Source organism: Mustela lutreola, chromosome 8 (assembly GCF_030435805.1).
Source record: "Mustela lutreola isolate mMusLut2 chromosome 8, mMusLut2.pri, whole genome shotgun sequence".
NCBI lineage: Eukaryota > Metazoa > Chordata > Mammalia > Carnivora > Mustelidae > Mustela > Mustela lutreola.
Window position 1 is genome coordinate 89,859,836 of NC_081297.1, and position 576,716 is coordinate 90,436,551.

The window sequence follows — 576,716 nt, forward strand, 5'->3', positions numbered from 1 at the left end:
TTAAAGCCTCTGCCTTCGGCTCAGGTCATGATCCCGGGGTCCTGGGATCGGGTCCCGCATCGGGCTCTCTGCTCAGCAGGGAGCCTGCTTCCTCCTCTCTCTCTGCCTGCTTCTCTGCCTACTTGTGATCTCTGTCTGTCTGTCAAATAAATAAATAAAATCTTAAAAAAAAGAAACCCATTTTATGTATATGTTTCATATATATAACAATTTTTTAAAATATAATGGTATGTATCACCTCATTCAGATAAATCATTAGACAAAGAGGATCTTTCTTCTACTTAGTAGGCCCTAAATGAATTAATTGGTTCCTTTACATGGCAGTCTGTGAAGTAGTCAGAAGCCTAGGAAGCAGACATCAGCCTAAAGCATTTTTAAATAAAATTCCTTTTATTTTCCTATCAAAAATATTAAGTAATAAGCAGATAATGCTTATAGTGGTTTTTAGCTCTACAGGAGGAACGTTTACTTTCCTGAAGTTACTTCAAACGACTGAACAGAGAAGATGTTCCCCCTGTTCTGTTCCAGTAGATCCCCCATTACCCCACTTCTACTACTCACCCTGTCTCATCCTTGTCTAAGAGGCAAATTCAAGGTGCCTGGGTCACTCAGTTGGTTGAGCATCTGACTCCTGATCTTGGTTTAGGTCTTGATCTCAGGACCCTGAGTGCATGTTCTGCTTTGGGTTCCATGCTGGGAATGGAGCCTACTCCAAAAAAAAAAAAAAAAAGAGGCAAACTCAAGGGAATATATTGTTCACTACTTACCTGGGAGCAAGGTGACTTTTTTTTTTCACACCTGAAATAACTGGAAGTAATGATCCTCAATTACAACTTTTTCTTTTTCTTTTGTTTGTGACTTAATGAAGTGGACAACTTCTGTTTTTCATAGAAATGTTATAAAGAAGCAAGTATGAAAAACCTTTTGTGACAAAGCGAAAGACATAGAAACTTTGCTAGATATCCCATGCTTTTTTTTTATTCTCTCATTATTAGATGCATAGCCTTATGATGACAGTCTTCCAAATGAACTATGATTACCTTTGGGAGTTTGTGAAGACAGTTAAGGGAATTATTTTCTAGATCCTTGATTTTCATACATTTTTTTCTTTCTTTCTTTTTTTTTTTGTTAAGATTTTATTTATTTAATTGACAGAAAGAGATCACAAGTAGGCAGAGAGACAGGCAGAGAGAGTGAAGAGGAAGCAGGCTCCCCACCAAGGAGAGAGCCCGATGTGGGGCTTGATCCCAGAACTCTGGGATCGTGACCAGAGCCGAAGGCAGAGGCTTTAACCCTCTGAGCCACCCAGGCGCCCCTATACATTTTTTTCTTAAAACATGTCTGAAGAGAACCTTCTTGCATATTCAGGCAGATTCTCTTTTGCCACCTTTCTTTTCATAAAAGCAATACCCCCACTGTGTGAAACAAAGGCACAGCCTTCACCCAAATCTCACAATGGTACATTTTCCCAGGAGTAAAAGGTTCTAGGGCTCTAAGCAAAAGGACTTTGGAGTGTTGGTTGAGTGTTGTCAGGTTCTGAATTTAGGTACGTTGTAGAGTGGCATAACAGGAGTAACTTTGCTTCTTCTATTGCCTTGAGAGGTGTGGAAGAACATATTGTTCTTGAAAGAGAGTGTCTTGAGAACAAGGTTTGCCATTTGAAGGTAGCTGATTCTATCAACTCTTTTCAGTAGTCATCCTCAAGTCAGGCCATGAGCTGGAAAGGAAGAGCCAAAGGATTAAAAATTAGACAGTTGATTCTTTTACATGTAACTGGAAATTATTTTGACATTATCAAAATTTTTAAGCTATTGGGCTAAAGCTGTAAATGTACATTTTATATGATTTCTTTTAGACTGGAGTTAATTATTTACTAATGTAGTTAAACTTATTTTCTCAGATCATTTCATAAAATATTTATTCTGATTTCAGTCAGCCTAATCTTTTTTGTCTATAAAATATTTAATATATTCTGCCTCATATTAGCAAAAAATACAACCATATGCTAATTTTGGGACTAAGTAATTTTTAGCAGTACATATCATTTCTTTCATAAAATACATATGAAATTTTGATTCTGGATTTATGGTATTTTATTTAGTTTTACACCAAATGTACACATTTACCAGGATACTATACCTGATATCATATTCCTCACTTCATAAATAACTGACAAATTTACATATAACAGACTTGCAAATTAAGAAATAAAAATGGCATATTATCACGCTTTCCGCTTAATAGAATATGGATAAATTAAACTAAGTATAAAAGATTCAGTCTTTTTTTTTTTTTTTAAGATTTTATTTATTTATTTGACAGAGATCACAAGTAGGCAGAGAAGCAGGCAGAGAGAGAGGAGGATGCAGGCTCCCTGCGGAGCAGAGAGCCTGATGTGGGGCTCGATCCCAGGACCTTGGGATCATGACCTGAGCGGAAGGCAGAGGCTTTAACCCGCTGAGCCACCCAGGCGCCCCCAAAATTCAGTCTTAATAACTAGTTTTAGTAATCTGTGTTATAGGATCTGATTCCTAAGTAATTTTACATAATTTTTATATTATGTTTTACACTTTTATTGGAAGTGAAAACTTGAAGTCTGATTTTTTTTTCTGATCTGGTTGATTGGTTTGACAATGAGGGTTTGTTTTGCTAATTAGGTTGTAAGCTGGACGTTTTCCACTAATTAAATGAGTTAACTCTGCAGCTTCCAGGTTCTGATAAGATAAAACTATATTGTTGAAAAAGATTGTTGCGTTAACAAAGATATATTAAATGTAATATTTCATTTTCCCTCACCCTGCATGAGTATTTTGGATTAATAAAATACCTTTAAGTGAAGGAGTTACAGCATAAGCCTAGTCATTGGATGAGTCTTGGTAAAGCCTTTGTGCTCCTCCAAGAAACTGAGAGTGTCAGTGCCTATAATAAAGTCCTAGTAAATAAGTCGGTTTCTAATTCTTTGCTTTTAATACAACAGAAGGGCTACCTGACAAGTTATGAACTGATACAGTATTAAAACATTTTTTGATAATAGATTATTGTGTGATTTTGCTATAAAATTCAGAAGAACTTAACAGAATATTGTTCATAGTTATCTCATTCATATTACTTATCTGATTGTTTGCTCATTGCTTATATTTATGAAATAAAAATAAAAATAGATTTTATGCTGACCCTTCTCTGTAACAATAATATTCATTGACAGATAAGTAAAGTAACTGGAAATGAATTAGCTTGATCCATATCATTATGAGGTAAATTCCCAATAAATTTTATTTTTATCTTTAATAACCATTCATTCATAATATATTTATATTTTGAATAATTATTTACAAAAGAAATTTAAAAAGTCTTATAGACTCCATGGGCACAGGAAAAATTACATATTTTTGTAGCAAAGATGTATTATAGTTTCTAATGTAAAAGACTTTGAGTAAAAGCCTTTCTAGCATAAAAATATATTACATTAGTATAAAATATATTGCCGAAATGAAATGCAAAAGTTCAAGAAGATAAAGGAACTATAAAAAATTAGCCAAGTGTTGGTTCACTTACTTTGTAGAGAAATCCAGTGTATTTAGAGTCTACTGAATACTTTTTAAAACTTGGTATGAATATTTTATTTCAAAATGTCAATATTTACAATATGTTTGAAATTACACGCAACTGTTTAAACTTTTTATGAAAAATTGTAAGTGTAACTTATAAATGTACAGGTGGGTATATAGTTTCGCAAAATTCTTTTGAGGTTTTTAAAGACTTGTAAGCTGAAGACCTTGTTCTCTTGAAGACATGCCCTCTTGATGACAACTTTAAGAGCCTTTTTGTCCATTGCAGGATCTCTCGCTAGTGGCCAGAACTCTTTACCTCCGAGAAAGACTGTAGAAAGGTCTTTGGAGTTCTCATATTAAGAATCACCTACTTAGTTTGACATGCAATGCACTTCAGTCTACCCTAGCAGATTGCCATCTACCCTGGACCCAACAGCAAATCTACATTCCTGCCACAGGAAATTCCCAGTGTCTCTTGGACTATACCAGGTCCTTTGGTACTTTGGTACCTTTGTTCATAATGTGTCTTGTGCCTGCAGTCATCTCACTGTCAAAGCCAAGAAATCCAGACTGTGTAGGAAGATGGACTTCATTTAGAATATTGCAAAGGAGAGCACCCCAGATCTGAGGCTCAGGTCTCAGCAGAGTAGTTTTGCCTTATATTTTAGAAAGAAGAATAGAGAAGTTATAGGTGCAGTAAATTGTACGGTTAGGATTGGTTTTTGAAATAAAAAGGAGCCAGCCAGTCAGATGAACAAGTGGAGTTTATTTGGGGGTACAAATACTTGGGGGTACAAAGCACAAAGGCTTTGGGGTACAAATAGTTTAGCCGATCATTTATGAGACAAAAAAATGGGAATTTTGAGGGTTGGTGTTTGGCCTTGTCATATGTAAATAAGGGAGTCATCTGAGAGTCTTATGGGATCAGGAGAAGGAATTCCGAGTGTTCTTTTTTTTTCCTTTTTAAAGATTTTACCCATTTATTTGAGAGAAAGAGAGCATGAGTGCGGAGGTGTCAGTGGGTGTTGGGAAGGGCAGATGGAGAAGCAGACTCGGGGCGGGACGGAGATCCTGATGCAGGGTCTAATCCTGGAACTCCAAGATCAGGACCTAAGCTGAAGGCAGAGGCTCGAGGACTAAGTCACTCTGGTGCCGGTGAAAAGGTAGCTCTTTGCAGTAAGCCCTTTCCTGGAACACAACAGGGTGGGGGCTTTGGAAAACAAAAGGTTAAGAGGATTAACCAGCTTTATTTTCTAGAACCACAGGGTTTAGGTAAAATCTATCTTGTTAACCACCTTTGTCTAGCAAACTCCTGGTAAACTTTGAGTCTCAATTACTTCCTTTGTCATGTGGTCACGGGTTCTCCAGACAGAGATTTGCTGGCACGATTTTTACTGGGGAGGTCCTTTTGAAATCAACTCCTGCGGGAAGCAGGTGAGGAAGCACTTTTGGTGGGAACAGAGTTCGGTCAAGCCTGGGGTGGGGGTGGGGTGGGGGAGTGCGTGCCCTGGTTGCTGTGGTGACAGCATCCACTCCACCAGCCTGCCTTCCCTGGGTCCACCAGCCTGCCTTGCCTTCCCCAGGGAAAGCTTGCTACTCTCATCTCTTCTCTCCCTGTGTGTTGTTTTTGATTCCACTTATTATGTACTTAGTTCTTGTTATGGCAGTATCTTTGGCTCAGCTGGGACCTACTCAGACACAGGAAAAATGTCCTATTTTTTTCTAGTGTTTTTTTTGTGTGTGTGTGTTTTTAGTGCCTCACACAGTGGGGCTTGGCATGAAGAATGGGCTTACTAAATATAACTGAATGAAGGACTATTCTTGCTTTTCCTAAGACTGAAAAACAGAAAATAAGCTGTTCCGGAGACCATACACTAATTCATTGGAAGGGTCTTTTAAAATTCACATTTCTTGAGGGCATGTGGGTGGCTCTGTTCGTTATACCGCTGCCTTTGGCTCAGGTCATGATCCCAGGCTCCTGGGATAGAATCCCACATCAGGCTCTCTGCTCAGCAGGAAGCCTGCTTCTGCCTCCCCACACCCGCCTGCCTCTCTGCCTACTTGTAATCTCTGTCAAATAAATAAAATTCACATTTCTTACAAACTAGATTTTATTTTATTTTCATAAAGCGGATAGGAATGGATTCTTGACACCTGAGTACAGGAAAAGTAGAATGTCCTATTTCAATCACATAGATGCAGCTTGGAGTAATTTCTTCTTTGTTTGTGTAAACAGCCCTATCAGTGCTCCTGACACTTCTTGCCATGTGTTAGAAAGAGTAGATTTCTTTTTTTTTTTTTAATTAATTCATTAATTTATTTGACAGAGATCACAAGTAGGCAGAGAGGCAGGCAGAGAGAGGGGAGGAAGCAGGCTCCCCAGTGAGCAGGGAGCCCGATGTGGGGCTCGAGCCCAGGACCCTGAGATCACGACCTGAGCTGAAGGCAGAGGCTTTAACCCACTGAGCCACCCAGGTGCCCCAAGAGTATCTTTCTGCCAGACTGCCAGTTAGCCTCACTTGTCCCTACCTTCAAAACACAAAACCCACCATCTCCTGCCACTCGGGGATAAGCAAACTGAATTCACTTTCCCTGGCTCTGAATCAGAAAAAAACCAAAGAAAGTGAATATGCCCCCCTCAAAAAAAGCCACAAAAAGCCCAAACCCCAAAAATCCATTAATTCTAGGACAAGGGATTCCAGAATTCAAAACTCTTCTCATAAAAATTACCACTTTTTCATTCTTTTTATTGCTTGGGTCTATAGAAGCAAAGAGCAAAGGTATAATTTCTTAATAACACTCTGTTAAACTTATCATCTCCAAATGGTGGAAACTTGATGTTTCATCATTAAATACTAATAACTATCGCTCCTTATAAGGACACTAATTATATGGCATACAATTATTCTTGTTTCCTCAGCATTGCACCATCAAGATTTTGGAGAATAGGGATCATCACTCATGTTACCTTTCTAATTCCACAGTTCCTGGTACAGTGGTGTTTTTAGAACAATGAGTTGTAGAATAAATTGATGAAAAGTAAATTCTATACATCATAAATCCAATGCTATAAAACGTTACAATCAATGATTTATGTTTTGTTTCATCAGCGGTGGATGAATTCATCTTGACTTAGAAATTCCCATGTTCTGTTAGACCTTTGGAAAGAGTTTACTGTTGGCATCATGTGAAGCTTCTCCAAGGTTGCTTTCCCAGTAGAAGGTTAATAGGGTGGGAATGCAGAAGAGGGGAATAGTTGTATTTGATAGATATCATACATACATTCTGAACTCTGGATTTAGGTGGATGGCCATGGCATATGGGTTGAAAGGGAGTCTCTTGCATTCAACTGACTCCATAAGATATCTTCTCAACTGGGGTCATTCCAAACACCTTTTGCCTTCAGTGTATATGAGCCACATTTTAGTAATAGGTTTCAAATGTTATGGTATATAATTTGAGTTTGGCTATAGGGATGCCCATAATATTTTCTACTGCTACGGTAATAACTGTGGAAATGCACTGTATTCCCCAGAATCACATATCTTGGGTAGATGTAAATTGGCTGTCTAATACCAAGTCTTGCACTCTCTGTTCTTTGTGCCAGAAACTCCAGGGCATCGGGAGAATACATCTGATTGTGTGGAAGGGCATCAAGCGCCTCCAATACCTATTTGAAAAGTGTCAACTTATTTTCTGTTATACTGTCATTTCTCAGAAAAACATGACTAATAATTTTACAGCTAAATTCCTCTGAATGCAACACTCTGCTTAAAGATAAATGGATTTTATCTTTGTGGTTTTGCTTTTTCTGACATACTCATTGAACTATAATAAGTAAAAATTTAAAAATGAATAGTTCAGCAACTTCTTTCTGCAAATTTTCTTCACCATCAGGAAATAGGTGAGGCAACAAGATAGAAATGAATAATATTAAGGATCAGAAGGCACGAAACTGGAGACGTAGGTAATTTATGTACTCTGCAAAGCAGTTTTATTAAACAGAAAATTGTTACAATTTTGTGCAAGTCACAGGAAAGCCAGCTCTGTCTTATGGTCAGACTTTCATAATCTTCCAAGCTGGTAAGAAATACTCTGACTTTCCAATTTCCTAGTTGGAACCCTACACCTGGTGCAAGTTCTGGCCCCTGTTGCTCTCTTCTGAGCGATGCCTTGGTACCAGGGGCAGCTGCGAAGCCATACTCACCTTTTAATCACCCCAAGCCAAAACCAGAGATGGACTTCTTTCCCAGTTTCACTTTGTAGTTATCACGAGGAATTCAACCTCAGATTCATGAGGAGCAAGGCTGCCTTGGTTCAGAACACAGTCATGCGCATTTCTCAGCCTCAGTCTTACTACTTACTGCTCATCTTTCACGATGACATGAGCTGGCAGTGAAGTGTGGTGCCTGTAGCTCTGCATGACCCTCTTATGTAAAATAGTAACTTGGCAGCCTACACTTGACTTTCCTAAAATGTGTTGTATGGAATATTAATAAATTTTACCTGAAAGAGGGTCCCATGCACAAACATATTTTTTTCAGCAATTATTTATGCCCTATCATGTGCCAGTCATTATTTAGACTCTGAGGATATTCCAGGAGGCAAGAAAAATAAGGCTGCTACCCTCATAAATTCATATTCCAGGATAGAAAACCAGAATTTTTGAAAGTTCAAATGGTGCCAGGGTGCTCTGAAGGAAATATAATTGGTGGTGTGGCAAATGTCATAATAGCATTGTATGGTGACAGGTGGTAGCTGGGCTTGTGGTGAGCATAATGTGATGTGTAGACTTGTTGAATCACTCTGTTGTACACTTGAACCTAACATAACATTGTGTGTCAACTGTACTTCAATTTTTTTAAAAAAGGAAGATGGTGTTTGAACTAAGGTTTGAAGGATGAATAGAAACTGATGATAAGAAGAGCTAAAGGGTGTAAGTTTTCAGGCAGAGGAAATGTTAGGTACACAGGCCCTCATGTAGGAAATGGCTTGGTATAAAAAAAGGCCTAAAAGGAAGCCTATGCAAGAGTGATTAGGTAGAAGGAGAGCAGTGGTTGGTAGTTTTGAGAGTGAGCCTTGGGCCAGAGGTCCCAAGACCTGATAGGCCAATATACTGAAGATTAGACTTTAAGAACATTAAATGTGTTAGTATGCTTCAGTAAGTAGAAGACTATTATTATTTGGCTGTTTTTCTGGAATGCATTTAAGAACAGTGGAAGTGGGGACATCAATTTGGAGGACATTGTTGTGCTCCTTAGGACATTGATGTGCCTTGGACTGGACTGTTGTGCTCCTTAGGACATTGATGTGCCTTGGACTGGAGTGATGGCAGCAGTGATGAAGGGAGGGGCACATATTCTTTTGGAGGTCAAACTCACAAACCTTGCAGATAGATGAGATCTGAGTGGGAGCAGGGAATGGAAGAGTCACAGATGAGGGGCACCTGGGTGGCTCAGTGGGTTAAGCCGCTGCCTTTGGCTCAGGTCATGATCTCAGGGTCCTGGGATCAAGTCCCGCATCGGGCTCCCTGCTCAGCAGGGAGCCTGCTTCCCTCTCTCTCTCTCTGCCTGCCTCTCTGTCTACTGTGATCTCTGTCTGTCAAATAAATAAATAAAATCTTTAAAAAAAAAAGTCACAGATGACTTCCAGATAACACTCAACTTAATATATATATTTTTAAGTGATGTCCTATCTCAGAGCCTTTAATGTATTAATGTACTTGGAGAATCCAAGTAGAGGCACACGTAGCATTTTCAAACTTGTTTGTCCATGGAATCCCAGAGAGTTCTCTTTAACCCTTAGGACATCTTTTGTGCTTGCATTTTCAAGTTGACATTCACCTCTTGATGCTTTGGAAATTAAAATGTTTAGTGGAAAAGTATCTATCTAAAGGGACTAGTAAGGCAGTTGTTGAATTGTTACATTGTATGCCTAAAACTAATATAATACTGGGCGTTAATTATACTTGAATTGAAAATATTAAAAAAATGTAATAAAATAAATAAATAATAAAAGAAAAAAAAAAGAAAGTAAAGGAAACAGTAGTAGAGTTTGTTTTCTTCCTTCAGTGTAGTTATCCATTTAACTGTTCATTTACACATTCAACAAATATCTACTAAACTCTCATTATGTTCAAACTCAGTAACGGGATCACCAAAGTAAATAAGATAAAAATCCTTTTCCTCAAGGCATATTTATAAAGAAACATTTTTTGAAAATTAATTTAAAAGAAGGAATTGAGTAATAAGATAAAAGGGGAGCAGTGTTAGTGAAAATATTTCTCAAAAGAATTTGGGGAGCAAGTTAAATAAATTTCTAGTAACATAATGGAGGCTCTTGAGACTGCAGTCCCATAGGAGGAAGCTGGAACTCATCTGTGGGTGGGTTGGTAGCAAGATCAGATTGTTCTACCAGGTTTTGAAGTGTTCAAAGTGAGGTTTTCTTGGGTAAAACACAGTGGGACTTGAATGTTGGCAAGTGGGTTACAAGTTTATCTTGGCCCCAGCTAAGTAAGTTAATGCTGGTTAACTCAAATTTTCCATAAATTCCTCGTAAATAGATGTGTGCTAGGAGTTAATTTAGTTCCAACAAAATGTACTGGGTGGTATGTATAACTATAAAAAACCACTGTCACCAAATTTTCCTGTTTCTTGAGGTCTTGGCATTGGAGACCAGGCTACTCCTCAAGTATTTCTAGAAATCTGAAGAATCAGTCTGATATATGATTATCAGTGTAAACATAGCTAATTTAATACCAGGCAAATACTATAGGCCCTTCTTAAACTTTAGGTGTTTGTTGTGCTATGATAATAGTTTTTCAAAAGAGCCTTGATTATAAATTTTATAAATCCTGTATTTTTTATAAATCCACAAGAATTTGAGCTGTTGAATTAAGATTGTTTATCCAAGAATGAGGTGTAGAAACAAGTACTAAAGTGAACATGAGAGATACTCATTAAAAAACACTCTGATACTGTTCAGGTACCTCTGGTAAAAACACATATAATGTTTATGGAATTTTCCCTTTCTTCAGTCTATGACTGTCTCTGAACCGAGGGCTGCATTTGCATGCTATTAAGGTCACGGATCACATTCTTAAGGAAGGAAAGAAATAAATCTGTCCAATTAGTAAATCCTATTCACACAATAAAGTCTTTTTTATTTGTATGAGTTTGGAACATGAACATGGGGGCTTGCAAAAGTGAGGGCACTTTACATATTCTAAAATAAGGATAAAAAGTGACTAGGGAGATAAGAACAGTATGATAAGCATTATATTTATGCAATAAAGTTAATTCAGGAAAGCTGCTGCATTTATAACCTAGAAGAGGTTGTCCTTTTCAAGGCAGTTAAAATGGACTAAAATATTCAGAAAAATTACTTGAAATCCTTCCAAACACATCTTTTATGTAGCTCTATAAAATGTATTTATTTATTTAAACTAATGGCATTTCTAAATGAACAAAAGGACCAAATATACTTAGTAAATGCCAGGTGTTCATCTTACTAAAATAAAAGCCCTCTAAAGTGTCAGAAATCACATTCAGGTGAATGAATGTGTATCTTGTATCCTCCATCTAATCCTCTCAATCTACCTTCTTTCTTTCCCTATCCTGCTGCTACCTTGGGAGGCTGATACATGGACAGTATTAACGGAGTCCTTTGCCTTCTGGCTTTTGTTGGGCTGGCAGAAAGAAAGGGCTACTTAAGATGGCGAAAGTCCCCACCACGAAACCTGAGCTCGGACAGGAGAACAAGGACCCAAGCAGGAATCTGAAAACCCTCCCGCCCCAGGCTCCTGTGGACCAATGGGACCCTGACAAGCGGGAATCTGAGACCCCCGCCCCGGGCTCCAGTGGACCAATGGGACCCCGACGAGCAGGTGACATATCCAAATAAGGGGAACTTGCCAAAAGACCTCCAGCTCCCCTCGAGGCCCCTTAAAAGGCCCCTTCTCCTTGCCTTGGGCGCGACTTCCGCCACTCTGCTTTCCCGAGTCACGGGACCTCCCCCGAGGGTGTCCACCTCCTCCCAGCGCAACTTTCCTGGTTCCCCTTCTCCTGAGCCCTGAAACTTTGATGAAGAGTGTTTTTAATAAATCTTGGCTTGCATCCACTTTGCCTGGTGTTGTGTTTATCTCGCCGGGAAAACTTTACAGCTTTTGATTGGTTCTGCCAAGGGGTAGTTCTGACAGAAGCTGGAGAAAAAAAGACCACTTACGCTCTCCTCCCTCTCTTCCTGAGCAGTCTTTTCCTGAGACATCTCTTTCTGAGGGCTTCCTCACACTGGCAGTGTCCCTTCACGCATGGTTAGAGCCCTTCTGGTGGCCGATTATATTGACTCCTCCCGCAGGTTCTAGTGGCAACTCTCTAACCTTGACCTAAATATGTAAATGGCCTTAATGTTATTTTACTCTCCTCTTTTGTGGGTAATCTCTTCATTATATTTTCTTTGAACCATCCAGTTTGTACTGTCATCTGTTTTCTGTTGGGGCACAAACTGATTAAATTTGGAAGACAAATCCTATCCCTGGAGCCTCCTTAAGGTATCTATGGCCACATGGCGTATAATAAAACATCAAGAATGAATTATCAGGGAAATAGAGTGTGGGAATTGTATTCTTATCATGTGCCCAACACTATGAAAGATTTTTAAAATGCAAGGCTATACTTTCAATTCAGATGCATTTGTAAATTACAATTCCTGAAAGGTGGAGAATTTGGGGGGATGGATGTTTTCTCAGGAAATTTCTCTTATCTTTGGGAAATGCTGTTTGTGAAGTCCTGGCCAACCTGAGAGACTGATGGAAGCTTTCTTCTCTTGGACATTTATTTATTCACCAATTATTTATTGCTCACACAGTATATATAAAACATTATGCTAAGTGTGCATTCAACCCTCACTTAACAAATAGAACAGAGTATCAAAGAAGTTGTATATTTTCACTTTACCTAATGTCACAAATGTAGTAAGTAGTTCAAGACTTGAACTTAGATATTCTGATCCAAAGTCTCATAGATTTCCACTACATTGTGTATTAAAGAAACAAAAATCTCCCCTTCAGTCTATTAAGAGAAACAGGACAAACACACACATCTAATATTCAAATTAGAGTAGACAAGTACCAAGGCAGAATTAGACAAAAGGTGTTCACATTTAAGAAATGTACAGAGCACCTGTGGTAAAGCTTCTAAGAGAGGGTTTTTGGAAGAAGTGGTTAAGTCCAGTTTAGTCATATAAGGTCGATGGAAGAGGAAGGGGCACTTAGATCATGAGAACGCTGGAACTCTAAGCCAGAAAATTTGAAATACATCCCCTAGTTAATAGGCATCTTTTAATAGTGTTTGATCAAGATTGTGAGTAACAGCAGTGAGTAATCAGTTGGGGTTTATGAAAATTAATTTGGCAAAACTTCATAGAATAGGTTGGAGATTAAAACAAGAAAAAAAAAAAATGAAGGCAGACCTGTTAGAAAACTTGATAAGTGAGAAGTAACAAAAATTATTGATAAGGTGAGAGAGGGAATAAATCAGAAAAGTACTTGCAGGGACAGAAATGGAAAGATTCAACGACTCACTTAATCTTAGGAAATATGAAAGAAGTTAAGGATGCCTGAAGAATAAAAGCTTAGCTCTGAAAACACTGATTTTGATACTGTAAGGTAGGATTGTAGGTAATATTGGAAAATAAAGCCCAAAGTCAATTTGGTTAGAATCATCTGTATGGTTATTTAGTAGATGTCTTATTTTCATTTCTAGAGCCTAGGCAAACTGAGGTTGGATGCATGTGGGAGCGGAAGGGCAGGGAGAATGGACAGAGGAGCAGCAGCACCGACATAGAATATTCTTGGAGGTCAACGTTGAACTGGGAGATGTGTTTATGCAAAGCCGTCCTAGTGGAGTGTTGTCCAGGTTGGCTCTTAGAATAAATACAGTGCTTAGTGACAAAAATAGGCAATACATTTCAAAGCCAAGAAGGAAAAAGAAAAAGACACATATGCTATTAAACATACTGTTTTAAGGATCTGCTTGTGATAGGCTAGGGGTTGTGACTCTTGGAATTTTTTCCAGTCCTGTTGTACCTACCTGATGAAATGGTGATGAATATTGTGAAGAATGGGGTGGCTGCTGAAGACCTTGGTGACTGAGGGTGAGGATGGAACACTAAGGTTTGGAGAATGCCTGTGTTTGAATGTAGGGTACAGTGGAGGAAGAGTGATGAAAGGAACTACGGGAGGGTGAGACTAAGATGCAGTTATAGCTGAGAAATTCAGTGTTTTTCAGGATAAAGAAATAGTCATGCTCCCATGATGATAACTGACTAAAGGCAATTGGAATCAACAATTATGATATTGAAAACTTTTGAGAATGGCTTTTCCTTAGACTATTAGACTGGAAGCCAGAAGGTGCAGAGTTAAGGCAGCATAATACCGTATAAAGAGCAGGACTTTTGAAGTGTGACAGACCTGATTTGAAATCCAAGTTCTGTCCCTTACCAGCTGTGTCAATTTGGCAAAGCTACGTAACAGTATTCTTAGTTTTCTAAGCTGTAAAAAACAATTCCCAGTTGTATGATTCTTATAAAGAAATCAATGAGGCAGACGAAATTGCTGGTAGAATGCCTAGAACATAACAGTCTCTTAATTAAATCCATTTCTTAAGTGGTAAGGATCCAGAAAAAAATTAAGATAGGATAATCTTTTGAAAAGTTTCACTGTGAAAGGACCTGAGAAACTTATAGGGGAAAAACTTTTAGGCTAGTTGGAATTGAGTATGCTTGCTGGTGGAGGAGAAGAGCCATGATGGGGTGGGGAGAGTAAGGAACTAAGGACCAAAAAGGTAACTGAAGAATCAAGAGCCTGGATGACAAAAGATCAAGGGTTTAGGACCAAGCCCACAGGTGGAAGAGTTAGTCTTAGAAAGGAACAAATACTTATTTGGAGACTATTTAGAAGAAAATAAATATATTTTTAAGTGTAGAGAACGGAAGCTGTAGAAGCTCTTTTGGAAAGCATGCATCTTCTCAGTAAAGGGACAGAGCTGTTCACTAAATGAAAGAATGATGGAGAAGTGGACCTAAAGTAGAATAGAGAAATTTAAAGGCTATCAAGAATGCTATCAGGGTCAAGATAAAAGGTGAAGTTGCTTATCAAGGAGGGAGACCACAGACTGATATGGAGTTGAGATAGATTTCACTAGAGTAGAGGAAGCAGTAGACTGGGAACCCATTCCTTTACAACAATAGTTCTATATCCTAAGCAGCTACTGAAATGATCCAAGTAAAAGAGTCAGAATCTGAGATGCGTAATGATGTGGAGATTGAGGATAAGGTGAGATAAATCAAAAATTGGTTGAGTGGCAGTGACCTGAAAATACTTTTTATCTTGATCCACTAAAATATTATCAACTATGGGACCTTCATAAATATGCAGAGCCCAGTAGGAACTCTATTTGATTATCGAAGATCTGAATGATAAGTAGAAAGGAGAAGTTGGGTTTTGTGTACTATGATCAAAGTTCAAATAAAAAAGGAAAATTGAAGCCTGCTCTGGCTTCAAGGCAAGCCTGAGGCTAGGGCATGTCCCAGAACAGCAGGGGCTCAGTCTGACAGGGTTGGGGCAGTGGGGAGTAAGGGTGGAGTTGAAGAATCTATGCCCCTCCTGAATCTCTGCTAGAGTAGTACAAGCTTCCATATATCCATTGGGTATCCCTCTGGACCAGACCCCTAACAGGAAGGGCACAAAAATCTTTGACAGAGGATTATGTAAAATTGAAAGTAATACAGGATTTTTGAGAACTTGATTTTCTTAAACTTGTTGGAGAAGAAATCTGTATTTCGGAGTGGGAAAAGAGCAAAAGTTTTCATCAGAGTGGTCAGCATCCAGTGGTAGTTTCAGAATGCAATCCAGGGTCTTAGAAGGAAGGGTCACAACATCAGCTTGGGGAAGTCTGCAAAGGAATACACACTTCTTAAAGGGACAGCAGGTAGGGATGACTTACAAAATTTTAAGGCCGACTAAACCTACGTTTCAGGTCTTTGTTTTTGTTTTTTTAAAGATTTTATTTATTTGACAGAGAGAGATCACAGGCAGGCAGGGAGGCAGGCGGGGTGGGGGGAGCAGGCTCCCTGCTGAGCAGAGAGCCCAATGTGGGGCTGGATTCCAGGACATTGGGATCATGACCTGAGCTGAAGGCAGAGGCTTTAACCCACTGAGCCACGCAGGTGCCTCATTCATTCATTCACTCATTCAGTTCCTACCAAATAACAGACTAGATCCTTGAGATAGACAAGGTCCCCATTCTTACAGAGCTTACATTCCAGTTGGGAGTGGGGTGGGGAGGAGAAAACACTGAAATATTATAAAATGATGCACTGAAGCTTTTTTTTGGTGTATGTGTGTATATGCCTGGGCATGGTTGTGTATATTTGTATTGCTAGAGTAGGTTTAAGTATAGGGTGTGTGTGTGCATGCACACACACGCCTGGTTCTGTGATAAAGGTACAGAGAGGAGTTGTCGTAGATGTTTCTGGCTATGCCAGCTCCATACAAAGAAAATAACTACCAAATAAAATCAATGTGAGAAAGTTTTTGATATAGCATAAGTTAATGAGCACCTTTTTAATTTGTTTTGTATTCTTTTAAGGTTTATTGCCTATCAAAGAAAACATTTGATATTCAATAATGCCAAGATTACTGTGGTGAGCTACATACTCTCTTATGCTACTGAAGAGGTTATAAATTGTTAAATCTTTCTGGAAAGCAATTTGGCAATCTGTATTAAAATCATTAATGTGTTCGTATCTTTTCAATAGGCAGTTTTGGGGAATTTATCTTAAGGGAAATAATCTACAATGTGGGCAAAGCTTTATGCATAGAAATATTCACTACAGCCCAATTCATAACAGAAGTAAAATGCTAAAAATTTAAATTATGTATGAATAGAGAAATAGTTGTCTTATTATGGTGCATAAACAGTATGAATATCATGTAAATAATTAAAATTATGTGCTCAAGGAATTTTAATGACATGGAACCGATTTATGATATAGGAGTTTATGTAAAAAGAACAGGATAAAAATTTATATATGTTGTAAATTCTCAATACTTAAGACAATTCCATAAAATTGGATACGAAAAAATAGGCCAAAATGCTTTATACCTCAAGCATTTTCTATGATTTGTGCATGTGACTTTTTATATCCAGACGTATCAATAATTATTATTTAAAAAACCCCATGTTTCAGTGGGGGCTAAATGCTTCTGTGATTATTCCATAAACCATTGAGTCCTATTCTGGAATGTTCTGGCAAATCAACACATACATATATAACCATAATATCAATTCAAATTTTTGCTAAATAATTTGTCAGATAGATATGAAACAACTGAAAGATATGAAAACAACTGTCTTTGGTACTTTTCTTTAGAAAGGTTTCCCTTAACATTTTAACATAACAGATGAAGGCATGTCCTGGGTCTATGCATAGTGAATCCAGTGAAGCCATAGACATGACCTTTATTTGGCAATAGTTTTATAAGGAATGATTTTAATTGAGTAAGTAGAAAGCATAAAATGTGTCATTTTATGATTGGACCAATATTTCTTAAAATGTGGTCCTGTGATCCCTTGCAACAGTGTCCTCTCTGATAGTTGTTTAAAATAGAGATTTCTTACCTACTAAATCAGAATATGAGGATGGGTCCTGGGAAATTATATTTTTAAAGATACACCCTGGGCAAATCTCCTTAGATTCTCTAAGAATCACGTTGAGGTAGAAAGGTTTGAGATCGGAATTCTAATCTGCTCCAATGTTTCCTAAGTAGAGTGAGATCTTTTCTCAATAGCATGGATCCAAAATACAGAGTGTTTTGCCAGTCAGAATTAGGGGATGGGGCCTATCTACTGCTCTACTGCAATCTTACTGGAGAGGTTTAGATTTGGACTAATCTGAGACCGGAGGCAAGTGGTCAGTAACCTTGGTGGGAACAGTGATAGGGTGACTGGATGTAATTTGTCTTGGCTAAAAAACAGCTGTCTGCTGGTTCCAGTTTGGGGGAAATGCTTGCCTAAATCATTGTAGAGTTCATAACTCTTAATGAAACAAGCCTTCAGGGAGAGTGGTCATACTCTAGAGGTTAAAAGCAGAATCAGACACACTTGTTACTTTCTGTGTGCCTGGATGAATTAAACAACTTGAAATCTTAGATTCATCTCACGTAACATGGAGTTACTACTAGTGCCAGCCTAATCATGAAAAATTGTGTGCAAATTATTTAGCACAGGGCCTGGCATGAAATAAGCACTTATAAATGCTTATGGGGATGACTTCACAAGAATTTGACTAACATAAGCTTGAGAGGTTAGGCTTTTTGAGTTGATTTTTCAAAGACCATGTTTGTTATCAGAAAAACCCAGGGATTTGAGTAATCCCACTTCTTGGAGGGCACAGGCAGGCATCGGGGTGGATCCAAGTTTATTAATAGTCCTTCATGTGAGGTAGGTTTTGTATATCTGTTGGTTTCACAGAATATCCAACACTAACGTCACTTATGGAAACCCACTGTCTCGGGGCTCGTGTAGGACTGAACTGAATTATATGAGGTATCACTTGCAGAGTGACTTCATTTATATACCTTCTCTAGTTACAAAGAAAGTCAAAGGTCATTCCTACACACAGACAGACAAACAGACAGACACAGTCTTAACTTTGGTTGCCTTTAAAATACTTCTGGGTGCGACATTCTATGGAGCTCTTTTAGGTTCTAATAAACATCTCTGGCTTTATGATGGTTGCTACCACAAAACACATTTACATCACCCCTTTCTTGCCTGATTGGTTAATAGTCCATGATTCAAATTATTTGTTCCACTTTTCCATAACTTAAGCTTGCATTTTCAAGTGATAAGCACCTCTAGTGGCTTCTCAACTTTAGGAAAATCCCAACACCCCTCCAGGAAACACAACTAAATCAGACGGAGACAATTACCAGGAGCAATCCTTTATATTATCCAGTTGCATAACACACTTCTTGAATAAATGACGTATCCCAATTTAGGATACATCACCAGATTCAAGTCCGAGAGTATCCGTTGCCAGTCAATAAGAGTGCGGGTCACTGGAAGATCTCTTCGTAGAATTTTTCTCAGGGCTTCATTTGATAACTCCTGTAATTCTTCTAAGACTGCAGCTTGAAATATATTCTCTTGCTCTTCCACAAGCCTTGCAAAATTTAAAGCCAGTTGAGCTTGGTTAACTACTTCCAAGCTTTCTTTCAGGTCCTTGGAGATCTCAATATGAAGGTTGACAGCTCTGAAGAAGTGAGCTTGCACAAAAATTCTTCCTGTTACTTGGGTTAGAAATGGATTTATTTGGAAAATCCACTTTGATTTCCAAAGGCCATTCCAGCAATCTCTTGTTTCATAGCTGTGGTCCTCAATGCAAGCAATCAAGAACTCCTTATTTTTCACGCTTTTTCTCAGCACGTTGCAATTTCCTGTTGGATAGTGATCGTTCACATAGAGTTTTAAGGCACACAGAACAACATTTCTCAGGTATTCTGTCTCGTTCCAAATGATACCGTGACTTTGGATGTCTTTTAGCTGGTTTTGAAGCAAGTCGAATTTGAAAGAAAGTTTGCTTTGGTAGTCAAAAAATCGGTAGTCACCCACTACGTTGTGGTGAGACAAGAGTACTGGATTTCCATCGATGCAGAGTGGTACAGAATATTTTTGGCAGTGCTGGTGGCCTGCGCACTCACCTTGATGGTGCATAAGTTTTTCATCACGGATAAGCAGACAGAGATCATCAAAGGCATTAACAAATTCCCCTGGAGGAGCCTGTATTAACAGTCTGCGAATTACTCTTTCTTTCTCTTTCCTACTCAGCGTACTACGTGACATGTTTCGTTGCCGCAGAAGCAAAGCTTCTGAAATCAAGAGTGTTCAAAGGATGAGAAAACATTCCATGAGACACCTTTCCCATCAAGGTGTTAAACATTCAAGCTTAAGATTACTATGTCTAACCATGAAAGCAGGTTGTCTGGCAAGCTCTGAGTGTCCTGATGAAGTCATAAGGAAGCTTTCTCTGTGAAGTGTGGAACTTTTGATGATATCACAATGGGTGTTCAGACCCAAAGAAAAACATGACAGTCACCTGACAGCGTGGTACCCAGCCAACCAGCTGTACCTATTTTGAAGATTTTAAGAACTTAACTTCCTGAACAGCCTTCCTCAAAAGGGGTTTGTCTCTGTGTGCATTATATGTTGCCAGGGATCTAGAGAAGCAGCCTAGAGTTCCTAGAGCATGTTTGGCAGCCCTTTCCACCTTCGGGGACCACAGTGGCATTGATTTATCCTCAGTCCCTCAGAATACTTGCCCCAAACCCACTGGAAGCACATTATGCTGAAAAGTTTCAGGGGGGCCGACCAAATAGTAAAAATAAAAACAAGATATGAAGGCTATTGATAGAAAAATGTCAAAGAGCAGTAGATGGTGCATTTATAAACACTGAGGCTTTGAAGCTGGTCAGAGCGCAGTAATAAGCCAGAAACTTCCAAGGCAGTGACGTGCAGGGAGCACCCCTTGTATGCGGTTTCTGTGGGATTTAAGCTATCTCCAAAAAACAAGGGCACAAACCACTGTATTTTCTGCTTTCTCTCTAGAAAAGGGGCAGAGGCAACAGCTGATGAATATCAAGAAATTCCTTTACTACAAAAGGGCAGAGTTAACTATTTTTGGAACCTGTGACAACACGTAATGGGGAGAGACTTCTAAGCGAGGAGAAACGGAACAATAGGTTATGAAAATATGGAGAGCAAATATCCACTCAGAAGTCATTTCTGTTCCTCTTTTCTTTCTCTGGATTTATTCCCTTATGTTATATATGATTCCCCTCTCATTCTTTTTAAAGAGTCCTGAAGTTAAGCCTCTCTCATTTAAGTATAAACTGCTTCCTTCCATCTGTCCTAAGCTTTTCTGAACTTTCCTAGCTTCCTGTCTTTTTCTTATAAGAACATGAGCTTTGCCATATTAAGTCATAGTCCTCACATTTAAGGGCTTTCATTAGCTTTAACAATCTGAAATTGAGTGGATTTTTGAGCATTTTTTACCAACACCTTTCATGATTTTATAAAGTTCGTATATATCTTAACCATAGTTTTTCAAATTGAAGTGCCCTAGTTTTTGTAGGTTATCTGTATATGATAAGTAAACTTGTTTTAGTTTTTTCATCCATACCAAATATACACACTCAGCATGGCATTTTTAACTCTTTTTTGATAGCACTTAAAATGTGACTTTTTTTTTTTTTAGCATGTGTGTAATTGGGCAATTAACTGATGTTAACTAATATCAGACAATGGTAACTATGTTTTGAACACTCAGTAGCAGAAACTGTGTTCAATAATGTGTTAAAAATTCATTTAATGCCCCCACCTTCTTAAGTATTAATTTGTCCACTTTTCAAACAAGGGAAGTGAAGCTGAAAGACAGGTCAAGTGACAGGGACATCTTGAAGCCCAGCTGTTCCCCAAGTCCAGGTCTTCAGGAAACAGACTATATTTCCACAATAATAACTTGATTTCTCAATATTTTTCTTTACTTGTAATTTTTTATGTTATATATGCCCTTTCATATTTTTATTACAGAATAGGACCTACTTTGTTTCCTTGTAAATATTATATATCATAGAATTATCTTGTCACTTAAGCACAAAATAGTCTATCCCTTAAAAATAAAAATGTTAAACTGAAGAGAAATCAAATACTTATTTAGGCATTTTAAGTCCTTAATAATTTTCTGTGAGAATTTCCTTAACTTCTGTTTTTGTGCTTCATACATGGTTTTTGACGGAGATTCGGGATGAATTTAGAGGTGGAAAAATTAACGTAGACAAAACTTACAAATTACTTGAAAAATTAAGTATTCCGTGCAATTATATTCATGTGAAATCTATTTTCAAGGTGAGATGATATCTGCTCCCAGTGTACCCCACCCTAGGAAGGACTTGATTCAATATAGGGAAATGTCAATAGCTACTTGGATGCTTTCTGCAGAAAATACCTATGAAAAATTAATCTCTTGAGAATTAAAGCAATTAATTATGCTAAATATATTCATAATCAAGAAGGAGAGACTTTAGGTAGGTGGCAAAATGAGTTAGTGATAAAATTTGAAATAATACCAGATTATTTATTTAGCACTATTAGCTGAATATAGGAATGTTCACATAAGATTAGGATTGGTCATATGATTAGATCAAAATCATACAACTGATGAAATGGTAAATGGATTTGATCTTAATAATTCATAGAAGGAATGAATAATCTTGAGAAAAATGGCATTTTATTCACCTCAAAGTAGAAAATCATGCCCAAATTTCTCTTTGTTTGAAGAAGAACCAGTAGGGAGGGAACCTGACTCCATTCTTTCACTAGAGGTTGGAGGGAAAGATCATAACTAGAAGAGAAAAAGTCGAGCGTTCAGTTGAGTTTTGCATTAGGAAGATGGCAGATTTCTTGGTGAATTCTAGATTAGCCAATCCAGATAGTTAGGAAGAGAGAAATCCTGAATCTGATAGTGCTTTTTGAAAGTGACTACCCAGATCACAATCTATGTTGAAACGTTTCTATTATTGCCAAGTGTGAAGCTTGTGCTATCTACTGGCAAGCTAATCAGTTAGCCTGATATAATTTCATGGATGATGGCAGAGGCAGGTTTCTGGTTCGGGAAAAGTAACTTGTTACTCACAAAAATAGCAATTGAAAGAGAATCAGCATTTTGGTGCCATTTCTCCCAGCCTCAGTTCCCAAAGTGTGATGTGATGAGGGCCGGTGCACACATGCATATGCGGTGGATTGTGTTACCAGAGAGGGACTGCAAGCGTAAGGAAACCGCATCTTTTATTATGAGCCATAAGCCTGCCTTGTCTTTGCCCAGGAGGGTGTTATTATCACGCCCAGAAAACCTACTCTTTCCTATGGAAGGAGATACTATCTTTTCATTACACAAACGTCCTTCAAAAAGCTATATATATATATATTTCTTAAGAGCTTGCCGTAAAAGGCAAGAATTTCAGCTTGCTTTGGTGAATGCAAGTAGCCTGTGCTGCCATAAGCTATCAGAACTTTAATCAATTCATGTCTAATACCAGACCTAGAACACAAGTTTTTGTGCAAGATCTTTACATATAGAATTTCCCCCCAGGGGCGCCTGGGTGGCTCAGTGGATTAAGCCGCTGCCTTCGGCTCAGGTCATGATCTCAGGGTCTTGGGATCGAGTCCCGCATCGGGCTCTCTGCTCAGCAGGGAGCCTGCTTCCCTCTCTCTCTCTCTCTCTCTCTGGCTGCCTCTCTGTCTACTTGTGATTTCTCTCTGTCAAATAAATAAATCTTTAAAAAAAAAAAAAAAAAAAAAGAATTTCCCCCCAGTGGTGTCACTCAAAGGGAGAAACAATTATGTACTTTCTAGTTCAATAAAATTCACATTTAATATAATATAGAGGTAATGTATTAAATCTGTATCAAATGTGAAATATGATAAATCTTACTCTGTGATTATCAGGTTGCTTTGAATTATCTGCAAAATAAAGATATGCACCTGAAATGCACTTGAGTAGAATGCATGCCATATTTACAAGTATTATGTAGAATGTGCAGCAGTTATAACAAGTAAAGAAATAGCTCCTTAATTGAAACTGACGATTATTTGGACATGGCAGGAATGAAGATCTGTTTTGTTTAGCAAAACCTTTTTGGAGTGGCTGTGAAAACAACGTGAATTATAAAAATTAGAGGGGCAGAGGTTGCTTAGAATTTTCCCAAAGCCTCTTTCAAATGACCTCAAATAATTTAAAGCACAAATTGCCTATAAACAAGGCTGATGATCTGGATCAGCAATTTTTATCTATTAAAGTAATTCCCCAAGGGCCCTTTAATAAATAATACTTTGCTTTCTTGGGCTAAGTTGTCATATATGCATTAAAATGTTAATTAAATAGAATGCAAGGGAAGGTGTATTAGCCAACTGAATTTTCTGGATAGCTAGAAATTAAGCTGCTTAAACAGTGGACTGCTTTGCTTCAACTTTTGATGTTTATCTTTCTACACTTCATGGGTACACCTTGTAGCCAGAGAAAATAAAGTGAATCATAATGAATCTCATTTTGGTGACCAAAATCTCCTAGTGTTTCAGGGCTGTTGTTATTGGCAAGCTCAACAGGCATGGAGATTCTTTATTCCACTAGATCTTAACTGTGTAGTGCTTGGCAAATCAGAAGTTTCTCTGAGCAAACGTCGTAATCTGCAGAATGGGGATACCGATCTAGTTAACTTTGGAGGATTGTGCTGAATATTAAATATTTGTGAATGTGTAGTAGCAGGCTTGGCAAAGAGTAAGCTCTCAATAAATATTAGGTGAAGTTATAACAATCATAATTGTGCAAAATATATAGAAAATTGCATTATATTTATTGATTTCTTAAGAAGCTGGCATAAATTCTGATGTGAATTTATTTCCTTATTGGGTAAGTATTTATGATGTACCTTCATGACCTTAGGAAAATATTCTTAAATTTCATTTTACAAAATTAATTATTGAGTCATGACTTGAGGAGCAATTCCCTAAGATTTTTTAATCTCTTTGTTAAAAAATCTTTATTGCTTTACTATTGTCTTTAATTTGTAGCATGCAAGATGTTTTATAGGAAATATAGGAAAAATATTTATAGGAAATATGTTTTATAGGAAATTTCAACACACATTGCTAGCCTGAGATTACCTTCTTGATTGCAGTCGAGTATGAAACAACATCCTTCTTAATTTTAAAAATTCATGTTGTTATTGGGCTTAAGTTTTCAAATTCTCTAAGCAGTTAATAGCCATTATTAAATCTATAGTATGTAGATTTAGATGGCATTCTGTCAGAAATTTTGGATTGTGAAAAATTAATAAAGTGGTGTCTTTCATCAGAAGGAAAAGAAATGCAGAAATTACCCTTTTATAAGCAGATTATAATAAATTTCATAGGTAATACATACAGGGAATCTGAGGAGACAGAGACCCAAACGTGGGCTTCCATAAAAGAAGCCATTGTAGAGGTAGCATTCTTGTTGGTGCCTGAAGAATGAGAAGCAGTGTGTAGGGTACAGTGCGAGAAGTGCTTGGGGAGTAAACGGTAATGAACCATGACTTGCATGTAGGATGCATGAAGGGACTGTGAGAAATGGCTGCAAATGCTAGACATGGCCAGATGACAAAACTCCTGAGTGGTAGGCTATGGAATTTGTATTTACTTTTATAGGCAATGGGTAGCCATTGAACATTTTTGAGTAGGGAAATAGTGCAAATTTTAGAATGAATCTGGCAACAATGTAGAGTGGTTTGAGAGTTAAAAGGTAGAGAGAGGAGGGAAAGTGTATCTCTGCCGCCTCTGCCCTACAAATCTGCAACTTGGGTTAACTCAGCCACTTATATTTTTGTTTGGTTCCCTCTCAAGTTTATGATTTCTTACCTTAGTAGGTCCTCCACAGTCGAAGCTTATTTTTAATCTCAAAAACAAATAGCTCCATATCCTTTCATAAATGTTACATTCTCTCTTTTAGCAGTTAAACTGAAAGAATCTTTCACATTTCTTTCTCTACTTCTCCAATGATTCATTGCAATACATTGTGCCTTTTTACCTACCTTGAAAACCTCAATTTTTTAAAATGGTAAATACAATGGTTAGGCTCTCTCTGCATTTTATTTATCCCTGTTTTCTTAAACTACTCTCCATTCTGACTTCTAAGACATCACTCTCTTCTAGTTTTCTTTTAAAATTTCTAATCATTCCTTTTCCATCTGTCCTGTCATCATTTTTTCTTTTGCTGTTATCTTAAAGTTGAGTTCTTAATTTTCTCTTCTTCTTTTTTTTTTTTACTTTATATACTATTCTGAGCAATTTTATTAACTTTTCTTTTTTCTCCAGTTTTATTGAGATACAATTGATATACAAGATTATATTAGCTTTAGGTGTACAACATGATGATTTGATATATGTGTATATTGAAAAATTATTCCCACAACAAATTTAGTAAATAACCATCAGTTCACATAGGTGCAAATTTATTTTTCTCATATTAGAACTTTTAAGATAACTCAGGTTAGCTTAAGTTATCTTTTAAGATAACTCAAATATACAATATGGTATTGCTAATTTAGTTACCAGACTGTGCATTACATCCCCAGAACTTATTATTATATATGTGACGTCAGTGTTAGTTACATCAGTCTTAGATGGCTACATGTTAGCCATCATGTACACTTTATCTCTAGTACTTGTCTATCTTATATTTGGAATTATTTATCTTATAGTTAGACTATTTATCTTATATAATATATAATTAATATATATCATATAATATATCTCTCATATATATCTTATATAATATATATCTTACATAATATGTAGATATATTATATCAATATATCTATATTGAACTATTTATCTCATAATTGGAAGTTTGTACCTTTTGATCACCTTCACCCATTTCTTCCACCCCTATCAACCCTGCCTCTGGCAGTCATCAATCTGTTCTCTGTTATGTATGAGTTCAGTTTTTTTTTTTTAGATTCCACATAGAAGTGAGATCATATAGTATTGGTCTTTCTCTGACTTATTTCACTTGACATAATGGCCTCAAGGTTTATCCATGATGTCACAAATTATAGAATTTCCTTCTTTAGTATTACAGAATAATATCTTATTCATATTTTCTCAGTTCACCTATTGATAGACATTTAGGATGCTTCCATGCCTTGGCCATTGTAAATAAAGTTGTAATAAACATGGAGGTACAGATATGTTTTCAAAATAGTGATTTTATTTCCTTTGAATAAGTATCAGGAAGTGGAATTGTTGTATGATATGGTAGTTAGTTCTATTTTTAATTTTTTTGAGTAATCTTCATATTGTTTAGAACCATTGTTTGAATTCTTGATCGGGTAAATCTCTTTTCTCTGTTTCATGTAAGTCTGTTTCTATTTGTTTTGTTCTTTTGTTTGGAACATATTCCTGTTTCTTCATCTTCTTTTACTCTCTGTGTTAGCTTCTGTGCATTAGATGGAACAGCCACTTCTACCTTTGAAGGAGTGGCCTCATTTGGAAGATCATACTTACTGCTCAGCTCAGTCTTAGCTTTTGTTTGGCTCTCAAACTTTGTCCAAGCAGCCTACTTTATTCTTAGTGGCTCCCAGTCATTGAGGGAGTGCCAAGACCTATCAGTGTTCTAAAGGGGAGGATCCCAGTCAGCGCCCACATGTGGGCTAATTAGAAGCCCGATCCCCCAGGTGGCAGATTGTAAAGCACATACATACACCTCTTTCAGAGAAAGACTGGAAGTGAGTGTCTCTATCAACTCCCTCTGCACCAATTTCCAGGGGGACAACTGGCCAAGGATTTTCTCTTTGTTTGCCACAGTTCTGCTGAACCTGTGAGCACAAACCCTACTGGCTATCAGATCCAGGCTGTCAAGGGATTTTCATCCCTTGAGTGGCAGCCATAAAAGCTGGGTGCCAGATGTGTGCACAAGCTTGTTTCAAGGGAGATGCTGATGATCTGGAGGGAGGTGGAGAGAAAACATGAAGATGGTACCTGCGGGCTTTCCTGGTCTCCGGGGAAGATTGCCGTCTGCTCCTACACCTGTGTTGGATCAGAAGCATGACTCTCAGGCTGTAGCTTTTAAGATAAGCATATAGGCCTCTTTCAGGGAAAAACTACATGGTAGTTGGCTATCCCTGTGCTGGACTCTGGAAGGAGAGCCACCTTGAGTCCTTGTGAACTGTTAAGAACTATTTACTATTGTAAATAGTGTGTCTGTGGATCTTGCTGACACAAGCTGCAGCTGGCTTTCAGAGCTGGGTGTTTTGGGAGCCTCCCTCTCTGGTGGAAGTCTTAAAAGTTGTGGACTAGAAGTTGGGTCCAAAGCCCTCACTCCTCAGGGAGAAGCAGAGAGTTGTGGGTTCTCTCCCAATTATATGTCACCATGTTGTGGACTGATTGTGTCCACGTTGGTGGACAGATTATGTCTCAGCCTCTCTGCCCTATTTTGATACAGATTTTTTTCTCCTTTGCCCAATATGTAGGCAAGTTAGTTCAATGAACTAGTTTTTGGGTTTCCTGCAGAGGGAACTGTCCCATATGTAGTTGTAGACTTGGCATGTCCATGGGAGGAGGTGAGTTCTGGAGCTTCCTGAGTCACCACCTTATTGCCTTTCAAAGACTTTCATTACCACCTTAATGGGAACAAAGCACACGTCTTCCACCTTGAACAACAAAGTCATGTATGCTACTATTTGTTCATCACCTGCCATATTCTAGGCGCTGTGTTAGGTTTTGTTAGGTTTTTGCATTGGTTATTTTAACATACATCCAAGGAAGTTGTTATTAGCCTCTCTTTACATATAGAGATATTGAGGATAAGAACGTTGATATAATTTGTTTATGTCATATTACTGTGGATATTCATGTCTGGGTCTGTCTGCCTGCAAAATCCTTGTGTTTTCTCCTGTAATACACCAATCCTCATGCCCCATCCCAACCAGTTGTCTTCTGGCTGTCTTGGCTTGGATGAAAATACTTCACCTTTATTGTGTTTAAAATAAACCATCCTTCCTTTCTAACCTGTCTTTCTCGTTTTTCTTGGTGATGGCAGCACCATTCTCTCAGCTATCCAAGCCAGAAACCCGAGAGAGTCCCAGCCTCTTTCTCTTACCTTACCTCCACATCAGATTTTCAAATCTTTTAAGGTCTATTTTATTCCTACACAAAGTCAACTGGTCTCCAACTGCTCTCTACTCAAAGTGTGTTCCTCAGACTAGTACCTCTGACATCCCCTGGGAGCTTGTTAGAAATGCAGAATCAGACATATTGAAGCTGACTCTGCATTTTAGCAAGTCCCTTGGTAACTGACACGTCCATTAAAATTTGAATAGCCCTATAAATTGGTTCCTTGTTTTTAATCCTACATTGTATATTAGCTGCCAGAATGATTTTTCTAAAAAAAAAAACTATGGGATTTCCCTCATTATAGCTCATCAGTCAGTCTCTGGTTGAGAATGATGTCTGAGAGCCTCAGTGTGAAATCCAAGGGCCTCTAGGATGTAGTTTTGGCTTCACCCTTATCACTCACTGCAGCTTCACTAACATCTTCTTTAATCACACTCCTGTTTTGTGCTTTCATGTGGTTATTTGCTCTGATCCCAACTATTAGAATAACCCTTTTCCTCCTCACTTTCAGGCAACCATTCTTTCTTCTCAATGAAAGTTCAGCTCCAGGATTGTCTCTTCTATAAAGACCCTCTTTTGTCTCCAAGAAGAATTGCCCAACTTCCTTTTTCTGTTGTGTATAAAGTTTCCATTGTAATACTTTCATGTCAGCTTTCCTTTTCTGGAATATGAGCGTACAGAGGCACTGATAAGGTGTTGCCTTTACATCTTTAGTACCCAATTTTATTTCTGATCCACATATTTAGTTAGGAAGAAAGGGAAGATAGAAGATAGAGTTTCTAAGCGGTTTAAATTAGTATGTCAGAGTTTGGGGGAAAAGGTGGCAGGTCATACGATTTCCTGTGATATATTTTGAATACTCTGTTTTTAGTGTAATTTCGGAGACAAATTTGAAACACCTCATCTTAATTTAAAAGTGAATTCTGTGTTTTGATAGCCCAACTTTCTTGTGAGGTCACTTATTTTAAGTGACACCTCATCTTTTTACTAGCAAACTGAGCAAGGGAAAATGGTAACATGAAAAGCTTTAATCCCGTTTTCTGAAAGCGTACTGTCAGAATATCAATAGAATCAATTTAATATGTTCTTTTATACTCATGTTTTCAATCATTCATTCAAACATAGTCACTAATGTGCTATGCTAGGGGAGGTCCAGGACTAAACATTGGCAATAAAAAGGATAAAATACCTACTTTCACGGTGTTCATGGTCTTAAGGTAAGACATATATTTTTAAATTATATGTAAACATTGAATGGGTTGTTTGGTAAAGTTCTTTTTGTAATGCCTTGTAGAGACTAACCACTTAATGAATTTTTTTTAAACAAGAGGAAAATGGCTTCACTGCTCTTATTTTATGCTGTATTTATAAATGATTAATATGTAACATTTCTAAAACCTGTAGTATTCCCTGAAGTGGGGCCCAAGATTTTGCATATTTTTAGTAATATATATTTAAAAATATGTTGCCCTGTTCTTCCTAGGTTTAGGGATATATCAACTCTTTATCCCATTAAATGCACAGATGTCACCAGAATCATAAAATTGTTTAGGTGATAGATCATGTTCTTAATACCTTCTGTCAGGCATTATTTTGTTCTTTAAGGTACTAACAATATAAGAAACAAATGGCAAGCTTCCTGTCCCAGGCAATTCTAGAAGGGATTTGGGGTGGGGGGAGCTTTCATTCCAGGGTAATAAACTTAATTATAGAAGAAGATTCAGAGTCTTATAAAAACCCAGAGGTGGGCTATCTGATGTGGCCTGGGGGAGACAGAAAAGAATATTTGGGAAGACTTCTAGAGGAGGATACTTTTCTAAGAATTAGTAAAAATTAGTAGGTTAGGAAGTGAAAGAGAAGTGTTCCAGACAGAAGAAACAATAGCAAGTCAGTTTGGTATTTATACTGTAACTAATTCAGAGCACCCAAAGTGTGAGGTACAAGAAAGAAAAGGATTAGAACAGACACCATCAGAGACATCTTAAAGGACCTGGGATGCCAGCATGATACAGTTCAGGTTTTGTCTTGAAGACAAAAAAGAAATTAGTGAGCAATTTAACAGGTGGTTAATGGGATCAGATTTGTATTTTACACAATTTATTTCTACTTATATACTGTCAATATGCATGATGGTGTACTGACATGTCTTTCTTCCTGATGTTTCTCTGTGTGGTTTTGGAGTTAGTTCAAATCCTGTTCTACCCTGCCTGTGGGGCCAGGGACAACTGACCTAAGATTTCTGAGCTCCAGCTTTCTCCTACAGGGGAAATATTAAATAAATACATTGGTACTCTGTCAGTTTTGCTGCTATTATGTGTGTCAGTCCTCAGATTTGAGTCTTTCTTGCTCACCACTTTCCTTTCTCCTGCTTCCCCTGCTGCTGATTTTGTTACCCGGGCTCCCTCATTACTGACTTCTGTTGCTTTCCTTTTCCTTCTCTCTTTCCACTAAAATTAAAACTTTCCATCTTCAGTAATAGAATTTTAACCTATTCGGTGTGGTGGTTATTTTTTGGTAATTGAATTAATGTTTGGCTGTTAACTCCTTTGGGTTGGATCAAGGAGCAGTTATTTGGATTTGTGGAATTTTGTTTGAACTTTACATCTCTAGTTTTTTCTAGTATCAGAGGACAACTTTGATCTTTTGGGAAAAACAAAACAGAACAAGTCAGATGGCCAAATTTAAACCTTGCTTGAGAGTAATAAAACCTTCATTACTTAGCGGATAATGTATTTTATTTTATACTGCTACTTAGTAGGACTGTAATTTTTAATTTACACAGTTTTGTATAACCAAATTGGCAGGAATTACAGGCACACTTGACTTTTATGGGTTTGTTAAAGATCTTATAACAAATTATGAGTGGGATGGGGCTAAAATAAAATAAATTTAATTCTATGACATTGGCTTTAATCCAGAATTTAAAAATAGTAAGTTGAATCTTGTTAGTCTACTCAGATAATTGATAAAATGAATTATTTAAGCGTATGTAATTTTAAGGTGCTATTATCATTGAATGAGCTCTGGGCCCAATTTGACAAGAACAGATCCCAGCTTTTCTGCCAAGTTTATCTTCATCTCATTCGCACTTGGGGCTTCGTTCCAGTCCCTGCTTCCTCGTGCTGCTCCATATATATATATTATATATATAATATATATATATATATAATATATATATAATTCCTTTGTGAATTATATTTGATTCCCAGCTCAGACTGCCTTTTGGATCCCTCGTATCCAACCACCTGGTCTACCACTGAACTTCTGCTGTTGAACCGTTAGAGGTTCATTTCATGAGCAAAAGTGCAAAAGATGAGACGATAGGCTGGATGATGTGAAGGAAGCAGAACTTGATAGGACATAGCAATATACTGATATCTAGAACAACCACTTATTGTATATTTTCAGTCCTCACAGCAACTTGATGACATAGGGAGTGAAAAATCCCATTTTTCAGATGAAGAACAGGAAGCTCAGAGAGTTTAATTTATGTGTCCCAAATCCCACATACTTTGGGGCTAGGGATATAATGTTAGCTCCAACTGTTTATAAATTGTCAGATTTTTACCACAGTATAATGGCCCTTCAGGACATGTTCCTTATACTCAAGCTGTTTGCAATATCAGGAGAAAGTTAAAATATAAATAAATAGCTTCATTTGAAATTAAGGGTCCTTGTAAGTGCAATGCCTACTCTCCAAAGTTTTCTATTTGTAAGTGATTCTACTAGGTTTTTTTTGGTTGTTGTTTATTAACTGTTCCCCAACTATAGACATTCCTGATTTCTCTCCTCAATGCATATAACATTTTAATACGTTGAGTCCTCGTGACTTCTCTGTTCATAACTTCACTGATCCTTGTTCTTTAGTTTGTACTCACTACCTCCCACCTGGTTTGCACTTCTCTGTTCCATCCTGCTGTTCTCCATTGCTTCCAATTGGTCATGCCCAATTATTCTACACCTTTACTTCTGCTAGCTGTTTTCCTACTCAGAACCTCACAGTATTTCTGATGCTTTTAATAACTGGACACAGCCCACTTTCTTGTTTCTGTTTCATAAAGCTCAAGCATGAATTTTCCAGAAGAGCCAGGTGAATCCACTCTTTCTTACCAGAATCCACCTTGTTGGTGATTATCAATGATTATGTACTTTCCACTTCCTCAAGATGCTACGTAGCTACTGTAGTTACTGTAGTGCTAATACCACTCCTGCAGCTTCTGAAGTTTACAATGACCTTGAATGTCTCTGATTTACTCTGATGTTTATGCACATCAGTGGCATGGGATTACAAACCATCTCACATGGCTAAAAGAAGGTTCTGAAGGCGAGTGGAAGAGAAAAAGGAAACATGTAATTGAAAAACAACCTAGAATCCTCATCATTTCCCACACCTTTTTCCATTCCCACTATGGCCACTGGGTTTTAAGTGGTGATTTTTCACTTACCTTTTTCTACTTTGGCATAATTTCATACAGTTTTATATACTTTATTTGAGATAAGAATCCAGTGTAAGATTCATCTTCCTTCAAGTATTAATTGTTAAATATATTACACAAATACACTGATCTATTTATTTTCTGTATTTTTTATATTCACAATGTGAACCCACCAGTCATTTTTTTTTAGTAGGCTAATGACAGGCTGAAGCAAGGAAGAATCACCATAGAAGAATTTAGATCAATTTATCGAATTATGGCACACAGAGAAGAAATTATTGAGATTTTCAACACATATTCTGAAAACCAGAAATTTCTTTTCGAGAAAAATCTGCTTCAATTTTTGATACAAGAACAGTATGCACTTGACATGACCAAAAATACTGCTTTTGAGATCATTCAAAAATATGAGCCTATTGAAGAAGGTATGCTTACATTTCGAAGTTTTCTCAAATATCTAAATGTGAGGTATTTTTCTATGAATTACAGTTATCAAATTGAAATTTTTGGATTGGTCATATTTATTTTGGATAATGTAAAATATTGACAATTTTATTTCTATATTTTAGAGATTACATATGTACTTTTAGAAAATTGCACTGCAAAAACAATTACATTCTTTCCTACTTCATTGACTAGCTTCCTTTTTTTTTTTTTTTTTTTTTTTAAACTTGGTATATCTCTTAAGTGTTCAGAGATGAGCTTAGGCCTGGAAAGCAAGATGAGATTCTGTTACATGTACTGTGATGAAAGAGTCTTCATTTTCATTAATAACTTAAACACCAAGTAATAGTCTTTTATATTTATACATTATACTATTGAAAAATATATAGAAGTATTAAAGCTAAGTGAAAACTATTCTAAGAAAAAAGTAAAATATAAAATCATTACTTTCTTCATTGTTTATACACATAATTGTCTATAACATATCATAAACATTAAAAAATTTTCACTTTTCCTTCATTTTTGAATATAGTCATCTGGTTTATTTTATTTTATTTTTTAAAAGATTCATTTATTTGAGAGAGAGAGGGGGAGAGAGCACAAGTTGGGGGAGGGGTAGAGGGAGTGGGAAAAGCAGACTCCACACTGAGTAGGGAGCCTGACATGGAACTGGATCATGACCTGAACTGAAGGCAGATGTTAACCGACTGAGCCACCCAGGTGTCCCTAGTCATCTGGTTTGAATTAAATGACCATTAAAGTTAATGATGAGTCATATAATTTTTCATCTTCTTTCCACTTTTTAATGGGTAAAACACTTCACATTTTTTCCACTTATGCTTATCTTTAAATGAAATAATAAACACATAATGTAATAAAATATCCACATGATTATGTAAAAAAACCATCAAAGTATTGTTTAGCTGTACACAAATTAATAAAATAGCTCAGAATATTTATTTAGCAAGGGAAGTATGAAAGTTCAAGTTCTGCCTTTGAAAGCTAGTTAATGTACCAGTGTTTAATATATGATAATATGGTTCTAACAAAATCAAAAATTTCTTCATTGAGTCATATATTCATGACTTATTCAAATATTTATTTGTGGCAACCAAATCTGCTTCTGGGACTGGGGATACTGCCTTATGAAGAATAAGGCAAACTAGATCTTATGTTAATGATGAGAGTGTGAGGGAGATTGACAATAAATAAATATCTAAAAGCCTGATTGCACAGAATGCTCTATACTGTGAGTGACAGAAAATAAACAACCCAGGAAGACTAGTTCTGGCTGGGTGTTTAGAATGGTCCACTCTGAGGATGTGACCTTCAAGCTGAGACTGAAATGATGAGAATGAATTCGTGATGTGACAAAATGGGAGAAGTTTCTGAGGTCAAGTGAAGAAAAGTATTGGATGGATGAAATCACGACTGTCTTGCAGATCATGATTAGGATTTGGGCTCCATGATTCATTTTCATGAAAAGAGTTTGGAGAGTTGTAGTGGTAAGACTGAATGCTGTACTAGTAAGAGTTTGGTGTGATCACTATTAAAATTTTTGCAGGTTTGCAACAAGATAATGAGCATGCACCAGGATGTAAAACAGCTATATCACTAAGCATGGATGATGAGTTTAGATGACTACTTGCTTTTTTAATAGCAAAAACTTCATCTAAAGAAGTAGTGAATTGATTTATGTTTTGGCTCAAGCTCTTTATGCAACTGCTGGCTGGAAACAACCAGTCCACAGATAAGCTCTTTGAGTAGCACTGATGTAGTAGTGAGTATTAAAAAAAAAAAAAATTACTTTGGCACAGTTACCTGCAGTTGATAAATCTAAAAAATAGAAAAGGATAATGGAGTGGTGGAAGTGACATCTTGGAATTGTGTTTGCATTTTAACTATAATTCATCTATTTCATCGTTTAAGCCTCCCTCAGCCTCAGATACTTTCACACACACACAAAACCTTGTGCTTCATTTACATGATTATTGATCACTTATTGAGGGCAATTAGAATTATGATTGGATAGTCTCAAATGCTGCTGGCTCCTCAATCTTTTGTATGCAATGTGTACCAACTGAGGCTTTTAAATATCTGTTAGATTAACTCTCATCTCAATCTGGTAGCTTTTAAGGGCACAAAATGAGTTTGTTTTTTTCCTATCCCATTATCAAAGATATTAACTTAATTATTCAGTAGTTCAAAAGAGCTATAAAGCAATCACAGCTCCAGAAAAAAGAAGAAATTTATGCAAATCTTTACTATTACAACATATGATGCATTTGCCCATATGCTCCCATACTCCTAAATTTGCATGTCTTTCAAGCAGAGTTTGCATGCCTCTAAACATTTTATGTATTCTCCTCTAGCTTTCATTTTTTTAAGCCAAAATTGTAATAGCATTTTGAATGCTGGCTTTTTCACTTTAATGAAGTAATAAATGTTTACTTTTGTCACTGTATTTTTTTTTCTGGTACATTATTTTTAATTGCTGCTTAGTACTGTATCATATTTTGAACCTTAATTTGTTTTCTTCCCCATTTATTTTGCTTTAGCATTATTTATAAATGCTAGTGTGAGTGAACATTCCTGCACATCAATCTTTGTCTGAGTCTCTATTTATATAGTATAAACTCCCAGAAATAAAATTCTTTGCCAAGGATCACTCTCTAGTTTAAAGTGAATGTTCACACCACCTGTCATTTTGAGACAAACTGAATTATGAACAATAAAATAATAATAACAACCAGCATTTCTAGAGCTAATTTATGTAAATAATATATAGGGATAGGAGCTATGATTACCATCATTCCAAAGATAGGGAGAAGTTAAGTAACATGCTTAATGTGTAAGAAGTAAATAGATTTAACCAAAACTATCTGATTCCAGAGTCAGTGTTTTGCTTAAATACATAGTTTTGGTAATATTATGTCAATGGTATAAAAGTTCAGAGACAGTTTACTAGAGATGCTAATACGTGAATGATCCAGCAATTCCATTCATAAGTACGTACCCAACAGAAATGTATCCATATTTGCAATGAAAGACATGTACTGATTGTTTACAGCAGCATTCTTAGTAATAGCCTCCAACTGGAAATTATCTAGCTGTTCCTCAAGAATAGAACTGATAAATAATTGTAGTGTACTCACACAATGGAATATTATACAACAATGGGAATAAACAATGTCTAACTATTTGCAACTATAAGAATAAATCATAGCAACAATATTGAGCAGAATAAATGAGCCACAAAAAATACATACTGTGTGAATTCATTCCTTTAAGGCACAAAAAACAGAGAAAACTAAGCTAGGTGATTAGAAGTCAGACCACTGAATACACTTGAGTTAGCGGGGAGAAAGTGAAAAGTTAGCAGAAGGCAAGCTTCTGGGATGTTGCAATGTTTTGTTCTTTGAGGTAGGTGCTGCTTATCTAGATGTTTAGCTTATGGAAATTCGTTGGCCTATGATATGTGTATTTTCTTGTATGTATTTTTAAAACATTAAAAAATCAGAGATGGGGGCACCTGGGTGGCTCAGTGGGTTAAAGCCTCTGCCTTCGGCTCAGGTCATGGTCTCAGGGTCCTGGGATCAAGCCCCGCATCGGGTTCTCTGCTCAGCAGGGAGCCTGCTTCCCCCTCTCTCTGCCTGCCTCTCTGCCTACTTATGATCTCTGTCAAATAAATAAATAAAATCTTTAAAAAAAATCAGAGATGAATTAAATAATACACTCTCTACTTGAATGTTGATATAGAAGAACTAGGGGTATTCATTAGAAAAAAATTATTTCCACAGAAAAATTAGAAATGGTGTCAATATTAATTCTAAATGAATGTTTTAGAAACATGCTCTACTACAGATGTAATTTTTATACAGTTAATGATATTTATAGAGTTATTTTACAGATATTTATACAGATATTTTATATAGTTAATGAGATGTATTTTTATATAGTTAATGATATTTCTGCATCTCTTTATTTTTTCTAGTTAAGAGAGCACACCAGATGTCATTTGAAGGTTTTGTAAGATACATGGGTTCACCTGAATGTCTAATATTTAAAACTGATTGTGGAAAAGTTTATCAAGATATGAATCATCCATTAAATGATTATTTTATTTCAAGTTCACATAATACATACTTGGTATCTGACCAGTTACTGGGACCAAGTGACCTTTGGGGATATATAAGGTATTTATTTTGATTTTTATATCCGTTACATTTTACAGCACTTGGAAGTTCCAGTAAGTGGGTAATTCACAGTAAAAGAAGGTTATGGTTGTTGTACAAAAATATAGGAAAAAGAAATTTTGATTTGTGAATATGTTGGAAAGCCAACCTTTGGGTTGCTCTATAATTATTCTATGGTTTAGTGTCATACATTTTCCTTCAAGTTCTGCTTATTGACCTCCATTCCCTGATTATTGTCCCTCTGAGGTTTCCTGAATAATTTGGGTACCTCTTATAGGAAACCATATGAAGAAGAATGTTCTTATCTTATTTCACCAAAATATCTTAGATTTAAAAAAATATGCTTAACGTTATTTCCCAGACATTAAGGCACGATGCTACAAGTAAAGGCAATGCATAAATCGATAAATTATATACCTTAGCATTTATAGATTAAATAGATAGATTTATATGTCAAATGATTTACATAGATTAAATGATCTATGCTACACCTTTAACTTTGCACTCTACAGTGTATCACACTGTTAATACCAGGTTTCAGCTTAGGCTGTCAGCTGAGAATACATTGGTGAATAATTCAGAGCTTATGTGTTCATGAGAATAGACATCATAAGCAGGTAGGCAGATTGGTATTTTCAGGGACAGATGAGTCTCATGGAGAGGGTAAGGGTAATGTGAGAGAAAGTAACGGAGGGTTTTACTTGAGAAAGGCTTCTTTGAGGAATTTTGAAAAACTTGCATTCTAGGGTTTTACTTGAGAAAGACTTCTCAAGAGGTGATCTAGTTTGGTATGAGTGATGATCAAGAGGAAGCCTCAGAGATATTTGGTAGAAAGGGCACACTAAGTAGAAAAAATAAGAAATGCGCAGGCATATTCAAATGAGAGAAAACAAGTATGGCTTGCTTCCAAGTGTGGAAACGAATGGAGACTGAAGGGAGATGAGTTTGAGGAAGCAGATAGGGTCAGTTCATGAGGGTCCTAGAGGCCATGGCAAGGAGACTGGATTTTATTCCAGTTTCATTAGGAAGTCATTGGAGAGGTTTTCCTTAAAATGATGTCATAATTTAATTCACTTTCTACTGTTCAGGAAAGACTGATGGTGTAGGATTGGAGGTAGATGATGACTGGAGAAGATACTGGAGCAGTGCAGCTGTTGATGTTTATGTAGATGATGAATTCATGAGGGAGCTGTTGAGATCAGTGGTTGAATTTGAAATATGTTAAGGTGGCAAATCCAGAAAGACTTACTAGGTGATTTGAAGGGAGATATAAGGGAAAGAGAATACTATCAGGATTTTTGGCCTGAAAACTTAGCATAGGATGATGCTATTGACAGAGATAGAGAAACCTGATGAGATCATTCTAGGGTGTGAGGCAAAAGCAAGAGTGTAATAGTTTCCACATTTAGTTAAGATACCAATTCTTTGTTAAAGGGCTAGGTCAGACAGTTCAGTATACTTAGAAGAAATATATAAACTAGAAAAATAGGATTGGGAGTCATCAATATATAGATTGATCAATATATCAAAGCTATGTGACCGCTTGATACTAATTAAGGAAATCATGGGTGGAAAAGATAGCTCATAATTCCATGATAATACCAAATTCACAAATAAAACATGGCTTGGTGCATGTAAAATCTTGTGTAAACACATGAATTCATGAGCTCAGAAGTGTATCCATTGAGAATTCTGTAAGGATAACCCAATTCATAGCTATCCTTTCACCACAGAAATTTCTACTCATAATTTTTTTAAAAATGAGAAAATATGCATTTTAGTTGGGTTGATTTAGCAATGCAGAACATTTACTTTTGAATGAAGAAAATGTTCCACCCAGCTAAACATTTAAATTTTAATTTAATTTAATTGTATTTAAATTTAATTATACTTCTTCCACCCACTTGTGGAAGATACAATTTTAGAATGCAAGTTTTTCAAAATTCCTCTATGCATGAGAGGTAGAATAATGTAATGTTGATTGATTAATGCAAAGTTTCTGGGGCTGATCTTTCATCTCTTTCCCTCCTTTGTTAATTATGACTGCTACAACCTCTTTGAGTCTCAACTTCCCCATCTCTGAAAGAGGAAGACTAATATTAACTACCTTATAGCATTAAATACTTTAATCCATGAAAAGCCCCTTAAACTTATTTAAGTGGATTTTTTTTTAACTGAGTGACAGAGAAATTTCTATTATTCATTTCCAAAAAGGTGACTCAGTGTGAAATAGTAGAAAGTGGCTTCCCTAACACCATTGGGAGAGACACTACTTTCTTTCTTTCTTTTTTTTTTTTTTTTAAGGTTTTTAAATTTATTTATTTGACAGCCAGAGATCACAAGTAGGCAGAGAGGCAGGCAGAGAGAGAGGAAGGGAAGCAGGCTCCCTGCTGAGCAGAGAGCCTGATGCGGGGCTCTATCCCAGGACCCTGAGACCATGACCTGAGCTGAAGTCAGAGGATTTAACCCACTGAGCCACCCAGGCACCCCGACACTACTTTCTTTTACATGTCCTCCAATAAGAGGAGTTGGCTTGACACATTGAAATCCACTCAAATCATTTTTGCCGGGGACCAAACCATGTAGTGGAAATAAGCAGTTTGGTAAAGGTTGGCTTGATCTAAGGATAATTACAGCTATCTAGAGAAGTAGCAAGAACCAGTATTATTTGGGTTTTCCTTCATGGGAAGTTTTCTTTCACAGTTTGGTTTTTGGTAGTTTTTTTGTTTTCCAAGCTGAACGTTCAAGATTATTCTCTGGTAACAGCCCAGAAGACTGATATTTTGTAGCAGTTTAAAAAAGGCAAGATAATTTACTTTGACAATCAACAAAGCGGAGAGTAATGCAAATATTTTTTAATGGCAATTAATAAAGTTTACAAATAGTTATTGCTTCTTTTCCAATTTAAAATCTAAATATGTAAATAAATCTACAAGATGAGCATTACATTCATTTTGAATTCTACAGATACAACCCAGTTTAGGACTTGTACATAAATCAGATCATCACCTAATTCATCCATGGAAATATTAATGGGTAAAGAACATTTTCTTTGAAGAGTGCACTAGGTCATTCCCCCAAAACAAGAATAAGCAGATGAACAAAATTCTGAAATTTTACATTATAGTGTATCACTATATGCCTGAATAAAGCCATGTACACTTAAAAAAAAATAGTCTTAAAAAACAAACAAACCTCAAAAAAAACTAAAAAAAATTTAATTATTTAATTTTATATTTTGCATTGTTTTGGTGAAGCCTCCAGGATAGACGAGGCTTCCTTCCCCTCTAATGCTGCCTCCTCGGGTTCCCTCCATCTTTCATCCGTATTATTTTCAAAGGAGCAGAAGATCTCGCTATTTTCTGAATTCAGCACCTGGATTTTGGGGTCATAATTGTTTTATCTTTGTTCCATTAACACTTGTCCCTTAATATTGCTTGAGTCCTAACCTTAGAAAGTTGACTAAATTTGATTCCCCAAGAAGTGTTAGTTCTAAAAGTTCTATTTTCTCATATGGCTCCTTTGCTTCTGTTTGGAGGACTGCTGATTTTCTCTCAGGTACTTGGTGTTGGGACCACACTCCCTTTTCCTCTTATGGCTTAGGGCAGAGTTTTTCAAATCTTCACATATGAGGTCAGATCGTTCTTTGCTATGGTGGGGCAGTGGAATCGTAGAAATTTGAGCAGTAACCCTGGCTTCTATGATCTAAATTCCAGTTGCAAATTTCCTTTCCATTCCCAGTTATGGCAACCCAAAGTGTCTGCAGACATTGCCAAATGTCCCCTAGGAGGTGAAATTGTCCTGACTAAATACCACTGGCCTAGATATAGTGGGATAACTCAATATACTTGGAAAACAAGTGTTAACTTGGTCTTCTCTGGGAAAAAAGATATTCGAGTGTAGCAGGGGTCTTCTTCTATTTACTTCCCGATACGTGACAGTTGACTCTAAAATCCTGATGTATCAAGTCAGCTCTCTTTTCATTCAGTTTCTCTTCCAGGATTGTATTTTAGGACATCACTTATGTCTGCTTGTTGCTTGTTTTCTTACATCCCCAGAATTCCCATTTTTTTCTAATAAAGACACAATAAATGTTTTTTGATCATGAATTATAGCTAACAAACATTTTTTATGAGACTGAAATTTTAGTTCCTGCCCTTGTCAGAATGAGAGGATAAGGAATACAGAGAAATTAAAGGGTTCAGAGCCCATAGCACAACACACTGCTCTATCTTGGTGGTGATGGAACTAGGAATGGCTCATATTACTTCCAGGTCAGGCTGTGCTTACAGAAAACAAGAGGAAAAGTGTGCTCAGTTCAACACAGCTACTTGTCTTTCTTATGGATTCTGTTATACATTTATTGCAAAATCACAAATAGTCTTTGGGATATTTTGACCCTCTGGCATACATTTTTAATGGTCCAGAAATGACAGTTTATTTTGCTTAAATTTTGCTAGTGCCCTTGTGAAAGGATGCCGTTGCCTGGAAATTGACTGCTGGGACGGATCACGAAATGAGCCTGTTGTTTACCACGGTTACACACTCACCAGCAAGCTTCTGTTTAAAACTGTTATCCAAGCAATAGAGAAATTTGCATTCCTAGTACGTGCGTATCTTTGTTAAATTATAGTTTTCTAAACACAGTATAATTTACTTGCTTCTAAATCCGATAATGTTTGGCCTTAGTTTAGATCAGTGATATTTCAAATTATGTGTTATGATCTATGTACTATGTACTTAAAGGTAGATTTATCAAAGTTAATCTCAAGTAGTAAGATGAATGTTTCAGGGAACTTTTTGTTTAATTATAATACATGTAAATTATATATACATATTTATATATATATATACTTTTTTGGCTGTAACTCACAATAAGAAATGTATTTTACGTTGTAACACAATGTAATGTGTGTGTGTGTGTGTGTGTGTGTATTGTGTTACAATGTAAAATACATTTCTTACTGTGAGTTACAACCAAAAAAAGTTTGAGAAATACTGGTCCATATAATAGTAAATATTTTACCAATATTCAAGTACTTTATTTTCAAAAAGCAGAAACCTGTCAAAAATGTATTACATAGATTGTTGACAGTTTTTATGACTATGATGGCAGCAATTCATACTGCAGAGAATGTTTAGAAGTTTACTCTGGATTTTTAAAAAAATATTGTTGGCCTTTTTAAAGTTATGGATTCAAAGATCTAGCTCTTTTGAGAGCTTCTAAATTCAGCCTACAAATCCTAGTCTATAAATTAAGTGGGTTTTAACACTCAGTTTTAGAGTAATACTTGGTTCTGTTTACAAACTTGGCAATTAAGCACCTTCAGACATTTTAAATTATTTTTTAAAGTTAGTATATTTATTTCTTAAGTACTTCAGTTGCAGTACCATTGAAGAGATTTAACAAAATCTTACTGAGTACTTAAACAATGTATAGCTAATAAATTAAATTTACAAATTTGATAAGCCTAAAGTTCTCCTAAATAGGTCGATATATTATCTATAAATTTAAACGTAACTTAAAAGTCACAAACTTAAGTCGGTTGCTCTATTAGGTGAGAGTATAAAATACTAAAAATTTATAAAATATACATATAAAATTTGAAAATTTTTTATTTTAGTATAAAACATTAATATGTGGCCTTGATTCTCTTAAACATCTTATTTCTGATGATTTCTAAATTTATTTCTCTCCCTTGAACTCTATACTAACATAGACAAGTATGTATTGGACATCGCCTTTTGCATATTTAATTGTCATATTTAACTTAACATGTGTATAACTGAGCTTCAGATATTCCTCTTTCTCAGCCCTGCTCTTCTCATGGTCTTCCCCATCTCAGTTACTGCTAACTCCTGTGTTCAAGCCTAAATCATTGTTGTCAACTTTAACTCTCCTCTCCTTATTTCTCTGCAACCCTTCAAAAAGTTTCTGTTTTTTTAAAGATTTTATTTATTTATTTGACATAGAGAGAGAGAGAGATCACAAGTAGGCAGAGAAGCAGGCAGAGAGAGGGAGGAATCCCTGGGCCTTGAAAGGGTGAAAGCCCTTACAGCTTCTGAGACTCAAAGAGAAAGAGATGGAATGAAAACAAAAGTTTTTGAACAGCAAAGACTCAATGGGACTTCTCAGGTGAACAGGGTGACTCAGTTTTGTAGCAAAGGTTAGATCAAGATTGAATTTTCTTTTTTTTTTTTTTAGCAAGATTATTTTATTACTTATTTATTTTTCACTTCTACCTTTCCTTTTTTACAACTTATTATTGAAATATAATCTGTATTATATTTATGTACAAATCAGCATCATATGGGTTGATACCTTTCTAAAAATTGAATACACATAACTAACAGCCAGAGCCCTTTCTCATGCCTTTCCTAGTCATCGACTCCTAAACAAGAGCTGGCAACTGTCTTGACTTCTAATATCACACATTAATTTTTCCAGTTTTTTTTTTAAAGATTTTATTTATTGATTTGACAGACAGAGATCACAAGTAGACAGAGAGGCAGGTACAGAGAGAGAGGGGGAAGCAGGGTCCCCACTGAGCAGAGAGACTGATGCAAGACTCAATCCAAGGACCTTGAGATCATGACCTGAGCCAAAGGCAGAGGCTTAACCCACTGAGCCACCCCGGTGCCCCTCCAGTTTTTAAACTTTATACAAGTGGAATGATATCTGTGTATATTATTATTATTTATTTATTATTTAAATTCAATTAACATATAATGATTTACTGGTTTCAGAGATACAGGTCAGTGATTCCTCAGTTTTATATAAGTGCTCATTATATCACATGCCCTCCTTAATGTCCATCATCCCATTATCCCATTCCCCTCACCCTTCTCCCCTCCAGCAACCCTCAGTTTGTTTTATTTTCTTCCTCTTTTCCCCATTATCCTCTGTTTTGTTTCTTAAATTGCATATATCAGCAAGATCATATGATAATTGTCTTTCTCTGACTGATTTTGCTTAGCATGATACCCTCTAGTTCCCTCCACATCATTGCAAATAGCAATATTTCATTTTTTGACGGCTGAGTAGTGTTCCATTGCTTATAGATACCACACCTTCTTTATCCATTCATCTGCTGATGGACATCTGGGCTCTTTCCATACTTTGGCTCCTGTGGACATTGCTGTTATAAACATCGGGGTGAAAGTGCTCCTTTGGATCTCTACCTTTGTATCCTTGGGATAAATACCCAAGAGTGCAATTGCTGGGTCATAGCATAGCTCTATTTTCAATGTTTTGAGCAACCTCCCGACTGTTTTCCAGAGTGGGTGCACCAGCTTGCATTCCCACCAACAAAGTAAGAGGGTTCCCCTTTCTCCACATCTTTGCCAATATCTGTCATTTCCTGAGTGGTTAATTTTAACCATTCTGACTGGTGTGAGGTGATAACTTTGTGGTTTTGATTTGTATTTCCCTGGTGCCAAGTGATGTTGAACATTTTTTCATGTGTCTTTTGCCCATTTGGATGTCTTCTTTGGAGGAATGTCTATTCATGTTTTCTGCCCATTTTTTGATTGGATTATTTGTTCTTTGGGTGTTGAGTTTGATAAGTTCTTTATAGATTTTGGATACTAGCCCTCTATCTGGTATGTCATTTACAAATATCTTCTCCCCTTTTGTCAGTTGTCTTTTGGTCTTGTCAACTCTTTTCTTTGTTGTGCAAAAGCTTTTTATCTTGAGGAAGTTCCCATAGGTCATTTTTGCCTTTGGAGACGTGTCTAGCAAGAAGTTTCTGCAGCTGAAGTCACAGAGGTCCTGCCTGTGTTCTCCTCTATGAAGGTTGAATTTTCTACTCAAGATAGTCACCATTAATTTGGGGATGAGAGAGGAATAAAATAAAATAGACTTGGTAACTATGACTAGGAAAGAACATTGGATATAGTTACTGGCCCATGTTACTTATTAGAAGGAAGCTTATAAAGAGTCTAACTTTTTAGACACAATGTGATACAACATGGCAAAATAAAACACAAGTATGTTCTTAGATGAAGCTTAGAACAACCCTTGGTCAAGAAAGGAGCTGCACAATGTCTACAATAGCCAAACTATGGAAAGAACCTAGATGTCCATCAACAGATGAATGGATAAAGAAGATGTGGTATATACACACCCTGGAATACTATGCAGCCATCAAAAGAAATGAAATCTTGCCATTTGCGATGACGTGGATGGAACTAGAGGGTATCATGCTTAGTGAAATAAGTCAATCAGAGAAAGACAACTATCATATGATCTCCCTGATATGAGGAAGTGGAGATGCAACATGGGGGGCTTGGGGGGTAGGAAAAGAATAAATGAAACAAGATGGGATTGGGAGGGAGACAAACCATAAGTGACTCTCAGTCTTACAAAAAAAAACTAGGGTTGCTGGGGGCAGGGGGAAGGGTTAGGAGAGAGGGGTGGGGTTATGGACATTGGGGAGGATATGTGCTATAGTGAGTGCTGTGAAGTGTGTAAACCTGGTGATTCACAGACCTGTACCCCTGGGGATAAAAATACATTATATTTTTATAAAAAAAAAAAAAAAAGAAGAAGGGAGCTGCAAAAGTAGCCTGGTAATAAGGAAAACAGACTCCTCAGTACTGACTTTAAATGTGGTTGAGGATAAAAGTCAAGAGGACCTTCCTTGAAGGTGGAGCCAAGGACCACAGAAGACCCCCCAAAAAAGAAGTTTCCCCAGTGAGTGTCAAGGGCTAATTAAGAGATCTGCCTGCTAGGCCATCACTTCACCTATTCTCAAAATCAGCTTTTATATTTGGAAAAAAAAATTTACACTATTCTCTTAATATTAGACTAGGGCATATATATAGATATGTGAGTATATATGAGGTTATTCTAGTAGGCTGAATAAGGACCTGCAAAGGTTCTAATTCCTGGACCCTATAAATGTTAATTTGGAAAAAGAGTCTTTGCAAATGGATGAAATCAAAGACCTGGAGATGAGGTGATTATCCTAGATTAGCTGGGTGGGCCCCAATGCCACACAGAAGAGGAGACAATATGAAGATGAGGGGTAGAGATTGGAATGATATAGCCACAAGCCAATGAAAGTTGGCAACCACCAGAAGCTGTAAGCGGCAAGGAATAGATTTCACTTAGAGTCTGCTACTCCCTTGATTTTAGTCAGTGAACCTGAGGTTAAAAGTTTGGCCCGTAGAATTATGAAGGAATCAATTTTTCTTGTTTCAACCAAGTTTGTGGTCAATTGCTATAGCAGCCACAAGAAACTAAAATACATTTAAAAAGCATAATATTGTATCTCCTATTCAAAGGTCTGTGATAATGCAACAGACCTTGCAAGTCCATGGTTGGTTAATAAGTTGGTAAAATTGTGCCCTGAAAAATATATAGGAAACAAAATATAGAAAATAATTTTGAATGAGACCCCAAAATAAATGTTATTTCTCTATTTTGAGGCATATTTCAAATGTACAGTGGTGACAAAAGGCAGAAAATATCTTTGTAAAGCCATCTTACCTTAATGATTTCTTTTTATTATTATATCTTTATCTTTGTTTCTAATTATAAAGCCATGAGTTTTGATTATAGAAGTTGAGATTAAAAAGTGGAATATTAACATCTCCTCTAACTTATCTGTGCTAAGGCTTTTCCTTCACATTTAAAAATATCTAAATAAATTGATATCTATGGTAAGCAATGTGTATATGCTTAAAACATTAAAATGTAGAATTTTATATGTTAGCAACTTTTTTTCCTCATAAGACTATATTATAGATAACTTTCTATATAGCTCTACCTTCTTCTTACTAGATTTATATCATTCCTTTAAATGGATGTGGCATAATTTATTTAAACAAATACCTACTGTTGGATGCTTCAGTTGTTTCCTATATTTCTAGTATAAATTGTAATAATCTTCCTTTTTCTACCGATTTAGTGTTCCCTGTTATCTCAAACTCAAAAGTACTTTCAGTTTAAAGAATATTTATTTTGCAAAAGTACAGAACAGAATGTAAGTTTTAAAATAGATGAACTGTTTCTATTAATTGCATTAAAATTATTGAGGCGTTCTGACCAATAACCGTAGCAATGGTTAATTTTTTAGACATCTGACTACCCCGTGGTGCTCTCTTTAGAAAACCACTGCTCCCCTCCCCAACAAGAAGTGATGGCAGACATTTTGCAGTGTGTTTTTGGAGATTCCTTGCTTTCTGATATGCTTGATGATTTTCCAGACAGACTACCTTCACCAGAGGTAACCTTTTGTCTGAGAAGCTCAGGTTAATAAGACAAAGCATGTCATTATTATATTGATCCATAAAACTGGGTAAGAAGAGATCAATGAAAATGCTTAGTTTTGATGATGTATAGAGGTGTCTCTTTGCCACGTGTTGCCTGGGAAATGTTCCTGTGAGCATCTAGGTAAGTGTATGTTGATAAAGTGAATATATAGAGATATAGGTAAAAACTCATGTTTTTATTGTGAGTCTTACCCCGTAAGTCCAATATTTCAAGTCAGTTAATATTAGGCCGCAGGAGTTTGGTATGTTTTATAGGCAAAGGCAAAGAAAGGCAGAGATGTATGTTGTTAATAAAGTCTTTTCCAATTCCTTAGCATCTGGGCAGCAGGTTTCCCTCCCCCACTCTTTTTTTAAAGAGTTATTTATTTATATAATGTATTAGAAATAATATGTAATAATTATACATTATACATAATTATGCATAAATATATACAATATGTGTATACAAATATATACAATAAAAGTGTGTGTATATATACACACATGCACATATTGTGTATATATATATATATATACACACACACACATACATATAATTTTCATGTATGCCAATTTTTTAAAACTAGGAATTTGTGGGAAGTAAAACAAATGGAGCCACAGTAAATCCCAGTCATAACAGGTTTATTTTGGGGTGAATTTTGGTCAATACTATAATATCACTGGTTTCTATTAAGGTATTAGAGGAGTATGGAAAAAGAAGGGAGTTCTTAACATATTTTACTACTGTGGGCTAACTGCAAGCATGGTGAAAGGCTTTTCGGTGACTGTTCAAATTCAAACGTCCCTGTAAATGTGTAATTGTATCTCTCTTTCAAATCATTTCTGTAGGTATTAAAATTCAAAATACTAGTTAGAAACAAGAAAATAGGATCCTTAATGGAAACTCGTGCAAGAAAAGGTTCTGATAAACATGGTCAGGTAGCAGAATATGAAGAGATAGATCAAGATGTGGATGGTGAAGTCAAAGAATCAAAATCATTGGCTGTTTTAGAAGACAATTCAGAAGAGAAATCAGACACAATAAATGTAGCTGGATTACCACTTTTCAAGAGAAGGAGGGTGAGATGATACTTTGTGAAAATCTTCCAAATGATTGAAAAGTTGTTGTATTTTCTTACTAGTGAATTAATTTTTTTTTTTTTTGAGGGAAAAATCTTTTTCTTCCTTATAAAACTTGTTTGGAAAAAATTAACATGGGAAAAGAAAATTTTAAAGTTATATCTTTTCCTGTGTTGGTTTTTTTTTTTTAAAGATTTATTTATTAATTTGAAAGAGAGAGTGGGCCACAAGTAGGGGAAGAGGCAGAGGGAGAGGGAGGGAGAGACTCTCCAGCAGAATCCCTGCTGAGCGTGGAGCCTGACAGGCACTCGATCCCATGACCCATGAGATCATGACCTGAGCTGAAATCAAGAGTCAGACACCTAATCAACTGAGCCACCCAGGTGCTCCTGGCTGAGTTTAATGTTTTCTCAATGGTTCAGTCTTAGGAATTTTATGTACTAGGCATTGTGCAATGTACAAAATAAAACCAACATGATATTTCTCCCCTCAAGGAGACCATAGTGTCAGAGATAAGAAAATTACTGTCTCATAATATGTAGTATTATACAAATTAGCACGATGAAAGAAGGTATCTTGAGTTACAAGTGACATTAAACTAATTCAGCTCGTTTAAATAAAAGGTGAATTAATTGGCCCCATCAATGAAAAGTTCAGGGAAAGGGGTTCAGATTTTGGGAATAACATGGCATAATGTCTCAAGCAAAGTCCACAGAGCTTTTTTCTCCAACTTCATTTGCTCTACATTGGTACTTTGCAAAGCTTTAGCTTTGTATGCTTTCAGATTCAAATCCAGTGGAAGACCTTTTTATCTCTCAGATGACCAAGCAAATGTTTTTGTGCATTAACTAGAATCTAGTTATGGTCACAGCCCAGAGTCAACTGCTATTGCTAAGGAAATGCAAAGCTCTGATTAGCCAGGTCTGAGCCAAATTATCAGTACTTAAGCCCATGGATTGAGCTTGAGCAAGGAATGTTTTCCCAAAACAAAACTTGAGAAGGGGCTAGCAGAAATGTAGGGGGACTAGATGCTGGCATGTATAAGAACAAAGGTGTACCATACAGCAAAAGTCATTCCCAAATGTTAGATCACACTGGACATACACTTACTCATGACTAAATATCTTTGAGTTATAAAATTCATGGGAATTTTCCTTTTTTGGGAAAAAGGAAATAGTCATAATTGTCATCTTTAATATTTACTATATTAGTTGGGATTTTAGATGTATGCTGTCTCATGTTAGCATTAAATACTATCATCAGGAAAAATAATTACATTGATGCATTCCAACTAGTTTCTGGGGAGATAATCTTATGAAAAGACTCATAATTGATCTGAAAACATATTTTCTTTATTGGAAAAGGAGTTTTTCAAATGATTTATTACAAAAATATGAAATTACTGCATTTTATTTTTATACCACAAAGGTAAAAGTGGCTATGGCCCTATCTGATCTTGTCATTTATACCAAAGCTGAGAAGTTTAGAAGCTTTCAATATTCAAGACTCTATCAGCAATTTAATGAAAGTAATTCTATTGGGGAGTCAGAAGCCAGAAAACTTTTAAAGTTGAAAGGTAAATTCTTATGATTCAAATGGATGTAATACTTAAACTACTCGTATTCACTGCTAAGGTGTCAAGATTGGTCAAGGACATTTATGAAAACTATATTCTCATGAAATTTCAACGTACTTAAATAAAAGGCTATATGCCCCAGGTCACAATAAGTGATTTCACAGAACCTGTTTAATTAACTTTTTTACATCATGAAATTTTGATTGAGGATGTCCAGTGTGGAGACTTTTGTGGGCTGGGCCCTGGTGAGCTATTTGGAAAGGAGAGTAGTGAGTGATAAGGCTGCAGAGTTAGAGCGAAATCACAAGAAATGTGAACTTTGTCCTAGAATCAAAGGCATACAGGATTGAAATCTCAAGAGTCACACCATCCCCTCTGTGTTTCTGAAGGATGACTTTGATAGCAATGTAAAGGGGAGACTCCCTGTAGTAAAGAGATGAGGAAGCTCATGGTAGAGGGAGCCATGGTGAACTACATAAACTCAGCAGGTACGTAAGGTAGACAATTAAATAGACCTAGAGGCTGTATGTCCAAGGTGAGGGAGAAGAAGGACATGGCATCCAGGCCAGGCTGCCAGATGGTTGTACAGAGTACACACTGTCTCCGCACATCTTCAGTGGGACCATTGGTCTCTGCATCTTCTTTCTACTGTCTTCTGATTCTGAACCTGAGAATTCCATTCTGTTTGCTAGAGCCAAAGATGCAACAAAGCCTTGGATAGGGAATGGGAACAGACTCTACCCTTTTCTCAGACGTGTATGGTGGGGGATAACCTCAACTTAGAAAGGAATGGACAGTTAACTCAGCAGCCAAGTGACTCTCCAAATCCTTCTTAAAAAATGCAATCTACTATTCTGTGTAGAACCACCACAACAGGGAAAGCATCTGCAACAGACTCAAAACAGCTATTGGCTATTTGGAAATGTGGATTCTGATATATTTGTTGGTTAACCTCTTCTGGGCCCATGGGTTTTGAGGTATACACTTCATCTCATCTCTTCAAACTGACCTCTGGATATTTTAGGGCCTTCTTGTTTGTTATTTAAGCTATAGATTATGACCAAAAATCAATTCAGTAAGTCTGAACCACTATTGAAATAATAGAGTAGAATAGAATGGAATAGAATAGAATAATAGAGTAGAGATGCAATAAGAGTATTCTTTTATGAAACAATTATGTGTGTGTATTGTGTGTTGGGTGTGATATAAGATGTATTTCTTACTGTTAGTATTGCCAACCAGTTTGAATTTGAATGACTTACTTTGCTAGTCTCTATTCTTTCAAGTTAGTGGATAGTTTTTGTTGTTTTTCAAGGGCCAAGCCCTCTGGGCACAGCAAAAGTTGTTATAGTTCTCTCAATCTCATTGTGTTAGACACTTGCTCAAAAATTGAAAAGGCACTGGCAGTTCTGAGTAGAGTCATAAGGTGTAGCATCGCCATTTCTTTGGAAAGATTATACAGCATTTTTCTTGCACCAAAATTCAACACTAAATAATGATGAGGGTGAAGGTGTACTCTAAGAATGTCCATCATTTAAAAAAATATTTTTAAAGATTTTATTTATGTGGGGGAGAGAGAGAGAAAAAACGGGGGAGGGGAGGGCCAGAGGGAGAAGCAGATTCCTTGCGGAACAGGGAGACCAACACAGGACTTCAATCCCAGGATCGTGGCATCATGACATGAGCTGAAGGCAACTGCTTAACTGACTGAGCCACTCAGGCACCCAGAATGTCCATCATTATTAAAAACTTAAATGTCACTAATTTTTTAATACATAAAAATAAGAAACAACTTTTTATATGCATGGATACTTTTCAATTATTTAAAAATAATGTAGTAGGTAAATATTATTGAGATGGAATGAATTTTTTTATGTTATTTTTAAGTGAAAAAGTAGAAGTTTATAAAAGGGAACAAACAATATGATTCAATTAAAAAATAGGATTATATCTATGAAAATAGAGTGAAAAGATATATACTAAGAGGTTACTGGTTATTAATTAAGTGACAAGATTATACATAGTTTTGGTTCGTATTTTTTCTAATTTGCTTTTCTCATTTATCTAAAATGAACATACATTACATTTATTTATTTATTTTAAAGATTTTATTTATTTATTTGACAGAGAGAGGGGAGGAAGCAGGCTCCCTCCTGAGCAGAGAGTACGATACGGGACTCGATCCCAGGACCCTGGGATCATGGCCTGAGCCGAAGGCAGAGGCTTTAACCCACTGAGCCACCCAGGCACCCCCATACATTCCATTTATAATAACATGGCATGTTTAATTTCTAAAGGTCAACTTCAGAAGTAACAAGATCATGTTATGTTAAGATAATCATTTGTGTTTATTGTGTTTATCACTTTGTAGATAGGAAAGATTAAGATCCAGAAGAGTACACATCTCACCAAAAGATAAATATCCTGCTTAGGGCAGGATGAGGGATCATTATAGTTGGACATACATGGTGCCTTTATACATGAGTAGCTTCAAAATAAACTTTCTCTCAGGAGTGTATAGCATCTAAAATTGAGAGCTGATGAAATTAATTATAATTATTAACCTCAGTAATTATAATTTTTTACTTGACAGTGCTTCCTAAAGAATAGTATGTGGAATGAGGGTGGCATTGATTCTATTCCAGTTTGACCAGCAAATGAAGTGGGCCATGGGCAATAACCATGGCCTGGTCACCATATTAGCAGGAGTAGTTGTGGGAACAGGATCTGCTTGGTGATAGAATAAAAGCCTTGGGGAAACATGAAATCTAGTTCAAAAATTTGTACCCAATGGTAAAGGGTACAAAGAGTTTTGAATCTCAAGTGATTTAAATGGAACATATATAAATAGAAACTTATAAAAATAGGTAAGTAGAAACATAAGAAAATAGAGAAACAAATGGACTATAACTGTATGTGCATATTATAAGTATAGACCTTATCTTGGTAAGGAAAACATTTGAAAATAACCAGAACTACCATAGTTCTCCCCTATCATGGGAAATACATTCCAAGACCCCTAGTGGATGCTTAACCCTGTGGAGTATTGAGCCCTATATATAACATGTTTTTTAATATACACATATATCTATGATAAAGTTGAATTTACAAGTTAGGCACAGAAATTGTCAACAATAACTAATAATGAAATAGAACAATTATAATAATATGCTGTAATAAAATTTAAGTGAATGTGGTCTCTCTCAAAATATCTTATTGTACTGTACTCAGCCTTCGTGTGATGAGGTGAGATGATAAAATGCCTAGGTGATGAGATGAGATGAGATGAGATAAGGTGAATGATACATGCATTGTGATGCATTGTTAGGGTGCTAGCAAACGTCTGGTGATTTGTCAGAAGTGGGATCATCTGCTTTGGACCCTGCCTGACTGTAGGTAACCGAGACCACTGGAAGCAAAACCATGGAGAAGTGGGGGGACTGCTGTACTGGAAGGAAGCAGGTTCTCTTTCAATGGAGAGAGGAAAACAGAGATTGAAGAAATCTTCAACTGAAGATTTCTTCAATCTCTGTTTTTTTCAGTTTGGGGGGAAGATACTTTGGTGGTTAGGGTTGGGAGCTGAACTGAATAACTTTAACATTCCTTTCAACCCTGAGAATCTGTTGGCTCTTCAACTGGGTTCATTTGGATGGCATTATATGTCTTTATATGGCTTACATGTGATTCTGCCCTAATGTGAAAACCAAAGCAAAAAAAAAAAAAAAAAAAAAGACAAAATTTTACAACTTGTTTTAAAATATGGATGCAGGGGTGCCTGGGTGACTCAGTTGTTAAGCATCTGCCTTTGGCTCAGGTCATGATCCCTCGGTACTGGGATCAAGCCCCGCTTCGGGTTCCCTGCTTGGTGGGAAGCCTGCTTCTCCCTCTCCCTCTGCTGTGTTCCCTCTCTCGCTGTGTCCCTCTCTGTCAAATAAATTAAAAAAATCTTTTTAAAAAAAATTGATCCATTTTATTTGGGAATTTTATATATTCTTATGTTAAAGTGAGAGTAATTTGGATTTAAAAAGCAAATATATTATTTAATCATTTGTCCTTAAGTGAATGATTAGTATACATAAAATGGTGTAATAAAAAAAACATTAACTTTTCAATAACCATGAATTATGCTGTCAAACAAAAACATGGATTTATTTTGATGTCCATGAATTGCAAATATTTTTGCTAAAACATACATATCAAAGGTACTGAAACAATTGTAGAATTATATAATATATAGAAGCATAGCAGTTTATTTACTTGAAATCTTTCACAATGTTCTAATATATATATTTTTTAGCCCACGAGTTTATTCTTCACACCAGGATGTTCATTACCAGAATTTATCCCAAAGCAATGAGAGCAGACTCCTCTAATTTTAATCCTCAAGAATTTTGGAATATAGGTTGTCAAATGGGTATGTTCTATAGAATATTGAGTTTCTGGAAAAATAAGATAAAATAAGTTCATTTCGTGAATTAATGAAAGATTTATGAAGAGCTTCCCAAGTACGTTTTTTTTTGGCCCTGGGTGTTTTGGGATCAGGCGATAATGATGAATCACTGGTTTCAAGAGCAGAAGTTATTCCTAAATGGGTCAGAGAGGGTAACTCTAAGTGAGGGTTAGGGGCACGGAGGTTAAGTTCATGAAAAGTTGGCATAAAAGAAGTGTAGGAAGGGGGAAAAAAGACATCAAAATGGATGTAAGAGGACAGTGAATATCAAATCCTTTGCTTGAAAGATTTGCTAAGGGCCTCTTTAAATCAAGAGACCTCTACCTTTTTATACTTTACACCAGCTTCCGCATTTACAGTATTGAAAAGTAAATGGGATTACATAGCTCTGTTATTTGTCTTTACCAGACTCTCCCTATTCCAAATTGATGAGCTGTTCTAGCAGGGGCACTCACTAGTCAGAAGGCACCCGTGTGAACCCCTCTGCTCCTGGATTGTGGCAAGGCCCATAGGTTTATGGAGGGAGGTGGAGAGTCGGGTTAGGTTTGGTGGGTGAGGGGGATTTGAGGGGAGTGGAGGATGGTACTGCCTATAGTGGCTATTTACCAACCTCTAAGGAAGGACTTCTGTATTTTAATAGCAATTGCTGTTCTGCTTCTTTGTCACTTTCTCTTCAAGTGGTAACAGTATCTCTTTGGACCTAAAAATTTAGAATATACTTGGTGTCTTTTCTTCCATCATGAAGTGTACTGATTTTCTCTATTCTCATACTTCCTGAATGTCATCTGACCTACACGTTGCTATTCTGTAATCTCTACTGTGTATCATTTTGATTTTAACTCAAAGCTATAAAATAATTTAAAAATTAAAGCTCACCTTCATACATTAGTATATACATGGCAGGAAGACATGTTTAAAAGTCTGGAATTATTTGGCTAATGATGCTTGTTCTTAAAATGTTTGGATATATAAAAGCCATTAATTCGGTTTTAGTAAATCTTCGAACTGTACTTCTTTAGTTGTACCCTTTCTTTCCTGAGAATATCAAAATACTTTTTTTCTGACAGTGGCCTTAAATTTCCAGACCCCTGGTCTGCCTATGGATCTTCAAATTGGGAAATTTTTGGATAACGGTGGTTCTGGATATATTTTGAAACCACATTTCCTAAGAGATATTGAAACACAGTTTGATCCAAATGAAACACCAAGAGACACTGATCCAGTTACACTTACAATAAGGGTAAGATGAAAAACTTTTTTCTCCCCCCCACTTTTTTTGTTATTATATAAGCTATAGAGTCTGCACTAATATTTTGAGTTCCATTTCCTTTAATATCCTTTAAATTTCTGTTCATCTTTTTCAATATTATAGGTGGGTGGTATTTCAGTATCTCTCCATATCTGAAAAATCTTTCTATTGGCTTTTTGCATGAACGATTACCTGCTTGTGAATAGAAATACTGAGGCTGAAAGCTTCTCCTCTCCAAAGTCTATGTATTCCATTGTCTTTAGGCATTTAATATTGTAATAGAGAAGTCTTGAGTTCAGCCCACTAGTTACTCTGTGGATATGCGACTTTATTTAGGAGCTCTTTGCTTTTTCGTTAATCTCTAGAATTAGACTTTCACAGCTCCAGATTTTTGCCCCTAGTCTCTGAATATTTGTTGATTAGTATTTAGAAACCAAAAGTCATCCATATGCTTTTCTTGAGTATCTGCCTGCGTATTTACTAATTCCTGTCAACTCTATCACTCTTTTTTCTGCCTTTGGTTTTCCTCCATATTTGATTTTATTCTTCACTGATTCTAATGTAGATGTGGATTTTTCTCCTGCATTACCAGTTTCTTTCTTCCAATTTTTATTTACCTCATTCTGCTTCCTTACCAGCTCCTTCCCCACCACCCCACCCCTACTTCTTAAATCCTATGTGGTTTTATTGGGAGCAAAAGTAGTTGTCTAAAATTTATTGTTTCCAATAGTATAGACTTTTTGAAAACTTTCTTATTCTTCTATAACCCAAGTGCTATATTTATTTCCTTTTCTTTTAAATGTCCCTGTATCTTCTGAAAGACCCTTAGCTTTTTCTCTCCTCTTAGTTACAAGCAATTCTATTTTAGATTGTATCTGCACCTGTGGTTTGCAACAAATTGGGTGGGTAGGGCTTTTTGGTCCATCTCTTGGTTTAGCTCGTTGCTCCTAGAACCATATGAACCATTTCAGATTCTGTTCTGGAATTTCGGTACTTGGATTGCTGTCCCTGGTGAGGATTTTTGGGTCTGCAGTTCTGATAGAAGGGAATGCTGCTGGCTGTGCTGTCTGGTGGGGGCTTACCTGCTCTGGTGCCCCAGATGCTCCAACCCAGACAGCATGGCCTTCAGAAGCCTTCCTCTCTAGGCTCCTTCCTCTTGTGTCTTAATGGCACGGGACTTGGAGGACCACTTTCATCCACTTCTGGCCCTAGCCTTTTTGTCCCAGTTGAGAAAGGAGATTTAAGAGCTGTTGCTGTTTTCGAGAGATTAATGTGTAAAGAGAGTAGAGCAAAGTTGAATGAGACAGAAATGATCCTGGCCACTGTGGGAAATAGTACCAGGGAAGACGGTATCGACTTTTTGCTTGGTTGTTAGGGATTTTTCTAATTTTTTAAAAAAGATTTTATTTATTTATTTGACAGACAGTGATCATAGATCTCTGAGGCAGAGAGGCAGCCAGAGAGAGAGAGAGGAGGAAGCAGGCTCTCTGCTGAGCAGAGCAGAGAGCCTGATGTAGGGCTCAATCCCAGGACTCTGAAATCATGACCTGAGCCAAAGGCAGAAGCTTTCACCCATTGAGCCACCCAGGTGCCCCTAATTTTTTTTTTTTTTTTAAAGATTTTATTTGTTTGAGAGAGATATAGAGTGCAAGGAAAAGGGTGGTGGAGAAGGACAAGGGCGCTCCATGCTGAGCACAGAGGCTATCTCAGGGCTGGATCCCACAAAACTGAGATTGTGACCTGAGCCAAAATCAAGAGTGGGCTGCTTAACTGACTGAGCCCTGGATCTTGTGACTCTACAAGTAGGGGCATATAGGGTAGAAATAGCCTCCAGCCCTGGATGCAGCCCCCAACTCATTAGTTGATACTCTTTCTAGGATCCAGCAAAATATTCTCCATTAAGTTTGCTTTGCAAATATTATCATAGCTTCGACATTCTTTTTTTTTTTTAATTTTAAATTCTTTCTTTAATAGGGAGAGAGAGAGATTACAGAGGGAGAAACGGGTTCCCCACTGAGCAGAGAACCTCATGTGGGACTTGATCTCAGGACCCTGGGATCATGACCCGAGTTAGGCAGATGCTTAACTGACTGAGACAGCAAGGCACCCTCTTTTTGAATTTTTTTAATACAAACATTTAAAAGGTTAGTAACTTTTTCTTTTACTTTTTGGTTATGATATAAGCTAGAAAGTATACATTAATATTTTAAGTTCCATTGACTTCTTTTAGTGCCTTTACATTTCTGTTGATCTCTTCAGCCACTATAGTGAGGTAGGTGGTATTTCAACATCTTGCCACATCTGAGCCAGTGTCTTCCTGTTGCCTTTTTGTGTGAATGAAAAAAATGCAAAAGGCTGTGTTTTACAACACCAAATGTAGTGTTGTAGTTGCTGTTTCAGTGAGAAAAGGGGATGAAATCAGTAACTTTGTATGGTCCTCTCCTCCTTCTCACAAATCTCCTTGCTGTGCATCTGGGTTTTCCTTTCTCTCTCTCTTTTTCTTCCTCCTAAGTGATTCTTTCTCTCTCAGATTTGTGGGTTCCTTTACTCTACCTACCTCTGACGTATTTGTATTGTTAAGGCTTTTTCTTTTTTTAAAAATTTTTAACTTAAATTCAGTTTAGTTAACATATAGCATATTACTATTTTCAGGGGTAGAATTTAGTGATTCATCAGTTGCATATAACACCCGAGGCTCATCACATCTCATGCCCTCCTTACTGCCCATCACCCAGTTACCCCAGCCTCCACTTCCCTCCCCTCCAGCAGCCCTGTCTCCCAGAGTTGAGTCCTTAAGGTTTGCCACCTCTCTGTTTTTTTTTTTTTTGCTTTGTTTTTTTTTATTAATTTTTTATTTTTTATAAACATATATTTTTATCCCCTCTCTGTTTTTATCTTATTTTATGTTTCCTTCCCTTCCCATATGTTCCTCTGTTTTGCTTCTTAAATTTCACATGAATGAAATTATATGTTATTTGTCTGCTATAAACATTGGGGTACATGTATCCCTTCAAATCATTATTTTTGTATCCTTTGGATAAATACCCAGTAGTGCAATTGCTGGGTCATAGGGTAGCTCTATTTTTAACTTTTTGAGGAACCTCCATACTGTTTTCCCGAGTGGCTGCACCAGGTTGCATTCCCACCAACAGATTAAGAGGGTTCCCCTTTCTCTACACCCTTGCCAACAACTCTTGTTTCCTGTCTTGTTAATCTCAGCCATTCTGATCAGTATGAGGTGATATCTCATTGTGGTTTTGATTTCTACTCCCCTGATGCTGAGTGATATGGAGCATTTTTTTCATGTGTCTGTTAGACCAAGGCTTTTTCTTAATCCTCATCTCAAACTAAATATTATCCTATGTCCTTTTATATACATTTATGGTTTTAACTGCCAACAATACTCAAATCTTTAATCTGACTTCATTTCTGGAATGTAAAGACATACTTTAAATATTCTACTTAACATCCTTACCTGTTTAATCCTTGCTCTGTCAACCTTATCATATTAAAGGCTGAACATCCCTCCCTAATCCAATCTTACTTTCTTTAAATGTCATTGAACTCCATTGAATTCATTGTGTCAATTAACTCAGGCTAAAACATTGGGAATCATTCCTCTGTTCCACATCTGTCACTTCCTGTGTCCCATCTCTAAATTTTATTGATTCGAGAAGTCTTCCTTATCCAATCCCTTGGTCTGATTCCATCTGCCACTCTCCACCCCCACCCCTTTTAAGGAATTTGTTACTTGGCATCACATTATTCCAACACATTATAAGTCTTAAGGGTTTTTCACATAGCCTGTCTCAGTCCTGCTGATTATCTTCCACAAGTTGTCCAGAGATGACGTGCTCCAGTGCTAATCTCATCATACCTACTTAACGTTTCTTTGGGCGTCATGCTTGCTTGCTTAGTCAGGGCTTAGCCTAATTCTCTAGGCCCATCTCTCACGACTTCTAGTCTTACACTTACTCTATAATCATATGACAATTCCATGCATTACATACGCTTTTTCCTTTGACTGGGTCATTCTTCCATCCCTCACCTGCCTGTTGATTCAGACCCATTTTTCAAGACTTAAGGGTCACTTCTTTTTGGGATTGTTTTCCCCTACACTGTATTAGTTAGGCTTCTTTTTGTAGTTTTGTTTTTTCATACCCCCTATAGGTGCATACACATGCAATACGCCACTCTATTACACAGGCCTCCATCAGAGATATTGCAGGTCTGGTTCCAGACCACCACAAGAAAGTGAATATCACAATAAAGCAAGTCAAATGAACTCTTTGATTCCCCAGAGCATATGAAAGTTATGTTTATACTATAATCTATTAAGTGTGTAATGGTATTATGTCTAAAAAAATAATGTACATACCTTAATTAATACTTTGTCACTAAAAAATGCTAACCATCGTCTGAGCTTTCAGGGGGTCACAGTCTTTTGGCTGGTGGAGGGTATTTCCTGGATGTGGATGGCTGCTGATTGAGGACGGGGGCGCTTGCTCAGGGTCGGGGTGGCTGTGGTATTGTTTGGTCAACTACATTGATGTAGTCTTCTAAGTCCTTTGTTGTCATTTCAAAAATTGTCACAGCATCTTCACCAGGAGTAGATTCCAGCTCAAGAAACTGCTTTCTTTGCTCATATCCATCAGCAACAACTCCTCATCCGTTCAAGTTTGATCATGAGATTTGAATAATTCAGTCACATCTTCAGGCTCAGCTCTGACTGTAGTTCTCTTGCTGTTTCTGCCCCATCTGCCGTCAGAACACACACATGTATTAGTTTGCTGTCTGACATGGACATGCTTGGTGGCACCCCCAAAATAATTACAATAGTAACATCAAAGATCACTGATCACAGATCCCCATAAGAACTATAAGAATAATGACAAAATCTGAAATAGTGTGAGAATTACCAAAATGTGACAGAGGAACATGAAGTGAACCACAGCTGTTGGAAAAATGGTGCCCATAGACTTGTTCATTGCAGAATTGCCACAAACCTTCAGTTTGTAAAAAATTGCAATATCTGCAAAGTAGAAGAAAACAAAACTCAATAACATGGAGTTGCCTGTAATTGTTTATTTACTTGGGCTTGTCTTCCTCTCTTGTCTGAAAGTTCTGGAAGGATAAGGACCATATTTGTTCAAGTCTTCTCCACAGTGCCTGACACAAAGTATATGCTCAATGTATGTCAGTTAGTTGAATGATTTCTTTTTCAATTTGAGAATAGTAAAGAGAATGGATGTGCTCTTTTATTGAGAAAGCAAAGATGGAAGATGCTTACAAATGCCACCTCTTTGTTTCTGAAGGGTCTTATAGAGGGATGTAAGTGACATGATATAAAATAGGCAGGATTAATGATTTTCCTGAGAAACCGCTGCCATAAATATCCATGTGGGTCCTTCTCTCTAGGTTTGATCATTCTGGAGAGCTTTTATTACAACTTGTACAAATTGTTGAAGACATGCTTTGGAAATCAGGAAATCTTGTTTTGCCATTAGCTTTATGTCCTTGATGAAGACATTTCAACATTTCTGATTTAATCTCCCTCATATGCAAATTGAGAGTTTTGGATTAGGTCAATCATTTTCAAACTTATAAAAGTGATGCAACCATTTTCTAAGTTCAAAAATTTTATGCATAAGGCCAATAGATGAAACCAGAGGTACTCTAGTTGACCATCAAGGGTTTTCTTTTTCTTTTCTTTCTTTGTTTCTTTTTTTTTTTTTTTTAAGATTTCATTCATTTATTGGACAGACAGAGATCACAAGTAGGCAGAGAGGCAGGCAGAGAGAGGGGGGGAAGCAGGGTCCCTGCTGAGCAAGGTGCCCGAGGCGGGGCTCCATCCTAGGACTCTGGGATCATGACCCAAGCTGAAGGCAAAGGCTTCCACCCACTGAGCAACCCAGGTGCCCCAGGGGTTTTCTTTTTGACATCTATCTCTGTGGTGGCCCCTGGAAGGGCTCTGTGAATCAGAGTATAAAAAGTATTTGAATAATAACCTCTAAATTTTTTTTCAGGTTTCATATTCAATTGTTATTATTTTTTAGTCAGACAATTTTTTTTTTTTTGACACGAGTTGCACCAAAGCCAAACCTTCTCCATATTGGTAAGGGTCTATTACCTGCGGAGGAGATACTCACCTGGGAAGCTCTGCTATCAGTGTACTTCTTGATTATGGCCAATGTTCTAACTTCATCGATGTCTAATTAGGCTGATTGATCAATGCCCATTCTATAGTTGTTGTTAAATATTTGCACAGTCACTCTGGTTTCCAGCTAATGTTATAATATGTGGATATAGGAAAGGAAAAATACACTGACACTTTTTCTTTTTTTTTTCCCTCTGTTCCTTCTGTTTCTTTTTTTCCTCTTCCTTTCTTTTCTTTCTTTTTTTTCCAAACAATTATTTATTTTGTTCCTCTTTATTATGATCTTCAGAAATTGAAATTATGCCTCAATTTTTATATCATTATGTTTTACAAATCAGCACACTGAAATAGTGTTTTTCATTTAGACTTTGTCTCTTAAAGACAGAACTTAGTTTCAACAGCTAGTTTGACAATACAAGGTTAAAAATATTGTTAATTACTTTAAGTGTTTCTCTGATACCCAGTCCCTAATATATGTATGAAATCATTGATTTTGTCAGATTCACATTACTTATGATAATATTGATAATAATAGGTAATATAAAATTTTATCATAAATTACCCAAATGTAAATTATACTATCAAAAAGTGCTGTCATAAGAAATTATGCAGTGTTTCTTTCTTATATTTTAGAAGTAGTATTACTATTATTTCTATTTTTTTACTATTTACATGTAGTATGAATTTCAACATAGTTCATGTTGACAGAGTAATTCAGCCTGAATTACAGTAGACTATGATTATAATAATACTTTTAAGCAATGCCTTATGACAACTATAATAAAGACTTTAAGAATAAAAAAATATGTTGAACTATAAAACTCAATGTGAATTTTACTATAATTATATACTGGTAAAATGGAATAATGTAGACATATTCCTAGTATTCACCTTGAGGATAAGAGTTAAGGTTTAAAATGTGCATTATATTCCATTTTTAATTTTTTTGTGGGAACTGAGAGTCTGTCATTTTTTTGGTATATATATTTTATTTTGAAATTACATGATTACACAGTTTGAAATCCTATTAAATTTTTGCATTCAAATATTTTTGTGCAGCTTATCAGTGGTATCCAGTTACCTCCCAGTAACAATTCATCATCTAACAAAGCTAACACACTAGTGATTCTAGAAATTTTTGGTGTTCCAGATGATCATGTGAGACAGCAGACTCGTGTAATTAAAAGAAATGGTGAGCTCCTAATATATTTTTATTGAACTTCTACTAGGCTTCTTGTTGGAAAGCTTAAAATTTATTTATTTATAGAATTTTGAGACATCTTTATTATTCATAAGACAAGGGCTTTGCATTAGGTTTAAGATGACCAAAGTGTTATATGCAGCGAAAACAATCTGATAATGATTCAATGTATTGTTTAGATGTATTTTCAGATTACAGATACAAAAGTTAATCTAACCTGAAAAATTACTACCTTTTTTTTCACTTTGACCTCCTTTTTATGTCTCTTCCTATATTGCTGAATTAAAGGGACATTTTGATGGCTGCAAGTCTACTTAGCTTCTAGTCTTTGTGTAAAATAAAGAACATATGATTTTTCTGATATAGTATATTTCCCATTTTTATTTCACTGTTTGAATTATTTTAGATCAAAGGTCTATGGTTTTTGGCTCTGGCTAAGGATGCCATAGAAACCTCCTCATACTATATTTGGATTCATAATTCAGTCATTTTTGCCAGAAGGGAAATGTAGGAATGGAAGAAATGACTTGGGTAAGATTTTTAGTTCCAGCATCCCGTGATATTTTATGTAATACACTACTAACAGCATCACATCTTCGCTGAGGTGGAAGTCATTAAGGACATTAAAGTGTAGATTCCTGGGATTGACCTTTAGTCAGGGTCACCTTGGAGAAGACCTTGGAACTGACTCCTGAGTCTAGAATCTTCTTTGTGTGGATATTTCCAAAGTGTAGAGGGCTTCAGTTCAGAGTCTGCAAATATGTGCCCAGTTAAATGGCACCAATGAAAAAACAGGTGCAGTCATACTACTCTTTCTTTTTTTTTCCCCCTTTGGTGATAATCTCTAATAATACCCACCATCTGTCCTTGTATTGACACCCCAAATACTCCTCCAGTGTTTCCCTCGGGCAAAGGGTATGGAAGAAAGATGTGGGAAATTTTGGCTACCTTATCCTAGGTTATCTATAGGAAAGGATGTTGGTGATGACTCATCGGCTTATTTGGCAAGCCTTGGATTTGAAGGCATACTACAATGGCAGTGTCATGAAAAGGTAACTGCTTACGTCAGCAAGCTTGTAGTACCCTATCTCTTGTTCTCTCCATCCCCCTACTTGAATCTTCATGACAAAATGCATAGACCATTTATTTATTCTTATAATATGATTATAATAATATATATTATATAATTATATGATATATAATCATATTATAATATGATTCTAGTTCCCATTAGAATTTAGATTATATCCCTGAGTTTTATGGAAATATTCCTACAGAAATTAAATTTACTTTATCTAACAATACTGAGCCTCTGTTATTAGAAGCCAGGTGATCAGTATCAAGGAAACTTAAAATCTCTGTGTACTTAATGTATTACTATGTATGTCCAAATCAACTCTATTGAAGATAGTTTTCAATTTGATATGGGAGATAAGATACAATAAAACTAGTATGATAGAGTCATTAGTATTTCAAGGAAGGTAAAAGAATTCTAGTGGAACAGGCAAATTGGGAGATGGTTCTTGGAGAATGAATAGAATTTTTTACAGAGATTGAGCCCTAAAACCTGGAGAAGACTAAATCCAAACACGCTAGGGAAAAATACAGAAGTTTAATATGGGTGAAATACAGGGTGAGGTAAAATGAAAAAGTTATGTTGGGGATGGTCATGGAAAATTGGGAAAGGCATGATAAGGTGTTGGGTAATGTCTTTTCTGTAGAAAATGAACAAAATTAAAACTCTTAAACAGGGAGATAGCACTAACATAGTTGAGCTTTAGGGAGATTGTTTCTGCAGATTGGGTAGAAAGCAGTGTATGCAAGGAGATGAGAATTACAAAATAGAGTCAGGATATGATTCATGGCGAGAGGGTGAGGAATTCCAGTCAAAGAAGGCCCATGGCATCAGAAAAGGAGTGGAGGATGCACATGAGGAAGACTAGCAGGAACAAAAGTCTAGGTAGCTGGACAAGGGGGATCCTAGGATGGCTTAGCTACTAAAGTAATTGTGGTAGAATAAGAGAAATGAGAGTCTGGAAGGAAAAAGATCACGTTTGGATAAGGTGTGGAAGTAATTTTTCAGTTTTGGTCACGCTAGAGAAAACTGTGCTTGTAACCATCAGATGTGGTGTCCTCCTCTCCCTCTTTCCTTCCTCTCTTCCTTCCTTCCTTCCTTCCTTCCTTCCTTCCTTCCTTCCTTCCTTCCTTCTTTCCCTCCTTCCTTCCTTCCTTCCTTCCTTCCTTCCTTCCTTCCCTCCTTCCTTCCTTCCTTCCTTCCTTCCCTCCTTCCTTCCTTCCTTCCTTCCTTCCTTCCTTCTTTCTCTCTCTTTCTTTCTTCTTCTTTATTAAAAGGGCTTTCTTAAATGATACGTATGATTTGTGTGTGTATGTGTGTGTGTGTGAGAGAGAGAGTTTATAGGGAAGTAGGGTTAGAGGAGGAAGACAAATCAGTATAAGAATTTTGTGCCCATTTTAAAGTGTCTATAAAAAAATTGACTCTTAGATCTGCCCTTGCACTCCATGGAATTAATTCTTTTCTTAAGCCAAAGTAATATATTCATTATACCAGCATGAGCCAATTGGTTTAATATTTTCATGGGCATAGACTTCATCCTGGATTGCTATCTGGTAAATGTATGCTTGTGACCACAGAGTCACCCAGAAAACAGAAAATGTAATTAGTCACAAATTCTTTAATGCTTCTGGAAAAGTAACTTGAAGAACAAAACCTACTTACGTAGCAAGCATAGCATTACCTTTGTACATGAAAGTGATACATATTATTTCTCTCTGAACCTAAGTAGACTATATATTTGATCTGGATGTGAATTTCTTGATTCCATTAAATTATGCTTAAGTATTGGATGATTTGGGTTATATTTTGACACAATTTGGATTTCTTATTTGGCAAGAGATTGTTGTTTGGATGATTATTTTGCTGAAGATCTAAATGACTCAACACCTGGGACTTTAAAATGAGCACTTATTCAAAAGAAGGATCAAAGGCTGGCTTTGGAGCACCTAGCTCTCAGGCCAACAACTATCTACGGAGCTCATCCCATAATAGGAGCTGGTATAGAAAAATGACGGCATTTAACTCCTTTGTTAGGGAAATGCCCGAACCCAGCAGTCATATTGCCAAGTGTTGAAATGCTTCGCTCTGAAATTGGACTCCATTTGTTTGAATTCCTGCCCTGTCACTTACTGGCTGTGTATGTGAAACCTTGAGGAAGTTACGTAACATCTTTCCGGCTCAATTTTCTCATCCATAAATGTGAATAGTAATAACCCTGATGGGTTATTGTAAGGTTGAAATGAGATTATCTACTTAAAGCTCTTATCATATTGCCCAGCAATACTAAAAACCTAATAATTATTATTATTGTCATCAATATTCCTTTCTCAATGGGTGTGTGAAAAATTCAAGTGCTCTAAAACATAAACCATTAATATTAGTAAGTGTTTGAAAAGAAAAAAATTTCAGAGAACAGATACCATGCAGTACTCCCTAGACATAGTGTCTATGATTCTTTGATGTCATCTTCCTTTATATTTCAGCTTTTTGTCCAAGATGGAATGAAACATTCACATTCATTATTCAGGTGCCAGAATTGGCTCTGATACGTTTTGTTGTTGAAAGTCAAGGTCTAATAACTGGAAATGAGTTTCTTGGCCAATATACTTTACCAGTTCTATGCATGAACAAAGGTAATATTCTGAAAAGTAAGATGATTGTGCTGACCATTAGAACTTGCATTTACCAAAGAAACAAATTGATACATCAGATAGCTCTATCCATGACAGTCAGAGGTAAAGGAACTTTTATGCATTGACACATATTTTCTCTCAGTGGTAGTATAGAAATGTGTTCTCATGTGGAAGGTGGGATTGTGGTTTGAGATTGCTAGGAAGATAAATTAGACAAACATGGCATGTCTTAGCATTTCTTTACATGGATCGTTGCTCTTTTGTTTCAATTAAGACTGATCATGACTACCACAGAGAAATAAAGCATGGGAATCAAAGAGAAGGGAGAAGCAGGGACTCATCTTCCAGCCCATAAGGGCCTGGGAGCCCAAGATGATCCTTTCTTGACTCTTTCCAGGGCCGACTTAATGTTGCCGTCAGCTTGCGGAGATGATTTATACAATGCCCCAAATTACCTTGTCTCAGTGTGTTTACTTCTCTAGCACCATCTGAGCGGTATCCCAGAACCAGAGTCTTCCTGCAGCAGAAGGGTGGTGGCGAATTTAGCATACTGTACTTTGAGGGAGAAGTGTGATCTATGTGCTTAGTGTTTGGCAGTAAGAAGTAGAATCGAAACTTCAGATATTTTCTCTTATATGCAAGAGGAATATAACAATGTGGTCATAGTTTTTCCATAGGCTTAGTAAAGATAGTCTCAGTAGCACTATCGAGAACACTACTGATTGATTTTTATTGTCCTAATTGGATATGATTCCTTTCGCAGGCTACCGTCGTGTTCCTCTGTTTTCCAAAATGGGCGAGAGCCTTGAGCCAGCTGCACTGTTTATTTATGTGTGGTACGTCAGATAGCAACCAAAATCCCTGACATATTGTTAGCTATACATCCTAATAAAACAGCCAAAACAAATGTCTATACATTTTTTCTTTATTTAAAAACATAAAGCAAAAGAATTACTTACAAAAACAGAAATATTGAGCAAATTCCCCTTTAACTGACAAAACAGAATAGTGGAGAAAAAGAAAGCAAAACCGTTCAGAGGGTCCTGACACTGTGGGCTGCCTGTAGCCCAGTTTTGCTGCACCCCCACCCCCCACCCCGCCGCTCCCCTGCTGTCTGCTGAGGCTGCTCTTCAACTAGCTTGTGTCATTTTAAATGAGTAGAACTTCCAAGCTCTTAAAATATGTCTGATTATACAAGATATGTTGGCAAATATTTATCAGTAAAAAGAACTGTAAAATTTAAGAGTGTTTTAACTTCTAGACACCCACTGCCGCATGTTGTAGTGAACTGGAATTAAATTCTCAGGTGCTCTGTGCCCTTTTACATCCTAGATAGTGATTAGCCCCTGCCTCCTGCTCCTGCTAGTTTTTAGATGCTGGGCATTGGGTTTGGTATCCTGTAATTACACAGATATTTTTATGAGTGCCTATCAAATTGATTTGCAGTCAAACTGTTCAATCTCCCTATCTGTAAAAGAAATCTACTCTGTCGACTTTTGTGCTTGGATCTCTGAATTCACACTATTTTTTGAATCTGTGCTAAATGTACTTTGAAGATGGTCTTTGGTCAGAGATGAGATTCCTGTGCTATTTTATATGCTGAGCTTCTCACTATCAGCAGCACTTTGATTTACTCAGTGTCCTATGCAGAGTAATATAGTTCCTATTAACTCTTCTTCAGAAAAACCCCAGGGATGTTAATACTTATTCTGTCATTGTTATATGGGAGTGAGGCAAAAGTATGCAGCACAATTTTTGACTAATTAGGGAATACTCATAATTCAGATTTAATTTCAACAAATTAAAACTGAACTTATGACTAAAATAACAAAAATGACTTTGAGATGTTTACTTTTACTAATGCATTCTCTCTTGATGGCCAGAAAAATACAAAATAACCCAGCTACTTTATTTTACTACTATGGTTTACCCTCAGAACCACATATTTAAAAGAAAGATGCCACTGGAATTCAAATACCCAAGTCATAAGCAGTGAGAAAAGTCCTAGTATATCATCAATGAGATACTCCCTCATGGCCGTTCTAGGGTTAAGGGTGTGGTGCCCTCTTCCCAGTGGTGAGGCATAGCCAGTTCTTTTATTTTGTCAGATAATAGAAAGATCTTATTTGAATTATTCATTGTACAGTCTAATAGCAGGTGGGGCGTTCAGCCCATTGACCCAAGGCCTTAAGCCTTTTAAACTCCTAAAGTCTTCAGAAGATCTGGAATTCCATGAGATTTAAAGACTCTGATCAGGTGAGTTTTGGCAGAAGTGCACTAATTCTGCAGCAGGATAAACTTCTATTTCTTATACCATTAAGATTTGAAATGAGGTAGAAAAAATGATATATACATTTTTCCCTCACTTTTGTTCAGTACTAACCAAATTCAGCTCACTAACTTTGAAGAACAAATCTTTCATTTTTTGATATCCCACTCTGCCTCAGAAATGCACTTTTGAAAGGAAATACTAGATCGTTTTATTTCCTGTCCGGTGATCTTATAATGTCTTTTAACATCTTTGGTCCCATTTTTTGTATGCATTTACTTTCCTTTTGAATTGAACTAGAGTATTAGTACTACGACTACTACGAGTATGACCACACTACTACTACTACTACTACTACTACTACTACTATTATTAATTTTCTTACAATAGAAACTACCATAGAAACTCCACAGCCAGGGAATTTTCTCGTTTTAGGGAAGGTTGGGAATGATGTGAGAGACCAGCTTTGATTCGTGCTGTCTAAACATGATTTTTTTGAAAGATTTTGTTTATTTATTTATTTTGGAGAGAGAAAGTGAGCACACAGAGCATGGTGAGAGGAGTGGCAGAAGAGGAGGAGAGAGAGAGAATCTCAAGCAGACTCCATTTTAAGGATGGAGCCCAAGGCAGAGCTCCATCTGAGGACCCACTGAGACTGTGATCTGATCCAAAATCAAGATCAGCCACTTAACCCATTGAGCCACCCAGGTCCCCCTAAGCATAATTCACTTTCAGAAAAAAAATAGGCTTGGTGAGTGGAAAGATTTATACAAAGAAATAGAAGAAAGGGCTAAATGAACCCCTGGCTGTGGCAACAGAAGACCTTCTGTCTTTTAAATTCTCAGTTGAAATGTCAGTTCCTTGGGGGAAGCCATCCACCATCTCTTAGACTAGGTCATGTTCCTTGGTGTATGTTTCCATACAACTGACAGGATGACAGCTAGGAACTGACATTGCACTATCAGGTGGGCCCTGTCATTAGGAGCTGACCTGACACTTGCAGTTAGACCATGGTGTCTGTCCTGTTGAACATGACTGGCTTCACAGAACAGCATTAGATAAGACCACTCTGACCATGACTGAGCACATGAATATTGTCCAAAAATAAAAATGCCAAATGTTCTCCTATCTTGGCTAACATGAGTGACTGTTGATTCTTTTTTATTTTTATTTTCTTTTAAGATTTTATTTATTTATTTGAGTGAGAGAGAACACAAGTGAGAAGGAGGGGCAGAGAGAAAGGGAAAAGCAGACTACTCAGTGAGCAGAGAGCCCAAGGTGGGACTTGATCACAGGACCGTGAGATCATGACCTGAGCCGAAGGCAGACGCTTAACCAACTGAGCCACCCAGGCACCCCTAGACTGTTGATTCTTTACCAATTATCCTTTTGCCTTGATTCATTGTTTTTGTTTTTTTTTTTAACCTAAGGTTTTTTTTTGTTTTGTTTTGTTTTTGTTTTTTTTTAAGATTTTATTTATTTACTTGACAGACAGAGATCACAAGTAGGCAGACAGGCAGGCAGAGAGAGAGGAGGAAGCAGGCTCCCTGCCAAGCAGAGAGCCCGATGTGGGGCTTGGTCCCAGGACCCTGAGATCACGACCTGAGCCCAAGGCAGAGGCTTTAACCCACTGAGCCACCCAGGCGTCCTGATTCATTGTTTTTATCTTATGGATAAGATTTATTCCAATCATAGAAATGCCCCCTACTCTTGACAACATCCAATGCAGAGAAGAGCCCTACATCCTTGAAACACGCCCTCCCCCCACCCAATCATCTAACACATATCTAAATCCAATCATAAGTGCTTTTCAACATCGTTTTACTGAGATGCCCTGTGGTACCCTGTTTGTGGCCCCCCCTCCTTATTGCAATGATCAATAAGCCCAACTTTATATGTTCCTGGTGATCGTTAGCTGGTGGGCATTGACAAAAACCTGGCTTCTCCTTCTGTAATACACATGACCTTGTAGGGATCAGTGTGACAGGAAAGTTTTGTTATGTTGTTGATTTTGACCTTTTCTCTCTTTTTTCTGCTTGTGCTTGTTTAGAGCCTCAGAATGCATAGAGAGCACAATCTCCCCCTTTAGACTTCCTCTGACTTTTGTTTGGGTGATGGTGGCTACCAGAGGCCAGTGATGCTGGTTGCTGAGGAGTCAAGTTGCCCTATCTCTGAAAGAAGTATGGAGAAGCTCCCAGTAGTTATAAAAAAGAAGTCTTTATTTTCATTTTGTGTATGGGGAGTGTATGGTGATTTTGAGGGACACAGACAATGCACCCAAGAGAGTGCCTCCAAGGGTTGCAGATTTCAAGGGATGTTTGAGAACCACAATGGTGAGAAGCTCATGTTGTGCACTGGTGTAGAGAAAATGGAATCACTCTCAGCGAAGCCCTTATGAGCTTGAACGATGAACATTTTATTGGGAGAACATATGAGTTTCATTTTTCAGGAGTTATTAGGATTCCATAATCTTGGTGCTACATAAACATTTATTAAATTGCATTTATTTCAAAGGAATAACCCTCTGGCCATATTTGTACTAACAAAGGATTCTTATGATGTGGTTTGGATTCTTAGGCCATAAGTTTGAGCTCTCGGTGTAATCAGAGCAAACATTTTCCCCAGCCTCTAGAGATTTCCGTTTCACACATCAAAGGGGTGGATTAAAGTGGGATTTCAATTTAGGAGAGATTGGAATCTGTGTGTCTTGTGTAAGACACCCAGCCCAACACCTGGCAGTAGTGGGGAGAGAGTTGAAGTTAAGTGCCGTACAAACCTACACAGTTTCAGCAACCAGTGCCTTCTTTCTAATTCCCATGTATATACAATTTAACTTTCACACTTTTAGTCATCTTCCCTGTTCTTCCCCCAATGTGATTACTTTTCAAATATGATGCATATCCGCAGTATTAGCAGTACCTAACACGTGCCGAATGTTAAACATAATTAACCTAAATCCTTTTAGCAATCCCATGTTTTATTGGTGATGAAACAGCCCCAGAAACATTGAGTTGCCTAAGGTCTACAATAAATGCCAGAATCTGCGTTACTGATCCAGGGCAGTCTGGAAAAAAATTAAATGTGTTGATTACATCACACATTACGCAAAAATTAACTAAAAATGGGTTATAGGCCTAAATGTCAAAGTAGGAAATAAAAACAAAAACTATAAAACTTTTAGAAGAAAGAATATCTTTGTGACTTTGGGGTAGGTGAAGGTTTGTTGGAACATTAAAGCATGTCATATATAAAAGAGATGGTAATGAACTTCATTTAAAAAAGAAATTTTGCTTTATGAAATATGAAAATGAAAAGTCAATCTACAGGATGGAGAGTATTTTTAACATATCTATGAAGAGACCTGTATATACACTCTATAAAGTATACTCACAAGTCAATAAGACAGCCCAGTAAAAATGAGCAAAATATTTGAACGTGTGCTTCCAAAAGGAAAATATATAAGTGCCCGATAAGTGTATAAAAAATCATGAATTATTAGGGAAATACAAATTGAAAGTTCAATGATTTACCAATAGAATGGTTAAAATAGAATAAAAGGGGCCATAATGATGTTGGGGAGGAGGTAGAAACTGAAATTTTTATTCTTTGCAAATTGGAATGTAAAATGGTACAATCACTTTGGAAAGTTTGGAAACTTTGGGTAGTTTCTTATAAAATGGAACATATACATTCATATGACTCAGATATTCCCCATATATTCCCCATATACCTAACACATGACTCCTAGATATTTACCCAAGAGAAATGAAAACATATGCCTGCATAATACTTTATTTATATACATTTTAGGATTTTATTTATTTATTCATGAGAGACAGAGAGAGACAGATGCAGAGGGAGAAGCAGGCTCCCTGTGGGACTCAATCCCAGGACCTCAGGATCATGACCTGAGCTGAAAGCAGACACTTAACCAACTGAGCCCCCCAGGTGCCCTATCTGCACCACACTTTATATGTATGATTGTCAATAGCAGTTTTATTTGTAATAGCTACAAACTGGGAACTACCCAACTGCCCATTAACAGGTGAATGGATAGACAAATTGCGTTATATCCATATAATGGAATATTATTTAATGCCATAAAATGATAAAAAGGACTAAACTATTGCAACATGCATAAATATCGATGAACCTCAAAATCATGATGAATAAGTACGTATTGCAAATAAGTACACATTGTGTGGTTCTAACTATTTACAATTACAGAAAGTGTAAGCTATAGTGACAAATCAGTGAAGCGGGTTCAGGATAGAAGTCAGGCTGGATTAAAAGGAATTACAAGGAAACTTTTGGAAGTGATGGAAATGTTTTCTTGATTGTGGTGATGCTTTAATAAAGGTGTATATGTGTCAAACTGCTCAAATTTTTTACACTTGAAACGTGAGGTTTATTGATCTTCAATTAGGTCTCAAAAAAGTTGAAAAAATAAAGACTCTAAGAAAATAATATAGTCTCAGTTCTCTTTTGGGCATTCTCACCAGTAACCTGCATCGATGGTACAGAGAAGGTTTTCCTGACTCGGCTGGGACAACATATGTTCTGACATTAAGATCAGCTAATCCTCTAATCAGATCAGGGAATATAAAGTTCCCTAAATTGGAGGGCACAAGACTGAGTGGAATGGTGAGCACAGAGCACTATTCTAGAGTCTGTGGGGAGCTGGACTTGACTTGACTTGCAGGGAGCTGCTTATGCAACGTTTACGACCCAACCACATACACTGGACACCATTCCTTTAGCCAAGGAACACATTTCTAATATCCCTTAAGCTAACTGACATACTCTATTGTGTATATACAGGCAGGGATATTTGAACTCCATAACTTTGGAGTGCAGATTCCTCACTAGATTTTTTTTTTTTTTAAGATTTTATTTATTTATTTCAGAGAGAGAGTATAAGCAGGGGAAGGGCAGAGGGAGAGGGAGAAGCAGACTCCCTGATGAGCAGGGAGACCGATGCTGGACTTGGGATTTGATCCCAGGACCCTGGGATCATGGCCTGAGCCGAAGGTGGACGCTTAACCACTGAACCACCCAGGTGCCCCTGTTTTTGTTTTTAAAGTAATAGAAGTTTATTAAGTGAAGATACAGAAAAAGCTCTCAAGAGTGAGAGGGGTCCCGACAGGGTTGCCCCCTCATTAGAGTTTTTTAAATTTTAACTAATCTCTTCAGGAGGTCTATTAAAACTAATTTATGCACACACAAATATACACATATACCACATATACAAACACACATACATGTGCACACACACACTCATATATTGCATGTTTTATTCCGAAGCTAGTAAATTATGGATATTTAAACCAAAGCAAAGACTAGACTTGTGCTTGACTTTTTTAGGTCTATTTAAAATACCCAAATAATTATTTTTGTTCTTAGTTTAGACCAGTGGTTTTCAACTTATCTGCACACTGGAGTCATTTAGAACATTAAAAAAATATTTGCAGAGATTCTGGTAAAATTGGTATGGCATTTGCTTGAGCATTGGGATTTTAAAAAGCTCTTCAGTGTATTGGAATCCAAGGCTTTCTAAGTATGGTCCTCAAACCAGTTCAATAGCATAATCGGAGGACTATTTAGAAATGCAAAGGCTGTGAGGAGAAGGCTAACAGGGGATTGAAGAGAGAGAAAAGAATGAATTCAGTGCGTGTCTTTCTCTGATTCTTCCCCATGAAGTCACCTTCAAGAGGTCATAGTCCTCAGTGTGACTTGCTTCTCTGGATTCTGGTCTGTAAGAGAGTTCGAGTCACAAAATAACATGTCAACGAATGAAAACAAATATTCTGATTTTCTTTTATTCTTCAAGTGTGATGCATTGCAGGAACAGAAATTAGCCTCTGGCATATGGAATGTTAAACATATATTAAATGCTACAAATTTATTTTTTAGGTAATTTGTTTACTCAGAATTTATATTAGTTCCCTCTTTTTTCAAGGTATTTGACTTGATTCTAAACTCTATATTAAAACTTACATGATGAGAGATAATGTGTTAAATGATCCAGTGAGAAATGAGGGAGCTAGCACACAGCATCATGAGCAAAAGCAGAGAAATAATAAATCAAAAGCCTAACTTAATTCAAGAAAGTTTTTGGCTAGATGAACAATGACGATTGAGCCTGGGGGCTAGAACCAGATTGTTGCAGGAGAGGCAGTTCATAACAGAGGTGTTGAGAACTAAGAACAAGGTGACAGCTATATTTTCTCATTAAAAGACAGTCATGCAAAACAGTTGTCTGAAGTAAAATATGTAAATGATACCAAACTACAAATCATGATACACCATGATATCAAATAATATCTTTGATTCTTTTTTGAGATTAAAAAATAATAATTACTTATTTGACAGAGCAAGAGAGCACAAGCAGAGAAAGCAGTAGAGAGAGGGAGAAGCAGGCTCTGCGCTGAGCAAGGAGCCTGACGTGGGGCTTGATCCCAGGATACTGAAATCATGACCTGAGGGGAAGGCAGAAGCTTAACCATCTGAGCCACCCAGGTGCCCCTTTTTTATTCTTTTTGGTATTTTGAAAAAAATTCAAAGCTCCTTTCCCTCATCATTTCTCTAGAGCATGCCATCCCACAGGATTGTCTGCTGAGATAGAACCTTCCATGCTCCTCTGTCCAGTAAGGGAACCACCAGCTGCTCATGATTATTCACCACGGGTGACATAGCTAATGTCGCTGAGGAAATGAATTTGTAGTTTTGCTTTAATTTAAACTGAAGTAACCCCATGGGGCGGGTGCCTACCCTACAGGTGGGTAGAGCTCTGGAGAGCTGGCCTTGCTTCTGCTCTTCTTGGTTTCAGGCTCTTTCCATTATGCTGACTTGCACACCATCTCTTATGCCACAAAAAGGACATGATAATTATTATGTCATTTTCTTTTTTTTTTTTTTAAAGATTTTATTTATTTATTTGACAGAGAGAGAGATCACAAGTAGGCAGAGAGGCAGGCAGAGAGAGAGAGAGAGAGGAGGGGAAGCAGGCTCCCTGCTGAGCAGAGAGCCCGATTCGGGGCTCGATCCCAGGACCCTGGCATCATGACCTGAGCCGAAGGCAGAGGCTTAATCCACTGAGCCACCCAGGCACCCCTATTATGTCATTTTCTGATATGTATTTCTTTCTAGCCCTCCTCAATCTGTTGTGGATCCAGTCCACTAAGACAATACAATATCTTATTTGGATACCATTTAGCAGCTTACAAAATGTTTTCACACACAGTATTTAGTTTGATCCCAAATATAACTACAAACTGCTTTTCTGAAGTGATTCCCCCAAGTGAAAGTTTCCTGATTTGATCAAGTGAAGGAGCTCATGTAAAGGAATATTTGACTGACAATATAAACATTGGTATTTTGAGATATTCTAGAAAAATGCTTAAATTGTTCAGTGATAATGTGAAAAGAATACTCAATTGAACATCAGGAGACCATGTCTGCTACCATTGATGATCATGATAATAATGATAATGATAATAGTAGCAATAAAGAAATTCATTATGTACCAACAATATTCCAAGCATTGTGCTAAGTGTTTCATATGCATTACCTAGTTTAATCCTCATGGCAATCCCAGAAGATTTTTTCATATAAAGACACTAAAAATTAAAGAGGTTAAGAAATGTGTTCAAAATAATATATTGAAGTTGTCTTGGTAGAGCACTTTACCTCTCATTGCCAATTTACTTCTTTTTATTTTTTTTTTTTATTTTTTTTTTTTTTAAGATTTTATTTATTTATTTTACAGAGAGAAATCACAAGTAGATGGAGAGGCAGGCAGAGAGAGAGAGAGAAGGAAGCAGGCTCCCTGCTGAGCAGAGAGCCCGATGCAGGGCTCGATCCCAGGACCCTGAGATCATGACCTGAGCCGAAGGCAGCGGCTTAACCCACTGAGCCACCCAGGCGTCCCAATTTACTTCTTTTTAAAAGTGAGGTTTCTGAACCAAATAATCTTGTTGCTTGTGTGTGGTATATGTAAGTTTTGTAATTGTGGAAATGTAGCAATTGGGTATAAGATAACTTTTGAAAAATGTTATTTCCCGAAACACTTTATTTTTATATTGATCTTATTTTAAGGTAGCATATTTCTACTCATTGATGTGATATATTATCATATCAAACTGAATGTTTGTGTCCCTCCCAAAATTCGTCTGCTGAAGCCCTAGTCCCCACTGTGGTCTTATTAGGAGGTGAGCCTTTGGGAGGTAATTAAATTTAAATGAGGTCATAAGGTCAGAGCCCCCGTGAGGGGATTTGTGTGCTTATAGGAGGAGAAAGGGTCACAAGAGAGTTTCTTTTCACCATATAAGGTTATAATGAGAAGGTGGTAGTCTGCAAGCCAGGAGGAGAGCTCTCATCAGGAGCCAAATCTATTGGTGCCTTGACTGTGGACTTCCCAGTTTCTAGAACTGTGAGGAACAAATGTCTGTTTTTTAAGTCATTCAGTCTATGGTATTTTATTCTAGCAGCCTGAGCTAAGACAGTATCTTAGCTAAGACAGTATCTTCTAGATCTTGCTGAGAACATGAATTAGATTTCTGTATGTGGTTTCAGCTCCAAACCAGTCTGACCTCTTTATTTTAATTTTTTTAGATATTATTTCTATTGAAGTGTAGTTGACATCCAATATTATATTAAGTTCGGGTGTGCAATGTAGTGGCTCAACACTTATATACATTGACAAGTGATCACCTTGGTGATCTGTCACCATACAAAGTTGTTACAATATTATTAACTATGTTTCCTATGCTCTATATTATCTTATTTATTTTATAAGTTTGCACCTTTAATTCCCTCCCCCTATTTTGCTCATTCTGCCACCCCCTCCATATGAGTTAGATTTTTAGAAAATGAGGATAAGTAATGCCTACCAGATTTATGATAAAGATCAACTGGAATAATATATATAAAATGTTTACTACTACTGTGTCTGGTGCATAATAAGGATAAAAAATAAGGATAAAAAATGTAAATATAATTGAAATGGAATATAGCTCAGTGATTAAGAGGATGAATTCTGGCATTTGATTTCTTAGGTTCATAGGCTCTGCTACCTACTAGCTGAGGGACCTTGGGAGAATTACTTAACTTTTTTTTTTCTTTTTATTTTCACATCAGGGGTATCAAGATAATAACATTGTAACAAGGATTGTATCGACAAATGTATGTAAAGAATGTAAATGTATGTAAAAAATGTAAAGAATTTGAGACAGTGCCTGAAACATGAGTGCCCATACATATTAGCTATTGTCAGTATTATCATCATGTTTGCATTAGCTTTTTCCAACAGGAGATGCTACCCTGATTACTCCCCTAAAGCTTCTCTAGGATTAATTTTCTCCTGCAACAAATGGTTTTGGGGGAGGGGGGCATCTCTGATCACATTTGTAATTGAAAATCTAAAAAAAGATCAATCAGAATTTTTGCTAGGTAAGCTTCCTCTGCACTTGTGTGTCCTGATGTGAGAGTAGATGTGAATCAGAGCCAGGGCAGGCCTGAAATGCATGTCAGCAGGCAGCATGCCCAGGCAGCAAGCTTTGGAGTTTGAGCACTTCTACCCAGAGAGGGACAAATCTCTTTCTTGTGGGCTGGCAGTGAGTTACTCTGCAGTGAGAAGAGCCTTGACAATGAAAGATGAATCACACTCTGTTCTGTGGGCTTCCCCAGGGCGTAGGTCTTTTGTCTTCAGGGTGTCAGAGATGGAGGTCCAGCACTCACGGTTTCCTTGAGGAAGGCAGGGGTGTGTAGGGCTGCAGCTCCAGGGCTCCAGGGGTGGGAAAGGCTAGTGCTGCTAGGGTTGCTCTCAGTTCCTGTCTCACCTGAGTAATTTTGATGCTGTGTGTGTATGGAGGTTGGGTTCCAGCTGGTTTCCAATAGATGAGCAAGGTTTGGCTCTCAAAAATGTTCTTCTTTTAAATCACCTCAGCTTAGTAAACTGTTAAAACTGGTAAAATGACAAAGATGTATTCCTAGATTCTCCAACTTTTCAAGGAATTATCATCAGTGGGGAGCTTCCTGATGAATAGAAATCTATTATAGAAAAATTGTATGTGTGTTTCTTCTTAAGAAGAAGTAACAACTTTAAGAGTAACATCTTTAATGTGATATTCTATAGAAGACAGTATTGAAGGTATGGTTGTTCTCGCAAATACCACTCTCCGGTGGTTTCTGGGAGGCACAGGAGGTTAGGATAATGAGGAGGTGGAGGGGGACATTTCTCATAATACAATTTGAGACTGAGAGACAGGTGTTTGTTTGTTTAAACATAATTAAGAAGATGTTAAATAGATATTCATTTTGACAATATCAGGAATCTGATTATCTTTTAGGTATTATCTCCTGAAGGTAGACTTTAGATAAAAAAATTTTCCTATCACTTCTATTCTTCCTTGGGATCCAAAGTGCTCCCCACCCAATTCCTTACCTTGTGCTGTTCACTAGGAAAGGAATCTAGAGCTGTGGGCGACTCCCTTCAACTTCACGCAGAGTGCTGTGGTAGAAAGAGCATGGACTTTGAATTCAGGCTAGAACTGGGTTTGACTACTGGGTTCAAAAATATTTCTTGACTTTTTTGAGATTTCTTTTTTTTTTCTTTTCTTTTTTTAAAAATGGAGATACCATTGCTTATCTTACTGTGAAGACTAAATCACGCACTATGGGCAGAGTGCCTCATGCATATAGATCTTCAACAAATGTTAGTTTGTTTCCCCTTTCTCACTACAGGAGTTAGTGAACAAACACGTTAACTAAGAAAGAAACTCAGGCAAAAGCAAAGGCAAAGGCAACAATGTCTGAAGATATATCTATATATAGATATAGATATAGATATCTATATCTATATCTATATCTATATATCTTTTTTTTATATATATCTGAAGATATATATATATATCTTTTTTTTTTTTTCCCCAAGGCCAAACTCTGCCAATTCCTGGTGTCTGTTTTGTATTATTTCTTTATTGACCTTCTCTATTTGGTAAGGTATCATTCTAATGGTTTCCTTTCGTTTGTTGTATGTGATAGCTCTTTGAGTATATTTTAAAAGTTTTTTTAAAGTCTCTGTCTCCCAACTCCAGTGATTTCTCAGGGACAATTTCTATTAATTTCTACCCCCCCCATGTATAGCACATACTTTCCTGTTTATTGGTATGACTTATAATTTTTTGTTGAAGTTTGGACATTTTGACTTTTATAATGTGACAACTCTAGAAACCAGACTTCTCCTTTTCTTTGAAGTTTGTTGCTGCTTTTTATTATAGTAGCTATTTGTTTAGTGAATTTTCTGGACTAGTGTTTTGTAGCTTTTATTTTTTTTCATTATGTGGATGTTGATTTTATTACACATGAATTTTATAATGATTACTATGTTGAGGGAATTAAATAACAAGATCTAAAATTCCAACTGAATTCTAGATACAATAAAAAAGAACAAATAGAAATCCTAAAGTGATAATTATAACAAGTAAAGTTAATCAGTGAATATGGCTAATAGTGGATTAGGCATAGCTAAAAAAAAAAAGACATAGTGAACTTAATGAGAGGTCAGATACTGTCTCCATACTGCAGTATGGGGAGATTTAAAAAAGTGTGCATAGAAACAAAAAGAAAAAAACAAAAACAAAAACAAGAAGTGTAAAAGACATAAAGGCTAAGTATTTTTTTTAAAGACAAGTTCTATTTTATTTATTTATATATTTATTTATTTACTTACTTATTTCAATTTCTTTTCAGCGTAACAGTATTCATTGTTTTTGCACCACACCCAGTGCTCCATGCAATCCGTGTCCTCTCTAATACCCACCATCTGGTTCCCCCAACCTCCCACCTCCCCGCCCATTCAAAACCTTCAGATTGTTTTTCAGAATCCATTGTCTCTCATGGTTCACCTCCCCTTCCAATTTCCCCCAACTCCCTTCTCCTCTCTAACTCCCCTTGTCCTCCACACTATTTGTTATGCTCCACAAATAAGTGAAAAATATGGAACGCTTCACGAATTTGCATGTCATCCTCGCACAGGGGCCATGCTAATCTTCTCTGTATCGTTCCAATTTTAGTATATGTGCTGCTGAAGTGAGCACTGTTTTGTAGTTTGTATTTTTTATTGTGTCTGTTCCCTAAAGTCCCTGTTCTGTTTACTTGGTGATCCACTAGTGATTTGACAAAAATTTCCTCAAACTATTGAATCCAATTTTTTTTTTTTAATTTAAAAATCCAGTCTTTGTATATATGGGCTCTGTGTGTATGTTGGAGGGGGCCTTCAACACTCAGCCAGGATGCTTGCAGCTTTGTCTTAGCCTTCACTTCTTGTTGCGTAGAGCCCGAAGGTCAGCCAGGGATGAGAGCTTTGTGCATTCACAGGTCTTATTGGAACAAGCTCTTGGCCTGAGCATGTGTGGGTCTTACTGATTCCCATGTACATGTGAAAGTTTTTCAATACCCTCGTTCTCCAAATCATCTCATTCCCTACCCTTTCTTTCTAGACATTTCAGTTGGTCTATTGTGTGCCCCATTGTTATCCAATGTCCACAGCAGCAGTGTTAACACATTTGCTCTTGAATGTTTTCAACAAATGTTCCCTGGGCAGCCACCTCAGCCCTGGGAGAGTTCTAAGGTGGGTGAAATGAAGACAAGCCCTTTGAGCCTGTTCTTCAGGAAACACTAGATAGCTCAAAACAACCACAGTTCTTTAGAGTAAGACCTATTCTGCTTCTTCCCGTATTAGGAATCTACACCAGGGATGTGAGCTATTGTCTTTAATGGGACCACTAAGCTGGGGATTGGGGGTGGGACTAGGGTAATTTAAATGCTACAGAACTGTTATCAAAATTCACTTGTTTTCTCTTGATTAAGCATGTCTTTTTTTCTTTTTTCAGTAGTCTTTGATTTGTTTCCATAATTCCAATAAAATTGATTTTGACAGTGTTTGCCAGGGTTTTTATTTTTTTTTTCTGTTTTCTGTTTGTTTGTTTGTTTGTTTTTTGTGGAGTGATGGTCCTTTTGAGTTCCTTATTCCCTTACTTTCACTGATGTCACTCTCCACTAATATTATTAACATTTTATATTAGTATAGTATATTCGTTGTGATGAATGAGCCAATACTGATCCACTATTATTAACTAAAGTTCATTCTTTATTCAATTTTCCTTAGTTTTTACCTAACGTCATTTTTCTGTTGCAGAGTCCCATCTAATATTACATTTGCAAGTCATGTCTCTGGAGGTTCCTCTTGGCTGTGACAGTTTGTCAGGTATTCTTTGGTTTTGATGAACCTGACAGTTTTGAAAATTACTAGTCAAGTATTTGGTAGAATGTCTGTCAGTTGAGTCTGACTGATGTTTTTCTCATGAGTAGACTGAGGCTATGAGTTTTTGGAAGGAAGACCTCAGAGGTCATTTTAATCAAATCTTACCAAATGTGCATACTGTCACCATGATTTTTCACTGTTGATATTGATCTTCATTATCTGATTGAGTTAGTGTTTAAGTTTCTCCATCAGAAACTACTTTCCCCACCGCCTTTCCATACATTCTTTAGGAGGAAGTCACTATGCTCAACCCATACCTAAAGAATGGGTCGTTATGTTTCAAGTTCAGGAAGGCAGAATATCTGCATTAATTATTTGGAATTCTGCATGGGAGATTTGTCCTCTCTCTCTCTCTCTCTCTTTTAACGTTTATTTATTCATGCAGTCATTCATATCAATACAGACTCATGGATAACTATTTTATACTTTGGGATACGAACTAATACTACTGTTCAACCCGTCTCAACCTTGGTCACTGGGAGCTCTTCCACTTGGCTCCTGTCCTAGGGAATATCTTCACCCCCCTCACCATGTTTGTTTCAGTTGGAGAATCCCTGGAGGCAGATCCCTTACCTGAAGCTGTGGCTGAGGTCTATGAACAATAATGATGATTAGTGTTTTTGCATCTGATCTTGAAAAAACTCTTTCCTCAGATTTAAATTTTACAAGTGTTGAATAGTATTTTCTTCAGTTAAAGTCTTTGGCATTTTGTTTTCATTTATTGTTTCCATATCTTATTCTTTTCACATTGTTTCAGCTGGGTTTGTAACTTTGTATTCAGCTTCTTATTCTGGCTTCTCTACATCTCTAGCTCACAGAGGGACAACATTGTTTCCTGGACCCCAGTCCCTTTTTCCCTTTGTCTTTGCCCTCTGGCTCAGATATTTGTTTTTCTTACTTTCTACTTTCAGAGTTTTGCCTTGAGAAAGATGAAATCAGTGAGTTTCCATGTTTGTCACACAACCCTTTCAAACAAGTTTTGACTATCATAACCCTCTTGAGTAAAACAGCCCCACCTAAAAGGTACTATTCCTATTAGACCAATATGTGCTCAAGATCAAGACTTGACCTATTATCATCTTGTCTGAATTCCTTTTAGTAAGTTTTCCAGTTTTCCCTTTGTTTAATTTTTCTTTAGAATACCAGTTCCATAAATTTTCCAAATATCTTTTCCAAATATGCCACCCCCGTGGCAATAATTCTATTCCTCTGAATGTCACACAATAATTCTTGGAGTCATTTACCCCTATCTTCTGGGGTTTCCTTCTCAAATCTGATCAAATTTTCTTAACCACTTCAGGGCTCTGTCCTAGTTTTTAAGAGATGGTTTGCCAGTTGTTCTTACAAAATGCTGCTGCTTTAAGAGGAATCTTTTAAAAAAAAATTCTCACCTTAGTTCTCTCCAGGATGTCATTATATCTGCTCTCCAAGGCATTTCCTCTTTTGATCTGATTGATTTTTTTTGTAGTTACCAGTCTTCCTTTCTGAACTGGTAACAACTGAAATATATTGCCCTTTTCTATCACCTTCCTTCAGAGAAGTTAGACTCGAGTGCTATCACCTTTTTAACTTTGTAGTTCTTTCTCCCAGCTCTTAGCATCTGAGTTCTCCTTCATGTCTGCCCAGCCTATGTTTTAAGATCTCAATATTTCTTTTAAGGAAATATCTTTCTCATTACTACACAGTTTGACATCCTCTATTTTATTTTCCTTCTTCTATTACCTTGTTCTGATGGTAAGAAAGAAGCACCTATTTAAGCTACTCTAATTTCTTCTTGGCTCCTATGGAAAATCAGAGTCTCAGAGCCATGGGTTGACAGATACAGAACTTTAAATTGCTTTCTCAATTTTGGAGCATTTAATAACCTCAGTCAATTATTTTTTGACGTCAGCCTAGGAAGAGGGCATAATCTCTTTATAAAAAGAGTCCCTAGTCCTTTTGATTTAAATATTAACACAATCAACATTCTTTTTATGACTGCAGCCATGGTTTCAACCTCTGAGCTCCAATAATGAGAGTTTCTTTGATGATCAAATGCAGAGTCGGCTTGAAACTGTTTTGTTGAAGTAATGGCGGTCTAATGGTCATGCCACATGAATTCGAGTTTGGTTCTGTCTCCTCCATTGCTCTATCACCCTATGTGCATTTCAGAATAGCATACACACACACACAGACACACACACATACAGAAGAACACAATTTGGGGAAGTTAGTGTAATAGGCAAGCTCCTGTCTGTAGCTAGGAATTTTAAAATACAACTCCAGTAAAATTTGTAGCATATTTTGAATTCAGCCACTGTTCAAATTTCTGCCCTAGTATTTAGAGATCTTGCTAAGAAATCCATTAAAGAAAGCAGCCAATGCTCGCTCTCTCTCTCTTTTTAGATTTATTTATTTATTTGAGAGAGAGTGAGAAGGAGTGAACGCGTGTGTGCATATGTGCACAAGAGTAGCAGGGTGGGGGGTAGGGGGGAGATGGAGAGAGAGAGAAGGGAGAAAGAAGCAGACTCCCAGTGGGCTTGATCTCACACCCTGAGATCATGACCTGAGCTAAAATCAAGCGTTGGATGCTTAACTGACGGAGCCACCCAGGTCCTCTGCCAATGTTCTTTTATCACCTAATGCTTAAAAAGCTTATTTAAGAAAATAAAAAAAGAGTTGTCTTTCCTTAGAGTCTATTTTGTTTCAGGGACTAAATTTTCTGTGGTCTGTACTCATGAATGCCTAAGGTGTAATGCTACATCCATTTAATGATAAAAACCAGTCATTTGGTGTACTATACGCCATTATAAACTACCATAATTAATAAATTCACATGGCCCACACTTTCCAAAGCCTAAAGTCTAAGCAGTCTGTTTTGATCCACTGAAACTTCTGTGTTAATGTTGAAGTGTTGGCCTCAACATTCTTTCTGAAGAAAAAGCTTTAGTTAGGATTTTTCAGTTCAACTAAAATATTTTCAGAACACACAAGATCCTGGCTTGGAAATAAAATATATCTTAATTTGTGACATGTGTGTTGCAATATAGGGCTGAGATTGCTGAGCAGTTGCTTTAGTCGTTAGCATTTCTTCCAAGTGCTATCAAGTCTTCACTTCTAGTCTGGATAATATGTAAATAGTGGGGCCCTCCCAATAATCCATTCCCTCTGGGAATCAAATCCTGACCTTGAACTATGTTTGCTGGACGTGGGTCTCTGGTACCACAACTACTTAACTGTTACCAGTAGCTACGTTGTATCTGAGATCTTCAGATTTTTTTTTTTTTTTTAGATTTTATTTTTATTTGAGAGAGAGAGGGAGTGAGCTTGAGGTGAGGTTTGGAGGGACAGAGGGTGAGGGAGAGGCAGACTCCTGTTGAGCAGGGATCTTTAACATGGGGCTCAATCCCACCCAAGCCGAAGGCAGATGCTTAACCCACTGAGCCACCCAGGCTCTCCTGATCTTCCAATTCTTTTAGCTTGTGTTTTTTGAGATATCTTACTTTTCTGTGGAAATTTTTAAGATCAGGAATTTCTCAGGAGATTTTAAGATCAGAATAGACAATTAGGGAGGGTGTTGAGAGGGTGGCTAATTGTTGAATGCTTTGGGTCCCTCACATCCACTTAACTTAAAAATACATTTTTGGGGCTCCTGTGTGGCTCAGTCAGTTAAGCATCTGACTTGATTTTGGCTCAGGTCATGATCTCAGGGTTGTGAGATTGAGCCCCATTTTGGGCTCCACACTGGATGTGGAGCCTGCTTATGAGTCTCTCTCTCCCTTTGCTCCTCCCCCACTAAAAAAATACCTCCCTCCCTCTCTCCCTCTCTCTCTCTCTCACACACACACACACACATATACATACACATGCACACATTCCAATGAAAATTTCATTTGAATGGGAAGATGATGCTATGATGAGACATTTGAATGTCATTATTCTCTAAGGATATAATAATTCCTCCCTTCCCCATCTCATTAGATTTCTTGTAGGGAACAAATAAAGTACATTTATAAAAAAGACTAAAGGAGCTTTAAAAGATTGTATGAGTGAAAATCAATATTAGGGATTTTGGTTTTCTTGTTCACTGGTGGGTCATTTAGTCATTTATTGTGGCAATAATTCACAAATACTTACTGGGCATCAACTATGTACCAGGTATTTGTGGGGCTGAAACAGGAAAACAGATGAAGACCCAATGTAGTCTTCTGTAGACCCAGTTAGTTGCAGCTGCTATAACAGAGGACCACAAACCAAGTGACTTAAACAAAAGATATTTTTTTTTGTCTCACTATCCTGGAGACAGGAAGTCTGAAGTTAAGGATTTGGCAGGATTGATTCCTCCTAACAATTTTTAGTGCTTCTCTCCTAGCTTTGGGGAGTTTGCTGGCAATCTTTGGCATTCCTTGGTTTGCAGATGCCTCAATCCAATCTTTACCTTCATGTTCATGTGGTGTTCTTTCTATGTCTAAGTCTGTGTCCAAATTTGCCTCTTTTATAAAAATAGCAGTCATATTTGATCAGGGGCCTACCCTATGCTAGTGTGATCTCATCTTAACTAATTGCATCTTCAGTCACCCTGTTCCAAATAAGGTCACGTTCTGTGGTGGCAGTTAGGAATCCAACATATGAAATTTGGGGAGACACAAGGCGATCCATTAAAACAACATACCATCTGCCTAAATCTGAAGATTATAGATAAAACTAACAAGCTGCTAAATATAATATGCTTTGTTCTCTTATTGTGACAAATGTATCTTTATAAACACCTGTAAAGATAGGTTTCCGTTTAGAATTCTTGGACTTCTTTGAGATTGTCATCAGGTTATCGTGGCCTAAAAAGGGCTATCTCCTTTCCCAGGAACCTCTGTGTGCCCCATTTGTTTCTCCCTGCCCTGGTTTGTCTTTGCTGTGGATGCCTTTTGCATGGCCGTGGACACTCCAGCTGGCACATTCCAGCTGCATTTATATACCCTGCTGGCAGCCTCCCTTTGGCCACCACTAGGGCCTATGCTTTGCTCACACTAGTGATGCAGTATCATTTTAGGGCAATGGGCCCTTAGAAGAAGCCTGCGAAGGCTGTTGGGGCAGGGAGTTCTGGGGTCCTGGTACTGGGACTGTGGTCTAGTATGAGGTTTCTGGGTGTGGCTAAGACAGCTGGAGGAATCAACTTTCTCTAAGGTGAGGGCACTGGGACAAGGACTTGTCCTGCCTGGGTCTAAGGCTGTACTGTCAGTGAACAAAGCTTCTTTACAGTCTTGGGATTTAGTTTTTAGTGAAAGGGGACAAACCACAAATAATAAATAAAAGAAATAAATTGTATAGAATGTCCAAAGATGGTTAAGTGCATAAGAAGAAAAGTAGAGGGACTATTATCTTGGGATAGGGCAGTTTACAGTATTACAAAGAGTGGTCAGTATAGGCTGGACAGAGCGGGAAACATTTGATCAAGACTTGAAAGAGGCAAGAGCGTTAGGCAAGTGGATTTATGGGACAAGAGCACCTTTTGGAAAGAAGGAGCTATCGGATATAGAATCCAGAGTGGAAGCATGCCTGGAGTGCTCAGGAAGCAGAAAGGAGGCCAATGTTACTTGAGTGCTGTGAGCATAGGTGGATGTAACGGGAGTTAAAATCAGAGGGGTAGTTGATGGGAGGTTGGAAAACATAGGGCCTTTTAGGTTATTTTAAAGGTTTGGGCTTTTACTCTGAGATTAGCGGCTCTTGGAGACTTTTGAGGAGATGAATGACATGATCCTTCTATTCTCTGTGTTGAGAATAGACTAGAAAGAGGACAGGGTAAACATAGAAACAAGAACACTATTTAGAAGAAGGCGATTGTAGTCATCTGGGATAAAGATGACAGTGGTAGCTTGTTCCAGAACAGTGACAGATGGAGAGTGGTAACTGGTTGGCTTTGGGATATATGTTTTAAGATAGAGCCAGCAGGAGTTTCTGATGGACTGAATTTTATTCAGAGAAAGAGAGGGAGAGGGTATCAAAGATTACTTCAGGTTTTTTGCTCTTTAAAACAGGTTTGAGGGGGAAAGATCAAGAGTCTAGTTTTGAACATGCTGAGTTTGAGATACTAGATATTAACTACTCAAGGAGAATATTGAGTAAGCAGTTGGATACTTCCAGAATTTGGGAAGGGATCTGGGCTAGAGTTTTAAAACTGGGGATCATCAGCAAACAGATGTTAGTTAAAGCCATGAGAATAAATGAGATCATTAGAGAGTGAAGGTTGATGGAGAAGAGGACCTAGGAGAGAGCTCCGGGTCATACCAACATTGGAGGTTGTGGAGAAGATGATGCTCCTGCAGAGAAAACTGACAAGCAGTGACCAATGTTATAGAAAAGAAGCACAAGAGAGTGTGGGTGGCCTGGAAGCCAAGCAAAGAAGAAATACTGAGGAAGATAGAATTATTGATTGTGTCAAATACTGATGACCCATAAGGTCAGATTAGAGCTGAAAATTAACCTTTGGATTTAGCTGTGTGAAAGTCAGTAGAGACTTTGATAGAAGTAGTTCTGGTGAAGTGTTCAGGGCAAATACCTCCTTGGAATGGGTCTGAGGGAAAGTGCAAGCAGAGAAACCAGAGACCAAGTAAACTGTTTTTGAAGAGTTTTGCTACAAAGAGGAATAGGCAATGGATAAGTATTTAAAAGAGGAAGGAGGGTGCTGATATAGATATATTTTTTATATAATGGTTGTACCACTATGCGGCCATGCACATCATGATTTTATGCTGAAGGGAATTCTCCCCAGTAGCAAATAAAGAAAGATGTTTTTGAGAAGAGAATTCCAGTAACATTTGTGAACAGGTTGGATGGGTTGGGATCACATGTAAAAGCTGAGAGGTTGGTTTTGTGCAGGAGCATAGGTAGCTTTCCTATGGTGATAGGTAGGAAGGAGGGACAGAGGATCTGCTTGGTGGTAGATGCCATAGTGGACTCTGTAGAGGTCTTTTGACTGATTCTAATTTCTAAGTGAAGTAGGAAACATCAGCTGAAAGAAAGGATTGGGGTAGAAGGTTCTAGGCTTTCAGCAGAGAGAAGAGCTTATAGTCATTGTCTGGCAGAAAGAGAGAGTGAAGGGACTTGAAAACAGTGATTGCCCAGCAGCATTGATGACTTACTTGACTAGTATGATCATGCATTTTAAATGGGATCACATTAACTCATATCAGACACTCAAATATTTTCTGTAAGTTTTTTTTTTTTAAATTCAGTTAGCTAATATACAGTATTATATTAGTTTCAGGGGTACAGTATAGTAATTCAGCAATTCCATACATCATCCAGTGCTCATCACAAGTGCACTCCTTAATCCCTATCACCTATTTAAGCCACTCCGCCCTCCATCACCCTCCTCCTTGGTAACCATCAGTTTGTTCTCTATAATTTATAGTCTGTTTCTGTATTTGTTCCTGTCTCTTTTTCACCTTTGCTTGTTTGTTTTGTTTCCTAAATTCCATCTATGAGTGAAATGAGATGGTATTTGTCTTTCTTTGATTGACTTACTTCACTTAGTATTATACTCTCTAGCCCCATCCATGCCATAGCTTTCTCTAGCTTTGGAAAGATTTCATTCTTTTTTAATGGCTGAATAATATTTCATTCTCTCTCTCTCTCTATATATATATATATATAATCTTTTTTATTCATTCATCAATCGATGGACAATTGTTTCCATATCTTGGCTATTAATGTAAACAGTGCTGCAATAAACATAGAGGTAAATGTATCCCTTTGAATTAGAGTTTTTGTATCCTTTGGGTAAATACCTGGTAGTGCAGTTGCTGGATCAGAGGGTAGTTCTATTTTTAACTTTTCAAAGAACCTCCATACTGGTTTCCACAATGGTTATACAAGTTTGCATTCCCAATAGAGCATGAGTGTTCCTTTTTCTTCACATCCTCACCAACACCTGTTGTTTTTTGTGTTGTTGATTTTAGTCATTCTGATAGGGGACAGGTGATCTCTCATTGTAGTTGTGATTTGCATTTCCCTGATGTTGAATGATGATGAACATCTTTTCATGTGTCTGTTGGCCATCTGTACGTCTTTAGAGAAATGTCTGTCCATGTTTTCTGCCCAGTTTTTTTTTAAACATTTTATTTATTTATTTGACAGAGAGAGATGATAAGCAGTCAGAGAGGCAGGGACAGAGAGGAGGAAGCAGGCTCCCTGCTGAGCAGAGAGCCCGATGCGGGGCTTGATCCCAGGACCCTGAGATCATGACCTGAGCTGAAGGCAGTGGATTAACCCACTGAGCCACCCAGGTGCCCCTTCTGCCCAATTTTTAACTGGATTATTTGTTTTGGGGGGGTTGAGTTTTATAAGTTCTCTATATATTTTCATTACTGACCCTTTATCAGATATGTCATTTGCAAATACCTTCTCCTGTTCTGTAGGTTGCTTTTTAGTTTCATTGATTGTTTCCTTCACTGTGCAGAAGCTTTTGATATAATCCTAGCAGTTTATTTTTGCTTTTGTTTCCCCTGCCTTAGGAGACAGATTTACAAAGAAGTTGCTATGGCTGATGTCAAAGAGGTTACTGCCTGAGTTCTTTTCTAGGATTTTTATGGTTTCAGGTCTCATATTTAGGTTTTTAATTCATTTTGAATTTATTTTTGTGTATGGTTTAAGAAAGTGATCATTTCATTCTTCCAAATATAGCTGTCCAGTTTTCCCAACACCATTTGTTGAAGAGAGTGCCCTTTTCCCATTGGATATTCTTCCTGCTTGTCAAAGATTTGTTGACCATAAAGTTGTGGGTTTATTTCTGAGTTTTCTATTCTGTTCTATTGATTTTGTGTCAATGCCATATTGTTTTAATTACTACAGCTTTGTAATATCACTTGAAGTCTGAAATTGTGATGCCTTTAGCTTTGCTTTTCTTTTTCAGGATTGCTTTGGCTATTTGGAATCTTTTGTGGCTCCATACAAATTTTAGGACTGTTTATTCTAGCTCTGTGAAAAATGCTAGTGGTATTTTGATAGGGATTGGATTGAACATGTAGATTGCTTTGGTAGTATAGATATTTTAACAATATTTGTTCTTCTAATCCATGAGCATGGAATGTTTTTCCATTTTTTTGTGTCATCTTTAATGTCTTTCATCAGGTTTTTATACTTCTTAGAGTACAGATTTTTCACCTCTTTGGTTAAAATTACTCCTACGTATCTTATTATTTTTGGTGCAATTGCAAAGGAGATTGTTTTCTTAATTTCTCTTTCTGCTGCTTCATTATTGCTGTACAGTTTTGGAACAGATTTCTGTATGTTGATTTTGTAACCTGTTACTTCATTGAATTCATTGATCAGTTCTAGCAGTTCTTTGGTGGAGTCTTTTAGGTTTTCTACATAAAGAATCTTGTCACCTGCGAATAGTGAAAGTTTTACTTCTTCTGATTTAGATGCCTTTTATTTCTTTTTGTTGTCTGATTACTGTGGCGAGGACTTCCAGTACTATGTTGAGGTAAAGTGGTGAGGGTGGACGTCCTTGTCTTGTTCCTGACCTTAGGGGAAAGTTCTCAGCTTTTCCCCATTGAGGACGATGGAGCTATGAGGTTTTCAGAGATGGCCTTTTATGTTCCCTCTAAACTTTGTTGAGGGTTTTATTTTGAATGGATGTTATACTTTGTCAAAAGCTTTATCTGCATCTGTTGAAATGATCATATGATTCTTATACTTTCTCTTATTGATGTGATGTATCATGCTTATTGATTTGCAAATATTGAACCACCCTTGCAACCCAGGAATAAATCTCACTTGATCATGGTGAATGACTTTTTTAAATGTATTGTTGGATTTTTTTGCTAGAATTTTGTTGAGGATTTTTACAACTATGTTTATGAAAGATACTGTCTTGTAGTTCTCCTTTTTAGTGCTGTCTTTATCTGGTTTTGGAATCAGAGTAATCCTGGCCTCAGAGAATGAATTTGAGTTTTCCTTCTTTTTCAATTTTTTGGAATAGTTTGAGAAGAATAGGTATTAACACCTCTTTAAACGTTCGGTAGAATTCATCTGTGAAGCCATCTGGTCCAGGACTTTTGTTTATTGGGAGTTATTTTGATTACTGATGTAATTACTTTGCTGGTTATCTGTCTGTTCAAATTTTTTATTTCTTCTTGTTTCAGTTTTGGTAGTTTATGTATTTCTAGAAATTTATCCATTTCTTCTAGGTTGTCCAATTTGTTGGTATATTGTTTTTCATACAATTATCTTATAATGATTTGCATTTCTGTGGTGTTTGTTATTTCTTCTTTATCATTTGTGATTTATCTGAGCCCTTTCTCTTTTTTTATTCATAAGTTTCACTAGAGATTTATCAGTTCTCTCAATTTTTTTTCAAAGAAGCATCTCCTGGTTTCATTGATCGCTCTTTTGTTTTAGTTTTTATATCACCTTTGCTCTAGTCTATTATTTTCTTCTGCTGGTTTTAGATATTTGTTATTCTTTTTGTAGCTCCTTTAGCTATAAGGTTAGGTTGTTTAGTTGAGATTTTTCTTGCATCTTGAGGTAATGCTCTATTGCTATAAACTTCTCTCTTAGAACCGCTTTTGCTGTATCCCAAAGGTTTCAGACCACTATGTTTTCACTTACATTTATTTCTATGTATTTTGAAAAAGGTTTTTTTTTTTTTTTTTTTTTTTTTTTTGTCTCCTGTTCGACTCATTGATTGTCTAGGTAGGCTTTTATTTAACCTCCATGTATTTGTGGTTTTCCCCAGATTTTTTTCTTGTGATTGACAAGTTTATTTTCCCTTCAGTGCAGTTGTCTAAACTGTCTGTTGTAGGCTGGCACTCAAATTTTCAATGAATAAATTTACAGTCCCTTACTTGTTTACATCATTATGTAGATGACCATATAGAAGAGCTTAAATTACTTTTTTATTCATTCACAGTGAAACATTGAATAAAAGCAAGAGTTTAACATTTTTTTCCTTAGTAATTTAAATGGCAGACACTAAAAAAGAACTCCTATTTGATTCTCTTAAACAATGTGGCACAGTGCTTTGAGTTGTACCTACTTTGCAGGTGGAAATCTTAAGACTGTCTACTCAGATCATGATGGGTATGAAAGTAGCTTCAGAAATAAAATAAATTCTTTTTTTAAAAAAATATTTTATTTTATTTTATTTATTTGACAGACAGAGATCACAAGTAGGCAGAGAGTCAGGCAGAGAGAGAAGAGGAAGCAGGCTCCTGGTGGAGCAGAGAGCCTGATGTGGGGCTCAATCCCAGGACCCCGGGACCATGACCTGAGCTGAAGGCAGAGGCTTTAACCCACTGAGCCAAACAGGCCCCCCAAAGAAATTCTTGACGTGCAAAGAAAAGAGGTTTTGATCAGAGGGGAGAGTTTAACTGTAACATCTTAGAGTTAAGAGGTAATGAAATTTAAAATGTGATCATTCCATTAGTTGGGTGAAATCCAGTGCTGATTAATTGGTTGACATTGAAAAAGGTAAGATACTACAAAGAAGTTTCTTCCAAAAATTTGATTTAAGAATTTTCGGGGAGCACCTGGGTCGCTGAGTGGGGTTAGCCTCTGCCTTTGGCTCAGTTCATGATCTCAGGTTCCTGGGATCAAGGCGCCCATGGGGCTCTCTGTTCAGCAGGCAGTCTGCTTCCCCCTCTCTCTCTGCATGCCTCTCCGCCTACTTGTGATCTCTCTCTCTGTGTCAAATAAATAAATAAAATCTTTAAAAAAAATTTAGGCATTTATCCCCTGTTTTTTTTTTTTTTTTCTGATAGAAAAGTTAGAGCTCATTAATTCCCTCAATAACTAGGAGTGTAAGTCAGTATACAGGTATATATATTTAATTTAAGTTCAAAAATTTGTTACAGATATACTTAGGTCTTGAATTAATTGATGAGATTTATTTATTGCTGTATTTCTTGGAAACCACATTAACAGTGTTGCTATAACCATAGGTACACAATATTTGATTTAAAAGATGTATCAAAATTAAATGTTCTGTTATTATTTTACATACTGAATTTTACACAATAAATTTGTACTTTATTAAGGAGAAAAGATTCTAAGAAAATAATGAAACACAAATAGAGAATATATAACTATAAAAGACTATTCTTATTTCTTTTTCTTGTGTCTTTGGTACACTAAGCTATCTTTGAAAACAAAATTGTCCTGCTCTTGTGATAGAGAGGCTTAGAAGTGGAAAAAGATATAAGTAGTTAATGAATAATGCATTGGTTGATAGAAATGGTCAAATTATACAGTTTCCTAGTGGGTACCATTTTTCTTCATTGAGAGGGACACTATAAAGTTGGATGTTAATTGCTCCCACAAATACGGTTTTGCTCTTCACAATAAGCATTAAGACATGTCCTCGGAGCTCTGTGACTTCATCATACACCACCTGAAATCAGAGAGAATAATTAAAGTATAAATCAGATATGCTTAAATGCACCTTTAAAAGTATTACTTTTAATAAAAATATTTAGCTATTAATATCATTTAGCTTGGAATAGATAGGATAATGTAGAATCTTTCATGTTGAACTCTGATTCTGGAAAGCTAAAGATTCTGCTAACATAATGGAGTTTAATGACAGAATATTTCTCTAAGAAGCTTAGAACTTATTCTGATTCCATTAATAATTGTCCATCCCAAATTTAATATGACTGTAAATTTTTCTCTAAGAAGAAATTTAAGTACCTATCATCTTTTAACTGTCCTTGGATTTATTGTGCAACATGGGGCCTTGAACACTATCTTTCTTTGCTGAAGACTAATGAGGAGAGCAGACCAATCTCCGTGATTTCCTTGTGTTAATTTAGTGCAGTATAACAGTATTTCTATTTACATATGAAGAATTCATTCTATGCTTACTTTAATTTATTTAAAATGGTTTAATTTTTAATTATGAAAACACATGCTTATTAAATAAAATATGTATGAGACAAAAAAGAAAGGAAAATCTATATTTCCACCACTGGGAGATAATTATAGTTAACATTTCAGTGTGTTTTTTGTTTTACATATATAATTACTTTGTAAGAACTGTAATTTTGCTGTATGTACAGTCTTGTGTCTTGCTCTTTTTCATTGCTAGTCATGTAACTAGTTTCTAAAAAGGGGTCTGTTTAACTGTGTTCTATAATATAAAGCAAGTAAGTCATGGGATTACCATCAAGTGCCTACAGTAGGAAAGAAACTTCAAAAATGTAGTACTGTCAAGAAATTAGTTTCCCATCCTGAAGGGGAGGGGACAGCTATGTATAAGTCCAGCATGGTTGCCAGGGAAACTCCTTAAAACACATTTAAAAGAGGAGTTTCATACGCTGCTACAAACTTGCTTGCTTTTTATAGCCACACTACAAGACAGAAAGCAGTGTTCTCTATATACGCAAAAAAGAAGCAGAGGAATAACTTGAGAGGGAAGTCCTTTGAGTCAGTTTGGAGGCCTCCTCAGTGTGTATGGATATTGTTCCTGACCCACTGCATTGCATTTGTCTACCATTGAAGAACCCACTATGGTACCAGTGGAATTCCATTCAAGATCAATCTTAGAGCTCTTCTGAACAATGACTTACTTATGAAGTAAATAACAATTCAGTCAAGGGACATGAGATGCAATATACTATGTTAATCCAGTTTACCCTGCTTCACGTGACAGCTCCTGGCTCCCTCCTTTTCTAGAATCCTACTCTCATTCCAGACACGAGATTATCTTTTAAGTTTCTTAGGACTAGGGATTGAAATTATTCCATTCCATTTATTGAACCCCCTGGGATAGTAAGGGATTTTAAGGGCTACCTTAAAAATCTCAGAACCCTACCACTTTAATTCATCTTCTTTAATAGCAGCAGGATGCCCAGTGTAGACTCTGTGAGCCATGTCTCCTCCTGGACTCTTATCTTTCCAAGACTTCAGAGTAAGTTCCTTTTCCTTTTCTCTACAGCGGCTATTTTGAACTGTCTAAACTGTCCTCCATTTTCCTCCCCACAACACTTTCAGCAGACAAAGTCATTTATTTTACAGAGCAAATAGATGAAGGGGCCCTCAAAGTGTTACTGTACATGAAGTAGAAAAATGGTATAACTCTAGGCATTAGTGTTTTGTGAAAGTCTGGTTTAAGAACTGTGAATCATATAAATAAGCTCTAAAGATATAAATTTCTATGACACTTAATTTATATTTATTTCAATCTATTGTTAACTGTATGTTTTCTCATTTACATAATGGTGATAATAATATTTGCCTTTTAGCATTGTGGGGAAGAATAAGTGAGATAATGAATGTAAGCCTTACTACAAAACCTGGTACATACTGAACACTGATAAATTATACCAAAAAAATCCATCAAATACACAAAGAACAGCTGTTTCTTGGTATTTTGCATTAGTTGACTGGAGGAAACAGTTCCATACAGAGTTGAATCTCCCTGGTATTTAGCAAGCTGAAATTCTCAAGAAATTACTTGAAGAATTAATTGCCTTTCTGGTTAAAATACAAACATTTGAACTCCAGAGGTTATATTAGTGTATGGATTTCTTTCCCTGTGTTTCATTATGCAAAAAGTATTTTCTTAGAAGTAACTGAAGTTTTTTAAACATGTAATTATTGCACATCATAGGTGATATATATCTATTTTAATTGCTTTACTGAATCCATAACACTGTTAAAAGGATTAGTACTCCTACTTGTGATGAGCACCGGGTGATGTATAAAAGTGTTGAATCACTGTATCGTACATCTGAAGCTAATACTACTTTGTATGTTAAGTAACTGGAATTTATTATTTTTTTTTAACGAGATTTTATTTATTTGACAGAGATCACAAGTAGGCAGAGAGGCAGGCAGAGGGAGAGAGAGGGGGAAGCAGGCTCCCTGTGGAGCAGAGAGCCTAATGTGGGGCTCGAGCCCAGGACCCTGGGGTCATGACCAGAGCTGAAGGCAGAGGCTTTAATCCACTGAGCCACCCCGGCGCCCAACTAACTGGAATTTAAATGAAAGTTAAACACAAATAAGAAAGGAAAAAAAAATCACTCTTTTCTTACTGTGTAATGAATAATTAGTGGGTAATGCTAACAAAGTGCACAAAGTCTTTGAGACTTTTTCACCAAATATTTTAAAATGTATTCTTTTTTCACATGAATAGAACCAAAAATGCACAGCTTTTTCAATTTCACTTCAAAATACTTTTTACCCATAGGCATGCACCAAGTCTTCAATGCTTTTTGACAAATAACGGAATTTGTAGGTTTGAAATTATTACCTCAAACGGAAGAAGTTTGTTTAGGGTAGTTAATATCTGGTAACTTGTATACCAGCACTCACTGCACGTTATTTGACACGAGGGTATAGTAAATAATTCTACAGTGTATTCAGACGTCAGTCGAAGAACGATAGCGTGGAAACCGAAGCATGTCTAGTGCTGGGGGGAAGGGAAGTGAGGAGGCAGGAGAATGAAAAGGCGAGTTCAAAATAGGTGAGAATGGGAGAACTCTGTGGGCGGCGAGAGGCACGGACAGCAGCGTCACTCAGCGGGCTCAAAATGGGTTTTGGACTCTGGCAGTTCTGGACTGGAAAACTAGTTGCTTGACCCTGATTGAAATGTTTGGCATCGGGATCTCAATGTCTTCACTTACAAATAGAATTTTCCTCATGTTATGAATATCAAATGAGAGAATGATACAGATAACATTGGCTATGGCTTGCTGAAGGCACCATAGACTTGGGCTCTTAGATATCAGGCACATTCTGCAAGATGCTATAAGGTAGGTCAAACACATAGAATGCTCCTGTTCTAATGTCTTTTCTAATTTCTTCTTTTTATTTTATCATTTATTTTAATAGAATAATATTTAAGAAAGGAATACAATGTAAAAAATAACGTGGACTCTAACAATATAGTTCTGTTATAAAGTAGAATCTGTGTTTCTAAAGGATCACTGAAAAAAAAAAATGATGGTTTTTAACCAGAAGCCAAAGATAATAGAGTGGGAAGAGCAATGGCATTGGAGCCAGAGCCCCCGCTCTGCTTCTTACAAGCCCTAGGCAGTGTTGTGAGCATTTCTACTGCCACTCCACCTCTGCAGCCCAGTCATGTTTACAACAGGGATTTGTATATGACAGGGGTTTTCAGGGAGGCTGCTGACAAAGTCTGTTGGGAATCACTCTGGGAAGTGTCAAATAGACAAGCTTGGCTGTGTATCAAAAAAGTTTAGCGTCTGAAGAGTGCATAGGAAAGGAACCCTTGGCAGTGTCCCTGACTCGCAGGCTTTCTCAGTCTGGGTCTTAGGGAGAGAGAGAGAGCTCTGAATAAAAATGGAAAGAATTATTCTCATGAAAAGCTTCGTAAGACATTGATGATGCAATGTAATATGTCCTTTGTATTCCTTTAAGAGATTTATATAAAAAAGAAGAGTGAGGTCGTTCTCTCCTACACTCCAGAACATTGAACTGCTTTGGCAGTTTGAGAAATCGCAGTCATACCGAGTGGCTGAAACAGCACAGCTCAGGAAGGAAAGCTGGGGAGAAGTGAAAAATAAGGGGGATGTCATGTCAAATTTACTGGGCTTCCTAGAAAACACATATACATTGCTGGTGAGGGTGCTCTGGAATAATGGAGGGATTTGGCACAGAGATGAAACCTATATCCTCACATTTCTTATAAATAGAGATTCTTGTATTGATAGGAACCCAGAACATAATGGGAGAAAAATGAAAATATTGTTGTCTTTTTTCCTCATGGCTTTCCAAATTCAACCAGCTTCCCCACCAAACTTGTTTATATGATGATAATTACTACTAAAAATAGTCACTTATCTGCATAGTAACTCACATTTCCACTCATTTGGGTTATGTATAAATTGAAGTGCATTAGGCATGGAGTATGGACTATTGTTTTTGAAGCAATTTTTTGAAAGTGTTCAAAGTATAAACAGTGTGTGTCCAAGCTATAAGTATTGGTTGATGAAGAAAGTATTGCAGTGATTTCTGATCAATGGCCCATGAATGCTGGAGGAGCTAGCATTACTGCAAGTTATTAGAAAACTTATGGATACACTAAGCATTAAAAAATAATCTCCAAGCATGTGTATTTGCTAATTTTTCTTAAATAACACATATAGCCTGAAATAAATAAAATACCAGTTTGCTTAAACTCTTGAATTGCTAGTGGCTTTTTGTCATTAGAACCACCCTGAGATTACAAATGATGAAGCACAGCATTAAGTCTAGAGAAATTTCTTGATATTGATATAGGGGGTCTTATACTCAAAACATAGGGAAGCTAATGATATACTACTGGGAGGGTATATCTCTAGCTAGTGACATCATGAAAATAATAAAATGTCAAAATATCTTTCCTTACTAAATTATATGTGTAAATATATATATATTTTATATATGTATATAATTTTACATTTTTAAAAAGATTTCATTTATTTCTTTGCGAGAGAGAGAGCGAGAGAGAGCATGAGAGGGGAGGGTCAGAGGGAGAAACAGACTCCCTGCTGAGCAGAGAGACTGATGTGGGACTTGATCCCAGTAATCTGAGATCATGACCTGAGCCAAAGGCAGTTACTTAACCAGCCGAGCCACCCAGGTGCCCTAATTTTACATTTTTACATATGCATACGAAGAATCACTTATAAAACTACCCCAAATATTTAATTCACACATCTTTTTAGAAACAACTAAGTTTTAAAGATACTAAGAAGATAAAGTATTTTCCTCATCCTCAAGAAATTTACAATTTACTAGAAGAAAAAAGCACGTAGGACTAAGTAAAAGATGGTTTAGTGTGATGTCAGGGTTGAGGAGGAAAGAGTGGTTCACAAAGTCCACGTCTGAGGTAAGCTTTAAAGTAGGCATAGAAGAACAGAAAAGATGAAGGGCATGAGTTCCATCTCAGAGGTCATAGGGACTATTCAGGGGATGACAAGCTGTCTTATGTGACTTGAGAATATGATTAGGTGTGAGGTAATAAAAGGTCATGATGACACAAATATTCCTGACTTTTTTTTTTTAAGATTTTATTTATTTGACAGAGATCACAAGTAGGTAGAGAGGCAGGCGGGGGTTGGAGGGAGGGAAGCAGGCTCCCAGCCGAGCAGAGAGCCCAACTTGGGGCTGGATCCCAGGACCCTGGGATTATCACCTGAGCTGAAGGCAGAGGCCCCAACCCACTGAACCACCCAGGTGCTCCCCTGACTTATTTTTGACAAAGGTACAAGAGACATTCATTGCATTGCTTTTTCAATAAATAGTTCTGTAGTAATTGGCATTCACAGGTTAAAAAAAAAAAAGTGAACTCCAACCTAAACTTCACATTTTATTAAAACATTAACTCCAAAATGGATAATGAGCTTAAATATAAAATTGTAAAACTATAAAACATTTAGAAAAACTATAAGAGAAAATCTTTAGGACTTTGTGCAGGGTGAAGAGTTCTTAGACTTGTCTATAAAAGTAAAAATTGATAAATTATACAAAATCAAAATTAAAAACTTTTAATTTGGAAGACCCTGAGAAAGGGGTGAAAAGACAAGCTTCATATAGGTGGAAAGTATTTGTAAACCACTTATCTGACAAAGGACTACTGTCCATAACATACAAAGAACTCTCAAAACTCAGCAGTAAAAATGCAAACTATCCAATTAGCAAATGAGCAAAGACATGAAGAGACATTTCACCAAAGAGGATGGTAAAAAAAATACATGACCAGAAGTTCAGATCATTAGTTATTTGGTAAATGCAAATTAAAACCACAATGAGGTATCAGTCTATACCTGTCAAAAGAACTAAATGATTGTAATAATAACAAATTTGTTACAAATAATAATAAATAACAAATAATATCAAATGATAACAAAAATAACAAATACTAAATAATAACAAATGGCAAAGATTTAGAGAAAATAGATACATTGCTGGTGGGAGGTAAATTGGTATAGAAAAAGAGTATGGCATTTTTTTTTTTAATAAAACTGCTATATATTCCAGTAATTACATCTTGAGCATTTATATTAGAGAAATTACAACTTATGTTAACACAGAAATCTATATATCACTGTTCACAACAACTTTGTTTGTAATAGCCCAAGCCAGAAATAACCCAGATGTCCTTTAATAGGTGAACAGTTAAAGGAAATGTCAGACTTCTGTACCAGGACTATGATTCATCAGTGGAAAAAAACAAGTTATTGATACAGGCACCTTCTTGGATGGATTGCTGGGGAGTTATGGTGAGTGAAAAAAACCAATCTCAAAATGTTACACACTGTATGATTCCATTTATATAACATTTGAAATGACAAAATTATAAAGATGGAGAACAGAGTACTAGTTGCCAGTGATTGGGGATGAAGTGGGCATTAGAGGGTGGGAAGTGTTTGTGGCTATAAAAGGGTAGCACCAGGGATCCCTGTGATGGAACTCTTCTGGACCAAGACTGTGGTGATGGTCACACAAATCTACTCACATGATATAAATGCACAGAACTAACAGGAATTAAAATAAATAATGCATAGAACCAAATACACAGGAACACATGTAAACCTAATGAAATCTCATTAAGGCCAGTGAATTGCACCAATGTCAATTTCCAGGTTGTGATATTGTACCGTAGTCAAACAAGATGTTACCATTGAGGGAAAGTAGCTAAAGGTTATTTGAATTCTCTGTTGTATTATTGCTTCCAACTGCATATGACTCTACAAGGATCTCAAAACAATTATTTTTTAAAGTATATGAAGATGGTATGAGCCAAGAGACAACTCAGGAAAGCTACTGGGTCACATTTTAAGGGCTATCATTGTCACATTTAGTATTCCGTACATTATCCAGTAGGCAGTGAGGAGTCTTTGGGAAAAAAAAAAATTAAATAGGAGAGAAATAAATATGAGTGGTTTTTGGAAGATATCTTAGATAGAAATATGAATTGTTCAACTGAGAAACACAAGAGGCAGAGAGGAGGCTATTGTGTAACAGCCAAAGTCACAGCAATGGGGCAGACAGAAGGTGATAGATTCAAGAGGCAGGTGGCTGCACACGTGACAAAGTGTTAAGCTGACAAAACTTGGCAATTAGTTGGAAAAATGAGTGAGAGAGAGGGTGGTGTCATTAGAACATATCTTTTGAGATGGCAAGTAGAGGAGGAAAGCCTGGTTTAAAAGTGTCTAGGAGACATTCTGATGGATCTCTCTTCAGGAACACTCAGAAGTGCAGGACAGAAGATTAGGACAGAAGCCAGGGTTGGAGGAATAAATTCAGATGCAACCTACACAGAGATGTACAATGAAATTTTGTAGGTATATAAGATAATTTTGAGAGACAATATATCATGAAAAAAAGGATAGATTGTGGAACTCTAGCCAACAACACTATTTTTCGGAAGAAGAATGGCAGTGAAGGCAATTGAGTGAGCGGTCAGAGAAGACAGAAGGGAGCTTTAAGAGAAGGTAAGACTCGAGCAAAAAGGAGGTGTCAGAAAGAGGGGGCACCCAGCAACGCAGCTGTGTAACTGTTCAGGAGAGTAGAGGGCTCATTAGATGAAGTCATTAGCAGGCACGGGTGTCATTCTAAGAAAGCGGCATCAATGAGGTTCAGAATCCACACTGCAAAGGATTGAAGGATGAAAAGGAAGCAATGAAGTGAGAGCAGGAAATGTGAGTCACTTTTGCAAGTTTTTTTTTTTTTTTAAGATTTTTTATTTGTTATTTGAGACAGAGAGACAGGGGTAGTGACAGAGATCAAGAGCAAGCAGGGAGGAGAAGGAGAAGCAGGCTCCCCACTGAGCAGAGCGCCCGATGCCAGGCTCCATCCCAGGAGAACAGAGTTTAACCAACTGGACCACTTTGGCATCCCAAGCTTTGCAAAAGTTTGGGTGTGATAGGAAAGGAAAGAAAATACGGATGCTTTAGAAAGGCTGAGTTGAGGAGGTTTTTTTTTTTTTTTTTTCTTTTTTTATGATTTCTGACCTGAGGATCCAGTGGATGAAACAGCCTTAAGAACGGCAAACAAATAATCATCCGAGCAAGGTAAAGGAGAAATGGGAAGGAATGGATTCAAGAGGATAAATATAGGGTTTGCCTCAGAAAGGAGTATGGGATTGAATATTTAAATTGTGAAATACAAATGAATTAGAGAGCTATATATAAGTTAATTGGTGCTTTGTACTTGTTTATTTTCTTTTGTTTTTCAAAGGAGAGTTTATGAAGTTTATTGTTATACACAGGATAGACTATGATAAAATTATTCAGTAAGGAAGACCAGGTAAAAGAAAATAAGGTTAGAGAAAATAAGATGAAGTCAGGGATAATGTTAGGGAGAAAAAAAAAGCCATTTGGGGCTCTTGCTGGAGGCACGCCACAATTTGAAAATTGGTTCATAAGTGCTTTGAAAGCAGGATCTGGATTTTCCAGTTCCCATAGCTTGTAGAACAGTGATCAGCACATAGTGGCTATTTTGCGAATTGTCTTCCCTTCATGGAATAATGCTGCCAATTACTGCAAATTTTCCATATTTGGTTGTTAAGCTAAAAAATGTAAGAAAAATACAAAGCGACTGGACAAGAGATGAATCATACTCACAATTTCATTATAAGTGGGGTCGGTACATTTTGGAACAGATTTTGTTTTCCTCCTACGAACTTCACTGGGATATGGTAAAAGATAAAATTCAACATGTGCACTGGGCGCAGAGCCATCTGGGAGATGCTGCAAAGGAAAATGGTTATAAATATTAATGCATGTTGCTATCAAAGAAAACAAATACATAGCTACTAAATATTGAGACCAAAGGCAGGATCAAAATTTATTACAGTACTGTTTATCACAAAATAAGAGAACAATCAAAAGAAATACATCATCCCTCAAAAATATTCCCAAAGCACAGTGTAAAAGAGCAAAATTGTCCATGTTAAATTAAGTGTTGTGTCAGAGAACTATATTTAAAAGCCTATTAAATATAATTTACTTTAGTTTTTTACAGTAAAAAGTACATTTGCATTTTTGACAGAAATGGTCAAAAGATGAATATAAGCCACAGGCAGAAGCAGGAATTAAGCGCCTCAGGATACTGTCCACCACTTATAAATAAAAAAGATGCAAGTTTAACACATAAAATAAAATGTAGCATTTAATGATAAGTATATGTATATTAGATAATATCACATTTAAGGCAAAATTTAATTAGAATAGCAGATGAAGAGACTTGCAACTTTAATATAAGATTTTAAGGTAGTTATGATCATTTTATTATCTAAATTACCCTAAAATATATTGGATAATCCTTCTCAAACTATGTTCTATGGAGCTTCCAAAGTTGCCTAAAATGCTGCCTGATGCATCGGTAGATGTCAAATGGCTAGATCTTCGGAGCCCCTCTCCCCAGCTTCTCCTAACTGGCCCCCAAACTACCTCCCATTCCAGCTTCTCCATTCTGGCTTCAGAACTTCTCACTTTCTTTTCCACCTTTCCTTATTATGGATTTCTTTCTTTCTTTCTTTAATGATTTTATTTATTTATTTGACACAGAGAGAGAGAGAGAGCACAAACTAGGGGTGGGCGCGGAAGGAGCAGAGAGCTTGACTCAGCTGGATCCCTGGATCCTGGGATCATGACCTGAGCCAAAGGCAGATGCTTAACCAACTGAGCCACTCAGGCACCACTGGATATTTTAATTTCTTAATATTCATTTGATGAATAAGTTCGCTGTTTCAAAAATATGAAAGCCCCTGCACTTCAAAGAAATGTGTTTCATTCTTGGCATCTTGACCAAACAGAGAGCAAATCATACTAAAACTCTGAATATCTAGTTTGATAAAAAAAGAAATGTTTATGGGGTGCTTGGGTGGCTCAGTCCGTTGGGCGGCTGCCTTCGACTTGGGTCATGGTCCTGGGGTCCTGGGGTCGGGACCTGTATCAGGCTCCCTGCTTGGCGGGGAGCCTGCTTCTACTTCTCCCTCTGCCTGCTGCTCTGCCTACTTGTGATCTCTATCTCTGTGTCAAATAAATAAAACCTTTAAAAAAAAAAAAAAGATAAATGATGGTGTAATTTATATTTAAAGAGAAGGATTTAAAAGTCAAATTTGAGGAATTTAATGTTTATTTTGTTGACTATATTCTAACCATTAAATTGGTGATTTTCAACAAATACATTTCAGTCTTCTGAATCACAGTGACATTTACATGTGAACATCCAGTGACACCCCCAACGTCACTAGCTTTAATTTTGTATCTTTCTTTAGCACTCAAAAAAGCACAGTGGAAAGTAAGAAAATACGATGATTACTCACAAATTAAGTACAGTACATCTGGACACATCATATGTCAAAATACTAAGATTGTCAAAACTGCTGCTATAGAGTTCAAGTTCTCCTGCCCCACCTGAAACTCTCCTCCAGGACAAAATGCTCAGTGTCTCAGATGTATCAATGGCCTAATGGAATCTCAGTGTTGAAGAAAGACATTGCTATTAATATTTGAGAGAGTGCTTTTGTTTTGTTTGATCTGGTTTAGTTTGGCTTGAAGAGGAGGATGAAGGGAGTGTAATGTTTTGCTCTGTGTAATTCTCTCTTGTCTGCCATGGTATTGCCGATACCATCCCTATCATCATTATATGCTCCAACTTAGTGGTTAGAATCATGGTTCTGAAAGTGGACTTTTTGATTGCAATCTGGGCCCCCAAATTTGCCAGCTACGTGGCTTTTGGCAGGTATCCTAACTTTGCAGTGGATCTGTTTCCTCACCTGTAAAGGAAGATAAAGGGTATATGCCTCACTGCATTCAAAAGATTAAATGAACCATGTAATGTGAGGATGACTCGTGAAATAGATTTAGGCTTAATAAATGTTTGGTACTATTTTTATTTTCTGTAAATTAAAGTTAAACATAAATATACTATATACACTAATTGGACAAGATACCCTAAGGTACTATGACATTTATGAGCAAAATCTCTTAACCTTGGCACTATCAACATTTGGTGCCACAGAATCCTTTGCTGTAGGGGGCAGTTCTACACAATGCGAATATTTCAACAGCATCACGGGCTTCTCTACCCACCAGATTACAATAGTGACATCTTCCCAGTCGTGACAACCAAAAGTGTCTCCATACATTGCTAACTGTCATTTGGGGGACAAAATTAATCCCAACTGAGAACCATTTAGATGACTCCCAAATAAAGAATCTCCAGTTCAACCTTTGAATCTCAACCTAGTGACCTGTGACTATTTCCACCTGAGTATCTTCTTGGCACCCTTATATAAAATAACCAAAATCTATCTTCTAGCCTTCCTTACCACTCCAAAGCAAATTAATCCAAGCTGTTCAAACTATATTAAAGTCATACTATTCGTTTTGTGTGGTGTCTCCCTTATCACTGATTTTCAAATCCAAGTGTGTACCGAGATCAAAATCCTGTTTGCCCCAGTTCATCTGCCACCACAGATCTTCTTTTCCTAACTTGTTGCAACTGGATTTTAATAATTTTGTATGCCCTCGTCTTCCCAATTCTTTCCTTCCTTCATTCCATAGGTCACTGTTGTACTTAATCTTCCTATAAAGCTGCTTTGATCATGTCACTTTCCCCACTGCCTAAAGAATAAACTTCCAATCACAGAGGGAGAAAGACATTTTGCATACCAGCCTTCACCAAGCATTTAGCAACTAAAGTTTTAGGTTTCTGTTTCCAAGTTGATGTCCTTGACAAGGTCCTTGAATATCCTGGAGTTTTTAGAATAATAGAGCATCCCAGGTTTCAATTCAAAATCAGGGGTGCATTAGATCTGAGCAGCAGTGGGCTTAGTCTGTCCTTAATAGCTTTCAATGCAGACATTGATTTCTCAGGTCTTTCAGAGATTCTCTTTTTGTTTTGTTTTGCTTTTTCCAAAGCAGCTGTCTTATCAATGTTAGTTTTTTCTTCCTTACTTTTACCATATCCTGTTTCTTAAAGATCACAGCTTATTATAAAAAACTGTCTTCTTGTCAATACTTCTCCTATCATCCTTTGCCCTTTTGTTCATGTGAATAAAATTTAACTTTAAAGTGATTAAATAACCTGTACCTGTCTAAATGTCTTAACCTAGGATTTTTACTTCGGTTGCGTTTTAGACCTTCGCAAAGATTTAACGCTTTGACCTGCGGAGTCAGTACGGCTTGGAGCTACTGAGTTCGTCTGCCGCTTAGTCTAAACAATGAGAAGTTTCCTTTTGTTACCCAGAGGGTTTTCTTATTCACAGTCAAGCAGCGCTACTACTTTCTTCTAGAATTCTAACATTTTCACTGTGCTCAGAAGAGTATGTGAAGTCATCCATACTTCATTTTTGTTACTCATCCTTACTCTGAATTCTATATATCCTAAATTTTCTGTTAAAATATTTCTCATTTTTTATATTTTTAGAAGTTTTACATATGCTAGCTCCCTTATGAGCCTAGAAATAATTTAAAAGGAAAACCCATGTCTTGATGTTTCCCACTTCTCTCCCCTCACATTTCCTTTGGGCTTCGCTCCACCGGTGACTCACTGCCCTGTTATCCTACCCCACCTTCACTTCCTTCGTCCTAATCTTTCAGCGAGTCTCTGGATCTCCAAGGAAAAATTTAAAATCCTCCCTTGAGACTGGGCTTCCTTTTACCTTATTCTTTCCTTTCCTTTCCTAGTCCTGCCTTTCTTTCACAGCATTCCGTTCTTTCCTAGAAATCCTGCTCCTGACACAATGCTTGGCATACAGTGAATACTAAATAGTTACCAAATGACTGAATGGATGACCTATATATTTACAGCATCTAGCTCTTTGAAAGCACTCCATAGTTATTCGCTGAATCATTATTTATAATGCAATAGAAAAAGCAGAAATGTTCTTAACTTCCTAAGTTAAAAAGTGGATGTGTCTTGGGGTCTGTTCCTGCGGTCTGCCCTGGGGGTCTACCCTGAGCACTTGCTGTCTGACGGCATCTCTCCACGGATAGAACCAATCTTCACACGCACTTCGTTGGGTTTCACGGCTGATCATGGGTATTTGTGTTGAGGTCGGCTTGTTATGTCTGACATCTCAATAGTCCACTTCTAAAACTTTGATTTTATCTCATCTCTCTGATACTAAACAATTAGATGCTTACTTCCTTTCTTTAGCCCTTTCTGCTCCCAACTGGAGCTAGGCTGGGTTTGTAACATAATTGCTTGTAATCAGTCTCAGAATGAATCCTTAGGGGCCATCCTCATGTTCCCCTGAAGACCTGGTCTCTGATTGCTGTTCTCCTTTCCTGATACCTTGTCCAGTCTTCTGTGGACTCTCTGGACTGTCTCTACTTAATTCCTCCCCCCCCCCCCCAAAAAAAAAAAATTCCTTAACAGTAAGTATAACAGGCTATTTAAATCTTCTAGGAGCTAGTAATCTGACAATTTCTTGGGGACTAATAGATGGTGGAGTGTGAACTAAGGTCATTTTGTTTTTCCCATATCTTCGGTCAACCTTATGCTGTTTCCTCCCTCTGTGCGCCCCTTTTGTGGAGAACATGAAAGAAACAGAAACAAGTACATTCAATTTGAGATGAGCTGCTGGTGACCTTTGGGTGGAGGCAAGGTGCTGGATCCATGTTTGCACCAAGCATTCCCTACAGAGGAAATAAATATGTCTCATACATACGTGCTATATTTTTTTCAAATATATGTAGGTGCTTTTGATTCTACAATTTTAATATTTTAAAAGAAAGCATGAACCGAATTTATAGTAGTTAAAAATTTGTTTTCTACTTTTTAAATCTATCAGATTTTTAGAAAATTTTTTTCAAGTTAGAAAGAGGTCCCTCCAACTGAAAGGGTTGGAAATGAAGGTCTTACCATATTCTTAACATTACTGATGCAAGCACTTCTTTTTCAACTAAGAGTGAAATATAGGAGATTCTTACTTTGGCTATTGTTTTGGGTATACAAATTAAAATGTACATATGTATCCTACTAAACCATTATTCACAATGCTGACTTCTTAATGGTATTGTTTTAGGTGTATAAATAATTAAATATGCTAATTTCTGCCTTCCTTTCTTGCCCCACTTTGCACATAGCATTTCAATGCACTTCTATCATTTTCATGGCCAATGAATAAAACTATATTGAAAAAATGGTAAATTTACCAAAATTAAGAAAAGAAGAGTAAGCAGTAGTATGTTGCTATAAAAACAAAACACAATGTAAACTGTTTATAAAGTAAATAAAACCATTTCACATTGCAGGGTAGGCCAATAACCCTTTAGTATTTTCATGAGTTTATGAAGAAGATACTAATTTTTCATATACAGTAGTAATAATAATAGCTATCACATAATGAGTATCTATTCAAAGTACTCTCTAAAAATAACACTTGAGCCAGTATTACTGCCTTTATTTTATTGAAAAAGTTTTATTACAACTTGTGCTCTTAACCACTACCTTTTATTGACCCTCTACAAAGAATGCAAAGGAAACCACCAGATTCAAATTAAGAGCATTTCTAGATCAAGTTTTATCAGAAATGTGATGAAGATAGATGGTTTAAAAATAACTTCTGTAGATTAATTCAAAGCTTAATTGTATTTAATGGGTTCTTACCTTTTTGATGAATAATTTATGAGAATTCCCCATCAAGATTTTTTTTAACTTAAATGTTTCCAATCATATGATAAGATAGGCTTTGGTAGAAATCAACAGCAGATGATTAAAATATGATAGTGCTATCAAAACGTGAGGTCTATGTCAGAAACAAAATAACAATAAAAAAGTGTTTTCCTCATCTATGTGCTTGCCAAATTGCAGTTCTGAAATTCAGGCTAGCTACCACGAAGAGGGTCTTTTTATAAAATGAAAATGTACAATAAAAGTACAGGAGTACAAGAAAAATGCCTGTGATATATAGTTTGCTCAGTGCTGCAGTTAAAGAAGTGGTGGAATGATCTTTCCAACCTTTCTGTGTGTGTCTGTTAATACAGAATGGGATGATTTCAGGTCCTCATGAATTAAGTTAGGATGGTCTTCTGCTTCATTTCACACCAATTAAGCCCTTAATTGAATTCTTGTCACTAATAGGTGATTCTCAGTAACTTTTTTTAAAAAAACAATCAATTCAAAAATCACACCACTGTGTGTCCAACACTTTGGATGATCCATAAGAGGTCACAAAAGAGTTGCTGAAACCATTTCTACTTTCAAAGAAATAACAAACTCATGGGCATGATCTTCTTATTATATACATATTAAAAATTTTTAAACCTCAACTTGATGCAGTTAACAACTAGATAGAAGTCAAAGTCTAATAGATTGAATTCTTATTTTCTGACTCAATACATAGGAATTGAATTACTTCTAAAAATCCAGAGTTTTAATTAGAGCTCCAGATTTTGCTACTGAATTGTCTTGTGAAATTTGACAAGCTTTTCCATTTCTTAATCTTAATAACATTTACAAAGTAAAGTTTTAAACCTCATTTATTTTTTATAATCTACTTGATAGAAAACCTGAAGAACTGTTTATGAGTTAAGTATAATTAAACTTTTTTTTTGCAACTGCATTGAACCACTCTAAATGATTTCAAATCCTCTCTTATCTTCTATCCCCCAATGCTAAGAAAACTGTACAAATAAGAGACATACTACATTTTATTAAGGATTATTGAGAAATTGTGAAGAACAAGTGAAATACTGAAAGATTAGATTTATGGTGTTGTTATACTTGTTAGTATTAGAGATTTGTTTGCAAAAAAACCCAGAAACTAGTAATTCAGAGGTGAAGTATGAGTTTTCTACCTATATACTTCAAATACTTGCCTTCTTCCCTACTAAACATTTTTATCATGATTTAAATAAAGATACAGATATGTAATGTATAGCTGTCAAAAATCTGAGTGCTACGGCCAATATGCTTGATCATATAATTAGGACTGAGATGGGAAGGGCTGGAACAATGAACCATATCTAACAAGGTCAAATACAATAGACTCATGTCAAATTCTTTTGGGTCTGAAAAACTCATTCTGCAAATCCAAGATAAGAAATACTTTGCTTGGGAATAGCACTTGGGAAAACTCTAAAAAGTTGTATGTGATTATAGGTTCAATATATCCAAGACCAAGAGATTGCTAGGTACAACCTATAGTATGGCCATCTGCCTATCATCTATCTATCTATCTATGTAAACTGTCTATCATCAATCTATCTATCTATTATCTAGCTATCTAATCTATCATCTATCATCTATGTGTATATTATCTATCTATATCAAATATACTTTAAATGTAAAGAGATGAAAGGTTAAAAGTAAAAGGATGTAAAAGATATACCATGCTAACATGAATCAAACGAAAACTGAAAAATTATATAAATATCTGACAAAGTATATTTGACAGCAAAAAAATACTACCATGAATAAAGAAGTTCATTTTATAATGATAAAGGGGTCAATTAATCAAGAGGACATAATAATCTTAAATGTTCATATAACATAAAACAAATTCACAATTATAGTTAAAGATTTTAACACCCCTGTCTTAATAAATCATAGAACTGGCATACAGAAAATCAGTAAGGCTGTCGAAGAAGAAAATGAGGTGAAATGATGTTTTATAGGCAGCATATAATTGGGTCATGCTTTTTTTTTTTTTAATCTATCCAGCCGTTCTATACCTTTTGATTGAGAATTCAATCCATTTACATGTAGAGTAAATATTGATAGCTAAGGACTTCACTAATGTCATCTTACTGTTTTCTAGCTGTTTCTTAGTTCCCTTGTCCTTTTCTTCCTCTCTTCCTGCCTTCTTTTGTGAACTTTTTGATAATTTTTTTGGTGCTATATTTTGATTTCAGTTCCCTTTATCCTTTGTGAATTTACTGCAGGTTTTTGCTTTGTGGTTACCATGGGGTTTACATAAAACATCTTAGGTGTAGGGGTACTTGGGTGGTGCAGTCGACTGGGAGTCTGACTCTTGGTTTCAGCTCAGGCTATGACCTCAGGGTGGTGGGACAGAGCCCTGTGTCCAGTTCAGGGGGTCTCTGCTTAAGACTTTCTCTCCCTCTCTCTCTGCCCCTCCCTGCCTCAAATAAATAAATCTTAAAAAAATATATAATCTATTTATGCTGATAAATTTATTGCAATCACATACAAAAACTCTATCCTGTATTCCTTCATCTTATTGAAGTCACAATTCACCCCCTTTTCATACTGTTTATTCATAACTAATTATTGTAGCTACAGTTATTTATTTACTTATTTTAATTTTTTTAAAGGTTTTTATTTAGGGTTGCCTGGGCTGCTCAACTGGTCAAGCATCTGCCTTCAGCTTAGGTAATGATCCCAGGGTCCTGGGATCGAGCCTCACAAGGGGCTCTCTGCTCAGTGGGGTGCCTGCTTCTCCCTCTCCCTCTGCTCGCTGCTCTGTCCACTTGTGATCTCTCTGTCTCTCTCTGTCAAGTAAATAAATAAAATGTATTTAAATAAAGGGGCGAGGGAGAGAGAGAAACAGACTTCCCGCTGAGCAAGGAGCCTGACATGGGACTCCATCCCAGCACCCTGGAATCATGACCTGAGCCAAAACCAGACACCTAGCTGACGGAGCAACCCAGGCACCCTGCAACAATAGTTATTTTTAATACTCTTGTCCTTTTACCTTTATGTTAGAGCAGAGTGTTTAATACTCAACCATATTATACTATTTGAGTACTCTGACTTTCCACACTTATTTTTGTCACAGGTTGTATATTTTCATATGTATTTATGTTATCTATCAGTATCCTTCATTTCAGCTTGAAAAATTCCTTTCAGCATTTCTTATAAGGTGGGTCTAGTGGTAATGAACTCCTTTAGCATTTATTTATCTAGAAAAATCTTTATCCCTTCTTCATTTCTGAGGGATAGCTTTGCCAGGTAAAGTATTCTTGAGTGGCACTTATTTTAGTTCAGTACCTTGAATATATCTTTCCATTCCCCCCCCTCCACCCCCGACCTATAAGGTTTTTGCTGAGAAATAACCTAAGGGAGGGGCCAAGGTTTTTTCTTCTTACTGCTTTTAAGACTCTCTTTGTCTTTGATTTCTTACCGTTTCATTATAGTGTATTTTGAAGAGGATCTCTTTAAGGAGAGCTTGTTTGGGGAACGACGAGCTTCATGAACTTAGATACTCAAATCTCCCACAGATTTGGAAAGTACTCAATAATTATTTCTTTAAATGTGCTTTCTGTCCCTTCTCCCTTTCTTCTTTTGGAACTTCAATAATTCAGAGTTCTTGTTAAGGTATCTTAAGATCACATAGGCTTTCTTCAGTATTTTTCATTTCTTTTTTATTTTTCTTCTTCCTTTTTGTTCTCCACTTACTGGATAATTTCAAAGTTGCTGTCCTCTGTCTCACAGATTCCTCTTCTGCTTGATCCATTCTGCCAGTGTTGTTCTCTCTTGCATTTTCTTCTTTCATTTATAATATTCATCAGCTCCCAAATTTCTGTCTGCTTTTTTTTTTTTAAAGATTTTTTCTTTATTTATCCGACAGAGATCACAAGTAGGCAGAGAGGCAAGCAGAGAGAGAGGAGGAAGCAGGCTCCCTGCAGAGCAGAGAGCCCCATGTGGAGCTAGATCCCAGGACCCTGAGATCATGACCTGAGCCGAAGGCAGAGGCTTAACCCACTGAGCCACCCAGGTGCCCCTCTGTCTGCTTTTTTGAAAAAAAAAAAAAAAAAAAAAAATTCTATCTCTCTGATAAACTTCTCATTTTTTTTTTCATGTATTACTTTCCTGGTTTTGTTGTCTTTCTATGCTTTCTGCAGCTTATTGAATTTCCTTTGAAAAGCTGTTTGAATTCTTTCTATCAAGCAAATCACATATCCTTACATCTTTGAATTTGGTTAGTGAAAGATGGTTATGATCCTTTGATGGTGTCATGTTACCTTGATTTTTCATGTTACTTTAAGTTTTACATTGTTGTCTTCAAATTTGAAGTAGTTGCCACCTCCTCCAGTCTTTACTAACTATCCACTTCACGTGTTTGAACATGTTTTTTTCTACAACAGTGTGATGAGACTTCTTCTCCTTTGTAAACCTGAACTTCCACAAAGACTCTTTCATCTTCAGATGACTGTTAAAGACAGTGCTTTCCAGGAACTCATTGACCTTGGCTAAGAGGGGCTGGAACCAGTTCATGAGTCACTTTAGGGTCCTCAGCTGGGAATGAGATCTGTGTGTCTATTATTTGGTACATGGGTGGGTGAGAGTCCTCTAGATTCCTTGGTATATGGAGTTAGATCCCATAGCTTCCAAAAACATACTTTTGTCTGTGAATAGATGCCAAATTGTTGTTGTTTGGTGAGGGATGTCTTTTGCAACTATGATACTAATATGACTCCCAAGTTGATTTCAGAAAAGCCAGGAAGGAACAGGATTAAGAGAACCAATGTCAGGACCTTAGCTTATGCTTTTCTTGTTTGTTTGTTTGTTTGGGCTAAAATGTAGACTTGAGGAAGTTATGGATAAAGAATAGCAATTAGGGTATAAGCCTGTCAGTAAAGAACAGAGAGTGATTAGATAAAATTGCATCATGTGGTGACCTGTACATTGATGGTGTCAGATGGAGATATGTTGTTGAATATTTAGAGAAATAATCCTCAGCAGGAAATCACTTTATTTTCAAGTGAGACAGATGTGAAGGTCAAATATTTGTCATTCTCAGTTTAGCATCGTGTATTATAGACAGTAAAATTCACAGAGAAAAGCTATTCATTTATAAACATAGCTCAAATTAAACTGCTTTGCATTGTGGCTATTTTTTCACAGTAATATACGTTTAAATAAATATTCATTTATTTACCACACATGTATTAAGGGCATAGTATTAAGCTAAGCAATGCAGAGTATACAAAATATATTTCCCACAATTTTTATAATCAGTATATTTTCAAAACAGCTGAAAGTACAGGATGAACCAAAATGATAAAAGTTTTAAGAGCTGAGATAAGACAGTGAATAGCAAATGGATGGCATAAACAGTAAGTATAATAGGAGGCCAAAGGAGAGAAGGATCACCAGAAGCAACAGTGACCCAGGAGCTTCAGAAAGGATGAGAGGTTTGAGCTCAGCCTGGAAGTTGAATTGGATGTAGAAAGTAAATAGAGCATAAGTAGAAGTTTGCTACAGTTTGCTAGAAGGAGTGGAGTGTGTTTGGTAAACAATGAATGAGCCATCTAGAATATAGATTTTGTATTGGGGAGGGTGATTATAAAGGTAGGTGTGGCTATATTGTGTAGTACCTTAAATATTGGGCTGAGAAATTTGAGTTTTACAAAGATGCTACTAGCATTTTTATTGGTATGTTAAAAATGAAATTTTAAGGTGTTTTAAAGCAGAATGGATTAAAGAAAGTAGAAAACAATGACAGGAATATCATAAAATCAATCAAAATAATCAACAGGTAAATTAATAGAGAATATAGAATAGGATTTTGGCAGTAATAAAAGTAACAGAAAACTAAAAGGGTTTGCTGATTATTATACATAGGAGTATTGGAATAAGTTAAAATATGGAAAATAATAGAGAAGTTTTGTTCAGAAGTTATTTGAGGTCGGTGCAACAATTTTTTGAAATAAATAGTCAAGAATGAGAGTTGATTTTAGAAGAGTAAAGAACTATAATTTAGAACTATTGAGTTTAAAGAGATGGCAAGATATCAGAATGTACATGCCCATCGGCCAGTTGAGTTCAGAGAAATATTTAAAGTAGAGATATAAATTTAGGAATAATTCACATAATCTTTGAAGTCATAAAACTGAATGGAATTTTTTTAGGAAATCAGTGGAAGAGTTAAAGCCCTGACTACAGGAAAAATCTTCACATTTAAGGGCAAAAGATGAAGTTAGCGTCATTAAGCCACTATGTACATTAACTAGTTTAAATTTATGAGCGCTAACGAAGCCTCAGAAAGTGTGCTATCCTGAGAATAGTAAAGTTCACAAAGGAAAGACTAGCTAAAGACGGTGATATTGGAAAGAGATCATTTATCATTAGCATATGATTTATCAAGGTTTAAGAACAATTTATGGTTTGTTTAATTAAGAAATAATTGGTAGTCTTTGAGGGTGTTTCCTTGGTAAAAAAAAAAATCGTGAAACAATGAAACATTTATATCTGGTCTGGTTACTCTTCACTGTCCACTGTTCTGCAGCATATTCTTTGAAATGGGAGATCAATATCATAATGGGCTGACTCTAGAAGAATAATTTTTTATTAATGAAATATAAGCCAAATACAATTGATGGAATAATTATTATTAGAAAATTGCCTTTTATCAAGAAATTGGTGTTTATTTAGATAGAAGTGCATCTAGGATGGAACAATGACAAATTTCTTTTAAAAATCTAAATTTAAAGAATTGAATAATTGGGATAGAGGACTTAGCCAAGTTACTTTTTAAAGTATACACAGAACATTGCTATTTTTACATGTTGAGCATTGCCATCATCTCTGCTTTATTTTCACAACCCTCCCCCCCTTTTTTTTTAAAAGATGTATTTATTTTATTTTAGAGAGAGAGTGAGCTTGGGTGTGAGGGGGCAGAAGGAGAGGGAGAAAGAAATGAGCAGATTCCATGCTGAGCAGAGAGCCTGATGGAGGGCTCCATCTCATGACCCTGAGATCAGGACCTGAGCTAAGACCAAGTTAGCTGCTCCATTGACTGGGCCACCCAGGCATCCCCTCCCACCTTTTTTTTTTTTTTTTTTTAAGAGAGAGACAGAGAGAGCTTTCATGTGAGCAGCGCGGTGTGGGGTGGGAGGTAGAGGGAGAGAGAAACTCAAGCAGACTCTGTGCTGAGTGTGGAGCCCCACAAGGAGCTTGATTTCATGGCCATAAGATCATGATCTGAGCCAAAATCCAGAGTTAACCACTTAACCAACTGAGCCACGCAGGTGCCCATCCCAACACTCTTTTATTAACTTTACTAAATCCAAGTGTCCTCTCCAACAGGCACTGTAATGTGCTTAGTGCCATGTACAGAACTCACATCGTATTGTATGCAGAGTGTCGTGTGTAGGGTAATTAACCACTTGAGAAATGTTTCTCAAAGTGTGGTGCATGTACCCCTTGTGTCAAAGAGCCTTCTGGAATGCTCATATTTGGGAGCATGAGAGAAGAAAACAAGTTTAAATGCGGAAGAATAGAGGGATCTATGAGAATAAGAGATCCTGTAAAACACAGATGTAGAAACACCAACCTACAGGCACCCGGATGGCTCAGTTGGTTAAGTGTCCAGATTTTGGTCCAGGCATGATCTCTAGGTCATGGGATGGAGTCCCACATTGGGCTCCATGCTGGGCACGGAGCCTGCTTGGGATTCTCTCTCTTCCTGTCCCTCTGCCCTCCCCACCACAACACTGGCTCATGTACATGCTTTCTCTCTTTAAAAAAAAAAACAAAAAACCAAGAATAAAAAAAAACATAGTTACAGAATCAAAATCACTATATATATACACACACACATATATATGCATATATACATATATATTTATTTTAAAGATTTTTTTATCTTTAAATTTTCTTTAAATCTTTTTTAAAGGTTTTATTAAATCTTTTTATTAAATCTGTTTAAAGATTTTATTTATTTATTTGACAGAGAGAGACACAGTGAGAGAGGGAACACAAGCAGGGGGAGTGGGACAGGGAGAAGCAGGCTTCCTGCCAAGCAGGGAGCTTGATGCATGGCTCTATTCCAGCACCCTGGGATCATGACCTGAGCCAAAGGCAGATGCATAATGACTGAGACACCCAGGCACCCCACAGAATGTATATTTTAAAAGTAGGAACCTCCAAGCTACACAGACACATTAAAATTGTAAGAAAATTCTTAAGTAGAAACTAAAATGTAAGGAAATGTGTGTGTGTGTGTGTGTGTGTGTGTGTGTGTGTTTAGCCTGGGGTTCTTACTGATCTGTTTGAGTCTACTTCTTTCTCTCCTATTAATTTTCTTAAAAAAAAAAAAAATTCAGTACATTAAAGTCCAAGTGTGTGTGTTTTAAAATCTAGTACCCAATGTCTATCACCCCAAATGTTTAAGCAAATCTAACCATAAAAGGGACATATTTAAATCTTTTGTATTTTTGTGTTTTTAGATTCTGTCCTAGAGCTAAATTTGGGCTAATGATAGTTGGAAAGAAAAGAAAAGAAAAATAAAGGAAAAGAAAATAGAGGAAGAAAGTGAAGAGAGGAGGGAGAAAATAAATAAGAACTAAGTTTTATCCTTTTTGCTTTTGAAGCCAATTCTTTTACTGCTGGAGAACCTGATGGGGTCAGAAGACAAGTTTAGACCATAAATAATGACATCAAGTTTTTGCCGCAGTATTGTCTCTAGATACATTTGTTTTCTCACAGAATGAAACAAGCCCCATAATTTCTGCTGCTTCATCCTTTCTGAGTCTATAGCTGGAAGATATAATACCATGAATATTCATAGCAAAATGAAATAGACCTTTTAATTAATTACTATACAAGTGGCTTATTGGGTAATAAGGCTACATAAGTCCTTTTTTAATATACTAAGATTACCACAAGTGTAACTACCATCTGTCACCATACAATGCTATTACATTACCATTGGCTATATTCCCTATGCTATACCTTTTATCTCCATGAATTACTCAGTCCATAATTGGAATCTTGCCTCTCCCACTTCCCTTCATCCATTTGCCCATTCCTGTAACTCCCCCACCCCGCCCCGGCAACAATGCCATTTTTGTTCTCTATATTTATAGATCTATTTGTGCTTTTGTTTGTTTATTCATTTGTTTTGTTTTTTAGATTCTACATATAAGTAAAATCATATGGTATTTCTCTTTCTCTATCTGACTTATATCACTTAGCATTATACCCTCTTAGTCCATCCATGTTGTCACAACTGGCAAGATATCATTCTTTCTAATGGCTGAGTAATATTCTATTGTGTGTACATTATGTGTAAATGTATATATATATATGTATATATCTACACACACATATCACATCTTCCTTATCCATCCATTAGTCAATGGACACATGAGTTGCTTCCATATCTAGGCTATTGTTAAAAATGTTTCCATAAATATAGAAGTACATATATTCTTTCAAATTAGTGTTTTCATCTTGGGTAAATACTCAGTAGTGAAATTACTAGATTATATGGCATTTCTAGTTTTAATTTTTTGAGGAACTTTCACACTGTTTTCCAATACTTGCACCAATTTACATTCCCACTAATTTACATTACATTGTTGTGGGAATGTGCACAAGGGTTCCCTTTTCTCCACATTCTCGCCAACACTTATTATTTTCTTCTCTTCTCTTCTGTTAATTTTCATATAGCAACTATTCTTTTCTGTTTTGTGTCCTTCGAAGGGATTAAACAGCACTCCATTCGAGGTGTGTGCTGTTTCCCTTGTTCCTCACTTGAAATCATATTATTTTGTTACAGTGTAAATCTCTGACAGTGTGAGCATATTCAATATCAGAAAGAGTCTGGAATCCTTTCTGACTACTTTTAGAGCCTTCAAGAATGCACATATTCTGGGGCAGGTAAAGGAAAACAGTGTGAAAGTGACATAGATGAGGGGAATCCATAAGACCAGGAGAGACATCGTAGATGCTGTGATGGATGCATAGAGAGACATGCAGATGTCAGAGGAAGAGGCATTTTATAGTGGACTACATGGGAAAATGCTAGAAAGATTTAAAAATTTTTTTCCAATCCAAATGATTTTTATATGTTTCCTTGTTATATAAACTGAAATATTATTTTATAAGATTTTGGTCAAGCTTCTAAATAACTGCATTACTTTGTCAGTCTTTGTTCACTAGAATAAATCATTTTAGGCTTTAAAAGGGGAAAATTTTAGCAATTTTGTTTTAGCTTGTGAATTCACAGGAGGGAAGTAGTTCTTAGAGCTTCAAAGATTCAATATAAGATAAACAATTCTCTTCATCACACTTAATATTAAATAGAACAGAATTGCAGGTGGAATAATTCATTTTAACATTAAAATAAAATGAAGAACAACTTCTTTAGTCTGATTACTTAGGCATATGAAAATCCTAAAGGCTCAAAAAATAAATAACAATTAAAACTTGAAATGAGCAAAGACAGTATGTGGAAAATTTATAGATAAAATTTTCTGTCATTTATATTATGTTGTCTCTGTCTTCAGTTAAGCAGAAGAAATAAAATAGTCATCTAAAAGAAGCTGTGAAAAAAAGCAAGGTATGAGAACTTTGTTGTGGTGATTTTTGCAAGGTGAACAAGCTCCTAATTCTTAGTTGTTCACATGAGAAATAATTTGACATTCTTTTATTCAATAAAGTGTTCATTGAGTACCTACTATGTACTTGACACTGTTTTCGCTCCTTGGGTTATAGCAGTGATAAGGGAAGTGGAGAAAGTAAAGAAGGAAAGGAAGTTTGCAAGTGGCAGCAAGTGTGGTTTTGCAGTTTTACATGTAAGAGTCAGAAAAGGCCTCACTGAAAAGGTGGCAGTCGGACAGATCAGGACATGTGAGATGGAGCCATAAACCTGAGGAAGAACATTCCAGATAAAATGAATAACAGGTACCAATGTCCTGGGGCAGAAACATGCCTGTCGTATTTAGGAAGCAGGAAGGAAATCACTCAGGCTAGAATGGAGTGATTGAGGGAGTCTGTGGAGATGAAGTCGGAGAGGTCACAGAGGCCATACTCGTAGGGCTCCTCGATCATTAATAAGTACTATGGCTTTTGCTTGAAGTGATCCTCAGAAGGATATGAGAAAGAACAGCAAAATCTGACTTATTCTCGAAGGAATTTTCTGGTCATAGGTTAGGAAGAGAGTCGAAAGAAATGCAGGCAGAAGCAGGGAGACCCATTAAAGGATTACAGCACCGATTCTGGTAGGGGATGATGGTGACTCAAACCAGTTATGGGAGTTGTGGCGGCAATGAGGGGGCAAAGTGGCGGCATGTTGGATTTATTGTGAAGGCAGAGCTGGCAGGACTTGCTGATAAATTGGTCGTAGTTTGTGAGAGATGTCAAAACGACTCTAAGGACTTTAACTTGAGCAAATAGTAGGATGAAGGTATTATTTCCTGACATGAGAAAGATTGCAAAAGAAGCAGGTGTGGGGGGCAATAACCAGACGTTTGATTTGGTATATCTTAAGTTTGTGATGCCTATTCAGTGTCTACTAGAGTTGTTGAGTAATCAGTTATACATATGCCTCTGGATTTTAGGGAGAATTCCAAGTTGGTGTTATAAGTATGAAAGAGAAAGACATGTAAGTGCTATTTAAAGCCACAGGGCTAGAAATAGAAAAGAGAAGTGTAGCAATGAATTCCAGGGCAATGCTAAGATTCAGGGGAGAACAGAGGAACTGCCTTTAGACTGAGAAGGCAGACTGCAAGCAGTACCACTTCATTATTGGAAACTTTCTTTCAGAGGACATTGGCATTGGAGGGGCTCTAGGGGACTTACATTTTTTTTTTTTTTTTTTTTTACTTTTGGTAGGATTCACCTTGTCATTTGCCACTTACCCATCACTTGATCTACATCTTACATTTCTGCTCTTTCTCACCCCCTCCCCCCACTTCATGCCTGCATCACATTTGTTTTGAATATTCTTACTGTTAGTGCCACTTCACCTCGCTACAAAATGCATTTTTTAAAAACCGTCAAAAGTAATTTGGGGATTTTTATCTGGTGAATAAAATGGGTGACCAAATTTGTTAATACCACTTTTGATCAACTATTAGGTATGACTGTTGAGTAATATCACCAAGTTTACTGTGTGGTTTATGTGCCAGATCTAAAAGCAACATCAACAGGCATGTTCTAAAACGGTTTTGAGCAATGACATTACTGAATAAATATGTAATTTCCAAGAGGAATTTTTTCAATTAATAATTTTTTTTAAGATTTTTTTTCAAAGATTTTATTTATTTATTTGACAGACGGAGATCACAAGTAGGCAGAGAGGCAGGCAGAGAGAGAGGGGGAAGCAGGCTCCCCGCTGAGCAGAGAGACCGATGTGGGGCTCAATCCCAGGATGCTGGGATCATGACCTGAGCTGAAAGCAGAGGCTTTAACCCATTGAGCCACCCAAGCACCCTTTTCAATTAATAATTATCTATCATATACAAATATAAGTTCTGTTAACTTGATTAACACTATTTCTTAACATTCTATTACTTTATCATATATATTTATACAGATGCTTAAAGTCTATGAACACGCAGATAGCCATAAATAATATCTAATTGAATCATTTCCCAGACTAAGAATTTCTTAAACAACTCCTATTCTCATTTAAGATGATTATCTTACCAAAAGCAATTGAAAATAACTTTTTAATGAGTAAAACGTCTACAAAAACATATCTAATAATATTTTCCCAGCTATTACAAAAACTGCAAATTATGAACACCACAGAGTTACAAACAAGCACCCCTGGATATCCAGCTACTACTGTTTGTAAGGGATTTATCGCCAGCAAGTTATGCCAACTATTTGTTCACTGAACAGATATTTATTAAATTCTAGTATGTTCCGATGCACATCACAATGAAAAGGGTTTAGTCTTTTAAGTTTTTCCAAGCACATCATAAGAGACTTATATGTACAAGGGAGGGAGCCAAAATAGTGCTGCTGACTTTCTCTGTAACGATCAGTGCCCCCAGAGAGTTTTACCGTATGGAGTACCTGTCTGAGTAGATTAAAGAAAGACTAAAGAAGTAGAGCATTGAGTTAGCCCTTTCTGTATACTACACACAAACGGGACCATTAATCAATTACACCGTGACTCAGAAAGCTCCCTCTCTCAATGACAATGCTCCAACTGCTCTCCATGCCTCTGACTTGACCCATCTTCGGAGAGGAATGGGGTATCATGGAACAGCTTTTAGTTTTCTTTAGAAGCTAACTACCATTGTTGTTCTAGGTTCTGGGATACAAAGATGGGGTCTTGTCTTCAAAACCATTATTATTTTTTGAGGGGAAAGATATATCTTTGAGTAATTACATCAGAACACGATAGCTGTTCTGGTGGTATAAACTCAATGCACTTAGTGGGTATTTGCGGGGAAAGCCTAGTGGTTACTGGCTTTATAGAGGAAGTGCCGGCATTACTCAAAGAGATATTACTTCCACTAAGCTCAGCAGGATGAGATAGATGAAAATTCTTGGGACCTCGCTTTTTCCCTTTGGAGCTTAATACTCTAGCTATTCCCGCACTTTCAAATCTTTTTCACTAGATTTGGCCTGACACTTCATTGTGAGTAAAGTCTAATTTTCATCCTAGGATTTTGCCTGTAAAATATTTTATAGTCTTTACCCCAGAGATTGCCATCATACTGAGGCAGAACGTTGTAATTGGCCCACTGTTCCTCACTTAAACTTGGTGGCTGGCCCCATTCCTCTTACTAATGTTGACATTAATTGCCGGAAGGAGGAAAGTGATTTCTAAATGTAGGTTTGCATGTTTCATATTAGAAATAATAAACTTACAATGTTCTTCATGTGTTTCACTAGGATGGTCAGCTTCGTATCCTCATGTGATATCACTAACTGCACCTTAGGCGTCTTGTCAGGAAACTTCTCACCTGATAAAGCAATAGAATTTTGGTGGGTTAAACTGGAAATGGTTCATCTCAGGATAAATTAAACATTAAAAACTAAAATGGAACCAGTGAATAATCTGCAAAAGAAACATTCTTCTGATCATGCAAAAAACAAAATACTCTTTAAGAAACTGAGTTGGTTAAAGATTGGATTTGTGCCTAATCATCCCAAACGAACCCTTTCTCCTCGTATTTTGTGTTTTTGATTGATTTTGTGTTTGTTTTGATTGATAATTTTTCCCAATTATTTAAGATTGAAAACCCAGTGCCATTTTTGGCTCCCGTTTTCTCAACATTTACTACAATAAGTTTACGTATTAGAGAGCATGAAGTGTTGGCTTTAAAAGTCAGTGAGCCTGGGGTTCAGGTCCCAGAACTATACTTAAGACTGTGTTCTGTGTGTATAATTAACTTATGACTAAGTTAATTGACTTCCCTAAAACGGAGATAATAGTTACCTACTTTAGGATAGTTTAGATGATCAACTGAGAAATTCAAAAGTTTTCACAATGTAATCTCTCCATAAATGTTTGCAATTAGTAATAGTCTTATCCATATATTTGCATTCATTTTATCCTGTGTGTTTCCATAGCTCCTTGTTCAGAAGCATAAGAATCTCATGTCTAAATTACTAGAACATTCTCTTCTCCTCTCCTAAAACCCAAATCTATTTGTACACAATTACTGGTATATTCTTCCCACAGCAACTTCCTAAAATTACTCTTTTGACCAAAGTACAGTTCATAGCTTTCCAGTGCTTATGAAAAAAACCCTGAATTTCTCAGGCTTATATTGCTGCTTCTTATTGAATCTTTCTGTTTTTTATTTCCCACTGTTACTATTCCATGCTGTGGTCTGTATGTTCAGTTCTGCAAACATGCTCTGCTATTTCCTTCCAGGCATTGCTCATATTATTCTCTGTATTTGAAATGACCTCTTCCACCATTTTTGGCTATTGAACTTTCATCTCTCTAAAAGGCCTAATTAAAATGCAAAATAGCTTCTGCGGTTACCTCCCTTTGAACTCCCCTAGCACAGCCCTTATCACTTAATATTTGCATCATAATTATTATCTTACATGCCTCAGTTTGCTTAGTGGATTATAATCTCCCTCCAGGCATACTCTTTTCCTATATTCCCAAGGGGTATATAAATCAGTGCCTGCTCCATAATGTCACACTAAACATTTATTTAATAACAAAAGTAGTCTTATGTTTTTCAAATTGTATCATTCCAGCTTTAAAACAAAGGCTTTGGTTTTTAAAATTTCTGGCTTACAGCCCCCAAATATAGCATAATTTATAGTTTTTCTGGTATTTCTATTGGTTATTCTGGTTGTATATTTTCTGAGGGAAGTTAGAAGTTACTAATAACAAGAAATTTGGCAATGTTCTACTGTGGGCTCATCGCGGTCAACATTGTTTTCTAAGAGTCAGCCTCAGCTCTCTAAAACTCTTTAATCTTTGATAATTAAACCTGACTAGTATGTTTCCTTTTCCAAAGATTTTTACATGTTTGTAAAAGTAGTTTACACATGGGTAATATTAATTAATGTTATTGTTCACGTGGATTATTGACATTTAAATAATTAAAATTGGCATTCTTACAATTGAAATGGTAATCACGTAAAAATAATGAAAATATTCTTCCTTTAAATATTTTTATTTGATAATATTTTTATTTGAGACAGTGTGAGTTAGAGATATTATGAGATAATTCTGAGTATGGTACTGAGGTGAATTGCTTTCATAGTAAAAAAATGTAATTGGATTTTTGGTGTGAGGATGTTAAAAATGGTGATGACTTTTTGATGCACAATGAACATTATTTTTGAATAAAATGAAAAGATAACTACATAGAAACTCAATGTGTTTAATCAGAGTTTTTTCTAAGGTTTTTTTTTTTTTTAAGATTATTTATTTATTTATTTGACAGAGATCACAAGTAGGCACAGAGGCAAGCAGAGAGAGAGGAAGGGAAGCAGGCTCCCTGCTGAGCAGAGAGCCCAATGCAGGGCTCGATCCCAGGACCCTGGGACCATGACCTGAGCTGAAGGCAGAGGTTTTAACCCCCTGAGCCACCCAGGCGCCCCATCAGAGGAGTTTTAATTTGAAGGTAAGAAACTAGTATTAAATTTATGATTGAGTATCTAAATAGTAGCCATAGAACTCTTACTTGAACTGACTAAAGTGATACTCCACTCTGAAACTCCAGTGTAAGAATAGTAGCCAGTATCCATCAATACCCGGCAGAGTTCAGAATTCAGTGAAAATTCAGGGCACCAGGAAGTTTTAGTACTCCATATAGTAATAGTAGAGGTACTTAATATTTCTAGAACTCTTACTGTATGCCAGACATTGGGCTAAGAGCTTCATGTATATGAACTAACTCAATCCTCATAGCAAATCCATAAAGTTTGTGTTACTTCTGTTTTACACATGAGGAAACAAAGGCATTTGGTTAAAGGTCATGCAGGCAATAAACCATGCAGGGTTAAATGATCTCTAAAGTCTATGTTCTAAAACAACTTGTTGTAAAAGGGCAAAGAAGGGGCAATAATCTAAGGGAAAGAGTTTAAATGCAGAAACCAGAGAGGGAAAATTTTGAGAATAGTTTCATATGAAAAAAAAGAGGCTGCAATATTTTGATTTTCTGCTTCAAATTAATCTGGAGAATCTGTTATGCTTAATCCAACCATTTATAATAATCTTAAGAGCTGTTAAAAGATTATCGATCCTCAGATGATTATGTTGAAATGTTTGAACGCCTGACACTTTAGGAGCAAATACAGCCCTTATTATGCACAAAGTGTCCATTAATGTTAAAAAAGCAGCATTTCAAAATCTACTTTCAGATGATAATATATTCATATAACTAAAAAGATAAGAATTTACTTTAAAAGTATACAATAAAACATCTTCCTCCCATTCCTAACACCTATCCACCCAATTCCCCCCACCATTATTTCATTAGCTTCCCATATATCCCTCCAGAGGGACACACATCCTTCCACAGTTTCTCCATATAAGCAAAAATGAATAAGTACTTTTATTGCCCGCCTCCCGCTTTTCCACAAATGGAATAGCACATTTATTATTCTGCACAAAGATCTTGGAGAAATTTTTATATTCAATCAAAGTTTCTTTGTTTTTTTAAGTATAGCTGCATATTATTCCATTATGTGAAATGCCATAATTCATTTAACTGGTTCCCCACTGACGGTCATGTGGGTTGTCTCCAATGTTTTCCAGCTGCTACAAACCATGCTGCAAAAACATCTTTGTACGCATGGCATTTTCTATACCTGTGCACAAATATTATATGATAAATTTCTAAAGCAGAATTGGTGGTCGAAGAACATTAGCATTTGTAATTTTGATAAATGCTGCCAAATCACTTTCCATGGAGGTTGTACCAATTTGCATTACCACCAGCAGGGTATGAGTGCCTGCTGATTTGTAACCAAGCTTATTAATTAAATTTTTGGATTTTTGCCAGTCTGATGAGTTAAAAATGGTATCAGTGTAATTTTAATTTGCATTTTTATAATGAGTGAATTTGTTTATGAGCCTCTGTATTTTTTGTCCATATTTTCTTTTCAAATTCTTTACACATTAGTCTGTTGTTGGCCCTTTTCTTACCAATTTCTAGGAGATGGTTATTATTAGATAACCAACTGTTTGTAATAAATTGCAAATATTTCACCCATTTTATCATTTATCTTTGAATTTTTAAAAACTTTGCCATAGTTTCTTATATCCTGCAAAATTATCATGGCTTCTGGATTTGTAGTCATCACTATACTAGGTCATCCTCAGATTATAAAGGATTTTTTTCTGTTTTCTTTGTCATATATGTGGCTTTGTTATTTACATAGTCTTTCACCCATTTGGTATTTATCCTAGCACGCGGTGTGAAATATGCTATCTCAACACTACTGAATTTTCCCATAGTGGTCTGACCACATATTAAATCCCTGAATGTATTTGACTCTATTTATAGACATTCTATAATGTTCTACTTATTCATCCTTTTTGGGCCAACACTACACTGCTTCAATTATTCAAGCTTTGTAATGAGTGTTAGATATGGTAGGGCTAGTCTTTTTTTTTTTTTTTTTTTAAGATTTTATTTATTTATTTGACAGAGAAATCATAAGTAGATGGAGAGGCAGACAGAGAGAGAGAGGGAAGCAGGCTCCCCGCTGAGCAGAGAGCCCGATGCGGGACTCGATCCCAGGACCCTGAGACCATGACCTGAGCCGAAGGCAGCGGCTTAACCCACTGAGCCACCCAGGCGCCCGGTAGGGCTAGTCTTACCTCTATGTTTTTGTTACATTTTCTTGGCCTTTATTTGTTTATTTTTGTTTATGAACTGAAGAATTAACTTATCTACTTAAAAATAAATCCATTAATATTTTAAAAAATATATTCAAAATTAAATCAGAAATATCTGACATCTTTATGACGTAGAATCTTCCTGTGTAAGAACATGCTATGTCTTTTCATTTGTTCAAGGCATTTTTGAAATTCCCAAGTAATGATTAAATGTTTTCTTCATTTGATTTTGCACACTTCCTGTTCAATTTATTCCTAGATATTTTCCCCACTGTTACTGCAAATGGGATCTTTCTTCTATTTTACTTCTATCTTTATTCTTTTATCTATATTCTATTGCATATTCTTAAATGCAATAGATAGCTATAAATCTATATTTGGTCCCTGATACCTTTAATGAGTCTTCATCATTTGTGATAGATTCTTAGTTGATTCTTCTTTTTTCTAGGTATAGGATCATATTACTGGTAGACATTGTTTGTTTTGTCTTCTTTTTGCCAAAATTTGTTTTTAAATGTTTTTAAATTTCATACATTCATTTCACAAATTTTTATTGACATTTTATGGACAAGGCACTGCTCTAGGCCCTTGGAACACATTAGACAAAATTCTTCTCTTTGTACTTCTATAGTGGTGAGGGAGATTTAAAAAAGCAAAACACACAATAAATAAGTGAAATTTATGATAAGATGAATATAATAAATGATAAGGAAAAAAACCCAGAACATGATGAAGGTGCTGGGAACTAGAAGAATAAGGGTCAGTTTGCAACTGTAGATGGGATAATCACGGTACTTCTCATTATGAAAGTAAATTTTGAGCAAAAACATGAAAGAGGTGAAAGAGTGAGCCACCTGTTGGTTATTGTGATGATCACGGGCATAGTGTCTTATTTTATATTTCAATGGAAACACTTTTCTACTGTTTCCCTGTCATGCCTGATGTGGGCTTTGGAGAGACAAGATAGATACACTTTCTCATGTTAAAACATTAACCATTTGTTTTTATTTGAATACTTCACCAAGAAAGTTTATTGAAATTTATCAAGTTCCTTTTCAGGATCTAGAGAGACAACCATATGATTTTCTCTGTAAATCTTTGAAATTTATTTATTTATATTTTAATTTTTTAAACTTAAATTCATTCAATTAACATATAATGTATTATTTGGTTTAGGGTTATAGGTCTGTGCTTCATCAGTCTTATATAATAACTAATGCTCATTACAACACACACCCTCCCCAGTATTCATCACCAAGTTACCCTTCCCTCTCCCCTCTCCCATCCAGCAACCCTCAGTTTGTTTAATATGATTAAGAGTCTGTTATGGTTTGTCTCTCTCTCTGGTTTCATCCTGTTTCATTTCTTTCCTCTCTTCCCCTATGATCCTCTGCCTTGTTTCTTAAATTCCTTAAATCTTTTAAGATAATAACATCGATACTGTATATTACCAATATTGAACCATTCCTGCATTTCTGGTCCTCGTGAATTTCTTTAGAGTACTGATGGATTATTTTGGCAAGTATTTCACTTAGAATATTCCACTGATACTCTGAAGTGAGATTAGGTTGTAATCCCTTTTTTAATTCTTATATCTTTGAAGCTATTGGCATAAATACTGTATGTGCTTCATAAAAATAATATGGAAAAATTTCCTTACTTTTTTCTGCTTTGGAATTGTTTAAATAACAGGGGAATTATCTACTTTTTAAGGGTTTTGTAGACTCCCTCTGGAAATCATCGGAACTTGGTACTGTTCTAAACATCACTTTTTGAAGCATTTTCTTTTCTATCAAACTTGATCTTTTCCGGGGCAAATAAATTGTTTTCCTGGAACACTATTTCAGATAGATTTACAAGTTTAGTCTTGTACGCTTGAGCAAACTAGTCTCTTACTGTTCTTCAGTTTCATCTTTTTCTATGGTTACTTCTTGATTCTCCTTTTGTATTTTATATATTTGCATTTGACTTCCATTCTTTTGATTAGTTTAACTTCTAATTAATTAAACTACCGGCTTCTCTATTTCTTTGTATTCTTTTAGCTTCCAAATTTATTTATTCTTTTTACTGTGTTCTAACTCATTAATCTCTACTTGAATCTTCAACCATTTTGTTTTCTTTCTTTCTTTCTTCTTTTTTTATTCCTTTGGTTTGTTTTATGGTCTTATTCCAATTATTGAGCATTATCTTTCTCTTATTGTTTCTGAGATGTATAGCTATTCTTTAGAAATTCTGCAATTTTGTTTTTTAAGTCCTTTTGGTCCAAGAGTTGTTCAAAAGAGCTTATTTTGTTTTTAATCTCCAAACAAGTATCTTTTACTTTTCTGAATTTTTAAAATTAATTTTTCACTTTACTTTCTCATGATTAGAAAATGTATCTGTACTATTTCTACTTTTTAGGATTAATTGAAATTTTCTTTATGGTCTAATATATACTCTATTTTCATGATAAAGAATTTGATATAAATTAATAAATTTTGCCTCTAATTTTACTACTTAGTTTTTGATGTATCTACTTACTTTTTTCAGTCTTTCATAAATCAAAAGAAGTGAATTAGAATATCCTATTACCAGTCTATTGTATATTTTTTCTTGAATGTTCCATAATTTCTCTTTTATATATGTTGCTCTCATATAATTGATATATGTATTTATATATAGCATTATTTATGTGTAATAACTCATATCTTTATTGAGAATTGTACTTACAGTTGAAACTTGCATTCTTGTTTAATTCAATGCTCCTGGCCTAAATGCCACCTATTTTCTCTGTTCTTCCTGTTTTACGTTATTAAAGAAATTGCAACATTTTTGTTTTTATGATTTTTAAAGGAAGTTTTTGGCTAAGGAATTTGTTTTTATTTGTATGCATATTGTTACTTGTGATACTTAGAAAAGCTTTTACTTTTGTTCTGGTGGTTACTTTTATTTAGTATTCTTAGACTTTTATTTTTTAGACAATATTTGTTACCTAAAAGAAAGAGATAAAATTAGTGTGCATAATCTTTTACACTTTTCTTTCATCTACCACCCAATTATCAATGTATGATCTTAGTGTTTCTCTAACACTAATATTACATATGTTAAGATTTTTTTATTGTCTGACTTGTTAGATTTTAGTGCTATCTTTGATACACAGCTATTAGAAAGGAAATACTTGGAGAAACTCTCCTCTCATCTTCTTTTCATCTTTTCCTGCCCACATCAGCCACAGGTAAAAGTCTAAAATAATTTTCTAATTGGAAACATATTATATGATATAATATAATATAATATAATATAGTAAAATGCATGATATTTTAAAGCTTTCTACTTTCAGAAACAACTTAAAATTAGTATTTATAAGTAGTCCTAGCCCTCCCCTTCTGTATCATTAAAATTTACATTGGAAACCTGGTACCATACTTCTACCCACAGATAACTGATCTGGGCTCTGCTAGAGCAAGTAACAGTAACATTGACCAGAGAGACTCTGCCATGAAGACTGTGGCTTTAAGTTCCCTTTTAAATTTGCATCTCCAATTGGAGGTACTGATGTGAGGTAATGATTAAAAGCTCCTGTTTGTAACCATTTGTAATTATCAATGGCATCTAAACATGCTCACTAATTCACACTCTTCACTTTGACAACTGTTGTCTTCGATCATTTTCTACTCTATTACCTATGTTATTGTTTCTATACCTTGGCAAAAATCTATCTTTTGCATGTTGGTGTGGTGTACTGGTGGAGAATGGATAATTATATATATATATGTGTGTGTGTGTGTATATATATATATATTTTTAAAGATTTTATTTTTATTTATTTATTTATTTGACAGACAGAGATCACCAGTAGGCAGAGAGGCAGGCAGAGAGAGAGGAAAGCAGACTCCCCGCTGAGCAGAGAGCCTTATGCGGGGCTTGATCCCAAGACCCCGAGATCACAACCCGACCCGAAGACAGAGATTTAACCCACTGAGCCGCCGAGGCACCCCAGTAATTTTATATTTTAATGGAGGTACTATTTGGCATGGGACCTATATTAATCTGGAAGGACTATAGAGGATCATGACAGTAGAGAGTTAAAGAATATACAAAATAAAATCCAGCATCTTTCTGAGTAGTGCTTTAGTTGAGTGTGGTTGAGTCTATAATATTTAATGTGATTATCTGTAGAAGATTTTTTTCTAGATGATACTTCAAGAGAACTCTAGTGGTGGGGAGTGAATTCATTGTGCCAGGACATTGCTACAGGAAGTGGTAAGTGTGGGAGTAGTAGCATGATTTGGGGTTTTAATTTCTTCTCTTTTGTCCAAGCTACCATGACAAGCCACCATGGTAGAGAATATAAATGTGTCTTCCATTGTTCTTTCTATCGTCAATAATTTATTCAGTAATTATTGATGGAGAATCTAGACACCGAGTTAAGCCCTGGGGATACAATGATGAGCAATATGGACATGGATTATGTCTTCACGGATTTCTAGTCTACAAAGACACTCATGAGCCATAAACATCGTTGCAGTAATTTTGAAAAGAAAAAAAAATTTTAGGAGTATATAGCAAAGACAAATAAGATGAGAGCTGAAGGATGCAATATATATATATATATATATATATATATATATATATATATATATATATGAAGGTAGAATAGGGTCAAGTGGTCTAGGCAGAGAAAGGTGCATCTGTTAGGTGCTGAGGTGCTTGTCTCAGTTGAGGAACTGGAAAAACACAAGAATCAAGATAGGGAAGAGCCTGCTATTAAGGCTGGAAGGGGAAATTGGGGGATGCCATCATGAAGATTTCGGTCTTTGTCATAAGGGCAGGGGTAGCTACATAATTTCAGAGGCTCGGTGATATGAAAATGAAAATATGGGATTCCTTTTACAAAAATTATTAAGAAATTATGACAGTTGAGTATTAAACCAAATGCAGGACCTTTCTAAGCACTGTGCTTAGTGTCACTGTACTGGTCACAAGCCCATGACATTGGCCTACCTAACAGCAAAGAGAAACCAAGGGAAAGTGTGAAGTACAGAGGAGTGATGACTGGATTGGCAGTTTAAAAAGTTATATTGTTCTACCAACGCATGTTTAGTTGGTGAGTAAAGGCAGAGGAATATTAATATCTCTCAGATCCTGGATTATAGATTATTACTAATATTATCTTCGCAAGGCATGTGCTTAGATACATACTTATCCAGAATCTACTCAATTTGTTAGTAGAAGCAGTAAATATGGTAAAGTCTGAGATTTTTGCTTAAGGTCATCCTATGTCAACCAATATTTTAACACACTTGAATAATTTTTTCCTCTAATCATTTAACAATAGAAGCAGAAAGTTTCAACTAACTGACAATAATATTGCTTAAAATAAATCATGTTCTTTCTTGTTTATGAAAAAAGTATGAAGAACTTGGAAGTTTGGAAAAGAAAATAATTTAAATACAAGGAGGACCAATGTCCTGCTCATCCTTGTTTGTTGTAGTGATTTGCATATTCTGTTTAGAAGATGTGTTCTATTGTTTTAAAACAATAGGCTATATTTCATATGCAACCAGATATTGAGAATCAAGTCTTTTGTCCATCACCATTCTGCCAAAACAAGTCTTGAATATTGTATGCTGTAGTAAGTAATAAGTGAAGAAGAAAAAATTCAAATAACCATTTTATTTTTTACAATAACAATCCTAATTTTGTGTGTGCTTATGAATTTCAAATACCTTACAAAGAAATAATACTATCACAAAACTAAAAAATTGATAGTGATCCACAGTTTTAATTTTTCAGTACATAGAGAATCAAACTTCTTTAAGGACTTTGATAACAGAATAGAGGTCAACCTATTACTTTTTAAAATATCTGACAACTCAAGAAATCAGTAACCTTATTTTTTTTTAAATCTGATTAATTCAAATTTATAAATGTTAATGGTAAAAAATAACCCCAGCTTTTAAAAAAAATACCCCAAGTATTTTTAGAAAGAAGACATTTGTTAAATATTTGTGTACTATGACAATAAAAAGGAAATATTTTTTGTGGATATCGTTCTTCTTTAGACACATGCTATAAATCACAAGGACTTTATTTACTTATTAATGTTTATGGTTTGGCTATATAAACAAAGTGTCTTAGAGAGTGATACCAAATGAGTAAAACGTAGGAGAATGAAAGAGGTACAATCCTCCTATATTAATTTGGAGCTTGTGAGTGCAGAGCAGTGCATAGTGGGGAAGTGAGTCGTCAGTTTAAAGTTACTTCAGTTTAACAGAAGAGGAGGCAGACACACACATAAATATACAACTTAATAAGCGATTACACTATTCAACTTGATCTGATTGGATAGAACCATGCACCTAAAGTTAGGAAACCACAGTGGCAGATAGGAGCAGAGGCGATAAGTCGATGGGCCTCATCTTAAAGGCAAAGAATCAGAAGGGGATATGGATAAAATAGACTTGGAGTTGCAAAGGAGACGGGGGTGAGGTCTAGCAAATTACGGGACTGCAAGTCTTGCGTGAGATAAAAACTAGTCTCAGTATTGGATAACTACTGGCAATGGAATTTTATTATGAATGCTTAAAATTGATGGGACATTCAGAGAGAGTCCCTTCCAACTTAGGAGAAATACTAGAAAAGTTAATTAGAACTAACACACATTTGACAGAGAAAGGGTGGGTAATTGTGCTGGGCTAGTTTGGGATCCAGATAATAAAAAGAAGACTTCATGAGGGAGGCAGAGTAATTACTGACCTTTAAAAGATAAGAGTGAAGCTGCGAGATAATTCATAATCATTATTATTGCCTAATATTTATTTTTGTTGCTTCCTAAGCTGTTGAGTAAACTGGAAGACCTACCTGCAGGGGGAAAACAGGAACTTTGTCTCTGAAATGCAATTCCACCTCAAAGTACAATTAACTGAAATGAATTAATAGTGTGACATCATGTAGTTATTATAATTGGACAAAAATACATTGGTTCAATTTAACTTGAACATTTTCTAAGGGGTTAAAAATCTTTGGAAATAGTTAGAAAAGACCCTTAAAGCTTATTCTTTAAAGAGAGTATAATTTGAAAGTTGAAAATAATATTGTTGTGATATTTTTTGCACAATTATATAGAAACTCAAAAATTGTACATAATAATACTGATAACATTACTTGCCTAGGTCCACAAGCGATGATTCTTCAATTGTTTGTTGCACAGGCTCAGAGAGGAAAAAACTAAGCACACAATCACTCTGAAAAATAAGACAAAGTATAATGTTTCTTCATATCTTATATTTATTTATTGCTCCTATTCCTGTGATGGGGGGATGGATCCCAATCTAATATGACTGGTGTCTTTAGAAAAAGGGGAAGTTGAGACACATTCAAGTAGGAAAGACAATGTGAAGAGACACAGGCCAACGATGATCTTTTGTAAGTCAAGGAGAGAGGCATGGAATGACTTTTTCTGTCACAATTATCAGAAAGAACCAACCTTGTGGACACCTTGATTTCAGACTTTGAGATTCCAAAAATGGGAGACAATGTATTTCTGTTGTTTAAGTCACCTAGTGTGTGGTACTTTGTTAAGGAAGCCCGAACTAACTAACACAGCACCCAGTGGTGATCCCTACATCTATGACTGGGATTCTAGTCCTTCCTTCTCAGGAACCTTGTGGAATATCTCGGTCTATACTTCAGTAGACTTACCTTCTTCCTTTCTTTCTCATCAACATAAAGTAGTCTCTTCATTAACAACTAACAAACAGAAGAGTCAAACCACAGAAAGTGTACTCACACATGAACAATACCTTCTCCCAAATGCCCTTTTCAAACCCTGTGTTATTTCCCACCTCTTTGACAAATCTTGAGTTGCCAACATTCATACGGCTTCAACTTCTTCAATTTCTACTCTATGATTTATAACACTCAGTTTTCTGCCACAAACTGTCATCCAAAAATGTTCTTACCATTATTTTTTTTTAAGATTTTATTTATTTATTTGACAGAGAGAGAGAGAGAGATCACATGTAGGCAGAGAGGCAGGCAGAGAGAGGGCGAAGCAGGCTCCCCGCTGAGCAGAGAGCCCCGTGCAGGGCTCCATGCCAGGCCCCTGAGATCATGACCTGAGCTGAAGGCAGAGGCTTAACACACTGAGCCACCCAGGCACCCCTCTTACCATTATTTTTAACAACTTTTACTTTTCAAATGTCTTTTTTTCCCCCCTCCAAATCCAGTGGGGGATTTTCTTGGCCTTTAGATAGCTGTTCCATTTTTAGTGAGAAACTCTCTTTCATTTGCTTTTATGATACTAAGTTCTCCCAGTTTTGCTCTATCTGTCCCACCATCTCTCTCTCTCTATCGTTTTGAACTGTTTTTCCTCAGGCTCCTTTTCTTTTGCTTGTAATATAAGTTCTAGTGTTCCTCATTTCCAGGCCATTTCTCTAGTTACTGACGCATTCTTTCTGCGTGATGTTATCCCTTTTGGTGGCTTCTATAATGATGTACAAATCTAAACCTTAATCCCAGATCTGTCTCCTCAGCCTCAGCCTGCTATTTCATAATACCTGTTTGTTGGCTTCCTTGACTATTTGAAAGACAATTAAAACTGAAAAGTGCACCAATAAATGCATCTTCTTTGCCCTCAAATTGCTACTTCTTCTCATGTCCAGACTCAAAATAGGGTGTATCTTTTTAGACTCTCTGTTCTCCCTTACTCTACACGTAATATTTATTGCTAAGTCTTACTGACTCTAATTCTTAAATATCGCAACCATCCATTTTCTTCCTTTCAGGTATGCTTCTGACTTCCAGCATTATTACTTCTCACCCAAATTACAGCAGAGTGTTTCCCTAAGCCTTATCCTGTTACCCTTTGATTCAATCTATTCTCCATTTAATTGTCAAACTGATCTTTCAAAGTAAAAATCTAACAGTTAACGGCTTAAAATCTGGCAGTGGCTCCCCATTGCTCTTAAGAAATAGGTCAACTGCTTCACAAGGCTTGTATGACCTTCCTTGATTGGGATAATGCTCATTTTCCCTCTTCATCTCTCAGCATTTATCCTCCAGTTATTTTATGCTTAACTATGGCTGAATTATATTTATTTCCTCAAGTGTGTTATGCTCTCTCACCTCCTTATCTTTCTACACATTCCATTATCCATCCTTTCCACTTCTATCCACCCATTTGCCCAAGGTTTGTCACCTGTTTTCTTTCCTATTCCTTTAGTTTAGTCAATAAGGTATCAAGAGGGATTGTCATTTATTCACTCATATCTAATATAGTATTTTTGCTCAAAAGATATTTCTTAACCAGAATTGAGATCTCTCTTTAGATATAGAATACATTGCTTTTCTAATACAAATATTCTTATCTATGTAGCAATTTTATACATCGTAAATTAATTAATTACCAATTTTGATCTCTATGTATTGATCTCTTGTGAGCTTGCTTAATAAGACTCTATCCTCAAGAAATGTATCCATATTCAAGATGCTGACTAAACCAAGTTTTCTTATTTTGAAAGCTTGAAGAGAAACTTAAGACTGTGCAGAATTTGTTGAAGAAAATTTGACCTTCTTTGGCCTTTTGACAACTTGTCAATTATTCTTCTCTGGCAACATTTTGGCCTCACCACCCAATGGTTATTAAACTTCAATAGAAGGCAGAATATCTTCCCAATTAGTATCTGAAATGTCACCACCAGCTAATTATTCCCTTGTGTTTACACTGTCATATCCTCATTTGTAATTCCGGGTGTGGGTGACATACTAAATAGTAATTCCTTAATGTAACAAGATTGTTTTCATTCTTGAGGAGAAACATGATTCAGCGTCAAGGGAGGCAGAAATCAAAGAAAGGGATGAAGAGGATAGGAAAAGTAATGCTGCTGGATCTTAAAATAATTGATTTTAAAATTTTCTCTAACTTGACTTTACTTATAGGCATGTCTCCTTCTGCTTTTTAGCACATTGCACCACTGGGTAGTTTGAGTTATAGAAATGTCAGTAGCTACAATTGTTCTTACTGATAACTTAGATCAATGTTCTCAACTGGGTTTGTAGTGACTCCTAAGCAATGTGGCTATATTTAGCTCTGTAAGTTGTATACTGAGCAACTTTACAGGTGCCATTTTTCCATGCACTGCAAGTGTAATCCTACTTAACAGTATTGCCCATATGTAGGGCTGGCAGATATAGCAAATAAAAAGAGAGGATGTCCATGCAGTATTCATAACATACTTATTCTATTTTTTTCCTTTCACTGTATTTTATATATATTTGTATTATTTTCTTTTTTCTTTAAAAATAATATTTTATTTTTTTTCCAGTGTTCCAAAATGCATTGTTTATGCACCACACCCACATATGGTACATAAACAACATACTTATTCTAAAAAAAATTTATCTCAAATTCAAATTTAACTGGATGGCCTGCATTTTATCTCACTACCCTACAATATGAAGTGTCTAGAAAATGTGTGAGCACACTTTTGGTTGTCTCAGAGGATACAACTGGCAATTAATGGGCAAGGCCACTTATCCTAAATGTCCTGCAATACACTTGGGAGATTCTTACGTTACGAGGAATGTTGCTTTCCCGCTTAATCCTTCAAAAGGTAATCATTTCCCAGGTTAAAAAAAAAAAAAAAAAAAAAACACTCTGGATTTAATTACCTTATTCCAGAAGTGGGAAAACTGAATACTAGATAGCATAAGTGATTCACTGATTGTAACTAGTACCAAAAAAAAAAAAAAAAAAAAAAAAAAAGCCCCCAAACAAAGAGTGGTAGAGAGTAGTCAATAAGCCCAGGACCACCTATGTTACTATTGCCAATGGCCTACAGATGTGAAGAATGCATATGGGGGACAGGTAGGAGATGTGGGTAGAGAGAATTCTGTAGGAGTCCTAGAAAATGGTAACGCTACACAAGCTTGAAACTACTGTGACCTGTTGATGAATTTTAAGCAGAAAAGCATCACAATTAGATATTTTTAGAAATATGACAGTGTAGCATTGTGGAGGAAGGGAGAAAAACAGCAGCCAGTTTAGGAGAATATCATCAGTAAAATTCCTCATATGCTCAATATATTGTATTTTCTGAGCATTCCATTCTGATTTCCCACTAAATCTCTAAAATGGCATTTGTGTTCTTTCTCATTCTATTTATAATCCCAGTGCTGGTTGTGAGGTAGGTCTCCTCTTTGCATCTCCTTGGTCTTCTAACCTCCCTTTGTTCTTTTTTATAAAAATACTCTGCTTTGAAGATTGTGTCTGCTGACTATCCTGCCCTCCTCACTTGCTGTTTCACCTGTCTACTGATCTTTAGGTCACTGATCTTCACTCCTTGAACATTTTCCACCTTGGAACATTGTATTGTCTTCAATAGTTCTTGTCATAATTCATACTAATTCATACTTATTTTAATATTCACATAAATTATCCTCCCCTGTGGTTACCTTCTTTATTTTTGAACTCTTCTCATCCATTGATTTTGTTCTGCATCCCACTCAGTCACTCACTCCTATTCCCTTGATCTTGATCAGTGAAGAAAGCTCTCTCATTAACCTTGATTTCTAGCTGCTTAGTCTACTATCACCATCTTCTTCCTTTCCAGCTCATTCCCTCTAGTTATACAACTCAAACAATCTGTTGACTCTAAGACCTTTTCACTGGCCTTACTCATTTCATATTCTCATGTTCCTTCTTGGACAATTTGGATCTCATGATTGATACTAATAATTCCATTGCATATTTCTTTCAACTTGGTTGGCCCTCTCTCCTTTTATTTTATTATATATTTGTCAGTAACCCAACCTGGGTTATGCTCTGCCAACTCTGCAACTGCAGCAGGCCTGCTGAATGTTCCTGGAGAAAAGCATTCAACCAACCACACTTTGTTGGTCTTACTATCACCTCATGCCCACTACCCTCAAGTTGGTTTTTAAGATTTTCTGGAAAGCTATATGTGTCAGTAGTCCATTTATTCCTCTATTCATCTACAGGTCTATTTAATAACTTATCCTTGCTCCCCAACATGCCCACACACTTTCCCTCTCTTTCAGTCTTCTCAAGGCTGTCTCCTTATTGACAGAAAAAATGGAAAAGAATTTCTATAAGCTTCCACCAGCACACCTGTTATCTTACCTCATTTCTGTCCTTTTCTCTATTACATGGATGTAATTAAAGCACTATCTGTGCTTTAATCTGAGATGAATTTGGGCACTAGATCCCATACTCTGCTCTCTACTCAAAGTCAACATTTTGGTCTCTGGTTAAGTTCTCATTTCTTTCATTATCAATTTTTGCTTCTTTGGTGGATATTCCTGGCAGCATACATACATGCTATGACTTAGTTCAATAAACAAAATTCCTGACCTACATTTCCCTGCACACTATCCCTTTCCTGTTCATCCTTAGAGCAAAGTCTCTTCAAGGATAATTCTCTACTTTCTATCCCAAATTCCTCTTTTCATATTCTCTTTTGAACCTGTTCTAATCAAGGTTTTGTTCCTAACACTTCCATCAAACTGTTCTTATTAGATTCACTAATAATATGCCTTTCGCTAAATCCAGTGGCCAATTCCCAAATTTTGCCCCATCAGTAGTATTTGAAATGGCTGATTTTTCCTTCTTTAAAATGGGTTTTTCTCTTCAATTCTAGGCACAAGATACTTCTGGTCTCCAACAAGTTGCTTTTTCTCAGCCTCTTTTGTTGATTCTCTCCCATCCTCTCAACTTTTAAAATTGGTATGTTGCATGGTCTAGCCCTCAGATCTCTTCTCTTTTATATTCATGTTTCATCTTAAATAATCTCATCCAATCTCATGGCTTTGAAAACCAATTATTTGCTGACAACTCCAATATTTTTATTTCCAGCCTCTCTTTTTCCCTCAGCTCAAGACATTCAATTTTCCACTTGACATCTCTAATTAGAAATTTCATATGGAACTCAAACTTAGTATACTTTGATCTAAACTCCTGTTTGGGGGCACCTGGGTGGCTCAGTGGGTTCAAGCCTCTGCCTTCGGGCTCAGGGTCATGATCCCAGGGTCATGATCCCAGGGTCTTGGGATTGAGCCCTGCGTTGAGCTGAGCTCTCTGCTCAGCAGGGAGCCTGCTTCCTCCTCTCTCTCTCTGCCTGCCTCTCCACCTACTTGTGATCTCTCTCTCTGTCAAATAAACAATAAAAAAAAAATTAAAATCTTTAAACTCCTGTTTGCCCCCACTCTCTATTGACCTCCTATAGTTTTCTCCATCACAGCAAATACTTAACCAATATTAGCTTGTATGGCCATAATAGTGGGTTAGTGATTGCCACTTATCTTGACCCATCAGTGCCCATGCCCTAATGCTTGTCAAATATCTGGAACATCCCTCCTATATGGAACATTATATATTTAGTGAATAAATTAATAAAAGTTTGGGACTTGTTCAGGGACTCTAAAGTTACTGGTCTTTGATATATTAATGGTTCCAGTAACTGGATTAGGCTATATTGAATGCTTTAGGAGGTTACTATATATATTTTTAGAGCAGATGTTTATCTAATAATGGTTTTAAAATATTTAATGTACTTTAAAGTTACAAATGCAGTCTACACAGAGCAAATTTGAAAGCCAATTAAAAAATTTTAAAATTAAAGTCTCTATCATCTTATATTTTGCTAAATTCAGAATTCTTATTAATATGTTGTTTATCAATTTTATTAAAAGCCATTTGCAATTTAAAATGATTGATTTTTGAGAAAGTTGATCAATTCAAAGTTGCTGAAAACTTCAGTGTTTTTCCTATATCATATAAACATATTCTTGCTCTCAAAGACTACAGAGACTTATAGTATTTGCAAAGATCAAAAGTAATATAACACTGAGATCAATTTTTTCTCACTTTAAAATAACACATTAAGTATTCCCATTTATTAACTGGCTAGCCAACATCTAGAATTGGCTGCAAGATTTAGTTTCAGTGAGTTAAAACAATAAGCTAAATCTATCTCAAACACTGTGAAAGGCTGTAAAAAATGTGAATTTAAAAATGAATTCCCATAAGAGTTTTAAATCACAGTTGAATAGTAATTCTGTTTTATTGCCTTTTTCATAAAGCAGCTTGTCAGAATGTCCAGTCTTTAATGTAGTTCAACACACTGTATTTGTACTGGAGTTACATAGAAGAATGACACTGTGAAGAACGGTGAACTTCTAAAGAATCTTTTACAATTTTGATTCTAAAATGTCATCAGTACACTTCACTAGACTCTGAAAAATAATCTTGGTTTTACTGATGGTAGACATGTGACATTTATCCTGCCTGCACTGTAATCTCAGCCGGCTCCAAAAAAGAAAAGAGCAATGTAGTGACAAATGTAGTAATTAACATCTGGGTTTAGCAAGTGGGGAACAAGAAACATATGTTCACTATTAAGATAGGATTTACCCATTTGGATTTATTTTGACATTTGATTTCTGCTTAAAAAAAATAACATTGCTAAACCATAAGTGATACTATTCCTTATTTTAAGAGGCTTTCAGAAATGAACAGCAATCCCGTGAAGAGCTAGAAATTACAATTAATATGGCTTTAAAATTTTAAAAAACAACAGCTGGTTATATATCTCAGCTGAAGTAAATGTAGATACAGGTGATTTTAGGTACTGCCATCATTTGCTGTAACTTTTTTTTTTTTAAGATTTTATTTATTTATTTGACAGATGGCGATCACAAGTAGGCAGAGAGGCAGGCAGAGATAGAGGAGGAAGCAGGCTCCCCATGGAGCAGAGAGTCTGATGTGGGGTTCAATTCCAGGACCCCAAGATCATGACCTGAGCCAAAGGAAGAGGCTTTAACCCACTGAGCCACTCAGGCACCCCTCATTTGCTATAACTTTATGTTTATATGTTCTTTATTAAGATCTTAGTTAGTTGGCAACACAATTCCACCAAAACAGAGCAAAATTTAAAGCAAAAACAATTCCTTTTATCACAACTATCATTTGTTTGAGGAATGAAATTACAATGAAAGGAAAAAAGTTTCTATTAGCGTGAGAGAAGAAAGTAAAACTAAACAAACAAAAAAATCCCAGGTAGATACAGGACTAGGATGTCTAAACTGATGCTTCCAATCTCATTAGAAGAGATATTGAGGAAGTATGTAATTAGTCTTCATTTATGCCTATTTTCTTTTATCAACAGATTATACGTGTGTGTGTGTGTGTGTGTGTGTGTGTGTGACAGACAGACGGATTTACAAGCATCCCTCTATCTCAGGTGATCTTATGTCATTAGATTAAAGCCCCAAAGACATTTGTCCCACCACTGGACTTTAAAACAGATTTTTTATCTCATTTCCTGGACAAAAAGCAAGAGTGCTTAGAATTGGGAATGATCCTAGAAGGGACTAAGACAGTTGATTTTAACAAGATAAAATGGTCCCATTTTATATTCAAGCTGTGTCTTCTACTTCCTCCCCTCCTTTTCCCATTCATGGCTATACATTTCTTTATGTTCATGAATGTATGCGTTTATAATGGTGATGAGTGCCTTGAGAATAAAGTTTATATGGTATGAATTGAATCTCTTCAAAGCTCTTAATTTAGAGTGTTATACATAGTAATGTTATACATGCCCAATACAAATTAAAAACTCTTGACAAAGTTATGTACCGTGATATAAAATTTTTAAATAGTTACAAATAAATGTACTAAACATATTTTAGTAATAAATGTGCTAATGTGACTAAAAAAGAATATGAGTTTCAGTGTCTAGGCATAGTAGGATTATTTGCTTTTCCTACACTGCCATATGACAAGCAGCTATGAAAGGAGAAAAGTAATTTGTTTTTATATTTATTTATTTATTTATTTGAAGAGGGAGTGAGAGAGAGAGAGGGAGAGAGCACAAGCAGTGGGGAGGAGCAGAGGAGGGAAAGTCCTAAGCCAAGTCTGCACTGAGCACAGAGCCTCATGTGAGGCTTGATATCATAATCTTGAGATCACGACCCTGATATCATGACCAAAACCAAGAGTCGGATGCTTAACCAGTTGGTTAATCATCCAGGCACCCCAAGAAGAAAAATATTTTTGGCCACCTGGGTAGCTCAGTTGGTTAAGCGACTGCCTTCAGCTCAGGTCATAATACTGGAGTCCGAGTGGGGGATCTAATCCTGCTTCAGGCTCCCTGCTCAGAAGGGAGTCAGCTTCTCCCTCTGGCCCTCCCCACCTCATGCTCTCTCACTCTCTCTCTCAAGTAAATAAAATCTTTAAGAAAAAAAGAAAAATATTTTTACATGGGTTTTTCTGGGGCCAGGATGGGAATTATTCTATCCCAGGAATATTCAGCATGAATATGAATTTACTTTAAACCTCTTATTAGAAGAGGAAAGGAAACTTGTGCATGTATAAAAATTTCCCCTAAGTCATTCACATCACTTAAAATAATTAAAATGCTCATGTTACATTCATGACTTTATAGATGTTGGTGTTTATATAGATAACTATGCACATAACTATGTTTACAGGGGAAAACTGTATCAATAATACAAAATTTAAAAAAAATCTTAAAAAAAATCCCTTTACTTTGAAACAACTTATGTGATTTTTAGGTCAATAATGTTTTATTTAGTTAATTTTTAAAAATATTTAACCTATTTATTTGACAGAGAGCAGAAGCAGAGGGAGTGGCAGAAGGAGTGTGAGAAGCAGGCTCCCTGTTGAGCTGGGATCCCGTTGCGGGACTTGACCTCAATACCCTAGGATCATGACCCAAGCCAAAGGCAGATGCTAACTGACTGAGCCACCTGGAAACCCTTATTTAGTGAATCTTAAAATAAGTTTTCATTTCCAGTATATAAAAAGACTGCATCAGGGAAGTGTCCACCAACAGATGGAGACACTGAAGTATTCACCATGATTAATCCATTTGAAGATAATTGAAAACTGACCACATTATGCATTACACACAAAGAACTTGGATGATTAGGCAGGTCACACTGCTTATTAATGCTAATCAGCATCTGATGATATCGCTGTCAAATTATTATTGTTCTATTACCGTGTAATCCATATAATGAGTAATTATATCAAGTCCCACAAAGTTCCTTAGGAATAAGGGGGGAAAGCCAATGTACGAAGTTATGAAAGTCTTTATGGGGCCACTGGCACCTATCTACATAGACAGACTATTGACAAGGACTGTACACTCCTTAGGGCAGTGCTCACATCTGATTTAGCTTTTGACTTTCTAAAATAGAATTTCTCAAATCTGGCTGTGCATCGAAATCACTTATGTTAATAAGAAATAATACAGATACCTAAATGTCACTCTTTACCCAGAGAATTAGCATTTCTAAGGATGGGGCCTCACAGCATACTTTTTAAAACCTCCTCAAACTGTTAAAAAAAAAAAAATGATCACTAGCTGCTATTTTGACCCCCTGCCTGGCCAGACAGTATACAATGCAGGCAATCAATAAACATTTGTTGAATGACTGATACAGTAGTTTTCCAAAGTGGCCCCTATTATGCTAGCACCCACATTTAATTTTTGTTGACTTGAGTTTTATTAATACAGCAGTACTTTATTTATTTTGTAGTACAGAAATGACAACTAATAAAAGGATAAAGGACTTACATCTCAGGAAGGTATTTTAATGTACTCCACTCATTGTGCAAAATTCAATTAAATTATTAGGGGACTGTTACTTTGGCAGAAGGCACACCTATAATTTTGGCTTCCTTTTGTAAGAGACAAATGGGATTCCCTTTTTGGAAGTCCAGTGGTAGAAGCTGGCTGACACAGTCTCACTTGAAGCATTTCTAGGATCTATGATTTTACAATAGTGTCTCATGTTTGATGATATAAATACCTCTTCTTTTTCTGTTTTTTGTTTGTTCGTTTGTTTGTTTTTTTCCCCTCACTCAACTCTTAGACCTTAATTCCTCCAAGAAAAAAAAAGTGTGGTGCCTGAAATTTCTTCAGCTTTCTTATTTCTAAATACTGACCAACAGAGATTAAAAACAACAGAAAAAAAAATAAAATATCTCTTCCTACGGTGTCAGGAGTACTTTAGTTGGCACATTAGCAAAGGTGAATGTGATGAATCCTATGAGCTCCGCGTCTGGTGGTTTCACTCATCTGCGTGTATGCAGCAACAATTGTGATGGGCAACAGTATTCACTAAGCCTTGCTGTGTTAAGCAGTACTTGTGCAAGGGTTCCCTACTTGTTATGTCTGACTCCTCTGCTTTCCTCTCTCATAACAGTCCTCTGCTAGCACTTCCATATGAACTTATCCTGTGAACAGATACATTCAAGAGTTCCCTAATGAAAGCCTGCTGCCACATGAAAACAGATCTCAGTATTTTCCTTATTCACGCTAGGGCCAGAAATCAGAAGGTCTCTCCACTTTACACTTACTTGTCTCTGCCTAAATAAGCTAAAGGCTGGCACCTGCCATGGTTACTAGATATTTTGCCAATTATTCTGCAAAGGCATAGCCCTTAAAACAGCTTTAGTATAATCAGTGAGGCAGCCTTCAGCATACATATCCTCCCATCCACTATCCCCTCAGCATTTCCCTTATAGACAGCTGCCGTACCCATAAGACCCTTGGACTATAGCATAGGTAATGGACATGGACTTCAGAAAATGGCAAAATAAGTAAGGTAGATTAATATGTCAACATTCTAAAAAGGGGCACGTGGCTGGTCCAGTCGGTAGAGCATGTGACCCCTGAGTTCAAGCCCCATGGTGGGCATAAAGTTTACTTAAAAAGATTTCAACATTCTATATTCTTAAATATACAAAAAACACTTGAAATCCAATGTAATAAATTAAGGTGCCTAAATTCTATAGGGCAGAAGCTTCAGTTATATTTAATTTCCCATTACTCACTGATTAAGACATAAAACCAAATATATTTAAAAGATAGGATACAATTTATATTGAGTATGCATGGACAATAGTTTAAATTCATGCATTTGCAATGTATCTACACATAACCATTTATTTATTTATTTATTTACCTTCATTTGAGAGAGATACGGAGACAGACAGAAAGCACAAGCAGGGGGAGAGGCAGAGGGAGAAGCAGACTCCCTGCTGAGTAGAAAGCCCAACATGGGGCTCCATTCCAGGACCTGGAGATCATGACCCCAGCGGAAAGCAGATGCTTAACCATCTGAGCCACCCAGGTGCCCCTCTACACATAACCATTTATTATAGTATTGTTTTACTACCGCCTAATATTGTTTTCAGCAATTATTTTACATCTTTGTTTTCAGTTTCCTCATTACATAGTTCTATTCCCATGATGAACACATACTGTTTATTTCTTTCTCTTTGTTCATAACAAACATATTAAAAATGTGCTCTGAGTGGTCTTTCTGAAGACCACAATTATGACTCAGTGCACTATTAATGCTCATCCTTTACAACCATGGCCAGGCAGTATTCCTAGGCTCTGTACTAGGTAACCAGAAGAATCTGTCTCTAAGTTAGCACCTAGTAGGACTCAACTTTATTCTCTAGCAAGCCAGAGGTCCCTGTCATGGGGCTCATATGGGATTATATGCTGGGCTGAGGAAAAATACCAAAATTACATTAATTTTTATTTTGTAACATCATCCAAATTTTCAATATTTTTTACAAATTTGTTTGTTTGTATATTTATTTATCTTCATTTTTTTAGATTCCAAATATTCTCTTTTTTTCTCAAGATTTTGTTTATTTATCAGAGAGAGAGCACACACAAGCAGGGGGAGCAACAGGCAGAGGCAGAGGGAGAAGCAAACTCCCTGCTGAGCAATGACTCCCATGCGGAACTTGAACCCAGGACTCTGGGATCATGATCTGAGCCAAAGGCAGATGCTTAAACAACTGAGCCACTCAGGTGTCCCTCTAAACATTCTCTTTATTATGTGTTTGATCAAGAAGAAAAACTAAGTGTGGGCAAGGGAAGGGACGGGAGGGCTCACCTTGCCTGGGAGCCCCTCATCTGCCATCTATTTTTTCTACAAATTTTAAAACATTTATTACTTACTAGTTTAGTAGTTTCTGTGTAAAACATAAATGAATGACATGTTTTGGAAGCATGAGCTAATTTCTTTAAAAAACGCAAACTTGTAGGATATAAGAATAAATAAGAGATTGCTGCTAAGTACTTTTCAGATGCAAACTTTCAATCTTTTAGATTTTGAAAAGCAATATAAATCTATGGTTAATATATTCTAATGATTATGTTATTATTCATTTAAAATATTTATTGACTAGTGATGGGTTTGTAACTGTGCTATAAATGGGTAATAATTGAATAAATAGTCATTGAATTCTTTAAGCTTCAAAACTAGAGAAGAGCACATAACCATAATGGATGTGTGTTTAGGGTTCCTTCTATCTAGTGTAACTTTCTCCCAGTTTCTATTTACTAACGCCTATTTGCCCTTTAAAAACAACTTGAATGTCCTACTCTCTGCGATGTCTTCTCTAACTCACTTGGAATTGAGTTAAGTATGCCTACCTAAGTGCTCAGCCACTTGTCCTTTGATACAAAATAGCATCTCCAGCTGGGAGTCTACTAGCCTGGAAATCATATCGTTGCACAATCTTCTTGAGTCCATATTTGCTATAAGCCAGTAATATAGTAGGGAACACGAGCATTTACTATACTGAAGGCCAAATGTCTGGCCATATCCAAACTGGAAAAAAAAAGGAAAGAAATCTATGGCATGAGTAATTTTTCTCAAACAGAGTGCATCAGAACATCCCAGACAACTTGTTAGAAACACAGACTGCTGGGCCTCATCTCCAAAATGTCTGATTTGGGGCCCCTGGCAGACTCAGTTGGTAGAACATGTGACTCTTAATCTCAGGGTCACGAATTTGAGCTCCATGCTGGGTATAGAGATTATTAAAAATAAAGTTAAAATAATAGCCAATGGCCAAAATTTCTGATTTAGTTTGTCTAGGATGGGGCCAAAAATTTGCATTCTTCTAAGTTCCCCAGTAAGGTTCCTAGCACAGTCCAGAAACTGTGCTCTGAGAACCACTAGTCTTAGAAACCAGTAATAGGGATTTGAAAAATCTCATCTCTTGCTCCTGACTATGTGGAATTAAACATAGTCATTATTGACAATTTGGGGTTGTTTTCTAATAGCCACTGGACCCTTTATGGTCTGAATTGTGGGATTTTCTTCTTTTAAGTGGGTCTGATTCTCATCAAACCACAATATTACTCAATTGGAGGTACAGCAGTAAGCTAACATCCTAAATCAGCAAACCTACAGTTGAGACAGAATTTTTAATACATTCATTAACATATTGTATTTTTAAATTTCAGTAAGGTTTCCTTGACATACACTGATTTACTCTGCTACATAGCATGTAATTTTTAAAAATTTAAGCCATGACTGGTCTCCTCTAATGAATTTCCTAAGTTCCAAGTGGAGAGGAAAGGTTTTTGAAGGAACAACTAAGTGAAACAGGACTCTTTGACCTTTTAAATCCCAGTGTGGGATCTAGTCTAGCCCTCCTATTACAGTGCCTGCAATTTGCTGAAGCTTAAACTATGTATCTACATGTACAGCATGATATTATGTATCATACACATGGTATAACCCAAGTGCTGCTGGCATTTAATTAAGACTGCAGAGTTCAGAAATGGCCTGTTTATGTCTGAAACAAGCCTGCACCAAGGGGGCACCTGGGTGGGGGAAGAGAAAAAACGGGGCTCACAATATTTTAATTGGGAAACCCATACTAGCAGCAGTCAGTTTAAGTGCTTCTGTCATTCACTCACAACTCCAACAATGGGCATTTTATTAATTAGCATATTGAATGTCAGAGATTAGATTTTTAAAATAAATATGGTAGCTTGTTGGCTACAATTATTAATATTAGAAATGGGCTCCTACTAGTGACATCAAAGTGACTCTAGATATGTGGATTACTTAAGAATATTCCATAAATGGTTTCCATTTTTGATTGAAAAGGCAAAAAACCGTAACAGGTGTGCACTCTGTACCCTTAGGGATAGTGTTCTAGATGATCCGTAAAGGGCTCTGTGTCTGTTCAAGAACTCTGGAGGATTCTGTTACTTTGGTACTTGCTTCTGAAACTTAGCATTTGTCTCATAGAAACCTCTCATGCAGATAGTTATATGAACACCTAATGTTAAAGAGACCTAGTGCTGCCTTGAACATTCATAAGGAGTTTTTAATATGGGTATGTGTGTATAGCTTATATACATATATATGTGTGAATAGGGTGGGGAGATCTTACGAATGCTGTTTTTGACTCATGTGAATGAGGGGAGCAGTACTGGGGTCTGATATTTCTCTTCGATTTTCTAGGCTATTCTCAGAATCCCTGGTGAGTATACCAAACACCTCACCAAGAACTCCTTAAATATTTTTTCATATGGAAAGTGTCAATAGACCTAGACCCTCTGAAATGGTTCCCTATGAGAGAAAAGGCATATTTGAGCATAGGATGGGGGTGAAGAGCAGAATGGCAGATAGCTCTGAAAGCTGAGGGTAATATGGGTAAGGACTGCAGTTCTAGAATCCTATTTTTGATAATGGTAGATTAAGTCACTTAGTGCAAACCTCCTGCTGATGATAATTGGATTATTACAATTTGTTTTTCAAACTTTGCTTGAAAACATCAGAGAGCTAACAAGATAGTGAAGAATTACCAGGCTAGGGTCTGGGGCAAGGATTTGGAGACGTGAAAGAGTTTTGGCACTACTTTTTTATTGTGGGTGTTTATTGATATAGGTTTGAACTGTGGAAGGGCTGAAAGGTTGAGCAGTACCTACTTTGCAGAGATAATAGGAGAGGAAATAGAATCCAGAGCTGCCAAGGAAGCTCTTGCTGAATCTGTCTTATTTTGGATTTAGAATCAAATTCACATCTAAGGAAAGAGATGAGCCAGAAATAAGCCCTCATAAAAGCTACAGTTTGGTTTTGAAAAATCCGAATCCCTGCTATTGAATTTCAGCAATCCCAGACTGTTAATGTCCTCAGATATTACAGTTCTCTAGTACAAGATAACAGCAACATAGGCCTCCAATTATTTCTACAAAAGATGTTGCAGTACAATATCTGGCCACAATAAAAAGGAAAACAACTAGGCTTACAAAGGATCAAGACTGAATGATAAAAGACTAGTAGAAACACTAGACAATAGAAATATACATGCAATGAGCCACAATACTGAAGTTTTTAGAAAGATTTAAAAAGACCTTTGGTTAGGGGCTCCTGGGTGGCTCAGCTGGTAGAATGTTCCACTTTCGATTTCAGCTGAGGTCAAGGTCTCAGGGTCCTGGGATCAAGCCCTGCATTGGGCTCCCCACTAAGCGGAGTGCCTGCTTGAACCCCCCGCCCCCGTGCCGGCCCCTTCCCCTGTTCACTTGCTCTCTCTCTCAAATAAATAAAGTAAGAAATCTTAAAAAAATAACTATGCTTATTATTTTAAATATATATTATTTTAAATATATATTTAAATATATATATTTTATTTATTTAAAAATATATATATTTAAATATATTATTATTATATTTAAAATTTATTTTTAAATAAATTCAAATTTTTAGCAAAGAACAAGAAACTGAAAACAAGGAAATTCTAAGACTGAAAAATATCACAACTGAAATTAAGAGCTCAAAGGATGGATTTAACAGTATACTAAACACGGATAAGTAGAGAATAAATAACTCAGAAGAGAAGTCAGAAGAAAGTACTGAGAATAAGTTATGGAGAACAAAAGAATAAAAAAATACAAGAGTAGAGGCATGAGACATAGAGAATACAGTGAAAAGGATTAACTTATATTTGATTACACCTTCAGAAAAAAAGGAGAGAGGAAAAAATATTAACAGTATTTCAAGCAGTAATGACAGAATTTTCCAAAACTGATGAAAGACATCAGGGAGCAAATTCAGGAAGTGCTAACAAGAATGATAAATAAACAAACTTATATCTGAGCAATTAAAATAAAACTGAGGGGGTGGGATTATGGACATTGGGGAGGGTATGTGCTTTGGTGAGTGCTGTGAAGTGTGTAAACCTGGTGATTCACAGACCTGTACCCCTGGGGATAAAAATATATGTTTATAAAAAATAAAAAATTATATTAAAAAAAACAGATATTGATTGTGTAAAACAACATAATACTTATTAAGTTTAGGGGATATAGATGTAGATATATATTATTAGTATAACATAAAATTCAACTGAGTTAGAGTTAATCCACAGTCACAGGAAAAATCATAGTTAACATTTATAAATATTTTAAGAGAATAATAACAAAGATACAATACAATGGCAAAAACTTGTGGGGTGGATTAAATCTTGATTAGGAGAGGGGATTTAGAATTTTAAATGTGTAAGTGAGGATAGGTTGAAAATAAACAAGTAACTATCTGAGAATGTACTAAATAGAACAGCAAATTATAACCAAAGCAAAAAGAAGAAAGGAAATAATAAAGGTCAAACATAAATGAAATAGAAAAATAATATAATAGAGTCAATAAATCCCACATTTCATTCTTTGCATAGATTGGTAAAATTCATAATCCTCTGGCAAGACTGACTAGGAAATGACATACGTGAGGAACAGAAGAGTAGACATCTTTTCAGATCCTGTAAGTATTAAAAGATTGGGAGAAGATGCTCTGAATAATTTTATGCCAATAAATAAGCACAAATTCCTAGAGAACTATAACTTAGACCCAGCAAGAAATAGAAAATGTGAATTGTCCTATAACTCTTAAATAAATTGGATCTCCAGACCTACATGGCTTTCCAAATTAAAGAAATAAAACCAATTTTATACAAACTCTTCCAGAGAAAAGAAGAAAAGCAAGAAGTCTTTGCAACTAATATTATGAGGCCAGAATACTCTCCATTCTAACCTGGTAAGGATATTATAAGATAGACTATCTTTGTCATTTAACAAAGCTGAAAACAAATGGTAAAGAAAATGTTAAATCAGGGGCACCTGGGTGGCTCAGTGGGTTAAAGCCTCTGCCTTTGGCTCAGGTCATGATCCCAGGGTCCTGCTCAGCAGGGAGCCTGCTTCCCTTCCTCTCTGGTGATCATTGACCAGCCTAATAGATTCAGAATAAAACAAACAAACAAGCAAAAATAAACTAGATAAATTCAATTTTCTTTACTGTCAAACATTTTTTTTTATAACATAAGGAAACTTTCTTAAAATAATAAAGGGTACCTACAAAACCTGTGTACTTAATGAGAAACTTCTTCTCTGAATCCAGAAATAACACGATCATATCTGCCATCACCACTTGGAGGCCCTGCACAATCAAACTAGCCAGAAAAAGAAATATAAAATATAAATATCAGAAAGAAAAAAAATAAACCTGTTATTTGCAGACAATATGATGTAATAGGAATATTAAAAAAATACAAATAAGTTATAGAATTAGAAGTGAAGTTAGTAAGATTGTTGAGAAAACAGTCAATATACAAAATGAGTTATATCTATATATTGGCAAAAAAGAACAAAACAGGATTTTAAAAAGGTAAAATAAGATATCAAGTAAAATAATTATTTTAAGATCTTTATGCATATGACAATAAGTTATTATTGAGTAAAAATTTTTTTAAAGATTTAAATAGGTAGGGGCACCTGGGTGGCTCAGTGGGTTAAGCCGCTGCCTTCGGCTCAGGTCATGATCTCAGGGTCCTGGAATGGAGTCCCGCATCGGACTCTCTGCTCAGCAGGGAGCCTGCTTCCTCCTCTCTCTCTGCCTGCCTCTCTGCCTACTTGTGATCTCTCTCTGTCTAATAAATAAATAAATAAATCTTTAAAAAAAAAGGATTTAAATAGGTACATGATCGTGCATTAGAATATATTAAGATGCATTATCAACTAAAATCCCAGTTGGCTTCTGCATAGAATTGACAAAAAAAAAAAATTAAAATTTCGGGGTGCCTGGGAGGCTCAGTAGGTTAAGCATCTGCCTTTGGCTCAGATCATGATCTCTGGTCCATGATCTCTGGAATGGAGCCACGCATCAGACCCCCTATTCAGCAAAGAGTCTGCTTCTCTCTCCCTCTTTCCCCAGTCCTTCCCTCTGCGTACTCATTCTCTTTCTCTTAGATAAATAAAATCTTAAAAAAAAAATTACATGAAAATGCAAAAGTCCAAGAAGGGCCAAAATACTGTTTAAGAATAAGTATAAAATAGGAGAAGTTACTCCACTATATTTCAAAGACTTATGATAAAGCTATGGTAATTAAGACTGTTGGCATAAGGGTAGATAAAGACATCAGTGGCATAGAACATAAGAGCCGAGTAGACATATACGTAGATGGATATTTGAATTATTATAAAGGTGGCACAGCAGAATAACAAGAAAAGGAAAGCTTTTGAATAGTATTGGAACAATCCAAAATCTACATGGAAAAAAAAAATAAGATGACTTTTATTTTACACCATGCATTAAAGTCTACTCTAGGCAGATTGCAGGTTTAAATGGGAAAGGCAAAACAACAAAGCTTCTAGAAGATAATATAGGATGGCGCCTGGGTGGCTCAGTGGGTTAAAGCCTCTGCCTTTGGCTCAGGTCATGATCCCAGGGTCCTGGGATTGAGCCCCACATCGTGCTCTCTGCTCAGCAGGGACCCTGCTTCCCCCATTCTCTGCCTGCTTCTCTGCCTGCTTGTGATCTCTGTCTGTCAAATAAATAAATAAAATCTTAAAATTAAAAAAAAAAAAGATAATATAGGAAACTCCCTTTATGGCATCGAGGTAGGGCATATTCTAATCATATAAGAAAATACAATACATTTTACTATATTAAAATGAAGACTTCCTGTTTATCAGAAGACATAATAAAAAGAACAAGGGGACAAAAGACAGAGTGAAAGAAAATCATTACAATGTATTTAATTAACAAAGGACTTCTATCCACAATGTATGAAAAATATTATAAATCAGTAAAAGAATGTCATATAATTTAATAGTAAAAGGGCAAGAGACATAAACTGGCACTTCACCAAAGAGGATACCCAAAGGACCAAACACATGAAAAGGTGTTCCATTGCATTAGTAGTTAGGAAAATACAGACTGAAATGCAATGAAATGCTCACTCACCAGAATGGCTAAAATTAGAAAGACTGGCAATAACCAGTACAGACAAGGTTGTGGAAAATGTGAACACTTACTCACCGCAAGCAGGAGCCTATAATGTTTAAGATAACCATATCCTAAGATCCAGAAATTCTGTCCTAGGTGAATCACCAACCCGGGTGCATGAAGAGACATACAAGTAAAAGAAATGTTCATATAGCATAATAACCCCAACTTGGAGACATTCCAAATGTCTACATAAAGAGGAACCTATTGATTGCAATACCTTCATGTAACAGAATGCTAGATAACAATGAAAATCCACATATTTTAGATGCAGTCTATCCCTGAGCTGCTGGTTTAAACAATCGTTTTGTCATCTCCCAGTTCTGGGGTTTGGCTGAGCTCACATATGGTATTCTGGCTTGAGCTCTCTAATAAACAGTCATTGGGTGATTGGAGCTGGGGTCATCCACTCAAAATACTGTGATGTTGATGCTAGCTGCTGGTTGAAACATCAGCTGGGCACCGGCAGGGTGGTGTCACTTCTACCAAATCTTTTGTAGACTTTTCTGGATACATGTTATACATGTATGCATGTATACAATTGTAAAAGCTAAAAATTGAAAAGAATGTAGTTCCAGTTCAGTAAAGAAGGCCAGGATCTGGAACAACAGGTTGTTGAGAAAAAAGGTCAATATATATTTGGAAGAATATTCTTCTTATATTTGTTATTCTTTTTATTGTTATTAGGTTCTCGCTACCCTCCAAGGCTTACCTCTAGCTCTTGACAACTTGGCCCTGACTTCCTTTCTGGTTTTAGTCTTCCTTTCACAGATACCTCACAAGAATGCTGACATCCTACTGAATTGTGTTCTTGCACTTTTTCATGGATCTCTGTGATAGAATAATGGCCCTCCAAAGATGTTTGCATTCTAATCCCCAGGACCTGTGAAGATGTACTACCTTATGTGGCAAAAGGGGCTTCTCAGATAAAATTAAATTAACAATCTTGAAATGGTGAGATTATCCTGGATTATTCTGGTGGGTCCCATGTAAACACAAGGAGAGTCAGACTAAGAGTCTGAGAAGGAGATGTGATGACAGAAGCAGAGGTCAGAATGTGCAATTGCTGGAAAGGCACAAACCAAGGGATGCAGGAAATCTCTAGAAACTGAAAAAGCAAGGAAACCAATTTCTTCCCCCATCTCCCGAAAGATCCAACCTACCAACACCTTGAGTTTTGTCTCTTAAGGCCCATTTTCAGGACTCTGAGTTTCAGAACTGAAAAAAAATAGACCTGTGTTGTTTTAAACTTCCAACTTGTCGAAATTTATCACAGGAGTTATAGAATCCAACGATATCCCTTCTTCTTCTTTTTTCACTTATAACCTTTCCTATATTGTTTGGTTCTATTTGAAATACTTCCTTAGGCCAACTCTTTTTAAAACCCTATGACCTCACTCATGAGGAATTTAAGAAGTACGGCGGAGGATCATAGGGGAAGAGAGGAAAAAATGAAACAAGACGAAACCAGAGAGGGAGACAAATCATAAGAGACTCTTAATCATAGGAAACAAACTGAAGGTTGCTTGGGGTGGGCCGGTGGGGAGGGGGGCAGTGTGGAGGGATGGGGTAACTGGGTGATGGACATAGGGGAAGGTACGTGTTGTAATGAGTACTGGGCATTATAAAAGACTGATGAATCACAGACGTGTACCCCTGAAACAAATAATACATTAAAAAAAAAATCCTACCTGTTGTTACAGATTAAGATCAGATGCTCTCTTTGAATCCTTTTTACTATCACAGTCATAAATAATTCTTAATCCCCCCAAATCTAGGGCACTTCCTAGCCTTGATAGTCCACTAATCGCATATTATTTCATTATTTGAAGTCAAGGTGCTATATTTCTTTTTTGCTGTTCCAGTTTCCTGTTCAGGAATTTTATACATATTGGGCATGCACATTTGTTGAATGAATATGAGTACAAAATGTTATCATTAAGTATATTTATAAAGATTTCTAATAATAATACATAAAATAGTGGAAATTTTTATAAAAAATATAAAGGTAAATTGTAACATACGTTTGCAACTTCATATGATCCATTTAATATCTGTTCCATGTAATGATTTAGGTCTCTGAATCTTTTGTGGTCTGAATTTGTAAAAGGTAAGTGCCACCAATGAGGAAACCTGTTTTAAAAAAAAGTTATCTTCATTAGTTTGAAAATTTGCTTCTTAGGTTGTTTATGAATTTGTAGCATCAGACTGAAGGGCCAAAGAAAATATTTTTTTATAAAATGAAACACATCATTAACCCTGAGGGTTTAATAACATGGTGTGGTCACTTGTGCTATTTTAACTTTCATTAATATTAATACTAATTTAATTTAACATATTAACTTAATTTAATTTAACATATTAATATATATGTTCTTTCTTGCTGTGTTTATAGAAGACCACACATTTTGTCCTTTAAATATATATGGAGGCTTAATAAGTATTTTCAGAAATTAATGATGCATAATTTTTGAAAAAGGTCAGATTGTATTGTTTGTTTTGGGTTTGCTAGAGATATTTCTACACTAACTAAATTAAACAATTTACCAAGTGACATATGTTTCCATCTGGTATTAGTCTTTTGGGGCAAAGTATCACTTTCCTTAAGAGTCTAACTTGCAGAATTCCCTCTGCAGTATCCAATGATTCATCTTGATGGGTTAGATGTGATTAAGACCAATTACTAAGTGGAATGACCTGTTAATGGTTAGCATTTGGTAAAATATTTTGCTGGCTAAATACATCTTCCCCTGACTGTGTCTTGCTGCTTGCTGCTTGCTGCCTCCTTCATACTTCTGCTTCTTTGGTATAGGTATTTTCCTAGGTTAAGGAGCAGGAGGGATAGTGAAAGGCTGTCAGCAAACACAGACGTATGCAGGTAATAATGCAGGCCATTCCATTCACTGCTTCCTGTTACAAATGTTAAGGAAGACCAAAATAATGTTTGTATATTTAAATAATTGACATTTTATTTTTAAAAAGTTCTCCTGCAGTTCTAAGGCATAAAGTACTAACATTTTTCATTCACAGTTGATTATTACAACATTGATAAACAATTAACCAAATCAGAAATGCATTTGATAAACAGATGGATTGGGCAGGTTTTAAATATTAATTTTTATATCTGTAGATGAATTTTCCTTATTGTTAAAAGAAAACGGAGTTCAACATCAGTTCTATTCCTCTGTTTATGTTTTTATAGAGGTATGTACTAAAAGTCTTGTATATAATTAAGCACAAGAGAATTGAGAAATTTAGCCATAGTAATGTCATTCAATTGTTGAAATGTTTTTTGAGTTGTATGCCACATGTAATATAGCAATCATTTTGTGAGAATGATTTTTCATGATCTTTCATCTGACAATGACATCATGTCCTGCCTCCATTTTGTTCACACCAAAGATTAGGAAACTCTTGAGTTGCAAAGAGATTTGATATCTGATTATTAGAATAATTCTTTTTTTTCAATATTGGTATTGAACTAATGTTTTGGTTTGCCTTTTATTTCATTCTCAAAGATTTTTTCCTCTCTAGGAATTCTGAATGGTTGGGAGATTCTGGATGGCTGGGAAAAGAGCAATGTTGAAAGCAGAAAGGGAAAGGAAGTCCACCCTTTTTAAGCAGGTTAATTTTAGAGAAGACCATTAATTTTACAGAAGATTTCCATGCCTGTGTATTCTTGGAAAGTACCTAGAGGTATGAACATTCTTCTTTGAAGACCACTATTATATATTATGACTAATTTAAATTTTATTCTTTATGACTCTAACTTTCTGATCATACTCTTCAGATCAGGTTTACATAATTCTTGCAGGGCTTCTCTGAGTAAATTCATGAGTCAGAGGAAATCTTACTTTCATCCTTCATTTATATGCATCAATGGAAGCTTTAGCTCCTTTGGGATTGTCAACATACAAATATTGTCAAGGGCATACAGGAACTATATGCCCCCCACCCCACCACACACATGCACACACATACACATTGCTGGAATGGTTTTAAAATTAATTTAAATACCAGGCAGTAGTTGTTGAGCAAGGCATAATACTAAGTAAAGCTGAAAATTCAGAAGAGGCATATGGAGAGAGATTATTAACACTTTTGAGGTCTTACAAGTTGTCCTAATATGTAGTACATAGATAAAAGAATAAAACAGAGTAGTTTTTGAAACCAAAAACGGCAGTCACTTAACAATGACCAACTTTTTTTTTTTTTTTTTTTGACCAACATTTAAAAAAAATCACTAACTAGGGGAACCTGGGTGGCTCAGTGGGTTAAGCCTCTGTCTTCAGCTCAGGTCATGATCGCAGGGTCCTGGGATAGAGCCCTACATCCAGCTCTCTGCTCAGCAGGGAGCCTATTTACTTTCCTCTCTCTCTTCCTGCCTCTCTGCCTACTTGTGATCTCTGTCAAATAAATAAATGAAGTCTTTAAAAAAAATACAATAAAATCACTAATTAGTAGATTTGATTTATTTTATTGTATTTATTTTATTATTTAGTAATTGTACAATGGCAACCACTGATGCTGAATTTGATATTTGCAGTCAAACATTGCCCTTTTTTTTGCTAGCACCTTTTCTGTTATTCTAGCAGATGTTTTTTGGTAATTCTTAAAGCTGGTGCTGCTTTTAAGTTTTCATAATAACATTCCTTCCCTCTCAGTCTCTTGAACATGCTCTTAATTTGTTCACCTCCTGATGCTTAAAGCATCTGTATTTCAAAATTCCTGTGACATCTGCAAGCACTGTTTTTCATAAATATGAAGTACTTCGCTCTTCAGTATTGCACAGTATCTCTCCATCCATTGATAACTTTGCATAGAGGTATGTTTTAGAAAGGGATTAAATCCTGAAAGCCTGGCAAAAATCCACATGTAAAAAGTATGTCAGGTCAAACCATAAGAGGCTTTTAATCTCAGGAAACAAACTGAGGGTTGCTGGAGGGGAGACTGGGTGGGAGGGATAGGGTGGTTGGGTAATGGACATTGGGGAGGGTCTGTGCTATGATAAGTGAGTCATAGAACTGCACCCCTGCAACAACTAATACATAATATGTTAATTAAAAAAATATGTCAGGTCAGATATGGACATTCCCATTGTTAAAGGACCATTTACTTAACAAAAATCTCAGTATAAAGATAAAATAACATTTGATTTATCCTAAGTGCCAAGAGAATCACTGGCAAGTTAAATCTTTTTAAAGTCAAGATACTCCTTTGGTATACACTGAATGAAGTCTATGACCTAAATTTGGTTAGTTCTAAGTGATGAATTTTAGCAGGTTTGTTTGAACAGAAGTAATTTTCAATTATATTCTTAATGTGCTTATGTTTAGTATTTTTAAAACTATAATATGAACAAAAGCAATGGTTTCCGAGATTGACAACGAACATAACAACAAATTAAATTTAGATAATCCAAGTCAAAGTTAATAATTCACAACAAAGTGAGTTGGTATTAGTAAATTTTACTTATATACTAACTGATATTAATGAATTGTTTTCTGGTAAGGAAATAAATATATCAGTGCTTTTTACTGTAGTTATTTGTTGAAGAAGTAGATATATCCAATTTAGTTCTGCATTTTCAATTTCAATTTTATTAAAAACAGGCAAATAGAACAGTTTTCCTGATAACTGATGAAAAATTAAATCGCTTCTGGATTTTTCTGTCTACAAAATCAATGGCTTGAAGCAAACAGATAAATTGCAAACCTTGTTCTGTTTTATGAGACAAAGTTTCTTTACTCTGGGAGCAATATAGACTCTGCTGAGATAGGTTCAATGGCATTGGAGTCAGAATGCTGTGTTGCTCACAGATAGAAAACCCCATAACCATAATTTTTCCTCATGTTCAAGGACAAGTACTGCAGGCAAAACACTGGGGAGGACAGTGCCTTACTCTGGGAGAGTCAATGATGCAAACTGCTTCTGAAGTTGGCTGTGAAGTTTTGAAAACTGGTCAAATGATTTTTCTGTCAGGCTTGTTTCATTGTTACTGTGTGTCACCCGGATTAGATACAGCTGTAGAAAATAAACAGACAAAAATCAAAAGGTGGCATTATCAACCTGTGATCCACTTTAAAATCTGGTTTCATGTGAGCTAAACAAAGCAAGAACCTTTCTGCAAAAAGCCATTGCAAGAGCTAAGAGATGCAATTTGTAAAGGCAAAGTTACCTATAAATACAGTATACAAAAATGTCATAATCTTATGTGCTGGGAACAGACTGCCTAATTTCTGCTCTTTTTTTTTTTTTTTCATGTGGACATTTTAATTAGCTCTTGATTTATAGTCTACCACAGGGCAGGAACTGTTCTCTTTGATGGTTCTCTACTAATAGCTCTGTTTGTTATGATTCCGCCTTAGAACATTCTCTTTTAATGGCACTTCTGCTCAAACTGTCACTGATTTTTCATTTGCATAGTAAAAAAAAATTGTGATATAAGAAAGGATGTGTAGCATAGTGAAAGGAAGTCTGAGATGAAGTCAAATGATACTTAAGTCAGAATAACAGAGTTGAGACTTACATTACTAGTTTTCTTGCTGAACCCTAAAATTGTCGCTCTTTGAATTGACCTGGTTACATTCAGCATACAGGATTCCTGGGGCAAAGTCGGTGAAGTAGATTTAGCAGGGTTTATGGCTGTCATTTGTGCAAGTGTATGGATCAAGTTATTTAACTTAACAGGGAAGCACTCCAGACTTTCCTTTATTTTCCTAAGGAAATGAAAAAGAAAAGATAGTGAGTAACATTTCCGAGTTGACTCATTTTATTTAAGATTTGTTTTTTTGTGTTTGTTAAAAGTGGAGGAAAACCTCAAGAACCATGTCTGTTTATTCGGAGCCCAACTATTAAACGTTATTTTTATCTTTTTTTTTTTAAGATTTTATTTATTTATTTGACAGAGAGAGATCAGAAGTAGATGGAGAGAGAGGCAGGCAGAGAGAGAGAGAGGGAAGCAGGCTCCCTGCTGAGCAGAGAGCCCGATGCGGGACTCGATCCCAGGACCCTGAGATCGTGACCTGAGCCGAAGGCAGCAGCTTAAACCACTGAGCCACCCAGGCGCCCTTAAACGTTATTTTTAGAAACCCCAAGTCCACATCTTGAATTGTTAGCAGATATAAAAGAAACCCACGTGGTGAAATAGAAAACTAATTGTAATTTTGTATTTTACCTTATTTTAGGCTTGTTTTCTATTTTTAGAAATGACTCATTTAAAATTGAATTTTAGTTTATAATTATTTAAAGTATTTAAATAATTCCAGAAGTTAAAACTATAGAACAATGTATATTCCAAGAAACTGAGCACCTATCCTTTTAATCTCTGTATTATTCCTTCTCTTCCCCATATTGAAATATTTTAAAATATATGCTTTAACTTTTATAGCTTTTTTATTTTATTTTTCTTTGGTTTGGTTTTGATGTGTTTCTGCTTTTTAAAGTCTTTTTTATTTCTTGTATTTGAGGTTTGCAATTATGTTCTAATGATATAAATGTCTTCATATAATGTTCTTACCTCCTCTCTACCTTCTTCAGTATCTGATTTGCAGTGTTGTCCTTTTGATCCCAGTTAATATTATAAAGCAAATGGTGTCCTTATTCTGTTCTTCATATGTGCTTCCTTTTCCACTTCCATTTTTTATAGAGCTATTGTATCTACATTGTATAATATCTGTACTATACATACTACATAGTCTCTTTTCTAGCATTGAATCTTAAATTTTCTACCAGGCATTATGTCTGCATCTTTGTCATTTTGACTACGTGAAGCTCATTCTCTAGTAAATTCCTCAGAAATTGCTCAAAGTAATATGTTTCTGAATTTTGGGTGTTGACAATAGTTTATGGACTGATTTGAAAATCATTTTGGCTTGATACATCATCCTTGGCTCATATTTCTCTCTTTTCTTTAAAAAAGATTTTATTTATTTATTTGGGAGTGAGAGCACAAGCGGGGGGGGGGGTGGGGAGGGCCGGGAGGTGGGATTGGGGGTGGGGAGGGCGGGGAGGTGGGATTGGAGGGACAAGCAGACTCCCTGCTGAGCAGGGAGCCTGACATGGGTCTCTGTCCCAGGACCCTGAGATCATGACCTGAGCTGAGGGCAGATGTTTAACTGACTGAACTACCCAGGCAGCCCTTACATTTCCTTTTTTGAGTGCCATTAAAACATCATTCCGTTTTCTTTTGGAATAAAGAATTAGTATCCCAGGGCGCCTGGGTGGCTCAGCTGGTTAAGCGACTGTCTTCGGCTTCAGATCATTTATCCTGGAGTCCCAGGATAACAAATAAACAAAATCTTAAAAAAAAAAAAATTAGTATCCCAAACTGATAACATACTAACTTCTTTCTCTTATAAATAATTTGGTCTTTTTACCTGGATGCTTGAAGAAAGTTTCTTTTTCTTGAAAGTCCAATAGGTTTCTAAAATATGTTTCATGTTGGTTATTCTAGGTAATTTTGCCAAATATTCAATGTGTTTTAATGTAATTTCAAGCCTTTTGACTTCAGAAAATGTAATTATGATCCTACTAGTTATTAAAGTACTAAATAAAGGGCCATCTGGGTGGCTCTGTCAGTTAAACATCTGAGTCTTAATTTTGGCTCAGGTCATGATCTCAGGGTCCTAAGGTCAAGCCCTGCTTTGGGCAGCATGGAGCCTGCTTGAGATTCTCTTCCTCCCTCTCCCTCTGTCCCCTCCCAACCCTGCGCTATCTCTGTCTTTCCAAAATAAGTAAATAAATTTTAAAAAATATACTAAATAAATAATTTATTTGTGGTGCCATTTTAATATATTACTTCGGTTTTCTTTTTCAGGAAATTTCATTATGTATATATATGCTGGCTTTTCATTGCTTTTATTTAAAAGTCCTCCTTTTGTTCCTCTTTTTCTCTGGAGGCATCTGTTATATTGTCATGTTTATTCTGTGTTCCTTCTGGTTTGCTTTTAAAATTGTTTTCTTTTCCCAGAAATGAACCCACAACTCTATGGCCAATTAATCTTTGACAAAGCAGGAAAGAATATCCAAAGGGAAAAAGTCTCTTCAACGCATGTGTTGGGAAGACTGGACAGCAACATGCAAAGAATGAAACTGGACCACTTTCTTAAACTATACACAAAAATAAACTCAAAATGGATCAAAGGCCTAAATGTGAGACCTGACACCATAAAAATCCTGGAAAAAAACACAGGCAGTAACTTCTCTGACATTGGCTATGGCAACTTCTTTCTAAATCTGTCTCTTGAAGTGAGGGAAACAAAAGCAAAAATAAACTATTTGGACTTCATCAAAATAAAAATCTTCTATGCAGCGAAGCAAATAATCAGTAAAAGTATAAGGCAACCTATGAAATGGAAGAAAATATTTGCAAATGACATATCTAATAAAGGGTTAGTATCCAAAGCTGTATAAAGAGCTTATAAAACTCAACACCCCAAACCCAAATAACCCGGTTTAAAAATGGACAGAAGACACGAAGAGAAACTTTTCAAAGAATGTGTACATTTGGCCAATAGACACATGGAAAGATGCTCAACATCACTGATCACTAGGGAAATGCAAACCAAAATTAGAGAGCAATATCACCTCCCATCTGTCAGAATGTCTAAAATCAACAACACAAGGAACAACAGGCATTAGGGAGGATGTGGAGAAAGGGGAATCCTCTTGCACTGTTGGTAGGAATGCAGGCTGGTGCAGCCACTGTGGAAAACAGTATGGAGGCTCTTTAAAAAGTTAAAAATAGAATTACCCGATGGCCCAGAAATTACACTACTGGGTATTTACTCAAAGAATACAAAAATACTAACTGAAAATGATACATGCATCTCAATGTTTATGGCAACATTATCTACAATATCTACAATAACCAATTATGGAAAGAGCCCAAATGTTCATTGACTGATGAATGTGGTATATAAAACAGAGTATTATTCAGCCATTAAAAAAGAATGAAATCTTGTCAATTGCAGTGACAGATGGAGCTAGAAACTATTAAGTTAGAAAAAATAAGTCAGTCAGAGAATGATAAATGCCATACGATTTCACTCATATGTAGAATTTAAGAAACAAGCAAAGGGGAAAAGAGAGAGAGAGGCATTCCAAGAAACAGTCTTAACTATAGAGAACAATCTGACAGTTACCAGAAGGGAGGTGGATGGGGGGATAGGTTAAATAAGTGATGCGGATTAAGGTGTGCACTTGTGATGGGCACCAGGTATCGTATGGACGTGTTGATTTACTATAAATTAACTAACATTACACTGTATGACCTGCAACTATTATTACATGTATTTTACTAACTAGTATTAAATAAAAGCAGAAAAATGAAATTTAAAGAATTACATTTTCTTTTACTTTTCTTTCTTTCTTGGGTTCCATCACCTCATTTCTGAGTTTTTCTAATTGTGATATATATTTTTCTTTCAGGTCTTTATCATTGCCTTGATTTCTTTTATCTCAACTTGAAGTATAAAGATACAATTTCTTCCTTTGGTGGGAATGTCTTTCTGGCATACTTCATTGTAAGGATTTTGCTTTACATCTTATTTATTTCTCATTGTAATTTTGTATGACAGTCAAACATGATCCATTTGCTTGGTTATTTTGATATGAAATTTGCATTCCTGAAATTTCAGTAAGGAGTAGAAGGTCTTTGAGGGTCTGAAGCTCCCTTTTCTGTTGTTATAACACAGTGATAAAAAATGTCATTTCATATTTTCTGAGATATGATTCTTTTCCTTAGCCCCTCGCCCCCAATTTTTTCTAGACTTTGGTTTTCCTTTTCTCCTATGATCTTTCTCGTCTCATCTTGGAATATACACCTAGCAGTTTCTCTTTAGTGTAGAATTTTTTCCTGAAAGGAAGCTCCAGTTACCTTTGAAAGCTCATAAAGTGCTCTGACATTTTCAGATCTGCCACAGAAACCCTTGCCCATCCCAGTGAACTGGGATGTATAAAAATGCTTCCCAGTTTTAGCTGCTATTATGAGATTGGTCTGATCAGCTTTCCAGTGAGTACCTGTGGGGTCTTTGGATCCTGTTCTCAGGTCAGTCAGATGATCTATTGCTTCTTTAGCTTCTTCCGAGGACATGCTGATACACAGATCTTATAACTGAATTATTTGTCCTACCTGCTTATATTTTAAGGTTCTTGGGAATATTTTCTTGCATAGTTTTGTTGTAGATATTGCCCATAGTTTTTGAGTTTTGTTACCCTATTTGATATGTCTTTTTTACTTGGAAGAGACTCAGGAACATTAAAAAAGCTTGACTTGTTATAAAATATAATTCAAGCAACACAGTAAAATTGAAGTAAAATGGGAAAGGTTCCCTTCATCTTTCCTCCAGTACCACTCCCCCAGAAATAACCACTAGAAACAATCTGATTTTTTTTTTCAATTTGATATTATTATTATTTTTTAGCTTTCTTTTACTTTTGTGCAAACAGATAGGGACATATATATACAGTATCTTTACTCCTACTACATGCCAGGGGCTATTCTGGTATTGGGATATAGCAAAGAGTAACAGAAATTTCTCCCTTTATAGAGTTTATATAATGTGAAATTCAGACTATAGTGAGATAAACACTTAAAATTAAAGGATTTGAGAGAGTAATATATGCTATAAAGAACACTAAGATAGAAATTGTAGAGAGGGAACAAAAGGTAGGTAACGGTGTTGCAATGGGTCATCTCACTGAAAAGAGAGTTGAAGGATTGGACGCAGACCTTGATTTGTCAAACTTGTAGGTCATGGGGATTTCTGATGGAGGACATTCGAAGCAGAAACCACAGCTGGTCTAGAAACTCGGAGGTACATGGGTGACCGGCATTTGGCAGATGGCAAAGAACGGCAGACACAGTGAGGAAAGGAAGAATGGAATCAGGCAGTCAAAAAGAGCACCATTTTGTAAGGACTGTGATGTTGTGTGAGATAGAAGTAAAAAAGACAGGAGTCAAAAATCACAATTTACAGTGTTTTAATCTGCTATTTTAACTTAGCAATACATTTGGAAGAAAAATTTTATAGTAAATGGTACATAGTAAGTGGCCCCAAAATATCCATTGAATGAACAAGCTTTCTAATTCAGAACACTGACTTAGACCTATTTTTGAAGTGACCACACAATATCTGAAAGTATAGATGTACAGTCATACATCTAACCAATTTTTTTAGCGCAAAGACTATTCTTTCCTTACGGATTCAATTTTGTCCAATACTAAGCCTCTCTGTTTATGCCTAGGCCTGCTTCTGGCCTCTTCATTGTGTTTCACTTGTCATTTGTCCATTTCTGTGTCAACACTACACTTACTCAAAAATTGGAACTTACAATAAGTCTTGAAATCCACAAGCTCTTTTATCTTTTTCTTCTTTAGGTATTTTTTTTTTTTCACTATTTTAGGCCCTCTAATCTCCCAAACATATTCTATTTTTATTATTTTATTTAAATTCAAATTAGTTAACATATAGTGTGGTGTTGGTGTCAGGAGTGGAATTTAGTGATTCATCACTTACATATAACCTCCAGTGCTCTTCAAATGCTCCCAACCAATGCCCTCCTTAATGCTCATTCCCCCTTTAGCCCATATCCTTACCCAACACCTCTCTAGCTAGTCTGTTTGTTTCCTAAGTGTCTCTTATGGTTTGCCTCCCTCTTTGTTTTTATCTTATTTTATTTTTCCTTCCCTTCCCCTATGGTCATCTGTTTTATTTCTTAAAGTCCACATGCTTAAAATCATATATTTGTCTTTCTGACCTATTTTGTTTAGCATAATACACTCTAGTTCCATCTACATTGTGCCAAATGGCAAGATTTCATTCTTTTTGAATATATATACATATATATGTGTGTGTATATATATATATATACACATACACACAGACACATACATGCCACATCTTCTTTATCCATTCATGTACATTTGGGCTCTTTCTATAATTTGGGTATTGTTAATAGTGCTGATATAAACAATGGGGTGTCTGTGCCACTTTGAATTAGCATTTTTGTATCCTTTGGATTAATACTTGGTAGTCCAATTGCTGGGTTATAAGTTTGTTCTATTTTTAACTTTTTAAATTTATTTTTATTTTTTTAAATTTATTTTCTTTTTAAAAAGATTTTATTTATTTATTTGACAGACAGAGATCACAAGTAGGCAGAGAGAGAGGGGGGGAAGCAGGCTCCCTGCCAAGCAGAGAGCCCAATGCGGGGCTCAATCCCAGGATCCTGGGATCATGGCCCAAGCCAAAGGCAGAGGCATTAACCCACTGAGCCACCCAGGTGCCCCTTAATTTATTTTTAAATCTTATTTTATCTATTTATTTATTTTTAAAGGTCGTATTTGGGAGAGAGAGAGCATGAGAGAGGAGAGGTCAGAGGGAGAAGCAGACTCTCCGCCAAGCAGGAAGACCTTTGTCGGACTCAATTCTGGAACTCCAGGATCATGACCTGAGCTGAAGGCAGTTGCTTAACCAACTGAGCCACCCTGGCACCCTATTTTTAACTTTTTGAGGAACCTCCATACTGTCTTCCAGAGTGGCTGCACCAGTTTGCATTCCCACCAACAGTGCAGAAGGATTCTCCTTTCTCTGCATCCTCACCAACATCTGTTGTTTCCTGCCATTTTGACAGGTGTGAGGTGGTATCTTGTGGTTTTGATTTGTATTTCCCTGATGATGTGTAATACTGAGCACATGCTTTCATGTGTCTGTTAGCCATTTGGATTTTGCTTTGGAAAAGTGTCTATTCATGTCTTCTGCCCATTTCTTAACTGGATTATTTGTTTTTTGGGGTGTTGAGTTTGATAAGTTCTTTATAGATAAGTTCTTTATAGATCTAACCATTTATCTGATATGTCATTTGCAAATATATTCTTCCATAGAATCGGCTTATCAAGCTCACCCATACAAAAAGTAAATGTGTGGGGTTTTAAGTGGTATTGCATTGAAAGTGTAAATCAATTTGGAGAGATTTAACATCTTTACAATATTAAGAATGTACCCGGTAAGTATGGTTGATTTCTTCATCTAGTTAAGTCTTGCTTTACATCTCTCTTTACAAGTTTAGATTTTTTTCCCTGTGAAAGTTGTGCATATCTTTTGTTAGATTTATTCTCCAATTAAAAACATTTATGTCAATGGCAATTTGTAAATGTTATCTTTTCCTAAATTTTAACTAATATTTGATAAAATGTAAGTATTTCAAACTCTTATTGATTTTAACAATAATTCCATATTATCTTTTGAAATTTGTATGGACATAGTTATGCAGTCTGCAAAAATGATAGCATTTTTGTTACCTTTGTACTGCTAAGATCAATGTTAAAGCAAAGGGGTGATAGCAAGCATTTTTGTTTTGCTCCTGATTACAAAGAAGTTTTCAGTGCTTTGCCATTAAGTATAATGTTTTCTGTTCAGTTTTAGCTAAGGACATTCCTTTCTATTTCTGGAGTTTTTGAGAAACAAACTACTATTTTTCTATTATTTAATATAAACTATTATATATATTATATATTATTGTATATAATCTAATATAAACTATTATTTATTTTGAGAAAAAACTACTATTTTCCATATCTTTTGATCATATAAAATTTCCCCTTTAATCTTTTTTACTACAGAGTCTTGACTTTTTACCTTGTAACTACTTACTTTACTGAATTCTTTTTATTCCATTTTTTTAATTCTCAAAGATTATTTTATTTGTTGTCTTATTCAAATGGAAAATAACAATATAATAAAACTTAAACATAGGGGTTTACTTATCAATATAAAGGCATTATTATCTTTTTTCCTGACATTAATGGGAATGCTTATAATCTTCCACTTTTTTTTAAAGTTTTTTATTTATTTATTTGACAGACAGAGATCACAGGTAGGCAGAGAGGCAGGCAGAGAGAGAGGAGGAAGCAGGCTTCCTGCTGAGCAGAGAGCCCGATGCGGGGCTCGATCCCAGGACCCTGGGATCATGACCCAAGCTGAAGGCAGAGGCTTTAACTCACTGAGCCACCCAGGCGCCCCTAATCTTCCACTTTTAAAAGTATGATGTTTATCTAAGTTTCCTTCTATTTGAGCTAACTAAAATTTTCTAAGAGGAATGGATGTTGAATATAATTAAATAGTTCTTTTCTGGGTTGGCATTTATCAAAGTTATCATGCAATGCCTTTTTTAAGACTGATCTGCCATGTCCTCAGTGTTAACAATGTAGTTCAATAATGTTTAATAATTTTCTCCTCAATTTTATAAAGCTTCAAACCCATTTATCTTGTTCTGGTATTAGACTCTTTAAAATAAATTCCCAAATTTTCCATTAATATACACCGATTTAAGTCAAAATTTGCTAAGAAAGTTAAAATATGACTCTGATCATTATTCATTTCCACAGTGTTCATGTTTCTAAAGATACTCTTTGACTTTATGAATTTTATGGGTTTATTGTGTAATATAAAACATTATTTTCTTTTCTCATTCATAGTTTAAAGAATGAAGATAATAATAGTAGTATGAGTACAATGTTAATCATGATTTATGGATACTCACCCATTCATGCATTCATTTAATGAATATTTACTGAACATATTTTATGTGTTGAAGTGGAAACTCCAGGGTGACAGCATGTACTCACTTCTCATGAAGATCAGCTGTGAACCCCAAGGCCTAAGTTCCGATGTACTCACCTTCACAAAGGTGAGTGGTGTCCATGAGGTGTCCATGCCTTATTCTTATATTGTCCAACAGTCGAGGTGAAGGATGAACTTTTATGATAAGCCTATAGTTTAGGGTAGACTTTCACCTAAATCGGTCTCCTATCTCATGGGTGACAGATTTAACAGGTCAGATAAAACAGCGCTGTTAAATATAACCCAATTTGGGACTGGGGACTAAGAGTAGTAGGTTTCAGGCCTCTGCAAGGATCTGATTTATGCAGATGGTAGTCCTGTGATTTATTTTGTTTAATAGCAGCATCAGCAGGATTATATTTTGTAGTATCCTCATATTACAGGTTCAGAGCAGCAGTTGGAAGGACCCAGATCTTAAATTTCTTAGAGAAAACCTCCAGATCATACTGATAAACATTCTAACTCCCTGCCAGGCACTGTTCTATGTGCTGGAACATAGAGGTAGACAGAAATCAGATTTCTGCCCTCAGGGAGTATATATCCTTTGGCAAGGACTGCACTGAACGCCTTATGTTAATCTTTTCATCCTTATAGGAAAGCAAAGAATTGTTTCAGCAATAGATTTAAAAAAACAAAAAACAAAAAAGGTTAATTGAATACGAGAATTTCAGCTCATGTTTATCTGATTCCCAACTCTTTGCTCTCATTGTAGATTATTTATAACAAATAGTCTTTCAACTTTGACTTAGCCAACAAATAGATTTAGCATGCAATTCTTAGGAGGAATAAAGGCACTAAAATAAATAAAAATGACCCTTAGGAAAACATTTAACAGTATTTTTTATAGTCAGGGAACATAGTCCAAAGGGTTATACAGTAACCACAAGATCTTAAGCCTTAGATCCTATCTTAAAAATGTGTATAAAATTTATTCTGCTTCATAACGTATTCACCTTTTCATATGACATCAGTATTTTAAATTGCTTATCATTAGAAGCAACTGCTACTAACAGGTTTCCTAGCTATGTGTATGTGTGAATGAGCAATTGAGTTTATCAGTCTTGGAAAACTGGGTTGAATCCAGGAGGTCTGATCTTCCACATCAGGTTCAACATACAGACAGAGAACAGTAGTGTCTTTTTTTTTTCTTCCTCAGATTAAGTGTTGTAATATTTTTTGAACTCGCATTTATATTAATATGTGATTGTGAGGGACAAAAATTTTTCACTGCTTTGTAAGCCACATCAGAATAACCACTGAGGAGAGGTGGAACGGCAGTTGAGAGAGTTTCTGAGGCAACAGGATGGAAATTTCAAGAGCATTATTTCTATTGCTGAAGTTGTTTATAACATTTTGTGGTTTGATAGAATACCTGGTTTACTAGTCAATCTCTTTAATAGTCTGAGGGAAGTATTTCTCAAAAGACTTTATCTGTGAAGGAATTTGCATAAGAACATTCTTATTTTACCACTGACTCTGTAATTTTATCATATATATATAGAAGAGTTTCAAGTGACTCATACTCCCCATGAACGAATTACTTCATCTAACCTCCAAACTTCATTTTTGTTGTATTGACTTTGCATGTGTGATAAACACACTACTTTTTTTTTCTTTTTATATTAGAGTTAGTGATGGAGTGTCCAGCTTTGTGAGTCATTTTTACAATTCAGAGGGAACAATGACTTAATATAACTTTATCGCAATTTCTTTTATTCCATGAAGAAAAATAATAGTTCAATGTTGAATCTGTAATCTCTGAAATATCTGCCCAACACTTTCTCATACTTAAGTCTGTAAAGTGTGCTACCAAGGTAATTCCTACTTGGTTCTAAGTTTATACTGGAACAAAAAGTATTCAAACCCATATTTTTTACCCCAAAACCCAATACCATTATGAAGTGAATTCATGAATAATCTTTGCTGATGCATCCTTGACATATAATTAAAAAAAGTTCCTCTCTGTGCATTTTTTTTTTTTAAATTCAAGATTGTCTGACATAAAAAGAGATGATGGCCTTGGCTGCACATGTATATACACGTGTGAACACAAAAAGTTAAGCTTCATGTTCTAACTTTTTTTTTAATGTTCAGTTAGCCAACATCATGTTCTAACTTTTTAAATAAAATAGATACTATGAAAGAATATCTCATGTTAATCCTTCTGGCTTTGATGTCCTGGTACCCTAATTTGAGATACATGGTTATAAGCATTTAGGTATTTTCTTGTTAAACATTTAGATATTTGGATATTTTCTTACCATATTCTTTCACCTAACCTGAAGACATTAGTTAAAAAACATCTGAGATTATCAGAGTATTAGGAGTTTCACATGTAGGATTTTTTACCATGTGAGAAATTACCATGTGATTTTGCTTAAGGTCCTAGAAAGAGCATGCAATAAATCAATTTTGCTCTATATTGAACTCACTTATTAGTTCTGCCTGTGATCTCAAGAAAGTCAATTAGCTTCCAAGAGACTCAGTTGTTTCATCTATAAAACATAGGTGACGACTAAACCATGCCCATCCCCCAGGACTATTGGTAGAATTGAATTAGATAACATATGAAGAGTAATTGGAAATAGAATAATATAATGAAAATATTATTTCAGAAAGCTTACTATCAAATATATAAAGAAATGAATATATATGAGCCCCAAAGGTAGCAAACTACAGATAGCGGGATACAAAAGAAAACAAACGTGCAGATTTATGGTTTTTTGGAAAATGACTTGTGGTAAACTCTTGAAATCCAGAAAAGAGAAATTAGGTAACGGTTAAAACAAGGGGTAGCTTTAGGTTTATCATTCTTTCTTCTTTTTATTTTTTTTCTCTTTCTTCATTGTTTAGAACTTGGCTTACAACAAACAAACAAACGAACAAAATAAAAAAACCAAGACACCAAAAAACAAAAAATGAAAAAAACTGGTTTTCCAAGCTAAAGTTTGAAGCCTGCAAAGTTTATCTACAAGGTTAGCGAGCCTTATGTAAATGTCATCACAAGCACCTAACTCTGCATACAAACAAGAATTCTAGGCTCCATGGTCTTGACTATTACTAAGTAATTCTTTTACTTTCTTAGGGAGGCTACTTAGAAAAACCAACCAAATCGGAACAAATGGAAGAAAGGGACTAGAAAAATTTGATGGACTGGTCTTATTATGTGTGAGTATTAGGCCAGTGAAATGATATTCCAGGTTTCTATTCCCACTGACCACTCCCCAAAGCCAGCTTATTTTATTGATGGTATTAAACTGAAATCTTACACAAAGCAGGAAAATAAATCTTAACATGCAATAATATAGAAAAATCAATAGTGATAAATGGTGCCATAATTAAGGTAATAAAAATCTTTAAAATGTGAAAAAAAATATATTTAAAAATAAGAAATGACTTGAGTTGTGTGTAACTCACAGGGTGAGGACAGGCTGATGGAAGTCTCCATTGTGGGGTTAGCAGCTGTTGTGAAATAGCGCCATCTGGTCTACTCATCTTTTGTAACTAATGACTTCAGGCACTGTTGGTGGGTACATTGAACTTTCCAAATGCTCTTAACCTTTAGACTGATAGTCTCCCGAAGAGTTAAAGTATCTTTTTTAAAAAGCTAATAGCTAAGGTGTATCATGACTTGATATTTAGAGAAATAGGGCAAATTCTCAGTGTACCATATATAAACCCAAAACAGAGACTTTCCTATTGCAGAAATTTAGAAAAGCCAGCAAGCTATCCAACATTGTAATGAGTAATATTTCTGAAATATTATTTCAGAGTGTGACTGGGTCATGCAACTTATGATATACAGTATTATAAAAGGTATTATACCTGCAGTTCAAAAAGTAGTTTATAAAGTCAATTTAGTTCAGATTTATATATATATATTTTAATGGGAGACTCACAATGAAAAGGAAACTTCCACATGTTTGAATTTGCATTTCTCTTTGAAATTTGCTTTCCTAATTTAGGGGAAGTTGGACATCGTGATTGTTAATTCCTCCAGGTTCTATTGTTTTGTTTGTTTTTCTTGTGAGCATTTATTTCTGTGGATATCAGCGGTTCACCTAAGGCAAAGGAAAACTTTGACCCATGTTTGTGGGAGTACAATAATCCATGAGATAACAATTTACAAAGTATTAAAATAGCATCGAGAAAATTTAATGATGAAAGAATCCAGGGATCTGCATCCGTGACCCATATTTTCTTTCTCAGTTTTGAAGAGAATCAGACAAAAGGCCACTGAACTGTGTTTTGAGACATATGAGCACAAAGAGTCTCATCTCGCCCTGTAGCCATGAAAAATAACTAAGGATGAATGACAGAAACACTGGAAGGTTCTGGCATTGTGTCTGCACACCGTAGGTGGCTCACAGACTGGCACTGTTAAGAGGAGTCCAGGAGTACTCTTTCCAGATGTCACCAACATTTCCAGTGGCATTATAGTTGTTCTTGTTGGGACAGTCATCATGCCTCCTCTGCATTTTTGAGAGGCCCCTCATAACTAAGATTGTTCTCTCTAAAGCTCAAAGTTCAGAGAATAAACTCTAGGCTGTTCTTTGTCAAGGGGTGGCCCATGATAGATATAAGGATGGGCAAGAGAATCCATGATGGCTTTGTGTGAAGGATCCTGTACATTTGGGACAAATGCAACTAGTTAAGTCAAGTAGACTGTCTCGCTCCAGAATTTAGACTGGCGAATACTGGTCAATGGGCAAAGAGGTAGAGTAAACAGAGTAGAAGGTCTTTGTTTCCACCGGAAACTAGCCAGGTCCCATAGGTTTCTGAGCTTTGTTAGGTTATAGTTTGAGTCCATATATATACCCTTTCCTCTAAGGATATTGGATAGAATCTCTGGTTCTTGCTACCAAAATACTCACTAATGCAAATATATATATATATATATATATATATATATATATATATATATATATTTAAGTTTGGTGTTTTGTGTTTTGCTTCAAGTTGTCTTCAGTTTTAGCTGAAGAGCAGGAGATCTTACACTTACTAAACAAAAGAATCTGTGTGGTGGCCAAATGGAATATCTGGGAATACATGAAAAATTTCCTCTCACATTTTTGGAGCAGAAAATGGATGAAGTAAAAAGCATGATCTGTATTTGGGGAGGGAGGTAGGCAGGGAAGTTTATGCTTAATGATCCCAGTCTGGTCTGTGAAATAGGTTATCTGTTTCTAAGGACAGCTAACCCGAGGTTTAAAAGTGATTGAAAATTCTAAAATAACCCATTCGGACAGCATTTTAATGGATCGTTGCTTTTGTTGCCTAGCAGTGGGCTCTGCAGAGATATTACATGAGAGTATCAATTTCAGGAACAGAGTCATGAGACTTTCTTGATCCTGTTCAACAGCACTTGGCTATAAGGTGAGTAGAAAAAAGTAAGGGAAGCAGAGAGGGGAGTTGGCAGTCCTTTGAAAAACCTTTGTGTCCAGTAAACCAATTTTATTCTTATTCTCATTTTCCTCTAAATACCATTAAATGTAATACAATTTTTAAGGCCATGTGGAGTATAGTGTCTTTGGAAACTCTCATGATCAGTTCTTAACCCGGACTGTGAATACCCAAGAATAAGGTAGGATCCTATATTGTTCATAAATTGAGTACTCTCTTGGAGAGGCAGTAAAAGCCATTTCTTTCTTTCAAGTCTCAAACAATGTCAAGAGGGCAGCCTCTTAATGCTAATACTGCAGTTGGGACTAGGGTACTTAAGGAGCCACACATGCTGTGTCTCAGATGACTCAGTCCTCATTCATGACCCAGATCTGTGAGCTTGGTGGTGGTAGTGGTGGAGGGCAGATTTTCTTATCTTATTTTTATTTCTACCTTATAGTAACAACAGAATAAACAGTGGCATAAAGCATTTTTAGCCCATCAGAAAAAAGAAAACAAGGCCTTTAAATATACAGGAGCACTCATAAGTATATTAAAAGAGTTAATACCACTTGCTGAAGTACCAACATTAATGCTAAAGCCATTACATAACTTCATTTCTCTTTTAGTAAATTATGTGCACGTCTACACTTCAAGTACCTCCCTAAGTTCTGAAATCCATGTGATTAAGATAACAATATTATTTACATAGAAAAGTAAACAAGTGCACATAATTTCTAACATTTATTTTAATCATGTGGATCATGCCATTTGAATTTCTACTCTTGTTTTTAATTTTTCAGGCTTCTTTTAGTATATATGCTGCCGAAGCGAGCACTTTCAGGCTTCTTTTATAAAGTCACTCTATACATTAAGTTTTGACAAAAGAGATATTCTACAATCAGTTGTAAAAATTTTAAGTAATTTAAAAAAATGGTTAAGAATTACAGTCATGGTTAATTGAGGTTTCTTGAATCTCCGGAACAGGTTCTTCACCCGGTTGTGTGATAGAAAAGATCCTCAGCACTTGATTTACATTTGCTAACCAAGGAGTTTAGAGAACAGGTTGAAAGGCAAACTCAAAACACATTAAATCGTATCTAAAAATAAAGGTGTATGATTGAGATTATAAGATAAAATATATTACTGAGACAGACTCTTAGAAGTTAAAGGGAGAGTGAGTCTCATGCTTCCGTGAGAGAAATCTCCTTTCTCCGAGCAGAAAAGGGGAAAACAGAGAGAGAGGTTCAAGGCATCTGGTCAGGGGCCAAAACAGAAAAAGGAAAGAGAGTGACTGTTTTTTGAGTCATTAGTCAAATTACCCCATGGTGGTCCCCCAGGGCAGCAATTATAGCAGATCTTAAACAAAACTTCCAGGGGGCATGGCCTGCAATCCCTGTACCAACAGATGAAAGATTACTCCAAACTTTGCTGTGAAAGAGAGCAGAAAGCAAAGCGGTCAACGCTCCAAGGCAAGACACTTTGCTCTTTATTGGTCCTTCAGGATAATCACAAATCCTTATCACAGTTTCTCAAGCACGTGATGTGTGACAAGGGGGTCTTAGCGGGAATTAGAAGGAGCTATTTACAGGAAAGATACGATATGCTAATCTGCCTGTTCTATGAGTTCTGCTAAACACAGCCTAAGGGACAATGCATACATCCGCCAGACCACCATGAGGCTGTTTGGGCTAAGGAGGCTTCAGGGAAGGCAACTCTGTGGCTTTCCAATGGCAGAGTGGTCCCGCAGGCCTATGTCCTCTGAAACCTTCCCTCACCCTCATCAGCTTCTGTGTTACATTTTAGCAAGATGTATGTATGGCTGATTTTCTGCTCTACATGAACCCCCCAAATGGCACAGAGATAACAGTACTGGGAAGGGACATCTGTCCTCCATCAATGCTAGGGATAGTCAGAATGTGAGGATTATTTCCTGAGAAAAGATCTACTTTGTTCAAACTGTAGCCAGACTGGGCTCTAAGGATACTTTAGAAAACTATGGTCTGAATTATGAACCAGCCTATCCCAAGAGCCTGCATATGAGAGAGATGGTTTTCATCACAAAGCATAGAATTTAAGACTCCACACACTGGAGCATAACCCCCTGGATACATATTGTGGTTCTCTCTACAGCTGGCTATATCCTTTGGCAAATTACTTAGCATCTCTGGGGTCTCAATATCCTAATCTAAAAATATACATTAAAATGATATTATCTCACAGATGTGTTTTGATGATGAAACAAGTTACCATATAAAAAAGCACTTAGAATAGGGCCTGACACATAAGAAGTACCATGTTAAATGTTAACCATTGCTATATAACATTTATACACTTAATGTTTGATGTTTACATTGCATTTTCTGTTAAACTTTTAAATATATCTTAAGGGGAATAAAACTTGTTTCACATTCAGATATATTTGAAAGTGGAAAAATGGGAATATGTTCCTGGTTTTACTTGGAAGAAACTGGTATAACCAACCAGTATATTGGGGTGATATACTAGACAGCATGTAATTAACTAATAAATTAAGTATAGCAGGAAATAGTACATGTTCCATAGAACTGTAGAAGAAAAGACTAGTCTCTACTACAATAATCTGAAAAGGTTTCATGGATGAGGGTACAAATGGTCTAGGATCTCAAGGGATAGGTAGAACTGTAAGATCAGACTCCCCTCTCTATCCCAGTAATTTTATGATTTCTTGGAAGCACTTCTTATTCATTAAACAGACAAAAGAAGAATGAATGTATACTGAGAAAGTAACCTACACAGAAGAGGACTCATTTGGGAATTATGGAGGTGGGGTGGATAAACCTTGATAAAGACAATCAGATCATAAGGTTCTGAAAAGTAAGAGATAGGAAATGGCGAGTCAAAGACAATTATTGAACAGAGAAATGATGTGCCCTTATTTAGGTGACTAGATGCTTTTCAAGTCTGCAATGGAGAAAAAGTTTTTTATCATAAAGTTGAATAAAGAAGTTTAATTAACAGAACATACTATATAACATCTGAAAGTGAGAAAATTGGCCTGGCAGAGATATGCAGGCAGGATAATGAGGTCTAGCTCACTGCCAGGAGATTAGTGGCTTAAGATCTGCTTCCTATATTAGTTCACAATATCTTGACTAGGAAGAGGAGATAAGTCAATGTAGGCAAGCTCATCCATATCTAAATCATCCATATTCTCTCTTTACAGATCTGGATGTATCAGTTGAAGTCAGGAAATGTGGAGGGTTGGAACTCTGGCAGAGAGATAAAGCATATCTACATTTTTCCTGTGGCTAGGGCCTGAAAGAGTTTTTCTTCCTCCATATATAGTTTTGTTCTTTTCTTCCTTTGCTTTAAATGATAGTAGGGACTCTTTGTAAATTATCTAAATAATGACACATCAAACACAGGCTTCAGCCTGATCACGTTTCCAGGCTCTACCTTTTCTGGACCTCTCCATGTTCCTCCTCTGTCTCCCCCCTGCTCCCACTGACATGTCAATCATTGTGCCTGTTGTGCAGCAGCTCACTTTAAAGAAAGGCATCCCACTCAGATCCTAATGGAATAGACTGAGGGGGCTATTTTTGGTACCATGTGAACTTAGGATGGAGTTAACTGGATTGGGGGTGAGCAGCTAGAATGAAAGTCTGCTGATGAGATTCCAGAGCTCGCTGTTTTGAACTCCAAACGGCATTCCAGGCTCTGGGACCAAAGACCTTCTACTCTTCCCGAGGCAGGTTGTCAGCCTTTCCCTGGGATTTCTCACACAAATCCTCCGTCCCCATTAGTTGAGGCAACTTGAGAGTTCCTTATCCATAAAACAAGGGATCTGAAATACTTAACAAAAATCTTCAAGGTAGTGTCTTTGGCCACAGATGATTGTTAACTAATACACATAGCTTTCTAAGTGGACATAAGCAAATGCTTCTTTCAGAGATAACTTTTACTATTAAAGGCATTTTTAAAGACTCAAAAAAACCCCTACCAGACTCCACTAAAGAGTCTCTAATGATAGAATTTCAGAAACAAATTAGGTAGCAGAAAGGTATATTTTTGGCAAGGGGTCTGCCTGGTGTTCCTTAATTATATTTTTTAGTTTCCAGTATTGAATGTTGAAAAACCCTAGACCAGGGAATTAAAGTCCTAGCAAGGGGTCCTAATCCTAGCTCTGTTTCTTACTACTACTTTAATTGTGGGCAAGACATTTAATTCTTTGAATCTGTTTCCTCATTTGCATATTTTTTGTCAGAATAAATAAGGGCACTTCCAGTTCTAGTATTCTATAATTATGCCATATTGCTTCTACTTGCTCACAATTGCAGCTTATCAATTAGAGTTCACAAAACAGGGATTCTTTGCAGAAGGGAAATTCATCAAGTATGTAGGATGTCCCAATTAGTTCTCATTATTTCATTGTAATAGAGAGTTCTCACTACACATTCTGGAAGGGTAGGGGGAGAAAAAGTAATAATTGGGTGGGATTTTAGTGTAAATACTGTTTTCCTCAGAAGGACAAAGCATACATCCATTAAAAAGAATATAATTTGTATTAATAAATTTCTGGTTAAAATGATCAGAGCAATTAAAAATAGACTCAAATAAGATTCAATATTAAGAAGTTATAGGTAAGAGCACTGTATTTCTCTACTTAAACTATTTACTATGATAATAATTGTGGCTAACACTTATCGAGTACCTAAAATTTGCTAGCAATTATGCTATCCATTCAAAGATTTAAGTTCAAAGGAATATTCTATTATCAAGTGCACCACCTTTTTGACAATGATTTTGAGTCCAATAAATATTCACTGTATTCTGCCCAGACTCTTACTTTGATGTGCATTAGTGTTTTCCCAGACTTGCTTAATAAAAAATAGATTAAAAATAGAAAATAGTTACCAAATATTCCAGTATTTGTACTGCCTTAGAGATGAAAGTAGCAAGTCCGTATCTCATCGTAAGTCTCTTTTCCTAAATTATTTTCCTGGACATAGTTCAAGTAGAACAACCAATTTATTTATGTCAGCCTTGCTCTCTTTAGTGACCTCGTATTGACCAGTGTTTTAGATGAAGAGGCTGGGTAGCAAACAATAGCATGCCACAGAAACACTGACTAAGGCCTTCCGCTCCACATTCACATTTCTCCCTTTCCATCCCCTCAGAAAGAAGACACAGGATAGTTCTAGATATGACAGCTTTATACCAATGATTGTTCACTCTGAAATCATCTCAAACGTGAAACCCGTATCTGTGGCCCTTGAGCATATGCACACTCATACATTCACAGCTAATCTTACTTGGTAAAATGACTTGTTGCTTCCAGTTCTGTGTCTTGTGGACGAAGATTATTATACACGTATTTCAGGTCTTGGATTCCACTCAGCTCAGGCAATCCTGCATGTAGCATCTTAGCAAAGCAAACAAAACCAAAGCAAAAAATTCAGAATAAATCTAAATAAAATCTTACTTAGTTAAGTTTGGTTAAGCTTACTTGGTTAATTCTACAAATACATATAAACTTAAACTTAACATAACAGTGTCTTTCAGTTTGTAAATATTAATGGATATAATTCATGTTTTTTTTTAACTTCTTGTGTTTGCTAACAAAAGCAACAAAACAGTAATAAGAAGAACCAATAAAGTTGTCAAAGTGCTTGCAGATTAATAATTTAATTTGATCTTCACCATAAACCAGTGAAGTAAGATTATCCTCACCCTGTCTTCTTGTAGAAGAGGCATATTCAGCACTGGACGGTAGAATAATTAGGATTCTAGTGTCAGAATTTCTGTACCTACTATGTAAAATCTGAATAATCATGAAAAGAATCTCTTAAGCTCTTGAAACTCCATTTCCTTTTTAAAAGTAGAGATAAGAATACCTAACATGTTCTACATCAATCAAATGACTTAATGAATAAGAAAAAGCTTATTCTTATAAATTGTTACACAAAATTATATTGTAATACCCATTTTAAAGAAGAAAAACTTAATCCCCCAAAAGTGTAAGTGGGGTGTCCAGATCAAATGGTGTAGAAGTACAGAGTGTACAACTCATCCCTATGTTTCATGAAAGAATGTAAGATTCTTTCATGACTATGTGACTCATACTCTAAGAACACAATTTTTCCTAGTTAAGTGGTGATTCTATCTGTTAAAAATTATTAAAAAGGGCACCTGGGTGATTCAGTTGGTTAAGCAACTGTCTTCGGCTCTGGTCATGATCCTGGAGGCCCGGGATGGAGTCCCATATTGGGCTCCCTGCTTGGCAGGGAGTCTGCTTCTCCCTCTGACCTCTGCCCTCTCATGCTCTCTCTCTCAGTCTCTCTCTCTCTCTCTCAAAAATAAATAAAATATTTTTAAAAATTATTAAACCAAAGAAGTAAAGATAGAATTATACAAAGTCTCATATATTTATTTTCCTGCCAACACTTGGAAACATACTGTGTTTATATTATAATGTGGACTGAAGGGATAATACTCTTTTTTAATTATAGGCAAAAATAAAGAAAATGTTTTTTGAGAAATAAAGAAAATGTTTAAATCTGAAATTTAAACTTTGAAAAAGAAGAAGAAAGAGGAAGAGCATGAGGAGGAGGAGGAGAAGGAGGAGAATGTCAACAGTACCTTCATGACTAAGATGATAAACTATTTCCCGCTCTGGAATAGAGGCACTCTTACTGTAGTGGGAAGTTAAGAACAATGCTATTAATGCTAAAAATAAAGGGTAAAGTGAGAATAGGTTTAGGAAGGATGGGTGAATTGTGATTGACTTGATGAAGTTCAAGTGTGGAAAAAAAATGGATTTGAAACTGTTTTCCTTTCCTACTGTCCCCACCCAGGCAGAGGCAACAGCATATATCCAGGAGAGAAAGACATCTCTTTCATTAGTTCACAAAAAGAATTCCAGAAGAGCTTCTAGAACATAAGATCTCAAGATATAGGCCTAAAGAGGTGAGTAGGATAGGATCTTTTAGCAATATAAAAGTTTTGTACTTTATCCTAAAGTCAAGACAGCTCTTTTGGTATTTTTAAATGGGCCTGAAAATAATTGAACTGTGTTTTAAAAATATCATCATTGTTATTTATGGAAAGTGTATTAAAGGGAGGCCAAATAAAAGACTAAAGTATGAGAATGTTTAGGAACAAAGAAAAAAGATAAGTTACTGGATTTTAAAGATAAATAGGAAGTCGAGTTGGGTGATAAATTGTATATATTTGGAGGGCTGAGTAGAATCTAAAGCATATAGCTTTAAATACAGATTTGAGAGTCGTTAACATATAAATGGTAATTAAAACCATGAAATGGATCAGGTAGTCTTGGAAAGTTGTTAAGTGCTTCTCCTCATGGATGATCAAAATTCATGATATCTAATTTTGAGCAAATTCTCTTCTCCCATAAACTTTTTCCTGTTTTCCTATTTCCTTTTTCCTATTTCACAGCACCATTTAAACTGCCACCAATGTCCACCTACCACGAACTTCATATCCTCTTGATTCCCTCTTCTTCCTGACTCCCAATGTCAGATACATTATTCTCCAAAAACCACCTCAATAGTCTCTTGTATTCATTCCCTTTCCCACTGGAATTACTATCCTCACTCAGCTCCTTGTCTTCATTTTCTTAGATAACTTGAATAGCCTTTTTCTAGTTCTCTAATCCCTCTCTTTCTACTTATATAACTTGAGTTATCTGTTTTAAGTCCGAGATAGATGATGGTACTCTCTTCACTAAAAGCAAAGAAACTTTGAGGTTCTCAGGTGTCTATATATCAAAGTCCAAAATCCCCATTCTGGTCATAAATGCCTTTTATAATCTAACTGTTATCTGTCATTTCATCAATTGCTATCTAGGTCTCCTTTGTACTACAGACTAGTACATTTGATTACCTCTATTTCCAACACATGTCATGCGCATGCTCTTTGAGCTTCCACACATACTTAAATGTTTCTCTCAATCAAGATTCCTTTCCTTTCCCTCCTTATCTACTGAAATTCCTTTTGAAAGTGCAGCTTAAATATGTCTCTCTTCTTGAAGCACCACAGATTTTCTTGATATGATTTAATTACTGCTTTCTTTGCACAGTAATGCAATCTCTGTCGCACCGCTTTCAAGTACTGTTTTGTTCACTTATATGTTTATCACATTCACTCTGAAGCCCTTTGAGGACAAGAAATGAGTTATTTGATGTTAAATTTTTAATATTGCCAAGCACAGAGCCTTGCAAATAGAACTTAATGTCTGTGAAGTAATACGTGTATGCATGCGTGAATGAGCGAGTGAATGAATGAAGGAATGAATGAAAAAAATGTCTGGCCTTATAGGGTACTAAAAGCCTAGAAATAGCAAGTTCAACCCTGACTTTTAAATTTAAAATCGACCATAGAGAGGTATATTCCCAGCAGCAACTACAGTCTAGATTAGGCTTTATCTTTTCAGTTTTGTACTTAGAGTTCTAGAGACTCTGACAGTCCATCTGCTAAGAAGAGGCTACTTACCTAGGCCTGAATTGCTTTGCTTTCTGGTTTCTCTGGATACTCAGAATTCACACCTGCTTGCTTATAACCCCATCAAATATTTTCTTGGGAAGTACACTCTGTGCTTACTACTTCTTCTCCCCAAACCCCCATTGTACACCGACTACCAAGTTCAGATGGCTTCAAAGTAGATAAACCCAGTTCTCTCCTTGTTATGTGGTTGATTAAAGGTAACAAGTGCAAACTTTGCCTCTGTTGAGAGAGGAGACTTTGAGTATTGTGACCCTGCCATCAGAGTAAGGACAACCTCATTTTGGGGTCCACTTAGTCATGTCAGTTCTCTGACTCACATAGATGTGGTTCAAGTACCTCTTAGCCTAGGGTAATAACTTTAATTGGAGCAATAAGAAAAGGAAACGGTGGCTAGGCTAGTATAGGTAATGAACAGATACAGGTGATAAACAGATAAGTTCCTTTTTTAAAAAAACTATTTTATTAACATATAACGTATTATTTGCCCCAGGGGTACAGGTCTGTGAATCATCAGGCTTACACATTTCATAGCGCTCACCATAGCACATACCCTCCCCAATGTCCATAACCCAACCACCCTCTCCCTACCCACTTACCCCCCAGAAACCCTCAATTTGTTTTGTGAGATTAAGAGTCTCTTATGTTTTGTCTCTTTTCCAATCCCATCTTGTTTCAGGACAGGAAGACTTGTAAAGTTTCAGCTTCTGTTCTCCTCCTACTAAGTCCAAAGCTATTTTGATAGTTATGCTTAGGGAAGCAGACACACTTTGCCACCACATAAAACAGTTAGAAAGATTTCTTCTGGGAAATATCTGATATAATAATGGGTGTGATAAACATTTTAAACTGGGTGAATGGTCCCTGTGTTCTTTGGGAGCCTTCCATAATAGCTGATATTGATTTTTTAATGAGAGAAAAGCTGATGAAATACAGGCTTTTATGTTAGTGAATTCAGCCAGCAATACTCTTGGGTCTCCTATAGATGTTTTGCTTTTAAGCAAGATGGGAATTCCGTGGATTATTTTTTCCCTGCTTCTCCCAGGGGTAAATAAAAAGGACTGTGGATATCTGGAAATATGCTGCTCTCAACAATGGATGGGCCATTAACTCCAATACTAGACTCACCGAACACTTGTGACTCATAATCCTGGATACTGACCATTCACATAAGATAGAATTTATGACCCATGTCAATTATTTCTCAAGTTGTAACTGGGTCATGGAGTAGTAGATTGAGTTCTTTAAAAGAAGTTAATACAACAAGAGTCCGTTTGAGAGCGAATTGAGGGAAATATTGATTACCCATATAGGCAGAAAATAATCCTTCACAGATTTAAATTCAGTTTTTATTTCATAGGAAGCTACGCCAGAGAAAATGTCCTGAAATTTTTACTGATGCTTTGGTTATCAACAGAATCCCATAAGAAAGAAACCTCAAAAGCAGAGACTGGAGAGGTAAAAGTTCAGACACAGAGGGAAAAACATACTATTGTTTCACATGTATTTATTCATTGGTCTAATTGGTTCACATTGCTTCTGGTTTGTTTCAATTTCTGTGAGTCTAAATCTAAGATTATTTGCTTAATCTGAATTAGTGCTCTTTACTGCCAAAATTTACTCCTTAGTCTATAAGTCAAGACTTGAATAATTAGAACATAGGAAGATTGTTATTTTGGGTGCATGATGTAACAGAAACCTTCAACATTTGATTTTAATATAATTTTATAAAAAAATTACTTCCGATACTTGATTAAAACAGCATCTACTTCTTTTAAATGAAAAAAAAACCCATTATATAGTTTTTTGTTTGTGTGTATTTTTAGAGAGAGTGTGTACAGGTGTAAGTGAGGGGAGAAGAGAGGGACAGAGAATCTTAAGTGGACTTCCCACTCAGCATGGAGCTCACATAGGACTTGATCTCACAACGCTGAGATCATGACCTGAGCTGAAATCAAGAGTTGGATGCTTAACTGGACTGAGCCAGCCAGGTGCCCCTAAACTCTTTACTTTAGTAACTGTTTTATATATTATGACACATGTGCTTTTCTTTTTAGATAGGTAGAAAAGTTTATTAAACAAGAGAAAAAAGCCCACCAATAGATTTTTCAATCAAGTTTTTCAAACAGCTGTCATTTCACATTATTTTGGCATGCTCACTTTTGTTATTCAGCATACTTTTAGTGTCACCTGAGAAACAGCATGATCTGTATTTGTGCTTTTCTAATTTGGGTTATTTTTAAAATGTCTGTGGCTTGTTCAAGTAGTTGTTAGAATATGGTACTTACTACTTGTATGTAGTTATTTATAACATTATAGACATTTAAAAATGCTAGATACCTCATTTATTGTATACTTGAATTTTATCTTCCTTATCCTATTGAAAATTTTAAGGCTGCCTAGGTTTCATATTTTAATGTATCCTCACAGTTTTGGCATACAGTAAATACTCATGAACTCATGGATTCATGATTTAGAGCCTGTTAGAGCCTCAAAGAATATTAGAATGATACTACCTAAATATTTATATGTAAGTGGAGTCAAGTTCATAGAGTTAGACCTTGAAAAGTTTCCTTTGTGGTATGAAAACGGATTATGAGCCATAAGCCATCTCACGATTACAATATGGCCTAATAGAATTGGGAGATAGAATGCAAATCTACCAGTATGAATCACTGGCTATTATTAGAAGAGCCAACTTGAAAATTCTGGAGATGAGCAAAACTTTATATGTCTAGTTCATACATAAAGAAACCAAAGTGGCTTTATACATGATAGATTACATGTTTATAATATTTTTAAAAATATCTATTTTTTAAGTCAGAGTAAGGTGCCTATGTTGTTTGAAAGTTAAAACAAGGATCCAGGGGCGCCTGGGTGGCTCAGTGGGTTGGGCCTCTGCCTTCTGCTCAGGTCATGATCTCAGGGTCCTGGGATTGAGCCCCACATCTGGCTCTCTGCTTGGCAGTGAGCCTGCTTCCCCCTCTCTCTGCCTACTTGTGATCTCTCTCTCTCTGTGTCAAATAAATAAATAAAATCTTTAAACAAACAAACAAACAAACAAGGATCCAGTCATATCTTCATTGCAATAAGGTCAACATTTATTCAGCACTACCCAATAGATCTTTTCTGCAATGTTGGCAATGTTTTATATCTGTGTTGTCCAATATGGTATCACTAACCATGTGGGGCTATTGAACACTTAAAATGTGGCTAGTGAGACTGAGGAGCTGAATTTTAAAGTTTCGTCAATATTAATTATTTAAATTTAAATAACCACACATACTCTATGTGACTCTGCTCTTTTGGATTAATAAGGATTTCATATAATAAATTAACTGAACCCTACAACATGACAGGCACCGTGCTAAGTGCTTTATATTAATTATCTAATAGGGTTATTATGAAATATAAATCAATTAATACACATAAAACACTTAGTATAATGTTCATGCAAAACATTCACTATTAGGTTATTTATTCATCAGTCCTACAAAATAGATGCTGTTATCTTCATTTGATAGATGAGAAGCATGATCTTATTGGAGTTAAGAAATCTGTGCCCTTAAAAGCATCTAATAGAATTATTGTTATCTGAAGGTTCTAAACCAGCTATTTTTTATGATTGCTTTGACTCCAAACACCATACTGACTTACCAAAGGTGCGTTTCTCTCCTATATTTTGCAACACTTCCTAGTGTGTATGTGCCTAAAGGAATCCCCACATCCTTCTCCTAGAAGATATTTCTATCAGATCCTTCTCTTCTCACCATGTATATCTAGTCTTCATCTCTTTAACATTGGGCAGTGGAATGAAACTTAAATTTTCATATGGGATCATGACTCAGTAGACCCAATGTGTACCACTAAATACAGTTGAGGTCCTAAGAAGCTGTCTTATATCTTTGACCCCCAGTTTCTTAATGTGGAAAAAGGCAGAGATTGGGAGGGGAGCCAGGAAAAATCCTTGCCTGGTCTACATCATTGGGTTGCTATAATGTGTAAATGAGACAGTATTTTTTAAAGTACCTTTGAAAAATCCTTAAGCACAATACAACTGATAGAATATTCTAAATTACTGTCCTTAATCTAGTATTTTTAAAAGTACTTTAGAAAACTCCTTAAGCACAATACAACTGATAGAACATTCTAAATTACTGTCCTTAATCTTTAATCAAAATATACCAAGATAACCTCTCAATACATCAATTTTATTGTGAATAGAAATGTTTGAGAAAATAACTGTGAACTAATGGAATGAATTATTTAAAAATGTATTTATAAGTTATACAATGGTACTTTTAGTTTGTTCATTCCTTTCTGGTTTGAATAACTCTTTGGGGAATGCCAAGCCATTAGCAAAAATAGACTACTAAAAGAGAGACATAAATGAAGCTTATTATTTTTGTTGTTTCCCCAAGGGACTTACCATTTCTAACAGGTTCAAGAGCAGTTGACTGTGCCTTCTGACAATATTATAAGCTTGACAACAAAGCTCCACAAAATCTTGGAAATGCTGTGGGTTTTTCCCACCCTCTGTAATAAAGTACTCCATCTCTGAAGTGAAAATAAAAGGTGCTCGATCCCTGCAAACCAAAAACAATAGCAACCATAAGCAGGAGGACAAATGGTAGGTAGAGCTCAATTAGGCAGTAACAGCAACTTATTTTCATTTGAATTTTTTATGTTATTTTCTCTCAACTCTAAGGACTGGAACCACCTCCTTTATGGAAAAGCTGGAAAAACTTGCTAATTGTAGGCTTTGAATAGCTTAGTTGGGCTTCAACAGAGAAGGAAGAACAGGTTATTTTGCATAGATTCATATGGTCTTAAATATTTAATTCCAAGTTATATGTGATGGAAATATTATCCATTAAAATTAATCTAAGGCCAATTAATAACAAAGGCAATTTTACAGAAACTATATTGCTAAATTGTTGCTAAATTTTAAAATAAGAGAACAGAGCGTATATTTGAACTTATGTTGTTGTTTTTAAGTTTTCTTTTTTTTTTCTTAGAAGATATTGACTCTTTAGGGAAAAGGTTTCAGGTAATAGCTAAGATATATAATGACAAATTCTTTTAGAAGGCAATTTTTGAATAAACAAAGTTAAATTCACTGTCATATGCTTTGTAAGGGAAATAAAAGAAACCTGTTTTTTCATTTCACACTAAGCTCAATAAAAATACTGATCAGAAAGAAGGAAATATGAGCAAACCAATGTGAATTGGTAGGTTAATAATATTACCTCCTGTAGTCCCACGGTTGAATAGGAAAACAAAGGACCAGAGTAATGGTCCTGTTTTCTCTATTTTTGTCATTTCTTTCTCATGTTCTTTGAGACATGAAGAGACCCAAGATGAAACAAAAGCATTTCTAAGAGATTAGCAGAGGAAGGATTGGAAACACTTCTCTGTGATGTGAAAAACAATGATGAGACAAACCATGCTAATACTGATTTGACTTACAGTCCTCTAGAAACATTTGAGATGAGAATACAGTTTTGGTTAAAACATTGTTTTTTAAAAGTAAAGATTTGAGGTGAATTGAAATAAAACATTTTAAAATTTGAGCCTAGCAGCCTAGATATAATTGAGGTTAGTCTAAGCAATAATTGAAAAAAGTCATGGAGTATTGAGAAAGCTGCTTTTAAAAAAATGATCATAATAATGATTATGTTCTGTATTGTTGGGTGCTTAGCATTTGAATAAAAATATAATGCAGTGGAAAATCTTGCTAATCTGATAGACCTCTTAGAATTGTGGATATTCAAATTGGAAAGCTACAACCCAGGCATTCTGTAGGTGATCTGGACCAGTAGAATCTGATTACAGACAAGTATTTTAAGAAAGAAAGAAAATAAATAATGTACCTCTATTTGGTTGTGATTACTTTATTTATTTTAGTGATGCATGCTACCATTGACTGTCCAGAGGGGAAGCTGGTATAATAATATATTCAATCATTCAGTCATTCTTTATATTCAATCATTCAGTCATTCTTTCATTCAACAAAATTTACTGAGCACCTAGATACTGAGGAATGTGTCTTAAGAATCAAGTCCAAATTTTAAAATGTTTGCCTCATATCCTTTTATTTTTGGCCTTCATTGACTTATCCAATTTATATGCTATGAATTTACTTTACAGCCCTGTGTTTTAGTCAAACTGGAAATGGAGCTATTGAAAACAGGAGATATACCATGGGTTCTAATCCCGGACCTGCTGTATCTCAATTCCTCCTCTCTGAGGTCGGTGAGTAATACCCAGCTCTTAGAATTCCTGTGAAGATTACTAAAAAAAATGTACACGAATGCCTGACACACGGAGAGGCTACACACTTGGGAACTGCTCTGATTAAAAGCACTATGCAGAGGGCACAGACTGTAGCCCTTGTCAGTCAGGTTTTCAATCGTGTTCTAGCACTTACTACTTCTGTGATCCTGGGCATGTCTTACTTGTCCTCTCCATGTCTTAATTTCCTCCTCTGTAAAATAGAGACAAGGGCACTTGACTCTTAGGACTTGTGAGAAGATTAAGTTTGTTAAAGCATATAAAAGTATTAGAACTCATAGTCTGGCACATAGTGAGCATTCAACAAATGTTAAATACTTACTCGTCCTCCAACTAATAAAAATAAATGGGTTCTCAGAGCTGAATCTTGTCATAATTAAATCTCCCTCTTTCTTTAAAAATGCTTAAATGTCCATCCTTCCTTCAAAGTTTAATTTACTCTCAGCAACTCCATGTAACCTCTTTGTATGCATAAACCCTTAAGTGGACTTTTGAATTTGGTAGCAGTCAAAATTTTGAAATAATTTTAAGAGAGTCTTAAATTGTATAACTTCCTGAAATTTTCTTTTCTAATGTGCTACAGATTCTTTTTTCTTTCATATGCTTGATCAAATAGAATTTCCCTTGGAAAGTTGTAATTATGCTCGAGTTCATGTGATAACATATTTCCTCCTTCCATGGTAAGCACTATTATAAATCAGATGAAGAAACACCACAGCAGAAAGTCAAATACATAAAAGAATCATTTCTGAATTGGAGAAAATATAAACTAATAGTAATATTGAAGGACCCAATCCTGGCTGTGTTTAAATATTTCCACAATCTAAATTTTCAGTGGGTCCAACAAAATAAAATGCTACCTTTTTTTCTATATGACTCACAGGACTCACTTCTGGCCAATTTTTAAAATGACTTAGACTAAAATTTTTCTGTAAATGGAAAGAGGCTGCACATGTGAAACAGAATCCTATCCCAACCATACAAGCTGTTAAGAGTCGTAGCTGGGATGTGCTTTATCAGTTCATTCAAATGCAAACCTAATCCGAGGTCGCAGAATTAATGTATTGGAGACTATATCTGAAGTTTAAGCAATACTTACAAATCTGAGATATAAATTGGTTGTGGCAAGAAAGCAGATTAGAAACTATTTGATCTCTTAGAGCCCATACTGTTACTGCATTCTGATTCATATGCTGACAACCTCTCACTTACAGCTTGTCAAATTTACCAGAAATTTCTTGTTTTGACTATCCTACTCTATTTCCAGATTAGTGGTTTTACTATTATTTGCCTAAGCCCTACCTGCTCTTGCTTCTGTACCTTTTACCTGTATTATTTCCTGCTTCTGGCCATGTTACTCTCTTTCTCTGTGTCTCCCACCTAATGCCCTAATTGTTTTCTAGTAAGTCTTCTCTAATTTACCTATCCTTTGCTGATTTCTCTCTTACTTTGCCTTCTCTTTTAATTTAGCCCTACAGCTAATCTATTTCATTCTTTATAGTCTCTAGTTGTCTTGTGATTTTTCCCCCAAATGACCTGTAGGATTTTCAAGGGAAGAGGCACTATTTTGTCTTTCCTTTATTTACTTTGAATGCCTCAAACAATATTTTGACAGTATTCTGCAATGGATGCAACAGCAAATATACATAGCTCATGCAGTGAAGAAGTTGGATAATTTAACATTTATGTGGGAAGGCCATTTGAACAATCTTATTTTATTATAATTTTATTATAATTCTGTCATTTTGTTGTCAGAGTTAATCTTTTTATTAGCTTACAATTAGTCCTTCTCTGAAAGTATTATTCTGTAAAAATGCTAAGAATATTTTCTAGATGAGAAGTGAGTAGTACTTTAAAAATGCATATATACTTGAGAAATTTAAGGATATTTCTGTTGCAAACAAATACTGATTATTAAGGGGACAAATAAATTCATTTGATATGGGAAATAGCAGGACAATTAGTAATTTGCTGTTTGTTATTACTTTTGCATAAACCCCTCGAACCATTCTGTCAATGTAATCTCCTTGGATAAATGCACTAGAACACTAAGATCATCATCATTAAAAATGTATACATTGCCATTGCACTGAGGGTGCTTAAGTTTTCAGGATATGTCTCTCCATTAGGTCACTTTCATCTAGCCAGGGATGAATGGACCCAAAATGTTAGAGTACTATAGTTATTTATCAACAAATATTTATTCAGCATTTACAATAGATATGTGTAAGGCTTATAGGTGAGGTTGAAGATTTTAAAATTAAACATCCTAAAAGCAATAAAAAATGTATTGATAATAATCAAAGTGTTTTGAAAAAGTCCCTCCAGCTGTAACATGGAAAAGAATTTGCAACAGGGAAGATGTATGTGAGTAGATCAGATAAGAGACTTTGCAGAAGATTTTGATTAGATATGAGAGCATAGTTCAGATTAGGATTGTGGCATGCAGTACAGAGAAGTGGGTAGACAAAAAAATTTTTCAGTAAAAACAAGAGGACTTCATATGGTTCAAAATGAATAGGAGAAGAGTGTTAGGAACAGGTTTAAATTTTTGGCTTGTATGTCAGGAAGATATAGTGCAACATTCAGAGTGGGTTCAGCTTTGAACAAGTTACCTTTGAGGTGTCTTTGAGACAGACAGGAGCAGATGATAATGAAGTATTGTGATCCTTATTTCCAGACCATAAAGAAAAGATCTAACCTGGAGGTAAAATTTTGTGAGTTAAATTTCTACTTTGATTACCTAAGGACCTCAGGACACAAGAAACAATATGGTGGTGAATTCTCTGAGAGTTCTTTTTGCCATGTATAGTCCAAACACAGTTCAAGAAGCTGGCAATCTGGAGATGCCAGTGAATGCAGACAAAAAAATTTCCAAGAAAATCCTGCTCTTTCTAGCCGAAGGCCCAGGAAAGGGATAGCCTAAGAGAGAGACAATGTTTAGACAATAACCACTCTACTCCAACCAAATAATGCAGGAAAAGAAAGTATGTATAACTCTATTTCCCCCACCACACTAGTGAAGGCTCCAAGGTGATCCTAAAACTCCATTCTAACCAAGTTGTAATGAGCGACCTCAGTCCTGTGTCTGTGAGTAAGGAATTGGTATTGGTGGAGGCATTACAGGATTTCCTTTTCTTTAGTGCCCTCAGTTCTTGGTCACACTGCTGTGAAGAATGAAAAAGTAGACCACAGGAAGAGTGGCAGGCAGCAAAACAAAGTTTACTGAGTCATAGTTACTGAGTGATAGTACAAAGCTCCCCAAGAGGGAGAGGACATGAGAGGGCCTCCACTGGAGTTCCTAAGTCTAGGGGTTTCTATGGGCTGGTTGGAGAGCTGTTTTGATCTGATTAACTCTCCCTGCATCTTCCATCCAATCAGGATGTCATCCACCTATCATGTGGGAAAAGGTAGAGGGCTCCTTCCAGAGTAGTGTAAAATCCTTTTAAGGGTGGTTTCTTCTTAATGCGGGAGCTTCTTGTCCCTGCCTGCCTTTCTTCTGACTATCCTGCATTAGAGGGGTAGACACATAGGTCATTTGAGTAGGATAAATAACAGAAATAAACTCACACAAATAGGCCCAACTGATTTTTGGTGAAGGTGTGGAGGCAATCCAATGGAGAAAGGATATAGGCTTTTATCAGATGATAATGGAGCAACCAGACATTCATAGGCAAAAAGATGGAAACCTCACACTTAATAAAAAAGTTAACTTTAAGTGGATTATAGACTTAAATATAAAATATAAAACTTACAGAAAAAATGTAGAAGAAAATCTTTGGGATCTAGGGCTATGCAGAGAGTTTTTAAGAGAATAAAAAGACAAGTTACAGACTGGGAGACCATTTTTGCAGACCACATAGAGGAGTGATACCTATAATCTATAAAGAAGTCTCAAAATTTAACTGTAAAAGAAAATCAAACAACACAATTAGAAAATCGGCAAAAGACATGAAAGGACAACAGAAGAGGATATGCAGATGGTAAATTAGCACATGAAAGAATGTTCAACATCAGCTATTAGGGGAATGCAAGTTAAAACCACAATGAGGTATCACTACATATCTATCAGAATGGCTAACATAAAAAGTGAGTGACAATACCAAATGCTGGCAAGGATATGGAGAGAAACTGGATCACTCACACACTGATGGTGAAAATGTAAAATGTTATAGCTACTATTTGGGAAGACAGCTTCATAGTTTCTTAAACAACAACAACGTGTAACTGATGTGCAAAATAAAGAATTCTTGAGATGTCTTTGGTGCAAAAAGACGGTTTTAAGGGAGACAAACCATAAGAGAATCTTAATCTCATGAAACAAACTGAGGGTTTCTGGGGGGTGAGGGGGTAGGGATAGGGTGGCTGGGTTATGGACATTGGGGAGGGTATGTTCTGTGGTGAGTGCTGTGGTGAGTGCTGATGATTCACAGACCTATACCCCTGGGGCAAAGAATTCATTATATGTTAATTTAAAAATTTTTAAATTAAATTTTAAAAAAGAACAATAATGTATTGTGCTTTTAAAAATTTTGTTGAGGGTAGGTCTCCCATTAAGTGTTCCTATCACAATAAAATAAAAATAAAAGACTTAAAAAAAAAAAAAGACGGTTTTAGTAAAGTACAGGGTCAGAACCTGTGGGACGAAAGAGCTGAAATGGCCAATCATATATTTTCAAGTTGGGAGGAGGCTTAGGGATAGTTTAAGTGTCTAAAGAACTTTGGAAACAAGGTTTCCAGTGCCTTCAGGGGGCTGGTTTTGGTAGGAAAAGGTCATTTATTACTGTCTAGGAAGACCCTAGTCAGAAAGCCCTTCAGATGTATATCATTGGGCCATATGCTGGGGGTATGATTGCCAACATGCATCTTGGCGGGTAGAGATAAAGGAAATTTCCAAAGAATTTTTATATGTTAAAGTAGACTTACAGGATCCTGGGGGATTGGGATAAATGTTAAGCTAAGATTGCGTTTTGCCTGTAGCAAAGTATTAATATCAAGGCAGCTGAGTTTCTAGAGGAATGTCACTGCCTGTTTCAAGGACTTGTCAATGGGCTGTAAGTAGAATGGAAATTTAATTTTTTCTTTTGCCTTTGTTTCTCACATCACATCTACCATACAACCCAATAATTATACTTTTGAAAACTTGTCTCAGAGAAATGAAAATTTATATTCCCACAAAAGCACATACATGACTTTTTAAAAAAAAAGATTTTATTTATTTATTTATTTAAGAGACAGAGCAAGAGCGGGTGGGGTGGGGAGCAGAGGTAGAGGGGAAAGGGAGAAGCAGACACCCCACTTGTGCGGGGAGCCCTATGTGAGGCTTAATCCCAGGAACCTGAGATCATGACCTGAGCCGAAGGCAGGCGCTTAACCCACTAAGCCACCCAGACACCCCCACAACAGCTTTATCTGTAATACTTAGTAACTGGAAATAAGCCAGATGTCTTTCCATCAGTGAATAATTAAACAAACTGTGGTTTATCCATACTATGGACTATTATTTTTCAATGATAGGAACAAACTATTGATACACAGAACAGGTTAGGTGACTGTCCAGAGAATTATACTGTGTGAAAAAGCCAATCTCAAAAGATTACATACCATATGATTACATTTACATAATATTCTTGAAAAGACACAATTATAGAAATGGAGAACAAATTAGTGGTTTCTAGGAGATAAGAATGGAAGGGGGCAAGAGTGAGAGAAAAGTGGATATGACCAAAAAAGGGCAACAAAGAATACTAGGGGCCTTGAAACTCTTCTGCATCTGAACTATATCAATATCAATATCCTGGTTATGATATTACATTGTGATTTTATAAGATGTTACCGTTAGGGGGAACTGGCAAACTGTACATGGGATTTCTTTGTATTATTTCTTACCACTGAATGTGATTCCACAATTACCTCAAAATAAAAAGTTTAATTAAAATTTATATAAGTAATCTAGATATTGATATTGATAGAAGCCTTAGGTGTGGCTGATACGAGTTTGGTGGAGACTGCAAGGGGCTAAGAGAAGAGGGATAAGATGAGTCTTGTAGAATTTAACATTTAGTAGTGTAGTAAAAGGGAACCTCCTGTATTAACACTAAGAAGGGAAGAAAAACCAGAGTGATAACCTATTCCAGAAGGCAGGTGGAGAGGTATTTTGAGGAATGAGAAGTCAACACCATTGAAATCTGCTGATAAATCAGACAAAATGAGGAATGGATATTGTTGAATCAAATACTACACAGGTCATTGGGTTTTTTTTTTTTTTTGTTTGTTTGTTTGTTTGTTTTGTTTTGTTTTTAAATATTTTATTTATTTGGGGCACCTGGGTGGCTCATTGGGTTAAAGCCTCTGCCTTCGGTTCAGGTCATGATCTCAGGGTCCTGGGATCAAGCCCCGCATCGGGCTCTCTGCTCAGCAGGGAACCTGCTTCCTCCTCTCTCTCTCTGGGCCTGCCTCTCTGCCAACTTGTGATCTCTGTCAAATAAATAAATAAAATCTTAAAAAATATATTTTATTTATTTATTTGACACAGAGAGAAAGAGAGATCACAAATTGGCAGAGAGGCAGGCCGATGGGGAAGGGGTAGCAGGCTCCCTGCTGAGCAGAGACCCCCCCCTCCCCCGCCATGCGGGGCTTGATCACAGGACCCTGAGATCATGACCTGAGCTGAAGGCAGAGGCTTTAACCCACTGAGCCACCCAGGTACCCAGGTCATTGTTGATCTTATCTTTTTTTTTTTTTTTTTTAAAGATTTACTTATTGAGAGAGAGAGAGAGCGAGCGAGTGCCAGGGGAGGGGCAAAAGGAGAGGGAGAGGATCTCTAGCAGACTCCCCTGCTGCCAATCCCAGGACCCTGAGATAGACCTGAGCCGAAATCAAGAGTCCACGACTCAACTGACAGAGCCACCCAGAAGCCCCTGATTTTATCGTCTAATAAAGAATAAAGTCAGATTGAAGTGGTTATGGAATGAAAAGTAAGGAAAAGATGTCAAGAATTTAGACAACTCCTTCAGGAAGTTTATATATAATGAGCAAAGTGGCATGGAAATTGGGCATTTCATGCAAGGTTATTTAAGCTTTGGAGAGACCAGGATATTTAAAAAGATTATTTAAGAGGGAGAGGATAAATATGCAAGGAAAAATGAATTATTGAGAGCATAACGTATGTTAGAATGTGGGAGGGAAATGGCTCTAAAGCACAGATCGAGGGATTGGCTTTAGAGGGAAAAGCAAATCTACTCTAACAAGAAGAAGTTGATGTAATTAAGATGTAATTAAGTTTGTGAATTTTGTATTGAGTCGAAAAGCAGGCTCTGTTACCATTTCTATTTTCCTAAGACAGTAGTAGTTGAGGTTGTCTATTTAAATAAAGTAGGGAGTGAAGAATAATGGGTAGGAGAGATACAAGGTTCATCCCGCAAGAATAAAGTACAAATCCTTGTGGTGCATGAGATAGTGAAATGGATGCAGAAGCATTGTGGGCTGTGAGGACAGCCTATTTGAAAATAGGGACAATGTTTACCTGTAGTCATGGTGTTCTCTAGCAGCACTTGGCTGCCATGGTGTAGAACAGAGAAAAATGAGTGGGTTATGGCACATGTTTATCTTCTGCCTTCACACTTTTATTCACAACACTCAGACTATTAAATATAGGCTTTTTCCCCCCCACTAATTTAAGCTCTCATCCTTTCTTCAAAGTCCTACTATTGTTATACTTTCTCCTGAAATCTTCTCACTATCACTAGCCCTCCCAGTGGGGATTGCCCTCTTCTGAAATATATTTTTAAGGAAAATGGACCAAGCATCCTAATTGTAATGGATGCCCTCTGAAACAAGTGAGGTGTTGTATTCTTAAAATGAATGGTCTTCCACTTATTGATCTATTCCTTGAGCAAATACATACATACTTTAAAAATGAATGATGTTCAATTTTAAAGTATGGAGCACATAAGCTATTTAAGGACACCATAATGCACAGAAGTAACTTCCTCCAATGTGATTTATACAGTCTAGATAATAGCCCTGGACCTCATCCCAACAGCTCGGGGTGGTCTTTGGCCACCCAAAGTTCAATAAAACGGTTGCTGGTGGGCTTTGAAAACTAGAGTCACATCCCATAAACATTTAGCTATTCCTATTAGATGGCTCTTTTTAAAATGTAAAAAAAGAAAAAAAAAAAACTTAAAAGAGAATGACAATTGTGCCTGTCTTTTCACCCCTAAGAGAGGACACTACCTATGGATGAGAGAGTGGCCCTGCTACTTTAACACGTGTTCTTAGTTTGTGAATGCTTCTCACAGTACAATCATCTTGCAACATATGTGACTATAGTTGTTAAAGATATAAATTTAATATATATCATGGCCATAAAGGCAGGATAACTATGTCATCTGTTACTAACTAAAGAAACAGCCATCTGTCCCAATACTGGAGAGAAAACAGAGTGTGCTAGGATTATGGAGAAATGGGAGTATCAGTTTCCCACAGGGCATCTTCCCAAGGGTCCTACCACCTACTGCGCATGATTTTGGACAAGTTATAACCGCTAAAACTTCTCTTTTAGTTCTCGATCTATCAATTAGAGAAAATAACAGCAGCTACCTCAAAGAGTTCCTGTGAGGATTAATTAAGAAATGCAAACCCAGTATTTATGAAGCTTAAAAGGGTAATTTTGACTATTTCCTTTAGAATCTGATCCCCAATACCAGATGATGCAGCATCACACTAAGGAGTGCGTACTTTCTGTCACTCCCAGTGATAATCCAGAGCAATATGAGAAAAGCTACCTATTTCAATGCTGCTGATGGAGGCAGGCAGGGGATCTGGAGAATGAAATGGGAAGATAGAGAATTCTATGAAGGATTCATGGGCTCTGTGGACATACATATTTCTTCTTTTTATACTATAGTTCATCTAGTATTTACTTGAGTAACTGAGAATGTCAGTAAATGGACATAAATTTTAGTCCTAAACTTTAGACTCAAGTGTTTGAATATGCGTTTGTACCCTGAATTGAAATGTGGGACTCAGGAATGAGGTACATTTTATTTTTATTATTGAAACTATTATTATTGATTTTATGAATTTCAGATGGTTTCGCCCTCATGAAATATCATAGTAACATTAAAATATATTGTCTTAGAGATTTAAAAAATTGTAGACTCCCATCATAGTGAATGATGATATTAACATACCAATAAATGAATGCAGACAGAGTACACTGGGAATGTGTAAGCCTATATTTTCCGGTATCACAAACGACCTACATTTCAGAGAACACATTTTGCTGTCCAACAGAAACAACCCAAGTCTCTTGTCTAATATCCATGAGTTAATTGAGAAGGCAAATTTGGAATCTCCATTGGATAGGATAGAACCTTGTATAATTAGACAGCACAGGAAACCTCCTATGTGCAATATAGAGAAAATATAAGGGTGCATGTACATTACAAAAAGAACATTTAACACCCCATGAGATCTCCAAGCTCTCAGCAATGATTAACTAAGGGGACTCTCACCAATAATCTGTTAAGTACAAAATATGTTTTGTTTTGTTTTTTTTCTTCTCCTCGTCTAGCCTCTTGTGGATGCACTGTGGGTCCACAGTTAGACTCTGAGAGGTCCCTGATCTTAAACTGCTTAGAAATTTTAGATACTGACTCTGGAGTTCCTGTCAGGCTCAGATACATTATCTCTCTTATTTGAAAAGAGTAGTTAAAACAGCTACCTCTTCAAAATGATCAGTTGTACTTTCTTAAGTCTGGTATTTTGGGTGTGAGTTTATAGTAGGTCAGGATTTTATGAGGACAAGAAGAGACTGATCAGGTCAGCTCCTCTGAAATCTCATGTTTCCTCCCTTGAGTTTGAGTTCAAGAATAAGTGTATAGTTATGCTTTGCATGAAATTCCAATGTATGCTTGGAACAGATGCTAGTCTAGCTATGAGGAAAAGATTATCAATGCCATAATGCTTGTGTGAAACTGGATTGTGCCATCATATTTTAAATAAGATATGCTTTCAAATCAAGTTGGAAATAAAAATCAAGAATAGTCCAGGTTACCTCTGAAAATATTAAATAGCCCACAAAGTTACTATTTGCATGATCAAAATTTATGAATCATGCTTGAAATGGACATATTATCTCTTACCAAGTTTAACACCATGAGTTAAAACTCTGTATGGAAGCAGGTACTCTGTCTTTAATTGAACACTAGATGAAGTTCTTACACTAGGTTCACGTTTAGGAGACATGTGCAGCCTTTCTTTAAATTTCTTTAAAAACTAGATTCAGACTCATTTGCTTATACTCTCAGATGCTTATCTGACAGGTACATACCTTAGGCCAATTGAGAGAGCATGCATGTCTTCTATGTCAGTCATACTTTGTTCACAATGGAAGACAGACTCATTGAGTGCCAGAAGGCAGAATCCTCCCACTACTTTGTTTTCTCTCCCTCTCTTCTTCCCTCTCTCATTTTGTTCATTTTATTCCCTCTTTCTCCTACACTTCATCCTTTCTTATCATACCTCTCTCTTCTCATTTGAAAACTTACAAGTCTCTCTTTGAAGAAAATTCATGTTTTGTTCTTGTTGTTGTTGTTTTAATTGGAGGAACTGTTTTCTACATATATTGGGACGGAGGTAAATATAAAAAAGGTTACTCAGAAGAAACCAGACAATAAAAAACCCAGTGGAATGATTAGGGGGATGGGAGAAGGAGAAATGATAGTCAGTAGATGAAAATGACAGAACAAACTTTTTCTGGAAATAAGTCTATGTGAGAGTACTTTGAATATCAAAGCACTATTCAGATGTTAGGTATAGTTTGCCTGGGACTGGCTTTGTGACTGGTGGAAGCCTTTGTGAAACTTATAGTATACCAATTTTTTTTTTTTAGTTATTTCATTGTGGTTGAATACACATCACATAAAATTTATCATCTCAACAATTTTTAAGTGTATAGTTCAGTGATATTAAACTTGTTCATAGCATTGTGCAATGACCATCATCATCCATCTGCATTGTTCTTTTCATCTTATAAAACTGAAACACTATACCCATTAAACAATAACTCCACATTCCCCCTCCACCCAGCAGCTGGCCACCACTATTTTGCTTTTGTTTCTATGAATGTGATTACCCTAAGTACCTCATGTAAGTGAAATCATGCAGTATTTGTCTTTTTGTGATTGGTTTATTTCACTTAACATGTCCTCAAGGTTCATCCGTGTTGTTGTATGTGTTAGAATTTCTCTCCTTTAAGGCTGAATAATATTACATTAAATATATATACCATGTTCCTCTTACCCGTTCTTCTGTTGATGGACCTTTGGATTGCTTCCCCATTTCAGTTATTGTGAATAATGCTGCTATAAGCATGAGTGTACAAAGATCTCTTTGAGACCCTGTTTTTAATTCTTTTCAGTAGAATTGCTGGATCTTATGGTAATTTTTTATAAATTTTTTGAGAAACACAGTATTTTTTGAGGCCATACTGTGTCCCATAGCAGTGGGATCATTTTACATTTCTACTAACATTGTACAGGAGGTCCAATTTCTTCTCATTTTCACCAAGACTTGTTTTCTGCTTTTTAATATTATCCATATTAATGGGTGTAAGGTAATGATTCAAATTCTGAGTCTCATTCCCAACTCCCACACGTAAACTGACCATTAAGTAAAAATCCCTTGGTAAATTTGTAGTTAGGATAACAGAATATGGCAGGTTCTTAATTCGCTCTTCAGAAAAATTGTACTTTCTTAGGTCAAGAGAGGTAAATTTTAAGACATTTTTGTAGTGATCCTTCAATCAACCAAAATTGAGCCTCAGCTAGGTGTCAGGAGCTAGCTAGATGCTTAAGATACAAAGATGCCCGTAAGGCAGTCACAGTTGGAGAAGTACTGGAAAACGTGCTTTTTTCAGATACTGCTTTCAGTAAAAAAACCCACAATGTTTATTAGTAAACATTTGTGTGAATAACAGACCAATGAGACTCACCTAATTTTAGAGAACACTAAGATAGTAATTAAAGCATGTAAGAGATCATTAATGCCTATATAGCATTTGGATTACAATGAATATTACATAAAACCAGAATGATTGGAGTAAGACAAAAAAAAATCTTTTAATCTGCTAAGGGAGTTTGTTTATTTGTTTGTTGTTTTTCCCAAGGATGGTTTTAAATTAAGGGTATTTAGAATATAAACATTATAGTACTCAAATTAGAAATTAAACAAAAAATTTTAAATCAGTGGTAACTAACTATTGAAGATAAATGTCAAGATGATTATAGATATGGGGAATTTTTATGACTAATATTGAGATGAAAATTCTGGGATGAATTATATTTGGTGATAGGTGATCTATTGAAATAAAGTTTGAAGTGTATAAACCATGCTATAGGAAGATAGATACATAATATTTTAGTTATCTTCATGTAAATATTTGAATAGGAAAAAATGAGTTGGAATTTTATTTTGTTTGTGTTCTGGAATGATTGTTCATCTGTTTTAAATGGATTCATGTCCTCTGATATGGTGGCATATATTTAACTCACTTTTTTTTTTTTAAAGAAAAAAAAGAAAGCTCTTATTTGTGACATTCTGCAGCTTTCATGGTGTATATACTTTCACTATGGCTGACTTCCGGCTACCAAAGTGATGTCGCTGAACATGGAGCTGAGAGGGAATACAGACAATATGCTCTTGCAAGCTAGCCCCCTTCACTGGTGAAAAAAAATCAAGCTAGCTTGATCCAGGTCGAGGACACTTCTGCTTATGCCTAAAATTATATCAGAAGTCAAGAATGACTTGGTGAAATACCTTATAATCTAAATAAACCTGAAGAATACTGCAATGTAGTAAAAAAGATTGCAGTGCAATCTGTCAGTTAAGAAGCCTCAAATTCAGAGAACTTTAAGGACTAAAAAGTTCAACTCATTTGTTTCAGAGTGCATACTTTAAAAAAAGTACCAAAATAAGATATTCAAATAATTTTAAACATAAAGTCACAATAATCACCTAGAAATGCAGTCTCATTTCTTGTCACTTCATTTGAAGCACTTACACTACAGTTAATTAGAACGTTTCTCGAGCTTTTACTCAATGCTAGACACTCTTCTAAGCACTTCACATGTATCAGTTAATCTTCAAAAAAATATGTTTCATAAAAAACTACACTGAATCACAGAGAAGCCATTTGTTCAAGGTCACATCATTAGTACACTGTACTATGGAATTAACAAAAAAAAATCATACAGTGTATCTCCAGGGTATCTGAGCTTAACCACCACCACTCACACAACCTCTAAAATTAAAGACTTCATGCAAGTCTAGTATTACTGAAGTAAAAGACAACATAGATTGTGAAAATATACTTTGGAAAAATACAAATATGAAACAATGAATTAGAAGAATAATAAACATCACCAATAAAAGGCCTTCCTTAATTTTTCTCCTCTATAAGAGAAAGTCACCATCAAGAAATTACTGAGTTGAAATTTGCAGTTTATTACAATGATAGCTTTCATGTAATGAAAAAATTGCAATGTAGAAGTCATTGTTACAAGGGAAATTTGAGCACAAAACTGTGGATGCATAATTTGTTAACCACTTTAATTTGAATTTTTGTGAGAGAAAATAAAGAAGATAATAATGAAGCAATATTTCAAAAGAAAAATCAGAAAAAACTTCAGAAAGTTGGTGAAATTCTTCATTGTTCCCATTGTAAGGATTAGCCAAATTTCCCCCAGAATCATTAAGGGATGATAGGGCTGAATTGCCCTGTGATTTAATCCACTGGTGTAAATCCTCTTTATCTAATCTCATAATTAAAAGCATTAAGGAAGGGTTGTTTGTTTATATACAGGATCTGAAATCCTTCATATTCATAGCTGAGATAACATTTCTTCTCTCTTCAAAGCTAGAAAGTCTACAGGAGGCTCCAATTTGGTCTAAGCATGGGCTTTCCAGATTTCTGGTAAAATGAATTCAGGAGAATGGTTCAGGGACATCTGGGCAAGAATTCCAAATGAAAGTGTTGCTGGGCTAACTCGATATAATCCAAGAACCAGGAGAGCCAATGTCTATGAACATTTTCTAAACAGAATCACATAAATGTTTTAGTGTGAGATGTTCAGGAATGGTGATGTAAGCATGAATATTAAAGGGCAATGGCCCAGCAAGAAATCAGTTTCTTTCTCAAGATCCTGCTTGTAAGAAAAACATCACCTCATTATTCTTCCTTTTAAAGAAACCAAAGATCAAAGTAAAATCTATCCCCAGATATACTACTACAACTGGTTCTGCTCTGTTGGTCTGCTAATTTCCATTATTAAGTTCTGTAACCTTGGCTGAAGGCTATATCTACATCAGAGAGGGTCTTATGTGCGTATGTGATTTCTTTTTTGCCAAACCATAAACCATCCCCAACTTTAAACTACGACTCTTTATGTGCAATTGAGCAATGATCAAGGCAAGTGGATTATGAAGTGAAATTACTTGATATGTGTTAGTAATCCTTTGTAAACCTAAAAAGTTATACAAATACTTTCCTCCTCCATATGTTTAAGGAGTAGATAGTAGGAGAAACACATGTGTCTGGGATACATGTAATTATGTTAAGGAGTATGATCCTGGATATTACTGGTTATTACTAGAGCATTATATGGCCTTGCTAGACTGTTAGAGAGTAGGATAGTTCTAGGGCATGATTTACATGCCTGGCTTTGTACATTATGGGCAGGTTATTGATATGTCTAGTGGGTGTTTAAAAGAAGTTAGGTGAAGCTAGACTTTTCTCTAAAGATCAGGTCTGGGGCGCCTGGGCTCAGTCGTTAAGCATTTACCTTCAACTCAGGTCATGATCCTGGTATCCTGGGATTGAGCCCCACATCTAGCTCCCTGCTCAGCAGGAAGCCTGCTTCTCCCTCTCCCATTCCCCATGCTTGTGCTCCCTCTCTTGCTGTGTCTCTCCCGATCAAATAAAAAATTAAAATCTTTAAAGAAATAAAGATCAGGTCTATAATGTAAAAAAGGTAGTAAAAATAAGAATGTTCATGTGTCATGGGGGATACAGAAGTTTGATTTATAAGAAGCCTATTGTCAACCTAGCAACCACTAAGAACAACCAATGGTCCTAGGACAGAAGTAGTCAGCTATCTTATGAAACAGCATTCAAATGAATTCTTGACACAGCCAAAAGAGACTTGGAAGAAAATTGTTAGAATACAAATTCAGAAGTAACAGTTTCAAGACAGAAATCCAAGGGGACATTGCTAATGAGTCTTAGATAGCCACTGGTAGAGATAAAATCTTGCAAGTAATAATCCAAATGGATCATTGTGCTGCAGCTGGCCCCCTTAACTGGTGAACAATAATCAATAATCTCAAAGGAAGACAGTGTTAACTTCCTTTTTGTTCATCCAATCAATAATTATTGAATGATTGAAGGCTTCCCTATGAATGGTTTATTACCTGAAAAGCAATATTAAGAACCTACTATCAGTAAGGATCTGTGCTGGGTACATTTTCATGCACCTCAGACACTGCACAAAAAGATAATTAAAATTGCCATAAGAGGACCTGAATAGACGTTTTTCCAAATAACACATACAAACAGCCGACAGATATATATAAAGATGCTGCATATCACAGATGATCAGGGAAATGCAAATCAAAACCACAATGAGATATCACCTTACAGCTGTTAGAAAAACTCATACCAAAAAGCAAGAACAAATGTTGGTGAGGATATGGAGAAAACAAAACTCTTTTGCAGTTGGTAGGAATGTAAATTGGTCCAGTCACTATGGAAAGCAGCATGAGGGTTCCTCAAAAAACTAAAAACAGAAGTACCATACAATCCAGTAATTACACTTCTGAGTATTACATGAAGAAAATGAAAAGATTAATTTGAAAAAATATATGCACCCCTATGTTTATGTTCCTCAATAGATGAATGGATAAAGATGTGGCATATATACACGATGGAATGTTACTCAGCCATAAAAAAGAAAAAAGTCTTGCTATCATGACAACATGAATGGATCCATAAGGTATCATGCTAGGTGAAATAAATCAGACAGAGAAAGACAAATATCATATGATTTCACTTATGTAACTGGAATCTGAAAAACAAAACAAAACAAAAAACAAAAAAACAGAGACAAATTCATAAATACCCAGAACTGATAGTTGCCAGAAGTGAGGGCAGTAGGAGATAGCAAAATAGATGAAAGGGATTTATAAGTACAAGCTTCCAGTTATAAAAGAAATAAGTCAGAGGGATAAAATGTACAGCATAGAGAATATACATACATACATACATATATATATACTCCTATTACATGATAACACAGTGATAAATGTGGGGTGACAGATGGTGACATTTGTGGTGAATATTTTGCAATATATAGAATTGTCGAATCACTATGCTGTGCACCTGAAACTAATATTATGTTATATGTCAAAAAAACTGCCAAATGTAGAAGCAGCAGCAGCTGTTGTAATATTAATAAACGAACAAATTTGGCTCTACCTTTTCTATAGACCCTGGGACATATCTCCATTACAGCACTTACCATATTGTTCAGTAACTTGTTCTTTTTTCTTTTTTTAAGATTTTATTTATTTGACAGACAGAGATCACAAGTAGGCAGAGAGGCAGGTGGTGGGGGATGGGTAACCAGCCTCCCTGCTGAGCAGAAAGCCCGATGTGGGGCTCCATCCCAGGACCCCGAGATCATGACCCGAGCTGAAGGCAAAGGCTTTAATCCACTGAGCCACTCAGGCGCCCAGTAACTTGTTCTTTACTTTATATGTCTCCCTTAACTTTTTCTGTAGAAATGCAATCTATATCTATATATATATATATTTATTTTGACCACCACTATGGTCAACACTATTGCTGGTTAAATAAATAAAGGTTGACCCACATTTTCAGTGGACCATACAGCAAAAAAAACAAAGATGTAAGAATTGTAATCTAATTTTTAAATTTCTGGGAAAGAGTGGATTTTAGAGAAAACACGTTACATAAGTAAATTACGTCTATATTTATCTTTCATAAACTAGGTATCCTGCCTCTATGGATGTTCTAAAAGTCCGTACAACTCTCTATCTGCCCTCTCTACATTTTACAGTGATTATTCATGTTTTTGTCTTCTACTATTCTAAGAGCAAACCCCACCGAGGTGGTAAATGTGGACTATTACACTTTGTGTCCCAAAGGTTATTAAAGTCCTCAGCACACAGACAATCCTGAGTAGATTTTTAAGAAATGAATGCAGATGTGGTGAATTTTCTCAATGTAGTCAGTATAGAAGGCAGTGTATTGGGAAGAATAACAAGTGAAGTGATTCCATTTGTATGTTTCTACAAAATAGGAAAAATCATATTATGTAGTTTATGCTGACATTTTAATACCAGATAATGGCATCTAATGAAAGTTCATTGTGCTATCTTGTAGGCATTATCTGTGGGGGAGCTGCTTTTAGCTAAAAGTGACTGATTACACTTTAGAATGGTTTGATTCCATTTCTACTTTCAGGTGAAGTATCCTTTTAAAGAAAGGGACTTTTAGTCTTAAACTTTGGGCTTCCTTGCCCCAGTACAAAGAAAAGAAAACAAAAACTTACTCATCCATCAGTTCTTTTTGGGTTCAGTAAATAATAAAATTATTTATTAAGACTAAAAATCCAGGAGTCATCCTTGAGTGTTTTCCTTTCTTCTCCTACCTGCTAAGCCCCTCCCCCAGACCATTAATCATGCCGAGTGTCCAAGTGATTAGCAGGTCCTATGACTCTGACTCCAAAATAAATTCTCAATCTGTCAGTTTTTACCACTTCCTTTCCATTAAGGTCTTGCTCTAATCATTGTAGTAGACTCCTATCTTGTCTCATTACTTCACAGGACAGCAGGAAAGAGTTTTGAAATCCATCAACGGCTTGAGTTGTGTCCCATCTCTATCTAGAGGCCTCTTTAAAATAGCCTTAATTCCATTAAGACAATGAGTTGCTCAAGAAAAAAAGTCTTAGTTGGAAACTCTTCATATCTTATCATGAGGAATTATATGCCAAATTTGCCCCTTAAAAAATCCATAAGAAAGAAAAATTCCCAAAACTGACATCATGAGAAATCATCATGACCCAGTCATAGTAGAGAATTCTTCACATGTAATCATTAATTACACAGTTGTGTCCCATCTCTATCTAGAGGCCTCTTTAAAATAGCATCCCTGCCCCAGTAACTCTCTATTCCATTTCTTTGCTTTAGTTTCTTATTAACAAATTAAACTCCTCTTTTCCTCGTATCATTTCTTTGCATGTTAACTTGTTTAATGTGTGTCATCTCTACTAGAAAGAGATCAGGGTTTGTGTCTGCCTTGTTTACGGTTATAGCCTCAGAGCCTTGAATGGTAGTTACTCACTAGGTATTTCTGGAATTCTTCAATGCGATCTCAGTGTAGGAAATGTGCTAGTTTTATGAGATGTAGACCAGGGGTGGTGATTGCTATGGGCAATATACCAGATGTATTGAGACCATGAATTCATGCTTCATTGTCCATTCAAGGTTTATAAAAAAATGAAAATATTATATTTCAGACAATTCAGCCTAGAACAGGATTAGTGTCTCATGGTAGAAGTTCACTAACGATTTGAAGAAACCTAATTTATTTCATTAACAATCTATGGAAAAAATATTCCCTTCAATCTTATTAGATATATAAACATGTTTGTGTCATTTGGGGGGATGTGAGAGATGGGGAGTCAGTCATTTGCTGGATTCCTATGCCATTACATGTTATACATCACTCTAAGACATTGCTTAATTACTCTAAAAAACATTATTTGCACACTGACCTTTTTATCCCTCCAAATGTTTGTGCATGACCTAGGAATTTTCCAAAGTCAATATGAAACATGTGGCCTGACTTTGTCAGCATGATATTGTCGTTATGCCGGTCACAGACTCCCAGGATGAACGTTACCACACACCAGCCAGCACAGGAATAGAAAAAGTTCCTCAAGGCCTAATCAGTTGAAAAACAATAACACAAAGATAATACACACACAAAATGAGCAAATGTGTTAGCATCAGAGTTAATGGTAAAAACTATCATAAAAAGCAAAATTACATAATTGAGAACTACTTCTACATCTCAGTTGAGAGAAGATTATGATTAAATGACTGGTTCTGGATATGCTACAGAAGAACATGAAGCAACTTCTTCTTTGGCCTAATGAATGTTTTCATTGAAATTGTGCAAAATACCCCTTTTACTCAGTTGGTTCTAATTTTCATAGTTTATTGAAGAGGATTCCTGGTGTGGGTTTTTTTCATGTCTCAAATATACAATATTGAATGACTTTTTTCAAGGTAAAAGAAGAAACAATATGGCTCAATATTGCCTATGCCCCAAAATTTAAAATATCAATTTTGAATATTTGAATTTTTAACACAGATAAAGCCATACTGAGATTTATGTAATGTATTATGTATATCCTTGCACATAGGTCATCCACTTGTTGTCCAAAAATGGTTTGGTATGGTCTTATATCAGTGAATGTCTTCGTGGGTGGAAGTAGATAACCACTGAGTCAATTGTGGCTTCTGTTTCTTCAAGAAACAGAAGTTTCTTGCCAAAACTACTCTTTATTTTCAAAATGATCTCCTGGGTATACATCATTTTCATCAATGATGCAACTTTGTAACCAAGGTATAACCATGAGTGATTGGCTGGTCCATGGTAATCAGTCTCCTAGAATGGTGTGGCTGACATGCTAGAGTGGAAATCCGTGTCACTGAACCTAGTTCATGTCTTAGTTCTGGATATCCCAAGATCCTGAACAAGTCATTTGTGTTGGTGGTATAGTGGTGAGCATAGTTGCCTTCCTGAACAAGTCATTTAATTTGTCTATCTAGATACTTTTCACTTATAAAACAAAGATAATAAAAGATGTCCTTACATGGTAGCTGTGAAGGGCAAATCTGTGTGAAAACATCTCTAATATAATCCCAGAGATTTGTTCAAAACTCAAGTTATAATTGTGAGAATGGTGAAAAAATAGATTTCAAGATAATGTCATCTTATCTTTGTTATTTGACCTCCAAAAGCCTGTAATTTGTTCTACTCCAATCTCACAGAAGCCTGAAATAGATGAACTCTTGGGTCTCTCTATCATGGCCTGTGCTAAGTAGGGTGACCAATCATCCCAGTTTGCTCTGGACTGAGGCATTTCCTAGGATGAAGGAATTTCAGTGCTCTGGACAGCTCCAAACAAATCCAATGTTAGACCATATTCTATCTTTGTGTGAATTAGTATAAAGGTGCCTTTGTCTCTGGGTACATCCTGCTGTACCAGTTCATGCCCTGGCAAGTGGAACAAAGCCTGGCTTTAACCAACTCATTCCATTAGCTGGGAGCTCTGGTATAGGGCAGAACCTGCACAACTGTACACTGCAGGCCAGATGCCAGCATGAAGTTAAGTGGGAAAAAGTGTTTGCAATTAAATAAAACACTACATTTTGTAAAGTTCTGAGATACTAAAAGTAAAAAAAAACTACTATGCCTTCTGCAAACATTGAAAGAATAAGGTTTAAAAAGGTAGAGCTCAGCAGAAGAAATGCATTGCAAAAGAAGGAGGGCGATTTATAGAAATGGGAGATTGTGTACAGGCATGCAGAGGTAACTTGAAAGAGCAATTTCAAGGAGCATCATTTCAGCAGAGATAGCTATAAGAAGTAAAACCAAATACAGAAATTTTATCTAGTTAATATTCCATTTAAACTGGTTATTATTACTAAGCTAATGACTGAGTACACTCAAGGTGTACTTAATTTACTTTTTCATCAACCACAATAGCTAATGATCCAGAGCATATTCTGATTTATCACCTCATTTAAAATTAACTACAGCAGGACAAACCTTTTCATAATCTTCCTTTAAATGATTGTGCTGGCTGAACCACTTCTTGATTGTGTTTTCCTTCAAAGGTCCAATCAGCCCAGAATGGCGATGAATCTTTGCTAGGGTTATGGCATCGGGTACCATCTGCACCAATCCTGGTGGATTAAAAAAGAGATTTTAGAAGTGTTCTGACATCACAGGATGAGCAATACTTAGGAAACACATCTTGATCTATGCAGCAACAATAATCGCCAGCACTAATGTGAGTTACCCTTTTCTTGGCAAAACTTATTTTCTGAAGGAGCCTTATCTAGATGGCTTTCTTTCTAATTTTTCTGAATCCTGGGGAGCAATGAGGTTGCTTGTAGTGTTTGGATCAGATCTTTCAGAAGAATCTTTACTGTTTTTTTCTTGAACTACAGTAAAGAGCCAGTCTAAATGATCTCAAAGAGCTCTCACTGAGTCAATGAGGTAGTGGGTTAATTAACATATGACTTGTGCATTCATTTACAGTTTAAGGGAAGACATTCAAATTTGTATAACAAGCATAATTATGATGAACAAGAACCAAATACAATCTCTATAACAAATATGTCAAATATATTATAAAAATCAATATTCAGGTTAATAAAAGCTTCCCCTTAAATGTCCCTTTCCCAGGAGTGAACAGAATAACTGCAGTAAACATGTGGAGAGCCACCTGCTCTTTCCTTTTCAGTCAACATTAAAGAGAAACTATGGTAATAATTTTTTAAATGAGAAGCATATGTTGCTTGAGCTTCAGTAGAACCCTTGCCCCACTGACCATGTATCCATCAAGGATGCGTTCCTTTCTTTCATTGTGTTCCCAAGGTTATTATAATGCAAATATTTTCAGATCTTCTGACTTTATTCTGCACAGAAGAGCAATTTAGACCCATATTTAAAACTGTCCCAGGACTAATGTGCACAAAACAACCTGTAATATGCAGTTCTATAAATAAAATCATTGAAAGAAATAGAAGTTTAGAATTCCTGATTTCCACAATTTTGGCAATGCAAGAGATGAAAACTCAAATGTCCTAAGGGACCAAAGACCCAAATGTAACTATGTGAAAAGAGACATGGTTGAATTTTTAAAACTGTTTCATGATCTATCTTAAAAACATTTGAATTAAACAACGAGCAACCAAATTGTCTTGGTAAACGATACACTTCTCTGTGCTGGATTTGGCCTGTAGTAACTGGTTGCAGCCTTAATCTCGCTTAATAGTTAATAGCCCAGTTGTGACTTTTAGGCCTCTACGTTGCTGGATCGGAAACATGGGGACATGGGGAATGGGAACAGAATACTGAATGGTTGCGGAAATAACTTGTAGAGAGAGAGAAGGAAAGAAAGAGAGGAAAAAAGGAAGGAAGGAAGGAAAGAAGGAAGGAAGGGACTAACTAACTTAACACTCCAGAAGTAAATCTTGGGTGTATTCTTAATATTATAGCCAACAGTATTTGGCTCTTGTGCAGATTTTCTCATGTGTATTAACTGAGATAGCAAATGTAAAGCATTTGCATGTAGTCATACTGTTACTGCTTTAGAAAGAGGTGATTCTTTCTTCCTAATCCTGACCATTTCCCTCCTCATTCTTCTAGTTCCTCCACTTAATACTTGCAAAGGAAAATCACCTCCTATCTGGCTCCTTCGTGCTTCACTGCCTCACATCTGACCGTGACCAAAATTAAGATTTACATTATTATCACCATTTAGATACTGTGCTCTAGTAATGTCAGTTACTTTTAAGATCACATTTGTCTTTAGGGAACTAATCTTTGCAAAATCCCAAGCCATTTATCATAACACTTACATTGCTGACTACTCTGAAAACCTTGCACCTAATTTATAATAATCATGATGGCTAAATTTTGTGTATCAATTAAAATCATAAATTATATTTTGGGATGCCTGGTTGGCTCAGTTGGTTAAGCAGCTGCCTTCGGCTCAGGTCATGATCCCAGCGTCCTGGGATCGAGTTCCACATCAGGCTCCTTGCTCAGCAGGGAGCCTGCTTCTCCCTCTGCCTCTGCCTGCCATTCTGTCTGCCTGTGCTCGCTCTCCCTCTCTCTCTCTGATAAATAAATAAAATCTTTTTTAAAAAATCATAAATTATATTTTATACCTTTTAAACTAGTATGTATGACACACCTTTTAAATACTTATAACAACTCTGTGTGCATTGAGTAATATGTGTAGTTCTTTTCTTGTAGTCCTCTAATGCAAAGTTACTCCAATTTTAGGGCATATATGTATCACTTGGGGACCTTGTTAAAATGCAGGTTCTAATTCTTTAGGGTGGGAGTAAGGCCTGAGATTCTGCATTTATAACAAGCTCCCAGGTGATGTCAACACTGCTGGACCATGGGTCACATTTTAAATAGCAGGGTTCTTAGGGACAAAACTTTTTAAGGTGGTATCACATAAGGCAGTGGCTCTCAAAATGGGGTGCATAAGAAACACTGGAGCAGTTTTTTATGGTCACAGAGACTTGAGAACTCCCTCCCCTCTTCAATGCCTAAGTAGAAAACCTGATTTAGTACCTGGTTGGGGCCTAGGCTCTGGATTTCCTTAAGTAATTTTAATGGCCATCAAATTTGGAAAGCCAGTAATAAAATAAATCTTAAAGAATTTTTATTTGCCCTGACAGTCTCCCCCAAAGCTCCTAGGACATCATATACAAAGTAGCCATGAGAATTACAATCAACAATAATATTGATAAAGCCATGCAAACTTCTGGCCTCGAATGTACTGTCCTTTATGGGCAGCAACTCTGTTTAGCTCATTTTAGTATTCCTTATCTTACTTTGTTATATATATATATATATATATATATATATTTTTTTTTTTTTAAAGATTTAATTAATTAATTTATTTGAGAAAGAGAGAGAATTGAGAGAGAGAGCATGAAAGGGGGAAGGTCAGAGGAAGAAGCAGACTCCCCGCTGAGCAGGGAGCTTGATGCAGAACTCGATCCCAGAACTCTGGGATCATGACCTGAGCTGAAGGCAGTCGCTCAACCAACTGAGCCACCCAGGCGCCCTGCGAGATTTCTTGAAAAAAAAAAAAAAAAAAAAGCAACAGATATTCAGTAAGTCTTGGAAGCATATTAAAAATGGAACCTGATCTCCTAAACATGATGTTTGCTTTAATGATCACTATTTTTCTTGAAAAAATATTTTGCCAGTATAATGCCCTTACAAATCCTAACAACTATAGATGATTATTGGTAGATACGAGGGATTAATAGTTTGTTTTTTGACATCTGCAACTTTGGGCAAGTCTACATTCATTTTTGCACAGTCATTTTATTAACTTTAAAAGATTTAGACTGCTAAATTCTACAATTTTAAACTGGAAATGAGTACATGCAATTGAAGAATTTCACTGAGGTCTATGATATATTCAATTTCTGAAGAAAAGGTAATCTATGTGACATCAGAAAGTTCAGTTTGGCTCATCTAGCTTTATTCTTTCTCTTTCAATACATTAGGATTTGAAAGAATTAGTTTACTTTATGTAAGAAAAAGGAGAGTAAACACAAGGGATAATAGTCTCACAGTATCAATGATACTCTTAGGAACTAGAGCTTTGGAAAGGGTTCAGGGGTGGATACCTGTCATGAAAGCAAGAGCTCTATTACCAAAATCAAAATAATTGGGTAGTATGACTTGTTACAAAGTCAGCCGGAAGTATTAGGTTGCAAGTTAAGCCCACATGGAGGTGCTTCCAAACATGTGGCTGGGGTGCTGAGCTTTGTGGTGGGACCTCAGGTACTGGGGCGGGGGGAGGCAGACAGTGATAGTTTTTCTGTTAAAGTTAAATTGTAGTTCTGCCTGAATAACAACCACCACCACCACCACAACAACCACATGGTTCTAGGTCCGTTCCCTAGTTCTACCGATTTTTTCTTTTGTAAGATTTTATTTATTTATGTGACTGAGAGAGACACAGAGAGAGAGGGAACACAAGCAGGGGGAGTGGGAAAGAGAGAAGCAAGCCTCCCGCTGAGCAGGGAGTCTGATGCGGGGCTTGATCCCAGGACCCCAGGATCATGACCCGAGCTGAAGGCAGATGCTTAATGACTGAGCCACCCAGGTGCCCCTAGTTCTATGATTTTTTATCCTTTTGTTTATGCAGTTGTATTTTCTGTCCTACCAAGTAGTTGAATGAAATTTTAAGTGGCAGTGACCACATTCAAAGAAAATTATAAGGTATCTTGGGAATTATTTCTTCAATTTAGCATGATTGTAATTAAGTGCAAATTTTACTTGTGATGGTAGTAATTTAGGTGGCCCATTGATGTTACTTTCATTGAAAATGTGTATTAAATGTAATTATATTTCCATATTAACATCTTGGCTTTTATAAAGGAAAAGAAGTATGTTCAAAATTTGTATGTTTGCTCATCTTTGACTACTGAAATTATGATTTATTTAAAAGTCTTTTAGAGGGGCACCTGGGTGGCTCAGTGGGTTAAAGCCTCTGCCTTCAGCTCAGGTCATGATCCCAGGGTCCTGGGATCAAGCTGGCATAGGGCTCTTTGCTCAGTGGAGAGCCTGCTTGCCCCTCTCTCTCTCTCTCTCTGCCTGCCTCTCTGCCTACTTGTGATCTGTCTGTCAAATAAATAATAAAAAAAATAATCTTAAAAAAAAAGTCTTTTAGAAATTAAATGCAGATTTATAATGTATTTAGATAGTTCAGAACTCATTCAAGCATTTGCAACTTTGTAAATTTTGTGTTAAAAGGCAAAAAATTGAATTTTTTGAACGAATAAGCTCTTCTGTTATCATTTTTTTTAAAAAAGAAAAAACATACAAAAGACACACAAAAGGACACCACAGTTAACATTTGGATTGTCAAAATCCTAATTAATATCAAAAAAGACAATACATTCTTTGACATCCTAAATTACTTTGACTCACCCACTTTTGAAAATAATTACTTTTAAGAAAAAAGAATGACGTTGTATGGTTCTTTTGACTTTAAAATTTATAGTCCAAGATGAAGGCTGTGGAAAGTTTGTGTCATGTTACCAGTGAATGTTTAAGATAAATAATGTAAGCCAAATCACTTTCTAATCTATACTGACCTTGACTTTTCCCTGTGGATAGGCATCTATAAATGATCATTTGCATATCCAGGCCTTCCTGCAGCCAAATATTGTCTATCACTTGAATAATCTGCAGAACAAGCATATCTTGACGAAGATCATCTCCGGCCTGTTAAAAACAAAATTAGAGACTCTGGATTTCTCTTTGAGTTCCATTAAAGGTCTTCAAATATGGTATATATCATTTCTTTCCTCAGATACATTTCCAGCCCAACTTAGGATAGTTACAGTTGTTTTGTTAGTATTAAGAACACCTTGTGTTTTGTGTGTGTTGAGTTTGAGGAGTTCATTATAGATCCTGGATATCAACCTTTTGTCTGTACTGTCATTTGCAAATATCTTCTCCCATTCCGTGGGTTGCCTCATTGTTTTTTTGACTGTTTCCTTTGCTGTGCAGAAGCTTTTGATTTTGATAAAGTCCCAAAAGTTTATTTTCGCTTTTGTTTCCTTTGCCTTTGGAGACATATCTTGAAAGAAGTTGCTGTGGCTGATATCGAAGAGATTACTGCCTATGTTCTCCTCTAGGATTCTGATGGATTCCTGTCTCACGTTGAGGTCTTTTATCCATTTTGAGTTTATCTTTGTGTATGGTGTAAGAGAATGGTCGAGTTTCATTCTTCTACATATAGCTGTCCAGTTTTCCCAGCACCATTTATTGAAGAGACTGTCTTTTTTCTAATGTATATTTTTTCCTGTTTTGTCGAAGATTAATTGACCATAGAGTTGAGGGTCCATATCTGGGCTCTCTACTCTGTTCCACTGGTCTATGTGTCTGTTTTTATGCCAGTACCATCCTGTCTTGGTGACCACAGCTTTGTAATAAAGCTTGAAATCAGGTAACGTGATGCCCCCAGTTTTGTTTTTGTTTTTCAACATTTCCTTCACGATTCGGGGTCTCTTCTGATTCCATACAAATTTCTGGATTATTTGCTCCAGCTCTTTGAAGAATACTGGTGGAATTTTGATTAGAATGGCATTAAAAGTACAGATTGCTCTAGGCAGTATAGACAAATGGGCAGAAGATATGAACAGGGACTTCTCCAATGAAGACATACAAATGGCTATCAGACACATGAAAAAATATTCATCATCACTAGCCTTCAGGGAGATTCAAATTAAAACCACATTGAGATATCACCTTACAATAGTTAGAATGGCCAAAATTAACAAGACAGGAAACAACATGTGTTGGAGGGGATGTGGAGAAAGGGGAACCCTCATACACTGTTGGTGGGAATGCAGATTGGTGCAGCCTCTTTGGAGAACAGTGTGGAGATTCCTCAAGAAATTAAACATAGAGCTTCCCTATGACCCTGCAATTGCACTCCTGGGTATTTACCCCAAAGATACAGATGTAGTGAAAAGAAGGGCCATCTGTACCCCAATGTTTATAGCAGCAATGGCCACAGTCACCAAACTATGGAAAGAACCAAGATGCCCTTCAACGGATGAATGGATAAGGAAGATGTGGTCCATATACACTATGGAGTATTATGCCTCCATCAGAAAGGATGAATACCCAACTTTTGTAGCAACATGGACGGGACTGGAAGAGATTATGCTGAGTGAAATCAGTCAAGCAGAGAGAGTCAATTATCATATGGTTTCACTTATTTGTGGAGCATAACAAATAGCATGGAGGACATGGGGAGTTAGAGAGGAGAAGGGAGTTGGGGGAAATTGGAAATTGGAAATTGGGAGTTGGGAATTGGAAATTGAAATCATGAGAGACTATGGACTCTGAAAAACAATCTGAGGGGTTCGAAGTGGCGGGGGTGGGGTGGGAGGTTGGGGTACCAGGTGGCGGGTTTTATAGAGGGCACAGATTGCATGGAGCACTGGGTGTAGTGAAAAAAATAATGAATACTGTTATGCTGAAAATAAATAAATTTAATTTAAAAAAAAAAAAGAACACCTTGTGTTTCTGAGAGAGGATCAAAGAATATAAGAACTTTCCTTTAAATGATTACAGAAGATTCAGCCATCAAACTAAAAGTTGCTTGGAAAGTTGTTCACTGATAATAATCTTTCAATTTATCATCCACGTGTGATATCTTAAATTCAAAATCTAGTGAAGAGAGGCTTGATGAATGTTTATTCAAATCTCTCAGCCAAGAGAGATTTCTTTCTAACTACAACATTATTTGGTATGCCATAAATGTACATACTGTTATAGAGTTGGAATACCAAGAGCTTCTTGACGAGGAGTATAAACGGCACACATAGGATTCATCAGACTTTAAATCATTGAATTTTCATATTATGAAGGTGGTTAAAAGTGTTCACAATAAATAGCCTTTGATCATAATAAATGATTAAGGAGCGATTTTTCTAGCATAGGTAAAGGAAATGGAACATGTCCAAAGGGGAAGGATAGTTTTCTGCTTTTAAAACTAAGAGGTTTGGTTTTGAAAATGCTTTCTAAATTATATGCAGAAAAAATATTCCGAGATGTAATTTTGTGGTATATTTTTCTTCACTCAAAATGCAGTGTTTCACGACCATCAATGCTTGAAGTTACACAAGTCAAAGCCAAAGTATGGGTGTGCTAAAAATTATCCTCAAAAATAATCAAAATCCACCAAATAATTTACTCTGGGACCTAGGTGTCTGGTTTGGCTGAATACTTGATTAAATTAACCAAATGGCTCCAAAGTTTTCCTTTTCACTCACAGCTTCTTATTTGGCTCCACTTTCCAACTTGCCCCAAACTTTTTTACTACATTTTACTCTACTTTCCTATGGGATTCATGATAGAGACTGATTTGGCCTCTATTTATTTGAAAAGAAGAAAATAATCCAAATTACTAAAATAAGCAAGTACCTGCAGAATAGAATTTTATGTTACATTAACATATCATTTGAATTTTAGCTAATATTGATTCTAATTTAGTATTTAAATCAAAGAAAACTCTCTCACTAGGGGGTTCCCACACATTCCACTTCCTGTGCCACTCAAAAGCATATAATTTCACTTACTGAAACAGATCTTCTTAAGTTTTGCACTGAAAGTTCACTAGCTTGAGCCAGTAATGATTGATTTATTGTTAATCATTGACATGTTCTATAATTCTGTAAAAATGCAGAATCAAAAATAACTGGAATCCTCTATGCTGTCATCAGAGGAAAGTAACTATAATAATTTCTTTTTGCAAGAAATAAATCAAGAATTCTACCTGTGAAATCAATCTGATGTTTTTGTACCTTAAAAATGACGCTGATGTTTTTGCCCATGGGGTTAGCGTTGATGAAAGTAATCTTCAATGGCAAAGCATGAGATGTGAAATATGAACATGCCTATAGAAAGAGAAGAGAAAAATCCTGAGCAAAATAAACCATAAAGAACACTTTCCCTGAAATCATGGGCTTCTTGCATAATTCTTTATGTAAGAAAATATAACACATATGTATAATTTTTATACTTTGGAACAAAGAAACATATTTATTAAAAACAACAATAGAGCAACTTTGGTCCACTAACCAAAGCCTGAAAATGTAGCTTCTTGGCAGTTTGTAAATCTTTAACAACTCGTTTTCTCACTGAACAGTGGTGATATGTTGGAGGTTTAAATAAACTAATTAGTATGTAGACATTGTGTTTATGATAGTTGATTAATATCTAAAATTGCTATTCAAAAATATATTTCCTTTTAATTATTTCTTCCCTGCAGAATTCTTTTTTCTTTTTTTAAAGATCTTGTTTATTTATTTGACAGACAAGAGATCACACGTAGGCAGAGAGGCAGGCAGAGAGAGAGAGAGAGAGAGAGAAGCAGGCCCCTCACTGAGCAGAGAGCCCGATGCAGGGCTCCATCCCAGGACCCTGGGACCATGACCTGAGTCGAAAGCAGAGGCTTTAACCCGCTGAGCCACCCAGGTGCCCCATCCCCTGCAGAATTCTTTAAGGAAATCTGGTTTTAGGGTTAAGAAAGACTGAGTTCAAAATTGAACTCTGTAACTTTAAGATATATAGCCTAATAGATATAAAAGACCTTCTACAGTGCATCTCCTGACACTAATTAGGTACTTTAAAAATAACAATGCATTCTTTTTCTCTTTTAGTTAATGAGTATTTTCTTACCTTTATAAATAACAGTACAACATATGTTTCCTCCTTCCCTTTCTTTCAGCTACACTTTGCATTTCCATTTTCAGCTTTATGATATTGACTACTTTCCAGTATACTTTTCTTGTTGCTTATTTTCCTTTTATGCTCTTACATCTAATTGAGTGTTAAAAGGTTGTGTGTCTTTAGGCTATTAGAGACTTCATGTTGACAGTGAAGAGTTAAATCAATACTAAATAAAGGAAAAGAACTTGATGGTTTCAATTTATCAACTTAGTAAAATATGACATCAATACATGTTGAAGGATCAGCTAATGTCATTATTTTTTGAGAAGTCTGAAATCAGTATAAACAGAAAGGAAAGGATAGATATTTTTAACTTAACCTATGAACACAAATCTAACCTAATCCCTAAGAAACAGAAACCCTTGCTTACTGAATCAATTTGAGGTTTATAGAAAATGGATGAGGCTGCTTATTAAGTAATGAATTCTTGCTTAGAGAATCAATCAGGGAACATATGACTTTCTGTCATGGTATTGAATTAGGAAATCCTGTATTAGTCCAGAAATGAGTCTAGATCAGTGATTTTCAAACTGTGCTCATCCAATTCTTGGGGGTCGCTCTGAGGCATCCCAAGTTCAGGGAAGAGAAAAAGGGCAAAGGGGGGAATGAAGACAAGGCTTAGCCCTTCTTCTTAATTACATCACTTGGAGCTATTTTAACTTCATTGTTTTATATTTTGGTTTTCACATGCAGTATACTTTTTGAGACTCATGCAAAAAATATTTTATATTTGACAACTAATATGCACAAACCATTATCTATGTGATATCAGAGGTACTATATCTACTCCCTAAGAGCCTACAGGAAGTTGATATGAACACACATGCATTAAGTTGAAAATAATTTACAAGGCCATTTATTGCAGTTGGATGAAGAAGCACTTAAAGAAGAGAAGTCTTTCAGAGATGAGGTGGATTTGAAGATTGTGGAACTTGGATTAGCAAAAATGTTTTAAAAAAAGGCTTTCTAGGTAGGGAAAAGCAAACAATGAGAACTGAGATTAAATGTTAAAAATGGACTGCAACGTCCACAACCAGGAGAAGGGAAAGAATGAGTTGGAGTCTTGGAAGATAATTTTATGTAAATGGTGAGATTAAAAAAAAAAAAAAACTAGAAAGAGAAAAGAATATAGGAAGAGCTAGAATAGAGAAAGAAAGATAGGACCTTGTTCTTGAGAAGCACACACTAATGACATAGATTTAAAATAGTTTTAAAAAAGGAAAGAAACCTATTAGTAAATGAAGTGTGTGGTCCTTACTTTTTCAGGAGTGGGGAAGGATTATATTATGTTACAACCACTTTCCCAAATGGTCCGTTCCCTGGTGATGGAAAGGGAAACAAGAAATGGTTCATTGTAATTAGTGGTTCCAAGGAGAGACAAGGGTAAAAATTCTTTGAAAGAAATCTTAACTCAAAGTTAAGATCTTTGTCCTCTGTCTTGGAGAGCCATGTGTTAAAAAGGAGATCGGCCTGAGTGCATCTCCCCAATGTAGTTTGCAGATGGTGATTAAAATAGAATATTGACTATAGGCTTTCCCATACTCATACACTCATAAGGCTTCTCTCTAGTGTGAACTCTCTGATGCCTGATAAACTGTGAACTATCACTAATGGCTTTCCCACAATCACTGCGTTTATGAAGTTTCTCCCCAGATGGGTTTTCTGACATTGTAAAGTTGATACTATCACCAAAGATCTTCCCATACTTATCACGTTCATAGGATTTTTCACTAGTGTGAATTCTCTGTTATACAACAAAATGTGAGTCCTGACTATATATTTTCCATACTTACGAGGTTTTTTGCTTGTGTGAAGTCGGGTGACATAAAACAAGACATTTACTCTGACTGAATATTTGCCACACTGCGTTCCAAATGTTTTTCTCTGGTCTGAATTTGCTCACAGCCAACAAGTTGAGAGTTCTGATTGAAGCATTTCCTTGCTGCCTGCATTTATTGTGCTTGTTGCCCAGTATGGAGGCTCTGATGTCAAATATGACATCTACCCTCACTGAAGACCTTACTATGTTCATTATACTCTCAGGGTTTCTTCCAGTATGGATTCTCTGGTGGTCAAAATGGTTTCTGTTGGAACAGAGAGCTTGCCCACACTCATGTCGCCTGTAATGTTTCTCACTAATGTGAAATACTTGATTTTAGAAAAGGATTTTATTCTGAATGAAAGCCTTCTATACTTATGAAATTTATGTCTTCTCCTGAGGATGAGTTATTTGAGGGTCAATGAGTAAAGGTTTTTATGCATAAAGCACATTTATAAGGTTTTTTTTTTTTTTTTTTTTTTTTTACTAATTATGGAATCTCTGATATTGAATGAGATGGGAGTAGTGATGACGAGTCTTCCCATGCTTGCTGCATTCATAGGGCTTCCCTGCTTAGTAGATTCTCAAATGAACCATTGACTGAGGAGTGCCTCTAAATGTCTTATACTCATTACACTCTTAGAGCCTCTTTCCAGAACGGATCCTCTGATGCAGGCTCTGACTGAAACTTTGCCACATTCACCACATCTTCAGATGTGATGTATGTTCCTTTAGACTTCCTTGTTCTGCAGGACTGTAGGATAAACTAAAACATTCCCTAGGAGGGAGTGTCACCTGGCCACATCTGCCCTGTTTATTGCTCTACACACAGGTGCCCAGCATTGTGCCAGGCACAGCTGGCCACAGCAAATGGAGAAAAGAGGGAGCTTTACTTGACATACTTTCCAGACTCAGGAAAAGTACTACTGTCTGCAGGTGGATATAGGAAAGGAGTGTGGCTCAGCTACCGTGCTAGGGGTGGCGATCCTCATCCTGACCATTTTACACAGGCATGCACAGCAACCACCCATTAGAGCTGATAACCCATACCTCCAAGGCCTACCAAAACCAGGACTCATATGGAATTTTAACAGCAAATTGTTCTACTCCTTAAACAACAGTAAACCAAGAAAACAGAAACAAAAAAATCACAATCTAGACTCAATGAATCATACTGTTCTTTGTACTTTAAGATACTACATCTTTGAAATGCTGCATTTCCCTGTATTTGCAACATTAATCAGTGGATATTGCTAATGATTAAAAAGTTACACATTTTAAAAGATCAGCAATGATTTGGGTTTTAGCCCTGATAGACATATCACAGTCTGTGGAATTTGATGCCTTATTTTGTTATTTTTCAAAAATATGCGTGCATAGCATATTAGGAAAGTTTCTGAGGCAGCAAAGTTGTAAAGGTAACAAGGCCAACTTTTTAGCAAAATTTTTTATATTCATACTAATAATGGTCTAGCTTTTCTCCTAATTACTGGGTTTGTTTTCTTGATTGTATTATAATGTCAGTCAAGTAACATTTATTAGACATGTGTGATAGTTTAACCTCTTCACCTCTAAGTTTCACTTACCAATCCTGCCTCTATTAGTGCTTTCTACTCTTGGGCCCTTGAGAAGGAGGCTAATAAACTTAACGGAGATAAAAGGAGAAAGAAATTCTAAGTCAGAGAAGTGTGACTGACAGAGCCTGAGCAAGAGAGAGAAATTGTTTCTGATACCAGAAAGGTCACTCCAGGCATGAGTTAAGTCACAAAATATATGGTACACTGACACGTGAGTCAATGAATTTTAAATTAAATAAAAACTGACGTGTTGTAGCTAATAATATCCTAGTGTACTAGGCATGGCTGTGCACATAATCTAAATAAGCATGAAATTAAAGCCAACCTGCATAAGGTCAGCAAATCAACCATTTTGAATAAATTGAGAAATCAATTTAGTGAGCAGTATCTTTATTTATTTATTTTTACTGAACTGATAGTATATTTCTAGACCAACAAATCATGTGATGAAGCCAGTGCAATCTCAACCTTACACAGTGCATCAAATGCAACACTTAGCTTGGATGCGATTCGATTATTTTTTTAAAAATTTTTTCAATGACAATTTACAAGTTGTTTTTTTGCCATTTCAAAAACACAGGGTGAGCTAAACAATACAAAACAAAAATACTCAACTTATCTACTGAATAAACTGACTTACATCACGATCAACACCCTTTACACACAGGGCAGGGTTCAGAGGAAGGTGACAGGTCTTTATACACTGAAAGAATTCTTCTAGTCTGCCAATCTCTTTCTTTAGTACCTCCTGTGGAAAAAATCAGTTGAAAAAGCATCTTAGAAACTGTTAAGAATTCAACTTTCTTTCAAGTTACAATTTTTTTCTACTGATTAAGTAAACTCTCTAATTCAGGGGTTGCACACTTGGATGCTTTGGGGTCAGGTAGATGAGGTAGTCACATATAAGGAAGCAGAAGGCTAAAGACAATAGGGAGTGGGGGGCGATGGGGAGCTAAAGAGTTCATGTCTTTTCTACAGGATTTTTAATTCAATTAAAAACAAAACCAAAACAAAGAACTATTCTGTTCAAACAAAACATGATGGGTTGGCTTTGACTGTGGCCCACCATCTTACAGAACCTGCTTTAAGTAATTGTTAACATCATCCAATTCTGATAATTTCCTGGAATCTTAGTTTGTAACCCTCAAGATTTATACTTAATAGTGATAGTACGTTTTAGAAAAAAAAAATCACATGTATTAAGAGCAATAATGGCAAAAATGATAACAGTCAGAAATAGTAATATATTTGAACAAATTATTTATTAAATACTAATAAGTATATTCCTGATACTTACCCCATTCCCTTCCATAGTTCTCTGTACCTGTGGAAGATCTAAAAGCACAAATAACACCTTTAAAACTGCGTATTCCCTAATCAAAAAAGGGGAAAAACAATAATTCAAAATATAAAAGTTTCTTTTAAGTCCACTTTCAGAAACTCTCTGAGTCCATTTCTAAAAATGAAAGTATCAGATTAATAATGTTCTGGGGTTTTTTTGTTAGTTTGTTTTTATCTAAGGTTTTTTTTTTTTTTTAATTGAGAGGGAGAGAATGAGAGAGAGAGAGAGAGAGTATGAGAAGGCAAAGGTCATAGGGAGAAGCAGACTACCTGCCCAGCAGGGAGCCCGATGCAGGACTTGATCCCTGGACTCCAGGATCATGACCTGAGCCCAAGGCCTTCGCCCAACCAACTGAGCCACTCAAATGCCCTCAGGTTTATAATGTTTAATTAACTCCCAGGAGTTTCTCAGCTTTCACTCCTGGGTCTTAGGCAAATAACAGAAGAGCAGAATCCAGAAGAGCAAGGTTGAAAAATGAGGTGAATTCCACTATGGCAACTCTTACTGTCTGTCTTCCTTTGTCTTATCTATACATGGATTCCCTTAAGGAATATCATGGAGGGGAGCCTCTACTGTCTTTAAGTATCTTCTTTCACACAGTTAGTTTAATTAGTACTTTTTATTTATTTATTTTATTTTTTATGAGATGACATGCTTTAATAGTAAATAGCCAAGAAAAACAATATATAAAGAAATAACTTCTAGGAATCTGAGGAAAAATAATTAGGGAGGCAATTTTAATATATTAAAAACTCTAGCCTTTATCAGAATAAGCAGACAAAAATTTATAAGTAGGTTTGCAGAATTATGAAGTATCTATTAAAAAGGTCTTTTTAAAAAGTTTTTATTTAAATCCCAGTGAATTAACATACAGCATAATATTAGTTTCTGGTGAACAATATCATGATTCAACACTTCCATACAATACTAATTAGTACATTTTAAAACAAAATAGAAAAAATAGCTAACTAACTTGAATTATGCAAAATTGTAAATGCTTATTTCATCTCTATTTTTATTTTATTATTATGGGAAGAAGTGTTATCACAAAAACAGTCTAGGTGAGCAAAATATATTTATTTGAAAGAATATCAATAGCACTTTGGAACTTAATGCAAATGGTCAAAAAAGGCATCAGACTTACTTAACTGTAGCATGCATCTCAAATATGTGAGAAATTTTGAAATCTAAGAAATAAAGACTAAACTAAATTTTATATAAATTTCATAAATTTTAAACCAGTTTATTTACTTGCTTTCAATTTTTTTCTATCATTAGAAAATAATATACAGTAATATGAAGAAATTATAGAAGTTTGGTTTATTTTTCATTGCTCATCATGTTATGTATCTTAAGTTTTTTCTGTCAATCTAGAGTTCCTATTTGAGAGTTTCCCATTTGAGAATAAATTCCATGTTTATGCTTTTTATTTCCTATGTATTCCTGTATAGGTGAAGGGCCATAGCTCTGGCACTTCTATCAAATGAGTGACTTCCAGCAAGAAAAATATTGGGCTGGGAAAGAATTCTGGGACACTTTACCTGCCAGCGTTTTTATATTATTTGGCTGAAAACTCTTTTTGATTTTAGACAGTGGGTGGAGAGAAACTATGTGCTCCCTTTGAAGACACGCTTCATGTCTTAGTCATCTTTCCATCCTTAATTCCCAGTCTGTGAGTACTTGTTACTGAATGATGCTATTGATACAATGAATGGTTTCCCACTCTCTTTCTGCATCTAGGATGTTGAACATAAGAAAACCTACTTAATGGTCTTTATCAGTGAGGGAAACTAGTGATGCAGATAATTAAAAAGAACAAATATTCTTCAATCAGATCAAGAAAAAGAATAGTCAGGTCCATTATTATTATAATCAGGGATGAAAAAGGCACAATATTTTGACTATTATTGGATCTTAGTATAAAAGTTTTACTATCCTCATCACTATTGATTTAATTAATTTTATTTGTTTTGTCCCAAAAGTCTTTATTTTGATTATTGCAGTATTAGAAAAATCTATACCTTGATTTTGTACCTTGGACAAGGGTCCCCTAAAAAGTCCCCTTTGGACGTTTTTTTAGATTTCATTTACTTATTTGACAGAGAGGGAGATCACAAGCAGGCAGGCAGGGGAGCAGGAGAAGGAGGCTCCCTGCTGAGCAGAGAGCCCCATGCGGGGCTCGATTCCAGGACCCTGAGATCATGACCTGAGCCAAAGGCCCAACTCCTGAGCCACCCAGGCACCCAGGCGCCCACCCCACCCACCCCCGGAGTTGTGCTGCCCTTTTGAGGCAATAACTTCATTTGGCCTTTTTAGACAAGCTGCCTTTACGTTGATTTCTTCTTGTCAGGTACTTTCCATATGCTACATGGCTACTTAGGTCAAAAAAACTACATTGGGGTATCTGGACGGCTCAGTCAGTTAGGCATCCAAGTCTCGGTTTTGGCTGAAGTTATGATTTCAGGGTCATGAGATTGAGCCCCGTGCTCGGCTCTGCACTCAGTGGAGAGCACACTGGAGATTCTCTCCCTCACACTCCCCTTCTGCTCCTCCCACCATTTGCTTTTGCTCTCTCTCTCTCGCAAATAAATAAAAAAAATCTTAAAAATCATGTCCTCATGGTAGACATTATCATTAACTTTCAGATTGTAAATTGAAAAAAATCTTGATTAAACTCATTGAGCTGGGGGTCTTATAACTAAGTATAGACAACGAATTTGCTTTCTAAGCTATGAAATTAAAATTTAATTGAACTAAAGATTAAAGGAAACACTAAATGAAGATTAATTTCTTAACAAACCTGTCTTTGAGGGTCACTGGCAGACTTGACTTTTTCCCCAATGTCTCCCAGAATTTTAATAAGTTTCTTCTCCTTGGAAAGCTCATCACTCAAGGCTTTTCCTGAACAGAATTGGAGAGCAGCCAACAGCTTCTGATACCAGCTTTTAAAATAAGTTTCATTCTGTGCATCCTTTAGCAGCCTGAAGGAAAGAGAGAAAAAGAATTCTTGTATCTATAGCTGATTTTTTAACCACCTCCAGCAGGAACAATCAGTGCATTTCAGAATAATCTGTATTTGGTGACTTTGGGCAGTTTAATAGCCTGTTATTGGGGGAAAATGTTGTTTATTCATTGGCAGTCATCAAATTCTGTCTGATAGCTATTGAGATTCCTAGAGTGAAGAATCAATAAGAGACCTGCTTTTTCTCATTTTAATCCACAATGCACTTTTTCTTTTTTCAGGCTTCTTAATTCTATAACAAATACTTAAGAACATATTTTGACTTCTTACACAAATAAGGACAAAGTTTTAGAAGTAGTGTTTATAAGTGACCATACCATAGTGGAACTCAAACATCAACCTTACCTTTTTCTACTTTTCTTCAAAAGGCAATGATCCCCCCACTGTCACATACCTACATATTTCTCTTTCTTCTAGTACCTCCCCTTGATTACTTGGAGGAAGACAATGTAAAAGCAAGAACATGGTTTTTGTTTTCAGGTATTCGAATCTCAGTCCTCCAACTTGCAAGTAATTTAGTCCAGTTACTTAACTAGGCTGAGATTTTGTTTCTTTATCTATAAAACAAAGTAATAATGCTGACTCTGTAGAACTATATAGAACACAGAATGACCTAATGCATTCAAAAGGGCTTAGCACAATGTACCTACCAGTCACCCGACATTAGTTCATCTGTATTTTATGGCCTCCCCCAGCTAACTTCTGTCACTGCCTGGCTGGCTGCTCATGTCATGAACATGGGAGGCACAACACTTTAAAAAGTGAAAATACTAGGCTAGATAATGGAGCAGTAACAAATATTTTATAACTCTGTCTGCCATGTGACAATTTCTATTGCCTTGAAACTAATTCCAATATGCTCAAACTTTACTATTATGCCCTAAACCAATGAAATAGAATTAAAAAAAAAAAAAAAAACCTCATTCCTTTGAATGTTAACCTCTCTTTGATTGATTTTTTTAATCTTAACTGGTCCCTAGTCTTGTCCTTCTCTGAAAAATTAACATTCAATAAAATGTTAAGGAATAATAAAAAAAAAGGATTAAATGCAGAATAGTTGAAAAGTATATAGATGAATTTCATTCTGCATTTTTTTTTAAGATTTTATTTCTTTTACACAGAGAGATCACAAGTAGGCAGAGAGGCAGGCAGAGAAAGAGGGGGAAGAAGGCTCCCTGCTAAGCAGAGAGCCTGATGCAGGGCTCAATCCCAGGACCCTGAGATCATAACCTGAGCCAAAGGCAGAGGCTTAACCCACTGAGCCACCCAGGCACCCCTCATTCTGCATTCTTAATTTTGGATCTCTGCTTCTGTATTATGTTACAGACACTGTAACACATTATTTTCCCTTGTTCTATGTTCGCTGTTTCTATGTATTTAGAAAAGTTAAGTTAAAAAGTAAAAAATAAATAAATAATTGCTTGTCTACTTTTTCTTTTTTTTTCTTTTTGTAAGGTGAGGTCTTGCTTTTAAGTGGAGTAACAGTTCCTATTTACCTCTGGAAAGCATTAAAAAAAACCTCAAGGGGTTAAAGACGTATCGATGAGAAAATGTAATCCACTGATACCTGCTTATTTTCAATGTAAAAATAATAGCAGACAATGAAGTTTTCCTATGCTTACCCTACGATGAGATTTTGAAATGTCAGATGTAATAAATGAAACCTGTCATTATTTGGAAGTTCTAAGATGAGTGTTGTATGAGTGGGAATTGGAAAGTTGCAAATGCAAGCATCCACATGTAAAACTTAAAGACATTTTATGTAAAATTGTATATCTCTTAGATTCTCTCTGTATTTTGGGAACATTGGTAATATACTATTTTATGGTATACTTGGGTTTTAGTGAGACAGTTGACAGAGTATGTCTATATCTCTATCAATGCCTGCCAGCATTTTCATACACTTTGAATACTGAGTCGCTTATTTTAAAAATATTCTTAACCAGTTCTTGTATGTAAATGTAACTCTATAACCTCCTGACTGCTGTATACATGATAAAAGGGAAAGTTCTTTTGTACAGATGAAGTCAACTTTTTACTAAAATAATTTTTTAAAAATTAAAAATTTTGAGGTGGGGGGTCATGGGAACTGTCAGAATTATATAACTTGTATTCATTATATTCTTAATTTTTTTGTTAGAAATGTGTTTGGTTTTTTTAAGGAGAAAAACTCAATTCTATTCCTTGTTCAAAATAAAACAGAGCAGGGGAGATTTGCAGAGAGAATATGACTGTGTTATAAAAAAATACAAAAGCAAAGAAAATTCAGTGTATTCACTATGATTATTTTCCTTGTAGAATATGCCTCATTCCAACCTCGAATCCCTGCTAAGATCATATGTTCTCCTGGTGAGATCCAGCTCAAGCTCTATGGCTTTCTACCCGACTAATGAAGAGTTTGGCTTTACACATTGCAGAACTGAAATCTGGAGTGGTAGAGGTAGGAGATGACCACGAGAGGTCAAATAGTCCATCCCTGTGTCCTCAGGCACAGTCAAGAAAAATAAATGCATCTTTTCATTTTAAACAACTGTAAAGAAAGTTGGACTTTACAATTTGAGGTAGAGGGTTACGTAGTTCTGCATCCATGACTTTTTTACATAAGGAAGGACTAAACCCCTCATGCAGTAGTTTGTATCCATTACCTCTGTGTGTAAGATTAGCAAACAGCAGGCCACTCTCTCTTGAACATCACAGAAACCTTTTTCAAAAGACATTGTCACCAAAGAAAAGCAGCATTGCGTATGTCAAATACTTTTTTTTTTTTTTTTTTCATTTTCAAAGTTAAGGCTAAGGGACTGAGAAATATCAAGATTTGGTGGTGAAAGATCAGACTTTTAAGGTGCATGAAATGTGATTGTGTATAAGCTGTGAGGTAAACCTTAAAATGCCAGAGACTTGTTTATCCTAATATCTGTTAGTTCCAGGGATAGAATTCAGTTTGATATGATTCTGTACTATAAAGTCATGACAACGTTAAAATGAGGATAAATGCATAAAATCCAGGTGATTAAACATTTTGACAATGTTAAGGATGAGAAGCAGAAGCAAGAATGAGAAGGTAACAGCACAGTTATAAGAGGATGTTATGAAGGTATTTGACTGAATTAAGGGGATCACGGTGAACCTAAGACAGAAACCCCAGCTATCATGATAGGGGGATTTTCCTTGGATATTGAGATTATCTATTTCTTCATGCACATGGCTGCTTCTGATCCCACAGTGAGTGACTTGATAGAGCCTCAGAAGTACATAGTGCTCAATTCTCAGGCTACCAACAGGACAAAAATAGAGTCATCACACCATCCCCACCCTCCTTGACTCCTGACTCTCTTCAGTGAAGGTCTAATTGTAGTTCTCAGTAGCATACCATCCCACACCTTATGGGCTGCCTTGAATTCTGACCCACTTGAGCACTCTCTGTGATTGAAAAGGAGAAACAAAATCCTATAGTGGACGAGAACTGAGGTACACAAGGAAGATGAGTGATTTCAGGTCATTCCAGGAACTCCCCTTCCCATTTCCTCTCATCTTTGTTAATAGAAGGCAGGGGGTACGGTTCAGTAGATCACAAGTAGTCAGAGAAGCAGGCAGAGAGAGAGGGAGGAGGAAGCAGGCTCCCTGCTGAGCAGAGAGCTCGATGCAGGGCTCTATCCCCAGACACTGGGATCATGACCTGAGCCAAAGGCAGAGGCTCTAACCTACTGAGCCACTCGGGCGCTTCTCAGTAGACCAGTTTTTGGTGAGCATTCTAGAATCTGCTCTAGATTCTAGAATGTCACTTCTTCAAATGTATTTAAAACCCTGGGACATATAAAGGCTGATATTAATACCTGTTATGAAATTACTGATTTTAAGATATTAATAGTGTGATTAAGAAGTAAAAAAAAAAAATGTGGGGTGCCTGGGTGGCTCAGTCAGTTAAGCATCTGACTCTTAATCTTAGCTTAGGTTTTGATGTCTCCACTTTGAAAAAAAAAAAAAAAAGGTAAAAAGCATATCTCTTTAGCTTTTACAACTTTATTTTACTTCTTAGTGTTTAAGATATTTATTTAATATTTTCCAAACCGAGGAACTTAATGCATTTGTTTATTTATTTATTTATTTATAGAGAGAGATGGAGAGAGAGAGAGCATGGGCACGAGCATGGGTAGGGGAGGGAAGGAGATGGAGAGAGAGAATCCTAAGCAGGTTTCATACTCAGCACAGAGCCTTCATGGGGCTTGATATCATGACCTCAAGATTATGACCTGAGCTGAAACCAACAGTCAGATGTTTAACCAACTGAGCCACCCAGACACCCCAGCAACTTGGTACATTTTATAGTCCTTGCAAAGATAATCATTTCCTAAGACTAGTTTATTCTTAGAATACTAATTTGCTTTTTCTGAAGTATAACACTAAGCTTCTGTTGAATTTTGCATATAAAGAGCATTATATTGGCCAGGTTTACAGAAATGTAATTTCCAATCAATAGTTATTTTGCAATATCTGTCAATACACTATTTTGTAAAAATTATTTTTTTTTAAGATTTTATCTATTTGATAGAGAGAGAAATCACAAGTAGACAGAGCAGCAGGCAGAAAGAGGGGGAAGCAGGCTCCCTGCTGAGCAGAGAGCCTATCATGTGGGGCTCAATCTCAGGACCCTGAGATTATGACCTGAGCAAAGGCAGAGAGGTCCAACCCACTGAGCCACCCAGGTGCCCCTATTTTGCAAAAATTCTTCAATATAAAACTATTAAAAGGAAATAAATTCAGAAAGAAATGACATCCAAACTGTAGAGATTATATACATTTTTAGAACACTTAAATATGTGAGAGAGACCTATAAGGTACATAGCTGACTTAATTGTGTCCCCATAATATAATTTATATACTTAATACTTATTACCACTTCAAAAGTGTTCTCCTTGAAATGTTATATATTCATACTAATGACATTCCCATTGTGCTGACACTATGTGGTAGATCTGATTATTTTTCCAACTTTATGCTTTCCCCTCAGAAGGAAATCATGTATCTATACTCCTTGTTTTGTGAATTCCACTTCCTTGCCATAGGAGGAGTCTACTTCTCTCCCGGTGTCAGTGTTGGTCATGTGACTCGCTTTGGCCCATAGGATGTGACTGATGAAATCTATGCCCATGTCTGTGCAGATGCTTTAAATGTGCTGTTATAGGTTGGTCTGGCAGCTTGGTACTCCTGGTTTCTGCCGTGAAACCAGTATGTTCCAGCTGGAAAACTGTCCCTCCAGTCACAGAGTAACAAGACAATGTAACCCAGAGATAAGCATTGCTGTGGAGTCCAGTGGCACCAAACAGAACTTACAGAAAGTCTGCAGCCTATGTACTGAATGAGTGAGAAATAAAACTGTGTTGTTGCAAGCCACAGAAACTTTGGCTTACAGCCACTTATTTGCTTACTTAGAGTAAAAACTTATGAATATCCTATTTTCATATTCTATCTTTTCCCATTTTCTTTGTTTTTGTTTTTATTTATTTGTTTGTATTGCCTTTAGAATATGCAGCATATTTTTTAAACTTCCACAGTGTTAGCCCAGAGGCTATTTTGGGGCATATCTAATTACTGAAAATAAACAAAAGTCATCTGGAGCCAAGTCTGGTGAATTAGATGAGTGATCAAATTGAGTATACTATTTCAGATTTAATAAAACTATAAAAGTAATAAAAATGGTTTTCTTTTATGGATCATAAAAAGTCCCCAAAAGATTTAAAAAATGATTTGATCTGGCTCATTTGGGCATGTATATTCTGTTATACTGCTGATATTTTGTTGTTTTATTACTACTAACATACTTTTTGACCCATTTAAAAGTGTGAATAGGCCCATGTACATCTGTTGCTTTGTCTAGCCAAGTGTTTGAGTATCTAGTAGGAGATTCTTTCTGACTAAAAATGTTGTACTAATGACTGCAATGGGGCAAGGGCAAGATTTCTTTCAGGGCTTACCTAACACAGAACAGGACAAAGGGCCTGATGGCTTAGGGCAGTGAGGAAAGCAGCACATGTAGCTACTCTGGGAAACTAAGAGCTCCACTTTAATGCTAACAGCTGGAAGACTGGAATGGCTGAAGACGCAGGGGACCAATGGCTTTGAAAAAGGAAGTACCCATTTCAGCATGTTTGAGAGTCACGAGTCATTAGCCTAGTGAGGAATAGACTCATTCTGCTATGCCCCGTTCTCTCTGCAAAGTCCAAAGAGGAAAGCCCAAGGAGAGCCATTTATTCATCTGTGTGCCAGAACTGGAGATTGTTGCCTCATTCCCAGGTTATATTTCTGTTCTGAAAGAGGGTTTGATTTCCCCTGGCCTTATGTGAACAGGAAGAAAATGTCAGGGCAGGATGGAGAGACAAGATAGGAAAGAAGCAGCCCACACTCCTGTGCCTCAACTGCTTGGAAAGCAAGTATGTACAAGTTTTTCAGGGTTCAAATATATACATGGAAAATAATTATATGTGATCCACTCCTTATGTGGAAAGGGGTTGATTCAAGGCCAGATCTCCCAATGGGAAGCTCCTGCAAGGCTCCCCAAGGAACTCAGCCACATGAAGTAGCCAGTTCTCACAGTGAAACCACACAGAGCCGTGATGGAAAATCAGAGCCCTCAGACAGAAGATTGCAATTGTTTGTCCAAGTGTGGAGGTCAAATTTCTTTCTTTTCTCTCGATTCTCAAGTCAAGAGAAGTAAGAACCAGAAAAGAGAGAGAAGAGGAGTGAAATATCAGATCATATTCTCTACCCACTGCAAGTTCCTAAACCAAAACTTGGCTGGTGCTGGAGAACAGGGAGGAGGTGTTTGTCAAACTGAAGAAGAAAATGAAGTCTTTAAATGGACAAAACTAGTAGGAGTTTTTGATCCAAAAGTGAGCAGGAAACTGTGGAATCTACTCTGGTTTTAATTAGGGAATGTGAAAGAGTAGAAGTAGTATTTCAAAAATAATAAAAAAACTTTTATTGGAGACTGCCAAGCTCAGCCAGTTTAAAGAGAACAAGGTAAGACCGTTAGAAATCTAAGTCAGTATAAGAAGAAATACAGCTTCAGGAAATGCACTGATTGCATTGCATGAGAAAAAAGGCCTCGAAATGCAGAATATGAACTGAGGGGATTTTACCTCAAAACTCTGGAGAAGGTTGGCTGAGATTTTTCTTCATCTCTCTTTATTCCCTTGACATTTCTATAAAGCAGTGCCCATTTTGACATTATTTGTGGGCAATTATTGCCACAATTGGAATTGTTTTCAAGAAGTCTAACTTGTTTCTTCAGTAGTAGGTTATTCACACTGCATATATTTGGCTATGTGGGTATGCAGTTACTATTATAATTGATATCTTATCATTCCAGTTAAATAAAATCTTTAACAGATGTGACCAGTCACATATCTAATCATAAACTTAAATGGTATTTTTTTCCTGAGGGAAAATAAGCCATAGATGGTACCCAGTTTGTGTAAACATTTGTCATCAGGATTACTGTTATACAGTGGTGATGCCCTCTGAGCCTCAGCTGGGAGCTATGAAGGGAAAAACAAAAACAAAACCAAAAACAAACCCGAAAACTATGCTGAGCGGGTAAGTTCCTCTGAAGAGATTCCTGAATCTATAACAAGGAATCAGAGCCCTTTCTACTCATCTTGCTGATCTCACATGTATTCATTCATATGTGTACGTGTTAAATATACTGAATAATGTGATTTAAAAGCAGCAACTCTGTCCTCCAATTCCAACATACACTTAGCTGCTTTTAAGATATTTTATTCAAATCACTCTTCTAAGTTAAGCACCAAGCTGTGAATTACTCTTAGTGATCTCAGCTCCCACCATTATACTCCATATGTGCTTATTAAACACTAAAAAAATAAAAAATAAATAAAAAAAAAAGCTGGAATTGTAGCCCTGGACACACTTTGGAAGAGACAGGGACCTGTGAGACCTTCCTGAATTGCATCTCTCTTTTTTCACATTCTGGTACTGCTTTTCCTGATTCCTAACAATTTTTGTGTTCCTGTTGCTCTTTGCTTAAAACTCCGCCTAACTCTGCTCTCACTTCTTGTCCTATTGTACCAAGCTCCCAATTAGTCCTTGTCCTTCTTACCCTGGTCAAACCCATTATTTCTCACTGGACATTATACCCATATTCTCAGAGAATTACTTGAGCATGGGGCTGAATGTCATTTCTGGATAATATCTCCCACCCTTCACATTTACTGGGTGAGAAAACTGAAAGATTAAGAGACTTGCCCAGGGTCTTATGACTAAAACCCAGAGTCCCTAAACCACTGCTCCCTGCTCTTCCATAGCACCATATTGTGTGTCTGTTATGTACTGAACGTTTGTGCCCCCTCACCCCCACATTTATATATTGAAACCCTAGCACCCAATGTGATGATATTTGGAGGGCCTTTGGGAAATGATTAGGTTTAGATAAAGTCCTGAGAGTGGGGCCCATTTACAGGATTGATGACCTTAAAAGAAGAAGAAGAGACTGGAGCTGTCTGCTTTTTCTGCAACATGAGGACACAGTGAGAAGGTGTCCAGCATCCAGCTACAAGCTGGGAAGAGGGCCCTCCTGGAAAAACAGAATTGGCTAGCATCTTGATCTTGGATTTTCCAGCCTCCAGAACCATAAGAAATAAATTCCTGTTGTTCAAGGCACATAGTGTAAGTTACTTTTTTTTATTGCAACTTGAGCCCACTAACATAGTGTCCTAACAACCATTAAAACATGATTTGGAAGACAGTTTTCTGCTCGCATTACCTCTGGCAAGAAACTTAATACTTTGGCCCTTTACTTTTCTAGTCTGTAAAAGTGGGAATTGATGAGGTTCAGCAAGCAACCTGCCAGCTATAGGACTCTATAATTTTAATCCCTGATGAATTTACCAAGCATTTACTCTATGCCAGGCATTTCCTAAGCAGTCCACATAGCTGTGTTAGGTAATTCTCATATTTGCTCAAGGTACTGACTCCTTGCATCTCACAGACAAGAATATTATAGTTTATAGAGGTCAAGTAACTTGCATAGTCACCCAATCAGGGATTCAAATTCAAGTTCATCTGACTCCAAAGTGGTCATGCTGTACCACCTCCTGATACCCTGACATCCTAATGACTTAGTCTAAACTAATATATGATCTAGAGATCCTTTCTTGATACTTTCCTACCATGCTTGTCTTTAATCTCTTTCTCTGGCTTCCTGTTTTCTAGCCCCCAGAAGTCTCATGCTCTCCAGATGGCCTCCTTTCTTTCCAAAGTGCCTCACTTCATTTCGTCCTACTATCTATAAACTCTCTGCCCAATCACCAAAATATCTAATAATATTTTCCTTTCCATTTTTAGATTTTTTTAAACTTTTAAAGAAAAGCTTATTAACCTAAGTATAGTTTTCTGTATAAGCAGGAATATTTTTCTTTCTTTTGCTTAGCCTACAAAAAGAACAGAATATGGAGGCTCGACATTACAAGTGAGCAATGTTAAATCATACACCTGACCTACCTCTTCTCCATCCTTCCTCGCTTAAGAAAGCGAGGCCAATACTATAATTTCGAAGGATCTGGCCTCCTGAGGTTTCCTTAGACTAGTGATAGTGCTGGGTGGGACTAGGAGTAGTGGAAAAGTTGCTGAATTGAAAGTAACACCCAGACTGCAGCTGGGGATCTAAGAATCCGGATGAATTGTGCACACACAACAGATGTGCCTTGAACTACCCACCTTAATTGGGCCTGTGGTTCCAAATGATTTCAAGTTGTGGTAAAAGACAAGTGGGGAGTCACTAACATCAGCACATGTGCTGTAATAAAACAAATTCTGCTTGACATACAATTAATGCTGAAATCCATGCTCCTGGAATTTTAAATTAGTCCAATAGATGCCTACATTTTCCATTTCTTTTTGAAAATATGGTTCTGAACTGAGTTCCTAACTCAGCTTTTTTCTTCTTTTTTTCTGAATACATGTATAGTTGCTTTAAAGGCAGTATAAGCAACTTTTTCATAAAGTTTCCTTAACAAAATTTCTTTTAACAACAAGGCAATTCCTTTGCTATATGAATGTTTCATAAGAATAGCAACCTAATAATAAAGATCCTCTTCACCCCTCAGCCTTTTGTTCTTGCATAGCCCTCTGGTGAAGGCTGGATCATCATCATATTGTGCAGTGAACAATTCATGTGTTTGAACACAGCCGGAGGGGCAGGTTTATAGGTGTAAGGCAAAGCTAGCTTTGAAATACCTAGTTTCCCTGGAACCTCAGTTTCAAATCACAGCTGGGGCAGCTACTTCACCCTTCATTCTTGAGTCACAAATAGTATGGCTTATTCTGTGAGGATATTAAAGGTTCCCTGGGATGTTATCCATAAGATTTGGAGCTGTGTTTGATGTCCTGAGAAAATTTCTGGGACATTCTTGCTCACTGTCATGTAATTGCATGTCCCCTGAGGTTGGCTAGCACGGTTTAATCCTATTGCTTTGGGAAATTCAATAAAAACTTAGTAGTGTTCTATAAGGCCTCCACAACCCACCCAGCTAATTCTCTGTTGATTTATGCGATGATGTGGTCATTGTTCTTATGCAGATGGAACTTGCCAGGCAGGGGTAACTGTCCTGTCCATTAGATTACATGCATGACAAAAGAAGAAGCATTCCATTTCCAACACTCTCTAGAACCCTGCCTAAGTAACTTAGCAGATCACTGGACAACCTCAGTCTCTCCATTTGTAAAATGATGATGATGAAGTCTGTCCTGTCATCAAATCTATGTTTCTGTTATGGTTGGAATTCTGTCTCCTGAAATTCAAATGTTAAAGCCCTAACCCCCAGTGTAACTGTATTTGGAGATAGACCTTCAAGGAGGTAATAAAGATTAAATGAGGTTATAAGGGTGGGGACCTAACCCAGTAGAATTGGTGTCCCATATAAGAAGAGAACGAGGGACCAAAAGAGCATGTACACAGAGAAAAAAGGTCATGTGAGGACCCAATAAGAGGGCAGCTGTCTGCAAGCCAGGAAGAGAGGTCTCAACAGAAAACAATCCTACTGGGACCTTGATTTTAAACTTCCAGGCTAAAGAACTATGAGAAAATTAATGTTTAATGTTTTGGTCACCCAGTTTGAGGTATTCTGTTGTGGCAGCCTTTAGGTGACTGATGTAGTTTCCAACCTAGAACTCTTTTTTATTTTTTATTTTATTTTTTTTGTGGTCCAGACCTACATGTTCATCTGTCTATAAGATATCATTCTTAAATTTTCATAAGGCATTTCAACCTTAACATGACTAATTTCATTATCATTTCCCACAACACCTTCTTTTTCACTTGAATTACCTCCATGAAGAGAATCACCAGCATTCCATCACCCTAACTAAAAATGAAGCAGTTATCTGGGATTCTTTTCTCACCCTTAGCCACATCAGATTTGTTACCATGACTTAATACATTCACCATCTAAATAGCTCTCAGATCTAATTTCTTCTCTCTGCTCCCAATGACAGAATTTAATTGAGGCCTTAATTTCTTCAAGGTATTACTGGAATCTTCTGGTACTTGATTTTTCTACCACCTGCATTTAAAAATGTTTTCACCCTCAAATTAATCCCCTTTACTCAGTCAAATGAAGTCCTGGTCTTGTGATTAAAATCCAGGTAGCCTTCAGGATAAAATATAAAGTACTAGTGTCACTTAAAGAGCACTCGTGATTTAGTGTCTTTGCTTCTTAAAGTCCTGTTCATGTGCTCACATTTTAAACATAAAGTATTACTTATAATAGCTTGAATCTCCTCTGCCTTCTCAGGCTACAATACTTTTGCATCATCTCATCCTCTGGGTCTGAAATTATATTTCAATATGCCAACACCTGTTTATCTCTTAATGTTCAGTTTAGTTAACACCTTTTCCAAAAAAATCTTTCCTGGGCAGGTGTGCAGGATTCCTTCTGTAAGGGTGAAGGTCTTCCTTGTATCTATTATTCTTTTAACACTTGTTTCATTTTTTTTTTATTTTGCTTTAATTACTTTTTTTTTTAAGATTTTATTTATTTATTTGACAGAGAGAGAGATCACAAGTAGGCAGAGAGGCAGACAGAGAGAGAGGGGAAAGCAGGCTCTCTGCCAAGCAGAGAGCCCGACGCGGGGCTTGATCCCAGGACCCTGAGATCATGACCTGAGCTGAAGGCAGAGGCTTAACCCACTGAGCCACCCCTGTTTTGTTTTGTTTTAATCTCTTCCCTATTTGACTTTAAATTCCTTTAGGGCAAGTCTATGACTTTATACTTTTGCGGCCTAACAGAGTTTCTGATTGTGATAAGAGTAACCAGTCAATTTTGTTGAATAAATGAAGTGACTATTAAGTAAATAAACCTGGTTTTCCTAAAATTTGTTTCTTCATTTCTTGATAAAAATTTCAGGGTATGAACCTAAATTAAGTTACTAATTATTCTGGAATTATAGAATCCTATTAAATTATATTTTTACAGGCTATTTCCTCCACTGTCCAAAAAATCTAATACTACACGTATATATGCACATATTTAAAATACAGTTATAAACCTACACATTAATTATTTGAAAATTTTGAAACATTCCAACAGATTACTAGAGATGCTCCATCATATTGCGATTTCAGGGGACAAATTATTGGAGCAATTTTTACTATGCAAAAATAATTCCTTAGTTAAATAGATTTAGCTGAGGATGGTCAGATGGAAAGTCCATCACTGGCAAAGTTACATTACATTAGGTAATTTGAATATAAGCTCTTTTCTATCAGAGGGGAAAAATAACAAATGAAAGAAAAAAGTGATGTGTGTTTGTAAGGGAGCATGTCTGTGTGGGGAGATTATATCCATTTTGATAAGTAATCAGAGCATTTATTTCCAAAGGATTTCCAAAAGCTTGTTTGTAAGATGTTTACACTGTCTGCTACCAATAATATTAGTTCAAAAAGAGACAGACCCTGAAGTTGAGTCTTATGTAAGATGTGAGCAGTTAAAGGTATATCTATCAAAATTAAAATAGCTTGTAACAATCCATAGTTGGTTTTTATATTAATTGTTATTTTTGTTTTAGGTCCTCTTTAGAAACAAGTCTTTTTCATTTTGAACCACCAAATCATTTAGTCCTTTATGAGACTCATCCTTCATAATTATCCTTTAAGAAAAGTTTCAGGAACCTTATTTTAATGAGACTCTTTCTTTGTCTCTGAAATCATCAGTGGAGGCTGGAGGATGGTGCTCAAAGGGCAGATAACTGAAATTGCTTTAGAATAAACTGGCAAGCAATTTTCTTTTTTCTTTCCTGACACACATCAAAAAAAAAAAAAAAACAAGTAGTTTACTGTTCACATTTTTAAGAAAATGACATTTATTTTTAGTCAGAATTTGAAAATTATTAATATTAATTATGAACAAAATAATACGTGTTTTGTCAAAAATAATAGTAGTTGTTCTAGCTATTAGTTATATATATGCAGTTGGAATTCTACCTATTTCTTTACATTTCATAAATATTTTTCATTACACTATGACTCATTTAAAAAAAAGTGTTTTCCAAAACATGACTGAATGGAAAACCTACAGTTTTATCAATCAGAAAAACTGCTTAGCTAAAGGTAATGGTACTTAGCCAACATGCTCAGTTTATTAGAAGTAATTAACTTCTTAAGCTAACGGAGCTTTCTCCACCATTCAAGACAAGTCTGGCTTCAAGGATATTCAAGTTCAGTATCTTCAGTTTGTTTCATGTCACTGTCAAAAGTACTGGCAAAACAACCTCTATAATAACACACCAAACAAACGTGCAATGATAATAACAGCAATAGTTGAAGTCAAGGCCCCAAAGTCAGAACAAAAATGTAACTGATTCCCAGACATTCTAAAGTGATCATTAGTATTACTGATAAGCCTGCATATACTTGAGTAGTTTTCTTAGTTTCTCAACAAATACTGAATAGTTGCTCTAGGGCTATCATTTATACTTGGCCCATAGTGCTGGGCTTGTTGTTTTCAATATTTAGTCTGCATTGGTTGAGCAGCAAAGGAGTAGCAGTCATAAGAATAAGATGGAAATCAACACTGTAAACTTCAATACAATATAAATGTCTAGACTGGCCCAGAAATACAACAGCATTTTGTCTTTTCATAAGACACTTGTTAATCACTTCTATGTTAGAGTTTGTGTAGTGGAGAGAATAATTTTTTCTTTCAGTGTTTGCCCAATAGAATATACCCCAGAAAGATAAGCTATAAAATAGGAGTGGAGACTATAGAATTATGGAAACAATGTTATTTAGAAGTTCTTTTTTTATTGTAAAAATAGTACACATTTTTAAACAAAATCTTATTTAGAACCATCTTCTTTCTCCTACTCCCCCCCCATTAGAAAAACAGATTTAAAAAAAAATAATAAAGTTTTTCCCAATTGAGAGTGAGATAGGCGCTAGACCACTGTTGGTTTTATTCTCTTTCAAACTTCAAGATAGCTCAAAGGGAACATTGTGGTTTGAAGAAGCACATATTTAAAACCTACCAGAGGGGCGCCTGGGTGGCTCAGTTGGTTAAGCCTCTGCCTTCAGCTAGGGTCATGATCTCGGGGTTCTGGGATCGAGTCCCACATCGGGCTCTCTGATCCACAGGGAGCCTGCTTTCTCCTCTCTCTCTCTCTCTGCCTGCCTCTCTGCCTACTTGTGATCACTGTCTGTCAAATAAATAAATAAAATATTTATTAAAAAAATAAAATAAAATAAAACCTACCAGAATAGATAAACTTTTCTATATTTAGAGATGCAACACTGAAGTCACTCTTACTCAGGCCAAAAGAGTAAGAGTGACTTGTTCTTGTTTATCCAGTATTTATTAAAAAAAAAAAAAAAGATTCTCAACAAAACTAAAAGGCAGTCTATGAGGGGCGCCTGGGTGGCTCAGTTGTTAGGTGTCTGCTTTTGGCTCAGGTCATGATCCCAAGGTCCTGGGAACAAGCCCCATGTCGGGCTCCCTGCTCTGCAGGAAGCCTGCTTCTCCCTCTCCCACTCCCTCTGCTTATGTTCCCTCTCTGGCTGTCTCTCTCTCTGTCAAATATTTTCTTTAAAATTGAATGGGAGAAGATATTTGTAAATGACATCTCTGATAAAGGATGAGTATCCAAAATCTATAAAGAACTTATCAAACTCAACACCCCAAAAACAAATAGTCCAGTTAAGAAATGGGCAGAAGATGTGAATAGACACTTTCCCAAAGAAGATATCCAGATGGCTAATAGACACATGAAAAGATGCTTAACATCACTCATCATCAGAGAATACAAATGAAAACCATGATAAGACACCACCTCACACCTGTCAAAATGGTTAAAATAAACAACATAAGAAACAAAAGGTGTTGGTGAGGATGTGGAGAAAAGGGAACCCTCTTGCCCTGTTGGTAGGAATGTAAACTGGTGCATCCACTCTGGAAAACAGTACGAAGTTTCCTCAAAAAGTTAAATATAGGGGCACCTGAGTGGCTCAGCTGGTTATATGTCTGACTCTTGATCTCAGCTCAGGTCTTGATGTTAGAGTCGTAAGTTCAAGCCCCACATTAGGCTCCATGCTGAGTGTGGAGCCTACTTAAGAAAAAAAAGTTGGAAATAGAACTACCCCCTGATCCAGCAATTGCACTACTAGGTATTTACCCAAAGGATGCCAAATTACACATTCAAGGGGCACCTGGGTGGCTCAGTGGGTTAAAGTCTCTGCTTTTGGCTCAGGTCATGATCCCAGGGTCCTGGGATTGAGCCCCGCATTGGGCTCTTTGCTCAGCGGGGAGCCTGCTTCCCCCTCTCTCTCTTTGCTTGCCTCTCTGCCTACTTATGATTTCTGTCAAATAAATAAAATCTTTTAAAAAATTACACATTCAAAGGGGTACATGCACCCTGATGTTTACAGCATCAGGGTGTAAATAACAAAACTATGAAGGAAACTCAAATGTGCATTAACTGATGAATGGATGAAGAAAATGTGGTATATGTATATATGTATATGTTTATGTATATGGTACGGTATATGTATACAAATGTATATATGTGTACATATGCCACATCGTCTTCATCCATTCATCTATATATTATATCTAATTATATTATCATGATACATAACATGCATACACACACACACACACACATAATGGAATATTACTTAGCAATCAAAAAAGAAGAAATCTTGCCATTTACAATTATGTGGATGGGGCTAGAGTGTATTACACTAAGTGAAATAAGTTAGTCAGAGAAAGACAAAAATTTGTATAATTTCATTCATTCTTAAAATGTTAGAAACAAAACAGATGAACATATGGGAAGGGGAAAAAGAGGGAAACAAACCATAAAAGACTCTCAATGATAGAGAACAAACTGAGCGTGGAAGGAGGGAGGTGGATGGGGATGGGCTTAAAGGGTGATGGGTATTAAGGAGGGTACTTGTGATGAACAATGGGGGTTATCAGTGATGAATCCTGAAACCAATATTGCACTGTATGTTAACTAAAATTTAAATAAAGAATTTTTTTAAATCATTAAAAACATTAAAAGATAAATTCCAGCTAATTACATAGACAATATAATATGGCAATATAGTAGTGACCAAGACACCATGGTGATCTGATGACTAAAATTCTTGTGGCCATGTAGTTTACATTATAGAGGGAGAGAATGAATGCTCAACAAATACATAAATGAATATGCTAGGTAATTTTAAGATGTTATTTAAAGCAACTGGAATGTGGAGCTTTAGATAGCTAAGTATAGCTAGTAAAAGAATCTCTTTATTTTTTTAATTTTTAAAAATTATTAGAAAAGATTTTACTTAATATTTTTTATTTGATAGAGAGAACAGAGAACACAAGTGGGAGGAAGGTAGGAGCTGACTCCCCACTGAGGAGGGAGCCTGACTAGGGTCTCAATCCCAGGACACTGAGATCATGACCTGAGCCTAATGCAGACCCATAACTACTGACCCAGGCATCCCATAGAACATCTTAAGACACAAGCTAGTATCCAAAAAATACAATTAAAATATCCATAGATGTTTCATTCCTAAGATATAGATGCATTTTAAAAGAAAGATATTTTAGGGGTGCTTGGGTGGCTCATTCGTTAAGTATCTGCCTTCAGCTCAGGTCATGATCCCAAGGTCCTGGGATCAAACCCCACTTCAGGCTCCCTGCTCAGCAGGAAGCCTGTTTCTCCCTCTCCCACTCCTCCTGCTTGTGTTCCCTCTCTTGCTGTGTTTCTCTGTCAAATAAAGAAATAAAATCTTTAAAAAAAAAAGAAGAAAAAGATACTTTAGGCAAAAACAAAATAATTTTAAAAATGTATAATATAACCACTTGAACTAAATTAATGACAGCTTAATCCATTTCTTCTTTTCAAGTTTTTATATATTTGAACTTATTTTTTTGAATCAAGAAATGCTAAGTGTCCTTTCAAATTTGAAAATAAAGAGAAGCTGAATTAGTTTCTATTTTGAGTAAGTTAGTGAGGAAGTAGCACTGTCTCATCTAAAATAATAGAATCACATTTCTCAAAGCTTTCTCAAAAATGGGAAGACATTTTGAGTTTTTGGAGGCAGCTTTGAATTTGATAGAAATACACCCTCTTTGTGGATTTCTAGATCTTGCATGAATAATTAATACCCAAATGTTCATAAACATTAATTACTGACCATGGGTATGTATCATTAGGCATTGTGAGAAAACCACTGAAATGCAAGAGTTCCTAGCCTCAAAGGCGCATACAACCTTGATGGGGAAAGTAGGATATACTTAAACATACAAGGTCTTAACATTATGAGAATCAAATAATGGTATAAAAATTTTTGTAACAGAAAATTAGTTAGGAGGAAACTGCTGTTGTTCAGAATGATTATGAAAGGTCAGATGTACATTAAATCCTAAGAAACAAGTAAGACGCCATGGATGAGTATGAGCTGAAAAAGAAGTGGTAAAAAGTTTCCAAAAATGACTGTCATAAGCAAAGACTCTGTGACAGGAATAAGTAAGGATAATTCAGGCAATAATGACTTGAAAAATTTGACAAGAGCAGAGTTTACTGAGGGGACTAGTCGAAAAAGAGTTGAGAAGACAGATTTGGGATAGATTATGAAAGATCTTAAATACCTAGCCAAGAGATGGGATTTGTTCTAATTCTATATAGCTAGAATTAGGGAAAGTAATACATGCATTCCAGATTTTTGAGTAGGGAAGAGATGTTAAATTTATATAAGTTGAGACTGATCAAATCCTGTGCACTCATTTTGCAAATGAGAAGAGTAAGTTCCATAGAGAGTAATTATCTTGCCCGACGTCAGGAAACTGGTTTTCCTGTAGCAGTCTTTTGGTTTCCGGTGCATATTTATAGCTTCTCGAGATGAGAACAAGTTTTCATTTATTCTTTTTCAGATAATTGCTTTGCTGAGAGTGACTATGGTACATGGAAGGGCAGAGAAACAATTTAGACTAAGTCTTTTATTAAAATGCCTGAGGCCTCATAAAGGTCCAAATTGATTGTTTCTTGACTTCTTAAAACCTATTCTCTCTTTTGATACATAAAATCAATCTCACTCCTTTAGTACTCTTTGAAAACTTTGAAATCAAGTAAACTATTTTGATGAACAATCAGATATTATAATGTCAAATTTGATTTTTCAAACCATACATACTCCCATCAATGTGAGCTATGTCTATCTCTCCTCACCCCTAACTAACCTGAACACAAATGGCAGCAGGAAGGAAGGAAGACCGGCAAGAGATTCTTTGAGGAAAAAATCCCTGGGACTTACAGAACTTGGTGGTTGAATATGAAGCTGAGACAGGAGGTAGTATGGATGCATCCAAGGCTTAAGCTTCCAGAGTGTTCATTCTAGGAATGTCAACAGGTCAGATAGTTCTGGGAAAAGCCACATAAACAAAACTGTTCTAAAGCACAGGATTTTTCAGAGCCTTAAATATCTTGAAGTGCACTGTAACTCTCCATGACTGGAACAGCACATCCGGTCCTTGAAAGTTTACTTTTGACCTCTAAGCCCTAACTGCGTGGTACTGTGGCTCCTGAAAGATACACACTTCTAAGTTACCAGAAGGTCTCTCTACCTGACAGCTCTCTGACCAAGTGACAAAAACCCTGCACCCTGCATTTTCCTACCTTGACCTAGTGCCCTGATTTTAACACTCATTCTACCAACCAGTGACTTTGCCAAATAACCCTGGCCTTGACTAATTCCCAAACCAAATGTGGATCTGGATCTATGCCTATTATGACCTTAACTGCCCCCATGCCAGCCACCTATCTTTACTCATGCTCATTCTATAATTAATAATCTCCCAATTATAAACAATAATTTTCCAAATCTTTTTATCCTCTTATGCCTAAATTGGAAGTCCACTTCCTTCAATGGTCAGAAACAAAGATGAATGGGTTAAAATATGAAATGCAGTTGCTAGATGTGATGAAGAAAGCAAGCATGCTGGGCGTTAACCCTCAGGTCAACTTTATACTGGGCTCCAAATCTTCTAATAAGGTTGATAGTACCAAGTCTCATAAAGCCTATATGAAAGAAAAAAAAAAGTTGTATGTGGCCACTCTTTGTTTTTCCCTAAATATTTTTTTTAAAGATTAATTTATTTATTTAAGAGAGAGAGAGAGTCAGGGTAGAAGCAGAGGGAGACAGAGAGAGAATCCCAAGCAGATTCTGCATTGTACATGGAGCCCGATGTGGGCCTCAATCCTAGGACCCTGAGATCATGACATGAGCCAAAATCAAGAAGCAGACACTTAACTGATTGAGTCACCCAGAGGCCCCTGTTTTTCCTCACTTAAAAATGTTTAAGCACATAGGGAATGTAGCTAGGAAGTAAGAAGTGCTGCTATCCAATAATGACTAGTTTGTCAAATAAGTGTTTTTTGTTTGTTTGTTTGTTTGTTTGTTTTTAAAGAAACTCTACAGGTGAATGAAGCATGAATGAAGCATGAATGCATTTTCAAGAGAAAAATACCTTGAAAGAAACTCAATGTGGAGAGGAAGGAGTGATGGAGAGAAAGAATAATATGGAGAAAATTTGAGAAAGATGGGTTGTTAGGAAATGTTTAAAGGAGCGAAAATGCTAAATATGAAGTGAGCATCCATAGAATAAAAGTCAGAGTAATACAGTTAATAGCTAGTTTAAATAAACTTCAACTATAATTTGAAATATGATTAAAAGTCCAGTATAATTTGAGCATGTCATATCTTTGGAAAGGTCATAGTTGAAGTAAGCAATTTACTGCCATTAATTGCCTAGTTTATGAAAGTATTTCTAAGGAAACATTCCTGTTTCCCACTTTACGGGGGTTGCTCTTATTTCCCTTAAGAAATGATCATTTCAATTTTATGCGGAGTCAAAAGCTTCAGTGCACTAACATCAAAGAAGTTAAAAACTACTTTGCAGGTAAGAGCCCCATCAGAAATGGGCCTCTCAGGCAGCTCCAAATTAGGAGCAACAGTTTAGGGACTGACAGGCCTGAGGACTGCTAGTCACATTTACAACTGAAACACATTTAATTCTGACTGGGAAAAAAGTATTTGAAAATACAATACAGAGGCTTTATCTGAGTAGTTGATTGAAATAACCTGTGTGCATGATCAAAGAACATATTCAACAATTTCTACAGACACTTTTGCTACAAAAAGTAGATTACAAGGCTTATGATGTTATAATTTCAGAGAAATAACACCATTTTGAGTTTTTTTGTTTTCTCTAAGATACATTTTAGTTATTGGTTTATCTTGTGCATTATTCACTTTTGACATGAAATTAAACCACTCAGTTTCACATCAATACCCTGACTCATTTGCTGGTCGCTAAGCACATACCTTTTTGTTCACTGCTCAAGAAGGGGTGAGATTAAAATATTTTCTAAAAAGTAATCCATGGCAGCATTTACATTCTTTTTTTTTTTAATTAAACTCAATCCTAGAAAAAAAATTCGGAATCATGAATGGTCAGAAATTGGTTTTTAAATAAAGAATGTTACTGCTCAAAGACTATAAGATACAACAATTTATGATGATGTATTATTTATAGGCAATAAGGGGAGAAGATGTCACAATAACTATTTGTTCTCTGGAGTATCATGACCCTAAACTGAACTTAAGGAAACCATGTCAGTCAGATCAAAGAAGTCCAGGAATTTCCTTCGAAGCGTTTAAAAAGAATGGGCCCATGTATTCAAAGATGAGGTATTTCTGAAAGTAAGAAGGAAGCATAATTGGCAGTTGTGAAGTAGTGAGTGGAGCCTGGTGGAAAAATTTATAAGAAAAGAGGCAGTGATCCTTGTAAGAGGGTGACAGTCCAAACATTTGATCATGGAAAGTGAGGAGCCTGTTCTGTAGATTCCCAGGGATGGGCCTTATTTATCAAAAGTGAGATATTTATCAGGCTGCTGGTCAGGTAAATCTTGTCTTATACTGGTTCCTGATTCAGGTCTACTTTGCTTGACATAGCTGAAAAATTTCTGAGAAATTAACTCTAAATGAAATTTTAGTTCAAAAAATATTTTAAAGGCTATGTCTGGGAAGAGCGTTCAAGAATCAATAAGGAAGCCAATCAAGGATAACATTTTGAAATGAAAAAATATTATTCTTTCATCCCCTTGCTTCTTGGTTTTGGAGTCAGAATTCTGTGCATTGGATTTCCACCAGACTAGAGACAACTATACCCAGAACAATTCTAAGAGTAGGAGGACAGTGTCGTATATTTGAAAGATGTTTGCCAGCTTATAACTTGACTCAATTGGTGAATTTATAATCAATTATTAAATGGACGGTCAGTAACAATATCGAGTCAGTGGCACATGGCTTCCTATCTTACAGCATTTCAAAAATAGTACACTATGAATGACAAAAGTAAGGTCATTCAGTACTTGTTCTTCTAAAACATGGTAAGCTCCAAAAGTAAGCTCAGTAAAAATAACAATGAAAGGTGAAAATAAAGAATCATACTGATTGTGTGTGTGTGTTAAGAACTGTGATTTTGCATTATCCCATTAGTTCTATTAAATTAGGAACATACAAAGTAAAAGCATAGGTTATTAATTCTATCTGTGTCAAATGTTAATACTTTATTCATGTGTGATTGACTTAAGTTTGCAGCAGATGAAGGTTAGGGAAGAATAATGGCGATTATCTGACCCTGGAGTCAACTAAACAGAGCTTTCTCCTTCCTATGCTGAAGTAAAGTGGTTTGTTATTGACTTTTTCCCATGTGCTAGTTCTTGAAACTTTTAAGCTTCCCTAAATAAATTCATCCATCCATACAGTTATCATCCCATTCAACAAAGGTTTAAGTTTCATGAAGGCACTAAGTTTTTTTATATTCTTTAAAATAATCTTAACTGAAGAAATTCACGATAAAAGTTATAAGCTTGGATTTTTGTAGAACACCTACATGAATAAATTCAATGTATTTTACATATTGTGGTATGGTATAAGATTTTGGTTTTTAAGGGGGTCTACAAATTAAAAAAACTTGAAACCAAAATGCTAATACCAACACTGAAGATGTTTGTGCTTGAAAGCAGAAATCTGAATATTTCAAAATGAAATGTGACAATGGTTAAGGACCTTATTCCAATTTTTATTGACATTTCCACCCCCCTTTTTCTTTAAATTCATTAAGCTTGCTATTTCTTCTTCTTTGGTTGTTGATGGGAATTTTGCATGGTTCTATGTTCACATGAGAAATCTATGTTGTTTCTACCTTTAATGCATATCCTGAATCTAACTGTTTTATACCAGTTTCATCACTATTACTTTACTCCAAATTTGGACTACTTAAACTACTCTATTTTCATCCTTACATTTCCCACTTGCACATAGACACATACAAAATCTATTCACCATGCAACAGCTATGAGACTTTTAAACTGTGAATCAGTTCATATCATTCCTCATTCAAAATACATTTAAAAAAGAATTTCTATCTCATTCATAATATAATCTAAAACTCTTGCTATGGCTTATGATAATCTGATCCGTACTTACCACTGTGGCCTCACTTCTAAACCCATGGCTCATTCTAGTTCACCACCTGACCTTTACTGGTGTATCACATAACCCAGTCCTTAATCCTAAAGGGTTTTTTCCAGACATTCAAGTGGATAGACCCTGCCCTTCACTTCATTCAGATATTTGTGGAATATTTTACTTTCCCTACCAGCAGCATGCTGAACACTGCTCTGTTTGTCTTAATAGTGCTTTTTACCACTTGACATTATACATTTATTTGTATATTTTCTTTTTTCCTTCTAAAATATAAGCCCCTAAAAGCACAAATTCTGTTTTGTTCACTGATGCAGCCCAGCAACTAGGAAGTACTCAATAAAGTTTTTTTTTTTTTTAATTTTTTATTTTTTATATAAACATATATTTTTATCCCCAGGTCTGTGAATCACCAGGTTTACACACTTCACAGCACTCACCCGAATGTTTATAGCAGCAATGTCCACAATAGCCAAACTATGGAAAGAACCTAGATGTCCATCAACAGATGAATAAAGTTTTGATATATGAATAGACAACTAAATGAACATGTATGCCCTTTCTTTTACTCTTCTGATGTAGACTAAACCAAAGTAAGCAAAGGAAATAGTGCACTTTTTACATTTTTTAATCCTGGAGTATTTTCACTACTCTGACATGGTGATTTTTTTTTTCGAGATGTTAAACCAAGGTTAAAGCAATTAAAAAATCAACATTTTAGAAAAACGGATACATCTAAGATAATTTTCAATATGATTCTATGTGAATTTCAAAAGTCTAAAAAGACAGTCCATAGCTCCCATGTAGCCTCATTCTTAACACACTTTATCTGAACTCAAGTGGACCTTCATTTCTTTAGGTCTATTATATCAAAGAAGACACATAGTAGTTAGGACTGTCTGGAATCATACTGCTCAAATCCCAGGTTCAGTACTTATTAGCTGAATAACTCTGGGTAATTTACTTCATGATTTTAGTCTCATTTTCCTTATCTGGAAGATGATATTAGCATAGTCTGTTCTATAATAGCACATGTTTCTTTAATGCGAATTAGCTCATGTTAGATTAACATATGGGGAATGATGTTAGTATAATGCAGAAGTCACACTGGTTCATAAACAATTTTTTTCCAGCATGTTAATGTTACGTGTTATGAGCCAATAAGAAGCAGTAGCTAAATACAAAGTATAGCAAAAGAGTTAAACACAATAATCCATGGAGGAAAAATGGCAGTGTTCTAGTAGTTTCTAGTAGTATCTAAGTCCTCTTGGCTTGAAATAGCCACAAGCCCTCTTGTAAAATATTCTAATATGAGAGTCCATCTAGGTACTTTCATCTTACATTTTTAAATTCAAATTTTATATTTACTTTATTATTTCTTTATTAGAAATTTAACATCTTTAAAACTATTTTGGTATTTATTAATAGGATTTTTTTTAAGATTTACTGTTATTTTGGCTTGTGCTCTAATAGCAATGTTGATAGAAATTTTGAATAGTCAGGTTCAACACTTTTCCCACATAATCCTTATTCCTTTACTAAATGATCATTCTACAGAATGTGAGTTTTCTCTAGGAGAACGTACACATGGGGTGCCTGGGTGTCTCAGTGGGTTAAAGCCTCTGCCTTCAGCTCAGGTCATGATCCCAGGGTCCTGGGATTGAGCCCCGCGTTGGGCTCTCTGCTCGGCGGGGAGCCTACTTCCCCCTCTCTCTCTGCCTGCCTCTCTGCCTACTTGTGATCTCTGTCTGTAAAATAAATAAACAAAATCTTTAAAAAAAAAAAAAGAAAAAGAACATACAGTTGTGGTGAGGATTACATGAGCTAATCCATGTGAAACTTATTACAGTGATTGCCACTTAACAAATAAATAAACAATGCCTGTCTCATGCTGTTAGTGTGTATATGTGTACATATATGATTTTTTGAAAGATTATTAAAATCAAGACACTGTGTTAAACACTGGAGAGACACACTAAGCAATGAGTCATAATGTGTATATTACTTCTTACAACAGTTTTGAAAATATATTTTAAATTTATTACTGACTTATGTTTCCAGCTGTACAAGTTTAAATGTTCCAACCAAATTTCCTGCAGAAAAAACAAACAAATATTAGATTATAATTTAAAATATTTATTTTTAAATGCATTAAATGCATTGATGAGCCGAGGGAAAGTAAAGATTTCTCAGGTAACGAAAAAATTAAGAAAAGGCAGCAATGTGAAGAGGTAAACAAGACTCTGAAGACAGATTCTGGCTTACATTTGTTGAACCCCAGTAACTTGTAGCTTTGTTTTTCACATGGGGGATAAGAAACAAAGACTGTGCCTTAAGAACAGGAAACTTAATAAGAGATTTACCCAACAATCTTAGAGCCCAAAGGGCTACGTTTTTAGTGTAAGAGCCAACTAAAATCTGCTAGACAACTTCCAAAGCACAGGGAAAATAAACTTCCTGAAACTTTGGTATTGAGTGGGGGAATTCTTCTAGCTCCTCCCTGGGTTTATATTTTACATACATTGTACACCAATGATCAAAAAAATCCGTAAGCAAATAACTTAGTTAATATCATTCTGGATTGAAAGAGCTCTCAGCCACCTGACAGAAGGAAACTCAAGTCCTGTTGGAAGGAATCTACCTTCTACTGAGGCAAGCCTCATACCAACTGATAAGAATTCCCGCAAATATGTTTCCAGAACATATAAACTCTTTTTAAAAAAAGTATTTTATTTATTTATTTGACAGACAGAGATCACAAGTAGGCAGAGAGGCAGGCAGAGAGAGGGGGGGAAGCAGGCTCCCCGCGGAGCAGAGAGCCTGATGTGGGGCTCAATCCAGGACCCTGAGATCACGACCTGAGCCGAAAGCAGAGGCTTAACCCAATGAGCCACCCAGGTGTCCCTGGAACATATAAACTCTTAATAAAATACTCAAATATTCATAAAGAAACAGGGAACCATGAATCATAACTAGCAGCAATAAAAGATAGAAGAATCAGACCCATATAGATTTTACCTGTTAAAATTATAAAACAAGCAACAAAAATATTTATATTTCACATGTTTAAAGAATTCAAAGAAAGAATTAAAAAATGAACAGGAAAGAGACACTATTGTAAGTTAAATAATAAAAATAACTTTCAGAAATAAAAATGTGATTAATATACATTTAAGGGGCACCTTAAAAATCTTAAAAAATATATATATTTAAAACTTTCTTTCTACCCACACACACAAACTGCAAGACATCAGAAATAGCTAAAGAGAGAATTAATGAACAGGAGGGTAGATCTGAAAAAACTATCTAAATCTAGTCCAGGGAGATAAAAAATGTTTAAAAATATGAAAAAATAAAAAATAAGATAAATAAAATAGAATGTGATGTATATTTAATTGGATTTCAGGAGGAGAGTAGAGAAAGAATGGAGGAAAAGCAATGTTCAAAGGAGTAAAAGTTGAGACATTTCCAGAACTGATGAAAAACTTTAATCCTTAAAGTCAGAAGGCCAAAGCGCTAAGCAGGATAAACAATAACAAGCCAACATCTATACACATCATAGTAAATCTAAAGACAAAGAGAAGTACTTAAAAATAGAAAAACAAATAATAACAAAGAGATAACTAAAATGATGAACGATTTCTCAATAACAGTTGAAGTCAAGAAAGAGTAGAATATTGTCAAACTGCTCTAAGAAAGCAGTTGTCAACTTAGAACTGTATGAATATACAACAATATGTCTTTCAAAAATGAAGGTGAATTAAAGTTATTTTAGATTATAGTGGCCAGAGTTTGCCTCAACCCATCTCCACAAAGAATGCCCTTTAGATAGAAGGAAAGTGACTCCAGATGAGAAGCCCAAGATGCAAGGAGTAATGAACAAAGAAAGTGGAAAATATATACACAAATATTCACTAAACATACAAATAATAAAAATATATTATAGAACTAAATATAAAACAAAATAGAGATATAATGTATAGCAGCAATACTATATAAGCTGGGAGGCAAGATGTTCAGAGATAAAGTGTGCTGAAGTCACTAGGATGTAAATTTTCACAGAATCAAAATGTAGTTGCGATAGGGTGGGGCTTTCATTTGTGCGTTTTATTGAGGTATTCTAAGGACACTGAATGGATGACTAAATGAATAAAGTTTCTTATTTTTCAATCTTATATTCTGATAACTATAAATGTAACTTCTAGTGCAGTTATTATAAGATTAGAAAGAGCTTAAAAATGTCAAATTAGTAAAGGAGAGAGAATGGAATAAATAAATCATTAGAAGAAAGAGAAAAAGGAGAAAAAACCCTGGAAGAGAAAGGTAACTGAAAAGCACAAAATAAGATGATAAAAATAAATCTAAATATATCAGTATTTATTTTTTAAGATTTATTAATTTTTGAAAGAGAATGTATGCATGCATGAGTTGGGATAAGGTAGAAGGAGAGGTAGAGAATCTTCAAGCAGACTCCTTGCTGAGTGCAGAGCCCATTGTGGGGCTTAATCCCACAACCCTTATATCATGACCTGAGCTGAAACCAAGAGGCTGCTTAACCAACTGAGCCACCCACGTATCCTTAAATGTATCAGTATTTAAATAAATATCCCTGGTATCCAAAGCAGAATAAATAATTGTGATACATTTATACACTAGAGTACTATGAAGTAGTAAAATTTAATAAATTAGAATTACAAACACACACAGATTCCAAGATCATAAAATTTTACCAAAAAAGTAATTTGCAGAAGGCACACACAATGATTCCATTTACAGAGTGTTAAAAACACATAAAACTAAATAATAAATTTTTTTAAGGATATAAAGGTGAGTGGTAAAATCACAGAAATGAATTTCAGTAAGTAACTTAAAAGTCATTCTTTTTGAAAGATTAAATGGATGTGATTGGGATAGGTCAAACAGGTGTCAAAATTCATATTTTGATATGTCTTAAACCTGATGATGTGTGCATCGGTGTTTGTTGTATTGCCATTTATAGTTTTAGGTCTGTTTTATGTTCCCTTTTCATATCTAGTTAATGAAAACAATTAAAAATAAAATTTATACAAAATGTTTTTGGGACATTGACAGCACTAAAGCACTCTAGCTGTTTGAGACCAACTCTGTCTCTCTTTTAAATATAACTCTGTCTCTCTTTTAAATATAACATTACTAAAGGGCATATGGGGCCACCTTCACACTTAAGAGCCAGCCAATTTTCAAGTTTCACCACCTAATTCATTCACTAATGCCAGAAAATTCATTTAATCATTCAACAGTTTGTGACTTGGTAATATAAATAATTCTGGGGAAGGTAATAATGGAATCAAGTACACAGGGACATCTGAAAGTCTGAGATCAGAGCCTACACTGACCTTGAAATGAAGAAAGGAAGCATTGAAAACCTGCAAGTGGTCTGGGAAGAAGAAAGATAAGAAGGAATGGACAGGGTGGAGAAGCAAAGAGGCTTTATGATCTTTGTAGATTTGCCTATTGCCCACTCTGAGGCCATCAATAAACTCATTTAGAGCTAACACAAAGGGGTTTGGAGTAAGGAGACACTGAGTTTCTGAGGGTGAGTTTCCTCACTTGTAGAATGAAAGAAAGGTCATGTGGACATACAAGGTTCCTTCCATTTTGACATTCTATGCTTCTGTGATACCATAAAACAAACACTATCTTAATTGCCTTAGTTTGCAATCTAGAATAAAAACTATTAAATGACCCGTGTTCATTAAATTCTACTGAAATTATGAACACCTCCACCAGAAACATAATCAACACATATTCACCCATGCAGTCCACTGTGATTAAACAGGGAACATTCTTCCCCTCACGTAAACATTTAACAGGAATCTTCCATGTTGCTATGCCCAGTTTGTCTGTGACAGGAAAAAAGTTGGATTGAGATATTGACGAGGAAAGAGGGAAAGGTGACTAACCATTACTATCTGCAGAATTTTATTCAATTGCTGAGCTATCACTGTCAAGGGGAGATAATGTTTTGGTTTCTTGCTGTCTTTATGTTTAATTTCCCTTAGATATGTCATTGAAAATTGGCATGTTCTACTATAAGTATGCTTGAAAATCATATGGTGAGAGAAACTATTCTGTATGTTATAAAATTTGGGTATGTGCAGTATACCATGACAATGAATAGCTCAAGCAGATTTATGACTCTAAAAGAATGATAGAAATTAGATCACAGCAATCAATGCTGATGATAGTGATTATTAATAATAACTAGAGTCAAAATCAAATATATCCTCATCAGCTGTCGAATTTTCCTATGCTTTACAGAAAAACTATAGTTTTAAACACATTGATAAAGGCTGTGGTATTTTGATGTAATCAGTAATAGTATGCCAAATGAATACTAAATTTCATAAATGACAGCATTAAAAAGAAAGCTTTTCCAAATCACTGAAAATGCTGGACAATTTAGTTTTATTAGTAATACAGAGAATAGATTATATTGTTGGTAAGCAAGTTGGTCTTTAGAAAGCAGCCAATATTATGTGTTGAAATAAGGCCAATTTAATCAGCGAGAAGAAATTCCTGAGCCAGAAATCCAACTTGCAAAGTTGTAAACTGACGTTACTTGGAATAAAACCAGAGGGTCCACATTTAAAACTTCTTCTCTTGTAAACTTGGCCCTTAGTTTTTGGACTTTCTCACATGCTAAAAATATGCAGTTGTCTCATTCAGTTTTCCCATGGGCATTGGCCCAGATTTCAGAATCATCAATGTCTTTTGGCTTATCCTCTGTCAGTGATCTATAAAAATAGGCCTGGACCAAGGTAGTTAAGATAGTGAAAACATTAGGAAATGAGAGAAACAAAGACTGCTTACATTATTTCACTATAGTTTATCCTAATACCCGCTATAATATGCAAATAAAATCCACATAAGGGAAAAAAATCACATTTTGTGTGTGTGTGTGGTGCTCCAACGTGCATTCTCTATCTTTTGCAAAAGGGTTGTTTTAATTTAAATAGTATCCAATATTCTGTAGACTATATATGAAATTTAATATTAGAGTTGAATCTCTTCAGCCTTTTTAAAGAATTAGCTAATATATTGTGGTTAAAACAATGACTACACTAGGAAGAAATGGAGGTAACTTGTGGTAAGCCAAGTAATGCACCTCTTTCCCCCCACTATATCCATTTCCTAATCCCCATATTACTTTATATGATAAAAGAGACTTACAGATATGATTAAGTAAAGATTTTGAGGTGGAGCATGTCCTGGATTATTTGGGTGGATCCAATGTAACACAGTTTCCACATAAGAGGGAGCTAGAAGGTCAGAGTGAACAGAAGGAGTTGTGATGGAAGCGAAGAGTACAGTGATGCCCCTGGTGGAAGGGGCCTATGAGCCTAAGAATGCAGGGAGCCGCTAGAAGCTGAGAAAAGTAAGGAAGTAGTTTTTTCCCCCTGGAATCTCCAGAAAGAATGCAGCTCTGCAAATACCTTGATTTTAGCACAAGACTTATTTTCTGATTTTTGATGTCCAGAACGAAGTTGTAGTAATTTGTTGCAGCAGTACTAGTAAACTAATAATACATTTACTGGTGGCTATACTGAGAAATAGAATTCTTTGTAATGCATATTATACAATAAAACTTTTAAAATAAGTATACTATTCCATTAAGAAATACTAAAGAAAAATTAACAGAAAGCCATGTCCAAACTCATTTGTAATTAAATTAACCCAACAATTGGACATTATTATCAAATCCATTTGGAGAACAAGTGTGGGTGATGGTATAGGAAACAACTACTCTTGTGCATCTCAGTAGAAGTGTAAGTCTCTACAACTTCAAGAGAAAGCAATGTATATCAAAAGAATCATAAACATTTACATTCTCTGCTTCAGCAATTCCACTCTTAGAAAACAGTCCAAAGACACAAAAACAATGAGTTGAAGGGGCACATGCACCCAAAGTTTATAGCAGCATTATCAACAATAGCCAAGTTATGGAAAGAGCCCACATGTCCATTGGCTGATGAATGCATAAAGAAGATGTGGTGTATATACATACAATAGAATATTACTCATCCAACAAAAAGAATGAAATCTTGCCATTTGCAATGACATGGATGGAGCCAAAGTATATTATGCTATATTAAATAAGTCAGACATACAGACAAATACTGTATGATTTCACTCAGATGTGGAATTTAAGAAACAAAACAGAGGAACATAAGGGAAGGAAGAAAAAAAAAGAGAGGTAGGCAAGCCATAAGAGACTATTAACTATAGAGAACAAATTGAGGCTTGCTGGAGGGAGGTGGGTGGGGGATGGGCTAAATGGGTGATGGGCATTAAAGAGGTCACTTGTGATGAACACTGGATGTTATATGTAAGTGATGAATCAGTAAATTCCACTCCTGAAACTAATATTACACTATATGTTAACTAACTAGAACTTAAGTAAAAACTTGAAACAAACAAAATAAAATAATCCAAAAGAAATAACAAAGAAATAACAAAGCAAGAATTTAACCACAATCTCAATATAATCAATATATAATCAATAATAAAAATCTTAATATGAATGTAATAGGAAAAGAATGAAAACAATCTGAATATCCAATAATAGGGATTAGCAAATTATATGATAATAAATCATGATATTATAATAAGTAGTGATATTAATTAACAATAGAATATAGGTCAGTTGTAAAAATGAAACTTGAAAGTACAATTACCTTTTGGAAAGATGTTCAAGGTAAATCTCTTTTTTAAAAATATTTTATTTATTTATTTATTTGACAGAGAGAGAGATCACAGGTAGACAGAGAAAGAGGGGGAAGCAGGCTCCCCACTGAGCAGAGAGCCCAATGTGGGGCTTGATCCCAGAACCCTGAGATCATGACCTGAGCCGAAGGCAGAGGCTTAACCCACTGAGCCACCCAGGTGCCCCAAGGTAAATTTTTTTATAAAGCTATGTACAACACAGTATCTACAATTTAATACACTTTTGTATTATATATATAATATACAAATGAATTATATAATGTATATAATACACATAAATGTATTATATATAATATACAGATTATACACATACATACACAGTTTAGAACAATGTTCATCAGCAGGATTTACTTAAGGCTAATGTATATATATCACAATGGAATTATAGGATCTGTTCTAAGTATTTACATATATTAACGAATTTGATGTTTACATTAAACCTACAGAGTAAGTACTATTACTACTCTCTATATTACAGCTGAAGAAATTCAGATCCCAAAAGTTGAATTTTTTTTCAAAGTGATCTAAATAGTGAGTAGGAAATCTGAGATTCTACCCTGGTAATTAACGTACAGGGTCTGTGTGCCTAACCACTAGCAACATTGCTTCCCTCAACTGGGGCTAAACTTGAATAATAGGATTAGTGAAATTTTTATTTTATTTTATTTTATTTTATTTTATTTTATTTTTTTTTTTATTTTTTTTTTTATTTTTTATTTTTTATAAACATATATTTTTTATATACATATATTTTTATCCCCAGGTCTGTGAATCACCAGGTTTACACACTTCACAGCACTCACCAAATCACATACCCTCCCCAATGTCCATAATCCCACCCCCTTCTCCCCAACCCCCTCCCCCCGGCAACCCTCAGTTTGTTTTGTGAGATTAAGAGTCACTTATGGTTTGTCTCCCTCCCAATCCCATCTTGTTTCATTTATTCTTCTACCCACTTAAGCCTCCATGTTTTATTTTATTTTTAAAGATTTTATTTATTTATTTGACAGACAGAGATCACAAGCAGGCAGAGAGGCAGGCAGAGAGAGAGGGGAGGAAGCAGGCTCCCTGCGGAGCAGAGAGCCCGATGCAGAGGCTTTAACCCACTGAGCCACCCAGGCACCCGGATTAGTGAAATTTTAAAAAAATTGTTTTTTTATCTGTATTTTCTAATTTTTATATTAAAAATGACAAAAATAATAGCTAAGACTAAGATATATTGAGTGGTTTAATTACTCTAGGCATTGTGCAAAGTGCTTTATAATCATGATCTCAATCCTATTTAATATCTTATGAGGCAATATTTTTAATCATACTGTTTTTGCATATTAGGTAATTAAGTTTCAGAAAGGTTAAGAAGCATTTCTATGATCACATAACTACTCAGTGTCAGAATCAAATTCACATTTACCTGAATCTAGGGTTATTGCTCTTAACCACTGTGCCATGCTGACCAAATAAATAGACCAGTGTACAAAAATTCAGGAAAGGAAATGAAACCCTCCCTTCCCAGCCTTCAGTTCAGAGAGCTTCAGTATAGCATTATGATGGTAGCATAATAGCAGTGATTCTTTATACAGTATAGACTTTGTTATATTGAGTATATTTTATTAAAGAGTTCAACTTAGGCACAGGTTAAACACTCAACAAACTAGATGTTAATCTCAATATAACTAATGTGTTCCCAATATAAAATCCAAATAGAAAATTAGAATTTGATTATTCATAATAGAAAAACACTAAGTATATCATATAAATAAGTAAAGATGTCTACACATTCATAGGAATTTATATGTAAACAGTAGAAATAAATCTCTCTTGGAACATATCCTTGAGGATTTTATTGTATTAAGTTTTTAACCAAAATAACTGGTTCCCAATGCAGGCAACACTATTAATTGGTTCTTCATATAGGCCAGTCTCTTTTCCTTTTTCTAAATGCCTTAGAATTAGGTGAGTAGCCACAACAACTCAAAATGGACTAATCTGTGCCAAACATCTGCTTTTATATGCAATTATTTATGGGTATCTATATTATAATATTGGGAGATGATCTGAGGAACAGTTATGCATTTTTAAAAAATGGCTGAGGGTTTCTTAAAACTCTCTTTTCCCAAGAATTTTTTTCTTAGATTTTTAATGAGGATGAGAACTGAGAGGCTACAAAATTAGTGGCTTAAAGCAATAGCCCTTTATGAGCTCACAGTTCTGTAGGTCAACAGTCCAAGCACAGCATGGTTGGGTAGTCTGCTCAGGGTATCATAAGGCTAAAATCAAGGTATTGGCCAGACTGGGTACTCATCTGGAGGCTCTGGGGGAAAATTCACTTCCGAGCTCACTGAGATTGTTGTCAGAATTCAGTTCCTTATAGTTGTAGCAATGAGGTCTACATTTCCTTGTGGCTATAGGCCAAGAGACCCTCTTGGCATGTAGAGGTCATTATCATTTCTTACCAGATGACTCCCTCCATCTTTAAAGTCTGCACAGAGCATCCTCTTGCATTGATTTCCTCTTAAACTTTGAACTGTTTTCGTGACTACTTCCTCTTCTGCTAGCTGTAGGCAACTCTCTGCTTATAAAGGCTCAACTGACTATTCAGGCCACTCAGGGTACTCTCCCTTCTGACACATAATTTAACACACTATAGAATCACAGTAATGATAGTTCATCATATTCACAAGTGCTCCCCACTGAAAGGCAGATCTCACAAGGATGGAGGGTCATTGGGGGTCATCTCAGAATTCTGTCCACTATAGCTACTGAGCACTTATGTCACTGATCTACTTGAAAGATTAGTTTATCATTTATATAAATGATAATTATATATATAATATATATTACAAACAACTGCAAGGTGCCATGAATTAGATGTAACAAGACTAATCACACAATCTACTATTCTTCTTGATATGCTCCACGGCTCATCATGTGGGCAAATTGTTTGGGATAATGAAATATTTTTCTCTAAATCCCGTTTCTCTATATCCAGTATGCCTGGATAGCTACTGATTCATATTGACATTTCTTTCATTCCTTAAAATATGTAATACATTAAAATGTTCAGTACAGTTTAAAACAATTGGAAGATCCATCCCTAAAATTTTCCCATCCTTTCATGTCTATAAAAGTAAGCTAAGTAATGGTGGATATGATGACAATAGTAAATAAAAATAGGAAGAGCTAAACCATAACATTTCAGATGTTTAAATTTTATCTTTTAAAGATTGATTTAAAGATTGATGTCAAATAAACCGTTAATGTTAAAAAGGAAAAGATTATGAAAAAATGGTATATTTTTTGGCAAAAAGGTCATATCATATAATATTTAGATTCTAATTAAGTAATGTTAATTTTCTGATTAGATTTAACTCATTATAAACACAATTAACACAACTCTTGATCCATACACACAATCTACTTCATCACTTTCCATGTTTACTATGGATAGAAAGCCCCCAAACTGGCAGCTAACTCTCCCATGAGTATTACAAGATTCATGCTGATTAAAAGACAGTCTAGAACAAAAGTTGTGGTCTTTTATTTGAAAAGGAAAAAACAAAAAACACAGTGCACCTGATTCTTATTTTGTAGAGATTGAAAAGTTTTTAAATCAACACAGATGATTACATTTCAAAAAAGTAGAGTTTTGGAACATATACTTGCTGGCGAGTTGCAGCATAAAACCTTAGGGAAGGTTTTTGGAACAGCATGAACATGCATACATCTTCCAAAATCAGTGGGTGTGGTTTAGACAGGTAGAAACAGGCTCACACAGAACTGATGCCAATGTTAGTAGCCCTGAAAAATGGGCTGTATTATTGTTAGTCTACATAAGAGAATAATTTCCCAATGGTCATTAAAAAAGGATTGTTAAATTATTTTTCTGTATTGAAGGGATGGATTATGCAGGAATACATCGTATGCATATTCATTTTTCTACTTTCTCAGTTACTGTCATAAATAAAAGAAAATTTAGGAAAAAAAGAGGTAATGTGTAACTCTGCAGACTCAAGCAAAAGCATGCAACCATTCTCTGCTGATATCTTATATTCACATTTATCTAATAATTTCCTATGCACAAACCCCAAAGTACAATATTATATGCATATCATTATCCTACCCACTCTTCACAGCTCCATTTTGGTTCTGTCTCCTTCCAGCCAATTTCTTTTCCAGTTCTTCCTGGAGATTGCTCGTTTTTCTAGGTTTCAATTTCATTCTCATTTTAAATTAAAATGCTTTGCAAGTAACCACTTTTTGATGGTTTCAAGGGTATTGGTTTTGTCTCTCAAGAATATATAATTCTTAGACACTGAAAGCTGTTGTATAAAAAGGATGGACTATAAAATAGAATAGGCACATCTCAAATACAGCTCTGCCACTTACTAGCAGCATGGCCTCGGACAAATCCTTTAACCTTTTGAAAACTTAATTTATCCCTAAACTTGTGTCTAGATTTATTCAAATCTCTCATTAAACTAGCTAGTAAACAACTGCTCTCACTGAGTTCTTCTTAAGGGCAAGGACGCTGTGTGTTACTGCCCTGTAACCCAATAATGGGCGCATTTTAAACCTTAATAAATATGTCTGGTCTCTTCTGGGCACTCCAGAATGGTGAAGAAATGGCATAAGGCAAATGTCAGTGAATTATGAATGGAGGCAAAAACTCTTTTAAAAGACATTTGGAACTTAAAATCTATTGCAACTCAAATTCTGCAATTCAAGGAAGAAAAATTGAAATTTAAACATCAAAGAGACTTTATCAAGTAAGATGATTCTATTCATTGTTATTTACATGAGAGTCTTCCTAGCTCTTTTTCTTTTTCCTTCTCATCTCGGGTGGGAAGCATCTTTTGACATGACTCCCAGTGATCCCTGCCTCCTGGTGTTCATGCTCTTGTGGAATCCCCTCCATTGAGGATGGGTTGAATCTAGGGACTTGCTTTTAACCAATGGAATATGACAAAGGTGATGGGATGTCACTTCTGTGATTATGTTATAAAAGACTGACTTTCATCTTGCTGGTATTTTCTCTGGTTTTCCTCTCAAGCTTGTTCTGATGAAGAAAGCTTCCTGACAAGGAACTGAATTCTGTCAATAATCACTTTGAGTGAATCTGGAAGTAAATCCTGCTGCAGTTGAATCTTCAGGTGACTATTGGATCCCAAGTTACTTTGATTACAGCCTCTTGAGTCAGAAACCCTGAAGCAGAGGAACCAGGTTTGCCATGCCTGAATTCCTGATACATGGGAACAGTGAGACAATAAATAATGTGGGTTTTCTGCCACTAAGATTTTGGGGTGATTTGTTGTGTGCATTAGGTAATGAATACATCTTACATTCAATTCAACAGTAAGTTGTCAGCTCTACCTTCACATTTAGAATAGAAAATTGTAAATTATTTTCTGAATTCTAAAATTCAAAATTAGAATATAATCTTACCATCTCACTGCTACCACCTTCATATAACGTAATATCATTTCTCACTTGATTACTGCATTAGCCTCCTAAAATACATGACATTTCTGCTTTTGCTCTTGCCCCCTTAAAATGCTATTCACAAAAGAGCAGGCAAAGTGATCCTGTTAATGGATTCTATTCTCCTTCACATACTCATCTACCTTACAAAAACCTGAATGGTCCTGTATGATCTGTTTCCTCTCCTTGTGAATATGACCATACAACCACCACTAGCAGAACCACACTGGTTTTTCACACTTTCCTAACATACTATCATATTTTGATGTCTTGGCACTCTATTTTCTCAGTATTGAATGTTCTTCACCTAATATTTTCATGACTGGCTCCCTTCAGTGTCTTCACTAAGATGCCTCTTTCTCAGAGAGGTCTTTCCTGGACACCCTGCTTAAAATTATACTTTCTTCCTCCAACACAGTTCCCTGTATTTTTTTTTTTGGATTTATTAGAATGGAATATTTTATACACTTTATTCATCTTATTTGTTATTTGTCACTTTCAACAGCAGGTAAGCTCCCTGAGGGCACAGAGTTTTTACTTTGTTTACTGCTACATTTCCAACACATGGGACAGTGCTTAATATATAGTAGGCATTCATTAAATATTTGCTGAATTAATTAACTAAATGAATGAATGAATGAATATATATTACTAATTTGTACTTACTGGAAGAAATTAGGAGAAAAATTCCATTTTGAAAAGAGGACATGTATCACATAAGTATGCAATGGCTTTCTTAGACCACTTAAAGCTACAAGGAGCAGTAGTGGGCTGGAATTAAGCAAACTCTTGGCTCTTCCTAACAAACAGGGGTAAACTTTGGCATGGAATGCTCTAAATCTCAGATAACAGACAACATTCAAATTAGGCACTGAGTCAGAACACTAATTAAAACTTACATTTAAAAGCTAATTGAACTGTGTTCACTTACACAAATTATTCAATAGCAAATTACTTCCTCTTTCTCTTATTTTAATTAAAAAGAACAAAACAAAGCTAATGGAGGGTCTCTCTTTGTTGCTTCAAAATTACTATTCAGAATCAACACCTGTAAGAAAATTCCTACAAGCACTTTCCAGTGTGTTTAGTATTGCCATTAACCTCAAAATGAGAGTGTTTCCTTGAACTTAATGTTGAACCTAAGGCTTACTCCTGACATTCAGGACCTGCAAGTCAGTTATTAAAAGGGCATGTCAGTACACCTGGGTGGCTCAGCTGGTTAAGCTTCTGCCTTCGGCTCAAGTCATGATTAAGTCATGATCCCAGGGTCCTGGGATGGAGTCCCACATCGGGCTCCTTGCTTCTCCCTCTGCCTACTGCTCCCCCTACTTGTGCTCTCTCTCTCTCTCTGACAAATAAATAAATAAAATCTTTAAAAAAAAAAAAAAAAGCTCAGGTCACGTAATTTTTCATCACATACTTCTCAGAGGAAAAAATTGTGAAGCAACTCTCAGACACATATGGTTTCCTCAAGAGTTAGATGCGTATTCTTTCAGACTAATTATATCATAAAACACACAGAAAGGAAAAAATTTAAAAAGAAAGAAAAAGTAACTAATATTTAAAAATAATTAAAATTCCATTGTATGTTTCAACTAAAGTGCATTTTTTGTTCAATCTCAGCATTACTATTAAATATTTCTCAGTAAGAATTATATTATTGAATATTCTGCAATATATTTAAGATCTTAGTTTATCATTTTATGGTACAGAAGACTGGTTTACAAATTTGGTTTCTTTGGCTTCATTGCTGTGAAAGATCTTCACAAAGATACAGAGATCCAAGAGGGAAAATGCAACAGAGTCTATACTGTCATTCATGTATTTTTAATGATAATAATAGTAATAGTAATTTTTAATGTTACTATTTAATAGCTAAGCAAACATTTTAAACACTTTGTGAGAAAATCTAATATTACATGATAGTTATTAGTTGTTCTTACAAACTAGGGGAAGTTGTTGCACTTTTATACCTTTAAATTTTTTATTTAGAAGACTTTGTAACAGGTTAGAATTTTCTGTCCCCAAGTTTTAAAAGTATACAGGTATGAGAAATTTTGCAAATAATGCTTTTACATAAATTTTGGCATCAAATCCACTTTGCTATGAAAAGATATTCAAATATAACATTTTCAAAATACTCCCCCCTTGGGAGGATTAAAAAAATTACTTTTCCTACTGTTAAAATTTATTACCTTTATCTTGAAGAGACCATGAAATGAGGTGTGTGTGTGTCTGTGTGTGTCTGTGTGTGTGTGTTTTCAGAGAATATCTGCCTAGTAGCCTATTACTAGACATTACAGGACAGGCTGCAAATTTGGAACTCATATTCTATAAATGAAAATGCATAACTCATTTTATATTTGACAACTTTCTTAAGTGTTCTGTCACAAGACTGCCACTGAATATATGTCTACACAAAAATTCTTCATGGTTACTTCCTATATTACTATAAAGTATTTTAACGCTTTTGCCATTCAAAATAACATAAACTACTTGACTAACCATAAACGAAAAGTGCCACTGTCAATTACTATCTTCTTTCATGACGTCATGTAGTCATAAGGGAAAAATGATGGACCTAACACATGGATCAAGTGAGGGTACCAACGGCTGTTTTTATATTAATAATGGAATGGTTACTAGAATATGTAGTTCAATGTCCATATTTAATCACTGAGCCAAGGTGAAATACCAGAGTCAGTTTCTGCTTAGAAGGAGGTATCAGTATGTTTTTCATCCCTACTAAATGAAGAAATTTCATTGAACTCTTTCTACTTTCTAATCTACAGTAGGTGTACTATTAAATATTAAAAACATCTAATAGTAAAAAATTTTAAAAAGAACAAAAAAGAAACCTTTGAAAACCAGTAGACTAGATAGAGTGCACTTTGTTTTGAATACTCTAACATATGTATTATTTTTATGTTAATCAATAACTCTCTAACCATGATATTCTTGAACATGGTTCAGGCCAGTGATAAAACATATTCTTTTGCTCCTTCCTATATTAGTTACAGCAAAACAACAAACAGCAACGACACAACCTACTTCCTTTACTTAAAAGTCAGAGTCTAACTAGGAAATGATGCCAATTTAAATAATTTGGGGAAGATTTAATGAGACTGTTAAAGACACAGGTAGGGTGGAAGGAAACCACACTGAGTAGGTACTAAGTTGGGGACAGGAGCAATGGATTTATTAACCCTCTTAGGCCTGAGATATGGGAGAATTATGGGACCTCAGGAGAGTGTTCATAACTGAAAGGAGCAGTGAAGACACAGCCAATGGAGGAAGAGAGAGCTTTACAGAACCCAAGACAGGGAATAACCCCCTAGGTAATGCGTCCCAACTGCACTTTCTTCTTTCCTTGTGATCTCCTGCTGAGGCTACCCACTGGCTGTGTCCAATCACACCAAAGAAACTCTGTCTGCTATCCATGTAGGTCAGCTTCCCTGGGCAGGGAGCAGGGTGAAGAAAGAGAGTGGTTCTGAAGAGGCAAACAGAAGTTATCTGGTGAGATCGTCTTTAAGTTTATCCCTTCTATATGATAAAGTAATTCAATGGATTGGCAGTGACTAAATTATGTTTTTTATAAAAAAAGATATAAGGAGATTATATAGTCTGTTGCCCTAAAGCATGACTAATTACAGGTTTAAAAAATTATCTACTTCTTTTACTTTTTGAATAGGTAATGCATCTATGTTACAAAGTCCAAAAGCTATAAATAGGACTAGAGTGAAAATGAAGTTTCTCCTCCTTTCCCTGTGCCAATTTCTCACCACCACCACCCCATACAAAACCGTTGCTACTAGTTTCTTTTTTTATCCTTACAAAGATTTTCCATGCATTTTCTGTCAAGGAAAAGTAGATAAATCCATATTTCTTATTTTTTTAATAAGAAAAGTGACATATTACACACAGAGACCACACATTGCTTTTAAAATGGAATACATCTTGAGACAGTTTTAAATCAGTATATAGAGTTTTTTCTAACATATACAGAATTTTATTTTTATAGGTGTAACAAGACCTTCACCAGTTCTCTTTGATGAGTATTGGTTTCTGATTGTTTTTTACAACAAAAGCTATAGTGAATTCATCATGCATACATCATTTTCGCATGCCCTACTATATTGCAGAATGATTTTGTTAAAGGGTAAGTGAATTTAAAAATGTAAAGTATGTTGATAAATAAACCCCCACACAGGTAATAAGATTTAAACTTCCACCTCTACCTGGGAGTCTGTTTGCCCACACTTTCACCAATGATATGTCACCAATTTTTTTGTTTTTATTGTTGCCAATCTGACACTTTATAGTGGTATATGTTTGTATTTTAATTTCTATTATTATGACTCAGGTTGAACACCAATTCATGTGATTAAGGATCAATATATTTATTTTTATTTAATTACTCATCAATATCTTTTAACCATTTTTCTCGATTTGTTAGGGGTTCCATATTCATTAAAGAAATTAGTTCTTTGCCACTAAAAAAAAAAAATTTATATATAAAACACTTGGTCTGTTAAAGTTTTTTCCTATTTATAAAATAAATTCTCCCATCTTTTGTTTCTCTGGTATTTTTAAGCTCTGTTTCTCTCTCACTTTGTAAGTCTTTGATACATTTGGAATCAAATGTATCACCGAGCCAAGGTGAAATGCCATGATACATTTGATACATTTGTGTGAGTTATGTATCCAGGTCTCCCCCCAAGGTGATTATTTAAGCACTATTAAATAATCTATCCTTCCTCCACTGATTTGAAATTTTTTAACATCTAAATTCTTGAAGATAACTGGGCATATTTCTGGACTTTCCATTGTGTTTCATGAATCATTTTTTGGTAGTCTCAGTTTTAATTATGGGTAATGATTATTTTGTCACAAATGTACTAAAATTATTTTTTAAATTCCAATGTGCTAGAGTATATTCATGACCATATCAAACTTAGAACATAATTTGAATGAATTAATTGGGTTTTGGCTGAAACAAATGGACTCAGAGGAATATTTTTAATAAAAACAACAAATAAAAACATTCAGATTGTGTTGAATAAAGGATCAAATTAGTTCAAGCACACAGAAAGAAAATAACGAAAGAGAAAAAGTCATTGTTGTTGATATTGTCATATTTGTCACTGTCCTCAGCAGCATCAATGGCACCATCACCACTCACTGACTCTTATATGCAGAACCTGGTCATCATTACTCCCATTCTACCCTGCACAAACTGATGCTCAGAGAATTTAAGATTATACAGCTAGAAAATATCTGAACCACAACCCAACCTCAGTATGATGAGAGCATTTGTTACATGTGTTAAGTCCGAGAATTCATTAGATGCAAGCCTACAGACAAGACTGAAGCTCACATGTAGTTGTCCCCCCCCCCCCCTTATCTGCAGTCTCATCTTCCATGGCTTCCATTACTTGTGGAGATCCACAGTCTAGCAGATGATCCTCCTGATGTAAGGTCAGCAGGTCAGTAATAGTTTAACAGCACGTCACAATGGCAACATCATTCACCTTACTTTATCTCATCACACAGGCATTTTACCATCTCACATTATCACCAAAAGAAGGGTGAGTACAGTACGATAGATATTTTGAGAGAGAGGGAGAGACCATACTCATGTAATTTTTATCATAGTATATCGTTAGAATTGTTCTACATTATTATCAGTTATTATTGTTAATCTCTTACTGTGCCTAATTTATAAATTAAACTTTATTGTAGTTATGTCTAGAGAAAAAACAGCATATATAGGCTTTGGTACTGTCTGAGGTTTCAAGCATCTACTGGGGGTTTTGGAACAAACATACCCTCTGCAGATAAGAGGGGACTACTGTACCAACTAACTCATAAACACAATGTGGTATAAGACTTGGGCAGAGCTAGAAATTCTGGAGATTGAAGTTGTTCAAGTAAGACTTCATGCTGGTGATGGAACTGGTGAAGATTCCAGGAAGGGGGATTGAAGGTCAAACATAATGTTACAGAGAGAAGATGGGTCCTACTATTTGGAGAATGTATAGATTTAACTGAAATCAGAGATTTTGTATTCATCGATTCATTTACATATTCATTTTGTAAGAGAACAGTGCTTTGATACTCTCTGATGGACAAGAAGAAAGCTAATATTTGTTTCTTAGAAAATGAAATACATTTGATACCAAGAGAATTATGAATAGGAGTCAGGCCCGAAGTGAATATTTGCATAGTTATGTAACGCTTCATGAACTGAGAATGCTGAAGTGGCAACTGTGTAAAGAAACAGCTTTTGGGTGGTGAGGAAAACGGTCATTCCATTCTAAAATGTTTTCCACAAAAACTTTACCAGCCCATATTAAGGAAATCCATGGATCTTTCTTATGTCTAAATGATTAGAGATAGCATGTGTAATTATTAAAGAATGGGAAGAGATCAGGAATAGAATTTCTAGTTACATATTTTGATTTACTTATTTGACAGAGAGAGACACAGCAAGAGAGGGAACACAAGCAGGGGGAGTGGGAGAGGGAGAAGCAGGCTTCTCAATGAACAGGGAGCCCGATAAGGGACTCGATGGGATCATGATCCAAGCTGAATGCAGACACTTGACTGAGTCACCCGGGCATTGCATTGGTCCACTTCATATTTTACCATACACCAAAATTCATTTAGTATCATCAAATATCTCTGAGTGAGAGGGTGCCTGGGTGGCTCAGTCAGTTAAGCATCCAACTCTTGGCTTTGGCTCAGGCTCCCATCTGAGGGTGAAATCAATCCTCTTATCAGGCTCCATGCTCAGGCGGAGTCTTGAGATTCTCTCCCCCTCTCCCTCTGCCCCTCCTGCTGGTGCTCTCCATCTCTAAAATAAATAAATAAATAGAGAAATAAATCTTTAATAAATAAATAAATATCTGAGTGAAATGAATAGTTATTTCTCATGATTTGAGGGTTAATATCAGTTGTGATCATTCATTTCAACATAGCTTTCATTTAATATATGTTATATAAAAATACACATTAAATTCCAATCTAATGTCTTTAAAAGAGCACAGATTTTTTTTTAAGATTTTATTTATTTATTTGACAGAGATCACAAGTATGCAGAGAGGCAGGTGAAGAGAGGGAGGAGGAAGCAGGCTCCCTGCTGAGCAGAGAGCCTGATGTGGGGCTCAGTCCCAGGACACTGAGATCATGACCCTGAGATCATGACCCAAGCCAAAGACAGAGGCTTTAACCCACTGAGCCACCCAGGTGCCCTTAATAGAGTACAGATCTTAAATGTTGATGATACTTGGTCAAATTTTTTTCTCCTTAATGGGAACTAATATTCAGTCGCACTACTGAATTAAAATGTTGTTTATTTAAAGTTTTGCATTTTATAGCTTCATTTGAATAATAAAATGCATAGCTAGAACTAAGAGATGAAAAGAAAACAAAGCTTAAAGAACAGTTTATTCAGGGGTTTAAGTAGAACATTCTGCATTGCTGTACTCGGCACTTGTACTTCTGTCTTTAGCACACTGTTCTACTTTTATTGTGCTTCTATCATCTGCTCCACTGGTTTGTTCTTTGCTGTATCATTGGGAAATCTTGGACTTCTATTACTCAAATTACAGTTTGTTGCATATAGTTATTAAAATAAGTAGGTCCAAGCACAGTATTTTTTTAAATGAGTAATTAAATGAATGGATAAGCCAACTAAGCATTTTGGGAAAATTATATTGTATATTTACCAAGTCTTGACTGAAATCATTCAAAGAAATCATTGTAGGAGAATTTAAGGAGGTGGCAGGTTAGGCAAGAGAACAAATTTTTAAACAATTAATTCCCAAACAATTTGATAAGCAATATAAAGAAGAAGTCTGGCAATCCAGAGAAATGCTTAACTGACTCTAGCAAAAAATGGAGAAAGATTTAGAGAAAATATTGTATTGAGAGATGCTAAGAGTATTTTAGTATCTTTAGATAGCAGGAAAATGTGAAAGTCAGGATATCACCAGGCACTAGCAGATACGTTGGTATGGTATGACCATGATTGCATTGAGCAAATAATAAATAAGGAGGTTGAAAAAGCAAGTGAGGGGCCAAAAATGAAGGGCTTATATGGGTTTCTGTTATTTATGTATACAATGCAAAAAAATAATATTTAAAATAAATATGGAAAATGATGCAAAGGGAGGGTACAGATGGGAAAGATGAACCCAGGAGAGAGGTTAGTATTCAGAATTCATACTACAACGTTGTGTTAGAGGTCAGCTAAATTTTTGACTTCCAGTATATAAGCAGCCAAAGGGAAGTAATAACATTTAATGAATGTTTACAATGTCCCAACCACTGTTCTTATCACTATCAGTCTTCTGGTGTTTTTAAATAGCTTTGAGTCTAGAAAATATTTTCCAAAAATTATTTTGGCTTTAAAAATTAATTTTTTATTAGCTTTCAAATTTAAAAACACAAACTTTCTTAAACATTTAAGTTTAATTTACATATCTTATACCCTCTATAAAGGTATCAAATTTTAAGAATGACTTTCAGGGAGGGAAGGTCTTTGATTACTATCTTCCCAGTTAGAAATCTAATGCTCTTAAACATTTTGAACTTCATTTATAAATTTAGTATACTCAGTTTTCTTTTTAAGTTACTCGGTGGTCTAGAACATTTTTTATTATATCTGGCACATAATACTGTAAATATTATACATATGATACATTGTTTACTCAACTATTCCATGACTTATAAATGCAGTACCATTTCAACTTAAAATCACAAGCCTATTTGATGACTTGGTTAATTTTTGGTCTTTTGTTATTCCAAAGACCAAATTCTCTTAAATAGTAAAACAAAACAAAACAAAACAAAACAAAAAAAAACAAAACAAAAAAAAAACAACCAAAAACCTAAGGTGGTATACATACAAATGTAATAATAATTACTACAGTTTAATTCTCTCAAATATTTCTATATCTAAGGAATAAATGACACTTTCTCAAATGGACCAAAATCTTGATAATTGTTAAAATTTGGTGGTGGTATGTGTGTTTAAGGGGGTATTTGGTCACAGTACTACTATCTTCTCTATTTTTACAGATGTTTGAATATATTTATAATAAAAAGATTAAGATGCTTTGTCATTAAAAAAGCAAACATGATATCCCAAGCAATCTTGGAACTACCTTTCTAGCAATTTTTGTGTTGCTTTCTCTGCTTGATTAGGTTTCCTAGCCACCAGACTGGTTTCTGGTGGGGTGCTGACCAGCTGAGACCTGGTTTGTAATTTCTAGGTGAATGGTTTCCGATGGAGGGAATCTTTCAACCCATGTTCCTCAGATTCACAGTAGAAATTAGATAAATTTTCAGACTGACAGTGACATTCTGCTCCATCCCCTCATACCTGCCTCCCAACCCTATTCCTGCCTCCCAGCTTCCTATCCTCCTGCGTGCTGCTGTGTCACGCAAATAAATTTTGTTTTTCTCTGGATCTTAAAATATGTAACAGACTTTCTTCCTGGCTCTCTAACCACTAAACTTAAGAGAAATTCTGATTCGCATACATTCTTGCCCTAATTACTTTAAGATTTTAGTTATCAGATCACTTGTCACTCCCTCAACATCACTTACATCACAATTTTTAGTGATTTCACTATCCATGTAGATGAGTATTTCAGCATCCTGGACTTAATTCTCTTAATCTCTTTTCTTTGATGATTTTAACTCTACTATCAGTCAATCTCCTATTAAACACTTGATTTCATTATTATCAGTGTTTGCAAGCTTTCTTTAATTTCAATTTCAGCCATCTCACCCTCCAACCACCATCTGCTATTTTTCTAGTTCTCTGACTTTAGTTATCCCAATGCTTGCATCTTTTTGTCTATATGGACCTCTATAATTCATCAATTCTTTTACTCTCTTCAATCCAATTTATGCCTTCACTTCTGTTCTTACACCAGTTAAGTTTCACAGCTTATTATTTTAAGTTATAAATCATTATACTGTCTGTCTTTTGAATATACCTTCAATTCTCTTGCCTCCTCAGTTTCATGATGTGCTATGGCAAGCAACATTTTTGGTTACATCCAGCACTTCCTCTATTTCTTGGGCAAGGAGAAAGCCACACATCTTTCTAGTTGTCCCTACTTTAAATTTATAAGCAGTAATTTCAAGTGAGTCCTCTGTCCTCAAACTCCCAACACTTTCTGCCCCATTCAAAAAATGATTTTGTTTCCTTCACTACAAAAGCAGCTATCATTCTGTCTACTCACATACATACTCCCATCTATTTTCCATTTCTTCTTGTTACTATGTACAAACTGTGTGCCAATCCTCTTGTGCCATAGATCCTAATTCCTCTTATTACTCAACTTTTTTGCATGAGAAATTTCTCCATTTTCTCTTGTCTTATCAACATCACCCTCTTTTTCCACCAGCATATAAAAAAGCTGTTATTTCTCCCATCCTAAACAAAACAGAAGAATAAACAAAATAAAACAACTCCTCTCAAGATTTTAATCCTCAGCTACTTCAGCTACTAACCCTTATCTCTCAGCATAACTCCAAAAGTTACTATCTCTGATATTTCTAAGTCTTGAGTCTATTCCTACCAGGCTTTCACCTCCATTCACTGAAACCGTTTTTTCAATGACCTTCAGTGATCTTCATGGTGCTAGTCAGATCTCAAAGTTAGTTGACCTATTAGCAGCATTGGACATAGACAATCATATCACTTTTACTTTTATACTTTCTTTAGTCTTATAGGATTCAGTACTCACTTCATTCATCTTTTACATCTCTGACTCCTTCTTTTTAATCTTATTTTGTTTCTGCCTTCTCTCTTCGGCTTTTAAATGTTGGCTTGACCACCACATATTTGGACTTCGTTGTCTTTCGATCCGTTCTCATTCTCCCATGATATCCCCTACTCCTATGCCTTTAAACCTCATCTTTGCATTGATATGATAATTCCCTCATTTTCACTGTAGTCCAGATAAAGATGTTCAGTAATTATTTCAGATTTCAATAAATCCAAACTGATCTCTTGGTATCTTTTTCCCATTCTTAGAAACTGCCCTCCTAAAAATCTGTTCTTTCAATCATTCACGCAACAATCATAGTAATCATTATTTAATTGTTTCTCTCATGACCCTCGGTCAATCTATCAGAAAATTTTGTTTACTTTACTTTTATAAATAAACCCAGAATTTAATGATTTTTCACTCCTTCTACTGCTGTACCCTGATCTGAGCCACTACACTCTTTTATCTGAATTATTGCATTAGCCTCCTAACTGATTTTCTTGTTCCTGCCACTGCCCTTCTTCAATCAACCCTTAACACAACAGTCAGTTGTTAAAATATAAACCAAATCATGTCTTTTATTTTCCCAGAACCCTCTAAGGACTTCCCATTTTACTTAAATTAAAGCCAATATCCTAATCATGGCATATACATTTTTACATAACCTGACCTCACCTTTCCCACTTCCCCTCTGACTTCATTTCCTATTATTTCCCCCCTTGTTCAGATTAATCTAGCTATATTGGCCTCATTGTAGCCTCAAAAAGCTACACTGGTTTCTATTACCCCAAACATGCACCTCAATGCCTTTGCATATGCTGTTTCCTCTTCCTCATATTCTCTTCCTTAGACATCTAACCATCCATTCTATTACTTCACTGAGGTCTTTTTTCGAATGCTACCATTTTAATAAAGCCTTTCCTTGCTACTCTATCTTAAAATTGCTCTTCCCCAACCCTCATATTCCTTATATCTCCTACTTGTTTCATTTTTTCCCCTAGCATTTATCAGTATCTTATAAGTATATATCTTATTTCTCTCAAAAGCTATATAAGGAAGGGTAGGGATTTTTTTTTTCTGTTTTATCCACTACTGTATCCCTGAATACCACAACCTGATTTTTTCTCAAAGAAGGTGCTTAATAATATTTGTTTAATAAATAAGTTCTTCCTATGAGCTAGGACCACAACTTGCAGATGCAAGCCTGATACCTGGTTGGATTCTCTGTGTCACAAGGCTGTCCAACTCTATGATCCCAAATCTTATCACATTACATTAATTCTCACAATGATCCTGTGAAAATAAATGTTATTATTATCCTCATTTTAATGACTGGCAAAAATCTGTCTTATAAAAGCTAAGTACCTTGTGGAAAGTCAGATACCTAATAAATAGCATAAGCAGGATTTGCATTCAGGCACAGTGAAATAGATCCTAAACTGTGAACTATCACCCTCTGAGTTAAGAAAGCCAACACTTTCATATGTTAAAAACAAACTCTTAATCTCAGGAAACAAACTGGGGTTTGTTGGGAGTGGCTGGGAAGGGATAGGATGGCTGGGTTATGGACATTGGGGAGGGTATGTGCTATGGTAAGTGCTGTGAGTATGTAAGACTGATGACTCACAGACTTGTACCCCTGAAGCAAATAATACATTATATGTTAATAAAACAAACAAAGAAATAAGCAAAAAAAACAAAAAACCCCAAACTGGCTGCTTTGGAACCACAAGTTCCAAACACATAGAAACGTAAGTTTTTCTGACACTGATAATAAAATAAAATTTGTTCTGTTGGATATTTTATATAGAATAAGTAATGAATTTGATCTTTACCTTTTAAAATTTTGTATTTATTTTTATTTCTTAAAGATTTTTTAAAAGGTTTTATTTATTTTTCAGAGGTAGAGAGAGGGAGAGCATAAGCAGGCAGTGGGAGAGGGAGAAACAGCCTCCCCACTGAACAAGTAGCCTGATGTGGGACTCGGTTCCAGGACTTTGGAATCATAACCTGAGCTGAAGGCAAATGCTTAACCGACTGACCCACCCAGGCACCCCTACTTTTTTAAAAAAAGATCTTATTAATTTATTAGAGAGAGAGAGAGAGAGGGGTAGAGAACATGAGTTGGGAGGAAGGGGCAGAGAGAGTGGGGAAGGCAGACTCCCCACTGAGCATGGAACATGAATCAAGGGCTCCATCCCAGGACCCTGAGGTCATGACCTGAGCTGAAGGCAGATGCTTAACCAAGGCACCCCTTTTCTTTATCTTATGAGCATTATCTTTATCTTATGAGCATCCTGAGCCACCCAGATACCCCTTATCTTTATCTTATGAGCATCAATGAGAATTATTGAATTGGGTAGATGAAATAATAAATAACAGCAGTATTTATCAGGAAATCATAATGTCCTGAGCTAAGGGTTTAGTGGAGATGGAGAGAGAAGTAATGACTCCTGAGACATTTCATAAGTGACTTGGTAGATACAAAGGAAGATGGAGGAAATTAACTCAGATATGTAAATAAATAGTTTAAAAAATCACTAGGAAAGTATGTCACAGTATGAGTAGCTGGATGAGCCTGAAGAAAGGCTGACATCAGGAGTCGAATTTCTATTGGCAGTGAACTCTCGATTTAGTATGTACTGTAAAGTCAAAAAATGAAAGGGCTACTACATTAGATTTCTGAGTTTAAAACTTTGGATGAAGAGCCATCCCTAGTGATGAAAAGATTTAATATGTAGCCATGGAAAGTGGTTGTAGAAGTGTGAAGGAGCTAAAATTTATTGGTAAAATAGGATGTGAAGGGTACTTGAGGCATTTTTTCCTGAATTATCCATTAGAAATGAAACCATCCAGAATGGTGGCAAGATGTGGGATGGTGAGAAATACTACAAGTGTGTCCCAGAACTTTTCCCACTTACATGGTTTTCCCATTTACACTTAGATGAAATGCGCATGATTTAGATCACAGAATTAGATTTATGTCCACTTGTCTGATAACATACTTCAGTTGGGGAGTACTAATTAAAACGTTCTTAAACTATCCTCCAACAAATGAAATGTCATCATTTGATTAAAAAATTAAAAAAAGAAGAAAGATAAAAAGAAGCATTTATTAAGGGTAGGGGTTACACAAGCCCTATTGCATAATTTTGTCACTTCACTCTCAAAAAATTTCAATTCTCCTAATTTTGATTTATTCAATGTATATGTACAGAGTAGTTATAGGTGTCAGGTCTCATGCTAAGTACTTTTGGTTAAGTATTTTATTCATGTTTTACAGATGAGGAAATGGAAGCTCAGAAAGTTTGTCAGTTATCCAGAATCAAAAAGCTTGATGTTTCATAGCTGGTATCACTAGTCTCTTTAATATAAAATACCAAAACTGGTGGGACACGGTTCTCCAGAGGTTGGAGCACAACTGGTCCTAACTTTAATGTATGTACAAAAACAACAAATAACTTCTTTGAGATAATCATTGCTAAGTATCCTGGGTAGAGGAAAGAGAAAAGAGAAATGTGCAATCATCCCTTGTCATTAATCAATTGTCCAGTGGGAAGGAATTGCTAACTGTGACCATGGAAGTGAATCCAGTATAAATGTCATGTTTATCATTCATTATACCTCAAGAACAAATTATCTCACTGTAGTCACATGCTTAGTAATAAGATTTATTATAAATATTTAATACCAAAGGAATAAACAATTTAAGATTTATGGCCTTAATAATGGAAAGAAATAAGAAATATGGCCTTAATAATCGAAAAATCCAAGATAACCACCAATCACATTTTCTTCCCTAGTTCATGAGATGTTTCACAAGTTCCTATCTTTCTCAGATGGTCTATAATGCTTTCTTAGTGTGGTAGATTTAGCAACACAGAATCCATTCTTTCCCCGTTATAAAGGGTTTGTTTATTTATTTAAGTTTTTAATTTTAGTTATATATTTAGTATATATTTAGTATAGTTAACATACAGTGTTCTATTAGTTTCAGGTGGACAATACAATGATTCAACAGTTCTATACGTCATAACTCAATGCTCATAGTAAGTGTATTCTTATTCCTCTTCACCTGTTTCACTGGTTCCCCACCCACCTCCCTTCTGATAAGTTTTACTTTAAATGTGTACACTCAGTTGAAGTTATTTCTTTTTTTTCAACAAGAACATTTTTTACTTGAAACATACTTCAGAATACATGGGTCTAAAAGGGGTTCTTTAAATTCTTTGCCTTTTAAGTTCTCAACTTCTTGCAAGAGTATAATTTTTCATTTGTAGTTCATAACCTAATCCTATAAAATAACCAAAGGACCAATGAAAATTTTTACTCACATTTTCTTCTTCTGAACTGTGCTAACAGACAAGTGAGTGATGTGAGTGAGATAGAAAACGTGTATCAACAGGCAATCTGTGAATGTTGCTAGATTCCTTTGCCTGTTAAATTTCTCGGATACTAAATCATGCACATATTCCCAACTTTTTCTGACACTTAGAGTGTTTCAAGATACTTTGCTCAACAAGTCTCAAACTAGTTTATACAGTGACTTTTGTGCTCCCACTTCCACCCATTTCAGAGTCTGATATTAAAGTTTTATTTTAAATTTTAATTGGAATTTTAATTTGGAATAAAACAAAGAAAGAACATTTGTAGGGATGAGGAGTCAAATATCAAGAATCCAAGACCTGAATTCTATATAATTATTAATTTGTGATATGACCTTGTGAACTGGAATTTTGGGGATACTAAATGATTAAGCATACATATCTTTTGGGTGTACTAAATATATATTAAGGACCTTGATAAGTATGATCTCAATTTATTTTAACAATAATTCTGTTAGGCATAATTACATTTCCTTTACAGATTATGAAAAAAATCAGGACGTTAATTAATTTTTCAAAGACCATATAGCTAACAGAGACCTGAGGTGGAATTACTACTTAAGTATGTTTTCCCCCAAATCCTATTCTCTTACTATTACATTATTCTGTTTTCTATTGTTCTTTGTTATATCCTTCATTATATGTGAGTAGGTAGAAGGTCCTAGTGGATAGGGCACAGGGTCAAATTTGGCTGTTCTACTTAATAGCATTACATACTTAGCCTCTTTAAGTACTAATTTCTTCACCTGAAAAATGGAGATAATGAAGTTATTGAGAATATATGAAAAAATGACTAGCATAGTATTTAGGATTAACTACATCATTTCTACTTGTAAGGATAAAAAGTATTGAAGACAGTTAGATGGTTAGAATTCTTAGTAATACTCTATAAGTCACAGCCATACTAGAGTTGATAAACCTAGCATTCTGGTCTTTATAGCAGAGAAAGAATAGTAAGATATTTTAAGATGAGTCAAGTCACTCTCTGATCCCCAATTCTGTTCCTGAAGTTCCTTGATCCTGGTGGCGATCCTCTGGACAACTAACGCAACAATTTTAATAGTGGAGAAATACTCTGAATTGGGCTTATAATCTGATCAAAGAGGATTTGAAAATCACTAAATGGAATGTTTAAAATTAATTTGTTGAGACAACAGTGTTGAAAAATAGACTCTGACATCTGGGTAACTGCCTAAAATAGCCAGGAAGCTTTAAAAAAAATTGCTTAAACCATGTTTATTATCATTTGTTTATATTTTCTATCCCTTTTGCAAAAAAGCTGCAAATTATTTATATAATAGGCACTCAATAAAAACTTAGGGAACAGATGTATCAAAGAATGGATGACTAACATAATAGTCTCTCTTTTCTTAATATACTTATGCACTTTCCTGCATCTATTCACTGAAGTCCGTTGGTCTACTTGTGCAGTTACCCCACAATGTTTTGTTACTGGAGCTCTAGATTTAAGTCTTGTGAGATTTTCAGAATAATCAACCAATTTATGTCAACAGTTTATTGAGCAGCAGCCTCTCCAAGAGTGATAGTAACTTTTACTTGGAAGAAAATAATAGAAGTTCCACCCTTTTGGTAAATTAAGGACATTTATAACATCCTAGGAAACATAAGTACACAGTGCCCTAATTTAAAAAGGAAAGTGACATGTACATTAGGATTCCTCCCTTTAACAATTTCAGATCACTAAACCCAAGCAAGATACAATTTATGTGGCATATCTGCCAAGAGCGGTTAGTGTTTCAGGCAGACTGTCAGATCCAGAGAAGATGAGCATTATTTGTGCAAGCTGTTCACTTGTCATTGGTCAAAATGGAATCATACATGCCAAAACAAAAATAAAAATTCTAAGTTATTAAACACGACAAGTATTTGATTGAAATATCCAAGTCTGAATTTTGCTGCAAAAAGCCACACATACGAAGTTCTTTAGCCAAGGAACACTAAAGTAACTGTCTTTCTCTTGTAACTATAGTAATAACAAATGAAATAGAAAATTGAGTTGGAAGAAAAGCGAGAAAAACCTCTATTCAATCTTTTCAAAGAGGGATCTTTTGATGAGTAAACACAGAAAGTAAAGTTGAGCCTGAAAATAAAGGACTGACTCAACAGCTGATAAAAAACAAAAACAATAACAAAAAACTACCAATCATCACAGTCCAAAACAAAAAACAAACCATCAACCGAATGACAACAACAACAAAAAACAGCATAGGAGCGAGCAAAAATCAAGAAACTGCTCAGTAATCCCCCCAAAAATCATAATCATAACATAGAAAATTGTATTTTAAAAGACAGTAAGTAGCTGCTTACTAACTTAAGATTTCCCCATAAAACACTTCTTGTCAAATCATTAGGTACAGCCTTTTATTAAATTTTTTAAAGATGGGGCGCCTGGGTGGCTCAGTGGGTTAAAGCCTCTGCCTTCGGCTCAGGTCATGATCCCAGGGTCCTGCGATAGAGCCCCGTGCCGTGCCGGGCTCTCTGCTCAGCGGGAAACCTGCTTCCTCCTCTCTCTCTGCCTGCCTCTCTGTCTACTTGTGATCTCTATCTGTCAAATAAATAAACAAAATCTTTAAAAAAAAAAAGAAAAGAAAATTTTTAAAGATTTTGTTTATTTATTTGAGAGAGAGAGAGAGAACAAGCAGGGGGAGGGGGACACGTAGAGGGAGAGTGAGAAGCAGGCTCTCCGCTGAGCAGGGAGCCCCCAATGGGGCTCAATCTCAGTTCCCTGAGATCATGACCTGAGCTAAAGGCAGACACTTTACTGACTGAGCTACACAGGTGCCCCTGTAGGCTTTTATTTTTACTCAGAAACAGCATAGTTAAGTCAATTAAAAGCACCTGACACTGTAGGACACAACCATTGTTAACAACTGAAAGCTTAAAAAAAAAAAAAAAAAAAGATAGCTTTTCAAAAACTTTATTCCAGATGACCATATTTATCTGTAAGTCATTAACTCAACTTCCCCCGATTACAGAAAAGTAGGGAATTCCATTTTTTAAAAAGAGCAAAAGTGATTATGAGAGTACCAATGGGAACTTACATACTGAATACAATGACTTCAGTGTAATATAGCTTATTCAGTATAATATGACTTGATTCTCTGCTGTTTTAAGTATAGTAGTCAAGATAAGTTAGCCTGTAGGCAGCATAAATGTATGTGGTAGAATTATTATTTTAATTCATTCAACAGGTACTTATTGAATGCCAATTATATGTGCTGTGTGCAATATTCTGTGTTAGGGATGTATGATTAAGATAGGGCCTCACAGGGGCACCTGGATGGCTCAGTGGGTTAAGCCGCTGCCTTCGGCTCAGGTCATGATCTCAGGGTCCTGGGATCGAGTCCTGCATTGGGCTCTCTGCTCAGCAGGGAACCTGTTTCCCTCTCTCTCTCTGCCTGCCTCTCCATCTACTTGTGATTTCTCTCTGTCAAATAAATACATAAAATCTTTAAAAAAAAAAAAAAAAAAGATAGGGCCTCACAATCCGGAGAGGGAACCTAGGGTTTTTTTTGTTTTGTTTTGTTTTGTTTTAAAGAATTTATTTATTTATTTATTTGCCAGAGAGAGAGAGCGCGCACGCGCACATGCAGCAGGGGAGCTGCAGAGGAAGAATCAGGCTCCCCACTGAGCAGCGAGCCTGATGTGGGGATTGATCTCAGGACCTGGAGAGGGTTTTATCTAAACTAAATCTAGTCTCCCCTTCACAACTGAAGAAAGAATCAGATTTTGTCCAGATAGCAAAATCTTCAGGAAAGATGACCAGTTTAGGGTATATTCTGAATATTATAAACCAATTAGGTAAGTCAATTCACCTGATGGCCATCTGATCAAGTGATTATCTCAGGATAGTATGTGACCCAATTCCCACAAATGATGAAAGAAGTTAACTCTTTTATGAAGATCAGAGGAAAATTTTTCTTGTTGAAGAAGGATTAGCCCCTTTTCTTTTGCTGCCTGGTGTCATGTATGGATGTGGTATTACCTGTGTCAGTCTCCTTATAACCATGATGTGAAGTGGACTAAGAACAAATAAACACACAGGATGACAGAGCAAAAAAGACAAAGAAACTGGGTGTATGACAAAATCAGTGAGCTGCTGCTATAAAAAACTCTGAAACCGCTCTACTAATGAACTTCCTGTTATGCGAGATTATTAACTTTTCATATTGTTTAAGCCAGTTAAATCAACATTTTTATTATTTGTGGCTCAAGCTATCTTAAAAAAATGGTAAATGGTGAAGTAAATCAAGTATGTACTCCACTAAAAATTGTATTGGCAAGTGTGTATAAGGGCTGAGACATCTTCAAAGATAATAAAAATTTGAGCTGGGTCCCCAAGGATTCTGGGCAAACAACAGGGCAACTGAATTTCAGGCAGAGAGAAATACCATGTACAAAGCCACAAGGGCTTGAAAGAGCTTGGAAATTTGAATAACTACTTGAGAATACAAAAGATATTGTTTGGGTGTAGAAAGTCATACAAAATGGGTGTGGGAAGCAGGCAGAGTTGAAATCATGAAAATCTATTGCAAGATCATATTAAGGAAAAACAGTTTTGTGTTTTTTTTTTTTTCCAACATCTAAAAATTCTTAACTCTATCAGTAAGAAAAAGCTGATTGGAATTATAGAATTATGCTAGCCAGCTGTGGGTTACATTGAAACTAGAACCTACTGTATGAGTTAGGGATCAAATTGTATTATCTAAAGATTATACCAAGAACAGTGTGGAGGATGGATGGGCCCAAGGTAGGTAAGAATGGAAGTAAAACAAACAAACAAACAAACAAACCCCAAAACAAAAACAAGAAACAATTAGAAAGCTGTTGTGATCATGCAAGTAGGTAATGCTGAAGACTTGAACTAAGGTGTTATCTACCTAGTGAACAAAAATAGAAAAGGGAAAAATTTAAGACATATTTATAAGAAACAATAGCCAAGTCTTAAAGGCTGATTGAATGAGGAAGGTTATTGGTAGGAATATTGCTTCCCAGATTTTCTGTGTTGGATATCTTGGTGGTAGCTGTTAACCAGGATACTACATATAAAAAAGGAGGTTTGGATATAGTGAGTGCAAGGACTGAATGAGAAGGAGAGGATAGCAATATTTAATTTAGTTTGGGACCTCTTGGGCTAAGATACCAGTTGCCCATCACCGCTACATAATGAGCCATCTAGGTAAAATGGTTTAAAAATATACCCATTGGTTAAATCTCTTGGAAATACTAACAGGATAATTGGACAAAAGACATTTTTAAAAGATGTCTGCCAAAATAATGATTCTATTCCAGTGATTGGGCAATTATCTTTTTTGTCTATTGAGATCAATCTTAGCTTTTGAAAAGAAAGCCAATTAATATATTTAAGAGTAAGTACTGGTTTTCCTTCCATGTCCTCTTTCTCTACAGCTTAATTGTCAAATTTCTTCAGTCCTATAACTTGCTTTACCTCTGTGGCAGACACTGCTCTGGATTTACCAGATCAAACAGCGTTTTGCTTCTGTATATAGACATATATACTGGTCTGCTTTCCTATTTTCCCTTGAATGTAGATGGAGTCTTGTTACTGACTTTTGACCTATGGAATGCAGGCAAAAGAGGTTATGTGCTCCTTCTAGACTTGGCTCCTGAAAATACTTTTGACATGATGTTCTGGACCTCTTGAAAAATCTGGATGAAGGTACAAGGAATCTGGGTGAGAATTCCAAATTCAGGGGATGACTGAACCATAAGATGGAAACTTGGCAAGTACCATCAATATGCAGATACATTCCCATTCTGTTACCAGTCCAGATCTTTCTCCTGCTCTTTAGGATTCTATGTCCAATTGCTTACTGGATATTTTTATTTAGAAGGAAACTAAAGATGGATTTTGCTTACATTTTATTATTGCCAAGTTCTGGCCTGGACTACACGAATTTATTTTCTAACTCATTTAACTTGATGAAATGGGTTGACTTGAATTTCATTAGCATATTGCTGGCTTAATTAAATAATGTTTTAGAGAAAACGGAGTCTTGGTTTTATATAACATAACGTCTTGGTTTTATATAATAAGTACTGAAAGATAAGTACAAAATGAGTCTACTAAGTAAACTACTCAGGAATTGTTTTCTTATCACTTGTAGTTTAATAGTAAAACTTAGTGAATAAATTTAGTGTTTTAAAAATGAATCAGGAACTACAAAAGAAAAATTCTGGGAAAAACCCTACTGTTCCCTTCAAAATTCCTTCAACTATATAATTTTTTTGGAGCTTCCTCCAAATGCCTATTTATTAACATTATAATTGACAGCAGTTGTGGGTTATGCCGACACCTAATGGCAAGAACTTTGAGTATTAGATATAAAGTTCTCAATTGGGGATATTGTTTTTTTCTTCAGTTTTGCATTCAAGTTAAGGAAAAGTCACCACTTTAGTGTACTTGAATTAGTCCTTAATCATTGATAGAGAAACAAACAAACATTCAGTGAATTCCTCAAGTTGTACTTTTCTTAGAAGTGGGTGGTGAATTGGAAAGAGACCTGAAGTGGGCATGAGATGTCATGAAAAAAACTATTTTAAACTCAATTCTTCAGCTAGCTAGATGATTGTAACTAGATGAATCACTTAATTTGTTGATATCCCTTTCTGGGTGAGAAAAAAAAAAGAGCTATAGCATTTATAAGGTTCCATCTGACTCCTAAATCCTGTAACTCTATGAGTATTTATTATCTATTTGTTTTGGAGATCAAATTCAAATATTATTAGAAGACAAAGATAATTACTAATATTAAGGTCATATTAAGGAAGAACAGATTCCTTTTTGTTGACCATATATTTTATTGGCTAAATTAAACCTGTAGTCTGAGAAAAAAATAAATATTTAACAATCTAAAGCTGTTTTTCAAGGCCTTAACCCAAATCTCTACCATGAACTATGACAAAGGAAGACTGATACTATTATAGGAACACCAGATTACTATCTAAGGAAGCAGTGATAAAATTGCATGTCGCTGTTGTAATGAAAAATTGCTGAAGAGTGGATTAGAAAGTTCAGTTCCCAAATGCCAGATCTGGTGCAAGTTCCAACATTTGAGGTCAGTATATATGCACAAAATGATCACTTTTATAACTCTTTACTTTTTTTTAAACAAGATAGAAAAATTTGAAGAGGACATCATTTAAATTAGGGATAAATTTAAGGTGGAGCTTTGTTACTGGCTTTTGTATTGATTTGAGGTAGAACTTTGTAAGAGATTATAAGATTCTATTTTCATATATTTAATAAAAGAAATAACACAAATGATATATGAAAATTAATTTAAAATTATATTCTGTTTTTAAAGATCTGTTTATGAAAAGAACTATATAAAACCTTTCTCCCATAGAAATAAAACAAACAAAAAAACAAACAAACAAAAAAAAGCCCCAGCTGTTCCTATATTGTGCCTCAACTAGAAAACTATGCTAATGGATTTTACAGATTATTGCATAACATGTACACTTTCTTAAAAATATCCATTACTTTTTCTCAGGTTGGTTGAGGTAGAGAATAGCTATTGTTAGCTTAGTGAATTGCTTATTGTAGAGATTTCATCCTGTGTATACTTTTCTGAGAATAGTAAGGTGAAAGATGATTATAAGAGATCAATATTAAATGACAACAAGACATATCTTTCCTTTATAAAAGAGTGAAGCAATAATTTATTATTCATTACATTGTGAAGGTAAAAGGTTAGTCAGTAGTAATATAATGATTCTAGAAGGTAAAGGAGAGGCTTTAAAACCTTCTATTGATTCTGTATCATGCATGCTCTATTACACTGTGATAACTCCCTGAAATACAGCTCTTTACTCTTTCTTCAGGGAGTGTTTCAGATCTCAAAGCAGAGAGAGCATTTACCTCCTCTGTGTATTCATTTGTATGCCTTCATCAGTATTTAACTCTGGCAGAAAGCGAGTGCATGTTTAGGCTTTTTTATTGACTTGATGGCCAGCCTTGCCTCTCTACCTTGCAGTTGTATTTGGAATGGATCACCATAAAGTGGACAGGATTTGTTGTCAGTTTTCTCTCTCACCTAGCCAAGGGATCTTCCCTGCTGCTTGGTTGCTAGCTGTCGTGTTGTTATCTTGTCAGCTTGTTTAGGCAAGGACTATTCTGTTTTATCCTTCATAGTTCAACAGGGTCTAGTATCTCAAGATTTGTTACATAAATAAAGAAACAATCATCTAATTTATCATGAGCAAAAAAAATTTTGGAGGGAACAATACTTAATCTAAAGCATTGACTCACTGATGATAGAACTTCAGGTATCAAGAGAAAGGATGATTTAGGAGAAAGGATGAGAGGGAGGCCAGGCTGGGGCCTTTGGTCCACAGGAAGACCCGCACCACTGTTGTCTTCACACAGATTAACTCAGAAGACAAAGGAGCTCTGGCTAAGCCGGTAGCAGCCATCAGGACCAATTACAATGACAGATACGATGAGATCCGCTGCCACTGGGGAAGCAATGTCCTGGGTCCAAAGACAGTGGCTTGCATAGCCAACTGGAAAAGGCAAAAACTAAAAACTGCCCACCCAACGGGGCTGAGTGGACACTGTTGAATATTCTGTATATAAAAGTAATAGAAAGTTCTCTTTCAAAAAAAAAAAATAAAAATAAAGAAAGAAAGGATGAGAGGGACATGTGTGACTTCAATCATATGATGCAAAATTTCCACATTATTTCACTTTATTTAGAGCAGTCCTTGATTTGAGAAATCTATCCCAAAATCTAGGTAAGAAAAGTTTAGGACAGAGCGCTTAGAAAATGAATGGGGAGATTTGGCATCATCTCAATTTTATGAGTGGCATTTTAAAGCTTGTAGGATTTGGTCCTTTAATTCTGTTGTCATCTTGGAAAGAAAGGCCTTGTGGTGCCAAAAATACCATTGCCTTAAGTCATTCAGTACCAGCAAACACTGATGCAACCAACAGCTTGTTCTTTGGGTCCTAATTCCTGATTTAGATTAGTCCCTGACTTCTGCTCATATTTTCTCTCCAATCCAGTTTTGACTTCACTAGTGATATCGATTGCCTAATACCTGATTGGGTCAATCTCCTGGAATAGCTCTAAAGCCCTGTCAGCTCTGTTTTGGCATCAAGCCTGATTGACTGTTCAAGCAGCCCTCTTCTGCCCCCTTCTGTCACAAGCCTGCAAGTGCACAGCTGGGCCCTGGTAACTTGATCCTAGTTTTACTGTGAGAACAAAAGACCACCAAGTGTAGCCACTTAAGTTTCCTCAGCAAGGTAGTAGCTGACTGAAAAACTGGGGAGAGTAAGACTTCATTCAAGACTCGATGAAAGAGTCCATTCAACAAAGGGCCCAGGGCTAGTCACGTGTCTGATGCCTCCCTATACTGACATAGTAGAGGACAATGTTCTGCTTTTCATATTAAACATTTGAAATGAAAATGAACATCAGAATAAACACTGGCGCCTAACAATTCCTTGTATCTCTACTTTGTTATGAAATGCTTGAGTTATTTTCATGGGCAGAGTAATGTCAACATGAGTAACATTTCTTGAAGCAGAAAAACATACTAAAAAATGAGAGTGACTTTTTACTATTAATTAAAGTGCTTTACTACCAACTGAAGCTAGTAGATGTTGTCTGCCATACATATGTGTGTGTGCTCCCTCAGTCTCTCTTAAAGAAAAAATAAAGCTATAGGAAAGATATCATCTGGCTTTAAAAATCAGATTGGATTTAAACAGCAGTAACTGTATAAAGGGAAGATTTTGAGGATGATGACAGTTAAATTGCACTCATAAATAAAAAAACTTGACAAATACTCTAATTTGGCTGAACTTTAAATGGAGGCTTATATCAATTACAAGGTAGGAAATCTTCTACATCTTCTAATGCTGTCTCACAGAGAGAAGTTGACAATAAAAAAGGTATCCTATCCTATTTTAGTTTATCTTACCAGTAAAGACGATGGGCAATCTGGATGCTTTGCAATGAACGGTGCAATAGGAGTTGTACCAGAGGACTTTCAAGGTTCCATTCAAACTTGACAGCCTGAAGTAAGAGATATAATTAATTTACACTTCTCAGTAACAAAACTTTAGCAGAATACAAAAGGCCTAATGAGGTTTATGAAAAGGCAAAGGAAAACAGCCTAAACATTTTAACAGAATGTTAAAATTATATTGGATATTTGATTATATTTGATATATTATAAGATAACCATATTAGCTGGTGTATAATGTAGTGCACACACATCACAGTTTGAATTTGTGAAGTTTCTTTCTCATTTATGCTTTAGTATCACAGGGTAATAAATAAGAGCAGATGTTTGGTGGAGTTCAACCATGCCTAGAAGGAAAATCCTGGCACACACAAAAATACATAGCATGATTAGTGTCCTAGATATAAAAATGGCATTATTCAATAGTAGAGACTTCTCCTCTTAGGGGAATGAAATTAATGCACATTCAAAGCCTTAACTGAAATCACCAATTGATACATCAGTATTATCCTGCAGAACCTAAAACTTTAGAGATTTCAGAGCTGATTGGTGCCACCCAAGTCAACACCTTTCCAAATCTTTTCCCTCATCTCTACTGTAAAAAGGTCCTTAAGATTTTCTCGGAAACCCAACCTGGTGGAAAATACAGGCAGTAATGGCAACCCCTAATATCCTTATGAGCCTAATTCAGATTAGGTACTCTACAGGGGCTACCCCGTCCACAGGGAGTACCTGGACCCCATCATTCTTCCAGAAATCTGAATATATTTGAAAATGAAAACAGGATCTCTTCAGAAAAAATTCCTTCCCTGTTTAAGACGCAAAGCTTCTATCTTTAGTTGCTCAATAGCCATTTAAGTCACACACCGCCGCTTCCCCCCAACACACACAGAGTTCAAGCCAGGTTTTATACCACCGTACAGACAGCAGACAAAAGTGGGCACAAAACACACTCACATACACACCTAAAGAAATATTTCAATATGCTGACCATACTCAAGGATGGGAAACTTTATGAAGTTGATTTCATAAAGATGATTTCAGCAAATTTGCATAAACTCTTAGTGTTATCTGAATGTATAAAGACCATAATGTATGTTCTCTTAAACTGCAGCCATGGCTTGCTTTCACTTACTTGCTAATACTAGCTGACCAGGTCCATAAGTTGTGTTGATGCCCTAATAAGATATCACATGAGCACATGAGCAAGAGAGAGATATCTTATAATTTATTTCCATGCTTGTCTTTTTAGCTTTCCTTTTGGGTTTCTCCATTGTTTCTTCTTGAATAAATACTTGTTGCTTTTAAATTGCTTCACTTGTTTCCAGACTCCCTGTATCACTCTGTGCACTGGTACAATTTCCCCCTCACTCCTACTTCACCATTTAGGAGGCTGGCAATATTTCTGGTGCACACTGCATTATTATGAACTGTTCTTGGAACCTACCCACAGAGTGTTGACCTGCGGTTTGCTGTAACCTCTGGGTCCAGGTCTAAATTATTTTCTGGCTATGAACAACATGTTCTGTTTTTGTTATGGACTTAGAGTCCTGTCTTATTTCTTTAATATATCCTGCATAATTCTAACAATATAATACATAACAAAATAACATACTTCAAGAAAATAATCAGTAGGGTAGAATTTTATGTTTCAAAAGTTTTTTGTGTTTCAAGTTTTGAAGTTAGGGGAGAGCATGGGGCAAATTCTGTAATAAATGTTTTGAAAATTCTTCCCCAGTTTTATTTTCCAGTCATTTTTTTTCCATCCCCAAACATTTTATTATCTTCATTTTTAATTAGGGAGTCGTTGCTGCACTTCCTAATTTTACTTCTGTGTATTTGATATGTTGGATTCTGTGTGTGTCTTGTCATATGAATTTGAATTTGCAGGTATATGGCTCTCAGTGTTATTTCTGGTGGTGAGTGCGTTGTGTATGTATTCTGAATGCCATTTTCAAATAGGTTTAGTATACACAAAATTTTGTAAAAACTTACTTTTTTGATTTAGGTTAGATAGAGCATGCTGCCAATACTCATGAATCATAGATGAAGCGTTCCTACAAGTTTGATTAATTTTTATTTGCACTACACTAACCTGAAAAGTATAGAAAAATCACAACTGTGAAATCTGTATAAGAAACTATATGGTATAGCTATTTTGAAACCAGCTTTCACTTTAGGAGTCCTTCAGAGAAGTGCATATTCCATGTGCAAAGCAATATGGTATTCTAGTCATTGACAGAGGTTTCCCCCATTAGTCTCAAAGTTCTGTGTCCTAGGGGCACTGGGGTAGCTCAGTTGGTTAAGCAGTTAAATGTCTGACTTCAGCTCAAGTCATGATCTCAGGGTCATGGGATCAAGCCCCACATCAGGTTCTGTGCTCAGTGGGGAGTCTGCTTCTCTCTCTGCTCCTTCCCCCTCCACCCCAATTGTACTCTCTCTCAGATAAATAAAATCTTAAAAAAAAAAATTCTCTGTCTTAAATGTTCAAAAACTAAGTCACTTGGCATTTAAGATAGCTTGTAATTACAATCTGACCTTTCAGATAAGAAAACATCAGAGTTAAAAAACAAAACAAAACCTGAAAAGCATAAAGGTTGCTATATTAGAACTACCTTTTCAGCCCTCATCACATAGTCACCCTGGGAAAACAATATTATTTGTAATTTTGACATTCAATCATTTACATGGTCATTTGCAAGATATATGGTTGTTTCTTTTTCAAAATATTAACACCGAATCAGTCTTTGCTCATATTTCTATATTTCATTTATGTGACCATATTATTTCCTAAAATAACTCCAACACTGTGATATTTAATGCTGTGGCTAATATGCAGTATCTGTTGGCAGAATTCAGGTATTATCTTATAAAACCACTTTTATAGATTGATAATCAATGTTCGAATGGTCTAAGATACAGGCAAGAAACCCATGTATTATGAGGAGCTGCCTAGGAAAGACTATTTTCTAAGTAACATTCATTTTATTTTTAATTGTTCTACATAGTTAGATGGAAAGATTTCATCACCATTATTTCTTTATTTTGCCCCAACTCTCAATGATAATTTTTTTTTTTTTTTAATTTCCTCTTTGGCTCTTACAGATAGTTTCTGTAACTATCAGTTTGGGCTAAAGAATGTCTATGTTACCTAAGTTGACACACGAGCTATGATTTAGTCTCTGGCTTGCCAAATTACAATACCACTTTATATAGTCTAGTGTTGACTTATTGGAAACTCTTTTTAGAGGATTATTAGTTAAAATCCTAGAATCCTTTGGAAATTCTGCTGTTCTTACCTGAACCAGCTGTGGGAGATATTCCAGTAGTTCATCATTCAAAAGGTTGTCTAATTGCTGAACAGCCACTTTACGAATTTCTTGATCTGGAAAACTAACACAAAGTAAATGTATTTATTAAGCTATTAATGGTATGGAGTAATCTATGAAAAATGTCATGGAGAAGAGGGAATGAATTCTACCCCCAGCACATAAGATAAAATCATAATCTCACAATCAATTAAGACGACTATTAGCACCAGCTTATTATTTTTCCACATTCTGTACTCTCAGGTGGAATGTAATAAAAAGCCTTTTCAACTAGATTTTGGAAACTTGGGTTTAAGTCAGAAACTGGCAGCTACCTTGTCTATAAAAAAAATCATAGGATATCTAAAATCTTTCTACAGTGTATGAAAATCTTTGCTTATCATTTAGCAATGCATTTCTTAAGTAAATTATTACCAGCTAGAGACCTGATGGTTTATATGATTAAAAAATGGGATATAATATATTTAGATGAGTTTTGGCCAGATCATAATGAGAAATCAGAAATTTAATAAACAAAAATACTTTCATAAGACTAACTCTTACCAGGATATGAAGACCTTGAGGTTAACTGTGCCTTATTCATTTTTGGACTGCAAATGTCTGTTTTAAGATTTAGCACCCATTAGACACTCAATAAATATTTGTTACTGAACTAAATTCATGGAAGTATTTAGCATCTGAATATCTACTCTCAAAACAATTAATCCTCAAAAGGGCTCCTCAGGCTCCATCATCTTGCTTCCACAGAAGAATTAAATACAGTTATCTCCAAGATCCTGGCAAGTGCCTACAGATAACTTTTGGCCCCACACCGTTTTGACATGCTTTTGACATACAGCTTTGACAGGATTAGCTATAACTGGGCTTCGGTAAGAGCAATTAATTTTAAATAAGTTTTCAGAAAAAAATGATATGCCTAATTTTAAACTTGAAGGAACGACTTATAGTAACTGAAACTGGTTGAAAAACAAGGAAAAAATAAACAAACAAAAGTCAAAAATCCTTTTGCATGGAAACAAACTGAATGCTTTCAACCAATCAAGTGAGAGCTCTGAAGATTGGCTCTTAATATTAAGGAGGTTAGGAAACTTTAGAGTCTTTACTGTCCAGTCTCTTCAGCGTATCAGTTTACTCAAGGGTGAAATGAATACTATGCAGTTACAGTGTCAAGGAAAACTGGTATTACTTAGTATCTCTCAACTGTCCTTAGCAGTTTGAAATGTAATGCTTAAATGTAATGTTTTACATATTTTTCTTAAATTAAACTGAGCATTTTAATTGCAACAAAAATTTCACTTGCATGGTTAACGCACTTGAAACCCTTATTTCTGACCTGTAAATACTTTTTCAATAATTTTCTCCCTTCGAACAATCTAGCAGTAAGACGCAGCAAGAACTGCAGTCCAGACACATCTCTTGAAGTACTGCTAAGGTCAGAAGATCCCAGCATAGCATCAAGTGCAGGTAGAGAGCAGAAAGGGTGCAATAAAAATGCAAAGCTAGAAGAAGGTCAGCTTGTTTTAGCACACTGAGACTACTTTCTCCTAACTAAATGTGATTGATTCTAATTTATTGCTCTCAATTACTAAACCATTTGTCTGAAGCCTGTAGACATCAAGGACAGTTTGAGGACAGTTTGAAGTCTTAGAGGGAATAGTTACTCGAACATTTTGCTGCCTAAGTGATGAGGTAAGTCAGATAGGAGTCACCCATGCTTTCTTTTGTACTTATTTTACCTTATGGATATGAATGACAGTAGAAAAAGAAAAATAGAAACAAACATCACAATAAAATAGAACTCTTTGGTGAACACTATGCCTCTAATTATGTATTTATTTCCAAATACTAGAATGTAAACTCCATGAAAGCAGAAAATTTTTGCCTGTCTCCAGATTGGTAAATATGCTCTACATGTAAGTTTGCCGAATGTCTAAACTGAATTCTCTTTCCACCTAAAACATTTCTACTGCTAGACTTTTCTCTCATGGTCTGTGTTACTATCTTTCTCCAATCATGCAGCTCTAAAATTTTGAGTCATGTTTTCCCCCTTTTTTGCCCTCTTCATTGAATTTTCCACCCTTTCCCATCTGGCAAAATTCGATTCATCTTTGAAGTCAAAACTCAAGGACCAGTTTATCGGAGAAGGTGTTCCAGCTCCTTGGCAGCCCCCTGTAGAGTTTATCACAGTCTTCTCAGTGGGATTCTATATTATGTACTTGGTTGAAGGCAGGCTCATTCATTATGAATCCCTGATGCAAGCACAGCTGAATAATAAGTTCCTAGTAGTCTCTTCTCTTCATATCCAATCAGTTGCCAAGTTCCCTCGACTCTTTTTATCCTAATGGTACTCTAGCATTATGCTTGTTTTCAGTTTCTTCTGTAACTAGCTAGTCGAAGCCACAATTATCTCATGCTGGTACTAACATTTTTCATAGTAATACCTTATAAATTCCCCAAGTTATTTCTAAATTCATTTCTCATAAAACATTAAATGGGTTTCTATTTCCAATATACCTCTCTTAGTCCCATACTGCTTATCTAGATAGCCAAGGCTAGATGAACATCAGGTCTTTCTCCTACTGTAATACTGACTAAACTGCATTGGTTCACTGGTTATTTTACTCTGAAAATGTCATGTGCATTCTCTCCTTTGTGGAACAGCTTTTCTTTTCTTGTTAAAGTTCCATTCCTCCTTCAAATGTGGTTCAAATCCTCTTAAAGGTGACTATCCCAATCTTTACTGATCGCTTTTCTGAACTCCAAGGGTATGGACTGGCTGACTCCACTGGGCAATTAAGCTATGTTAGTGTTTATTAGAATTTGTCTTTTTTATATATGTGCCATCATTCCTCAACTAGTGAATAAATCAACTGAAGATAAGAATTGTTCAATCCTCTTTTTTTTTTTTTTTTTTTAATTCTTAGGATTTAGCCCCGTGCTCCATTCTTATTGGGTCATTAATAAAAATGCATTGATCATGATGGTAGTAATCAGAAAAAATCACACTATTGGGCCCATTTTATTTCTTGCTGTGCTCCGAGATAATTTACATTGGTAGCAATAGATATAACCCAAAATACCACTTATGTAAGTCCCAGGTTTTTAAAATTTGTTTCCTCTCAGTCAAAAGGGTGAAAGAAAAACAAATCTGAAGGTAATGAAAAAAGAAGGATGTATTTTTTTTTTTTCAGACTCCTTCAGGAATAGAACAGACACTAGTTATATCTATACAGCCCAAAAGAAAAATTATATATTTGTATTAATATGTGGAAATGTTGGTAAGAACATTTTTCAGATTAATGGAAAGGAACAGATCTTTTTATTCACTACTCTTGCATGAAGTTTAGGAAGAAATTGGAATAGAAATTGCTAAGAGACTAACCACATGACATCCTGGGATGTGACTAAGGCCTAACAACAGTAAAGCATATCCAAATATAACTTTCATTCGATTATTTTAGGAAGAGTTGGCCACATTTAGAGAGATGTTGGAGTGTTTACTGAAGCTCCTGGGAAATGTGTCCCTTCATACATTATGGCAATATATAGCAACGTGTATTTTTAAAAATCTTTAAAATTTGATTATTTTTTGATCTAATGATTTACTTTTGGGAATTTATCCTAAGAAGATAATCAGAGATATGTGTGAGGTTATATGTAATTGTATGTCTAAAATAAAAGTTAAATAAGCTATGACCATATAGTAGAATACATGTAGTCTAAAATATTAAAAGGATATTTAGTGATATTAAAATATAATGAAAAGTATATGCAGTATAATACCATTTAAAAATGTGCCTATTTCTCCATAAGCTTGACAAAAAGATGAGAACATCAAAAATATTAATACAAAATACTTGAATGGAAATTTCATGGATGATTTTAGTTTTCTTTTTTAAGCTTAATTTTTAAAGTTTTTCAAACTTTCTATAAGAAAGTTTCATTGGTTACTAAAATATAATGATTTTTTTTAAGTAAGGCTCATTTAACTAATTATGAATATATATGCGTAAGTATAAGTTCATTTCCAGAACTACAAAAAAGCTACAAATCATATGTTCCTTTAAGAATAAACATCACTGTGTAAAAGAACAAGTATTTTATTTTTTTGGTTGACTTAAAATATTCTTTTAGCATAATCGGTCCATATAGGGATCTCTGCCCTGAGAGAATTTCTGCTTAATACCTTTTCAGGGACCTGACCTCAGGCAAAGATCAATGGACAAATATATTCCACCAATCTTGGCATTTCTTTCCTGTGATGTAGTCTGAAATTGTTTAAACATTCTCTTGGGGCATAGTTATTGGCATTTCATGCTCAGTAACGCATTCCTCAATGCGGTGAGAGCTACCCATATTTTCTGAATGTCATGTGATATTTATATACTGAAATGTCATATGTGACAGAAGAACTGCAAAGTATTTTGAATTTTCCACAAGTCAGGTTATTGTACTTTCCAATGACCTGACTTTCTTGAAAAATACACGTAATTCCTGCCAAAAATAAACCAGTGATTCTGCTAACCTTGGTAGTACTGATTACTAGAGTCATGGGCCTTATACCTTGAGACTGCAGAAGAAATGAAACTATCATTAGAAAATTTATTAGGGTGATTTTAACAAGGTCCTCATTTACTTGAGTTTGTAAGAAACTTTCTTATACTCATTCAGAAAATAAATCATTTACAATGCAGTAAGTGGCAATCTATTGGATTTGAGATATTAAAAAGATACAAGGTGAGTAAAATTCTATGACTTGGAGAGAAGATCATATAAGGTGAGGATTTCCATTTATTAAGAATTTTTAAAAATAAGTGTAACAAGAGTTCATGTGAAATAATCACTTCTTTAAGGTTATTCATCATTTTTTAACCATCCATTTAAGTAACTTTAGGTTATTTAATTTACTTTCCAAGCATGTCTGAATAGCGAGCAAAACCAAATTTGGTCAAAAGCAAAATATCAGACTGGCTTACTATTCAGTTTTATATGAGTTTCATGAACAATGATTCTATCTATTCAGGCCTTGTTTTCCTCTCAACTGGGCTAACAGTTGTGTCGTTGGCATCTGTAAAAGGACATAATTCTGCAGCTAAGATAAATATAACTCTGTACAATAATTGTTAAGGAAATATTTAAAAATTGGACATTTTTAATGTATTGTCTAATGAGTTCATTTAGACACAAAGAAAAAAAAACTACTTCTCAAAGACTAGAATTGTAAAAGTTAATAAAATGAATCTAAGACATGTGGCTAAAAAACTGAAAGTGAAAAAATTAAGTAAAATGAAAGCAACTTCAAGACAAACATTTTCAAAGGAACTTTAGTGAAATACAACTCTGTATTTTGCCCACCGTGTAAACACAAAACTCATAGTCAAGCAGAGGACTGAGATGAAATGGTAATCCTTACCTGGGCAGGAAAGGAAGAGTATCAAGTATTTAGGTAACTCTTTAGCTGAATGTAGAAGTAGAAACTGCCCAGTGTTTAGGTTGCTGTGCAAGAGAGTTCTCCTGTTTTTGGTTTCAAGACCATTTTAACACTCTTAAAAATTAGGGAAGAGTCCAAAGAATTTTTGTTGAGTTACATCTATCAAGAATTGCCATATTAGAAACATTTAAGATATTTAAGATATATTTAACAATAATTATCCTTTTACATGTTAACATAAACAATATACTCCTATGAAAAAGAGCTATACTTTCAAAAACGAAGAAAATATTTAGAGAGAAGAATGATATTCTTTCAGATTTTTGCAAATATCTATAATGTCTGGCTTAACAGAAGACAGATCCCCCTATCTGTTTCTGTATTAAATCTGTTGTAATACCGCATGTCTGAAACACTCTACACCCGTGAGTGAATACATGTAACAGAGGCAAGTGACATATTAGAGTTATTATGGAAATAGTCTTGACCTTACAACACCCATATAAGCTTCTTGGGGACTACAAACTGAGCTTTGAGAACGTAGTTTTGGCATGTTATTGTTGTAGGGCCATAAGTTAATGAATCAGCATCTGTAGTCTGTTTTGAAGACAGTAGCACATCAACTTATCTTTTCCCTGAATGACAAATTGGCTTTGAAGTCACATGACTAACACTCAGATTTGTGGGGGCATCATTCCTCTTCTCTCTCCTCAGTCATTTACAGCTCCTCTCAAAGGGAGAAAGGAACATCACCAAGGATCCAGACAACTTTCAACAGGAGCAGTGGCACCATGAAGTGAAATTTCAACAGAAAAATACATCTTTCAACTTCTTCCACTTGACTTGTTATTTTGTCATTTTTATTCCTTTCTTATTTTCTCCCTCTATCATTGTTTTTCTCTTTTGTCTTCTTTGACTCGCCTGAAAAATGATACAGGGTCACTATCTTACTGAAAAAACTTTTCAAGTGATGGGTAAAAGCCAAATGCAATGTAACAAATGTCAACCTTAAAAAAAAAAAAAGGAACTTTGGGTAAAATGAAAAGTAAAGAAATCTGAGATCAAATTTAAGTGTAAGAGAAATGTCAGACTTAGGAATACACAGTAAGAATTCATGCAGAATGCCATGAGGCTATTCATAGCTAAAAGCCCCAATGTCAGGTTAGAATTAGAAAACTATCAGAAGTGCAGAATATTTTCTCCAGCAGGTTTTGAGTTTGATGACACACTCAGCATCAACTTGGAAGAAAAATGTCAATACGAATATATTTGCTATTTTTCTAGTACTAAAAATGATCAGATATGACAGAAGAAATTTTTTCTAGGGAAAGTGGAGAATAAGGATCCTTTAAGATGATTGTAAACCTCTACCCACTGAATAATTCATGTTCCTTCAAGGATTTTCACATGATTACAGAATATTAGAACTCAAGGAAACTTGGAGACCTGGATCAATCTCCTGAATATAAAGATAAAAAAACAAAAAGAGAATCTGAGCTGTTTGCCCAAGGCCATCTGTTGCTGGCACTGAAACTAAAATTCAAATATCCAGAATATGAGGCCAACAGGCTCTGTATAGTACTTCTAGGAAGGTCTTTTTCTCTTTTGATCATGTAGACTTATATGAAGTCTACTAGATCAGCTTGAACATATTACTTATTTTATGACATTCTAAATGATGAATAGAGACATATAGTGAGTAATATAATTTGTCTAATTGGACTAGGACATTGACCCAGTCATAACCCAGTAGAAATAAGAATGATCCAAAGAGACCTTAGGAACTGTGCAGAGATATTTCTTGATGGATAGCTCATGGATCTACATATAGAAATTGAGAATTAACTCTATTATTTATGGTATTAATTGGACTTATTTATAATTAAACAGTAGTTATTGATTTTGTTTTTCTATATGATTACATTTTGATTTTATATACAGACAAGATTAGAAAGGCACTACATAAAGCAAGTGGTATACTGGAGGCACTGTGTAGAAATTTTTCTTTTTTAAGATTTAATTTATGGGAGAGGGGTATGAGCAGGGGAAAGGGCAGAGGGAGAGAGAAAAGCAGACTCCCCGCTGAGCAGGGAGCCCAATGAGATAATCTCAGGGCCCTGGGATCATGACCTGAGCCGAAGGCAGATGCCTAACCAACTGAGCCACCCAGGTGCTGCAGAAATTTTGTGTTTGGATGGATTCAACCTTACATGCAAAAGCAGCATGAAGTTATGAAAAAGAATAAGGGATTTTGAGTTTAAATATTAAGGGTCTTCTTTTCCTATCTTACACTTTCTCTCTAAGCAAATTTATCTATGCCCTTAACTTAATTCCCATCTTTCTGTGGATGATTTCCAAATTGGGATCTCTAGCTTAGATTTCTTCTTTGAACCATCACCAGCCATCTCAAGCACACATCAAAGCCAACCTGTCCCAACCTAAATGTCAGGGTTCTTCTAATAACATCTACTTGTTACCCAGAGTGCCTATCTTAGTGGATGTTTCTATTTTCCATTTACTTGCATTATACAGAAACCTAGAAGTAATCTTTGACACCTTCCTTCTTTACTGCCCTTCTTTATTCAATCCTGTCACTTTTAAATGTTCTGATTCTATTCATTTTATTTCATCACCACTACCACACTTCTAAGGCTGACTTCCTATCCTCTGACACTCAGACTACTTCTTAGCTTCTGTAGCTTCTGTAGCTTCCTAACGGTTCCCTCATTTACTTCTGCTTCTCTCACCAAATTTATGCTTCACTCAGAAACCAGAGTGATCTTTAAAAGATGCAAATTTGTGCATTATGCCAGCTTTAGTGCCAAATGAAGTGCCTTATATGAGTAAGCCATCAATAAATACCCACAGAGTAAATGAATAGACAAATTGGGCTTCAATTTCTCCATCTGTAAAATGGGGACAGTAAAATGGGGGAAACTGTAAATGTTGGGAATAATATTAAAGAGGCTGTCTTATAGAACAAACCATATAACATTTTATGAAAGTGCTTTGCAAGCTATGTCATTATTCAATTGTAAAATACTTATCATATAAATTATAACAAGTGAATTTAACTTACTAAACTTAGTTGAAATGAAATTATTCTCAAGAATTTATCAATTTCTATAGTTTGGCATTAAAAGAATCTGAAAACTCTAAACTCTTAATATAATTATGATGAAGAGGATAATAATGATAAAGATGATTGGTACAATTTTATTGAATACTCTCATAAGTACTTTACCCTATAAGGCACAGGATGTTATTACCCTCTCTTTATAGATAAGGAAGTATGCCCAAGGTCATTCAAGTAATAAGTGACAGAGTCAGATATGTCTGATCTCAAAACTTGTGCTGTCAACTGTGAAATTTGGAAGCAACTCCAGAAACTCTCTAAAAGTGCACACAGACAAGATATACACCTTTGGGTTTATGCTGTTCTACATTTCTCATTCTCAGTATATCAGAAGAGTATTTACTCTTCCTTCATAGACAATATTGAAAATTCCACATTTTTCTCTTCCATATTCATACTAATCTATAATATATTATATATTCAATTTTTTCCTTGCCTCCCACCTGAGATGAAGAAGTTACTCTCTTCCATTCCTTGGATAAAATTCCCTTTTGTACTTTTGTTCCAGGCTATTGGCTATTAATACCCTCTCACTATGCCACTTCACCGTCCATCTACTTTCTAATCTTCCCTTCCTGTATCATCCCTCATGTCAATTTGTAAACATGCTTCAAGGTTTTTTATTTGAACAAGCATACCAACCCCAAACCTCAAAGCCTTTACCATCAATTTTATTCCAAGAGTCATAATTTACTTATTTCTTGCTGTTTCCTCTTTAAGATCTTGAAGTATGGTATCCAGCTTTACTGTAGTATTACAATTGTCTCATGAATGCCATCAGTGACTGCTCTATTCTCAGTCCGTTGATTTGTTTTTAGACTGAATTCTACTAAACACCTCTCCAAAACCTTTGAAAACCCTTTTTAAAGAGTTTATTTATTTATTTAAGAAAGAGAGAGAGAGAGAGAGAGAAAGTCAGAGAGCACAGGGGAGGGGCAGAGAGAGAAAATTTCAAGCAGACTCCACACTGAGTACAGAGCCCAAAACAGGGTTCCATCTCAGGCCTCTGAGATCAGGACCTGAGCTGAAACTAAGAGTCCAGTGCTTGACCAACTGAGCCATCCAGGTGCCCCTTTGGAAAACCTTTTTTATGAATTCTAAATTACCAATCCTTTCTCCATCTCCTCCAACCACTTGGTCACTCTTCCTATTGCCTTTCCTGGTTTTGTTTGCTTTCTATATTGCTTTTAAAATGTTGCTACTCAGGGCGCCTGGGTGGCTCAGTGGGTTAAAGCGTCTGCCTTCAGCTCAGGTCATGATCCCAGGGTCCTGGGATAGAGCTCTCTGCTCAGCAGGGAGCCTGCTTCCTCTTCTCTCTCTGCCTGCTTCTCTGCCTACTTGTGATCTCTGTCTGTCAAATAAATAAATAAAATCTTTTAAAAAATAAATAAATAAAATAAAATGTTGCTACTCTCCAGGGTTCCATCTTTTACTCCTTTCTATATTTCCTTTACATGTTTGCACACAGTACAGCTACTTCTATGGCTTCAGTTACTGTCTTCAAGCCAATAATTCACATATTATTTTTTAAGCTTTCATTTCTCTACTAGGCTTCAGGTCTGAATATACAACCACATACTGGTCATCTCCTTCTAGATATCCCACAGGGCTTTAATTATTCAATATTCCAAAACAGAACTCTCTACCTTATACCACCCAAATGTTCTCTTTCTTCTATTATCCTTGTCTTGATTAACCCTATAGTTTTCTATCATTTACCCAAAATGGAAAACTCCAAGTCTTCAATTTCTCTTCTCTTTTTTTCATTTTTCTCTGAAATGTTTCTCAGATCTGCTCTGTGGATTTCTACTGTTTTTCAGGCCCAGACCATTTTTCAAATAGACTATTCAATACCTGACATCTATCTAATATCCTTGTTCTCATTTTCTTTCTTTAGTTCATCCTTCACATTGATGTCAGCATTATTCTTATATACCATAAATTTGGCTGTATGACTCCCATTCTTAACAAAATTCCATGGGCTGCAGAAATGAGTCTGCAGTAACTATCTGGCTCATGATACCTAAAACATCCTAGGCTTACCTGTCTTTCTAGTCTTGTCTCGTGGTACAGTTCCCTTCTAATATAGTATTAAATTACTCACTATTCTCTGAACCTCTATAACCATGCACATGCTAGTCTTTCTTCTTAAAATGCCATTTCCTCTCTTATCCACTCAGGAAATTGCTATGAATATTTCAATTCAGACTTCAATTCCTTTGTGAAGATTTCCTTACCTTCTCAGAAAGAATCTGACCCTCTCTCCTTTGGGCACATAGAGCACTTAGGACTTTGGTTACAGTATGGAATATATTGTGGGGTGATCTTTAGCATTAGTCTTTTTCTCTAAATTGCTTTTTAGAGATAGTCACTGTGACTTATTATTCAGTCTCTTTGATTCATTGCATGTCAATTTCCACATACACATATTTGTGCTCAATATATAAATGTGAAAGACACACCATTATCCATCACTTAATTATTTAGTCTAATGTAGAAGTTATTAACTGTCTCCTTTTAAATATTCCATGCTACCTATTTAAAATGCTAGTCAAGAATGCCTTTCGTGTAAATTGATCTCTATAATAAAAGATACAGTGGTTTCATCCAAACATGTTTATGAAACATTTTTCCAAGGAAACTGATTTTGGATGCTAAAGCACCACCTGTTAAGCACTGTTCTTCTTCCTGCAAAATAATAATTTTACATCACGTGGGATGGCAAGTTCTAGTACCTTGTCAAATTTTTATTTAAGCTTCTGATGTAATGCTCTGATGCCAGTTCAGAGTTGCTATTTTTAAATGAATCCTTTCCTTGAACTGTCTTTTAATTCCATGGGTAATTTCTGCTTGCTATCAGCAGTTGAAGCTATGCCTGTGCATCAGTGTTCAAGAAAATAGCAACCATCTGCCAAGAACCACAGACCTTAGCCCTTGGTCTCTGGTATTCTGACAGCACTGCCTTCTCTAATGGAAATATCAGTACCCGGTGAGCACACTGCTGGCACTCAGTAGTGGAAATATTAACACCCCATGCCCCACACTAGGTAAATTAAATCTCAACATGTCTCTTGCTAAAAATAAACCAAAAGGAGGTGGTGAATCTTTGAACTGGATTAAATAAACAGCAATATTAAAAATTCTCTGAGCTAGAAATGGAGCACACCAGTTCTCAAGAGGTTAAACCATTGGAAAAATAGACTATTCAAAGGAGAAAAAATACAGATCTCTGAAGACCTCACTCTGACAACTCACTTAACAAGCACAAACTGTTTGTTCTAGAAAAGTCAGCTTTTGAATTTAGAGAAGTTGAAAGGTTCATTTTTGGAAACAGCTTGTCCTCAAGTTTTTTAGTAGTTCAGTTAAAGAGAGTGGGAGTCATAGAATGAGTGCAATGGAAATATTTTAACCTTCCCAGTGACCTTCTTTGATGCATGATAAGGAACCGTCCAATGTTCAAATAAATCAAATTTCTGCTAAATTTCCTAAATGATGCATAATAAACAGCACTCTACTTTGAAAGCAGTCCCTATAATTTCTAAAAATCTGATTCTTCAGAAAAAAAGAAATTACACAGTGAAGTAGAAACACCGAAGCATGATAAAATAGTTAAGTACTGCTATTTACTATAATAAGACCATATTAAGATAGTTTTATTTACATATTTAGTATGTAAATAGCCTAGAATATTTGTGTAGAAAGGCTGTAAGCATAGCAGTTAAGATTTCAAGCTCTAAATCTCTGGATTTAACCTGAGCTCCTCAATTTACTAGCGTTCCATTGGGCAACTTAATCTCTGTAAGCCTCAGCTTCCTCACAGGTACAACTGAAATAATAATAGTATTTGCTTCATAAGGTTATTGTGACTATTAAAATTAGATAGTACTAAGGGGCACTAAGTAGTAATTTGATCTTTATATTTAAAACACTGTGTCAAATAGATTTTCAGTATCTATTTAGGTAGAGAAGGCTCACTATAAACAGAATTATGCTTATTTATCAGGGATCAGAGAATACTGAAGTCCGTCTAGCAAGTCCTTTCATTTTACAAGCAGGAAAACTAAGCAGTATTATAGGCTTTATTCTGATAAACATTTTTGTAAGAGGCTGCCACAACTCTCAGCATGAGTGTGGGGTTGGGGACTCAGGATCGTGATAGAGCGGTGAGCCCCATGGAACGCCTCTGCAGTGTCCGCAGTGCAAAAAGTACCTACTGCTTGGCTTCAACCTGCTCTTTTGGCTGACCAGGTCAGCTGTCATTGCTTTTGGACCATGGTTTTGGTTTGGAGGCACCGTGAAGGATTTATTATCAGAGGATGAGTCATCGCCATATATCTACCTGGGGCTCTTGTGTGCTGGTTGGAGCAGGAGCCCTGATAATAGCCATGGGTTTCTTCAGGTGTTAGGAAGCCATGAGGCAGATTTAGTGTATGGTTGGCTTTTTCACCTGCCTATTGGTGAAATCTGCTGCTAAAGTAACCACTGGAGTATTTTTTTTTTTATAGGCAAGGGTGTAGCTATATGATAGGCTCGGACCATATATGAAGAGGCTTATTATAACTATTACCCTACAGATAGGGAAAAGGGAAACAGGACTCTCGTACTTTCCACTCAACATTTTAGTGTTGTGAAACAAAAGGTCTGAACAGGTCCAATCCATATGCCTAAAGGAGCTTCTCAGACACAGACATTGTATTGGTAAAATTGAGACCATAATCAGCGTTAAACTGGAATCTGTTGGTATTGGAATTGGTGGTCTCATGATCTTTGGCATGATGTTCAGCATGGTCCTTGGCTGTGCAATGTTAAACTCATGAGATGTGATATGAAGCCACTTCTACATGGAAAGTACAAGATAGAAAGTACAAGATACAGCTTTCACATGCTGTTGCAGGAACAGTCTCCTAGCTCATTTTTAATATTCGAAGGACACTTTGGATCTAAAATAATCTGTTGTCAATTGTACATTTGCACATGTATGAAGGTTTGCCTCATTACTGATTTACCCCTTGAGTAAACTCCTACTGCTTATGTTGATTGAAATTATATTCATGGTTTGGTTTGCATGTTTCTGGCACATGCATTATATACAATGCAATCTGTTTGCTGGGAATTCCGGATTCTTGTTATGTCAGAGCAACAACCTATTTGCCTCTGAAAAAAAGAAGACTGAAACTTTTATAATGTTTAAAAACTTGGGTATTCAAAAAGAAGATTTTTCTAAGAAATATTCCATAAACTTTATAAAGGTATTAGTTGACACATTTAATGTCTTTTAAATAGACCAAGGTATATCTTAGTAAAACAATAATAATTCCCCTCCATAAAGCCAGTTTATGCTTTAGAAACTAGAAAGATGTTATATCATCTGGTGAGAAAATTAGGCTTTAGAGATATTATAGAGATTCATATTTCTATTTTTACTTTTCTGTTCTTTTAAATTTTTAATAGCTTTACTGAGACACAATTCAAATTCTATACAATTCACTTAAAGTGTACAATTCAATGGTTTTGAATATGTTCCAGGAGTTGTGTAACTATAACCAAAAAAAGAAACTTCATACCCTTTAGCAATCAACCCTCTTTTCCCCCCAACCTTCCCAAGACCTATGCAATCACTAATCCACTTTCTGCATCTATAGTTTTGCCAATTTTGGATATATCTTATAAATGGAATCCTATAATCTTTTGCGACTGACTTCTTTCATTCAGCATAATGTTTTCAAGGTTTACTCATGTTGTAACATGTATTATTACTGATTCCTTTTTATTATTGAATAATATTACAGTGTATGGTTAGACCACATTTTATTTGTCCATTCATTAGCTGATGGTCTTTTGGGTTGTTTTTCTTTTTTGGCTATTATAAATATTGCTTCTCTGGATATTCATGTATGAGTTTTTGATGGACTATGTATTTTATCCTGGGTATATACTTAAGAGTGGAATTGTTGGGTCATACAGTAACTCAATGTTTTATATCTAAGGAATTGAAAATTACTTTCCAAAGTGGTTGCACCATTTTACATTCCTACCAGCAATGTGTGAGTTTTCCAATCCCTCCACATCCTGGCCAACACTTAATATTATTTGTCTTTTTGAGTATAGCCATCCTAGTGAGTGTGAAGTGGTATTTCATTGTGGTAGAAAACGAAAACTTTCACCTCCTTTTCTATTCCAGAAGTTTTGGAAAGTACACTAATTTTAACATAAACCTAAGTAAATCAGTTTGAAAAGTCCTTTGTGTCACTTTCTCTTACATTCCCCTTCTGTCAGGACTTTGAGAGAGAATTCAGAATAGAACAGGGCTCTGCAATTCTTCTGCTTCTAGAGACTGCAGACTTCTTCATGCCATCAGTGAACTGATGCTTATCAAGACAGTTTTAAAATAGCTCTTCTTGGCTTTTAATATAAAATAGAAGCCAAGGAAGAGCTGTTTCCCCAAACCAAAGCCAGCTTCTACACTTATCCCACATGTTTCTCCCTAACTATAAGAAGACATCATTACTCAACTCCCAACTGCATTCCAGGGTATTTTATTCTGTGAGACGATCTGGAGAATATATAAGGGATAAATTTTTCCCTTTTATTCTTACTGTTATCATTGGCATATTAATTGTACACTTACTATAAATGGGACATTTTGTATAAAAGACATGGTCCAATTATTAAGGACTTACTTCTTTTGAGAGGGGTAAAGAGTAGAGAATTTTATTTTTCCCTAATTTGCTTTATTATTTCTGTAAGAGTATCTAAACTCTTCATTTAAGAAACTATGGCCATTAATTATCCTTCCAGTTTAGCACAGAAGACACAATTATAGCTTAGATTTGCTTAAAATTTATATTTATAGTTTACATTTATCTAAATTTATTATCTATAGCTATTGAAATTGGAAACAACCAGAATAGCTATTGAATTAATTATAGAGTCCTATTTTTTTCTCCAAATTTTTCTCATCAGTAATATCATGCTTGTTACGCAATTCTTACCTAGCAGTCAGAAGTCCAAGTGCCTCCAAAGGGCAAGAAAATTTCCATCTTCTCAAAATGGTATGCATTTCTGAAACAGTTCTTTCATCCCATCCAGGGGCACTACCCAGGACCAAAGGAAGGGAGCAGTTTTCATTATTGCAGTAGAAGCGATAAAACCATAAGTATCTTCTCTTTTCCTCAGAGAGTCTGCAAAACCAGATTGGAAACTATAATTTATTGGAGTGTGCTATATTAACAAATGTTAGAGTACAAAATCTTACTCAGTTCTTTGAATTTCATTTTAGTTTACTTTGAAAAACAAGTCTTTTATCTTCTTCAGAGAATCTAATAGGTTCTTTTATTAGCTTATTTTCTGCTAATTTCATTCTTTTACAGAATGGTTAACAAAATCTCTGTCTCCTTTAGGGCAGAGCAAGTTTTATCTGAATCCTGCCACATGTACTACTTAGAACAGAGGTAATAGAAAATTTACTCTCTTACTTTCTAAGCTAATTTAGACCCAAGTGTGCCTGTGAAGAAATGGCATATTTTAAAGATGCTAGTCCTTCATCTCAAAGCAAATTTCATGAGAGTTCAGAAAACTCTGCACAAAAATTCAAAAACAAAAATTTCAATTCATGCCTGGATTGGGGCTTTAAATTCTCATATTTCACTGGAAGTTTGGAGTTAAAATGCCAGTGAATAGGATTTTTTTAAATGCCCAACTGTTTCTCCCTGGAGAATGGTTCCAAACAGAAGATCGAAATCTAGGACTAGGGCCATTGACTTGCTGACAGTTTATCATGTTTTGCTCACACTCCAGCAGAAGCATTCAGAACCACAGTTCAACTGGAGGACAGCATTTCTCATATGACAATGACAGCTTTTGAACACTGTCTCCTCCAAACTGACAGTGTTGCTCAGCTTAAATTAGCTAAAACTTCCAAGAAGGATAGTAAGAAATATTAAAATATTTTAAATGTTAATATTTCTCTACATTTTTAAAAGCCATCTTCATCTACAAATGAAAGGGTTAGATAACAGAGATTTTTGGGTTCCTGTCCCATTTTGTCACTACCTTTCCCACTATAGAGTCCTCAGAAGAAAAATTCCATTACAAAATTATTATCAAATTATGACTAAAACAAATTATCTTGTTCTGATTAAATTCCTTTCTCTCCAATATTGAACAAGGTATTTTTCTTTTACTTTCTTTTAGTGAAGCATAATTTACATCAAAAGAATGCACACATTCAGTTCAATAAATTTTAACAAATTCATACGCTGAATAAAAATCACACTCCTTTTAATATACATTTTCTTACACAAACAGAGGTAAGAACTGGCAGGATTTCTTTCACTCTGGGTTAATATTACCTATTTTAGAACTCACATAAATGAAATCATAGAGTAAATACTTTTTATTTATAGCTTCTTTCACTCACTGTGTTTTAAAATTATCCATATTGTTGAGTATATCAGTAGTCCATACATTTTAACCAATGAGTAATATTCCTTTGTATGAATACACCCCAGTTTGGGGATATTATAATAAAACTGCTATAAACATTTGTATGCAGGTATTTGTAAGGATGTATTTCTTTCATTTCTCCTAGAAAGTTCCTGGGAGGGGAATGACTGGGTTTTATGTCAGGTATTTGTCTACTTTTTGAAGACACTGTCAAAATATTTTTTGAAGTGGTTGTAAAATTTTACACTATTAAGCACAGAGTATGACAGTGCCAGTTGTACCACGTTGTTGCTAACACTTGGTTTTGCCCATTTTAAGATATTATCCATTCTAATAGGTACATAGTGGCATCTATATGACTAATTTCAGAGAATTAGAATTACCATCTTAACAAGAGAGAGTATTCTAACATAACCTTCCACTTAGTGAGGTTTTCTTTAATTCTCTTAACAAAGTTTTGTAATTTTAATGTAAAGGTTTTGATATTGTTAATTGAATTTTATTTTTTAATTTTTTATTATTAACATGTAATGTATTATTTGCTTCAGGGGTACAGGTCTGTGATTCATCAGTCTTATCCAATACACAGCACTCAACATTGCACATATCCTCCCCAATTTATTTATTTGAGAGAGAGATGGAGAGAGAGAGAGAGAGTAGGGTGAGGGGCAGAGGAAGAGGGAGACAAGCAAATTCCCTGCTGAGTGGGGAGCCCAACATGGGACTTGACCTCATGACCCTGAAATCATGACCTGAGCTGAAATCAAGAGTGGACACTTAACTGAGTCGCCCAGGTGCCCCTGTATGTTGAGTTTTAAAACAGAATTTATTTTGTTTTTCACTGAAATACACTGCATTTTGCACTTTGATCCCAAATGCTATGATCTTATATAATTATATCATCTGAAAATAGAGGAAGTTTTGTTTCCTTCTTACCCAGTTCAACACATTTAACTTCTTTTTCTTACTATATTACACTAGCTAGAACTTCCAAAACCACATTGAGGAGAAATATTTAGATAGATAGCTTTGCTTTCCAGTTGCAGGGGGAAAACATTCATTCTTGTACCATTTAATATGATGCTAACTCTAGATTTTTCCACAGATCTAGATTTAACTCGGGATTTTAAGGTTGAGAAAGCTCCATTCTATTCCTAGTTTTATGTTTTTATTAGGAATGAGTGTTAAATTTTGGCAATTGTTTTTTTTTTTTCACCAAATCTATCAAGATGATATGATTTTTCTTTTATGTCTTTTTCCATTTTTAAAGTTTTCATCTAGCTGAGTCCTTATATTTATTTATTTATTTTTAAAAGATTTTATTTATTTATTTGACAGAGATCATAAGTAGGCAGAGAGGCAGGTGGGGGGAGGGGGGAAAGGAGGCACCCCACTGAGAAGGGAGCCAGACAAGGGGCTCCATCCCAGGACTCTGAGCTCATGACCTGAGCCAAAGGCTGAGGCTTAACCCACTGAGCCACCCAGGCACCCTGAATCCTCATATTTAAAATATAGGCTTGTAAATAGCATAAAGTAACATACTGCTTTTGAGGTAGGTGACAATTTCTGACTTTTAATTAGAGTTTTTCCTTCCATTTATATTTAACATAATATGAATATAATTTTTTTTCTTCAAATATAATTGGTTTAACTCAACCATATTGTTATTAGTTTGTCATCACTGTTTTCAAACCATTTCTTTGTCCTTTTTCTCTTTTTATCATGTCATCTTTTCAATTATTTTCTTGTATTTCATTTTTGTCTTCTTCTTGGCCTGTAAATGTGCACTTAAAATTTGGGTGGTATAGTTCTCTAGAGATTGCAGTATTATCTTTTAGCATATCATAGCCAACAATGAACTAATATTATACTGCCTTCCATTTCTCATTCTTATTATAGTGGTTATGCATTTTATTTTCATATATTACAAGCCCCCTAGTACATTGTAATTATTTTTGCCTTATACAGTTAATTGCTTTTTAAGAAATTGTTAAATGTGTAAATAAAAGTCATTTTATTTCCCTATTTTTCCTTTGCAGTGCCTTTTTTCATTTATTCTTATATACTGAGCTTTCTTCTACTTATCCTTTTCTTTCTGCTAGTAAGACACAGAGAGAGAGAGAGAGCACAAGCAAAGGAAGCTGCGGAGAGAGAGCGAGCTGCAGGCTCCCCGTTGAGCAGGGAGCCCAATGTCAGGCTTAATCCCAGGACCCTGGGATCAGACCTGACTGAAAGCAGATGCTTAGCCAACTGAGCCACACAGATTTTAAGATTTCTTACAGTACATGGGGCATCTGGGTGGCTCAGTGGGTTAACTGTATGCCTTCAGCTCAGGTCATGATCCAGGATAGAGCCTGCGTGATACTTGCTGCTGAGCAGGGAGCAGGGAGCAGGGAATCTGCTTCTCCTTCTGCCCCTCTCCCTGTTCATGCTTTTTCTCCCTCACTCTCTCTGTCTCTCTCTCGAATAAATAAATTAAATATTTAAAAAATCTTTTTCTTACAGTATAGATAAGCTGATCATAAACAAATTCAGCTGTGTTTAATTGAAAATATTTTCATTCCGTCTTCATTTTTGAAATATAATTTTACTGGTTATAGAATTTTAAGTTGACAGATTTTCTTTTTCCCTTTCTAGATGTAAGATAATATTCTATTGTCTTTTGGCTTCCATTATTTCTGATGAGAAATCTACAGTTAATATAATAGTTGTTCCCCTGTAGGAATTTATTTTCTCTGGTGCTTTAAGAATTTTTACCTTTATTTTTTATTTTTAGAAATTTAACTATAATATGGATATGTGGGTATGTCTGAATGCTTGTTTGGGAGTTGCTAAGTTTCTTATATCTGTGGGTTGAAGTTAAAACAAATTTGTAAAATTTTGACTATTTTCACTTAATTAATTAATTAATTAATTATTTTTTTTGCCTAGATCTTTCTCTCCACTCCTGTGTGTCCAATACAATATCGTCAGTATTGTCTGACAGGTTACAAGGATCTATCAGTATTTTTTTCTGTACTTCAACATGGCTAATCTTCTATAGCCCTTTCTTCAAGCTCCTTATTGTTTCTTTATAATGCAATCTATTAAGCTTTTCAGTGATTTTTAGAAAATTTAGATATTGTATGTGTGTGTTTTTTTAAAAGACTTTATTTATTTGACAGAGAATAGAGAAAGAGCACAGCTAAGCAGAGTGGCAGGCAGAGGGAGAGGGAGAAGCGGGCTCTCCACTGAGTAGGGAGCCTATTGCAGGGCCCAATTCCAGGACCCCAGGAATGACCTGAGCTGAAGGCAGAGGCCTAATCAAATGAGCCACTCAGGTGCCCCAGATGCTGCGTTTTTCAGCTTTTAAGTTTCCGATTTTATTTACTGAACCTTTGTTTGTTCACTCATATATACCTTTTTTTTTTTTTTTAACCCACTGAGCCACCCAGGCGCCCAATACCTTTTTTTTTCTTTTTTTAAAACATCTATAGATGTCTTTATAATAGTTGTATTCAAACCATTAGCTGCCAGTTTAAAAATATTTGGATTTGTCTTTGTTAACTGTTTCCTCCTATCCCAGGCTATGGTTATATATTCCTGAGTCTTTCTATTTCTAACAATGATTGATTGTATGTTAAATATTTAAAATGTTACATTGTCTGAATTTTGCCATCTTCTGGGTGTTAAATATTTCTTTCTTTTTTTTTTTTTTTTTTTTTTTTTTAAGTAGGCAGTTTAAGCACTAGCAGATCAGCTTTAGCCTTTTGAAACTTGTTTTTGTATATTAGGTTGGGCCTAGCATAGTCTTTAATCTTGGGCTAGAAAACACTTACTCTTAATATGCATCTTGCTGGTTTCTTTGTTGAATGCTTGGGGTGTTCTGGGAGCATTTTTTATTCTTATTGGTCAATATTTCTATGTCTTCCAGCATTGTGCAACCACATCTTCCTGTGGTAGCTCTTTTGGAGGCTTACAAAATCTTTAGCTGCTCATGAGTAGTTAAGTACTCAGTTATGTATTTCTGTAGCGCCTTTCCTTCTCTACTATTATGCTCTAGAAATTCCAGCTGCTTTAGCATCATTAAACTCTGATCTCTGCCCACTTTTTTTTTTTTTTTTTTTTTTTTTAAATCTCAGCAAGACCACTTCTTTGAATATACCTCCCAGAGCCATGATGTAGAAAGTGCCTTCAGGCTGAAAACCCTTTATTTATGAGCTCACCTCAAGCCCTGGTCAATTTCTGAAAGCATTTGTTTCAAATGTATTTTTCTTGTCTCATATTCTTTTAAGCCAGGAGAATTAGTATTAGTCTAGTAATAGGTGCCTTTCATAGCTAGAAGTGGAAACATAAATTTTTTTCAAAACAAATGTTTTTCAATCTTTCCTTCTGGAATCTTCCTCATATTAGAAATACTCTTAGCTGTCATCAAGTATATTTTTTAAATATTTGCAAATATTATTAGTACATTTTCACTGAAATTCATTTAGTCTGAATTTCCTGACTCTGCTTACATTAGATAAATTTGTAAGAAGAAATAATTATCACTATTTAAGTGACAAAATATGGTATTTTGAAACAAATTAATCTAATTTTTTTTTTGAAGTTAATCTGATTCTAACACAAATTTTATCACACTGAATGCTGTTCTCCATCAATTTCACAATCCAGAGTGAAATTCTACTGCACTGAGCTTAATAATTATATTTGAGTAAGTGAAACAGAGGAAAATATTGCTTATTTTATGTATGCATTATTCATTTAAATAGAAACTGAAGTATAAAAACAAGTTGGGATTCACTGAAGTAAACTTAAACTCCTAATTAAAGGAAGTTACTGTCATTATTTGTTGCTTTTGATCTTTTTTGTTTGAATACACTTAAAATTTCAAAGCATGGCACCTTTTTCATATTTTAAAAGAAACCATTACAAATATGTTAGTTTGATATGTGACACACTTGTTATATGTAATGTTTTATATTTTTGAGTAAGTAGTAGAAAAGATATTTCACCTAGCTGACAGCAGTCTAGTATAATAATGGATTATCAAGATGTATCATGAAGACTACAAGAATAGTCCATCATTTACATCCCTTAAGGCAACTTTTTATATCAGATATTATGTTAAGAAACTTTATTCATTACATTTATTTTACATGTATTATTTATCAGCACAGTGTACAGTACTGGAAATAGAGTGAAAACAAGATAGAGGGGTTCCTTGCTCTCCCAATTCTTACAAATTTACGAGTAAGACAAGAAAAAACACATTAGCAGACAGAATGATAAGAGTGTGTAAAGTATAATAATAAAAGGTAATAAGACAGAGAGTAAAGAGAACTTCATTAGATAGGGTAGTCAGATAATATTTCTCTAAGAAGATCACAATTCAGTGAAGACCTGACCTACAGGATGAGAGATTCAGTCATGTGAAGAACTGAAAGAGTATTTCAGGTAGAGGGAACACCAAATGGAAAGACCTTGAGATGGGAGAGGGACCAGCACATTTGAACTATATAAAGGAGACTGATGTCACTTATTGAAGTGAATGAGGAAAAGAATACTACAAGGTGAAATTAGAGATAAGGGCAGTAATAAGATTACCCAAAACAGAACTCTTGATCACACTCAATGCCTCAGTCTGAAATGGCCCAAACTTATTACTTCTCCAGAGAATTACTTGTAACATCTGCCTATTCAATAATTTCAAAACTTTGGATTCTCCATTAACCTAACTTGGTTTTTTGCTTTCTCAGTTGGACTATCCCCTAGTTACTATTAATCATCAAATCATGTCTCCTCAATTTCCAGAACAGGGCTCCCAAATCCAGACATTTCTACTAATGTCCAGTGCCATTACCCTAGTGTTAGCCACCATGACATCTTGCTTAAAAAATTACATCAACCTTCTTGCTATATTGCTTCCATTCTTACTTTCTCTCTAATCCATTCTTCAACTTGCGGTCCAAGGGCCCACTCAAAGAGATTATTTAGATCACATGACTCCCTTGTTCAATGTATTTATACAATTTCTTATTCTTGGAATAAAAGGCATTATCCTGTTTTATATCTTTTCACAGTATACACAGAAAAGTTACTTTCTTAGTTTAATGCTTTTGCCTGCTATTAATGAGCACAATCACCTATGGATTAGATATTACCAAGTAGAAAGTACTAATATCGCTAGTTCTCTTATGGCTCTTCCTGGGATTTTATTTTATTCTTCAGAGAATTACTGTTTGACAAACTTTAAGTACTCCTTAGTCACTAACTTAGTGCTATTAAAAATTATTTACATCTATTCTTTTTAAATCTGCCAAGAAAATTAAATTTTGCTTTTTTCTACTTACTAAAACAACTTTTTACTCTGTTGAAGTATAGTTGAGCAATGGTTTGTCACTGTTAAATGTCGATTATAGCTAATCAGTCTCTGCTTTATTGTACTGAACAGAATGATTTCCAATCTTTTTATTTGTCCTTTGACTAAAGTCAAACCTCCATTGTTAAAAGCAATGGAAAAACAAATCTTTAAAAAACACACAAAATTACTAAGTTAGTTGTTAAACATTAATTGAACATCCAAAAGATGTAACTTCCAGTATAATTGGTGGTGTAAAAAACAGTAGGCAAATTTTACTCAAAAGACCTGGGTCACTTACAGTAAAGGAGACTGTTTCTGTGAAAGTCTGGCAATGTGTTTTAAACACTCTTTTGGTGGTTCTTCAAGATCATTTCTATTCTCTTCAGAATCAAGTTTCATATACTCCCACTCAGTAGCTGGAAAATCAATCTGAAATAAAGAAATGATTTGTCATGTATTGAATGCCTCAAAATGCATCATTAACTTAATATTCTCTATCTAAGGTTTGTAGAAGCTAAGGGAAAATTCCTATGTTTTCTGTGCTCTTTTTTACTTAAAAATAATTTTTAAAAGAATCATTAGGATTGGGGCACCTGGGTGGCTCACTCAGTTAAGCATCCAACTCTTGATTTTGGCTAATGGATGTAGGATGAAGTCCCATATCAGGCTTGTGCTCAGCACAGAGTCTGCTTAAGATTCTCTCTCTTCTTCTCCCTTTTGCCCCTCCCCCTACTTGTGTGCCTTCCATCTCTCTCTAACATAAGTAAGTAAAATCGTTTAAAAAAAAAAAAAAGAATCATTAGGGTTTGGACTTGGTATTTAAATATATATAGTGTTCGGCAAATCTTCAATTATTTACATAAATGGTATAAATTTGTAATCTGTAATGTTGTCTGAGGAAAAATGAAAAAATAGCAATATATGAAATTTCATAAATTTAAAAGTTATATTTTTGTTTAATGCTGAAATTATATCCTTTTTATAGTTCAGTACTAAAATGTCATTACATTATTAAATGATAAAAATTATGGATGGTACTTATACTTTTCTCATGTAAATACCTGAGAAAATAAAGAGTTACTCTATGTTGGTTTATACTTCAGGAAATCTACAGGGCTGTGAACAACTTTGAAGACATGAATTTCTGGTGAAGATTTATTTAAATGTCTAACCAAATACAACATTCTTTTTTCTTGCTCTGTAGTTCAGATTTATAGACAGGGCTAGAATTCAGGCCTTTTTTTTTTTGGCAGAATGTGTTTTCCATTAAACCATGTTTCAGTGATGATCTGATTCTAGTAAATAAAAAAAAGTTAACAAAATATACAATTTCAAACTATGTAAATGAGCTAGTTACTTTAGTGCCCCATATGTGTGTTTAAGTTATGATACATTTTTTTCATATTAAAATACCTAAAATTATTTTTCTCTGCTGAACTATGTTAGTTTGGGATCTCAGAGAAAATTGAGAAACATTATAAGGTACACTGTGTGATTTAAAGCTTGAAATACAGTTGACTCTGTTTGGGTTATTTGCTAGAAAAAGTTTTAGCAATTTTATAATCTCCAAAATTTGTTGTCACATTTGTTTTTGGTATAATTTTTGTTATACTGTACCACTTAATACTCCAATATGATAAAATAACTGAATCATAGAAAAGCAATGTTATAATAAATTTTCCCTTTTAACAGAAAGCTTAATTTTTGTCCCCTAGAGAGAAGTAACTCCAGTATTGGCAGGTTATGTTATTCTTCGTGTGCCCAAATACTTTAAACGCAAGAAACAAAAATACTAGAAATATTATTTGATGAACTAGTTCAATTTTATGTTGGTTTTAAGAGAAGAGCAGGGTACACGAGGAAACTAAAGCTATTGGATGAGAAAATAGAAGTATTCTTGTGCACAAATATATAATAGATTCTTTGATATATTTCACTTATGAATTTTTAATTTCTGATATACAAATGAGGCCCTATACTGACTGCATTATGTCATATGTTATGAGCCTAAAATTACTGATTCCTGATCCAGTGATAGAAAATGCTGGAATTTCTCCCAAATGCCTTTTATTCTAATTTTTCATGGAAGTGAAGTTCCCAGAAAGTATATGTTATTGTATTTGCTCTAGAATTTTTCTTGTGTATCATGCATTATGGAAGATATAAAGAGTATCCATCGCTTTCAAAGAACTTAAAGTCTAATTAAGGAGAAAAATGTATATATTAACAAATATATATAAAATATATATAAAGTATGGTACAATTCATATACATAGCACCCCAAAGCTCTGCTTCAAGTCAGTAATGGCAAAAATGTGACTCTGGTTTTCTCCTTCTGTCATTGTGACTAACCAAGCCTGCTTTGGTCCCAAAAGTATTTTTAATGGAGTGCTTTGAGAGATCTTCTCAAATGTCTCCATTGCAAGTCATAACACCTATTTATTACTTTCCTGCCTCAAGCATTGAGGATAGACTCCTGATTTCAAAAATAACAACAACAAAAGATTATGAGGCTCTTTTCTTTGAGATGCAAGAAAACATTCAGACCTGATTATCCAACCCTCTTATTCATACCTCCTTATACATCTGAATATTGAATTCTTATGTTCCATTTATGCCTCCTACTTCACTTCCTCTCATCCTTCTCCATTCACACTTGACCACCACGGCTCCTACTGTGACTTCATGACTTGTAATTCTTTGAGAAAGCGGCTGTGAATGTCCCCAGTGTCCATGACCCACAACCATGCCTAGAGGTCCATGGGCCCAGCATGGGCCCCCATAATTCTGTCAGCTTGCCAAAGAACAACCCCCTGGACTGTAGATGAATTTTGTATATTATAAGGCACATGAATGTTAGACCATAAGTACTATGGTAGTTCAAGGGAAGGAAGGATACTTACCAATTGGATGGGAATTTTAGTGAGTCTTAAGGAAGAAACTGTAAAAGAGGGAACTGCCGTAAGGCAGTTCAGGAATAATGGAAAAAAAAAAAACAACCACCCCTAAACCAAAAAACATCTGCTATATTAGGATGCAAAATGTCCTGCGTTCTAAAGACTTGGTATCAGTAAGACTGTTGTCTCCCCCTAACATTGTTGATAATGGATACTAAGCATCTAATATAGTGTTAGGTATTAGTTAGGTATTAGTGGATGGTCGTGCGGAACTGCTCCAGCTTCCTGATCAAGAGGAACAAGCAGACCTACAGCACTGAGCCCAACAACCTGAAAGCCCGCAACTCGTTCCGCTACAACAGGCAGACCGTGGGCGTGGAGCCGGCGGCCGATGGCAAGGGCGTGGTGGTGGTCATGAAGCGCAGATCCGGCCAGCTGGAAACCTGCCACCTCCTATGTGCGGATCACCATCAACAAGAACGCCAGGGCCACCCTCAGCAGTGTCCGGCACATGATCCGCAAGAACAAGTACCGCCCAGATCTGCGCATGGCTGCCATTCGCAGAGCCCGTGCCATCCTGTGTAGCCAGAAGCCTGTGATGGTGAAGAGGAAGCGGGCCCGCCCCACCAAGAGCTCCTGAGCCCCTGCCCCACCTCCAGAGCAATAAAGCAGTCAGCCTCCTCAAAAAAAAAAAAAAAAATACTTTGGGTGAGTAAGAACTGGTTTAAGAGGAAGGCCACTTAGATAAAAGGAAGAGCCAAACACTCTAGAATCTGGATTCTAATAATTGCAATAAAGTGCTAAGTTTAGAAATATCTGTAGGCTAGGTTATTATAGTGATCAGATGTATGGACACATAGTATTGATTTTATAAATACTGTATTTCAGGTATTATGCTAGAAAGTTAGGGATAAAACACCCAATTCCTTCAGTAATAAAGAAGTCAATGGGTAAAAAGTCAGTGAGAAAGAAGTATAAAGTGATGCATGTGTTGATAAAAATCTTATTGGTTATTGTGTGAATGCAGAGGAAGGTCACTTACCGCTGCTTGGGTTGGAAAGAAAGGAGAGCATATGGAAGAGATTCCTAGAGGAGAGCCTATGGATCCTAAAAGTGGATATTAATTACATGAACAAAATCACAAAGGAGGGGTAGGTAGTAGATGGTGAAAGGAAGAGGGAGGGCATACTGCAAGCAGGAAACAGTATTTGTAAATGCACATAAGGTAAAACCAGGACAGTGCATGTCAGAAACTACAACATTTTCAAAGTTACTGGAGCTTGAAGTGTCAGACAAGGAGTGGCAAGAGAAACAATGGGAGAGGAGTCATGCTGTAGAGCGTGACCTTAATTCTCTAGGTAGTGCTGAGTTACTGAAGAATGTAAATAGAGGAGTTGGCAGGTTCAAATTTAAGTTTTAGAATGATCAAACTTATGGATTTTGGATTATAGAATGACAAAACTAAAAGTTAAAAAAAAAACAGCTAAACTACTGGGATCTAGGAGGGAATTTCTGAACTAGGGCAGGTGTGGCAAATTGAAAGGATACACTTGAGGAACATATGGGAGATAATTGGCAGGATAGAGTACAGACCAAACATGCCTAGGGATAAAGAGGGATGAGGCAAATGAAATAAGTGGGTGTATGTAGGGGCATGAGCAGAAATAAATAATTCAGGGGGTGAGAGCAATTTGGAAAGAAAGGTGAGCTCAGTTTGGGATATATTTTCTTTGAAGTTGTCTGTACAATATCCAGGTGGGAGTTTCATGTGGCTATATTTGTCTGAAGTGTGAAGTGTGAAAGAATCTGAACTAGATGGGGTGCCTGGGTGGTTCAGTGGGTTAAAGTCTCTGCCTTTGGCTCAGGTCATGATCCCAGGGTCCTGGGATCGAGCCCCACATCAGGCCCTCTGCTCAGCAGGGGCCTGCTTCCTCCTCTCTCTCTGCCTGCCTCTCTGCCTACTTGTGATCTCTATCTGTCAAATAAATAAATAAAATCTTGAAAAAAAAAAAGAATCTAAACTAGAGATAGATTAGGAAGTAAACCTGGATATATATTGTGAATAAAACCTTAGAAATGAATGAGATCTAGCAATTCTAGTGCTAGATATATACATGATATAGATATAGATATAGATATAGATGATATAGATATCTCCTAGATAAATGAAAACATATGTCCACACACAAACCTGTACACAAATGTTCACAGCAAACCATTCTCAATAACCAAAAAGTGGAAACAATCTCAATGCATATGAACTAATGAATGGATAAAGTATAGTATATCCATGTAATGTAATATTATTCAACAATAGAAAAGGAATGAATACTGATATATGCTGTAATGCAGATGAACTTTGAAACATTAACCTAAGTGAAAGAAGCCAGTCACAAAAGACCAAGTATTATATGATTTGATCTATATGAAATAGGCAGAATAGGTGAATCTATAGAGACAGAAAGTAGATTAGCAGTTTCTTAGAGTTGGGGAAAATGGGAGAGTAGGAGGTGATAGCTAAAAGATATAGGATTTCTATTTGAAGTGATAAAAATGCTCTAAAATTGATGTTGGTGGTAATTGTATTTATCTTTGAAAAAACAAAAAAGAAAAAATCCCAAAGCAATTAACTGCACACTTTAAACGGGAAGGTTATAGGGTATGTGAATTCTATCTCAACAAAGTTTTTTAACGAAATTCTCCCAGGGACAGTACATACACTGAGAATAGCAATGGGCAGCAGATGGAACCTTTGAGAACTGTCAACAGGAAGGACTAGCAGAAGGGGAGACTGGGAAGGAAACAGAGAAAGGAGAGGAGAAAAGTGTTCTCTAATGGGAAAGAGAGTGCCAAAAGTTGCAGAGAGCTAGTATGAAGAGAACTAAAACCACCACTGGATAGAGCAACTAAGAATAACAAATAAGCCAGGATATAGTGAATTTAGACAAGAATGAGGAGGTGGGGAAGTAGAGGAATATAGAACAGAACAAGAGCAACATTGACTAAAACTCTGCTCTTAGTTCTTAAATTGTGATAGAGCCATGCGACTAGATTATACACAGAGAGAGGTAAGAAGTTGAGGGAGATCCAGGTTAGTGAAATCATGCAATAATCTGTCTCTATTTCTTTCCTTTTCTAAGATTTTATTTGACAGAGAGCGAGAGAGAGAGAGCACACAGGAAGGAGGAATGACAGGTAGAGGGAGAGGGAGAAGTAGGCTCCGCACTGAGCAATGAACCCAGTGCCGGGCTGGATATGGGGCTTGGTCCCAGGACTCTGGGATCCTGACCTGACCTGAAGGCAAACACTTAAGTCAGTTAATTGACTGAGCCACCCAGCTGTCCCAATATTTGCCCATTTCTTTTCTTTTTCTTTTTTTTTTGTTTTAAAGATTTTATTTATTTATTTATTTGACAGGATGAGAGAGATCATAAGTGGGCAGAGAGGCAGGCAGAGAGAGAGGTAAGCAGGCTCCCTGCTGAGCAGAGAGCCCAGTGTGTGGTTCGATCCCAGGTCTCTGACCATGAACTGAGCCGAGAGCAGAGGTTTAACCCACTGAGCCACCCAGGCGCCCCTCTTTGTCCATTTCTTTTTTTTTTTTTCTTTTTTTTAAGATTTTTATTTATTTATTTATTTGACAGACAGAGACCACAAGTAGGCAGAGAGGCCGGCAGAGAGAGAGGGGGAAGCAGGCTTCCCACTGAGTAGAGAGCCCAACATGGGGCTCAATCCTAGGACCCTGAGATCATGACCTGAGCTGAAGGCAGAGGCTTTAACCCACTGAGCCACCCAGGCAGACTCTTTGTCCATTTCTAAATTCAGATCTACTTCACTCCACCCACAGCTTCTGGTTGGCACTTAAGCCATAAAACCTAAAAAAGAAGAAAGTGAGAGACTTAGAGGATTCAAGTTCTGTGACATATCATATCCCTTCTCAAACTAGGGTAGCTACCATGGGGCAGTAACTGTCTATCTAATAAAGACAATCAGAAAAGTACAGATCTGAAAGAAGTTGGATAGGCATAGTATAATCCTTTCATTGTACAGAGGTGAAAATATGTTTGGTGACTTGTTCAAAGACATAAAGTTTTCTGTTTAAGAGCTAAAACTATAATCCAGACTTTTTAACTCAGAGCCATTCCCTGATACACAAGTCTTTCCCTGTTACACATCTTGACTCCTTAACTCAAACACTGGTTGCAGAATTTGCTAATTTCCTCACTATCATCTTTAGGCTGAAAGATTTTGCTCTAAATTTAGCTGTATATAATTAGAACAATATTGGTTAGTAAGGGTTTTAACTTTAGCAACTCCTATTTTATTCTGCATATTTTATCATCAATTAAAAATATCCTGAGAAGTTTCTTTTTATGTCTATACATTTGAAATCATTTTTGTAAAAATTAGATTATTTAACTTTTGCATACTGTTGAATGATTTACATTTTTTTGTAAGATAAAATTTTTTTTTAAGATAAATTTGGCTATACCTCCAGATGTTTAGTAGGAAATCTATGCTGCTATTGAATACTTGAAACTAATCCTCAGATTCCACTTGCCAGGATCTGAGTTCTAAAAGAGTTATTCCTCTCATTTGAGAAGAATCATCTGATAGTCTCTCTTACTTCTTCTATTCCTACCATTGCTGTTAAAGACCCCTTGAATCATGACTTTATATCCTCAAAGCTCAGTCAATGGTCAGACTTGGAAGATTCTCATCAGCCTGAGGTAGCTTGTATCTCACAAGCAACAGTCTGTTAAAAAATGCATTTTAAAAAAGATTTGATTGATTGATTGATTAATCATGAGTGGGGAGAGGGGCAGAAGGAGAGAGAGAATCTTAGGCAGACTCCATGCTGAGCATGCAGAGTCCAACCTGGAGCCTGGTCTTACAACCCTGAGATCATGACCTGAGCTGATGTCAACAGTCAGACACTTAACAACCTGAGCCACCCAGGTGCTCCTGTATTTGTCCTCTTAAAGAAAGGTAGTCATCATGTTACAGTGGAACATCTGCTAAATAATAAGCCATTACATGTTGAGTATCTATGATGTTGTGCCAAGACTGAACCTGAACAAACACTCTTTTTCATCATCACATCTATGAATTAGAAGTAGATCTTTGATTAATGTTTGGTGAGGACTTCCTCCTTTGCAGTGAAAGTCGCATTTTTATTAGTAATATATTTCTCTTCCAGTTTCAATGTCTTGTTAAACTTTGTCCCTTACCCCAAACATGGAAACTTAAAAACTTAGAGACTCCACTAGCTTTATCTAGAACAGCTTCTACTCAACTGAGGGCAATTTTATACCTAGAGGACATTTGACAATATCTAAAAGCATTTTTTGATTGTCAGAATTAGACAGGTGCTACTGGCACCTAGTAGGTAGAAGCCAAAGATGCTGCTAAATATCCCATAATGCATTAGACAGCCCCCACAAAAAAGAGTCCAAAATGGTCCAAAATGTCATTAGTGTTGAGGTTGAGAAACTAGTTGTAGAGAGTGCTGCCCCGATAGCACTTCCCAATTTTTCCCTATAGAGATGGAAATTCCATATTCCCTCCATTTCCATAAATGGAAGTGATCATGCTTCCTGTATCTGATCAATATGATCATTTACAATGATGAACACCTAAGGAGCTTTCAGCAGAAAGGAACAAAGCCTGGAATCATTAGCCACCTTTTACTCATGATTACAAATCACAGAAAGAAGAGGGGTCTTAAGAGTTAAGAAAGTATGTTGAATGGATTTTGTCTGTAGTTTCTCCTCCACTACTGACCTAATTGCTAATCATATAGGAAATGTACAATTGAAGGATTTTAAGGGAACACGACACAATGCAGAGGTAGGTATAAGGTACCAAGTTAATAATATATATCAATGACTGTTTTCAGACAACAGAGAGAAAAATGAATCTACATATGAATATACTAATGGCGAAACTCCATTTCTTTCCTTCATGGTCATGTATGACAGAGAATGGCTTGAAACGCTATTATATAAGCTGGGGGGAAAGTGCTTTGAGAGCACTGAACACAAAATAAAAGAACTAGAGGTTTTAAAAATCCCAGCCAATTGGAGGAAGAGAAGACAATTAAAATGTGTGATCCTAGAAGAAAATTGTTTCTGTAATTGAGAAGCTACTTATCAACCAATACTTGTTGTATATATATATATACAACTTCATAGCCTGACACTTACCTGCAGGATCAATGGAGATGGCAGGCTTATATCCCACAGTCCTGGAGTTATCATTTCTATAGGAGGCTCATTCTCTAATGTCATGCTGAATAGCATAGACCCAAGAATGGATTTGCTATAAAAGACAATAGATACAGACATATAGGAGTCACTTCAAGAGGGAAGTTATTATTATCTATAACTGCTTTCTTTTGGAATGTAAACATAACCAGCTATTTCAGTGACTTCATTCAGTAGCTAGAATAGAAATATAATATTCCACAAGCCTAGATACTGATTAGTAGTTAATTCTAATATATGACATGAATGGCTATGTTCACAGAGAGCTACATTTATTTTCCACATGAAAAAATTACTTCCACAATAGATTCTGACAGGCAGAATTTATTCTTAGTATCCAACAATATTGATTATAAGATGGGACTAAGAATCTTAGATTTATACTCTTGGAGTTATGAGAGCTTCAAGTCTACAAAGATATCAACTCTTCAGAAAAAGTTTGCTCCATGAAGTGACTAAATTCCCCAAGCTTCATTAAAAGTATGACCTCTAAATTTATAGAAAGAAAATATTTAAATTAGCATATGATCTGCAGAATAAAAATAGTTGTGGGACTTCAGAGAGTAAGTGTTTCTAAATAGAAAGATTATTCATAGTCTGAATGTTTAAAAAATAGGCTCTAAATTACCATTGTAAATGAGGATGAATACAGGAAGATTTTAGACAGCAAGAATTCATGGATGGTTTTAAGAACTTCAGTAACATCAGAATCCACAGATCTTCATAGGAATTAAAAGAGAATCTAAACTGACTGTATGTATAAATTAGATTATTGGTAAAATGCTCCAATGACCACTGAGGACAGTCCTTGACTTTAATATACTAAAATAAAAATGTAAGCAAGACAACAAAAATTAAAGTTTATAAACAACTTTAAGACATTAAGTGAGCCTTATTGAAAACTCTGTAAAGGGGGAAGGAGCTAAGATGGCAGAGTAGTAGGAGGACCCTAGGCTTGCCTTGTTCTTCAAACACAGCTAGATAAATATCAAATCATTCTGACTATCCAAGAAATCAATCTAAGGCTTACAGAACAAACTACACAACTAGAGGGAGAGAGGAGGCCACATCGTGGAAGGTAGGAGCTATGGAAATGTGTGGAAGGGTGGGATTCCTGGTCACAGACAGAGATAAGAGAAAGAGGAGCACACAGGGAACTGCACAAGGAAAATAATTCCCCAAAGCCATTGATGGGGAAAAAAGAGGGCTGATTTTCCTATTTGCCACCATCAGGGCTCAAAGACTGGGGTTTTAGAGATCCATGACATGGCTGGTATAAAGCCCTGAAGGTGCTATAGTGCTCCTGTAGAGAAAGCAGGCAGGTTATTCAGGGGGCAGAGGGCATAATCTGTGGATCATCTGAGATGTATTAGGAGATGGTTCCCCCTTCTTGGAGGCATTGCCTTTCTGGGCACAAAGGAGCTAGTGGGTGCCATTTCCCACCCCCCAAACCTCAGCATAGATGCAGACACCTGCTGAGGACCGCTAATCTGAACACTGGCTCTTTAGTGCACTTTGCTCCAAACCCCACACTCTTACGCTCTGGTGCAATTGCCCTTCTGGGTCAAACCTGTACCAATACCAGTGCAGCGAGATCCTCTCCCAAAAGACCAGTGCATATCCCTGCCACAGCAGGTCCCTAAAGTTTGGAGATTGGTTGATTGGTTGATTGATTGATTGATTTTTAAGTATACTCCAAATGGGGCTTGAACTCACAATCCTGAGATCAAGACATAAGCTGAGGTCAAGAATCAGACACTTAACTATGTCACCCAGGTACCCTTAAAGATTGCAGTTTTAAAACTCAGCTGGCCTGGCTGGCCTAAACCCAAAGAGCATTGTGCTGCTCCAGGAAGGCAAGTAACCCAGATAGAGATAGAAGGAAAACAGTGATCTGAAAACACCTATGATGCAAAAAAGGAAATTATTCACTCTTCTAAGAGGGCTTCCTCATAACAAGCATGAACTCCTCTCTGTGGGGACAAATGGGCAGCCATTTTCCTCCCCCACCCCTCAGTATATATCAACTTCAATAAACAGCACAGCACCAACACTGGTGGCCTAAACCTAAGCCCTGCCCCCACTGTGCTCAGCTGGTATTGCTTTTCTCCAGCAAATGTGCCTAAGGACCAGTGCAGCATGCCCCTCCACCTGAAGGACAACACAAATCCCTTCATGCACTATGTCTACTGACCACAGAGTTCTGCAACATTTCAGCTCTACGGGAAACCACACTCTGGCCAACGTCCAAACACTCTCCATTACAGGCAAGGAGAAACCCTGAAGAAGATTGAACTGAGGGATACAGCAGCCACAACATAACAACAGAGTGTATGCAGTATACACCAAAGACACTTCCTGAAGCTCCAGGCCTTGAACATTATCTGACTTTGTCATAAAGCCATTACTCTCAGGAGCAGGAAACATAGCAGGCTTTCCTAACATAGAGAAGATGACAGAGACCTGGACAAAATACCAAGACAGAAAAATTCATCCCAAAAGAAAGAACAAGTAAAGGTCATGGCCAGGGATCAAATCAAAACAAATTATAAATAATATACCTGATCCAGAATTTAAAGCAATAATTATAAGGGAAATAGCTGGGCTTGAAAAAAGCATAAAAGATACCAGGAAGTCCCTTACTGCAGAAATAAAAGCTTAAAATGAACCAGGTCAAAATGAAAAATGTGATAACCAAGATTTGAAACCAAGTAGATGCAATGACCATGAGGATGGAAGAATCAGAGGAATGAGTAAATGATAAAGAGACAGAATTATGAAAAATAATGAAGGTGATCAAAAGAAGGAAAAAAAATATTGGATCATGGAAGTAGATTTAGGGAAATCAGTAAGTCCATAAAATTTATTAACATTCATATCATAGGAGTCCCAGAAGAGGAAGAAGAGAGAAAAGGGGGCAGAAGGTTTATTTGAGGAAACGATAGCTGATAACTTTCCTAATCTGGGGAAGGAAACAGACTTCCAAATCCAGGAAGCACATAGAAGTCTCATCAAAATCAACAAAAGCAGGCCAACAATGTACTGAATGGGAAAAATTTGCAACCAAGAATACTCTATCTGCAGGGCTGTCATTCAGAATAGAAGGAGACATAAAGAGTTTCCTAGACAAACAAAAGCTAAAGGAGTTTGTGTCAACCAACCCAGTGCTGCAAGAAATATTAAAGGGGACTCTTTGAGTGGGAAAAAGACTAAAAAGGAATAAAGAAAATCTCCAGAAACAATAAAATAAGCAATAAAATGGCACTAAATTGATACTTATCAATAATTACTCTGAATACATATGAACTAAATGCTCCATCAAAAGACATAGGTTGTCAGAATGGATAAAAAACAAGACCCATTTATAGGTTGTTTACAAGAAACTCATTTTAGACTTAAACACACCTGAAGATTGAAAGTAAGGGGATGGGGAAATATTTTATCATGCAAATGGACATAAAAAGAAAACCAGAGTAGCAAATAGTTATATGAGACAGACTAGATTTTAAACCAAAGACTGCAACAAAAGATGAAGGGCACTGTATCAAAATAAAGCAGTCTATCCAACAAGGGGATTTAACAATTGCAAATATTTTTGCCCCCAAATTGGGAGGACCCAAATACATAAAACAACTAATAACAAACATAATGGAACTCACTGATAATAATACAATAATAGCAGGGGACTTTAACACTCCACTTACATCAATGGACAGATCATCTAAACATAAAATCAACAAGGAAACCATGGCTTTGAATGACACACTCGCCAGAAGGACTTAACAGATATATTCAGAACATTTCATCCTAAAGCAGCAGAATACACATTCTCTCAAGAGCACAGGGAACATTCACCAGAAAAGATCAAATACTGGGTCACAAATCAGGTCTCAAGAAGTACAAAAAGATCGAGATAATACCATGCATATTTTCTAGCCACAAAGTTTTGAAACTTGTAGTCAGCCACAAGAATAAATTTGGAAAGACCATAAATACATAGAAGTTAAAGAACATTCTTCAAAAGAATGAATGAGTCAACCAGGAAATTAAAGAAGAAATTTAAAAGTAGATGGAAACGGATGAAAATGAAAGCACAATAGTCTGAAACTTTGGGATGCAGCAAAAGCAGTCCTAAGAGGAAAGTATACAGCAATACAGGCCTATCTCAAGAAGCAAAAAACATCTCAAATATAACCTAATCTTATATCTAAAGGAGTTAAGAAAAGAACAACAAATGAAGCCTAAAGCTAGCAGAAGAAGGGAATTAATAAACATTAGAACAGAAATAAATGATATAGAAGCAAACAAAATCAGTAGAACAGATCAATGAAGCCAGGAGTTGGTTCTTTGAAAAAATTAATAAAACTGATAAACTGGTTCCTAGGAAGACTTATCAAAAATAAAAAGGGGGAAAAAGGACTCAAATAAATAAAGTCACAAATGAGAGAGGAGAGATCACAACCAACACCACAGAAACACAGCCAGAATATTATGAAATTTAGATGTCAACAAATTGGGCAACCTGGAAGAAATGGATAATTTCCTAGAAACATATAATTACCGAAACTAAACCAGGAAGAAATAGAAAACTTGGAAAGGCCAATAACCAGCAAATAAATTGAATCAGTAATCAAAAATCTCCCAAAAAACAAAAGTCCAGGGCCAAATGGCTTCACCAGGCAATTTTAACAAACATTTAAAGAAGAGTTAATACCTATTCTCAAACTATTCCAAAAAATAGAAATGGAAGGAAAACTTCCAAAGTCATTCTATGAGGTCAATATTACCCTGATTTCAAAACCAAACAAAGACCCTCTTAAAAAGGAGAACAATAGGCCAATATCCCTGATGAACATGGATGCAAAAATTCTCAAGATGGATGATACTAGTGAACTGAATCTAATAGTACATTAAAAAAATTATTCACCACAATCAAGTGGGATTTATTTCTGGGTTGCAAGGGTGAATCAATATATCTAAATAAATTAATCTGATATTCCACTTTAATAAAAGAAAGGATAAGAGCCATATGATCCTCTCAACAGATACAAAAAAAAAAAAAAAAAAAAACATTTGACAAAGTACAGCACCTGATCTTGATAAACGAGAGATAGAAGAAACATGCCTCAATATCATAAAGGCCACAAACAAAAGACCACCGTTAATATCATCCTCAATGGGGAAAAACTGAGAGCTTTCCTCTGCAGTCAGGAACAAGTCAGGCATGTCCACTCTCACCACTGTTGCTTAGCATAGTAATGGAAGTCTGAGCATCAGCAATCAGACAACAAAGAGAAATAAAAATCATCCAAATTGGTAAGGAAGAAGTTAAACTTTGCAGAAGATACGATATTCTAAGTAGAAAACCTAGAATACTCCACCAAAAAAAATTGCTAGAAACGACATACAAATTCATTAAAATTATAGGATATGAAATCAATTTACAGAAATCAGTTGCATTTTTATACACCAAAAATGAAGCAGTGAAAGAAAAATTATGGAATCAATCCCATTTACAATTGTACCAAAACCCATAAGATATCTAGGAATAAACCTAACCAAAAAGGCAAAAGATCTGTACTCTAAAAACTACAAAACACTTATGAAAGAAACTGAAGATGACAAAGAGATGGAAAAGCATTTCATGCTCATGGATTGGATTGGAAGAACAAATATTGCTAAAATATTTATAATACACAAAGCAATCTACATACTTAATGCCATCCCTATCAACACTACCAGCATTTTTCACAAGCTAGAACAAACAATCCTAAAATTTGTATGGAACACAATAAAAATCCAGAAATGGACCCACAACTATATGGACATCTAATTTCGACAAAGCAGAGAATTTCCAATGGCAAAAACACAGTCTCTTCAACAAATGCTGTTGGGAAAACTGGACAGCAACATGCAGAAGAAACTGGACCATTTCTTAAACCATATACAAAAATGAATTCAAAATGAATGAAAGACCTAAATGCGAGACTTGAAACCATAAAAATCCTAGGGGAGAACACAGGCAGCAACCTCTTCGATCTTGGCCATGTCAACTTCTCACTAGACACATCACCAGAGGCAAACAAAGGGAAACAAGGCAAAAATCATTTACTGAGATTTCATCAAGATAAAAAGCTTCTGCATGGTGAAGGAAACAATCAACAAAACTAAAAGGCAGCCTACAGAATGGAATAAGATTTTTGCAAACAATATATCTGACAAAGGGTTTGTATCCAAAATCTATAGAGCTTATCAAACTCAACACCCAAAAACAAATAATCCAGTTAAGAAATAGAAAGAAGTCCTGTGAAGTGTGTAAGTCTGATGATTCACAGACCTGTACCCCTGTGGCAAATAATACATTTTATGTCAATAAAAGAATTTTTATAAATAGATAAATAAAAATAAAAAGTAAAAAAAAAAAAAAGGAAATGGGTAGAAGACATGAATAGACATTATTCTAAGGAAGACATGAAGAAGACATCCAGATGGCTAACAGACACATGAAATAATGTTCAACATCACTCGTCATCAGGGAAATACAAATCAAAACTACAATGAGATGCCGCCTAGTCAGAATGGCTAAAATTAACAACACGGAAACAACAGATGTTGGCAAGGATGTGGAGAAAGGGGGAAATTCTTACACTGTTGATAGGAAAGCAAACTGGTGCAGCCACTCTGGAAAACAGTATGGAGTTGCCTCAAAGAGTTAAAAATAGAATGACCCTACAATCCAGGAATCACACTACTAGGTATTTATACAAAAGGTACAAAGATACTGATTCAAAGAGATACCTGCAACCTGATGTTTACAGCATTATCAATAGTAGCCAAATTATGAAAAGAGCCCAAACACCCATGAATAAAGAAGTGAGATAGACACAGACATACACAGACACACACACACAGACACACACATACACAGACACACACACACACAAATATGTAGATATATATACACACAATGGAATATTACCCAATAAGCATAAAAAAGAACGAAATCTTGCCATTTGCAACAATGTGGATGGAGTTGAGAGTATTATGCTAACTGAAATAATTCAATTAAGAAAAGACGACTACCACATGATTTCACTCATATGCGGAATTTAAGAAACAAAACAGATGAACATGGGAGGAAGAAAGAGAAAGAGGCGAACCATAAAAGAGTCTTAACTAGAGAGAACAAACTGTGGGTTTGTTGAGGGGAGGTAGGTGGCAGGATGGGTTAAACAGGTGATGTGGACTAAGGAGTGCACTTGCTGTGATGAGCACTGGGCATTGTCTGTTAAGTGATGAATCAGTAAATTCTACTCCTGAAGCTAACATTATACTCTATGTTAACTGCTATTTAAATAAAGACTTCAAACTAAAACAAAACAAAAAAACTATCAAATCCTATTATTCCCTTTAATAGACACATGAAAAAAAGGAAGAAAAAAATCCAACAAATGAAGTTCTCTTTAAACCTTTAACTTTCTGGGACTTGCTTATTTTCCATGTCTAAAGATATTAGAAAGTATCTGCCCAAGGTAGTATAATTTGTAAATATTATTGGACAGATATTTTTATAAGACCCGGGATTATTCTTCTAGCAGAATGAATTTTGAATTTTCATTTTCCCTTTGTCTCATACCTCCTTCAGCTGGTGAGCCTTGTTTTTTGGTATAACAATCCAGAGGGGATGGTATTAGCAACCTAAGAGTTTAATGCCATAGAGATTAGAAAATTATTAATTTATTTTTCATTATAGAGTATCAACCCTTCCCCAAAATGGTTTGAAGCATCCATCTGTATGGGAAAAGCTTTGGATTAGCTTCAGGCATAATGCAAGAGGAAGAAGGAGCACATCTAACACCAAACTTGGAGGACTTAGATGTTAATATTCCCCATAGTATTTATAGAAAATATTATGTTCATGGTTAAGGGTTAACAGGAATGAAGAAGGAGGATGTGCATATTGGGTGGGGATTGCCACCACTTTCTGAGTAATTTGAGATTATGAGAAATGGAAGATAAAGAGAAAACAGAATTAGTATGACAGACATAGGTGTCCCAATTTCTCCCTTTTTTGCCTTGAAAGCAAACACAGAAAAGTGTTAGATAAATGAGCACAGCTCAAGGCAGAGGGTGCTCCTTTAGCACTCCATGCTTCAAATCCTAGAGGAAAATCACATCTTGGGCCACTCCTGTATATACTTGTGTCATGACCTTTAAGTGGGGACCACATAGCAAACAGAGAGAAGGAGCTCCCGAGTTTAGCCTTATTAGGCCTTCTTTGGTTTCTGTATAGAAGGGATGAGATGTAGAAATAGGTAAAATATCTAGATAAGCAGTCTCCCCCAAAAGGGGTCATGTGGTGGGGATAAGGGGTTTCTGTGATAAGAGCATCTGATTGAACAACCCAAGCTGATGTCAACTGGGAGTCACAATTAAACCTCAGATGGCTCTGTAGTACCTGAGAGCCCAAGTCATTCAGAGGATGCCAGTAAGCCCTAGCCAAGCAAGAAGAGCCCCAATCACAAACTACACTAGCTGCAACAAGCAGTCACCAGCCTAAAGCATGCATTTGTTTTGGCTATCAGAAGTCCCCAGGCCAAAGCATCTGTTCCTTTCTGATCCTGTAAATCCAGACACTCTCTTAGAGAATCAGGGTGTCAGGAAGCTATCTGAGTGACTGAATGTTTTTATCCAAAAGAATGTTTTTGTATTCTAAAAAAACTATTTAAATTACTGAGTTGACTAATATTTTGTGGTTGATGTGAAGTTTTTTCTCCTTAATAGTTACAGGGTGGGAGCTCAGGAGGAAAAGTGTGATTTATTTATTGCATTTTTCTTCACATCTAAGTTGTATGATGAATTATACTTATGACCTTCCTATACTTATATGTCTTGGCCATCCTTCATTTTGAACATCTAAGTGATCTAAGCTAATTCCTACAGTGGGAGAAGGGACTCAAGAATAACTGTCAGTATCTGTCATTACCCTCCTTGGAAGAAGCCTGGATTAACAGCTGCCATGGCCTTAACCCTGAGGCATACTGTGCAGAACGAAGTCAGAACACCTGAATCAAGTATGTGAATGGAGAGACTTAACGAGCAATAAAGAATACTAAGACTAAACTCCTAGCTGTCCAAGTGAGGCTTATATAACACATACTTCAGGGCAATTCAGGAGGAAAAGGATGTTTGGCACCATTCTTTGGGCTCTCTGTATGCTTAATATTAGCTAATTTACTTTTTCTTTAAAGATTGTATTTATTATTTATTTATTTTAATATTTTATTTATTTATTTGACACAGAGAGAGAGAGAGAGATCACAAGTAGGCAGAGAGGCAGACAGAGAGAGAGGGGAAGCAGGCTCCCTGCTCAGGATGATGATGTGGGGCTCGAACCCACGACCCTGAGAGCATGATCTAAGCCAAAGGCAGAAGTTTTAACCCACTGAGCCACCCAGGCACCCCAAAATTTTATTTATTTATTTGACAGAGAGAGACACAATGAGAGAAGGAACACAAGCAGAGGAAGTGGGAGAGGGGGAAGCGGACTCTCTGCTGAGCAGGGAGCCCAATGTGGAGCTTGATCCCAGGACCCTGAGATCATGACCCGAGCCAAAGGCAGACCCTTAACAACTAAACCATGCAGGTGCCCCAGCTAATTTACTATCTGATAATGGATTGTACTTACACATTGTTTGAGATATTGCAAACATCTCTACAAACAGATATTTCTAATATCCAATATATTCTAATATATTATCTAATAAATTCGCAAAGACTTCTGTAGATAGAAAATACAGTGATGATAAAGATGATTAGTGGAATTAAGATGTGAAGAGAACACATCTAAGATGGTGATCTCAGAAAGAAGACAAAAATGGAAACTTCTAATACACAGGCCAGTGGGAACCGAAGTAGTTTTTATGTTACTACTCTTAGAAGGTTTATTAAGTCAATTTAACATTAAGCAAATAATTAACTACATAATGAAGAGAGGAAATGGGAAATAGTTTCCTTTGTGAAGAAAAAAAAAACACCAGACTCTATCAGAACATCTGTATCCTATCATCATTATGTAGTTTAACTTCTTTGATCTTCTTGGATAAAATCAGTGGTATTCAAAGGAGCTTTCTGTTTGTTTTCATATGGCTTGATGGTTGGAGGTGCACTTTAGAAAGGTGGTAAGGAGACAGCAAATAGGTTGGATGCCAGGATTTTAAATTCTCCCCTTCTCCCATTCCTCACCCAACAAAACACATAAACTGGTTATCACTCTTACACTCTGAGATTTTGAAAAATCTGAGATTTTGAATTAGATGCCATTAGAAAAAGGGACAGACTGCTAAATATAACATTTCAAAATACTGGTTCTGGAATATCCTTAAGGATCTGTTTGATTTCAATATTGTTTAAATTCCTATATCTAGAAAAGCCAACCCCAAAACTGTGGCACCAGAACAGATGCTGGTTTACCCTCTCTGGGCCCCTGGTCCTATAGCTATGAAATAAAAGATTTGAATAAAATAATTATTGTTACTTTTAGTTATAGGATCTTTTTGTCCCCCCTAAGTCAAATTATTTATTTATTTAAATTTATTTTTTATTTTCTGCATAACAGTATTCATTATTTTTGCACCACACCCAGTGCTCCATGCAATCCGTGCCCTCTATAATACCCACCACCTGGTACCCCGAACTCTCACCCCCCACCCCTTCAAAACCCTCAGATTGTTTTTCAGAGTCCATAGTTCACCTCCCCTTCCAATTTCCCCCAACTCCCTTCTCCTCTCTAACTCCCCATGTCCTCCATGCTATTTATGTGCATCGTGGCTTGGCATTCTGGACCCAAGAATAGAAAAGACACCAGATACAGGCAGCCAGCATGTCCATAGGATCTTATGTTATAAAACTCTTTGGGATTCTGCTGATCATAAGTCTAATAGGTTTCATGCTCAAAAGCAGAGTGCAGGCAAAACTGAGGCAGAAGCTTCTTGTATGTTGTTGAGATTGTCACAATGCATTCGTGGAGCAAGGTGTGACACCTAAGGGCAGGAAGGGTGGCAGATTAAGGTAGTAACACACGTAGAGAGAAATCAAACTTGCATTCTGGTTCTTGTTCTATTCTAGTCTGGTGATTTATAGAAAAGTCTTTTAACCTTCCTTTATCATAGAGATCTTCATCTGTAAATGAGGTATTTGTAATATTTGCACTCTGTGGGTCTCTCTTGATAGGAAGGGTAGACAATAAGGAATTCTCACCCACAACTTTTTTTATATTTGATTTGGAGGATATATCTGAAATGGTAAAATACAGTGGGGTCAAGGTTGGCTACATAGGCAACAATCTGAGGAGTCAAGTTGTTTTGAAATTAAGATTTGTTTTGGGTCTCTTTTGAAAATCTGAAAAGATTCTAATTTTTCTGGTCTTTAACACTCCCAGAGAGCTTTGAGAATACTGATACCTGGACCCCACTGCAGACCACTTAAATCAGAATATTTGGGAACACTTGGGTTTGGGATTTATTTTAAAATCTCCCCAGGGGAATCTATTGTTCGATGTTGAAGACTTATGTATTGAAAGAGTTTACCACAATTTAGAAACCCTAAGTAACTCCACACTAGTTTTGAATTTAAGTAGGGAAGGTAGCTCACAGAAACTGTTGAGATAAGAAAAACCCTTTCTTATTGCAATGCGGAGGCATTATGAATATAAATGCAATGGAAGTTCTATCTGAAAAAGATAGGATTATAAAACTTCTGTGGGCCAACTTTTAACTTTGTACTTTGGATGTTTTTTATAGACCTGAACGTGAATTTGTGTGCTTTAAAATGTTGAAGTTTATTTTTATTTGTAGACATTCCTGATGCAGCCATAACCGATATATCTGAGTTTAATCACCCGTGGTTCTTCTGAAAACCACTTTGGAAACGACAAAGGGATAGGAAGCCTTTAATTCAGCATATTTTCAGGTTGTGTGTAGGCTGGAAAAAATAAGGATATAAGTGTTCTTGACAACTTCACATCGCTAGGTATGGGCAAGTCAAATTGTAATAAATGACAGATTTAATATGAAATGTTTATGGATAGGGGTCATTCCATGATAGGAAATGAAATTAAGTGACTTATTTGCTGTGATCTGGAAATTTCTGGATCAAATAAATTGGGTTAGAATCTCTGTCACTTAGAGCAATGAACACAGTGGGAGTCATCACATTCCCTAATTGCCCTACATGATGGATTTTTGATGTCTTGAAAACATCTGGATTTTTTTTTTTTTTTGAATTGTTTACCCCAGAAGAGAAGCAGATTTTCTGGTTTTTATGAGAAATGATCTTTTGGAATATATTTATAAATGCTTATCAAAGTGCTCTTTGAAGTAAGTTTTGTTTTCTGATATGATGTCTCATCATCCACAATTTCAATCTCTTTCCCTTAGGAAAACACCACCTACTATCAGTCCCAGATGGCATTACTAAAGATGAGCACTCACATAAAAATGTTTACTAATGGTAAGTGAAACATGACGAAAAACAGGGAGGCAGTGTTTTTACTATCATAACTATCTAGAAAAAAAAGTCTTGAAGATTAGTCTGAAAGACAGATATAGTCTATGGTCATCCCACCTTGAACACAACCAATCTCATCTGAAAGACAGATATAATCCAAACTTCTTATATATTTAATGTTTATTGATTACATGTTTTACACAAAGTAATATATTAGATAATAGAAGGGAATAAAATGAACTGAATTTTTTCAGAAAAGAGCTAGAATTTTTATTCTACAAACATGCTAGATGTTACGAATACTGGAGTTGAAACTTTAGAGAAACTCACTCAAGAGAAGGAAGGGCACTTTGCAGAGCTGCTCCTAGTGAGAAAGTAATCAAAGTCCTTAGCCCACAAATCAGATTTTTGAAATATCTGCTAACTGCAGTAGGCATTCCTTTTAGGGCTAAACTGTTTCTTTTTTTTTTTTTTAATAAACATATATTTTTTATAAACATATATTTTTATCCCCAGGTCTGTGAATCACCAGGTTTACACACTTCACAGCACTCACCAAATCACATACCCTCCCCAATGTCCATAATCCCACCCCCTTCTCCCCAACCCCCTCTCTCAAATAAATAAATAAATCTTAAAAAAAAATAGTCACATGCTCTGCTGATTGAACCAGCCAGGCAGCTCAGGATTAAAGAATTTCTTATAGACTTTTGAAATTTTACTTTATCCTAAATCTCCTATAGGGTTGATTTTTTTTCTAATTCAATTTAATAAACCTCCACTGATTGTCTATTTATAAGAGGTACAATGTTAGATGATAGCTACTACAAAGATAAATATATTACTGTCAACAGAAATATACATGTGGAAATAGGTACATGAAAACAAGTAATAGAGCAACACACACACACACAGACACACACACACACACACACACCCCAGATCAGAATTAATCCAACAAAGATGATCTTAAAGATTTATCACAATTGTTTTGATTACAATTTATTTATAATGACTAAATTTGGGGACAAAAGCAGATGAATTTTCTTAACATTTTTATATTGTTTATATTATTATATTATTACATTTTATATGTTATAAACATTCTTTATAACAATATTAAAGTAACTATATATATTCTAATTTTTGAAGGTCCTGTACTTTTTTTTACATTTTATTTTTATTTTTGTTTTTATTTTTATTTTTACAGTGTTCCAAGATTCATTGTTCATGCACCACACCCAGTCCTCCATGCAACATGTGCCCTCCTTAATACCCAAATTCAATTATAAAGCGAGTCCTGCCATATGAAAAACAACTAAGCTGATTTATTTGAAATATTATTTCTTTAATAGCACAGAAAACCATGTTACTGACTTTATCAAATATTCTCAGTATTAATCATTCCAAATCTTTATGGTTAAGTCAACCATTAATTTTGCAATGGCCGTTAGTTCTGACAGACTATCTGAACTTATAGTTGGTTTGCTTTCCTGAAAAGTTTTATCTTAAAGTTACCAAATATTTTCTTCTTGGCAATAAAGATCAGCAGACCAGTTACACTGTATAATTTTACTTCAGCCAGAATTCCATGACTCACATTGTTTCTAAATGACAGTATTGATCTAAGTCATTCTGAATTACTAATGCCAGAGAAACTGGCTGGTCAGAGAAGGAAAAGCAATTGAAATTGGTCATGCCAATATTTTTTTATTATAAATGACCCAGTTGACAAGTTGAGCATGAGGTCTCTTTCTAAAGCCATTTCTACATTTTTGCTTTTCAGTTCCACTTTCAATAGTCATGATTTATATTGATCTACCTCAGTTTTGGAACAAAATGCCTTCTTCTTTTTTTCATTATTCCATATACTGCAAAATAGTCAATTCCAAGGAGGTTTTTATTGATATGAGAGCTTTATTAAGAACGAATGATATACTTACTCTTTTGGAAACAATGGAAGACAAGTCCAAGCCAATAAATTGGCATTACTGGTTGCACAGACAATCCCAAACAATCTTATAGTGAGCATGGATTCCCTTGGAAGTGACTTTATTTCAAGAGGAAAATTGATCCTTAAAATAAAGGAAAAAAGTAGATTATCTACCCAGTTACCATGATATTTTCATAGATTTTTTTTAATATAATGGTATGTGATATAACCAACTTTTTGAATTGAGGGATCCTTTTGAACTTTTGTGTTTGATCTTATAAAAACAGAAATATGGCAAAAATACATAGAGTAATGAGATTGGTTATTCAATCAATGGGGATTGCTTTAATTATAATTTTGACATGTAAGCTTATTTTTAAAATTTATAATGACTTATGAATTTACTCTTTGTAAACACAGAGGAAAGAATGACTAACATCGTCTTAGTGAATGGGGGAAGGAAGGAAATAACTTGAAATGTGTCTTAGAGAGTAAGTTGGCTATAATTAGATGGAGATTCAGAAAAGAATACTTCAAGAAGAGAAAAGTACATAGATAAGGTCATTTATGCATAGAACGAGGGATGTGGTCAAGTTCATTGGGGAATTTACAGAGCATGCTATTAAAAAGGTAGGTAGTTGCCAGAATGCTTAAGAACTCTGTAGGCCAGGCAAGGGAATTTGAGCTTTTCCTTAATGGCAAAAGGGAATATTTGAAAAAGACAGCTAAAAGTATAGAGAGCTGTTTACTATTTTAAATGTGAACCATTCTGGGTAATGATGAAATCCCTAGGCATGGGGCGATGATTGCTAAAATGTAATGGACATACCAATTCTGGATAGGTCAAGGTGAAGGAATTCCAAATACAGACCCTGGATGGACTGTAGATATTGGGCAAAAAAAAAAGTGGCCAAGGATAAACACAGGATGGTTCATGGTGAGAAAAATTTGAATTTAGATACTGAATCCATCAATATATAAAAGAGAATGTCTAGAAGGTTACAAATGATACTATAAAGACTAGGAGGGATACACCTGGGTGACAAAAGAAAAAGCTTTGACAGAAAGTTGCGAGTGTGATCTGAGGTCTCTAATGGAGGGAAGGGAGAAGGTACCTTTCTTTCCTTTTTGGAATCATCTCAGTTATAAGAAATGATCAGATTCTATTATAAGAATATCAAGACATGTATAGCATTTAGGAGAGATCTATTTATGAGACAAGGAAATCAAACACACAAAGAAGCATATATGGGACAATATGTTTGCTAGAAGATGAAAATGCAAGGAAGAAATGGAAAAATTGAACAGAGGTTAGCAGATAAGTGAACTTATGGGAACTGATTCATCAAGGGATGGGAAAAAGAAAGAAAGTGACTGGAAGAGCAAATGGGACAGCTTATATTGTATATCTGATGGTATTAGGTATGGGGAGTATAACAGAATCCACTGGCCTTGTGATTCCCAGTTGAATTTTGACATCAAATTATTTAAGCAGTAAGTAATTAGTGCAGGACTGATGATGAACAAAGCCAATGTGCAACTGGAAGGTGCAGACTGAGGCCTCAGGTAATTTTCTCATAGTAGGAGTTGGCTGTCTGATCTGGATATCAGAGAGAAGTCCTTACATAAGGTGTCAAATAAGACATTTGTGACCCTCTTTTAGTGGTTGGGCAGTATCCAGCCTAAGAAATAATGAGGCATCAATTCAGTCTAGTGACCATACTGATTTTGAGGAAGTACGCACCCATTTCCTCAATATGCTCTTCCCTGTGATAAAGAGCCCCAGATCCAAGGGGGCAATAAAGCAGCTAACAAGAGGGAAGACAGAAGGCCTATTTTAGAGGTAAAATGAATAACTAATATTTGACTAACAGCGTATTAGTAGAATAGCACAATGAAAAATTAAAGATGAATTCTAGCCTTCTAGATTATGTTATAGTAGATAACTTTAACTGATACAGAAGTATAAAATGAGGAGGAAATTGGGTTGGGGTAATATGTGCAGTTTAAGGCAAGATATAATTGGTTGATAATAACTCTGTAATGTCAATATGTAAGCTGTGCAGAGAGGACAAGTCAGAAGTTTGGATCTGGGTATGTTTACATTCAGATATTGGCCCTATGACAAGTAAGCCTCATTTTTTCCTTATCAACATAATGGATCAAACACTGTATAAGACAATAGGTGGAAAATGGTGGCAACACATCAACAATACATTCACTATTCAATCAATAATGTAGTAATTTATATTAGCCATTGTAGACAGATGAAATTTAATTCTAGTTAAAAGTAGGGAAGGGAAAGAAAGAGAAGACTATGATAAAGAAAATCTATTTTTTCAAGATTAGCAAAGTTTAGACTATTAAAAAATTAATTTGTTTTACATTTAGATATTTAAAAGTTTTTCTTTTCCTTCATATTGTTTTATACTCAAAACATCCACTGAAGATAATGTAGACATACTTCTCAGCCAGGAATAAGCTCTGAAACTCAACATAAGATGTTGATGATCTTGTGGAATGCATAATAATTTCTTGAATGTTCTCTCCTTTACTTGTAATTGATTTTCTATTTGGTTTTCATATTTCTGTGCTAGAATAGAAGCTATGATTTCACTTTATTCCTCACATAATCTAGAGTGTTCTTTTTCTCATTGAGTCTGGTTTCTTCAAGTATAACTTCACTCATTAGTGAGCTTTCATATCAAGAATGAAAAAAATTTAATAAGTTACAGTGAATAGTTACTGTCAATCTCCATTTTGTCATTTTTATTAATAAAAATAAATTCTTCTAGGGTAGGAAGACAGGCTTTCTAAATAGTTATTAATTTCTTGAACACATACGGGTTTTTAAAGCCAGAATAATCTCACACTCACTGGAAAATCTTTTTTTTTTTTTTTTTAACTTTTACATAGGTATCAAAAAATCAAAGGAATGAACTTTTAGACCAAAAAAAAAAAAAAGGAAGGAAAATACTTAAGGGACAAATCAATAAGTGAATTGCTTCTTTTTATGCAAGCAGCTGGCATAGACCTCAAGTTTTAACCATATATTTGCCTTACTTTGCAGTTGAAAAATGAATAAACATTAAAATTTTTCTGAAATGTTTTCTTTTTCTATATGAGATAGTTTTCCTAAGATCAGAGTGAGTTTTTCATAGTGAAAATGGGAGATTTAATTCATATGTTTAGAACTTTCCTTTTAATACTGATGTATAGCAATAAACCATTATAAGGATTTCTGTAATGTGAAACAGGGAACCATTTCAGGATTTTTAAACACAATAATAACACAGCCTGACTTACATTTTAAAAGAAGTCACTTTAGCCACTGTGTGAGAAGGACTATAGAGGTACAAGAGAAGAAGGGAGACCATTATATAGCAACTATGGTAATTTAGGGGAGAGAGAATGGGGGACTAGACTAATGAAAGTGATAAGAAGTAATAGTCTGGAAATATTTTGAAGGGAGAGCCTATAGGATTTACTGGACATGGAACCTAAGAGGTTATTCACCATAAATACGCGACTTGAACAACTGGAACGGAAAAGGATCGTCCAGGGTGGTTATCCATGGAAACAAGCTTGGAATGTAAAGTTACATTGTTTTAGACATGTATTGTTTTAGACATGTTGAATGCATAAGTGTGGAGTTTGTGACTGATGCCTGGGTTGGTGATATAATTTTTTGGAGAAGCTGGCATATAGATGGCATTTAAAGCCATGTGACGATAAGAGAAAGTTAAAGGAGCAAAGTAAATACAAGAGAAAAGAGGTGTAAGTGCTAAGACCATGATCAGTCTCAGGGAAAAAAAGAAAATAGAGAAGGAATGTCCAGTACAGGAGAAGGAAAGCAAAAAGAATATGGCAGCTAAGTGGAGAGCATATTTCAAGATAGAGGGTAAAATCAAGAGTGCCAAATGCTCCAAATAGATCATGCAAGATGAACTGAGAAACCAACATTAGATTTAACTGCGCAGGTCACTAGTGACTCTAATGGGCAACTTCAGTGAAGCAGAGGTGATGAAAGCCTAATTCGAGCATATTTTAGAGCACAGGAACAACAACAACAACAAAAACATCTGAAGAAAGTGAGAATATACAACTCTCTGGAAGGATTTTGCCCTAACTCAGAGGATAAAAATGGGGTGGCTGCTGATAAGAGAATGGAGTAGATTTTTTTTTTTTTTAAAGTTAAGATGCAAGAACTACTTATAGAATATAAATACTCTGCCAAGGATTTTATATGTTTTAAGAAATAGTATAGAAATCACAGTAAAAACATCAGCTTTGGAGTGAGAGTAGGTCTGAGCACTAGTTCTGTCATTTACGCGTTGTGGGACCTAGGGAAAGTTAATTAAGCTTCAGAAGCCTCAATATTCTGATCTTTAAAAAAGGATGACAATACCTGTTTCATATTTTTGTTGTTAAGATGAGATAATATATTTGGGGCATATTATGATGATTGAAATATGTAGTCAAAATCTCTGTCATATATTATTAAACAACAAAATTTCAATCCTTAAGTGTAGACTCTAGTAATGAAATGTATAATCAATTATAGTGTATTAGATATATGTTAATAAAATATACATAAAGAATACTACAGTCTCCTAGAAAAATAGTAAATAACTCTTTCTAATGGAAATGAGATAAAATTAAAATAATTCTAGGTTGAGTTCACTAACTCTACTGGGGGAAGTAAAAAGTTCACAGTAAAGATACACATGTACAGACCTGAAGGAGAAGAAAAATATTAATGTAGTTATTAAACTATTAGACTATTAAAAATAGTATAGTTATCCAAGAACACTAATGACTTTTGATTTATTTAGAGATTTTTTTGGGTGTGGAGATTTTTTAAAAACCAACTTTAGATTTAGTAGGTTTTTTCTTGAATTAAATGATAGCACATATCAGTTGAAAATTAGTCTGATTTTTTTAAATAGCTAAGTTGTAATTAAGCTAAAAGAATAATTTTAGTCATTGAGCTGATTAATAACATTTTTAAAAGATCACTTATTACATGAAATTTATTCATTTGCTCAAGAACACATATTGAATTCTTACTCTACCAGATACTACTAATGCTGCTATGGCCAGAATGAAAATTTTTTAAAAGAAAATAAAATGACAAAAACAAAAACAAAAGATCTTTGTGTCATTTGGCAAAAGCAAACAGAAATATAAGCAAACAAATTCAGTAAGGGACCATAAGAGAATAGATTGATATTCACATCAACCAATAAAAGAGAAGTGACCAATTATTTCTAATGTTACAAAAAAGAGTTTGCAGAGAAAGTGAAAGAGTACTTTGAAAGATAATTAGGTGGTCCCACGATGGGCAGTAAAGCCACTGTGCTCTTGACAGATGGAGGACCCTTAGCAGAGGCATGATCTCTCAGTTTACAGTTAGGGTAAACAGATCAGATACAGAATGACTGCGTGCAGGGCCATGGAGTGGGGCTAACTTCAGAGATAAGGTGTAGGATAGGGGCCAAACCACAGGATTTGTATTTTAGCTTATGAGAATTGGGGAACCACTTATGAATTTTACAAGCAGAACTCATTCTGTGCAATAGAAGAGGGTTTTGTAATTGAAGATCAGGTCTTTGGTCAAAGGAATTAAAGAACATATAAGGAATTAAGATAACATATAAGGAATTAATAACATATAAGGAATTAATTCCTTTGGTCAAAGGAATTAAGAACATATAAGGAATTAAGAACATTAAGGAAGGGAAAATAAATGTTGTCATAGTCCTAGTGGAAGGAGGAATTGCTTTTGTATAGAAGGAACCATGGAGTATATAAAAATTGAAGGCCACATGTCATTGATTGTGGTAACATTAAGATTAGGATAAGTGCTGCCATCTGACACCATCCTGAGTCCCAGAAATTTTAGCACATATTTCCCAGTGAAAAAGCCCAATATTGGGGAGTCAAATCATCTTCCAAGAAAGCCAGATCTGGTAAAGTGCTGATGAGACGTAAATTAGTTTTCTTCTATTTGAGGTGGGAAGAAAACCGGTTATCAGTGCAGCACTGGTGACCCCACAGAAATTACTGAAAGCTAGTGGAGTAGTGTCATAGGAACAGCAAGGAAAAGTGTAAGTAATCATGAAATAGCCATAGATGGGGTCTATGAACACCCTGAGATTCTGAGTAAAGTAAGGACTTGAGGAGGGAGACAGAGGAGAGCAAGAAGGAATGAACTGTGTCAAGAAGGTACTTTTTTCTTTTTGATTTAATAAATCTCTATAAAATGAGAAAGTAGGAACCAATCAGCCAAAATCAGATGGTAAATCATACATGCATAGATAATTATTATAAAAAAACTTGGCTGTTTAAATAAATTTATAATTGGCTTTAATGGGAAGGTGGAGATTACATATTATTGGGCAATTTTTTCTTCCTTGTTATACCTAGAATCTACTTCTCTCAACCCCAAATAGAGGGTATCTCTTATATCTCTTATATCCACAGTATGTGAATGATTAAGTATTCTTTTTTTTCAATTCCCCTTTTTGATCAGTTTGATAATGTGGATTGGACGCTGGTCTAGATTTCTAAATGGACTTTTAATCTATTGAACTATATGGTCAGTTATCTATTAGTATGAGCATATTTATCACATCACTGAATCAAACCAACTGGCAATATTAAAAAAAAAAATCACACCTTCCACTTTATAAAAAAAAAAGGAGAAAAAAGGAATCCTTGATCTTTATTAGAAAAATGATATTGCCAAAATAAAGATTAAACTTACGTTTCATTCCAGTTGACCAGGAGAAAAAACAATTTTTTGACTGGAATATTTCTGTAGCTTCTCACTTGGCACAACTTCTTTCCAGCATAAGTAAGCCAACAGGAAAAAGAAAATGCTTTATAACTTAAAAAAAAAAATTGATTCAATAAGCTGAAAGCTATAAAGAGACCAGTTTTCTATATGGGTCAATTATTTTTACAGTTAAAAGTCTAATGATAAAGTTTTATTTGCTTATATAAAGTATGCTTTAAAAATTACTTTAAAAATTTATGTTGGGTGACATCTGCAAGATGGTACAGCAGAAAGCCCCAGACTCTCCTTCCACCATGGAAGCACAATTCAACCATACACAGATCAATTCCCTTTGTGAGGAATTCAGAAACAAGAAACTCTTGCACTCCAGGCAAGTGCAAACGAGCCACATAGAAATCAGCAGGAGAATTTGTGGCACTCCTTTTCCAGAACTCCTTCCCTGACAGAGAGCAGTATGATTAGGAGAAAACTCCCAACTCCTAGCTTTTCCCTGGGTGGGAAAGAGAAGACTGGAACATATGTCTAGTATTCAGACTTTTTAAGAGGTTATCCAAGGGACTAAAAGGACAGAAGCTAGCCCTGCCTAAATATAAATGCTGAATGGAATGGTTGCCAATGGGGGCCTCTGAGAACAAAACCAATAGTTTGAACTAGAACAAATTCACTTGCCACTGTGCTATCTCAGTGCAAAATCAATAGGAAAAAAAAATCCTTAATTCAGTGCAAATGAACAACAGCAACAAAAAAAACCCAACTTCTGGATTCTCAGTGCAAAATGAACAGGAAGAAAATTTCCCATCTCAGTGCACAATGAACAGGAAAAAGTGTTCAACTTCTGGCTTTTACTTGGGGAGAAAAAGAGTCAGAGTATGTGTCCAATGTTCTAGCTTTTGGGGTGGCAGCCTGAAGGACTAGTTTCTGTCTTACCTAATTCATAGCATGGATGGGACCTGGCATACTCAGGCTACCAGGGAACAGCTGAGAACCAAAAACAGTGGGGGGTAGGGCTCCCAGCTGGCTCAGTCAGTTAAGCTCAATGTTAAGTCGGTTAAGTCTGCCTTCAGCTCAGGTCATGATCCCCCATCAGGCTCCCTGTTCAGTGGGGAGTCTGCTTCTCCCTCTGCCCCTCCCTTGCCCATGCTCTCTCTCTCTCTCTCAAATAAATTGATAAAATCCTAAAATAATCAACGAACAAAAACAGCTGGTGAGCTTACAGTAGCACCAACAAACTTGAAGAGCCATAGACAGATATGAGGGGGAATAAGAAATTATGAGCTCCTGAAGTAAGAAGCAAAACCTCTCTAATCAGGAATTTACACACACAAATCCAGAGAAGAGAAAAGTTTTGAAAGGCCCCAGAGTTTCTAGTTATGCTGACTGGTGACATTCTTTCTCTGTATGAAACCAATGATCCTTATATTTTTTTCAAATGCACAGACTCCAGTACAAAGTAACTAGGGATACAAAGAAAGAGTGAAATATGGCTCAACAAAAACAATAAAATAAATCTCCGGAAGCCAATGTTAAATAAATCAAGGCATATGAATTACCTGACAAAGAATTCAAAATAATTATCATAAAAATGCTCAACAAACCAGGAAAATGATGCATGAATAAAATGAGATTATAAACAAAGAGACAAAAAATATTAAAAAGAATCACACAGAAATTTTGGAACTGAAGCATATAACTGCATTAAAAAAAATTTTTATAAAGGTTCAAGAGTAGACCTGATCAAGCAGAAGAAAGAATCAGTGAACTCAAAGACAGATCATTTGAAGTTATCCAATCAAAGGAACAAAAAAAAGGAAGAATTAAGAAGAGCAAAGAAAGCTTAGGGGACTTCCGGGACACCATCCACCAGACAAATACACACATTATGTGAGTCCCAGGAGGAGAAGAAAAAGAGGTAGAAAGCTTATCTAAAGAAATAATAGATGAGAAATTCTTAATTGTATGTAAGGAAATGGGACACCCAGATCCAAGCTCCACAAACCAACCTAAGATAAGCCCAAAGATGAGCACACTAAAACATATTATAATCAAATTAGCAAAAGTCAAAGACATAGAATTTTTAAAGCAGCTAGAAGAAAGTGATCCACCACATAAAAGAGAGACCCCATAAGTTCATCAGCAGATTGCTAAGCAGAAAGAACCCTTACAGGCCAGAAGGGAGTGGGATGATATATTCAAAGTTCTAAAAGACAAAACTGCTAGTCAAGAATATTTGCTCTGGCAAAAGTGTCCTTCAAAAATAAAGGACAAAGAAATACTTTCCCAGAGAAACAAAACCTGAGGAATTTCATCACCACGAGACCTGACTTACAAGAACGGCTAACAGTGGTCTTCAAAGTTGAAATAAAAAGATGCTAGCTAGAGAGAAGCACAAAAGCATATAAAAGTACAAAGGGCACTGGTCAAGGTAAATATGTAGACAAATACAGAATACAGTAAAATACTTTAGTAATGGTGCATGAACCACTCTTAACTGTGGTATAGAAAGTAAAGGGCAAAGTATTAAAGAGCTATAATTATAAAAATATGTAAAACAAAATGATGCAATCTGTGATATCAATAACAAAGTGTGGTAAGGGGAGAAAAAAGAATAGAGTTTTTTTTAAGTGTCTGAAGTTGTTATCTGCTTAACAAAGACTGTTTTAAAAATATAAGATGCTTTACATAAGGCCTACGGTCATCACAAAGAAAATGACTACCTATAGAAGATACACAAAAGAAAATAAAGGAATCAAAATGTGTCATTACAGGCACGGCTGGGTGGTTCAGTGGGTTAAAATCTCTGCCTTCGGCTCAGGTCATGATCCTGGGGTCCTGCGATCGAGCCCCAAGTTGGGCTTTCTGCTCTGCAGAGAGTCTACTTCCTCCTTTCTCTCTCTGTCTGCCTCTCTGCCTACTTGTGATCTCTCTCTGTCAAATAAATAAATAAAATCTTTAGAGAAAAAAAAATAAAATTTTAAAAAGTGTGTCATTACAAATAATAAAAAAAAAATGCAAAAGAAGACAGCAAGAGAGGAAAAGAATAAAAAACAGTGGAAGAAATGGCAATAGTTAAGTCCTTTCCTATCATTAGTTACCTTAAATGCAAATGTATTAAACTCCAGAATCAAAAGGTATAGCATAGCTGAATGGATAAAAAAACAAGTTCCAATTATATGCTGCCTTTAAGAGACTCACTTTAGATTAAAGGACACATATAGGCTGAAAGTGAAAGGACAGAAGAAGATGTTCCATGCAAATGCCAATCAAAAGACAGTAGGGCTTGCCTTACATACTTAAGACATGACAGACCTTAAGTCAAAAAAAATCACAAGGGATAAAGATGGACATTATATAATGATAAAAAGGGTGAATTTGTCAAGAGGATACAATTGTAAATACATATGGCACCCCAAATTGGAGCAAAAATATTAAGCAAACATTGACAGAACTGAAGGAAGAAATAGCAACACAATAGTAGTAGATTTCAACAGCCCACTTTTCATAATGAATACAACAACAAGAAAGAACCTAACAGATAAATACAGAACATCCCATCCAATAGCAGGAGAATACACATTCTTCTCTAGAACACACGGAACATTCTCTAGCATAGATCATGTGTTAGGTCCCAAAACAAGTCTTAACAAATCTGAAAAGACTGAGATCAAACCATATGTATTTTCTGACCTCAATAGGATAAAACTAGAAATCAATAGCAGAAAGAAAACGGGAAAATTAACAAATTTATAGAAATGAACACTTCTGAACAATCACTGGGTCAAACAAGAAATTAAATGGGAAATTAGAAAATATATTGATACAAATGAAAATGAACACACACCATAACAAAACTTGAGATGCAGCAAAAACAGTACTAAGAAAGAAGTTGATAGCTATCAATTCCTCTATTATAAGTATAAAAAATAAACAACCTAACTATATACTGAAGGAACTAGAAAAAATGAAACAAACTAAGTCCAAAGTTAAAAGAAGGAAGAAAATCACAAATATTATAGCAGAAATAAGTGAAGCAGAGGATAGAAAAAAATGGAAAAAAATTAACAACACTGCCACATCATATATATATATGCAGGCTTGCACATATAGTTTTATCCATATTTATCAGGCTACACAGCTTTTCCATGTTAATTAAAATTAGTATTTACTAATGATTAAATATTGTAAGAAACCATCAGAATAGCAGTTTTTGATATTATACATCAGGTCTTTACATTTTCATAAAATAAAGAAAAGGCATAAAAGATCATCCTATGGGTTAAAGAAATATGTCTATGTGTAGGTAGGTAGATAGTGTTTTTTACACACTCATCTTGTGGACTAAGTGACTGATTGATTTTTAAAGATTTTATTTATTTATTTGACAGAGAGAGAGGGCTCACACGTGTACAAACGGGGGTGGGAGCAGAGAGGGGCAAGCAGACCTCTTACTGAGTGACAGCCAGACACGGGGTTGAATCCCAGGACCCAGAGACAATGACCTGAGTAGAAGGCAGACACCTGACCAACTGAACCACCCAAGGACCCCTCATCCCACAGATTTAAAGAAATACACATATATGTACATAGGTAGATAATATTTTTTACATACAAAGGTAAATTTTTCTTTCCAATTAACTTTATAACTATGTGTACAGGTCAGTTACTTGCAAAAATACATATAGCAATTTTTTCTCTTTTTTACTGAAATGGTTTCAGCTTTGCTTTGAGGTGCAAAATACAGTGGGTATAGTAAATCCATTTATAAATTTATAAAATTATAGATTTAATCTATAAGGAATTTCAAATAGTGGTCATAATATTAGTCTAATGATGTTATTTAAAAAATACTATATAATAGAGCCAACCTAAAATCTAGCAATGCTTCTCCATGCATACTTGTGGTTAATTTCCATTGTAACTCAAATAACTCTTGGCTAATTCTCCCTTTATCAAGATACTAATTTCACAAAATATCTACCGCTCATAACTTCGTAGATATCAGAGTGACTACTTCCTGTGTGTGCTCTCTCTTTCTCTCTCTCTCTCTCAGTTCTATTAATTAGCATTAGTCATTTAAACTCAAATGTTAAAAAAAATTAGGACAATCACTAAATAGAATGAGCAGTCTCTGTTTCCCTAATGATAAACTGGCAATATGCAGCATTTTTTAATATGAAGAATGGTAAAAGACTGAGGGAAATGGAATGTGCATTTGGGAATGAAGTTCTTAAAAACGGTTTTAAGATAAATCTATCCTGATTAAATTTCAAAATTTTTATGGAATATTTGCTCCTGCAAATAAGAACAAATTAAACTCCAATTAGAAACGAAGTAAAAAGTCACCTTTTTATGAAAAATTTACCACCACTTACCTGTGCACCCAAATCTCTGGAATGTTGTGAACTGCATACACTGTGAAGCTAAGGTGGGAATGGAGCCCAGGATTTACATAGGAAATCTCATCAGGTACCTTTAGAGGCTGGAAATCTGTATAAAAGCTGTAGCAATAGGCATTGATAAGCTGGTAGATTGACCTGGATAGTTCATTTGTCACTTTCTCTATCAAGCCTAAGGGGGCAGAAAAAAAGGATAGAAATCAGGTCATCTTTGAAGGACTATACTTACTATAAGCCACCAATTATAGCTTTGAAATTTCTTATGATAAATTTTAAATAAAATTTAATTAAAATGACCATCCACCAACTGAAGCCAATTAGCCATCTGTGCCTCTATATGCAGCCTGAATTAGCTGATAGTAGTGTAGATAATCAATAAGCTTTCATATCTTCAGTTCCAGAAATCTTGGAAGCATGGACTTTAATCATAAATCAGAGTTTTGGATTATTAATTTGGCATTCTATAATTTGCAATATTTTTTGTTTTAGTTTATGATTTCTTTAGAATTAATTTCAGACAATGAACAGCTTTTCTACATGACTTGTAAGTACTTCAAACAAATCCCATCTAAAAATTAATCATAATACATTTACTGTGCTATGATGTTAACCATTAACTGAACACTAATCATATACATTGCCCTGCTGTGAAAAGAGAACAGTAATACTACCTGGCTGGGATCTGAAATAAGCCTGAAATGAAAGATTTAAGATGCTTACTAAATCTCTTCAAAATCAAAGCTTTATTTAACTTTTACTATTAGTTATTTAAGAGAGGTTTATGGATTATTCATAAAAGTGACTTGTCACAAAGGAAGAAAAATGAAAAAAAAAATGACTAAGGACAAGGGGCAATAGTTCCAAGTATGTACTAGATAAAGGCATACCAATTTATCCTAAACCACATGAAAAGACTAACCACTGAATTTAAGGTAAATTTTCCTGGCTTTTGTTTTCCCAATAAACTCTTTCCTGGAAAAACAGAGTACGCAAGAAAAGACTGATGCAATGGACCAGGTAGTACAGGTTATGAACTTAGAAATCAAAATCAGGAAAGATGACACATTACAATGAAGAATCTTATAAGGATGACTAACCTTATCCCATGGGTGGACCTCAGTGTCGGACTTCTTAATGGGGCCAGTGAATAATTCTCATTACTGACATTTTGTATGCATTAATATGCACATACATTAATATGCTCATGACTTGTGATTTTTTTTTTTTTTTTTGACAGAGAAATCACAAGTAGGCAGAAAGGCAGGCAGAGGGGGAATGGGAAGCAGGCTCCCTGCTGAGCAGAGAGCCCGATGCGGGGTTCGATTCCAGGACCCTGGGATCATGACCTGAGCTGAAGGCAGAGGCTTAACGCTTTGAGCCACCCAGGCGCCCCGTGATTGTTTTTTAATATTCCAGTGTAGTAGTGATTCAAAAGTTAAATGAGTAAAGTCAAATACAAAAGCTAGAACATTATTTTTTAAGCCAGATCAGGAATATCTTTGACAAATATTTAAGCGATTAAAGGGTTTAGGAAATGAAAAGACGGTACGAAGTGAAATAAGCTGTTAATGGAAGCTCTGGTGCCCTCCTCGTAGTCCCTCATTCCTGACGGCCTTGGCTGAAGGACTCTCCGGAGGGTTGGCACAGCTAGCTGTGGTCATGGTCAAAGACCCCTCGGTGTGCATCCGTTTGTTGTCCTCACACAGCCTCTGTCAGGCTTCGTCCAGTCCTGGCAACAGGCCTTAAATCCTACGGGTTCATTCTGGTAGACACGTGTAAAGCAGAAAACCCTGAGAAAGAAATCAGGCCGATCTGATCTGAAAGCCATCCTTTCCCATCCTCGGTCAGAAGAACATGCTGAAATGCCACATTTTAGATATTTCTGCTTTTTTGCCACTTCGTCCTGGAGAAATGCCACTGAACCACAGCTTAGCCTGTGGAGAGGACCCATAGTGGCATCCACTGAGCTAGGCACAGGGCGGAGGAGAGCGGAGCCTCGAGGCCCCTCTCCAGAGCAGAAGATCTTGTCAGGAGGCCTGAACCCTGTCTCCCCGAGGGTCCTGAGGGTTACATGGCCAGTGGGTGGGACCATCGAGTGGATAATGCAGCGGCTGTCCGGGATGAGGCGGAGCCTCCCGGAGCCAGCCCAGGGGAGGAATCGCGGCGCCAGACACACCAGCTTGCGAAACACTGCAGAAGTGTTCTGCCGCCTGGCGTCTGCCAGGGGCATGGTTTGGGAAGACACCTCCCTTCAGGCTCTGTCTTCCTAATACCTTCAGTCTGTGGCTTCCACTGAGACGGGCTCCTTAGGCTCAATGGGGGCGCCTTCCCTCCGCAAGTCTGTGCTAACTTTGCAGCCCCTGACACGTGTCTGCAGATGATGTCGTGGTTTCTGTTGCCTCGGTCTTGGAGGAGCGCTCGATTTCACTAGGCCTCAACGCCAAGCTTGCAAGTCGGACACCCTTTAGCTCAGCCCTTCTGCCACCGAGAGGAGTCGGTAGGGAAACCCTCTCGCGAGGAGGCTTCCATGTGGTACTGGGAAGATGGGCTGCACCGTCTTGCTTTGTAGTGGTCCAGCCTGGGAGCCCCGTTCTTCTCCAGACTCCAGGTTCTGCTTCCACATGTTGATCAGGACCTTGTCCTCATCCATCCCAGATGTGGTCCCAGACACCCCTATAGCACAAGGCCCCACCCACACGTCGATCAGGACCTTGTTCTGTGTCCCAGATGGGATCCCAGACACCCCTGCGGCACAAGGCCCCGCCCACAGTGGCGGCGGCACGGTGAACTTCCGGGTCTGCTTGGGGCGCTCGCAACTACACGGAGAGGAACACTATGACCTGTGACCGAACCTGCAGGCAGCTGAGGGAGGGGTCATTGAGAGAATGAGTAAGCAGATCTTCAGAAATTTCCTTCTTAAAAAACGTCTGTGATTTGGTGTGATTCGATGCGTGCCCAGCCAAGTCAGGCGGTAGTACTGTTTTTTCAAACACATGCACTTCCTCATCAAGTTGTTTCTTTTGTTTGTTTTTTGTTTTTAGATTTTATTTGTGTGTTTAACAGAGAGAGACACAGTGAGAGAGGGAACACAAGCAGGGCGGGTGAGAGAAGGAGAAGCAGGCTTCCCGCTGAGCAGGGAGCCTGATGAGGGGCCGGACCCCAGGATCATTACCTCAGCTAGGGAGGCATTTAAGACTGAGCCACCCAGGTGCCCCATCAAGTTGTTCCTGAAGCATAAATTGCTTGTATTTTCTAGCTGTTTTCCAAAGAAAATAATACAAAGAGCCAGCTTTTTCCTCTGTCAGTCTGCCCTGTTCCAATAGCATTTTGGCTACTCAAACAACAGGACTTTTCAGCATGAAGCTTCTTCCCACATCCTGCCCCTCAGTAGGTCTGTCCACAATGAAACATTTTTGTTGTTGTTGTTCAACACATGCTATCATTCACTTAGTTATTCATAAATTTGTACAAAATTTTTAAGATGGCCAAATTTTACTTAAAGTGGCATCCTTTGTTAAAACAGAGAGGACAAGCAGCATGAAAGAGCTCTAATTAAAATTCTCTGAGAAATCAGCAGTAGCAATTAATAAAACAAGAGTAAAGTAGCGTAAAAATCGTTTTTAAAAAGAGGACTCATCCAGCTCTAGAGGCCTACCAACAGGGATTCTCCTGAACAACAAAGGCTGGGAATTATAAATTTATAGAAACGTATTTCCCAGTTCCCACATTGTGCTGTTTGGTACTCTGAAGCAGGAAGTGCAAACTTCTAGTTAATAATTTCCAATCTTGGGGCGCCTGGGTGGCTCAGTGGGTTGAGCCGCTGCCTTCGGCTCAGGTCATGTTCTCAGAGTCCTGGGATCGAGTCCCGCATCGGGCTCTCTGCTCAGCAGAGAGCCTGCTTCCCTCTCTTTCTCTCTGCCTGCCTCTCCATCTACTTGTGATTTCTCTCTGTCAAATGAATAAATAAAATCTTTAAAAAAAAAAAAAAAAAAAAAAAAAAAAAAAAAAATAATAATTTCCAATCTTGTGCAAATGAATACACATCTAAAATAAATCATAAGGTTGGGTCAGAGATCTTATTAATTCAAGCCCCAGCATATATTTTGGGAAATTTTAATTATTTGGATAATTATTCAAACTCTTGTACTTGACTTCTTGTACAGAAATACAGTTCTTGGTTATAATTTCCTTTTTTGTGGTAGTACAGTGATGTGTGCTTTTGCATTATGCTTTACTACTGGAAGTATGTGAAATGTGCTAGAGACTCAATATACTGGGCTTGGTGGTGAAATAAGGAGTTATAATGTTTGTCACACCTGATTTTACTCTGGGGAAAGAGTTATAGTATCATAAAATTGAGAAACAGTATTGAGAAACAGTGACTATATATATTTGATTAAAATATATTATTTAGAATCTGTTATGATTTAGCATGAGTATAAACCTTTGGGAACATTCCTACACAGTTTTGTGGGATCTTATACCTCAACCCCTGAAGAGTATGGGCTGAAGGGATTTTTATTCCAGCATTCCTAAAAGAAATGAAGAGAGGTACAATTCCGTATAAGCATACCTCCTGCTGGGTCCCTAGCTCTACACCACACTATCACTCACCCACTATTTTCTGTAGAGGCAAAATCCTCCTGTGGCTTGCAGTTTTATAGGCTCAGAGTCTCTGTGAACACTAATTATTCTAGAACCTAATCCTCCTACATATTATGCTAGATTGGTCTTTCAAATAGAGTTTGACTTTAAATCTGAAATTAGTGACTTTGAAGAAAGACATCTGCTACTTTTCTGACTCTCTTACATTAAAATATAATTAGCTAAATAAAATTTCATAGTTTCTTGGAATAGTTTTAAGAATATTTTCAGTATTCCTTTCATTTTTATAGATCTCTTGACTTTTCCCATTTCTTAAAAATGTCAGGCTACAAGTTTAGAGAGTGGATTTTTATTCACTTGCAGAATAATCATTTCCATCAGTAAAGCGTTTTAGCAAAGCATTTTCACTTCAAAAAATATTTCTGTGTGTTACCTTGATATTTGGATGAAAAATTGAAAATTAATTATCTTGGATTCTGTAACTTTTTTTTTTTAATGTGGGTACATGTATATTTTACCTTTTGCTGAAGTCTCTGAATTTTCATGAAAATTCTGAAAAGAAAAATAAATGAAGATACAATTGTTATTTAAGAAAACAAATTCACAAAACAATCAAACTGATAATAAATAGAAGGAAGCTAAATTGTAAGATGAAAGAAAAGCCTTCTGAATGTTTTAATAAGCAATCTGGATTTTTTTGACTGGAAATTTTAAAAATAAGTTATGCATATTTAGTGTTGTTAGAACAGCTCTCTATATATTGACTAACTTCCATTCCCCTTCCACAGCAGTGAATGATTTTTTGAAAAAAGTGCATTTTAATTATCTGCTTAGTGTGTCCAGTTTTTCTTATTAGCAGTTATTCAGTTGCAAGCTTTGGACTGCAGTGAAAAGAGGGCTGGATGGAAGGGGGCAAAATTATATAGACTCATGATATAGTTTCATTTCTTTATTTATTTTTAGGGATTTTTAAAAAACTGATAGTAAAACACTTGTGACCAAATCATAAATTTAAAAAAAAAATACTATCTGGAATTTTATTTTTTGTTGTCATTTTAGTTCACATCCATTAGTATGGTTTTAATTTATTTATTTGCTTGTTTGTTTACTTGCATTTATATTTGTTGGAGGCCTAGAATTATTTTGGTGGTTTAGGATTTGCTGATGGTAAATTCATTATCACGAAAACTATATAAGGTGATTCACAGATTCACTAAAAATAAGGTTTCAGTCCAAAAGCAAACACATTTTCTAATATGATCCACTGTAATTAATGCTAATTTTTTAAAAATTTTGGTTCACAAGTTTGTTTTTAATATATGAAAGCCCGATTTCTCAAGGGAATAATTGTTTTCTTGTAACAAAGAACTTGCTACAATATTCCTTTAGAGAGAAAACACTTCTGTCATGTTTAAAATGTAATTTAATATGAATATATGGCTTTTCAACTTAAAAGCATTCTTCAGGTGCTTTCCAGAAGCATTACTTTTAGGTATAATATTTCACTGGAGCATGGTTTCAACCACTAGGCTTAATAACAATACATAAGATCTTCACCCCATCCATGTGGGTGAGACTATTAAAGATGTTAGCCTGACTTAACTGGGATTCAATTTATTCAGAAATATAAACTTGTATTTTAAAATCACCATGACATCCACCTACAGCACAATGTGTAAGACCATATTTTTCACTTTGTTTCATTTATTGTGTGAACATGTAATGGAAATATATTATGTGAGATTCTGGAACATAATTTTGAAGGATTGAAAATTGTTTCCAATGCTGAGAGCATGAGCAAGAGTATAACTGCACTTGTGATATAATTCATCATCTTGCCAAAACTTCCATTTAATAAATACCTAATTACTTCTCTGTATGGCAGGAAATAGTCTCTTGGAAGTTGACCAAAAAATTCAGCCAAGGAAAAGGAAAGTTTCTCAAATTTGAGTTTGTTGGCAGAAGATTCACTTTTCTCAGTATTTCTTTAATCTTAGTTTGTGGTGGGTAGACACACTGAGATACTTTGGCATTGTTAACTGCAGTTGGTTACTATGCAAATTCTGAAAAATGTACTTACTATTTGTATCAACATTCTTACAGAGGTGGGTTCATGGTTAGGTTGGAGAAAGAGAAGAACAAAACGTTTGAATGAAGGTGATATAGAATAAGTGAACTTTTAAAGTGTGCTCAAAATAAGAATCTGCTTATTAAGGGGTATTAAACTATTTTTTGCCGTTGACATATATGAAGAAAATTTGTGACTTATATTAGCGAAATAAGTCAGGCGGAGAAAGACAACTATCATATGATCTCCCTGATATGAGGAAGTGGTGTGGCAACATGAGGGCTTAAGTGGGTACGAGAAGAATAAATGAAAGAAGATGGGATTGGGAGGGAGACAAACCATAAGTGACTCTTAATCTCACAAAACAAACTGAGGGTTGCTGGGGGGAGGGGGTTTGGGAGAAGGGGGTGGTATTATGGACATTGGGGAGGGTATGTGCTTTGGTGAGTGCTGTGAAGTGTGTAAACCTGGTGATTCACAGACCTGTACCCCTGGGGATAAAATATATGTTTATAAAAAATAAAAAATTATATTAAAAAAAATAAAAATCTTAAAAAAAAATTTGTGATTGCCAACTCTATTTTTATGTGTCAATAATCACAATAATTTAGTGCTCATATGTATATAAGAGATGTGAAATGTGAATATGAGCTTTTTTTTGAGAATTATAATTGTTCATAGCTTTCCTAGGAAATATTCAATTTCTCTTTAAAGGATTCTTTTGTCTTCAGCTATACTGAAGGCTTGATATTTCTGAGAAAATTGTTATTTTTGTTCTTTTAGGGAGTTTCAGAAAAATGAATGTTTTAAAGATAAAACTTTTTGTATCTAGTAATATTTTAATAGCATTAAAGTGCTTTATCCTAAAATTAGATTTCCCTCATTCTTTGATCTGTTGTTAGTACTGATTCAGCGTACTGATTCACTGAGAACTGGACATAAAATTGAAGCACAACCAAGTGATCTTAACAGATAGAAAGTCATGTGTTCACATTCATGCATGTGGTCTCCTCTTCTGGCAAAGGCTCATATCTGTCATGAAGCTTACTATAATCAGTGATTGTGAGAAAATGAGGACTTAAGTGGTGCTTGTGCAAATTAAAACCTTCATGTTGGCTACATGGGGAGGAGTCTCAAAAACTACTACCAGCAGCATCCCCACTACCTCCAGTAATTAATATGACTCATGCAAGAAACACTATCATCTGGACCTTTATTAACATTATTTGTAATGCTCATAGAAACCCTGAAAATTCTGTTATCTCTCTGTGTATCTATTGTCTATTTTTTTATGCATGCATGCATGCATGCAATTTTTGAGAAAAGCTGAAACTCAAAGATATGAATTAATTTTCCTAAGGATGTTCAGCTAAAAACTTACTGAGTGCAAATCATATTCGCATGACCTTCAACCCTTTGTGTTTTATCATCAGCTCTAGACACTTAGGAAGTCTCCCAGATGTGATCATCTAAGAGAAACTAGTTGCTTGTTGAAGGTTAACTCTCACTACCTTGTTATCCTGACTTAACTTTAGCTATTGGAAAGCTCTTCTTAGTATCATAAAATTCTTAAGTTTTTGAGTTCATCAAAAGACTTATATTCACAACATACTGATGATAGGTTTTTTAAGACTATGTATAATTTTCCCACTCTGACACAGAATAAAAAAAATGACCAGAATAAATATGATCACTTCAAATTTTTTAACCTTATTATTTGAAAATAACATGGATATTAATATGTACATATAAAAACAGCTTTAGAGACTATGTAGTTATTTCATTTTCTTCTATAATTGGAAGATATGAGTAGATATTTTCCCATTAAGAAAAATGTAATAAACAGTTATTACTTTCATGACATAAACTTTTTATATTTATTTGATTATATTGTTTAAATTTTGATTTCTTCTTTGCTTTGGGATTTTAGCTTTTAATGGATGTTTATCTGGAAAATCTTTTGGTAGGATGATTCCACTACTCCTGAATCACCACTGTCCCTATGTAATGCAAATAAGGTATTTAAATTTCCATATTCATTATTGCTCTCTAATTACAAAAACAAGTGCTAATTAAAATAAGACATACAAAACCCAACATTAAGAAATTACTGATTTTTTTCCATAGTCATCTATTTGGAACAATGATGACGATTTATATATACTAATACAATTGTCCACTTTCTAAATCAATCTTTTTGAAATTTCAAGGCTGGCATATTAAAGGTAGCTTTTGCTGTTCCTTTCCATGTATCACTCTCTGTAATGAAGTTTCATGTATATATTGAGGAAGAGGCTGTCAGGCACCTTTTCTTATTTTATCTTACTTAATCATTATAGCAACTCTATAATTAATTATTATTGTTCCAATTTTACAGAAGAACATTGGCGTATTCAAGGTAGTCTGTGCTGTTCCCTTCCATGCAGATAAGGAATGCATGTAATCACTTTCTGTTGTGAAGTTTCACGTATATTGAGGAAGAGGCCTGAGTTCAAATCTCTGTTTTGACACTTATTAATCCTCTGTACACAAGCATTCTAAGCATCAGATTTTAATAAAAAAATTAACATTAAAATAACAACTTTATGGCATTGATATGAGGATAAGATGAAATAAAATAAAAATGCAATAATAAATAAATGAAACTATTTTATTATTGCAATGCACTCTCAAGTAGTAGTTTATCATCATCATATCTTTCTGCTTCATCATTTGCTAAACTAATAACAAGATTGAATGGATTTATTGTGACCAGATTTCCTAACCTTTTTCTTGGGTAATAATCACACATGTAATTCTATGTCAGATTTCTGAGATTTTAAAAAAAAGTCACATGATGATTTTTAAACAGTAGAATAAAGGGTGTTATTTGATAACGTGGGATCATATGAGCAATGGGCATTACAAATTCAGCAAAAGATAGCGCAAAAATTGGTCTTTTCTTTTCTATATGTGTGCTTGTCCATGTAAGCATGGATACTTAGCCCTGCATATCCTGGTGCATATGAGAGCCATTAATAGTCTATAAAACACTTGCCTATAAATGTTATTATATAGGCATATTCCTCTTGGTAGGATGGTAGGATTAACTTCAATCTCACTTGGAAGATATATCGCAGTTACAAACTTCAAATGTGTAAGAAATTTCTTTTAATTTAATTAAATCCTTTTGGTATAATAGAATCAAGTTTCCATTAGCCCCAAATGATTGAAATGCATATGTGCACACACATACACACAGACACACAGTACTTACTCAAAATTATTTCACTCTTCTTTTTTTCTTTCACTCTCCTTAATTAATTATTGAACTCAGGTGTTAAAGAATTACTGTCCAATAAGTGAGTGTATTTACCTCTGTTTCTCTCTGAAGAATTAGATTTAGTTCATTTACAGCATCTGTAATTTGTTTGGTCTCCACACACCCCAGAACACTGCATATATTTTTCACTTCTTCAATAATATCATCTACATTTTGCTATGGATGAAAAATAAGAAGATGCAATTTAATTGGAATACATCTTAAGTCTTTTCCAGGTGAAGAAAACACAACTACTCAGTCATAACATGGAGAAGAAAAATTTATGAATAGTTCATATGAAAAAAGTCAGTCATTTTATTTGTGTGTGAACTCAATTTGAGTCAACACTGTCACATGACTGACAGAGATCTACTTCATTATTAAATTATTGAAAACCATATATTCTTCATAACTGTAAAGTTAATCCCCACCACATTTTCCATGTGTATAAGCTGAACGGGAGTTTAGTTCTGGGTACCACATTTGAGACTGGGCTTGAAGTTAGAGTTTCCCAAAGAAGAGCAACCCAACTATTGGTATATTAATATACTCATTCCAAACAGTGTAGTCACTTTGTTTTCAGCTTTACAGTAAGGTTATCTATGTTAAAAATCCTGGTTCTGCTCCATTTGTACCTGTAACTATTATCAATTATTTAACTTTTGTGGATGTAACTTTTCTCTTCTGTAAAATTAGAAAAATAATAATTAATTACAGGGTTGCTATAATGGTTAAATAAGATAAAATATGAAAAAGTGCCTGGCAGAGAATAAAGGTTACATTTTGGCTAATTAATTCATTTTTTATTTTTATTCATTCACACGAATTTTTCAGTTTATATGAGAAATCAGATACTGTACATCTCCACATAACCAATAAAATAAAAACCAAAAGATAATAAAAACTATGAGAAGGGCATGTATTAGGTGCTATGTTTAGTTTTCATTCATACATTCAAAGTAGATGTGTGATATTAATTTGTGGAAATTTTTAAAATATTACTAATTAAAATGCAAATGCAGAGTTGACTTGGGTCAGTCAGTAGCTAATTTACACTCTCTTAACTCTAGTCTTGAAGTGCTTCATATCTGATCTATTTATCTTATTTAATCTTCCTCAAATTCTGAAAGATAAATATTATATTCATTAAATTCCTGAATTGCTGAGATTGCTAGAATATGTTAAATGAAATGTTCCAATAGTAGAATTAACTTGGTGATTAATTGAATGTGTGGACCAACAGAAAGTTTGTGCTTGGGAAACTAAGAAGATAGGGTCCCATTAATTATGGCAACAAATATTGGGAAGATTTTTGATGAGATTATGATGAATGTGGTTTTTGATACGAAGAGCTTGACCTTCCACAGCGACAATCAAGCACACACATCCTTTAGCTATTGGGAAATGCAGTGCGATTCTAGCTCTGCCAGCTGTTGAATTGAGAACACACACACACACACACGTGCGCGCGCGTGCACACAGAGAACACATGCTCATATAAACACTAGTTAAACTGTAAGAAAAATGTGTAAGTATATGACTTAGCCCAAAACAAAGATAGGATAAATTTCTGGGTGACAGAAATTTAACGAGGGGACTTAAAGCCAGAGCAGTGTCTTCAACATTGATGCTAAATGACCTGAGGGAAATACCAGATTAGATTTAGGCCCCCAGACTTAGAGAATGGTATTTTACTGCTCACGATGCGACAAATGCTGAGATTTTAGACCTAAACCAGTAAGAGGAAGATGGGAAAGGCCAGATCTGGAGCTGAAATCTCAGAATAAGCTCCTGACACTGGATAGGCTGTCACTTGTAAAAGGTGGGAGAAGAAAAACAGTCCCTAACGACCAAGAGAGATTTTGAGGAAGACTTTCTCTTTCCAGGAGCTCTGAGTGAGGAAAATGAATACCTGAAAAAATTGTATGTTTAACTGTGAAGTATGGATTTATGTCAAAAAATTGTGCCAGGATTTAGTGACTATTTTGGACCCAGCAGAAGCAAATGCAAAACTGCTGTATGGAAACATTTTCTAAACTCCAAAACCATGGAGTTTCCCTTAATACATACACATAGGGATGTGTGTGTGCATGTGCACATGTGCGCACACATGCACACACACACAACCTCGTAGAAGAAGAATAATCAGCCTGAAATTTACAAATCCTATGATGGCTGATGCACGAGAGATTCTATAACTATGAAACATGTATTAGTGGTTGAGCATAGTTTTCATAGAGGTGACACCTGGCCAGGAATTTGGATATGTCTGTTTAAACAGAGACTGTGGAGGAAAGAAAAATCGAATGCTGGGTATGTAACATTTCAGAACACCTAATATTTAGGTTGATGGAGAAAGGAGTTTGGGGTCACAGATGGAGCACACAATGCTGAGTCCTAAGCCAGAAGACTATAGTTTAATGGACATAAAGTAAAGGTAGTTGATGGTACTAGGAATCTTTAGCTTGGAAGAAAAAGAAGAAAAAGGAAACATGAGGACTATTTCCACATATTTGAAGTTTGTTTAAGTGAAAAGGTGATAACATTTACTGTAAGCAGCTCTGGAATGACAAATTAGAACAAATGGTTGCAAACTTTATAAATACGTATTTTGACTCCGTATGAGGAAAATCTTTGTAAAAAGTATTTGTTCAAAATTTGAGACTATCCTGTTGATAGAGAGTTCCTCCACATTAAGGGTATGCAGACAGTCAGGAATGTCAAGAGATTTTGCATTTATATAGGATTTGAACTGGACTACCTCTAATCTTTGTAACCCTTTGGGTTAGTGAAAACTGACAATAATGCACTTTTCTTATTTTATATGCTGTATTCCAAGTCTGCCTTAGGAAATACTTGATATATCATAAATTCTGAGGAACAGCATTTTAATACTTTAGATATTAAGCATATCCTAAAAGTATTTTGAACATTGGAGAAGATTGGTGACAACTTTTCTCCTCTGCATTTTTCTGGAAGACAAAACAACATATCCTTCCCTCCCCACTGTTATTTAGCTGTGATGAAGACCAAAGGAACAGCCATGTAAGAGCTTGCCATTTTCCAAGTTTTATATAAACCTTAATGAATTTCTATTTATATTCACTCACTGAAAATTGCCAAATTCAGTTAATGAGTTTGGAGACAAATTAAGAAGTTAGAATTATTTTTGTTCCAGATGAACTAGTTATTGCTATTATAAATTGTTTGTTCCTCAAAGATTAAAAATAGTCCCTGGAGGGGTGCCTGGCTGGCTCAGTCAGTAAAGCATGTGACTCTTGATCTCAGAGTTGTGGGCTTGAGACCCATGTTGGGTGTAGAGATTACTTAAAAATAAAATCTTTTAAAAATATTCTTTGGAGTTCCATTTCAGCTTAAAATATAGATATTTTGTCACACCTTTGCAATGAAAAAAGGCAGATAATATACAGAATAATATTTTTTCCTGACTTCACTCGAGATTTGAGGTCACAAGTGACCAAATATACTAGATTCCAAAGAGTGATAGGCCCCTCCCAAGAGAGATGGAGCATATAAAGTCTTTGACCTTTAGCAGAGCACAGGAGAAAGAGGTGACCACTATATAAGAGGGTAAGAATAAATTAACTAAAATTATAATAAGTTCTTAAAGGGCCAGTCAAGTTGGAATATCTGGAAGTCTAAGACATAATGAGAGTTTACAATCATTATTTAAGCTATTTTCCATGGATGCTTACCAGTTGTTCAGGGAAAATATTGTTCAGGAAAATGAAGGACCATTTAGTGGTCTAGTATGTACCAGATGATCAGCTGTTTCTGGGAGACAGGCACAAAGGCCTGTCTACTTCTGTGGAGCCTTCTCTAACAAGAAGCAAAAGCATTATGCTGCTGGTTGGTGATACTAGGAAAATTATAGTACTCAGAGGGGTAGAACACTCTCTGTCACCCTGATCCCAGGCAAACAAATCTTACTTTGTGGGGAAAGGGAGAGAAAGCAAAGCAGTCTCCCCGTGGGTAAGAGGTAGATATAGCAGAAGATCCTTTGCCAGTGACAGAAAGATCAAAGCAAAAACCTTTGGCCCAGGGGGAAGGGGAAGGATACTCTGTCTTGAGTCAAGGATCCTGCATGGATACCAATCAGAAGCCAGGTACAAGTGTCAGAAAATCATCTTCTGTATAAGAGTAACTACAGATATAAGGCACAGATTGGCTGCCATGTGGAGGGGCAGGGATTCTCAGAAAGTTCCAATCTTGAGACTATAGAACAAAGTCTGCCTATGGCTGTGACTGATCATTCAACATAGATCTCCCTTTACCTTACTACAGAAGATGAATCTATTTAGAATAATAAACAAAGAGCAGAGTAGTGCTGGGGGAGAGACAAGAGTGTTGAGAGGGACTATCTCTGCATAGGTGAGCAGGGGCTGCTGAAAGCTCAAAGTGAAGTAAGAATACCAAGGAAAGAATTCTGGCAGCACAAGCCCCACTGTAATTACAAGTAATAGTAGCTAACCTCTATTTTAAGGAATATGAAGTGTGAAAAACCCTACGGTAATGATAGCAACAACGAAACACAAAGCACAATCTTGACTAGATTGTATCAATAGTGTGTAGTAATAGCATAAATAAAGAACATTGCCCATTTCCAGGTGTGAATTCAATTTACCTCATTCTCTACTATTCTCCATGTGATATTTAGCATTCAATCAAAAATTACAATTTGTATAAAAAAGCAAGTTACAATAACCCATTGTTAGTAGATGAAACAATTGACAAATCTGGATATTTGTTGGAATAATGAGACAAGGACTTTAAAATAACTATAAATAACATGTTACAGGATCTAGTAGAAAATATAGACAACATGCATGATCAGAAGGGGGGACTTCAACACAGAGATGGAAACTATACCGAAAAGCAAATTTAAATGATAGAAATATAAAAATATATGTGATATTAGAGCTGAATTCCTTCAGTGGGCACATCAGCAAATTGAACATAGGAAAATTATCAGTGAAATTATCAGTGAAAATTATCAGTGAAATTGTAGATAGTTCAAGAGAAATTATCCTAACTGAAACATGAAGGGAAAAAACAGTGGGGAGAAAAACTAACATATGACACCTAAGAGCTGTCAAAGTCACATATGCAGTTGTAGTTCTAGAGAGAAGAATGGGGTAGAAATATTTAGAGATAAGCATATCAGAATTTGTTGGATGCCACTAAACTTTAGAGGGAAGTTGATGGCTTTAAAATTTGAATAGTTTTATGTCAATTAAATTGAATTGATAATTAATACCCTTGCCACGAGGAAAAATCCAAAAAGATGATTTCATTGGTAAATTTTATCAAACATTTAAGGACAAAATCATCAAATCCTCTTAAATTCTTTCAGAATATACTGAAAGGGAATACTTCTCAACTTGTACGTCCTGCACTACTCCAACATCAAAATTAAACTACAACATTATAGCAAAATAAAAATACAGACTGATGTGTCTTGTTGATAAAAATGCTAATACCTTTAACAAAATATTAGCTAATTGAATCCAGAAATACCTGGAAAGGGTTTTAAATTTTCACAAAGTGTTCTTTATCCCAACAGAGCAAAAATATTTTTAATATTTGGAAGGAAAAAATGAGAAAAACCTTATGCCAGTCTGTATTGATACAGAAAAGGTATTTGACAAAATTTATTACCCATCTGCAATATAAACTCCTAGCAAATGAGGAATGGAAGGAAACTTTTTCAACCTAGTAAAGGGTGACTAACTTCATGCCAAAAATACATAAACTCCACATAACTTCATACTCCATGGTAAAGGACTGTAACATTCTCCTTAAGATTAACAACAAAGCAAGAGTCCTATTTTTATCACTTCTAATAAAATTCTCTTGGAGATCAAGGCAAAGAAAATCCATATACAGAGAATCTTGGGTTGCATGGTGTCTAGGATGGAAGGTATTTCCTGCAAAAAAGCAGTTGAGCACTTTTTGGTGCAATGCAAATATTTTATATCTTAATGTCTGTGGTTGTTACATAGCCATTTGCATTTGCAAAATTAGTCAAACTTTATGGTTAACATGAGTGTGTTTTACTTTATGTAGATTAAACTTCTAGATAGTTGATTTAATAAATACAAGTCATAATGAAAGTGGAAAGACAAGCCACCAGCTAAAAGGAAATACTGGCAATACACATAATCAAATGATGAGTAAATATGTAAGTAGTTCCTATCAATCTATTTGAAAAAGTTAAGGTAATGTAGAAAATGGATGAAAAGTTTGACTGTGTATCTCTATCTACATCGATATCTATATCTATATATCATAAAAGATGACAGTTTATCAAACTCAATACCCAAAAAACAAATAATCCAGTCAAGAAATGGGCAGAAGACATGAGATACTTCTCCAAAGACATATAAATGGCTAACAGACATGTGAAAAAATGCTCATTACTAGTCATTAGGGAAATATAAATCTAAACCACAATGAGATACCACCTTTCACCCGTTAGAATGGCAAAAATTAACAAGACAGGAAACAACAAACGTTGGTGAAGATGTGGAGAAAGGGGAACACTCTTACACTGTTGATGGGAATGCAGGCTGGTACAGCCACTCTGGAAAACAGTGTGGATTTTCCTTAAGTTGTTAAAAATAGAGCTACCCCATGACCCAGCAAATGCACTACTAGATATTTACCCCAAAGATACAGATTTAGTGAAAAGAAGGGGCACATGCAACCCAATATTCATAGCAGCAATGTCCACAATAGCCAAACTGTGGAAGGAGCCGAGACATCCTTTAACAGATGAATAGATAAAGAAGATGTGGTTCGTATATACAATGGAATATTACTCAGCCATCAGAAAAAATGAACACCTACCATTTGCATTGACATAGGTGGAACTGGAGGAGATTATGCTAAGTGAAATAAGTCAAGCAGAGAAAGACAGTTATCATATGGTTTCACTCATATGTGGAACATAAGGAATAGTGCAGAGGGCCATAGGGAAGGGAGGGAAAAACTGAATGGGAAGAAATCAGAGAGGGAGACAAACCATGAGAGACTCTGGATGCTGGGAAACAAACAGGGTTACAGAAGGGTGGGGGGGTGACTGGGTGATAGGTATTAAGGAAGGCTCCTGTTGTGATGAGCACTGGGTGTTATACACAAATAATCATTGAACACTATATCAAAAACTAATGATGTACTATATATTGGCTAATTGAACATAAATTAAAAAATAAATATTTCAGAAATAAAAAGATGGCAGTTTGATATTTTAAGTAAAGAATAATGAACTTATTCATTATTAGGGAAGTGAAAATTAAAACTAAAATATGATCAAAATATATACCTTACTTAGGCAAAAATTTTAAAGGTTGGAATGTATCATACCTTGGTGAGAAAATGGGGCAATGGGAACTCTCATATGTTATGAAATATATGTGTCCCTATTAGAAAAGGGTCTGTTACCCTAAGTATATACCCTAGACAAATTCTTGATATTAGTTCATGAATATATCAACAGTAGAATATATAAATAAATAGAGGTCCATTGATCTAATTGAGTACCATACAACAATGGAAACAAATCAAAGCCACATGGAACAGGTGGATAAATCTGAAAAACAGTGAGTGAAAGATACATGGCTCAAAAACTACACATAGTTTGATTCCATTTATGTAGACATTAAAAAGGAAACCTAAACTTTATATTGCTAATGAATGGATAGATATACTTTGATGGTGAAATGGAAAAAGGTGAAGTGGTGAAAAGAAAAGCTACAAAACACTTTTCTCTGAAGATTACCTCTTATGTACACGAAAAGAGATCTAACATGGCACATGGTCAGATCCTATGATACTGGCAATATTTTGCTGCTAAAGTTACTGTTTAATAAGAATGTCTGTTCTAATATTATTCTTTAATTTGTATATATATCATTGTATATTCTTCATGTATTATTTAATTCACTGCATAAATCTCAAATAAAATGTCAGATCATATCATTCCTTTGATGGAACCCTTCAGTGCTTTCCATCTCACTTGGAATATGAATTATGTTGGCTAGTGATTATCTTCCTTACTGAAGATCTAGTTTCACTTTTTCGTTTTTTCTTTAAGTCTAAGAGCGTTCTATACATAATAGGTTTGACTTTTAGTAGTTTCAGTGTGCCCTTTATTTCTGCTAAGGCAGGTTCCAATTCTGCAGTTGTGTTTTATTATCCCTGTGACCTGACTTTATCTCCTTCATCTCCTTGACTTCTTTTGTAACCTTTAACTGTGTCCTTGTTACCTATTCGTTTTATTCTATTTTTTTCTTGTGATTTTTTGGTCCTTTCCTACCTCTTCTTATATTCTATTGTGAATGCAAATCGGTTTTGTGAAATTTTTCTTCTGGATCCTGTACAGTCCTTTACATTAGTAATAGTGTTAAAAATAGCAACTTTCATAGCAATAAAATAACACTTATCTTTACTTGAATACTTTTTAACTTCCAACCACTATATTATATTAAATACATTACATCCACTTTTTATTAATTTTTAAAAATACCTTTATATTTTATTATAATCACTCTATTGATGAAGAATACTAATGCTAGGAAAGTTGAATAAAAACTTCCATAGTGGTGGAGAGCTGTCATCCAGATACCTGACTGGAATCTCGCTCCTAAATTCTGTCTTTACTGCTACTCTGTTCAAACTATGTTTGAATTGAACATCTAAATATCCAGTAATAGATCTGCTTGTTACTAAAAGAGCTTCAGTTCTAATAAAGCTAAATATATAAGATCCCTTTGTGCCCCTTTTATTACTACTTGTATATGGAAATTTTAGCCCCTGTCTAGAGTCTGAACACAATTGGATTTTGGTCTCAGAGAGAGGAAATTGTGAGGTAATTATTATTATTCCTTACTCATTGAGTTACTTACACCTGAATAATAGAGATGCCATTCTGGTTATCTAGTTGGTACACTGAGTCATGAGCAGGATGGTAAAGTGTTTAGAGGTTTGAAGCTCTTTGTAGACCAAGAAGATATTTCATGAAGCCAAACCATGTTTTGAAACATGAGTAGATTTTTCTCAGTCGACTTCCATCTGGTTTACAGTTAGTTCACCAGTTACTAGATTCTAGTATAAGTTTGTCATCAGTGGGAGGGATTGCTAACTTTCTGTAAAGGGCTATTTGACCTTGTAATAATAATTTTAGAGACAGTGCATTACAGGCTACTAGGAAGAAGCACTTTGAATCAGAAGTTGATTCTTGCACATAGATTGCAATCTTGTTTTACACTGCTTTGCTGTGTATGTATACCATTCTGTGTACATTATTCATGTAAATATGCTGTCTTTCCAACTAGATCATCGGCAACATCAGAGTATGGTTCTGATTTCCATTTCTCTTGATTCCAGTGAGTAAATAGTTCACTAATTTGCATTAAGTAAGCACTGACTAATATCTTAGGGGGAAAATTCTTTCTCTTTCTTCCACTTTCAACTTCTCTGAAATATTAGAGATGAATGCAGAATATAGAATGAATATAGAAAATATTCATAACTTTCTGGATATTAGTAAATAGGTGAGAGGAAGAAGATGTTCAAAGGAAAAGTTCTATGTAAACTATTTACAAAACTATCTATTTAGCAAACATAATAGTCAGAATGCGCAACCTGAAATAGGTCAAGTCTAAAATATGTTAAATGACTATGGCTGAGGAAATAAAATATTTAAAAATTTAAATTATCCAAATTACTCAATAATATTCATGTCATATTTATTCAGCCTGCATGTTTGCTATTTTTTAAAAAATTGCATTTAATAACTCAAGTGTGGAAAATAAAAAAAATATTTTTCAAATTGGTACTGTTTTCAACATTGATGAAATGCTACCTAATGCAATTTTTTATAATAAATAGGAAGCACAAAATTATGAATCAGTCATATCACAGTCTGTCTCACTTCTCAGATATTTACCAGTGATACCTCATAGGAAGAATCACATTTAAAAAGCTCTTGGTTTTGGAAGGAGTTCATCTGGGAAAATCGCAGACACTGTGGCCTATTTATAAGATAATTCAGATGTGGGTGATGATAACTATTTGCCTGTGTTAATGTAAAGACAGTAACTATTTGATGTTTTGCCAATTTTTAAGTCATACTGGGAAATTTAAAAATAATCTATGGATTCTTTTGAAGTGGAAATATTAGAGGCTTCATATGAGTAAGATGATCAGACCTCTTAGAAATTAAGAACTTTACAGATTCTCAACAATTTGTGTGTGTGTGTATGTGAGTGTGTGTGTGTAAAATGGCATTTGTGATACATGAGCAGTACCAAGACATTTAAGTAATTACAATTCATTCATAAGTAGCTTACTATAACCTCAAAAATATATTTACATAAAATTGAGTGACACAAATGATCTAGGAATGAAGTCTTCATTTGCATTGAGTACCTAGTAAATTTCAAATTCTATACAAAGGTGAAAAATCAAGCTGAAAAAAGTACTAATTATAATACTTTTATGAGACTTAAACCAATCTGCGAGTTTTTTTTCACATTTCACATTTTAAACTTCCATATTTAAGCTGGGCTCAAGAAAGAAAAATCCTGTTAGAATGAGAGGATTACAGTTTGGAAGGGTATATGAGTTGTGTGTCATCACTTGTGTATTTGAATATTTATGTGGAATTCACATGAGTTTGGTATCTTCATCAAGAAATATTATTTATTTTCTGAATCTTTTACTGTTAATTAAAATTAAGAATAGTCACCTAGGTTCTTTATCTTTTCATATATATCAGGAGTCAATTATTTAATGGATAAAAAAATCCTGACTTGTTTTAAAAACACTGTCTTGGGGCACAAGGTAGTGTAGCCGATTGACTGTCTGACTCTTGGTTTCAGCTCAGGTTATGATCTCAGGGTTTTGGGATCCAGCCTGTGTTGAACTCTGTGCTGTGTGTGCTGAGCTTGGATGTCAGCTTGGAATTCTCTCTCCCTTCTCTTTCAGCCCCTCCCCCTGTTCTCTCTCTCTCTCGCAAATAAATAAATAATTCTTTAAAAAAAAAACAAAAACAAAACACTGTCTTATACAATTTTCTATAATCATAGGTGGTTTTATCTGTGGAAGATTAAGTTACAAGAAATGATCTGCCTAATGGTGACCACAACTTGGATGCCTAGTTGGTGACCAAATCTCAGTAGTCTTAGACTAAATCCATCATTTTCCCCTGTCAAGCTAGCTTCTCCTCTCTTTGCTATTTTAGTGAACTGATGTCTCCATGCAGTCAATTAGCAGCCAGGAATGTGGAGGTATTCTAGACACTCTCTTGTTTTACACAAAGTCTTTCACCAAATCATATAAGTTGCATATTTTTACCTATTTTGAATTTGTCCCCAACTACCTACCCCTGTTGTAGAGTTTTTGTCAATACCCTCATCATCTCTTTGGGCTAATGAAATGCTCCTCTAATCACCCATCTGTCATTCTACTGGCTTGCATAATGGTTCTATGTCAGCAGCTGATAAATTAGAAAATCATTAAATTGTCCATAAAGTGTCCTGAAGATCCAATATAATGGCCCCTGCTTGCCCCTTTCATCTGGTCTCTTTACAGGCCTTTAACCCTAATTGTAGCCATTCCAAATTTCATACAGTTTTCAAGTCACAACAGGCTGTTTCCTAACTGCTTCTATTCGTGGTGTTCTATACTGATAGTTATCCCCACCCCCCACCTTCCTTCACGTGCCACTTCTCTAGCTGGCATACTCATTTTTCAACATCCAGGTCAAATAGGTAAAATTGATAACATTCTTCCATGGCCTATATACACATAGGTCTTTCACAGTATCTGTGACACTTTATTAACACACATCTATTTACTTTTATGCCTTGATAGAATGAAAGCTTCTGAAGTATAGACCTTCTACTTTATTCGTCTTTGTATCTTCAGAAAACTGTAAAGTTTTAGAAAAAGAGTATATGGTTAATAGATGCTTGTTGAATTGACAGGTGAAGTAACATAAGTTAATACCTGGGTTTTCAATAGGCATTTCAGATGGAAGTCATATTTTTTTATTACCGTTGAGAGGCACTGTCTGGAAAGAAAAAAAAAAAAAACTTTGTTTAAAAGTGGGTAGAAAAGCTTACATAAACTTTAGCATATTTATCATAAATTCTGTTTTGTCCATGATTCTATAGCAGACATGGTTAAAAAAGAATTGCTGCTGACACGATTTTAAAAACCATTTCAGATGCATGTTTATAAACTTTCTGTAACTTGATAAGCTACAAACTTATTTGAAAACTTTAGAACTCCAAAAAAAAAAAAAAACCTCATGACAAATTAACCAAACCTCTCAAAGACTGTTCATTGTATCAAGCTACTCTTTATTCAAAATATAAATTACAAAAGGATTCATGAGCAGATAATGACAAATACTAACATCTAAGAATTGTTAAATATGCAAAATCTTGAAGAGAATCCCTTTCAGAATTGATGACATATATTTATAATACATAAAGTTGTCTTTGGCTTCAGACCTCTGTGTTCTTCTTTCCTGAGATTCTCTTATTGCTCCAACTTTATCTTTGCTTCAGTGAAATAGATGTGAGATTAGTAGAGGTTTTTCTGACTTCACTTATCAAAATTATTTTCCTAAACATTAAGATTTTCCCTTCCTATTTGTCCCAGAAACTCCTGAATTGAATTGAACAAATGATACAACACAAACACACACCAATATATTTTACAATAGTTGCCTTCTCAGCCTTGTTAAATCATCACTTTAGTTGCATTACATCTTATAGTTCAAAGACAAAATTCATAGACTATGTAAAAGTGGAGGTATAGGAAAAGAATAGTGAAAAATTTTGGTTATTGGAGAAAAGGATTTTATATAAAATCTGACCTTAAAACTTAAAAGACCCCCAAGAATATATACCTAGTTCAGCACCTTGCTATTAAATATTATATTTATTTTATAGAAAAACTCCTAGAAACTAACGAGGGTATGTGATTTGCCCAACTTCTAAATGGAAGTCAGGTCAGGGAAGAGGAAAACTGAAAACAAAGCTCCTGCCATCTAGTGTTTGATCTTTTAATGACACCATCAAGTGGGCTGTGGAAGGCAGGCAGAAGAGCATTGTATTCCAGAAAGCAGTCTTGGAGATCACAATGATGGCAAAGTAGGAGATCCCATCCTCTGTCTTCCCACAGTAAGACAACTATCCATGAACAGAAACAGCTCTGGGAGAGCTTAGGAGTCCTTCCAAGAAACTTACATAATACTGTAGAACAACAACAAAAGCTAAGAATAACCACACAAAAAGGGCAGGGAGGGCACTTTCATTTTACCTGCCTCATCCCATCCTGCAGGCTAGCATTTCTCACTGCCAAGAGGGAAACCCCCTTGCTGGGAAAGGGAGAGCGGTGAACCAGCAGCTTTCCCAGCCTTTTGGGCCATTACGGGAAGGACCTGCATTGGTTTTACTCCAGCCAGAGACCAGCAAAGCGGAGATGCATAAAGATAGCTAGGAACAAGGAAGAAGGGCTGCGGCTACCACTATGAGTCACACAGCGGGAGTTACAGTGGTTCCCAGTGACCAGCTCTACAGAGGGCCCAGTAACTTTTACCACTGAAGAAACCAACAACCAACAGAGAGGCCGTAGAACCCCCTGCAGATTTCCCTGTTTCCCTCATATACACAGGTATTCACATCCACAAACAGCAGCTGCTTGAGTTCCTCTCCACTCCTTCCTCACCCCACTGCCACTCCAGGGCTTACCTGTAGCTGGTTCCCAAGCTGCGCACCTCCAACCCTTTGGCTTGACTAATGTCTTCACTGCCGTGCACATGTCTTAGGGAGACACTGCAGTCACAGGAATGCACAACAACATCCAGGGCCCCCATAGCTGCTTGTGGGCCTGGTTCTGTCCCTGTTTCCTGTCATTAACTCACACAGTGGGCTTGCTTGCAACCAGCCCCTCCGGCTGTATACCTGCACCTAACCAGCCTGACTCCCATAACAACCTCCACTGCTATGCACAGGATGAAGGTCTGCAGCCAGAGGAGTGCATGCCAACAGCCCGTGCACCTACAGTTAGTCCTAGTCCTTGCTGCCAGCCCTGTCCTCCCCCACTATCTGTATGTCTGCTACTAGCCACTGCCACTACACAGGCACCTGCAGCTGGCCCCTGCAACTGTTGTGTGTGTGTGTGTGTGTGTGTGTGTGTGTGTGTGTGTGTGACCAGCTCTAGTAGCAACCACTGCCTGCCCTGGTCCCTAGCTACTGGACCTGGAGGCACCACTGAAGATGCCAACAGCACGTGCAGCCACTGCAGATCTCCCATAGCACTTCTAGGGCCACACAGTTAATGCTGTGGGTCCCATTAATGCTGTGGGCTGATCCAAGGGGACATTACACTCACCAGATCTGGGTCTTCCACATGGCTCTCTCCTTGGTGCCCTGCACTACCAGACCCAGGAACATAGCGTGCTCCAATGTGCCTCACCTGCAGGTGAAGGTCCTGCACTGAGATCAGCCCATAAAGTCTGGAATACGTGACAGCTTCTTCCCATGCACAGACACCTCTGCAAGGCTCTAGGGATCACAAAGAATCGGGGAAATAGGACTCCACCATAGGAAAAGAATAAACTTTTAGCAACTGACCTCAAAGTGACCTTAAAGTGGAGATACATGAATGGCCTGACAAAAAAATTTAAAATAGTTGTTCTGAAGAAACTCAGAAGTATAAGGGAACACAGAAAGACAATTTATTGAAACCAGCAACACAATATAAGAACAAAATGAGAAATTCAACAATGGTATAGAAAACATACAAAAGAACCAGAAGTTTTGGAGCTAAAGAATACAGTAGTTGAACTGAAGAATTCAAAAAAGAAGCAGAAGAGAGGGCAGAAGGGTCCTGGCAGAAGAAGGGACCAAGAAAAAGAAAAAATAAGTAAGCTCAAAGACAGATCATTTGAAATTACCTAAGCAGAGGAACAAAAGGAAAAAGAAAAGGAATTAAAAAGGCCTATGGGATTCATGGAACACTATAAAAAGAATTGATGTACATGTCATTGTAGTCCCAGAAGGAGAAGAGAATGAGAAAGGAACAGACAGCTTATATAAAGATAATGGCTTTTGAACTTCCCAAACCTGGGGAGAGATTTGGGCATCCAAGTTCAATTGGAGTAGCTGAGTGGATAAAGACACAACTATATATATCCTGCCTGCAAGAGACTCCCTTCAGCTTCAAGGACACACACACATTCACAGTAAAGAGATGGAGAAAGGTACTTCATGCATATAGAGACCAAAAAAGAGCAGAGGTAGCTATACCTATCTTATACAAAACAGACTTTAATTTAAAAGCTGTTACAGTGGCTGCCTGGGTGGCTCAGTATGTTAAGTGTCTGTGTTTGGCTTAGATCATGAACCCACCAGGATCCCAGGACCAAGCCTTTAGTCTGGCTCCCTGCTCAGTGGGAGTCAACTTGTCCCTCTTCCTCTGTGCCTCTCCAGACTACTCTCTCTCTCTCTCCACCATCTCTCTCACTAATAAATAAATAAAATCTTTTAAAAAGCTGTTATAAGAAACAAAGAAGGAGCAAAAGAGACTACTATGAGCAATTACGTGACAAAAAATTGGACAACCTAGAATACTGGATAAATTCCTAGAAAATACTACCCACCAAGTCTGCATCAGAAGGAAGTAGAAAATCTGAATAGACCAATAAGAAGATTAAATTGGTAATCAAAAACCTTCCAACAAAGAAAAATTCAAGGGCAGATGGCTTCATTGATAGATCCTACCAAATTTTTAAAGACAAATTAATACCAGTTCTTCTCAAACTCTTCCAAAAACTTAAAGAGGTTGGGACACTCTCAAACTCATTATATGAAGCCAGAATTACCCTGATACCAGAGCCAGAGAAGGGCACTACAAAAAAATAAAGCTACAGGCCAATATCCCTGATGATTATAGATGCAAAAATTTCCAACAAAATACCTGCAAACCAAATTCAACAGCATATTAAAAGGACCATGACCTAGAAAATTGGGATTTTCTTGGGATGTAAGAATTATTTAACTACACAAATCAATAAATGTGATAAGGCACATGAATAAAATTAAACAAATCATTGATTATCTTAATAGAAGCAGAAGAGCATTTGAAAAAAGTTACATTCTTTCAGAAAAACTTTAAACAAATTAGGTATAGAGAAACATATCTCAACATAATAAAGTTCATATATGACAACCCACAGCTATCATCATACTTAATGGTGAGATGTTGGAAGTACTTCCTCTAAAATCAGGAACAAAGTAAGGGTTCCCACGTTCACCACTCCTATTCAGTATGGTACTAGAAGTCTTAGAGTAATCAGACAAGAAAATGAAATAAAAGGCATTCAAACTGGAAGGGAGAAGTAAAATTTTGTCTGTTTCATGATGGTACGATCTGATATGTAGAAAATCCTGATGACTCCATCCAAATACTCCTAGAACTAATAAATGAATTCTGTAAAGTTTCAGAATGCAAGACAAATATATACAAATCAGTTGGATTTCTATACATGACAGAGAAAGTTTTGTAAAATTAAGAAAAAATCCCACTTACAACACTTACAATAGCATAAAAATAGTAATAAGGAAGTGAAAGATCTATACACTGAAAACTATAAGACATTGATGAAAGAAATTGAAGAAAACACATAAATTGAAAAGTTTTCAAGGTTTTAGATCAGAAGAGTTAATATTGTTAAAATGTCCATACTACTCAGAGCCACCTATATATAGATTATATATTTTAAGTAAGCCCTCTGTCCAACATGGGGCTTGAACTCACGAAACTGAGATCAAAAGTCTACTGATTGGGGCACCTGGGTGGCTCAGTGGGTTAAAGCCTCTGCCTTCGGCTCAGAGCATGATCCCAGGGTTCTGGGATCGAGCCCCACGTTGGGCTCTCTGCTCTGCGGGGAGCCTGCTTCCTCCTTTCTCTGCCTGCCTCTCTGCCTACTTGTGATTACTCTCTCTCTGTCAAATAAATAAAATCTTAAAAAAAAAAAGTCTCCTGATTGGGCCCACCAGGCACCTCAATAAATATAGTTTTATCAAAATTCCAGTGTCATTTTTCACAGAAATAATAAAAACAATCCTAAAATTAATAAGGAACCTCAAAATACCCTGAATAGCCAAAGCAATCTTGAGAAAGAACAAATCCAGAGTGATCACACTTCCTGATTTCAAACTATTTTACAAAGATTTGGAAATCAAAAGCATTATGATGCTGATATAAAAACAGTCACATGGACCAATCAAACAGACTTAAGAGCCCAGAAATAAACCTACACATATATGGTCAAGTATTATTTGACAAGGATCCAAGAATAATCAGTGGGGAAAGGATAGTCTCTTCAATAAATAGTGTTGTGATAAGTGGATATTCTCATGCAAAAGAATGAAATGGCACCCCTATCTTAAACCTTAAACTTTGCCCTGCACAGCAAAGGAATGAATGAACAAAATAAAAAGGCAATCTAAGTTATGGGAGGAAATATTTGCAAACCATATATCTGATAAGAGATTGATACCTAAATGTAAAACTCAGCAGTGAAAAATCAGTCCAATTTAAAAAAATGGAGAGAGGACTTGAGTAGACATTTATCCTAAAAAATATATACAAATGGTCAAGAAGCATCTGAATAACAAGTGCATGAACAGTATCACTAATTGTTGGGGAAATGCGAATCAAGACCATAATGAGATACCACCTCACACCTGTTAGAATGGCTATTATCAAAAAGACTCTTGTCAAGGCTGTGGAGAAAAGGGAACCCTAGCGTACTGTTGGGAATGTAAATTGGTATAACTGCTTTGGAAAACAGTATGAAGTTTCCTCAGAAAATTAAAATAAATAAAAAAGTAGAACTATGCTCTCATCCTGCACTCCCCAAGTTCATTGCCACATAATTCACAATGGCCATGACAAACAACCTAAATGTTCATCAGTGGATGAATGAATACACACACATGCACACACACACACACACACACATATACATATATAATGCCATATATATAAAATAATATATATCAATAATACAAAATACTATATATAAAATAATATATTTTGTGTGCAACTTTATATGTAAATATATGCATTATTTATAAATATTTCATATATAGATATTTTATATAGACTTATAAAATTATATACAATATATACAATTAAAGTAGAATAAGTAGTTACTGAGAATTAAACATTTGGTTTTAGTTCTAGCTAGAGCATAAATTATCTGTATGATGGTTGACAAATTTTTGAAATAAATTGAAGATAAGCTGCACTGCCCTAGGGTTGAAGAGAAGGCGTGGAGGACTTAGATTCTGAGGCTAGTCCATCCCTGTCAGGTTTCCTCTAGTCTTTTGCTTTGCCCTAATTTAACCCTGTGAACACCTGGACTGCACAGTGGTCAAGGTCACCAGTCTTTTGTGAAGGGCCGGATAATGGCAGGGTGATGCAGGAACAGAAAGAAAAAAACTACCTTGCTCTCATCTTCTTTTCCTACCCTTCCCTTGTTTCTCTGTGTCTCAGGCAGCAGCTGTCTACATGTAAGTCACAACCCTCTACCAAACCAGTTCAAAGCAATCCTTTGTCTCCCAAGGATTTCTCACTTTTTAAAAAATTTGTCAGATTTGATATCTCTCTACAGGTTTTTTTTCTTTTTTGGATAAATTTATTTTGGAATAAGGAAACTATAGCCTTTTTTAATACGTCATTTTGATGAGAGCTCATACCTAATCCATGTAATTAGCTATAAAATAAAAATTTGAGTTAGGTTATATTGAAAGTCCTCCCTATTACTACCTATTCTCTGATTTTATTGTTGAAGACAAATATTTTGTGGGGGGGGTAAAGAGAGGCCCATATGGTAAGACTATAGTTTAATAGGAAAATATATGGTCTTTGCAAATTTCAGAGAGTTGGTCTTTGCAGATTTCAGGCAGACCTAATTTTGGTCCTACCACTGATGAACTGAGTGGCCTTAGGCAAGGTATTTAATCTTCTAAAACTTTAGTTTCTTTGATTTTGAAATAAATACTGTGTCTTATCATAAGGTTGTAGGGAGAATTAGATGAGGTTATATATGCAAAATGTACAATAACTCCATTAAGTGATGATAGCTATTATGAATGGTCATAATAGAACAATTTTAACTCATATTTTATATCAGGTTTGCTTCTGAAATTAATGTTAAATACCTCCCATACCCCATTTTTCACTAATTCAACTCCATACCCCATTTTTCACTAATTCAACTCAGAACAACTTTAATTCCAGATAAACCCATAGTGTGGTATGATATTTTCTCCCAGTTTACCTTTCTGATGGGTCTATTCTTTTCAGTAATACATGCATACATTTAGATATCACAATCAATTAGGATATGTTCATTGACTGTCATTTGAGTTTTCCAATTTGAATTCACACTCCTCTGTTTATGATACACCAATTATTTTCAGGGAGTTCAAGAAAGAAATTTAAAGCAGGAGGTTTTGACTTTCAAAGTATGGAAATTCAGTTATACAAAGAGCTTAGTGACACATGCACACTCAAATTCACAAAATGAATGAGGAAAAAAAAAACCTTGAAAATGTAATAACTGGTAGCAGAGAGATTTTAAAATGAATGTTAGATTGTTCTGGAAGGTGTTAGCAGCTCTTCAAATGTATCTGAATAGCTGTGGAGAATAGATAATTATTAACAAAATTTGCCAAAGGGAGATATCTATTAAAAGTATAATAACTTCCACGGTACTAGTGAAAGGACAGTTTTTACAATCAACTGAAAAATATTGTGATTTGGCACTTGAGAACTCAGTCAGAAAGTAGTCTTGGAACAAAATAAAATATCTTACCTGGATACTTTCCAAATATGCATAAATTCTAGAAGTTGGTTCAGATAAAACTGACTGTGGTCATCTTCATGCTGTAGACAGCAGAATATATTAATATTTATAGAGTGAATAGGAATGAGTACCAAAAATAGGTCTGTAACTTCCTGCTGTCATTTTATTCACCTCTTTTGATAACCCTCATTGATCATTTTAATACTTTGTTTTAAAGACTTTACAAGACACTTCTTAACTCTGTAGGCATTCTTTAAAAAAAAAAATGAATCAGAAAGCTGAGCTTTGGTTGAGGATAACCTCAAGGATGATTGAAAAACATCCTGGCATCACCAAGGTCAGACATTAGGTTCTCCTAGCAGAAAGGCAGTTTTGCAGACACTAGTTCTCTCACATACATGCATAGTCTCTTTACATTCAGGCTGTGGATGCCATGGCAGTCTGAGACTTGATAGCTTGTCACATCGGCTGGCAGACTCAGAATGAACTCCATTTTTCAACTTTACCACATCTTGCCTCCCAAATATTAGTGTAAGAGGAATTATCAGGGGGCCTGTGTTTTCTCCCAAGATGAGCAGAAACTGCTCATTGTAAAATATCAGTTCTGTGGTCCATATGCATAAACACACAAACACACATGCATACATGCATGCACACACACACACCCTGTAACTCTTCAATTAGCAGTTCTGCAACAGGTGCTCATGAAAATACTATGCAAGTCTGCAAGGGAGAATGCGATACACTCCCTCTTAATGGCACTATTTCACTACACACAGCTGTTAAGTTTGAAAGCTAAATGAGTCCCTAAATACCTGGAGTGCATGTAATCTTGTATGTTAATACATGATCTATTTTTAAAAGTGCCTATTAGAGCTCCTGACAGAAAACATCAGAAGGAAGACCTTGATATGGCCTAAGGTCAAAGGTATATTAATATTTTTAATGGGTGATTTTGTGAGGAAGAGTAAAGAAGCTGTTACATGGAGAGAATAAGGCCATCCCTATAATACAGTATGTTGAATGCATGCTACAAAGAAGAAACACTTTGAGAAGAAGAAAAGAAAACTTTTTCTGAAGTTAAAACCAAAGCAAGCATATAAATAATGACGTATTTGCATCTTTCTGTATAGTATAATCATATTCATTTTAAAACCACTTTACTTGGCTTCCAGAGATGCTTTTGGGGGAGAAATTGGCCTTTGTCATATTGTCACTTATAAGAAAAGTATTTTTATTTAAAGGAACTCAAAAGTCTGGCGAACAGGTTTAAGCACTTGTCCATGGAATATATTGTACACTTTACTTTTCTCCAAAGCTGAAGGTCATTCCTTCATCTTAAGGAAAAAGTTAAGGTGTCTCTTTTTGTCTTTTCCCTACAGAAATCTACTGCTGTATGTGTTCTGTGAATGTTTCCTTGAGCTAGAATGAAATCTTGGTTTTTATGATTAATATCAACAATGTTGGCAATCCTTGTCAAATTTGAGAGAGATAAAGAGAAAAATCTTTTTATAAAAGACTCAGTTATACACATCTAATGAGGATGGGGATTGTAAAATTTTGAAATCTAGAAAGATTTCTAAGGACTTGTCAACATATCAACATATTTTATGAATAATCTCATGGAACAAGAATTAAATGACCATATTTCAGTATAACACAAACAAGTTTAAAATAGGAAAGGCATCTGAGATGAATTGAGCTTTGCGGTATACTTGTACAATTAGAGAAATCTCACATCTCGAGTGTAAGGCAATGGTGTCAAGAAATTTAACAGAATAATAATCATCATTATGTTCCTAGTATTATACAGAAGAAATATTGTAAGCCAATTTACGTAATTTTACTGAAAAGGAATATAATTGTTTATAAATGTTTTTATATAGATAAATTATGAAAATCATAGAGAATTTTGATACTATGTTAAACAATAGAATCAGCATCTCCTTATCATAGGAAGTTTTTAATAGTAAAAGGCTAACATACCATCTAGTCTAACACCTTAATTTTATGACACCAATAATTGATACTTATGTAGTTCTGATTAGGCACAGGCACTGACTTAAGCTCTTCACTTACATTTTTCAATTAAGTTCTAATAATAATCATATTAGGTATGTATTATTATTTACATTTTTCTTAACAAGAAAACTAGGTTGAATATAAGCATGTGTCCAAGAGCAGACATTTGAATTTGGCAGTATCAGTCCAGAATCTGTTTTTAAACAAGTTGCCAGATCAGTAAATTTAACACTCTGTTTTTTTTAAGGTGAAGGCTAGGTCTATGTAGGATTTATACATAGAAGTAATCACTACAACTCGCCCTTCATATTCATCTGTATCAGGTGTTCCTACCCCAGGCTTTAGAAACATAATTCTTTTCTTTCAAAGCACATATCTCTATCAGACGTTTTTTTAAAAAATTATTTTATTTTCCTTTAGAGAGAGAGAATGCATGTGAGCACACGCATGAGTGGGGGAAGAGGCAAAGGGAGAAAATCTTCAAGCACACTACTAGCTGAAGGTAGAGCCCTTTGTGGGGCTTAATCCAATGACCCATGAGATCAGGGCCTGAGCCCAAACTAAGAGTCAGTTACTCAACCAACTGAGCCACCCAGTCTATGAGACTTTTTAAAATGTATATTTGTTTATTGCATGTCTTCTTTACTAGGATCTGCATTCTAAAATAAGTAATGACATGTCTTGTTTGTCTCTGAATCTCCAATGTTTAGAAGAGTGCCTCCTATATAGTAGGTGCTCAATTATCATTTGTTTAGTGAACAAATGGGTATCATTCTGTGCATATATGTTTTCTAAGTCATAATTCTGAATTTTAAATAGGTTCACTAACCTATTCCTTCACATATGAGATCCTCAAAGGCAAGTACTAAAGATGGCATGTAAAGATATTTAATAAATATTTGTTGAATTAATTATTTTTAGATTGTATCTGTAATGTACTTAGCATGGTATCTGAAAGTAAATAATTACAGATATTAATAAAATATAGTATTTTCTCTTTATAAATATGATGCTGAAAAAAATCCTTCAAGAGCCAGGATTTGAGGAGATGGAGACATAGAATGCCTTTCTGATTGTCTGTGTTTACTCTTTACTCTGACTGCTCTTTAATTGAGAGTCAGAGCTGGTTAAATCTCCTGGACACTAAACTCTTAGAAAGCCTTGTTGATTTTGTTCAGTATTCCAACGTTAGAGTAGGGCCTAGTACACTTGCTGTTACATAATTAATATTTTGAGTGAATGGAGAATATATAAACCTCTGTGTCATCAAGCATATTATCTATTTTTAAATATAGTGTTTGTGCTAGGAAAAGTTATGGATGAGAATCAGCATTTATACTTTTTAACTGTAAATTGTTGAATTAGCTAAGAGATGTGATATTCACTGTCGGAAGTAAAGTTTGTGAGTTGAAGCATAAAAAGGCAGCCATGTAACTTAATTCCTGCTATGATACAAATGTCACATTGAAAAGCAGGCATTTCTAGTGACAGTTATACACTTTACACGCAGAAATGATTACATGCTTGTCCCAACAACATATGACAATATCCCAGAGATACTTAATTGACTGGCATTATGGTATAGTGATCTCTGTTATCAGACTAGCTCTGCTTAAATCCTATCTCCCTATTTACTAACTGTGAGACTTTGGGCCATTCAGTTACTCTTTTGAATTCTTAGTACTTTCATTTAAAAAAGGAAAATAATAGTAATTATCTTTTTTTTCGCTCTTGAGCTGTTGTGAGCGAGTTAATACATGTAAATACCTGTGATGTCCCAAACTTTGAGGTAAGTGGAATAGCTGTGGAAAACAAAACAAGGGGCTCAGCCAATTAAATGTCTGACTCTTGATTTCAGCTCAGGTCATGATCTCAGGGTCTTGAGATAAAGCCCCACGTCAGGCTCAGTGTGGGGAATGGAGCCTGTTTAAGAATTCTCTCTCTTCAGGGGCGTGTGGGTGGCTCAGTGGGTTAAAGCCTCTGTCTTCAGCTCAGGTCATGATCCCAAGGTCCTGGGATCGAGCCCCACATCAGGCTCTCCGCTCAGTGGTGAGCCTGCTTTCCCCTCTCTCTGCCTACTTGTGATCTCTTTCAAATAAATAAATAAGATCTTAAAAATTTTAAAATAAAAAGAAGGAATTCTCTCTCTTCTTCTCCTTCTGCCCCTCCCCTACTCTCTCTCTCTCTCTCTCAAAAAACTAACAAAAGAACAAAAGGATTAGAGAGAGAAAGAGAGGGCACGTGCTAGTATTTTTATCAGTTGTACTGAAAGTCACATCTGAACATTTTGCATTCAGTCACATCTAAATCCCAACTTGTCATATAAATTGATAACATAAAGTATTGGCTATGGAGAATGACTGGGTTCAAACCCTGGCTCCTTTGCTTGCTTACTAGTCCCATGAATATGATCTGGGGAAAGTTATGGAGCTCCTTGTTTTTCACTTTTGTTAGATTGAAGATTAAATATAATAGAAAGGTTAATTTTCAGACATAAAATAAATATCAATACACATTGTATCTTAGTAGTGGTGTTAAATGGATTTAAGGATAAACCTTAATTGACATGAAACTGAAATGTTAGTGATTTGTGAATCACTACCAATGAGGTAATCTTTTTAACAACATGAAAGTTCTCAAGGAGAATAGAAGTTGTAATCATACGTTTTCTCTTCTTCCTCCATGTTGAAATGAAACATGATGATTTCAACTTTTTCAAAACATTGAAGACAATTTGAAGACTCTTAGGGTATATTAATATTGAGAGTATTAGTTGTACTTCATAATGTTTCTCTGTGGAGATTTCAGATGCATACCCTGCAGCTGTCAACACTGGCTGAGTTGAGTACCGGTTCCAAAAGATTTTTCTAAACAACTCTCTTTTGGCCTCATTATGTTATATTCCACATAGATATATTGCAACCTAATGCACCACCTGACACTTTTTATGATGAAACACCTCAGACTAGGGGGGAAAAAAAGAGTCATGCACTGGAAATCTGTTATCTGATGTAAATGACAGGGTGATGGGATTTTTGCTTAAAGCAGGTAATTGGAAGATTCTACAGATAAAGCTGCCAAAATATCAAAGTTCATTGCATACTGTGCAATTTTGTTTTGAAATAACTCAAGACATAGGGAATAAAATTCATATCTAACAGCATGAAATTATGTCATTAAAGCACAGTAATCCCTTTTGAGGTAGTTTTATTATGTATATTATGAATATTAATCTGCCCTGATTTAAATTGTGTTGACACCGACATAAACTCTTCAAATAGAACAAGAGTTGTGTTATTTTTCTTTCTTCAATGGTTTCCCCCTTCACATTTTTTATTCTGTTCACTTCCTAGTGGCTTCATGGATAGTATGAATGTAATAGCTTTAATAAATTTCTCATAAATGATTTTTCCAAGAGACCAATTGATTTGCTATTATACTAAGGTTACAGTAATGTGTTCATGTAATTGCTTCAGTCCAAATTGTTAACAGGCATTTAGATAAATATTTCATTATGTTTCAGTAAATATACTCAAATGAACATGTATTCATTAAGCTATGTAATTCCAAATTGGTAACAATCCATAAAGATGGGAATGTTGTCCTTAAAATGATCAGCTTGGAAATTGAAACTGATGCTAAGAAAATCTTACCTTTCGAGATAATTTTCCTGGAACTTCTCCATTTTTCTGCAGATTAAGTTGAATAACAGATTTATCTTTCTGAAATATTCTGTGGCTCCCCAAAGAGTAATCACTAAAGGAGAAAAAAAAATGAATAATCATTTCTGCCCAAAATACCCCCAACTGTATGTTTTCCTTTCTGATTTTGTGTCTTTGTTTGTTTTTTTTTTTTTTTGAAACTTGATCTGGTAAAAGTTTTATATATAGCCTTACTTTCTTATATTTATTTAAAATATATCCTCATATTAATTTTTAAGTGACAATTTTAAAATACTACAGTTATTAAGATATTACAATTATTTTTCAAGTGCCTCAAGCTAGAAAGTGATTATATAGCTTTAGGATGGACATAAATTATAATAAAGAATATATTACATATTCAGAGTTAGTTTTATCCAGCCATCTCAAAGCTGAGGACAACATGTTTCTGGGAGGTCTGATACGACAAAGTATATGTGGAGCAGTGAGGTGGACATGTCATAAGCTTTAGAGACAGATTTACTAGTTCCATGACAGGCACACCAGTTAAACTCTCTGAAACTCAATATATATTTTTTAGAATTGATATTATTAATAATCTACATTATTAAGATTATATAATCTATATAATTATATATAGTTATATAGATTATATAATCTATATAATAATCTATATTATTAATAATCTACATTATTTGATGAGCAGATTAAACTGAAAAAATATCGCCACGTATTCAGATACTTCTAATGGCATAATTTTTCTCCCTCCCTCCCTCCCTCTCTCCCTCTATAAGAGTCATTCAAAAGGATGCATTTGTTAATGTTCTTTGTATAAGGATCTTAGTTAAATATATGAAGGGTTTCAGAAGGGGGGAAAAAACCTTATATGTTAACATTTGAGGCCATTAGGGGGATATATTCATTTATCTGGAGAAGTCACTAAGTATTTGAGAACACTTATTCTCAAAAATGGCTGAAAAATAAAGCATTACTCTGTTGATAGCTACTAAATTTTCTATAAATGTTCTTATTTTGACAATTGCTATTTTTTTAAGAAAACGCTTGTCAAAATGGTGATAGTATTCACAACATGTGTTCTATACCCTATGTCCCTTCCTCCTGTTAGATTCCTGTCCCCGTGCTCTCCATGAGCTTTAATTGCTTCTTGAGTTATTTCTACTGCTAGTCTAAACATAAGGCATGGCATATGTATTCTTAAGCTCCTGCCTTCCTCCTCACTCAAGTTTTGCTCCAAAGGCATTCTCCATACTCTCACATGAATTCAAGTTCCTCTCCATTCATCCCCCACCCCCAACTCCTCTTTCCATGCTTAGAGTTCTGTTTTCCTATTCCTATTCTGGGAACCAGCTTAAGAGTAGTGGTCCACCTTGCTATCAAAGTTTCCTTTCGCCAGTGTGTTGAAGTCTAGACAATGGACCCCAGTCTGGTGTCTTCAGCCTTAGATATGGTTTCAGCTTTCTGGAACTATTTTATTTCACCCACCTGTATGTATACTCCTTACTAGGGCTTTGAGATAAATTCGATGGCCAGCAAATATGAATTTCAGATAGTAGTGAATTATTTTTTTAGTATAGGTGTATGTGTCATATAATATTTGATATATATTTTTAAAAGTGGGGGTTTTTATGAAATTCACATTTAACTGGACAGGCTGTATTTTCATTTACTAAAGCTGCCTGTTCTACCCCTTTCTAAAAGTAGGATCTAAGTCTTCCCTTTTCTTTGCCTCACTCTGTGTATGTGTGTGTATATGGCAAGATCTGAGTAATTATCAGATTTTTGGTAATTATCAGATTTTGCATGTCTCTTTTTTCCCCTATAACTCATCTCCCCATTTTTTTAAAAGTTACTTTATGGGAATGTACTCTCATGGAAAACATTTGAATACAGTAAACTGTAAAAAACAAAACAGAGAAGAAAAATTCTCCTCTTTCCCTTTTCTAGAATAACAATTATTCAGAGTTTATGGCACTTCTTTTGTAAGCCAAAATAAGTGGCCAAGTACATATATGTTAAAAATGAAATCATTTTATTTTACCTATATCTCTAGCCTATAGCTAAATATATTTTAACTCATTTTTGAGACTGTTTTATAATCAGAAAATTTAAACCATCTCTCTCATAGCAATGCCTTCTGCTATGTAATCATTGGTTTATAGTAACTATAATTTTTTTTTTTACTATTTTCTTTCATTTGTTGAGATTGAATCTTCTTTGAGTCTCTTCTTTATCTTTAGAGTCTTGGAAGACATAAGTATATTTGTTAATCTTCCAGTGGTTACCCAATTTTTAAATAACATGTATCTTAAGTCTTTTCCATTGTAACCTCAATTTAATCACTGTGTATATCGCACTCTCAAATAAGCCTTAGAGCCTGAATATGACTTCAGTTCATTTCTCTTCCATTGCCCTCCACCTGCCCAATTAAAGATCATTTTGAATTTTAGTTCCATATTCTCTTATCACTTAACTGATGAGATCAAGATAAGTGTAAATAAAACAAAGTTAGAGATGGGAATTATAAAAAAGACATCTTAGAACATTTTGTTTTTAACTAAAAATGTCTAAATAGACTCTCAGTCACCTAAGTGTTGATATCCGAGTAAAGAAAGCCTTTGATATAAGATGCAGAGTCTGTTGATTATAATTTTGTGACTTCTTTCTGACATAAACCAAACCTATAAGTAATTATCTCTAACTTCTTATTCCACCTTCTTTATAAAGAGCATGTACCTGGACTTGAAGAACAACCTGAATAAAGAATTGGTTTAGATTTTTATAATTACTGCTCTAATCTTTTAAAGTTGTTTCTTCCAAATTTAATTCAGCAGTAATAGTTTTTAATGATTCCTCTTTATCAATTATCTATAAAGAATTCAACTTAATTTTTTTCGTAGCAACATTTTCTTTTTTGTTCTTTATACTTACGTCCTTATATACAATCTGTCTGGAATGCATTTGTTGAGTAAAGAGTGATGTATAGCTCCAATTTTAGACATTTTTCCAACACAGTGAAAATTTTCTGGAATATCTTTAATGAGGACATCTTCTAATCTTTGACCTATTGCAGTTATCACATAACTAGTTTTCATAAATATCTGATCTGTTTCTGGACTCTAAATATTCCATTAATCTATACATCTCTTCCTGTGCCAATACCAAATTGCTTCAATTATTTAATTTTCTAGCATATTTTGAAGTGTGGAAATGAAAGTCACTATTTAAAGTAAATTATATTATCTATTTTTGCACAGTTTCTCTTCCAGAACAATTTTAGAATCAGTGTGCCACTGTTAAGGAGAAAATGCTAATACAGTGTTGACTTATATTTAATTTATGGGATTAAGTAAGAAGAATTGGTATTTTTATAATATTGAATCTTCTTTCAAGGGTAAGTATATTTTTACACGCACTCTAATTCTCTTCTATGCCCTTGAGTAAAGTGTTAGTTAGTTAGTATGTCCTTACACATACTATGTTTTTTGCAAGATATTTTATAGATTCTGTTCTATTTTAAGTCAAAGCTTTTTTTCATGGTATTTATTCATTGGTTTTATGTGTTGACTTAGTTTGTCGAATCCTGCTGTAATACCTAATGTTTTTCAGTTGACTATTTTGGATTTTCTAAATAGAAAATTATATTCTATTAAAATAATTACTGTTTTATCTATTGCTTCCCAATATTTTTGCTGACTGTTGTCTAGAACCCTCCTGAATAGTAATAATGATAATAGACATCCCTTTCATTTTCTTATTTTTATAGGAAATCCTTTAAAGGATTAACAGATGGATATAATATTTGCTGTGTATTCCTGCAGTGTATTTTTCATGTTTTATTTTGGTAATGATTTTTAAAAATTATAAATAAGTTTCAAATTTTATCAGATAGGCTTTCTGTATCTGGTGCATCAAATTGAGAAGACCATTTATTTCTTGAATGTGTTACTATATTAATTATACTGATCTTCCTAATGTTTAATTATATTTACATTTTTGTATAGATTGTCCCACTAGCAGATTTTATTTACATTTTTTTAAGGTTTTGTTTTTTTTTTTTTTTTGCATTTTTCAAAATTTAGATAGACCTGTAATTGTAAAATTTTATTACCTTTATTTGCTTTAGGCATCACAATTAGGCCAGCCTTGTAAACTTCATATACCTTTTCTCTGTCCTGGAACAGTTTATATAATTGGAAAATCTCTGTTCTCTGAAGGTTTGGTGCAATTTGCAAAAGCTAACTTTTCACCCCACACTGCTCATTGTTTGCTTTTATACTATGTACTTTTATTTTATTTTATTTTATTTATATTTTATACTTTTATTCTTTTATACTACTTTTATACTACTTTATACTTCTCTCCTTGAGCTAAATTTTGAAAGCTCATCATTCCTTAGGATATTGTCTTGTTTTTTATAAAGCTGTCAAATGAATGTCCTAAAACCTTCCTATTTTATTTTATTTATTTTTTTTCCAAAACCTTCCTATTTTAAATATCTTTTGATATTTTATCTAGGACCTCCACAGTCCCTTTGCAATTGTTCCCATGCTGTCACTCTTTATTTTACCAGGAGTTTTTTAGAAATATTTTTTCCTGCCGTTTCATGAGAATTTTGGTGGGCTATGGGTAGAATTGCATTTTACTATATTAATCCTGTCCTGAGGATATCTAATTATCATTCTAATAATATCATGTATGATTTTGCATGAAGAAAGATCTCAAAAACTGGAAAGGAAGAACAGTTCTGGCTCAAATCTCCCATTTTGCAAATAAGGATACTGGGTTTGACAAAATAAGACCAGACACTAGAACATAAATATTTGGAGTAAAAATAGCACACTTAAAATTTATTTATAGATTCAGGCATTCCTGGTATAATGTGATACATGTGTTTCTTTTTTTCTTTCTTTTTTTTCCACAAGTTTCTTTTTATATAAGGGGGCAGTGGGGTGTTTTGCAAATTGTGGGCTAAAAATAACAGGTCTCCTGGGAAAAACTGTTGGAAGACACCACTCAAACCAATACAGGTCTGTAACCAGAACACACACAGACAAAGATATACAAATCTGAATAAAAACATCAGCACAGTTTTAAAACAACTTCTTGCTAGATGTATCTCCAAAGGCAAGGAAACAAAAGCAAAAATGAGCTGTTCTGACTTCATCAAGATAAAATGCTTTTGCACAGCCAAGGAAGCAATTGACAAAACCAAAAGATAACCAACAGAATGGGAGAGATATTTGCAAATGTCTTCTCAGATAAAGGGCAGTATCTGAGATCTATAAAGAACTTATCAAATTCAAATCTAAAAAATAAATAATCTAGTCAAGAAATAGGCAGAGGATATGAGCAGATACTTCTCCAAAGAAGACATCCAAATGGCCAACAGACACATGAAAAAATGCTCAACATCACTCACATCAGGGAAATATAAGTCAAAACCACAATGAGATACTACTTCACACTGGTCAGAATGGCTAAAATTAACAAATCAGGGACAAACAAATGTTGGCAAGGAATGGAGAAAGGGGAACCCTCTTACACTGTTGGTGGAGATGCAAGCTGGTGCAACTACTCTGGAAAACAGTATGGAGGTTCTCAAAAAGTTGAAAATAGAGCTATCCTCTATTTTATCCAGCAATTTCACCACTAAGTACTTACCCCAAAGATACAAAGGTAGTTATCTGAAGAGGCACCTGCACCCCAATGTTTATAGCAGCAATGTCCACAATAGCCAAACAATGGAAAGAACCCAGATGTCCATCAACAGATGAATGGAAAAGGAAGATGTGGTATGTATGTATGTATATATATATGAATATTACTCCCCCATCAAAAAATGAAATCTTACCATTTGCAAAGACATGGATGGAACTAGAGAGTATTATGCTAAGAGAAATAAGTCAATCAGAGAAAGACAATTATCATATGATTCCAATTATGCAGAATTTAAGTAACTAAACAGAGGATCATGAGGGAAGGGAGGTAAAAATAAAATAAGACAAAATCAGAGAGGCAGACAAACCATAAGAGACTCTTCACTATAGGAAGCAAACTGAGGGTTGCTGGAGGGGAGATGGGTGAGGGGATAGGGTAACTGGGTGATGGACATTAAAGGGGACATTTGATGTAATGAGCACTGGATGTTATATGCAACTGATTAATCACTGAACTCTACCTCTGATACTAATAATGCACCATAATTTAATTAGTTGAATTTAAATACAATAAAAATTTTAAGAATTTAAAAAAATCTTTAAAGAATCTTTAAGAAATATAAAGAAATATCATAGTAGATAAAGAGTTGGCTTTCAGAAAAGCCTTAGTTGGGATGGAAGAGGATGGAAGAAACCTTTGTTGCTTCTAAATACAGAGGCAAGAGCAAAATGCACAAAATTGTGGAATTCTGCAGTAAGCATTTTCAAGACAGAGCTGGAGTCTGAGTTGAAAAAAAATGCATGTTGGTGAATGGTCTCTGGTCAGTGTGTACAATACTGTCACCCTCAGCAGCTTCCTGTGTACTTTGCTTTTAGCTACTCTTTTTAGTGGAACAAAATATTAGTATGCCAGAATGTTTTACATGTATTAAGGAGACTTCTATGGGTACGTTAATTTATGTTACAGAACACGTTATTTTGAGATTGTACTCAGTACCTCATTTTTTCAGATATCATATTTAAAGTACTAAGTCATGTTTATGTATGTTAGCAGTAACAAAAACTATTACTGTGCTAGAATTGTCACTTAAATGAAATGTCTGATGTTACATTGTCTCTAATAACCATAATGCTTTTTAAGAGCTATAAACTACTATTCACCACTCTGCCATCACTCTGCTTGGCAAGACCACCATTTTGGTCAATTTGCTTATGATGATCTAGGGCTATACTACCTAATATAGTAACATTAGACTCATGTGGCTATTGAACACTCAAAATGTCACTAGTCTGAATTAAGATGTGCTCGAAGCATAAAAATACATACATACTGAATTTTGAAGATTTAGCACAGAAAGGGAATATAAAACATATCAATATTTTAAAAATTTTGATTACATGTTGAAATGATATTATTTTGGTTAAAGAAAATATTTGAGTTAAATAAATAAAATATTATATTAAAATTTATTTCTATCAGTTTCTTTTTATATGTTTTTTAAAGTGGCTAGTAGAAAACTTAAAATAATTATGTGGCCCACATTACATTTCCATTGGACAGAGCCAGATGAAAGAGAAGAGAGAAAAAGAAAACAAAGCATTAAAGAATAGAAAGAAGGTTGATATATAGAATTTAATGAGTAAATGGACTAAGGAAAAATCAATAAGTGTTTGTTGACTCTAGGTATCAGAAAAGATAGGAAGAAAGCCTACCATACCAAAAGAAAGAAAAACAAACATCACTGCTAAGATGGATAATATAAGAAAATACTATATGAGAACTAAGAGAAAAGGCCACATTAGGTATTACTATGTTTTTTGTGTGTGTGTGAATATTGGAATTATCTACTTCAGATTATATACAGAAGATGTTTTTCTGAATCTGGTAACACTTCAAATATGGGTTCTTAGTAGTTTTATTTAACCATATGTGAAAAAATCTTAGACTGTTAAATGAACTGAATCTTTATGATACAATGAAAAGTTTAGGTTTTTTCTTCATAAATCAAAATTCTGCACATCCTTTTATTTATTCCCTCAGCAAATCTTTGATTCCAGCTACGTGTTGTTAGCTACTATCTTGGGAACTGTTATGAGTATACCTGCCATTTAAGATAAACACCAAAGAGCTGAATCCTTGCACATAATTACCCCTATTTCCTATTCATAAGTAGCTCACATTATTTTTAAGTATTTCTATAGCAGTATGTTTGTATAAAGAGATTAATGACCTTAACACCAAAAAATGATATGTACGTACTTAAAATTTATCTTATGGGCAAAAAAAGACATCCTAAATAATGTTGGACCTACAAATATTGATTCCCATCAGGCTAGGCTCTCCTTGTAAACTCAAGTTTAAACATTATTCTATTATTGGAATAAATACATATCCTTTTTTTTAATAAGCTAACCTAGTTAGGTTTAAATATTCTCCATTCTTAAATGTAAGAAGTACTCACAGAGATGCATTTTGAGATATTATAGTCCTATATAGAAAAAAAAGTATGTCCATTTGATTTTATTGAAAGCCAGGATTGCTGAGAGCTATTAAAAATCTTTATCTTTCTTTAAGGAAATTCAGCAATTAAGCTGCCTGTTAATACTTAGGTTGACTAAGAGATGTAAAGTGAATATAAGAAAATGCTAAAATATTAATAATACTGTAGCCCTCTAGAGAATATTTTTAAATACTTATGTATGTGTATTCTGTAAACACACTATTCCTTTTATATTTGACACTTAAAAATGTTGATGATGTTAATTCTATCATGATCCTTAATTTTAGTAAGTTTCATAACTAACAAAAACACCCTGGATTTATGCTTTAAGTGTTACTTGTTGCTCCTCAGCATAGATAAAGATCGGTGGTACACTGTTTTCCTCAATCAGTGCTCCTCAATTTTATTGTTATTTTGCTTTCAGGGAAAACATAAACAGGACAGGTTAAACTTCATGATTTAAAGACAAGCGTAGGTTAAATTCTAACACTAGGGCTCACAGCGAGGGTGGTTAGCAGACAGGGGTCATGGTTTTGAATAGGGACTCTCTATGGGACATAAATTGATACCAGTATCTACAATTTGAGAGAGAATTGCACCTAAGAGATCGAAACTTTTCTTTTCCGATGCCCCATTTTTTTTCTTAAGAATTCCCTCCAGCTTGTAAAAGGGCAACTATCCCTCATGCCTCTTCACTTGAATGTGGTTGTATTTCTTTACATATATAGTACACATACTTTTTTAAATTCCATTTTTTTAAATCTAGAGGAAATGTTTTATAATACCTTTCAAGTTTGTAATGCCTTCTTTAAAGCTGTGCATTTACAAAAGACAAATAACTGCACAACAATGTAAATAAAAAAAGTTAAAGAAGATAGAAAGTAAGTAAGGAGGAAACCTATCAGTGAATTTGGAACTTTGTGTCCTTTACAAAAATGTGCACTAAACTCCAGGGAGTTATTTCGGAGGTATGTTGTGCAAAGTTTGTAATACAGTCACCAACTGAAGAAAAAAAATACAGTTCTTAACCCATTTCAAGGTTTCATTATTTTCTCACAAACCTCCAGAGGATAAACATTCTTTAGACTTTATTAGTACAAAACATTTAAGAACTAAATTTAAAATAATGCATGTAGGCCTCATAAGATAATACTGGCTTATTTGAAATACTACACAATTCACATATTGTCTAGCTAATTCCTTTACTTTAAGAAAAATGTAACTTAATTTGATTCAGAATTGGTGGGAGGTAAGAGTGTGATTTTTATTTCTTAGCTTTTAGAAGTAAATGTTTTTGAGTTATAAAAATAACTTGATAGCTGCCTATTGATTATTATAGTTTTAGGTATAATGAAATTAAATTATATACCTCTGTTTAGTTCTGATTTGCTTTGTCTTCTTGGAAAAATAATGCAACAGGTTTTTATTTTTATAAAAACTTGATAAAACTTTTATAAAAACTTGATGAAAAGACTCAAGTCTGTTGGTTAATAATGCGTATATAAACATGACAAAGCTTTTTAGAAAACTTCGGTCTGAAATACGCTGTAATTCTTACCTATAGCTTTTAATAGCAAACAACCTTTATTTAGCACAAGCACTTTCTTTGGGGAATTGCTTTCAAATGAAGTTGTATAAAGAGTATTCTTATATTAGGACATTTGTTCTAGTATAGAATTATTGGTTGAAACCAAATATGTATTATTGTTATTTTAGATAACTATTAAAGATAGAAGCCAAAATTAATTTTTAAATGTTAGGTAAAGTACTCTGAAGGAGATCTAATAACTGATTTGAAGAAACTCGAGATATTTTAATGAATGATTTATTACTAGAATGCAACTTCTATTATTATATGTGAGAGTTCTCAAAGTTATGACTTTTTTTTTCTAATTCTCTGACATGATTTTGTGATTTCTAAGGGGGAAGAGTGAAGTTACGTAAAAGAGAAAAATACCTTCAGCTATTTATTTGACAAAATTAAGTCAAAAAAGCCCAAAAGAGTTGATTATAATATTGATAATCTTGGGCTATTTATTCCATGTGTGCTGAAAATAATCAGTTTGTTCAAGCTTGCTAAATGGAATCCTTAATTTTATTAAGAAGAAAGACACTCATTCCCCCCCCCCCCCCCGGAATATATACAACCCAGTTTTTACTGCTAATGAGTATAATCCTTATATATTAAGTTTACTTTATATAGCTTCAACTCTATATAAGTTAGCCTTTTCCTTACTGGTATTTAATAGTCTGACTACTTTGAATAAAACAATTACAATTTATAATCAAATGTTTAAAGAATAAATTAATACAAATTGTCATGAGATTAGCTAGTTTTTTTTTAAATAGTAGGTTTTTATAAAGAAGATTATTTAAAAATTCTAATTAGATTTAATTTTCAAAGAGGACTTTCTCACTCTAATCAAAGGTTATTCAACATTTTCTCTATTAGGGAAGGTCAGAAGAGAGAAAAGGGACTCCCAAGTAGATAGCAAGATCAAATTAGTCAATGCTGCTGATGAATAAAGAGAAAGATACTTCCTTTTAAATTTAGATTTAAAAATATATATGACAATTTCAAAGTAAGATTTTTAATTACAGTAGGTTTTGTTTTTCTTTTTTCTTTTTATATTTTTTAGCACTCTGGGTTCTAGCATTCCTTGACAAAAGTCAATTAAATCATAAAAAACAGTTTAGTTTCATTATTTCCTTTAAATCAAAGATATAACACCTGGTCATAACTGTAAACAATTGACCCAAGCAAAATTTATCAAGAAAGACTTTTTGGTTTCTTATGCATCACTTGTGGTTTGCTGCTGACAGTGCAGTCATGATTTATTCAACAAAAAGCTTTTAAGTGTAGTAAATTGTATCATTTCACACAGCACCTAAGAAACATTGTTTTGAAGCTGAATTAGAACGTAAAACACAAGACTTTTGAGGGAAGAAATTACTTAAATTACATAGGTTAAGAATAAGAATCAGAAAAACCTGCACCCCCAGTAAATGCTGGGCTAGATACTAAGGGGTACAGTTGTGAAGTAACATTATATTTCATATATTATAAATATATTGACAAAGAAAAATCTCGTGTGAGATGGTTACAAGAGAAGGTGAAGGTACAAGTCTTGTTATTCCCTGGAACGACAGCATACCCAGGCACACTTCGGGGTTTGTTTTTGTTGTTGTTGTTTTTAAGATTTTATTTATTTGTCAGAGAGAGAAAGAGAGCACTAGTAGGGGTAGCGTCAGGCAGAAGGAGAAGCAGACTTCCCCACCAAGCAAGTAGCCTGATGCTGAACTCGATCCCAAGACCTGGGATCATGACCTGAGCCAAAGGCAAGCACTTAACCGACAGAGCCACCCAGGCATCCCTCACAGTTTGGGGTCTATATCTGTACTACATCTAACAGGGAAGAAAAGAGGTAGTAGTAAGTCCTGTCATTAAGCCTACCACTGTATTAGCCTAATGGGGTCTGTCTACTGGATAAGCTCATGGGAAAAGAGGAAACTAAATTACCAAGGATATTTCCTGCTGTGATACTTAATTTAGGGCCTACAGACCAGGAACATGATGGAAGATGTTAATATTTATTGAATGTACAAGATACCTTTTATTTTTCTATTACTTCTCTAGTTTATTCAGAGTCTAATTTGCAGTTTTTGTATTCCATACTTTATAGTGTGGATCATTTTGTATTAAGCTATCTTGAGCCAATGAGAAAATTGATAGTTTCTGTCCTAATTCTTTAATTTTTTCTTTGTTCATATTATTTAAAACCATGCATAAAGAAAGCAGTTTTGGAGGAGAATACTGTAGCTAATGAAACTATTTGATATAATTGACATATCTGGTAAATACATGATATCTGAGTGTAAGAGGTCAGAAACCTACTCATTTTTGAGAATAGTTATGGAGACATGTTATTAAAGTGAGTTCCTATATTTATGGAAACACTGAACAGGGAGAGGAAGGGCCAAAACAAGAGTAGTAGAGAGAGAGACAGAGGGAAAAAGGGGGAAAGACGGGGAGAGAGAGAAAATGGAGTATTTTAATTTACAGAAAAAGTCTGTAATGCTAAATTAGGATGAATGTTATAAATGAGTTGCCATAATAATACAGTTGACTTATAAAAAAGGGATTTGGACTTCCTAAGAAAGTCATCTTTCTTAATTTTATGATAGGTTACAAAAATATACATAGCATCTTAAATTGCTTTGTTGATTAATTTCAGTTTTGTTCAATGTAATGTTTTGGAAAAGTGTGTAAATTTTTTCTTCATAGATTCAAAATTATTAGGTTAATAATAACCCTGGGCCTCTAAAGACAGGTGAGTTCAGTGAAATAGCAAAATGAAGGAGTACTAGAGCGTCATAAATATACTATTAACAAAGTTATGAGAAAGCATATCATTGACATTTTAATTGCGACAACGAAATGTCATAGCTACTTCCTCAATACTTGGTTCATGAGGTAGTTAGTTACTTATTGTGACTATTTTGACAGACAAATATAGCGACTGGAAGAAACCAAGGAGTTTACATTTTAAGGATTTTCCTTTAGTCTAAAATAGATGAGAAATTGCAAAAGTAGCAACTAAATATAATTTATCTCTATCTTCATAATGCAGAACAAATTGAAAAGCATAGTTCTGATAACATAAGGAGAACTTAAAATGAAAAAAATATTTCTACATCATCCCACAAAAATAATAATGGTTTTTTGCTAGGACGGGGGAGAGAGAATGTTTCTCTACTTTTCAGTTCACTGTATCTGAACAACCACATAATATTTTTAGTTTTCTTAGACCTATACTTTACAGGAGCTCAAGGAGTCTATTACTATTACTATTAGTCTACTACTAAAAGATTAGTAAAGGCTTAGTAATATTTCTACATTTGGAATTAAAGATTACTAAAATATAATCCTACAGCTCATTTGTGCTATATCAGTTTATATTTCTAGCAGATGTTTACATATTGTCCATTTTCAACTGAATTTCATCATAAGTAATTTAATAATCTGATGGGAAAAAGTGTTATTTCATTGTTTTAAATGGATGTTATTAGATTAAATTAAATAATTTCTTGTTCACTGAATTTCTATTCATGCTATTCAAATTCTTTTTTTTTTTTTTTTTTAAGATTTTATTCACTTATTCGACGGAGAGAGAGAGAGCACAAGTAGGGGCAGTAGCAGAGGGGGAGGGAGAAGCAGATCTCAGCTGAGCAGGGAGCATGATGTGGAGCTAGATCCTGGGACCCTGGGATCATGACCTGAGCTGAAGGCAAACACTTAACTGACTGAACCACCCCAGGCTTCCCCATGCTATTCACATTCCTAGCCTGTTTTTCCTTGATAATATTTTTTTAAAAACAAAAAGTGTATTTTATATATTTTAAGGCCATTAACATTTGATCAAATAGTACTGGTTTTTTCCTCAGTATTTATACTTTGAACACAAGTTTATTATTGACTTTTCTTTGCACTTTTCCCATACTCTTGCTGTCAGTCCCTCTGTGATCTATAAGCATTAGCTATGTAATAATGCTAATACTGCCCACATGATAGGGCTTTATAAGAAGTGACTTTAGGGCTTTATGAATTTTTAGGCAAGGGAAAGAGCAAAGGTTATGTCTAACTTATCTTTGTATTCTCAAATGATCAGCCAAATGTCTTATATGTGTGTGGTTTTCAATAGGTGTTGACTAATACAATCTTTGTACCCCATTCCTACAGACTAAAGAAACTACATATATTTTTCACCAGTACTCCAGCATGAAGAACCTATTTGCTATTTCTTGTATATCCTTCAAGAGGTTTTGTACTGTTGTTTTGTAGTTCATACCCAGGGCAAACAGCCAAACCCAGGTTTGAGTTCAGCTTCATTCTCCCACCTTCCTAGCTGTGTGATCTTAAGCAAAGCCTCAGACTTCCTGTCTGTAAAACAGGGTTAATTACAGTATCTATCATATTGATAATATCATAAGACTTAGGAGTCTACCCAATATGAGGTAACCAAATAATGAGCATTTGCTAAATGGTTATTATTATTACAATCAAAGCTAGTCAAATACTCCAGATGAAGAGTAGTACTACAACTGTTAGAGTCTAAATTATTACCCATTACCTTATTAACTTTATTATGTGGTACCTGTGTTCCCTCCAGAAAACGTTATAAAGATTTCCAAGTATTTAAGAACATTTTTGCTTTTTATTAATATTATTATTACTATCTTTTTTTTTTTTTTTTTTTTTTTTTTTGAGAGAGAGAGTGGGGTTGGATGGACAGAGGAGAGAGGAGAGAATTTTAAGCAGGCTTCACACCCAGTGTGGAGCCCAATGTAGGGCTCTATCTAACAACCCTGAGATCATGACCTGAGGCAAAATCAAGAGTCGGATGCTTAACCAGCTGAGTCACCCAGGGGCCCCTAGGACATATATTTGTAGACAGTTGCAAGGGAATAAACAAACAAACAAAAAAATCTAAATGATTTAGATGTTAGAAAGAATGATAGTGAATTTTTTGCTTATTTTAAAGAATCATACCAAACAGGTAGGATGTTAATCTTAAATAGTAAGTAAATCCCTGACATATACATATCTTTCCAATTCCAGTAGGGAAAAATGAGTATAATTAATTTATACTTGTAACTTTACTATCTTAACAAAAACCGAGGTAAATGATATTTTGTTAGAAACGAATTACTTTGAAATATTTTAGAAATCTATTATGTTCATATTAACAAAAAAAAGAGCAAAATGAGATATACATTTCAACAATTGAGCTAATTATGGATGACTTACACATTTGAAACAGCAAGTAAGACAAGGTCCATTATAAGTTTGTTCACATTATAGTCTTATAAATTTCTGTTTCTTTAACACTTTTGCTTATGGGATGATGCTTCCTACTGACAACACTAGATACATAAATGTGATAATGTTTCTTATTCTTTGTATTTAATGTTTGACATTAGCCAAAATCCAGTTGTACATTTGGAGATATAATTTCAGAGGATGAATTTTAATGAGCATTCAGTATAAGGTTACATTTCTCAAGTATTTCTCCTTGCTCTTTGGATATACTCTCAAAAACCGTATGTTGGAAGAAGGTAGCAGCCTAGTCATTGGGTATGTTCATAGGTTCAAACAGGTAAGAGAGAAGGGAAGTATCTGTGAGTTCAGTACAACAAAACATCTGTGATTTCATATAAATCTTTATTATTATTTTGTTATAACTGGAATTACAAAAAAGGAAATAATCAGCCTTAAAAGCCACTTACAGTTAACATTGCACAGTGAAGGTCTGGATTTGCTGATAATATTGTTAAATATATATTTTTTAAAGATTTTTATTTATTTATCAGAGAGAGAGAGGGGGAGAGAGTGAGCACAGGCAGACAGAATGGCAGGCAGAGGCAGAGGGAGAAGCAGGCTCCCCGCTGAGCAAAGAGCCCGATGTGGGACTCGATCCCAGGACGCTGGGATCATGACCTGAGCCGAAGGCAGCTGCTTAACCAACTGAGCCACCCAGGCGTCCCTGATAATATTGTTAAATTCATCAAATTTTCATGTACATTTATGATGGAATAATAATGACAGTGACAATGAGTATCTGAAAAGAAATACACTTTTACTTCCATGAGACTACTGTCATTCTTTAGACACTTGTGGAAACACAAAGGAAAAATGTAAATGACAATCCACTTTATTGATTACTTTACTCTCTAGAATAACTGCAGTACAAGCAGAGAAATATCTCCTTTCTTAAAATTGTATTATATTTTCAAGGTTGATCTTTAATGAATTTCAGAATAGCCATAATTGTGATATAATAAAAGAAGGTGAGTTTTCTATCAAATAAGTATTTGCAATTGACCTACATAAGAACAGACTTCAATTGTTACAAGAGCTGCCTGACTAAAGAAATGAAGGTTACTGTTTTATGAAAATGTTATTGTGCTCATACTCAAGCCCTCTGTGATTTTTAAAAATCAGTATTTAATCAGTATACTATTATTTCAAATCAAAAATTACTCACTGCAAAATAACGTGTTACTTTTAAAAAATTGTCATCAGTTCTAATAAGCTTTACTACAGTGACTTGTTTGGCTTAGGACTTTCTTGGTTGCAAAACTGAAATTTCCATTTCCTAAGAATATCACCCTCCTGGTCACAGGTCACTTAAAAACATGTTGCCATAAATACAAAATACAAAATAAAACCAAGAATGAGACTATTGCTATGAGTTATAAAATTTTGAATTCACCTTAAAAAGGGCAGAGTTGATGTGATTATGTTGGTTATGAGAGTATAGTGTTTGTACAAAGTATGTTTAAAAGAAAAAAATGAAGTATGCCTTAGCATAGGTTATAACAATAATCAGATTTTACCTTAATAAGATACTTACTTCTGCAAAAATTCTTCATAGCCACATATACTTAGAAGATGATCTTTGGGGAATAACTGGTCATTTGTACAAAAATGTAGAATCTCTGCAATTAGGTCTTTGACAAGATAATTAGCTAAAAACAAAGATGAATAATAAAAAAGTTAATAAGAGCTTATCATATATTGGCTGAGAAAAAGGTTCTGAGCACCAAAAAAAAGATACATATATTTTGAACTATTGTAACTGTCTAGCTCCATCAAGTGGTATGAAAATGAGATGCATCTCTTTTATTAGTCTGGTTATATTTGGAGATACTTTTGAAAAACAGTTGTTTGCATTTTCTTTAATCAGTCTGTCTTCATATTACTGACAGACCTAGGTATTATATTCCTTATGTTAAAACCTTAATACACTGTGGCTCTGCATAGAAAGTATTCTACTGTGAGGGCAGTTGGGTGGCTCAATCCGGTAAAGGTCTGACTTCAGCTCAGATGGTGATCTCTTGGGTCCTGAGATCAAGCCCTGTATTGGGCTCCTTGCTCAGCAGGGAGTCTGCTTGTCCCATTGCCCCTCCCCCACTCACGTCTATTCTCTCTCTCTACCTATCTCTCTCTCAAATAAATAAATAAAATCTTTAAAAAAATAAGTATTCTACTATGGTTACTCATAGAGACTTAGGAGATGCGGGGAGTGTCTAACCTGTCAGATTCCAAAGCCTGTATTCTTAATGATTCTGCATCTCCACAACTTACTGTTCTTCCCTTCCCATGTGGGAATTACTCAAGTTTCCATCGTGGACAGCCTTATAATAACTTTGATGAACATGTGTTTTTTTTCTCTACCTTCTCTGGAGCTCAAGATGTAAAGTCCTGTGCCTTTATGTTCCATAATCTCCCCACTAAACTCTTACATATACATGCCATTTAATAGTGGCCAGACCATACTGACTTGTTACAAGTTATATTTGCCTATGCAATATTTTCTTAATTATAAATGACAAATAGTACAGGGCTCATTTATTACCATAAATGATAACAGGTAAAAATTATTTATACACACACACACACACACACACACACACACACACATATCCATGCTTTGAGGGTGATCTCATGGTCTCAATCAATGAAGCACGTGCAAACAGACTGTACTAATGACCCCTACCCAGTGGGAATCTGAACAGCATACTGCAAACACTCAATTATATTCATCTGAGTTGTGTTTAGTTTGCAATTATGTGTTTACTTTGCTGTAACTTCTTTTTCTTCCATAGCTTTTTGTTTGGAGGAAAAGGTTTTTAACACAAACTGGCTAACAAAATGTAGTGCAACTGACATAGCTGGATCAGCCACAGAAAAGTCCAGGGGAGGGGGTGGATAAAGCTGGATTTTAAATGTGGGTTTCATGGTAGATCAAGGTATTTTCTAAGAAATGATCAGAGAAACAAATAGTAAAGATCATCATGGAATTAGAGATTGTGGAAATGCTTTAACATGGTAGAGAGTATCTTAAACACTCTGTTGCTTGGAAATAATGATTGAAATGCTATGATGGAATCTAGAAGAAAATATGAAAAAATACGAAAATCATGACTGTAAGGACCCTGACAAGGAGGGGAGAATATTGCTGTAATGATGCAGGAAAATATCTCCAGAGACATCAGTTCATTTTAATTAATTTGGCTCTCCTGTTTCCAGACTGCATCCCCCGTGCTATACGGGGCATGCATGAATTCATTATTTCACTACTATCTTCTCTCCACTCTGTGTGGTAGACTCCATAATCCATTTCTACTATTACTTATCTCCTACTATTTGTTTCATGTTACACTTCGAATGTTTCATTATTTAAATTAGACCTACCTAAACCTCAAATTGTCATCTTTGTCCTTGAAATCAACCATGAAGTATCTGTAAATTAAACTTCTCTTGAGTGTAAGCCAACAAGTACTCTGGCTTCTTTTAAGTAGATTTTATACTTGTACCTTCACTTTGGCAGCTAATAGAATACTTTCCCCAGTTTCTTTTACTCTTCCACTTCTTGCAGTCCTTCTCAATCTGTTAACCCTATTATTGCCTACCATATTGAAGAGGAGAATGCCCATTTGAGATTCTTTCATTAAGTGCCCTGTGTATTAAATTTGATTTTTTGCACATCACCCTCTGCCTCCTTACCCTCCTTTTAAAATATAAGTATCATTGCTTTTTACTATCTCTTACTTTTTAATCTCTTATTTTTCCTGTACTAACTTCTATTTCTATCAATTAAATCCCCTTTTATACATTCAGTATCCTCCACTACTACATGGTTTTGTTTTTTCTTAAAATATGTTTGTTTAATCTTCTCATAAAATCTCTCCTCATCCATTTCATTCCATTAAGATAGTATCTTTTTAGCCTTCCCATTACTGTCAGACTTCTTTAAAAAGTAGATAACTTCTGCAGACTGTTCTCAATCACTCTAATCTTTGCAAACTTCTACACCCAACACTATGCAGGTCACAAATGGCCTCCTAATACAGTTCTAACCATGAATCATCTAAATCTGAAAAGAAAGACACTCTAGAGTAATTCTGTACTAATAAAGACAAGGGAATCATCTTCATTGAAGTGTTAATTGAAGATTATGGAACACAGAATTCTTTGCTCAAAACACCTACTTCTCTAAAGGATTCCATTTCTTCACTCTTCAGGAAACAGTATTCTCTTTGGATGAAAATGCCTTATATAAAGTATTCTCTTTGGATGAAAATGCCTTATATAAATCTCCCCCTCTTTATTTATTTAGCTTTCATTATTCCCTAAGTTTCTAGGAACAGCTTCTACCTTTTATTGAAGTCATTCTTGATATACTCTTAAGATACACTATTTTGTTCTTTATAGCACATCTGTATTTACTAGTAAAACAATAAGTGTGAAAGGAAGACAGTTTTGGCATAAAGAGTATTTCAAAGTGAAAACATTTGAAATCTTATCTGAACTTTGTCTGACTAAAGCAGAGACTCTCTAAAATACAGCTTCCATTAACTTTCTTCTGAGGGAACTTCCTGCAAATTCCAGGAAGGAGACAGACTGCCTATCCACTAGCAAATATATATATATATATATATATATATATATATATATATTTCTATATAGTTATATATATAACATATATAACTATAACTATAATAACTATAACTATAGTTATATAGTTATATAATATAACTATAATAATAATTTAACATGGTATATATAGTTATATTATATAACTATATATATATAGTTCCTGTTTTCCTACTGAAGCTCCAAATGACACACGCTGTACACAAACATACACACTTTGACATTAAATTGGTATATAAACCTTTCCCTCTGGGTATTCAGCAAGTAATCCCTGCATGCATGTGTAGATAACTTTGCATTTTCTCCTACTAATCTGTCTATTGTCAGCTAAGTCACAGCCACCACGTCCACTCCCTTTCAAATACAAGTGGATAGAGGAAAGGTTTTCCTCCCAACAGTGGCATATGCTGCTTTGAGTTTTCATGAATATGTCCTTTCTCCTCTGCTTTGTCCTTCTTCCTCTATACTTCACCCCTTACTCCACCTCCCCTTTCTCCTTCTTACAAACATTTTTAACATCACTGACAGTACAGACATCCTCTTTAAGACTACACATCTCTAACACTGACACAATGACCTAATCACTTTCCTGAAACTTCTTGTAAAAATATGACCTCCAATTTGCCGCATTCAACAAAAGAATATCCAGAGAGAGAGAGAGAGAGAGAGAGAGCGCGCACGCACGCGCGAGAGAGATGCTGGAAATTAAATATTGTAAACTGGAAGAAGAGAAGTGGTCTCCCTAGTTCACAGTTATTCGCTCTTCTCCAGCAACTGAGGCCAAGATGACACAGACTGTGATTAGCTCAGGGTTTAACCCCACTGATTCTGTCTGGGCAATCAGAATCCGGCTTTTAGAAATTTGGAATTAGATCTAATAGAGAGATAGAATTTTCTTTAGGTAGCTGGCCAAATAGCATTTAAGCTTGAGAGCTAGGCTTTCCATGTGTTCTGGAAAAGCAAGGGAAATGAGTCAGCAGAAAACAAGGGAAATCTGAGAAGCAGTAATATTGAAGAGATGAGGTGAGATACATATAGGAATTTTGAACTGCTTATTCATCTGTGCCTTTAGTACTTTCCTGAATCTGCTGAATTCTTACTCTTAAATTCTGTAAGAAATTTCTATATTCCTTAAGAATGTTTTTTCTTCTTAAGGCAGCAGGAGTTGGTTTTTGTTAGTTTCAAACCAGATGGTCCTAACTAAATATTCCAGCATAACTTTGTTATGGTTGTAGCCATCTGTACTAACTCAGAATCATGACTAGAGTAAGAAAGAAAAAAAGCAAAATAGTAATTATATTAATAACAATCGATGAAAGGAAATATTTGTTGGATCATTATTTGTCAAGAAAAAACAATTCATAGGCAGAAACTCATTTAGTAGCAACTAATGTTTGAAGAACTATTATTGTTTTACAAAATAGTTGACAATAACAGTGAAATAAAATAATAAACAACTTTAAAGAGATTCTAAAACTGTAGTAAAAATAAGAAGCATCTGATCAGTTTGATAACATGCATTTTCCAGATTCCAGGATCAATCCCCAGAGACTGATTCAAAGGATCTATCTGCTCATCATGCAGAAGGCTATGGGAATAAACACTATGTTTTTATGTCTGTTTTATGTCATAATTTATTCACATTTGAATGACGTAGTTGTTTCTAATGGGCAATATTTCCATTTTCATATATATATCATTCATATTCATTCATATGCTTTATCTATAATCTTTTTGAAATTTAGGTTTTGTTTTTAATATGTTAAAAATTTGTTCTACTTGCCATCAACTATTTTATAGCAGGAAGGTAAAGTGTCCTGGGGTGTGAGCTATGTGCAGAGAGTCTTAAAAACAATAGCTAAACAAATGTTAACAAAAGGTTTCCAGCTGTTTTCCTCTTAACTCTACTTCAGGGCAAAATATTAGCATTTAATTATGCTTCTTTTAATGCTTTCAGTCTGTGGACTCAAGGCTATGCAGCCTATACCAGCTTTATGGGCATTTTTATACTTATTTGCAAGGTTGCTTACCATATGGCATAAAATGAAGTACTTGCGTTGAGTTATCAATACAAATACTTATATTAAACTTAGTATTAGAAAAAAGCTGATAGGGAAATGCTGTAGTCGTGCTCCAGATCTTCCCTGAGTTGGAATTAATGTCAGCTGCATGATATGTTTCTCTTATTCTGAAAAATATATGGAAAATAATACTTAGGAGATGATTATAAGAAACTTTATGCACAGTATTGCTATAGAAGATTTAAAATATGAAAATTAGCAGATGATTTGTGCTGTAGTGCTGTTAGCAAGGCCAGATTGGTAAAGATTGCAATTATACCAAAACAACTGTAAAGGACCATTCTTTAGATTTCCCCAGGAGCATCTCATTTGAAGCAATTAAGAATACATTGTCATTCATTAGGCATGAAAATTCACTCTGAACAATGATTACTTCCTTCATTGACATTACTTCAGAAGCCTGAATGCCTCCCCTAGGTTTTTGATAACTTCTCAAGCTAGAAGTCACTCATTTTGATTTAAGGATTTTTAAAAATAATTATCTTGTGCCCAATGGGTAAATACCATTCTTGGCTGTAAATTTTTGGATTTTACACAAATCTCTGGATTTTACATAAGCAATTTAACCCAGAAGTCATTTGTACACACTGAACAATTCTTTACTGCTCAGATGAGTCAGAGAATTGCAAAATAGTTTATCCTTGGAGCCAGAAGCCTTGAGCTTGAATCCTGACTCTTCCATTTAGTAGTTTTAACGGTAGGAGGGAAGTTATTTGACCAGTTTCTTTATTTGTACAAATGAGGATATCTATATCTACTTCAAAGGTTTATTGCAAGGATTAAAAGTGAAAAAGCATGCAAAAGATTTTGGTAGAAGCATATACCCACCCATAGGATGTATAATTATCATTATATAGTATTAAAGCTGAATCCTTGTTGATCCATGTTATTGCCCACACATAGAATATAACATAAACTTATTTGCAATTTAGATGTTTAAAATACCTTTGATGATGAATATGAAATCATAGGGGGTTGTTATTGTTATTAATTATGCAGACATCTAAATTTTGTAGTGCTGTTCCCACAGAGAAAGTTATACATTCTGTGTATAGAAGGTATACTATGCATTCTATGTGATGTATCAATATGAATTACATCCTTGGCATTCATTCTATTTGTGCAGCATTAAAGTAGTGTCATGCTCACTAAAATAGCTTAATCTCTGCCTTTCAATTACACAGAAACATGCCCTCCTTGAGGGGCCTGACAAATGAAAACATTCATGGCATGCATCAGGATCCTTATTTTCTGAGTCCCATCTTTGCCGATTCGGTAGATTTATGGAGGAATCTTTACATCAGCCGTTACTGCTGCTACTCTGAAGCTCCAGGTTGAGAACCCATTGTTTAGGATAAAGATATGGGCCACTCTTCTTTGTTACACCTAAGGTGAAAGTCTAGACTCCAGTTCTGTTTGAGGGGCTTTATGAGTAAGCATTCACCATGTGATAGGATCCTACTCTATGCATATGTGATTTAAGAATTCTACTGTTTTGGGAAATTAAATCTAAAATGCACATTAATGACCTATTCTCTCCTAAAACTTTGTTGAGTGTCTACTGTGTTCAAAACTTTTAATATGCTATGCCATTTTATTGTTGTTGGTGGTGGTTATTTTTGCAAAAATATGACACATTCCTTGAAAGATGTGGCTTAAAAATGTATCACAGCAAGAAACCAAATCCAACAAATTATACGGCTTCTTTAAAGGGTGTATAACAGGAATATCAATAACACTTTTAGGTATGGTTATTTAAATATTAAACAACAACAACAACACAAAAAACAGATGAAACCAGATACATAAATCCATTCTGTTGTGACCCTTTTAGGAAATTTGGCTTTCAAACTCAGTTTGATCTTTTGAATAAAGAGCCTTAGACATTACCTAGTACACAGATCCTCCAAAAATAGTTGCTGTTGAATGAATAGTGTGTTTTTTTACAAAATATTTATTGTATCTATAAATTTAATTATTTTATATGTGAGTATACATCAAAGAAGACTATTGAAAACCAAGATAAGTGTGTGTGAATATTAACCTATATTTTCCTTTCACTACTCTATAAAGTTTATTATTGTTTGGTTGTCTGTTTTAATTTTCATAGCTACTTTGAAAGGAGCCATTGAGAAAAATTACATTTAAGAATTCAGGAAATGTACTATGAGCTACTGACAAACCATTACATAAAGCATTTTCTATCACTACTGCATCCACAAGAAGATTCGTCTAAGAATATTACATTGTGTTAAAAAATTAATGGGAAAAATCACAAGTGTTTTGTCAATGGATTTATACTGTATGATATCTTGTGATATTAAGAGAGCTATTCCTCATGCTTAGAGGGTAGAAATGATCACATCACATATTTAAAGTGTCAAATTCCTGGCAATGCTTGTCAGTTTGGGACAGTGAATAGTTTATTCTTTAAAGAATCAATATTGATAACTTTAAAGATCCTAATATAGGAGTCCAAAGAGTCATTTTAGTTTTTATCTGTGAACAAGAGTGAGACATTAATTAAAAATTAAATATTTTCATGGATTTGAGTTCCTTGGTTTTGTTTTTCATTTTTTGTTTTTTATCTGTGTGCCTTTCAATTCTTCCAATAGGGTTACAAGTTTTTTAAGGCAGAGACCTTGCTTTTCTGTTCTACATTTAAATATCTCTCATACACGGGCTATTTATTGGTCTTTCAAATAGCCTTTTAAATTAATGATTAATCCCAAATGATTTAGTAGTAAGCTGCTATAGCTGATAAATAAGTTATAGTTCATTTATATGTATATTTATTGTTTTTTAAACAACTGTAAATAGTTAGAAATCAAGAGAACAAAATGTAAATGCATTAATTTTTCAAAAAATTTGGGAACCTTAGCAATAGAAGAGATGGCACTATATAAATTTTAACTGAAAATGAGAAGTTAGTCTTAAAAAAGGCATCTATAATTATAAGTTCATTTTAAATGAGCAAAAAGAGGATCAGTGATGTTTTTATAATATCCCCTAGTGAACAGATTGTTTTTCAATGGACAAACACCCATGCACTTGCTCATTTATTTTGGCAGTTCATTCAAGGTGAGATTAAATTATTAAGAGGAGGGCACTCTCACCATTTAAAATAGTATATCCCAGGTAAGAAGCATAAATCTATGCTATTTTGTGACATAACCAGAGAAGTCAATCAGTTGTGTCATTAAATGAGAAAATAATTCACTGCAAACTAAATAATCAACAAATAGCAAGGGCAAGTCTGAAATTATGAAACATTTATCTTTAATTGAATTTTTAAGAGAATAAAATTATTTGACTAAAAACAACAAAAACAATACCAGAAGTTAATGAACTAATTTGTCAAAAATTTATATTTTTCATTATGTTAAAAATTCTAAAAAAAAAAACCTTTAACATTTTAGATTCAAAATTAATCAGTTTGGTGATGTTAAATTAAAATAGACAAATTTATTAAAATAGACAAATTTATTAAAATAGACAAATTTCAAAGTTTAATGAAATAGCAACACTCACTTTTTTACTTTGTCACAGAAGGAGGCCAGAGTCTTATTACTGCCTTGAGGTACTTCAACTAGCTGAAGAGAATAACCTGTCAGCTTAAAACAAAAACTGTTAAATTAATATAGTTTGGTGTGGAGAAAACATTAATACAATCTACAATTTTAATTTTGTTTTGTTTTAAAGATTCTGTCAAGGAAGGAAGGCCTTCGTCTTCCCTACGGTCCTCCTAGCTGGACTTAGAATCAGATTGACAGGAGACAGACTAACAGGACAAAATCAAATTTCACAGGCCTGTGTATGGGGACTCCACACAGACAGAGATTACAAAAACAATGAGGCAACTGGAGGCTTATTAGAGCTAGGGAGAGGGGGAAGGGCCCGAGGACACAAAGGGGAGGAAAGCCATTAGCAAGAAGGGGAAAGATGTTTGAAAAGAAAGGTTGCCCTATTATGTGGGTAAATTCCTTAGGTAAAGGAGAGTCTCTGTTATTAGCTCCCTTCCTGTACAGGGTCTCCTTTTCTACCTAAATTCAAGCAGTTACCGAGGAAGTGGGGAGTTTTTCCAGTATCTGCTGGGGATTTATTACTTTTAACTTGAAATAATCTTTATGCCAAAGAGGCACAGTTTGGGGCATCTCATTGCATCCCTTCAATTCATTCTGTTTTTTTATTTTTATTTTTTTGGATTTTTTAAGTGAAGTAATATATATAGAAAATGTATAAATCTTAAATATGTAATTTAAGTTTGAGGAATGTATATAACCGTACTATCAATATCACAATAAAAATATAGAGTATTTCCATCACATTAGAAAGTGCCCTCAAATGTCCTTCTGTCAAACTGTACATCCATTTGGTAACTACGGTTATTCAGATGGCTAACATCACAGATGAAGTATATGTGCCCTTTCTTTCTGGTTTCTTTCACTTAAATGATAGATGTTTTTAAATTCATCTGTGTTACCGCACATCAATAATTCATTTTTTATTGCCGTGAGTACTATTCTATTGATGACGATTTCATAATTTGTTTATCCATCTTCCTGTGGATGGGTATTTGGGTAGTTTGTAGTTTTTATAAAGAAAACTATTAATTTTCATATACGAATATTTGTATGGACCTGTGTTTTATTTATGAATAAATCTGTGGAGGCCAAGAAAATTAAGGCCATCCCATCTCAGGTTTAGCTTTAGCATAAGTACAACCATCTTAGCTCTGGCAGCCATCTCAGACCCCTGTGCCCAAGGGCTGAACTTTCCCCTACTTTGCTTTAGTAAGCCCCACCCTGTTTTAGTTCCAGATGCCCCCACCCTGCTTTGGTTCCAGGAATCTTCACCCTGCTTTTTAACAGGAACCCATAAATACCTCTGCCTTAACTAAGATTGGGGTCCAAGTCCCTACTCCACTCTGCCGGTTATACTTGGGCCCAAGCTTAAGCTTGTCAAATAAACTCTCATGTGATTGCATCGGTGCTTGGCTCCTTGGTGGTCTCTCAGATGTGAAAACTTGGGCATAACAAATCCATAAATGGCTCAGTCAGAAGTAGGTGTATGATTAACTTTAAAAGAAGTAATTTTTGCTTTGTGTGCATTGAAGCTTTTATTAGGTCCATAACATGTTTAAATTTATATTGTCTTCCTGATTGACCATGTCGTCATTATGAAATGATAATAATACTAATACTAATAATACTCTGCTTTGAACTGTACTTCTTCTGCTGTTAATAATCATCTTGTTTGCTGATTGAATATCATATCTTTTTATTTCTTTTACTTTCAACTTATTTTTGCCTTTCTTGAGTTTGTCTCTTATAGATAGTAGTTAAATCTTTCTTTTTTTAATCTAGTTTGTCAATTTCCCCTTTTTATTTGAAATGTTTATTCTATTTATATTTAGTATACTTATGAATATTGTTGGATTTGAGACTGCCGTACTCATTATTGTTTCTATTTGTTTCTATTCTATTTTATCTTTCTATTTTTCCTTCCCTGTTTTTCGTTTGTTTTTTTTTTTTTTCTCATTTCATGTATTCCTTTGTTGGATTTTTGGTTTTCCTTCTCAGTTTTATTTTTCCAGTGGCTGTCTTAGCTTAGAAATGACAATAGGCATCCTTAACATATCACAGTGTACTTAGAGTTAATACTGTACCACTGCATTTATAATGTAAGAATTCACAAGAGCAAATAACATTTACTTCTTCCATCCTTTATGCTGTTCTTGTCATATATTTTTCATCTATTGACACATATGTAAAATAACTCAATAAAATGCTATTGTTTTGGTTTAAACGACTATCAAAATTAATTTAAAAGTTTGTTTTCATAGTTACTCATATATTTACCATTTGTAATGCTCTTTGTTCATTTCTTTTTTCTTTTTTTTAAGATTTTATTTGTTAGAGAGAGAGTACACAAGCAGGGGGAATGGCAGGCAGACAGGGCTGAGGGAGAAGCAGGCTCCCCACTGAGCAAGGAGCCCAATGCAGGACTTGATCCCAAGACTCTGGGACCATGACCTGAGCCAAAGGCAGACACTTAACTGACTGAGCCATCCAGGCATCCCACTTTGTTCATTTCTAGATTCCATCTGGTATCATTTTGCTTGCATCCAAAACACTTTAGTATTTCTGTGTGCATGTTAGCTAATTTCTCTCAACATTTGTTTAGTATCTATTTCAAGTTTTGAAATGTATACTCAATGGATACAAAAGTATATAGATATGTGTGTGTGTATCTGTATGTATCTGTATGTAGATGCACACACACACACATATAAAATATAGGTATAGATATATATCTTTTAAAATGTCACTCCATTGTTGTCTGATTTCTATCGTTTCTGATAGAAACTTGCTTTAATTCAGATTGTTGTTCCACTGTGTGAAATCTGTTTTCCCTTGCTGCTCTCTTTTATGATTTTCTCTTTACATTTTGTTCACAGATGTTTGAATATGATTTGTCTTACATCTGACTGTCTTTGTATTTATTCTGTTTGGGAATTGTTGAACTTTTTAGATCTGTAATCACTGGGTGATTTTTCATTTCAGGTATTATATTTTCAGTACTAGATTTTCATAGTCTTTTTTTTTTTTTTTTTTTAAAGATTTTATTTATTTATTTGACAGAGAGAGATCACAAGCAGGCAGAGAGGCAGGCAGAGAGAGAGAGAGGAGGAAACAGGCTCTCCGCTGAGCAGAGAGCCCGATGTGGGACTCGATCCCAGGACCCTGAGATCATGACCTGAGCCGAAGGCAGCGGCTTAACCCACTGAGCCACCCAGGCGCCCTTTCATAGTCTTTATTTTGTTTTATTTTTTGTAGTTTCTAACTTTCTTTTGAGATTCTTCATTGGTCTACTCATTATGTCCACCTTTTACTTCATCTGGTTCAACATTCTTTTATAACCACCTTAAAGTCTCATTCTGTTAATTTCAACATCTGGACTGTGTCAGAATCTCTTTGTAAAATCACTGGGTTATTTTCTTGATTTGGAGAGAAAATTTATTGCTTCATTACATATCTGTGCACTTATTATTATTACATGTCCAACATAGATGACACATTGTAAATTGTGTTGTCCTGTTCTGAAAATATATAATTTTTCTCTGGTAGACAGTTAGATCCTTTGATCTCTTCAGCCTTTATTTTATTTTTTGCTAGGGTACTTCTATTTTGGTAGGTGCAGCCTTCACTCTAAAGTTGTTTTATACTTTTAAGGGATAGCTTTGGGTAATCTCAATTGAATGCCTAAAGTACTAGGTTGCTATGTTAGAACTTCTGCACAGTGTAACTTACACTTGTGTGTAGTGAACACAATCCCTTGGCCAAAAATCTACAGCAACTGCCATGCAAATTTCTGATTCCCACCCATTGCAATGTATTCTGCTCTGGAACACAGGCTCTGCCTTCTCAAGAGTAGTGATACTGCTGCTCAAATGGGGCTCTACTATCCTGCCCCAAAGCAGAAATGAGGATGATCATGCAACACATTGGTGTTTCCCTTCTAGGGTGAGGTCCTGTACTGCCTTGCGTTCAGTGCCTGAAATCAGGAGTTTAGTGCTTGTTATTCTGCCCTGATTAGAAATAGGTGTCTCTAAAATCACTTTTAATTCAGATGAGTTGAGTTGCTACCTCCTTTGCATATGCTTCAGACAGAATTAGGTATTTCTTCTCCTATGGACTCATTCTATCTGTTATTTTACTCTGTTGACATTATTTGTTGACAAGTTAATTTGAGCAATATGCTATTTTTGGAATCAAGTATCATGTCTTTTCTTTGCATTCATTATGCTTAGTATATCATGTTCATTTTAAGAATATGATAGTTATTGAATAAATGAGGAATCCTTTTGCTTCACCCTGGAAATTGTAGCTGCAATAATGTTTCTTTTTCTTTTCTTTTCTTTTTTTTTCCCCCACTGTTTACTTCCAGTTTCACTTGTGTCTAGACTCAGTGTAAGCAGAGAAATACTCAAATATTATACAAAAAACTCTATGGTGACTTAAATGATTGGAGAACTACTGATGAAACCATAAGGATGAATTGCACAATGATTGCATAATTTCCTACTCTTGGAATAATCCCAGTAGAAGATGCCTGCCAACAGTGTAATTTAGGAGACTCTGGGCAAAAGGACATTTTTCCTACCATACTGACATAAAGTTTTAATTTATGACAATATGACTCAAAATATAAATCTAATGAGATGTATGTATGTTTCTGTGTGTGCATAATAACACAATAAGAATCAAAAGTACTTTCATCAATACCTCCAATTATATTTTTATCCAATAAAATGTAAGGGCTATAACATTTTATTTAGTTGTGACCAAACTGGAACTTTAAAAATGATATAAAATTTATATTTTTCTTTCTTCAGAAAAAAATCCTTACTTTAGGAATGCAGAATTTGTGAATAATAAATTATTTTTTACACAAATAATATTAATACATTTTCCTGTTCAAGATGAGTGACCCTCATCACCAAATTAATCCAATGCATTACTGAATGATTCTTTCAGATTCTTTTTTTTTTTTTTTTTTTTTTTTAGGTCAACATAAATGATACATACCTTTCTATTCTTTGGCCATGTATTTTCCCAGGTCCTGGGTAAAGAAGACCCTTCAAAAGGCATCAGAGAACGTTCTACAATGTCCATATTTCTACATCTTTTATTATCTTCTTTTGGCATGAAGTCAGGTGAGAAGGATGGATACATAGAAGGGATGCTGCTTTCAAATCCTATGTGGTAGTTGTGATTTTCATTTTCTGATTCTCTCTGTGAATTAATTTTATCCAGACTAGTAGATGATGAAGCTAAAATATTGAACCTGTAATCATCAGCGCCATGATATTTTCCTATGGGGTTTCCCGAAGAGGTTCCTTTGTTCATGTTTTCAGGTTTTGGTAGCACAGAGCTCCTAAAACCAATTACCGGTATTTTCCTAACCTGGTGACAAGAGTGTTCTGAGCTTTTAGAAGTGAATTCATTCGAAGGTATTTGGTGTGTTTCATCTAATGAATACTTTCTTGAGTTCCCGCTTGGTGCACTCGGTACAAAAACAGTGTTTTCTTCCATTTCAGTCTGACAGAGTGGAATTTTATTACTGATCTCACTTACTAGCTGATCAAACCCCAGACTGACTTGGCTAGGGAAAAGGAACTGATTTACGGAGTGAAATTCTTGGTGCTCATGCTGCTCTTGATGTGATTCACTGGTATTTAGATCTGTTTTCCAATAATATGCCATTGTTTTTTTTATGTAATTGAGAGTGTTGATTCTGCTCAGATGTCTACCTGATGATATTATAAAAGAGGAGAGGAATTTTCCTAGAGAAAGCACAAAAAGAAACAAAGATTCTTCAATTAATTAGAAATAAAAGAACTTGCAAAAAATAAATACAATGAATACATATAAACAATAGTTTTGAAGCTTCTCCTTAGCAAATGAAAAGATTCATGGATAATCTGAAACTCCATCAGGGCTCACAACATTAAAGTCTCTTGGGCGAATATTGACTTTATATATGTGAAACTCCTATAAGAGAAAAATAAGTCTACCTGAATTATGACAGGAATTTCATGAATCATTCAAAAGTCAATATTCCCCTTTGAAGCTCCTTTTCCTACTGAAGATCTGCTTTCCTCCACTTATCATCTCCCTCTGTATTCAATCACCTGTAAGTATGCTAGCAGGTTAAAGTCTTCTATTAGCTAAAGTCTTTTCTTTATCAGCAGTTACTCATTCCTAGACATAGTCTTATTTTTTTCTCCTTTCCATAACCAATTATCTTGTAGGTTGGCTAGAACCTTTCATCCTTTTTCCAAAACTCTTTAAATAATTGTAAACTTCTTTCTCTACTTCTCCAAAATGACTTTCAATAGGTTCACCAATGAGCTTCATGTCAGTAAATTCAGTTGACACCCATCAGTTTCTTTCTTTCTTTCTTTTTTTTTTTTAATTTAAAGATTTTATTTATTTATTTGACAGAGAGAGAGAATGAAGATGCAGGCAGGAGGGGAGAGAGAAGCAAGCTCCTCACTCAGCAGGGAACCCTTTCTGGGGCTCCATCACAGGACCCTGGGATCATGACCTGAGCAAAAACCAGACACTTAACCTATTGAACCACCCAGGTGGCCCAATATTCATCAGTTTCTATTTTCCTTTATCTCTCTACAGTACTTGATTCCATTCATCATACTTCTCATTTTAAGTATTTTGCTTTCTTACTTTGACTCTCTGTGATACTGTACTCTTTAAGTCCTTCTTTGTTTATTCTGTATTAAAAACTCCTTTGCCTATCACTTTTTCCACCTGACCCATGTCAGAGCTTCTTTTCTTCTCAACTGTTCTCTCCCTGTAAGTTATTTCTTACTTCCGGTGGCTTGAATTATATGTAAATGACTCCAACCTAGACTGTTCTTCTTATTATCTTTTCAGTGTCTCCACTTTGAAAGTCCAAAACTTGTATCATAGTTCACCCAAGAACCTGCTCCTATTCCATTTTTCTGTGACAGAAAATGACATCCACTCAAATGCTCAGACCAGAAGCCAAGTTTCATCTTTGAATCTTACCTCATCTTTATTCTATATCAAATAAAACTACTAGTTCCTATAGAAAATTTTCTGTCTACTGCTGTCACAATGCTAGTCTCAAGGGTATATTCCTTATGTGGAATGTGGTGTTGTCTCTGAAACTGCTTGTTTATCTTCTGCATCCATTCTTGTGTTCTGTAATCCATTTGTTTTCTTATATTATAGTGATGTATTTAGAGACTAAGCAAGTATCTCTTCTGGATATAGCTTTTCAGTGGTTTTCCTACTGCCTCAGGATAACATCTATAGATGCTATCTATGTAAGATTTCTCTTTTCCATTATATCATTAGACCATGTTAATCTTTCTCACTTATAGCTCAGTACCTAGTAGTTTGCTTTACTCATAGTAACTGTACATTTGTATTTGTTGAACTGATGATTTAGTAAGTTAAAAAATTATAGGGGCACCTGGGTGGCTCAGTGGGTTAAGCCTCTGCCTTCGGCTCAGGTCATGATCTCAGAGTTCTGGGATCGAGTCCCTCATTGGGCTCTCTGCTCGGCAGGGAGCCTGCTTCCTCCTCTCTTTCTCTCTGCTTGCCTCTCTGCCTACTTGTGATCTCTCTCTGTCAAATAAATAAGTAAATAATCTTGTAAAATTTTTAGAGAATTATAATTGAATTATAAGAAAATGAAATTGAAAAATATTTGTGCCATTTTTATGAACTTATTAATTCCCTTAACAAATATATGTTTGTGTGTTAAAGACTAAAAAAAGGGGGATAATTATGATAGTGGCTCACTATCAAATATAATAATCAATATTTTGCAATGGCAGTTGATTATTATTCTGTTGGCACTAAGATTTATTTAAAACTCATAATCACCTAACAAATAAATGAATTAGATTTATTATACTGCTTTATTCAAGAAATTGAAGTGATAGATTTTGCCAAAAATTTCAGTTCAATGCAGTCAAGAATTACACTGTAGATTTGGGAAAGACTTTCAAGAGCTATAACTAAGAAGTGTATAGAATAAAGTGTTAACCAAAAAATCAATCTATAAAATGTTATTCCAAACTGTTCTAATTCATAGGTCACATTATTTAGCCACACTATTTTTCAGGAATTGCCGTTTGTTAATCTTCATGTTAATAATGAATGTATGGTTCATTAAAACAAATGAAACTCAGGGTACCTGGATGGCACAGTCAGTTAAACATCTAATTCTTGGTTTTGGCTCAGGTCATGATCTTGGGATTGTGGGATCAAGCCTTAAGTTGGACCCCACAATGAGCATGGAGTCTGCTTGAGATTCTCTCTCCCTCTCCCTCTGGGTCTCCCCATCATGCTCTCACTCTCTCTCTCTAAAATAATAAATACTAAACATGATAATAAAAAATAAAAAATAATAAAAGTAAAAATAAAAAAATAATAGTAATAAATAAATATTAAAACAAAAACGAGACTTCTTCATTGGACTCTGTCATGAAACTCAGGATTTGTCAGTAGGTGTGACTTTAATTCTGACAACCAGAGTCAATATCTTATCTTTCTTAGCCCAGCCTGCTCTGTCTTACCTTAAATAGGGGAAATTTGGCTACATTAAGATGATTTTAATAAATTGACAAGAAAAACCCAAACCCAGCAAAATGGAAAATCACCAAAATTGATAAGCCTCTGGCAAGACTGTCCAAAAAGCAAAAAATAGAGAGTACCCAAATAAACAAAATCACTAATGAAAGAGAAGAAAGAACAACCAACATTATAGAAATACAGTTTTAAGAGAATGTTATGAAAACCTTTGGGCCAACAAACTAGACAACTTAGGAGAAATGGATAAACTCCTAGAAACATATAACCTACCAAAACTAAAGTAGGAAGAAATAGAAAATTTAACAGACCAATCACCAACAATAAAATTGAATCAATAAACAAAGAACTCCCAAAAAACAAAAGTCCTGGACCAGATGGTTTCACGGTAAATTCTACCAAACCTTTAAAGAAGAATTAATACCTGTTCCTCTCAAACTATTCCAAAAAATACAAGAGGAATGAAAACTTCCATATTCATTCTTTGAGACGAGTATTACCCAGATAAAGACAACAACAAAAAAGAGAACTACAGAGGCACCTGGGTGGCCCAGTCTGTTAAGTGTCCGATTCTTGATTTCAGTTCAGGTCATGATTTCAAGGTCCTGGGATCATGCCCTGTGATGTGTTTCATACTCATGGGGAGTAAGCATGAGGATTTTCTCTTCCTCACTCTGTGTCCCTCCCCCTGCTTGTGTTCTCTCTTTTTCTTAAATAAATCTTTTTTTTAAAAAGAGACAAAAACAGACCAATATTTCTTATAAATATAGATGCAAATATCCTTAACAAAATATTACCAAAGCAAGTTCAACAATACATTTAAAAAACCATATGCCATGAACAAATGGGATTTATTCCCAGGATACAGTGTGGTTCAATATTCACAAAACATTCAATGCGATATGTCACATTAATAAGAGAAAGAATAAAAACCACATAATTGTTTTAGTAGATGCAGAAAAAACATTAGACAAAGTACAACATCCATTCATGATAAAAACCCTCTGCAAAGTAGGTCTGGAAGGAATAGACCTCAACAAGATAAAGGCCTTCTATGAAAAACCCACAGCCAACAGCATACTCAATAGAGAAAAACTGAGAGCTTTCCCCCTAAGGTCAGGAACAAGTTAAGGATGTCCACTCTAAACATTTTTATTTGCCATAGCACTGGAAGTTCTAGGTACAGAAATTAGACTATAACATAAAGGGGAAAAAAGGCATCCAAATTGGTAAGGAAAAGGTAAAACTCTCACCATTTGCAGATTACATGATACTATACATAGAAAACCCTAAAGACTCCACCAAAAAGTGCTGGAACTGATAAATGGATTCAGTAAAATCACAGGATACAAAAATTAATGTACAGAAATCTGTTGCATTCCTATACACTAATAATGAAGCAGCAAAAAGTGAAATCAAGAAAATAGTCTCACTTAAAATTGCAACAAAACCAACAAAATATCGAGGAACAAAGTTAACTAAAGAGGTGAAAGATCTGTGCCCTGAAAACTGTAAGACACTGATGAAAGGAATTCCAGATGACACAAAGAAATGGAAAGACATTAAATGCACATGGATTGGAAGTACAAATATGGTTAAAAGGTCTATAATGGGGCACCTGGGTGGTTCAGCCAGTTAGGCAACTGCCTTTGGCTCAGGTCATGATCTGGGGTCCTGGGATCAAGCCCTGTGTCAGGCTCCCTGCTCAGTGGGGAGCTTGCTTCTCCCTCTCCTTCCTACTCATGCTCTCTCTCACTGTCTTTGGCTCTCTCAAATAAATAAAATATTTTTTAAAACAGTCTGCAAAGCAATCTACACATTTAATTTAATTCCTATCAAAATACCAATAACATTCTTCAAGGAACTAGAAAAAAAAATCTTAAAATTTGTATGGAACCACAAAAGACCTTGAATAGCCAAAACAATCTTGAAAAGAAAAACAAAGCTGGAGGTATCACAAGTCCAGATTTTAAGTTATATTACAAAGCAGTGGTAATTAAAAGAGTATAATACTGACATAAAAATGGACACATAGATCAATGGAATAGAACAGCAAGCCTAGAAATAAACCCACAATTATATGGCCAATTAATCTTTGACAAAGGAGGAATGACTATTCAATGGGGAAAATATCGTATCTTCAACAAACGGTGTTGGGAAAACCAGATAGCCACATGCAAAAATAATAAACTTGGACCACTTTCCTTTATCATACACAAAAATAAACTCTAAGTGGATTAAAGACCTAAATGTGAGACCTAAAACCGTATAAATTCTTGAAGAGATCACAGACAGTAATCTCTTGACATCGGCTATAGCAACATTTTTCTAGATATGTCTTCTGAGGCAATGGGAAATAAAAGCAAAAATAAATTATTAGGACAATAACAAAATAAAATGTTTCTGCACAATGAAGGGAATAGCCAATAAAAATAAAAGGTAACCTACTGAATGGGAGAAGATTTTTGCAAATGACCTATCTGATAAAGGATTAGTACCAAAATATATAAAAAACTGATACAACTCAACAGTCAAAAAACAAATAATCCCATTAAAAAATAGAAGACACAAAGAGATATTTCTCCAAAGAAGACATACAAATGGATAACAGACACATGAAAAGAGGCTCAAGATCACTCATCATAAGGGAAATGCAATTCAAAACTCCAATGAGGTTATCACCTTGCACCTGTCAGAATGGCTAAAATCAAGACCACAAGAAACACGTATTGGCAGACATGGAGAAAAAAAACCCTCTTGCAGTGTTGGCGGGAATGCAAACTGGTGCACCACTGTGGAAAACAGAATGGAGATTCCTCAAAAGGTTAAAAATAGAACCACCCTATGATCCAGTAAATGAACTACTGGATATTTACCCCCAAAATACAAATAACACTAATTCAAAAGGATAAGAGCACCCCTATGTTGATTGCATCATTACATTATTTACAATTGCCAAGGATATGGAAGCAGCCCAAGTATCAATCAATAGGGGAATAGATAAAGAAAAGGTGATATCTATCTATCTATCTACACATACACACACACACACACACACACGTACATAGGAATACTATTTGTAACAATATGGATAAACCTAGGGAACATAATGCTAAGCAAAATAAGTCAGTCAGAGAAAGACAAATACCACATGATTTCACTCTTATGTGGAAGAAAGAAAACAAATAACTGGGGGTGGAGGATATATATATATATATATATAGAGAGAGAGAGAGAGAGAGATAAACCAAGAAACAGATTCTTAGCCTTAGAGAACAAACTGAAAGTTACTGAAGGGACTCCAGTGGGGAGTTGGAAGAAATAGAGAATAGGGATTAAAGTGTATACTTATCATGATGAGAAAGAATAAAATTATTAAAAAAATAAATTAAAAATTTCAAAAAGTGAAAAAATGTGATTTTTTTTCATTATACATAAAAAAGATGAAGTGACATAATATTTTGTGGCTTCAAAGAACTGATTGGGCTTTTTAAAATTATTTTTTAATTTTGTAGAGCCATTAAAAAAGGTCTTTAAAAGTATCACTAGTCTGATCCTGAAGTTAAAGATTCCTTTAGGCTGTAACATTTGTTGTTGTTAATAATAATAGTGATACTTATTATTTTTGAGACCAGCTCTGTGCTACTACTCTATATACATGTACGTGCTTACATGTATTAGCACATTTATTTCTCATCTCAACATTTGATATCATTATTGTCACTTAACAAATGAGAAAACTGAAACACAGAAAGGTGAATTAACTTACCCAAGGTCTCCAATTTTGTGTTTATAGATTTGTTTTAAGCAAGGATTACAGAGAGACATTTGGTGATCATGACATACTAATATCATATCTAGAGGATGCCTGAATTTAGGCACTGCAACACAGTACTAACTCAATTCAAAGAATCTCTACTGAAAAGAGTTGAAAACTTTTAAGTTTTTATTAATAACTATACTTTTTCAAGCATTTCTCAGAGTACTAAAACTTGAAATGGGTTAGAGGCTTCCCTGAAAAATCTCATTATCAAGAGATAAAGGAGAATGAAAAATTCTTATCTATATTGAAAATGTAATAAAAACAAAACTTCTTTCAGATTCGCTTTTTCAATATTAAATTTGGCAATTTTAAGGAATTTCTAATAATTTTAAATCCCATCCTTACCATCACAATCTAGAAGCTAAATTATTTCTTAGTTTATAAACAAATAGAAATATTATTTAGTACCAGCTGGCAAGTGTGTACACTCTGCATTATGAAGTAATGAATAAAATAATTGAAAGTCATATGCCTTTACTTTGAGGTAGAACTGTACCTACAGATTAAAAGCGATTACAACATAATTGAGAAGACATGGCTGTTGATTCCTGACTTAAGATTCTTCAGAATCAAAGAAAGAAATGTGTAATAGGCAGAATAATACTCCCCTCCCAAATATGTCCATGTCTTACTATATGAAACCTGTGCATATGTTAGGTTATGTGGCAAAGAGGAATTAAAAGTTGCAGAGGGATTAGGTTTTCTAATCAGCTGACCTTAAAATCAGGAGATTAACTGAGTGGGCTCAGCATAATCACAATGATCTTTAAAAATGCAAGAGGTGGCAGTAGAGGTGGTCAGAGTGATGTGATTTTAGAGACTCAACCTGCTTTTGCTGGCTTTGAACATGGAAGAAAAGGGGCCAAACCCAGGAATTCAAACAGCCTTTAGAAGATAGAACGGACAACAAATTTCTCCTAAAAGCCAGACTTTCCCCTAAAAGCCTCTGGAAAGGAACACAGCCTTTCCAACACTTTGATTTTAGCACAATGAGACCGCTGTTGTATTTCTGACCAGCAGAATTGTATGACAAAGTATTTTGTTTTGAGGCATTAAGTTTGTAATCAATTGTTACAGTAGCAATATAAAATCAATACAATATGCAAACTGTAAGCTGCTTCCTAAATTGATCAGAAAATCAGAGACTAAAAGTACAGCAGACAGAACAAAAACAGTCCTTTATTCTTTGTTGTTATGTTCAGCTAAATTCAAATGGGATATTTAAAAGATGTTTGTTAATAATGACAACTTACTTTACTGCAGTTGCTTGTAACCTTCCATTTAGTTCAACTTTTCAGAGATCAGTTTTTTATTGTTCGTTAATTACTCATCTGGCCCCAGGAGGAAGTACAGACAGAATTTAGGCAGTTATCAAAGAAAGGAGAGCACTTGCCAGCTGCTTCCATTTTCTAAATCTACATAGGTGTAGATATCATCCAAATAGCTCCAGTGTTCAAAATGGGGGAAAAAAATGTTTGTTTTACAAAGCAACAAAGAAAATGTCTGAAGGTGTCTGTTCTTGGTTCAAAAAGTCCTGACTATACTATTGAATTAGTACATCTGCAGGGGAGACATGAAAAGAGGGTGAGAGAAATATATTACAAGACTGAAGAAAAATGATTTTATATCAGATAGCAAATTTTAGGCATTGAAAACTTACCAGTTTTAAATATATATAAGTGTCAAAGAAGATAAAGATCATGCCAACATAAGACATGTCAAAGTCTAATCAAGTTAAACCATTTGTATAGTCAGTAAGGTGGAGGGAAGGTCTATAGACTATGGAGCTAACCTGGTTCCTAAGAAAACTCTGGGCTGGAAGGATCATCTGAAATTCCCATCTTTCTTCATCTGCCGAACCAATTACATATATCATACAGATGCACAGAGACACTTATATTTTAGCTAGACATAAATTTGAACTTTCTCAGCTCAATTTTCTGTATGAACATAGAGAAGACCATATATATATATAATATATATATTATATATATATATTTAAAATTTACATTATGTCTAATTTGGAATTGGGTGATAATGAGGTAAGTGTATTATTATTATTATTATTATTATTATCTTGAGTCCTGACATTATTTTCACCTAAGTAAAGGCAAGAGGTGCTTGGGGAAAATACTAATCTTTAAAATTCTCTACTAAGTACCTATATACATGAACAATTGACATTTTTTTATACACGTTTAATCCAGTAGAAGCCTCTCTTTTCATTAGACTGCCTAAGCTTCTTATAAGTGAAAAATCTGAATTTCTTTTTTATTCTTATTTTGGGAAGATATTGGCTTAAATAAATGAACTCATCTACAGCTGATGCTTGAACAATGCAGTGTTTAGGGACACTGACCCCTTCTGTAATCAGAAATCCCCATGTAACTTTTGATTCTCCCCAAATATCTACTAATAGCCTAGTGTTAACTGGAAGCCTTGTCAGTAATGTAAGTGGTCGATTAACACATATTGTTATCAAGAAAATCATAAGGAAGAGAAAAATACATTCACATACTGTACTGTATTTATTGATACAAAAAGTTTAGGTCATTTGTTTAAAAAATGAATTATCTGTCACAACTTAGCATCAATATTGTCTTATGTAATATAAAACACTCTAAGTGTTATATATATTACTAAGACTAGACACCAAAAATAAAAGATAATGTGAAAAAAATTCATATTTATTACAGGTACAAAAATTGATAACAAAGATGCAGCAATATGATGGCTTTATGATAGCCTAGTGTAATCAAACAATTGCTTCATGGTAGCCTAGCTTATACACTGATGAATGAGTCATTATAAAATTTTTATAGCCTACAACATTATATTCATAGTCATAATACAGTATAGGAAACACTGTTATTTTTTTCATTGTTACTTCTTTAAAAAAGTCATTCATTTGTTTGATAGAGAGCAAGGGAGAGAGAGTGCATGCAGGCATGGGAATTGGGGGAGGGGCACAGGGAGAAAATCTCTAGTAGACTCCATGCTGAGCCCCGAGCCCAATGTTCCATGACCCATGGGATCATGACCTGAGCCGAAATAAATGAATGAGACACTTAACTGACTAAGCCACCCAGGCGCCTCCATTGTTATATTTTTAGAAAACCATTTACCTGTGATGATAGGCTGATACCCACTTTCTCCAATTACGAGAGAGACTTATTGTATGGTAACGTGATTTTTTTTAAGCAAAGTTATAAAATGGTAAGAAAACTAACACATGATTATTTTATGTTAAATATCACTCACACTATGCCTATGTAAGGACAGGCTAACCACTTTCATACAAGTCTTATACACAATGTTCTACACAATGAATACTTAATGACACAAAAATGTCTCATACAGTCTTGCTATATAGTTACATGTGGCCATAACCATATAACTATATAGTGTGTCTTGCCACAAAGACACACACAACAGATAAGTTTGTTCACTGTATGGCATGATGATTACATATTATCCATTAAGTGGAAGTAGATCATCATAAAGGTCTTCATCCTCATCATCTTCATATTGAGAAGCTGAGGAGGAAGGGGAGGAGGGGAAGGAGAAAAGTTGGTTTTGCCACCTCAGGCATGGCAGAGGGAACAGGTAGAGGAGGTAGAAGCAGAGGCAGGAGATTCAGGGATACTTGGTGTAATTTTACAAAAATACACAGTAATTTCTGACTTTTTTTGCTTTTTCATGTCTCTAAAAATGTTTCTATACAGTACCAATCCTTCTTTATTATTTGCTTTACTTCCAGCAGATGTATTATAGAAGCGTCCATGTCATAAAAGAAGTCAAAAGTAGACTTGAATAATTGGAACCCTTCATTAGCTAGATTATCTAATGTTAATTTTTTTTTTTTTTTTTTTGCTTCTATATTTTCTTCCACATCATACGGCACTGGTTTGGAAGCACTTATCTCCATCAAGATGTCTCCTCTTAATTCCTCTGCTTAGCTTTTGAATTTCTCCAAAATCGAGATCTCAAAACCCTTCATCCTATACCTTTTTTTTTTTTTTTTAACCATATCCACAAGGCTATGATTTCCTTGATTGGTTCTATCATAAATCCTCTGAACTCTTGCACAACATCTGGACACAGTTTTCTCCAGCAGGGATTTACTACTTTGGGAATCATGGTTTTCATGGCTTTTTCTATAACAGCAATGGAATCTTTAATGGTGTAATCCTTCCAGATTTTCATGCTGTTCTATCTATTAATGTTTTCTTCCATAGTGTTGACAATCCTTTCCATATGTACTATGTGTAATGAGCCTTAAAGGTCCTTTTTATTCTCTGATTATAGAGACTTTTTGTTTGGGAGCAAGTAGACCACTTTGATGCCCTTCGTGTTGAGTTCATGGGGTTCTGGGTGGCCAGAAGCATTGTCCAATATCAGTAGAACTTTAGGTACTTCCTGACTTCAGGGTCAAAACATCAATGGTACAAATCCAGAAAAAAAGGGTTTTGTCCAGCCCTTCTTGTCATACCAGCAAAAGATAGGTAACTAGTGTTTGTCTTTTCTCTTCAAAGCTTCGGGTTAGAAGCTTAATAGATAAGGGAAGTTCTACATTTGCACAAAATAGTAGTATTGGCCTCCCAGCCCCTCCTGCCTTAAATCCTGGGGCTTGCTTTCTTCCCTACTAATAAACGTCCTTTGTGGTATTTTTTTCCCCAGAATAGGGAACCTTAATCTGCATTAAAAGTTCATGGCCCAGGCTCTTCAGGAATACAACAACTGAGAAAAGGAAGTTTCCAGAAAGGAGTTAACATGGACTTTTGAAATCACAGTGGGGCAATTCTTGGAAGAAACACTTGCCAATTGGAAAGTCTTTTTAGCTAATAATGAAATAAAAATAAAACAACCTTGACTGCTTGCTCATTTGATTTAAAAACAAAACAAACAAACAAAAAAGCCAGTCCAGGCAGATATCTTTTCTTCTCAGTGATTTTCTTAATGCCATCTGGGGACTGCTCCCTCTTAATCAACAGAAGCTGCTTCTCTTGTTATCCTGACATTTTTTTAAAGACAAACTTCTTTCTAAAATTATCAAACCATCCTTTGCTGACATTAAATTCTCTAGCTTTAGATCCTCCACCTTTCTTTTGCCTTAAGTTCTCATATAATGACTTTGCTTTTTCTTGAGTCATAACAGTCTCAGTTGTATATGTTGCCTATATTAGGCATATAAGTATGGCTTTCTTTTAGCAAACCTGCATCCACATAAAAGCTGCATTTTCAGTGGGATACAAAAGATATTTCACAAGTGCAAGGTTTTTAGGCCTGCTAGTGTGGCTGCCGTCATTGATGCATGAATTTCCTTTTCCTTTATTTACAATAGTTTTTATGCTGGATTCATTTATTTCTAAATGATGGGCAACTGCAGCTGCAGACCTCCATCTACAGTACATATGAAGCAATTCAACGTTTTTTTGTAACGTCAGGACCTTTCTCTGCTTCTTGGGCAAACTTCCAGCATCGCTAGTGACACTTTGTATGGGTCCCATGATGTTATTCAAGGCTGACAATATTATACTAACCACGGTGAAAAATATTCGAGAACCTCAAGAAACCACTTTTTGCTGCAATACGCAGTTTACTAGAGAGAGAAATTGCTCACATGAAAATGACTAGCATCACATGGCACTGTAAGTGGATATTTGCAACACTTGAGCTTACCACAATAACAACAAAAAGTCGCTATGAAATTATCACAGTAATGTAGTATGTACTACAGTTTATTTTAAGCAATTATGATTTAATACTGCATGTTTACATTTGTTTACATTCCTCTCAACTGAATAGAACCATGTATGGTCTGCAAGTGTGTGTGTAGATTTTGATAAATTTTAACATTTTATAATAGATTTGTGTATATTTTATGGTAGTAATAAAAATACCTATATCTACATTCTACATATATTTTATTCATTCATAATATACCTAATTTTTCTTATTTTTTCATTGTTTAGGCTATACAGTTCAAATGTAAATTTTTCCAAATTGTCACAAATCTTGAAAAAATTTTCTTTATTGAAAAGATCTGTATATAATCATGCAGTTCAAACCCATGCTTTTCAAAGATCAACTGCATTTACTCTTTGTACATGTATTTATTCAGTACCTCTTTTTTAAGTATGTTATTGTGTCTCAGGCACTGTGCAAAACACTTAGAATACAAAAATGATAAAACACAGCTCTTTCAAGTAGTTTGTAGACAAAAATTTATACTACTATTCAATATGAGAATAATTTTAATAGACACGGGCTCCGTTTTGTTTTGGGGCAGTTTATGTAGAATACTGTTAAGCTTATTTTGCCTTAGAAAAAGCAGAAGTAAATTCATGAATAACATATTTAAGACTTACATATTGGGTATGTTTTTGTTTAGAATGTGTGATACATGGGTGCCTGGGTGGCATAGTGGGTTAAGCATCTCCCTTCAGTTTGGGTCGTGATCTCAGGGTCCTGGGATTGAGACCCACATTGGGCTCTCTGCTCAGTGGGAAGTCCACTTCTCCCTTTCTACCCTCTGTGCTCTCCTTCCATTTCAAATAAATAAATAAATAAAATCTTGTAAAAAAAAAAAAAAAGAAAGAATGTGCAGTGCATCAGAGATAATTTCTAGCAAGTCACTGAGACCTGGTTTCAAGCATGTTTTGATTTCTAAGTATTGCTAAATTTTTATTTAAGCATGATAAAGCAGTTGAAGCAGTAATTCGCTCAATTCCTTTGAGTATATCTTAAGAAAAAATAAGGGAATGAAAAGTGTGTAATGCTGGATAAAACAAATGAATATTCTAGGATCCCCTGTGCCCTTGAGAATGAGTTCTCTCTAGTATAGGATCAGAACTGGAAGCATCAGGGTGATCTCATGAAGTTTAAAAAAAAAAAAAGATTCTTTTTCTCATCTCTATCTACCTATCTATAGCATTCTTCCTTGGAAAGGCCTAGAAAAAAATGCCCATCTAAATAGCAGTGAACATCACTAATATCCAGGCTGTGACATTGAAATACTACTCATTAAAAGCAGGGCTACTTGGGGTACCAGTTCATTTCTGATGTAGAGAAAATAATGTATAAGTTGAGTTTAAGAGATCCAATTAGTGTAGTTAGTAAGGAAGCTAGCAGAGGATATAAGTGTGCACCAATAGGAAATGAGAGCCAACTTGAAAAAGCTCTCATTGGCCAAAAAGTGTAATAACTGAAATAGATGAAAACACACCATATGTGTTTAAATGCATACATTCATAATGGCACACATACACACATACAACTAATTGCCTTTTTAGAACACAGGGTTAATAAAGTACATCATAAAACATTTGTTTTGTCTTTTTTAATATGAAATGATTCCTGTATAACTAAGGTGAAATTTCTCTTTGTAGAAATATTGCAGCTAATAAATGAAGAAAGAATGATAAATTGGGTTATCAATAGTTTACAACAAGTCATGAATTATAAAAACTTGGCATCAAGTATTGGTGGCTGCTAGCATCACACACACACACACACACACACACACACACACACACACAAAAGGCAGCCAAGCATATTGTGCTTTCTGATACAGAATTTTAAGCTAATGAAGAAATCCCTAATAGATGTGGAGAAACAAGGTCAGTGGATGTTAGTAAGTAGGAGGGATGTAGGCAATAGAACAAGATGTTATGGGATTCTGAAGAGTAGAGTTTACTTATGAATTGTTATTGTTTAAAGTGTTAGAGGGGCACCTGGGTGGCACAGTCTGTTGAGCCGCCGACTCTTGGTTTTGGCTCAGGTCATGATCTCAGTGTCGGGAGATGGAGCCCCATGAAGGGCCCTCAGGCTCTGCACTCAGTGAGGAGCCACACATTCCTCTCTTCCTCTCCCTTTGCCCCTAACCCTACCCACCCATCCCCACATTCTCTCTCGCTCTCAAAAATAAATAAATCTTTTTTTTTAAGGTTTTATTTATTTGACAGATCACAAGTAGGCAGAGAGGCAGGCAGAGAAAGAGGGGAAGGGAAGCAGGCTCCCCACTGAGCAGAGAGCCCGATGTGGGGCTCAATCCCAGAACCCTGAGATCATGAGCTGAGCCAAAGGCAGGGGCCTCAACCCACTGAGCCACCCAGGTGCTCCATAAATAAATCTTTAAAAAAAAAAAAAAAGAATAGAATTTTAGAAATGAAGGACCTGTAAGCAATATGGATGAACCTTGGCCTTGCCTCCTATTGCTTGGTAAGTGGTCATGGGAGAATGAATAGCTTCCACAGGAGGGCTACAAAGGAGCAGGTGCTGGGGAGAGCCAGATTTCCCTTTAGGAAAAGGGAGTAAAGGAAGGCGAAAGACTTCAACAACACACCTTGTATAGATTAACCATCATCTGGAAAACAGTGCTTCCCTCTATATTTTGCAACTTGGAGTTTCTGTCACTCTTCTTACATTGAAGGGGCACAGAATACAAAGCACTAGTTAATTCTGATCTTGTTTTTAAAATTAGCTGTTTAAGTATCTTGAAATTGTTTAAATAACAATGTATTAGTATGTTTATAGTAATCAATTTCAGGCATATCAAGTCACATTTTTAGAATGTGAGACTATTCTTTAAAAGGAATTAATTTATGAAACATGCATTTACATTATAAAGTACCAGCAATAGATTGTTCTCTGGCATTTCAAACTGCCTAGAATTAGAGTAAAACCACAAATAGTTATATAACTAAGCTTAATTTCATTGTATCCTGATCCAAAATCATTTGGACTAATTTGTTTTATCTGACCTAGGAACTTAACCCTTAAGTATTTTCTTGGGAAACAATAATAAGACAATTCCAGGGGCTAAACATAATTTCATGAAACTAAAGCAAATTGCTTTTCTACCATATCCTCCAATATATACGTTTTTATCTATTTTACCTTTTTAAAAAACATGAATCTAGGCATTTTAAAATAAATATAAAAATTGATATTTTATATAAATAAATATTGATCATATTTATTTCCATCTAGTTTAAGCTTTATTGTTAAATATACTAACATAGCTTAGCAAAGTTTTCCATACATGCAAAAGGTTACCTTTTCTGTAAATATCTGAAATAAGTAGCAGAAGCAAGCCAATACCAAATTTTTCTTTTGGGGGAACTCTAATATGCATCTGAAACTAAAGCAATAAATAGTTTTATCACACAAATGAAATCTCATTACATGACAGTAGCTTTCCAGGACACAGTTTGAGAAGAACTGTGTGGCTGAGCAAAGCTGAGGGAGCAATAATGCCCCATTACCACCATCTGCCTGGATGCAGAAGTGGGAGCAGAGACACACAAGCCACATGGTATTCAATACTGTTCTAGTAGCTAGAAACATGTCCACATTTTCACCAAATACATTCAGATTTATAGGTGAATTAGATATTCAAAATAGGGGCACCTCAGTGGCTCAGTCACTTAAGCATGTGCTTTCAGCTCAGGTCATGATCCCAGGGTCCTGGGATCAAGTTCCACTTTGGGCTCCCTGCTCAGCAGGAAGCCTGCTTCTCCCTCTCCATCTGCCTGCCACTCCTCCTGCTTGACCCTCTCTCTCTCTCTGTCAAATAGATAAAAATCTTTAAAAATAAATAAATAAATGCTCAAGATATTACAGGTATAAAGAGGTATGTACTTAATGATTTAATATTAACATAATCTTTAGCACATAATGTGAATTCTTAAGAAATCAAGATTTCAGAGGGTATGTGCTTTGGTGAGTCCTGTGAAGTGTGTAAACCTGGCGATTCACAGACCTGTACCCCTGGGGATAAAAATATATTATATGTTTATTAAAAAAAAAGAAAAGAAATCAAGATTTCAGCTGAATCTTTTTTTTTTTCCAGCTGAATCTTTGAGCTATTGCTATGATGAGTTTTATTTGACTATGATTTAGAGAGAGATCCTAGAAATTTTTAAAAAGCCAAGTATAGCGGACACTTGGGTGGCTCAGTCAGTTAAGTGTCCAAGTCTTGATTTCGACTCAGGTCATGATCTCAGGGTCCTGAGATCAAACCACAGGTGGGGCTCCATGCTGGGTGTGGATTCTGCTTAAGATCTTAAGATTCTCTCCCTCTCCCACTGCCCCTCCATACCACTCCTCCCCCCATGCACACGAGCTTTACTCTACTTCAAAAAAAAAAAAAAAAGTGTAGGAGAAAAACATAATAATATAAATACAGTGGTACCAACCCATACACCACAAGGCCTTCCTTTAAAATATGTGTGTTCTACTTAAAATATACCTCCAAAAGGCATATATAATACTATTCACTACATAGGATCTACAACAATAAGAATGCATTTAAAAACCAACATAGGATACAAATTGAGTGAAATAGTATTATTTAAAAGTAAACCGTAGGCCCTAAATAATGTCACTTAGATCTAGTTTCCAAACCAGGGCTTAATCCTTAATATAATTACAGTTTCATTCTCCTCCAGAAATTCAGTCTTAACTGTCAGTCAGGATTTTTTCCAATCACACCAATGAGTCTGCTTAGAGCCCCCTCCATTTCCCCCAACCCCAAAAGGAAGATTAGGTAATCTGCATAAGACCCCTAGCCTTTCCCCCAAGGCAAGCAGCCTTGCTTGAAATAATCCTTTTCTTTTGTTTTCTTGCCCCATCCTCCTTTTATAAAAACCTTCCATTGTGTACAACTCCTCAGAGTGCCCTCTATTTGCTAGATAGGATGCTGACTGATTAATGAATTGTTTAGTAATAAAGTCAATTAAATCTTTGAAATTTACTTGGTTGAATGTTATTCAACAGTATGTAAAGGTTAGATGAAAAAATAAAGAGTAAGGCAGAATCAGAAAATTTTAAAACATCCTGGAAAGCTTATAAATTACCAAAATAAAAATTTGTTCATAGACCATGAGTTTAGTAAATGAGTTCAGTTTCCTTATCTTAGAATAATGGTAATTTAAAAAGTTGGGGTTTTCAAGATCAGTTCAGTTGTTTTCTTTAGAATGCTGCCTGGTTGGAAGTAAGTGATTTAAAAAATTAATCCTATATTTTAAAAAAAAATTTAGAAACCTGGGTGCCTGGGTGGCTTAGTTGGTTAAGGGACTGCCTTCAGCTCAGGTCATGATCCCGGAGTCCTGGGCTTGAGTCCCTCCTCGGGCTCCAGCTCCACAGGGAGTCTGCTCTTCCCTCTGACATTCTCCCCCTCTCTGCCCTCTCCCACTCTCTCTCTCAAATGGATAAATAATATCTTTTTAAAAAATTTAAAAACCAAACAATATATATTCGTAGTATGACTATGACATTACCAGCCATACAAACTGACAACTATTCATTTGATCACCCCAGTTTTCACTATACACGAGTCAAAGCAGATCAAACTGAAATAGAAGGGGGAAGAAATGGCAAACACTTGCTTTGTTATCTGAAGGAGAATAAATCTGCCAGCCTGAAAAATGGTAAGGAGATGACTCATTTCCCTGCTACTGCTTAATTTGGATCTAGAGTCTGCTCAGCTTTCCTCCTAACCCCAAAAAAGATATCTATAGCCAGAGCTGCTGTATCAACTCTCATTTTACATGCTTTCTAAGATTAAATTTTACATTATTGCAAATATCTGGAGTCTACAGTGCCTAAGCATTTGGTTTACTACATCTGGGAATGGGAGATGAGAAAGTGTCATGAAAAATTGCAAAAGTAGACTATTTTTGGGAAAAGGACTATATATCAATTAGAATTACCTAGAAATATGTTTACCTTCTCAAAGTCGTCAACCAGATAACAAAAACAAGAGAGATGAAATTCAGAATTTAGATAAATTGATTGTTAGCGTTCAGTAATTAAACAAAGTCAGCTCACATTTACTGTTCCTCTAGCTGAAAAACTAAGAAACGTGTTCTAACAGCAACCAGGTAAAAATAAAATGAGTCAGGAGAAGGTACAGACATTATGATATGAGTCATCAGTGGAGAAAACCTTCATTCCTGAAAGGTGAGTAATTAAGAAAAAAAAAAAAAAAAACAACACAGGAGAAGTGAAAAAAATTTTTTTAAAATATTTTATTCATTTATTTGACAGAGAGAAATCACAAGTAGGCAGAGAGGCAGGCAGAGAGAAGAGGAAGCAGGCTCCCTGAGATCATGACCTGAGCCGAAGGCAGCGGCTTAACCCACTGAGCCACCCAGGCACCTGAAGTGAAAATATTTTGTAAGAAGTAAGATGACTTTAACAATCAAGACACAAAGGAAAAATTACTTTGGAAAAATATATGCGATAGTAAACCTAAAAAAATTCTATAAAAACTTAAGCTATAGATGTATTTTAAAGCTTTTATTTATTTATGTGAGAGAGAGAGCACAAGCAGGGGAAGGAGCAGAAAGGGAGAGAAGGGGGATACGCCGACTTTCCACTGAATGGGGAGCCCAATGCAGGGCTCATCTCAGAACCCTGATATCATGACCTGAGCCAATGTCAGATGCTTAACTGACTGAGCCACCCAGGTGCCCCAAACTATATGTTTTTTTTTTATAAAATTAAGGAACCATGTGTTTGATTAAATATGATATAAAAATAAAGTATAAGATAACATAGCAATAAAATACAGGATAAAAATATAGAAGAAATTGGGCAAAAGGGAGGTGTTAATAAAAACAGAGCTTAATGAGCTGTTGAAATGTAAAGAAACTAAAAATTTAGTCACACATTTAAAAATAGTCATTAAAAGCAGAATTGGGGGGGTGCCTGGGTGGCTCAGTGGGTTAAGCATCTGCCTTTGGCTCAGGTCATGATCTCAGGGTCCTAGAATAGCACCCTGCATCTGTGTCTCCCTTTCCCTCTGCCTCTCCCCGTAGCTCATGCTCTCTCTATTTTTCTCTCTCTGTCAAGTAAACAAATTAATTAAATGTTTAAAAATAAATAAAAGCAGAATTGGCACAGCAGAAAATGAAATTTGAATACAAAGGAAAAGGAGCTAATGGTAGAAATGATTGGGAAGTGTTATAGCAAATGCAACAGAGAAAGCACAGCTAACATCATACTGAAATTCTAAAAATAAAATGAAAGAATAGAAAGGTAACATTAAAGATTGTAAAAGTAAATCAAAGTAGGCTGAGTAAAGCTCTGAATATGCATATCAAACCTGCATATGTACACGACACATACACACCCAACCAGGAAAAAAAAAGAAAAAATATGTAAACTTATTAAATTTCAAAAATTAAGTATTTACCTTTAAAAAGAAGTGGGAGGAGGAGGTGACGTGGGAAGAGGGAAGAAAAAAGAAAGAAAAATTTAGCTTATACATAGACTTCACCTTTAAGACAAGGGAACAATGGCTAGATAGTTACATAGTTTTGAATGTTCAGTTTTCCATTTTGTGAGATCAGCTAAAACGTATTTACATGTAAATATGTGCTCAGAAATATTTGTACCCTTCTAATGGAAAAGGTGGATCGGTTGACAAAATTTTAACCAAAATAAGAATTCAAGGATAGGGAACTATGAGTAAGTTTTAAAAATTGGTTAATATTGACTTTAGACTTAATAATTATTGTAAACATAATTTTAAATATGATAACTTCAAAAGTTATTTGGTATTAATAAACTAGATGAAAATCATAGCCTTTCAACTAAAACTGAAAGGCATGCTAAGTTTTCTGTTTTATAAGAAGAAAGGGGATTATATTATGCTGTTTTATTCTTATTGATGATTAAGAAAAAATAAGTTCAGAGGTGCCAAGGTGACTCAGTTGGTTGAGCAATTGACTTGGTTTCTGCTCAGGTCATGGTATCAGAGTCATGAGATCAAGTCCCATGTTGGGTTTTGTGCTCACTCTGGAGTCTGCTTGAGATTCTCTCATTTTCTCACTGCCCCTGCCCCCCAGCTCACACTCTAAATAAATAAATAAATAAATAAATAAATAAATAAATAAAATCGGGGGAAAAAATAAGTCATACATATTTTTAACCTATATGTAAAATTGTTATGTATTATAGAGTCTTATTAGTTGAAGACAAATGGCATGTATAGTTTCTAGAATGCTAGAAGAATCAAAATTTGATGACATTTACATTATAATCACTGGGGAAATAGGAAATTAAAAATATGAGTTAAGAACAAAAAACAGAGTGACTCAGGATTAATTACATCTCTAATGACAGTAAATATAAGTAGCTAATTGTATTAAAAACCATTCAAAATATATTCTCGGGGCTCTTGGGTGGCTCAGTAGGTTAAGCCTCTGCTATGGCTCAGGTCATGCTCTCAGGGTCCTGGGATTGAGCCCCGCATCAGGCTCTCTGCTCAGCAGGGAGCCTGCTTCCCCTTCTCTCTCTGCCTGCCTCTCTGCTACTTGTGAACTCTCTGCCAAATAAACAAATCTTAAAAATATATATATATATATATATATATATATTCTCAATTGTGTAATTTTTGCAATAGAAACGTAAAATGCATCAAAGTAAAGTTAAAAGTGTTGCCAAATATATTATTCAAACATACACATACCATATGCACACAGACATACACACACCAACACACAAAATTAAATAAGATAGTAAATATTGGTGTCTAATATTAGAAAACAATAGAGAACAAAAAGCATCAAGAGCATTTTACTGCAATTTCTAAAGAAGTTATAATAGATATGGGCATTTATGTATCAAATAAGAGTCTGTGTATGTGTGTGTGTTCACTTTTTAAAAAGTGAATTAACAGATGCTTCTGGGAATTTCTAACCAACACAACTTATTAGTGAAAATTTTATGTTTACATTTTATAATTTTTCTTTTTTAATCTGCCCAAGGTTGAATCTCTTAACAAACAGTTCACCAATAAATCATAGCAGAAAAATAATTTTTGGATTTGATATTCTCATGTTTATGATTTTTTAAATGGTGAACTACAAATGAAAAACATAATTAAGCATATAAAAATAATTTGCACATATTAACAACCAAATTTTATTTAATGAAGAAACAGTATAAAATTTCTCCTTCAAATCAAGAATAAGAAAATTATTTTTTCTGTCAATTATTTTAGAAATACAGCCAATGCAATAAGATAAATGAAGGTATAACCATTAGAAAGGAGGAGATTATTATTATTTGTAATGATATGCTAATGTATGGAGCATGTGTTAAGTACTTAAAAATGTGGAGGCATAATATTTCAAGATGAGATGATGTGAAATTAAAAAAATATAAACTTTGGAAGAATTTATATATTTAATTCATACCATTATTTGGGAAACTGATAAGCTGATTATAAGGCAGTTTTGGTAAAGAAAAGGATGGAAAAAATGCTAGTAGGGACTTGTGTATGAAGAGTAATACACATTTTAAAGACACAATAATTAAAACAGTGTACTAACTAAACAGTTATAGACGTATGCATCAAAGAAAAAGAAAAATGCATGAATCAACCTTAGCATGTTTCAGTTTTAGTTTAAGTTAGATATGAAAGAAATACTGGTTCGCTTAATAGATGTAACTGGGCAGACACAGTTAATCACCTGGATAAAAAATGTTGACACCACTAAATATGGATTACAATTGTAAAGTAAGTTTTATAGGGAATAAAGGACTAAAATGTGGAATCGTGAGAATCCCGTATCAGTGGTTCTCAAACCATTGTGAAACATTAGATTGTGCTGTGAAACACAAGTTTGTCATTTGCTATGAGTTGTCAGGAAAAATGCCCAAATATGTTTGAGAAATGCTTACTTACACTAAGATAAGCATGTTTTTGTTTGTTTTAATGTAAAAATACATAGAAATTTTACTGTGCTTGTAAAATGTCAAGAAAGGGCTATAGTTTGTAGCATTTTAAAACTACTCTACTCAAGATACTTTTTTGAGAGCACTTTTGTTTTGGGTCTGGCCTCTTAGTCACCAGTGGCAGAAAATGCAATAGGAAATATGATGTGAAGTAAGAACATGAACACTGTCACAACTAAGCCTCTCTTTCTCTCTCTTGAAGTTCTTTTTCTCTAGATACATTGGCTTCTGTATTTTCTACAGCAAAATGGACCTTTTCTTCAGGATGGGAAATATGGGTAGAGACTTTTGGGAAATGTATTTTTCCCGTATAGTAAATGACATCAGTTTGAAAATTTAGAGCAGGAATCGCATTGAGCAGGCTTAGATTATATGCACATTTTTTGGGTTAATCACAGGGTTCAGTGGTAGGCAGAGAGGGAAGTACAAGGATTAGCCCAGACTAGATCTAAGTCTAACTCTGTGTTCTGTTAACACGAGAATGAATACCCAGACATGGCCATACCCCTTCTAGCCACGCTCATTAATATTTTCTGAAAGATTGTCTGTCAGAATATATTCTGGAAACTGCTGCTTAGGAGGAAAAAAATAAATTTAATAATTACAACCATTGCAAACATCTGTTGAGTGATTACTCAATAGTAAAGGAGGTGCAAAGCATTACTCTAAGTGCTTCCTGTTTTTAACTCATTTAATCCTATACAAAATTTAAGCTTAATGATGGTTCATTGAATAGGCATTATCAATATCTTCATTTTAGAAGAAATTGAGGCACAGAGCATGTAAGTGTTTTTAAGAGCTTATATAGCTAGAAAATGGAAGAGTTAGAATCAACCCTCAACAATTAGAAAAAAGGATTATTCTATTTTAAGAGATCAACTCAACAACCCACTCTTGATATCAGTGATTTTGATATCATCTTTTGGACAACTAGTATTATAAGAAATTGTTGATTGGTAGTAACATAAACTTAAAGCATGAGGTAACAAAAATAATTAAATGGTACTCTATAAAGATTAGCAAACCAAATACTGTACTTTTAAAATATATATCAGGAAGATTTTTAGTCTTTTTAAAAATTTTGCACACTACTTATGGTTTTGTGATTTTAAGAAATAGTATATGTATACTTCATCTGTTATATTTAGCACTAGAAAACTATTTGATAACTCTAAAGGTTTAAAAATAATTTGAAATAGCAAAGCTATGTGGTTGGCAAAGTAACTGGAAATTGACATGAGTTCACAAAAATTAACACAAAAAATGAAATGACAGTTTACTAAAGTGGATTGCTTTACCACCAAATGTGGTGGTAAATATGTGAACCCTTAATAAAAAATAAATTAAAGTAAGTTGTTGGAAAGGCATAGGAAAGGCCTCTATCCTGTTCTGTTTCAAAGATTAGAAAAACATTATGCCTGTGTTGTGTGAGTTCTTCCCTTTGAGGCAATCAGTGTTTATGTCTTCTTATTCATAAATTGAAAGTATATTGAACACCTATTCTATTCCAATCACTGTGGTAGACAGTGGAGATATGACCTTGAATAGAGATAAGACCATGGTCTTCCTTTTACGGTGCTGAAAATCCCGAGAATGATCTAAGAAAGTAATTTTGAATGTTATATGCATGTTACAAAAAGAAGGTGTTATTTTCCCTCTTCTTCAACTCTGAAACTCCAATCAAGTGAAAATAATGAGCTATAAAGTGGTAGCAGTAGTAGGGGGTGGCTAATAATGGTGAATTACATCAAAGAGCATACAGTGTTCTTGGATAAAATCACTGTAAGTTTTGAAAAAAAGATCAAAAACCTCCTGACAGCAGTTTTTTTCTGAGGATGTATGTGTTTGAGTGTGTGTGTGTGTGCATGTGTGCCTGCCTGTATGTGTGTAATAATGTATTCAGATAATTTGAAATTAGGTATGGGTGTGTGGAATTATTTTTAGTTCCTTAGATTTGGATACATTAAAAGCTCATTGGGAACAGAAAATAGGGCACATCTGAGGGGATTCAATCAGAACATAGTTGATCAGAGTAAAGATAACAGAATATACACGTATTGCTGATTTCTCTGGATAAACATTTTCTTAAAGTTTGAATAATTAGCCATGCGTGTGTATATGCAAACGTATGGACATGCGCACATGTGCACACCTACACACAATGAATAAACAACAAATCCGATCTTATAGAATTATTTCAATACTGTGAGGAACATCATCATGAAGGCTCTAAGAAAGAGCATTCTCCAAATAATTGAAGAACCGTGTTGCTGAGTAATCAAGCATGCAGACATCCCATGCATGGTTTTAGAGGACAGGCTATTAGTCTCAAAAGGTAGAGGAGAACAAAAGTGGTGACACTGGTTTAAATTAGCTGGACAAATACCTTGCCATGGCCCATCCGACCTTCTATCCCAGCCTTCGATGTGAGCCAGGTAGATGTCTTTCTGTCTTGCAGCATGTTTACTCAAAAGGTAGAGTAGATGAGAAAATGTTCTGAACAATAGATCTGAATCCAGGCTGTGTGCTCACATAGCTAATTTTTCTGACTTCCTTCATACACAGTCTTTCAAGAAGGAGCTGTCTCAGAAAAAAATCACTCCTATTCAAAGATGCACAATTATAAGAAAATAATCAGAACCTAAGCAAAAATATCACAACAAAAGAGGCGGCCAACAATGACGGTGAAAAAATCAGATGAGGAATGTAAGTCAATCAATATTCAGCAAGACTGTCTTTCAAGAAGTAGAACAAGATGAAAACATGTTTTCATAAAGAATGGTGAGTAAAATTATAGTAAATATGTGGATAATTCTAAACTATCATTGGTTGTACAAACAATAATAATTGTTAATTTGGAGATCAAATAAACTAGGTATAATTAAATACTAGACCACAAGACTATGTAAGTCAGGGTTGGGTGATTCAGATTTTAAAAGTTCTTTGTATTGTCCAGGAAGAAGTACAAATACGGATAATTGTAGATGTTTCAGGAATGCATGCTTAATTTTTAGATGTAACCACTAAGATAACAGAGGGTGTATCTTTCTAAAGCAGAGAGAGAGAAAGAAATGAAAGCAGTAGCAACAACAATCCTTGATCAATTTGGAAGAAGGACCAATGATGTCAGGAAAATAGAGAAAATCGTACAAATACAAGCCTTCTCTAAAGCAGTAAAAATGAAAAGGTGTGTATCAGAAGCACATAAATGTAAATAGTCTGACTATATTTTGTAAAATCTCTAGATTGTGACATTGTATTAAAAAAGAAAAAAGCCCATCTGAGGTGTATGGAGAAGTGTATGGAGACATACTAGATATGCAAGGATAAGGATTGCTTAAAGTGAAAAGGACAGGGAAACATATCCCAGGCAAACAGTAACAATGGAAAACTGGTGTCATTATGTTATAAACAGCCCAAACAGCTCTATCTGAAAAAAAAAAAAAAATATATATATATATATATATGTCTAGAGGAGAAAAGAAGCACTTTAGAACTAAAAGACTGAATTTACCTTCTAGGTATCTGAGATATGTATGTACTGAAAGCAGTTCCTTCAGAATTCCTGCCATTACACATAATAGTGCTACAAGAGAAACTGACAAATCCACTTTCATAATGAAAGGATTAAATAGAAATCTCACAAGATTTATAGATCAATTAGATAAAATATCATTAGGCATGCAGAAGAGTTGAAAAAAATGACAAGCTTGATTGTAATGGACATATGTAGAATATTGCATTCAAGTAGTGCAAATTACACATTCTTTTCAAGGACAAGTGTTGCTTATGGAAATTGACCATATAATCTGTGACTTTTTTTTTTTAAAGGAGACTATTGCCTTATCACTTTGTTGAAAGGTGATGGGCAATTTTTTTTTTAAGATTTTATTTATTATTTAACGGAAAGAGAGATCACAAGTAGGCAGAGAGAGAAGAAGTCAGGCTCCCACCGAGCAGAGAGCCTAATGCAGGGCTCTATCCCAGGACCCTGAGATGGTGACCTGGGCCAAAGGCAGAGACTTTAACCCACTGAGCCACCCAGGAGCCCCTAATCTGTGACTTCTAACATAATTCAAAGTCAGCACTATACAGACTATTCTTTCTGACCCCAGTATATAATTAAATATCAATAAAAAGAAGATAATTTACAAAACAACTCACAAATACTCAACTTCAAAACATTTCTAAATAACTCAAAAAGCAAAAAATCACAATAAAAAGGAAAATATTTAGAAATATAAAACAAAGTTGTCAAGAAAAGAAACATGTTTGTGCTAAGTTAGACGTTCAAAGATACACATCATCCTTTGTAGCAGAAAACAATTCTTGAAAATACTCCATCCAACAGAAAAGTAACTAATAACTTAAAAATGTACAAATCGTATCATTAAAGGACTATTGCTAAGAGCTGATAAGAAATAGATTTATGCCTAATTACAAGGATTCATTTTTTTGCTATGGTTGTCTCTATATCATTTTATCGGATCATAAATTTGGAAAAGAAACTAATAATTTAATTACACATCCAACCCAATATATTTCCAGACAGGAAACGACTACCATAACATTTTTTCTTTCTAAACTCCTAGAGAATTATACTGTGCTGTTTGCTTACTTGAAGAGGGCTTCCTCACGGCGAAAATGATCCCAGCTCAGAGAGGGAAAAAAAGTGAAATCATGGCCCGGAGGCTGATAGTAGCAACAAATGAGCTTGTTCACTGAATGAATCAGTAAACGCATCTGCTTAACGTGATCCTTTTGCATAGAAGCTGGCTGTAGCCATCTTTACCTGCTCAGTCCTGGTACTATTTACTGTGCTCAATCCACAGACTTTCTTTCTGTGTGTCCCAGAAGGCAAATAGACACGTATGGAGTAGCATGTCATGGAAAGAGCCCTTGAGCTGGAACAAGAAAACCTTGATTCAAATGACCTGGGTGACGTTATTCATAACGTAAGTGACATGTGTTCTTTAACCTCTCTGCTGTTATCTGATATACAGTAGGACGTTAGATAAAGTATTTTAAAAGTTTGACACTATATACACGTTACATACTATAAGTGCTTTTTTTTAAAGTAAGGCATATAATTTCTGTCTTTAATACCAGAAAGACCAGAAATAATACTAGAAATCGATTTGTTTGCCAGGTCAGCAATTAAGGGGGTGATTGGGACACCCCGTTGGCCTTCAGTGAGCTGCCAGTTCGGAGCCCAGCATGGAGTGACAAAACAGAAAGAAAACAGCTGCTTTTCTCCAGCAGGGACTCCAGTCTGTTTGAAGCCTATACGTTAAGAATATCCACCCTTTCTTTAACAAGAAAATCCTTTTGGAGTCACCATCAGCATGCAGTCTGTAGACTACTAGCACCAGCTTCAAGATACTGAAGAAAATGTACACAAAGAAAAAATCTACCAACAGACATGACTGAAATTGGCTCAAGACTCTGACGGACATAAAATTGAGCAGTTAGGAGATGACATAAAGGATACGATAGCCACAGGGTCCGTGAGAGAGGGAGGGAAAGGGGAGAGAGGGAGAAAAGAGATAATCAAGGCATAATCCGTGTATCAGAGAATATTTACCAATTTACTCAGCTTTTAAACTCCTCTACCATTTAAGTTTTACAAGAACATTAAGCAGCTACTTTGCCTCAACCGTATATTTGAATTCAAATACTCTTCTATGTATTGGTTAAGTACAGGAAGTTTACTTGTTTCAGTGTCTTACCTGAAGCATAAATCTTCCTGAAATGAAACATGATCTCATTTCTTTTCAGGAGAGAAATACGCTCGTACAAGCTAAAACACTTCTATTTCAAGGGAACGTTATGATTCCACTGAAAGCTTTTCTTCCTGTTTGGCAGGTTTGGCTTGTTTAGGAATCTATTTTTCATCAAACCCTGGAAGGCTATATGGAAAAAAGCACAGAACTTAACAATGAATTAACTTCTCCGTGCTAAACAGAATTTGTGCCAAACAGCAAATTGCAAACAAAAATATGTCTTTGAAAAAAATAGGTAAGGTGAGCATGTTTCTATGCTGTGTTTTTGCTCGTATTACTGTGAATTTGAATGCAGAAGTGGATGGGGACAGGAACAAGTGGTTTCAATTCGCAGACGCAGAAGTGAACACTTGAAAATATTACTCTAGCCATTCTGTGAGTTTGACTACCAAGTTATTTTCTTTATTTAATATGTTCCTTTTTTTTTTCAAGTTTAGCAAAATGTCAATTTTGTTTTCTCAACCTCAGGACCGTAGTAAATTTTGATTTTTAAAATATTTATTATCTAATCATATTTCAAGAAAACAGAAATAGAAGGCTAGCAAGAAAATAGGTGTGGGTATTTGGGTATATTGCTGTTAAAATGAGCAATGAGTGGAAATTTTGTGGCAGCCCATAAAATTGTCTAATTTGATCCAAGAACTATGTTCAGCCAGAAGCATGCTTCCTTTATTGGAGAAAGTTTTAGCAACCAAAAATATGTTGGGTCAATTTTTTTGTTACCAAAATATAATCATAGGAGCCTCACTTTTTCTTGTTTTTTTTTCCTTTCTTTCAATTTTATATTAGTATTTTTTTAAAGATTTTATTTATTTATTTGACAGACAGAGATCTGAAGTAGACAGAGAGACAGGCAGAGAGAAAGGGGGTGAGGCAAGCAGGCTCCCTGCTGAGCAGAGAGCTGGATGTGGGGCTCCATCCCAGGACCCTGAGATCCTGACCTGAGCTAAAGGCAGAGGCCTAACCCACTGAGCAGCCACCCAGCCACCTCTGTTTTGTTTTGTTTTTTAAAGACTGGATTTCTTGGATGGAAGGATGGAGAACAGAAAATTGTGAATTTAATTCACTCTCAGTGCTGCTTATGAAAAGGTATTTATAATATCAAAGTTTTAAAATGTGCATCCTTCCTTCCTACTCCTTTCCTTACAGAGCAACACAGGTGTGAGAGATTAAGTAAAAGTGGAAGCTTCGCCTGGAAATGGAAAGTGAAAATGGTTGCTCTTTTATATTTTAATCATAACCTAGATTTTGATTCTTAACTTTGAGACTCTGGAGAGGTAGAAGGGTTTAAAAATAGCTTTACATGTAATGATCTTTCCTTATTACATTTATGCTAAACATTCATTATCTCTTTACACTAATTCCTAAAATGGGCCACTAATTTTTAAGAAAATACTCTCTTGCAAAATTGGATTTTTCATTTTTGGACCTACAAATCTCTTATCCTATGTTATAGTCCACTTGTGTACATTTGAGGAGAAGCTGAGGAGCTGAACTGTTTGAAAAGGAACAATCTAATCTTGGAGGAACAGAAAGATTAAGTTTAGCACAGTTTGATAGCTATTATTTAACAAGAACAGGTACTGAAATGTACCTTGTACTCTGTTTTCTGTAAAAATATGCCCTTCGATACCATTTATTTCCTTACTTTATATGTACGCTTACCTATTTCAGTAGAATTTTTTTTTTAAGATTTTTTATTTATTTATCCGACAGAGAGAAATCACAAGTAGACGGAGAAGCAGGCAGAGAGAGAGAGGGAAGCAGGCTCCCTGTCAAGCAGAGAGCCCGATGCGGGACTCGATCCCAGGACCCTGAGATCATGACCTGAGCCGAAGGCAGCGGCTTAACCCAGGCGCCCCTTCAGTAGAATTTTTAATTAAAAATAAAACCAGATGGACAATTGTGCTATTTCTGTAAGTTAATTTCTCATGGTTTTTTCTATTCCTACTACTTAAACAGGCAAAACTTTGTCTCTTACCGAGAAGTATACTCATTTTTCAGGCAAAGCATTTAAGACAAAATGACAAAGCATTTAAGACAAAGCATTCAAGACGTAATGCTGAAATCCCAAGTCTTTTGGGAAAAAGGCAATCTTTACAGTATCAGTTTCTTCCATTTCCTGTGTATTGTGTTAATATTACTTTAGGTTATCTAATCTATGCTTTTTATTACAAAATGCAGAGTTAAAAGTGTTGAAAACAAGAGTTTTAAGTGTCTTGGTGGATAGACTCCTAAAACTTTCCTGCTCATTGCATTAAGAAATTAACATCCAAGTACATATAAGCTTCTTTTTCTACATATGTTTATTTCCTCCCACTTTAAAGTAATCTAATTCATTTGTTAATAATACTTTAATTTTAAGTATTTTTGTTAAATGCCTTAATTGTTAGAAAACACATTCCAAAATAGGTTCTATAAGTGTCTCTTGCTAGTCAGCCTGTAATCTTGCCTCAAACCTGGGAAAGATTCTTCAACCTAGGCTTTAACAGTAAGATGAATTTGAAAGTAATCTTGAAATTTTCATACAGAGCATTATAATTCATAACCTTGAGACTGGCAACATGCATGTTTCATACACGCTCAGCAATTTCCCTACCGCTCATTCCTCTTAATATTATTTGCATAAATTCTTTTGAAAATAGGACCTTACTTATTAAGTCAAGAATTCTGATAGGGTTCTAATAGGTGCATAGCACTGCTTGATTCTGGGTGTAGTCTGATAAACCGGCAAGGTCCTCGCTATCAAGAAGCTTACATTTCCTTCTCCCAGCCCTACCTTGCAGGGTGATTTGAACACAGTTAGTACCTCATTGAAAAACAGGTGAAGGCAGCTGCAGATATGATAAAATTATTTGTATATCCCTATTTCAAATACTAGGAAACCAACAAAGAAATGTCATTTTGATCAAGTCATTTTGAAATTAAATGTTAGTTGCATTTCTGCTATATGAAAAGTAAATTGTTTTCTTTCATTCACTTTAACCTGGGGGGGTAAGGAAAAAGTATTTCAATAGAGTATGAAGTCTTTATCAAGATAGAACTTTCAGACCTTCAGAAATAGTATTTGTTTAAGGGTGCCTGGGTGGCTCAGTGGATTAAGCCTCTACTTTGGCTCAGGTCATGATCTAAGAATCCTGGGATTGAGCCCCACATTGGGTTCTCTGATAGGCAGGAGCCTGCTTCCCCCTCTCTTTCTGCCTGCCTCTCTGCCTACTTGTGATCTTTCTATGTGTCGAATAAGTAAATAAAATCTTTAAAAGAAAAAAGTATTTGTTTAAAGTCTAGAATAAAGGAGCAAGAAATTGATATTGATATTTCTAAACCTTACACAAATGTATTTTTGACATTCTTGGTAAAATTAATCCAATCATTTTTTCTAAAGGATTATTCAATTACTAAAGAGTAAACACAAATGAAAGGTTCATTAAAGGGTATTCAGTTGAAATAAAACAGTATCTTAAGGATACCTGCTCTCCTGGGGAGCCCATTGTTCATTAGTAGCACTGACGAATGCTGGAGATTGGTTCACTGAACACCATTCCAACCTTTTTCCTTCTGTACATGTCTGCCTGAAGATTCTGAAAACCTTAAAGTGATACTTCCCAGGAGTCAGGATGAGAATTGGGTTCTACCAATAAGATGTATTGGAACACATTTTAAAAGGTGGAAGCAAGGAATGTTTGTGTTGCTTTGGATTTTCTTTTCTACTGCCAAGCAAGATCATGGTTTCCAAAGCAACACTCCACCGTCTATTCCTCTCTTCCTGGGCGTTGGGAGGCAGCTGTGGCAACAGTAATGGTGACAGCTAATTCCCAGTTTTCTGTTTATGGGTTTGCCTTTAAAGTGGAATGTTTGTACTCAGTAGTTCCAGGGGTGGCTTCAGTTCCTGGATGTGTCTGCTCTGGAGTATACTTTTCCACTGTAGAGCCCACAGCTTTGGCTCTTCCTTTCATTATTTTTTGAAAGTACTGTATTATCTGAATTATGTTTTTCTTTCCTGTAAGTTGTTTTTGACTAACAAAGGGGCATGTCACACTGTAAGTTGTTGCCCCATACCTGTTCTTCATCCCTTTCCATAATGTGGTTTCGACCGGTCATATATCTATCCCATTAAAGACTGCCTTTCTCCCTTACTGAAAGGTATGACTGTGTGTCTAAGTTCTAGATAATGGAATTTAAACATGTTAGATTTGCTACTTCTGAGTTTTGTCCATAAAATGATCTAGCATGCAGTATACTGATATCGGTGTGAAGGCAAAAGTTGAACCACTTCCCTGACTGAAGAAAGAAGTTACACGTTGAGAATGGTAGATTGCTCTACATTATTTTATGAGACATGCATCTATCTTATTTAGAACGCTGGGGGTGCTTGGGTGGGTCAGTCAGTTAAGCATCTGCCTTGGGCTCAGGTCATGATCGCCCGGTCCTGGGATCAAGCCCCATGTGGGGCTCCCTGCTCAGCAAGGATCCTGCTTCTCCCTTTTCCCCTTGTTCTGCTCTCTCTCTCACTCTCTCTCTCTCTCAAATAAGTAAATAAAATCTTTAGAATGCTATATTTTAGTCTCTTTTTAGTGGCATCTTAATCTTAAGTAAAACATAACTTGGTTAGTAAAAGTAGAACTCTCCCATATTTAAAAAAAAAAAAGAAGAAGAAGAAGAAGAAGCCTGGTTCTAACAAGTAGTGGGAAGCAAGAACAGATACTGCAGGCTGGAATACAAGTGATCCCAGTGACACCATTATACAACATTGGGTAAAACTGTCACTCGTTCATCCTTAAAAAAGGTAGACTAGTTGCTAAAAGAACATGTAACCTTCGTGAACTCTTTGGAAGAACTCAGAACATTGAAAAAACAGTCTGTTTAGACATGTTTGCTGTTTCTTGTGCAAAGTTCTATGACAGACTGTACTTGGGCTAGTTGTAAGAGGTGGCTTTAAAGAAGCGGCTTTATCAGTAAATAGGCCTCCAGTGCCCCCATTAAAACTTCTCTGTTAATTGGGGTCCATTCTAGTTTCAAAGGTGGTATTAAGGTGATGCTTCCCTATCTAAACTAATATTTTCAGATAGTTTCAAAGTAGATACCGTTAAATTGAAAGGAAGCAGAAACGTGCTGAGCAAAGAAACTAGGAAGGTTCTGCAAGCAAAAACAACTTTGTCTACATTAGATTTTTGGTGATGGTTATTTGCCTGTGGATCTGACGGTCAGTAACTAGACCAAAAGCATACTAAGATTTTTAGGGATTGTATTGATTTGTAAAAGACGATGTGTGTTTGACCTTTAAAGCAACTTCAGAAGCCTCCCTAGGCGGCTTTGCAGAATAGAGCCCACAGAACGGATGCAGTCTCTAATGGGATAGCATCTAGTTCTCCTGTGAGGAGGTGATTATAGGGTCATCGAATACTTTTGAGAGTGACAGGGACACATGTAGGACAGCGAATTCATTCATTTAATATTACACCAGGACGATGCATGTAAATCACATTGGTCACAAGAAAACCAGTCCCAATGGCAAAAGAAATAGTGGATAAATATTCCACAGTAAAAAAAAATACCCCATAGTTAAAAAAACAAAAACAAAAACCAGGAACCATACATGACAAGGGATGAAAGATTCCTCCCAGAAAATAGAATCAGGATTTATTCTCATAATTTTACTGCCAGACAAGGGAAGGTTTGAAATTCCTATGCAATAGAATTTGACAATCGCTCTGAAAAATGAACGTTGTGCTTTTCCTATTCTTCATGGTTTTAGAAGGAAGTTACCTATGCTTACCACTGTACCTCCAACACTGTACTCTTCTGTTTTTGGAATAAGACTTTATAATATTGGATGTGTACATGTGTGTAGAGGGAGCAGATATGTGGAAATGTGGTGGCAGGAAATTTGGTAGCAGGCTACAAGTCACATCCTTTTTCCTCAGAGTAATAGCCACCCCCTGAAAGGCCACATTTCCCAGTTCCCCTTTCGAAGAGATGTGGGCGAGTTACTAGTTCTCCTCAGAGGAGTGTGAAAAGAAGTGATGTGTGATTCTTCCAGTTGTGCCCTTAAAAGGATTGTGTATGCAACCTCCTCTCTGCTCCTCCCCATCCTCTCCTCCCCACCCACACCGGGGGATGGTGGTGAATAGAGTAGCCACCTTGGATAGGGATACCTTGTGCTGAGGATGGGAAGCGGAATTGCTATTTTTTATTTTTTGAAGATTTTATTTATTTTATGGGGGGGGCAGGAAAGGGGCAGAGGAAGAGGGAGGTAGGGAGAAAATCTTGGGCAGACTCCCCACTAAGCATGGAGCTCAATGATCTAAGGGTCCAAATGACCCTCAGATCATTACCTCATTTGACCCTGAGATCAAAACCAAGAGTTGGATGCTTACCTGACTGAGCCACCCAGGTGACCCTGAATTGCTTGTTCTTATCCTTACCTCAGATATAAAGAAGACGGAAAAAACACAAAAGAGAAAATGCTATCCTGTTTACACTGCTGTATTTGGGTATCTTTGTTGCAGAGTTTAAATTAAAACTACTATAGTACACACAAATTCAAATGATATTTTTCTTAAAATTTTACTTGCATTACTCACAAAAAATAAGTCAAAGATTCAAACTGACTATTCCTGGCTGGGTGTATCTTCAAAATAAGAATAATACAAATATTTTGGGCACCTGGGTGGCTCAGTGGGTTAAAGCCTCTGCCTTCAGCTCAGGTCATGATCCCAGGGTCCTGGGATCGAGCCCCGCATTGGGCTCCCTGCTCACTGGGGAGCTTGCTTCCCTTCCTGCCTGTCTGCCTACTTGTGCTTTCTGTCAAATAAATAAATAAATAAATCTTAAAAAAAAAGAAATATACTCTTTAAAAAAAGAATAATACAAATATTTATATTCCACAAATTTAGAATAAAAATTTAATTGTTCTCCAATAATTATTTTTGGAGAATATTTACAACAAAAAATTTTCCATTGACTATTATGCCAGCAATCATTAAATTAATTGTAATATCTAATTAATTCTAATTTCCATTCTGAAAAAAATAAATTAAAGCCTAATAACAACTGAGAGCTCTCTTAGATCATTAAGTGTGTGTAAAATTAATATTGAGTACAGAGTGCACAAAAAGAAACGCTATTGATTATTAAAAAGGAATTCAGACTTTTTTTTGCATAACATGTCAAGAGTGAATTTTTCTACATTTTTAAGAAAATAAAAACAAAACTGATTATGTATTCCTCCTTTATCCCAAAGCTTGTGTTTCTCAAATCCAAGACCAAGGGGCCATATCCATTTTTTTTCTCTTGCTGAAGTTGGTCTCTTTGGAATCTGAGAAAATTCTCAGTAGAAAATTCTCAATAGAGTTGACAGGGTGAGAGCAAAGCTGAAATATGAAGCCCAAGGTGTGGAGATCAGAAGAAAACAATGGGCTAATTGTTCTCTTAAAAGTGAAAGGAAATTAGTTGAAGTCGCCAGATTGGTTTGGGCTGATGTCCTTTACCAATGGTTGTATTTTACCTTACTTAGATAATTAGAATTTGAACATAAGGGATAGTGATAATCATTCCCAAAATATGGGCATTTGGGAAATACATGAATACTTTTTAGGGCTTTGAGGATGTCCTTGTGCTACAGCTACAAAGTACAATGTCCCTTCTTAACACCTCTTGTTCTTCTAGTATTGCATTGTTCTTTAGCTCAACAACTTTTTTTTTTAAAGATTTTATTTATTTATTTGACAGAGAGAGATCACAAGTAGATGGAGAGACAGGCAGAGGTGGGGGGGAAGCAGGCTCCCTGCTGAGCAGAGAACCCGATGCGGAGCTCGATCCCAAGACCCTGAGATCATGACCCGAGCCGAAGGCAGTGGCTTAACCCCCTGAGCCACCCAGGTGCCCCTATCTCAACAACTTTTGAGGCATTTATTACTTTCTGCCTTATAATGTATATATATATATATATGCATTTTTACTGTCTTTCATTTTCTTCATATTTTCTTGTCTTTTGAACATAATAAGCACTGATACATTTATTTTAAGAATTTATTGTCAATAGATCTTGATCTTGCTTATGTGTCTTTTGGTATTTCCATACCCAGGCAGTTCTTCATTGCTAGGATGTTCTACACAGTCTTTCCCTTCTGACTTGTGAGGTCTATGATATATTCTAGTACTGCCAGGCCCAGATCCTCAGTTAGGTTTACAAATCTACGGAACAGCGTGCCATGCCTGTGGAGACTCTATGCACACACAGTTTACAATTTGCACAAAGACGCAAGATAACTCTTACCTAGATTTGTGGAGTTCTCTAACCAGCTGCCTTCTTTCTGGAACCCTTGCCTGCAAATAACAGATGCCTTCGTGGTGCAGAACTCCAATCTTTATTTCTGGTCCTCTGGGAGATTGCTGTTCTGTGTCTGAGCTTCACTTCTTATATTGGAAAGTGATCCCTAGCTGAAAGCCAGGATGACCTTAGAGCTCATTTTCTGTGTTTCCTTTCTCTCATTGATCACAACCCTAAGTTCTCTGTTTTCCAATTTTGTCCAGTTTTGTAGTTATTTGCAGCAGAATTATAAATCTGATAAACATTATTCATTTCAGCCAGAGCTGAAAGCCCCATAGATAGGTTAACTTTTACTCACTTTTTTTTTTTTTTTTTAAACATCCTGTCTTGGTTGATATTTGCCTGAGAACTGGAAACATTGATTTAAGTCTATTTAATTCCAAATGTTAATATTTGAAAGAGTTTTTTCATAGCTTTTTAGCTGAGAACAACTCAACTCTATTTTACGACAAATTTAAAGAAAAGTAAATTTAATTTACATATTTTTAAAATAATTGAAGAGTTTATTACATTCAGGGATGGATTATAGTAGAGACACTAATATTGCCAAAGTGTCACATGTAATCTTGGTATACTCAAGTCTTTTTCACTTAAGATAAATTACTGGTTTAATTTGCAAACATCCTCACAAATCCCTATAAATGGGTGTGGTTTATATATTTCTATAATCCATTGTGAATTGAGGCTGCAGAAAAGTTATAATTTAACCAAGACAAAAGGATGATTACTTTTGAATAATCCACTTTTGGGTTAAATTGATTTTGGATTAAATGTTTTGGATAAAACATTTTTGTTGAGAATTTCAAGAAAAACAGATTTAATATAACAGTATAAGTATTCAAATATATAAATCTGGTATCTGTTCTTGACCTCAGCAAGTATTTTAAACTACCAAGCAACTTAAAGTTCCACAAAAGTAAGAGTGAAACTCATTAATACATTTGTGATAGAAGTGCTGCACTAAATACATTTTACATGAGGTGTTTGAAACATGCTTTAGGCAACCTGTACTATTGTCACATACTTAACAGTTATATAAGAGATGCATTTATGGTTTGTGTAATGTAAAAACTGGTGAAAAACCATACTCAGACAAATAGCTCTCAGGACATAAATGATTATGACTAAAACTCCCTATTATTTCAGAAAATTATTAGTTGACAGTGTAAATGGACTTTGACATTCTAAATATAGTTTGACTTTGACCACTGAGTAAATTCTTACTGCCAATAGAAATAAATAAATGTGCTGGAAGTAGTTTCAATCTCAGCAGGATGACAAAAGTTCCCAATTTGTCCCTCATAGCAAACGGATCAGATTACTGTAGCCAAACTGTATTTTTTCCATAATGCCACATACCTTTTCACTAGGCAAAGAACTTTGTAAGAACTTTGCTTAGAAAATTCAAGAATTAATGGAATTCTTTCTTCTCTAAAGAAATTCTTTTTATATCTCTTCTTACTGTCTACTTCTTTTTCAGCTTTTCTATATGCTTATTACAAACAAAGGTTTTTATAATTTCAACTGTATCTTTAATAATGGCTGGGAAATTATAAATTTCCATAATTATCTGATTTTGCATTTGTTTTACATATAATAATTCTGTGGCATCAAATCTTATTCAAATACATTTATAAGTGAACTTTATTGAAAGCCAGAACAGAAGCTGGTATACTCTTCTATAGAACTGGCCTACTTTTCTAACATACTCAATTATATTTTTGCCTCTTATTTTAATGCTGCAATATCTATACTGATGTGTTGCTAGTTTTCCCAGACAAAAGGTCAGGTCAGAGACATAGAAAAATACTTAGAGCTATAAAAGCTGTTAAATAAAAGACAGCAGGGCATTTATTTGGTTTGAGTACACTGTTTCCAAAATTTTGGTTAACTTGAATGTCAATGAAAGCATCTCTGCTGTGTTTCAGATGGAAGCAAACCCGGGTTCCCAACTATTCTAGAGCGCCATCTTCTGGAAGATTAGATGCTTCTCTAAAAATCAAGAAGCAGTTCATTGTGATAGTGCCAGAAGTCGGACTTAGTAGTGAGAAATATCATGTCTCATGAGAAATCCATGCTTCTTTCAAGCAAATATGATATTCCCCACCTCCCCCAATGGTGGATTAAGTTAAATAAGACACCAATATGCGGAAAATGCAGAATAAGTGAAAGATTTTTTGACTGCTGTATTAGCAATAAATTTGTCAATTTTACTTTTTTCCCTTGATAAAACTAAATAACAAAGTTATTCTGCTTCCCTATATCTAGTAATACTACATAGAAATATGGAACACTATCATTAACACAGTTAAGGATGTGCTAAGCCTTAGAAGTGCTAGTTAATAATATATTCTAAGGCTAATTAATGCACATACATTCTGTTTGCCATGAAACATGAGATAATCTGCCTTTGTTTCCTGATTAATTCTGACTACATTAAGTTAGTTAAACTTGTCATTAGCTAGAGTTCAGATTTAAATTCAGGGCATCCCACATTTGTCATCTCCAAGAAACAATATTTTCACTTCAATTAAAAGATTTTTAAAGGAACTATTGGTATTTCTAAGGTTTTACTTTTTTTAATTAAAAAAATCAGTTAAAGATTGAAAAATATTTTTTAAAGACTTATCTGTTCATTTCAGTGAGAGAGAGAGACAGATGAACAGGGGCAGGAGCAGAGAGAGAGGGACAAGCAGACCCCCCCCCTGAACAGGGAGCCCTGTGCAGGTGCTTGGAGGTTATCCCAGGACCCAGAGATCATGACCTGAGCTGAAACCAAGAGTCAGAGGCTTAACCTACTGAGCCACCCAGGCACCCCTGGAGACTAAATAAATTTTTAATCCCTGTTTTAATTTCTAATTCTGGTTACCTGAAGATTATAGATACAGAGTCTGGTCAAATAATCGTAATGGTTTCATACAAACGTTTGGCTAAATTTGGAGGAGCAAATTTATTGTACATGCACAACTTCTCCTTCCCATGGCAGATGTCACTAAACTGATCTTGGCTTCCATTTCTTTCCAATCCAGGAAACAGTATATATAATACTTTGCTCCAAACTGTCTCAACAGAATAGAGTTTATTTAGAGATGAAGTTATTCATTATTGACGGCCTAGAAGACCTATAAAGAAGATGAAAATACTTATAGTGGAAGTAGGAGAAAAAGATGAACAAGAATAAGAGCAATTTTAAGGGAAAGATGGAAACTGATTAATTTAAGTTGGCAAAAAGTGTTGATAGTCTCAAGCTCTCTTCAATTAAATTTCACCATTAGATATTCATGTTTTGAAAGTAAGTCTTCATATTCAATAGGAAATTACCATCAATAGGTTAAAAAAACACAATACTATGTAATCATTAACAATCGTATCATATTTATTTCCTAAAAATCTCAGTCACCTTAACAACATCTTTTCTTGGCAAGGATTGAGAGAGACAGAGGCAGACCAAATTTTTCAGCACATGTGCAGTTCAAGCACGGTGAAAGTCCCAGCAAGAGAAAATTGCAGATTAATTACTCTGTCTAGGAAAAAATCCAAAAATCCTTCAAGCCTACGATGTGTTAGATACTGTTTTGTGTGCTTAGGATACAGAGAATATATGCTAGAGTCCTAATAACAAAAAGCACCCCATTAGGTCAGAGAGATTTACATGAAAGAAGGTGGTTGGAGTTTTTCACTGAGTTCACAATTATGCCTGCAAGTAGTACAGATGGAAAACAAATGAGAACTTATGAATAAAACAATCCTCTGGAGAAATAAATTTAAAATCAGTACATAATTGGTCAGAACAGAGTTAAGTCACCTCAGAGAGACAGAGGATAGGAACAAGACATGCCCCAAAGTATTGTCTTTATGTATAATATGTGACCTTGACATATATAAAGAATATGATGATTTTAAGAATGATTGGTCAGCAATAGAAACATACAAAAGGCAGCTATGAAATCAAAGTTGAGGAAACCTATCCAAATTTCACCCAAGTGAATCAGTAAAACCTATTTTTGCTGCTAGCTGGTTTAGGAGAGGAAGGAGGGAAAGAGAGAATTTATAAGTTTACATAATTTAAAAATTAAGAGATATAGTTGACCTCAGATACTGCTTGATCTAAGAATTCAATACTATCTTCTGGATTTGGTTTTCCTTCCTTTGTCATTTCTGGTTCTGTGTCTACACCATTCTCAGGTACCCTTAGTAACTCTCAGGTACCACTTCCGTAGTTTACAATGCAGGAAGTATGTCTCATCTCTCCTCCCCTCCTGACCTTTGACCTCCCCTCCCGCCTCTCTTTTCTTTTTAAGCAAAGCATATTTCATTATACTGTATAAAGTTTTGCATCTACACTATGTCCTCTCTCCAGATAACTATGAAAACATAAATATATATTTATGTTGGTTGTATTATTTAAAAGCTCTATCTCCTTGATTCATTAAATTCGGAGGGACATATATTTAGAGGTATTACTTTCTGATTCCCACCACTTCTCAGTATTTTGAATCTCATTGATTGTGATGGTCTTGGCTCCCTCCTCTTCCCCCATACATGTTTGGCATGCCATAAAAAAGTGGTCCACACATTTTAGGAGGAGAAACTGGAGCTTTTTGAGTATTGTAATTACATAGACTAAGCCTGGGTTTCTTGGATCTCTAGTTCTGGGAGAAATCAGATATTCAGCTCCCATCCTCTGCTAAATTAAAAAAAAAAACACTATTTGGAAAGAAGGCTTATTAGATCTCCCTCTAAGACATCAAGAACGAACACTGTAGTATGAAAAGCTATAAGAAGCCTTGCAATGAGAAAGCAAAATTTCCAGAATTTGTTGAGTACACATTGTTTTACATAGCATATCACCTTTCTTCATCAACCCATTATAATATGGTTTGGGAAATTCTGGGATAGATGACCTCCAACATAATAATAAATGGGTCCCATCATCTTAGTCTATTGCCATTAAACATTCAAGTTATGAAATTCCTGTTTTTCTGCTTCAGACTCTGCAAAGCAAACAATTGATTATAATTTGAGCTTCTACATAAGTCAGCCTGTGGGGAGAGGATGTTCTACTTTTGACCATCAGAGAATTCCAATCTGCATGACAGTCATATTGTTTAATGACTGAATTGGACTCTGCTTTATATAGCAATGGTGTAAGAGAATGCTGCAGAAGTATTCAGGCCTACCTTAACAATTTTCATATAATTTTGAAAGTAAAGTAAATCCTTCCCTATGAAGTAGGCTTCTTTTCAGTACTTAATTATATTACACAAACATAAAAAATGTAAAATGCAGGTGTTAACTTTGAGTTAAAATGGGAAATCATTGAAAATAAGAGGTAATAAAACATAAAGAATAAAGCAGCATGGTTGTTGAGTAAGAAATACTCCCATTGAACTGGATATTATAGAATATGTCTTTTTTCCTTTTTCCAAGGTATTTCCCTAACTTTTTGGATCACATGCCTCCAAATTAAATATCTTAAAATACAGATGCCCATTTAATCTCTAATTGTACTATTCAGTTCACATGCTTTATCATCTGGCCCTCACAAAAATTCTGTTAAAAAGGCTGGGCAGGGATGCCTGGGTGGTGCAGCGTGTCAAGTGTCCGACTCTTGGTTTCCACTCAGGCCCTGATCCCAGGGTCATGAGATCAAGTCCCACACTGGGCTCCACGTTCAGCACAGTCTGCTTGACAGCCTCTCCCTCCTCCTCTCCCCTTTGCACTTGCACTCACTCTCTCTCTAAACTAACTAAATAAATACATCTTTTTACAAAAAGGCTGAGCAAATGAAAACACATCCCATTTATAGTTGAAAAGTTGACAGCCAGAAGAAATGCAAGACTTGCCTTACTACACACAGAAAAATCAGAGAAACTCACCCAAATCTTTGACTTCCAAAGGAATCTTTTATAATAATCTAGCTTGCTAAATTAGAAAAGGACATTATGCTTTTTCTTCCTTTCCAGATGCCATTAATATTATGCATTATCTATGATGCATACTTTTTTAAAACTCTGTATTGTCATGCATTATTTCTGAGTTGTTTTTAAAATTAATGTTTATTGTTACAAATGTACTGTAATAGCCCTGAGAACAGGACTCTGTCTTCTCCTTGGTTATTCTCTACAGCTCCAAGCAAATGATAGCATTGTAGCAGCACTAAAGATGTATCTCATCAAACAATGAGTGGGTATCCTAATACTTTCCTGATTTAGTTAATACTTTAATTTACTTTACATTCACTTGTAGAAAGATAATGTAAGATATTGGAGAAAATAAGTACCTAGACTTAGAAATACCACTTGGAGAAAGGTGATTCTCAGAGACCCAGAAATCAGGTATCAGAAAAGCCCAAAATTCCATTAAAAGTAATGCAAGTTTGTGCCTACGAAATTCACTTTTTTATTATGCCTTTTTATCAATCCACTAAAATCTTCCAAAATTCCACTTTGTTATACTGCCTAACATATTATAATCTAAAATGTCTATCTACTAAGGGTTTGACCAGACTCAGTTATACCAAAATTCTCTTTGGTTTTACTATATTTTATTTTTTTAGGCTTTGTTATTAACTTTTGAGTATCTTGTTATCTCTATTGACTGGAAGTTTTCTACTTTGTTATATATTATAAAATTTGGGGGAAAAAGTATTTTTCCCACACATTTTCTTTGGAAGATAAATTTATTTTGCTTGATTCTATATCTTTAGTTTACGAAGACCACTTTGACAGCTAATATTCTTCTATCATTATTTTTATACTAAACTCTTGAAATAGAGCCTCTGTGACTCATAGTTTTTATTACACAGTACCTTGATCTATAATTGTCACTTTTTCTCTCCCACTGAGCAGTAACTGTTTTTTTTTTAACATTAACTGTTGAATGCAGGGATTCATCATAATCTTTTAAAGATTTTATTTATTTATTTGATAGAGAAAAATCACAAGTAGATGGAGAGGCAGACACAGAGAGAGAGGGGAAGCAGGCTCCCTGCTGAGCAGAGAGCCCGATGCGGGACTCAACCCCAGGACCCTGAGATCATGACCTGAGCTGAAGGCAGTGGCTTAACCCACTGAGCCACCCAGGTGCCCCCATCATAATCTTTTAAATATATCTGTTATTTATAGGAATATCCAGCACATTAATATACTCAGAATGTTTAATACATTTATGAATTTGAGTGTCCTTTAAATATGGTTAAAATGGCAGATTCACTATCAACCGCACTGTTAGGTTTAGAATTTCTGAATTTGAAATTCTATTTCAAAGTGCTGAACCATATGAAATGGGCGTATGCATTAAAAATGAAAGCTAGTTTCATAAAGTAAAAAATGAAACAATCCAACGTGATGGCTCCATTATAAAGACTTTATTATCTTGAGACTGATTTTTGATGGTTTAGGGTTCTTTCTCACTAATTGTTATTCTGTGGCTGCACACTCCTCTTGTGGCTAAAACATGCAATTATCTCTCTGTCTTTCTAAAGTTTCTTTTTTACCCCCTTTTGATTTTGATTCTGCATTTGTTTTTTGGACCAGGTGGAAGTCAAATACTGACCTTGACCATATCATTTAACCTTTCCGGGTTTTACAGTCCCATCTCTAAAAGAAGAATTTCAAACCAAGATCTTCAACAATTAACTGATTATACAAAGTATGTTTGCTTTACCCTACTCTCTCAACAACTGTTATCCAGAACAACTATCCCAGATTTTCTTTTTTAATGCACACTGAAGAAAATTTTACTTATGGACATTCACATTCTTATTTATGAACTAATAATTTTTATAATTGTTCAGACATTTCTGTGATTAAGTATTTCACAACACACTGTATGTTAGTATGACTCACCATATATTTTCTTCTCTATTTTAAATCTATTTTAAATTTTATTCCTGTCTCCATTAGAAATGCAAATGGAGTGAGCTTAGAAGCTTATTACATGTTTAATGAATCACTACAACACTGTGAAAGGATTTTTGTTCACCCTTGATTTGATCTTATCGGTTGCTTCAACTAAAATTACATATTCCCGTGCTTTGTTGGAGCACCTTGAGTGACTGGCAGGACAACTATCAAAATCATTTTCTCCAATCTCTTCCATTAACACTTTCTATTGACACATTTAATTTATACAACTAAACAGTTACTGGTAATAATTTAGTTGTTAAATCCTCCCTCTTTCAGTAGCTCCCAAGATCTAGATAGGGAGGACAAGGCTATACAAGGTCTTTTAGAAACTTCTCTTAGAAACTTGATTATGGTTTGAAATTGTAACTCTTTTTCTGTCACCCATATGAAATCTTAAAGTTTTCATTGATAGTTTAGCGGAGTTGGGATTAAAGGTGTATGTTGTAGTTCTTACATACTTCTCTATAAAAAGATTACTAGATTGGTTGGTCTCATTAGAAATAGAGTTAAGTCTAATGAAGCAATTCTAAAAACTTTCTGGCCTCAAGAATCATTTATTTATTTATTTGTTTGTTTTGTTTATAATGTGTTATGTTAGTCATGGAATACTACATCAAAAACTAATGATGTACTGTATGGTGACTAACATAATGCAAAGAAAAAGAATCTTTTTAAAAAAAATTTTTAAAGATTATTTACTTATTTATTTGACACAAAGAGACAGAGGGAAAGGGAACACAGGCAGGGGGAGTGGAAGAGGGAGAAGCAGGCTTCCTCCCGAGCAGGGAGCCTGATGCAAGGCTCAATCCCAGGACCATGGGATTTTGACCTGAGCTGAAGGCAGACACCAAACGACTGAGACACCCAGGCACCCCAAGAATCTTTTCTCTCTCTCTTTTTTTTAATCAATCTATTTTTTTTATTTTTTAATTTTTTATAAATATATAATATATTTTTATCCCCAGGGGTACAGGTCTGTGAATTGCCAGGTTTACACACTTCACAGCACTCACCATAGCACATACCCTCCCCAATGTCCATAACCCCACCCCCCTTCTCCTAACCTCTAACCCCCCTCTCCCCTGCATCAATGAGATATCACCTCACACCAGTCAGAATGGCTAAAATTAACAAGTCAAGAAATGACAGATGCTGGCGAGGATGCGGAGAAAGGGGAACCCTCCTACACTGTTGGTGGGAATGCAAGCTGGTGCAACCACTCTGGAAAACAGCATGGAGGTTCCTCAAAATGTTGAAAATAGAACTACCCTATGACCCAGCAATTGTACTACTGGGTATTTGCCCTAAAGATACAAACGTAGTGATCCGAAGGGGCACGTGCACCCGAATGTTTATAGCAGCAATGTCTACAATAGCCAAACTATGGAAAGAACCTAGATGTCCATCAACAGATGAATGGATCAAGAAGATGTGGTATATATACACAATGGAATACTATGCAGCCATCAAAAGAAATGAAATCTTGCCATTTGTGATGACGTGGATGGAACTAGAGGGTATCATGCTTGGCAAAATAAGTCAATCAGAGAAAGACAACTATCATACGATCTCCCTGAAATCTTTTCTCTTTTAAATGATAAAAACTGCTGAATAGCTTCTGCTCATTTGAGTTATATCTTTTAGGATTTACCATATTAGAAATTAAAATTGAGAAACATTTAAAATATATATATATATATAATTTTTTTTCTGTGTATTTTTTCCAGCTTTATTGATACATAATTAACATTTAACATTGTGCCTGTTTAAGATATACATCATATTGGTTTAATACACCTATGTATTGTGAAATGATCGCCTCCATAGCATTTGTTAACACCTACATCATGCCTCCTAATTACTGTATATATATATTTTTAAAGTACTTCATTGTATTTATTGAAAAAATCAATGTATAAATAAACCTATATAGTTCATTTTTTAAATTTTTATTTTTTTTATTATTTTTTTAATATAATTTTTTAGTTTTTATAAACATATATTTTTATCCCCAGAGGTACAGGTCTGTGAATCACCAGGTTTACACACTTCACAGCACTCACCAAAGCACATACCCTCCCCAATGTCCATAATCCCACCCCCTTCTCCCAAACCCCCTCCCCCCAGCAACCCCCATAGAGTATTTGTCTTTCTCTGTCTGACTTACTTCATTTAGCATAATGCCCTCAAGTTCCATCCATCTTGTTGTAAACAGCAGGGTGTCCTTTCTCATGGCTGGTTAATATTCCACTGTATATAAATACCATATTTTCTTTATCCGTTCATCTACTGATGGACACTTAGATTGTTTTCATTTCTTGGCCCCAAAATGTGAGTGCAGATACCTCTTCAAGATCCCATTTTCATTTTCTTTGGATATATACTCAGAAATGGGATTGCTGAATTATATGGTTTTGGGGATTTTGAAGAAACTCCATACTGTTTTCCTTAGTGGCTGCACCAATATGCATTCCTACCAACAGTGCATGAGGGATTGCTTGTCTCAACATCCTCGTTAAGATTAATTTCTTGCCCTTTGGTGATAGCCATTCCAACAAGTATGAGGTGACATCTCGTTGTAGTTTTGATTTGCATTTCCCTAATAATTATTGATGTTGAGTACCTTTTCTTGTCCATCTTTGCATGTCTGTTGATTCTTTGTGTATCTTTGGAAGGATGTTTATTCAACCTCATTGCCCATTTTTAAATCAGATTTTTTAAATTATTGTGTTGTATGAATTCTTTGTTCATTTTAGATATATACCCATTATCAAATATATGATTTGCAAATACTTTTTCCTCTTCTATTGATGTTGATGGTGGTTCTAACTGGAGAGAAAGTTTTTACTTTGATGCAATTCCACTTGTTTATTTTCACTTTTGTTGCCTTTGCTTTTGGTGTCAAATCCAAACAATCATTGGCAAGACTAATGTCTAGCAGATTTTCTCCTATGTTTTCTCCAAGAAGTTTTATGGTTTCAGGTATTTTGTTCATTTTGAGTTGATTTTGCGTATGGTGTAAGATAGTGATCCAGTTTCATTTATTTGCATGTGGCTTTTGAGTTTTCTCAGAATCATTCATTGAAGGGACTATCCTTTCTCCATTGTGTATTCTTTATTCACTTATTATAAATGAGTTGACCATATCTGTGTGGATTTCTTTCTGGCTCTCCATCCTGTTTCATTGACCTGTGTGTCTGTTTTTATGCTAATACCATACTGTTTTCATTACTATAGTTTTGTAATATCATTTGAATACAGCAAGTGTGATGCCTCAGGCTTTGTTCTTCTTAAAATTGTGTTAGATATTCAGGGTCTTTAGTGATTCCATACAAATTTTAGGATTGTGTGTTCTATTTCTGAAAAATGCCATTGGAATTTTATAGAAATTCTATTTAATCTGTAGATCACATTGGGTAGTATGGACTCTAACAATATTAATTCTTATAATTTTCCTTGTACAGATTGTTCACCTCTTTAGTTATATTTATTCCTAAGTATTTATTTTATATATATTTTTGTTATTGTAAATGGATTTCTCTTCAATTTTCTTCTGATGGTTTGTTGTTATTGTATAGAAACATGACTGATTTTTCATCTTGATTTTTGCCTCCTGAAAATTTACCGTATTTGTTTTTAGTTTTAATTTTTTATGTAGTATCTTTGAGGTTTTCTGTATATATAATATCATGTCACCTGCAAATAGAGACAACTTTATATCTTTCTTTCCAATTTGAATGCCTTTTGTTTCTTTTTCTTGTTTAAGTACTCTAGGTGGGACTTCTTGGACTTGGACTATGTTGAATAAAAGTGGTGAGAGTGGGAATCTTTTTCTTTCTTTCTTTTTTTTTTTTGGCTTGTTATTTTATTGTTATATTTTTACATTTAATTTTTTTTTTAGTGTTCCAAAATTCATTGTTTATGCCCCACACCCAGCAGCCATCGCTGCTATGAACATTGGGGTACAGATGACCCTTCTTCTTACTACATCTGTATCTTTGGGGTAAATACCCAGTAGTGCAATTGCAGGGTAATAGGGTAGCTCTATTTTTCATTTCTTGAGGAATCTCCACACTGTTTTCCAAAGTGACTGCACCAACTTGCATTCCCACCAACAGTATAAGAGTGCACCCCTCTTTTTATTATGAATGAATGTTGAATTTTGTCAATTTTTTTCCCTACAACTATTGAGATGATCATATTATTTCATCTTTCATTTTGTTAATGTGATATATCACATTGATTAATTTGTGAGTGTTGAATCACTTTGCCTCCTTGGACTAACTCTCACCTGATTATAGTGTATGATCCTTTCAGTGTACTGTTGAATTTGGTTTGCTAATATTCTGTTGATTTTTTTGCATCTGTGTTTATCATGGATATTGGCCTATAATTTACTTTTCTTGTGGTGCCTTGTCTGGCTTTGGTATCAGGATAATATTGGCCTCATAAAGTGAATTTGGGGATGTTCCTTTTTCTTCTGTTTTTGGAAGAGTTTGAGAAGGATTGGTGTTAATTCTTCTTTAAATGTTTGGTAGAATTCATCAGTGAAGCCATCTGGTTAGTGGATTATTTTGGGACGGGGGATTTTTGATTACCGATCCAATCTCTTTAGTGGTAATTGGGTTATTCAGATTTCTATTTTTTCCTGAATCAGTCTTGGTAATGTTTCTAGGAAAATTACTAGTCTTATATTTCTAGGAATTTATTAATTTCTTTTAGATGGTTCAATTTGCTAGCAAACCATATTCATAGTAGTCTCATAATCCTTTTATTGGCATGGTATCTTTTGTAAATAATAAGCTATTGTATGACAAATAAATAGCACATTTTAACGAAAAAATAACTATAGTATCCAAAAAAGAGAGAGAGAGAAGTGGCATTTTTAAAGAGATTTTTACAAAACCTGTTAGTGTCTGGTTTAATAAGAGCAGATAGTTTCTGAAAAACTTTTCTGCATTCAGTGTGTTAGGGTATTGTTTTGAATCTGCCCTCATTCAGATATGAAGTTGGAAAAGGGAGAAGTATTTTACTACTCTTTTCAAATAAGTATGGATATTTTTCTTTGATACTACACCATAACTCATTAAATAGTAATATTCATTAAGTGTTAGTGCAGTGTGGAATCTGAAATCCTGTTAACAAACCTTTCACACACTGCTACATTAAAATACATGGTTTTATCTTGCAATGGATCTTTTACTCATGCATGGTTTTATAACACCAAGCATTATTTATTTGGAAAATACTGATTTAATGAGTTATGCTTCTGTTCCAGATATTGGCATGTTTCATTATAGAATATCCAAAAGCAAGTCATATCTGTTTATACCACCACAAACTGTTGAAGTATTGGCAACATAGAGTTCAAAGTGGTGGGTACAGTTTTTCCAGAATTCAGATTTTTTTCTTCAAAGATTAAGGGTTTTTTGGTTTTTGATTTTTTTGGCAATAAGTAATTATTTTCTTTGAAATGACAAGTACACTTCATTTTTAACGACACCAGATAGTCAAGGGGGCACCCGGGTGGCTCAGTCAGTTAAGCATTAGATTTGACTTCAACTCAGATCATGATCTCAGAGTCTTGAAATGGAGCCCCATGTACGGCTCCACACTCAATGGAGAGTTGGCTTGAGGATGCTCTCTCTTTCTCTCCCTGCCTCTCGCTTTCTGTCTCTCAAATAAATAAATGAATAAATCTTAAAAAAAAAAACAAATATTCAATAACCAAGTTGAATAGCCATAATTTCTGTCACTCATTCTTATAAGTAAAAATGGCGCTCTTTAGAAATGTATAGTTGATTTTTCAATTCAAGCAATTGCACATTTTCCTTTCCTCATGATAATATTTTGACATGTAACAAGCATGCTTTATGTGAATTCTTACACAAAATGTTAAAATAACTTTTTTTAGTAGTAATAGTATTTAAAGTATTTTTAGTATTTTAGTAGTATTTAAAGTTTGAGATGTCATACAAAGGATGATTATATGGCTTCATCAGATTTTATAAAAAATATTTTTTTTACTCTATTCATTCTTAATGAATCTTACTTTTTTTTCCCCCTGTCCCTTTGGGCCAGTGAAGAACACAATAACAACTAGAACAATTTAGTTCCATTTTTCTGGTTTGTGATCAGTTTCATCCACAATTGCTTTTGCACCATCAGTGCAAATGTCAACAAAGTGAAAAAGGAGAATAAGCTTTATATTTTTATGAAATTATTTGACCTCATAGTCCTCCTCAAAGGTGTCTAAGACATTCATGCTTATAGATGATATTTTGAGAACCAATGGTCTTAGTGATAAAAGCTTCCATCTAGAATTAGGGGATCTAATGGGTAGCTCAGCTTTGTTGTAATTATTTTGTAATTTGTGGCAAATTTCTTAAACTTCTAATCTTAGTTTCTTCCTCCATTAAGTCTATAAAAATTAAAGGATTAATGGTTATTTACATCCTTCACAATACTAATATATTGTTATGTTATTTAAAAATGTGTATGTGTGTGTGTGTGTGTGTGTGTGTGTGTGTGTGTGTGTGTAAAATCTGAGCCTCAGTAAAACTAACTAAATCATTTATCCCAGATTCCACACAGGGACAAAATGTGATAAAATCTCATATACTTAATTAGTGAAGCTTATCCATTTTTGTTAAAACATAATAGTAGATATTACTGGTAATTCCTAAAAATCACTTGAAAGTTGGTACACTCTGACTTTGTTATATCTACATGGTAACTTTACATTATTTCAATATTAGTAATTAGAAATGGGATTACATTAGGGTAGAGTGCTATTTTTCCTTTTTTATTTAATTAAAAATTCAATTAGAAAAATCTATTCTGAAAATACACTGAAATCTTGCTCTAAAAAAGTGGTAATTGCATTTTCAAATTATTTGAATTCTGTTGCTAAGTACGAATAATTATCAAGAAAAATTTCTAAAACTCTGTCTTTGTTAACAATGCACCTGGGCCCTTCCCTTTTATAGATCTAGTTAATAATAATAATTTTTCCCTCTGTAGATTATTCTGAAACACTCACTGATTCAACAGCATTGGTTAGAGGCCTATATATCACTTTATAGATCTATAATTAGTCTTGATAAGTGAAATTAGCTTGAATTCCCAATATATACCTCGTGAATATACAAAACTCTAGAGCATTTCTGTAAATACTGGTGATGTTCTATACACTTCTACTTTAGAATTCCTGCTGTTATGGTGCTATATATGTTTGAGCAGCTTCTTCACTTTCCATTAAAACTCACTATGCTGGGGCGCCTGGGTGATTCGTGGGTTGAGTGTCCAACTCTTAATTTTGGCTCAGGTCATGATCTCAGGGTCCTTGGATTGAGCCTCATATCCGACTCTGAACATGGAGCCTACTTGGGATTCTCTCTCTCCCTCTGACCCCTCACCACCTTCTTATGGATGTGGGTTCTCTCTCTCTCTCTCTCAAACAGCAACAAACAGCAACTCACACCAAGTATTATTAATGTGGTAATTTACAGCAACAAAACTATTTCCATAAACTTGCCATTTAAACTAATGCAAAAATCCTCCCTTATCTCTACAAACAATTTGAAGTGCTGAATTATATGAATTGCTCATCTGATTTCTTACAAAAGACAAGAAACCTCCAGAGGCACATATGGACAGGGGACAGAAACTGGGTTTAAGAGCATAAGCTAACCCTTTGATTACTTTGGGGGGATGAGTTTTAAAAGACTCTTCTAAACAATTTTGAATCTGCAAGGAACTTCCCAATAAATGAGAGAGGTATTACACATTCTCTGACCACCAGTTTTGGAAGAAAAGAAAACCAGAATTTTTCCTTGTTAGGTAAAGAAAAATGTCTCCTTGTGAGAATTCAAGATCTGAGATCTATACCTCAGATAATACGGAGGTGGATACAACACACAGTGCACTGCAGAAAACCCCCATCCAAGAGATTAGCAAAATCTAAGATTCATTGTTAAGTGGACTATACATGGAAAAACCTTTTCTTGTAATCCTTAATACAAAAATAATATGTATACCATGAACCCAGTAAATGGGAATAAAGAAAAATCAGGTAAAATAAAAAAAGAAAGTGGGTTGAGAAAAATAAGACTGTATTAAAAAGCATGGTAAATAGCTTTGAAGCATGGAAGGCAAGAAGTACAATGTAGAAATAAATCCAAATATGTTCATAATTACAATAAAAAGAAAGAAACTTTCAAGACTCTGGTTTACACTAAAATATAAAGGTATCCAATTAAGTGTAATTTATGAAAGACATCATGATACTCATTGAACTAATATCTTTGTTTTCATATCAACTAATATCTTTGTTTCAATATCTTTTGAGATCTTATTATGTGCCAGGCATTGTTCTAGATGTTTCAGCACATCATTGAATCAAACATAGAAATATTCCTGCCCTCATGAAATTAAATTTCTAATGGAAGAGGGAAAATAAATAATAAGTACATTATATAAAAAGTGAAAAATTTGAAATATGGAAACATTAAGAAAACAAAGAAGAGGATGTAAGATAAATAATATAAAAAGATATGTCAGGCAAACACTTAGCAATAGAAAACTGTGATATCTGTATTAGTATAAGAAAAATAGACTAAAGGCCAAACTATTATTAGTGAATAAAGATAGTCTATATATGAGATACAGAAATTCAATAGAAACATAAAAATTTTGAACCTAAAAATACTTAACAATATAACTTCAAGATTTACAGAGCAAAAATTAAAACATTGAAATATTTAAAAAGCTACAATAATATCTTGAGGTTTTAATTCAAATTTTGAAAAATTGCTAAAGCAGACAAACAGTAGAAGGATATACAATGCTATAACAATAGTCATGAAAAGAAGTTTGATCAAATGGACATGCCTCCAACATAAAGTATACGTTATTTTTTACTTTGTTTATCTTAATGCATAAATACAAGATATACAAAACCTTGAAGAAACATAGTTCATTGTTCACAAACTTTTTGAAAGAATGGAAAACTTACTCTTTTATGAGTTTAATATCACCTAGATACCCCCAAACCCCAAATCCCATCAAAGTAGGAAAACAGATAAGGAAAGGAAAAATTATAATAACCCAAGTTTATTTTTGAACATAAGAACAGTAATTCTAAAACAGTAATTTAAAAAGCAAACAGACATTTATGAGGGGCACCTGGGTAGCTCACTGGGTTAAGTGACCAACTCTTGATTTTGGCTCAGGTCATGATCTCAGGGTTTGAGATCGAGCCCTACAGCAGGCTCCATGCTCAGTCTGCTTGAGATTGCTCTCTGGCTCTTCCCACTGCTTGCATGCACGCTTACCCTTTCTGTCTCTCTTTCTCTCAAATAAATAACTAAGATCTTAAAAAAACAAAACAAAACAAAACAAAAACCCAGCAAACCGATATTTATCAAAATGAAATAATGCCTCATAACTAAATTGATTTTAATCTAGTACTATCTTATCACTGGAAATCTATTAAAATTTCTTTACATATTAGAGGAAAAGCATATGATTATCTAATTAGAATATTTTTAAATATTAATATTAGAATATTAGAATAGAATTAGAATAAATATTAGCATATTTTTAAAAAGATTTTATTTGTTTATTTGACAGAGACAGAGCAAGAGAAGGAACATGAGCAGGGAGTTGGAGAGGGAGAAGCAGGCCTCCCACTGAGCAGGGCGCTGAATGTGGGGCTCGATCCCAGGAACCTGGTTCCATGACCTGAGCTGAAGGCAGATACTTAATGACTGAGCCACAAAGACACCCTATAGGTAGAATATTTTTTAAATTAAATTTTTATACTAATTCAAGATAAAAAGTCTTAGTAAGCATGAAATCGATGGAAATAGCCTCATCTTAATTAAGAGTGTCTAACAGAAATACAAAATATCATTTGCAATTAAATATGAAGTTTTAAAATACTTCTGTTTTCATAAGAAATAAGAATACAAACACCACTTGTATTCAACATTGCATTAGAGGTCCAAGTTAGCATAATGGGATTTAAAAATAATGATGATTAGAAAGAACAGTCGTTACTATATTTTGATGATGTGATAGTCAGTATAGAAAACCCAAGAGGTTTCACAAACTATTAGAATAATAGTTTCCAGAATATTAGAATAATATATAATAATATAATATAATATAAAATATAAATATATTTATATTATATAATAATCATATCATATTATATATAATAAATAATAATTTAATAATAAATATATAAAATATAATAATATAAAATAATAACTAAATATAATATCATATAATTATAAGTATAATAATTATATAATATTATATAATAATTATAATTATATAATAGATAATATAATTATATTTATATAATATAATAAATAATTTATATAATAAAATAATTATATTTTTATATTTATGTAATATGATTATATATAATAGGTTATATAATAATATGATAATTAAATATAATAACTTAATAATTAATATAAAATAATCTATAATAATAGAATTCAGAAAATTTTCTGGCTTTGGAATAAATAGCTAAAAAAAAAAAGAAATCCAGTGTTCCAATATTTGTAATTCACAATTAAAAATTTAACTTAATGACAGATACGGTGTATGATAACATGGAAACAATAGTATGCCTCTGAACAAATATTAACAAAAGATGGAATCTTTATAGACAAAACAATTACTCTTCAAGAATATAAAACAAAGCATAAGTAACTAGAGAGAGTTATCACTGTCATGGATATAAACACTCAATATCTTAAAGATAGAAATGTTATTCAATTAAACTACTAAGTGAGTGTAATTCTTAAAATCTCAACATGTTTTTTCATGAAACTTGTTAAGTTTTTCTACAATTCATTTGGAAAGGCAAAGAACAAGACTGGCTAAGATAATTTGAGAGTAAGAAGAATTTAAGTAAAATTTAACCCTCCAGGTCTCTAGAATTATTGGAATTTATAGTAACTTATATAGTGTTTGAGCAGGGTTTGACAAAGAAGCCAATGACACACACATATATGCATATATAATGTAGTGTCATTACATACCCATTTACTTTTAATCTTTCTACATCTTTTTTTTTTAAAGATTGTTTATTTATCTAACAGAGAGAGAGATATCACAAGTAGGCAGAGAGGCAGGCAGAGGGGGAGGGGGAAGCAGGCTCCCTGCTGAGCAGAGAGCCCGATGCGGGGCTCGATTCCAGGACCCTGAAATCAAGACCCGAACTGAAGGCAGGGGCTTAACCCACTGAGCCACCCAGGCGCCCGCCCCCCCCTTTTTTTTTAAGATTTTAGAGAGAGAGCACAAGCAGCGAGAGTGGCAGGCACAGGGAGAGGGAGAAGCAGGCTCCCCAGTGAGCAAGGAGCCCAATGTGGGACTGGATTCCAGGACCCTCAGACCATGACCGAAGGCCAAAGGTGGACACTTAACCAACTGAGCCACCCAGGCACCCCCTCATCTCATCTCCCCGTGTCTTTATATTTAAAGTGGCTTTCTTGGGGTAACTGTATATCTCAGTCAGTTGAACGATGGACTCTTGGTTTCGGCTCAGGTCATAATCTCAAATTGAGCCCGGTGTCAGGCTTCCTGCTCCCCTAAGAGTCTGCATCTTTCCTTCCTCACCCTCTGCCCTGCCCCAATACTCCAGTACACTCTCTCTAAAATCAATCAGTCAGTCTTTAAAGTGGGTTTCTTTAGACAATAGGTAGTTGGATCTTGTTTTTTGACCTGCTTTAATGATTTCTGTCTTTAACTGGTGAATTTAGACCACTGATATTCAATGTGATTATTGATATAGTTGGATTAATGTCTACTCTATTTGTTGCTGTTTTTAGTGTTTGTTGTCTTCGTTCTTTGGTCTTATTGTTATGTTCCTTTTTTGGTTTCTGGTATTAAATTTTAAAAGAAAAATTTCACTCTCTTTACAATTATGTTAGTAAAGTACTGAGAGGAACTTGCTTTCTGGTATTTTGTTTTACTCTCCAGGACTTCAAATGCAGAAAATCGTTATGGTCTTGGCTGGCAATGGTGACTGAGGTAAAAAGCAGTGAAGTCATTAAATATGAATTCCCTTTTCCCAGCATTTTCCTCGGTGCTTAGCATAATAAAATGACAAAAGCAATTTTGATGATAATGACAATAAATCATCATGTGAAATAATCACTATGCATTCTCTAAAATTAAGAAGGTACAAATATTTAAATGACAAATATAAGGAGGATACTTATCTTTCATTTCATGTATATATTACCTATTTTAGTTGTCTTAACCTATTTTAACTGAACATTTTGTGGTGTTAATTGGAACGTTTTATTTATAGACTGGTATTTTGAGCTCTCCCATATTATTTATGTCTAATAATTGAAGGTGATTGTTTATAATTTTACCTCATTTCAGTGATATTAATACAAGACTATAGCTCTATTTGCACTAATTTCTAGAAACTTACAGAAAGAAATACAATGAAGAAAAAATAATAATGAAGTCACAAATTTGAATGCATTAATTTCAGTCCTTTACTCTTTCCTTGAAGTAAATTTACTTTAAAACAACATGACATATTCTAGAATATACTAAGAATATATTATATATAAGTAAGAATTCACAAATGGCCTAAAATAAGTTATGCTTGTTGATATTTGTAGTGATGGATATGGTATTGACTCTCATAAGATTAATACGGTAATTCACTTTATAAGTGTGTATTTAAATTCATCATTTTCACAGCCTTTAATTTTCCCTATGCCTTTCAAATTCCTGCAAAATTCCTCTGGAGGGCACTATTACCATAACTAATACAATTAGCTCCAGCTGGCTGTGATAGAGACCCTGCACTTTTGTTAGTGCTGCTTACCTCTTTCAAGTCTCCATGTTCCGACTTTAACTTCTCAAGCTCCTTAAGGAAAAAATTAACCCTCCTGTCTTTCCCTTTTGAGGTTATAGAAGTTACCCCTAATCTCATTATACAGTATTTAAAAACAAACACCATTTCTGCCCTCCTTATTACTTCTTGATAAAATACCCTGGAAAGCTAACTAAGTGCTAGTGTGAAATGAGAGTTATACATGGTAATTTTGTTTCCAATTGCTTTATTAATAGGTAACTAGGAGTTTGAGTAGTAGAAGAAAAATGAACTAAACATAAAATTATATCCCCATTTCATTTTCTTCAACACAGTCTTTTTTGCTCACTGAATGAGAATTCAAGGCAAAAGAAAAAAAAAAGTCAGAAAAAAAAAGTTTTATGTTTTTACATTTGTAGAGAATACATGTTATTTTAGGAAAGTAAGATGGCTCAGAAAGCTGTATGTTATGACTATAACTGAAATAATCAGTTTCTTAAATAATTTATGTGATTCCACTTAGAATTCTAATTGAAAAGGAAAGTATTTCATTGAAAGTCAATTGAGATAATTACTTATCTAAATAACACCTGGGTCACTGCACTATTTACCTGTAGTAGTCTCTTTTTTGAATCTTTGAATACTTTGTGTCTTTGAATCTTTTTCATTTTCTGCTTACATAGAAATTCAAAAGTATTTGGAGATTTCATAAGTTTCTAAATTACAACCAGAAATTAAATATTACCTTCAAGATAATAAAAGTTTTCAGAAATACTATTTTCATTTTAATGATTTATAACATAATAAAAATGTAGCAACTATAATTTTTAGTATTGAGAAGGAAAGAAGAATATAGTGGCATATAAAAGAATGAATTCTTGGGGCACCTGTGTTGTGCAGTGGGTTGAGCATCTTACTCTTGGTTCTGGCCATTTGTGATCTCAGAGTTATGAGACCAAGTCCGGCATGGGATCTCCCTCCCTCTCCCTTTGCCCCTCCCTTCTCTCCTCTCTCTTTTTCTCTCTCTCAAATAAATAGATCTTTAAAAAAGAGAATGAAATCTTGCCATTTGCAGCAAGATGGATGGAGCTAGCTAAATTAAATAAGTCAGAGAAAGACAAATATTATATGATTTCCCTCGTATGTGCAATTTAAGAAACAAAACAAAGGAGCAAAGGGACCAAGAAACCAAGAATGAGACAACAGACTTAGAACTATACAGAACAAACTAGTGGTTACCAGAGGGGAGGTGGGTGGAGGATGGATTACACTGGTGGTTGTCATTAAGGAGTGCACTTGTGATGAATTCTGTAGAAGTGTCAAATCACTATATTACACACCTGAAACTAAAATTACACTAACTGGAATTTGAATAAAAACTTAAAAAAAAAGAGTAATGGCATATAGAACATAATTTTAAAAGGGACAAAATATTTTTCTTAATTTTCCAAAAAAAGTACATTTTACCTATGTATATCCCACATCCTCCATATTCATTTTGAATTATTAGCAAATATATTAAGATTTACTTTACCACTGAATCTCTGAGGCAAATCATTGCATATTTATGACATTTGTAAGAGATTGATTTTTTTCCCTTCAAAGAAAATAACCTTTTTCTCATCCTCAACAGATTATACAGTTGTATTGATCAATGGCTAGTCTCAGCATAGGCATTTACTCTAAGATAGTGATAAGAAAGAGGGCTCTGGGATTGAGTGTGTTCTGCTTCCTACCATTTTCCAGTAGAGTACTGCTAACAGTGAACTGATCCCACATTGTGTGAAATGTCTCCAGAGCCTCTTGCTTTCTTAAGACTTCTGTGTAGTTTTGCATTTTACTCGACTTAATTCCATGTTTGTTTTAAAAGAGAATATCTGAAATACTGTGTCATGTTTATCCTGCTGAGGTTCCACTCTAAAGCCTTTTTTAGAAGCAAGAAAAGGAAGGTAGCATTTGTAATTAAATACAGATTCAGCTCTTAAGTTTATTGTTTACCGATCTAGGGCTTCATACAATTTATTTAATTTCTCTAAACAGGTACCCCCTGCAAGTGGAATTAATATCAGACAAAACCCCATGAAATTACTATTTATGCAAGTTAAAAATAATGGGGTATCAAAAATTTCATACGGTTCGAGCTAATAATAGCCTTACCTTCCCATGCATATATGAAGTAATGTGTGCAAAGCTCCCAGTAAAGTGCTTGGCTATAGTAATTTTAATTATGCTAGGAAAATTGTACAGAGCTCTATGCCAACAATATAAATCAAGATACTTTCTGTATTACAAATAAAAATAAAATCTATTGTGACAAGGGAGAAGTCCATGCAATTACAAGTCATAGTTACCACATTACCACTCATTAGCTGTGAAAGTAAGCAGCAACATTACTATTTTTTAAATAACAATTTCATAGGGTTGTTAAAATGATTATAGGAGAAAATATACATGGGCATGTCTGTCATGTATATTTATGCATTAAAGAAAGAGTAAAGTAGTTCAAAGAGGTACTATGTAGAAACAATACAAACAAATACAAACAATACAAACAAGGTGCTGTTCTAGATGTTGGTGATACAGTAGTTAATAAGACAAAATCCATTCCTTCTAAAAGCACTGACAGTAGGTCAAGGAGACCTATAATAAGCAAGTAGATATATTCAAAAGCAAAATATTTGCATATAGAGATACAAAAGAAAAAAAATCATAGCATGTATTAGGTACTTAACACCAAATTTTTGTTTTTTGTTTTAATTTTTTATTAACATATAATGTATTATTAGCTGTCTGTTTAACACCGATTTTTAAAATTCAGTGATACTCTCATCATTATATATCTGTACCATTAAATCATGGCCCATCATTCCCTTTCCTGGGTAGCTTAATTTATTTAGATATGTGACGAAGTTCCACATATTGGAGTATTTAAAGAATTCTGAATTATTAGCTTCTCTGGATAACAAACATCCTGTAAATAAGCCTCTGTCCTCTTTTCCTTCATTATGTGATAGCAATAGTACTTGACTCTGGTTAAAAGGTAGTAGCACCATAAAGTTTTAAAGCTAAATCTAATCTAGGTTAAGAAATAGGGTGATTGTTATTAACTGTCTGCATTATATTTCCCTAAATAACCAGCCTTCCTAAGCGAAACATTTTTATTTCACCTTCTCTTTTTATAGCTACATCCCTTTGGAATCCTTTATCACATTATTGCATTTGAAGCGCTTTCTTCTTTCGGGGGGAAAAAAAGAAGAATTTGAACTTTACAAACAGATATAAATGGAAAGAAAGAAGAGGAAGGTCAAATGTTGGGTCTGCTAACCTTGGCAGTGTCCTTTGAAAGTAGTCCCCAGGTAGCTTTAACTTCTGCAAGCACACGTGAGCTCGAGCTTACCCCCTGAGCCCAGCCTGCCTGGCAAACTGACAGAGGTCAAATTTTCACACAAATGAACAATTTCCCTGATAAAGTGAAACTGGTACTTAAGCACAAGCTCTAATGAGCAGCCCCCTGTCTTCAGCTCCCACTTTAAAGTATCCCCAAGGTTTCCAGTACAATTTCATTTGACCTTTAGCTAAAGACCGTATTTTACTAGATCGCCAATTTCCCCTGATCCCTGGAGTGTTTGCCTATGTCAGCACTTAGAAGAAACCCATAGTGCACACAAGGCAGGTGTTTTCTCTTTTTTAATCCCTCCTTAAGAGCAACCTATCTCTCCTCTCTTCCATCCCCGCCCCCACCATCTCCTATCTCTTCTTTGACAAGATGATAGAATTTTTCAGATTGTTTCTTCGAATTCCCTAAACAGCATGTTTTGGATGGATGTATTTTGGCTGGGGGCAAAACAGGACTATAGGCTATCCAAACTGCTATTATTTTTTGGACAAAGTTAAAGACATATGGACTTTCTTAAGGTGGTAGTAAGGACAAATTTTTTTATATTATAGGAGCTTCAAATCATGTATGTCAGTTTCCTCTTTTCCTATTTGTGGCGTAACTAGGATTATATAACTTGTAAGTAAGTGATCATATTGCTATTTTGTTGGTTTAGTGACTGCTTTTAATTATATAACATCCTTTTTGAGTCATTATATAACAACATTATAGAACAACATTTTTGAGTCAACTATCATAAAAATAATATCATAGACATTATTAGAGACAAACACTTATTCCCTCACTAATTAATTATATCTGTATAATTGGAGAAAATTTCCATTCCACTTCCAAGAAGGAAAAGCTCAGATGGGACACCTTCATCTTTTCTACACTTTCTCACTCCCTCCTGCCAAGGGAGTAACGGTGAGTTATTAACTCCATCCCCTGTGGGTACTGAGAAGACAAGGTGATCTTCTTTTCCCTGTCATAGGATAACCAAATTGGTATGGGCTTTGTCCCTATGAGAATGAGGCCTGCGGTTTGGTAGAATAAGCGAATTCTAGAATGAAGTATAAGGAAGAATGTTGGGGCTCTACACAGAAGCTGTGTGCACCAATTCAATCTTTATCAAGGAAGTTATATCTTGATCTTCCTCTATCTCAACCATGGATCCTTTAGTTTGTAACAAGATACGTGTTATGACAGTCATCACTATTGTTTTTATCCATTCTAATGAATAAAAATTTGAGACACCTAACTTGTTTTTGGATGGAATAAGTTCAAAACCAAGGTCAAAACTAAATTTAAATGCCCTTAGACATCATTTTATTTTCTAGCATTCTCAGTCCTCATCATTCCCAAGTATTTAATTCATTCTAATGAATAAAATTTGAAACAACAGTTCTGTTAGAATTTGAACTGCCTATTTTAGATCTGACAATATTTAAATAATGCCATTAATGATTTAGGTATTTGGAGCAGGAGCAACTGTGTGGCTCAGTCATTAAGCATCTGCCTTCAGTTCAGGTCATGATCCCCGTGTGCTGGGATCGGGCCCCACATCGGGCTCCTTGCTCGGCAGGAAGACTGTTTCTCCCTCTCCCATTTCATCTGCTTATGTCCCCTCTCTCACTGTCTCTTTCTGTCAAGTAAATAAATAAAATCTTTTTAAAAAATGGATATTTGAAACATACAGGAAAACAAATGCAGTACACATTTTGTGACTTTTTAGTTATAAACACCTATTCAACTACTAGAAATACAAATTCAAATAACGTGATAACAGTAACTACTGGAATTTATCATGTTATTTATGGTGCTAACTGCTTAATCAGTGATATTTAGTTCACAGAAATCCAGATAATTAAAGTTTTTCCTTTTTTCACAGCTGAGTGAACTGAACCATGGAGATGATAGATACATTTCCAAAGGTTACATAGCTTGTTAGTCTTCAAATTCACATTCATGAGAGGGTTGTGTCCAAAACCTACTGTGCTGACTCCTGTACTTTCTTGCTCTTAGAACAAAGTATGGAAATTGCTTTACCCTCAGACGAAGTTTGGTAGAAAAAGATGACTGTGCCTCCCAGCTTCAGTATAGCTGTATTATATTAATATTACAAATTTTGGCAGTCTGAATTTTATAGATTCATCTTTTACAATATTTTCTAAAAAATACTCCTGACATATATGAGTTATAAATATATAATTTTTTTCTCCAAGTAATCTGTTTGACCACAGACCTAATGAACTTATGTCATCAGTAATGAAAAAGCATCTGCCGATTTGTATAGATCCTATAAAGAGCTAAGATAGTTTTTTCACAGTAAAAACGAAAATTAAATTAACATATAATACAGAGGAAACAAAGAAGAATTTACATATGGCTCCTGTGGGGAGGATCAGTTTAATGCATTAGGACCTGGAATCTGAATTTTGGGCAACAACTGCTGGTTTTAGGTCCATTTAGGATTATTCATCCATATCACAGCAGGAACACTTACCCAAGTAATTTTCCACTTCCTCCATTCTATCTACAAATTATTTGCTGAAGTCCTCCCATAAAAAGTAAATATTGATTCAACAAATATGTATTTTTCCAGGCCAATTGCTTATAATTTGGCATTTGAATTTTTGGGGGGAGTTTATTTAGTTATATTTTCCCTAAAATTAGGGTGCTGCTTTGGGAATTAAGGGCACAAAAAATCCATAAGCAATCTGAAATTGGGGAAACCAACAGACAAATGTTATGCAATGCAAAAATGTATAAAGTTCTATAAGATTAAGTGTGCATACTGTATAAAAGGACCCCAGAGGTGGAAATGATTGATTCTGTTTGGGGATATTGGTAGGTTAAAAACTGTTCTGGTTTGCCTAGTACTGAGAGATTTCCCTGGATGCAGGACTTTCACTGCTAGAATCAGAACAGTACAGGAAAACCAGGAGTGTTGGTCAGCCTAAATTGTGAAAATTTTTAATAAGCTATATTTATGGACAAATGTTTAATAATAATAATAATAATAATAACCATATTATCATTTCTAATTTCTCTGTTATGTCTAATACTCTTCCCCATTATTGTGTGTAGAACATTGTTGTATGGTAATTTAATATAGCCATCCTATGTTATAAAGGCTATTATTTATTATACAGAAACAGAGGCTTATAGAATCTTGCCAGGTAATGTTGGATCAGGATAGAGGAAGATATTCAGGTATGGTGGGGAGTGAGGGTAAAAGCATATCATTTAGTTTTGTTTTTGAACTTGTCCCATCCAGATGAATAACGTCTGTAGACTGTGTCTGCTTAACAGCTGCTGGTTTCAAACTTCTGAGAGATTAATGAAGATATTCCACAGTGAACAGGGGAAAGGAAAGACAGTGCAGGAAAGGAGAGAGCTCTGGGTCAAGGAATAGTATTGTAAAAGAGATAGATGCTGAAATGTTCCGTATGGCAGGGACAATGGCTTTTGTGAAAGGAGAAAAGTGAGGTTTGGTATTGTTTGTAAAAAAGTTTAGGCCCAGACTTATGCAGATACGTATTGTTTATATGGTGAGCAGTGATCATTTGTCAGAGATTCTTAAATAAGATTGGGATACTAATTTTTGAAAACAAAGTTTGGTGCAGCATTGCCAGTAATTTGAAGAGAGGAAAGGGAGAGACGGCCATTAAGATGTTATGGTTACTGTCTCCTAAAATCATAATGACCTGAACAAAGTCAATGAGAGTGGCACTGAGAATAGAGTCAAGGGCATTCAGAAGGTCAAATCGAGTACTCTCAGTACTTGACTGAATATGGTAGTCAAGGAGAAGCAAAATATGAGAATTATTGGAACCTGCCATGTTTGAATGAATAAATAAATCGTGATTCATTCTGAGCAATTTGAAGAGTCAGAAAGTGGAGCAGATTTGAGCAAGGAAGAATTAGGCAGTATAGTTATATTTCGTTTAAGTGTGCATGAGTTTTATGCTCTTCAATGAAACAGTGAGTTAGAAAGTTGTTTTTATCATTCTTAAGATTAGAAGTCCAAAGGTAAGCGTTCTGGTAGAAATGTTATAAACTTGATAGAATGAGTATGGTTTTACAAAAATCCAAATATGGAAGCTGGCAAATAACAAAGTGGAATTCTGCCAAATAGGTTAATGGTCCTGAAAACCATTTATCCCAAGATGAAAAAGAAATATGGGGGGGATTAACGAACTAGCAGCCTTTACTTTGGACTTTAGAACAAGTCATATTTTATAGTCTGATGGGATGCTATTTAGGGAACATTTCATCAGGCTGGTTGACCAGCATTAATTATTATTTATCTCATGTCTATAGTGCTGGACATTTTACTACATAATTTGCTAGATAGGATGAGAAACAATTCCTTTCCCCTAAGGATGGTATATTGCAAAAGAGATATGCTGAACTCCATTATCAATTATGTGTGACTTTTCAAAATGGTAATTTATTGATTTTGGCCTGCTATAGTTATAGCACTCCATTGTTCCTTCATACACATAAACTCTCTCTCTCTGTCTTTCTCCAGGTCAAAATAATCAGGGAAACATTTCATAGAGCAAGTGAGTGACACAACTCAATTAAAAAAAAAAAAATTGACTTTACATCTATCTTGTGCAAAGCTTTGTTTTAGGTACTGCCTAGTGAAAAGGAAGATTAATAACATGTCTTTTGCCTTAAAAAATTTTAATAATTTGGGCGCCTGGGTGGCTCAGTGGGGGCGCCTGGGTGGCTCAGTGGGTTAAGCCGCTGCCTTCGGCTCAGGTCATGATCCCAGGGTTCTGATATCGAGCCCCGCATCGGGCTCTCTGCTCAGCAGGGAGCCTGCTTCCTCCTCTCTCTCTCTCTGCCTGTGTCTCTGCCTACTTGTGATCTCTCTCTGTCAAATAAATAAATAAAATCTTTCAAAAAAATTTTAATAATTTATCACGATGGACATTTTCATGGTGTTTTTATGCCTATTCTCTCATTTGATTTTCACAAATCTTCTGTGGACTTGGTAAGTGAGGTCTTGTCCCATGTTTCATGCATGATGAAATTGTCTTGTAGATAAAGTTAGTATCATGTCTTCACACTTTTTGCTAAAGTTGTTGTTAATTATGTAAATGAGTCAGCATCGCATATGGGTAATAGAAACAGTAAGAGGTTAAACTGAAAAGAGTTTGTGGTCTGTGTGAAAGGTTTAGATCAGTATCAGCAAACACAGCATTTGCACCAGGCTCCTCATTCTTTTAGCTCCTGCCAACATCACTAATCAGCCCCAGTACTCATTTCTATGAAGCTGGAGTTGGCCTTAAATCCCCTCTCCCTCCAGTCTTTCAGACAGCCATTATAGTCCAGTGCAGGGGACATTTGTCATGAAATCTGTTTGTCACCAGATTTAGGAAAGAAGATGTGATGGCAATTGAAAAGCTAAGAGACATCAGTGAAGTTAAAAAAAAAAAAAATGTTTGAGAGAAGAGTTAAAAATATTTTTTTCTGAAATTATTTTGAGAAGAAGCATGTGGTATAAGCAGGAACTGGATTAAAACAAAGAATATTATTAAGAGATAGTAGAGGGTTTTCAAGGAATTAGAACTCTAAAGGGAAGAATATGGTAAAATTGGTGAATGATTATCTGATATGAGCCAGGAGATCTTTGTCTTATGCAGAAATTATTCTACCTCTTACTCTTTTCCTTTCTCTTCCCCACCCTATGCCCCAGTTCATAGAAAGACAAAATTCTTTCTATGGAGAAATTGAATGGTAAATACTCATGGACTCATATACATCAAGCACTTAGATATGATGGAAGTTGGCAAAGAAATGATCGATTCCTTTACCCCTTATTCACATCTCTGCTTCCAGAGGAAAGATAGCTGGATACATGTCCATGCCTTCCTATTCCCACTCTCCTAGACAACAAATCAAATAATCCTCCTCTCAACACAATCTACCTTGGAGAAAGGGCCTCATGAAATGATCTTTCCATTTGTTAATTCTAAATTAAATCTGAGGGGGCACGTCTTTCTTAATGAATTCCTCCAATCAACTTTTTAGTTCCTCCCTCGTCCCTCCTCCCTTTTTTGTCATAAACTTTACTTTTTTTTTTTTTTAAGATTTTATTTATTCATTGGACAGACAGAGATCACAAGTAGACAGAGAGGCAGGCAGAGAAAGAGGAGGAAGCAGGCTCCCCATCGATCAGAGAGCCCGATGAGATGCACTCGATCTCAGGACCCTGGGATCATGACCTGAGCTGAAGGCAGAGGCTTTAACCCATTGAGCCACCCAGGCACCCTGTACTTTTTTATGTAGTTTTAGGTTGACAACAAAATTGAAAGGATGATCTACAGATTTCTCATACACCCCCTGTCCCCACACATGTATAACTTTCTCCATCATTAACATCCTCCACCAGAGTGGTATATTTGTTACCAAGGGTGAATCTACATTGAAACACCAGAATCACCCAAAGTCTATAGTCCAACACTCATGGTGTTGGACATTCTATGAGTTTGGATAAATACATAATAACGTATATCCATCATTACAACATTATACCAAGTATTTTCATTGTTCTAAAAATCCTTTGTACTCTACTTATTCATCCCTCCCCTACCCACCTTCCTTATGCCAAACACTAATCTTTTTATTGTCTCTATATAGTTTCTCATCTTTTCCAGAGTGCCATATATTGCAATCATACTATATGTAGTCATTTCATGCAGGCTTCTTTCACTTAGTAATATACATTTAAGTTTCTTTCATCTCTTTCCTTGAAATGATAGCTCATTTCTTTTTAGTGAATTATATTCCATTGTCTGTATATGTCACCATTTATTTGTCCATTCACCTACTGAAGGGCTTTTGGGCTTCTTCCAAGTTTTGGCAATTACGAAAAAAGCTGCTATAAACATTTGTGTGCCGGTTTTTTTGTGGACCTAAGTTTGCAGCTGCATTCAATAAATACCAAATAGTGCAATTGTTATATTTTGTGGTCAGAGTATGTTTAGTTTTTTAAGAAACTGCCCAACTGGCTTCCAAAGTTGCTGTACCATTTTGCGTGCCTTTTTTTTTTTTTTAAAAAAAAGATTTTATTTATTTATTTATTTGACAGAGAGAGAGAGAGAGAGAGAGAGATATCACAACCAGGGGGAGGGGCCGAGGAAGAGAGAGAAGAAGGCTCCCAGCTGAGCAAGGAGCCAGTTATGGGGCTTGATCCCAGACCCTGGGGTCATGACCTGAGCTGAAGAGAGATGCTTAACCTAATGAGCCATCTAGGCACCCTCCATTTTGCATTTCTGCCAGTAATTGAGAGTTCTGTTGTTCTACATCCTCACCAGCATTTGGTGGTATCGGTGTTCTGGAATCTAGCCATTCTAGTAGATGTTTAGTGGTATTTCATTGTTGTTTTAACTTGCATTTCCTTGATGATATAGTGTTGAACATTTTTTTTATATACTTTTTGCTATCAGGGTAATATTGGCAAGAAACAATCAGAGAAAAAGACCAAAAAGGGCCTCAGAAATAAATTGTGATAGCATAAAGAAAACATCCAGTAGAAGACTGAAAAGATAAAGTCAAAGATAACTTCTGGAAATTATAAAAGATTAAAGAACAGGGATATACATGCAAATACACATGTTCACAGATACACACACACACACAGAGAAGAAAAATATATTGTCTCATTTTTGAAATTTCCCAAAAAAGATAATAGAAACAAAAATACATGAAAAATTCTCCAGAAAAATAAAACAAGGGAAAAAATCCTTACATGAAGAATATGAAACATGAGACATTCATTTCATTTCATTTTTTAAAAGGATTGATTTATTTTAGAGAGAGAGGGTGTGTACTGTGTGCCGGGGGAGGCTCAAAGGGAGACAGAGAGTGAGTCTTAAGGACACTGCATGCTGAATGTAGATGTGGGGCTTGATCCCACAATGCATGAGATAAAGATCTGAGCTAGAACCAAGAGCTGGTTGCTTTACCAACAGCATCATCCAGGCACTGCTGAGACCTTCATTTTAAAAGGCTTTCCAAGTGACCAGCAAACTGGATTAGACAAATATTTTGCTAATGCAGAAAACCTGAATATAACACTAGAGATTAATGTGGACATGATAAAAACTTAAAGAAAGGAAAACAATTTATATAAAAATAAGAAAAAGGATTACATAAAAAGATAAAACTTACATGACATAAGAAAGAATGGAATAAAGTCTTTAAACTTCTAAATATCAACCTAGAATAATAGACCTAGCCAAATGATTACTGAACTCTAAGTTAGAATAAAGATGCAGACATTCAGGGACTCAGATATGTATGTTTCCTCTATTTAGGCAAATAGTTATGAAGGTACTAATATAAGGGAAGAAGTAAAAAAAGAGAAAAATAGTAAGAAATAGCAAACAGTTCAACATAAAAGAACAATTTTAAAAAGTTCAGGATTATAGATATGCAACATATCTTGAGAGTAATCTATCCAGTTTGAAACAGGAAGAAAGAAAAAAATAATAGTTATTTGATGAGCATGAATATTCAGAGGAAACAAGTTTGCTTGGTGTGTGCTCAGCCTTACCAGGTAGTTAAATTTAGGGATAGCCTATAGAAAATCAGGCAAGTGGAAAATGAGGGGCTATTAACTTCAGAAAATTGAGTTGTACAAGAAAGGAAACCACAGAACTCTACTTTATTCTGAAACAAAAAATTGATAATTCTCTTAGTAGTAGAGCACTTACTAAAATTTAGATAAAACTACATTCATTTTTAAAGGATTTTATTTATTTATTTGACAGAGAGAAAGAGCCCAAGCAAGGGGAACAGCAGAGGGAGAGGGAGAAGCAGGCTCCTTGCTTAGCAGGGAGCCTGATATGGTGCTTAATTCCAGGACCCCAAAATCATGATCTGAGCCAAAGGCAGAGAGTTAACTGATTGAGCCACCCCGGTGCCCCTAAAACTATATTCATTGATGAGAGAGAAAGGTATGTCTATATGAAGTTAATTTCATCCACAGGAGAAGGAGTCAAAAGATAGTATCTAAAATTGTTAATTATATATTCAGTTTAGAAATACAGAGGGGATAAATGGAAAAACTGCTGAAAGTATTTAGAGTAATTCATAAACAGGGGAAGTTAGGGCATAGGTCTATACTTTTATTGTGAGCTTTTTGACATCAGGATCCTATCTGTTTTTAAAATATGTCTTCCCAATTGCCAGATGCACTTGGTTAGTCTAAAACCAGCCAAGGACCTGGTGACAACTTCTGATCTTCCATTTTTCCCCATGAAGAGAAATAGCTAGGACCCCTCTGTGTAATGTAGTCATTGCATTTTTATGATGATATTGTGAAAATTGTCTATAGGAATTTCTGATGAATGAAATTTTCTGTGTCATTATAGCTTAATCCTCAAATAGCTAGAACTCTCTGGTAAACCTTCTTAATCTGACCGTATCATTAGTGATGCACTTTAGTCCAGTGTCACATAGCTGCCATGTATTATTTCTTGAAGACTTCTGCTAAGGTTCTTCTCATGTGTCTGGAATGTGCTTCCTACTCCCAATATTTGTCATAGTTGTCTATCCTACTCAGACCACTAAAGTAGTACTCCCAAGAATCTCCACAATATCCCTTCAGTGCCAGTTGAATTCTCTTTTTTTTATGAACTTGTGCTTTATAGTTCCCTTTTAAGATTTATCCCAATATGCCTTGTATTAAAATTAAATACAGTCTTTGTATGTTTTTCCTACCCCATACTTAAGTGTGTAGCAGATGTGCACATCCACAAAAATACACACTAGATTGTGAGCTTCTGCAAGGGTATGACTAAACCCTATTCATTTTTGTTTTTGTTTTTGATGGTAATTTATATAGGAGAGCAACGAATAAAGGTTGATTAAATTTAGCATATCATATGTATTTCAAGGCAAGAAAATTATTAGGGAGATATTTGATATATGAAATTCTGGTCCTCTCTAAAACAACACAGTTTGAGTCCACACAGTTTTTCAGACAATTTCTAACTAGCTTTCTCTTTTTTCTTTCTTTCTTTCTTTTTTTTTATTATCTACAGAGGATGTCATACAACCGTCCAAAGCCATTTTTTTTTCTTTTCAAAGCTTCCTTGCTATCTGTCTTAGTCCACTGAAGCTGCTATAATAAAATGTCATAGCCTGGGAAGCATGTAAACAATAGAAATATTCACAGTCCCGGAGGCTGAGAAATCCAAGCCAAGTTGCCAGTAGATTCAATGTCTAATGAAAGCCCATTTTGTGGTCCATAGATAATACCTTTCAGAAGCAGTACCATATGGCAAAGGGGCAAGGGATCTCACTGAGGTCTGTTTTAGAAAGGCACTAATCTCATTTATGAAATCTCCACCCTCAAGACCAAATCACCCCTCAAGATTTCACCTCTTAACACTATCATGTTGGGGGCTAGGATTTCAACATATGCGTTTTGGGGGGGGCGCAGACATTGAGATCATAGTATGATATTCACCAGGACAGATGATCTAACCTCCGACCTGAACATTTCTATGCTGACTTCTCAGTAAATACACTTATATCATTTATCTTAGAAGTGATTAACTTCTGATAATGGCAAAAGAAGTAATTATTGAACCATCCCTAGAGAAGCTGGTTAGAAAAACTGAAAAATAATAAATAAAATAAAATAAAATGTTTGAAGGTGAAGAAATGTAAGTAAACATTTAAGGAGAAGAGTAAAACAATAAAAAAAAAATAGCATGGACATTTGAGGACATTACTCCCAGACAGCTGAGAAACTAAAAATCTTTCAAAAAGCTCACAAGGCTGTAAGGACCAAAATTAGAATTCAGGGCTCGTGAAAAAGGAAGATGGCACCATGCAGAAAATCATATTTTTACAGAATTTATATAAGTGTTCAGCACTCAAAAACCAAGAGTAATGTGAGGAGGTAAGACAAGACTCTTAAAAAGGGAGAAAGAATACAAAATAGAAGCAGTACGACAGGGGATACAGACCATGGAGCTATTACACATGGACAGCAGAACAATTGTGATGAATAAATTCAAGGAAGTAAAAGACAAGAGTGAAAATTTGGACAGTGAATTAGAAGCAGTAAGAAAAGAAAATCTGTAAAGTCTAATTCCTCAAAAAAATAGACTAGTTGGCCAGATTAGACAGAGCTGAGTAAGATGATTTAGTGGATTAGAATATAGGACAGGGAACATTCAAAAGGACGCAGACAGACATAATAATGGAAAATATTGAAGAGAGGATAAAAGTAATGAAGATAAATGAAAAATCTAACATATCTGTCACTGAAATCTAGGCACAAAAAAGAAGGATATATTGGGGGCAGAAGCAATGTCTGAGGAAGCCGAGATGTCCTAAAACTTATGAACCCCCAGCGGGACATACATAAAGAAAACTTCACCTATATACATTATAGTACACCTACTAAAAATCAAGTATGAAAGTTTTTTAAAAACAGCCAGAAGAAAAGAACCAATGACAGTCACAAGAGCAGCCACAGGACAAAAAACTAACTTCTCCCAGAAGCTGGAAGACAACACAATGACATTTTATAAGCATTGAAAGATTACAACTTGCAAGCTTAGCATTTCAAACCCAGGAAAATAATCCTTTAAAAAGAAACATGAGACATATTTTCAGACAAACTAAAACTGAGAATTCAACAGATCATAATTTTACAAAAGGTAATATGAAAGGGTGCTTTTTAAGGAGGATGAAAATATTACAGATGGGAAGTCAGACATAGGACTTAATGAAGAGCAGCAGAGGGTTAAATGTCTAGTGTGTAGGGATAGTATAAAACAATAGTAATAATTTAATTACACACACACACGGAATGGGAATTATATATATACATATATATAAATGCATATATATATATGCATATACATGGAGTGGGAATTAAATAGAGTTTCTAAATGTTTTATGTTCAAGATGTTGGTAATTTTTACTTCTTGGGTGCCATTTTCGTGGGTGAGTTTATTTTATTATTAATAACTGTAAACTTTTAATACATATACTCTTCTGTATGTCTGTGTGTCTACTTGCTTTCAGTGGAATAGTTGTAAAAATATTGACAATCTATAAACAAGTAAAGAAATTAGAAAAAACAAGTACATTGCAAATAAATAAATGATACTAATTCTGGTTTTATCTCTTGCTAATGCCTATTTTTCTGTTCTGGTCTCAGTAAAAGGTATTTTTTAAAAATAATATTGTATTCTGTTTTCAACAGTAGCCCAGATGTGATATTCTAACTGTAAATAGTAGATAAAACCAAATACATATCTTTTCATTGTATTGCTGTTCTCACAGCAAAGTAAACTCAACTGACAAAGAAAGATGAGGGAGAGGGAGGGAGGGAAGAAAGGAGGAAGGAGGAAAAAGAAAAAAAAAAAACATGGCAGTAGAGAAAAGGAAAGGAAAAACTTGGAAAGCAGAATCATAAGCCTAGCCTGTTAATTATGTCAATTATGTTGTTGGTCCCTTTTCGTATCAAAGAGTCTTGATTCCTAATTTTGAACAAGGAGCGGATTTGGAACTGAGACCACTACATCAAGCTAAGATCTTGAAAATCTCATCCAGTGAAAGGGACTATAAGAAAGAAAACCAAAATCTGTCTGCAAAATAAGACTACAAAGAGATTTTTCCCTTTTGGCCTAGATTCTGGGTGGGAGAAAACCATTTGCCATCAACATGATCTCACTTTACGAGAACAGCACTTTAGAAGTGTATGGGTATTTCCATCATATTACAATTGGAAGTGTATTTATGTATGAACTGCAGATTAATTTTACTGAACATAATTAGCTTTCTAAAATTAGTGTATCATTTTATAGTTACACATAAGAAAATAATGTAGACATACTTTTAAATATCCTTTACAGTTAGCTCTTTCCTTGAGTCAGCCTTCAAAATGTTGTTGTGGGGATTAAATTAGATTATATGCATAATAAAAGTAGATTAGGGAGTTTAGGTGGCTAAATGCTTAATTAATTAACATTAATTTAATGTTTAGATTAAGCATCTGCCTTCAGCTCAGGTCATGATCCCAGAGTCCTGGGATAGAGTCCTGCATCGGGCTCTCTGCTCAGCAGGGAGCCTGCTTCCTCCTCTCTCTCTGCCTGCCTCTCTGCCTACTTTTGATCTCTGCCTGTCAAATAAATAAATAAAATCTTTACAAGAACAAAAGGAAATTTAAAAAAACCTTTTAGATTAATGACACCTAGGAAATACTCGATAATATTGATTACTATTACTGTTATGTTATTATATTCACATTAAATTTTAGTGCCTCTACATATAGAGAAAACAGGGAAGCTAACTCTTAATCTACCACTATACTTCATGCTTTCATAATCTTACCTTATTCTTTGAGACAGGCATTGCTATGTAACTTTTTGATAGTTGAGGCTCTGAGCGAGGTAATGTTCTAAGATTCCTGATAAGTGGTAAATCTGAAACTCCACAAATTTTAGATGTTTGACACCAAGCTTTTAATTTGTTCTTGATACAACAAAGCCATTCACAATGAGTCCTCATATTTCATAACAAAGGTTTGTTTCAAGTTTGTATTCCTTAAGGTCAGATGCTAGATCATTTGGCTTTTTATTCGTAATTTCTTACTAAAAGTAAAACAAATAAAATGGCATGCATATAGCAACTTCTCCCCATTAAAGAAAATTGGAATTCTTTTTTTCTGGATTTTACAATTCATTGCTTGAGGCTTCTTCAGTCACTACCTAACTTTGAGAAACTGGAGTTAATATGGTGATCATTTCACAGTGCATACAAGTATTGAATGGTTATGTTGTACACCTGAAACTAATATAATGTTAAGTGTCAATTATATCTCAATTTGAAAAAAATAAGTAAAAAATAAATAAAATTTAAAATGTGGAAGTGAAAACAAACAAATAATTATGCATCCATTTTTGTTATTATGTTTAATTTTGCCATTAAAGCAAATCTGAATCTAGCTTCACACTGTTTTGCTGTAGTTACATCCATAATGATAATAGGGCTATATACACTTCCATAGCCTTTGAACTAATACATGGTTGTAATGGTAATGATGATGATAATGATAATGATGTTGGTGGTAGTGATTTGGATGAACTAATTTAATAACATGGAAGATGAAAAGGAACCAGATAGCAATGGCTTTGAATATAGACATTTGAGTTAGTCTGTCTTGAAGGCTAGTAGAGAAACTGAAGATTAGAGCATGTGAGATACTTGGGAAGATTTTCATATTGGAAAGAGCATTCTGATCATTTGGGAAATGGATCACAGAGCAATGACTGGAGGCAGGCAGAGAAGCTAATAAATTGTTGCAATGATGCGAATGAGAAATTATGAGGACCTGAATTAAGACAGTAAAAAGAAGCTAGATCTAGGGGCACCTGGGTGGGTCAGTGGGTTAAGCCTCTGCCTTCGGCTCAGGTCATGATCTCAGGGTCCTGGGATCAAGCCCCACATCGGGCTCTCTGCTTGGTGGAGAGCCTGCTTCCTCCTCTCTCTCTACCTGCCTCTATGCCTACTTGTGATCTCTCTCTCTGTGTCAAATAAATAAATAAATAAATATTAAAAAAAAAAAAAGAAGCTAGATCTAATAGATATTAAGAAAATTGATATATAGGACCAGGAATGATTGAAAATAGGGAAGTGAGGAGTCAAATATGGAATTCAAGTTTGTAGTTTAAATGAGTTGACTGGTTGGTGATATCATTTAAAGAAATAAAAAATAGGGTGAAAAGAAAGAGGGAAGATAATGAACTAAACTGCAGGCATTGAACCAGAAACTTTCCCAGTTTCAAATGGAGCAGACACAGGCCGGCATATGACCTTTGCTTCAGTGATTTCTTGCAGTGGGCTTTAATTTTGGTGGTGACAAGCTGGACACAAGCATCTGTGCTGGGGTTGATGTCTCTCCCTGTTTCTCTTCCCTCTCTTGAGCAGTAGTAGTACTACTATTGCTGGTAATAGCAACATTGTTTGCAGCTGTAGTATTGATAGTAATAATAGTAGTCATTATAGGAGGGTAGAAACTGCAAGATCAATTGCTCAGTGCAGAAATGTTGTTTGGTGTCTAGTGCTCAGTTGGAAGCAGAGGAAGCATTCAGCAACCACAGTTTTGGTAACTATTCTTAGCTCTTTAGTATCAATTCAAGTTTTCTGGTCCTTTCAAAAATTTATATTGGACATTTAAATGACCTAGAGTCAGCTTCTGTTGCTTGGAATTAATAATTCTTGCTCAAACTGATTATTTGAATTTGGGTGACTTTAGGATATAGAATTAGAAATGTCAAATAGCAAGGATGAACTCATGGGTCTTGGTTCTTGAAAACGTTCTGAGCTAGAGATTTGGCTATGATCAGTATTTGGCTGGCAATTTTAACCTGCTAGAATTAAGGTCTCTGAGGTGGTGGGTGGCGATGGAATTCCAAAGGTGAAGATTGTCCTCAGGTGAATATGGACAACTCACTCTCTAATATTAGGAAAAAAAAATACTGGAAGCAATGGCAGAAATTGAGCACCTGCAGTCCCATAGAATTATTAATAACCGTGATTGATATTCTTTTCTCAAATGCATAAAATTTTGTAATGACAACAGAACTCTCTCCTACAACCCAGGATGTGAGCCCCCCCCAAATTTTCTCTTAATCTAAGACTTTACATATACTCCTCCAAGTATCTAGTCCATATCAGAGTTTACAGTCACAGTTTTCATTCTATCAGAAGTAGGTCCTTATGATGGGGAGAATACTTGACATTTTCACAGGTCCTAAGCAGGTTTTATGATCGTAAATCTCTTCTTCACCTGACTTTACTAGTATAGTAATACTGGTAGGATTAAATGAAATAGAAAAATAATTGAATTTTTAACAAATGTTTGACAAAAACAGGAACTAAGATTAATTGAGATAAGTATAAATGATTAATTAATGGATTGCTATAATTTTTTTCTAGATCCTTATTTTCTCATCAACTGTCCTCAGTACCAACTATTTATCTAACAACAAACATTGATTTATCTCTAATAATTAAGAGCTATAAATTTTAAGAGGCATATCTGCTCTTGCCTTGATAATTATCATTTCTCTTCTTGTTTAAAAGTGGAGAAATCAACTGTTTGGGATAAGATCAACATATCATCAGCAATTATTTTGGTCTTATGGCTCTTTGCAGATAATTACTTTATTGCTATCATAAGATTTTGTTTTTATGATCAGTTTTCAAATGTTTGTCCTCCCTAGATTTAAGATCCCCTAAAGGGCAAAGAATATGCCTTAATGATTTTTGTAAATCCAGAAGCTATCATAGAATCTGAACTCTTGTAGACTTTCTATATATCTTTATTGAAGGAGACACTGAAGAAATAATAATCTAATCAAGAACAATTTTGTCCATAAGGAGGTTAAGAGGAGGTGCAGTCTATTGAGAAAAGTATTTCATGGAGCACCTGGGTGGCTCTGGGTTAAAGCCTCTGCCTTTGGCTCTGGTCATGATCCCAAGGTCATGAGATCCAGTCCCGCATCAGGCTCTCTGCTCAGCAGGGAGCCTGCTTCCCCCTCTTTCCCTGTTTGCCTCTGCCTACTTGTGATCTCTCTCTCTCTGTCAGATAGATAAATTAAAAAAAAAAAAAAAGCATTTCATGTATAGAATTTATTTTTAATAACAGATGTTTATTAAGCATCCAATAAAGTGATTGAAGTTATAAATGCCCAAAAGTGGTGAACCTTATTTGTAGGCTGCATATTAGGGAAAGGAATATTTAAGAGATTGTCAGGAAAATTCAGCCTTTACCCTCACAATACATTTAGATAACTGCACACATTTCTTAGTATAACAAAAACATTTAATGCCTATGAGAATAAAATAAGAAGAAAGAAAAATATTTTCTGACAAAATTTCACTAAATCAGTGTTATTTTGAGCAATTGAGATAACTTAGTTTTTGGAAGCATTGCCAATCATAAGAACTAAGGCAAAAAACCCCCATCATTTTACAGAGCATTCACCTTCTTTGAATTCAAAATTAATAAACCATAATTCTCCTAATTTCTATTTGAGAAGTAAGGATCATCTCCTTCAGAACTTTGACTGATTCCAAATGTTGCTGCAAGACTCAAAATGAATTAAGGTTTTGTGTAAGGATGCTTTGAAAAATAATGTCTGTGTATGGGGTCTATTTGAAATTAGCAGATGACACTAGCATGATTAAATGAAAATGCTAATTTTATGATGCTTGTATCCTGCTGCTTAATGGTTGATTCTGACAATATTGTAATTAATTTTTTGCATCTATTTTGTTGAGTTTTTAAAGCCAAGGGCATAATTTATACAATTAAGTAAAACCTTGATGTTTTCAATCAAAAAAGAAAAACACTTGAAATAATATGGATCAGACCCTGTGAAAAAAGCAAATTGTTTATAATATAGCCACTTCACTCTGAATAGTTAGTATCAGAGCTCTGAATTTCAATTAATGGTATCCTTCAAAAGGCTCATGCTTTGATAATTAGTTTGGACCTGTGTCAAATTCGTTTAAATGAGAAATCAGCTTTCAAAGACAAAAACATGCTTCAATTTAGAGGTCTGCTTTTAACTTTTGAAAAATTTGTCTTTTATTTTGAAAAATTTCAAATGCTCAGGAAAGTTGAGTGAACAGTAAAGTGAACACCTGTGTACCCATCTCTAACATTGACCAATTACTAATATGCTATCTACCTGCTCCATTTTCCCTTCTCTTTTTAAGTGAATGCAGCAAACATCAAGATATTTTGCTCTTAACTACTTCAGCATGAATCATCTACTACAAGGACATTTTCCTATCCAGCCACAATATATTACATTTTAGAAATTAGTATGAATTTATCATGATGCAACAAGTAAAATTTCTTTAGTTATAGCAAAAATGTCTGTTATGAATTTGTTTTATCCCATTGAGGATTCAGTCAATATTGATGAATTATCATTGGTTATGTCCCTTCAACTTCTCGCAATCTGTAGAAGTCCTAGAATTTTCTGCCATTCCCCATATTTGATTCTTTGAAGAGTCCAGCCCTTTTGTCTTGCAGGACAACCCACATTTTGTATTAATAAGTATGTTTATGACTTGACTTAGGTCCAATATTTTTGACAAGACCATGGTATGGGTGATTTGGGGCACTTCTTACTACATTATAGCTGGAGGTATATAATGTTGGATCTTTCTGCTATTGGCAATGCCAAGAGTAACACACACATCTTTCCATTGTAAAAACACATTCCTCCTTTGTAGTTAATAAATCATCTGTGGAGTGATATTCTGAGAGCTTATAAATATACTTTTATCCAACATGTCACAAATTGTTTTAGGTTGTATTTATTATTCTTGTTAGAATCATTAAAACTACATTAGCAGATAGAAAAAAATCATAATTTTCTGATTCTGTTATTTTTTAGTACATTCCTTTTAACTCAACATTTTTGCCTTCCTCCTTTTCTTTTTAATATTATTGTGGATTTATGTGTGTTTGTTTTAATTCAGTGTCTTATCTGTCAACCATTAAGTTAATTATTCATTTTGATACTAAAATTAGGCCCCATATTTTGTAAGGCAGGTTTCGACTTCCATGTATCCTGACATCATTTGTCTTTGAATATTTTCTTCTTGGCAAAAAAAAGATGTACCAAGCTTACTTTTGCATTCTGGAGATCTAGAATTAGTCATTTCTACAGAGAACATTAGTCTTTTAAATGGAGAATAGTTTTTTCAAAGCAAGATCTGGGTACTAGATTTGTAAAAAAAAATTTTTCAATCCTTGTGCATACTTTTCCTCTCCTTATTTTCTTGAGTAGGACTTCTGGTACAAACCTAGATAGAAATAATAATAATGAATATCTTTGCCTGGTTCTGACCTAAGGGAATGGGTGCTCTTTTATCTAATGCCTTTTCTGTACCTAACAGAAGAACATAATAATTTTTCTGTTCAGTGTTTTGGTGAGATTACTGTATTTGATTTTTAGAAACTTCTTAGAAGTGATTTCAAATTTATATAAAAGTTATAAGAATTAATTAAAATTTAAATTCTTAAAGTTATAAGAACTAATTAAAGGAACATCTATATACCCTTTGTTCAGTATAACTTCTTATTAATATTTTATTTTATTTCATTTTAAATTAATTGATGCATGTGATCTCTCTTCATATATATACAAAGTTTTTTATTGAACTGCTTAAAGTAGATTGGGTGCATCATAATCCTTTGCCCCTGAATGTTCCAATATCTATTTCTTAAGAGTAGAGATATTATTGGGGTGCCTGGGTGACTCAGTTGGTTAAGCATCTGTCTGGCTCAGGTCATGATCCCAGGGTCCTGGGATTGAGCCCTGCACTGCATCTGGGTCACTGCTCATTGGGGAGTCTGGTTCTCCCTCTGCCTTTTCCTGACTCTACCCCTGCCTGTGCTCTTCCATACTCTCTCTCTCTAATAAATAAATAAATTCTTTAAAAAAATATAGATATTACCTAATCAAAGTAGAGTTACCAATGTAAATTTAACATAATTTGAAGTACTTTCATTTAAGCTACCATTCCTACTCCAATTTTTTCTATTCACCCATAATGTCATTAAAGCCTTTGTTCCCCTCCAGTACTGTACTAGTCTAGTTCAGAAACTGCATTTAGTCATCTTGCCACTTCAGACTTTTAAAATATGGAACATTTTTGCAGTCTATTTTGCCTTTTGTGACATTTAAGAATACAGCTCCCTCACCTTTTATTAAAGAAAGGTTTTAAAATTTTTTTTTCTGATTTGATTCAGGTAATGTATTCTTGGGTGAAAAATTACATATATGAGGCTGTGTTTTTCTCAGAATATTACATCTCAGGGGCGCATATTTTCCATTTGTTCCTCATTGGTGATATTTATTTTGCTCATTTCATCCGGGTCTGATTTTTCCACTGTAGAATTACTGCTTTTATTTCTGGCAAACAATAAGCTGTTCTGGGAAAATATTTTAAGACCATACAATTATTAGATGAAGATGACTTCATTATTGTCAAGAACAGGTTTTTGACTATGTGAAGGCTGATGCACTTCAACTTTCCCTACTCCCATCCATAAACCTTCAGGAATCTCAGCTGAAAGCCTGATAACTTGTCTTTATCAGTTCCCTTGAACTCCGAGTTCTGTCTTCCCAGAACTATAAATCTGTTAAAAACTTCTGCTCAGGTCTTTAGCATCCCAGCTCTGCTTTCTGGGGTGTGTGTGTGTGTGTGTGTGTGTGTGTGTGTGTGTGTGTTTTGAGACATACTCTTCTTTTGAGCAGTTTTGACATCCAAACTGTCAAAAAAATTTTTCATGCAAATTTTGTATTCCTATTTCAGCATTTCCTTCCCCTCCATTTCTAGCCCCTTAGAGATCCTAGATTTCATATCCACTTGTGTGAGGGGAGTTTTCTGTTCATATTCTATTGTCCTTCACTGCGAAGCAAAGGTGATGATGGAAATCATGTCCATCATTTCCCTTCTTTCAAGGATCACAGGCCTCAAGTTCTGACTCTGTTGCTGATCTCTCTATTGCTGATATACAAAACATTCAAATAGGTGTTTCATGTATTTCACAGTACTTTTAAAAAAACGATTTTATTTATTTATTTGGGAGAGAGAGAGCATGAACAGGGGAGTGGCAGAGGTGGAGGGAGAAGCAGACTTTCCACTGAGCAGGGAGCAAGATAAGAGACTCAATTCCAGGACTCTGGGATCATGACCTGAGTCCAAAGTAGGGGCTTAACTGACTGAGCAGCCCAGGGGCCCCTTGCATTGCTTTGATAGTTGTTTTGGCAGACAGGTTATATTTATTTATTTATTTTAAAGATTTGATTGATTGATTGATTGATTGATGATTGACTTATCAGAGTGAGAGAGAGAGAGCAAGTGCACAAGCAGGGAGAGCAGCAGGCAGAGGGAGAAACAGGCTCCCCACTGAGCAAGGAGCCTAATGCGGGACTTGACTCAAGGACCCTGGAATCAGGACCTGAGCCAAAAGCAGGCTCTTAACCAACTGAGCCTCCCAGGTGTCCCAGACAGGTTATTTTTATACAAACTATTCTCTAATAGCCAAATTGGAAGTCTACTCACTCTTCTTTTTATTTAAAAAAAGATTTATTTATTTATTTTAGAGAGAGAGAGGGAGGAAGAGAGAGCTGGGGGAGGGGCTGAGGGAAAGGGAGAGAGAGAATCTCCACTGAGCGCAAAGCCTGATGGGGGCTCAATCCCAGGACCCTGTGATCATGACCTGAGCTGAAATCAAGAGCTGGTCGCCTAACAAATGGAGCCATCCAGGCACCCCTAATCACTCTTCTCTTAATAGCAGTTGAATTGTGCTTCTTTTCCTATAACCTAAAAGTTACCTAATTTAAAAAAATGAAAGTGTCAATAGATGTGACAACTATTTTTAAATGTTTTTGTATTTTATTGAGTAAATCTTCACCCCTGCCCTAAACCTAATTAAAAATTCAAATCCATGAATTGTCAATGTCTTTGTTTCTTCAATGCTGGTACCAAAAGTTAATCACAAATCCAGAATAGAAAATGTTTTCTTTTAGTTTCGATTCCATTCTTAACCTATGACATAATAACCTGAGGGTTGAATACATGTTTATTCCTGTTTCATCCACAACTTCGTTACTGCACTTGGTCAAACAGAGAAATCAGTGGGTTAAGTGGCCTAACTGGCGTGCCTGGGTGGCCCAGTCACATTGGTTTCCTCTTAGGTCGTGATGTCAAGGTCATGATTTCAGGGTGGTGGATCTAGCTCCACACTCAGCACAGAGTTTGCTTAATGTTTTCTTTCCCTCGGCCTCTTTGCCCTGTGTGCTCTCCCTCTAACTCTCAAATAAGTAAGTCTTAGAAGTGTTCCAACTATTCTTTGTTTTCCTCTTCTTCCAAACCTAAATCTATTCTATGCCATTTTGCTCCTTACTTTAGGCTCTTAGAGACTGTCTTCTATAGGCTGCATCATCTGGAGCTCCTCCATTTTGACATCTAGTTGAGACTAGACACAGGGAGCCACCTGCAGTAGATTGGAAGTAATTAGGATAGACACAGTGGGGAAAACTTTCTGTACTCTGGCTAAGCCCCAACACAGTCTGACAATATCTGCATTCCTTTGTGAGTTTGCTTATAGTTTCAGGAGACCGTACCTTCTGACACTGCCTCAGCAGGTACTAGTCCAGCTAGTTTTCTTCAGGGCTTGGATAGTAACAGTGTCCACAATTACTTCTCACTGCGTTCTTCACCATCCTTTATTAGTTTCTTAGGCACACCTTCACTTCTGAAAATAGCTGATCCATTAAACACTCTTCAGTTAAATCCTTTGGAATAAACCATCACTTTCTGATAGAAATTTTCACTGATACATTAGATCAGTAATTATTGAGAAACACTACCAGAGAAAAAAGAGAAAAATATAAATAGAAGAAGATTTAAAAGAGGATAGACTGAGAATTTTTAATGTTTGTTTCATAGGTTTTTATGTCATATTCTATTAATACAAAGCTAAGTAAAAAGGACTGAAATGTATTAGTAATAAAAATAACAAATGTGTAGCTCTTATTTAGAAAGCATGTTATGGGCGATGGGAGGGATATGATGCAACTATGTCATTACTATCTTAATGCACCTGCGTAATAGGTGGCACAGACCACTCCCACTTGAATTTCAATGGTCAAGTCATATGGATTAGCCCAATTATAGTGTAGTAGAGACATATAATCCTACCACAAAAATATTGTGAATATTCTAGTAATGTACACTAGTACACTAAACATAAAGAATTGCAGAAGAAAAAAAAATGGAGGAAAAAGAGAAAAAGAAATACACGAATGGACAACAATTTAGAATCCTCCAGAACTGAAGGAACTTATGAATCCCCAAATCAAGTGTCTACTCTGTGTACTAAGCCAACTAACATAATATGAAACCATACTCAGAGAATTGTAAAATGCTAAAGGTGAAATGAAAATGTTAAGATATGTGAGAGGAAAATAATGTACCTACAAAAGTATAATAACTAGATTAAAATGTTCCTTCTCATTAACAACAATAAATACCAGAATACTCTCCCAGGATATTGTCTAAATTCTGAGAAACTTAGACAGTCGAGCATTTTATGGTAGCCAAGCTATTATCTGTGAGTGGAAACAATAAAGACATTTGTGAGTCATAAAACATTAAACAAAATTTCAACTGATAGGCTTTTACAGAAAGAACTGTTACAGAACATTACTGAACATGAAGAACCCAAGGTGTGGGGAGAAGAATGAAAAGAAAATATTAGTGTCCCCCAATTTGATGTTACAATAATAATGTCAGATAAAAAAGATGAGATATAGGAATACAATTTAGTAATCAAGTGAGACTCCACAAAGATATAGAATAATCGAACTTGCATACATCCAATAACATGGCTTTAACATTTATAAAGCAAATCTAAAAAATTAATAGAGAAATTCTTAAACAGTGACTCAATTTTAAAGAAAATAAAGGCATAAAGGAGATTAAGGTATAAAAATGAAGATTTAAGATGTGCTTATCTAATAGAAAAATGGTGATCTCTGAAGCCCAATATGGAAAAAATACATTTATTTATATGTGCAAATATACTTATAAAAAATGAGCCATTCACAATTATGTCTATAGAAATTTAAAACAATAAATATTATAGAGACCTCATTGATACAATGCAGTTAAGTGAGACATGCAATAATAACTAATATAGTAAAAAAAATTACTATAGGTTGCAAAAGTTTCAAATGCCCTGAAAAGAAAATCCATGTCTTTGAGAGGGAAAAGAGTCAATGGATGTTACAAAAAAGAACTGAATGCATTGATTTTAAAAGATATGACAAGATTTTGGAATATTGTGCTTTTAATCAAGAAAAATTGGAATTCTATTAGCTCAGAATTTAACACAGGAGACTTACAAGGACAGGAATGTAGCCAAAAGAAAGGGAGAATGAACACAATAAAGATAAGATGACCAGAAATTAATAAAATAAAAATAAAAATAGTGAATCCTATAATATACATGTGAGGATCATCAAAACCAGAGCTGGTTTTTAGAAAGGATAATAAAATAAAAAATCTTTAGTGACATTTATCAGGAAAATAAAACAATAACAAAAGACTTCATTCAAATATGGAACAAAAATCAGAAATAACGAGATATAATAGAGATTAAATATGTATCATTATATATAGTGAAAAAGCTTATGTTAATAAATTTGAAAATTTTTATGCAATGGATTATTTACTAAAATAACACCAATAATCAAAATTCTTTTTTTAAAAAAGATTTTATTTATTTACTTGAGAGAGAGAGCACATGGGAAGAGAGGAAGAAGCAGACCCCTGCTGAGCAGGGAGCTGGATGCAGGACTCGATTCCAGGATTCCAGGATCATGACCTGAGCTGAAAGCAGATGCTTAACTGACTGAGCCACCCAGGTGCCCACTAATCAAAATTCTTTAAGAAAAAATAGAGATCTTTAAAATCCTCTAAGCACTAAAAATTATAATTGTTAATCAAGATAAATTACTCATACCGCAAAGACACCAGAACTAGACCATTTTAAAGGAGAAATTTACTAGAACTTCAAAGAACTAATAATGTCCTCTCTATGCAAATTGTTTAAAAAAAGAGAGAGAAAATTGAAAAGGTCGGAATGTATAATGAAGAAAAAAAAAAAAAAAGGAGGTAGACAACGATCTTATGTCCTTAACAAAAAAATTACTCAAAATAGATCACAGACCCAAAGTAAAATGCAAAACCATAAAACTTGTAAGAAATAACAGAAAAAAAAACTAGGTGACGTTGGGTTTGGTGATGATTTCTTCAATACAACACTAGAACCACTAGCCACACACAAAAAAATTGGTAAGTTAAGAAAACTGAAAAAGTTTTGCTCTTTGAAGGACATTGATGAAAGAATGAGAAACAAGCTACAGACTGGGAGAAAATATTTGCAAAACACAGAGCCATTAGAGAATTGGTATCCAAAATATACACAGAACTTCTCAGACTCTACAATCAGAAAGCAATTAAAAATGGTCAAGAATCTGAAAAGATACTTCTTCAAAGATATACAGATGATTTATAAGCATATGAAAAATGCTCAAAATTATATGTCATTAAAGAATTGTATGTTAAAACCAGCAAGATACCATAATGTTACATATTCAGTAGAATGGCAAAAATTCAGCAAACCAGCAAACTCCCCATAAAACCTGAAAATACTCAATATTTGAAGGAATACAGATATTGCATTACATTAGGAGTGTAAAATGGTAGTTTGCTTTCAAAAACATTTTAACAGTTTCACTCTCCCCTCCTCCTCTTACCCATTCTCCTCCTCTTTCTCCTTGTCCTTTTGTGGCGATTTCTTTCTTTCTTTCTTTCTTTCTTTCTTTCTTTCTTTCTTTCTTTCTTTTCAGATTCTTGACCATTTTTAATTGTTTTCTGATTGTAGAGTCTGAGAAGTTCTGTGTATATTTTGGATACCAATTCTTTAATGGCTCTGTGTTTTGCAAATATTTTCTCCCAGTCTGTAGCTTGTTTCTCATTCTCTCATCAATGTCCTTCAAAGAGCAAAACTTTTTCAGTTTTCTTAACTTACCAATTTTTTTGTGTGTGGCTAGTGGTTCTAGTGTTGCATTGAAGAAATCATCACCAAACCCAACGTCACCTAGTTTTTTTTTTCTGTTATTTCTTACAAATTTTATGGTTTTGCATTTTACTTTGGGTCTGTGATCTATTTTGAGTAATTTTTTTGTTAAGAACATAAGATCGTTGTCTACCTCCTTTTTTTTTTTTTCATTATACATTCCGACCTTTTCAATTCTCTCTCTTTTTTTTTTAAACAATTTGCATAGAGAGGACATTATTAGTTCTTTGAAGTTCTAGTAAATTTCTCCTTTAAAATGGTCTAGTTCTGGTGTCTTTGCGGTATGAGTAGTTTATCTTGATTAACAATTATAATTTTTCTTTCTTTCTTAAGATTTTATTTATTTATTTGACAAAGATCACACGTAGGCAGAGAAGCAGGCAGAGAGAAAGGGAGAAGCAGGCTCTCTGCTCAGCAGGGAGCTCAATCCCAGGACCCCAAGATCCTGACCTGAGCCAAAGAGAGAGGCTTAACCCACTGAGCCAACCAGGTGCCCCTTTTGTGGCAATTTCTTACAAAGCTAAACATAATGTTTCTGCATGATCCAGTAATTATTCTGCTAGGTATTTACTCAATTGAGTCGACAACTATGTCCACACAAAAACCTGCATGACAATCTTTTTTTTTTTAAAGGAAAATACTTATTTAATTTGGTTAGCAATGTTCTTTAATAAAGGAAAAACAGCAGTTTTCTCACATGAATATCTTCTCTGTCAAGCTCATCCTTTCTGATGGAGGCATAATACTCCATTGTATATATGGACCATATATTCTTTATCCATTCATCTGTTGAAGGGCATCTTGGCTCTTTCCACAGTTTGGCGACTGTCACCATTGCTGCTATGAACATTGGGGTACAGATGGCCCTTCTTTTTACTACATCTGTATCTTTGGGGTAAATACTGAGTAGTGCAATGGCTGGGTCATAAAGTAGTTATATTTTAATTTTTTGAGGAACCTCCACACTGTTTTCCAAAGTGGCTGCACCAATTTGCATTCCCACCAACAGTGTAAGAGGATTCCTCTTTCTCCACAACTTCTGCAACATTTGTTGTTTCTTGCCTTGTCAATTTTTGCCATTCTAACTGGTGTAAGTTATCTCAATCTGGTTTTGATTTGAATTTCCGTGATGGTTAATGATGATGAACACTTTTTCATGGGTCTGTTAGTCATTTGTATGTCTTCTGTAGAAAAGTGTCTACTCATGTCTTCTTTTCATTTTTTCACTATCTGTTTTTTGGGTGTTGAGTTTGAGAAGTTCTTTATAGATTGTGGGTATCAGCCCTTTCTCTGTAGTGTCATTTGCAAATATCTTCTCCCATTCTGTGGGTTGCCTCTTTGTTTTGTTGATTGTTTCCTTTGCTGTGTGGAAGCTTTTTATCTATAGATGGTGGTGGACACCATTAATAAATTGGTAAATTGGACAGCTATATAGAGAAGAATGAAACTGGACTATTCTCTTACACCGTACACTCTAAATGGATGAAAGACCTCAATGTAAGACAGAAATCCATCAAAATCCTAGAGGAGAACATAGGCAATAACCTCTTCAACATCCACCACAGCAACTTCTTTCAAGACTTGTCTCCAAAGGCAAGAGAAAAAAATGAAAATGAACTTTTGGGACTTCATCAAGAAAATCTTTAGAGTAGTTTTATTTATAATTGCCCTAAACCAAAATACCCTTCAAAAGGTGACAAAATAAACATACCGTCTTACATCTGTACAATGCAGTATCATTCAGTAACAACAGCAACAACAAAAAAATGAGCTAGAAAGCCACAAAAAAATAGATGAAACTTAATTGCATATTACTAAATAATGGAAGCCAGTCTGTAATAGCTATTACATGATTCCAGCTCTGAAAAAGGGAAAACTGTAGGGACAGTAAAAATCAGTGGTTGCCAGGGCCTCAAGGGTCTGGAGAGGGATGAACAGGTGAATCTCAAGGACTTTTTAGAACAACAAAACTATTCTGTAGATCCTGTAATGGTGGGTATATGAAATTATGCATGTCAAAACCCAAAGAACTTTACAACACCAACAGTGAACCTTAAGGCAAACTATGGAATTTAGTTAATAATAATGTATTACGATTGGATTCATTAATTATAAAAAAGATACCAAGCCAATGCAAAACATTAATAATAGGTGAATTATGCACAGGGAAGGAGAATATATGGGAACTCTTTGTGTACAACCTCTTAAATTCTTTTGTAAGCTTAAAACTGTTTTAATCAATAAGTCTTTAAGTGAAAAAATAAAGCAAAACAAAACAAAATAATACCCCCTTACATGAAACCATAGAAGAGGCTAAGGAAGGATGGAGAGTGGCAGTGATGGGCAATGAAATAGATCTAGCATTTGGGGAACCTTTTGACTTCCAGACATCAAGGTATACTATAAAGCTATATTCATTCAGGGGGGCTGGTATTGGGGAAAGCTTTGCTAGGAAACCTGAGAGATCCACAGACAAATGGAACTTTAATTTCATGAACTGGGAAGCGTTTCAGATCAACAGAAAGGATAGATTCTTCAATGGTGCAGAGAGTACTGATTTTCTATGTGGAAAAAAGAAAGTTAAAATCCTACATCATTGCAAACATAGAAAAAATTCCTGATGTGAAAAAGAATCAATGATAAGAACTAAGCTTTAAATTTTTAGAAGAAAATATATTACCTTGTAGTAGTGAAGTAGTTCTTAAATAAGACTCAATGTCATAAAATGTGAAAATTTGTAAAAATTGTCTATGTTAATCCAAAAAGATATGACTAAAATTAATTAAAAAAACACAGACTGGGAGAAAATAATCACAACAAATACTTTACAAAGAACTAGTAACTAATATTTCTAAATTATTAGGGAGGAATCAACAGAATAGAAAAATGAGCAAAATATGTAACAGAAGATCTTAATGAGCAAGAATCATATAAATTAATACTCAACCTTATTATTTATAATATTTGGGAAAATGCAACATAAAACAAAAATGCTATTTTACACATAATAAAATGACAAAATGAAAATATTTGCTAACACCAGCCTTTGGTGGGGTGTGGAGAAACAAACATTTCTAAACCATGATAGTAGCAATATAACCAGCACAACTTGGTGTGTAATTTGATAATATCCAATACATTTGAACAATGCACATTTTTTACCAAAGTATTCAACTCTCAGATTAGGGAAATTACTACCTGTTTTATCATTGCTATACTTTTATTAGTATGTATGGTTTTGTGTGCCTAATTACTATTCTAAAAATCCTTTCAGTTCTAAAGTATATTTTAACTCTGTGTCAAGACTCCTCTATCAGGCAGAGAAAGCATTGTTCCTTGTAAAAACAAACAAACAACAACAAATACACATATCTAAAATTACCTAGTGTCTAGTCAGAAATCTAACTATTCAATAGAATTCTTAAAGTTCTTCAGTATAGTTGAAAATAAAATTGTCCATTGTAATTACTAATGAAGATCAAACTCTTCTACTTCTTTATTTACATAGTTTATTTTTCTCCCAAAAGGGAAAACAGTTTTGAAGGGCAAACAATATTTGATACTTCTTCTTGAGAATCCTGGGTAATAGACAAAAATCCCACTGGCATTTCCATCATTCACAAACTCAATCCCTTTTGCATTCTTTTGTATGGGCTCTGACAATATAATGGTGTTTGTTAGCCTTTTATTCTTGATCTTGAACAAGAATCCTGGTGTGCCTGTCAGAATTGTAAGGGAAAGGAGAAAGAAATTATGCACTGTGGTGCCAGAAAATGAGAGGCAAATGAACAATTTGAAATGGTAGATTTTACAGGGACAGAACAGAATTTGCTGTTCTGAAGAAAGTTTACTAAGGCAGTTAGGACAGAAAAGAATATCTAAGTTAATATATTTCTCTAAATGCTGGACCATAAATAAAACTTATTGATCTTTGTATTTTAAAACCAATGTTTTTTTTTTCAATTTTACCTTCAAATACTCTGGAAATTGCCAAAATAGATTATTTGACTGTAATAGTCTATCAAAATGTACTTATTTTGTCCATATAAACTATGTTGTGAGAGTACATTATTCAGACAGTACAAAAATAAGAAATTCATTCTGATAGTTTCATGAATTTTATTAGTTTTAGGGAAACATCTATGAAAAACTCTAATCCAAAATGAATATCCAATGTGACTATATTAATATGAATTAATATATTACTATAAACTATATTACTATACACTATATACCATTAATATTAATATATTAATGTTCCTGTTACATGTCCAACTTTTCAAGCAGAGAATCAAAAATCATTCAGACTGGGGCACCTGCGTGACTCAGTGGGTTAAGCCTCTGCCTTCGGCTCAGGTCATGGTCTCAGGGTCCTGGGATTGAGCCCTGCATTGGGCTTTCTGCTCAGCAGGGAGTCTGCTTCCCCCTCTCTCTGCCTGCCTCTCTGCCTACTTGTGATTTCTCTCTCTGTCAAATAAATAAATAAAATTAAATTAAAAAATCATTCAGACTAAGTCTTTCTGGCATCTTAAAACTTCATTAAAATTTTCCAAAATCAAGCTTACAGCTGCTTGAATAATACATATTGTGTCTAAATTGTCATTGTATTCAGTTATAAATTTATTTGTTTGACATATATCATTATTTCACATTTTCATATCTTATGCAAATTTGTGGCAATATGTATTTCAGCTAAGATTCTCCACTTTCCTTGGCATCACTTCAGATGGAAGTCCACTGAAATTCTTATCCTTGTACCTCTGTAGGTAAGATGTTCCTTACTTTTAAGACTTTTTCTCTGATTTCTGCAGGATAAATAGGATGTGGTTAAATTTTTTTTCTCAATCTTGTTTGTGGTTTCTGAGTTTCCTCAATTTGTGATTTGATATCGGCTATTCATTTTGGAAAATTCTCAACCACCATTACTTCAAGTCCTTCTTCAGCTCCCTGTTCTCTTTCTTCTCTTCTGTAAATCTAATTACGTGTATGTTACAACATTTGATAATATCCCACACTTCTTATAGGTTTGGTTCTGTTTTGTTTATTCTTATTCCTTCTTACAATATTTAACCTTCAGTTTAATCTGTGTTTCAGTGGGTCCATGTATGTGGGTTCTGACCTCAGGATTTATCCAGTTGTATAACTTTTTTTTTTTTTTCCTTTCCTGTCCCTACCTCATTTCCTGGCTGTAGTCTTTTCAATCTACATTCTTGAAGGCTTGAATTCTGTTGAATTTTTTTCCTCCTATACGTGAGACGGCAAAGTCAGATGGGGACAAGTTAAGAGGAATGCCCTTCCCCATTCTGGAAAAAAGGCTCTGGTACAGATACTTTCCCTTCAAAGCAGGCTTTTATTATAGAAGGTTCTGAACATATTTTGCAGTGGTTGTTATTCCGCTCCTCCTGCCTGAACCATCAGGACATCTTTCTTAGATCATCATAGTGATAAATGGAAGTTTTGTTGTTGTTGTTTGTTTGTTTGTTTAGATTTTAATAATTTATTTGAGAGATAGAGAAAGAAAGATAAGAGAGTAAGCCAGAGAGAGGCAAAGGCAGACGGAGGGGGAGAAGCAGACTCCCTGCTGAGCAGAAAGCCCAATGTGGGACTCAATCCCAGAACCCTGGAATCATGACCTGAACCAAAGGCAGCCACTTAATAGACTGAGTCACCCAGGCGCCCTGATAAACTGGTTTGTATTCCAATTCCAGCTCCCAGGATTTTCTCACTCCTAAATTAGACTTCACTTAATCTCCAATAATTTGTAACACTTACCATGAAAGTATTCCTGCAAGTTTATAATTACAGTGGCTTCTGTTCGACATATGTAGGTGATGACTGACTCTCTAGATTGATCTGATCTGTTCCTCCAGATTTCAGTGTGGCAGTTTGCCCTACAATCGTAGTTCCCTGATAGATGCAAGTGAAGTGATTGATTTTCACTTTGTCGAGCTTTTATTTGTAAGGATGACAGTGACAACTTCCATCCTGTTTATATGCAGGAGCTGACTGACACCAGGAATCCAAGTTCAATCATATGTATATGTGTGTACACACACACACACACACGCACACACATATACATACATATATGCACACATTTTACAGATGAGTTACTGAATTTAGAGACTCCTATAAAGAGACATTAATTAGGGCCTTACACCAAAGTCACATAGCTATAGGATGGCAGTGCCAGACCTAAATCTTTAAGTCTTCTTACTCAAATTCAAGATGTTTTCTGCTATGACACAGTGCAGTGCTTCTCATTTCTCTTTCTTTCCCATAATTTCTATCATCTGGCATAAGATCAACTGGTTGCAGTCTGAGCTTCCTCAGTTTGTAGAGATACTCTATATGTTGCAAACCTAATTTTCCACCCACAAAAATTAATGTATTCAAGGTTGCCTCAAGATACACTTACATTTCCTCATAAAGAGCTCCTAATTTTCCTTTATTACTCAACCTAAATAATGTAAGAGGATCACTTGAATGTTCACAAACACTCAATAAATCATTTCTTCAAGTGCTGTGCTCTGGAACTCCACTTTCTCAATAGATGTTTGTCACTAGCAGAAGTGGATTTAAGCATTTGGGGGTGGGAAAGAATTTTATTTCATTTTTTAAAAAAGATTTATTTATTTATTTTGGAGTGAAAGAGAGAATACAAGTGCAGAGGAGAAAGGCAGAGGGAGAGGGAAAGTCTTAAGCGGTTACTACGCTGAGCACAGAGCCCTATGTGGGGCTTGATCTAACGACCTTGAGATCATGACCTGAGCCAAAAATCAAGAGTCAGACACTGAACTGACTGTATCACCCAGATGCCCCAGGGGGCAAGGAATTTTAAAATTGCATTCCAGTGAATAATTCAATCTTTCTCTAAAGAAGGTGAACCTTATAAGTATATTATGGTTCTCTATGAAAGGACAGTACCAAAGAAAATGCTTTAATATTGCATCAAGTAATTTGAGGATTAAGTTACTATATGTTGTCGTCTGTGCCTTCATGCACAAGGATACTGAAGCCCTTTTGTGTCTCACTATGATTTCTGTAGCAGTAAACCATATCTTTTCTGTTCCCCGGTAGTGAGCGCTTGAGTTATTTAGATGCGAGTACACAACATTCTTAGAGTTGAATTGAATATTAATACAAAATTATGGAAGTAATTTATCTTAAAATATTACCTTTTACTTTAACATAATATTATAAAAATCTCAATGACAAATGAATGGTTAGATTTTATTTTAGAAAATAATGAAAAGGGTTGGCTGGGTGGTTCAGTTGGTTAAGCATCTGCCTTCTGCTCAGATCACGATTTTAGGGTCCTGGGATTAAGCTCCATGTTGGGCTCCCTGCTCAGCTGGGAGCCTGCTTCTCCAGCTCCCTCTGCCACTGCCCCTGATTGTGATCTCTCTCTCTCTCCATCAAATAAATAAATAAAATCTTAAAAAAAAAAACAGAAGAAGAAAATAACTAAAAAATTGTAATTTATTTTAACATGGTTTGTCAAAAGTAAAGTTCCAGTTTATCTTACCATGACAGGCTTACTGGACCAAAAGCTCCTCCAGGACAAAGAAAAGGAGATTTCTTTTTTTTTTTTTAATGGACTTTGAGGGGTACCTGGGTGGCTCAGTCGGTTAAGTAACCAACTCTTCATTTTGGCTCAGGTCATGACCTCAGGGTTGTGGGATGGAGCCATAGGTTGGGCTCCATCCATGCTCAGTGGAGAGTCTGCTTGTTCCTCTCCTGCTGCTCCTCCCTCTGCTCATTCTCTCTCTCCCAAATAAATAAATAAATAAATAAAATCTTTAAATTAAATAGGCTTTGCACCAAGAACTGTTCGAAGCACTCTATATACCTCTATCCCTTATCGTTAAATAGTATCATTCCTATTAACTCTGGTTTATAGTAAAGTCAACTGAGGTTTAGGGAATTTAGGTTTAGAGAATTTCCCAAGTGTGAAACTCTGGTGTTAACCCATGGCTATTTCCTACCATATGGGAAAAGTCAGGCGTAGGAGAAAAAGAAGAAGGAGAAAAAGAAGAGAAATGAAGACAAGAGATGGTGAAATAGAGGAGAATACATACAAGCATTCGATTTGGTGAATTGCATCTTTGCCTTTCCCATAGTTTGTTTCTGAACCAATACGTTTACCCTCCATATTTTGGCCCAAACTAGTATAAAATGGATTTTCGTACCTTATAACTATAGATCTGTAATTAGTATTTAATCACATACATTATAACTGAAAATTATAAATCAAGTTTTAAAATGTCATAAAATTGCAAAACTTGTACTAATTTTGAATTGCAAAACAAGTAACATCCTATCAGGAGACCCGCCATTACTTCTCTGGGTTTTCCCACTGCAACCGTGCTAATAAAGCTTTCTCTGTGAACAGGGTGATCTGGTTAATAGGTATTATAACAACCACCAGTTCAATTCAAGGAACAACTCTTGAGCACTAACCATGTGCAAAACACTGTTTATTCATTTCTTCGCCTCAAACCCGCTTCAAAAAGTAGAGTACTGGGCGCCTGGGTGGCTCTGTGGATTAAGCCTCTGTCTTCTTAGGTCATGATATCAAAGTCCTGGGAATGAGCCCCGCATTGGGCTCTCTGTTCAGCGGGGAGCCTGCTTCCCCCCCTCTCTCTGTCTGCCTCTCTGCCTACTTGTGATCCCTGTCTGTCAAATAAATAAATAAAATATTAAAAACAAAAACAAACACAACAAAAAAATCCCTTGTTCAGAATCCGTTTTCCTCTCCCAACTTCCCTTCCCTATGACCACTCCTACTCAAACTCCTACCTCCTTTGAAACTAATAGTTTTTTCAACAAATTCCTTTCTTCTGCTTTTATTTTCCTATAAGTTGTTTTCCATACCACAACCAGAGTGATCCTTTAAAACGTAAACCAGGTTATGCATGCTCCTTGATTAAAGTCGTCCCATACATTACCTTCAAAATTACCCCGGTTGCAAGACCGTACAGAATCTGGCCTTCACCTTTCATGTCACAAAACTACCATTCTGTAGGCCATGCTCTATGTACACTTGCTTTTCCATTTCTCAAACACATCAAGGTCATTTTCACCTTAGAAGTTGTATCACGGTTTGGTGTGCCTAGAATGATCTTTCCAGTGACTTCTCTGCTATTCAGAGTGTCACTTCCTCACACAAAACCTCTTCTGACTTCCCAACTGAAAAGAGTCATGTTGTACTCTATTTTGAGTCTATGTATCAGAGTTATCACTAATGTTGCATTTTGTTCGTTTTCTTTCTCCCTTCTAGGATATATTTTGTTTAGCCATTAGAATTCCAGTATATAAAGCAATAATTCATAGGAATTTTCAAAATATCTATTGAATGAATAAATGATCTTTTTTCTCAGACTCCTCACCTAAGTAAATTGTACCCAGTTGCTTCAGAAAAAAATCCGAAAGCCATCCTTGATTCTTCTCTAACTCTCCAACCAAATACATTAGCAAGTATTTTGGCCCTATTTCAATAATTAACTCCAAATCCTCCACTCCTATACATTTCCACTAATCACTTCTAAAGCCAGACCAATACAACCTCGTGTTCGGACTCTCAGTATTTTTGCTTTTTTTTCTCCTCTCAGTTCCATCCTTGATAACGAAGATACTTTTAAAAAATATATGAATCAGATCATACCACTCTATTGCATAAAATCTTTAGCAGATTGTGAACAGACTTGGAATACAACCTAAATTCCTCAACATAGCCTATAATGTTGTCATGATCCACGTCCTTCTGGATCTTTCCTTCTTGCTCATTCTGCTTCAGGCATACTGTCCTTCTTTTGGTTTCTTTTTTTTTTTTTAAAGATTTTATTTATTTATTTGACAGAGAGAAATCACAAGTAGTTGGAGAGGCAGGCAGAGAGAGAGAGAGGGAAGCAGGCTCCCTGCTGTGCAGAGAGCCCGATGCGGGACTCGATCCCAGGACCCTGAGATCATGACCTGAGCCGAAGGCAGCGGCTTAACCCACTGAGCCACCCAGGCGCCCCCTTCTTTTGGTTTCTTGAACATGTTACTTTGGACATGTGCCTGGTTTGGTTTCTACCCAGGAGTCTTTATTTGTTGTTCCTAAGACTTGAAACCTATTTTTTCTCAGAATTTCACATGATTAATTACTTATTATTCAGCTTTTAGCTCAAATATCAGCGAAGCACCAGCAACATCCTATCTAATATTTCCCACTGACACTATCTGATTCATTCTTTATTTTGTCACCCTACTTGATTTTCTACAAAGCATTTGGTACTATCTGATTCTTCTTTTACTCGTATAGTGTCGAACTTTCTTAGCAAAAGTTATCATAGAGCCTTAAATCCTTTTGCTGTTTTGAGTAGAACTGAGGGCTCATGTTGGAAGGTAATAAAAGATAATGCTAGAAAGTACTTTAGAGCCAGAAGGAAATGAGCTTTAAATACCAAGATGAAAATGTAGACTTTATCACAGGGATGATAAGAAGACATTGAAAATTTTGGAGCAAGTAATATAATGAGCAAAGTGTTTTATGGATATTAGCTCGGATTTATAGTTAGTGCAGTAGACAAGTTAGAGTGATACTTTAATACTCCATTGTATACACGTGTAGTAAATATGGGAGTAACAAAGAAAGGAACATTTAACTGATGGATAGTACTAATAGAGAACTGGCTGAAGGGTTGGACTGAGCAGGAGAGGATAGCATGAATCTTAAATCACCTGTGATAGAATTTTAGAATTTCTATTATCAAAGCATACTTGTTCCCCGTGTAAATTATCCCATTATTGAAAATGTAAACAACTGATCTTCAGAAATCTGTGTGAAGCTGAATTAGTTTTAGCTATATAAAACAAAACCAATTAACTTTCTATCAAAAACCAAATAGGATGTACTTTTCTTAATTATTGCTATTTCAATGACATCGATAGCAATTATCATTTTATTTGCAATAAAATACCACAAATGGACAGAAGCCAAAGCAAGTAGGAGATTGTAAAAGCTAAATCATATATTCTCAAAGCTAGCTTGGATTTTCATAAGTACCTCGTTATCATCAAAATAAGCCCAATAAAACTTTTTGTAAGAGATGAGTAAGCAAAAATTTGGTGTGTGTTATTTCAGTATGAGAAATATATTACTACATTTTATGTTCTGTATAATTTTTATATAAAAATAATAACTTTCGGGGCGCCTGGGTGGCTCAGTGGGTTAAACCGCTGCCTTCAGCTCAGGTCATGATCTCAGGGTCCTGGGATCTAGTCCCGCATTGGTCTCTCTGCTCAGCAGGGAGCCTGCTTCCCTCTCTCTCTCTCTGCCTGCCTCTCCATCTACTTGTGATTTCTCTCTGTCAAATAAATACATGAAATCTTAAAAAAAAAAAAAATAATAATAACTTTAGTCTTTCATTTCTTTATAACAAACTATAACTTAAGCCAAAGATTCTATGAGCCAAATTTTTTCTTTCCTTAAAATATTCCAGCTAGAATATTTATGTAGAAACAATCTATTAGATTTCCAGAAAATTCAACCAAACATTTCTTTAAATTCTCCTAATTCCCACTTGTAAAGAATAAGAGTGACATTGATTGAGTGTAATGCTTCACTTTATCAACTGTCACCAAGAATGAGGACAACTGATGTCTCCTTTATGAAACTCAAATAGCTCAAGACTTAAAGTCAACTTTTAATAATGTAAATTTGCAAGAACTCTGTTTAAGTATTCAGTTTATTAAGGAAACACACCATAAACAATTGTAATTTTAAGTTAAATTTCATGATTAAAAATATCAGATTGTCATTAGATATACAGAATATTAAATACTACTTAACCTATAATAAATACCTTTTTTGTTGATGTTTATCTTTTTAAAATAAGATATATTTTATCTTGTAATATATTTCTAATTTATTGTCTTGAATGTTACCCATTTCAACCATATAATGGCAAGTATATATAACTTTATTTTCGCTCTTCAATTTTTTATGCCTTGAATATATTGCTTTCACCCAATTACAGTGGTGTTTATTATTGCAACAATGAACAAAAGTGGTGATTGGGTACATTCTTGTTTTATTTGTGACTTTAATGAGAATACTGCAATCTTTACCTATTAAGTGTAAGACTAGTTCTTTAGATTGTATGTATCTGTATAATGTATATGTGACATATAAGCATGCTAGTTAGAATCTCATTTCAGTTGCTGTACAGACATACAGACCGCACATATTCATGGACGAAGCACAAGAAAAGTTCATTTCTTGATTGTGCGTGGAGAAGTTTTAAGGGGACTGACACCTGTCTTGTTGCACTGTTCTACAATCTCACCCTCACCACTCTGATGCACAATGTTCCACAATCACATCTATATTTCAGAAATGGAAGGAAGGGGAAGGTTGCATCACACGTATTGCAAGCATCGAGAGAAGAAGCAATCCAAACTCAGGTTTCTATGATCTTAAAAAACCCCAGTGTTTTCAATATTCCTACACCGAATTGAGCACTTAACTCAATTCAGATAGGAAAGAGGAAAGAAGAGAACATTACAGTTGGGGTGAACAATGTAAGCGGTGGTTCTAATGTTCATGTTTTCCAGACACATATGATTTTTAAAAATAAATAAAGACAGCTCATAGAATCCTGTTCTATTCCAGTTCCATTGCAGCAAAAAGCATGGTAAGAATAGGAGGTAGAGGAAAAAATGTTTAAATTAGATATCTTCATTAAAAAGGCATCCTTTGCCCTGGAGCTGTGGCTGCACCACGGTGTTTGATGGCGGTTCGTGATTCCATCAATTCACATATACTAGGTCAGGTGCTTATTCTAGCACCTGCTATGTATTTTATTCTGCGTGTTTATAAAAATAAGAAAATAAAAAACAAATCATCTGAAAGTCTTTCAGTGTCTTGTTAAAGTAAACCTGAGGGGAGAGGGAATGTAGAACAGTATTTCTGAAATACCTTCAAGTGGTTTAAAAATCAGGAATAGGTTGGAACCCTGGCATGGTTCTGATTTATAACTTAATAACTTCAGTTTTTAGGAATAAAGTGGAGTTCGCATTTAAAGGCTGGAATACTACCATTTTCTCTGAATACCAATAATGATTTAAATTCATGACTTCTGTATTCGTGCAGCTCAATTTAATATGAACAGTGTTTCTCGTGTTCAGTGTTTAGGAAAGGTATGACTTGAGGGTATACTGAGCTGTACAACAAACAGATGCTAAAAAGTAACTGCCCTGCGTGTGGCCTTTATGAATTGGAGTCTGATATATATATTACCTTTCTTGCAACCTGATTATATAAAACTTTTTTTTCTTAAATTAAAAAATACAGTAGGAAGATGGATACTTTAAAAGCAAACATACAAAAATTATTTACAAAAGGAGATTTTTTTAAATAGTGAAAGTCATATTTTGAAATTTGGGGTATATTGATAATGATTTCTCCAACTTAGACACTGATGTGTTTATCACAGAGAAACAATGTTTTAGAAAATATTACTAACTGAATATACACTAGAAGAAAACTAAAGCAGGTAAATATGACATGTTGGGAATGTAGTTTAAATGTTAAATATTATTTTAGATATAATATTAAAATGGCTGTATGAAGAACAGTGAGCATGACTGGAGGTTTTAAACATCTGTTGCATGAAATTGGAAACTCCTTTATAAAATTGTGTTCCAAAATATTTAAATGATGACTGTTGGTGATTTTTATTTATATGAATTTGGTACTTATAAAAGCTTTCCAGATGGATAACATATCACTGAGTATCTTATTAAAATTATATAATTTTCACTTTTGCTACATTGTTCTCCTCATTTTTTTAAACAAAGTTAATGAGGGATCCTTGAAGGAGCATGAGTTTAAATTGTTATGGGTAGGTTAAATTTTATTTGGAATGTGATGGTAATTATTTTCAAGGGAAAATATTAGTTATCAAATTATTAAGAAACTTAAAATGCTTCTCAAATATTATTATGAAAATTCTCTTTAGATGTTTTGAATTTATAGTTTAAACTTCATGCAAAGAAAACTCATCACATTGATGGCTTCACTGATGGGTTCTTTAAAACACTTATCTAAATAAAAGAGGATAGAACTCTTTCTAACTTGTGTAATGAGGACAGCATTATCTTGCTGTTCAAATCAGATAAAATCATTGCAAGAAAAGAAAACTATAGGTTACTATTCCTCACAAACAAAAGGTAAAAAATCTTAAATGAAATATTAGTATGTCAAATCCAAAATTATTTAAATTATCTTAAAAATTGTTAGATTTAAATTTGGATTTTGGGTGAATTTTCTTACTGAAATGAAGAGTCAAGGTCTATGAGTAGCCAGGTTGGCCTGTATTCCCATGTCTTGCAGGAGAGTGCATTCATAGTTCTCAGACATTTGCTTATTGCTTATTAAAATCATTTATTCAGACATTTTTAGGGGCAGCTGGGTGGCTTAGGGGGTTAAAGCTCTGCCTTCGGCTCAGGTCATGATCCTGGGGTCCTGGGATAGAGTCTTGTGTCGGGCTCTCTGTTCAGTGGGAGCCTGCTTCCCCCTCTCTGCCTGCCTCTCTGCCTATTTGTGATCTCTCTCCCTCTGTCAAATAAATAAATAAAATCCTTTAAAAAATCATTTATTCAGTAATTTTTAAAATTACTAAAAGATCACTGGATGGGGTCTCTATTTAATTAGTGAGGGGAAGGCCAAAACAGTCCTTTTGTATAATCTTTAATGAAATTTTCCTACTTATTATGGTATGTAGGTTGTAACGGAAAAACGAGCTGGAGACTGAACTGGGAGAGGACTTCAGAAGTCAGATGAGTGTAACCTGCATTATTCTATTTTCTATACCTAAGTTTATTCACTGGGCTGGATTTAACTATGTCATCCAGTGCTTCCTTGGTGTTGGTAAGCACTGAAAATTCAGTAGCCTACCCTTAGATTTCCTTTTTATTTTATTATTTTATTATTATTTTTTTTATCTTGAGGTTTTTTTGTTAGTTTGTTTTAAGGGAGGTAGAGAGAGAGAGAGAAAGGTCAAGGAAGAGGGGAGAGAGTAACTTAAGTAGTCTCCAGCCCAGCATAGTGCTTCATATCACGACCTTGAGATTTTGACCTGAGCTGAAATCAAAAGTCGGATGCCTAATCAACTGAGCCATCTGGGCACCCCCTCCCTAGATTTCTTTAAGACAGAATGGCTCTGTCTTCTTTACATGACCATGGAATTCAGGAAATTCACAGTTATTCAGTATGGGTCCTCCAACAGTAGCCAAGTAAACTGAGTTTTATACATACAAGTGCTCTTTCAACTGCTAAATTAAAATTCCTGAGCATGAGCATTTTAATTTTAAGTTTTAATATAATTTTTAAAAGATATATAATATATGCCTCAGACTTCTCAACCTATTCACATAAAGTAGTATAATACCTGCCTCAAAAATTCAGATTCAAAGTAAAAAACAACTACAAAACCAAAAAATACAAAAACACACACATCCACATACATTTTCTGGATGACCCAGACATATCATTATAAACATTTTTATAATGGCCTGTAGCTTAGGTTATTGAAAAAGATCCTTATATTTGTTTGTTTTTCCAGTAACATTCATATCCCCCCAAAAGGCAAAGTAGCTCATTTCTACCACCTTTTTGGATTTCTTCTTCTCGTGCCATATGTCAAAAATTACAGAAGTCTTCTGTCATTATCATGGAACATGTTTGTCTTTATCATGGAACATTGATTATTTTTCCCCCTTATCCCTGTTTCTGAAAGCTCTGACTGTTGCTGAACCACATTGTTTTAAGCTACCCCTTCTGCTGCCACCGGATTTAAGGCACCACTTCTCTTCCTGATTTTTCTTTATTTCTTTTCACTTTTCTCATTACTATAGTAATGACTTTCAAGTATTGGTACTACCTTTTTTTATTAACTTACAACTGATTCACAATATTGTGTTTGTTTCAGGTGACAATATAGTGATTCAATATTTTTATACACTATGAAATGATAACCACAGGTCTAGTTACCATCTGTAACTATACAAAGTAATTATAATATTCTTGACTATGTTGCACATTATTATATCCCTATGACTTATTTATTTTATAACTGGAAAATGGACCTCCTAATCCCCTTTACCTGTTCTGCCTGTCTCCCTATTCTCTTCCCCTCTGGTACCAGTTTGTTCTCTGTATCTATGAGTCCATTTCTGTTTTACTTGTCCATTTATTCTGTTTTTTAGATTCCACATTTAAGTAAAAGCATACAGTACTTGTCTTTTTCTCTGACTTATTTCACTTGGCATAGTACCTTCCAAGCACACCTCTGTTGCTGGAAATGGTAAATTTCATTCTTTTTTATAACTGAATAATATCACACTATATGTATATGTATACATCCTCCTTATCCATTTTTTCATCAATGTTGCTCCCATGTCATGGCTAATATAAATAATGTTGCAGTGAACATAGAGGTACAGATATCTTCTCAAATTAGAAAAATACCTAGTAGTGGAACTATTGGACCATTGGGTAGTTCTAGTTTGAATTTTTTTTTTTTTTTTTTTTTTTTTTTAGGAAGACTCCTACTGTTTTCCATAGTGGGAGCATTATTTGCATTCCCATCAACAGTAGTACGTGAGGGTTCCCTTTTTTACCCATCCTTATCAACACTTATTTCTTGTTTTTTTTTGACAATGGTCATTCATGAGGTGGTTTCTCATTGTGGTTTTGATTCACATTTCCCTGATGAAGAGTGATGTTGAATATTTTTTCATGAGCGTGTTGGCCATCTGTATGTCTTCTTAGATCAATGGAGCAGAATAGCCAGAAATAAACCCATGCTTATTGGCTCAATTAATCTACAGCAAAGGAGGCAAGAACACACAATGGGGTCAAGACTGTTCCATAAATGCATTCAGAAAACGGGACGGCTACCGGCAAAGGAATGAAACTGAATCATTATCTTATACCATATACAAAAATAAACTCAAAATGAATTAAAGACTTGAATATAAGTCCTGAAACCATAAAACTCCTAGAAAAAAACAGACAGTAAGCTCTTTGCATTGGTCTTAGCAATGTTTTTTTGGCTATGTTTCCTCAGACAAGGACAACAAAAGCTAAAATAAACAAATGAAACTACATCAAATGACGAAGATTTTATACAGCAAAACCATCAACGAAACAAAAAGGCTACCTATTTGAATGAGAGAAGGTACTTGCAAATGGCGTATCTGATAAGAAGTCGATATTCAAAATGGAAAGGGTTATTCTTTTTTTCTTTTTCTTTTTTAAAAATTCCGTTTATTTATTTGACAGAGAGAGAGACAGCAAGAGAGAGAACACAGGGGGAAGGGAGAGGGAGAAACAGGCTCCCCACTGAGCAGGGAGCCTGATGCAGTACTCTGTCCCAGGACCCTGGGATCATGACCTGAGCCAAAGGCAGATGCTTAGACCTGAGCCAAAGGCAGATGCTTAACGACTGAACGACCCAGGTGCTCCAGGGGTTGATATTCCAAATATTTTAAAAACTGATACAACTCAATAACAGCAACAACAAAAAATGACCACCTGAGTTAAAAATGGACAGTTCTTATGAATAGCTCTTTTTCCTATATGTTTACTTACTTTGTAATTTAAGAGTGTGACTTTTGGAATAAGACATGCCTGGCTCTTTCCAAAACACTTATTAATTTAACAAATATTTGTTGAACCCTTACTATGAACAAAGAACTGTGCTAAATTCTGCAGACATAGTCTCCTGTTAGTGTTCCATTCCTAATGGAATTTCAGCTGGTGATGTTGAAGTGTAATATTATACAATGTTTTAGACATTGCCTAATTTTTCTAGGCCTTAATTTATACACTATAATGAGGATAATAATATGGATCACAGGATTGTGTTCAAAATTAAACACGATTATGTATGAAAAATGTTCATTTTAGTTTTTACTATATTAAGCACTCAGTGAAGTATGATAAGTTATTGTTATTATTGCTATTAGTTTTTTATTGTCTTTTATATACATATTTCTAAACCTCATGACTATTTTAAAAGTTAGTATTGCAAAATCCTTTCTTTACAGATAAGTTGACCAAAACTGAGATAAGTTGTTCTGTTATCCAAGATTATGGTCAAAATGTCAGCACCAAGTCCTGAACAGCCATGACCCACCAGGTGGGACACCACTTTGGCAAAATCACTAACCTAGTAACACCTTATCCCCTGCAAAGACACAGGCTCTTTCCTCTGTCTCCAAAACTCAGATCTGATGTCATCTCATCCAGAAAGGCTTCCTGACTCCTAAGTAAGATTTTTTTTTTAAATTCTGTAGTGATTTTATGTACATATTTCAATTATGCTATCCCTTTAAATCCTCAGATTTGATTAGTTTACTTGGCTCTCTTCCTTACTTGGCCAGGAGCTTTTTGCAGCCCTTATTCTAACTCTGTATCTCTGTGTCCCTAGGATTTTTCACAATGCCTGGCAGGTAATAGTTTCTTAATAAATGTTTGTTGAATTGAGTTGAAAATAATCATGACATTTATATCTGTAACACTTTACATATTGATTAAAAGACACTATGCATCTTTGTCTTTGTGGTAAACAGCAAGTCCTTTTCCACATTTAGATAGCTATCCTTTTTTCTGTATATTATGTACTTGAGGATATCTTGGTTTATTCATAAGTATCTGTATCTGATAGCTTGAAATCCTGACATTTCTTTTTTCCAATATCCTCCCACTCTATCTTTCTGCCTGGCTGAAATTAATAAATCAACTTGTTATCAGTCTTGTTAAGAACTGATAACTAAAGGAAGAAACTTGTAATTCCATCACGTTGTGCTTCCATATCTAGTCCATCCATCAAAATAACTTAAACTCTGTGTTGTGAATTTACTTCATGGCATGCCTTGGGGATTATGTGATACTCATTTACCATAGAAATGCTAATTCCTTATGTTTATTCCATACTAGATTGTGTATAGAACATCATAGAACAAAAACTTTATATAGTGCCAGCATTTTCACAGACTAGCTTATTTTTCCATCAGTAGGAAAATATCTCTGATATATTAAACTGTTTTGAGTTCAGGGCCAATTGAGCTTTTGAAAAGTGTGGGTTTCCCATTTTAGACTCGACTTTTCCTCCCAATCCCTTACAAACAAATCAATAGTAAGAAAATCAAAATTCTTTTACAAGAGGGATTTTCTACATTCCTTCTCAGTCTTCCATATAATTATGATTCATTTTAGGACTAAAAGAAACAAAGTTTCACTTATTTAACATACTTACTTTGCATCTGATCAGCTGTAAATATTATAGGAAGTGGTTTAAAAATATTTTGAATAAAAATTTTCTGTATAATACCACTTGGATTTATGTTATAAAATTAAAACCCTCAAATATAGAGTTGTAATTAATAGATAAATTGTCACACAGAAGAAACACAAAGCAGTTTTGCACACCTATGTATGAGATAATATGCTTATAAACATTAAACAAGCAGGGATATGTCTGTTGCAATAATAATTACCCCGCATACTCCAAGATATACTTCATACACGATAACTGATATAATTTTCCTTTATGTCTCATTGGGTTCTGCTTTTTAGTGCTACCAGGCAAGTAGTACAGAGCCTTTAAAATTCTCCTATTAAAACTTAAATTTTTTCCTTATTATGAAAAAAACCTCTATATACTTAATTTTCCCTCTCTATTTGTAATATAATTTATTTGTGCCATCGCTTTTTTTCTTTATCTGTTTTACTAGAGGTTTCAAATAATTGGGTTTTTTAAATTTTTAAGTACTATTTGCTTCTGTTTTTCAAAATTAATTTATGTGATTTGTTTTTAATATTCTTTCTTCCACTTTTTTAAGATAAGTCTCTGTTTTCTTCCAAGCTTCTTAAGTTGACTGCTGAACAGTTTCTTTCAGTTACATATTAAATTGATGAATTTAAGATTGTAAAATTTTCACTAAAAACTACTTAGCTGCATTCTATATTCATTGACATGCACTATTTCTGTTGCCTACAATTCTTAAGATTTTGGAAACCTATTATCATAAAGAACTTATTGTTCTTTGTGAGTCATTGAGGAATATACCTATATTTAAGTTTTTAAACTCCCAAGACTTTTATCTCTTTTCAGTTTTGTGCCACAACATATTCACATTATGGAAAGAGTAAATAGTCTGTATAATGTGAATTTTTTAGCCCTATTGATAGTTCTTTCAAGAGTAGCACATGAAAATTATAAAGAAAATGCTTCACGTATGCTTAAAAAATAATATCTATTTTTAGATATAGGTTCCATTTGTAGATGTTCATTAGAATAACTTTGTGAATTCAAACCTCTGTAATCTTATTAAATTTTGAACTACTGTCTATAACTTTTTCATAGACATGCATAAAAGCCTCCTTGAATGATCGAATTTTTTATGAGTTATTCTTGGAATTATGTCAGTTTTTGCTTCATATATTTCAAAGCTATATTTTTGTGTGCTTAGAAAATCATGATTGTTGTTATCTTTGTATCTTTGTGATATGTGGAATATGATTCGGTTTAAAGAATAAAATTTTCAGTGGCAGCAAAGATTTCTTTCTTTTTCATACAAAATCCATTGTAAATCTAGTCGATTCCTTAGGGAAATTGTCATCTGTAAGACAACTTGGCAACCCCAAGTGATGTGAGCTCCACATAGCAAGTGGAGCTGCTGTAAAACTATGGTGTCCAATATAGTAGAACTCATATTAGTTACTGAGCACTTGATATGTGACTGTCTGAACAGAAATATGCTATAGGCATAAAGTACCCTGAATTTCAGTGAAAGAATGCCGAATATTTTATTAATAATTTTTATATTGAGAGGCACTTCTGCCTTCAGTCCAGGTCATGATCTCAGGGTCCTGGGATCGAGACCTGCATCAGACTCCCTGCTCAGCAGAAAGCCTGCTTCTCCTTCTCTCTCTGTTGGCCTCTGTCTACTTGTGATCTCCGTCAAATAAATTAAAAAAAGCTTTAAAAATAATAATAATAATTTTTATATTGATTACATGTTGAAATGGCATTATTTTGGATATATTTGGGTCAAATAAGATATGTTATTTAAATTAATTTTATTGGTTTCATATTACTTTTTTAAAAAAAAGTCTAAAAAAATATTTTATAATCTTCTATGTGAATCACAGTATATTTCTATTGGCAACCTCTGATCAAGAACAGACAGTATCAGTCTTTGTGGCAGGAGAAGAACCAGAGTGGAGAAATCATGCATAGACTGTACATTGCTTCAGCTCCTAAGGGATGCACATCTTTTCTCCTCTCATTTTATTACCTAGAATTACTCACATAGGACCACCTCCCTGCAAAGGAAATGAAAGTTCCAAGTTTCTATACGTCTAGAAGGACGGGATAATAAGATATCTGTAAGCACTAGTAAGCTTAACATAATTTTTTTGAATTATGCCTTTTGTCATTATGTACTATGTCCATCTGCCTCTCTACTTTTTACCTTAAATTCAGGTTTATTTCTTTTTATATTTAATAGATCCATTTTCCAAATTCACCTGTTTTTAACGTTATTTCATTGGCTCTATTTTGAAAAGTATTTTTCTGAAAGTTTTTTTGCTTAATATATTCTTGTCTTTTTATTTTTCAAATTTTCTATGAGATGAGATATATCTTTACCATTCATCTTGTTAGTAGATTAAACATAGTTATGTTTGGGTTTCCTTATTTAAATAAGTGGCTGTAACTAGTTTATATTTATCGTGATTACATATACTGTGGGATTTATTTTGTGTCTTATATTTTTACCAGTTTTATTTTTTATCTTTTATTTTTAATTCCTTACTCCCTTTTGCTTTATGCACCTGGGTGGACAGATAATATACTCTCTCTCTCTTCCTCATACCTCTGTTGTCTTAGAAGTAATAGAACATATAACTCTTCTTACAACAGTTAGCTTTAAATATGTAATATGCATCCCTAATTTTTTTCTAACACAGTGTAAAATTATGCAACATTATCTCTTCAAAAGACAAGAAAGTTAATTGTCTTAACCACTCTCTGACTAATCCCTATCTTACTGCTGTTGTTTTAGAATCTTTGTCTTTTTTTTTTTTTTTTTTGGCTCACCAATTGGATACCATATGTCTAACAAATCATTCTACCATTTTTCATTATATTTTTCATACAACCACTCCTCACATCTGGGCTCAATTTTCTTCCTGTTTAAGTATATGTTCGAATAAGTCTTTTAGTGTGTATCTGTTTGACTATGAACTCTCATTCTTTTTATGTCTGAAATTATCTTGATTTTACTCATATTTTTATATTTTTAATTTTTTTTTAAATTTGTTTTTTTAAGTATGCTCTATACACAATATGGAGCTTGACCTCACAATCCTGAGATCAAGAGTTCCATGTTCCACTGACAGACACCCCACTGGTATTCTTAATAATAATGCAACTGGAAATAAAAATTTTAGTTGAATGTTATTTTCCTTCAGCATGTTATGCCAATGTCATTTGGCATTTATTAATCAGCTCTAACATGATCTTTTTTGGTGATCTGAATTTCCTCTCCATTTACATTTATAATTATTTATCTTTAATTCCTGATAATTTGCAGTTTCAATATATAATATAACTAGGCAAGAGTTATAAGTTATTTTATTTATGCTGCTTGGAACTCAGAATGCAAACATCCTCTCAGGACTCAGGCCTTTCACTCAGCTCTTATTTTCTGAAGTGATTCTCCACAATTCATCCACGTTTTTTAGATTCCTATTAGAGGTGGTGCCTATCAGTTTATTCAAGTCTCCTCATTCTCTTTTGTACTTTTTACATTTACTTGTCTCTCAGTACTGGATTCTATAGAAATTCCTCATTATCTGCATTTCTCCAAGTTTCTGCCTATGTTCAGCTCTCTTCTGTTGGACAGTTTTCTTTTTGAGATAGCATTTTGACTTGTCAGATTTTCCTTCCATTTATTTACTTTTTCATGCCAATTTTTTTGGTATCATTTATGCCTTTTCAACTTTGGGGAAGCAGTTCCTTTATTTAGCTCTCTAAAGACTCTAGACATTTAAAAGAAATCTTTTCAAAAACTTCAATTATTTATATTTCATCTGGAATAAATCCAGCTTCTAACTGCTGATATTTTGGGCTATCATTCTCACTTGTGGTTTTGAATACCTTGATTCTTCAGCCTGTTATTTCTTTTAATAGATTATCATGAAATTTTTACATGTCACTAAATATTCTTCTAGATTTACTCTGTTAATATAAATGTTATTGCACTCTCAGCTCTAACATGTTTAGGAAGTTTTATTAATATAGAGTCCAAATGCACATTTTTACACATAAAATATTACAGATAATTTGATTATTTTATTTATTCATAGAATTGAAAGGTTTGACTCAAAGAGTCTGAACATACTTAGAAATATTTTATTGGGTATATTTTCAACTTGCATAGAAAATTGTGTTGGGGGCACCTGGGTGGCTCAGTAATTAAACATCTGCCTTTGGCTCAGGTCATGATACTAAGGTCCTGGGATCTAGCTCTGCATTGGCCTCCCTGCTCAGCGGGACGCCTGCTTCTCTCTCTCTCACTCCCCCTGCCTGAATTCCCTCTCTCGCGGTCTCTCTCTCTTTGTCAAATAAATAAATAAAATCTTTAAAAAAAAAATTGTGTTGATTTTCTCTTCTGTATTACAAATTTTATGTCAAACAAGTTAGTGCAAATAAAGTAGAACATGATAATAAACATTAACGAGCTGAAGGATTTTCCTGGACTATCACTGATAACTTAAGAGAATTTTCCATTTAATAGCTGAAGCCAAGTTGCTATCAAAGGAGTCATTTTAAGTATAAAGAAAGATGTAGGGGCTCCTGGGTGGCTCATTTGGTTAAGTGTCTAACTCATAATTTCAGCTCAGGTCACAATCTCATTCATGGGTTGTGGAATAGAGCCCCATGTCAGGCTCCATGCTCAGCAGGGAGTCTGCTTGGGATTTTCTTTCTTTCTCTCCCTCTGCCCCTCCATCCACTCGAGCTTTCTCATTCTCAAATAAATATATAAATACTTAAAAAAAGAATAAAGAAAGATGCATTCGTGGAGTTATCTCATTAAAGTGTATCTGACATGATGAGATACCACCTCATACCTGTCAGAATGGCTAAAATTAACAACGCAAGAAACAACAGGTATAGGTGAGGATGCAGAGAAAGCGGAACCCCCTTATACTTTTGGTGGGAATGCAAACTAGTAAAGCCACTCTGGAAAACAATATGAAGTTTCCTCAAGAAGTTAAAAATAAAACTACCCTATGATCCAGCATTTGCACTATGAGGTATTTAAACAAATAATACAAAACTATAGATCAAAGGGGTATAGGCACCCTGATGTTTATAGCAGCATTATCAACAATAGCCAAACTATGACAAGATCCCAAATGTTCAATAACTGATGAATGAATAAAGAAGATGTGGTGTGTGTGTGTGTGTGTGTGTGTGAGTGTGTGTGTGTGTGTGTGTGTGTATTTACTCAGCCACCGAAAAGAATGAAATCTTGCCATTTGTAATGACACAGATGGAGCTAGAGTATATTATGCTAGGTGAAATAAGTCAGTTAGAGAAAGATAAATATCATATGATTTCATTCATATGTGGAATTTAAGAAATAAAACAGGTGGACATATGGGCAGGGAGAAAAAGGAGAGGGGGGAACAGATCGTAAGAGACTCTTAATGATAGAGATCAAACTGAACGTTGATGGAGTTTAGTTGGTAGGGGATGGGCTCGATGGGTTGAGGATATTAAGGAGGGCACTTTTTATGATGAGTCCTGGGTGTTGTATGTAAGTGATGAACCACTGACTTCTACTCCTGAAATCAATATTGCACTATATATTAGCTAACTGTAATTTAAGTAAAAATTTGAAAAAAATTGTATCTGAATCCACAACAATTTGGGCTTTAAATATCAAATCCAATAGAGAGTTTTTATAGGGATAAAAACCTCTTCACATTATTGCATAGTTCATCACTCTTTATCTTTTATAGCTGTTATTTTCTCCTACTTCTTTCTTCCAGAAATATAAAGCTAAAATAGATACACTTGGGAAAAAAAAAGAAAAGAAATGATGAAGATCAGTAATCTAAGAATCCAACTCCAGAAACTGAAAAATAAACAACATATAAAAGAAAATTAGCATATCAAAGAAAACAGGAGGGAAGTAATAAAGATGAAAGGATGTATTAGTAAAATTAAAGGAGTAAATTAAATTATTAATGTATTAAATTAATGAATAGATTATTAACATATACTAGTAAGTATCAAATAAGACAAAGTTTGGCTCAAAGAAAAACTTTGAAGGAATAAATCTCTAGTTAAACTGAACAAAAAAAGGAGAAAAAACTTAATATAAAAAAGATAAAAGGAAATATCACCATAGATATAGCTCATATATCAAGAGGTATTAAGATAACTTTATGAACAAGTTTAGTTTAAAATAATTGAAAATTCAGGTGAAATGGTCAAATTTTGTTAAAGAACTTAAAAAGTACAAATAAGAGATGAGAAATTCTCAATCGTTTAAAAGCTATTAAGAAAATGAAACTGTGGGTGCCTGGGTGGCTCAGTGGCTTAAGCCGCTGCCTTCGGCTCAGGTCATGATCTCAGGGTCCTGGGATTGAGCCCCCCCTCTCTGCTCAGCAGGGAGCCTGCTTCCCTCTCTTTCTCTGTCTGCCTCTCTATTTGTGATCTTTCTCTGTCAAATAATAAATAAAATCTTTTTTTTTAAATGAAACTGTAATTTAAGATCTTCAAATACAACAACCCAGTGTTTCCTAGTGAATTTCACTAAAAGTTTGTAAGGGGGGGGTAAACTTCCCAGAGAATAGGAAAAGAAGAAAGCTTTTTAAACTTTTTTAACTAACTAGTAAAAAACCTGACAAGGACTTTTCAAGAAAGGATCATTACATGCCAATTTTTACTTAAGAATATAAATGCAAGTATCCTAGAAAAATATTAAAAAGCCAATCAAGCCATGTATAAAAAAGCATGTCATAAGAAAGTTATGTTGCGAATTCAAGGGGTTTTTTTTACATTCTTTGACCAAATAATGTAATTCACTACATTAATAGAATAAAGAAAAAATTATTTAATTATCTCAATAGAGTCAGAAAAAAGCATTTGAGGAAATTCAATATCTATCAGTGATAAAAACTTATTAGTAACGTAGGAACAGAGAGTTCCTTAATGTAAAATGTATGTGATAAGTTTTGGCCACCCTCATGTTCAGTGATGAAACATTTGATGTAGTTTTGAATGTAGGTGAAGTTTAATTGGGTGGGGTCCAATGCTGTGGGCCAAGACAGAATTCTTGAGACATCTTTGATGCAAAATGGTGGTTTTATTAAACACAGGACAGGACTTGTGAGCAAAAAGAACTGCTACATCTGGGTTGTGAGGGGTGAGTGATGATATACTTTAGAGTTGGGGGTAAAGAAAAAGGGAGGTTTTCCAAAAAAATTTTGTATGCTAAAGAGGACCTACAAGATATTGGAGGCCTTGCTATTGTCAAGTGAAGGTTGTTTTTCCCTCTAGTAAGGCATTAACATTAATATGGTTGGGAGTTTCCTTCTGGAAGTCAGGTTATCGTTTTTTTTTTTGTTTGTTTTTTATATCACTTTTTTATTTGTTTGTTTGTTGTTTGTTTTGTTTTGTTTGTTTTTTTTAATTTAAAATCAGTGAGCCAAAGTATAGTACATCATTAGTTTTTGATATCATGTTCAATGATTCATTAGTTGAGTATTTCATCCAGTGCTCATCATATCACGTGTCCTCTTTAATGCCTATACCCACCCACCTCCCTTTCCTCAATCTTCGGTTTATTTCCTGGAGTCAAGACTGTCATTTTGTCTCCCTCTCTGATTGGAAGTCAGGTTATTAAAAAAAGAATGCTTTTTTCTTGTAAATCACTAATACATTTTGTAAGCTGAAGACTTTTGTCTTTGGGCTATGATCTCTATTAGTTAATAGAGTACGTTATATTTTAAACTAACAGAGTATGTTTAATAATGGATGTTTTTCCTTACATTAGCTTTAGGACAGCCAGGAGTGCCTGAGGAATGTCACACATATCCCACCTAGGAGTGTGGCAGTGGGGGAGGGTGTTACGTGGTGGTCTTGAGGTGTTAGCTTGTGCTTTGTCCTTGGCCTTCTGCTCCCTCATCGCATTGAGAGTTTTCTCTCTAACATTGGGAATGAATAAAGGATACATCATTTCCATTCAACATTGTATTGAACATTCCAGCGAGTGAAATGAAGCAAAAAACACAAAGAATTAAAAAAAGGAGTCATAGGATTGAACAAAAATAATATTGTCAATATTTAGAAACAATATGTCTTTGTGTGTAGACTCTAAAGAAGACCATTATAAATCATAAGAGAGTATAGCAGCTTCTGATACCAGACAATATAAAACATCAACTATATTTTCGTATTTCAGTCAGTTCAAAAATAAAGTTTATTAGTGATATCCTTGCAGTGCTGAAAGATCCAACTCCTTCTGTTATTCAAACAGAAAAAGATGCATTTAGAAATGCTCTGTATAACAAAGAATGACTAAAACTCAACCTACAAGCAAAATTCAACCCCAGGTTTGTTCAAAGGCCCTTTATAGTAAAAACTCTAAACGGATCACAGTGGTCCTAGTGCAGAAAAATAATCAGACCTGTGAGAGAGAAGTAGGAGAACTCAGATTATACTGGCAGACCCAGATGAGCTCGTGCTCGAAGTTCTGGGCCCCGGGCGACGGGGTTATAGGGCTTTTATAGGGGACTGTGGGCAATCAGGTTCCCAGGGCCATGCTGACTGCTGGTAGGTGGGTTTAAACAGGGGGATTAAAATCAGCTGATTTTGGCTGGAACAGTAGTGTAGGAAGCCTGTGATGGGGATGGCTGTTTACAGAAGCAGAAGCGGCTGGTTACCTCTTGCTCCCAATAGGCCTTCTGGTTATCGCTAGCTTATTGTTAGTAACTTTCCATCTTCTGGGACCTCCTGGCCTGGGCCCGCTCTAGGTCATTTTCCTCTTCAGTCCTGGCAAATGTGTTCATTGCAGAAAGTGGTTCAGAACAGAAAGACTAAGAGTTTGGCTCTGCCAAGAAAGCTAGGTAACTTCAAGCCTTATCTTGAAAATAATTGTAGGAATTGCTATTGGAACTTTAGCAACATTTAATTAATTAGAATAAAATTGACAAAAGGCCAAAAAGGTGTTTGAGAACATCACACTGCCAAAGGACCACCAGCCTGAATTCAGAGCGAGTTTCTTCGAGAAGTTAACTTGAATTTCCTAACATTCTACTGGCAAGAAGTGGCTGAAGAGAAAAAAAGAAAAAGAAAGGGATAACCCGGAGGGTGAAGTCAAAAGGGCAAGGATTGGGGAGCCACTCCTAGAAAGCAAGCATAACAAGATTCTAAGGAGCATTCTTTATCTTCCAGATACTCTTGGCAAAATTGGCCTGCAGAAATTCACAATTGCTATGGATCAGTTACTGCTCTGTGCCTCCCTTTCCTCTTTCTGAATGGGAGGGTTTGTTGTGATTGTGATTATTTTAACTGTGATTATTTTAACTGTATTTCTGAGGTTGTTATGTCACCTAATGTACAAGGTTGGTAATTCAAACATAGATACACACTTTCCCATGATCTGTTTGTAAGGGCCTATTTAGCCAGAGCGATTCCAGCTGGTTAAACAATAACTTTGTTGTTTATGCAGTAAAACTTAAACTGTCCCCGCCCCCCTCCCCCAGGGGACTTACTTAAAAGCAAGTCCCAGAAACCAGTCCCAGGTAACAAAGCCCAAATACAAGGGTGGATCAGGCCAGGTGGAGACATCCGATCAGCGGGGCACACATACTATCTCTCTAGCTACCAAGGAGTATGGGCCCCGCCTTTTGGGCACCTTTTGGACACCAATTCTGACCAAGGTGATAGGCTAGTTCAAATGTCTACTATAGGGTGAATTGTAATTCAATTGGTCACTTATGTGTGACCTAGCATGATTGTGCAGCTTTCTCTGTGTGTTACAATCTCATTGGCCACCTGTGTGTGGCCAGGACCAACCACATGGCCTTTGCCCTTAAAAGCTAGTCTGTAAGGCAGAGAGGGGTCTCCTCTTTGTAAGAGACGGCCCCGGCCGGTCGGTTTGATTCTCGATGCTTGGCATGAAATAAAGCTCTGCTTGACCTTCTCTTTGTATCAGTCTCGGTCCTTTTGATGAGGGAGCAGGAGGCTGGCTGAGGACAAAGCAAAAGCTGGCGCCTTACACCCCCTCTCCACCTGCCCCCCTCCATATGTGTAGCATCCCTCAGGCAGCCCTGACTGCCATGAACAATAAGCAAATAGTTAACTTGCAGAGCTCACAATCCTGCTAGACAGGAGTCTCCCTTGGCTTACAAATGTCCTAAATCTCACTAACAAAGATGATTGATAGCAGGATTGTGACACACCACCAAAAAGTCTCCCAACTATCTTAATGTTAACGGCTGGTCTAAAGACAACATTGATCCAGCTGCTAGGGCAAGGCCTCCCTGCAGGCCTGGAACATCCTGGCACCTTGTAGGCCCTCTTTAGCATATGAAAACTCCACTGAAACCTCCCTTCCCCTCACCTTCCCCCAACCGCAGGGTATATAACATGCCTACCCTCACAACGCCGGGCAGCAGCCGCATCTCCGCCTGCCCACGGGCCCTGTCCCCATGCTCTAATAAATCACCTTTTGCACCAACGACGTCTTAAGAATTCTTTCTTTAGTCGTCGGCTCCGAACCTCCTCACCCCACCGAACCTGACTTAGGTTCTGGGACTTCATCATTTTGATTATGGATCTAACACTGTTCTCATTTTATTCCTTCAGAATTTATAGGAGTGTGTTAGTGTGAGCCACGTCAGGAAAGCAGATGCCACTCTCTCTTCCAAGAAATGGTGGTTTTTATGTGGGAGTTGGAGGTTTACACATCTGTTAAAACGGACTGGGGATGGAGCACCTGGATGGCTCAGTGGGTTAAGCCTCTGCCTTCAGCTCAGGTCATGATATCTAGGTCTTGGGATTGAGTCCCATGTCAGGCTCTCTGCTCAGTGGGGAGTCTGCTTCCCCCTCTCTCTGCCAAGCCTCTCTGCCCACTTGTGATCTCTCTCTCTCTCTCTCTCTCTCTGTTAAATAAATAAATAAAGTCTTAAAAAAAAATAGAAATGGACTGGGGAGTAAAGGTCAGAAAGAGCGCTGCTAGAGATTACAAAAATTACATCGTAGTCAATGATGTCAGCTGCCTACAACCCTCAAATAGGTAATTTGGAGAAACTCACTTAGATGTTATCAACTTGAAAGATACCAAGGAAACCTGCTCATCCCAAGTCCCTAGAGCACTGAGATGGAGGATTTATAGGAATTCATTTTCCTATGGAAATGCACATACCTCCTATTGAAAGACCCGCGGATCCCCTTACCCAAGAATCCAACACTGCCACTGGATGCAAACAGCAAGAGGTTTATTGTCACGCAGGTACCGGCGGGTGGTCGGCAGCTCCAGCTAACCGAGCACACCGACCGGAGTGAAGCAGGGTCTTTTATAGGAAGGTACAAACAAGTTTTGGGTGGGGCGCAACTGATTGGTGGACAGTTTGAACTTTTGAAAAAGGCATACTTGGAGTTTGCGGGTTGGCTCCAGGGACCCGCGCGCGCGCGCGAAGAGAGCGGCGGGGAGGGGGGAATAAGCTGATTGGTTATGAGGGCCCGCGCGCGGGAAAGGAGAGGTGGGGAAGGGGAACAAGAAGGGGGAAGGGAGGAATGCCATCATGGTGTCTCTATTATTTCTATAAGCCACGCGGCTAGAGAAAGGTAAGAGAGCAATTCACACAATTGATAACCTAATTTCATACCTAAAAGCCAGCGGTTTACAGAAAAGCAAACAAGCAGTTAGTTATCCTATCTATCTACTAGGGGAGGGGTCTATCTAGGAGAAGGGTCTTTCACTATGTTCTTGCTTCTCTGTTCGCAAATTTTGCAAATTTTGTCATTGCAAAATAAGGGCTTTTCTTTCTCTTCTTTCAAATCTCAAATGAGAGCCTCTTATCGTTAGATGTTAATCTAGGACTACACTGGAAAGGGATTCTCCTGATTCAGAGGAGAATATAAGGAATGAATAAAATGAAGAATTGATAACAATTTGATAAATAGGCAAAAAACAAAGTCTGATGTAGAGGGAAGACATATGTAATTATTTCAGAGTGTTTTGCTGTACAAATTCTTAGCTTTTGACACTTATAAATATCAGCCCCAAATAAGTCATCTATTTAGTGTAATTAGAAACCATCAGTGTAACCTCTTTTGATATCAAGATATTTTAAGTGATTCTGACATATAACCATTTCACGATTTGTTCTCAAGGACAACCAAGGGGAAGTCCAAGTAGTGAAACTCCACAAGAAAAAAAATGTGTGTAAACATAACAGATCAGCCATGGTAACTTTAGGTCAAGAATTTTAAAAGCGAAACTTCAGTGTTTGCCAAAGTTCTGGTTGATTCATTATTCATACTGCTGTTTTAAAATGTCTCATGGATTTTTAAAATATTAATTTGGAAAATCACTCTTTGATATGATTTCAACAGTTATAAATCCCATCTTTATTTTCAAGGCAGTAAAAAACAAACAACAACAAAAACCTGAAAACTTCAACTTTTGCTTTAAAAAACTGAAAAAATATTTACAGTATTTGACCCAAACACTTGTTCTTATAGAGTAATGTCACCATCTTGTGGTGTTTTAAGATATTGCTGCTGAAGGCATTAAAGGATATGTTTGTATCTAATAATAATAGGAAGGTACGACTTTTTTAGTACTTGTCTCTCAATCAGTATGCCATGTATTTAGCCAATGAATAAGCACTTGTGTTTCAATCTTAATATAAATATCTGCTTCAAAACAGATTTTAAAATTATTTTGTGTTTAGAAAATGCCGATCACACGGAAGCCTTTTAGTAAATTTAATACCACTTAAAACTTGTTTGTTTGCTGCTTCTATTTCAATGTAAATTGCATGAGAATAGAAACATTGTCTTGTTCAGGGATTAATCTCCCAGGTTTACAAAGCAGTTCCCCCCAGGGTGGGCCCAAGAAATGCCTGATGAATACAAATGTGAATGAATGGATGTTTTCAATCTTTTGTAAATATTTTAAGACAAATTAGCTTCAGAATTTTCCTAGTTTGCTAACAAACCATGCAAATCAAAGCTTTGTTTTATTTTTTCAAACCACTAAATTTGGTATGCTCTGAGAGATTTTAGTGTTTTTGTTTTGTGTTATCAAGAGTTTCGTAAAGTGACGTAGTTCAGTAATGTATTGATAACTCGATTTGGTTTTAATTAAATCTATTAGAAAAATATGCAGGTATGTTATGAATTATTCCGGCTCACCATAAAATGTGGAGGAAAGACTGCAGCCTTTGGAGGCAAGGACACCAGTTTAGACTTATGGCTTTGCCGGTGGTGTGGTTTGGGAAACTAAACTTTCTGAGCATTGATTTCTTTTTTTCTCTTCCGATACTGGAGGTAATAATTACCTCTTTCATAGTACAAAGGTAAACTAGAAATGTGAGTTTGTATTAATTTGAGCATATGACTGTTCAAAACCAACAGACTGCCTCCCCCTGGATAAACACGGAAGATGTTCTTTTAACACTTGGTGAAAAAAGTATTTAGAAACAGCCAGTTAATGTTATTGATTCCGAATTGAAACTCCAGGTAAGTCCAAACCCTGACGTTTATTAAAATAAATTTCAACTAATGTAATTTTGGGAATCTTGTAATGTCAGCAATTAATTAATTTAGTATCACATTTTAAAAACATAAAATGTTATTATTTTTAATAAGGTACAATACACTTTCAATCATACAAGTTACTTTTCTTTTAATCATTTCAAAAGTTATGTCATCTTCATGCTGAATAAGCAAAATTCATTCATGATATAATAACTTTTTTTTTTTTTTTTTTTTGGTTAGCCATCATCCCTTAAAAATGCACTAACGTGGGGTAAAAATTCCCTGGCCCTGTATGAAAGCTTTGGTTGGTCCCCTGTTTTTTCTGTTTGCTTATGTCTTTCAAGACATTTAGTTTTCAAATGCTGTCTTAATTTAGTAGTTGGAATTTCAAGTTCTTTACAAAAATAAAAACCTCAAACTTGGGTTGAGGTTTGCTCTTCTTGCCTCAGAGTTAGTCCAGATTTTCCACAGCTACCTTCCATTTTGCCTTCCATTATATTCAAGATAGAGGGAGGGAGGAGATTTAATTGGATAATCTCTATTTGTGGATCCTTTCCAACTTCCCATGCAAGGCAGCTAGTTAAGGCCAACTCTCTCCAGGGCTCTGTGGGAGATTTTTGTTATCTTTCCCCCTTGACCTTCTCTCATGGATAATCATTTCTGATTCCCAGAATATCAGGAATTATACCTCCAGCTTCTTAGTGGTCCCCGGTTGTATGAGACACTCATCTCTAGAAAACATCTGTGCAAATCCTGTCTGAGAAGTGTGAGTGCAAACCTATCTCGTGGTGATGGTACTCCTTAGATCTGCCCCCAGACAGTCTATGAGCTCTCTCCTTGGTCTCTAGATTTTCCACCTAGGAGTCTTATCCCAGTTTAAAGGTGGCTTTGACTTTATCAGACATTAGTCAGACTTTGGTCTCCCATGTCTGCAAATCTCTGGGATCTTATATCTGAGCCCTACCAGAGAGGCCTCCTGTGGTTAGAAGGGAGAGAGGCCTCATGTCTCCTCTTTGACAAGCCAGAAGGCTCAGAGGGAGGCACAAGCCCTCATCACAGAAAATTTCCTTATAATGCTTCCATTATAAGGAAATGAGGGGAGTAGATGAGGGGAGTCAAGAATCCTAGAAACAGTTCTCATAATTACCTTTTGGAAGATTAGATTTTGGTTTGAAAACTTCCATTAAAATTTTGTATCTATTACAGATGCTTCAATGTAAAATTATATGTATTTTTTTATACTCCATTGTACATCTTCTGATCTAAAGTTTCAAGCTGTGCTGTGAGAAAGTAATACCCTAGTAAGCAAAGAACTGCTTCAATAGTAACATTTTCAAGATCTGAGCAGACCTAAATCCAAGGGACATAATTAATTTTTAGCATTAGCCTCTAGCAGTAGTTATTTCTCGCTATCAGCATATGTGCAATTGAAGTTTGATTTTAAGATAAATGATTTCACACACCATGTTATAGATACATGACATGTGAAAAATCACTTCTGTCCATTTCGAAGAGATCGATTACAAAATATTATTAAAGGCCAAGTAGAGAAAACATACTTGATGTTTATAGGAGACTATCAACTGCATAAGTAGACATTTAATGATGTGTGAATTAGGTAGCAGAAATGAGAAAGTTCTGTGTGAAATGTAATGATATAAATTAAATTACAGAATTAAAATAAAAGAGCTTAATCAGGAACATTTATAAGTACAATGAGTCATTAAACTGCCAAATGTCTGACAGAGCCAAGGCTGCAAAGACATCTTTTGCCCTTTTATAGAATTCTGTAGGGACAGATCGTGTTGAAGAGATTTTAGAAGGAAAAAAAAAAATCAATAGACTTTTAAAATTCTGAAGTGATTATTAGGCTGGATTAATATGGTTGTCTTTATAAGAATTTAAGACAAAAGATAAGGCAACTTAATTAAATGTTTACAAGCTTCCACAATAGTAAATATTCACACATTCTGAAATCATCCTGTCATCATAGGACCATCTCTCTCTTTTTTTTTTTCTGTGATTTTTTTTTCATATTGATCCAAATATATTTTAAAGGCAGCCTAATGATGAGACTGAATTTGCACTAAATTTCTTCCATGTGTATTTTTTCTGACAATCAGACCCAAAAATGTGGCTAAAAGGAAGTTGGGTAGTAAGAAATTTTGCACGGGAATAAGACATGTTAGGCAGAATCCATGTATTTCAACAAAACCATATCAATATCTTGTATTCCTTGTTAACATAAGAGGTCCTAAAGTTTATACATGCTATTTATGCAGCATTACTATGATAAATTGAAATGTAAAACCAAGGTAAACAATCAGCATATTCAGTGGTATAAGTGAGTTTTGATTAGTCAGAGGGCAGCTCTCTGTGAGCTCTTGCAAATGAAAGCTGAACACTAACATTTATAAGTGGGTCGACCCGATCATCATTCCTATTTAAGAGAAGGAAAATCTTGAGACCTGTTTAAGAAGAAAAAATTCAAGTCATTCTCCGGGAACTATTCTGAAGGCCAAATCACCCTTTCAAAGAACGAAATTATGATCTGTTAATGAAAGTGAAGACAATGCAGTTATGATTGTTTAATGGTAAATTTTAAAACTGCAGTGCTGGATAATTCCATGTTCAACTACTTGTCTCAGGGCATAGCTAGGCAGGCTACATTCTGACTTTACAAAATAGAGTAGAGGGTTGAGTATGTTTCTTCTTGGTGGCTTGACTAAGATCAGATCAGATCAGTAAGGGAGAGGACGGGGAGGGAAGGAAGTGGGAATGTGAATGGTGCCTTGCTGCATGTTTGTATGCTTTTCCACTGGGAAGAGGAGATGGTTAAAAACTCCTTGTGTCATGTAGATGAAGTCAGAAGGGATAGCCTTCAGCTTATTTTGCTTTCCATAAATTTTTTAAATTTCAAGATTTTTTTAAAATGTAAAAGATTTTTTAAAATTTTAAACTTAAGATTTATTTCTTTGAGAGAAAGTATTCATGCACACGCACATGCAAGCAGGTTGGGTTATGAGGGGGTGAGGAAGGGCTAAAGGAGAGGGAGAGAAAGAATCTTGAGCAGTCTTCACATCTACCAGACCCAGGGCTCATCTCAGGACCCTGTGATCAGGCTCTGATCCCAAAACCAAGAGTAGGATGCTTAACTCACGGTTCCTTACCCCAGCCCCCCTTCCTTCCGTAAATGTTGAAGTCCATACCTGCTGGGTTTAAAATGTATGGTGATCCTGTGCACTCTACAGTCTGTCGCTTAGAAAACTAGCCTTCTTCTATAGCTGTTTTGCACGCTGGAGCCACTGCTTTTTTCCCCTCTTCTGTTTCAAAAAAAGAAATGACAGTTTTTCTAGATGTCGCCACAACTATTTCAGGTACATGCCCAAATCCCATATTCTTCATCTCCACTGTTGTGCTGTACAAATTGGGTTTTTCATTATTTTAGCCGAACCATAGTTTCTATCTCTGATTTTTACTTCCATCCTAAATAATGCCCATATATTGTTCCCACAGTCAGCTGCCGTTATCAGTCAGCTTTGTTATAAAATTGCGGCACAGGGGCCCCTGGGTGGCTCGGTGGGTTAAGCCTCTGCCTTCGGCTCAGGTCGTGATCTCAGGGTCCTGGGATAGAGCCCCACATTGCACTCTCTGCTCGATGGGGAGCCTGCTTCCTTCTCTCTCTGCCTGCCTCTCTGCCTACTTGTGATCTCTTTGTCAAATAAATAAATGAAATCTTAAAAAAAAATATGCGGCACAGCAGTTATCAAATCTCAGTGCCATAATACCTGCAGAATACATGCTTAGTATCTGCAGCTCGGTTGAAAGAGCTCTGCTGGTCTTGGCTCAGCTAGATAGCTGGGTGTCAGGCTATAAGTCTGCCTGGGCTTGCCTTCTTGCTGCTAACCAGGCTCTGTTCTGCACTTCCTGTGTTCATTCTTCACCCACATATAAAGGGTCACAAATTTCTTCTCCTCACAATAGCAAGAATGCAAGAGGGCAAGGTCCACTGTACATGCCCATTTCAAGAATTTTTCTCCAGCCAAAGCAAATCCCAAGTCTAAGTCCAGCATCCATGAAAGTGAATATTTCCTGAATAATCCAAATGATCAGAACTTTTCTTGTTTTAATTACTATTGACATACTAAAATTACCCCAGAATAAGTGATTAAAAAACAATTTACTTTTGCTTGTGAGTTTGTATGTCAGGAATTTGGGCATGACTTTTCCATCTGATTCTTTTTTGAAGTAGCTCAGGGGTCATAGTGCGAGGGTAGTGGGGAGTTCGGTCATTTGAAGATGGATGGATGGGCTGCATAGCAAGGGACTTACATGGCTGGCCACTGACACTGGCTGTTGGCTAACAGCTTAGCCAGGCTGTTGGCTAGCAGCTCAGCTGGGCTGTTGCCTGGAAAGCGAATATGAACCCTCTCCAGTGTGGAGGTCATAAGGCAGTGGGGTTTTTCATGATAGAGTCCAAGCAGAGTCAGAAGGGACTGGGGAGTAGAAGAGTAAAGAATAGAAGTCTTACTCGATTGCCTTGGTGTTGGTTCACAACCCTCTTGGAAGCTTCCTGGGTGAAATGTGAGCTGGTTTCTCATGTGGAGGGCAGGGTGAGACACAAGGAAAAGGAAGGCCCTCCAGACTGGCAGGGAGCAGGTTTAATGGACAAAGGAACTTACCTAGGAGATTTGTCTTGGGAAGCAGCAAGACGAACAGGTCTCAACACCCACCTGCCAAATCTTAAAAATGTTTATATAGAGAGGCCTTACCTGGGTGCAGTCACATGTGCTGGCCATTTGCTTTCGACACCACATCACTATGTCAAGGATTTGTCCTTGGGGCAGCTTCTGGGAGTGGGGAAGGCAAGCAGAAGCCACTCTATAAGGACAAGTAGTGGGCGAGGAGCCTTCAGTTGCTGGGCTCAGCTCACTGGTCAACCAGCCAGTCACATCCTCTTGATGACCTTGCTGGCAATTAGTGATACCCGCCAGTTTTAGTAGGTGGTTAAAGGTGATTTTGTGTGTGTGTGTGTGGTGTGTGTGTGTGTACATTTTCAGATTGTTAGCAGTACTTTAGTGTTAGAAACATTCTTACAGTTTTCTTTTCTTTTTCTTTTTCTTTTTTTTTTTTTAAGATTTTATTTATTTATTTGACAGTCAGAGATCACAAGCAGGCAGAGAGAGGAGAAAGCAGGCTCCCTGCTGAGCAGAGAGCCCGATGCGGGGCTCGATATCAGAACCCTGGGATCATGACCTGAGCCGAAGGCAGAAGCTTTAACCCACTGAGCCACCCAGGCACCCCTGCAGTTTTCTTTTAAAGGATGATGCGTGTCCTCTGGAAAGACACTTATAATACCCCACTTCCATCACTCAATGTTTATCAGTGACACTGTTCTTTCTGCTTCGAATATGTCCCCTATTAGAAAACCTTTAAATAATAACCTCTTAACAACCTCCCTCAAGATCCACATATGAGTAAGGTCTACAGGAAACAAGAGCCTCTGACAGGCTGCAGGTGGACCGTCTGGCTGGCTTCCCTTTCGCTCCTGATCACTTGCTGTGGTCCAGCAGCTAAGGTCCACTTGGCTCTTGAAATTTCAGGGATGTATCAAATACACTTACTGCTGTCCCCAAATACCAAACTTTTGGTCCTTTTGCCTCAAGATTTTGCTTTCCAGTTTTTAAATCTCCTGGTGGCTGTGATTTCTACCTTGTTGCCTTCTCAGACCAGTAAGACCACTCCTTTCAGTCTGGGCTCTATGCCATGGTCTATGCAGCAAACTGGAAAGGGGCCTCACGGACAAAGTTAGGTAAATGCTTACCTTGTAATGAGTTTTGAATTCTTCCAATCATGACTACATTCGCATATATATTCAGTGTTTCAGTGTTCCTAAACTTTGCCCAAATATCTTTAAATTCATTTGTGCACAAATGTAACACATATATTTTATGCCATTTCATGGTGATTACACCCTATTGAATTTTTTTTTTTTCAAGTGACAGATCTACTTGATTAGTTCTATGGCAGTTTGCTTTTATTATCTAATTTTAATTGTGCTTCTCTCTCATCAATATTCTTAATCCATCTTTGTCATTATTTTTCCATTTTAGTCCCCTAGACTATTTGATTGCTTCCAATACTCATTAGTATCTAATTTATTCTATTGTTACACATAGTACAGGCATTTTTATACATCTTAGATCTTTAAAAGCTTATTTAGTGATTTTATGCTGAAAATACAAAAAACAGGCAATTACTGTAAGTAGTTACCCCTTTTTGTAAATTGTAGGCAAATATTTTATATACATGCATTGATGGGATTGAATAATCATGTAAAATACATGCCTACTTATACTTGGGTAAAATATAATAATATTCATACATCACAATTTTAAAATTTCTGTAAATGTCAGGTTCTCAATTCTTAAATAATTAGGAATAAGTGCTTTTTAGTGGTTTTATTTTATTTTGTCTGCAAAATGTCTCTTTGCTATTAGTTGCATCCAACCCAGGCTTTTGTTTGATATCATTAGACTAAGATCATACAAAGTAATGGGTATAGTAGACATGATTATTTCTACCAAAATCGCAATTTCTAAAATGAAAGATGAAGGTAATGTTAAACTTTTAGTGGAGCTGTTACTTGTTTTGTTTTCTGTAATACTCTTTCCCGATGTATTTTTTACCCCAAATACCTCATAAAATAAAACCAAAAAGTGTTCACTTACATATAAAACTATGCAAACATTTAATAAACATATGGTATTCAACTTGCAATCTTTTAATTTAAAAGTTAAAATAAGCATAATATAAAGCAAGATGACAAAATTTGATCCCATAAAAATGGTGTAGGGATGTAAATTTAAAACCAGTTTGCTAATTTTCAGGAATCTAGGTTCATGGACTTGAAGCAATATGGCTTATTTGAATAACAGTAAAATAATCATGTAAACCAGACAAAAATATACCTCAGCTAAACTTCTTTAATTATAAACTTTGATTAGTATATTGGAACTGAAAATTTTTAAAAAAAACCCATTAACATAAAGCCGTAAAACTTAGTATGAACAAATAACATCAATATTTATAAACAAAATTATGGTTTAGAAATAAATGATAAGAAACCAAAATAAATCAGAAATAGAAGATACACAGTGGACTGTCTAGTGAATGCAGGTACATTTTCAATGGAATTTTATGTTAGACATTTCACTAAATGAGCTGAAACTTTTTCCAGATACATGTTATAAAACAAGTTCATCTGCAAGTAATTTAATTTACTTATGTGAAAAAGCTCAGCAATGCTCTGTGTGGCATTAGGTGTCTGAGACATATCATAAAAGCAATTAGATCATACGGGAAACCAGCTGTGCATCAAGTAGATTGCTTTTATCTAAGTGATAAAAACCTTGTAGAGTGTGAACAATATTGGGTATAAAATGTAACATTTTAAAGAGCAACATAAAAGAGGAAGAGAATGAACAAGGGAAATGGCAAATTTGCACTGGGCGTGTGCAACTGGAGGAGGGGAAAAAGGAAGGGATAAAGATTTGTATTGGTTTGTGATAAACTGTTCACCTGTTCTGAATTTAATCAGAAAAAAACCTCAACATCATTTAATTTATCAAGTATGTGATCCCAATTTGTAGTTCAGTCACTCTAAGAAAATTCAGTTTGTAGGTTTTATTCTAAAGGAAGGTAGACATGATGTTATCCAACCCTGTTCTTTACCAGGGAAGGTTTGGAGAAAAAGAGGTGAGGAGGAAAGGAGGAAGGGGGGCGGGCAGGCAGGCAGCATCGATGAAGAGGAAGAGAGAACCTGGTTATTGGATTATTTCGGTGGGCATTCATGATTAAGAGGCAAGTTCAGACAGACCAGCTCCTATCATCCACACGGGACACTGTGATTTTGGAGTCACGGAATAAATGTTAGACGAATGAATGGATGCATGATCTTGCCTGAGTTGGAGAAATAAGTTTTGAGCCAAGGAAAAGGGTAGTCAAGAGTACCACAAGGTTTTCTAAGTATTATTAAGGAGGACGTTACTTATTAACTTTCTAATGTAACTTTTAACATCCACTGAGTCTGTTTCCTACTAATGAGATTTTATATTTTAAATAGTCCCAAACTTTGTTTCAGTTTAAGAACACAGTTGCAAACTACATCTGATTATGAACAATCACATATCTGGGGACAAGAGAGTATTATTTCCCGTTCTAAATTATTTATAATTGTTACCATGTATTGAGCATTTACTATGTGCCAGGCCATCTACTAACCATATTATGTTTATTAAGTTTTTTTAGTTAATTCAAACAACTTTTTAAATTTATTTATTTATTTATTTTTTAAAGAGTTTATTTATTTATTCAACAGAGAGAGATCACAAGTAGGCAGAGAGGAAGGCAGAGAGAGAGGAGGAAGCAGGCTCCCTGCTGAGCAGAGAGCCCGATGCGGGACTCGATCCCAGGACCCTGAGATCATGACCTGAGCCGAAGGCAGCGGCTTAACCCACTGAGCCACCCAGGCGCCCCAACTTTTTAAATTTAAAAAAATCTTATTTATTTATTTTTAAAAACGTATTAATTTATTTGGGGGGAGAGAGAGGTAAGTAGACTCTGTGCTGAGTGTAGAGCCCTACATAGGGCTTGATCTCATGACCCTGGGATCATAACCTAAGCTGAAACCAAGAGTGAGATGCTTAACTGATTGAGCCACCCAGGTGTCCTCACCATGTTTTTAAAAACTTCTTTGATTTGATTGTGATGTGCATCTGTTTTTCACATAGTGATGTATGGACAGAAGAGCTAATATAAAATGGAAAATCATTGTGCTGTTCGGGAGACTGGTGTTTTTTAACTAAATTGTAGTCACTGAAATTTTTCATATCAGAACCATACAAAGCAAGGGCTGTTTGTGTGTGTGTGTGCCCATGTGTGTATATGTGTGTGTGTTTAGAGAGACTTGTTTCAATATTGAATCCTTACAGTAAACATATGATTTCCACTTGAAATTCTTAAAAATCATCTTACAATAAAATTGAATAGGTCTTCTGTGTTTATTCCTAAGTAGTTCATAATATGCTGCTATTTTCTGAATGACATATTTTACTTTCAGCATTTCTAACTGGTAATTGGATATTTTTCTTAACATACTGACCATTTGTAAGATAATTTGTTTTCATTTTGTTTCTTAGGTTTCTCAAAATATGACCATAACATCTGGAAATAATTTTATGTTGTTTTTACTTTCATAGCAATTATAACTCATAAATTATACAATTATTCAAAATTTATAAATGGGTAATTTTTCCTATTTTACTGCATCAACTAGTATGTCCACAATTCTCTCTCTAAGGTTCTAAATTAAATGTAAAATCTAGTATTTTATACTTGATTAAGTTGTTGATTATTAATTTCCCATCACGGTTTGGAAATTTTATTACATTATTAATTTTTTTTTAAGATTTTATTTATTTATTTGACAGAGAGAGAGAGAGTGAGATCACGAGTAGGGAGAGAGGCAGGCAGAAAGAGAGGCAGAAACAGGCTCCCTGCTAAGCAGGGAGCCTGATGCAGTGCTCAGTCCCAGGACCCTGAGATCATGACCTGAGCCAAAGGCAGAGACTAAACCCACTGAGCCACCCAGGCACCCCACATTATTAATTTTTAAATAATACTATAAAATCAGATAATAAACTATCAAACATTTACCTCTGACTCACAGATATTTTTATAGGTTTCCTAATATTACTTCCTGAGGGTACTGCTTACCCACTGAAAAGAGTTACAACTTTATCCAAGATGCTTCCGTCTATTTGGCAGGTCATGTCCCATGTCTAATTAGAAATTTTCCAATGTGTACTTGATATTCCTCCTAAATTTATAACATTGATTTGGGATTTTCTTTACATAACCTCTTGGTCATCAGAATAGAGAAATAAAGATTTAAAAGGATCTGTATCTTCACTCAAGTCAATTTTTCAGCCAGAACCTGAACTTCTATATTTTTTTTCATAACCTAGTCACATCATCAGAGATGGGAGAAAAATAATTTAAAAATTAAAATAAGAAATGATCAATATAATTGTCACCATAATGTACTACAAAAAGCAAAATGGCTAGAAATAAGGAAAACTCAAATCTAGAAAATTTCTGTCTTTTGCCTTCCTTTCAGTGCCCCACAGTCACAATCATGAACATATCTACACTGTTTTATCAGTAAGTTTTCATTACATTTTACTCCACAAACTCAAATACTTTCATAAGGATTATAGAAAACACATGGAGCATTATTTTTTATATTTTGTTTTATGTCACCTCTTCTTCATCTGCTTCACGTGCTCAGTAGAATGAAACTATTCAGTGAACATTTAAAAGAATGAATGTTTGTGTGGCCTTATGTTTGCTAAGAGCAATTATATTTTAAGCAGAATAAGAACAATTGTATGTATTTGTTTTCTGTATACTTCCGTTCTTTCCTCATCTACAGGTTATTTTGGGGTAGTGATAGGCAGCATGGATCCTTTTAAGAAGTTCCATACTGGTAGCTTCTTGTTCTAACAATTATATTTCAGCTGTGGACAAGCTTAAATTAATATGGATTTGGTTATAAGGAGAACTTAATAATTTCTGCCATCTGGCCCATTTAATTACCCTTAGCTTCCTAGGCATTGAGCTAATAATTATTCTTATTAATACTTTCTCACATTCATAGAGATTTTAAAAGAACTTTGAAAACAATAACTATGATGTTATAACTCATAAGCTCATAGGACATTGAAATATAATATTTTATATGTTGCCATTCAAATTCATTTTAAATCTTAAAAGGGGCAATTGTGTAGCACAGTTGGTTAAGCATCCAACTCTTGGTTACAGCTCAGGTCATGATCTCAGGGTCGTGAGATCAAACCTGCACTGGGCTCCATGCTGAACATGGGAGTCTTCTTTCTCTCCTTCTTCCCCTCCCCACCACTTATACACACACTCTCTCTCTAAAATAAAAAATGAATCTTTAAAAAAAAAGGTAAATTATTTTAATATAAAAAAATGCTTCAAAAGAAGTCAAATAATTGAAACCTATTATCAATAAATTATAATAGTACTTAAATGAATAGAGTTCAGTATCACTATGAGAATAGGTGACAGATAAAGGAGGTAGAATACAAAGTAGGTATGTAAATATAAGTTACATTCCAGCTGGGATCATCCCTCTTTACACTACTCTCTAGCTGTGAGTCCCTTGCTGGACTCTCAGTTCCAGTGGCTTATGTGTCATAATCACTTCAGGCTCAGAATTCCTGTCTCTGCTTCCTTTTTGTGTACTCCATATTAGTCTATTGAAGGAAGTCATCCTTGTTGCTTGCATATTAGACCTTGTAGCGGGATATACAAGTTTGAGTATGACAGAATTTTTATGTGGCAGCAATAGAAATATTTTAAAATGTCTTTCTTAACTATCCATCGCATCTCACTTTCCATATCAAGCACATTCTGTCATTATCTTGTTTAGCATTTTATTTTCTAAATATTGGGCTTAGAAATTTTTATTTAGGGGTGCCTGGGTGGCTCAGTGGGTTAAGCCGATGCCTTTGGCTTGGGTCCTGGTCTCAGGGTCCTGGGATCGAACCTCACATTGGACTCTCTCCTCAGCGGGGAGCCTGCTTCCCCTTCTCTCTCTGCCTCCCTCTCTGCCTACTTGTGATCTCTCTCTCTCTCTGTAAAATGGATAGATAAAATCTTAAAAAAAAAAAAAAGAAATTTTTATTTATTCTGTTGACTTTGTATTTTTTGTCTTTCCCTCCACCAAAAAGTAAAATATATAAGAGCTTTGTCACCTAATATCTACATTACTCACATTAATGTCTTTGCCATAAGTGTTCAATAAATATTTGTTGAATAAAAGAGGGAGAAATCTCCATTCTTCAAAGTCCTTCAGCCACCTGGCAAAATATCCTAATATTTCACCTGGGACTTGCTCTGTTATTTGACATTCTCCTTTCTGCCTTTTGTTACTACCCTCTTTAGGAATTCTGTTCCCCCTTTTTTAGCCTATGTCTTCAGAGCAAATACATCTTGCCCCATGATTTCAAAGAATCATCTTCCATCCCTAACAACTGTCAAAATATTTCTCCTTAAAGAAAGTTCTGGGGGTGCCTGCCTGGCTCAGATGGTAGAGCACGTGATTCTTGATCTCACGGTGATGGTTTGAGCCCCATGGGTGGCCTGCAGTTTACTTAAAATTAAAAATTTAAAAAAAGAGAGAGAGAAAGTTTTGTATTAAAAGGAATTCTGTCCCTAGCCATTGAAATGATATTCATTACTTTGCCTCACACAAAGTTAGTTGGTAAATAATGAAGGTTATATTTGAAACCATTTGAGAAATCATTCATTATATATAATAATTAAGATAAATAAATTCAAAATCAATTAATAGCAGTTAATAGAATTATTATTTAATTATTAAGGAGAAACATGTAAATACTTCAAACTATCAAATTTCAAATGGATTGAAAAGTGGAAGGTAAGAATCTCATAAACAATTAGATGGCTATGTATAAGTAATTATATATCTAATCTTCTGGTGGCAAGATTATATATCTAATCTTCTGGTGATGCCACCAGAAGATTAGATTACCACTAAAATACATGAAAAAAACCCTGTGAATTAAAATGATTGACAATCATTTTATTTTTTCCAATCAAGATTTTAATGAGTAAAAATAAAATAATTTTATTTAGTGCTTATGATTGAGGATTACCTTTCATCAGGATCTAGGCTAGACAGAATTCCTCTGCTCATGAGGTGACTGAAACCTGCATATTTACATAGGTTGAATACTTGGTGGTTGTGTCTCTATCAAGCTGGCATTTAAAAATTTCCAGTGTACCAACATTCTCATATAAGGAAACTAAGCACTGCATCAGTGGTAGCTTCTGGTTTTCCAACATGACTCATTCTCACTGAGTAATAGTGGCTGAGTTTCATCTGAGAAATTGGATTCAGTCACTACAATGATTCTATACTTTGCTTTACTGAACCTGCACGGAGAGCTTTTTAATCTTGTAAAGATTGTAATTCCATTTCTATATATGGATCTTTAATCCAGGACCACATTTTTGTGGTAGGAGCTTCAGTAGAGTTAAATATACTCAAAGCAGTAATCAAGGCAGAGTGTGTTTAAGTGCTGTGAATGAAGGATAAACCATGAAGTCTTTTTTTTTTTTTTAAATACAACTAACATATAAAATTATATTAGTTTTAGGTATACAGCAAAATATTTGATATTTGTGTATACTGTGAAATTATCACCTCAGTAAGTCTAGTTAACATCTGTCCCCATAAATAGTTATACATTTTTCTTCTTGCGATGAAGGCTTTTCAGATCTGTTTTCTTAGTGGCCTTCAAAAATGTATTATTGTATAGTATTATTAACTGTAGTTAATAATTAGTATTATTAGTATTATTATTAGTAGTAGTATTAACTGTAGTCACCATCAAGTATATTACAGCTCCATGACTTAGTTATTTTATAAATAGAAGTATATACCTTTTGACACCCTTCACCCATTTTGCCCACCTCCCACTCACTGCTTCTGGCAACCACCAATCTATGCTCTGTATCTGTGAGCTTGGTTGTGGTTTTTTGTTGTTGTTGAAATCTTTAAGTAGAGGAAAGATTAAATATATCTGGATAGACCAGAGTAAATACGAAGGACAAAGTAAATTCTGAACTGGGCCTGATGAGTACTAAAATTTCAACAGCAGATATAGTCTTGCTCCTTTTTAAAAGAAGAAATGTGAATTCCAACTTCACAATGTTCTTTCAACACATGCCAGTTTGCATAAATAAAACACTGTTGTTTCACATACGTTTTTGTCTCAAAATTTTAGGAAGAGAGGACACATTCTCAAAACAAATATGTAATAAAAATGATAATTTCTAGGTAACCAGGATTTGATTAACCAGTCTCATATTTCCATAATAGACATTTTGTGCTATTTTTAGAAAAGAACATTCTTTAGAGTTTTTAGCATCAAATTATCAAAATAACATCAAATTTTATCATAGCCATTCTCCATGGCTATAAAGTGAAAAATGTATGGACATCAATCATATCAAACTCAAGGGTAAAGTTACTAATTTTTTAAAGTTCCCAAAAGTCATGTGAATGTTTCCTTCAAAACCTATGCCTGAGAAAGGTCAGCCCTATTCTAAAAGTAGAAACAGTAAAGTCATGAGTAGATTCAGAACTTTTCAACCTCTATTTTCTCATTATTGTGGAAATGCTGGGGTTTTAGCATAAACTTCTGCTGATACAGTGAAGGCTTCTTTAGGTCAGAAGATAAGTCAATATTAAGAAGTTAAGTCACAGAACATATTTCTTAATTGCAATAAAACCTCAAGAATTCTAGAACACTTTTTCACGGATCTATAACCATTTCACTTTAATGTGAATGTCAAATGTGTAAATAAGTTTAGCCAAAAGGATAGAGTTATTAACAAGATGAAAAATGTTTAATGTAATTTAAAATAATAAAATACAGATTAAACTGTTTAAGCCAATATAAAATATTTTCATGTTCTTTAGAAAGTTTTAAATTAAAAACCTTTTATGTGAGAAACATCTTGAACTGTGAGAAACAGATTGCATTTTGTAAAAGATAATGGGGAGGCAATTTGGATGAACAAAGAGACTACTATACCTGCCTCTGTGTTGAAAATTTCTTCAAGTCCCTTAGTAGTTATTGACTGCAGTTAGTTCATCTGTTGGAAAATACATGATGTCTACATTTCAAATTTCTGAAAATTATTCTTTCCTTATCTTTTATCAATGCTTCTAAATATTTAAAGATAAAAATGCATATTTCTTATTGTAATAAAACTCTGACTCCATTTTTAATGTTTCACTGCTGATAGCTTTAACACCATACCATTCCCCCTCCTCCTTCTACCACACATTTGGGCAAGTTGAGAAAAAAGCCTAGGGGTTCCACATTTGGTACCAGCAGTTTGAATACTACCAGCCCTTTCCATGTGCCCTGGAATCTTCACCCCAGCTCCACCCTGTAATCTTTTTCTTTCTTTCTTATTATTTTTTTTTTTTTTAAGATTTTATGTATTTATTTGACAGAGAGAAATCACAAGTAGACTGAGAGGCAGGCAGAGAGAGGGAGGGAAGCAGGCTCCCTGCTGAGCAGAGAGCCCAATGCGATACTCGATCCCAGGACCCTGAGATCATGACCTGAGCTGAAGGCAGCAGTTTAACCCACTGAGCCACCCAGGCGTCCCTCCACCCTGTAATCTTAAAAAAAGTCCAGAGAATGTCTTTTTTTTTTTTTTTTTTAAATCACCTAAGCCATTTTGGATCCTCCTGGAAGCCTCACTGCTCTTCCCAGAAAGCCTCAGTATGTGAGCAATGAACCTTCTTAGAACCCCTGGATGTGTGCTATTGGTCTCAGCACCCAAACCACATTTTTGGTTGGTGTGCCTGTGGGTGTAGCTGCAACACGTATTTATGAATAAAAACTTTAAAAAAATCTATCCATATTCTTAATTTAATTAATCTGTGACTTATTTTGATGTATTTCTATTAACTATTCATACACACAAAATGGTCATTTAGTTTGAAAATGAAGAGTAGCTTTTGGTTAAAAAAAAAAGAATTTTTAACTAAAAAGAAGTAGTTGTAAAAGCCAAATTACATTATAATATGAAAGAATAATAAAAAGAGTACTTTAGGGAGGATGATGTTACACAGCTACAAAGCATATGGACCTTGTATTGACTTCATGAAACGTGGAAGTTTAAAAGAGCAGTTGAGAGAAAAAAAGTGGTCTGGAATTAAAGTGTTATAAATTCCTAACATGAAACAATGAACTGAGTAAATTCCTCCAAGAGCCCTTCCTTTATTTTACTTTATTTATTTTTTTTTCAAGTTTTTATTTAAATTCCAATTAGTTAACATGCAGTGTAATATCAGTTTGGGGTATTGACTTTATAATGATCATCATTAATCGCCATCACCCATTTAACCCATATCTCTGCCCATCTCCCCTCCAGCAATGTTTTGTTCTCTGTAGTTAAGTCTGTTTTTTGGTTTGCTTCCCAAAAGTCGCCTTTAAAATACCTACTAGCTTAAAGGACTGAATTAATCTCTAGGATATCCTTAGTTACACAGTTTACAGTTCTAAATGAAAAATTGCTCTGAATTTGGTCACTTGCCTTCAGTTTCCCCTTGAGATGCTATATACTGACATTTACATAAAAATCATAGATAGGTATTGACAATATGTAGATGAAGAAAATATTATTCTAGACCTCAATGAAGACTATGCATCTTTCTCATGGTAATGGTTGGGGAGTCCTTTTGCATAACTGTGTGTAACAGCACGAGAAGCAACACACAAATGTATATTAAAGTTTGATTAGCATTGTTTTAAAACCCTGGAGGCCAGGTCAGAGGCCCCAGCTCCCCCAGTATAGTGGAAGTACTGTCTCCCCTTAATTCTTTTTCCTCTTTTTCCTCTTCCACCATTCTTTTTCCTTTTCCACCATTTCATAAACTAAAGTGGTGTTATCTTGTACTTCTGTGTGCATATGAATGTCATAGGTATTTTGTTAAAATACAGATACTAATTTAGTAAGTCAGGCATGGGGCCTGCAATTCTATATTTCTAACATGATTCCAGATTATGCTGATGCTGTTGGTGTAATAGCAAAAGCATTCTTAGAAAGAAAACTCTCCTTTCAAATGAAATTTCACAAGAAACAGTACATAAACTAGAAAAGTGGTGATGTTGTTTCTCAGGCAGTTCAAATCTCTATGATTGGCAGAAATGTTTCCTTTTATATACATCCTCCATTTTTATGCTGCTGATTCAAAATATACATATTTATCCAGACATGTCCTCTGAGAAGCTGACTCATATCTAACGTCCTGAACTTTAAGAGATGAAGTTCTTGATTCTTCATATCTTCTAAGTTGTTCCCAGATCCCACCAACTTTTTTTTTTTTTTTAATCTTAATACCGGTACCATAAACCATACATCCTGTTTCTCCCAATTCAAAATGTTGATTTCTTCCTTTACCTTTTTTTATTACTTTCAACTTATTTCTAAATTCTTGCTTATTCTCTCATCATACATCCTGAATCCAAACTCTTCTTTCCATTTCTGTTGCTTCGTTTAAATCACCATTGTTCTTCCGTGCACAGATTGCTCTGTTAACCTGTCTTATCTCTCCGCTTCCACTTGTGCCTTTTGTAACACATTCTCTACACAGTGGCAAAAGTGGTCACCGATAAAGGCTTCTGCTAGCTCTCAAAATGCAATCGAAATCTTTGCTTTAACCTACAAGTTACTCCATGGCCTACTCCATGCATATCTTTACATTATCTAGTATAAATCCTTCTCCTCAATTTACTACATCAAGAAGTATTAGTTTTCAGTTCCTCAGACATGCCAGATATGCAAAATGGCTCACCATTCCATAGTGCATGGCTTAAACTTAATGCTCACTCTATAAAATACAACTGAGGTACATCATGTTCCTCCAGCCAGATGTATCATCTTCTACGGCAGTGGCCATAGAATATACTTGGACAGGAACTACTTTGGAAATTGGTAAGAATGTATGGGGGGTGAAGTAGTCTCTGATTACATTGGATTGACTGGATGAAAAATTCATTAGGCCTCTCTATTCGTCTCCTTCACTTGGACTTTTAGTTATGGCTGAAGTTGAAAAGTGTTTCCAATCATATTGTAACCAACTACAATCTGCTTCAAGATTACTTAAGGTACATGTTAAAATGCCATTTCTTGAGGCAGATCCCCACAGAAATTCTTATTTAGTAGGTTTTGTTGTGGCTCTGGAAGCTGTGTTTTAACACGTTTTCAAGGAGCTCAGTCTGGGGCACTAGTGTGTTAAGACTACTAATTAAGAGGAAATCATCTTTCCAAGTATAATCTTGGCTCGAGATTGTAACTCTGTTGTATAGAAGTTGACAGAGCCTTCATTACCATAAAGCAGTCAAAGTTGTACTTACTATACTTTGTGTCACCTGGGACAGATAATACAGATGTGTCATCTGCTAGTTTTAATGTATGAGTAAATTCTACAGAAATGTTCAGAATCCAGAAAACCCAGAGTGAATATTTGTTTGCTTGTAATTGTGGGTTTTGATACAACACATTTTCCCCCTTTTCTAAAAGAAAGAAGAACAAGAATAATCTCTCAGCCTTCCATAGAAACTGGAGATTTGGAGAATCATAAAGTTCCTAATCTGAAAGGAACAGTGAAATCATTATGAGGGGGCATTTATTGTGTGTTTATGCATTAACTTACTTATTTCTCCATCATCTGCTTGACAGAGTCACTATAATTATACCTACTTAATGGATAAAAACATTGCCACCCAGAAAGATTAAGAAAATTATCCAAATTTGTATGGTGATGGTGGCAGATGTTGAGAATTAGGAGATCAAACTTCTAACCACTACAATTTTTTGTTGGATCTTCTATTGTCTTGGGGGTCAATTTATCATATGCAGGACTGTTGAGACTGCCCTGCTGTTAAAAAAAAAAAAAAAAGTTAACTTTATAGCATGTACTCTGTAAACACCTTAACAGGATATTTTTCCACCCACAGATCAGATGCTTTCTCTAGAAGAAAATGATGGAATTGATGAATTGCTGGAGACAGCTGTGAGAGTTAAGGTCTCTTTCTCTAGAAGAGGTGAATTATAGATTTGAAATGATATTAATGTTTTTAATTTGTTTTCCAAGTCTCATTGATCTGTGAAACAGAGGACTTAAAAAATGTCAAAAATCTGACTCTATTAGACTTAAAGCTGAGGGAGGTTTTTGGTTTTAATATGGTGGTCTGCAGTCATGAAACCACATTAAGGAGAACTAGGAGACTTCCTAAAGGTGAGAGCTGATAGGTGGATTAATTAGGAATTTAGTTAAATATGAGAAAATTTTGAAGAGAGACGAACTGTGGGCAAGAAGGTGAAAATTAGGTCAGAAATTACATATACCAGAGCCAACACCAGAGACAGAAGTGTTTAAAAAAAGGTAAGCAGGATGCTGGAAAGAGGAAGTGGAAAGCCTGATATGGAATAAGCAGCAGAAAGGTAAGGTGTGAAGAAATATAGATATGCTAAAAAAAAAAAAGTTACTATTTGGAACAATGGATTCTAGAATTTACTCATGTTCTTTGGCTCTCCCACCAAGCTTGGGTGGGGAATTAAAGACATAGCCTACTATTAAAAACCATGGACCTTTAGTCTACTATTCCTTCAAAAATGAAGTTACATTACTCAAGATTGTTTAATATAAATTAGATGGTAAAAATAAAGAACATATATAGGATCTATGTCTAATGTTAAACCCATAGTGTTCTTTAATACCTACAAGTCCTTCAAAATAACTGTTATTCCTAAGTTACTTTCCATGAAAAATCTACATAGTTGGAAATTACAAAGATTTGGAAAGACTAATTTTTCTGAGCTCTAAGTTTTTGAGAGCACTGTCAAATGAATTTAATTGGCATAATTATCTCTTCACAAATAGATTTAAATTGTTTATTTGGATCTGGTTAAAAATTATCAAGGGAAAAAGGGAAGAGCAATTAATTTCATGAGTCCAGATTTTAACCTTTTTGAAATTGCATGGAGGCTATTTAAGGATTATACTTCTAAACTGATAAATTACCACAAACTAGAATTTGTCAGAGACTAAAATTAATTATCCTAAATTTTTATCTGACATTAGTCTAAATTATTATACATGAAAGAGCATTGAAATGCTTTTTTAAAATTTAAATTCAGCCACAGAGATTTTGAGAGTAATAGTTCTCTTTTTTTGATGATTTTATTTATTTATTTATTTGGGAGAGAGAGAGAGCATGGGCCTCCAAGTGGGGTGGGAAGGGGCAGAGAGAGGAGGGCAAGCGGACTCCAAGCTAAGTGGAGAGTCCCACTTGGGGATCAATTCCAGGATCCTGATATCTTGACCTGAGCCAAAGTCAGACACTTAACCAACTGAACCATCAAGGTATCCAACAGTCATAATTTTGATGATGATAACAATGATAACAATAACTGGGGGAATGAATAAAAATGAAGATGAAACAAGTGTCAGACTTCTGTATTTTTGCAAAAGAAAATTTTACCACATTCACTCCAAAATTGAACGCCTTAATGAATAAATCTAGTATCTACTTTATTCTCAGTACCTAAAAAAAAAAAAAAAAAGACTTTTTTTATTTGTGTGAAAGAGAGAATGAGTAAGGAGGAGGAGCAGAGGGAGAGGGACAGGCCAATGCAGGGCTTGATACCAGGACTCGGAGACCATGACCTGAGCTGAGGTCAGATGCTTAACCAACTGAGCCACCCAGGTGCCCTTATTCTCAGTACTTTAGTAAACTTTTTGACTTCAGTAGTGAGTGAAAACAGAGGACAATATCAGGTTTATGTGTTGAATGACTCACATATTTCTAAAGAACTTTACTCTAGCACCCAATACAATGACTGCAGTTGCTTCTTATCTCTTTGTTGTTGTTGTTGTGTTTTTGAAAAAAAATTAAAAAATAATTGTATATGGGGGTACCTGGTTGTCACATTCAGATGAGCATGGGAACTTATAAGGATGTAATTTCAGTAGAAGGAAATTATTCTATAGGGAAGATTTGAAATACAAGAGACAATGGTAGACATTTGTATTTCTTTAAAAAAATAGTTTAATTTATTTATTTGTTCATTTGGCAGGGGGTAGGGGCAGAGGGAGAGAGAGAATCTCAAGCAGACTTCACGCTGAGCCTGGAGCCCGACACAGCTCTATCTCACAATCCTGAGATCATGACCTGAGCTGAAATCAAGAGTCAAATGTTTAATGGACTGAGCCACCCATGTGCCCCTGAACATTTGTATTATGAGGATGAATCTTTTAAAAAGTCACTTGGACTATAGAAACTAATAATAATAATAACATGTAATTTTAAGGATTAGGAAAAAGAACTATTATTGATACCAGTATTGTGAAGTTTGAATGATACAGGGTTTGCAAAAGCTTATATTTTTACCTAACAATATTTAATAAGGGTTACAGTTCTACAATCAGATTCCTTTCAGGGTAAGTATATTTGTTTTGTTCCCATATGTTTTATTTTTAGCTTGTCTTATAATTTATTTTCAACTTTATTTTTGGTAATGTATTCTTTTCCTTTTTTGGTTTTCCCTGTGAGATATTTTAGTCCTGGATTTGAACCAATAGTTTAAGGACATAAATCTTGATTTCTTATGTTTAGGTGCATTCAAAATTATTGAAAATCATAATCAAATTATGTTTTACATCATGTTAAAAATTGAAAAATTCACAAGATAATCCAAAATTTAGTCACTTGTAAGAGGGTTTTAAAAACTGGTAATTTGGGGGACAAGTCCTGCCAGAGAATATTAGCTTGTTTTTTTGTTCTAACTTTATATTTGAACACCTTTAAATGGGTTTTAGACATAAAATTATTTCATGGCATTTCATGCATTTGTGTTACCTGCCTAATACTTAATGTATTTTAGTTCTTGATTAGTGTCTTACAAGACGACAAGCATCTGGAAATAAGTGTATTCCAGTTTAAAAAAATACTAGAAATTCCATAAACTTACTTTTACTTTTCTAAGAAAGTATAAGCATGTAAAATTGATGCCAAGATTTATTTAAAGCGTATATTTGCCAATATTTAATGTAAAATTTAAGACCTCTGAGTCTGCTTACCATCTGTAAATTAAGTATAATAATAATTATCTGGTTCATTTCAACCAGTGTGCTATGTAGATTTCTAACTACCACATTCCTCCCCACCCCCCAGATCAAACATAACTGTCTATTATGTGGGGAGCTTAGAAGTTCTCACCGCTAACAACAGGAAACAAGCTGTACAAACTGAAAAATCAACAACTCTTCCTAAATTCCTCAGAAGAGGGAGGTCACAGGGCAAACTATTGGGCCACAATTAGAGAGATAGACGGGCAAGTGTGGACAATCATAATTACCAGAGCAGGAAGCTCTGTGGAAACCAGTGCCAGGATAGGAAAACCTGAACTGGAATTGATGAATTGCTGGAGACAGCTGTGAGAGTTAAGGTCTCCAGGGGACCCAGTTCTAAGGAGAACCTACACTTCTATGAGTTTTACCTCTAGGAGATTTACCAGATACTCAGAGTGTACATCAGAGAACAATGCCCTCATTCTCCTGGTAAGAGGAGAGGAAAAGGAACCATTTTTAAATGCCCCAGATCACTCTGTTCTTCTCAACAAAGCCTGCCTGTAGGAGAAAATGACATTATAGCACCTGACCTGCTGGGATAGGACATTATGGGATAATAACTAAGGGTTATATGGGCACTATAAGGGGGATTTTTATATCAGAAAGTATTTTTTTTTTTAAAGATTTTATTTGTTTATTTGACAGAGAGAGATCACAAGTAGGCAGAGAGGCAGGCAGAGAGAGAGGAGGAAGCAGGCTCCCTGCTGAGCAGAGAGCCTGATGTGGGACTCCATCCCAGGACCCTGAGATCATGACCTGAGCTGAAGGCAGAGGCTTAACCCACTGAGCCACCCAGGCACCCCTATATCAGAAAGTTTTAAAATAGACATATATTTAAAAGATTGAAACACAGGTCATCTCTCCATATGGACTATCTAAGATACTCGCTCATATTCATATCCAAATACTCTTATTTTCCACATTCTAAAACTGAGTAATATCATTGAGATTCTAGGTAATATATTTCTTCTTAAAAATTTAATAGTTATTTTAATAATCAGCTTAATCTCCAATGTAATAGGTCCTGAAACTAAAATTATCTTTTCTAACCAGTTTCCATACTGATGTTAAAAAGGCAGTTAGTACCCCAATATGATAGACTTGAAAACTTTTCATCATCCTTAACCTATTCTGTTTTTGCAAACAAATTTTCACATTCATTTTCATTACCACTGATCATTCCCAAAGTTATTACCATGTATAGTTGTCTCAGACATTTTTCACCATTTTTTGTCTCTTCAGACATGCCTCATTTTATTGTACTTCACAGATACTGCATTTTTAAAAATTGAAGCTTTGTGACACCCTTTGCTCACTTTGTATCTGTATTAAATTTTGGTGATTCTCACAGTATTTCAAATCTTATTTTTTTTTTTTTAGGAAGATTTTATTTATTTATTTGACAGAGATCACAGGTAGGCAGAGAGGCAGGCAGAGAGGCAGGCAGAGAAAGAGGGGGAAGCAGGCTCCCCACTTAGCAGAGAGCCGGATGCGGGGCTTGATCCCAGGACCCTGAGATCACAACCTAAGCCAAAAGCAGAGGCTTAACCCACTGAGCCACCCAAGTGCCCCTTCAAATCTTATTGTTATTATGATATTTATTATGGTGATCTGTGGTCAGTGATTATGACTCATTGAAAGCTCCAGTGATGGCTGGCATTTTCAGCAATAAGTATTTTTTAATTAAAGTATGCACATTTTTAAAGATTGCTATTGCACAATTGATAGACTACAGTGTAGTGTAAACATAACTTTAAAATATACTGAGAAACCAAAAATGACTTTGATTTAGGACGTCTGGGGACTTTAGTTGGTTAAGTGTCTGCCTTCAGCCTAGGTCACAATCAGACATCCTGGGACAGAGCCCCACCTTGGGCGCTTGCTCAGCAGGGAGTCTGCTTCTTCCTCTGCCTCTGTCCCTCCTCACACTCATGCTCTCTCTCAAATAAATAAATAAATAAAATCTTTACCAAAGAAAAATGACTTTGATTTACTTTGTTATGATATTTGCTTCATTGTGGTGGTCTGGAACCAGCCCAGCCTACAATATCTCTGAGGTATGCTTGTATATATTAATTCTGTTCAGTTTTTGCATGTCTTGATTGATGTATTAAAACTTACTTGATATCAATTATCACTAAAGAATAGATCATCTCAGACTGAAGGGTATGCTGGGTTGGAATGGAGGTGGACATGTGGAACCCAACTCCAAAGATGAGTCCATGAGGAGAAGCTGGCCTATTCAGTCCTAAAGTCCAGAGGAGCTTGATGCTCTACTTGTATTCCCCAAATGGTCACTATTACAACTTCACATCTGGTGCACAGGGAATAGTGGGAACAAATCCAAGTTCCTAGGAACTAAGTTAGTGGTGGAAATGGTTTTTAAATATGTGTCTAAATAGGGCAAAAAACCAACCAAGGCATTGGTGCTATGGAAAAAAAAAAAATCAGTCTTTTTATTTTTTTAAAATTTTATTTATTTATTTTTAATAAACATATAATGTATTTCTATCCCCAGGGGTACAGGTCTGTGAATTGCCAGTTTTACACACGTCACAGCACTCACCATAGCACATACCCTCCCCAATGTCTATAACCCCACCACCCTCTCCCTACACCCCTATCCCCAGCAATCCTCAGTTTGTTTTGTGAGATTGAGAGTCACTTATGGTTTGTTTCCCTCCCGATCCCATCTTGTTTCATTTATTCTTTTCCTACCCCTCAAACCCCCATGTTGCATCTCCACTTCCTTATATCAGGGAGATCATATGATAGTGGTCTTTCTCTGATTGACTTATTTCACTAAGCATGATACCCTCTAGTTCCATACACGTCATCACAAATGGCAAGATTTCATTTCTTTTGATGGCTGCATAGTATTCCATTGTGTATATATACCACATCTTCTTGATCCATTCATCTGTTGGTGGACATCTAAATTCTTAACATAGTTTGGCTATTGTGGACATTGCTGCTATAAACATTCAGGTGCATGTGCCCCTTTGGATCAATATGTTTGTATCTTTAGGGTAAATACCCAGTAGTGCAATTGCTGGGTCATAGAGTAGTTCTATTTTTAACATTTTGAGGAACCTCCATGCTGTTTTCCAGAGTGGTTGCACCAGCTTGCATTCCCACCATCAGTGTAGGAGGGTTCCCCTTTCTCTGCATCCTCGCCAGCATCTGACATTTCCTGACTTGTTAATTTTAGCCATTCTGACTGGTATGAGGTGATACCTCATTGTGCTTTTGATTTGTATTTCCCTGATGCCGAGTGATGTGGAGCACTTTTTCATGTGTCTGCTGGCCATCTGGATGTCTTTTTTGCAGAAATGTCTGTTCATGTCTTCTGCCCATTTCTTGATTGGATTATTTGTTCTTTGGGTGTTGAGTTTGCTAAGTTCTTTATAGATTCTGGACACTAGTCCTTTATCTGATATGTCGTTTGCAAATATCTTCTCCCATTCTGTCAGTTGTCTTTTGATTTTGTTCACTGTTTCCTTTGCTGTGCAAAAGCTTTTGATCTTGATGAAATCCCAATAGTTCATTTTTGCCCTTGCTTCCCTTGCCTTTGGTGATGTTCCTAGGAAGACGTTGCTGCGGCTGAGGTCGAAGAGGTTGCTGCTTGTGTTCTCCTCAAGGCTTTTGATGGATTCCTTTCTCACATTAAGGTCCTTCATCAATTTTGGGTCTATTTTTGTGTGTGGTGTAAGGAAATGGACCAATTTTATTTTTCTGCATGTGGCTGTCCAATTTTCCCAACACCATTTATTGAAGAGGCTGTCTTTTTTCCATTGGACATTTTTTCCTGCTTTCTCGAAGATTAGTTGACCATAGAGTTGAGGGTCTATTTCTGGGCTCTCTATTCTGTTCCATTGATCTATGTGTCTGTTTTTGGGCCAGTACCATGCTGTCTTGATGATGACAGCTTTGTAATAGAGCTTGAAGTCTGGAATTGTGATGCCACCAACTTTGACTTTCTTTTTCAATATTCCTTTGGCTATTCAAGGTATTTTCTGGTTCCATATAAATTTTAGAATTATTTGTTCCATTTCTTTGAAGAAAATGGATGGTACTTTGATAGGAATTGCATTAAATGTGTAGATTGCTTTAGGTAGCATTTTCACAATATTTGTTCTTCCAATCCAGGAGCATGGAATATTTTTCCATTTCTTTGTGTCTTCCTCAGTTTCTTTCACGAGTACTTTATAGTTTTCTATAGGTATCTTATGATTTTGGGTGCAATTGTAAAAGGGATTGACTCCTTAATTTCTCTTTCTTCTGTCTTGCTGTTGGTGTAGAGAAATGCAACTAATTTCTGTGCATTGATTTTATATCCTGACACTTTACTGAATTCCTGTACAAGTTCTAGCAGTTTTGGAGTGGAGTCTTTTGGGTTTTCCACATATAGTGTCATATCCTCTACGAAGAGTGATAGTTTGACTTCTTCTTTGCCAATTTGGATGCCTTTAATTTCCTTTTGTTGTCTGATTGCCGAGGCTAGGACTTCTAGTAGTATGTTGAATAGCAGTGGTGATAATGGACATCCCTGCCATGTTCCTGACCTTAGCAGAAAAGCTTTCAGTTTTTCTCCATTGAGAATGATATTTGGGTTTTTCTTAGATGGCTTTGATAATATTGAGGTATGTGCCCTCTATCCCTACACTTTGAAGAGTTTTGATCAGGAAGGGATGCTTTACTTTGTCAGGTGCTTTTTCAGCATCTATGGAGAGTATCATATGGTTCTTGTTCTTTCTTTTATTAATGTGTTGTATCATGTTGATTGATTTGCAGATGTTGAACCATCCTTGCAGCCCTTGCATCCAATCCCACTTGGTTGTGGTGAATAATCCTTTTAATGTACTGTTGAATCCTACTGGCTATTATTTTGGTGAGAATTTTCGCATCTTTGTTCATCAAGAATATTGGTCTATAGTTCTCTTTTTTGATGGGATCTTTGTCGGTTTTGGGATCAAGGTGATGCTGGCCTCAAAATGAGTTTGGAAGTTTTCCTTCCATTTCTATTTTTTGGAACAGTTTTAGGAGAATAGGTATTAGTTCTTCTTTAAATGTTTGGTAGAATTCCCTCGGGAAGCCATCTGGCCCTGGGATTTTGTTTGTTTGAGATTTTTGATGACTGTTTCAATCTCCTTACTGGATATGGGTCTGTTCAGGTTTTCTATTTCTTCCTGGTTCAGTTGTGGTAGTTTATATGTCTCTAGGAATGCATTCATTTCTTCCAGATTGTCAAATTTGTTGCCATAGAGTTGCTCATAGTATCTTCTTATAATTGTCTTCTTATAATTATCTTCTTATAAGTATCTTCTTATAATTATCTTCTTATAATTATCTTCTTCAATTATCTTCTTATAATTGTCTGTTAGCGGTGATATCTCCTTTTTCATTCATGATTTTATTTACTTGGGTCCTTTCTCTCTCTCTTTTTTTTTTTTTTTTTTTTGATAAGTCTGGCCAGGGGTTTATCAGTTTTATTAATTCTTCAAAGAACCAGTTCCTAGTTTCGTTGATTTGCTCTATTGTTTTTTTGGTTTCTATTTCATTGATATCTGCTCTGATCTTTATGATTTCTCTTTTCCTGCTGGGTTTAAGGTTTCTTTCTTGTTCTTTTCCAGCTCCTTTAGGTGTAGGGTTAGGTTGTGTACCTGAGACCTTTCTTGTTTCTTGAGAAAGGCTTGTACCACTATATATTTTCCTCTCAGGACTGCCTTTGTTGTGTCCCACAGATTTTGAACCGTTGTGTTTCATTATCATTTGTTTCCATGAATTTTTTCAATTCTTCTTTAATTTCTGGTTGACCCATTCATTCTTTAGAAGGATGCTGTTTAGTCTCCATGTATTTGGGTTCTTTCCAAACTTCCTCTTGTTATTGAGTTCTAGCTTCAGAGCATTGTGGTCTGAAAATATGCAGGGAATGATCCCAATCTTCTGATACTGGTTGAGACCTGATTTAGGACCCAGGATGTGATCTATTCTGGAGAATGTTTCATGTGAACTAGAGAAGAATGTGTATTCTGTTGCTCTGGAATGAAATGTTCTGAATGTATCTGTGCTGTCCATCTGGTCCAGTGTGTCATTTAAGGCCTTTATTTCCTTGTTGATCTTTTGCTTGGATGATCTGTCCATTTCAGTGAGGGGAGTGTTAAAGTCCCCTACTATTATTGTATTATTGTTGATGTGTTTCTTTGATTTTGTTATTAATTGGTTTATATAGTTGGCTGCTCCCACGTTAGGGGCATAGATATTTAAAATTGTTAGATCTTCTTGTTGGACAGACCCTTTGAGTATGACATAGTGTCCTTCCTCATCTCTATTATAGTCTTTGGCTTAAAATCTATTTGATCTGATATAAGGATTGCCACTCCTGCTTTCTTTTGATGTCCATTAGCATGGTAAATTGTTTTCCACCCCCTTAATTTAAATCTGGAGGTGTCTTCGGGTCTAAAATGAGTTTCTTGTAGGCAACATATACATTTTTTTTTTTAATCCATTCTGATACCCTGTGTTTTTTGATTGGGGCATTTAGACCATTAACATTTAGGGTAGCTATTCAGAGATATGAATTTAGTGCCATTGTATTGCTTGTAAGGTGACTGTTACTGTATATTGTTTCTGTTCCTTTCTGTTCTACTACTTTTAGGCTCTCTTTTTGCTTAGAAAACCCCTTTCAATATTTCCTGTAGAGCTGTTTTGGTGTTTGCAAATTCTTTCAGTTTTTGTTTGTCCTGGAAGCTTTTTATCTCTCCTTCTATTTTCAATAATAGCCTAGCTGGATATAGTATTCTTGGCTGCATGTTTTACTCATTTAGTGCTCTGAATATATCATGCCAGCTCTTTCTGGCCTGCCAGGGTTCTGTGGATAAGTCTATTGCCAATCTAATTTTTTTACCATTGTATGTTACATACTTCTTTTCTCGGGCTGCTTTCAGGATTTTTCTCTTTGTCACTAAGACTTGTAAATTTTATTATTAGGTGATGGGGTGTGGACCTATTCTTGTTGATTTTGAGGGGAGTTCTCTGCACCTCCTGGATTTTGATGTTTGTTCCCTTTGCCATATTAGGGAAATTCTCTCCAATAATTCTCTCCAATATACCATCTGCTCCCTCTCTCTTTCTTCTTCTTCTGGAATCCCAATTATTCTAATGTTGTGTTGTCTTATGGTTTCACTTATCTCTCTAATTCTTCCCTAGTGATCCAGTAGCTGTTTGTCCCTCTTTGGCTCAGCTTCTTTATTCTCTGTCATTTGGTCTTCTATATCGCTAATTCTTTCTTCTGCCTCATTTATCCTAGCAGTGAGAGCCTCCAATTTTGATTGAATCTCATTAATAGCTTTTTTCATTTCAACTTCGTTAGATTTTAGTTCTTTTATTTCTCCAGAGAGGGCTTTTATATCTCCCAAGAGGGTTTATCTAATATCTTCCATGCCTTTTTTGAGCCTGGCTATAACCTTGAGAATCGTCATTCTGAACTCTAGGTCTGACATATTACCAATGTCTGTATTGATTGGATCCCTAGCCTTTGGTACTGCATCTTGTTCTTTTTTTTTTTTTTTTTGTGATGAATTTTTCCGCCTTGTCATTTTGTCCAAATAAGAGTATATGAAGGAGCAAGTAAAATACTAAAAGTGTGGCAAAGATCCCAGGAAAATACGCTTTCACCAAATCAGAAGAGACCCCAAATCGTGGGAGGGGAAAAAGGGGATAAAAAGAGGTTCAGAAAAAAAAAAAAGAAACAATCAAAAAAAGAAAATAAATAAAGAAAAAATATAAAAAAGAAAAAATATATATATATATTAGATAAACTAGTTAAAAATGTTAAAAAAGAAAAAGGTAAAATTTTAAAAAAATTAGCAAAAGAGGAAGACTTTTTTCAATTTTCAATTAAAGAAATTGAAAAAAAAATTAAATTAACTGCAAGACTAAAGAATCATGGGGAGAAAGCCATGAGTTCCATGCTTTGCTTTCTTTTCCTCTGGAATTCCATCGCTCTCCTTGATATTGAACCTGCACTCCTTGGTAGGTGAACTTGGTCCTGGTAGGATTTCTTGTTGATCTTCTGAGGGAGGGGCTTGTTGTAGTGATTCTCAAGTTTCTTTGCCCCAGGCGGAATTGCACCATGGAGCCTGGCTGAGTAATCCGCTGGGGTTTGCTTTCAGGAGCTTTTGTTCCCTGAGCACTTTCTGTAGAGTTCTGGAGGACGGGAATGAAAATGGCGGCCTCCTAGTCTATGGCCCGGAGGAGCCAAGGGCTTGGGGCCCCACTCCTCAGTGCACCCTCAGAGAATAGCACCCAATCACTTCCGTCTCCCTGGCCTCCACTCGTGCTCCGAGCTCACCGAGCCTGTGACCAGTTCAAGGTAACCCCAAGCTGAGATCTCACTCCTCGGCTCTGTCTCTGTAGCCGGCTTCCCCATTCTAATACCTGCAAGCTCTGCGACACTCAAACACCCTCGATCCTTTTGTGACCCTGAGGGACCTGGGGCCACGCTGACCCTGTGTGGGCTTCACCCACAGTTTAGTCTCTGGAGCGATGTCCCTCCATGGAACAGACTTTTAAAAGTCCTGATTTTGTGCTCCATTGCTCTGCCACTTGCCGGGAGCCAGCCCCTCCCTCCGTGGTCTATCTTCTTGTTGCTTTGGATTCACTTCTCTGCCAGTCCTACCTTTCAGAAAGTGGTTGATTTTCTGTTTCTAGAATTGCTGTTCTTCTTCTCTTCGATCTCCCATTGGATTTATAGGTGTTTGCAATGTTTAAATAGTTATCTAGCTGATCTCCTGCTACCTGATGTAGTCTCAGCCTGCTACCTCTCCGCCATCTTGACTCCTCCCCCAAAAATCAGTCTTGAGGAAGAAAATTGTCAACATGGTTCCTTAATCAAGTATACTTTTTGTGATTATATTTTCAAAGATTCTTGACAAAATACAGTTCCCTTTGCAACTAGGAAAGAACATAGCTAAATATTATCACCACTGAATAAGAAAAATAAGTATAAGAATAAAGACCACTAAATTAAAGAGATTTACAAAAGGAAATTCTTTTTTTTTTTTTAAAGATTTTATTTATTTAGTTGACAGAGAGAGATCACAAGTAGGGACAGAGGCGGGCAGAGAGGGAGGGGGAAGCAAGCTCCCCACTGAGCAGAGAGCCTGATGCGGGGCTCGATCCCAGGACTTTGAGATCATGACCTGAGCCGAAGGCAGAGGCTTAACCCACTGAGCCACCTAGGCGCCCCTACAAAAGGAAATTCTACTTCATATTCTAATGGGGAGGTTTCTGTTCTCAGCTGGAGTTCCTTTGAGATGAATTTATTTATTTTTTTGAAGATTTTATTTATTTATTTGACAGAGATCACAAGTAGGCATAGAAGCGGGCAGAGAGAGAGAGAGAAGGAAGCGACTCCAAGCTGAGCAGAGAGCCCCATGCAGGGCTCGATCCCAGGACCCTCAGATCATGACTGAGCAGAAGGCAGAGGCTTTAACCCACTGAGCCACCCAGGCACCTCAGGAAGAATTTAATTATTAGAGTGACAGAGACCACGTCTTTGCTTAGATTAAAAACAAACAAACAAGCAAACAAAAAAAGGCTATCAGAGACAGACGATTTCTTTGTACTACAGGTTATAATAATACTTGGACTTTATACATCTCATCATGTATTAAAACAAATTTAGTAATTTGTCTTGGTTTGATTGCAATCAAAATTGTCAGTCAACAATTAATACATGACATGAGGGATACCTACTGTATATTTCATGCATGCTATATATTTATAGGACTGTAATTTGTTGAAAATTAATTTCTGTAACATTTTCATTTTTTTACATGATACTACAAGCTGATTTAAGAAATCACCTTCAAAAAATGCTAGGAACATGAATCCTTTAGCTTTGCAAAGAGGTATATTAAAACCGAGAGACAGCAAGTTACAGAGGAAAAAAACATTGTAATTATGTATCAAAGAAACTGTAGCTTAAATTCTAGGTTCTACTTACTAAGAGTATTTCTCTGGGTTACATACTTAAAATCCCCTCTGAGCCTCAGATAGCATAGCATGCCTACAAACTGGGACAAATACAATCTATAAGGCTTATTTATGGGTTGTTAAAATAAGCAGAAATATTTTATTTAGTGGTTGGTTTTTTTTTTTAGAATTTCCAAAATATCTAAGGCATTTTGGCTTAAGAAACCCTCTAGAAAACCAAATGTGGAGAAGTCTATGTAAACAACTTTCCCTCTTCTCTAGAGATCAAAGTGTGTGTGTGTGTGTGTGTGTGTGTGTGTGTGTTTTCCAGAAGATCACATAACAATTTGCAATCCCTGTTATAAAAACAAGCTTCAGTCTGTACTGAAAGTGTACAGATAAGATAAACTGTCTTTCCCATCGGTTCTGAGGTTTTTCTCACACTAGACTGGTAGAGTCAGCTCACTACTAGACACCCCCATGATGTTTCAAACCTAACATGTCCAAAACTGTAAGTATTTGCTCCTTCCACCTGATTCTCATAGTGAAATTAAACAACAGTAAATACTCTGGTAGTGACACCACTGTTGATTTAATCATATGAAGTCCGAACTTGGTACCCATCTTTAGATTTATTCTCTCTTTCTCATACCACCTCCCCAGACAAACAATTACTAAATCCTGCTGATTTTAAAACTTTCATTGACTAAGTATTTCTCGAACAATATTTCCTTGATCTCATTGCCACTCTAACTCAGACCCTTTGTGAGTTCAAAGTAGTCTTGGAACAGCTGTTGCTACCTCCTTTGTTTTCTACTTCTACACCATATTTTATATTACTTTCCAGAATGGAACATTTATTAATAATGCATTACTCTCCTACTTTAAAATTCTTTTTTTTTAAGATTTTTAATTTTTTTTAAAGGTTTTATTTATTTGTCAGAGAGAGAGAGTGAGTACAAGCAGAGAGAATAGCAGGCAGAGTGAGAATCAGGCTCTCTGCTGAGCAAGGAGCCCAATATGGGACTTGATCCCAGAACCCTGTGATGGTGACCTGAGCCAAAGGCAGACGCCCAACTGACTGAGTCACCCAGATGTCCCAATTCTGGGGCTCGAATTTATAATCTCGATATCGAAAATCCCATGCTCTACTGACTGAGCCAGCCAGACATCTCTCTTACTTAAAAATTCTTGATAACTATTGATGTCCTATAAGATGCAGTGCTTAGCATGCCATATAAGGCCACCATAATTTCACTTGGTTTGTGAATGAGCCCCACTTCCCACCATTTCTACTCATTTTTTGCTCTCAAGAAATGTAGAGGTATTTCAGTGCCCAGTAGTATCACCCACTTTCTACCTTCATGACTGTTAAAAAGCTGATCTCTCTGTCTGTAAACTTCTCTACTAGTTTCCAATGGCTTCTGTAAAAAATTACCACAAAGGTTGTAGTGTAAAACCACATACAAATATTTTCTATAGTTCCTGAGATTGAAAGCCCCAAATCCATTTCAGTGGGTTGAAATCAATGTGTCAACAGGGTCTTACTCCCTCAGAATCTCTAGGGGAGAAGCCATTCCTTGCTTCTTCCAGCTTCTGGTGGCTGCCAGCATTCCTTGGCTTGTGGCAACATCACTCTGGTTTTCATCTCTGTGGTTACATTGTCTTCTCCTTTGTGTCAAATACTTCTTTGCCTCCTTCTTACAAGGGGGCTTGTGGTCCCACTTAAGACCCACTCCAATAATCTAGGATAATCTCCTCATCTCAAGAGTCTTAACTTAATTACATTTGCAAATGATTTTTTTCTATATAATTTAACATTTACCAAGGTTCCAGATTAACTAGAACCTGATATCTTAAGGGGCCATTATTCTGCCTATTACACCTGCCCTGTAGAATGTAGCTAGGTTTCTCTTATCTGGGCACCCATGGCACCCTGTGCTTACCTCAATTTGTACTTGATATATAGATATTAAATCTTCCTCACTAAAATGAAAACTTTTCAAGGCCAAAAGATGGATGATTTCATTCATTTTCCTTTCTTACTTGCCCATAATAAGAACTCAATGTGTATTTCTTGATCTTTTGAAATGAAGGCAATTCTGCTCTTTTATTTTCAAAGTAGATGATTTACCCAGTGGGAATAAAGAAGAAAGATAGTATATGCTTATCTCACTGTCCGAAGCACTCACAGCCAGTGTGGCTTACTTTCTGACCCCAGTGAAATAATGCAAATAAAAATACTTGACTTTTCAAATGCTTATTTGAAATAATACTTTTATTTCAAACACTTATTAATTCATTTTCTTAGGATAAAAATGCCAAGACAAAACTGGCTAATGGGATTATACAGAGAGTACTGACTCAGAATTATATGGCACACATTAAATAACAGTTATATCCACACCTGCTTATCTATCTAGTAATGTGAAATGTGATCTAATCACCACCATCAATTTTTGATTTGCATCTATCAATAAAGAAAATAAGGATATACTTTGTTCAGAACAAGCATCAAATAGAGATTTAGGACACATGACTGATACATGCTGTGGTGATCCCCAGAGAGTCCCATCTTATGTAAGTGCAAGCTGGGCCTATGATTTGCTTCTAATTACTAGACTATGGCAAAGATGATGAATTATCAGTCCTAGAATTATGTTACAAGATAAATATATATAAGGTACACACAAACACTAGATCAGTATCTATCATCTATCTATCTATCTGTAAGGGCATATGGACAAAGCCAAGTGACAAAGAATCAAGGGGGGCATCCAAGAACCGAGAGGCCCTGGCTGACAACCACCACCACTACCAGCACCACCACTGAACAGAGGAATCAGAGTTCTCTATCTGCGGGGAGACTGGAAGTAGTTCTTTTACCAGCAGGGCTACTGAGGAGATCACAACCCCAGATGCACCTGGATGGCAATCTGGTGAGATCCTAAATCAGAAAATTCAATTGAACAGTGCTACCTGGATCCAATCTGTTGAAGTTCTGAGATAAATATGTGTTGTTTTAAGTTATTGGTTTGTGGTAATTTGTTATGCAGCCATAGCAAACTAACGTAGGACATAGCTTTTTTTTTTTTTTTGGTAATACATAATCAGCAAAAAGGTAAGGAAGTCATGGTCTCACAGTAGTAAAAGCCATAGAAGAAAACACTTGGTATAAGGCCAAATCGAAAAAAAAAATTACATTTACTTAAAATGAGAAAGGAAATAGAAGGATATCTTAAAAATTAACCATGGCTTTATGCTTATGAATATAAAGAGATAGTGCTTTAATGACACAACTTTTTAAAAAAATTACCAGTGAGATGAGGTAAGAAAAAAAAAAAGTCACACGTAAACACATATCATAAATCTGTTGGAATAACATCATTGAGGCTAAAGCACAGTATCAAAATCTTACCAAAAAAAGTTGAAAAAGATAAACGCTGTTTCACATAAGATCAGATGAACAGGAAAAGGAGAGATCTGTGGTGGGTGGTGGTGTGTTATAGTGGAAAGACTGCAGACTTTAAGCCCACCTGCTTCACTGTTTACCCTTTGTGTAACCCTGAGCAAATTACATTTTGAAATATGCTACTAGAGAAAATAAAATTAATTCTTGGAAATCACATTAGGGTTCTCCACAGAAATAGAACCAATAGGACCTGATATCCATCCATCTATCTATCTATCTACCTATCTATCAAGAAATACATATATATGCAGCCATCAAAAGAAATGAAATCTTGCCATTTGCAACAACATGGATGGAACTAGAGCGTATCATGCTTAGCGAAATAAGTCAAGCAGAGAAAGACAACTATCATATGATCTCCCTGATATGAGGAAGTGGTGATACAACATGGAGGCTTAAGTGGGTAGAAGAAGAATAAATGAAACAAGATGGGATTGGGAGGGAGACAAACCATAAGTGACTCTTAATCTCACGAAACAAACTGAGGGTTGCCGGGGGGAGGGGGTTTGGGAGAAGGGGGTGGGATTATGGACATTGGGGAGGGTATGTGATTTGGTGAGTGCTGTAAAGTGTGTAAACCTGGTGATTCACAGACCTGTACCCCTGGGGATAAAAATATATGTTTATAAAAAATAAAAAATTAAAAATAAAAAAAAATTAAAAAAAAAAAAAGAAATACATATATATACAAATAATGTATACATTATGTATATGTATACAAATACATAATATATAATCATAATTTATATAAGTAATGTATAATGTAATGTATATTATGTAAAGATAATATATAATAGTTACATAAAAATAATATATAATATATTGTATAAAGAAATCTATATAGATATACAAATAATATACAAAATATATAGACATTATAAGAAATTGACTTATATGACTATGGAGGCTGAAAAGTACTAGGATCTATAGTCAGTGAGCTGGAGATCCAGGAGAATCAATGGTGTAGTTCCAGTCCAAGCCCAAAGGCCCAAGAACCAGAAAGGATGGCATAATTTCGAGTCCAAAGGCGAGCACATGTGAGACCCAAGAGGAGGCAACAGCTGATGTTTCATTTATGATTCAAGTTTATGTGAACAGAAGCGAGGCGC

At 35.4% G+C, this 576,716-nt stretch overlaps 3 protein-coding genes, 1 long non-coding RNA gene, 1 other non-coding gene and 2 pseudogenes across 11 annotated transcripts; 4 read left to right on the top strand and 3 right to left on the bottom strand.

Annotated features, from left to right (window-relative positions):
- Nucleotides 1-18,547: 18,547 nt before the first annotated feature.
- On the bottom strand, nucleotides 18,548-19,609 carry CAPZA3 (capping actin protein of muscle Z-line subunit alpha 3). Its single transcript, XM_059183613.1, has one exon. The coding sequence runs from the start codon at nucleotides 19,454-19,456 to the stop codon at nucleotides 18,557-18,559; it is 900 nt and encodes a 299-aa protein (XP_059039596.1). The 5' UTR covers nucleotides 19,457-19,609; the 3' UTR covers nucleotides 18,548-18,556.
- A 99-nt stretch (nucleotides 19,610-19,708) lies between these two features.
- On the top strand, nucleotides 19,709-67,968 carry PLCZ1 (phospholipase C zeta 1). Of its 3 annotated transcripts, XM_059183614.1 has the most exons (14): nucleotides 19,709-19,795; nucleotides 20,219-20,374; nucleotides 21,394-21,517; nucleotides 32,948-33,179; nucleotides 37,193-37,394; nucleotides 41,855-41,999; nucleotides 47,477-47,626; nucleotides 48,501-48,731; nucleotides 50,160-50,307; nucleotides 54,605-54,721; nucleotides 55,825-55,997; nucleotides 63,223-63,355; nucleotides 66,923-67,072; nucleotides 67,836-67,968. In XM_059183614.1, the coding sequence occupies exons 2-14, from the start codon at nucleotides 20,364-20,366 to the stop codon at nucleotides 67,919-67,921; spliced, it is 1,902 nt and encodes a 633-aa protein (XP_059039597.1). In that variant the 5' UTR covers nucleotides 19,709-19,795; nucleotides 20,219-20,363; the 3' UTR covers nucleotides 67,922-67,968. The 3 variants fall into 3 exon arrangements, with proteins under 3 accessions (XP_059039597.1, XP_059039598.1, XP_059039599.1); XM_059183615.1 differs by lacking the exon at nucleotides 21,394-21,517 and having other exon boundaries at nucleotides 20,219-20,352; XM_059183616.1 differs by lacking the exons at nucleotides 19,709-19,795; nucleotides 20,219-20,374 and having other exon boundaries at nucleotides 21,427-21,517; nucleotides 32,945-33,179.
- A 13,364-nt stretch (nucleotides 67,969-81,332) lies between these two features.
- On the bottom strand, nucleotides 81,333-81,439 carry LOC131839969 (U6 spliceosomal RNA). Its single transcript, XR_009357091.1, has one exon. It is a non-coding gene; the product is annotated as a U6 spliceosomal RNA (small nuclear RNA).
- A 13,014-nt stretch (nucleotides 81,440-94,453) lies between these two features.
- Nucleotides 94,454-449,336, bottom strand: PIK3C2G (phosphatidylinositol-4-phosphate 3-kinase catalytic subunit type 2 gamma). Of its 5 annotated transcripts, none has more exons than XM_059185937.1 (33): nucleotides 449,217-449,334; nucleotides 420,354-421,111; nucleotides 415,294-415,376; nucleotides 411,712-411,869; nucleotides 406,596-406,710; nucleotides 389,994-390,096; nucleotides 384,328-384,398; nucleotides 376,434-376,497; nucleotides 364,455-364,577; nucleotides 359,550-359,583; nucleotides 354,403-354,598; nucleotides 349,001-349,123; nucleotides 342,242-342,373; nucleotides 327,732-327,846; nucleotides 318,930-319,060; nucleotides 310,836-311,024; nucleotides 295,247-295,340; nucleotides 291,903-291,997; nucleotides 229,237-229,417; nucleotides 225,735-225,842; nucleotides 220,771-220,863; nucleotides 217,546-217,675; nucleotides 212,447-212,583; nucleotides 210,381-210,550; nucleotides 189,653-189,809; nucleotides 182,016-182,125; nucleotides 162,243-162,432; nucleotides 161,616-161,737; nucleotides 157,738-157,846; nucleotides 135,729-135,804; nucleotides 124,129-124,223; nucleotides 104,217-104,342; nucleotides 94,454-95,032 (listed from the first exon to the last, which is right to left on the bottom strand). In XM_059185937.1, the coding sequence occupies exons 1-33, from the start codon at nucleotides 449,245-449,247 to the stop codon at nucleotides 94,880-94,882; spliced, it is 4,572 nt and encodes a 1,523-aa protein (XP_059041920.1). In that variant the 5' UTR covers nucleotides 449,248-449,334; the 3' UTR covers nucleotides 94,454-94,879. The 5 variants fall into 5 exon arrangements, 4 of the variants coding, with proteins under 4 accessions (XP_059041920.1, XP_059041922.1, XP_059041923.1 ...); XM_059185939.1 differs by lacking the exon at nucleotides 449,217-449,334 and adding an exon at nucleotides 448,106-448,250; XR_009356772.1 differs by lacking the exons at nucleotides 94,454-95,032; nucleotides 104,217-104,342; nucleotides 161,616-161,737 and having other exon boundaries at nucleotides 124,159-124,223; nucleotides 449,217-449,336.
- Nucleotides 296,961-308,672, top strand: LOC131838200 (tetraspanin-2-like; annotated as a pseudogene).
- LOC131838989 (large ribosomal subunit protein eL28-like) lies at nucleotides 321,778-322,228 on the top strand (annotated as a pseudogene).
- On the top strand, nucleotides 420,341-432,607 carry LOC131838990 (uncharacterized). The gene is made up of 2 exons (XR_009356773.1): nucleotides 420,341-420,481; nucleotides 432,415-432,607. It is a non-coding gene; the product is annotated as an uncharacterized LOC131838990 (long non-coding RNA).
- Nucleotides 449,337-576,716: the final 127,380 nt, after the last annotated feature.

Bases quoted from the DNA above. Each gene is read 5' to 3' on its own strand.
- CAPZA3 (XM_059183613.1), bottom strand. From the start codon at position 19,456: ATGTCACGTAGTACGCTGAGTAGGAAAGAGAAAGAAAGAGTAATTCGC.
- PLCZ1 (XM_059183614.1), top strand. The intron at 55,998-63,222 runs GTAAGATGAAAA...ATTTTTGTGCAG, and splicing joins CAGTTACACTTACAATAAGG to CTTATCAGTGGTATCCAGTT. The intron at 63,356-66,922 runs GTGAGCTCCTAA...TTTATATTTCAG, and splicing joins TCGTGTAATTAAAAGAAATG to CTTTTTGTCCAAGATGGAAT.
- PIK3C2G (XM_059185937.1), bottom strand. From the start codon at position 449,247: ATGTTTCATTTCAGGAAGATTTATGCTTCAG. The intron at 212,584-217,545 runs GTCAGTATAGAT...TTAATCCACCAG, and splicing joins ATCCACAGGGAAAAGTCAAG to GATTGGTGCAGATGGTACCC. The intron at 210,551-212,446 runs GTTTGTCCTGCT...TCAACTGATTAG, and splicing joins TAAAGGAAGATTATGAAAAG to GCCTTGAGGAACTTTTTCTA.